Source organism: Heptranchias perlo, chromosome 18 (assembly GCF_035084215.1).
Source record: "Heptranchias perlo isolate sHepPer1 chromosome 18, sHepPer1.hap1, whole genome shotgun sequence".
In the NCBI taxonomy this organism is placed as follows: Eukaryota; Metazoa; Chordata; class Chondrichthyes; order Hexanchiformes; family Hexanchidae; genus Heptranchias; species Heptranchias perlo.
Genome location: NC_090342.1, coordinates 41,411,086 through 41,950,493, shown reverse-complemented (window position 1 = coordinate 41,950,493; position 539,408 = coordinate 41,411,086). Strand labels below are relative to the sequence as shown.

The window sequence follows — 539,408 nt, the reverse complement described above, 5'->3', positions numbered from 1 at the left end:
AACATTTTGATTTGAACACTTGGTTTTGGTTTCTTTGGGTTTTAGTTCTTAAGCACACCCCCCCCCCCACTTATAAAAGGGGGGCCTAATTTGGAAAATAAAGAAAAAAAAATAATGAGCACCTGGGTAAGAGGCATAAGATATTAAAGGGGGGCCTAAAAAAAAACCTTTTGATTATCTTTTCCGTGCCTTCTCGTGGATATTCACCTGTTGCCTTAAAAAAAAGAAAAAAAAGGCATAAGATATTAATTGTATCCATGTGATTTATATCAATTAGTGTTAATTATATTCAGATGGTGAGGATCAGTTGGGAACTCCCTTGTGTCCATTTATGAGAGCTGATCCAGGGTGGGGTGTTGGTGTAATGTAGAGCTCTGTGAATGAAGGCTTGGAAGCAAATGAAGACTAGACTCTAGTATTCTATTCTATTCTTCACCATCAAGATATCCAGTTTATGATATGGTAGCAGAGACTGGTTACCTAAAAGTGGAGGTTGGAAACTATGATTTTTTTTTTGTGGACTTAAAACAAAACTTGAAAGTGTAGTGGCCATTGTGGAAAATGGCAGAAAGCAAGTTTAAATCATTGAGGTACGATTTCCCTCCGATGTTTTCAGAGTGTAGGGATAAAATTTGGATTAAGGGATATAAAGGGGTGGGCCCAAATTCATCGGTATAAAATGGCCTGAAAGGTACCATTCAGTCTTGTTAGGCTGGAAACAAAACACAAAGCACCATGGGATACTTGACTATGTTAACCCTTTTCAAACTAACATAGATAGGCTTAGGTGACCAAGGACATTCCAAGCTTACTTAAGGAATGTTTGGAAGGGGTCTGTTCCAGAGAAGAGTACAAAGGTGTATTGATGAAACATCTGCTGATGATATGGGAAAGGAGTCAGTTTGGCTGCATAATTCAATAAAGCTTTGTAGTCCAGCAGGCCATCTTCCTACTGAAGATACCTCCCTACAGTGATAACAAGGGTAAGAGACAGCTCAAGAATGCGAAGTTCGAGTGACTCCTCTGCAGCCTATAAGTTTCTCTCAGGGTACTTGAGTTCAAAGGGCAGGCCTAGTAGCTGATTGATTAACCCTATAAACCAATGATGTATCAATATTACCATGTATACACCCCCATTAGTAATTAGTGGGTGTTGTCTAATAAACTATATAATCTAAGTTGTATTGCTACTTTTCTTTTGAGAACGAGGTCTCCAGCTGGGGTGGCTGAGATTGTTCTCCCGTGTGCACTCGTAATAAACTATTGATCTGGGTAACACCTGAGTCTGTTAGTTCTGTTTTACCTTCCAGATTTTCCTCGCTTACAAGAGTTTGAACCGTGGGACCAGTGGAAGAATAAGGTTGATATGTGGACACTGGTCACTACTTTGTCAAAGAGAAAACAAGACATGGCCTTGGTGTTGTCACTTCCTGAATGAAGTAAAATCAGAAGTAAGGTATTTTCTGAGATGGATGCAGATCTTTTGGATAATGATGATGGTTTTATCTTTCTACTAGAATTTCTGGATCAAATCTACAAGAAAGGTGACCTGTAAGTGCCTATGAGCCTAGTCAGCATTTGATAGATTTTGGAAAACGGACGGACATTCAATGGAAGAGTATATCATGGACTTTAACAAATTGTACAAAAAGTTGACAAAGTTCCAATCGGGAATCCCTGGATCGGTACCAGCGTTTAAATCACTAGATTGTGCTAAGTCTCATGTGGAGCGGCAACTGGTCCTAACTGGTGTCCAATTCTCAGAAAAGGGGACTCTGTTGGACCAAATATCTGCTGCCTTAAAGTTCTTGGGGAAACTATCATTCCCTTCAACCTTCATGAAACAAATGGGGTCTTCTGCTGTGACACAAAGAATGGAGGATTTGATGGTTACCAGGTTTTGAAATGTTCTAGATACTAAATGCAGGTGCCAGTCCAGGTTTCAATTTTCAAGAGACCAGATGTAGGTGTTGATATGACAGAAGGATAAGACAGCCAGGTTGGTGATGAAAGCAGGTACAGCAAATCCAGTTATATCAACAGATGACAAAATTGGGACAGTAATAACGGGCAAATGAATTCCAGGAATGCCCAAGGAAAAATCAGTAAATCCTTTAGATGTGACTGTAAGATCATTTTGAGGCGAATTGCCCAGAGTGAAGGTGCAGGGTCTTTGAAGTGACACATGAAGAAAATAATTCTGAGGATGAAGATAAAGATTAATATGAACAGATTATACTGGTTACAAGGAGTTTTACTCCTGTGATGGATGTATTAGTCGTGGATTCCTTTAATTGTGCAATGTTAGCGCATGTACTTCAACTGTATGCGGGGTAGATTGGTTAAAATGTTACCTTGATGCACTAAGTAGTGAGGATCGACGCAAGGTTAAGGAATATAAAAGTTCTACATGTTTTAGGTTTGGAGATAACAACACCTTGAGGTCACTCGAGAGTGGTAATTCCATGTAAGATAGCTGGAGTAAGCCATTTTATAAATACGGATGCAGTCTCTAGTGAGATACCGATGCTTTGGGTAAACCTTCCATGAAAAAGGCAAAAATGAAACTTGTTGTGGAACACGATGAGGCAATCATTTTTGGAAATTGGTTGATTTGCAGTTTACCCAGTCAGGGCATTATTGTATCCCCTTAATAAAACCTGATGTCTAACACACTGATAAGAAACAAGTATTAATGGCATCAGATGATAAGGATGAGAGAAAAAAAACATTGTCTTAAAGTTACATAGACAACTTGCCCACCCTACTTGTCAACGTTTAAAGATCTTGCTAAAAGATGCAGGTGCAGTTGATGAAGAATATATGAGGCTCGTAGAAGAGATTAGTGAGAACTGTGAAATCTATAAGAAGCATAGACTGACACCCACGTGTCCAGTTTTGTGTTCAATTAGCACATGACTTTAATAAGGTAGTTGCCATGAATCTAAAGGTATGGGACAAAGACAGAAATGTTTTTATCTTACATTTTATTGATCTGACTGAGATTTAGTATTTCTACACTAATATATAGTAAGGAAAAGAAGGTTATTTTAGATAAAATTATGGAAAAATGGTTAGGGACTGGACTTGGGACACCAGCAAAGTTTTTGACCAATAATGGAGGTGAATTCACTAATGTGGAGTTCAGAGATATGTGTGAGAATATGAATATAATTGTCATGCATACAGCAGCTGAGTCCTTTTAGCAGTGGTCTTTGTGAAAGGAATCATGCTGTGATTGATAGCATGGTGCATAAAATTTTGGATGATCTAACAGAGTGTAAATTGTCAACTGCCCTAGAATGAGCAGTTCAAGCAAAGAATTCTCTTCAGATGGTTGGAGGATATAGTCCAACTAGGCTATGGGCACAATCCCAAATTTCCTTCTGTTCTTTGTGGTAATCATCCTGCTCTAGAAGGTACTACAATTAGTGCCATTTTTTTCTGAGCATTTAAATGCAATGCATGCAGGGAGATAGGCTTTTATCAAGGCTGAGGTATTAGAGAAAATTCGTAGAGCACTGAGGCATCATATTAGACCATCTGAGACAGAGTTCAATTCAGGAGATTTGGTATACTATAAAAGAGAGGGTCATAGGGAATGGAAAGGCTGTGGTAAGGTAATAGGTCATGATGGTAAGACAGTAATTGTCCAACATGGTAATCAAACTGTTAAGGTTCATTCCTCATGATTAATTGGAATTAATTATAAAATCTCTGACTCTGAGCAGTTGATAGAAGTAAACAAGGCCCCTTGTGCCTCAGATGTTCATGATTCTTTTGATGAGGTTCCTGAGGTACAGACTGAAGTAGATCAAGGGCTGCACAATCGTAATGTCAGTGATCAAGAAGCACATGACAGAACAATTGCCTGAAGTGGGTACACGGGTGACATATGTTCCAGAGTGATGACTAATGAATGGAGGGATGTGACAATTTTGGGATGAGCAGGCAAACCTACTGTAAGTTTAAATTTTGGTTGAATGTTCAGGATGATGGCCATGAAACAAAGTCCATGGAATGGCAGAATGGGGTAAAAGAGTGGCGAGTACAAAAGCGGAGTACAAGTAGTGATAGGGAGTCCGGAAGTGAATCTCGCGTCACAAAACGATTGCAAACTAGAGATGAAAGAGGGAGATCTCAATAGTAGTCCCTACAGACATAGAAGTGAAAGTAGACGACGTAGCTTCACTAGGTCAGACAGCAAAACAAAGAACACAAAACAGTCACGTAACAGAACTAGAAGCAGAAGTCCTCATGATTGTGAAGTTTTGGTAGCTACCAATAAACTTGAGGATAATTGAGTAAGAGAGGCAAAACAAAGGGCGTTAGATAATTGGAAAGAATTTGGAGTTTATTCTGAAGTAACAGATAAGGGTCAACCAGCTTTGTCGCAGAGATGGGTTTGTACTGAAAAAGTCCTTGCAGATGGGACTTAAAAAGGCTTATAAGCAAGGTTAGCACCTAGGGGTTTTGAAGAGAAACTGGGTGATATAGATGTTCGAGTGGTTTTCTCCACTGCTGGAAAGGTAATCTTAAAAATCTTTTTGCAACATATTCATGAGACTATTACTCCCATCCTGCTGAATTGTACTAAATCATCGCAGAAAGGTGATCTTATATCTAAAGAAGAGACAGCAATTACAAAGCTTGATTGGCCAGTTGAATTGGTTGTGCACTCGGACTAAACCAGATGCTAGTTTTGATGTGTTGGAGTTAAATACCCCATAGTAGAGAATGTTTCAAGGGCAAATAACTGAGCGGGAGGCAAAGTCATGGAGCAGAGGAGTGAGCGTGATGTGCGGTGAGAAATTTAAAGAGCCCCAGTCTCTGGGTATGCTGCACATATGTTGACAACACCCAGCTCCACCTCTCCACCAACTCCCTTTGACCCATTCACTGCTTCTGTGTTATCAGACTACTTTTTTGACATGAAGTCCTAGCTGAGCTGCAATTTCTGACTGTTAAACATCAGGAAGGCCAAAGCTATCATCTTTGGGCCCCCGCCACAATCTCTGTACCCTCGCCACAGATTCCATCCCATTAAGAAATATGCTGCAAGCTTTGTCAAATCTTTATGTACACAAGAGGTTCCTTCGTTTCAAGATAAGAGTTAATATGATTTCTGCTGATGTGATATAGGGTGGTGACAAATAAAACTGTTATCGGCCTACTCAGCCATAATCTCGTTATAGGTCAGATAAGCCTGATTACACAATAGAAACACCATATATGGTCTGTCAACAAACCATATCAATAAGCTGAATAAGACTATTTAGTCAGCATCATGGGAAAACAGACAATCAGCGCTGCCCCAGCTGAGGTGTGAGTATGCGATACTTGCAAAGGACCACACCTTCATCACTTTCCCTGTGGAAAGGAGGCATCAGCTGGACAGGATGCAGAATTTTCACTGGGTAGTAGGCTTTCCTGGAGTGCAGGGTGTGGCAGATGGCACCCTGCGGGTATCAAGGTTCCTCATATCAACCCTATGGCCCACATGAAAAGAAAGGGTGTGGCCTCAATTAATGTTCCCATGATATCTAGCCACAGAAATATACTTATGCATGTCAATGGCCATTATTCGGGAATTGGGAAGCAGTCATGCTAACATCAATAACTGACAGTGCACAGTTACTGTACTTTTGGAAGGAGCAGAAACACTGGAGGGAGGAGTGGCGCTTAGGAGACCAAGGCTGCTGACCCCACTGAGAAACTTCCTAATAACAGAAGGCGGCCTTGGGCTGGAAGCCTCAGCACCTGTTTTCTGTTTCACATCTGCCACCTCCACTGCAAGAGTACCATCCAGCTTTGGCATAAGGAAAGCAAATGTGTAGGGGGTGGTGGTGTGTGTCAGCTTCACCTCTGACTACTGAGCGGTCCGAATCGCTCCCACTCCCTGGGTTCTAGACCTTGGAATTATTTGGGGGTTGTGACAAAGTGCAGCAGACAACTGGTTTTGGTGCAAGAAACTTTGACCTTTGTTCAAGAGAGAAAATACAACACAACAATCTTAACACTCTAATAAAATGGGGAACACTTCAGTACACGCGATGGAAATTACAGTAGAAGAATACCTCACCCCTCCTAATCCCACTTCACTAGCTAGGTTGGACTCTAAAGGGCCAGAGATAATGCTCACCAAACGAATCCTTGACAATAATTCACCCAGAGGTAAGTCCGAAATAGATTGTAGAGTGGAAACTTTGCGGATCTTCGGGTTTCTCCCGAGTTGGTTTTCTTTGGTCGCGATGGCTCAATATTACCCGGTTGGTTGGTGGTAATATTCGGTTGGTTGTTTCGTAAGGCCCTTGTTGCCGCGAGGTGTCTGATGGTCACTCGGGCTGTTGCTCTGGTTTCTTCTTGTGTGTCGGCCTGCTTCTAGAGCTGCTGACCTTCCCTGTCGAACTGCCTTCCCCTCGCCTTGTTTGCTGGAAACTGCCCTTCTTTCCAGACAAAGGCAGAACCAAGACAAGCAGCCCACCAGAGCTAGTCCGTGGAGGTTCAGGGCAGTCCAGCACGCTAACTTTCTTCATGCGTACCAATGCTTGGGCATGCAATGATCCTATGAATCAGAAGATCAGGAACAACTCCTCCTACCTGATTATTGCAACGCCAGGCTTGCACTGACTGCAGGCTGACACCCAATTACATCTCCAGAAGTAGTCCCAGGAAAACCCGGGGTAGTGTATAGGGGGTGGAGACCTGACATAACAGGTTTCCACCCTATTTTCCTCTTCCCTGTGTCTCGGGAACACTGATTTCCCCAGATGAAGGGAAGAGGAAAATCTCCCCTCAGGTATTTTCAATTATGACAGAGTGGATCACAAAGTTAACAACTATTGGTCTTTAATTTGGGGAAACCAAGTGCAGCTACAAGGTCTGAGATGTCACAATTCCTACACCTGGTCACAGTGAATGTGAAGCAGACAATAGGGTTCTGGGGCATGGGGTTTTCCTTTACTTTAGTGCAGAGGTTCCAAGGTGGTGGGGGCAACGAGGTTATCGGGGACAAAAGCAGGACAGGCTGGGATCATGTGGCTTGTTTTCATTGTCTATCTATTAAATCGCATTTACCACAAAGCCTGCCGGAATCAAATGAAGGAGTGAACTGGTGTGATATTGTCATATTGACCCAAAGTGGGAGCATCAGAGATTTAACATGTATGTTTCTTGACTCTGATGCTTGTAGGTCTAGGAGCTGATTGCAGTGCCAAGGCAAGATCTTAATAGTAAAACATTCGATCCTTAATGGATCGCTAACAGTGAGCTGGAAAGTTAGCATGTCTCAAAGCATATCTAGTGCAGCAATTCCAATCTATAGTCTCAAGTAAAGGTGCATTATTTATTTTCTCTGTAGTGTACAAGTTAAAAAACCCAATGCTCACAGAGCTTATAGTTGTTTTTCTCAGCTGTATAGAACTTCATTAATATTTCTAATCTAAAAGCTGTTCACATTTGTTTGCCCTTCAAAAGTTTTAGTATTGAAAGAAAGACTTGCATTTATATAGCATCTTTCACATTCTCAGGATGTCCCAAAGCACTTTACAACCAATGAAGTACTTTTGCAATGAAGTCACTGTTGTAATGTAGGAAATGCGGCAGCCAATTTGTGCACAGCAAGGTCCCGCAAACAGCAATGTGATAATGACCAGATAATCTGTTTTAGCGATGTTGGTGGAGGGATAAATATTGGCCAGGACACGGGGGAGAACTCCCCTGCTCTCCTTCGAAATAGTGCCATGGGATCTTTTACGTCCATGTGAGAGGGCAGATGTGGCCTTGGTTTAACGTCTCATCCAAAAGACGGCACCTCTAACAGTGCAACATTCCCTCAGCACTGCACTGAAGAGCCAGCCTAGATGTTGTGCTCGTCTCTGGAGTGGAAATTGAACCCACAGGTTTCTGACTCAGAGGCGAGAGTGCTACCACTAATCCAAAGCTGACATCCTAAATGTGATAAGTGTGACATGATAAGTGATAGAATTACTCCTAGACACTAGTAATTGCTGATAGCCTAATTTTAATTAAATGAAACTGTCAAGTACTGCACATCTACGGAAAGGAACAGTGGTTTGAAATAATATTTGAATTTGTTATTTACGACGTCAAGTTCAAAATTGCTGTAATATCAGATCTATAATCTAACTGTAGAACTCAGGCTGACAAGATTCCACTGAATGAATAGGATGCTTCATGCCATTAAGCTTTTGGGCTGTTTCATGCCATTTTGCTGTTTTTGTGAAGGAGAATTAACAGATGTTCGTGCTGGGTTAATAAATGCCAGATGCTTTGCACTCCTCAGGGTCAACATGGCCAAATGAGAGAATGTCAGAATGTAAGCCTTAAAAATATCAAAAGTCACCATGTACCGTCTTAATGTGTACTTTTAAATAGCCCATCTCTTGAGCAATTGTCTGGTTGTGCAGTCTGATAGCGAGTGTCTTTGCATCTCTTGATCCTTATAGTATAGAAAGAGGATGTGGTTTTGGAGGCTACGGCAAGCTTGCTAACAAATGGGAAATTGCTCATTATATTTGAGATAAAAGTTAAAAGGGGTCAATGACTAAATCGTTTCATGTCCACTATCGTGCAAGGACAGTTGCTAGATTCTTGTAAACAAGTCACCTATATAAGATGTACATCGCCACCAGTTTGTTAGAACAGACAAGAGACAACGGCACAGAGAAGACCATATCACTCTTCCCAGATTGGTAACTAGAAACTTTTTTTCTTTTGTTTGACTTTTTAACTTTTTGTTTGTACTTTGTAGTGCTGCTCTTTGTTTTAGTATTAATAAAAATCATTAAAGACATAATGTGGAGATACCGGTGATGGACTGGGGTGGACAAATGTAAGGAGTCTTACAACACCAGGTTATAGTCCAACAGCTTTATTTGAAATCACAAGCTTTTGGAGGCTTCCTCCTTCGTCAGGTGAGTGTAGGATTCCATAAAGGTACAGCATATATAGTCAGAGAACAATGCCTGATGATTACAGATAATCTTTCCAACTGCCCGTTATCAAAGTAATCAAAGGAGTTGAATGGTGTTCAGACAGAGAAACATTACATACAAGACTACTGAATACACAAACGGTCAGAACACAAAGACAGAGAGAGAGAGAGAGACACACCCGAAAGGCAGAAAAAGAGAGCAATTGTTGCGCTGTGTCCGTTCATCTGTTGTCGCAGTGTCTGCATGGTCTCACCGAGACAGGAGGGTTCCCTCCCAGTCGGGGAACACTTCAGCAGTCAAGGACATTCAGCCTCCGATCTTCGGGTAAGCGTTCTCCAAGGCGGCCTTCGAGACACACGACAACGCAAAATCGTCAAGCAGAAATTGATAGCCAAGTTCCGCACCCATGAGGACGGCCTCAACCGGGATCTTGGGTTCATGTCACGCTACACGTAACCCCACCAGTGAAAAAAAGTTATCTGTTTTTAATACAACTGGTCATTCTCTCTTTCTCTGCCTTTCGGGTGTGTGTCTCTCTCTCTCTCTCTGTCTTTGTGTTCTGACCGTTTGTGTATTCAGTAGTCTTGTATGTAATGTTTCTCTGTCTGAACACCATTCAACTCCTTTGATTGCTTTGATAACGGGCAGTTGGAAAGATTATCTGTAATCATCAGGCATTGTTCTCTGACTATATATGCTGTACCTTTATGGAATCCTACACTCACCTGACGAAGGAGGAAGCCTCCGAAAGCTTGTGATTTCAAATAAAGCTGTTGGACTATAACCTGGTGTTGTAAGACTCCTTACATTAAAGACATAGGAACAAGAGTAGGCCATTCAAGCCTGTTCCACCATTCAATTAGATCATGGCTGACCTGTATCTTAACTCCATTTACCTGCCTTTGTTCCATATCCCTTAATACCTTTACCTAACAAAAATCTATCCATCTCAGTTTTGATATTTACAATTGACCTAGCCTCAGTGGCTTTATGGGGGAAGGGAGTTCCAGGTTTCCACTAAGTTTTGTGTGAAGAAGTGCTTTCTGACATCACCCCTGAACGGCCTAACTCTAATTTTAAGGTTATGCCCCTTGTTCTGGACTCCCCCACCAGAGAAAAAAATAGTTTCTCTGTCTACCCTATCAAATCCTTAAATCATTTTAAACACCTGAATTAGATCATCCCTTAATCTTCTTCTATACTCAAGGGAATACAAGCCTAGTCTATGCAACCCTTTCCCTGGCTGGTGAACCGCAGTCTTGTCCGCCAGAGATAGTGGTCAGTAGGGAGGTATTTGAGATGGAGGTTCTCCGGTCCTGACCGTATCTGTCATGACACTAACCAGACCTTTATACAACTGTAGCATAAATTGTATATTTATTACTCTGAGTTTGATTATCTGAGGTCTAGAGCCTTCAGACTCCCAGAGTTAGTAGATGGAACTTTGTATTTCATGTATTCCCGGTAGCAGTTCGGCGATGAAGGGTAATCTCCCAATAAGCACTATTCTGGGAATAGGGAAATTATTATGTCGTTCATCTGCAGCGAGAGAGACTGGCGTTTCATTCTGTTTTGATTTATGCTGCAGCCTGCTCGCATGTTATCGGAAGGTGAAGCAGAGATCAGATTACACTGCAAGATACTCGTTATTTCTTTATTCCTGTAAGTTTGAGCCTTAGCCACGACTGTTGATTAAAACAATGAGCTCTAAACTGCAAAAGAAGTTTGGAATTTTAACTATTTTGTGATTTTTAAATTTATTTTTATTTAAAGAAAGCAAAAAATATTAAAGATTGAGGCCAATTAACTTTTTCTACCTTAAGTGTGCTCTACATGCCAACGGTGTCCTGAAAGAAGGGCGTAGTTGTATACATTCAGGGAACCTATATTTATGGAAGGGTTTCTTACACTGTCAAACCATTGATTTGCTCTGAAAGTAATTAACAACTCTTTCAAATATATTTTGTTTGTGTGCTTTGGTCAAAAAGGTTTCAAATCTTTAGATTATTACATTTGTGATCTTTAAGCTTGATATGTTTTCACATTTTATTGATTTTGATACAAACTTTACCATGAAAACATTTTGGTAAAGGCATGCTTATTTGGAAAAGTAAACACAACAAGGAAAACCTAGTACTATTTGCATGCTTTAAGTAGGAATTGTTTTCTGTGGGGGTTAATCTGGAATTTGAATCCTCTTATGCTTGCCTACATTATTACTTGGCAGTAGCCTGTCATAAACTATGACAGGATACAGATCAGCCACGATCTAATTGAATGGCAGAACAGGCTTAAGGGGCTGAATGGCCTACTACTGTTCCTATGTTCCTAGGCTACTGCCAAGCAAGCACCTTTGAGTAGCGTAGGAGTGGTACAGTGCTATTTATGCTGCTTTCTATTTTAAGAAAAATCTTGTTAGCCAAGAAAATAAAATCCTCTTGTTCTATGTAAAGATATTGTTTCTTAGAAAGAGGGGGACATGCATGGGGCGTGAATCGTCAAAGTGGGGCTCAGCAAAAAGAGTTTGGGAATCTCTACTGTACTATAACTGCATCTGGTATGGAGTCACCAATATGTGAAGGTCAGAACTACTCCTATTTGGGGCTTCCGGCATGGATTCCTGGTCATCTGCACGGAGTAGCCATCAGTCAGAGCTTGGTGGGAGGAGGCCTCTATTGCTCAGGGTGATGCCACGTGTCCAACTCAGCTAACACCCTCACAGAGTTGAAGAAGTAGCAAGTAGCAGATAGAAGCAGCTAGGTAGAGCTGAATTGCTGGAAGTAGTTGCAAACTAATGTCATGTCCCAGAGAAAGAGGAGAAATGCCACAGGCATATCCCAAGGCCTCCATTGTAGAACAGAGACTCTTCTCACTGAGGCTGCAGTTAGAAGAAGCATAATAGGTAGGAGACAACACACACTGTCACCAAGAGCAAGCTCTGGGGAAGCAAATACTAATTACACATACACACAATAGTAGTTGATAAATAAACTGATTCCTCCTTATTTGCAATGTGGTGTTAAGATTTATTTCCATATTAATATAGCAGGTGTAGTGTTAGGTATGTATGGCAGAAGAGCAGAACATGCTGCTCATGGGACAACTATATGGTGAAGATGGCCATTAGACTATTAGGCAGGGGCACATTTGCAGAATTATGTTAAAAAATCAATGACATAGCAATCTCCTTGGCGAAATCATTTCCTCCTTCTTCTCTTCTGCTAAGGTTTCCACCTGTCATTCCTCATCAGCTTACTGCACAGTACACCCTCCTTACTGGATAGCAAAATTGTGCAATACATCCGAGATGCAATCACATCTATTATTATTCCCCTGCATGAACTCCTTTTCCTCCTCCAAATCCGGCACAGGTATTGGAATGTCCAAAAGAATTCCCGTGCTTAGCACTCTGGTTCCTGCTAATGATGCAGCTGCTACAAGAACTGCTATGGAAAAAGGTTTGTATTAAAGGAGCTTGAAAATGTAAAAGTACAGATGCGAGTATTAGCAGCAAGTTATGGAACAAATATAACGGTGATGTGAAAAGCCCCCCTCCCTCCCAAAAAAAGACAAAGTTGAAGCACTGTCCTAAACTGTCAATCACCGGCTTAAGAATTCACTTTCTCTAGGCCAGAGCAGCAAACCCTAGCAGCGCCTATTGTAAAGAGACAAATGAAACTGAAAGAGTAATGAGGCGAGAAATATCATTGATTCCCGTGTGGGTCTTAGCATTAATTAGAGTGCTGTAATGAGGCTCTCGCACAGTGCGAGGTCTCGAAACTGCAACTAAATCTGAATATCAAGGAAATCAACACGCTGTGTATCAGGCACCAGGGACTAGTCTCGCGAATCATGAAGGTGCATTTTTAAAATACAACGCTACAGTCTGTTAGCACCCGATCGCAGAATTGGGCTGTTGTTTGTATCAGATAAGGAAACCAGAGTTATTAATGGTTGAGGATTAGAAAGCTATTTTACAATCTTCTGTATCAGACGTTCATCCCCTAACGTTTGCATTTTATCTGTTAGGGTTTGTGCTGAATTTCCTCATGCAATTTGCAGTTGAAGATTTTATCAGTAGAGACACAGCCGTGTTTGAGTTTCTAGTTGTACTAACAGGCTTCCTTCCGCTTGGTTTACTTTTCAGCACTGAATTTCCTAATAAGCCATTGGTGACCCGGACACATTTTCGGTAATGTATTTTGTGGAGCAAGAATCATTGGAGGTGGTGGGGTGGGGAGGGGAGGGGAGTGGAATACAATCAACACAGATGCAGTGTCGTAGAAATTACAGCACAGAAGGAGGACATTCAACTCATCGTACCTGTGCTGGTACTAGCTCTTCAAATGAAGTCCTTTCCCTACATCCTTTTGGATTCTCCCTTATCAAATAACGATCCATTTCCATTTTTAATTAATTCTAATCTATGCCATCATGGCCTTCAGAACCAGGGAGTTACTTCAGGAACCACAACAGCTAGAATCCTTGCGGTGCTGAATTAGCATTGCCATGGCTAGGGTGTATAGTATTCAGCATTAGTGAATTCCTTCCGTGCTGTACTTCCTGATGTGCTGTGCAGTAACAGGGAAGAGCTCTCAGCTTCAAATGGGCCTTTTTTCAGAACCCCACTCCAGACTGAGTTAGTTGTGCTAAGACAGCACTCAACACAAATTGGCCACACAACCTCTGCCCTCTGACCCCCTATGAGAAGGAAACGATGGATTCCTGGGGAGGTGGGCAACAGAAGCAGCTGGAGACAGGGAAGCTGGAAGGTAGATGCCAATTACAGATTTGTCAAGATATTTAGCTTCTCTTCCTTCTCATCCTATTGTATTCCACATTATAGGGGCGCTTTTAACCCTGCCCGGGCGAGTGGGTGGTTAAAGTCGGCCGAGTGATTTACCTGCCGTTATTCACTCAGAGGGTAGTAGGTCTGTGGAATTTGCTGCCCCAGGAAGCTGTGGAAGCTACATCATTAAATAAATTTAAAACAGAAATAGACAGTTTCCTAGAAGTAAAGGGAATTAGGGGTTACGGGGAACGGGCAGGAAATTGGACATGAATTTAGATTTGAGGTTAGGATCAGATCAGCCATGATCTTATTGAATGGCGGAGCAGGCTCGAGGGGCCGATTGGCCTACTCCTACTCCTATTTCTTATGTTCTTATCCCACACTGATCCCGTGTTCTTCAATTTCAACCTGCTCTTTTGAGTAGGTGGGAAGGAAACCTGCCTGAAACTAGTGGGATCCTCCTTTAAATATGCAGATCAGGGTCCGATGACTTCATCAGCCCCAACTGCAATTTTAACTGTGCCAGGATTCTGCTCCACGACACTGCCTGAAATTGGGCGTGATTGTGCCTCACCCGCCCCACGACTGTCATTTCCCTCCCCCACCTCCACTGGGACTGCTGCTGGTTGCTCCTTCCCTGCCCACTGCATGCAAGTTGCAGTTGAGGGTGGAGCTCAGGCCCCCGGTAAAAATCCTACTCACTTCTCAGTGTTGCCGCCACTTCCTGGTGCTGCCATGGGGATGGTTGCAGTAGGCCCTGGGAAGCAGGGGTGATGGTCCTGAAGTGCCCTAATGGAGAGAGAAGGCCTTGTAGTGGCCTCCTCATCCTCTAATCTGGCTGCCAATAACGTAAGCTTCATTCTCTGGGGTGACTTACAAGGCTGCAGCTCTTGCCATCTTCAGAGTTCTTCTGCCCCTTTTAAGTTCATTCCCACCTCTTCGGGTGGTACTGTACCGCTGCCATTTCCCTCAGGGACAAAGATTCATGGACCTCTTGGTACCAGGAACCTTACTGTAAACTCGCAATGCATACTCGATGTCCCCCCAACCCAGCGAAATAGGTCAGGGCAAACGGAAGTCCCGCCTGACTGGAACTGCGCCCCAAAGAGGATAATCCCAGCCTAGATGTCGCAACACAACTTTTCATATCAATGCACATTCTACACACTCAGCTTTCTAATTCACTCATTAATTACAGTGAATCCTTTTAGTGACAACGTTCAACAAAGCCTGAACCACAGGGAGTTACTTTACCACATTCAGCATGAATATTTCAGCACTGGAATTCCTAAATACATTTTATATTAGTAGGGTGAAGATTTGTTTCAGCGAGTGTTCCAACATAACCTACAACAACAATACATTTTTTCAGCACTTAATTTCCTATTATTTTAAAGTGAATTATTTTGGCACTGAACTTTCCCAATAGACTTCATAGCACCAAATTCCTTGTTGGACAAGTTGTCAAATAAAATTTCCTATTGGAATCCATATTGCGTTGAATTTCCAGACAGAATTTATTCTTCTTTGCAGTAAATTTCCTAATGGAATTTATAACACCAGAAATTCTTTTTGCCTGGCTTGAGTTTCACACCGTACGAACATACAAAATTGACAGGCAGGAAAAGACCAGCTGGTCCATCAAGCCTGCCCCACACTCATGTATCTGCAGCATCATGGCTAGACACCTCCTACTTCACTTGTAAGCTCCAGGGAGAGGCAAAAACAGGAAAAAAAGCCAGGGCTAATAAGGGAACAAATACTCTGGAAAATTCCTCTTTGGCCCCTTCAGGTGCTCAAAACCAATCCAGGAGATCACATGGACCAAGTGTTATCTATAAAGACACTTACCTTCTACATGATGCGATCTCTGCCCAGTCAAGAACCAGTCCAGCTTCCTCCTGAAGACATAGAGAGTCATCACACCACACCAGCTGGCAATATATTCCAGAGGCTCACTGCTCTCTGGGTAAAGAAGAACTGCCGAACATCCAGTCCATTCCTACTCTTTCATACTTTAAACCCATGTCTCCTACTCCTCCCCAATCTGTTAAACTGGAATAATCTATCAGTACGCATGCTATTCAGCCCTTTAATTATTTTATAGACCTCTATCAGGTCGTCTCTAAGTCTACACTGCTGTAAAGTAAATAGACCAAGGTCCTTAAGCCTATCTGAGCAGGTGAGGTTCATTAAGTCAGGAACCATTCTCAAACAGCCAAAATAATTGTCACATTGAATTTAAGGCACCAGGGATCACTGGAACATTAAATCTTATGAATGTTTTTATTGGCATGGGACCTGCCAGCACAGGGATACCAATATAGCTGCCAACATTAGGGATTAACTCAACACTATTTCCTGATTCATTTTGGAGCATCAAGGGATGGATAATAGACAAACTTATTAATATGTTTGGTAGTATCGGGATAATTCAGCAATGTGTTTACTGATGCACTGTAAAGTATCAAGAACTATTTTACAAATCAATGCTCCTACAGCATTAAAGAAAGCTCTCCATGCTCTGAACTGTACAGTTTTAAAAGAACCCAGTTCAATCCCTTGTCTGGGTTGAGTTAGCCAATCTTAGCTGGATGCCAATGAGAGATGCTACAATTAGCATCAACTTCTCTAGGATGGGGAGGAGGAAACAGGTCAGGGTTCTTATCCCTGATCACTATCCTGGATGAAGATGTTGAATCATGTTGAACTATGATGGACCCCATGGTTTAACAGGACACTATTATTAATTGTCCTGGCTCACATGTGACAAACAGTTATTTAAGTCAGTTACTGGAGAGCCCACAGGAACATAGCCCACAGTGAACCATCTCCTTCAGAAAAGGTGCAATAAAGAGAACAGAATTAGAGGGAAACTTTATGAAAATTTTACAATTTCAAATTTATTGCAGACCAGTGGGTCTAGCAGTGTAAATCTTGACTCTCATTTAGGAAGGCCCAAGGTTGAATCCCATTCTCAACACTCATTCAAAGTTGTTTATCTTCACTCAGTTATAGTGGGTTCTAGCTCCACTGTGGACTTGAGCACATAATCTATGCTGACACTGCAATGCAGTATTAAAGGAGTGTAAATGTCTCCTAACGGTCATTAATTTCTTTGGTTTCTCTCATTATTCCTCCTATTATCTAATGCTAATATCACTTCTGACATTTAACCATCTCCTGTTTTCCATTTAAGCACTTTCTAGGTCATTTGATTGTTTTGTGTGTGTGCACTTGTGCTTTCCCTCACCCTTCCCTTTGTTCTGTTCCTTTTTAAATGCTATTCAGATATATTTTCTTCCAGTTCTGATGAAGGGTCTACACCTGAAATGTTAACGTAAAATGTTTCACAGATGTTGCCTGACCTGTTCAGTGTTTTCAACGTTTTCTGCTCCGGTAACAAGTACAGGACCTTGCATTTATATAGCACCTTTAACGTAGAAAAAAGTCCCAAGTCATAAAAAGTGGACACTCATCCACAGAAGGAGATACTAGAAGAAATGACCAAAAGTTTGGTCATAGATGTGGGTTTTAAGAAGGATCTTAAAGGAAGAGAGGGATGTGCAGAGATGGAGGGGTTTAGGGAGAGAATTTCAGAGTATGGGATGTAGGCATGCCATCAGTGGTAGAGCGAGGTGGGGGTAGGGGGCACACAAGAGGCCAGAGTCAGAGGAACTGAGAGTTTGGGGGGTGGTGGGGTTGTAACGCTGGAGGAGGTTACAGAGAGAGGGAAGCCATGGAGGGATTTAAACAAGAGGATGAGAATTTTAAATTTGAGGCGTTGGGGACGGACGGCCAATGTAAGTAATTGAGGACAAGGACGATGGGCAAGTGGGACTTGTAGGATTATCATTTTAATCCAAGATTTTATTCGCCAGAGGAAAACCCCAGTTTTGGGAAAATGGCTGCAAAAAGGACCCTGTTTAAAACAAAGCTCCCAGACAAGCTTTTGAACTAAAACCCACCACATCCAACAGAGACAGTGCCGTACATCATCACCGGCTCCAAGCTGGCTAAGGAGACAATGAACTCCCCCAATTGATATAATTAAGTCAATCGGTCGGGACAACAGAACCCATCTGAAAACAGTTCACACCTCATATAGTCAACAGTTCCCATTGTCCTCCAATACCAGCTAGATAAGAGGCGGGAATATAATACACATTCAAACAAAGCTTTCTCTCCAGGGACCAATCGTAGCATTTTGCACAGTCTGACGAGATTATCCAGAAAAAACAGTATAACTGTTGCAGCCTCAGGAAGGAGGGGGTCGAACAGTAGAGGGTCAAACAGGAAGAAATCGAACAAAGGAGGAGGTTGGCAAGGAAGGTCTGGAGAGAGATGCAGTGGTATCTGTCCAGGTTCGTCCCGAGCAGTTCCGTAACACAGGACTCTGTGCTCTACGGGCTGTTCCCGGGGACGCACACCGAGACAGATATCAACTGCTGCTGGAAGACCATCAACTCGGTGAAAGACGCCCTTTGGTCTGCCCGAAACCTGCTGGTCTTCCAGTGCACGGAGCTGTCCTCGACCGAGTGTTGCAGACTGGCACATTCCAAGGTCCAGGACTACGTGCTCAGGGACGCACTGAAGCTAGGTGCGGCCGCCGCAAAGGCTCTGTGGGGAAAGGCAACCATTTAGAGCCTTCCCGCCATTGTATACCGAGGGGCTGCAATCAGGGAAACCCCCCCCTCCCCCGGGCAGAATGTAAAATTCAAATTGATGTAATGTACCTGTAATGAATCTGTAATGTACCTGTAATGAATCTGTAATCAATAATCTGTATTGAGTATAATGCAATGAGACACCCCAGAGTGTCATGAACTGTAATTATGTACAATGTGTTCATTGAACTATACTTTATGTAACCTGCAAATTGTATAATCTGTATTGTATACCTTTGGAATGTGATATGACAACTGTATTGTATGTTTTGCTACAAATTTTATGAATAAAGTATATTTTATGAAAAAAAACAAAGAGACACCAGCTACACAGCTCTACAACATCGGAAGAGCAGAGCAGGCCGCTCTTTATACAACCAGGACCGAAAGAAGTCGCATGCCCCAAGGAACGGGTACGGCCCCAAGGACTTCGATCGTAGAAGACACGGCCCGGCAGTCAAAGTCAGCAGGGTGAGCATTTCAACCGCAGCCTACAGAATACTCAACTCACAGCCATGTGGAGAGTTACCTCTGCATGTCCCAACCAAACCTTAGCAGTGTGGTGTTGGGAGTTAACAGCCGTGCGTAAGGGAACACGGAGGGACTTAGTTTAAGAAGTCCAAGGGGAAGTAATCTATTTGTTCGTGGTCATATAGGAACGTTAGCATCGGTTTTGCCATATTGAGATTTGCTGTACATAATAAACATACTTTTACTATTCAAAATCTGAAACCTGTGTCGAATGCATTATTCATCATCCTTCAGTGTGATTCCTAAGGGTAAGCCCAGACCTTCGACCATAAATAAGTGAGTTCAGTTGTGACCAGCAAGGCTGAACGACCCTCACACGATCGGAAACACCCTACAGACTTGAAGAATCACCTCTTGGGCAAGCTACTAGAGGGTGACCAGGACCTACGGTACTGCACCCAGGGGTGGACAGGCTCCCCGAAAATGTGCGGGATTCTTCTGGATTCTCATGGGAAAAGGGGGTGCTATACAGCCCTATGGAACAATTCACTCCCGATTTCCCATATGGTCATACCATCCCTGAATGTATCCCAGGAGGGGGAAAGAAAATTGAGGAAAAGATCAGTCAAAATAAAGATCAAAAGGAGATGTACAGTGATTACAAAAGAAATTACAAAGTGAATCAGATTGTTGGAAAGTCAGAGCATTAAAGAAACACAGAAATATCTTGACAGGCAGAACAGAATCAAGGAATTCTTATGAAAATTGCATAGGACAATACGTATCAGGTGCTGTACTTCTGTTATCAACCAAAGCCCCTTGACCAAAAAATAATGAAGTACATCATCAGCTAAGAGCTATTTATCAGCCTCTTCCCTGACTAGGAACAGAGAAATTGAACATTCAGCACCAATCTGTGTGTCGGACAAGGAATTAATTCACCAAATGCTCAAAGCACAGGGAATATCACTTCATCTGGCAAAATTCTCTGTTTGTGCCTTTCATGTAAACTTGGCTTGAGACACGACTTCTGCCTCAACCTTGCTAGCACTGTATTCTTTCTCATACTGAATTCTCTCTGAAGATTCACATTATAATTTAAAGCCCTTCAGGCATTTTGCAACAGTTGAGCCCTTACTGTGAAATGGCAGCCAATGAAACATTCATCAGGGATGGTGATAAACACGTTCCTAGCACTCCTGTCCAATCGCTGTTGAGTTCATCCAATCACACTGCAATCCCAATTTTCCCACGGGTGTGTTGCAGCATCTGGGGCCAAAACACTCTGGCACAGCCACTCTGAGGCAAGGGGTGGCCTGGCATTCTTTACTACCTGAAACAAAAACAGAAAATCCTGGAAACACTCAGCACCACATATAGGTAAGAAAGGTGGAAAATTACATGGAATTTTACGATGTGGAGATGCCGGTGATGGACTGGGGTTGACAATTGTAAACAATTTTACAAAGTTATAGTCCAGCAATTTTATTTTAAAATAAAATTGCTGGACTATAACTTGGTGTTGTAAAATTGTTTACAATGGAATTTTACAGCACAGAAACAGGCCATTCGGCCCAACAGGTCTATGGTGGTGTTTATGCTCCACGCAAGCCTCCTCCCACCTTACTTCATTCCACCCTATCAACATATATTTCTTAGTGACTATCTTATATTTATAATTTGAAGCACAATTAATGAAATTCTTTAGATCAGGGCGAGGGCAAGAAGTAGCCCTGACACAGTCATCCATGTAATGGAAAAGGAACTCAGGGGGGGGACCTGAGTAGCACTGAAACAAAGAGTATTCAACATATCCTAAGAAAGACAGGCATAGCTAGGACCTATGTGGGTTCCCATAGTGACACCTTAAATCTGGAGGAAATGAATGGAGTTAAAGGAAAAGTTGTTCAAAGTGAGAACACAGGCACAGGTACGACGGGCCAAAAGGCCTCCTTCTGTGCTGGAGACTTCATGATTTTAAGTTCAGCCAGGCAGAGCACAGTGATGCTGGATGGTGAATGGTTACGCTGTTCTTCAAGGAAGAAGCACATGGCCTGTAGAGCATCTTCTCTCCTTTCTGAAAGTATTGATTCCTGCTGGAGTACTGTTCCACCAGTGGCAGTGGTACAGGAGTACGGTTCCACCTGTGGCAGTGGTACGGGAGTACAGTTCCACCAGTGGCAGTGGTACAGGAGTACAGTTCCACCAGTGGCAGTGGTACAGGAGTACAGTTCCACCAGTGGCAGTGGTACAGGAGTACAGTTCCACCAGTGACAGTGGTACGGGAGTACAGTTCCACCAGTGGCAGTGGTACAGGAGTACAGTTCCACCAGTGACAGTGGTACAGGAGTACAGTTCCACCAGTGGCAGTGGTACAGGAGTACAGTTCCACCAGTGACAGTGGTACGGGAGTACAGTTCCACCAGTGACAGTGGTACGGGAGTACTGTTCCACCAGTGACAGTGGTACGGGAGTACTGTTCCACCAGTGGCAGTGGTACAGGAGTACAGTTCCACCAGTGACAGTGGTACGGGAGTACAGTTCCACCAGTGACAGTGGTACGGGAGTACTGTTCCACCAGTGGCAGTGGTACGGGAGTACAGTTCCACCAGTGGCAGTGGTACGGGAGTACAGTTCCACCAGTGGCAGTGGTACGGGAGTACAGTTCCACCAGTGACAGTGGTACGGGAGTACTGTTCCACCAGTGACAGTGGTACGGGAGTACTGTTCCACCAGTGGCAGTGGTACGGGAGTACAGTTCCACCAGTGACAGTGGTACGGGAGTACTGTTCCACCAGTGACAGTGGTACGGGAGTACTGTTCCACCAGTGGCAGTGGTACGGGAGTACAGTTCCACCAGTGGCAGTGGTACGGGAGTACAGTTCCACCAGTGGCAGTGGTACGGGAGTACAGTTCCACCAGTGGCAGTGGTACGGGAGTACAGTTCCACCAATGGCAGTGGTACAGGAGTACAGTTCCACCAGTGGCAGTGGTACGGGAGTACTGTTCCACCAGTGGCAGTGGTACGGGAGTACAGTTCCACCAGTGGCAGTGGTACGGGAGTACAGTTCCACCAGTGACAGTAGTACGGGAGTACAGTTCCACCAGTGGCAGTGGTACGGGAGTACAGTTCCACCAGTGGCAGTGGTACGGGAGTACTGTTCCACCAGTGGCAGTGGTACAGGAGTAGGGTTCCACCTGTGGCAGTGGTACAGGAGTAGGGTTCCACCTGTGGCAGTGGTACAGGAGTAGGGTTCCACCTGTGGCAGTGGTACGGGAGTACAGTTCCACCAGTGGCAGTGGTACGGGAGTACAGTTCCACCAGTGGCAGTGGTACGGGAGTACAGTTCCACCAGTGGCAGTGGTACGGGAGTACGGTTCCACCTGTGGCAGTGGTACGGGAGTAGGGTTCCACCTGTGGCAGTGGTACGGGAGTACGGTTCCACCAGTGGCAGTGGTACGGGAGTACAGTTCCACCAGTGGCAGTGGTACATGAGTACAGTTCCACCAGTGGCAGTGGTACGGGAGTACGGTTCCACCAGTGGCAGTGGTACGGGAGTACGGTTCCACCAGTGGCAGTGGTACGGGAGTACGGTTCCACCAGTGGCAGTGGTACGGGAGTACGGTTCCACCTGTGACAGTGGTACGGGAGTACGGTTCCACCAGTGGCAGTGGTACGGGAGTACTGTTCCACCAGTGACAGTGGTACGGGAGTACAGTTCCACCAGTGGCAGTGGTACGGGAGTACTGTTCCACCAGTGGCAGTGGTACGGGAGTACTGTTCCACCAGTGGCAGTGGTACGGGAGTACGGTTCCACCAGTGACAGTGGTACGGGAGTACAGTTCCACCAGTGACAGTGGTACGGGAGTACGGTTCCACCAGTGGCAGTGGTACGGGAGTACAGTTCCACCAGTGACAGTGGTACGGGAGTACGGTTCCACCTGTGACAGTGGTACAGGAGTACAGTTCCACCAGTGGCAGTGGTACGGGAGTACAGTTCCAGTGCCCACTCTTTACATTTGAACCTAAGCAATTAAGACCCAACATTGCTCGTCTGTTCTGGTGGCTCTCTCGTGTAACTGGCAGAATGACTGCAAAATCCAGCAAGACCCAGAGACACAGGAGGTTCCAGTGAGCACATTTGGGGCTGGAGCCTCTACCCACCCCGAACAAGGCTGCGGTTATGAAGGGGGTAGGGCCGAGTGTGGGGACATTTTTAAAGCAGTCATGATGCAGAGGACTGCTGGGGCCATTATTCAATGCTTTCTGAGACCAGGCAGGGGTGGGGGGTTGGAAATCTAATAACCATGTATCATTGGGCTAGCCAGCTTCTACCTGTGTTTCTAGGGGGGAGAGGGGAATCTAATAACCACACCCCCAGTCCAGCCAGCTTCCAACTGTATTTCTAGGGGGACAGGGGAATCTAATAACCACACCCCCAGTCTAGCCAGCTTCCTTCTGGGTTTCTGAGGTTTTCTGCAGTGAACACCACAGATGCACCACTACATCATTGAAGTCTCCTTCCCCTGATCTCACGTGCTTCAGCGGGGCCAGTGGGCATGATCACAGAATAAATGTTGGGTTTCAGCCCCTCCCCACCCCGTGGATTTCCAGGGCCTTAGTGTTAGCAGACTATTCAACTCTGGAGGGCATCATAGCCAAGCCAGATCCTGCCCTCACCTGAACTTCACAAATGTTCACTTTTCAACATGACTTGCTGGATTGCAATCAGGGAGGGAATCCTGGATTATTTACCCCTCCCTAGCCCAGGGGTGCTGAGGCTAATTGTAGCATCCTTTCCACTCCCCGGCTGCGATAAGCTAACAGCACGGACAGAGAATCAAACCCGAAGGGCTAAGTTACACACTTGCTTTGCCAACTAAGCCATTAGGGGAGTTGCTAATGTTGAGTTTTTAAACACATTTCTGTGCTTTTGAAGGTGAAGAATGTCACTTCTGCGGAATGTAATGTTTCACACTTTTTGGCCCAGGTCAGGGCCAGTATGGTGTGGGTTAGATGCAGTGTAAAGTTCTCTCTACTTTGTCCTTAAAACGTACCTCAACTCTAAACTCAAAACAGCACCCCTATAATATGAAACCATTTATAAAATTTCTTCTCTCCATTGCTCCCATCTGCTCCTTAAGGTGGTGAGTTCTGTTAGGGTTTGGCTCCATAGGCACCGGCAGCTCCGCACTGCTTTATTATGAAACTATTCTCCAGATGAAAACCTGGATATTGAGAGTGTTAACTGTTAATTGTATCCATATGATTTATAGCAATTAGTGTTTATTGTATTCAGGTAGTGCGTATCAATTGGGGCCTCTCTTGTATCCATTTATATGAGATCTTATCTAGGGGGTGCACTGTGGGTAATATGGAGCTCTGTGAATAAAGGCTTGGAAGCAACTGAAGACCAGGTTCTAGTATTCTATTCTTCACCATCAGGCCATCCAGTTTATTACATTAACTTCAACATTGGGAGTCTTAAGATTCTAGACTTCAGATAATCAAGCTCGCAGTAATACGTGACTTTTATTAACAGCACTAAAACAAAGAGTAGCACTACCAAATACAAAGTTAAACAAATAGTTAAAAAGTCAAGCAAAAAAAAAGATTCTAGTTACCACTCTAGGAACAGTGATATGGTCTTCACTGTGCAGTTGTCTCTCGTCTGTTCTAACAAACTGGTGTCAACGTATATCTTATATAGGTGACATGTTTACAAGAATCTAGCAACTGTCCTTGCACGGTAGTGGACATGGAACGATTTAGGTATTGACCCCTTTTAACTTTTATCTCAAATATGACGACCAATTTCCCCTTTGTTAGCAAGCATACAGAGGCCTCCATAACCATATCCTCTTTTCTATACGATAAGGATCAAGAGGTGCGAAGACATTTGCTATCAGACTGCACAACCAGATATTTGTTCAAGAGATGGGCTATTTAGAAGTATATATTGAGACAGTACATGGTGACTTCTGATATTTTTAAGGCTTGCATTCTGACATTCTCTCATTTGGCCATGTTGACCCTGAGGAGTGCTGACCATTCGGCATTTATTAACCCAGCACGAACATCTGTTAATTCTCCTTCACAAAAAAATCAAAATAGCATGAAACATCCCAAAAGTACAGTGACATGGTGCACGTATTCATTCAGCACTGAAGTTCCTCAAGGATCTATCCTTGGGTCCCTTCTCTTCCCCATTTACATACAACCCCTTGGTAACTTTATCCACAGGCACAGGATCAGCTTTCTCCTGTGCATTGATGACATCCAGCTGTATCTCTTTCGCTTGCCTTCATTCTGTCAGACTGCTTGTCCGACGTCCCATCTTGTATGAGTCAGAAATTGCTCCAGCTAAACATTGGGAATACCAAAGCCATCGTCTTTGGACCCCACCACAAACTCTGTTCCCTGGGCACTGATTCAGCTTGAATCAGACTATTTGCATCCCTGGTGCCCTGTTCAATCCTCTGCTGAGCTTTAGACATCATGGGCCTGAAAATCCTTGGGCAGTTCTAGCAGTTAGACTGGGATTGCACCCACTGCTGCCCTCCAACACTGACTGTTGTCGAGTATGTAGCGTCAGTGGGAGAGCATCTCATTTGCATGGGGCTAGCCAAGGAGGCTTTTTTTTTAAATGACCTCATCAACAGTTCTGATGAAGAGTCTACACCTGAAACACTAATTTGTCTGTTCTCTCCACAGATTCAGCATTTCCTGTTTTTATTTCAGATTTCCAACATCTGCAGCATTTGCTTTTTGTTTATATTCTGCATACCAGGGATATACTTTTGAAGCTGGGGGCCAGATCCACATGACACCATCATTGAGTTCAGTCCCCTCCCCACTAATCTAAAAATCCAAGCTCCCCCCCACTAAAAATCTATGTTCACCATAAAACACAAACAATCAAATTCCCCGTCCCACAAGGACTGAAGCACAGCCCTGCCTTGCCCAGCCGAGCCCAGGCTGCTCTCCTGTTCCCAAGATGTCCACCAGTGGGTTTGAGCTTTTTTTAAACTTCCTGAATCCAAAAGCTGCTTCCCGATTGGTTCAAAAATGCAGCTTCTTCATTGCTGCTTCTAAATGGAACGTGCGGGACGCAGACTTTTCTAATCCTTTAGCCCACAAAAGTTTGAACCACTCAGCCATGCCGTCCTTGTGTAGAATTTCCCAATGTCAATACTAAGCATGCAAAGGAAACAAGGCAACCATGGGCTGGGTCCAAAGAGCTTGTTGCCCGATTGAGCCTGCAGACTGCCTGTTCTACACAGGTGCCGTATTCTACAGAGTATTCGATTAATCGGTTTACTTTGTATATGCAGAACACCACTGGGAATTTATTAGCTGTTTTCTATCTATCAATTTATGTATCTGCACTGAAGTCAATTGAATTTTGTTTTCCACAAAATAAAACTTCAAAATGCAACAGTGGGTGCAATCTCAGTCTAACTGCCAGAACTGCCCGAGCATTTTTCTTGGTCTGAATCCAATTTGGACCAAGGTAAATAGAAGTGAATCTGAATCCTGTGATTCATAGGAAGGGAGCGAAATGATTACGAAATAATGTCCCCAGCAGGTGGGTGACTGACAGTATGTAATGAAGCATGTGCTTCACAGCACGGTGATGATGTTAGTCCTGGAAATGACTCCTCTGTTGCTAGCACTGGAGCTGGCAGTCAGCCTGCTGTTTGGAACTTCAAACAGTGGGATGACATGAAGCAGCGGTATCTCAAGCTGGCCAGAAAGCTTGGTGAGTGTAGATCACATAACACCTCAACACGTGAGATTCTCAGTAATGCATAACTTTGTTTTGCTGAATTAACTTCAGTGGAATGTACACAATCTGTTCAAGGTTTGCATGGAAGATCGAGGGCAGATTTTCTTGTTCCTGTACCCAACGGGCATGATGGCTTGAATGGGTGCATCAAATAGAGGAAAATTCGGTGAGGAGAATTGCATGCCCATAACGGAATTCCTCACCCACCCCCCCACTCTTTCCACTATTTTCCATTCATTTAAATTCAGGAAGTTGGGAGCAGTCAGAGGAAGTGGCAGCAACTACATGGATGGTCTTAATTTTAGACAGAAAGAAATATCCATGACTTCCTTGCTATATAAATGCAAGTTGTTGTTGTTGTTTCTTGCTTACTGCCGAGTCAGAAAGTGGTGGGTTTAAATCCCTCTCCAGGGATTTGACCACATATTGTAGAGTGGCATTACAATGCAGTACCAAGGGAGTGCTGCATTGTCAGAGATGCTATTTTTCAGCTTAGGCGTTAAACTAAGGCCCCACCTGCCTATTCAGGTGGGCGTAAAAGATACCATTGCACTATTTCGAAGAAAAGCAGGAGAGTTCTGCTGGTGTCTTAGCCAATATTTATCCCTCAGCCAGCACCATTAATAACAGATTAACTGGGCATTTACCTCATTGTAGGATTTTGCTGGGTGCAAATTGGCTGGCTTATTGTTTGTTTACAAAACAATAGTGACTACAATTCAAAAATAGCTGTGAAGCTCTTTGGAATGTCTTAAGGACATGACAAGCACTTTATAAATGCAAGTTCTTTTCTTTCTCTGTAGAGTTCCAGGTTGCACAAGGCACATATTGTCTGAGAATTAGCTACGTGATGATCTGCTTTGGCAAAATTTATGTTTTAGGGGCAGGGGTGAGGATCCTCCTTTGTGTTTGAAAGGAAATCAGGGTCAGTGACTTTTATGAGGATAATAAAATTCCCTGAAAGAAAGCTTTTGTCTCAAAGTAATAGCAGTTATACCAGAAATTGCAAGAAGCAAGCGTTCTTTGCAATGCTTCAGAGTTGATTTCAAGTGGAAATTGCATTTCCTTTCTGCTTCTCAAATAAGACCCCTTAAAAACTGGAATGTCTCAGACTGGCACCTATTTATTTTGAACCCCAAAAGATTTCCAAATTCCTCAGTTTGGAATTTAACAGTCTAATTCATATTCCAAAGAGATGCTACATTCCTATCCTAATTATGCTGAACTTCGGCTCATCCAAAACTCTGCCGCCCGTATCCTAACTCGCACCAAGTCCCATTCACCCATCACCCCTGTGTGTGCTGACCTACATTGGCTCCCGGTCCGGCAACACCTCACATTTAAAATTCTCAACAGTAGCTTTGAAAGGAAAAGGGGTGCCAATTGAGTAAAGGGAGCCATTAACACTGCAGCATTGGGACCGGAAGGGGTAGTTGAGTGGTCAGAAATAGACTGGAGAGAGGATCAAGTGGGAGGCCTCATGGAAGAGCGGTGAGAAAATTCAGAGTGATGGGGATCAGACATAGGGTGAGTGGGGAAATGGGGAACTGGGAGGAGGTTGGGACCAGGAGAGGAGGGGGGTAATGGCAAAGACAGCTGCATGGATGGTTTCAAACTTACAGACTTTAGCATAGACCCTGTTGCCAGCAGGGATAACATGACCATATAATAGATGTATGTATCTTAAATTTTGTACTGCTATGGATTATTCAAGACTATTGTTTTGATAATCACCTTCATATAACCTCTCATGTGACTTTCAGAAATTAACCTCAGTGTCTGATGTATGTATAATATTAACCTAATGTCTATGCTCATGTCTGTTACAATTATATAGAAAGAGGATGTGTTATTGTAGAAAGTTAACATTTGGAATATAAATGCAAGATTACTGAATGCTTGAACCAGTATAACTTTTTAATCTTCTTAGCTTGAGTAGACATGATATTATTGTTAAACCACAATGTTTACAAAGGTGTAGCAAAGGAGACTGACACTGTATGTCCAATGGAGGAGTGATCTTGGGACCTAGACAGAACACACAGATGTCTTTGTGGTTAAACAATTGTTTAAAAAAAATGTAGCAATAAAAGTCATCTAAAGTCTTAGGAACAAAGAGAAGTTGTGGTTAGAGCAAATGTGGAACTGCTACAATAGTGATGGGTATAAAAGGTAATATTGATTAAAAAAAACTTGGATTCCACCTAGGTAACAGGAGCTCTTCACTGAAACCGACTCATTTCCCATTGGATTCATTCCAAAGTGCAAGACTCACCAGCACTTCTTTCCCCCTTCCCAATTTATGTTCAAAACTCCTTAACTGCATTCCTGAGATTATGGTTGTTCAACAGGCAGAGGTGCTAGATCTGTTTCAAGGTAGAGTTTGACTGAAAATTGCATTGTTATTGTAGCCATCATTATCTAGGGCATGACTGAGAATTACAGCATCAAAATTAGCCAGGTTCAACAATAAGACCAGTACAACCACAAAATGTCCAATAACAAAGTACTTCAACCAACACATGACAAAGGGGTTCAAACACCCTGACCTCCCTGTCAAGATTTAACTCAAAACTCTAAGGAATGCAATTAAGAACAAGTAGGCAGTCATCCTAACCAACTCACAGCTGGATTTGCGACTAATGATGGTAATTGAATAAACTAAATTGATATAATCTTTCAAAGTAAATCCACTTCAATGGCACAATGAAAACAAAAAAAAAGTTTTCAGATTATACTCACGTTTTCAGGTGAGCATTCTTCTGTTGTTGAAGGATGCTTTAAATTGTCATATTATTCTTGTCTGGAAACATAATTTTGTCAGGATTTTCTTCACTTTCTCTTACTGCTCCTCCCCTTAAGGAGGACATGACATCATGGCACATGTCTCAAAGGGTGACAGTGGTCATCCAGTACTTCGTTCAAGAGGCCATTCCTCATATTTGAATTTAGGAAAGTGAATGTAAGCAAGCTATTCAACTGTGGGGACTATCACAGTTGAGCCCAGTCCTTCTTTCACCTGACAGCCACATGTGAGCACTTCCAACAGAGTCACTGCATTAAGAGTGGGGTATTTCCTCTCCCTAACCCTAACTCAGCAGTAGTGGGACCTTTATGGTTTGTATGGCTCAGCCTTTGAGTTAAAGTTTAGTCTTGCAATTATCCTTTCAGATACTGCCACCATAAACTAACTTGAATCTTCATCAGCTGTAGCAGAATTTATTATAAATTGAGAATAGGCTGTTTTCCATTTTTTCTTCTCTGATTCTGACCTGATTCCTTTATTGACTGGGGGAGTTGTTCATCTATTTATTGATAGCTTTTCTCTTCGAAGAAGCTTGTGATTGATTTTAATAGCTTAAAGATGCAAATTCTCTGTGTGTTGTGTCCATTTTGAGGTGCTATGATCGGTGCTTCTCTAAGAACATAAGAAATAGGATCAGGAGTTGGCCATCCGACCCCTCGAGCCTGCTCCGCTATTCAACAAGATCATGGCTGATCTTCTACCTCAACGCCATTTTCCTGCACCATCCCCATATCCCTTGATGCCTTTAATATCTAGAAATCTATCGATCTCTGTTTTGAATGTACTCAATGACTGAGCCTCCACAGCCCTCTGAGGTAGAGAATTCCAAAGATTCACCAACCTCTGAGTGAAGAAATTTCTCCTCATCTCAGTCCTAAATGGCCTACTCCTTAGTCTGAGACTGTGACCCCTGGTTCTAGACTCCCCAGCCAGGGGAAACATCCTCCTTATCTCTACCCTGTAAGAATCTTGTATGTTTCAATGAGATCACCTCTCATTCTTCTAAACTCTAGAGAATACAGGCCTAGTCTACTCAATCTCTCCTCATATGACAATCCTGCCATCCCAGGAATCAGTCTGGTGAACCTTCATTGCACTCCCTCTATGGCAAGTATACCCTTTCTTAGGTAAGGAGACCAAAATTGTACACAATACTCCGGGAGCGGTCTCACCAAGGCCCTATAGAATTGAGTACTCCTGTACTCAAATCCTCTTGTCATAAAGGCTGACATACCATTTTCCTCTCTAATTGCTTGTTGCACCTGCATGTTAGCTTTCAGTGACTCATGTACAAGGACACCCAGGTCCCTTTGAAAATCAACATTTCCCAATCTACCACCATTTAAAAAATACTCTGCATTTCTGTTTTTCCTACCAAAGTGGATAACTTCACATTTTTCCACATTATATTCCATCTGCCATGTTCTTGCCCATTCACTTAGCCTGTCCAGATCCCTTGAAGCCTCTTTGTATCCTCACAACTCACATTCCCACCTAGTTTTGTGTCATCAGCAAACTTGGAAATAATACATTTGGTCCCCTCATCCAAATCATTGATATAGATTGTGAATAGCTGGGGCCCAAGCACCGATCCCTGCAGTACCCCACTAGTCACAGGCTGCCAACCTAAAAAAGACCTGTTTATTCCTACTCTCTGTTTTTTGTCTGTTAACCAATTCTCAATCCATGCCAGTATATCACCCCCAATTCCACGTGCTCTAACTTTGTTCACCAACGTCCTGTGTGGGACCTTATCAAAAGCCTTCTGAAAATCCCAATACCACATCCACTGGTTCCCCCATATCTATTCTACTAGTTACATCCTCAAAGAACTGCACAGTCACAATGGGCTTGTCATAAACTTAAAGTTTTTTTTTGTCCATATGTTAACGTTGTTCAGTTAGTAGCACTCGTGCCTCAGTTAGACAGTTGTGGGTTCAAACACCACTCATGGGCTTCAGCACATAATGCAGGTTGTGCTCATATGTGGCACTGTGGAACTGCTGTGGATGAACTGATAAATAGAGGCCCCGTCATCGTGGCTGTTATTCAAAGAGCTGGGAGTTTTCCCAGTATCCTGGCCAAGATTCCTTCCTCAACTATAAACAGATTAACTGATCATTCATTTTATTGCCATTTGTGGGATCTTGCTGTGTGCAAAATGATTGCTCATTTTACCTTCACTGCACAGTCCCAATTACACATCATTGTATGTGATGTGCTTTGGGAAGTTTTTGATATGGTGCTACATAAATTTATTTTTGTTAATTTTTGGTAATTCTTCAAATTTTCTCAACACATGAACACACTGTAAATGCCTTACTGAAGTATAGCTCAACCAGAAATGGTACCCCTCAGGTACCTCTCAAGCTATAGCCAAACCTGGCAATATTATTGGTTAAGAGTAACAATCAATTATTTGGGCTTGTATAACTTGTGAGATTTGCACTGTATTATTTTTGAAAAGTCAAAGCTTAATCCAGAAAAGTGCTTTTTAGGTTTTTAATTACAGCAGTGGTCACAGTGCGAACCTACTGTCTATATCAAGTGACCATTATTCATGTGTGAGGTTTGACAGTAGGTTTCAACAGGCTTTCTGCCCAGCCTAATCCTTTCCTTATCTGGTGTCCTTGCACGTCAGGAGTAGGAACTGGAGATGAATTTCCCATATTTAACTCAAGGATGCCATAGTTTTTGTAGCGCCTCTATTAAGCGCCTGGCTGAGATAAGGTGACTAACAGACTGGGAGTGGAATTTGGTCTGTATGCTTCAGGGCCACTTTATTTTTAAGAATCTATTTGTTGCTTCAAGTTTAATTTTGTTTCATGTTTCTGTTGTGTCTGGGGGTCTTTATGTTTTTATGAATCGTTGTGTTATGCTAACTGAAATTAAGTTTATATGAGAAAAGGTCATATTCCTATGCCAAGTTAAATGTATGTGTCTGCAAAAGGAGGATCTGGGTTGAGATTGTAACAAGGACATTGCTGACAAAAGATAAAATGTTCAAAATTCTGAAATGTGGACTGAATTCCTGCTTATATTTTTTTTTATTCGTTCATGGGATGTGGGCGTCGCTGGTGAGGCCGACATTTATTGCCCTTCGCTAATTGCCCTTGAGAAGGTGGTGGTGAGCCGCCTTCTTGAACCACTGCAGTCCGTGTGGTGAAGGTTCTCCCACAGTGAGGAAGGGAGGGAGTTCCAGGATTTTGACCCAGCGACGATGAAGGAACGGCGATATATTTCCAAGTCGGGATGGTGTGTCTTGGAGGGGAACGTGCAGGTGGGGTTGTTCCCATGTGCCTGCTGCTCTTGTCCTTCTAGGTGGTAGAGGTCGCGGGTTTGGGAGGTGCTGTCGAAGAAGCCTTGGTGAGTTGCTGCAGTGTATCCTGTGGATGGTACACACTGCAGCCACTGTGCGCCGGTGGTGAAGGGAGTGAATGTTTAGGGTGGTGGATGGGGTGCCAATCAAGCGGGCTGCTTTGTCCTGGTTGGTGTCGAGCTTCTTGAGTGTTTTTGGAGCTGCACTCATCCAGGCAAGTGGAGAGTATTCCATCACACTCCTGACTTGTGCCTTGTAGATGGTGGAAAGGCTTTGGGGAAGTCAGGAGGTGAGTCACTCGCCGCAGAATATCCAGCCTTTGACCTGCTCTTGTAGCCACAGTATTTATATGGCTGGGCCAGTTAAGTTTCTGGTTAATGGTGACCCCCAGGATGTTGGTGGTGGGGGATTCGGGGATGGTAATGCCGTTGAATGTCAAGGGGAGATGGTTAGACTCTCTCTTGTTGGAGATGGTCATTGCCTGGCACTTGTCTGGCGCAAATGTTACTTGCCACTTATCAGCCCAAGCCTGCTGCATGCGGGCTCGGACTGCTTCATTATTTGAGGGGTTGTGAATGGAACTGAACACTGTGCAATCATCAGCGAACATCCCCATTTCTGACCTTATGATGGAGGGAAGGTCATTGATGAAGCAGCTGAAGATGGTTGGGCCTAGGACACTGCCCTGAGGAACTCCTGCAGCAATGTCCTGGGGCTCAGATGATTGGCCTCCAACAACCACTACCATCTTCCTTTGTGCTAGGTATGACTCCAGCCACTGGAGAGTTTTCCCCCTGATTCCCATTGACTTCAGTTTTACTAGGGCTCCTTGGTGCCACACTCGGTCAAATGTTGCCTTGATGTCAAGGGCAGTCATTCTCACCTCTGGAATTCAGTTCTTTTGTCCATGTTTGGACCAAGGCTGTAATGAGGTCTGGAGCCGAATGGTCCTGGTGGAACCCAAACTGAGCATCGGTGAGCATGTTATTGGTGAGTAAGTGCCGCTTGATAGCACTGTCGACGACACCTTCCATCACTTTGTTGATGATTGAGAGTAGGCTGATGGGGTGGTAATTGGCCAGATTGGATTTGTCCTGCTTTTTGTGGACAGGACATACCTGGGCAATTTTCCACATTGTTGGGTAGATGCCAGTGTTGTAGCTGTACTGGAACAGCTTGGCTAGAGGCACAGCTATTTCTGGACCACAAGTCTTCAGCACTACAGCCAGGATGTTGTCGGGGCCCATAGCCTTTGCTGTATCCAGTGCACTCAGCCGTTTCTTGATATCACGTGGAATGAATCGAATTGGCTGAAGACTGGCTTCTGTGATAGTGGGGATATCAGGAGGAGGCCAAGATGGATCATCCACTCGGCACTTCTGGCTGAAGATGGTTGCAAATGCTTCAGCCTTGTCTTTTGCACTCACGTGCTGGACTCCGCCTTCTTTGTGGATGGGGATGTTTGCAGAGCCTCCTCCTCCCGTTAGTTGTTTCATTGTCCACCACCATTCACGACTGGATTTGGTAGGACTGCAGAGCTTTGATCTGATCCGTTGGTTGTGGAATCACTTAGCTCTGTCTATAGCATGTTGCTTCCGCTGTTTAGCATGCATGTAGTCCTGAGTTGTAGCTTCAACAGGTTGGCACCTCATTTTTAGGTACGCCTGATGCTGCTCCTTGCAAGCTCTTCTACACTCCTCATTGAACCAGGGTTGATCCCCTGGCTTGATGGTAATGGTAGAGTGAGGAATATGCCAAGCCATGAGGTTACAGATTGTGCTGGAATACAATTCTGCTGCTGCTGATGGCCCACAGCACCTGATGGATGCCCAGTTTGAGCTGCTAGTTCTGTTCTGAATCTATCCCAGTTAGCACGGTGGTCGTGCCACACAACAGGTTGGATGGTATCCTCAGTACGAAGACGGGACTTCGTCTCCACGAGGACTGTGAGGTGGTCACTCCTACCAATACTGTCACGGACAGATGCATTTGCGACAGGTAGATTGGTGAGGATGAGGTTAAGTAAGTTTTTCCCTCCTGTTGGTCCGCTCACCACCTGCCGCAGACCCAGTGTGGCAGCTATGTCCTTCAGGATTCGGCCAGCTCAGTCAGTAGTGGTGCTACCGAGCCACTCTTGGTGATGGACATTGAAGTCCCCCACCCAGAGTACATTCTGTGCCCTTGCTACGCTCAGTGCTTCTTCCAAGTGGATTTGAAGATGTGTATATGGCATGTGTGCATAAGGTTGTGCTGATATGGCAAATTTCTGAAGAATAAGGAAGGAGGCCAAAGATATGTTAAGAAGGTTATAGGCAGATGAACATCTGTACTCACAGTATGCAATTAACTCTTGCAAACAATAGACTGCTAACAAGCAAAGGGAGCTTGAAGATGGTTGAAAACAAGATAAGGAAGAATAACAGACCCTAGATGCCTGACATTACGGTCCAGGTATGATAAATAAGCCAGTGGAACTGGTCTTAAACAAGTGGATTACAAATGTCTGGAGAAAACAGTGTAATCAGACTAGAGAAGACAGCAGCATGCCTGAAGATGATTGCCTCCAGAACAACAACACCTGGTCCTTATGGATATAAGTATATGCGACCATGAGTCTGTTATATAATGTAAGTGAATGCAGGTGAGGTTAGCCAGCAACTAATCATGTAATTGAATAATTGTTGAAGATTAATCAAACTCATTGACTACCTCTGTTATTGGGTTCAAACTAATCGGAAATCAGATATTCACCGGTTTGGCACCTCTCAATTGAATAGCTGGGCTACATCGGGTGTCTTGTGGATCGGATATCATTTGAAAAAATAAATTACCTTTGGTTCATTGGGTACTTGTGTACAGCCAGCATGGGCTCCCTTTACAGCAAAGGCATTATTATTTATTTCACAACACCTGGCATCCCGGATGGCACCCATAACAAGGAGTCACTACAGAACATAATAATATAAAGGAACCAGGTATTTAAGGACTTAAAATTAGTGGAAGTTCAAGAGAACCTCACCAAGGTAAAAGGTGGCTTTGTTACAACATCTATGCAGCATAGTAGTTTTTTGATCTGGTATCACTGCAGAGGGGAATCAATGGTTTTGCAGAACTGTGGAAGGTGAACTTGACATTTGGCACAACAGGGGAAGGGATGTGAGGTTTGGCTTCCTGGTGATTTCCTGGCATCGCTGATCATTAAGGGGAGGGGCAGGACATGGGCCTGAGCAGTGGGTGCAGGAATCCCATGTATGAATGCAATGATGTGTGACTTTCTTTTGAGTGGTCCCTGGACATGTATCTTTCTGTCACACACATACAGCTATAAGAAAATGTAAACATTCTAAGTACTATCAACAAAACAGAAATGATAAATATAACTTTCAAAATTCAACTCAATTGTTTTAAAAAAAGAACTCAAATTAAGATGAGGAAAGGTATACTGTCTCTCTGTTACATTGGCAGTTAACGTTCTAATCATGTGATAATTAGGTGGTTTACTTCAAAATTCAAATAGTTTGATTTTTTTTAAAAAATGAACTCAAATTAAGATAAGGGAGGGAGGGAGTGGGGGCGGCGGCGAGGTTGCTGGTGCAGCAGCAGCCCAGGTCATGCTGTATCTTCACATTTTATATTCAAAGTGTTAATTTTCTACCATGACATGTTATTTCACAATTTAGTTACAGCAACATCTACACAAAATAAGCATCAAATTTCAACAAGTAGTATTAAATATACAACAGGATAGAACTGGGCGAAACCAGCACCATGTACCCTCCACCCCTTTCAGCTGCAGTCCCAGCTGAAGAGGAGCCTAAATGTTAGTTTTTATTTATTTTTGTGGGCCAGAAGGAGCAGGAGTATTCCTCCACATGCTGATCATGTGTGAGGCAATGTCTTGATCTTACAAGAAAAGACAATGGAATTGGGAAGTAACATACGGATGTACAAAGGGGCCTCCTGAATAAGCAAAAGACTGTGCTAAAATTACCAAAAAATTCTCAGTTTAATATGCTTCTTGAAATTTATAGAATACAAAATTTTTTGATGAGGTAACAGAGTTGATGTGGTGTATATGGACTTTCAAAAGGCATTTGATAAAGTGCCACACGGTAGGCTTATCATCAAGATTGCAGCCCATGGAATAAAGGGGGCAGTAGCAACATGGATACAGAATTGGCTAAGGGACAGGAAACAAAGAGTAGTGGTGAATGGTTGTTTTTCAGACTGGAGAGAGATGTACAGTGGTGTTCCCCAGGGGTCGGTGCTGGGACCACTCCTTTTCTTGATATATATTAATGACTTGGACTTGGGTGTACAGGCATTAAGATGTAAAAGAAATCAGTAATTTAATAGTTATTGTGAATGTAACTTTTTGAATTTTATGTTGTTTAGCACTTATTTTGGATATTAGATATTTCAGTTACTGAGACAGTGGTGTGGAAAAATTCAGAAATATTTTTTGAGATGGGGGATTCAGTACCACCTAGTGGCCAGAGCTTGTAATTACAGAACAACAGGAACCAGTTTGCATAGGGCTTTCCATTATAAATGTGGACATAGGAATTTATAATGGAAAAAGTTGACAAAACGTGCAAGAACAGGAAGCACATTTTTTATAGGAAGGGCATGCAGACACAACATGATTAATGGGATACTAGTTCATCTCCCATGGCATTGAATACAAGAAGTCAAGACCAAGTGTAGTTCAAGGTCCACTCCAGTGATATGAGTACCTAATCTAGGTTGAAACATCAATACAGTACTGAGGGAGTGGTGCACCATCAAAGGTGTTGTCTTTCAGATGAGACATTAAACCAACATTATCTCCACCTGAGTCTGCCTACTCAGGTGGATATAAAAGATCCCACAGCACTTCGATGACCAGCATCAGTGTTCAACATTTATCCGTCATTCAATATCACTAAAACACTTTATCTGGTCATTTATATTTTAGGGAGCTTGACCGCCATGTTTGCCTACATTACAACAGCCACTACGCTTCAAACATACTTAATTGGTTTGAAGCTTTTGAGACGTTCTGAGATGAAAGATATTTTTCACGTGAGATAGGATTAGGGGGAGAGAATAATTAGGCCAGGACACACAATCTAAGTTTTCTAATAAAATATAGAGAGAGCACTTGTAGAACTGTATCCTGGGATGAGTCACCTCTTTCAGGAAAGTAGGGGAGGAGCAAAAAAATATTGTTTTTTGGGTTTCACCCACGATTCTCCAGCAAGTTCCCCTGTTCTTGCTGAATTATCAGAGTGGTGGTTAAATGATGCTTCAGGGCTTCTTCATGGGGAGGGGGAATTAGAGAGTAATGAACTTCAGCTGCTCTTGAGTACTTCTTAAAGGTTGATGAGAATTGTTGACCCACTTTCACAGCCAGGACATAATTCACACCATGGGTAGTCGGGGGATGGGAGGAAAGAAGAGTGAGTGTGAGTGAGGATTATAAGGATCATGAAAAATTAACACAGAAAAGATTTTGCTGAGGAAACTTTCCAACTGATAAACGCAGCTATTTTGTAATTTCTTTTGGACCATATATGGCAAAAGTTGATTTCTTTTATATTCTGAACTCCAGTAATTAATCTAATTAAGGAAGCCTATCCATACATCTTGGCCCCTTGGTGATAAATTTAGACTTATTCGTCAAATCTTTTATCTCCACATCGGCCAGGTATTAGTCGAGTCTGTTGACCTAGCTGGAGGTCACAAAGTTCACATTCTTACCACAGCCAATTAGCCTCAATCAGAGCAGTTGTATTCACTTCCAGAGGCTGGGGTAGCACTTTGAAGCTGGCCAGTCTGAATATTTATTCTTTGTAAGTTTGGGGACTTACTTTCTTGTTTTATCTCCCAGCATTACTTCACCTCTCACAGCTCTGCACAAATCTGGTATCTTCTCTATATTCACTGCTGATTTATTTTCTAGCTCTGCCCCAAACTATGTTTTTCTTGCAGCTATGCTCTTCCTATTCTGCTGCCCATCTGCTGTATTTCAGTTCCTCTCATTAGTGCTGTCTCCACTGTATTTCAACTCCACAATGCCACTCTGCTTCTTCCAATTCTTCCCATTCTATCTTACCTCCATGATTCTCTGCTGGCTCAGCTCAAATTTTTCAATCTCTCTCCAACTTCACCCACACTCTGGTTTACCCTCTCATCCTGGCATGTAGTCTCATATCCACAGCCTGCTGTCTCATGAACAATGCAATTCCATTGTAAAACTCCCTTTCTGACCAGTTCTCTTCTATTGCTGTAGCTAAAACGATTTAAATAGGGATTAAAAGGGTAGTTTTTCTGTTAGCTGAGGAACAGCCTGTCCTAAAAACTTAATTAAAACATCAAGTTACCTCCTAAAGAATCCTCTCCTTTAATAGATGCTATGTGCAGCCACCTGACATACCTAACATTTTGAAAGGTGGTCGACAGGTTATTTTCCTCAATTTACAATTGTGGTACTGTAGCAGAAACTGAGATTAGCAATTCTTTGAGTTCCAATGCTGCCTGCTGTAAGAACCCCACCACAGACCCTTGTTTTGGACATCTGAGCAAGTTTGCACCACTATACTATAAAAGCTTCAAACAAAAGTACAAACATTTTTCTAAAAAAATTTAAATTATTTTCCAATGCGGTAACCGCATTGCAATTCAACACCACATTTGCTTTGACAATTATGGCATTATACCTTCCTCTGTGCAAGAGCATAGTATGGTTTCTAGCAAGAACTTTACCATGGCAACAAGATCTCTTTGCAGATTCCATCCAATACCAGTCAGTGCAGTGAAGCATGACTTGCCATCTAAACCTTTTTGAGAGTTCATACACGATTAAAGAAAGGATTTGGTTTCCAATCCATGGTTGAAGAACTTGCAGAGTCACATTCCAAGTTCTCTCACATACAGAAGAATGGCCATTTAGACAAGATACCGGAGGGCAGTAGGCACCCATTGTACTCCAGTGTGAGTCTGCTTCAGAAGAGGAGAAAATTGAGTTGGCAAATAAAACTTGTTACACACAGTTGTTTAAAAGAGGGCTTCGTGGTATATTTGGTGTTTTTTTTACATTTACATTTTCAAATTGTTTTCATATTTAAAAATTGTGTTCATGATAGTGGCCCATTAGCATGATTCCACTGTATAATGCTTGGGTTCTTGAGCATCACAAGTTGATTATTCCCTTATGTAGCAAACTTATTAGGCTCATTGATACACTATAGCAGCAAGAAAAAGGGGCTAAATCATAGAGTTGATGACTCCTCACTGCCCCCACAATAATAACTTCAAACTCATGAGCTTTGCAGGAGAAGTTGCTCTAATCTTTTCTTATAATACCTAAAAATACTTGCATTTTATGTTCAATCACTTATCACTATTAAAGCAGTTATACAGTATTTGTGTAAATCCATGTTAAGAGTGGAAATCACAATCAGTCAATTCCTCTTAAATAATCTGTTCAACACTAATGTATGATTCACTAGTTGAGGATCCAAGAGACAATATCTACTATTTCATGTTGCACAATTTTTAATGTTTTCTCAAATATTTATTTTTCTGAGGTTATTTGTTTGTAAACTCACTTCAGATTGAATAATACAGAATGTAGAATGTGACAATGTGCACTTCAACCTGCAACATTAATATTTATTAATAAGCTCTTACTGCTTCTTTAACAATTTTTGGGAGATGTGAAACGATACACAATTTTGGAAATGTTGTTTCCATTTCAATTATACTCAGAGGTAAAACAATTCCAGGTGCTCATCAAAGTGAGAGATGTTCATGCCGAGAAATGGAACACTTTGCAACTTCAGGCAGCTTCAAACATTTCCGGGTCCAATACAGCAGATGCAGAGTAAAGTTCCCTCTACTCTCTTTGCCTCAGTCACATCCTCAGAAGAGCTGTGGTGCTGATAATACAGCCCAGGTTGTGTTTGCAGCCCACCTTCTCCTCATCTGTGTTTCTTAGCAGATCCACTGTTCCCTGCATCTCTGGGCCCCAATACACAGCCCAGCACTCCAGGGTGTTGGCAGAGCCAGAATTCAAGGGAGGGAATGCTTTTAAAATAGAAAAAATATATAAATGTTTCAGAAATTAACTAGATGGATTTTGTTTGTGGTAGGTGGCTCTCAAGCAAGTTACCACTCAGGATTATAACCCTTAATAAACTGTTAGTGAGCACTCCTGCCCTATTCCATCAGGGCGATATTTTTCCCATTTCCAACACCAGTCATCCTATGAAGAAATAATACAGCTCATAAAAGTGAGATTGCTAATTTAATGTCAATTAATGCCAAATTACTTGTGTGCTGTGGGCCCAGGGCCATCAAGGGCTCTTTTCACATAGGTCCTTTAAGTTAATAGAGTGAATCCCCATGAGTAGAGGTTGGATTTGAACCCAGGTCCCCAGAGGTGAAAGGATAGTGTGCAAATACACTGCACTACTCCATTCCCAATACATTATTCCTCAGAAGGAACACATTCACGAGAACAATTGACCCCCTCTCCCCATGTCTTATGGTTTTCGTACTTGGCCTGTGGTGGCTCAGCTCCAGTTTTGGGCCACTTTTGCACTGCTTCTCATGTTGGTCCTGAAACATGACATTTTTTTGAGTGGTTCTGTATCCAGAATCCTGCTGCTCATCACATTCAGTGGATCAGTGGGATGTGCTGACACAAGGCCGACTGAAAGTAGGTCATGTTTCAGCACCCTGCTTCATAAAGGAAACAAAGAGGTCGACCTCAATTGAAAAACCAGCCACTGCAGGGCAAGTTCTTTAAAAAAAAAGCATACAAACTCTTACTTTCAAGAATACCCAGAAATAAAGCCGTGGAAGGGTCTTAAAATGCAGAATTTCTTTAAGAGCATACAGATCTACGGGAAATTCATGTTTGAATTCATTCAACTCTTGCCAACTGATTAACTATTTGCACGCCACCTGGAAGATTTGCAACAGTTTTTGCAAACAATCCATAAATTACAGACAAGGTTCCTTGATATTAGCTCAAGCGAGTGACAGGACGACCAATCACCTCATCCAGGGCAAGTACACTGAAAATGTCGTTAAAGAAGCTGGGGTGATACTTGCAGGCTCTGGCACAGTCGGGGCTAAAATTCACCTCCAAAATTTGAGGCTGCATGATCTGTTTTCCTGGAAAACAAATATCAATAAAGTATTTTAAGTGTTTGCGCAGAGATTCAAGTACAACTTGAAATTTGACCCTTTAATGAGGGGATAATATTCTTTTCAAATTCTAGCAGCATATAAGAAATGTATTCATTAATTTCTCCCAATTTATTGCCTCCCCCCTTCCCAAAAATGCTTACATACTGCGGCACGGTCTCTGATACCTTGTCCAAGTAGCCGTTCTTCAGGTATGAACCTGTTCAGTTCTACTGCTGGCAGTGGTGTGAGTGGGCAGTTCAGAGTTATGGGGCTTGCCCTGATCACAAAAAGCCTTGAAGTCATTGGAACTATTTGCTCCAGGTCTCCATCATAATCTTACAATCCTGAAGCAGCTCAAGGGGGAATTAATGGGATGAATTGGGCGCACATTTTCAAAACTACTTGGGATAAAGCAGGGTTACACTAAGGACACAAGGTATTCCCCAGACTGTCCTTCCCTCTCTCAGAATCGTTGGAACACGGTCTTCGGTCTAATTTCCATTTCCAACCTTGTGCTCCCCTCTTTCCCTGCTTCTCTTCCGTGTTATCTCTGTCAAACAACTTGCATTTATAAAGCAATTTTTGGACACTTAAGGAAAATTGTTGGACACTAAAGGAATCAAGGGATAAGGGGATAAGGCGGGAAAGTGGAGTTGAGGTGGAAGATTAGCCATGATCTTATTGAATGGCGGAGCAGGCTCGAGGGGCCGTATGGCCTACACCTGCTCCTATTTTTAATGTTCTTACGTTCTCCCGTAGAATGTCTTGGAATGCTTTACAAAGGAAGTGGAGAATGTAAAAGTAGAATCATAAATGTTACAGCATGGAAACAGGGTATTTGGCCCATCAAGTCTGCACCAGTTATTTTCCCCACTGTCCTGTTTGCTTCCCAAACCCTATCTAACTTTTTCAAGTGATTATCTACGTTTCTTTTTATTACAAGAATTAATGAATTCTCCTACAACAATGGCTGTGGCAGAGCAGTCCACATTCTAATTGTCCTGTGTGCAGAATTTTATTCTAACTGCCCCTTAATTCTTTTTTTATTATTCGTTCATGGGATGTGGGCGTCGCTGGCAAGGCCGGCATTTATTGCCCATTCCTAATTGCCCTCGAGAAGGTGGTAGTGAGCCGCCTTCTTGAACCGCTGCATTCCGTGTGGTGAAGGTTCTCCCACAGTGCTGTTAGGAAGGGAGTTCCAGGATTTTGACCCAGTGACGATGAAGGAACGGCGATATATTTCCAAGTCGGGACGGTGTGAGACTTGGAGGGGAACGTGCAGGTGGTGTTGTTCCCATGTGGCTGCTGCCCTTGTTCTACTAGGTGGTAGAGGTCATGGGTTTGGGAGGTGCTGTCGAAGAAGTCTTGGCGAATTGCTGCAGTGCATCCTGTGGATGGTACACACTGCAGCCACACTGTGCCGGTGGTGAAGGGAGTGAATGTTTAGGGTGGTGGATGGGGTGCCAATCAAGCGGGCTGCTTTGTCCTGGATGGTGTCGAGCTTCTTGAGTGTTGTTGGAGCTGCACTCATCCAGGCAAGTGGAGAGTACTCCATCACACTTCTGACTTGTGCCTTGTAGATGGTGGAAAGGCTTTGGGGAAGTCAGGAGGTGAGTCACTCGCCGCAGAATACCCAGCCTCTGACCTGCTCTTGTAGCCACAGTATTTATATGGCTGGGCAAGTTAAGTTTCTGGTCAATGGTGACCCCCAGGATGTTGATGGTGGGGGATTCTGCAATGGTAATGCTGTTGAATGTCAAGGGGAGGTGGTTAGACTCTCTCTTGTTGGTGATGGTCATTGAATGGCACTTGTCTGGCGCGAATGTTACTTGCCACTTATTAGCCCAAGCCTGGATGTTGTCCAGGTCTTGCTGCATGCAGGCTCGGACTGCTCCATTATTTGAGGGGTTGTGAATGGAACTGAACACTGTGCAATCATCAGCGAACATTCCCATTTCTGACCTTATGATGGAGGGAAGGTCATTGATGAAACAGCTGAAGATGGTTGGGCCTAGGACACTGCCCTGAGGAACTCCTGCAGCAATGTCATGGGGCTGAGATGATTGGCCTCCAACAACCACTACCATCTTCCTTTGTGCTAGGTATGACTCCAGCCACTGGAGATTTTTCCCCCTAATTCCCATTGACTTCAATTTTACTGGGGCTCCTTGGTGCAACACTCGGTCAAATGCTGCCTTGATGTCAAGGGCAGTCACTCTCACCTCACCTCTGGAATTCAGCTCTTTTGTCCATGTTTGGACCAAGGCTGTAATGAGGTCTGGAGCCGAGTGGTCCTGCCGGAACCCAAACTGAGCATCGGTGAGCAGGTTATTGGTGAGTAAGTGCCGCTTGATAGCACTGTCAACGACACCTTCCATCACTTTGCTGATGATTGAGAGTAGGCTGATGGGGCGGTAATTGGCCGGATTGGATTTGTCCTGCTTTTTGTGGATAGGACATACCTGGGTAATTTTCCACATTGTCGGGTAGATGCCAGTGTTGTAGCTACATTTGTGTCCCTTTGTTACCAGCTTGCTGAACAGTGGAAACAACCTCACTATTTCCTTTACCATGACACTCCGTAATGATAACCACCGATAATCTTTAAGACCTCCATCAGGTCAGCCCTCAAAATTCTCTACTCCACTGAGAAAGCCCCAACCCTCAAACCTGAAGCCTCTCTACATAGTAATATCTCATCTTTATAACATTTTGAAAGACATTAATGAATAAGTTGTGATTTTACTACAATCTGGCACCTTATGTGGCGATTTTTTTCTGCTCAAATTAAACCTATCTTTACTAAATTCAATTTCACAAACTGCCACGGTGAGGTTTGAACTTTCAACCTCTAGTTGTTGGTCCAGCACTGTCATCACCAGACTATCATACCTGATGTACTGGGCAGAGGTGTCAGCCTTGGCTCATTGGTGGCCCCACTCCAGAGACTTAAGTGTCAGCCTAGATTATGTGTTCAAGTGTAGTACTAAGGGAGTCCTGCACTGTATATAACCTATATGTGACCTCTTAAATATCAGCCGTGGCTCAGTGGTAGCACTCTCGCCTCAATCTGAAGGTTCTGGGGTCAAGCTCCATTCCAGGGTCTTGAGCACATAATCTAAGCTGACACCAGTGCAATACTGAGGGAGTGGTGCACTTTCAGAGGTGCCGTCTTTTGGATGAGATATTAAACCGAGGCCCCATATGCCCTCTCAGGTGGACTTAAAAAATCCCATGACACTATTCGAAGAAAAGCCGGGGAATTCTCCCAGTTTCCTGGCCAATATTTATCCCTCATCCAATATAATTAAAAAACAGATTATGTGGTAATGTATCTCATTGCTGTTTGTGGGACCTTCAAAAGTACTTAATTGGCTGTAAAGCACTTTGGGATGTCCTGAGGTTGTGAAAGGTGCTGTATAAATTTAAGTCCTTTCCTTTTATCTGGAAGACTGGAACCAAATTGGTAAAACTTGAGCCATGCAAGTCCACAATACTCCAGGGCATTGCTGATGATTGACTAACCAACCCAGCTCATTAATGAGATCTGGGATTCTTTCCACTCAGCTCCAGGCAACCCTGTAAGTCGGTGCTCTAACAGGTAGAGTGGGCTTGGCTGGACAAGCAGTGCGAAGCTAACCAGTGTTCTATGCTGGGAGACTGCAATGTTTCAGCTGGTTAAACTGCAGCAGTACTCTTATGCACACTTGGGGGTTCCTAAGCTTTGCCTCTTGCCAAACTGCATCGAATCTTTGTGTTTGGTTAAGTAGGCCGTGTTTCAACAGGCAAAAAGTGTGTATTTCATTTGGGGAAAGAGAAACTTTAGTTGTGTGGATTTCTCAGTAACTTGGTCTGGAAGACAACCATAGGAGCAAAAAACATTTGTCTGCATCTTGGTTTTGCTGTTGACTTGATGGCAGTGATGAGTCCTGTACTAATTACAAAAATCCAAGAAAAAAACCCACTTACCGTCACTGTTTATATCCCATTTCAACATGAGGTCAATAGCATATATTGCTCGGGATGACGGATAATTGCAGATACCAAAGGGGGCAGGTTTAGCAGTAGCTACTTGAAACAGTTCAACAAATGATTTATGTATTTCTTCCTGTAACCAAAATGACAATGTTACAAATTGTGCAAAAAAAAACTGTGAAGGAAGTAACTAATCTTTAGTTAACAATAGCAATAAGCATCTTTTGGAACACAGTGGATCTCCCATGATGTTGCTCATATTAGGTGTCAGCCATGGCTTAGTGGTAACACTCTCGCCTCTAAGTCAGAAGATTGTGGGTTCAAGTCCCACTTCAGAGACTTGAGCACAAAATCTAGATTAACACTCCAGTGCAGTACTGAGGGAGTACTGCAAATTGGCTGCTGTATTTCCTACATTACAACAGTGACTACACTTCAAAAGTACTTCATTGGCTGTAAAGCGCTTTGGGAAGTCTTGAGATCACATAAGGTGCTATATAAAGGCAAATCTTTCTTTCTTTCTACATTACTTGCTGTAACAAAGTTCTTCAAATAGGCACATTCTGAGGTCGATTAAAATGCTATTGAGGCTTGTCTGTAGATAGGCAGCTGCAGGGAAATCTGCAGCCCCTCCCTTTTGGAAAAGGAACCAAGGTCAAGACCATATTTCTATTTTTTAATTACTCTTTGAAAGATTGTTCAGTTGTGATTTGTTGTTTATATGATATTGAGTCAATCGGTTGCAAGTGTAGCACAGACTTATGCACTAGACACATGACCTCTCCCACGGCATTGCTCATGTTAAGTTGGATGGTATGCCACCAAAGTACAAATTAATCTATGAAAGGGAGGCTGTGTCCCTTCAAAGCCACATAAACTAACTATTGTTAAGTAAACACAGGGTGGAATTAATTAAAATTTATTGCTCTTTGGTGAGAGAAGTTTGCCGAATGGCGGCTTCATGCCATCTAGATTTTCCAATTGCTGTTATTTTGAAATTAGTGGTAACCCAGGATGAGATATCCACTTTTCTTTTAAAAGTACAAAGATTGTAAGTTCAGTCAGAGGTGACAGACAATCTAACACCATTTTTTTTTAAAGATGGTTCCTGGGCTGGCAGCTCCTTACTGAGTTCCTTTGCTCTGCAACTCTATCCTTGGGCATCCTTTGCCCTTTCTCCCCCAATCTCCTCTTCCACTGTTTAAGTTCCCGTCTCTAATAATGGGTCCATTTTAGCCCAAGCTCAAGCTTGAAATTTAGAGTTACTTTTACCGAGCCTACTCCCATCCCCCCAATCCTGCTTGTTCTTTGTTTCACTGAGCCTTTTCAATGTCTGGAACTCTGATCAAATTTGGCCTCCCAACTCCTGGACTTCTCTGACATCTGCCATCTGACATTTATGGTGGACAACTGGTTTAGCCATTCATTGCCAAATCTGGCTGGACCACATAAAGTGCTATCAGGTCCTCCTTTGCCAAAACTGCTCACTACTCCAGTATCATTCTGGAATGCAAAGAAAACCCCCACCTTCTCCTCTTCACTACCAACTGTCTTCTTAAACCCCTCTACCCTGCCTCCTTTAATTAAGTGAGTGGGCAAAACTGTGGCAGATGAAGTTCAATGTGGGAAAGTACGAGGTCATCCACTTTGGACCTGAGAAAGATAGATCAGAGTACCTTATAAATGGCGAGAAGCTAGAAACCGTGGATGAGCAGAGAGACTTAGGGATCCAAAGTTAGTGGACAGGTACAAAAAAATAATTAAAAAGGCTAATGGAATGTTGGTATTTATCTCCAGGGGGCTGGGATACAAAGGAGTCGAAGTTATGTTACAGCTGTACAGAGCTCTGGTTAGACCCCATCTGGAGTACTGCATTCAGTTCTGGGCACCGCACCCCAGGAATTGGCCTTGGAGGGGGTGCAGCGCAGATTCACCAAAATGTTACCGGGGCGAAAAGGGTTAAATTATGTGGACAGGTTGCGTACACTAGGCTTGTAATCCCTTGAACATAGAAGATTAAGGGGTGATCTAATTGGGGTGTTTAAGATGATTAAAGGATTTGATAGGGTAGAGAGAAACTATTTCCTCGGTGGGAGAGTCCAGAACAAGGGGGCATAACCTTAAAATTAAAGCTAGGCCGTTCAGGGGTGATGTCAGAAGGCACTTCTTCATACAATGGGTAGTGGAAATCTAGAACTCTTTCCCCCACAAAGTTGGTGAGTCACTTGAAAACTGAGACTGACACATTTTTGTTAGGCAAGGGTATTAAGGGTTACGGAACCAAGGCAGGTAGATGGAGTTAAGATACAGATCAGCCATGATTTAAATGAATGGTGGAACATGCTTGAGGGGCTGAATGGCCTACTCCTGCTCCTATCTTCCCTTCACCCTCAACCCAAACAAGTCCAAGAAGCTCATCGACTTCTTTGTCACAAAGATTGAGACCATCCATTCAGCTGCCTCTGCTGAATGGTGAGAAATAAGAACTATGGGGGAACAAGGGCATTTGGATGTCCATGTACATAATTCACTAAAAGCTAGTGCACAGGGTTAAAAGTAATTACAGAGCCTAATGGAATGTTGGCCTTTATCTCAAGGGAGCTGGAATAAAAAGGGAGTAAGTTATGTTTCAGTTGTTCAGAATCGTGGTCAGATCCCACCTGGAGTACTGTGGTCAGTTCCGGGCACCGCAATTCAGGAAGGATATATTGGCCTTGAAGAGGGTACAGCGAAGATTCACCAGAATGATACCAGGGCTCAAAGGGTTAAATTACGAAGACAGGTTGCATAAATTTGGCTTGATCCCTTGCGTTTAGATGGTTGAGGGGTAATCTGGTCAAGGGGTTTAAAATGACAAAAGGATTCAATAGGGTAGATACAGAGAACCTATTTCCTCTGGTGGGGGAATCCAGAACAAGGGGGCACAATCTTAAAATTAGAGCTAGGCCATTCAGGAAGCACTTCTTCACACAAAGGGTAGTGGAAATCTGAACTCCCTCACCTCCCAAAATGCTGTAGATGTTGAGTCAATTTAAATTTTTAAGACTGAGATTGATAGATTTTTGATAGGTAAGGTCATCAATGGTTATGGTTCAATGGTGGGTAAATGGAGTTGAGGTATAGATCAGCTATGATCTGATCGAATGGTGCAATAGGCCCAAGGGGCTGAATGGCCCACTCCTGTTCCTCTGTTCCTTGTGCTCATGGAATTGTACCCCAGCAAGGTGCTAATGCTTTCAGAAGAGAAAGGGAGACATTTGGAGAGAAAAAAAGAAATTTGAAAATCAAAAGATCCTTATGTTGTTTGACAAAAATGTTGGGGCGGCAGGTGAAGAATAATCAAAAATAAACGAAACAATTTGCATTAATATAGCGCCTTTAACGTAGAAAAACATCCCACTGCACTTCACAGAAATATACTGACAAAAAATAAAGACTGAACCAAAGAAGGAGATATTAGAAGGGGTGACTAAAAGCTTCATCAAAATGGTGTGTTCTAAGGAGGGTCTTAAAGGAGGAGAGGGAAGCGGAGAGGTTTAGGAAAGGAATTCCAGATCTTAGGGCTTGGATGCCTGAAGGCACAGTTGCCAACGGTGGGGTGAATTTTCAGGATACACAAAAGGTCAGAGTTGTAGGAATGGAGTTCTCGGGTGGTAGTAGACTGGAAAAGGTTAGAGATAGGGAGGGTAAGGTCTTGAAGGGATTTGAATGAGAATAAGAATTTTAAATTTGAGGCGCTAGGGAACCAGGAGTCAATGTAAGTGGTGAGAACAGGGATGATGGGTGAGCGTGAAACAGTGCTTCCTGATTTCACTCGTGAATGGTGCAGGAAAGGATACAAATTTTGGTTGAGTTGATGTTCATGGAGGGTGGAGGATGATAGGCCAGCCAGGAGAGCATTGGAAGAGTCAAGTTTGGAGGCGACAAAGGCATAGATGAAACAAAGAACACAAAAAAGCACAAGATGGTTACACTGAAAAAAAACTATTAGCAAAAAAAAGGAAGAAATAGGGAAATTATACAAATAATTTTTCTCATCTACTTGGTGGTAAAGCTTCCTAATTTAGGTAAGTAATCTAATCCATTCCTTAAGTGACAGAACTACAACAAAAGCCCAATGAACACATTTTTAAAACATGTCACCGTAATAAGACTCACAAAAGGTGCAATCACTGGAACCCACCTCTGTACTCTTCCAAGGATACTTGGGGTATTGCTTCTCAAACATTGGAATGAATTCATTGTAATGGACCTATGAATAATTAACAATTCAGTAATTAAAACTAGTATGTCATAGCCAGTGTGTTAATACAACAAAGGGAAAATACAGCATAACATTGATGCTGTGGAGAAAAAAAAACACTTTTACTGGAATAAGAAATTCACTGCATTGGGTTACTGCAATCCCATCAATTTAACACAGATCAAATTCTTTGGCACAAAACACTAGGATAATCCTTAATCTGTTTCATGTATTTTCACTCTCTGACTATGTCATTGGGCTCAGGGTTCTGTAGTCAACACTAGTGAACACATTAATTTTAATAACTAATGATAACAATGTTGTTCTTTCCAATGCTCTCTTCCAATGTAAAAATGTAATGGTAATACTCAACACCAAGGTACTGTTTTGACCAAATCTGCAATTATTTTTACAACAGAATCCCAGTGCTGACAGACCACTGGATTTGATCTGATTTAAACATTCAAAATGTACAAGTACCAGGAAGCTAACCAGCTATTTAATCAACTCAGTATGTAGTTTACATTCCTTGATCCAGCAATGCTGGATTTCTTCATCTCCCCCCTACTCCCCCATCTCTTATGTCTAAAAGGCACCTAACCGTTTACAGTCCGCTCGAATTTACCCGGAGAGATGCATGGATGAATTCCAGGATTGTAATTTGAATAAATTGGTCAAACATGGTCTGTGTGTCTTGATAGAAACACTCCCTGCTGAACAGGATCTTATTACAAAGAATGTCTCAATTGGAATTGTGGGTAAAGACACCATTTACGACGACGACAATGATGTTGCATCATTCGTGCAAGGTTTAGGAGACAGACCTCAGAGAAAGATAGCACCATCTGATGACGCAGCTTCATGTGAAAAACCAGAAGAACCAATGGAGCACTAACTGTTGACCGACCATTTTGTGTTTGTAACTACATTTGCAGCACAGCAAAGGCAGGGCATTTGAGACAGCTTATAATTTAGTAAAATGGGGATAAACAATACTGTCATTGGTTATCTTCTATAAAGATTTTGTTACCATTAAACTCTTCATGTATTACCAAAACCCCCCCTCCCAAAAAAAACACATGCTTCTCCACATAAAGGATCATAGCCACCCTTTTAATGCTAGAAATCTGAAACAAAAGCAAAAAATGCTGGGACAATAGGTAAGTCAGCCTCTGCGGAGAGAAGAGACAAGTTAATGTTTCAGGTATGGACCCATCATCAGAACTGAAAAATAGGAGGTGAACAGGTGTATTAATAGAGTCAGAAAAACGAGAGAGAGAAAGTATACATATACAAAGAACAAACACAGAGAGGAATAGTGGAATGATGAAATGTCAGTTAAACAATGGACAAAATATTAAGATACTAAGGAGACAAAGGGTGTGTAAATAGCCAAGGAAGTGGGAGGCCTGGGGAAATGCGACAAAGTGGAAGAAATGGAAAACCTGGGGATATGGTGTGGAATTAAAACAGGTTTGAAAACGAGGATACAGCCAAAGTTTGAGGTTATTGAAGTCAGTGTTCAATCCAGAGGTTTTTGCAGGGTGTGTAGGAGAAAGATGAAATATTGTTCTTGAAGCTTGTGTCGAGCTTCGTTGGAACAGTGCACAAGGCCGATGACAGAAAGGTCAGAGTGGGAAATGAAAGGCCAGTTAAATACGCGAGCCATAGATCGCTCGGGATCAAATTGATGGACAGAGCAGAGGCTTTTGGCAAAGCAGTCACCTAACCAATGCTTGGATTCCCATATGTTGAGGAGATCATACTACGAGCAGCCAATATAGAATACTAGATTAGAGGAGGTACACGTAAGTTGCTACCTCACATGGAAGGAGTCTGTGTGACCCTGAACAAGGGTGTGGGAGGTGGTGAATGGGCAGGCATTGCATATCTTGCATTTGCACTGGAAGGGCAGCTGGCAGTAGGGGTGGTGGAAAATTGAACTGGAGTGTTGAGAAAGCAACGGTCCCTCCTGAAAGCAGAGAGGGGAGGAGAGGAAATGTGTTTGATGTTGGTATCATGTACATGGCAGAAATGGCGGTAGATGATTTGGCAAAAGCGGAGGCTGGTACGGTGGAAGGTGAGAACCAGAGGGATTCTGTCATGGTTGTGAGAGGAGATGGAGCGGATCAGGCCAGAAGCACAAGAGATGGGACAGACCTGATCAAGAGTCCTCTTGACCAGTGCAGAGGGTAATCCTCAACTGATACGAAAAAAAGGAGAGCATTTCAGGAGCTCTGGTGCAGAAGGTAGAGTATCCAGAGCAGATTTGAGAGAGATGAAGAAACTCAGAAAACGGAGTCTTCACAGGTCACAGGGAGGGAAGAAGCGCACTCCAGGTAGTTGTGGGAGTCAGTGGGCTGGCAGTAGAAGTCATTGGAAAGCCGACTGCATGAGACAGACGGAAAGGGAAGATTCGAAGATGGACATATAAAAGGTGAGGGATGGGTGGGAATTGGAAGCATAGTTAATTCTCAGGATCAGAGTAAAAGCAAGCAGCACCACAATTATCAATGTAACAAAAAAAATGGTCTGAGAGGGTGCCTGAATTGGACTAGAACAAGACTGTTTGACAAACCCTACAAAAAGCAGGTATAGCTGGGTCCTGATAGAAACATCTTTAATCTTTTTTTATTCATTCTTGGGATGTAGGCGTCGCTGGCAAGGTCAGCATTTATTACCCATCCCTAATTGCCCTTGAGAAGGTGGTGGTGAGCCACCTTCTTGAAACATTGCAGTCCGTGTGGTGACGGTTCTCCCACAGTGCTGTTAGGAAGGGAGTTCCAGGATTTTGACCCTGCGACGATGAAGCAACGGCGATATATTTCCAAGTCGGGATGGTGTGTGACTTGGAGGGAAACGTGCAGGTGGTGTTGTTCCCATGTGCCTGCTGCCCTTGTCCTACTAGGTGGTAGAGGTTGCAGGTTTGGGAGGTGCTGTTGAAGAAGCCTTGGCGAGTTGCTGCAGTGCATCCTGTGGATGGTACACACTGCAGCCACTGTGCGCCGGTGGCGAAGGAAGTGAATGTTTAAGGTGGTGGATGGGGTGCCAATCAAGTGGGCTGCTTTGTCCTGGATGGTGTCGAGCTTCATCCAGGCAAGTGGAGAGTATTCCATCACACTCCTGACTTGTGCCTTGTAGATGGTGGGAAGGCTTTGGGGAGTCAGGAGGTGAGTCACTCGCTGCAGAATTCCCAGCCTCTGACCTGCTCTTGTAGCCACAGTATTTATATGGCTGGTCCAGTTAAGTTTCTGGTCAATGGTGACCCCCAGGATGTTGATGGTGGGGGATTCGGCGATGGTAAAGCCGTTGAATGTCAAGGGGAGGTAGTTGGACTCTCTCTTGTTGGAGATGGTCATTGCCTGGCACTTGTCTGGCGTGAATGTTACTTGCCACTTATGAGCCCAAGCCTGGATGTTGTCCAGGTCTTGATGCATGTGAGCATGGACTGCTTCGTTATCTGAGGGGTTGCGAATGCAACTGAACACTGTGCAATCATCAGCGAACATCCCCATTTCTGACCTTATGATGGAGGGAAGGATCATTGATGAAGCAGCTGAAGATGATCGGGCCTAGGATACTGCCCTGAGGAACTCCTGCAGCAATATCCTGGAGCTGAGATGATTGGCCTCCAACAACTACTACTACCATCTTCCTTTGTGCTAGGTATGACTCCAGCCCACTGGAAAGTTTTCCCCCTGATTCCCACTGACTTCAATTTAATAGGGCTCCTTGGTGCCACACTCGGTCAAATGCTGCCTTGATGTCAAGGACAGTCACTCTCACCTCACCTCTGGAATTCAGCTCTTTTGTCCATGTTTGGACCAAGACTGTAATGAGGTCTGGAGCCGAGTGGTCCTGGCGGAACCCAAACTGAGCATCGGTGAGCAGGTTATTGGTGAGTAAGTGCCGCTTGATAGCACTGTTGACGACACCTTCCATCACTCTGCTGATGATTGAGAGTAGACTGATGGGGCGGTAATTGGCCGGATTGGATTTGTCCTGCTTTTTGTGGACAGGGCATACCTGGGCAATTTTCCACATTGTCGGGTAGATGCCAGTGATGTAGCTGTACTGCAACGGTTTGGCTAGAGGCGCGGCTAGTTCTGGAGCACAAGACTTCAGCACGACAGCCGGGATGTTGTCGGGGCCCATAGCCTTTGCTGTATCCAGTGCACTCAGCCGTTTCTTGATATCACGTGGAGTGAATCGAATTGGCTGGAGACAGGCTTCTGTGATGGTGGGGATATCGGGAGGAGGCAGAGATGGATCATCCACTCGGCACTTCTGGCTGAAGATGGTTGTGGGATTGCTTAGCTCTGTCTATAGCATGTTGCTTCCGCTGTTTAGCATGCATGTAGTCCTGAGTTGCAGCTTCACCAGGTTGGCACCTCATTTTTAGGTACGCCTGGTGCTGCTCCTGGCATGCTTTTCTACACTCCTCATTGAACCAGGGTTGATCCCCTGGCTTGTTGGTAATGGTAGAGTGAGGAATATGCCGGGCCATGAGGTTACAGATTGTGCTGGAATACAATTCTGCTGCTGCTGATGGCCCACAGCACCTCATGGATGCCCAATTTTGAGCTGCTAGATCTGTTTTGAATCTATTCCATTTAGCACGGTGATAGTGCCACACAACACGTTGGATGGTGTCCTCAGTGCGAAGACGGGACTTCATCTCCACGAGGACTGTGCGGTGGTCACTCCTACCAATACTGTCATGGACAGATGCATTTGCGACAGGTAGATTGGTGAGGACGAGGTCAAGTAGGCTTTTCCCTCGTGTTTGTTCGCTCACCACCTGCCGCAGGCCCAGTCTGGCAGCTATGTCCTTCAGGACTCGGCCAGCTCGGTCAGTAGTGGTGCTACCGAGCCACTCTTGGTGATGGACATTGAAGTCCCCCACCCAGAGTACATTCTGTGCCCTTGCTACCCTCAGTGCTTCCTCTAAGTGGTGCTCAACATGGAGGAGGACTGATTAATCAGCTGAGGGAGGACGGTAGGTGGTAATCAGCAGGAAGTTTCCTTGCCCGTGTTTGACCTGATGCCATGAGATGTCATGGGGTCCAGAGTCAATGTTGAGGACTCCCGGGGCCACTCCCTCCTGACTGTATATCACTGTACCGCCACCTCTGGTCGGTCTGTCCTGCCGGTGGGACAGGACATAGCCAGGGATGGTGATGGAAGAGTCTGGGACATTGGCTGAAAGGTATGATTCTGTGAGTATGGCTATGTCAGGCTGCTGCTTGACTAGTCTGTGGGACAGCTCTCCCAATTTTGGCACATGTCCCCAGATGTTAGCGAGGAGGACTTTGCAGGGTCGACTGGGCTTGGTTTGCCTTGGTCTGGAGGAAGTGGATGGAGTTCAAGGAAAAGTTCAGCCAGATGGAAGGTGGTGGTGTTGGCGGGGGGTTTCTGATTGAGCCACTGTTTAAGGAAGTGGAGGGCACACAGGTGTAGGAAAAATGCCCTGTAAGTCGTCATAAGGGTGCCTTCAAGATTCGTAGGGGGAATATCCTGTAAGCTCCCTAATTGTATCAAAATGGAGTTTTAGCTTGAAAGCTGCCCACTCAATATGGAGTTCAGCTGTTGAACTGAATGCTGGGAAGTGGCCAGAAAGCAAGGTTCTCAGCTAGTTAAACCACAGGCTTTTAAGCTAATTAAGCTGTAAAGCTTCTAAATTAATTATACCATGAAGGCTTGCGTACAAACACAGCTTTCCTTACTGAGGTTGTAAAGCCATTTCGAAGACCTGTAGTGAGTCGCAAACATGTCACATCCCCTCATAATTCTGCGAGGCACTTTGATGGATCGGCAAGGTAGCTCGTAAAATGGAGACCCACAGTCTGGTGTGCTTGGGACACTCAGGTAACTAACTCAGAAATATTCCAGGACCTTCCATGCTTATTAGAAGTGATTCACAGAAGAGAGACCACAATCCTACTGATGCATGTGTCACTCAGATTAGGCCGGCTTTCTTTGTCTCTGTTAGTAGTGGTCAGTAGTAGCAGTGCCTCTTGGTAGTCAGTGGTAGTGGGGTGAGACAAGGATGCATACTATGTCGCCTGATTTGTTTAATCTACTACTGGAAACAGTAATGAATCTTGCACTAAAAGATATGTTGAAGGAGCCTCCTTATGTGGTAAGATTTTAAATAATCTTAGGTTTGCTGACGACATTGACCTTATAGCAACACCCAAAACAGATTTGCAGAGACTGACTGATGAGGTGTATGTGGAGAGCAGAAAATTTGGATTACACATTAACATAAAGAAGACAAAGGTCATGTCATTTGGGAAGCATCCAACGAAGAGGAGGTCAGAGAAAATTGGTGAGACAGGGAAAAAATACAAATAAAACATAAAAAACCACTAAATCAAGACTAGTATATATAATCAAAATCAAAAAGACCTTTTCTGACCTGCTTAAGTCGGGTTTCATCAGCATAGTTCATTACTGTAAAGTGCCTCTGATAGTCATCAAAATGATCCAAGGAGAAAGGCCTGGAAAATTAACAAAAGATTGTCCCACGCAAATAAATGGACCTCTTACTGTTTTGCTGCGTGGCATGTACGTGAATGAAGTGTCAAACTATTTTAGTAGGTCCCAAGGTGCATGCTGAACTGCAATGCATTTTGATGGCCACTTCAAAATGAACTATCCCAGTATGTTTACATCCTAAAATTTAATTCAATAATTAAACATTGAAGCATCTCTAATCTAAAGTGACATTTACTTCCTGTAACACTTTTTGTCACACCTGTCTGCCATACTTAAACTTATCTACGTGTTATTCCTACCACCTAATGATCCTCACCAGATCTGTTTCCAAGGTATCTGGCACTTTCTTCATAATACTCCTATCTCAGGCCTATTAAAATTGGCTCCGTTATCTCATGGCTCCCCGCTGCCTCTTCTACTATCCCGTGTCACTTTTTGCCCCCTTCACTTTGGCACAGTTGGTAGCATTCTTGCTTCTGAGTGAAAGATTATGGGTTCATACTCCCCTACGGACATGATCACATAATCTAGGCTGGTACTTAAGTGCCGTATTGTTGGAGTGCTGCATTTAAGATAAGACAATCAGATACCATCTTCTCCTCAGTGGATATAAAAGATCCCATTGCAGTGATCGAAAATGAACAAGGAGTAGTAACCAACATTCTTCCACGGATCAACACCACAAGAAACAGTTTAACTGGTCATTCATTTGCTGTTTGTAGGACCTTGCTGCATACAAATTAGCTGTCTCTTTTGCCCAAACAGGTCATACTGACACTCTGCCCCTCAAACAACTCCTGGATTCACTCCCTCTCAACAACACTCTGAACCTGGACATTGACTCGTTGACGCTCCAAGCTGACTCTACCGTGCTACAAGTCAACTTCATGCCACCACGGGTCTTCAGACCTTCTCTTCTGACTCCTTCCGTTCCTGTCACCCAGTCATGCCACCTGTCAACTCACCCCTCGGATACTTCCCCTAATCCCCACCCCAAACCATTACTACCTTCCTACTCTCCTGCTGTTGTCACCTCCCAAATCTGTGCCCATCTTTCCTGTAATTCCATATTTGAACCTCCCCAATCAGGTTTTCGCTTCTGCCACAGCAATGAAATGGCTGCAATCAAAGTTACAAATGACATCCTCTGTGATTGTCACCATGGTACATTATCCCTCACCGTCCTTCTCAACCTCCCTTGAAGCTTTTGACAGTCGAACACCACCCTTCTCCAATGTCTCTTCTCTGTTGTACAGCTCAGTGGGATTGCCCTCGCTTGGTTCCACTCTTACCTATCCAAATCATAACCAGAACATTTCCAGGAATGGCTTTTCATCCCACCCGTACTGTTACCTCTGGATTCCCGCAAGGATCTATCCTTCATCTCCTCCTATTCCCCATCTTTATGCTGTTCTTGGTGACAACAACTACAGAGGTTGGGGCAGCTTCCACATGTATGTTGACGACACTCATTTCTACCTCTCCACCACGTCTCTCGACCCTCTGTGCTTTCAGAGTGCTTGTCCGACATCCAGCCTTGCAGGGATCACAATTTCCGCCAGTTAAACATCAGGAAGGCCGATGCCATTGTCTTTGCTCCCACCATAAACTCCATACTCTTGCCATCCTCCAACTCAGCTACGGTCTCAGGTTGAACAAGATTGTAACTTCCACCCCCATAACATCACCTGCCTACATGCCACCTCTGCCTGTTTGTTGCTAAAACTCTCGTCCACGATTTTGTCACCTCCATACTTAACCATTCCAATGCTCTTCTGGCTGGCCTACCACCCTACATGCTCAGTAAACTTCAGTTCATCACAAATTCACTGCCCATATCCTATCCCGCACTAAGTCCCATTCACCAATCACCTCTGTCCCTGCTGACCTACACTGGCTCCAGAGTCACCCAATGCCTCCAATTTAAAATTCTCATCCTCGGGTTTAAAATCGCTTCATGGCCTTGCCCCTCCCTATCTCTGTAACCTCCTCCAGCCCTACAATATATCCAGAACTCTCCGTTCCTTCAATTCTGGCCTCTAGTGCATCCCGCCTCCCTTCATCCCGTCACTGGTGGCCATGCTTTCTGCCGTCGCAGCCCCATACTCTGGAATTATCTCCCTAAACCCTCCGCCTCTTCTTGAAGACCCTCCCACCCCTTTGACAAAGTTTTCCGTCACCCCTCCTAATATCCTCTCCTTTGACTAGGCGCCCATTGTTGTCTGATTATGCCTCAGTGACGCTTCTTGGGCTGTTTTTCTACATTAAAAGGCACCACACAAGTGCAAGTTGTTGTTTTGTTGAATTTTTCCCAACCACCTCCCTCATTGTTCTTGTTGCTCCCATTGCCATCAGAGCTGCTCTCTCCCACCACCATTAGCCTCCCCTACCCGCCCTCCAGTCTTCCCTGTTGAGACGTGGATGAGGGAAAGAGAAACAGTGTGAAGACTGATAGGGTTGAATAGCCACCCAATTGAAGGGAAGCAAGACAGATGATCGATACTGATATAAATCATAGGGAGTTCCTTGGAACAAACAAGTCGAAACACGTCAATTGACTTTCTATAAAAAGAGTATAAAGAGTTTGACCAGCTCTGTCTTATCAAACAAAGCAAACAAAGATAATCTCGTTGACAGTTGAATTACTTTGGGCACCTTTGACCTTGTTACTTGATAAACAACCAACAAAGACAGTCAGTCTAGGGAAAGATTAATCAAGTACAGGGATGTCACACTTCATTCTAAACAAAGACACAGTAATCTGCACATGATCAAGTTTGGTGGGAGGAATAGCACACATAATTTAAGTAAGCAAAGACACAGCAATCTTTGTAAGGAAACGGCCATTTCAAAGCCAGTTGTTTTTGAATAGTGTTTGAGTGGCAAACAGACGCTCAGTCTGTGCGTGTTAAATATATCGGTGGGCGTGTCCAAAGTATGAGGAGAAGTAGCATAAAAAGACCATGCTTTTTGCTGTTAGTTGGGGTACAATATTGAAGGAGATGTCTCTACTGTAACAGAGACAGACTGGAATTAGAGAACGCATATCTAGGTTTGATTGTACTGTTTATTTAAACTGCTCTCCAAGCTGAACTTAATAAAGGATAGACTTTCTTTTAATTGAAAGAAGACTACTGTATTCTGTTTACTACACGTATTCTTTAACACTCCCGTCAGCAGAAAGAAAAAGAGCAAGGGAAAAATCTCTCATCTCCTTTCTCTCATCTTATTCACTCTCTGTCCTCTTTTTTTCTGCTTCCCTCTTTTCTTTTTCGGGTAGAAGGTGGTGCTTCTCTCCGAGAAGCAGAAGAGGGGAGACAGACAAAGAGAGAAGCAGCAACATGAAGATGACAGAGACATGTAAGACTGGGAACACATGCTCCAGTTTCCAATGAGCAACACCACAAGAAATCTATTTTTATATAAACGTTTTATTTATGTTCACACTTCCTGTCCACCACACACAGTCTTACGCAAATTCCTGTGTCATACTTGGAAAAAAGGATAAAGACAGTAATTTGGATGTACAAATTCTCTGGCAACACAAAATACCACAGCCAGAAAGTCTGCAGCCTCTTAAATGACTTTTATATGAACTCAACGAATGTTTCCTTAACAATTAGAATTTGTAGCCTTAATGCAATACACACCGATGCTTTAACATCAGAATAATACACTGTATTTTATATACTATTGTGTTACTTATAAAACCATAGATTTTCTGACTTATTGCAAGCAACACCTTATAAAAATAATACGTGTAGCAGACAATATCTGCCCATCACACTTCAAGTATCACACTCAACTTTATGTCATGCTTCAAACAAAAGTGTAAAGGGACTCGCCAGTTATACAAAATACCAGAGCCAGGGTATGGGAGATCTCTTCATTGACATCTGTATGAACCCACCCAGTGTTCAAATTACAGCAGCAGAATTGACCTCTCTACGAACCTTATGTTTACTTAGCAGCAATGAGACTTTGTAGCCTTAACAGAGCACACCCCACACCTCACATGGCATAATACTCCTAAAGTCAAAAGAAGGGCAAGTGGTAGAACAAAACCAAGGTGGCTAATTAACCAAGGTGGCTAATTGGTCATGTGCAAGGACTAATCAGACTTGAGCAGAAATATTTGTACAGATGAAAAGAAAACAACTCTCAGGAGAATCGGGATAGGTAAAGGCAACAAAAGCTGCTATCAGACTAACCAAGGTGCTTCATAGGAGGTTTTGCGTTTTATAAAATCAGAAATTAGGACTAGAAAATTTCACTTGCAAATGAGTAGGGGCAGGTTACTATTCAGTTTTGTCAAACTGAATAAAGTAACTCTCTAAAGTACATTTCTGTCCCACTTGTCCATGCTTTGGTACTAGATGTTGTCCTTGTCCTTTTCCTTCCCCACATGTTCCTGCCAATTTACTCTCCCCTCCCCTTGAAGCTGTTGATTACTTGTTGGGGTATGATTTTATGGATACACACACACACACACACAATGTACATATACACACGCCACACACACGTACCTGCACATGCACACATACACACACGCACACATACATACACACACGTACGCACACATATACACATACATACACACACGTACGCACACATATACACATACATACACACACGTATGCACACGTATACATACGCACGCGCACGCATACATACGCACGCGCACGCATACATACGCACGCGCACGCATACATACGCGCACACAAACACGTATACGCGCGCACATGTACAGAGGTACACATGCATACACACGTACGCATACGCATACATATACGTACACATAGACATACATACACATACATAGACATACATACACGTACACAGACATACATACACAGACATACATACACGTACACAGACATACATACACGTACACACAGACATACATACACACGTATGCACATGTACACGTATAAATATACATACACATACACACGCACAGAGGTGCACACACATACTCGCGCGCACACATACACGTGCGCGCACATATACACACATACATACGCACACACGCGCACACACACAGGTACACGTACATACATTCACGCAGGCACACGTACATACATACAGGTACACGTGCATACACATATGCATACGCATACATGTACACATATACATACACGTAAACTTATACACACGCACACAGAGGTGCGCACACACATATACTCGCGCGTATATATACACACACACACATATATAATGATAAAACATATAAAAAAGATATCTCTCTCTCCTCTCTTTTCTCTCTCTCGAGTCCACTCCTATTAACCAAAACAATGAATGTTGTCAGATTACTCAAATGCTGGCGTGACAGTTGAGCCCGATTGCATCCTCACTTATCATCCACAAGTACACAATGGACAGTAATCGGGAAGAGGAACTCTGGTGGATTTCTCCTCCATAATTCAGGAGTGCCAAAGCCAATTGTAGCTGCCCCTAGCTGAGATCAGCTATTGAGACCAAACCTGCCCCAGTCTGTAAAGTTAGCACAGAAGCAAGCTATGATAACCACTTCCAGGCACAGCAACTACAGGAGACATGGCTTCCAGGCCACTTCCCATTGTTTTGCTACATGTGGGTGATTACGACTGGAATATTACTGAAAAACTACACAATTTACTAACATATTGATGTACACACACCATTACCCACTCAAGTAAGAATATCGCAAACATACAATTTAATTAAAAAATTAATAATTAGTGGATACTTTTTTTTCTTCATTGCTTCCTCAAACTGATAGAAAATATTTTGTCAGTAATAACGTTGAAAGACTAGTTAAAACAGAAAGGAAATTAATTGGGAAACCCATCTGATTATCATGTAACTTTTTTTTTTAAAAAGAGCACATTTGTGACAAAAAAAATAATTGAAATAAATTAGTTTTCATGGGCTTCACTAAACTTGAATTAGTTGCATCAATTAAAAAATTTCCAAACATCCAAAAAGTAAATTCATCACTTCATACCTGTTGGAAAAGCGGAGCCAGAACACATTGTATGCATATAGCTGTAATGGTTGGACTGAACGAAGTAGGACAATGTATCGAATGTCAAATTTAACCAATCCTTCTATATCTTCTCTATCAAACAGCACCGGGTTCTCAATGTACTTGCACACTACCTGCAGGCAGAACAATGAACAATGTATCATTGGTGTTAAACTGCCAAAGCATTACATTTTCCCTCAATTTTTCTTCCTCTCATCAATGGCTGGCTCGTGCTGAGGCACGATTCCACGTGCATTCCAGTACCTCACCCTAATGGCCACTTAGCACGTGTGAACCCAGTGAGTGCTGATTAGTGACCTAAAAACATAAATTGCTGGAAACACTCAGCAGGTCAGGCAGCATCTGTGGAGAGAGAAAAAGAGTTAACGTTTTGGGTCGATGACCTTTCATCAGAACTGGAAGAAGTTAGAGATTTAACAATTTGTAAGTACAGAGTCAGGGAAAGCTGGTGGGGGGGGGGGGGTGGTGGTGGGGAGACAAAAGGGAAGATCTGTGATGGGGTGGAGGGCAGGAATGGTTAAATGACAAAAGGGATGATGGTGCAAAACAAAATGGGGGTGGTAATGAGAGAATTAAGAAACAAAAAATGGGTCCAGAGGTGTAAATTGCAACAGCAGAACCATTACCAGCACCTACTGACTGAGAAAACTGGAGTTCTGATGAAAAGTCACCGACCTGAAAAGTTAACTTTCTCTCTCCACATATGCTACCTGACTTGCTGAGTGTTCCCAGCGTTTCCTGGTTTTCTTTCAGATTTCTAGTATCCACAGTATTTTGCTTTTGTTTTACTGATTGGTGACCTGACTGACAACAGTGGAGGACATCACCAGCTGTCCTCACAAATGTACTTTCCAGGATGAGTCACTGGTTAGTGATTCATAGCAAGAAACAGGGTGACTTTTCCCTTCCCTAGCCCAAGCAACAATGAGGCCAACTGGAACACCCCTATCACTGCCCCAGCTGAAATAAGCACAAACCACAAAAAACAAATCGGGGACATTCTTGGTCACCCCATTGGCCATTGACGCATCTGGGGAGTTCTATGTTAAGCAAATAAATTCATAATCCCACATTTTAGCAGGAGAACCTTGACTCACCTTTGGCGAACTCTCTCTTTGACGAATGATGTAGTTGAGGTCTTTAGTAACGTGTGTGTCTAGACCTCGAGCCAGGTTCCAGGGCTTGCAGATCCAGTGATTATCCTCTCCCCTGAGAAACAGGATGAAGTAAATGAATAAACATAAAGATTTACTTTTACACAGTACAGTGATCAGTTTTATGAGCAAATGCGGCAGCCATTTCACATACAAGATCCCACAAACTGCAATGAGATGAATGAATAGATTTTGGTGGTGTTGATTGAGAGAAAAATGTTTTCCACGACAGTGCACCACAGACAACAGATAATACCTTGTCTCAAAAACTTCATTCATGCTCTCAGCTAAACAGCAGTTCCCATAAAATAGCCCAAATCCCTTAAGAAGTAAAAGCTGCATCTTTATTCTTGGGTGTGAGTGGGTTAGCATAGCCAGAATTTAAAAGTCAAGAGATTATTTGCCTTTCATTTAGTGGCTTAATGAGAGTGGCCAGCTTCCATTCTGATGCCAGCTATTTTTCTTTAAAGCTAAAAGCCAAATACAGAAATGTTCTTGCTTGTCAAAAACATCAGCACATGACTGTACTGTGCATCACATTTTAGTGTGGAAGCCATGCTCGTCTTTTTTCAGGCAATGGTACATTCTGCTTCAGTTTCAAATTTGAAGTCTAGCACAAATTAGTCACGTTTTCTGGAGGAAGGATTTTTTCCAAAAAAACCTTGGTGTTCACTTAACAGTAGGAAGTCCCATTGGAAGCCAAACATGGCAAACATGCTCTTGTCAACATTGAGCCAATCAATGACAGTGCCATTTTTAACAATTATTTCTCCAATTTTTTCCCCTCATCTCCCAAAAGCAGTACACTTCTACAGGCAAGTGATTATTTTACATATATCAACTTAGAACAGTGAGTGTCAGCAGGCTATTAGTGGGTGGCAGGGAAAATCACAACTGAGCTCGATCTGGTCTCCATGGCCTTGCCCCTCCCTATCTCTGTAACCTTCCCCAGCCCTACGACCCTCCAAGATCTCTGCGTTCCTCCAATTCTGGCCTCTTGCGCATTCCCGATTTTAATCACTCCACCATTGGTGGCCATACCTTCAGCTGCCTAGGCCCTAAGCACTGGAATTCCCCTCCTAAATCTCTCCGCCTCTCTACCTCTCTCTCCTCCTTTAAGACGCTCCTTAAAACCTAACTCTGTGACCAACCCGTCCCAATATCTCCTTATGTGGCTCGGTGTCAATTTGTGTTTGATAACGTTCCTGTGAACCCCCTTCGACATTTTACTATGTTAAAGGTGCTGTATAAATGCAACTTGTTGTTAACCAGTTGTCCACACATGCACACTTTCCAGCACGAGTCACAGTACTGTGAACAGGAGCAGGTGCTCTTGTTATTTATTTCTCTTGTCTAGCCCAGGGCACTGAGGCCAACTGTCATTCAAATACCAAGATCAATTATTCCAGCATAGATCAGGGATAAAACTGGGTCTTTATTGCTAGTTCCATACTGCACATTGCAAACCCTAATGGAATAGGCAGCCAACGGTTATTCATAGGATATATGAAGATCCGTATTGGCTCTCCCAATGCTATATGGACAAATGCACTCTGAAGCATTAGGTCATGCACAAAAGGTGGTCCCAGATTCAATTTGCAGCTTACTTTGAGTTAATTGAACTCAATTTAGCTAGCAGTAGGACTTGCAACAATTGGCTGCAGTGGTCTCGGGTTAGGAAGGGGAAAATGGGCTCGGACTCCCAATGATGTTTGCTATTTAGTGAATCCCGTTGGACACGTGCAGTGTGACAAATATGAAAATTTCTGTATTTTGCCTGTTTTAAAAAATATGTAACTAGGGTCAAAATGGAAGACGTCCACCTTCACCAAGTCACAAAATAAATGGCAGACAGCATCTTTGGGAAAACTGATAACAGAGTGACGACAGGGTCAGACTTGGTTGTGATGCTCTGTCACCTCTAGGATTGAAAACAGAGACTGTGGGGTGAACACAGTCAGTCAGTCATAACTGACCAACTGGAAATTAGTAGCCCCCTAAAACAGAACCACATTACAAGATTAATAGCAATTTATTTTTTTAAAATTACAATTTGGACTGATTTCAAGAAGGAATCTAATTTATAGCTCAGATAACAGCTATAAACTGTGAGTCATCCATATCCTTGGCTTACAATACAACCTTGCCATCACTGCTGAAAATTCAATAAAACAAAATGATGTGCATTGCCTACCTGTCTTTACGTTGTTGATAACAGCTAACAAACTGAGGTAGCTCTGTGCGAAGGTTATAGGTAAGGGGCAGCCATTTTGGGCCATCTGCTCCTCCAGCTCGCCTTGCCACGGCAGCTAAGCAATCCTTCACCGTCACCAGGTTCTCGCAAGGAAATTGATTAACCATGACGTGAGGCCTCTGCTCACTCAGAGTCCTACAAATGTTTAACACAAATGTACAAAAAAAAAGGTAAAAGGCGAGTTCTCAAACAAGCAACAAGTCTCCTGCTGATTCCTGGGATGGCAGGACTGACTATGAGGATAGATTGAGTCAACTAGGCCTATATTCATTAGAGTTTAGAAGAATGAGAGGTGATCTCATCAAAACATATAAAATTCTAACAGGACTAGACAGACTAGATGCAGCGAGGATGTTCCCAATGGCTGGGGAGTCCAGAACCAGGGGTCACAGTCTCAGTTTACGGGGTATGCCATTTAGAACCAAGGTGAGGAGAAATTTCTTAACTCAGAGGGTGGTGAACCTGTGGAATTCTCCACCACAGAAGGCTGTGGAGGCCAAGTCATTAGATGTATTCAAGACGGAGATAGATATATTTCTTAATGCTAAAGGGATCAAGGCATATGGGGAAAAAACTGGAACAGGGTAGTGAGTTAGACGATCAGCCATGATCATTTTGAAAGGTGGAGCAGGCCTGAAGGGCCGAATGGCCTACTCTTGCTCCTATTTTCTATGTTTCTTTGTTTCTACTTCATATATAAGTTCCACTTCTATGGTTGGTGTCAGAGCACGGACAACCTTCAGTCAGCAAAAGTCATGCGGTCACTGAAGCAAAAACAAAAGTTTGCAAGTTTTAAAAAAATCTTCAGTTGCCAAACAATTGGGGGCCACATTGATCTTTCTCATTTACGATAAATTGCTATTACAAGGTTTGCGTCATACATTTATGTGCACTACATATATTTATCCCCCACCTCTTATAGCACCTCCTCAACTTTACTCATTGACTCCATTGCTGGCGAACAGTTCAACTGGTAACGGTTGCCTTCTGGTTCCTCACCCAAGTGACTCACTGAGAGCCAGGCTATGTGACATCTGCTAGTAACATTTATTTAGGCAGCTGCAGTGAGTGAGTGAAACCCTAATTATTGGCTGTTCGGTGGAAAAACCCAGAATCATGTGAAACAATAAAAAAAACATTTTAATACATAATATAAATCATGTCCATATTATAAACCATTTTATCAGGGTAGCCCAGACTACTCTATCCTGTCAGCTGAAGAGTGGAGTACTGTAACACAGCAGCAATGGGGGTCCTTTTAAAAATAAACTGGGGCGCGGGGGGGGCGGGCGGGCGCAGGAGGAGGAGCAGGGGCAGCATCCTTCTCTTATATCCTCTTTAGCGGTGAATACCCTTGTCAGTACACGTGCTGTCAATTGGCATTATCACAGCAGTACTCAATCGAGAGGAAAGGAAATAATTTGAGGCCAGAATTTCTGGTACCGTACAAACATCAAGATTTACAACGCTACATCAATCTGCTAACAACTTGTATGACAATGATTTATTGTTCAAGAACATGGGTGAATTTTTTCTCTCTGATGAATATAATCATTTTAAGTGTTGGGCCAGCATGAACAGTTTCTATCATGCCTAGTCTACATCTGCAGCTATAGCCATTACAGTACCTATAATTTGGCCACAATTAATTTTTTTTTACAGCATGCATTCTCCACAATCTGCTTAAGTGGGTTGGCACATGGCAAGGTTCCTGCAAAGTGAGAGGGGGAGGGGGGAGAAAGAGAGTGAGAGAGAAAAAAAAACACACAAAGGACAGCCTCCACTTTTAAGAAAGTTCCCAGTTCCTAATAGCCTTTCTCTGGTACCAGAGTTGCACATGGTATTCATGTCAACAGCACGAGTTCCTACCTGAAACGCAATGTGAATGGAATAGCATGCTACAGGACATACAATTATTCTTTCAGCATGGTATGATACACAGATTACGTAGGTTTTTTTTAAAAATCGTTCATGGGATGTGGGCGTCGATGGCGAGGCCAGCATTTATTGCCCATCCCTAATTGCCCTTGAGAAGGTGGTGATGAGCCGCTTTCTTGAACCGCTGCAGTCCGTGTGGTGAAGGTTCTCCCACAGTGCAGTTAGGAAGGGAGTTCCAGGATTTTGACCCTGCGATGATGAAGGAACGGCGATATATTTCCAAGTCGGGATGGTATGTGACTTGGAGGGGAACGTGCAGGTGGTGTTGTTGCCATGTGCCTGCTGTCCTTGTCCTTCTAGGATGGTAGAGGTCGCGGGTTTGGGAGGTGCTGTTGAAGAAGCCTTGGCGAGTTGCTGCAGTGCATCCTGTGGATGGTACACACTGCAGCCAATGTGCGTCGGTGGTGAAGGGAGTGAACGTTTAGGGTGGTGGATGGGGTGCCAATCAAGCGGGCTGCTTTGTCCTGGATGGTGTCAAGCTTCTTGAGTGTTGTTGGAGCTGCACTCACCCAGGCAAGTGGAGAGTATTCCATCACACTCCTGACTTGTGCCTTGTAGATGGTGGAAAGGCTTTGGGGAGTCAGGAGGTGAGTCATTTGCCACAGAATACCCAGCCTCTGGCCTGCTCTTGTAGCCACAGTATTTATATGGCTGGTCCAGTTAAGTTTCTGGTCAACGTTAACCCCCCCAGGATGTTGATGGTGGGGGATTCGGTGATGGTAATGCCGTTGAATGTCAAGGGGAGGTGGTTAGACTCTCTCAAAACATTCTTCTGTCCACTTCAAAAGACGGAAAACACCATACTGTCAACATATTGGGTTCAGGTAATACATTCAAACTTATTGACAAACACGTTATTTACACTGAAGCAGACAGCAACAAACTTGCAATGCAATACTTGACTTGCAGCACATACTATTTAAACAATAAAGTCTGATTTTTTTTTGAAGAAGTCCACTCCAACAGCTTTTGAATGGAGTTTCTATTGAAAAATTACGGGGACAGTTGATATCATAGAGCCTCTTTTGCTGCCTCTACCTAAAAACAGCTAGTTAAAACAGAGAACTGGAAATGCAGGGAAAACCCTTACCGTATACAATTCTTCTAGCCAAAGGATATGTGTGTGTGATAACCAGATGGTCTTGTGGCTATGGTTGGGTCAATGTTAAGTCACAAATGTTGTAAACAAGCTTGGGTATAGGTACAGTATATCTGTTGTCTGCCAGAACAGACTCAAGAAGATAACATGCTGAAGCCACTGTACTTCAGTTCTCCAGACTGAGGTACTTGCACGTTTTCTGTATTTTGCTATGCAGTTAGTAAAGTCTTAAAAGAATGTTTGTTGTTGTGAGCTTGATTATCTGGTGTCCGAAACCGTTAGTCAACTATAATTATAGTCAATAAAGTCTTCAAAATGTCCAGCAGCCACTTCACACTCAGCAAGAATTTTCTGAGAGTTTCACTGACCCAACCCAAAATTGGTTAATGCTTCCTGAAAAATGCAGGCCTCCATCACTGTAGGCCAACCATCATCTAGGAAATACGGCATGACATGCAAAAGAAGGTCCAGTAATATGCCCTGCACCACGTACCAACCAAAGGCCAACTCAGCAATGGCGTCCTCAGTCCTTCAGAGGGTCAGTAAGGTATCTGTACAGGATGCTGATCCAGTGCAACCAGACAGACTTCCATGCACAGATAACTTGTCACCAGGTTTACTGGGCATGGTTCTCCGATTAACAAGCTCAGCGTTCATTGGGCACCGAATTCTGCTGCTCAAAGCCCTCACTTAGTTTACTTCAAAACGACAACAGCCAGCTATCAATATACTAGACTCAGGAGCTTGATGCATTATGCTAATGTCTACCTCCATACTCTAACATGGTTATGATGGTCAGGATACCCCATAGAACTCAAATAGCAACCTTCTCTTTCATAGTAACGGGCTGATAATTCAGCAGTTAAGCAGAGCAGCTGTTGGGAAAACTAGCCTTTAGGGAGGGTGTCTTCCCAGTCTACAAATCACAAGAGGGGCACGGCCAACACTCTTTTCGCAGCATTAAGCAGAGCTCAAAGCAACCATACAGCTCAGGGAGCCTCCCGCCCCCAGCAAAGCCTGGGAACAGAGGACAACCTTTGCTAACCCCCACCATCAATAAATTACATTTATAAAGCACCTTTAACATAGAAAAAATTTCACAGAGGTGTAAAGAAAGAATGGATGTCGAGTCAAAGAAAGGAATATTAGTGGATGATCCATTCAGAAATGATCACGATATCCTGAGGATTTGGATTTTAGCCAGAGATAAACCTCCATGTCACAGGGCAATTGCCAACTTGTCCTTATCTGTTCCAGTACCGGGGAGGGATCAGACAGCTTAGAAACTTGATGACTTGTATTTAATTTGGATGCACAAATTTCTCTCTACATTTCCATTTCCTCTGATCCATAGGGGCCTTGAAAAGATCTGACATAAGGGGCGAAGGTGATTCTGTGACCCTTTATTAATCTCATATCATGATTCTCAGACCTGCTGGCATTGAATACTATCTCAATTATCAGGCTAAATATCCACCCTGAACCAACCACATGCTAGCTGACAGTGTCACTGTTAGATGGATAGTTCCTAGAACAGGGCATCTTGAAAACCATCAACATATAGAGCCTTAAATCTATGTCTGGGCAATGATATTCTTCTTGTAATGTGGACCTTCCTCCTCCCTCGTTCTCCTAAGGATTGCCTTTGATTCTGCATTATTGTAGATCATCAGTCAACCTTTTGCTGAACCCAAGCTCATTATAGGTGCATGTGACAGCAATATCAGCCTTCTGTTTGCCTACATAACAACAGTGATGATGTCAAAAAAGCAATCAAATTGATGTGGAAGTACTTCCAGATGCCCTGAGGACTTAAGGCACTGCATAAATGCAAGTTCTTTCTTTCCTCTTTTCATGACCAAATTTCTTGTGTGAAGTACAACCAAACTACGACAGCTAATCCCAAATTGAGACAAATTTCATTCTATCCAGGCTCATGTCTTCCCATTCCGAACCCTTGGACTTGTGCGCTTGCTACAACTGTACAAAGCTTTGGTGAGACCTCACCTGGAGTACTGTGTACAGTTTTGGTCTCCTTATCTAAAGAAGGATATATTTTCATTAGAGGCAGTGCAACGAAAGTTCACTAGATTAATTCCTGGGATAAGAGGGTTGTCCTTGAAGGAGAGATTGGGTAGAATAGGCCTATACTCTCTGGAGTTTAGAAGAATGAGGGGTGATCTCATTGAAACATATAAGATTCTGAGGGAGCTTGATAGGATAGATGCGGAGAGGTTGTTTCCCTTGGCTGGAGAGTCTAGAGCCAGGGGGCATTGTCGCAGGATAAGGAGTCGGCCATTTAAGACTGAGAGGAGGAGGAAGAATTTCTTCACACAGAGGGTTATGAATCTTTGGAAATCTCTACCTCAGAGTGCTGTGGATGCTGAGTCGTTGAATATGTTCAAGGCTGAGATAGATTGATTTTTGGACTCTAGGAGAATCAAGGGATATGGGGATCGGGCAGGAAAGTGGAGTTGAGGTCGAAGATCAGCCATGATCTTATTGAATGGTGGAGGAGGCTCGAGGGGCCATATGGCCTACTCCTGCTCCTATTTCTTATGTTCTTATGTTCTTTTTGGTTTTGGCTAAAAAAGGCAAGCGAGATTCAGGCTTTGGTGACAAATCAACCCTATTTCATCTGACTTCCAGATTGTGTGATCCTAAAGATTCATTTAAAATTCTTACCAAAAGGTAATATTACCATTTTATTTAAGTTAGGAAACAGTGATCACAATTTTTAACTCCCCCCTCCCCACAATTGAGTGTGAAAAGTGCACACCACAGATGCTCATTGAACCTTAATAGGCTACGTGGATAGGATTATGTCTCTCCGAAAGTTGAACCAGTTTGTTGGGTCTCCTCGCCTCCGGATTTTGGTAAGCCAGGAGCCAGAATGCACCTTATCTGCTGATTAGTCAGGTGTTATCCCTTATTCTTACCACCTTTAAAGATAAAGATTCACTTGGGATTGTTCTTGGGCTCACCCAAACAAGTCTATATTAATGCCATTTATCATATGGGAACTTTGAGCAATTTGCTTAACTTTACCAAATACTACGATTTAGAACTTGCCAAGGTTGCTAGTGTTCAAGGTAGGAATGGTTTCCTGCCTGCAAGAACCTCCCTCTTCCTAGTGCAACACTATTTTGACAATCTTCAGCAGTATGTGGAGCATGCATACTGAAGAAGGAAAGAGAGATTACCTACCTCCAGTAGAATCTTCATTTTTCTTCAGAGGGAGCATACTTCACACCACGCTCCTTCCCAACCTTTCCTTGCATTGCCTTTTATCTTTCTTATCTGGTAAATAACAAACTGAAGGCGGAGGGAGGGAGGAAGAGAAGAGCTTACGTTTTACAGAATGAGACAGCAAGAAGCGGTCATCCAGTAACTCCTCTGATGTCACAGTGCCATGACATCACAAAATCTCTTAAAGAGGTGGTGGTCTTAATTCCCCAACCCCCTCTCAGGATCATGACATGATATGAGGTCACTCCAGCAGTGTGTGGAGGAATGCTCCCTTCCAGGAAAGATGAAGACTCTTATCAGAGGTAGGTAACCTCTTTTGCCTCTCTCTGTGAAAGGTCACAAAAGAGTAGATGGTGTGAAAGAAGACTTTTATCCCATCATCTGGGCTGGATTCAAACCTTGGGTCAAGGGTTGGCATGACAGGTATGAGACAATCCACTGCACCGCCCAGTCTTCTTTGTCAGTCCATTCTGCAGAAAGCTGAACTGGTTACAACATGCATTTTTATGCAATTAAAGCCAAATTTTTATGACGTTAATGTCCCCTGGAGAATGAATTGAACATTCTCCTCCCCGCGAATGAGACCCTGACCTGTAGTCTTTGAGATGATGGTACAAGTAAAGAATATCTGCCTCCTTTTCATCTTCTACGAACACAAAGCGCGGGGAGTTCAGGTTCTCCAACACTTGCTTATTATCTGTATATACCCTGAACAAAAAGAGTGGAAAAGATGTTAAAACACAAGAACCAAATGGTTCAGAACCACTGAATCAGAACCATTTTTGACTGAAACAATATGATAATCTTAACGGTTTCCATGCTTATACATGAGAGGGCCATTAAATTTAAAATTAAAATAAAAATAAAAAGACATACAGGGCTATGTTACATCAGTGTCCTAAATACACCTAGTCAACATCTGGCCTGGTTTATTATCTGTAACCCATCAATCCCACAACCCCATCTTTCAAGTTCTAATTACTGGATAAAAATTAAGGAAATGTAACTATCCCTTTCATACACTCTTATTTCCATGTACATAGCACCTTACTCAAGCCATCTCTTAAAATGAATTAATTTATCTAGACAACTTGAACAAGGTATCAACCTTTCATGTGTAGTACAAGGTTAGAAAAGAACTGGGATACTTGCCTTTATTAGCCGAGGCATAGAATATAAGAGCAAGGAGGTTATGATGGAGCTGTATAAAACACTGGTTAGGCCACAGCTGGAGTACTGTGTGCAGTTCTGGTCGCCACACTACAGGAAGGATGTGATCGCTTTGGAGAGGATGCAGAGGAGATTCACCAGGATGTTACCAGGGCTGGAGCGCTTCAGCTATGAAGAGAGACTGGGAAGATTGGGTTTGTTTTCCTTGGAGCAGAGGAGGCTGAGGGGGGACATGATTGAGGTGTACAAAATTATGAGGGGCACAGATAGGATGGATACTAAGGAGCTTTTTCCCTTCGTTGAGGGTTCTATAACAAGGGGACATAGATTCAAGGTAAAAGGCGGGAGGTTTAGAGGGGATTTGAGAAAGAACTTTTTCACCCAGCGGGTGGTTGGAGTCTGGAACTCACTGTCTGAAAGGGTTGTGGAGGCAGGAACCCTCACAACATTCAAGAAGCATTTGGATGAGCACTTGAAATGCCATAGCATACAAGGCTACGGACCAAATGCTGGAATATGGGATTAGAGTAGACAGGGCTGATGGCCGGCGTGGACACGATGGGCCGAAGGGCCTCTATCCGTGCTGTATAACTCTATGACTCTATAACTTTATGGTGTCAGTACAACCATCAGGACCCCATTATATGTATTTACTAAAATAGTAATTATAACTGAGCCATACACATCACTTTAACACTACTGATTTTTGTGTAGAATCATAGAATCATAGAAGTTTACAACATGGAAACAGGCCCTTCGGCCCAACATGTCCATGTCGCCCAGTTTATACCACTAAGCTAGTCCCAGTTGCCTGCACTTGGCCCATATCCCTCTATACCCATCTTACCCATGTAACTGTCCAAATGCTTTTTAAAAGACAAAATTGTACCCGCCTCTACTACTGCCTCTGGCAGCTCGTTCCAGACACTCACCACCCTTTGAGTGAAAAAATTGCCCCTCTGGACCCTTTTGTATCTCTCCCCTCTCACCTTAAATCTATGCCCCCTCGTTATAGACTCCCCTACCTTTGGGAAAAGATTTTGACTATCTACCTTATCTATGCCCCTCATTATTTTATAGACTTCTATAAGATCACCCCTCAACCTCCTACTCTCCAGGGAAAAAAGTCTCAGTCTATCCAACCTCTCCCTATAAGTCAAACCATCAAGTCCCGGTAGCATCCTAGTAAATCTTTTCTGCATTCTTTCAAGTTTAATAATATCCTTTCTATAATATGGTGACCAGAACTGTACACAGTATTCCAAGTGTGGCCTTACTAATGTCTTGTACAACTTCAACAAGACATCCCAACTCCTGTATTCAATGTTCTGACCAATGAAACCAAGCATGCCGAATGCCTTCTTCACCACCCTATCCACCTGTGACTCCACTTTCAAGGAGCTATGAACCTGTACTCCTAGATCTCTTTGTTCTATAACTCTCCCCAACGCCCTACCATTAACGGAGTAGGTCCTGGCCCGATTCGATCTACCAAAATGCATCACCTCACATTTATCTAAATTAAACTCCATCTGCCATTCATCGGCCCACTGGCCCAATTTATCAAGATCCCGTTGCAATCCTAGATAACCTTCTTCACTGTCCACAATGCCGCCAATCTTGGTGTCATCTGCAAACTTACTAACCATGCCTCCTAAATGCTCATCCAAATCATTAATATAAATAACAAATAACAGCGGACCCAGCACCGATCCCTGAGGCACACCGCTGGTCACAGGCCTCCAGTTTGAAAAACAACCCTCTACAACCACCCTCTGTCTTCTGCCGTCAATCCAATTTTGTATCCAATTGGCTACCTCACCTTGGATCCCGTGAGATCTAACCTTATGTAACAACCTACCATGTGGTATCTTGTCAAAGGCTTTGCTAAAGTCCATGTAGACCACGTCTACTGCACAGCCCTCATCTATCTTCTTGGTTACCCCTTCAAAAAACTCAATCAAATGTGTGAGACATGATTTTCCTCTCACAAAATCATGCTGACTGTTCCTAATTAGTCCCTGCCTTTCCAAATGCCCGTAGATCCTGTCTCAGAATACCCTCTAACAACTTACCCACTACAGATGTCAGGCTCACCGGTCTGTAGTTCCCAGGCTTTTCCCTGCCACCCTTCTTAAACAAAGGCACAACATTTGCTACCCTCCAATCTTCAGGCACCTCACCTGTAGCTGTAGTGAGTATTGATGACAGCTTAGAGCAGTGGTTTTCTGTGAGGGAGACTCCCTGCAAATATTGACAGGCTCACACATTATCCTAACTTCTGAAAGACGGTGTCAGTTACCCAAAAGGAAAACAATGGTGTTTTCGGGAAAAGTGACTTAAAAGTGGTCTAAACATTGGCCTCCCAAACTGGAATTCTGGGAAACCCAAATGGTTGTTACAATTGTGAGAAAGTTCAGACAAGAGATAAACAAAAAAGCTCTTGGAACTGGCAGCTGTTTCCAATTAATGGCTGGAGCTAAGTGAACACAAGATTGTCAAGGACATTGAATGAATGGGCTGTATTATCTGAAGAGATAAATACTTGAGAGTTTTCCAAGGGAGGCTCTTTTTAGCTAGTACTACTGTTATAATGATACAAGACTATCTCAGTAAGTTCTTAAAAGTCTGCCTGTACCTATCGAACTGCACCCACTATCACCACCTTCGGAAGACAGGAGAAAATAGAAATGCAAAAAATGTTTATACATACTTGAAAATTTTATCTTTCCGATAAACTGGTGGTTCAATTGGAATTGGGAAAACTTCTTTATTTTCAGCTAAAATAGCCTGAAATTAAGAAATTGCATCATGCTAACATTTATAAACAATAAACAAGATGTGTTCTCACACCAAACACCACTGACAGTACATTTAAAGTACAATAAAAATAACCAACTTCTACACCTCATTTTGCACTTCAGCAGGTCTAGGTTAACTCTACAGTAGTTGGTTAGAATTTGCAGGTCAGGATTGGGCTTGACTGCGATTAAATAGCCTTCAAATATCATTGTTGAGGCTCACACATTGGCCAGCTGGACAAGCCACGAGAGGGAAACCAGCACCTGCCCAACCATACCCCAGCAAGGAGATAGCACCTTCGGGAGAGGAGGGAAGAAAACAGGCAGAGAACATTTTAAAAAAGATTTCCACATCATTTAATAACTCCACTGCAGTTTACTAATAGCTAAAGTGCACAAATAAGCTTGGAGAAGGTAATATGTAAAACATCAAAAGGTATTGCCACAAATATGCTGTACTCAGTTTGGCAAAGCACAAAATGCTAAAAAGTATCTTTTCCCCATTTATTGGCTGACCAAACAAACACACCAGTCTATGTCCTTACCTTGTAATAGTCTTCTGGAGGTTCACTGATGCTTGAGTTGACCTCCCTCAGATCAGATGGCTCCCAAGGCAACAGCCTGCATTTTCTGATCAGAGGACTTTGCTCACTGTATGCATGATCCCATGTTACCTCTTCTGCATGGAATGTTCAAAGAATATGTTTCAAAAGTGGTACAACTTGAGACACATACAACCCATTACACTTTACAACTTATTTTAAACATGTTTTTCAAACATTTATTTAAAAACACTTGTTGTAACTGAATGTTAACGCAGCCTGCAACAAAAAGGTGCAGAACCCTCGTTCTGTACATCACCTCGTGGTGATAATAATTAAAATAACATCTACAACACTATTCAATGTATCCCATAGTTTAACCAGCAGAAATTAACAGGCTAGAACATGGCATAAGGTAGTCAACCAACCAGTCTTGCATATGTTGATCAGAATATCTTTGTTCTGAAGCTGTATTACACAGAGTTAGAAATGCATAAAATTGTGCAGGAACTTAAACGGTACATGGATGGTTTTTACCTGATTAAAAGCAACATAAGCAGACCCTGTGAGCAAATGTGGCATACCACGGAGTCATACATACCAGGAAGGTCCTAGGTTCAATTCCTGGGAACTGCTTAGTTAGCTCATCTCTGCTGGGGAGTTAGCCGGCATACTAAAATTGATCTCATGATATCCGATGGAAAGCCTATCTACATGGATGTCAGACGAGGACAGGATCAAGCTTGGATGTGATGTCTCCACATCACATTTCAATAGCTTGCTGACAATCATTGTCCAGGCTCACATATGAAATATGGCTTCTTACGGAAGATACTGGAGGGCTGCTGGTGTACTAAGTAAGAGTCACTGCCATCAGGAGGTGATGGAAAAGAAAAAACAGAAGATAAAACAAAATCTATAGATTTACAGACCAAATGGTTTGAAAAACTATCCCGGAAAGCCTCCTGGGGCAATATTCTGGGCAACAAATTTCTTCAGGTTGAGCAGGATACATACACAGTTTTATTACTTGTACAATACCCCACAACATCTGAATCCAAGCATCCCACAAATGCTGAGGCACTACTTGTCGTGGGACTGGGATGCACCCTCTGGCTGGAGAAGTGACATCAACCTCCGTATGACTGGGCTCTGTTACAGGCTTGACCTCTCATTATGCCCTGTATCACGTTTTCCCTCCAAATTTTTAACCTTCTTCTGAAGGTGTTCTCTCATACCAGAGTGCGATTGCATGTTGGCCAATAAACTTCCTTACTTCAACTTAGACAGCAAGTGTTAGCAAATTGACACCATGGGGGTACGATAGCCAAGCCTGATCCTCTCTTTATCTGAGATCCACATATTCACTTTCCAACAGAAGTTAGATGATCACAAGTTGATTACAGATGAGGAAGACCATTCATCCATCCAGAAAGATCTTAAAGTTGCTCCCCTCTGTAGCATCAAATTGTTTAAGTAATTCCCGGGTTTTCGACTCAACTACTCTTTCTGGAATTCTAATCTACATGTTGAGTACTCTATGTGAAGAATTTCCTAATACCAGTCCTGAAGTTGCCTACTAGTTTGAACCTGTGTCCCCTTATTTTACTCGTAGTTTAATTTAAAGTTACATTCCGGGTTTACTTTTCCCAATCACTTAACAATCTTACATACCTCTTAAGATCACCTCTTAAACCCTTTGTTTGAAGGCTGAAAAGTCTAATTTTTTCCCATCTTTCCCCATAACCCTGAGACTAGGAGGCTAGCCTTGTGGTTCTTCTCTGCCCTACCCCCAGCATTTGAATACTTCCCTAATTTCATGGTGAGCAAAACTGGATGCAGTATTCAAGGTGTGGTCTGACTGAAGCACCATAAAGTTTGATCTTAGCACCTCCGGCTGGTAGCCTACTGTTTTGGCTATGTGGTTAAACATTGCAATCCTTTTGTTGCTTGCTACTCTGCACTGGTTGGTTAGGAGTAGCGTCAAGTTGACCCCCAAATCTCTTTCAGCTTAATTCTTCGTTATTTTATCATTCTTGGAGTGCACAGATCACTTACTTTTTTCCTTCCTATGTTCAGCACTTTTACACTTGTGTCCATGAATATCATCTGCCGTTGTTCTGCCCACGTTTTATATTTTGTCCAACTCATTCTGTAATTTGAATTGCCTCTTCCACTACCCCTCCGAGTTTGGTATCATCTGCAAATCTGCCCGCTATGCATTGAGTTTCTGAATCCAGGTCACTGATGTAAATTACAAATGCTCGTGGTTCCAACACTGAGTTCCGAGGCATTCCACTTAGTACTCCTCCAACAGCCAACTTAACTCCTCTAACAAATACTCATCATTTCTGTTTATAAACTGGATGGCCAGGTGGTGAAGGATAGAATACTAGAGCCTGGTCTTCAGTTGCTTCCAAGCCTTTATTCACAGAGCTCACCATCACACATCCCGCCCCCCAGATAAGCTCCCTCCTATAAATGGATAGGAGAGTCCCCCATTGATACCCACCACCTGAATACAATTAACACTAATATAATTCACATAGATTCAATTAACAATTTCCTCCCCTTAGGCTAATTGCTTATCCATTCAAAAGATTTACATTGAATCCCCACAGCTTTGAATTTAACTAATACCATTTTATTAGGAACTTTATCAAAAGCTTTTTGGTAGTCAAGGTACAGCATGTCATAGGGCTTTCTACAGTCCACTTGCTCATAGGCAGGATCTTCCCCCTTCTAAATCTCATGTTGATTACCGTTTACCAAATTATTATTATGCAGATAATCTTCAAGTTTACTCCTGATAATTGATTCCGTTATTTTACATGGGTCCTGCCTGTGTATGTGTTGTTACCCTTTTTGAATGTGGGCACATTAGCCTGTTTCCAATCTACTGGTATCTCCCAAGTGTCCACTGATTCCCTCATAACGATAGTCAGTGCCTCACAAACCTCCCCCTCGTCTCTGAACACACAGGTTCAATCCATCCCTCTAAATTGTTTTGATCCTTTTTAGCCTTTCTAGGACTTCCATCTCATTTATGTTTAAATCATTGATTTTACCTGGGATACCTTTGTATGGGAAGAGTATGTTGCTCACATCTTCCCTCATGCCAGCCACTTGTTTAGAACCTCCTTTCCCAAACATCGGAAGTATACCAGAGAGCAGTATTTTACATCCCATAGCTTTCAGTTTTGAGCTAATCATCATACATGTGGCTTTTAAGACCCCTATGTTATTTCTCCGTTATTTACCCCTTTGTGGACTACTACCACTGGATCTCTAACTGTGCCCTTCAGTAACCATTCTAACCTTTCCTCAATATGTGCTGCTCTCACTCCAGGTAGACAGCTCCCAATCCTGCAGGTATTGTCCTTACAATACATGTTATCCCTTCCTGAGCAAACAACTACAGTCTCTCTATGATGTACAAATTGTGACTTTGTCCAGGCTGTTCTCTATTTTCTAACTGCCTTTTCTTCTGGAACCTCGTCTCCTTCTGCAATGTTGGACAGTGCCTGTTCACTAGTACATCCTTTTGGGTAGTGTCATAGCATTTCTTGCTTCTTTTATCAACCTTCATCCATCCAGTATCTTTAATTTCTTTGGATTCCTTCAACATTTGTCCCTCTGTTGTTGCAACCTCATTCTTGAAGGGACTGGTCTCCAACTGCAATCTTTGAAGCTTTACTCTGGAGGTCTGTTGCTAGCGGGACCATATCACTGACCCACGAGGACTCACTTACTGAATCTAATACTGTCCTCAAAAAAATCCCATCAACCTGTATGCCCTTGATCGTTCCTTTACCTTGCTCTACAGGCCATAACTTTTATTTTAGGCTTACTGGTTAACATACAGTTTTGCTTCTCTTCACCCATCTATTAAACCTGGCAGAACATCCCACAGAAAACACAATTCATGGTCTCCACCTTAATTACATTTCTCTCAGCTGTTTCTCTTTCTCATTGTATTTCTCCCTTTGCCCCCCCTTCAGTTTTACTTTTTTATCCTGGGCGTTCCCTTTCGATTTTATTTTTTCTGGTGCCCCATTTTAATTTTTATATCCTCAGGTGTTTTTTTTTTACTTCATTGGATAGTGATCAGATGTGGAAACGTGGCTGATTTTCACCTCCCCTGCTCCCTAGCTCAACAACAGCAATTTGCATTTATAAAGCACCTTTAACATAGGAAAATGACCCTTGGTACTTCACAACAGTGTAATCAGACAAAAATGAATGCCAAACCAAAGAAGAACGTAATTGGAAGGGTGACTAAAAGCTTAGTCAAAAGGGTGGGTTTTAAGGAGGGTTATAAGGAGGGAGAGGGAAGTGGAGAGACAAAGAGATTTAGGAAGAGAACTCCAGAGTGTAGGGCCTTTATGGCTGAAGGCATGGTTGCCAATGGTGTGGGAGATGCAAAAGAGGCCAGAGACCAGAGGAGGAGGAACAGAGAGTTTTTAGAGGGTTACAGATCTGGTAGAACCTACAGTGATAGGGAGGGGTAAGACATGAAGGGATTTAAACTCGACGATAAGAATTTTAAATTGGAGATATTGGGAGTCTGGGAACTAATATAGGCCTGTAGAGGTTTGGATGAGCTGATATTTACGGAGGGTGGAGGATAAGAGGCTAGTCAGGAAAGCACGGTCATAGTCGAGTCTTGAGGCGTCAAAGGCTTGGATGAGGCAGGTCGGAGGTGGATAGGTTACGGACGTGGAAGTAGGCGGTCTTTGCAATGGAGAGGATATGGAGTCGGAAGCTCAGCTTGGGGTCAAACAAGACAACAAGATTGCAAAGAGTGTGGTTCAATCTAAGACAGTGGCTGGGGAGGGGGATGGAATTGGTGGCATGGGTACAGTGTTTGTGGCAGGGGCTAAAGACAATAGCTTTAGTCCGGAGGAAATTGCAGCTCATCCAGAACTGGATGTAGGACAAGCAGGGTAACAACACAGAGGCAGGGGAGGGGTTGAGAGAGGTGGCGGAGAGGTAGAGTCGGACGTCATCAGCTTATATGTGGAACACGGACCCCATGTTTTCAGATGATGTCACCAAGGGGCAGGATGAAGATGAGGAAGAGGAGGAAGCCCAAGGATATATCCTTAGGAATGAGGGCCATTGAGGTCAATTGTACATTCTGTACTGCTACCCCAGTTGAAATCAGCTATCTCAGCATTGACTGAGGATTGAACATGGCACCTTCCAGTCCATATACCTCAGTTACACTCTACCTTTGCCAACAGTGGCATTTGGAGAGTTAATGCTTGTTGATGAATCGAAAGCAAGACCAGAAGATATGGAAAAGTCCTCTAAGCTGTGCACATCCACCTCACGATGTTTCCGGGAGTTGTAGTTTTATGTTCCTAAATCCTTCCTCTAACCTGGCTTTCTCTCCTTTTAGCTTCTCTCCTAATAAATTCTAGAGTCAGAGAGACACAATTAAAACCCTCACACACCATGACCCAAATTTCTCTTCTAGTTAGGGAAGGAGGAAGACCTAGATTCTGTCACTGAGGCGCACACGTACCAAAGGAGATGCAGATATAGTGATGATGTTCTCCAACCTCACAAGGGCCAATCCAGAAATCGGACTATTCGAGGTGCAAGTGGGGCAACAAAAATTGTAGAAAGAAACGAAAGCGTAGAGATAGAAACAGAATCCGAGCAAGCCCGCTGTGACCACCAAAACGATGATGCATAACGAGTAACATTTTCAAAAGAATTGGTATCAATCTATACATGAAGAATTACAACTTATCTGTTCCCTGGTGACAATAATAGTATGTGGGAGTTTTATTAAGTTAATGTAATCCTCGATCTGCAACAAAGTGCCTAACGCCACCACGATGAGCAGCAAGACAGGTTAAAATAAATTTCAGGAACGACCATCAGTCTGGCCACTTACCACCATGTTCAAGATCTTTCAGTGGCCACAGCAAAGTGAAGGCAACCTGTCCCGGCACGTGAAAGAATGGAGCAGTTCGAAAAGTTGGTTCATCTGAATGCTGGATTTGAGATCCAAACTCATCCATAATATACCAAATTGGCACTTGTTCTTCAGCAGACTGTAGACGAAAGTATAGAGACAAAAAGAACAATGAGCTCACATGTAAGCGCTCCAACTTGTACACAAACCTGAAAAATACTGATTCCCCGCTTTCTCTGCTCTGAAAGTGGTAAAGCAACCTGTAACACTGTTAAAATCTTAAAGGCCTTACTCTCGGACCGTCAGCATGATAAAATGATGCATGACAGTTCTCCCTTCACCAAAGAAACAGCCGTTTTAACCTAACAGCAGAGAACTTCCCTTTTAGAGTCAAAAGCTCCAAAGCTGAATTGTTATAGCTTTATGCCAAACTAGATTTCTGATGTCTCCAGTTATGCAGGATACAATGTTACAATGTTGCTGTATTAGCTTCTAGCATCATAATTCCTCAGGGAGCCTTGCAAAAGCAAAGCTCGCTCCATTGTTAAAGAACGAGTTCTACAGGAATTCAATTAACTACACAGCTTCTGTGGCAGACTTGTCTTTAGAAAAAAAACCAGGATATGCTATCTCTTTGCACCCCGATTGCATCTCGTGAATCTTTCTTACCCCCTGGGAGAGCTGGTAAGTGTGGCTGAACGTCCACATCGCTGCCATCACATCGTCAATGACATCATCGTCCGGAACCTCTCCGTGGAATTCCACCCCAGTAAGATTGGCCATCCGGTGGAGCAATCCAGGGACTTCCCATAACTGCTGACGAGCTTGATCCACTCGGTATGTCCAGGCATGATCAATTAAGAAAATACTGTAACACAGGAAATTATTGAAAGTCCCGCAGTTGAGAAAGCGTTACTGTAAAACAGCAAAATACACAACACCCTTCTAAACCAATTTTACACCGTGTGCAAAAAAAATGCAGTGGACTAAAAATGTAGGTTATAAACCACATGCTTGGATCTACAATGGGGCAACGAAAGAAATTCACCTGTTAAGATCATGTCCTATGATACATGCTTAATCCATCCATCAGGTTCATTCTGAAAGTTAGGATTGCATTAATCTCCCTGCTGTATCTCACCATTTACAACAAAATAAGAAATATACCCATTTAATTCTTTAATGCTTCAACCAAGTCCACAATCATTGTACTAGGCGAACATCTATTGCGTAACTGAATAGCTTGAACTGCAAAGCAGTTACTCTTTCAAATGATTTTTGCCTATCACTGAGATAACAACAACTGGCATTTATATAGTGCCTTTAATGTAGAAAAACAATCCAGGATGTTTCACTGAGATGCAACGAAAACATGTGGGGCCAAAGAAGGAAAGATTAAGAGGGTGAGGTGGTGGGTTTAAAAAGAGGAATGGGAGGAAGAGGCAGATGCTTTTAGGCAGGGAATTTCAGAGGAAACCCTGGGATTGTTCAAGGGGGATTCAAACCTGGGACAGCGGCAGAAGAGAAGGAAGGCTAAGGAGTAGTGATGGGTCAGTGGGAGCAAAGTATATGAAAGAGGTGAGATGAAAAGTGGCATGGCCGAGCGAGGAGAAGGGAAGGAGAGAGAATTGGAAGGCTCGAGGGGGACCTAAAATTGAAAAGGGAGATAGAAACAGTAGGCTCAGGTCCAGAGAAGCAGCCAAAGTGCGCACACGAATGGACACAAAGGGAACTCTGGCTTGTATAGCCATAGCAGAGATGAGGCAAGGCATGTAATGCTCATAGAGGACAGGGAGAAGGTAATATGAAGCAATCCAAAGTAAAAGTCTGAGGACCAGGAGGGTCTTTGTGGGATGAAGTCGACTTGTAGCTAGCTTGGAGCAGCCACCAACTAATGTTCAAGTTTAGAGTTAGAAGTGGAGAGAGGGTGGATTCAGGAGCAAACTGAGTCATTGATGGAGGTTATCCAGCAGATTCAAAAGCTGGGGGAGCAGAGAGTTGACCAGGGCCAGTGGAAGCTGATCCCAGGGACCAGCAAAGGTGCACAGTGGCCTCAGTGTGTACTAGTGGATCCAGTGGACCAGTAGAGGATCAAGGAGCAGTGGGAGTGAAGCCCAGAGACTGTGAAGATCGGGGAGCCAGGAGAGGGTGAAGCCAAGGGATCAGTGCAGATGAGGTACAGCTGAAAGGCTACACGCAGCAAACAAAATCAGTATAGAACCATAGAAATTTACGGCACAGCAGGAGGCCATTTTGAGGATCTGTTCTAACCCAGTCCATTAAAGGGATGGAATGAAATTAACCGAAAGCAAAATAAAAGTGCAGTAAAACCTCCACTTTTATATCGATGCAAATCAGTTTTGGGTCCATATCAACACAGACATGGGGTACACTCAGAAGATCATTGAATGCACTAAAGCCCTAAGGTGTAAGATGTCCTTCCAGGAGCCCATCCAATATCCATTTGTGTTGGTAATAAATGCAGTATAAATCCAGCTTAAAAAGTTCCCTTTTCAGAAAAGTACTTTGCACATGAAGCAACTCATCCGTGATACATTTCATGGTTTACCTTTTATTTACATATTCTAGAACGTCGCATTTATAGCAGCAAGAAACGCAGGTGTTTCCTTTCTTTGCAATGTTTAGTGTGAAAAAAGTGAACTAACCCAAGTTCTCATGTACAGCACTTTTCTATCAGACAGTTCCTTACCTATTAGGGTCTGCATTCTGAAGACCTTCTTCTTTGGTGACAATGACTTTGTAAACAGGTGGTGTTCCAGGGTTAAGCATCATCTTTTTCTCTGCAGCATCTTCATCAACCTCATCATCTTCCTCTTCCACTTGCATGATCCCAAACACCTCACCCGCATCGTACACCTGAAGACAACATGTATAACATTAACTTAGAAAATAGCAAAATTGGTAAAATAAAAGGAAGTGGTGTAAAACTTCAAGGAAATAAGCTTTCATATTTCTGAGAAAATTCACTGGCAGATGGCTTTTATTTTCCACTTTCGTTACCCTTCAATCAACATCACTAAAACAGAATATCTGGTCATTATTTCATTGATGTGTGTGGGACCTTGCTGTGCGCAAAACAGCTGCTGCAACAGTGACTACACTTCAAAAGTACTTCGTTGGCTGTAAAGCACTTTAGAACGTCCTGAGGTCGTGAAAGACGCTATATAAATGCAAGTCCTTTCCTTCCTTCACTAACTCAGTTTAATGAACAGATCCAGTCACTGGTTGCCATGGCTTGTTTGGATTTTCATAACTGGTACGCGGATTCAAAGTTAATTGGCTGCTCTACATTTAACCGAACAAATCATAGAGTGCAGTTATTCAAAATTTGCTTGGTTCCTCCCCTCAGGCTGATAATTCAAAAACCAGTTGGGCAACACATGCATCAAAGTAGTTTTAAACTCCTTATTGTGATTGGATTTAAAGGGACAGCCATCAAGCCAAACCTAGGCAAACAAAAATACTGCATTTTTGTCCCAGCATAGAAGTTAAAACACAGAAACAGGCCATTCGTCCCAACCAGTCCATGTCGGTGTTTACCCTCCACCCAAGCAAATAGTTCTAATCACATTTACCTACCCTGTTCCCATATCCCTTGAACCTCTTTTTTTCCTTCACCTATCCAATCTAATCTTGAATGTTGACAGTTTCTGCCTCAACCACTACCCCAGGAAGTGAATTCCACAGCCTCACAATTCTCTGTGTAAAGACATTTCCCCTGCCCTCTGTTCTAAATCGCTTAAATTTAATCTTATTTCTATGACCCCTCAACCACTGGAAACAGTCTGCTTCTATGTACCTTCTCCCATCCTTTCATAATTTTAAACACTTCTATCATATCGCCCATAATCTGTGTTCTAACCAAAAAAGATCGATTTCTAAAAATTCATTCTTGAGATGTGTGCATTGCTGGCATGGTCAGCATTTATTGCCCATCCCCAGTTGCCTTCAAGATTGATACAACTGAGTTGCTTGGTAGACCGTTTCAAAAGGCAGTTAATAGTTCAACCATGTTGGTGTAGGATTGGAGATACATATAGGCCAGACCAGGTAAGGATGGCAGGTTTCCTAAAGGACATTCGTGAACCAGATGGGCTTTTACAGCAATCCAACAGCTTCATGGTCACTTTTACTGGTAACAGTTTTTCTTTTCAAACCAGTTTGATAGAATCCCTAAAGCAGATCTGTAAATTGCTATATGACTATATACTTTGATATTTTCATGCCAACAAACCTTCATCTAGTGTCCTGAAATTAAACCATCTATTCTGCATTACCCATGTACAAATATATTCACATTACCAAGAGGTAGGGGTATACCGTGCACAGGAACACTGACTTATCACAACATGAAGTGGAAGAATGTAGCTTCAAATCCTACACTACAATCAGATCCCAATTTGGGCGACACTAAGCAAGGCATCAATAGGTGGAAGCCAAGGTCTCACCTTGTGTGTGGGGTGTAAAGGGCAAAATTAAAATTAGATGATGGCATTATCAATTGGTTGCTACTGTATGCCTCCCAGCAGCTGGCAAGAGATCTGGAAGGCGGCCACCACACTGCCTTCTCAGGAGAGGAATCTCAAATTACAATAATAAAACTGAGTCAAACAAATCTAAAAGTTCTAAAATATAAACTCCAACTCCGCACTATCATCCAAAATAGATAGCAAATCCATGCGGCATTTTTGATTAAAGTGAGCTGCTGACTATCAGGCCTATCAAATGTCTTATAATTTAGACACTCATACGTGTAAAATACCCACTTAAACAATACGCTGGAGGGTGAATACTGTCTGTGGAACTGAACCCCAACCATCATCTCTTCCATGAGGGGTAAGGCAAGGGGGGCAAAAAAATCAGAGGGGAAAAAAATTCTCTGATGGCACATTCAAATTAGGCAGGCTCCAGGATTTCAGGTCTACCTACGGAACCCCAATTAATCGGCTGAACACAATGTGAAGAAAAGCCCTTATGATGTGTGCCCCATTGCTTCCCACATGGAGCATTCAGATATCCTAATGTAGGGTTAATTTGGCCGAACAAAACACAACTCCCTGCCCTGTTAACGTCTGAAACACGTACAAGAAATGATTGCCTGTGGAGATAGAACACAGGTACACACGAATGAAAGCAAACATCCCTCCCTCAACCAACACCAAGAACAGAATATGTGGCATTCATTTGCTGTTTGTGGGACCTTGCTATGAGCAAAGTGGCTACTGGCATAACAGCACTTCAAATGTAATCCATTGATTGTAATTAATTCACTGGCTGTAAAGCACTTTTGGATGTGCTAAGGACACTATATAAATACAATTGCTTTCCCTGTGCTTGTGTTAGGAAAATTCTGGAGCAGTACAATTGCAATATCCACAGTAATATGAAATCAATTTCTATGGAAAACCACTTCCCCACCCTCAAAATATAAATGAGATTACTACTGCGACAAAAGCTGTAACTGGTACTGCAGACCACTTCGAAAAACAGTAATGCCATACAGTACTAAAGCAGCATAAAGCCACATAGCAGCACATCTATAAAAGACCCATCAGGAACTCGAACTGGTTGCTATGTCACTGCTTCATCACAAGACATATACAACTGAGGAAAACCATTCAGCCCACCATAGCTTATCCTTGTAGAAAAACCCTAGTCTCCTCCCACCACAGCATCCAGCTGTTTCATACATTATTTCAGTTTTTATCTGCACTAGTCTACCTGGAAACCCATTTCATACATTGAAAATATTTGTTCACACAGATTGACATTCATATAGTGCTTTTCGTGTAATAAACATTTCAAGGTGTTTCACAGAGGAAACAGACAGGCAGTAATAGAAAAGTTATGAGGTAGCCATAGTTGAAAAAATAGATTTTGAACAGACTTTTAAAAGGCAGGGAGAGAAGTTGGCTGGAATCAGAAAATCAAAGAATAATGGCTGGAATGTAGGATTGGAGGCTGCATAGGTTGGATGGATAAGGCTATGCAGGAAATATAAATCAGGGAAGGATTTTGAATTCTATGCGCCAGGAACAGGAAATCAGTGGAGGTCAGCAAGGACAGGGATGAAGGGCAAGCAGGAGTTAGTGGGATCAGGATGTGGGCAGTGGAGTTTTAGATGAATGAAAGTTTGTGTAGGGTGATGTTTGACGAGCCAAGTCTGGAAGTAACAAAATGGCAGAAGTGGGTGATGTTGCAGAGGTGGGAAGTAAGCAGTCCTAAACTTGCATTTCAATAGTTGGAACCTGTGCCTCCTTGTCAGTCAATTTATTTTGAAGTAGCATTCTGGATTTACCTTTCCGTGCGATTGACTATTAAGATACCTCCATAAGGTCACTTTCTGGCTCAGAGGTAAGTGTGCCACTTCTGGGTCAAGTGTCAGCTCTCACCTGAATCCAAAGTTTGTGGGTTCAATCCTCACTCCAGGACTTGAGCAATCTATGCTGACACTTGCATGCAACACTCAGAAGTGCCATCTTTCGGATGAGGCGTTAAACCTAAGTTCTATCTGTCTGTTCAGGTGGACGTCAATGAGGGAGTTCTCCCCGTGTCCTGGCCATCATTTATCCCTCCACCACAACAGATTAATGGTCTTTTATTTCATTGCGCAAATTGCCTGGCACATTTACCTACCAAACAAGTAACTGTACTTCAAAAGGTAATTAATTGCCAGTGAAGCACTTTGGGACATCCTGAGGATGTAAAAGGTGCTGTATATAAATGCTAGTTCATTCCTTCAGTCACCTCCTTTCAAGGCTGATAACCCACCATCACCAAAACCTAATTTCTTCTAAGATTCCAGGCCATTTCTGTAAAAGGACATCAACCTCGCACTAAATCTCTTACTATAGTAGTCTTTTTCACAAGAAAACAATGCGCCTTTAATCTAGTTGTAGCATGAGCTGAGATACAAATGTAACTGGACTTAAAACAAATGCTGCGTATCCTGATCCATGCATAAAACCTCTTGGAAAACTAATCAAACATTTAACAATTCAATGAATGAAAAAAAAAGCAGAGATTCCTGCTGAGCAGCTTTTAATATTTTCTATAGTGCACCGGAAGAGTTTGCAACAGATCCCAACTAACAAATCTGCTGCTGTTGCTACTAAGTAATAAACGGCCACAACCTCGTGTGCGAGCTTATGGTGCAAACTCTTCCAGTAAAGCGGCGGCACTCCCGAGGTTTTCAGCGCCATGCTGTGAATGTCTGTAAAAAGCTGGAAATCCGTCTCCTTGCCCACACTTGACTCCATCTTCTCTCCGCACGTGAACCAGAATCCGACCCCGAGCCTGCACCGCATTCTGGGTGCAACGCCGCTTAAAGGAAACGTTCAGGCGCCGCCTGCAGGAATCAAATATATCTCACCCGACAAAAATATTTTTTTGTCTTCATCCAAACCAATTTCTACATCATTTCTCCACTGCAAATCCCAATGGAAATAATTTTGCTTGGTAATTTAAAAAGACATAAAATAAAATAATCTAATGAGCCTGTAAACTACAATGAGTCTCACTTTCTTTAACCAAACCTATCTCTTCATCCAAGAGTGAGGCAGGGTCACTGTCAGCCTTCCTACTATTCCATACCTTCACTGTGGAGATGCTGGACTGGGGTGCACAAATGTAAGGAATCTTACAACACCAGGTTATAGTCCAACAGTTTTATTTGAAAATCACAAGCTTCGTCAGGCGAAGGAGAAAGCCTCCGAAAGCTTGTGATTTTCAAATAAAACTGTTGGACTATAACCTGGTGTTGTAAGATTCCTTCCATATCTTCAGCATTGATCTTCTGCAAAAAGCAACAGTACAATTCTTTCAGAGATGCCCAGAACAGACATGGAGGTCTTCCCTTATGATATCACCCTACCCTACCCCTCTCAATGTCTCTTTTATTTTGATGTTCCTTCCGAGAGACAGGCCACAGCCAGTAGGGGAGGGAAATGGGCCAATGGGCTAACTAATGGGAAATTGTGATGGATACCTCTAACTGTGGTGGTATGGCTTCACACAGCTCTAGAGGGGATCTTCATGGTATTGATTAGAAGATACAATGGCCAACTGCCCTATTTGTTGATCCTTATTGGTACTGGGAATCATGTGGATCAGAAAAAACATGAGAGTGTGGACAGATCCTACATTGCCAAAAGAACCAAGGGTTAGATGAAGAGAATTTTTTTAAGCAGCGAATTGTTATGATCTGGAATGCACTACCTGAAAGAGTGATGGAAGCAGATTCAATAGTAACTTTCAAAAAGGAATTGGATATATACTTGAAAAGGAAAAATGTGAAGGGCTATGGGGAAAGAGCAGGGGAGTGGGACTAATTGGATAGCTTTCAAAGAGCCGGCACAGGCACGATGGGCCAAAAGGTCTTCTCTGGTGTATGGTTCTATGATTCTATGATACATGTGATGCCATGTGATCGATATGTATCCTTAGACTTAAACGCACCTCTGACATACTACACGATAAAGACGGCCGTCCAGTTTCAGATCAGTAGTATTATGCCCAGTGCCAAGAACCTCATACTTTGATGTTTCAAATAGTGCTACAAAACTAATATTTACAATTTGTGTAGATCCACACTCTGCTGTCAATGGGATTCCGATTCAAGATATCTAAGTTCAAACACAGCACTGACAAAAGCAATGAGTATCAGAATTTCCATCCCATTTCTTCATTGCAAGGTAATTAAAGGGCTGGAGTTTGAAAGTTTCTTTATTATATAAAAACATAGAAAATAGTAGCAAGAGTAGGCCCTTCGTGCCTGCTCCCCCATTCAAAATGATCGTGGCTGATTGTCTAACTCACTACCCTGTTCCTGCTTTTTCCACATATCCCTTGATTCCTTTAGCATTAAGAAATATATCTATCTCCTTCTTGAATACATCTAATGACTTGGCCTCCACTGCCTTCTGTGGTAGAGAATTCCACAGGTTCACCACCCTCTGAATGAAGAAATTTCTCCTCATCTCGGTTCTAAATGGCATACCCCGTATCCTGAGACTGTGACCCCTGGATCTGGACTCCCCAGCCATCGGGAACATCCTCCCTGCATCTAGTCTGTCTATTCCTGTTAGAATTTTATATGTTTTGATGAGATCACCTCTCATTCTTCTAAATTCTAGTGAATATAGGCCTAGTTGACCCAATCTCTCCTCATACGTCAGTCCTGCCATCCCAGGAATCAGTCTGGTAAACCTTTGTTGCACTCCCTCCATGGCAAGGACATCCTTCCTCAGATAAGGAGACCAAAACTGCACACAATACTCCAGATGTGGTCTCACCAAGGCCCTGTATAACTGCAGTAAGACATCCCTGCTCTTGTACTCAAATCCTCTTGCAACGAAGGCCAACATACCATTCGCCTTCCTAACTGCTTGCTGCACCTGAATGTTCGCTTTCAGTGAATGGTGTACAAGGACACCCAGGTCTCATTGCACCTCCCCGTTTCCCAATCTATCATCATTCAGATAATAATCTGCCTTTCTGTTTTTACAACCAAAGTGGATAACCTCACATTTATCCACGTTATACTGCATCTCCCATGTTCTTGCTCACTCACCCAACTTGTCCAAATCACATTGGAGCCTCTTTGCAGCCTCCTCACAGCTCACATTCCACCCCAGCTTTGTGTCGTCTGCAAACTTGGAAATGTTACATTTAGTTCCCTCGTCCAAATCATTGATATATATTGTTAATAGTTGGGGCCCAAGCACTGATCCCTGCGGTACCCCACTGGTCACTGCCTGCACCCGGAAAAAGGCCCGTTTATTCCTACTCTCTGTTTCCTGTCTGTCAACCAATTCTCAATCCATGCCAGTATATTCCCCCCAATCCCATGTGCTTTAATTTTGCACACTAACCTCTTGTGTGGGACCTTATCAAAAGCCTTCTGAAAATCCAAATACACCACATCCACTGGTTCTCCCCTATCTATTCTACTAGTTACATCCTCAAAAAACTCCAGTAGATTTGTTAAAGCATGATTTCCCTTTCATAAACCCATGCTGACTTTGTCCAATCTCGTTAATGCCCTCCAAGTGTTCTGTTATCACATCTTTTATAATAGACTCTAGCATTTTCCCCACCACTGATGTTAGGCTAACTGGTCTGTAATTCCCTGTTTTTTCTCTCCCTCCTTTTTTAAATAGTGGGGTTACATTTGCCACCCTCCAATCTGTAGGAACTGTTCCACAATCTGTAGAATTTTGGAAGATGGTCACCAATGCATCCATTATTTCCAGGGCCACTTCCTTTAGTACTCTGGGATGTAGATTATCAGGCCCTGGGAATTTGTCAGCCTTTAGCCCCATTAATTTCCCTAGCACTACTTTTTTTAACTAATACTGATTTCCTTCAGTTCCTCCATCTCACTAGACCCTTGGTTCCTTAACATTTCTGGCAGGTTATTTGTGTCCTCCTTTGTGAAGACAGAACCAAAGTATGTGTTTAATTGTTCTGCCATTTCTTTGTTCCCCATTATCATTTCCCCCATTTCTGACTGTAAGGGACCTACATTTGTCTTCACTAATCTTTTTCTCTTGACATATTTATAGAAGCTTTTACAGTCAGTTTTTATGTTCCCTGCTAGTTTACTCTCATACTCTATTTTCCCCCTCTTAATCAATCTCTTTGTCCTCCTTTGCTGAATTCTGAACTGCTCCCAATCCTCAGGCTTGCAGCTTTTTCTGGCAATTTTATATGCCTTCTCTTTGGATCTAATACTATCCCTAATTTCTTTTGTAAGCCACGGTTGAGCCACCTTTCCTGTTTTATATTTGGACCAGACAGGAATGAATAATTGTTGAAATTCCTGCACACGTTCTTTAAATATTAGCCATTGCCTATCCACCGTCATCCCCTTTAGTAAAGTTCCCCAATCTATCATAGCCAACTCACACCTCATACTTTTGTATTTCCTTTATTTAGATTCAGGACCCTAATTTTGGATTCAACTACTTTACTCTCCAACTTAATGAGGAATTCTATCATGTTATGGTCGCTCTTCCCTAAGGGACCACGCACAACAAGATTGTTAATTAATCCTTTCTCATTGCACAATACCCAGTCTAGGACCGCCTGTTCTCTAGTTGGTTCCTCAACGTATTGGTCTGGAAAACCATCACGTACACACTCCAGGAATTCCTCCCCCACAGTATTATTGCTAATTTGGTTTGACCAATCTATACGTATATTAAAGTCACCCATGATTATAGTTGTACCCTTCTTGCAGGCGTCTCTAATTACCTGATTAATGCCCTCCCCTACATCTCCACTACTGTTTGGGGACCTATAGACAACCCCCACCAACGTTTTCTGCCTCTTGATGTTTCTTAGCTCCAAACATACAGATTCCACATCGTGATTTTCCGAGCCATTATCCTTCCTCACTATTGCATTGATTTCCTCCTTTACCTTTTTGCTTGTTCTTCCTAAATATTGAATACCCCTGGATGTTCAGTTCCCATCTTTGTTCACCCTGCAGCCATGTCTCCTTAATCGCAACTATATCATAACCGTTACTGTCTATCTGCGCTGTTAATTCATCTACCTTATTGCGAATGCTCCGCGCATTTGGACACAATGCCTTTAGACTTGTCTTTTTAAGATTGCTAGTCATCTTAGTTTTATTTTGCACTATGGCCCTATTTGTTTTTCGCCCTCGTTTTCTCTGCCTTCCACTATTGCTTCTTCCCTTTCTGTCTTTTGTTTCTATCCTTGTTTCCCCCTCCTCTGTCTCCCTGCTCAGGTTCCCATCCCCCTGCCATTCTAGTTTAAACCTTCCCCAACAGCACTAGCAAACACCACCGTGAGGACATTGGTCCCGGTCCTGCTCGGGTGTAACCCATCTCGCTTGTACAGGTCCCACCTTTCCCAGAACCGGTCCCAATGTCCCAGGAATCTATATCCCTCCCTCATACACCATCCCTGCAGCCACGCATTCATCTGGTCTATTCTCCTGTTCCTATGCTCACTAGCACGTGGCACTGGTAGTAATCCTGAGATCACTACCTTTGAGGTCCTGCTTTTTAGTTTATCTCTTAACTCCTTAAATTCACCTTGCAGGACCTCATCCCTTTTTTTTACCGATGTCGTTGGTACCGATATGGACCACGACTACTGGCTGTTCACCCTCCCCCTCCAGAATGCCCTGCAGCCGCTTACAATCCACTGAGCTGTCTCATCGCTCCCGGCTTCCTTCTTGGTCCCTCTCACTGCAGCTTCTGCTGTAGGATGGTCTGAGCCAGCCTGCCGACTTCTGCACCGCTCTGTCCAGGTCCTCCCTCTGCCGAACAGGCAGCTGATTCACTATCACCCATTTTGCACTATCGCACAAAGCCAAAACCTACCCCCCAATGTCTCTTTTATATTGATGTTCGTTCCGAGAGACAGGCCACAACCAGTAGAGGAGGGAAATGGAATGTTGCACTTTAAAGAATCAGTTACAAATAGCAGGTGTTGTGGTCCACTTATGGTGATTTGCTAATAATTCAAAAGCCCTAAAGAATCCATCTGCATCATTCTCATTTAATATTTAGTATCAGATTGGATTTAGCAAAAAGATTCCCTTATCGAGCTTGCTGTTGATATGCCTTTCTTCCAGAGGTTCAAGAATACGTAAATGCTGCCTTTCCTTTTTCACTGCCTCGAACTTGTGTTGTTGATGTTTCTCCTGCCTTGTGTTTTGCATTGATATTTCTTCTGCTTTTTGAGCTTGCACCTTTCCTTCTCTTCCTGCAGTTTCAGCACTTCTAGCTGATATACATGTTCCTTTTCCTTTGCAGCCAATTGGACTAGCTCTCAGTCAACTGCTTTCTGAGCTCTCGTAGGTATTTTTAAACACTGATGTTTGCTACTGCTCAATTATGTTAAATTTTAAGCATTTGAGTAGTCTGATGGTCTGTAGGTGATATTCTAAACGCACCTTTTGCTGCATACACTGTTACCTCTTGCACCCATTAAAGTTCATAACAGTGCGCTCCGCCAATTCTGGCCTCTTGCCCCTCCCCAATTTCCTTCGCTCCACCATTGCAGCATTGTCTCTGTTCCTGTACTGATGTGTATCAGTCAGACTGGACCATTTCTTTAGTTGAATCTCAGTTTAATCCTGAAACAAATAATACAATACACCATAGAGAAATTGATTTATTTTTGTCACCCAGTGATTCCATGGGAGGGAAGATTTCCACTGTTCACTCTTCGTAGTAAAATTATAAATACATTCTTTATAAATGTGATTATGATTTTAGCTACAAATAGTGCTTTTCTGATGTGTTGTGCCAGAGTAAAGATACCTTGATTTTGCACCTGACCACTGCTTTACCTGATCCAGAAATAGTTGATAATGAAAATAATTGTGGAAAAGGTACTAGAGCCAGGGTAAAGATGCAATGTAGATTCACTAGGGTGATGCCAGGAATGAGAGGATGCAGTTATGGTGAGACTTGAAAAACCAGGTCTGCCCATCTCATCCTAAAAATTAATGTACATGCTACTAAAAATCTCGCTAAGGGCACACACCTCCTGTCCACAAATCTTAGTTCCTGTTGTCCTGGTTTTTGGCAGTTTTTATCTGTCAACATTTACCATTGTAAATTGATATGTCAACATATCCTATTCCATTTTGCTACTTCAACTGTCACCGTGTAGTTGCAGACTCTAGCCACTAGGCGGCTCTGTGGAATGGGTTTTTGAAGTCTCTTTCCAAACTCCGTCACCAACTTGTACATATATTAAAAAAAATTATATTCTCAACTGACTTTGAGCAGTACCAGGAGCAATTTTGATAATGATATATTAAAATTCCTCCACATACCATGTACTTCCTCTACCTGCCACTTATTGTAATACTTTACCCATCACAATTTGTTCATAACACCCCTATTATTATTTAACAACATATTCTCTGCCTCACCATGAGCAGCGCCATGGGAAATCCGCTAGTGTACACCTTGAATCTAATGTATGTAAACATGTTGTAACCAAAGAATCATTGCAATATATTAAAAAAATGTAATCTTTCAGTTTGTACTTTTCTGTTTCATATTTTATTTCTTATCATACAAAGTACCTTGACATAAATGGACATCGAGCCAAACAAGGAGACATTAGGACAGGTGACTAAAAACTTGGTCAAAGAGGTAGGTTTTAAGGAGCGTCCTAAAGGAAGAGAGAGAGGTGGACAGGCAGAGACCTTTAGGGAGGGAATTCCAGAGCTTGGGGCCTAGATGGCTAAATGCACAGCCACCAATGGTGAAGGAAGTGGGGGATGGACATGAGGCCAGAATTGGAGGAACACAGATTTCTCGGAGGTTTGTAGGGCTGTAGGAAGTTACAGAGATGGGGAGGGATGAGGCTCTGGAGGGATTTGTACTCAAGGATGAGAATTTTAAAATCTACGCATTGGTGGACCAAGGAGCCAGTGTAGGTCAGCGAGCACAGGGGTGATGGGTGAATGGGACTTGGTGCAAGTTAGAATACAGGCAGCAGAGTTTTGGATGAGCTGAAGTTTATGGAGGGTGGAAGATGGGGCGACCAGCCAGAAGAGCATTGGAATCGTCGAGTCTAGAGGTGACAAAAGCATGGACGAGGGTTTCCGCAGCAGTGAAGCTGAGGAAGGGGTGCAGATGGGTGATATTACGTAGATGGAAGTAGGCGATCTTGGTGGTGGAGAGGATATGGGGTCAGAAGCTCAGTTCAGGGTCAAATAGGATGCTGAAGTTGCAAGAAGTCTGGTTCAGCCTCAGACAGTGGCCAGGAAGGGGTATGGAGTTGGTGGCTAAGGAATGGAGTTTGTGGCGGGGAGCGAAGACAACGGCTTTGGTCTTCCCAATACTTATTTGGATATAATTTCGGCTCATCCAGGACTGAATGTCAGACAAGCAGAGTGACAACACAGAGGCAGTGGAGGGGACGAGAGAGGTGGTGGTGAGGTAGAGTCGGGTGTCATCAGCGTACATGTGGAACCTGATATTGTGTTTTTGGATGATGTCGCCGAGGGGCAGCATGTAGATGAGAAATAGGAAGGGGCCAAGGATGGATCCTTGGGGGACTCCAGAGGTAATGGTGCAGGAACGGGAAGAGAAGGCAATGCAGGAGATTCTTTGTCTACGATAGATAAGAATGGAACCAGGTGAGGGCAATTCCACTTGGCTGCCCAATGGAAAAGAGGCATTGGAGTGCAATGGTATGGTCAACCATGTCAAAGGCTGCAGACAGGTTGAGAAGGATGAGGAGCAGGGAGCTAGGTAATTGAAGCAGGACAGAGCAGAGAGTAGAACGTAAGCTGGTGTAGTACGATTGAAGAAGATGATGTAATAAACATGTACATGTTTACGTTTTGAAACTAATGCCTATCCTGTGTCATTTAGTATCTTCTATTTTCTCATTGAGTTTACACCATGGACACAAAAATTCATGGGAGGAGACACTTCCTGAGATGCACCCCCTAGGACCTCCACCAATGGCCTTGCCAAAGCTTTTGAGGTTGAAGGGGAAGAGATCCCTTGTTTTACGTGGCAATGGCAATGGGCCTGCATCACTCGCAATACATCCTGGATGCTTGCGATGTTAGAGGGAGTGGAATGTCCAGTGCGAGTAGCTAGTTACGGTGGGGGAGCAGGTGGTGCCGGGTCCGTCCCAGAAAGAAGTTATAGATGCCCCTGTGGTTCCCTTTGTAAGGAGGGCCAGTTTAAAGTGTTTTAAAAAAAGGAATGGTCCCATTTTTTCGGGAGTCTGGGCCGTGATCCCGGTCTGGACCCCCAGGTGAGCCCCTATGCCTGGTCTCACCAAGAATACCTCTGAAGGCATAACTCCGCTGACGCTACGATGGGTCCCTTTCAGGAATGGGGACGCAGGAACTCGCAAAGCAGGGAGTCTGCATTATCTTATTTCAATTACCTCGTTTGAGGCAGGCAGAGGTTTTGCCCACAGTAGGGAACCCCAAAGTTAGGTTGGGACCCAGCGTATCTGGGCACCAGCTTAATTTATAGCCCGTCTGGTGAACTCCCACTGAAGTTAAAGCAGGAGGACATTGCAAGGGCCACGGACTTTTGTGGCCCACGTGACTTGGAGGCAAGGAAGAGAGCAAGCAACAATACTGAAGATCTATGGGTTGGGAGCTGGTTTTACAGGTCCACATAGGGTTGCCAACCCTCCAGGATTGTCCTGGAGTCTCCAAATATTAAAGATTTATCTCCAGGGCACTGCTGCAAGCAACCCAGGAGAAAAATCAACTGGCAATTAAAAAAATTGTTTCTTTTTTCATTTTCTTTGAAAGCTCTTGTTTATTAGTTATAAAAATATTGGAGATGGGAAAAAAGGAAATTTGACTGGGCAGGACAGTTGGAGGTGGGAGGTCATATGATGAAACCTCCAGCAATACATCCAACCAGAGCTGGCAACCCTAGGTCCACACTGTAATAGATTCATCGCAAGTTCCCATACAAGGAAAGTAAGTGCTGTACTACCCACTTTCTGTCACCGGAGGGAGCTGTAGTTAGGCTTTTGATCAGAACCTTCACTATGTTAGAATTTACTATTTGCTTTATTATTGTGAGCTGTCTCCAAATTGTGGATGTGCAGTCCAACACTTGTTTCTGTTCGCATTCTGCTGCACTTTCTTTTGGAGATAGGTTTCTTGAAATTTTAATGATCTAGCCTGCACAGGCACAATGGGCCGAATGGCCTCCTTCTGTGCTGTATCATTCTATTATTCTATCTCCCATGGCATTGCTCACAGTAAATCAACGGATAGCAGCATTATAACTCAGAATAGGTTGAATTCTCCAGTAGTTACGCGTTAGCAGCAGAGCGGGAATTGCACGTGAATCTGCCACTAACCTGGGGTTAATATACTGTTAAGGTGTGGTACAGGTTTCCCAATGGGGATTCCCATCTTTATGATATACATGTTGGAAGTTCTCCTGGCCATTGGATCATTCCAAGGGGCAACAGATGATTTCTGCTAGATCTGTCAATTTGCTGTTCATTCTTGCGTAAGTCATTAATTAATGCCATGTTTGGCAGGGCAGCCTAGTTCATTGTATTTGATGCAGGGGCAACACAATTGAGTGAGTTAGCCATTATTTTTTATCGGATTGCAGGGTGGAGAGATTAGAGAAGCTGGGATTGTTCTCCTTCGAGCAGAGAAGGTTAAGGGGAGTTTAATAGAGGTGTTCAAAATTATGAGGGGTTTTGATAGAGTAGATAGGGAGAAACTGTTTCCACTAGCAGGAGGGTTGGAAAACCAGAGGACACAGATTTAAGATAATTGGCAAAAATCCAGGGGGAAATTAGGAGAATTTTTTTTAAGTAGCGTGTTATTATGATCTGGAATGCACTGTCTGAAAGGGTGGTGGAAGCAGATTCAATAGTAACTTTCAAAAGGGAATTGGAGATACAAAAACAAAAATTTGCAGAGCTATGGGGAAAGAGCGGGAGATTGGGACTAATTGGATAGCTCTTTCAAAGAGCCGGTACAGGCACGATGGACCGAATGGCCTCCTTCTGTGCTGTAAGATTCTATGATTCTATCTCTAATGGCTTCAAAACAACTGCCAACTAGCAGGAAGTAAATTCGAGATATAGAGACATCTGGAAAATCTAATGGATTTCAGAAATAAAGGTGAGCACCATTGAGCAGACAACTAGCAATGAAATTAACCAATCTTACCCAAATGCTTTTTGGGAACAATGTGCTGATGTGGACAAGAAATAGAAAATGTGTGTTTCTGCTGCCAGGGTTCAGATATCTGTGCTACATTCACTTGAACATTTAAAAAAAAATCATTCAGAAAAAGTTATTTTATGAAGTCACTGTATACATTTGTTAGAGTTTACAGGAGACTACATAGTCGCATTGGAGTTGTAAGTATGGTTGTGCAAACTCTTAAAGGAGCTGTGTTGTAGGGAACCTTAGGCTTGCAATCCAGACACTCCAAAAATAAACAAACCACTATCATGGTGTAGACTGCAAATCTACCAGGATTATTTCCCGTTTATAACACCTTTGAATAATTCAAATCGTCATTTGAAACTGTAAAAACTCTTCCCAAAAATAATCATCCCTTTACCATTCCAAATATGATGAGTCGGCTCCTTTAAAAAACACATTGGCTATTATATTCGAATGGTTTGAGGTCAGATTGCAAGTGTCTACACTCTCTAGAACACAAAGTGAAATATCCCAGGCTCATTTAATTGCTATCATATTCCCAGGCACGCTCCTTCCCTAGAAACGTATTGGGGCAGAAAAAAAAACATCTTTAGTTTTCTGTTTCCAAAATCTGTTTTTCAATGACAAAGTGAGCTGGAACTATGTGTATAAGTAGAGCAGAGACAGAGTCAGACCCTTACAGATGTTCTAGGTGACAGGAGATCGTGGACCCTCATTGCTGAATGTAAATTTGATAGGAGATGACTGTGGTTACATTGCATTCACTGTGGTAGTGGAAACCAAAGCAAGCTCTTGTGATGTTGAAGACCCTACTGCTAGGACACAATCATTGGCTTTGGACATCAGTACCTGCTTTAGAACAATGCAAACCGGCACCATACTTATTTGCACTTGGGGGGAAAGGGCTTCATGCTTCAATGCTTCTGTCAAGATGCTACTTAATTTTTTACATTTAATATTAATTAATGTTTGCTAATATATAAACTTTTAAATGAAAAGCTGGCAGTACAGTCTTTAAAAAAACTCATTTAATGAATGTACTGCCTGATTTGCCAGCAGTTACAGTTACAAGGTGTGAAGCCCAGGAGATTAGATTACCTCTCAACATGACTTCACTCCTCAGTCATTCTGCAGTTTACTTGTTAATGTGACACAACAAACATATCATTTCACTGCAGTATAACTGCCTTGCAATACTGTAAAGTGATGGTTACCATCGAATGGCCAGTCAAATAATTCCAATAACAAGTGACACCTATATTTTCCTCCGGAGGCTGACTTTGAAATGGGTGATACTATATGAATATAGAAATGTGCTGTTATTTGTTCTAGTTGATATTCATTTGTCATAGATCTCTTTAGATTCCCACTTAATCCAATGACAGAAACACAGCTTCCTTCATTTGTGATCATTCACACAATACCTGCAATGTGGTATTCATGGTTTTTGTCTGTAATTTTTCTGTCACTTCTCCTGTGTGGTATCAAATCCATAATCCTTTAAACAATTTAAAAGATATATATTTATACATGGAGCTTCAGAACCAACACTCCTGTTCAATTAGATTGAGGCTTTAATCCTTAAAAGACATTTAAAAACAAACCATTCGATGCACATCACCCATATTGATTGAGCTACAATGGATGCCAGATGAACAAAAAGGGCTTGCATTATCTGAAATTCCTTTGAAGGTGCGCAGTACTTTCTTAGGAATAGAATGTGCACTGATCGTTACTTGGGTCTGAGCTGGAACTTGCCAGACATATGTCTGGTCACCTTGACTACAGTTTATGCAACAGATGTGCAAATAAGGTGAAATATTTATCAAGCAACGGGTCAGGCACATATTCGCTTAATAAAATAGAAAGCATATTAGTGCTGTCAAAGATTGTTTTTCAAATAGTGTCCAGTGCATTTCTGTGCTTTGGCTCACTGGGTTATGCGTCTCACCAGGAACCACCAGAACTTTTTGCTATGATGCGTCGGCGCCACGTGACAAGGCATACAACTGCAAAATATGCTTGAGATTCTAACTTCAATTACATCTTAGATATGATGACATGGAACATGATCCCATCGCACACATTTAAAACATTAAATTTCAATGGTCAATTTACTCAAAAATGGCAACTAATAACTAGTCCTCGACATGTATCATTTGTCACTAACATGTTGGATAGGGGAGATGCAGTTGATATAATACACTAGGATTATCAGAATCTTTTGACATCAGCAATTAATGCCTAAGGTAAGGAGTCATAAATAAGAGATAAAGTGTGCTGCTAGATAGATAACGGCATTAAAAACAGGAAGCACAGATTAATGATATGTAGGAACTTTTCAGGCTGGAAAAAAGGTTACAAGTGGATAGTCCAGGGTTGACTTTAGGTTCCTTGTACTTTTAATATATTGTTCTTAATTAATAAATAATATGGGCAAGGGTATAATAACAAAAATCTCTAAATTTGCAGATGAAAGCAACATAAGAAGTAGAGCAAATGACTGGAACCAGATTCAAAAGGATTTAGAAAGTTTAGGTAACTGGTCCAATAGCTAAAAGGAGCAGGTCAATATCAATATGGATCAATTAGTATGGGTGGAAGGGAGCAAAAGAAGGAGTATGTGTTAAACGGAACAGTGGTATAGCATGCTGAGCAGGTAAAAGATCCAGCGATTATAATGGATAAATCTATGAATCCATCAGTAGGAACATAGGAACAAGGGTAGGCCATTCAGCCCCTCGAGCCTGTTCCGCCATTCATGGCAGATCTGTACCTCAACTCAATTTACCTGCTTTAGCTCCCTATCCTTACCATACCTAAAAAAATAAGTACAGTGCTTAGCTACATTTGATAAAACAAACTGGGTTGCAAGAGTAGAGGGCTAGAGGTTATATTGTTTCTGTACAAAGCATTGGTCTGACTGTATCTGGAGTATCTAATGTGGGCTTCATCACCCAATAATAGGAAGTCCATTCAAGAGAACCATATAATTGGATTGAAGAGCCAATTAGATGCAGTTCCAGATATCGAACAAACTGAGGGATATGGTAGGAAGGCAGGTAAGTGGGGCTGACCTCTGAAAAAGAGAGAGGCTTTCAATGGGCCTAATGACCTTTTCCTGATGTCAGAAATTCTTATGTTCTAATGCTAGAGGACATGATATCACAAATCATGATGAAGAAGTAGCCACGAGTAAAAAATGGTAAATTTTTTTAGGAAAGCATCAATGGGCAATTTGTCTGTTTTTAGCGCTGCTCTACTCAAAAATAGGAGTTAAAATCGCCAGTGTAAAGTTAAAAAAATAGGCCAACTTAACTTAATATGGTCATGTTAGAGGCCGTTAAGGAGGAACTAATACAGCATTCTGCAGCTAAGGAGGCAAATAAAAAGATGTGTATTTAACTTGAAGTCAGATCTGGAATTATTGAGAAGAACAAAGGTAATGAATTGTGAGTAGTAGGAATGCAGGTCAGTGCTACAGGAGTCTCCTACCAAGAGCATGGGTTTAGTGAGCATTACCAGGTATATTATAGTGGTGGAAGTGGAGTGTGACATCTGAAAACACAAAGCATGATACATATGAGTCATATCACATACCACCATGGTAGTACCCCAGGCAAAAGTTATACTGCAATACCGTCAGACCCCTAGGCATAATAAATGAGCATTTCCTAAGAAGGCCCAAGCATATCAGATGTGCACTTGCTGCATGAAAACATGCATGAGCAGTCAACCATCCACAGTCCAGTACCAATAGTAAGATATGCTCTGATAAATGTTTAGATAAATGTGAGGTGATGCATTTTGGGAGATCGAATCGGGCCAGGACCTACTCCGTTAATGGTAGGGCGTTGGGGAGAGTTATAGAACAAAGAGATCTAGGAGTACAGGTTCATAGCTCCTTGAAAGTGGAGTCACAGGTGGATAGGGTGGTGAAGAAGGCATTCAGCTTGCTTGGTTTCATTGGTCAGAACATTGAATACAGGAGTTGGGATGTCTTGTTGAAGTTGTACAAGACATTAGTTAGGCCACACTTGGAATACTGTGTACAGTTCTGGTCACCCTATTATAGAAAGGATATTATTAAACTAGAAAGAGTGCAGAAAAGATTTACTAGGATGCTGCCGGGACTTGATGGTTTGACTTATAGGGAGAGGTTAGATAGACTGGGACTTTTTTCCCTGGAGAGTAGGAGGTTGAGGGGTGATCTTATAGAAGTCTATAAAATAATGAGGGGCATAGATAAGGTAGATAGTCAAAATCTTTTCCCAAAGGTAAGGGAGTCTATAATGAGGGGACATAGATTTAAGGTGAGAGGGGAGAGATACAAAAGGGTCCAGAGGGGCAATTTTTTCACTCAAAGGGTGGTGAGTGTCTGGAATGAGCTGCCAGAGGCAGTAGTAGAGGCGGGTACAATTTTGTCTTTTAAAAAGCATTTGGACAGTTACATGGGTAAGATGGGTATAGAGGGATATGGGCCAAGTGCAGGCAATTGGGACTAGCTTAGTGGTATAAACTGGGCGACATGGACATGTTGGGCCGAAGGGCCTGTTTCCATGTTGTAAACTTCTATGACTTCTATGTCACAGTGTCCTCAACTTTAAGACTCCCATAGGAGACATCCCAGGAGTCATTTGCTATACTGTGTACTGCTCTAGTAAAGAAGTGACTGAAGCCCTGGAACATCATACAGCCCACTACAAACACCTTAGCAGGAACCAGCAGTTGCTGCAAATTCAGCAACAGTGTTTCCAAATTCAGGCAATCATCAACCATATACAGCCATTCAGGCATCTACCAGCAACCCTAGGGCATACCTAAATAGGAAGGGCTATCATTCTATCAATATGCAAATAGTGTGTAACTATTGGAAGAAAAAAATGCAATGTTCTCAGGGCTATACATGATACTTTTATTTTGAGGGAAAGAGAAGGAAGGTTGGATGACTGGCCTCTCAGACATATTGGATACATGATGCAAACTTGGCTGATGACATCTCTGTGAAACTCAAAACTACCCTAGCTACCCTAGTAAGGAACAGCTATAACCACATTGGCAAACTAGGGCCCTCAATGAGCAGACATACAAGGTGCTAAAGTAACAAGTACTGCACTGGAGTGTCAGCCTAGATTTTGTGCTCAGGTCTCTGGATGGGACTTGAACCCACATCCTTCTGACTCAGAGTGCCAACTGGCTATACCTTTGCTACTCCACTAATGGAGGGCACTTCTTCACACTGACCTTTGTGAGCATAGAACTGTGGACCTGTGTGAGATTTCAGAATCCCTCCATTATGATTGTCTGTAACTATTTTCCTCGTGAGTTAAAGTTGGCCATGATTACATCTTCACACCAGGAGCCGAAAGATTTATAAGTGATATAGGCTACGGTTTATGTAAGGTCTCAACTGCTGATGTCACTGGTATTGCCAAGTGATCTCCTCCTGCTTTATTTCCCTGCATGGACCATCTCCTCCTCTAACAGTCAACTTCTCCTTGCCCCTTGCTCCATCTCCTTCACTCTCAGTGGCTACTTGTTCAGCAACTGCACTCCTACCCCTTGGAATTCTTCACCCAGTTCACTCCATCTTGCCAACCCTCCCCACTTCCTTTTCAAAACCATCAACTCATCTTTGATCAGGCCTTCAGTTTCCCATCTTAGCATCGCCATTGCCCATGCTCAGGGTCCACTGTATCCCTTTCCTCTTTATTGTAAAGTAGCCTGAATCATCTGCATATGAGGAGTGCTATATAAATATAAGTTGTTGCTCCATTGATCAATTAATGCGCTTTTCAATACTCATACGGTGTTGATAAGCACAGTATTGCTAAAGAGGCCTTTTTGTAGCTGCCCTTGAGACATTTTTGCCAAAAACTGTGGACTCCACAGTTGGATTTTTGTACTTTTAGAAAATTTATAGGGGCTGAATGGCTCATTAGCCACTTCAAACGCATAAAAAGATTATTATTGCGGGTGACTTGTAATTATTGATACTTTTGGTATGGCTAACAATCCCAGTGGGCACTTACGAATGTCGCTTGCTCCATTATTTCAATAAAATGGTCAAAAAATATTCTTCTCTCCAATTTTCTTCGTTTAGAGGAATTCGGCCCTTAGGTGACTTTATTTTTAAAGATTTATTTTTAAAGAACCGTAACATCGGTGACTGCTGTAGCGGAGACCCATTCGGGAATCGCCTGATTTGAAAATTGTTTTCAAAAAATAAAATGACACTTTCTCTTGATAAGAAAAAGGTGCAAAAGGGAAAACATATATTTTAAAGTTTTCTTTTTTACAATTGGACGGAGACTGGAGTAACCCTGGTTTCACTTTTGAATCATGAGAATGGCTATTTTCCTGTTTAAAAGCTTAAAGAGCTATTAAGATGGACAAATCGCTAGTTAAACAGCTGGAAATGTAAATAGCAATTTAAACAGTTCGTTGCTCCTCATTCAAAACGCGGATTGCACTGATCTACTTCGGGGGGGGAAACCTTCTGCCTTGTTTTATTATACTGTCATTGGTAAGAGGATTGTATAGGGCCTTTCCTAACACGGTGGGACTGATGAATGGAGCCTGATGTGTCCTGAGCCCTCCTGCGGCCTTCCATTTAGTAAATCCACACTTTTTTTTCAAAGTGAGCAGACGTTTCTGTGATTTTCACGCCTTTCTCCCCTGGAGAACTCTTCAATCGCGCCATTCTTCCTTTGTGCTGAGGTAATGAAGTGCTCTGAAAGCGCCGATCTCGATGGGATCCATTAGAGTCGTGATACCCGGGCCTGATACGAAGCTTTTATTCAATACAGATGTATTTATATATGTGGGTAGATAGATGGACTATAACAACAATTTAGGAAGACACTGAGGATATTGTGCATAATATAACGTGAAATATATTCCATGGCGAAAGGGAATATGAAAGAAACACAATATACTGTCATTACAAACATATATTTTAAGTATGACGCTATAACGGAATGCCATGTAGAGGTCTGAATAATTAATTCAAATGAAAATTGTATAAGATCTGGTTTCTTCAAAAGTTGCACATTGCATTATACTGCGATTCAAACCAACCTCTGCTGCAATCACCTAAATGTGACATTTATCCATATCCTTTAACAAGATTTATTCTCCTTTTATTATTTTAGCAGAATGGCTACTGATAACGTTTGTTGCCTCCGTCAGACGTGGAGAATAAAATCGCTATTTATTGATTTTTGTAAAAAGATACCGTTGTGACTTCCCGGCTCTATAAGCCAGCTGCTGAATCGAGGAATTAACAATGAGAAAAGTGCACTTTAAGACGACAATGTGTCCACGGGAGCATCTGTTCGTCTTACAAAATTATGATGGTTTCATTGTGATAAGATTCTATCACTTTGAATGGTAGAATTCCAGCAGCAGATTAAAACATCTCTTTCTCTCCTCCCCCCGTACCGTTGAATGTTTTTTGAAAACGTCTCTGTATTTCGCGAAGCTTTGATCGATCGTGCATGCAATTTTTTTTGTGCTTGTCCCACCTGTAACCCAATTGAACCCTCCCTTGGTCATCGGCAGGAGGCGCACGGCTTTAACAGTTGCAAGAGATAGAGCCAGGTCCCAGCGTGGGAAAAGCAATGTTGGTAATGATTCATTCATTCAGCTCGCATTATTCACTCGGTTTACACACATTCTGTTCGTATTATGTACACGTCGGGCAATTAAAATTAATACGTTATTATTACTTTTACGCCCGTTGCTATGTAGTGTTTCGATTCTCGTAGTGTGGTTTAATAAAGTATATTGAGGAATGAAGCTTTTCAAAGACTTTAGGACCAAATAAAATTATGTACAGATAAATTACATTATTCAAAAAGCGCGAAGGTTCAACCCTATAAGAGACTAAATTTGCTTAAATATAGAATGTTATTTCTCTTCATTGATACAATTCACAAGATGACAAAGTAAAACTTAGAAATGTCCCTTTTTAACATAACTTTAATGAAAGCATAAGTATGTGTGCAAAGGGAGAGCAAATTAAGTCTGATTGAATGGTGAAAGGTATTGCGGAAGCAAAGGATGTTTTGTGTATATGGATGCAATTATAGCACCAGAAGTTTTTTCTCCAATGCTTGACACGCTCCGAGGGAAACCTGCAAGACTTGTTAAAATAAACTGAAGCGGCGGCTCGCTCTGATCTCTGCAAGGGCTTGAACTGAAACAAATGTCCTGATGCAATTTTCAATTTTAGCAAAATAAACATACTACAGTTCCACCTGCATGTGGAAACTGCCTCAGTTAAATGGATAATGACTCTTTAATTACAAAGAATAGGACAATATTTACATTTGCGATTTTACTTTCCAATGAACTCGTTAATTGGCCAGGAGAACAATTGCATTCAGCATGAGATGAACAGGAACACGGTCAACTACTTTTTAAAAAAAAGTAGGCACAGAGCTCCCTTTCATACCAAGAACATTAGTATAAACTTGTATCGTCAGTAATTTGTCATGAAAAAAAGCACACGGCTGCAAGTAGATTTTTTTGTTATTTTCATTTAGTAATTAAATGTCTTCATTATTTCAGACAGTTACACCATTTGCCTTTGACATGGTGGACCACACCATCTTCCTACAATGCCTCTACTCTATTGTCCCGTTCAGTGGGTCTGATCTAGCTTGGTTGCACTGTTACCTATCCAACAGTAGTCAGAGCAACTGGAGCACTGGCTTCTCTTCTCTACCCCCACCACACCAAGGATCTATTCTTGCTCCCTTCCTCTTCCCCATTTACACGCTGCCCCAGGGTGACATCATCCAAAGACATTGGGGTCACTTCCACTTGTCCATCTCTACACTTGTGTTGTCAGACTGCTTTGCTCAACATTCAATTTTGGATAAGTTGCGATTCCCTCCAGTTAACCATTGGGTAGACCAAAACCAGCACCTGTGGCCCCCGACACAAACTCCATACCCTCGCCACTGATTCCATGCCCTTTCTGGCCACCATCTCAGGTTGAACCAGATTTTTCTCAACCTCCGTATGCTATTCAATCCCAAATTGAGTTTCTAATCCCATAATCTCTCCATCACAAAGACCACCTACTTCCACCTCCATTAACATTGCCTGCCTCAGCCCATCTGCTGCTGAAACTCTCAGCTATGCCTTCGTCACCTCCAGACGAAACAATTCCAATACTCTTCTGGCTGGCCTCCCATCTTTCACACTGTAAACGTCAGCTCATCCCAAACTCTTCTGCCTGTATTCTATCCTGCATCAAATACTGCTTATATCACTCCCGTCTTTGCTGGCTTCTGGTTCCCCAAAGCATCCAAGTTAAAATTCTCGTGTTTGCTTGAAGGCCTGGCCTCTCCCTTTCTCCTCCTTCAGTCCTATAACCCCAACGCCCCAGAACTCTCCGTTGGGACTCTGGCCTCTTGTGCATCCCTTCACCCCACTATTGGCCACAGCCACCTAGGCCAAACGTTCTGGAATTCCCTCTCCACCTTCTTCTCCTTTAAGACCCTTCTTAAAATCCACCTCTTTGGACAAGCTTTTGGTCACCCCATCTAACATCTCCTTTGGCTTGGCCAGCATTTTTTGACTGACTAGCCTCTGAAGCACTTCGGGACAATTGTCTCCGTTAGAAGACCCTATATAAATGCAAACTGTTTATTAGATACAGGTAGTCTAAAAAGCCTCCGATCTAAATAGTTTTCCAATTCACCTCTTTACTAACATTTGAGGTAAAGTGCCGGTAACATAAAATGGAACAGAAATCAGCAACCTTCACTACTTGAGATAAACGGGACCTTAACAAAACGAACATGATCTCCCTTTGGAAAATTAATGGGCCTCACAACAACGGGGCAATTTTTTTGTTTTGTTTCTAACGAAATCGTAAAAATTGCTCAATACCATCCAGATTTGAGATGAAGTTTGAATTTGGGAAAATTGGTAAATCTTGTAAATTTCCAAAGGATTATTCTAGTTATTGGTACAAGATCTGTTTAGTTAACGAATTCAGAAAGCACAGTGAACTTATCAGATTGTGTTCACAAGGTAACATCCAAATGTTAGTGACGCGAAACTAATCAATGGTTAATTATGTCCACGTAGTGCACACATAATTAATGACTAACTCTTTGCCAAGAACATTGATCTAATTATTACCTCGGGGAAAATAAGTAGCTTTCATCTCCTTCCTGATTTTCTAATATCTCCCTTCCCCCCGCGGCAAAAAGGAACTCAAGGCGGAAAATAAATCAGTAACTTTGATAATACGTTTGCATCTCTTGCCATTATTGATCTACTCTCATTGACGCAAAATATTGGATACTTAACTCTAAACCATCAGTGAAACTCCTATCATTGAATTAGTAACTAACGTGGCATTGTACAAGATCGACAATAGCACAGCTTACCCCGTCCATCCAAAAAGATTAAATGCATCTACGTAACTACTTATGTGAATATAAAAACTATATTATTATATTTGTTCTAAGTTAAACCAAATCCCTTTGTTCTGACCTCTGGGGTAAAATCACACGACTTCCCCTTTGGTTGTCAAGGAGATAGGAGCTGGACACTGACGCTTGTCGACTCGAATTGGCTCAGCTCTGAAATTCCTCAACAACGGATTGTAAAATCCCAGCAGTCGCCAAGATAACGGGGAGGAGATCCTACGCAAATGAGCCTTCGTCGTTAAAACAGTGGGCAAGGGAACAAGCCGGCTTTTAGAAGCATTAAGAAATTGCACCGGTGCAAAGAAAAAGACATGCACAGAGGTAGTGGCAAGTTATAATATCCCACTACTCTGCGGGATAAGCAGACAAGCTCCCTCTAGTTCTGCTCTCAGTGATGAGAATGGAGCTAAACTCACCATTCATAACAGAACTCGCGCCTTTGCAAGTGTGCTGCAGCTGCTAATCAAGCCTCCTCTTCCGATACCCCTCCTCCTCCTCCCCGCGATCTCAGCCAGCCCTATAGAGACAAAGCTCGTGCTTTTGCAGATGAGTTCCCATTGCAACCGAACCTTTACCTCCCGGGCACGCGCAGGCCGCGGGGGAAAGGAGATAGAGCTCGCGCCAGCTGTCATCAATGAGCGGCCCGGACCTTGCGCGTGTCTGTGTGTGGGGTACCGTTCTATTATCGAACGTTGTCCCGGCACTGACGCTTTTGTCGGTGCCCTCGCGCCTTAGTTTCCGAGCAGCTCTCGTCCCGCGCGCCCTCTCCTCACCATTGAGAAACAGGAGCTCGCTCTCCCCGCGCGTGACGACTTCTCCTTCTCTACCACACCCCCCCCCCCCCGCGCGCGCGCCGCCCAGTGCCAGGAGCGCTCGCGTTCAATTACCAGCGCCGTCATTGGACGGGCGGCGGTGCGGGCGCGTACTCGCCGGCGCGGGTGCCGGGGCGGCGGGAACGTCCAGCTCGCGCGTGCCCGCGCCGGTGCCCTGACGTTCTCGCATGAAAATGAGGCTGTCAGCTCGTCAATTTCTCAGTCCAAACGCGTCTTATCAAAGAAACACCAAGGATCGAATCATATCATTATGGGGACTGTTTGTTTTTCATGGCACTTTTGTTTGTTTTTCGTCCTGTTAAATACTTGTCGGTCCTTGGGAACTAGTGGGCTTGTAGGTAAGAGTTCCGAAATTTGAACCTTCTTACTGTAATTTTTTTTTTTGCAAATTGTAAAAGGGGGAATTTCATCCTGTTTTTAGTGAGGAGGGCGAGTGAGTACTTGTCAGTTGTTAGAAATTAGGGAAATATGAAGTTGTTGCCAACGAATCCAGGTTTGGAATCTTTCTTTATATCGTGGGCTTTTAGTGGACTTTTACTAGTCTTCAGTTGCGCCTAATCAACATGTTCAAATCTGCACCTAACCCTTTTTGCAAGAAAATATTTTTAACTTTCAGAAGTCATTAACACCAGCAGCGCATTACTTTATTGCTAGTCAAGGAGCAAAATACAGTACCTGGGGTGAAACGGAACAAAGGAGTGAGCATTTTCTTTCAGTTCTTTTAATTGTGACTGTTTTGCATTTTAATGGTAATCTGGGACTGCTTTCAAGTTTTTAAACAGTTTCAACGTCATTGATATTAGTAAAACAGATTTTTTGTAAACTAATTCAGCATCTTTGGAGACCAACTATCTAGAGATTTATTAAAGTTTGTAAGAGCTTTGAGCATTGTGTTTAACTTTTGCGCATTATCGTCATTCTGAAAACTCGGACAGAAGGGTTGGCTGCATTTTTTTAATGCTTTTCCTAGAATATTGTAAACAATTTTACAACACCAAGTTATAGTCCAGCAATTTTATTTTAAATTCACATCATTTCCTAGAATATGACAGACACGAATGAAGTATAGCAGAATTATTTATTCTTTGCAAATAAGTTCTGTCGTATTATACTCCTGAGATCTGCCATCTGTGTTCGGCCATGAATATATATTTTAACCTTGCGAAAAGTTGCCTTAGTTAATCTGGGCACCGAGTTCTAGCGCATTCTGCGTGTTGTACCAGGGCAAACATTCACTGAAGAGAAAGGGAAGACTTCTTACTTAACACACCAAGGAGTGACCCCCTCAAGCCCTGATGAAAAGCCCCCTTTGGGCTCATTTGCAGTTTAATTCTGAGGGCGGGCGGCGGTGCCAAGGAACCCAGCTGTCAAGTCCGGAGAAACCATATGAGAGAGGCACTTGATAATGAGTCAAAATATGACCAGGCACTTTTTCTTTTCTGCTTGACTGCTTACATCTCCCGCTGGAGCGCACTCTCGGATTGTAGAGTTCATTTCGCTGAAACCACGTTTAGACTTGACTAAGCCGGCGAATTCAATTGATTTATTTTTAAGAAAGCGGTTGCTTCCGTAAGGGAGAGGGGGAGTTGAATAATTGTCTCTGAATAAATGAGGTCGTACTCGTTCAAGACTCGCGTAACGTTTTAACGCTCATTAAGCTGCCATTATTGTCATGTAATGGACCATTGCAGTCTATTAAATCCCATATCAATGAACCCTTCAGACAGATGGAGGATATCTTATCTTAACACATGCATTACAACGGAATATTGAGACGCAATGATAAACACGGCGGCACCTAAAAGGAGGTAGTTTATTGGTACACTGTCTGTGTTGTCTGCCCCTTTTTTCTCGTATTTACTCTTAGTGGACTGATTCACCGATGAACTAACGACAATGGCAGTCCCAGACGCAGATGGATCATTATGCCATGAATAAATCGATTACTAGTCAAATCCCAGCAAATGCAGCCGCCTTATTGACAGCAATCTATCAATCAATAGCCCTGGGCACCTGAAGGCTGAGGCTATAATGATGTGACAGAGCTCCGTAGACTGATCATTCAAATCAGATTATAAGATCTCTACACCTTATATATTTTTAAACAAAAACAGCTTTCAAAACAAGAGTCGACCATTTTCAATTGAAATGCTTACAAAGTTAGTTTCAATACACGCTTTATTTTGACTGTAAAATCGGATGTAACACAAAAATATCAAGATCGCCTTGTAGATAGCACTTTACATCCAAGTCAAAATGACTAGCGCGGATTTTCTTTTTATATGCTTATAGAAAGAAACTTTTGTCGTCTCTCTCTCTCGAGATATGTATATATATATATAAAAAAAACACAATTATTGGAGTGGAATACATAATCGTTGTTTATAACCACACACATCAAATTATAGCTTTATATTTGACAGTAACGATTGCTGTTGCAAAAAAAATCTTAAAATTGTGTGGGAATACTAAAATAATTGCCGTAACAGTTAAAAGGGAGTTCATAACGCGGAGTTGATCGAACTTAATGTGTTTTGAGCCCGTACATGAATTATGATCAATATTATTATACAATTCGTGGGGATTTGGGTTCATTTACCAGTGAGAGATAAAGCAAAAGCTGTCCTTTACAATTATAAGACGGATTTAAACAATAATCATTATTTAACGCAACATTGCCTCTTAATTACCCTGTCTTCCTTATAAAGTTCAAGGTGTAATACATTTAAATAGACTTGGCCACTGAAGAAGCTAGTTTCGTAGAAACACGAATTTTCTCCGATTTTTAAAAATATATATATAAAGCCCCCAGGGAGCTTTCATACTGGAAGGAGATGTGTATATTTGCTGTGTAGTTCGGCATTTTTTGTTGTGGCCCCTTCAGTGTTTGGCCTCCAGCAACCATAGAATAACAGCGCACTGTCACACTGATCACTCACAAGCTGCACATTTGTTCCGCCCATTCGTTTGTAATATTGGCCCTATGGGAATACCACTCGACCAGAAACGGGGAAATAACACTCCGCGGCGCTTTTACGAAAATAAGCTGCTTTTTTCCCCCAATTTTTGACTGAACTTGTGCAATCCAGAACATATCATAGTTTGTACACACGACTGTTATTAGTAATAGTTCAAGGACGAGCCCCTGTATTTGGGAATCCAATGGCTAAATAAAAATCGTTGATATATGGATAACCTTCCTTGTCAGTTATTTTAGTTGTATTTATGTAGCTTTTTTGTCTTAAACTCTTAAATGTTTCAGTAGCATTTACTGAAGTGTAGGGCAGTTTACACATTGTTATTTTTTTGATCTGCAGGGGCACTCGTGCCTGATAGTTACTGATCCGTATTGCCCCAGTTTTATTAAAATAAACACATGCTGTATTATTGACTGCAAGCTTAGTTCTGTATGGATTTTTATGCCAATCTCTACCTAATTATATACACGTGTATTGAATCCAATTATTGTTGATTCATAATGTGATGCCAACAAGTGACGAAGCTATGGTAAACCACTGTATAAATTTAAAAATCTATATTAATACGTATGAGTCAGAACGGGGTTGTGTTTATTTTTTTAAAAAGATATTTGGTTGAGGTTCTAATTTATGTAATAGGAATATATTAAACAGCCAAAAGCTGGGCTCTTTTGTAAGCATTAAAGTTCTGTTTTAAAAAAAAATGCTTTTAAATGTTTCAGATGTTGGATAGCGGTAGTCAGTCAGTTTCTGCATTCAATTGAAATTAATTAAGTCACCAAGTAATAGTGTAAGCACCCAAATGTCACTATCTGAACCGTGCAGGATGCTTGCACTTTTTCCAGGATTCAAATTACTTTTGGAGTGCTGTAGAAAGATAGATGTAAAGTCAGTAACGCAGAGGAACAATTTGTGCCCTTTACTTAGGAACCAAGATCGACGGCTTTCTTTTTGTCCCATCATTTTTTCCCCTCTCGTATCATGTACGTGGAAAATGTAACATGTTCTCTTAATGAATTTTGCTCTTGTCACGTTTCTGTATTGCTTAGTGGAATTTTGACGCTGTATGTTTCGTATCTGGTTCTAGATGTAGACGAGTGTGCCGTAGGGACAGACGACTGTCACATCGATGCAATCTGTCAAAATACGCCTAAATCCTACAAATGCATCTGCAAACCTGGTTATAAAGGAGACGGAAAACAATGTGAAGGTAAGCTGGAGACTGGCATCTGCTGGTTTAGGTAATTGCCTTCCCCTCCTGAACGTTTTTCTATTCCGATTATACAAGTGAATCCTCCTAACCCTCGAGGTGATAGGGAATGAACTATTTTATTTCACTGAGAATAGTGCGAATCTCGCGCTCTCTCCCATATGTTCAAAAGTTACTTCTGTCCAACGATTTTGATACTGTAACTAAAGTATGGACTTGTAAAATATATTTTACAGCCTCTTCCTTAATGCACAAAAAGTATAGGTTTTTGTGTCGACTGCATCTTTTCAGAATCTGTCACAAAATAAAAAATACTGTTTTGGAGTTCTCAAAAACAAGCCTCCCCCCCGCCCCCCAATGCAGAATTCTTGATCATAGTTAGGCTATTTGGGGAAGATACAGAGGAAATGAGATATGTACCTGGTGGGGGCAGGAGAATGAATATTTGTGGATCTCAACTCATGACGTTCTTGGAAGCCTTCCTGGTCTGAGGGAGGCATTGGCAAAGGTCAGGAAATAGGTTACCCATCTCCAGTCTCAATTGGGAAATGGCATCAGGAGACCTCAAAATTGCAAAATAACTTCTTTTTCTAACCTGATTTTCCTTAAACGTTAAAATGTGTCTACAAATTGGATTTAAAATCCAATTTTCTCTTTATATACACATGCAAATATATTTCTGGAACTTTTTGTTCTGTCTGCAGCTCCTCATAAATTATCAGAAGAACATTTCAGAGTGTTTTACAAGAGGCTGAAAAGGATGCTGAATTGCAGAACTGAAAGAAATGCCAACAAGATATGTTTTTAAAGAGTATTTTGAAGGAAGAAAGAAGTAGCAAGGCTAAAGCCAAATGATTTTGGGAGAGTTCTGAAGAGCAGGAGGATAGTGGTGTAAAGATGGTGGAGTGAGGGACCTTTAGCAATGCTATAAACTGCAAATCCCTCCCCAATGATTGGTGCACAGATTTCTTTTTGTACAGTTGTGCTTCTTCTCTGTAGGTGAATTTCCTTACTCACAATTTTTCTTTTCCAGTTTGATTGCTCTTTCTTCTTGTTTATAGAAGTAAAAAAAAGATGTTTTTTACATTTCTGCACCCTTGCCGATGGGTCTAGCTAAGAATGGAACCAAGCAAGGGAAGTCCACCCAACTGGACAGCAGAGGAGAGGCGTTTGGGGATGATGATGCGATCGACCATGTTAAAAGCTGAAGAGGAGTCATAATGTACCATGGTCACAGAGGATGTCATTTGTCACTTTGGTTAGGGCAGTGGCAGGGGCGGAAACCTAATTAGAGAGACTGAAAAGGGGAGTTGTGGGAAAGATGGGCACAAATTTGGGAGGCGACTACATGTTCAAGGACTTTGGAGAAGAAAGGGAGGTTGGAGATGGGCTGGTAGTTTGCAAAGACAGAGGTCGAGGGTTTTGTTTTTATGGCTGATGCTAGCAGTTTTGTAAAGGAGGGGGACAGTACCTGAGGAGATGGAGCATAATCTTGATGATCTGGCTTTTTCCAAGGGAGGAGTGGGGGATTTACAAGCAGCTAACCAAACAACTAATGATCCTTCCTGGTTTCAGGAGAAGGGGCAGCATTTCCCTTCAGGGCTTTATTTTTACATAAACCAACTTCTTGAAAATAATGAAGGGGTTTGATAGGATTGATGTAGAGAAGATTTTTCCACTTGTAGGGGTATCCAAAACTAGGGGCCATAATTGTAAGTTAGTCACTAATAAATCCAAGAAAGAAGTCAGGAGAAACTTCTTTACTCAGAGAATGGTGAGAATGTGGAATTCACTACCACATGGAGTGGTTGAGATGAATAGCATAGATATTTTTAAGGGGTACTAGATAAGTACATGAGGGAGAAAGGAATAGAAGGATATGTTGATCGGGTTAGATGAAGTAGGGTGGAAGGAGGCTCGTGTGGAGCATAAACACTGGCATAGATCAGTTGGCCGAAAGGATTGCCTCTGTGTTATAAAATTCTATGTAAGAAAATCTGGCGATCTTATGCTATCAACTTGAAGCATCCTGAGATTTGATAGCTATCAGTGCTTACAATATCGATACCCGGTGTAAAACAACATTATTCTTAACTTTTTTTTTTGATTTCTGGCACAAAGGCTAGACCAAACTGACTTGTCTCATGAGGAAGAGCACAACCATTACCACTGGTAGTCTGAGCCTTTGATGGGCAAGTAAAGCTTTCAAAATTGTGTAGCCTGTTAGGTCAATTGTAAAAACGAAGAAGGCATGCATTATTGTTATTGGAGAAGTACAACACATCACAGACAGATCTTGATTTGACTATTTCAACAACTGGAAGCCATAATCTTTCATTGAATGTTATGGTTGCTGATCTTAGTGTGTTTATTTGTAGAAGAGTGGGAAGTGCACAAGGAGGTGTCAGGTCCTTGACAGTCTGGAAAAAAAATGTTATCTGCAACTTTCAGTATTTGTCATTCCTCCAGGTCTTTGTTGAGCTCTTGACAAAGTGGTTCTCCTATTAATGCTTTGTATTAAACAGATTAACAATCCATTCCTCTTTCTATGCAATCTATTTTTCAGGGTGCTCCATTGCTTCAAATATCTCGAGGCTTTATAAACCATTGGCACTGCCTACATGTTAGCAGAAAATACTCAACTACATTGATTCTCAGTTTTTCAAACAAAGATAGTTACGTTTGCATTTCTCTCTTCATACTGTTTGATTTTCAGACATTATTTCAACCCGTTGCACTGGATTCCAGCCAAAAAAGTTGCCAGGCATATTTAAGTGATGTGTTGATGTTGTGCACTCCATTGCCTGTCAGTACTGCCTCATTATTGTTGGATATAAATCATGCCCATATAAAATGGGTGCCCAGCATTGCTGGGGGCTGGTGAAAGATGGAAGTAGGTTTAAAGGACCCAAGAAACTTATGAAAGGAACCATAAAGAAACTGATATGGGGGATGTTGTCTTTACTATCACATCTGCCCATTGAATGAAGTGTCCTTTGTATACCTTGTCTCATCTACAGACACTTCTCTGTGCACATCACTTTACATGGCTCCTGTTTATGTCAACTCATCAACACCACATCCAAACCTTACCAAAAACAACATCTGCATGCACATCAATGTTAGTTGAACCATAATTTTAATCAAAACCCTTAGTATGTGTGCCGAGTGGCTTTTTCCTTTGGGCTTCCTGTTGGTGCAAGTGTGTGATGTGTGACTTCTTAAGCCTAGACTTGTGTCTTTCCTAGATGCTACCTGAGTGGTAAGAATCTGTGAGGTAGCTGGCCGCTGATTCTCATAGGAGCCTCTTGGGTCTGAGGTAGTCCTCATTTCATGGCAGCTAAGTCTTGAGATGAGCACACTGAAGGCTGCTTCTCTTGTGTTGCTGCAAGGGCAGGCTGGTCCTGTCTCCTTTCTGCTACATGTGCTGGCATTTGAGGGTGGAAGGCCACATACATGCTGCTATCCTGAGACAGCAGCATCACGTGAATGTATTCCTGCCATGCAACTAGTACTGGGCGGGCTTTGGCTCTGCATGGAAACTGGTATCTCTAGGTCTGCTTTCCCACCAATTAGATCAGTCAAGCACTGAAAGAAGGTTGTCTGTAAACAGTCACCAAGGTTGTTGCAGCTATTTTGATGTGACCCTCTCCACTCTGGTGCCAAGGCTATTATGGCAGCAGTCTGAGCATCCATTGCAGAAACTAACATTGTCCTTCGAGCATCCTCTGCTGATCATTGTGGAGCTACCACATGTTCCAGGGTGGACTGCAGTGCTGCAAAGCTATCCAATATGAGGCTGCAGGTGTGGGTTGTTGACTCGCATGCAGCTGGAGACTGTCCTGAACGTATGTTTGATGCTCTGTAAGCATCTTTCTTTTAAAAGCAGGACCTGTGTGATTTGGTTCCCTAGCTTGTTCAGCCGAGGCTAATTCCCCTGACCCTCTGATCAGCAATGCTGCCTTCTTCATCTTTCACCCCCAGCTTCTCCTGCTCTGTTTGTCACCTTATGCATTCTAGTCTTGCTCATTCCCTAATGCTGTTTGGGTTGATGACGATGGGCTATTGCTGGACAGGGAGAGTGTGAGTGAATGCACATCCAATGCAATTCTGGCAGGGCTGCAAGTAGAGGTGGCTGTTTCTCTATTGTCCTTCTCTGTTTCTTTCATGTTCTGTCACATCTAGAGGAGGAGGAGGAGGAGGAGGCGAAGAAGAGGGATTAGAACAGATTGCTGAGGAGCAGAGTTCACATGTAACTTTCAATAGGAGTGACATGAGGATTTGATCATCTTTGTTTATATCTGGTCAAATAGCATGAGAAGAAAATAACTAACTTGCAACTATATAGTGCCTTTGATGACCTCAGGACGTCCCAAAGTGCTTCAGTCACTGAAGTACTTTTGAATTGTAGTCACTATTGTAATGTGGGCAACGCGACAGCCAATTTGTACACTGCAAGGTCCCATAAACAACAATGAGATAAGTGACTAGATAATCTGCGTTAGTGGTGTTGGTTGAGGGATAAAAGTTGGCCAGGACATGATTGGATATGTTGGCCCTAAAATTATGTGGGCAGCATTCCTGACAGTTACACCAGGATTGAAGCTGGCAATGGCCTCCGGCACTTACTCCCTCTGATTTTGCAGTGTCAATGTGATATTTAATTTACATGGGACCAGTGGGTACCCATGCCACCATTGGTGCATCTCTGCTTGGACAGTACTGCTGGAAACTTCAGTGCCAGGTCTCCATGGGGGAGGGGAGCCCATCCCACCCCCACCCCATCCCACCCCCACCCCATACAGATCCTCCCCATTGCTCCTGCGCAAGGGGGACGATAGAAAAATTCCTTGTCTTTCTTCAGTGGTTCAGGCCATTTTTCTGACCTAGAGGCCGGTATGCTTCATCTCACTGGACATTCCAGCCTCCAGGCTTCTCACTGAGGAGGTTGAGGAAACTCTTAGCCTGGGAGTTCCTGGCCCTGCTGCCCCTAGCTCCACTCCCTTATCACTGGCCTTGTAAGGGACAAGCCGAAGTTTCCTGCAAAACTTACAGCGGGGCTGCATAAAAAAGGCACACAATTTCAACCTAGTTAAGCAGCAGGTCTACAAATACCCCATGATCACTTTTAATTTAACCCTTCGCCATTTTGACATTCATGGAGTGTGCATATGAACTGTTCTTTATCCCTATATGGAATACTACCATTGTTCAACTCACTCATGTATTTTATCAAACTCATTTTGTAGCTCCCTGGCTGCATCTTCAGATTAAGCTCCCCTCCCCGCAAAACAGTTTGGTATTGTCTTTGAACCTGGTCAGTTTGTATTACGGTTCTAGATCTGAGGTATTAATAAAAATTTGAAACAGGGGTCTGTTCCTGGACAAATGCCCCAGATTTTGAATGTTAATATCAGCTCTGACAACAATTGCTGTACTTGATTAGATCATTAAGGGACTTTGAGAATGATTTTTGCTTTCTTGGGCTTTCTTTAGAACATAAGCTAGTTCTACCTGCCTGGGATTTTGATAAACCAATCTATCATCTTTCAACATATCCTGTTCATAAGTTCTTGTCATTGAAAATCTATCAGAAACTTTACTAACCTTCAGATTTTCATCCTTGACTTCTGTTATGTACAAAAAGGATTATTTTGTGTTATGAATACAGTCTTAAAATTCTGCTTTAATTGGTTGTCATATTTTCCACTTTTATAGCAACACTGATGAATCATGAATTATGGGATAGTTATTTCAGAATTGTGGTTGAAGTTTATCTTTTTTGTTTTCTAATATTAAATGGGCACTGCACTCCCCAGGTCAAATGGTTCTAATACTAATTTTAAGTGATGTGCAATTTACAATAGGGGATAGTTCTGTATTGGTTTTATCTCACAATTAAATTAGTATGAACAGGACCAATAGGCTTAACAACTATAAGTTTTCAAATAACTGCTTTGGCATGGCATCCTAAACTTACTATATGTAAGTATTTGATATGTACAGGGCATAGCTACTAAATACAGTAGTTAAATTTATAGGCACGAACAGGATAAGAACTGGATAAAACTGGAATCGTACTAAAATTTAGGGCTGCTGCAGTGATTTCTGACGTGCATCAAAAGGAGCAATGCAACTCGGGAATCAGGTCCCTGATCTGATTTTCAAGAATTCTCAATGCAGGAGGTGTGAGCACCTCTAACATGCAGTCTCTTGGGCTCTGAACAGAGTATAGCATTCCTTTGCAGTGTGAAGTCACATTTTAAAAGTACCTAGTTGACCCAGTAGGTAGCATTACAAATTCGCCTTCAGGGGCAGAGTTCTAAGCATGTGATTGTAGTCGAGCTGCATAGGCTATGTTGGAGCTCTGATATGCATTGTGTAATTCATAGCAATGTTAGCTAAAATTATTGTATGTACATTGCAGGAATGTGGAATAAACAAGCTGGGAGATGCACAAATGGCTTGGTTAATTGGATTGCATAGAGGCTGGAGTGAACACTTGCTCTTAAATTAAGAGGTAGAAATAAAGCAGTGGCAGCAATTTAGAAGTGGTTTCTGAAATAATTGCAAACACCAAAATATATATCTCTGATTTGTCCAGAGGAAGTGGCAACACATGTATGTGTTTTTTTAAAGGGCACTAGCCTACAAATTACAGTGTGAATGCTTAACGCATTTGTATCAAATTCCTTTCTCTACAAGTTTAGTAGAGCATTCACTTGTTTATTTAAAATGGGTTAATGCATCCATTAAAATAGCAGAGAGAAAAATTTAACACAAGTGAATTTAAAATAGTCAAGCATTCATATAACATTGCACACAATTTCCAGGCTACTGCTTGTAGGAGAAAGCATTAGGAAAATATTTTTATTGTGTTTGCCAAATGTGATGTGATAATGCAAACTGCATTGATATGCACCATTACAAAGCAAAAACACTTATCATTGCAACAAAATAAATCCTAGCGCTATTTCACAGTTCTTCACAACTAAGACACTTAGGAGGTGAAATTATTTATTTCTGTTAGTTTTTTTCGTGGAACAATCGGCATGAGTACAAGTCAATATAAAGGCTAGAGGGCTGCAGAGGGAGCTTTACTCTGTCACAAAGGTATTTCTGATTTTGTACTCGAGCTGACTTTTTCACAAACATTAGCAACAGGAAGAATTGCACCTGTTTCCGAATTTCCTGAATCGCACTTCTGCGGAAATTCCATTGAAATTTCCACCGTTTTTTGTGCCAATCTTGTCGATGGGAACTTAAGCCGAAATTTCCTGTGGAGTTCATTAGCCTATGCTGGAATGTAAAAATCCGGTGTAAAATAAATGCCAAATGCAATCCCACCATTGGGGGTAATAGCGAGTAGGCTGCTGTCTTTTGCTATGGTGTCTCACTTTCACAGCCTCCTGCCACTGTTGCTCCTTTTCAGAACAGGGGTGCACCCGTTGGACGCTGCTTAGTCCTCCTGAACATGTGGGTCCGAAAAATTTAATGTGCACTGAGACTGACATCCCTTTACACAAATGTAGTGGTGGTGTCAGTAAGAAAAATTCATAAACAAAATGCAAAGAGACTTGCTATCAAAGTCCAGTAATCTATTACACCAATATCCAGTGACCTAAGATCTATGGTGGTGCTTGTGCCAGGTGTAGTATTTGATATGATCTGCTGTAAAGGGGATCACAAATTGGGTGCCACTAGGTCCTAGCACCTCATCTTAGGAAAATTCCATAAGGAAGGAAAAGGAGGATGTGTTACAATGGTTTCCAGGAGGGAGTCCTTTTTACAGAGGAAAGATGCCTATATAGTGTGCCATAATTTTGTTGTGCGCAGTATGCCTTTATTTTACTGAGTAAAAGCAACAACAAGACTAAAAAAAGGAAACTTTCTGTGTGTTGGCATTTTGCCTCCAAATTCTTCTCCCGTACTCCTTCCACAGACTTTAGCCCAAAAATACTTCTTGCGTTTTCCTCAAAAATGTGACCGCTACTTGAGGTTCACAGGTCCATCTCTGATACGATTGCACTTGCGATAGTTATGAGTAGCTTTCTCCTGAAAACATAGACACTAGAAAATCTAGAGAGGCACCAGGGTAAGCATCCTACATTTCTCTTTGTGTGAGTCCATTACAATGAAGCACATATATAGTTTCTGTTGACAATGTTTGCTCTGAGCATGTTATGCATCACAGTGCAAGCTCTTTGTGTGGTCCACAAAAAATGTGCTCAATAGTTTTTTCTGCAGGAGAAGTGATAGAGGAAGGGTTCTCTCCATACTTTGCAAGCTAGCTCCCTGAGATAGCTTCAGCTCACTATTTTGCATGATAGCCCCCAATGCTAATAACGTGTCCAAAGATGGGTAAACTTACCTCTGCGCTGTTTCTGATATCTGAAGACTTCTTTTTTTGTTTGCTCCCAGGTCTCTACGACCTGGAAGATTGCTTTTCACTATACAACCTCAATTCAGGCATCTTGCAATAATGCTGCAAAGGGAGTCATCCTCCCTTGCTCCACCTCGTGCACCAGCACCCCTCCTAGGCCTTGTCATTGAATGGGGAGTTTGCACATCTCTTCCTGCAGCAATTTCTATGTAATAAATCTTGCACGATAACCTTCCTTTCCAGCACACAACCTTCTGCTGAACAAAAGATCTCCATCATTTTAAGAGCAGGCAGGAACTCTTTAAGAGCCACTGCCTCACTGGACTCCTTACTCCTCAGCCAACAGCCCTGTGGCCCAGGCTTCCTGTGCCCATATTCCATGTGCAGAGAGTCTATTGAAGTTTAGAGGAGCAGCTAGCCTGACAAAGTTTGATAAATTCAGCCTTCCCCACTATCAGCACAGGCTCATCAATGGTGTAGCCCTTATTTTGCTGCCATTGTGAATTCAGTGGTATAGTGAATCAAAAACATAAATAGCACTTGCTCAGATTTGAGTCAGTCATTTACTTATCAGACTTTCATCTGAAGTCAATTTTACTTAATGGGCAAGCCTAATAATAACATTAAAATTGAGTTCCTGCCCAACAGTAATTGTTCATATCATTTTGAAGTATATTGTGAATAGTATAGATACTGTTGTACTAATTATATTCTGTAGCTTGTAGATTTTCCAGTTGAAGTTTGGAATTTTAGAATTTGGTTCTGCACACCAACATTTTATTCTGATTTTTTTTAAGTTGTGCTCTTCAGGGGACTAACTTTTTTAGCATTGAATTCTTTTTCAAGCCTTAAAAATTGGGGTCTTCTCAATGGCAAGTAATGCATTTTTGAGAGACTGATATTTTTTTTAAAAAAAACCTCCCTCAATCTCATTAAAAACCACACTTAGGGAAAAATAGTCAGTTTAAAGCTTGTTTATCTAACTTGGCTGAAGTTCATTCATTGTTTTTCACCTGTTGTTTAAAAAATGTTCTTAAAGGTCAATGCTAAAATTGTTTTCTGCTGGTGAGGGAGTCTAGGACAAGGGGACATAAAATCAGAGTCAGGTCATTCAGGAGAGAAGTTAGGAAACACTTCTTCACTGAGTGGTAATTTTAAATCTGAGATTGATAGATTTTTGCTAGTCAAAGGTATTAAGGGACATGGAGCCAAGGCGGGTGGATGGAGTTAGGATACAGATCATCCATGATCTCTTTGAATGGCGGAACAGGTTCGAGGGGCTGAATGGTCTACTATTGTTCCTATATTCCTATCTGTACCAGCATTGTATTCAATGGCAATGGCCTGTACCAGCATTCACAATACATTGTTTTTTTGTGAGTAAATAACAATTTGCAGGATAGTTCCCCATTAGTTCCAAAGCTGGATTAGTCCCACATTTTAGTAAACAAGCCACAGCTCTTGAATCAAGAATCATGGAATCATACAACACAGAAAGTGGCCATTCGGCCCATCATGTCTGTGTCAGCTCTTTGAAAGAGCTATCCAATTAGTCCCATTCCTCTGCTGTTTCCCCATAGCCCTGCAATTTTTTCCCTCTTCAAGGAAATACTTAAAGATTTGAATCAGTTATTTACTAATCAGACTTTGATCTGAAGTCAATTTTACTGAATGGACAAGCCAAAATACAGCTTCAAAATTGAATTACTGATCAATATTAATGATTAGTATTTTAAGGTGGAATTACAGAAAGAGGTCAATATGATGTCGCCCATATTTCTTTTATTGGCAGTGATCTTTGAGTACCTTTGAAGAAACTTATAAGCAGCCTCCTCGTTACGATGTTAGAGCTTTGAATTCCTAACTTGGCATCTAGTCTTGATTCACTTTCATGTGGGAGTTAACCCATGAGTGATAGCTTTACCAGTTTTAGTTGGTTAGTCTGGCGAGAGAGTTAACTGCCTGCAGAGGTTTTTTGCACTGCTCCAAGATGCTTCTTGATCAGCTGAAGCGCATTGATGGTTCCTGTGGCAATAGATATGAAATGGTGTGCCCTCACCCCTCCAACTAAAGAGGATTTTTTGGATTTCATGTGATGACATGGAGAGGGGAGACGAAGGGAAGAAGGAAGAGATTTTCCTGTAAATAAATGCAAGTTATTAAGTTACACAGAATAACAGTTGTTTGAGAGCTTGTTACAAGGTTTTATTTTGTTGATTTGGTTGCAGAATGTTGCTGTTTCAGTTTTACTGCTGAAGTTCATATGTTACTGCTGTTGATTTTTTTATGAACCATCCCTGCTGTTTTTGCTGCGATTTGCTTTATTGCTTTGCATCATGGACAGCAAATGATGATTACAAGACTGATGGATATTAATAATGCATCTGAAAGGAAGAAGGACTTTTACTGAAAAATGTAAAACAATTTTTAGGAATTTATTACCTTATTAATTCTCTGTTGCATATAATAAATACATTTCATAACCAATTTATTTTTTCCCTCCACATTTAAAATGTATTTTCTGCTCCTTCGTCTGTGCTGTGCACAGTTCTTTGGGTGAAAAGGTGGGCAGTTCTCTACCAATGCAGTTCTTCAGCCCTCTGGTGCACACACACAAGACCCTAGATGCCATCGAAGCCCAAGTTGCAGGTACCCCCTTCCTCTCACTTATAATAAGTCTTTGACAGAAACAAAAGAAACATTGAAAGTAGGGTTTAAAAATTAGTCAGACAAATATATTAACAGATTCAAACTACCAATCTTTTATTGTCTCCCTTGCAGTGCATTCCTTTCCAGAATGTACCCCCATGCTTCTTTTTATTAGCACTCTTCTGGCATGCATTACCAGCTGTATATTTTATTGTTGGACATCACTGAAGACATTTATCTGGCTGAAGAATAGAATTTTGCCAGGTTGGATTAATGCTTTATCAGTGCATGTGAATATTCCAATACTCGTCTCTTGTGATGTGCAAGATCTGATAATTCCCTTGTCATTGTGTTCTATCTTATGATTGGGGATTTGCTCTCCAGGATACCTCAGGAATGCATAAGTATACCATGGTCTGAATCCTCAACTATTCTGTGTATGCAACAGGTACAATTTTTAAAAATGTGTGTTTTACTTGGAATCTAACTAGTTTTTAAATTAAGGCTATACAGTTTCTAAAAATCCCCCCCCCCTATTTTTGTAAAAAAAAATAACCTGTATAGCCATAATCATTTTAATTTGGATTACATTTTAAATAAATGTATTTATCAAATGTATTTTTTTTTAAATTAAAAAAAAAATTCTGCAATGGATGATATATAATTAAAACGTGGGCAGCCTGTATATGGAATTCAGATTCTACTGCAGAACTCAACAATAAGGGAACCCCTTTTGATACTACAGCTCTTGCTTCCAAGTTGCAAAACTCGTGTCGAGACAACAATGATCTGACCTGAGCTCCACTTCCCACTACACTCTAAACATGCAACTTTGAATTTTTTTTAATATAAAAAACAATATGTTGTTGATGTGCATAATGCCATGTTATCATGTGCTAATGAGAAGTGTGTGGAGAGGTGAGATTTTGTAACAGTGAGTACAAAACAATATGTGGGCCTATGATAATGTAGGTCTACAAATCTGCTGTTGGTCATCAGCAATCTGAACTACAAAAGCATCAGATTTAACAGCACCTTTTTAAGGGAATATTGGGACACAGAGCAACAGAGCCTGGAAACATCATGAAAGTTAGTTGTACATAGCAAGGAAGACTGTGGAACATGTAATACTCTGACCGACAGGGGATTCAGATTGAGGCTGTTGATGTAGCTATGGACTTGTTTACTTTTTAAAATGAAGGTATATGTTGTTTGCACCCCTCTAGAGATAACTTTCATTAGAGTTGCTGTTATCCACCCTGAACCCGGTTGGTTTCTTGTCTTGTTGGCACAGAGGCAAATATGATGCTCACCATGATATTGTCAGCAGACTGAAAATGTAGCAATTGTAATGCTAATTGACTGAGAAATAATTACAATTAATAAATGCTAAAAAGTACAACCAAATATCCAGTTAGCTTAAGAAATTAGAGGGGAATGTCAGGCTGGGAGCTAATTAACATTTATTTTTACTTTCCTTTAGATTATTTGTGGTTGATTAATTGTATGTTTTAATGTAAATTCAGCTGCAAAAATACTTGTAGAACACTTATCAGACCTTTTTATTTATTATTTTGTGAAACAACGCCAAAGCTGAAATATTTCCATGCTTTCTTGGCTATGTTTAGCTTTTGACAACATACAGGGTTTTTTTATGTTGCAGACTGATTTGAAGCCTTGAGGCTTGTGAAAGTAATCACAGGATGACTTGTCCTTCGATTTTTCCATCACTCCCACAGGGAAAGCATTGAACATCTGCTTTGCCAGGAAACGTAGCCAGGACCAGAAACCCACCTTGCTGGGAATTGTGGTGCAGACTTGTTTTCTACCACCCTGTGCCAGCTGCTGGGTTTTAAAGTCCAGCCAATGGAGAAACATAGGAACAGGATTAGGCCATTTGGCTCATTGAGCTTGCTCCACCATATATTAGCCACGACAGCTCGGTTGCTCCTCCTTTCTGCATACTCCTTAACACCCCTATTTCTGATGTAAGTATATATGTCCCTTTTTAAAAACTTCAACTGATTCTACATCAATAGACATGTAGGGAAGTGCATTACATATTTGTGCAGCCCTTTTTAAGAATTTTCGTCTGGATTCACTCTTAACCGGCTTAGTTTGAATTTTACAATTACGTACTTTTGTTCCTTAATTATGCTGTCAATTCCCTTAATTATTTTAATCTCTTCAATCAGATTACCCCTTAACTGCTTTTATCTCTAGTCAATATAACCCAACTTTGCCCCATTTCTCATTCTAATAAATCCCAGGTGAGTTGTCACTGGACTTTCTCCAAGGCAAGTACATACTTTCCATCTTTCCAAAACTGAGCATAATATTCTAAATGAGGTCTGACAAGCAGTAGTACTTCCTCGCTTTTACATTCTATATCTTTTGTGATGAAAATAAGCATCAATTACCCTTTTTAGTTGCTTTTTCACCTGTGGGCTAGTTTTTAAAGACTTTTAATGTATCCAGACTTCCAAATCCCTTGGATCTTCAACCCCACCCAATGTTTTGCATTTAGATTGCATTCCCATTTGCCATTGTGGACTACCTTGCCCACTTGCATAATCTATCTTTTGGCTTTTGCCATTTTCTTCTTCACAGCTCAGTATATATCCTCACTTAAAATCATCTGCAAACGTGATGTGCTACTCTCTGTTCTCAATTTGAAATCCTCCTCCTCCTGCTCAGCATTTCTCCCAGTCCCTCACCACCTCTCGCTGTTGTGAACACCACTGCACACTGCAGGCAGGAATTCCTGATTTTGCAAGAAATCCTGCCCACAGTGTTCACACTCTTGCATTGTGAGTGGTGCTGATAACTATGCTGAGGAGGGAGAAGCTCGGGAGCAGCACTGCATTTGGTGCTTCAAACATGCTGACTGTTCACATGAAATGCATAAGGTTGGTATGTACGCTATCCGTTCACTACTCGTGTCTATAAAGAGTACTGACTTCTCCCTTGTTGGCTTTAAAACATGCTGCTTATGAAATGATCTTGAATGTGTTGTTTGTTTGACTGATTTCTCCCTCTCCGTTCCCCCTCTTATTGTCCTTTAAGTACCACTGGTTGGGCCGCTCAGCGCCTGCTACAAACTGGGCGCAGCATGCGCAGCTCATGCTCCACCCGTTTGTACCTAAATTTTGTGATTGGAATTCTGCAACTGTCATAGGACCCCAATTTGCATATTTAAGCAGCTTTACACCTGCATCAAGTGGGTGAACTGCTCGTCCGCTAATAGGCCTGCCAGCAAATTGCATCAGGTGGGCCTTGGGCGTTAATGGGGTTGCCGAGGTGTTTTCCCCCCCCAGTTTTCAACTGCCGGCCACCTGTTTTTCAGGAGAGTAACAGGTGGCCAGCAGTTTAAAAATTGCCCCCAATATTTCTTTAACAAGGAAAGCTGTACATAATTTACATTGAAAGTTTATTTTACCCTCTTAATCACCAGGAGGTTTGCTGCTATGTTATGAGAAGGAATGCAACGTTTTCATTCTATTTATTAACAAGTGAAAGTGTCTTCAGATGACCATAGGTTTAATGCTTCAGATTTCTGGCATTGTTCTGTTTTGGGCTGCTAAAATTTGTCTTTGTTTGGAAATAAATAAAACCTTTATGAATACAGCTACAAAGTTGCTTTGTGATTTAAATTTTGAATAGTTTACTTTTAAAGGCACACTTCATAATTGATAGGAAGTGTTAATTAAAAGATAAGAAAGCTTCTTTTGAGAGGGCACACTAAATAATGCACAAGATTGGTGTAATGGGTAAAGAAGTTGTTGCATATGAAACTCTGTGCTTCTAAGATGCATTTTGTCATCCAGCACTTTTTACACAAGACAATGGCACTTGCACCCTATTTATATTACAGTGCTGCCTTGCAAAGTGACTTTGTTCTTTTTCTCAAGAGGTAAAGCGCAGGCAGCAGTTAAGGAAAATACCTCTTGCTGGTTGGGTTTGTCATTTTGTCCTTGCTATGGGCAGGTTGAGCATCTTTTGAGCAACCTTTTAGCAACTGTGCACATACATAGCTGTTCAGATGTTGTTGTTACTCTCTAGTTCATATATTTTGGTACTGGACTAGCAACCTGGAGATTGTGAATTCAAATCTCAATGTGGCAAGTTGTGAAATTGAATTCAATAAATCTGACTGTATGTGGGTTGAGTACCAGGAAAAAATGACCATGAAAGTTGCCAGATTGTCAGAAAACCAAACTGGTTCACTCATGTTCTTCAGGGAAGGAAACCTGCCTCTCTTACTTGGTCTGACTTGACTCCAGTCCCATACTATTTGGTTGACACCACATACCCTCAAGGCAACTAGAGATGGGCAATAAATGCTGCCTTGCTAGCATTCCAAGAACAAATTTTTAAAAATGCAGAACAAAAATACTTCCATTGCAATGTGAATAGGGCATTAAATAGAATAATGTTTTTCTGGGAGTGTACATAACAGAATAATGAATGGCTGGGAATGAAGACATTTAATTGAGAGGTTAACTGATGTCATTAACTGTGGAAAGAGTTTATTATTGTCCTCTAACCCCAAAGATTATATTGTTGTCTTGTAGTCATTTTGCTCCTTCTAATATTTTTACACCGAAGTTTGACCTGCTTTGCCATATGCTGCTAAATGTCGAGTGAATGTGCTACATGATTGGATTTTTTTTAGTAGGATGTTCTGGTTTACAGCTTTTAATCAATAACTATAAATCCATTCTCTGTTAATGTTACTGAATCAAGAGTTGGCCAAAACACTTTCATAAACCCAGAAATTATTGTCGGCGATATTAGCGGGTGAATACTTAACACGCTTTTATAGCATTCTTTGCTATTTTAGCAGAGAAGTTAATCCATTTAAAATAAATGGGTTAAGATCTCTGTTAAAATAGCAGTCAGATCAATGTCATACAAACTCATTGAGCATTTATCAGCTAATATTGGCAACAGTAATTTCTAGGCTCTAATCAGTAGAATTGAGATGATTAATCAGTCATTGATGCAAGACGTACAGGCTAGTGAGATTCTCGACTAAAGAGTGTTAAAGGACCTAAACAGGGCAGCTTGTGACTTGATGTTCTAGACACCCAAGTCCAATGCCACATATTAGACTTACTCAATACCAAGTGCTTAATCCAGGCTCTTCTTTGAGGAGGTTTGACAGATGGGCATGCAATCATGAGGCTGATTTCTCCTCCAGGATACTTCAGCCTGGTGTAGACTGGAACCTTCCTCTCTGCAGCTAATGCTGTGCACGTCCACCTCACTGCCTGGTATTGGATCTCACAAAAAGACCCCTCAAATGCTAGGATTGACTTGGGTTCAATAGCCTAATGCATTCCATATTCTAGTAACTTTTCATATCAACCCCTTTCTAATGCTTTTAGCATTAATCCTCAATTTAGCCTCCCTTCTTACCTATTCAGTGACCAGTGGAAATAATCTTTCACTATTTACTCTCTTAATCCCTTTTAAAACTTTGAATCCTTGTATTAGATCTGCCCATAAGCTCCGCTGCTGTAGTGAATACCATTGTAGTTTTTCAAGTACCGCATCGTATATCCTCTCATCCTAGTATTCTCTATAGATCTATGTTGCACCGTTTCTATGGCTCCAATATCCTTTCTACAATAGGGTATTCAAAGCTGCACACATGACTCTAACTGTGGTTTAACTAATGTCTTGTACAGATTAAATATCACCTCCTTGCTTTTATACTCAATGCCCCTATGTGTATAAAGCCCACAATCCCATTTTTCCCTTATGACTTTTTTCACCTGCAATCCTGTTTATAAAGATCTGTGTATCAGTACCTCCAGACCCCTTTCTTTCTCCACCCCATTCTTTTTAATTCTCTGTTCTTTACAAACCTTCTGCCTGTTCAGGTGGATTTTTTTTTTAAATCGCATGTCATTATTGAAGAGTAGAGGACTTTCCCCTGTGTCCTGGTCAACATCTTCCTTCGACCAACACCATCAAACCAGATTAAATAACTAGTCATTTATCTCATTTGGCGTTATGAGCTGGGAACAGGCCAGAGAGTGGGGTTGAGACGAGGCTGAAGAGCAGTGCCTGATGCTGAAAAACAAGGCGACCAGGGTAAGAGCAACGAGGTGCCAGAGACAGTGGCTTTCAAGCAGACCGCGAGGAGGAATGGAGATGATCAGGGAGTAGCATGGAGAACCTGGGGGGAAAAGGAAAGAGAGTGAGAGAGAGAGATTGGAGAAGCAATCTTTGGGTCACGAGGAGAAGGGGATGGGGAAGAAGGGAAAGTAAACTTATTTTCAAGTCTGCAGGGGGAAACAAAGCTCTTCCATCTATAGGTTGAAGCAAAACAAAAATTGGCTTCAGAAGTAGAGTCTCAGTCGCAACTTGAAGCATGGTAAGGCTCTACAGTGCCATCAAATATTATTACAGGCAACCCTTAACACTTTTAACTAAAATTCCCATAGAAATCTTTATATAGTAAGTTTACATTGTAAATGTTGACTTAACATAGTTAATAAAGAATCACACAGGAAGTAAGTATTTGCAAGTAGTAAGTGTATGTCCTGTGCAAGACTTCTAATATGTTTTGTGTGCATTTCCTGTGTCAACTTTTCCAGTTATAAATTCCTGTGTCATTTATAATGGAAACTCCCTCTGCAGTGCTGAAGAAATGCTGCACTGTCGGAGATGCCGTCTTTCAGATGAGACCTTAAACCAAGGCCCCGTCTGCCCCCTCAGGTGGATGTAAAAGATTCCATGGCACTATTTTGAAGAAGAGCAAGGGAGTTCTCCCCCAATGTCCTGGCCAACATTTATCCCTCAACCAACACCAAAATGGATTATCTGATCATTTATCTCTTGCTGTTTATGGGAACTTGCTGTGCGCAAATTGGCTGCCACGTTTCCTACATTACAACAGTCACTACTTTTCATTTACTGACTGTAAAGCATTTTGGGACATCACATCCCCAGTGAAAGAATTTGGAATTAAATTTCCAAGGTTTCTGCCCAGAGACAGTGCAACAAGTGTTTTTTTGATTGACTCCTAGAAAATAAATAAATTGAGTTTCCTTTACCAAATGCAGCTGCATAAATAAATCTCTATGAGCAATCATGGTTTTCAAACTCTCAATAGAGACAAAATGAAATGCAGATGCTATAATCATCCGTTTCTCTTTCTTCCTGTCTGTTGGTTGATTTCATATGTCTGTTGTTTCTTATCTGCCTCTTCAGTATAATGGTTTGTGTCCCCGCCTGTCACGTGGGAGACTGGGGTTCAAACCGCCGAAAGGGGTGTCAAAATTGTGATGCTTTTATTGTGTCAGTCTTGGCTCAGTGGTAGCACACTCATCTCTGAGTCAGAAGGCTGTGGGTTCAAGTCCCACTCCAGAGACTTGAGCACATAATCTAAACTGAAACTTCAGTGCAGTACTGAGGAAATTCTGCACTGAGAGGTGCTGTCTTTCAGATGAGATGTTAAATTGAGGCCCTGTTTGCCTTTTCAGGTTGATGTAAAAGATCCCATGACACTATTCAAAGAAGAACAGGAGAGTTCTCCTGGTGTTCTGGCCAACATTCATCCTTCAACCAACACCACAAAAACAGATTAACTGGTCATTTAACTCACTGCTGAGAGGAACATTGCTGTGCACAAATTAGCTGCCAATTTAACTATATTACAACTTTGACTACACTTTGGACAACCTGAGGTCATGAAAGGCAATGTATAAATGCAAGTTTTTCTTTCTTTCTTTCTTTCTTTCCTCCTTCCCTTCTTTCATTCTTTTGTTTATGTTTTTCTTGTTTTTGATTCATGCGTTGCCAGCTAATCCGTTGTATTTTTCTGTTTTACTTTAAGCCAATCAATAAGCCAGAGCATGATTTCAGAGTGTGGCAGACAGAAAATATGTGAAGATGTAAGGGCTGAAATTCTGTAGCCTTTCCAGTGTCCCCTCACCATAAGTCTGGTGGAAGGGTCCGATTTAGGTTGAGACCTGGATACGCCTTCGCCATCAGTTTCCTGGGGATGTAGTTTGGGGTCTCTTCCTGCCCAAAACAAGGTTGCTCATGTCAGTGAATATGGCTGGGGGAGAGGATCCCAAGCCAGAAGTTTCCTTGTCCCTGGACTGTAAATATGTGGGACCTACCTAGAGGTCTAGGCCTGTGTCATGTCCTAGACTCTCAAACTTTAACAAAAGGTAAGTATTTTCCAGACCCCTTATAAAGGACATGATCCCTCCCTCCACCCCCACAAAGATGTGCCCCTAGTGGTGAAGTTACCTGCTGGTGATATATTTAGGAGGGAACCTGCTTTTGTCCCTGCACACTATGATGGGGTCAGCACCGAAGTTTCCTGGTGGATGCATCTTAGGACTTAACGAAGCCTCCACGGATTTTTGCGGCCGTACTATTTTTACTAATATAACAATAGATATAGATGCCACTGGCCTTTACAGCTTTCTACCCTCACCCATACCAAATATAACATAGGAAGGACATATTTGGGGTGGGTAGAGGTGGAAATTGTGGCAGAAAATGATGCTGGCGAACCACCTTTCTTCTGTCCTTTGAAATTTATAAGCCATTTATCCAACATTGCTAATGGTATCTGAGACTGCCAAGTAGTTGAAGGCCAAGGTTTCCCCACTGCAACTGATGGGGAAACTGGCATATTGAGGACAAAAAAAGCTGGAAAATGTTTTGGGCTGTCTTTTGAGACTTTTCTTCGTGCCAGCATACTAACATTGTGGCCGGCCCCAAGTCTAATTTCCTGAGGCTGACCCTCATCCATACTTTTGTTACTTCCAGACTCGACTATTCCAATGCTCTCCTGGCTGGCCTCCCATTTCCACCCTCCGTAAACGTCAGCTCATCCAAAGCTCTGCTTCCCGGATCTTGACGCACACCAACTCCCGTTCGCCCATCACCCCTGTGCTCGCTGACCTACACTGGCTCCCGGTGCAGCAACATAAATTTAAAATTCTCATCCTTGTGTTCAGATACCTCCATGGTCTCACCCCTCCCTATCTCTATAACCTCCTCCAGCCCTACAACTCATTCGAGATCTCTGAACTCCTCCAATTCTGGCCTCTTGTGCTTCTCCAATTTCCTTCGCCCCTCTGTTGGCGGCTGCACCTTCAGCTGTCTAGGTCCTAAGCTCTGTAATTCCCATCCTAAACCTCTCCACCTCTCTACGTCTCCTCTGGTAAGATGCTCCTTAAAACCTACCTCTTGGGCCAAGCTTTTGGTTACTTGTCCTAATATCTCCTTATTTGGCTTGGTGTCAAATTTTGTCTGATTACGCTCCTATTAAGCACCTTGGGACGTTTTACTACGTTAAAAGCACTATATAAGTGCAAGTTGTTGTGTTTGATACCCTAGTTTGTCAATGCTGGTTAACACGCCTGCCCACTTTATGAAAATTAATTGATCCTGGGAATACAGATAGGGTCAGGAGTCCATGGGACCAGTGGATGGAAATCCCACCTTGCTATGGGTATGACTGCTCTGCAGGCCTCGAGAAAATTCAGGGCCTATGTAATTAATGTACATGTTATGAATCATTCATTTACATACTTACTGTTATGTGGGGGTTATGCAGAGATTGGTAGAGGCTGAGAGAATTTAGGTGACTTATGACCTACAGAAGAACACCATGATGTGAAGATACTACAGCGTTCGACATCTTTTCTCCTACACCAGTCAACTGAAAAATAAGAAAAATAAGACTGGAAATGACAGTTGGCAGACAAACTCATAATATATTCACGATATTATCTATTATTTGAATGAAGGGCTTAACGTGTTTAAAATAATTAGATTAACACTGCCATAAAAAATATTGGACAGTGGAGTTCCATACAAATCTATTAAGTAGTCATTTGCTAATATTGCTGACAATAATTTCAATGCTATAGATTACATAGGACAAGTTTAACCAAATCATGTGATTTTTAAAAAATAATTTAATTTTCAGACTTCTATATTTCAGCTTTTGTTTTAAAACTGGTGATACTTTTTGCTAATTTTTTTAATGATTAACTCTGCAACAGTTTTTTTTTCATATAATTGTGGTAAGTGTTTTTGTGAATCTGTTCTGAACTTTCACCTCTTCCCCATTCTTACTTTTCATAGCCGTGTGCTTGCTCGAGTTGTTTGCTATAGGTTGTTTGTACTCTTGAATTGGAAACCCAGCTTCATTGGAGCTATCAAATACCTTCACTATGGTGCCTGTCTCCATCACCATCAGCTACCTTTTTGTGTGTGATGCCTTCCAGAGTGTCCTGTGCCGTGCTGAAGTATGTCTTGCTAACTGTCTTTCAGACATTGATGAATGTGATAATGACTACAATGGTGGCTGCGTTCATGAGTGTATCAACATTCCAGGCAACTACAGATGTACTTGTTATGATGGCTTTATGTTGGCGCATGACGGCCATAATTGCCTGGGTAAGTGACGTCACTTCCTAAAAGCAATAATCATTTTTAATTTTTCTGTTATTTCTGTTCAGTGTTTGTTTCCCAAGGTGAAAATAGAATGCAATTTTAATTTTGATTACCATTCTTCAATGTAGCAAATAATCTGAACAAGTCAAATGTTTGCAACATGAAGACTTGTAATAAATATGATCTTGCACCAGTAATTAATTGTGTCTCTCCACTGTACTTTCACAAGTGTGAAGAACCTTAATTTATATTGACTGTTATTGCAAATAAGGTAACCAGAATTCACACACTCCCCATTCCAGTGTGATATTCTGTTTTATAGACTGCCTATTGTTGGGTTGTGGCTTAAAATGCACCCTGAATACTACATTTAATGTGAAGAATAGGTGATATTTAATATATAGGATAAATCACTGATTCTAAGCTCCCAGCAGGGAATCGCATTTGAAGGGAGCACAGGTTGGAGAATCAGCACTAAAATGTCGTAGCCTTATCTCTGACCCATACACCCTTTGAGTGCGACTTACTGCTGGGGCTACAGGATGGTATAAGGAAATGCAGATATGAAGAGAGATTTGAAAAATTGGGGTTTGTTTTGTTGGAACAGAGGAGATTAAGGGGTGATGTGACCGAGATGTTTAAAATGATGATGGGATGAGACAGTACGTAGAAGCAGATTCCAGTAATTTCTGTGGGGGTTTTCCCAATCTTGTACCGAAACTTTGGTAGATGTTAGGAAACCCTAGAGAAATGGCAGTTTACTCTGTGTCACTGGGGTTTCCTCCGATCTTCCGCTGAAGTTACAGTGAGAGATCAGAAGAAGCCCTGCAGAATTTACTGGCAAAACTGTTTCCAGTGAGAGGACAGAGATATAAGATTAAATGCAAGAGATTTATGACAGAGAGCAGGAGAGACTGTTTTATACGGAGGTTTGTGACACTGTGGAATGCATTATCAGAGTTAGTGATTGAAGCAGAGACCAAGTCAACATTTAAGAATGGGTTAAATAAGTGGCTGAAAGAAACAAGAATAAAGGGATATGGGAACAATGCGGGCACATGGGATTAGAACTATTGCTCATGTGGAGGATAAACACCAACACAAGCTGGTTGGGCTGAAAGGTCTATTTCTGTATTATAATTTCTATGTAATTCTGAAGTGTCAAATTAGATGATGAAAAAAGGAATCGCTGGATGAGAAAAGACCAAGGTCCATCTAGTTCGCCTTCTACCATCCTGGTAGTCACATGATACAACGATAATGGAGTTGTTAACTAATAGCAATCAATCTCTATGAATTAGTCTACATCAGACCCAGAAATGACATGAGGAAAACCAAGTGGTGGAGAGTTTTGGGAATCATAGGCCCAAAGTCACCTTTTTCCTTCCAAGCATGCTACACTTGCCACATGTCAGGTCTCAAATTACTCATATACTGTATCCCAAAATGTTATTTGTTGTTGTACTTGGGTCCTGGAGTGGGGCTTGAACTCCCAAACTTCTAACTCAGAAACATGATTGGTAACACCAAGTCAAGCTGCTACTCACAATTACCTCACTTGCACTTTTCCCCTCCCACCTCTAGCGTGCGCCCTACACACAAAGTTGGCATCTGGAGCTATATATAATTGTGATAATGAGCTGATCTCAGAAAATTGCAAATAGCACACTTCTATTAATTTTAATGCAAAACCTACTTCTAGCCAGGCGGGAAAGTCTAGATTTAAACATAGGTGTGGCACCAACTGAAATAGGCCACATATCACCAGGTGCTTAGTTTTCCTTAGAGATTAAGGGCATCATTGATTATTGAGCAGAACAGCCTTACCAGCATGAGCGAGGTGGTATTGTTTATAGTGCCTCACTTGTGCTGGTAATCTTAATGTATTGAGGGTATTAAAGTATCTCATTGTAACCAGAGCAGCCAAATCAGATTTCTTAGTATTTTAGTCAAACCACACATTTTGCATCAAAGTAAAGCAATTTCAGTTCTGGATCGACATAATATGATGTAGTTTGGGAATGAAGTACTGGGGCCAAATTCTGGCAAATTGTGTGAGACAACCTAAAGAGGTAACCTCACAAAGCTTTTGGTCTTGCATCAGTTGCAGCATAACTGCAACCAATGTTACATGAACTTCAAAAAGTTCCAAAATGTTTCATTGGAACTTTTAAAATGCAATTTTTAATCTTTCTAATGGCCTTTGGCTTTTTGCTAGCAGTAAAAAAAATTTAACTGGCATTTGGACATTGGTGAGTGAAGCACTGCACATGCGTAAGTGTACATTTACCGAGAGCTCTGATTAGGCAGCAATGTGGAAGTGGCATTATAATTCAGTCCTGCCAGCAGTATGTTGGTTTAAGTAAGTGCAATTCTTAAACATTCAGGATAACAGTGGCATAAATTCAATGGTATAAAAATGGGCATTAGTGAGTAAGATTAGACTAAAGAAAGAGAGATTTTTCCATTACATTTTTACTTCTAAATGATGTTCCATTAGGCCCATTCACTGATCCTGCACTTCCAGCATGGAGCTATGCTCAAAAGGAACACATAGAGCTACCGTACAGTAATGCTGATTCTCTGAGTCAGGCTTCCTTTGCATGTACCTGTCGCTGGGAGCACAGGATCAGTGAATTTACTTTATTGTGTTTGTAAATTCAACTTGCTGTTAATGACTGTTGGCTCCAATCATTTCTATGGACTTATCAGAAACTCTTCAAAGGTTGTTAATCTGAAATGTATTGTCTTTTCTCCCTCTGAACTACCCACAACTATAACAATGCTGGATGAGAACTAGGTAGAAGACCAATGTGGCCAAACTTAATCTGGCAGTGACACAAATGTGGGTACTACTTTATATATTGGAAAATACTACTGTGGAATCTGATTTAGGATTAGCTATTGTTTACTTTGTTTTCCATAGGTGTTTTGAGGTCAGATTTGTACTATGACAACTGATTGAAGCTGGCCAGAATCCTTCCACTTGTGATTTGTTAAAATTGACCTTTTTAAATAAGTACTTTTTACGTATTTAAGAATTTGTGCCTAATAGATGTTTTAACACCAGCATATTTGCCTATCAGTGTTCTCCCTTTTTCTGCTCCCCTTCTCCTGAAGATGCTGAATCATTTGGGGACGGTGCCAGAAGCTCTCCAGTACCTTACCCAAGTGGTCATTCCAGAGTTTCTTGTCCCCATGCAACATCGATGCAGACACACTTTTTGTCCGCTTCTTAACCTAGGACATCAAGGTAATTTCTAATTAGCTTAACTCTGCACAGACCAGAGGCAGAGTATGGGGTTTTTTTGGATCTGTGTGGCTTAGTATCTTAAGGATGGGCAATAAATGTCGACCTTGCCAGTGACATCTACATCCGATGAATGAATAATTTAAAAAAGGCAATACATTTACCAAGTGAGTCATTGGGAGAGCTATATTACAACTATAAGTAATTAGAAGTCTTGCATCTTGCGTGCATCCATTACATCATACTTTTGAAAGGCATCTCATATGAAAGTTTCACACTTCAGACCACACTTTGGTACCATAGTTCAGGAAGTCACACTTCAGGATGTCCCACATCAAAGTATCGCACCTCTTAGGGCAAAAGTTTGTGATTGACTGAAATGAGGACTTGTCTGTTAAGTCAGCTGTCAAGTATCCTATTGATTGAATGTCAATTAACCAAAAACAGTATGATTCAGTCTGTAAGTACCAATGAAGAATGCGTAAGCAGCAGAAAATTGGGCAATCAATTTGTTCAATTTTCTTTTTAAGATTAACAATCCTGAACTGACAAGTAGCATGTAGTAATGAATTAAAATGTTAAATAGATTTATGAAGTTAGTTTGAACCACCATCTTAAATTTTTCACCTAATTGAAAATTTACTGATAAAAGTAATAAATATAACATAAATCTATATTTAAAAAAAAAGTTAAACAATTCAGAATAAAGAGCTTATTTATACTCATGGGTGAAATATGCAGTCCAAAGTGCTGTAGCCTGTGATGAGTGCAGGGAAATGCAAGGCTCATTAAGCCACATTCATTATATAAATTAGGTTGAAAATGTACAATTATTGAAGCACCTGATGCAACATCCTGTACTGCACCTCCAAAGGCTAATCTCTCCAAAAATGTTAGTGCTTTAAGGATGGCCAGCAGCCCTTCACTAGCCTCTGGTAACCAATGTACATTCAGGCCCCCAACTACCGTGGAACACTCAGTACATTATGTGCTCAGCACCACAAAAATATTCAAGTGAGCTAACCTCGCATTAGTCAATTCAGTTGGTTGCAGACACAGCTGGTGCTGGGATTCTATTATTGGGCCTGTGGTATTAACTGTATATTCTTAGAATATGTTTATTTCAAAAAAGCCTACTCGGGGGGTGGGGTGGGGGGTGTGGAGAAACAAATGGGGAAGGGCTCAGGTGGGAGTGACATTGTGCAGTTGGGAACAGCTCTGACTGATTGATTGAATTGGGCAAGCCAGATTCTGAAAACCTTGGGTAAGGGCGGCTGGATACATACCTGGATGGGACATAGGTCTCCCACTTGCCCACTCGCCTGTTCACCCAACCTAAATGTTTCTTAGCCCACCTATTTGGCTACCCATTCAGCCTGAGTGGTTCCCACCTTTCCTGCTTGCTTGTCTGTCTACCTGCCCTGTGTGTTTATTGGCTTGCCTATTTGACTGCCTGCTGACTTGCCTAAATGGCAGTCTAGCCCAAATGCTTCTTGGCCCATTTGCTCTGAATGCCCCCTAGCCCCCTAGTGCTTCTCACTCTGCCTGTTCCCCAACCTGCCCCAAGTTCTTCCCAGCCTACCAACCTGTCGGTTGCCTATTCGTCCCATTACTGCTTGCTCACTGCCTTTAGCTGCTTAGTGGCTTGCCTTTTGGCCCTAAGTGTCTCCCGGCCCCTCTTGCTTGCCTGCCCACCCACGTGCTTACTGGCCCACCTACTTATGTGCCGATTTACTCTAATTGCCAGCCTTCACTGCTTCCCTGCCTATCTGTTTGCTCACCCACCCAGTGCTTCTTGCCCACAAAGGCATGAAAGAGGAAAGCATAAGGTAGTGAGAGATGGAGGAGAACACCAAAAGACAGAAAGAGTTAAAGCAAGGCTGTGAAGAGGGTGAAAAATGAATAAAAAAGAGGGGAGCAAAAAAAAGTGAGAATTGAAGGACGAAGGCAACAGAACATGAAAAGTGAAGCAGGAGAGTGGGGAACGAAAAGTGAAGGAATAGTAAAACAGAAGCAATGTAAGAGAAAGAGAGGTGGCATAGAGAAGAAAGAGACTGAAATGGAGGATGAGGAGGGACAGAAGTAGAGATGAATAGAAGTGGAGGAGAGAAAGAAATAAAGGCGGTGAGAGAGAGCAGAATTGAAAGAAGAGGAAAGAGAAACAATTGGAGTAGATAGAGAGAGAATTATCAATATTTACCAGGATCCGTACAGGGATAAAAAGACTGAGAATTTTTTGTGACTTGGTTTGATGTCTATTGAATTTTAGTTTTTGGTGATATTTGTTATCAATGATGGACATGTCACTTGAGTGAGTAGCACGTAAAAGCGAATTTAGAAATATAAAAGCAAAGGCCTTGTGATCAGAGAGGGCAGAAAGGAGTACTTTAACCACGGGGGTGGGGCAGGCCAAGAATCTGGGATAGAACCCGGTTATGCTGGGATTCCACCCTATTTATATTGCCCTAATTAAATTCCAATGGGGTAAGGGCCTGTGTCTCCATGTCAAGGAGGCATGTCTGGAGGAGTTCTTGGGAGTTCTGCCCATTAAGCCTCCGGTAGGCCTTAGTAGAACTCTCACCATCTCAGAGCCAGCATGAGTCCTTTTGAGGCCATTAGAAAGGCCCCGAACCTTCACTAAAGGGAATCGATTACCTTTTGTCTGCAAAGACAATTTTTTTAAAGTTGTGTTTGGCTTAGAAGGGCCTCGTGGCACTTCTGGCAGAGTAGCTGTGGGCCACTCTACCTGCGAAGGGCGTATTTGGGTGGGTACTGCTGAAGTGCCTTTACAGGTGTGATGTGCCTGCCTTGAGCTGCAAATTGCCTTTGTCCTAACCCTGCAATTTGAGATGGGATCAACGACTTTCCGGTTTGAACAGCCAAGGGTTCTGCCCTTCTGCACTTGCGCAAGTGAAGTGGGCCCCGGGAACTTTAGGGTCAAAATAGTTTGCTTCAGAGCTTGAAGCCTACTCCTCGCAGCTCCCAAGAGATATGGTGGCATATTTTAATCCTGCATAGAGGCATAGGCAGTAAATTTAAAATTGTACACACTTCTTCCAAATGTTACCCCTTCCTTGCACGTACCGCTTCCGCTAGGAAGTTTTGAACTTTTACATCAAAAATTATACAACCTGGTTAATTTTAAACACCTTTTAAATTCACACTTGCTGGTTCTTTCATCCAAAACATTGTAGGAAAATTAAATACCATTTGGCTTTATCTATATTCAATAGACCAACCAGACCATTATTTCTTTAAAAGCTACCTCAACAGTCAATCCCCCTCCTTCACAGAAGCATTCCTCTTCATGCTTACAAAGACACTCTCCCTCTCGCCTACTTCCTCACTTTCACAGAGGCAACCTCTCTTTCCACACTGATGGATGTGTTAACGCAGCATTTCTCAAACTATTTTGGCTCCCACCCCACAGTAGTGAAGGCGAGCACTCTCGCTCCCCCCATAAATGTAAACATTAGATATTTGTTGATAACTTACAAAACATAAAACAAAGTTCATTAAATCACAAGAATAAGAATAAAACATACTGTTTTCCTAATGGTACTGGCTCCGACCCTTTAGGTCTTTACTATAAAGCAGCGTTTTCCAAACTGTGTGTGGGAGGCACTCTGCCTTCCACACACACAACCCATTGGTCATTTGCCGGAGCGACGTCATTGCCATTTCGTGGGACTTCCCCAGTCACGTGAGTGGATTATCGCAATCTAAGGCAATGTCCCAAACCACTACACATGTAGGGAGCACGGCAAAAATGTTCACTTTGGGACACACCTCAACATTGTTTTTTCTGAAAATATTTTATTTTTCTGACCTCTTTGCGCCCAGCTTTGAAACCTTTCGGGGCATACCCCACAGTTTGGAAAACGCTGTGTTAATGCATCCATGTGAAATTCTTCTGTCTGCTGTTTTGACAAAATCATTGTCCATTTCTTTTAAATAGATTAATGGCTTTATTGAAATAGCAGATGTAGAATTTTATGCATTTGCTACTAAGTGTCTGCCTTGGTTATGTGGTAGCACTCTTGCCTCCAAGTTGGTTCAATCCCCACTCCAGAGATTTGAGCACATTATCTAGGCTGATACATTGGTACCGAACTGAGGGAGTGCTGCACTCTTGGAGGTGCTGCTTTTTGGGTGAAATGTTAAACCAAGGCCCTTTCTGCCCTTAGGTGGAAGTAAAAGATCCCATGCCACTATTTGAAGAAGAGTAGGGGAGTTTCCCAGTGTCCTAGCCAATATTTATCACTCAACCAACACCACTAAAAAACAGATTATCTGGTCATTTATCTCATTACTGTTTGAGGGACTTTGCTGTGTGCAAATTGGCTGAGGATGACACCTGGAGGCTGAGAGATGCAGTTCTCTAATCTAGTACCCTTGGTCTTTATGGCAGCTGTGAGCATCCAGGACAGAAGCACATACTGCTCTCTGGCCACCTACCTTGGGACTGCAAAATGGCCTGGAGCTCCCACATTATGTAAGGTAGACTGTAATGCTGCAAAACTATCCACCAAGGTGCCAGAAATGTGGGTATGGAGCCCTTTGATTGACCCGCCATCTACTGCAGAGTGTTGGACACCATCCCTCGTGACTGTATGTAGGTTTTCTGCTCTGCAAACATCTCTTAAAAGCAGGACCTGTGACCTCTGGATCCTGAGGCTTTTCAGTCATGGGACAACATCCTCTAGCCAGCAAAGCTTTCCTCCTTCTGTTCTACTACCATTCCTCCAGCCCACTCGAGCTCTTTGCATCGTGCTTTGCACTTACTTCCGGTTCACTCTAAGCTGGATATCTGAGTTGATGCTGGGCAGGGAGACAGTGATTAATGACTTGTGCAGTAAAGTGATGGCCAGGCCAGAAGCAGAGGGGCCTGATTCTTCATCCTTCTCTTGGTCTAGCACATTCAAAGGAGGAAGAAGAAACGTTAGAATAGATTGCTGAGGAGCAGAGTTCATGTTTTTTTTAAGTTGGAATGACCTAAGGATTTCATGATCTAATTTGTTGATTGCTCATGTAGAGTATAATTGGATGACAAAAAAAAGGAGCAGAATTTATGATGAATCTTCAGCTGACACCTGGCCTTCAACTTCTCCATCTCTCATCCCTTCAGTTTACTGCCTTTCCATGACCTCCAAAGCTGCTTCCTCATATGGGGTGTGAGGGTGCAGGTTGGGGGTCTACTACCTGTTGCCAATCTCGCTCTTTAATGGTGGTCTTCTTTAAAAGGAATGCAAAACGTGAGAATGACCTCTGGTTGCCATGAGATACAGTTAAAGCCAAGTGTCAGCATGCAGGCCATAATTGGGGGATGATGGGTGTATGAAGCAAGCAACTACATATCTTGTGTGAGTTTTAGGGTAAATGCATGCAAGGCTGTGAAGGAACACTTCCAGATGAAGACAGGGGTGTAAGGGTCCCTAAGCGACTTCATGGGCATTGATGATGAGCTCTTGAAGTACTTCAGCAAAGCTAGAGGGAGAAGGTTAAAAGTGGCTGATGTGCTTCGTACATTGCATTTTTGGAAGGCGTGGCTGACTTCTCTTACCTCAATGGACCCGTACGGGCTTCCTGGACGTCCTTACGATTCTGATGTAAGGACGTCGTCTTTTTTTGCCGGTTTCCCACCCGACAGGCTGGCCTGTGACAGGCTGGCTCTCAGTCGGACGGGAAAAGAGGAAGGAAGAGGACGTGAACAGGTAAGTGTTAGATTGGGGGGGTTCGGTCTGTCAGTCGTCGGAGATCGTAGCGAGGGGGGGAGAGGATCAGAGATCGTGGAGGGCGCTGCAGGTAGGCTTGTTGGGCCTGGGGAAGAACTCCTGCTCCTCCGGGCTCACAAGCTGTGCTATAAAGGCACTTACCTGCAGTTTTGGGCCTTCTCGCCTCCTCTGATGTGGCGTGAAGTAGAAGGCCTGGGAATCCTGGCCCCCAGGGGCTAAAATCAAAGAAGCTTCGAAAATGGAGGCCCGCAGCCTCCTTAAAAGCTTTTTATGCCCGATCTGCCTCCTGAGAGCAGGTTGGTTGCTCCCCCACCCTGTGAAAACTAGAAATGGGTGAGTTGGAGGCGGGTTTTAGATTTTTGCAATGGTTACTGCTCCCCCCCGCCCACCCCCCCCCACAATCCTCACTGTTTTTCCAGGCTAAAATCACGCTCATGGAATTATCACTCACTTCCCTGCCCACCTCTTTCCACTGGTTGATTTCTTTGGAGGCTTTGCCACTCTGTCTCAAACTGGGCTTTTCCCCTCCGCCTCGCATGATCCAGCAGCTGGCTCCAAGAACCTGGGGAGAGGAGGGGAGAGGTCTGTGTACTTAAAGACATTTTCCTGCCCCAAGACTTTAGTCTCTGTTTTCAATGTGGAGGCCATCATAGTCGAGCCTGATCTTGTCCACACATATTTCTAGCAGGAGTTGCTGGATAGCAATTAGAATCAGGAACCAGGAACTGCAGCTGATTGTCCACTTCCTAACCCAGAGACATAATTGTAACATCTGTACTGCTGTTCAGACTGAGATCAGTTAACTCAGAACAGATTGTTGAACCTGGGACCTTTCTGGTCTGCACGCCTCAGTTACTCACTGACTATCACTGACGTCAGGACTTTCTGCTCAGCAGTTTTAATCAATTCTTTTCTCTTAATAAAAGTGTAATTAACTTCACGACAGCATCATCACTTGATGTTGCTATGTTTACAAATATGGCAAATAATCTTAGGAAGATTTCCTTCCTCAATAACCCAACCCCATGAAAGGAAATGGATTTTGTGTGAGGGCTAAAGTCTGTCAGTTATTGAAATACTGCTTAAGTAGATCATGAGAAAATGACACTCGAATTTCAGCTTGTAACTATCTTGGCTCCCCTCAGGCCCAAATTACCTATGTCATGCCATTCTAATGTTTTATCTCATTTTTAAATTGTTTTTAGTAACACACAGGTAAATTTGGCATTCCCATAAACTCAGCTTAGATGGAGCATGGGTTAGGACTAAAACACAGTGGTGCCTGTTCTCCAATCCATGCTCTCTGGGAGCACAGGTTTAGTGAATGTACCCAATGGTGACTTTTGCACTAACTGATGTCAAGTCTGTTACCCCTGGGAAATAGAACAAAGTCCCCTTGCAGGCACCCAAACCTGGAAATTCTGTGGGTGTTCTCTGGCAGGAACTTGGCAGAACCCCCGGAGTAATGGCATAAATGCCTTTTATGCCACTTGTCTAGGGTTTCTACCAATGTTCCACTGAAGTGTTGTTTAAAGTTCCCAAATCAGGTATAGCGTATACCAGATGCAGCATAAAGCACCTACAGAATCTGTCCTAACAGTGTGTCTCATCTGCAACATCAGGAGAGGGTACGGTAGCATAGTGGTTATGTTACTGGACTAGTAATCCAGAGGCCTGGACGAAAATCCAGAGTCATGAGTTTAAATTCAATTAATTAAATAAAAAAAATCTGGAATTAAAATACTAGTATCAGTAATGATGGCCATGAAACTACCGGATTGTCGTAAAAACCCATCTGGTTCACTAATGTCCTTCAGGGAAGGAAACCTGCCGTCCTTACCCGGTCTGGCCCATATGTGACTCCAGACCCACAGCAATGTGGTTGAATCTTAATTGTCCTCTGAAATGGCCTAGTAAGCCACTCAGTTGTAAAATATTGCTACGAAAAGTCACAATAAGAATAAAACCGGACGGACCACCCGGCATCGGACCACTAGGCACCGGACACGACAACGGCAAAACACCAAGCCCAGTCGACCCTTCAAGGTCCTCCTTACTAACATCTGGGGACTTGTGCCAAAATTGGGAGATCTGTCCCACAGACGAGTCAAGCAACAGCCTGACATAGCCATACTCACAGAATCATACCTTTCAGCCAACGTCCCAGACTCTTCCATCACCATCCCTGGGTATGTCCTGTCCCACCGGCAGGACAGACCCACCAGAGGTGGCGGTACAGTGATATACAGTTAGGAGGGAGTGGCCCTGGGAGTCCTCAACATTGACTCTGGACCCCATGAAATCTCATGGCATCAGGTCAAACATGGGCAAGGAAACCTCCTGCTGATTACCACCTACCGTCCTCCCTCAGCTGATGAATCAGTCCTCCTCCATGTTGAGCACCACTTGGAGGAAGCACTGAGGGTAGCAAGGGCACAAAATGTACTCTGGGTGGGGGACTTCAATGTCCATCACCAAGAGTGGCTCGGCAGCACCACTACTGACCGAGCTGGCCGAGTCCTGAAGGACATAGCTGCTAGACTGGGCCTGCGGCAGGTGGTGAGCGAACCAACACGAGGAAAAAACTTACTTGACCTCGTCCTCACCAATCTACCTGTCGCAAATGCATCTGTCCATGACAGTATTGGTAGGAGTGACCACCGCACAGTCCTCGTGGAGATGAAGTCCCGTCTTCGCACTGAGGACACCATCCAACGTGTTGTGTGGCACTACCACCATGCTAAATGGGATAGATTCAGAACAGATCTAGCAGCTCAAAACTGGGCATCCATGAGGCGCTGTGGGCCAGCAGCAGCAGAATTGTATTCCAGCACAATCTGTAACCTCATGGCCCGGCATATTCCTCACTCTACCATTACCAACAAGCCAGGGGATCAACCCTGGTTCAATGAGGAGTGTAGAAAAGCATGCCAGGAGCAGCACCAGGCGTACCTAAAAATGAGGTGCCAACCTGGTGAAGCTACAACTCAGGACTACATGCATGCTAAACAGCGGAAGCAACATGCTATAGACAGAGCTAAGCGATTCCACAACCAACGGATCAGATCAAAGCTCTGCAGTCCTGCCACATCCAGTCGAGAATGGTGGTGGACAATTAAACAACTAACGGGAGGAGGAGGCTCTGCAAACATCCCCATCCTCAATGATGGCGGAGTCCAGCACGTGAGTGCAAAAGACAAGGCTGAAGCGTTTGCAACCATCTTCAGCCAGAAGTGCCGAGTGGATGATCCACCTCGGCCTCCTCCCGATATCCCCACCATCACGGAAGCCAGTCTTCGGCCAATTCGATTCACTCCCCGTGATATCAAGAAATGGCTGAGTGCACTGGATACAGCAAAGGCTATGGGCCCCGACAACATCCCAGCTGTAGTGCTGAAAACTTGTGCTCCAGAACCAGCTGCGCCTCTAGCCAAGCTGTTCCAGTACAGCTACAATACTGGCATCTACCCGACAATGTGGAAAATTGCCCAGGTATGTCCTGTCCACAAAAAGCAGGACAAATCCAATCCGGCCTATTACCGCCCCATCAGTCTACTCTCAATCATCAGCAAAGTGATGGAAGGTGTCGTCGACAGTGCTATCAAGCGGCACTTACTCACCAATAACCTGCTCACCGATGCTCAATTTGGCTTCCGCCAGGACCACTCGGCTCCAGACCTCGTTACAGCCTTGGTCCAAACATGGACAAAAGAGCTGAATTCCAGAGGTGAGGTGAGAGTGACTGCCCTTGACATCAAGGCAGCATTTGACCGAGTGTGGCACCAAGGAGCCCTAGTAAAATTGAAGTCAATGTGAATCAGGGGAAAAACTCTCCAGTGGCTGGAGTCATACCGAGCACAAAGGAAGATGGTAGTGGTTGTTGGAGGCCAATCATCTCAGCCCCAGGACATTGCTGCAGGAGTTCCTCAGGGCAGTGTCCTAGGCCCAACCATCTTCAGCTGCTTCATCAATGACCTTCCCTCCATCATAAGGTCAGAAATGGGGATGTTCGCTGATGACTGCACAGTGTTCAGTTCCATTCGCAACCCCTCAAATAATGAAGCAGTCCGAGCCCGCATGCAGCAAGACCTGGACAACATCCAGGCTTGGGCTCACAAGTGGCAAGTAACATTCGCGCCAGATAAGTGCCAGGCAATGACCATCTCCAACAAGAGGGAGTCTAACCACCTCCCCCTGACATTCAACGGCATTACCATCGCCGAATCCCCCACCATCAACATCCTGGGGGTCACCATTGACCAGAAACTTAACTGGACCAGCCATATAAATACTGTGGCTACTAGAGCAGGTCAGAGGCTGGGTATTCTGCGGCGAGTGACTCACCTCCTGACTCCCCAAAGCCTTTCCACCATCTACAAGGCACACGTCAGGAGTGTGATGGAATACTCTCCACTTGCCTGGATGAGTGCAGCTCCAACAGCACTCAAGAAGCTCGACACCATCCAAGATAAAGCAGCCCGCTTGATTGGCACCCCATGCACCACCCTAAACATTCACTCCCTTCACCACCGGCGCACCGTGGCTGCAGTGTGCGCTATCCACAGGATGCACTGCAGCAACTCGCCAAGGCTTCTTCGACAGCACCTCACAAACCCGCGACCTCTACCACCTAGAAGGACAAGAGCAGCAGGCACATGGGAACAACACCACCTGCACATTCCCCTCCAAGTCACACACCATACCGACTTGGAAATATATCGCCGTTCCTTCATTGTCGCTGGGTCAAAATCCTGGAACTCCCTTCCTAACAGCACTGTGGGAGAACCGTCACCACACGGACTGCAGCGGTTCAAGAAGGCGGCTCACCACCACCTTCTCAAGGGCAATTAGGGATGGGCAATAAATGCTGGCCTCGCCAGCGACGCCCACATCCCGTGAACGAATAAAAAAAAGAGAGCAGGTCTATTTTCTACATTTGTGGTATCTGAGTGAGAATGCTAATTTGTGTCAAATTGAAAAACAGTTTGTTATTGACCCATGTCCACGGGGGACTGGGTTGAATTTGTGCAAACTCATTTCAAGTTGGACCCTTATAGTCTATGCTATCTGGGCTGGAACCAAGGCCTCGGAGGTGAAAGGGCTACATATAACCCACCGCCCCATGCAGTCCCCCGTGTTTAATGTGAACTGTCTGTAGGAAATGCATGATAAACAGCTAAAGGATTCTACTTATTTACCCCCATGACTCGGCTGCCCTGACATGTTACTAGCATTGCAATCACAAGTAAATTGTATCCAATGGCTCCTCACCACACATTCTGCTGATAAACACATAATATAAGAATTACATTGATGAAATTTACATGAAAACTTTGATTTTAAATGGGAATTAAATTGATGGGATTACGAATGGGCTCTCGTGACATTACTGTTTGCTGCTACGTGCTCTAGACTTGCATGTCAGGAGCTGGTGGGTTCAGCACTCCACCAAACCCAACACAAAAGCAGCTTGAAATAATATTTTTGATCAAGATCATGATATTTACAGTCCCAAAGAACAATATTAGTTGTGACTTTCCTCTTCCCCCTTTCGTGCTAGGTTTATGTGCAAGAGCAAATTGAACATTTAGATGGAGATCTCCCATGAAAGCAGAGTGGCAGGACTTGAAGTTGTTCTTGTTGATTCTACTGGTAGCAATTAGATGAAGCCAATGTTTGTAATTCTCAAAGTTTTTGAAAAGGTGTCAGAGTAAGATACTTTCAAGCAGTTTGAAGGAAAGGAGGAGAAGGGGACAATAGAGAAGTACTTTTCATTGTCAAATACATGGCATTTTAACGTGTCCCACAATGTTTGTTTTAAACACAATCCTACCTATTTGAAGTGTAATTCTGTAAGGGCCCCTATATAGGGCTCAGCTGGTTGATATTTGGCAGTGCTTTGCTAATACCAGGCAGTGGAATCCTATGGACCATGTTTCTCCAGAATCATAGAATCTTGCAGCACAGAAGAAGGCCATTTGGCCCATCATGCCTGTGCAGGCTCTTTGAAAGAGCTATTCAGTTAGTCACACTCCCCTACTCTTTACCCGTAGTCCTGCAAATTTTTCTTTTTCAAGCATATATCCAATTCCTTTTTCAAAGTTATTATTGAATCTGCTTCCACCACCCTTTCAGGCAGTACATTCCAGATCATAACAACTCGCTGCATTAAAAAAATGTCTCCACCTTGGTTCTTTTTGCCAATTATCTTAAATCTGTGTTCACTGATTACTGACCCTCCTGCCAGTGGAAACAGTTTCTCCTTATTTACTCTATCAAAACCCCTCATAATTTTGAACACCTCTGTTAAATCTCCCCTTAATCTCCTCTGCTCTAAGAAGAACAATCCCAGCTTCTCCAGTCTCTCCACATAACTGAAGTATCTCATCCCTGGTATCATTCTGGTAAATATTCTTTGCACCCTCTCCAAGGCCTTGACATCCTTCCTGAAGTGTTGTGCCCAGAAGTGGACACAATACTCTAGCTGAAGCCTAACCATTGATTTATAAAGGTTTAGCATAACTTCCTTGCTTTTGTACTCTATGACTCTATTCATAAAGCCAAGGACCCTATGTGTTAATTGACTCTGAATAAACTGTCAGAGTTTCTTGGGTTGCCTCCATTTGCCAGTGTCTGCTGACCAGAATGAGTGCTCGATTTAAACTTCCTGCTCTACCTGGCCCCTGCTGTGAGACCACCTCAGAATCTCATCTGCGCAATGATATGCATGTGTAAATGTGATTAGATGGCTTCCTCACTGGTTCTTAATGAAATGGCACTCAGTGTTTTATATAAATTTTTCAAATCTTCTGGGGAAGATATACTGCAGAGATTGCTGATGTTGGATATGTATGTACCTCCTCCCTGATTCAACATTTTAAATATTTTCTCTCACTCTCTTCAGCATATTTTGCATCAATCTCTGCTGCGTAACCTGCTCTTAATACATTTTGCACTGCTTAGTGTCTTCAATACAATTTACACAATCAATCTCTGCAGTTTATCTTCCCCAGAAGATTTGAAAAACTTGTATAGCACTCGGTGCCACTTCTGTGTTTGGAGGCCTTTGGGCTGTGAGAAATACACAAGCAGTTTGGCCAGTTCACTTGTTTATACTGCCTGTCTACGTCTCTGCGGCAAGAAGCAACTCTGCTTATAACTGTCTTAAAAATTCAAAGCATAAGCTTGAAATGCTCCTCTTATGGATTTAGAAGACATAGTTTTAAGTACTCTGGATAAGAACTTGTGGCGAGAGTGCGGCATGAGGCCCAGGCCATTTTACCTTTTGGGCCTTATTACCATTTTGGAGTTTGGAATCCTGCCTGAACTGGCGGGAATCTCTACCTGACCAGCGGGCAGCAGGATTCCAGCGGCAGGAGGTTGCCATCGGGGACCCAAGGTAACAGTCCCTGACATAACATAGGTGATTGGGGAGTGGTCCAGAGGGGAATACGGTCAGGGAAGGCCCAAGTTTTCTGAGGGGGGCCAATAGGAGCACTCATGCTCCTCTTGGCTCACAAGAAAACCTTAAAATAATTAAAAATTCAAATTTACCTGGGCCTCTTCTGGTTTCCCTGACGTGCACGCACCTAAGAAAAAAATCATGTTGGGGTCCGAATTATGTCATTGGACCCTGAGTTTTAAATATTAATGAGGCTTCCCGCCTGCCTACGGTGGATAGCCCCAATGCTGCCAAAAGCCTGGCAGTTAAAATAGCGGCAGGAGCGAGGAACACCCAACTGCCATTTTAACCACCTGCCCATCTGGTTCCCGCCAGGCAGGCAGAGTTGAAATCAGCCCTTATGAAATGCAAAATTCTTTGTTATCTTGGTCTCAGATATCAATTTAAAACATCAGAAAGAGTTAAGTACTGTTTTGCTATTTAATCTGTGTGAGAGCACTGGAATCAGTACTGCGATAAATATTTATCAAGGCACCAGACGAATCCATAACCATAACTCCTTGTCAAGAAACTGCCTGTGGTTTACCACCCAGCCTAAGCCTGGTTGAATGATGCCTAGATCTAGCTTGCCAAATAGTCTTGTATCAGCCTGTCGGACTGTATTTTCATTTACTCTACCAACCTTCAATTAGGATACGTAAAAGTTGCTGAGTGACTCAACCCTTTATTGTCAAATCATCAAAGAAGCTGTCAATCCATAAGTCACTCACAAATTGTTTAACAACGTAAGAATCATAATTAGCAGCACTTAAACTTAAACACTGAGTATGTAAATAATTAGTTGGTAGGATTAACGAATGAAATAAATAGCAGGTTATAAAACATTGAGTTGTATCACAGCACTTCAGTATTAACTGGTTTGCTGATTAACAATTTACAGTTGAGATCAGTGTCTGAGATTCATTTAGGCTTAGACTCATTTGATAGCTGACAAGTTAACAGCATTAGACAGCCAGTGTATTGGATAGATTAGAGTCTATGTACTTGTAGTTAGCAATCTTTCCACAACTTATACAACCTCACCCTTAGGAGCTGCATGGTTGAACTGTGTTGTTCTTCATAACATTTATTGAAGTTTGTGGGTAGAAAATGTTTTCTTTACCCTTTTTGCTAAATATTTTCCCTCACCTGTTGAGTATAGAACGAAAAAGCTTGCATTTCTATAGCGCCTTTTGTGACCTCAGGATGTCCCAAAACACTTCACAAAGAATGAAATACGTTTGAAGTGTAGTCAGTGTTGTAATGTAGGGAAACGCAGCAGCTAATTTGCTCGCAGCAAGCTCCCACGTACAGCCATGAGATAAATGATTAGATAATTTGAGTTTAACCAGGAGAATTTGCCTGTTCCTCTTCTTGGGATCTCCTACATCCACCTGAGTGGGCAGATAGGGCCATAGTTTAACGTCTCATCTGAAAGATGGCACCTCCAACAGTGCAGCACTCCTTCAGTATTGCACTCAAGTGTCGGCCTACTCATGTCTCTGTGGAGTGGGGTTTGAATCCACAACCTTCTGACTTGGTGGAGATTGTGCTGATACTGAGCTAAGGGTGACACTGGTAATGGTGGACACTGATGAAAGGTTGACTGCTGGGTCAAATTACACAACTTGTGATCATGAAGTGTCATACCACATGATTTGAAGTGTGTTTCTAGAAATAATTTTTTTTTCATGAAATGACCTGGAGAAAGACTCCCATTTAAAGAGCACAAGAACCATTTAATTCACTTGTACATTTCTGACTGATGCCCCATTTACCCTACTCATGTTAGACACAATTCATAAGAATCCAGAAATTCCTGTTAGCCTGGCTTTGTCCATTATTTTAGCAGAGGCTTTATCCCATTTAATGCTTGTGTTAAAATAGCAGACCGAGAATGTCATGTGAATGCGTTAAGCATTTGTTCACTAATGCTACCAAAAGTAATTTCTATGCTCAGATGTTCAAAAGTCGATCCCTTGCAAAAGCAGCATCAAAATACTAAATACAGATGTTTCATTGATTATAACACTATTATACAAGTAAGATTACGTACCTAAACTCCAATAAGTGCATTTTTAAAACTGATGTTTACACATGCTAAAATTATTTTTTAATCAACAATTTTTTTTGAAGTGTCCACTGGGTTGAAATTCCTGTCTTGACTAATTTTCATAATCTTGACTAAGCAAGAAATGCAGACATCAGTAAAAATAATAAATTATTGAATCTGTTCTTTCTCAAGGTATCATTAAGTAAGCAGTTTGGGAACAGCAGTCTAGCAGGGACTGGACGTCACTTTTTAGTCATTTACCTTTTTCCTAGAGTTAGCAAAGACAGGAATTTTGACCTTTAAATTTCCAGATTTACTGCACACTTGATTCTCCATAGATTAGCTGAAAGGTATAATATCCTTGAGAGAAACAAGGTCGTTATCATCAATTTGTTATCGTTACTATAGGTATTTGCGATTGTATCAACGGAAAATTTCAGATTTAAATTTCCCCCACTTCCTTTATTTGTACTATGCTTCAACACATTTCAACTTGTCCTTTGCCACAATTGCACCTCAAATTATAAAGTTCCATAAAACAATACTTGGATATGTATAAGGACAGATTCAATTCCGGCCAATTACCGCCAGCCAGTTTACTCTCAATCATCAGCAAAGTGATGGAAGGTGTCGTCGACAGTGCTATCAAGCGGCACTTACTCACCAATAACCTGCTTACCGATGCTCAGTTTGGGTTCCGCCAGGACCATTCGGCTCCAGACCTCATTACAGCCTTGGTCCAAACATAGACAAAAAAGCTGAATTCCAGAGGTGAGGTGAGAGCGACTGCCCTTGACATCAAGGCAGCATTTGACCGAGTGTGGCACCAAGGAGCCCAAGTAAAATTGAAGTCAATGTGAATCAGGGGGAAAGCTCTGCAGTGGCCGGAGTCATAACTAGCACAAAGGAAGATGGTAGTGGTTGTTGGTGGACCAATCATCTCAGCCCCAGGGCATTGCTGCAGGAGTTCCTCAGGGCATTGTCCTAGGCCCAACCATCTTCAGCTGCTTCATCAATGACCTTCCCTCCATCATAAGGTCAAAAATGGGGATGTTCGCTGACGATTGTAGTGTTCGGTTCCATTCGCAACCCCTCAAATAATGAAGCAGTCCGAGCCCATATTCAGCAAGACCTGGACAACATCCAGGTTTGGCCTCATAAGTGGCAAGTAACATTCACGCCAGACAAGTGCCAGGCAATGACCATCTCCCCTTGACATTCAACGGCATTACCATCGCCGAATCCCCCACCATCAACATCCTGGGGGTCACCATTGACCAGAAACTTAACTGGCCCAGCCACATAAATACTGTGGCTATAAGAGCAGGTCAGAGGCTGGGTATTCTGCCGCGAGTGACTCACCTCCTGACTCCCCAAAGCCTTTCCACCATCTACAAGGCACAAGTCAGGAGTGTGATGGAATACTCTCCACTTGCTTGGATGAGTGCAGCTCCAACAACACTCAAGAAGCTCGACACCATCCAGGACAAAGCAGCCCGCTTGATTGGCACCCCATCCACCACCCTAAACATTCACTCCCTTCACCACCGGTGCACAGTGGCTGCAGTGTGTACGATCCACAGGATGCACTGCAGCAACTCGCCAAGGCTTCTTCGACAGCACCTCCCAAACCCGCGACCTCTACCACCTAGAAGGACAAGAGCAGCAGGTACATGGGAACAACACCACCTGCACGTTTGCCTCCAAGTCACGCACCATCCCGAGTTGGAAATATATCGCCGTTCCTTCGTCGTCGCCGGGTCAAAATCCTGGAACTCCTTTCCTAACAGCACTGTGGGAGAACCTTCCCCACACGGACTGCAGCGGTTCAAGAAGGCGGCTCACCACCACCTTCTCAAGGGCAATTAGGGATGGGCAATAAATGCTGGCCTCGTCAGCGACGCCCACATCCCATGAACAAATAAAAAAAAATTCAGCAATCTTGTGCACCCAAGGATGTTGAAGAACTTTTCTTCAACTTCCTTGGGTAAAGTCAGGTTCCCAAATAATTGGCTACCTTACCTTTCACCTGCCTTGTCTGCTGCAGAGTAAACATCTCCAAGGGGTTCTGTGGTTTTACTAGCCGTCATTTTGGTGGATCAGCCTAAAGGTTTCTGTCCATCCGAAACCTGACTCTGAGGAGGTTTTCTTTCATTTAGCATTGGGTAATCGAGTTGTACCTTGTTGATTGTGACCCCACACTGATGAATGAAATTGCGACCAAGCAGAAAAGGTGCTGAGAAATTCTCAATTTAAAGAACATATAAAATAAGAGGCTTGGACCATACGGCCCCTCCAACCTGCTCCGCCATTTAATAAGTTCATGGCTGATCATCTACCTCAACTCCACTTTCCCACTCTCCCCATATCCCTTCATTCCCTTAGTGTCCAAAAATCTATCAATCTCAGTCTTGAATATACTCAACGACTGAGCATCCACAGCCCTATGGGGTAGAGAATTCCAAAGATTCACAACCCTCTGAATGAAGAAATTTTTCCTCATCTTAGTCCTGAATGGCTGACCCCTTATCCTGAGATTATGATCTCTTGTTCTAGACTCTCCAGCCAGGGGAAACAGCCTCTCAGCATCTACCATGTCAAGCCTTCTAAGAATTTTATACGTTTCAATGAGATCACCTCTCATTCTTTTAAACTCCAGAGAATATAGGCCCATTCTACTTAATCTCTTCTCATAGGACAACCCTCTCATTCCAGAAATCAATTTAGTGAACCTTCGTTGCACCCCCTCTAAGGCAAGTATATCCTTCCTCCGGTCAGGAGACCAAAACTGCACACAGTACTCCAGGTGTGGTCTCACCAAAGCCCTATATAATTGCAGAAAGACTTCCTTACTGTAATAATCCAACCCCCTTGCAATAAAGGCCAACATACCATTTGCTTTCCTAATTGCTTACTGAACCTGCATGTTAACTTTCTGTGATTCGTGTACAAGGTCATCCAAATCCCTCTGAATACCAACATTTACTAGTCTCTAAAAAAATTTTTTTAAATTCTGCTTTTCTATTCTTCCTACCAAAGTGGATAATTTCACATATCCCCACATAATACTCCATCTGCCACCTACTTGCCCACTCACTTAACCTGTCTATATTTCTTTGCAGCCTCTTTGTGTCCTCCTCACAGCTTATTTTCCCACCTAGCTTTGTATTGTTAGCAAACTTGGATACATTACACTAGGTCCCCTCATCTAAGTCATTAATATAGATTGTAAATAGCTGAGGCCCAAGCACTGATCCTTGCGGCACCCCACTAGTTACAACCTGCCAACTCGAAAATGACCCGTTTATTCCTACTGTTTTCTCTCCGTTAACCAATCCTCAATCCATGCTAATATATTACCCCCAATCCCATGAGTCCTAATCTTGTGTAACAACCTCATGTGTGACACTTTATCGAATGCCTTTTGAAAATCCAAACATACTACATCTGCTGGTTTCCCCCTAATCTACCCTGCTAGTTACACCCTCAAAAAAAACTCTTATGGATTTGTCAAACACGAACATCTCTGACGAGTTCTGCTTTATCACAGAGTGTGGCATGTGCATCTGGCAAGGTTGTAAATTGCCCGTATTAACGTGGATGGGTGTGAACTCCTGTTTGTTTTATCATCTTTTTACTTTGCCAATAGCCTATTCAAATCGGGGGGAGGGACATGTATTGCAAGATTTGCATTGTATGGCCTCCCCCAGCTGTTGCACCTTGGGTCACCACAAGCTTGTTTTTGCCTGACTTGCAAAATTGGGGCATAATTCTCTGTTTTATAAAGGAAAGATCCACGTACTTGACAAGAGTTTGTTCTTTATCTAAATGGGGAGAAAACAAATCTGATTCCCATATTAAATCTGCAAAACCCACTCTGAAAGATTTACCGCTTCAAACAAGCAGAACTAAATCTAAGAAAGCAGCCTTTATGTAAAAAAAAATCTCCACTACTAAATCGTCAATTTTGATAAGACGACAATATTATTCCCACTTCTTTGTGACTGAAGAGGTCACTTGGTCAGACCCAAATTGCCAGTAAAAATTTGTTGGGCTCTCTCTATCTCTCCACCAACTAAAGGAACTTTTGTTTGTGTGCCAGTTATGAAGACCCATGTAAGCTTTGGGAAACAGCTTCTGGATAAAGCTCCAAACACGACTCTGAATATAAAACAGAGAACAGAGTGTGTTTAGTAATAACCGGTCATAATGATACAAATTAGCAATTGCAACAGCATTTCACCTTTTGCCTTCTCTCTCTCTCCTTCTCTTCCTCTACAAAAGCTTTTGGGTTTGCTTTATATACCTAACTTCCCCCTCTCCTTCCCCAGAAGAAGGGAGAGGCACAGCTCTAACCTTCCCACAGCCCAATGCCCCAATTGCACAGTGATTTTATTTACCTTGGTGAATTTTTGAGTTGATAAAATGGAGGGATAAGTATTCTAGAAAGAAAAAGAAATTCAGTCTTGCATTTATATAGCGCCTTTCACGACCTCAGGACATCCCAAAGTGCTTCACAGCCAATTATGTACTTTTGGAATGTAGCCACTGTTGTAATGTAACGTTCCCATGGTGTCATCTTTAAGCACTCTCAGATCAGATAATATTGGGACACAGTCACCTGCTCTGTCTACTGTGTCCCAACATTAGAAACAGATTCCATGCTCCACCAGTGTGACACACCAATCTTCTTTACTGTCTGAGTGAGGTTGCTGATTTAGTGATGCCATATGCAGAATGGAAACCAGCCAGGGATCATTGAAACTCGTTTTTTGTAGGATCCTAGTAGACAGAGTTAGCGAGTGTACTAACTCGCTAGAATACCCAGTTCTCACTAGGGCCACCGTTGTTAAGTATCCGTGCATGCTGCATTGACTACTGTACTTGGAATTTTTTTGGGTCAATCTAGATTTGTCATAATTGTAATCAAAGTCACTGGAATATGCAGACATTGATTATTTTAAACTATTTTACATCTGCTGGAGCCTCCTTTTTGTAGTACTGAATATCAGAAAAAAAGAAAATGAGCTACTATCTCTTGGAATTTTTTTAAAGTTATTTTATGAAGCATTATAGGATTTTTGTTTGATTGTTGTACATGTTCATAAGAACATAAGAATTAGGAGCAGGAGTAGGCCATACGGCCCCTCGAGCCTGGTCCACCATTCAATAAGATCACGGCTGATCTTCAACTTCACTTTCTTGCCCGATCCCCATATCCCTTGATTCCCCTAGAGTCCAAAAATCTATCTATCTTATAAATAAATTCATCAATCTCACACTCCGATCAGGGAGCTGCTCTTGAAGGGAGTGTGGGTCATTAAATGGTGCTACAGTGTTATAGCCCTATGCTTTTTGCAGCTACTCCTCCCCATTGGGAGTGCGCAACTGGTGAATTTACTGTATAGTTTCTTAATAATTCAATCCTCTAGAATGGAAAGCTGGTTACTATTGCAGCATAAAGTAAACCACAAATAGGCCTGCTAAAAACTCTACATCTATGAAACCTGATGAAATAATTACTTACAGATTTTGAAGGTGGAAAACTCATTTTATTAACAAAAAAACCCAAAATCAACAGTTTTAGATTTGTACAGTAGGCTTATTCCTTTAAAGGCGAATATGTAAGTGGCTTGTGATTGTCCCTCACAATGTTAACTGCAAGTTCTGCAGTCAGAGGGCATAGTAGAGCAAGTGATTTTTTTCTGTCTTGCTACAAGGGTGTAGGAAGTCATTGCATTAACTTCCAGATGCTTAATGTCAACAAATTGCAACACTAATTGGTTTAAGGTTGCATTGTCAATGGCTTGATTAAAGAAGGTTATTGTACAGTCTTGTTTCTTTTGATTTTAACATTTATTTTCCTTTTGCTGGAGACAGCTGCATACATTATGTTGATAATTTTAAAGACCTTTGATGAAAGTTTTGAACATTCACACGGTTTATTTTCTTTGTATTATTCATTTTGTTGCATATTTTGAGTAGCAGGGATTTCCCTGCCTGGTGAGAGCACTTAACTTGTGTTTATAACAAATAACATTTTGAACTTGTAAATTTTTAAAAAATCCTTTTTCTTTTTGGGTTCCAAATATGTTGTCAGTGAAGGATTTGAGCTGCAGAGACTGCTCAGAACTTTTAGCTGGCAGACTATTGTTCCTTTTTCAAGTATTATTGATAGATCCTGCCTCGTGCTAGTTGCTACTGTCTTTGTTTGCTACACCAGTGAGAGGATATAGATGTATTTATTTTTTCTGGAGGTTGTTCTGGTCAATTGCTATGCATAATGTTCAAAGAAAAGAGACTGGGGGAAAAGTTTCCTTTTGAATCCAGCAATCTTTGTTTTTTAGTATGGGTTAATCTGAGCCAAGTTTCCCAGGGCCTTTGACTTTAGCATACGGATGGGTGGTAGGGGGTTGAAAGAAAGCTGCATAAAAACTGAATGTCCCAACACCAGGACAGCAAAGTAGTTAAGCTGCATTCTAGTGTGAATACATTTAACAGAGCAACTTAGTTTTCTGAACAGATAGTATTCAGTGATACTTCTAATTTTATTTTCAAATTCTTTGTTTATTTTTTTCATTTAGAAGCCTGCTTGACCACAGAGACTTGAGAATATGGATTTAGGATTTTCTCTCATGTTGCTAGAACTTGTGTATTACACAAAATCACTACTAAATCCAATATGGAATTCAGGAGAAATTTCTTTACCCAGAGAGTGGTTAGAATGTGGAACTCGCTACCCCAGTCAAGAGTAGTTGAGGTGAATAGCATAGCTGCATTTATTGGGAAGCTGGCTAAACACCTGAGGGAGAAAGGAATAGAACGTTATGCTGATTAGGTTTAGATGAAGATGGGTGGGAGGAGGCCCGTGTGGAGCATAAACACCGGCATGATCTGTTTCGGTGCTGTACATTCTGTGTAATACTATGTGATGCTGACGAGTAATGTTATTTGATTTCGTTGTATCCAATTCTGTTTTAGGTCTGAATTTGAATGGACATTTCATTTTTAGAAAAATACTCCTACTGAACGTGAAATAATGTAGTTGTCTCGGTGCTCAGCTGGTCAAGCTGATTAGTTGAGTCATACAGACCAGGAAGGTTCGACCCTTGTTCTCTGTTGAGTTGGCAGATCTCCGTCACGGTAGCAGTAGATGCACTGCAAAGTAGCATCCGCATGCCTGGAGATAGAAGAAAATCACCCAAGGTTCCTGTTCTCAATTGCTATCTAGAGACCACTGCTGAAGGAATGGATGACGGGTGAGGAAGCTTGTTGGCACTCAATGTCAAGGCTCACACATGAATAATGGCCACTTGGGCATGGTATTGGAGAGCAACTAGCACAGATGGAACCGCACTACAACAAGGAGTCAATAGGATAGATTTTAATCATTAGCAACTGGGAGTAAAGTATCACCAGATGAAAATTGGACAGGGAGGATCACACGCTAGTAATGGAGCCCACATATTCTGCTTTCATTAATTTGAATGGAAGGAAAATTGTGCAGGCTCCATTACTGGGTGTGGACTCCTCGCCCAATTTTCCTTTCGGCACTTCGACCAGGTGATATTTTATGCCCAAGTGCCAAAGACAAAAATCTATCTCAAAGCTTTCAGCAGAGGATGGGAGGGGAAAAAGTTGCCAAGGAAAAAAAATGAGGATAATGGTGTTGTGGTACTGTTACTGGACCAGTAAACCACAGACCTGAACTAATAATCCAGAGAATGTGAGTTCAGATCCCACCATGGCAATTTGAGAATTGAATTCATTTAAAAAAAAAATCTGGAAATAAATGCTGGTTTCTGTAAAAGTGATCTTAAAGCTGTTGGATTGTTGTACAGACCAAATTGGTTCACTAATGTTCTTGAGGGAAGGAAACCTGCCGGCTTTACCCGGTCTGACTTATATGTCGCTTCAGTCACACACCAACGTAGCCACTGAACTGCCCTAGCAAGCCACTAAGTTGCATCAGAGCAACTAAGGATGGGCAATAAATGCCGGCCTTGCCAGCAACGCCCACGCCCTGAGCATGAAGAAAAATAGTTTTCGTATGTTACTGAAGTTTGCAGGAGCCAGATCCTTTATTGATTCACTCAAAAAAAAAAAGCTCCAAAAATACATATTCCTTTTGAATAAGAAATGTAAATTTCTTTCAAAAATTAACCATTTTTCACAAGGTTTATTAAAAAGATGTCTTAATGATTTTTTTTATTGTTGAAGGCTCATGGGGGTAGAAATTCACCTGGGTCCTGTTTTTGACTTTGGAGTCGGGGGAGCACATACATTTTTAATCTTGCCTTTAGTTGGCCTCTACTTAGGCCTCAGCAGCCACTTAAGAATCCTGAATGGAGCAAGCCCAACGCGATCATATTTCTCTGAGGGGACCTAAAGCAGGTGTTAGGCCCCTCATTTACATATTTAAGGGATCTAATGCCTATTTTAGCCGAATGCCAGGGATGCCTGAAAAATGGCCCGACCCAATTTCAGGTCAGACAGTTTGCAGGCATCCTTGGGACGCAAGACGATGGTCCCTGAAATTGGGCTTCGTTGTGTACAGATTCAACGAGGTCCAATTATTACCGCATATTGTCAAAGCTGCAATCCTGTATTACTGATACTGGGAGGATGATATTGTTATTTCTCTTTTATTTTGCACATATGAATTGTGATTGAAGTGAAAGGAAAAATGGAGACAAATAAATAGATGATTAAATGAGCAATGAGGTAAGTAAAAGAACCACTTTACTGCTGATCCCTAGTGTTAGAAGTTTGAGTTACGAGGAAAGAGTGGAGAAGCTTGGGCATTTCAGCCTGGATAGGAGGTTTCAGAGAGGCGATCTTAGAGTCAGATAAAATTGTTAAAGGAACGGGAAAGCTAAATCCAGAATATTGCTTTAAATCCAATTGTGAGAGCAAAATGAGGGTCAAACTAATAAAAGGCAAACTTAGAACTGATATCAGAAAATTCTTCTTCACACGTAGTGATCAACACACAGAATGGATTTCCACATAAAATAGTTGAGGTGAAAATCCCAGATTCATTTAAGAAGCAATTGGATGCTACAGTGGCGATGCCTATGGATGGATAAATCAAGATGGGCTGAATGGCCTTTGTCATCAGTAATTATCTTGTGGTTTTTGTTCTGATATTAAGTAACTTTTGAAAAATACAAACTAGTCAATCTGTTTCAATCTTAAACCCATTTTATCCTATCAGTGTATTATATCATAGGGAAAAGAGCTGACCTTCTTTACATACTGTTCTCTGACTCAGAGCTGAAGTCGATGGGGTGAGATTTTCTGATTTTGTGCACCCGTGGAACATGCTTGGACTTCTCACCGCTGCAAGAATGTGTCCTGGCCCTGAATGGCTTTCTGATCTCATTGCATTCTTGAGGCAGGCCCCTGGTGTCTGTTTTTTCTTCCGGGGGGTGGGGGTCAAACGGAGACTTGCTGCAATGTAGCTTGGACAGTGGAAATGTGTTGGTTTTAAAAAGAAATATATAAAAATTGTATAAATAAAAAGGGGCCTATGCTTTCAATTTCTCGAGTGTTCCTTGCGTCTTGGCGCAAATGATGGAAAGCATGTTGGACAACATATATTCGTCATTTGCATAGTATTACAATATTCCAATCCATATATGGGCGGATGTGTTTTGCATCCCTGTCACTTCTGGCGTGAAATGTCGGAAGTGAAGGACAAGTGGGGAGCTGGCTGAGTCGTTATACTGATGAGGTTTATGCACCTGTGTACTTAAGTTTCACTGGGGTCCGAGCGGAAAATCCAGGACACTGAGCCATGCAGACCAGAGCAAACTCCCAGGTTCCGTCCTTGATCTCACCGAGTGTAGTAGTAGCCGTGCTACAATTGACCCCTAAATCAGAAAATGGCGAAAGAGAGGGCATTTTCCAGACTTACCAATACCGGTATCCCTAACTAGAGTGATACGAGGCTAACTTTATTATGGAAGGGCTCAACCCCAAAAACTTGAATTATTGATTTTAGTTGCTCATGATATTATTCATCAATAATAGACATATTGTTTGAGCAAGCTGTAAGCAAAGGCAGGTGTAAAAATTTAAACATGTAGGTGCCAAAATTCCAATTGGCCCGCTCCACTAGCTCAAGTGAGGAGGAGAGGGCCTCATGGCTGCCCAATTTTATGGCCATCGACCCTGTCCCAAATGCCAAGGATGGAGTCATTTGCATGGTTGTGGTAGGCTGCCTGCGCCTGTCAGGGTGCCTGGCTCTGTTGTAAGGTGAAGTGGTCCAAAGCAGCTCTGCCAGAGGTTCCCCAAGGCCCTTCCTGGGATCCCGTCAAGGATTGGTTACCTTTGTTGGTGAACCGTCTGGGACCTTCCCACAGCCCTTGAAGATACTCATACTAACTTTTAGCTAGCAAGAATTCATTGTGACACTATAAGCGTTTACAGGGCAGAGTTCCCAGGGTAATCCAGGAACTCCCCCCTCATCAGAATTTAGAATGGGACTTGGAACAGAGTGAAACTCCGTCAGAACTATGCTGTATCTCTTGGATTGCTTTTAGCCCCATGCCCTCAGTGTTTCCAGCCCCCATCTGTCTCCTCAGCTGTCATCAAATTTCCCCCCCCCCCCCCACTGTTCACTGTATCCAGTCAGTGCTTCCTTTCTTCATCTCTTCCCCGAGTGTTCTGAGCTTCTCTCTTAGTTCTCCCACATCACAGTAAGAGATCACATGATATAGAAGGTAAGTGAATTAACAGTTAAGGTGCACATGATCCATGTGATCTCCTGGACTGGTTTTGATCGATGGAGGTGTCGGAGAGAAATTTAAGTTTCTTTTCCCCTTATAGGCCCTGGGATTTTTTTCTGTTTTTTTTGCCTCTTCTGGGAGCGGTAAGGAAGTGTCTAGTCATGATGCTCCAGGCATGAATGTGGTGCAGGATTGATGGACCAGCTGGTCTTTTCCTGCCTGTCATTTTTGTATGTTCCATCTCTGGGACACCTACTGCCAGTACTTCCACACCCAGGCCCCCTTACTCCTCCCATACCCTAACCACCTATTGGTCTCTGGTCTCATGTCCTAGCCCCCTTCAGTGCTCCATATGCCCACCCATTCATGGCTCCCAACTACCTACAGATCCCAGCCTTTCCTTGGATCTTCTAGATCCTTAGCCTCCTGACTCCTCCCAGGCTCTCGAGTCCCTTTTGAATGTTGCTAACCCAGCAAAGAAGAAAGAAAGAGAACTTGCATTTATATAGTGCCTTTCACAACCTCAGGATGTCCCAAAGTGCTTTACAGCCAATGAATACTTTTGAAGTGTAGTCACTGTTGTGGTGTAGGAAACGTAGCAGCCAGTTCGCGGACAGCATGGTCACACGAAAAGCAATGAGATAATGACCAGATAATCTATTTTACGTGATGTGTTGAGAGATAAATATTGGCCAGGACACCGGGGATAATTCCCCTGCTCTTATTTGAAATAGTGCCATGATATCTTTTACGTCTACCTGAGAGCGTAGATGGGGCCTCGGATTAACGTCTCATCCAAAAGACGGCATCTCCAACAGTGCAATACTCCCTCATTACTGCACTGAAGTGTCAGCCTAGATTATGTGCTGAAGTCCCAGGAGTGGGACATGAACCCACAACCTTCTGACTCTGAAGCGAGAGTGCTACCACTCAGCCAAGGATAACATCAAGTACTCCAAGCATCAGTTCCCTCCCCTTCACTCTGAATCCTCCAAGGTATCACAGCCCACCACATGAATACTCCCATGTCACGCCACCCATGAGTGCTGCTAGAGTCCAGCCATCCCCCAAGTCTTCCCAGGCCCCTGACTGCAACACACCAGACTCTAGCATTTCCATCCACCATGATTATTTCTGGGTCCATCCCTCCCCCAATCTCTGAGACTACAGCCCTCTCCCTCATTCCAACCCCAAGCCTGTACTACTTGTCACTTCTGATTGTCCTTCAGCCACCACCCCGCCCACCCCCCCCCCCGACTTCAGCCCCATCTTCTTTTACGGCCACCCATATTGAAGCACGATCCCGAAAACCAATGGGCCTTCTGAAATAATCTTGTTGCAAGTCAGGAGAGAGTACAGCAGGAGACCTGCGAATTCGGCTAGAACCTGGATACACCAGGTATTGGCCTCTGCTGCTAATGTTCACAGGGCTTTGTTTGGAGCTGAACCTCTATCTACCCTAAACCATAGCACCCTTTCAGAAGTCATGTGATGTTGGAGGGGACTCCAAGGCTGGCAGTTTACTTGGCTCTAGTCTGTGATCCACTGGGGAGCCGGCACGCTGGGTGTAAAGAGACATACTGGTCACCTGGGTGATGGATATGGGTTCCACCTGGGGCTCCAGCCCTGCGTCTTGGCCTGGACCTCTGAAGAACACAGCCAGTATAAGGGAAGAAGCAGCCCCCTTTACAAGTTCCACTGTGAGAATTAGATCATGGCTGATTTATATCTCAACTCCATTTACCTGCCTTTGTTCCATGTCCCTTGATACCCTCACCTAACAAATTTATCTATCTCAGTAAATGAGGGAACTTCCTTGGGTCAGCAGTGGAGGTTCCCGCTAGCCGATCCAGCACATGCTGGGATTTAAAGGCTGTTGATTCGCGGGTTCCACCTTTTGGACAGTGTCATTTGCAAACCAATATATGTTGCAACCTGCCTATGGGTGTGCCACCCATGGAGTCCAAGCAGAAGGTTTACCCTATTGTGATTTAGGTCATGAAATAGTATATCCTTCAACTTGCCACGACCGACACCGTGCAATTGCTGCTGATCCTTTAAGAAAGTAATATAGTCTTTCTACGATGAGATAGTAGCTTGCTGCATTGATGCTCACACCTCTGTCATATAGACAATGTGTGATTAATACTGGGTTCAAGCTCCAACCGGAATAATCTTGGTGTCATGACATGCACACATGATTAGGGAGTAGTTGAGGCAAATAGCATAGATGCATTTAAGGGGAAGCTAGATAAGCACATGAAGGAGAAAGGAATAGAAGGATATGCTGATAGGGTTAGCTGAAGTAGGGAGGGAGGAGGCTTGTGTGGAGCATAAATGCAGGCATAGACCAGTTGGGCCGAATGGCCTGTTTCTGGGCTGTAGATTCTATGTAAGACACGAGTCCTTCCAGTATGACACTTCATAGAACTCTTTAGTATCTATCAATGGCTAATTTTTTCCTTTAAAAGCTGGACAGTTTATTTATATTTCAACTGTAAATCCATTAAGACATAGACTCACTAAGCTGATTATGTGCTTGTAGTAAAAACAGAAACTGGTGGAAATGCACAGCAGATTGGTCAGCGTTTGAAAGAGAAACATAGATGTGTCCGTTCATCAGTGGGCTCCTCCAATGGCTCAACTCACTTAGCCAGTGAGTAGCAGAGCAATACAGACCAGGAAGGTTTCAGCTTTGATACTTGGCCTGCGCTGAGTTAGCTGATCTCAGCTGGGATAGTGGTAAGGAACTGTAAGTGGGCTCCGTGCGCCTTGGTTAGAGGGGCAAAAATTGTCCCAGGTTCCTGAACCTGATCATTGCCATCAACTCATCCTGGAAATGTGGATATGTGGACTTTGGGGAGCACAACGTTAAATTCAGCAGTCATCCTGTGGGTGAATAGCCTGCTGCCATTCACAGCCAATGGTCATGCATGAATAATGGCGATTTAGGCAGGGCCGCTGGTACCCTTGTAAATGTATCCAGTAAGGTGTTAACACCCTCTAAAGATAAGTGGATGGAAGGGGAGAGAAAAGTACACTTTTTCAGATGATATATATGGAAATTAGGATTAGGATTAAAGTAATTAGGATTACTTCATTGAGCTTGAAATGACATCAGAGATGCTACATGGCACTGCATCTCAAAGTATAGAATTACAAAAATTCAGCTCCATGCAGGTGGAGAGAGGCTGGCTGGTGTAATGGCACTTCTATGCAAAGCATGGTGATAGTGACAGCTAATTGGTGTACTAGTGTTGGTAATCTATTTATATTAGTCACGCAAATTAAACTGAGGTGATTTTTTTTTAACCACTGTAAAAATAGTTATTCTGACTTTCTGTTTTACATTTTCTTGCTGCGGATCACTTGGATTCAGTCTCAACATTATAAACACTATAAGCTCAGTGAAGGATCCACTTGCTATCTTTTTTAAAATAAAACAATGGATTTAGAATAGTGGTTACATATTATATTGCGGTGACCAGTAACTAATTGGAATTAGCTGTGTTTTGGAGAACATATATAAGCAGTAGGTCACATTCAGTGAATAGAAAATTCAGTGCATTAGAATATACTGTACTGGCCTATTCCTCCAACACATTTTGGGAGCTGATAGCAGCATTGGCATAAGCCTGGCAGCAGCTGAAGGCTTTAATGCTCTCCAGATGGGTGGGGTGCTCAGATCAGGTTCAAACAACTGAGCATTGTCCACATAAAAACATAACGTGAAAAGGGCATTGAGCTCGTCCAGTGCACTCCATCATATTGCTCCTGTTTCAGGGCACCATCTGGTCATTTTCCATTTTTTTTCTACCCAAACCTCTTCTGAATTAATAATTGATCCAAATCTTTTTTGCATGCTTTATTAGTTAAATTACAGTCTTATAACTTATTCCCAGATATCTATTATTGTATGTGCAATAGATTGAGATTTATATAACTAAATAGAAGTACAGTTAGCAATTAATGTGTCTAAATACATTGTTACAGTATTTAGAGATATCACTAAGTAATGCGTGTTTTATTTCAAAAAGGCAATGCAATGAAGAGGTCCTGAGTGAATAACATTTAGAATTTTGTTCAAGTTTTTTTTTGTGGGGTGGGGGTGACTACCAGAAAGCTTAGCTTGGAGTGGTAGGTCTATCCAGTGACTTTAGAATTAATTTCCAGTTATCAATTAATTGAAGCTTAAGATTATGATTGTCATTTGTCAACCATAAGGAAGTGTACATGTGTTTGGAAACTTTGATCTCCAAAAGGCAGAGTTTTTTTGTTGGTTTTGTTTAATTACTTGACATAAAGGCTGAGGGTAAACCTTCGACCAGTACATTAGATTTAGGTAACTGATCTCATAATGACTATTTTTAAGAAATTCTACACATGCTGGGACATCACTGCACAAGTGCTGGGCACCCTCTGATAAATTGCTGAAGGGCTAATTCTTCAAATATCAATCTGGACAGTGATTGTCAGCAAGCTATTCAGCTGTAGGGGCCATCACACTGAGCCCAATCCTGCCCCTGTCAAATGCACACATCCAGCCGAGGGCTACTGGCTAGTGATCCGAAGCGGGAACAATAGCTGGTTTATTATTCCCTCCCTAGCTTGGCGATGCTGAGGCCACTACCTCACTTTTCCAGCTAAGAGCAGCAAATCCAACACAGGTCTGGGATCTTGTTGGTCTACATTAGTAGCAGTCAGACAGGATATTTGCACACTGAGCAAAGATCACAGCACCTTTTTTTAAAAACAATCTTAAGCTGTACATGTAGGTTTATGGAATGAATTCAATCCTTACCTTGCTGATTTAATAGGACCTTCAGTTTAACATGGTCAACTACTACTCTAGCCCTTAGTTTAATAAAAAGGGCTCCCTCCTCAAAGTACCTACCTCTGATTCCTCTTGCACTACCGCCCATCTCCAACTCTATTTCAGGGGTCCTGGGCTTTATAACTAGAGACATAGAGTACAAAAGCAAGGAAGTTATGTTGAACCTTTACAAAACAATGGTTTGGCCACAGCTGGAGTATTGTGTCCACTTTCGGAAGGATGTGAAGACCTAGGAGAGGTTGCAGATAAGATTTACTAGAATGGTTCTAGGGATGAGGGACTTCAGTTAATTGGATAGACTGGAGAAGCTGGGGTTGCTCGCTTTAGAGCAAAGAAGGTTAAGAGGAGATTTGATAGAAGTGTTCAAAAACATGAAGGGTTTAGATAAAGTAAATAAAGAGAAACTGTTCCCATTGGTGGAAGAGTCAAGAGCCAAAGGACACAGATTTAAGGTGATTGGCAAAATAACCAAAGGTGACATGAGGAAAAGCTTTTTTACGCAGCGAGTAGTTATGATCTGGAATGCACTGCCTGAAAGGGTAGTGGAATCAGATTCAATTGTGGCTTTCAAAAAGGAATTGGATACATACGCGAAGGGAAAAAAATTTGCATGGCCACGGGGAAAGAGTGGAGGAATGGGACTATCTGGATTGCTCTTACAAAGAGCCGGCACGGGCTCGATGGGCTGAATGGCTGCCTTCTGTGCTTTAACCGTTCTATGATTCTATAAAACCTCTCAAGTTCTTGAACATGTTATCACCTCCCAAATCTGTGCCCATCTTTTCCACAACTCCATGTTTGAATCCCTCCAATCAAGTTTCTGCCCCTTCCACGGTACTAAAATAGCACTTATCAAAGTCACAAATGACATCACGTGACTGTGACAGTGGTAAACTATCCCTCCTCATTCTTTTTGACCTGCCTGCAGCATTTGACACGGTTAACCACACCATCCTCCTCCATCATCCAACTGGGTGAGACTGCACTCTCCTGGTTCCATTCTTATCTATCCAGTCGTAGCCAGAGAATCACCTGCAATGGTTTCTCTTCCCGCTCCCTCAAAGTTACCTCTGGAGTCCCCCAAGGATCTATCCTTGGCGCCCCCCCCGTTTCTCGTCTACATGCTGCCCCTCGGCGACATCATCCAAAAACACGTCAGATTCCACATGTATGCTGACAACACCCAGTGCTACCTCACCACCATCTCCCTCGACTCTATCACTGTCTCTGATTTGTCACACCGCTTGTTCGACATCCAGTACTGGATGAAAAAAAATTTCCTCCAACTAAATAGTGGAAAGACCGAAGCCATTGTTTTCATTCCCCACCACAGACAACGTTCCCTAGCCACTGACACCATCCCTCTCCCTGGCCACTGTCTGAGGCTGAACCAGACTGTTCGCAACCTCGGGGTCCTGTTTGACCCTGAGATGAGCTTCCGACCACATATCCGCTCCGCCTACTTCCACCTCTGTAACATCGCCCGTCTCTGCCCCTGACTCAGCTCAGGTGCTCATCCATGCCTTTGTTACCTCTAGACTTGACTATTCCAATGCTCTCCTGGCTGGCCTCCCATCTTCCACTCCCCATAAACTTGAGCTCATCCAAAACTCTGCTGCCCATATCCTAACTTGTACCAAGTCCCGTGTTCACCCATCACCCCTGTGCTCGCTGACCTACATTGGCTCCCAGTCTGGGAATGCCTTGATTTTTAAAATTCTCATCCTTGTTTTCAAATCCCTCAATGGCCTCACCCCTCCCTATCTCCTGCAACCTGCTCCAGCCCTACAACCCTCAGATCTCTGCGCTCCTCCAATTCTTGCCTCTTGCGCATCCCCAATTTTAATTGCTTCACCATTGGTGGGCGTGCCTTCAGCTGCCTAGGCCCTAAGCTCTGGAATTCCCTCCCTAAACCCCTCCACCTTTCTAACTCTCTGCTCCTTTAAGATGCTCCTTAAAACACACCTCTTTGACCAAGCTTTTGGTCACTTGTCCCAATACCTCCTCCTGTGGCTTGGCATCAAGTTTTGTTTGAAAATCGCTCCTGTGAAGTGCCTTGACGTTTTACTACTTGGAAGGCACTGTATAAATGCAAGTTGTTGTTGTTGCGGTTGAACAGATACATAGGTCTTGTAAATATAGCTTTAATGACATGAAAACTACAAGGTTGTTATTTACAGTGATGGTGCTTCTATATAGTTAATTAACGGTATAACACAAAGGTGTTTGCAGTCCCAAATTTCTGGATCACTTTACTAACTTGTGGTTGTAGACCCCTTTAAGAGGGAATGGATAAAATAATCATCTGCCAGCATATGTGTGTGTGTGCGCGCCAACCCTCCAAGAACTCTGCGTTCCTTCAATTCTGGCCTCGTGTGCATCCCCGATTTTCTTCGCCTCTCCATTGGCAGCCGTGTCTTCAGCTGTCTAGGTCCTAAGCTCTGGAATTCCCTCCCTAAATCTCTCAACCTCTCTGTCCTCCTTTTAAGATGCTCCTTAAAAGCTATGTCTTTGACCAAGCTTTTGGTCACCTGACAGATTTTCTCTGATAATGTTGCTGTGAAACGCCTAGGAAAATGCAAGTTGTTGTATGCACCAACATTCACTGTTGCCTTAAAAATCAGTTTAAAACAAAATTAAAAAAAAACTCCACATATGAATTAAAACAGGATATGCTTTTTTTTCAATCATAAATTCAGGGCTGTAATCTAATTCAAGGGATCAGATGACATCATAAACAGTGAGACTAAACTTGGGTGTTTTATAACAGCCACCTGAACCCTGGAAGCATGAGGAATCCACTTTTTTCCATTTCACATCTGCAATAACCAGATTTTATTATATACTTTGGTTTGTTTTATTACATTGAATACATTATTTCCAGGCTGGTATAATTATCACCCAATTCTATCCAGCTGGTTATAGTTTGCTTTCCGATTACACAGGATATCGTCTTTTAGTTAACCACAAGTCCATTCAGTATAACTAATAGATGCTGAAACTAAGTTATAAGATAATTCAGTCAGATCGCAATGATATAAACTACAAAAAGAATACTTTTTATTAAGATGAACACGTGATAGTTTGTTACATTTTTTAAGAATTTTTTTTTCAAAATTTACTGTAAACTGTTTTAATCTCAAGATCCATCAGATATTTAACAGATTTAGGGAAAATATATTCTTTTTCAGATGAACAGTTTATAATTAGAGGCAAGCATCATAAGTAGCAGGGGAGGTGGGTAAATGGAGGGAGAGAGCATCCCTTCCTCCCACTGACCCACTAATACTTCTCTTAAAATCCAATAACATGATTGTCATATAAAAAATGAACAAAACTTATAATATTGGGCACCAAAATATTGGGCACAAAATTGATAGTTGAACATGTGTGTAATTGCTGGATAATACGAGGTATAATTTTGGTCCTTTTTGCAAAAAGTCTGAACAGGGTGACTGAAGTCAGTAAGCTCGACTATGGATTAAAACTCTACAGCATTTGAAAGGTAGAAGAAAGGACTGCTTGCAAGGTTGAGTGCAGGTCAGATATGCTCAATAATCCCTTTCAGTTCAAGTATTTTCTTGCCATTAAAAGGGAACCTGTCTGGTGAATGAACTAGAGGGGTTATAAACTCTAGCGCCAATGGAAAATAAAAGCCAAAGTAGTTCACAGCTTCCCTTTTCTGTTAGTGCAATTTAACCCCTTTGCTTCAGGCTCCTCAATCAAATGCAGTGTTGGTCATGCATACAAGGCTCTAAAGTACTCACCTGCAGCAAAGGGGTTAAAGCCCCAGTCTCGTCAGGAATTTCTTACTTGCAAGTAAGAAATTCCTGATGGCCAACATCAGGCATGTAACATCCTGACTACTTTAAAGCTTTTTCATGCATTTTAAAAATGCATGGAGTTCCCTGGACTGAAGTTGCTGACATCAATGTTTTATTTAAAAAAACATTGGACTTGAGATTTGTCTGCCATCATTCTATAGGTGAAATTCCCTCAGTCAATAATTTGACTGAAAAAGTCAGTGTGAGTATAAAAGGATTATCCTGTTCTGTATCCCCTCTGAGTTTTCATTAAAATTATTGACAGAAAGAATTTCACTGTTACTAAATGGGCTACTCTGTCAGCCGCCAAGATCTTTGATCTCTAATGTTTGTCAACAGGAATTTCTTATTTGCAAGTGAGGAATTCCTGATGATACTGGGCCTTTTAACAGATTTCCCTTATGTGAAGCCTCTGCAAACATGTAAAACCATTTCCATTTATTTTTCATGTGAATAATTACAAAGATTGGAGCAATAATTAAAACCTGCTTTTATGTTTAGGATTAAGTGACAATGGTTTCATTTTTATTTTTTCCCATGTGATGTGCTGCTTCTGTTGGAAGTTACTTTTGGCCTCAGCTATGTCTTTTGAGTGGGGTAGGAATGATAGGAGAGGCTATAGGCAGTCTAGACTCCTCGCAGACTTTGAAGAGGGTGCAGACATTACGCACACAGTCAATTAGCAATTTACAAAGTTAATCCTTTGTACAAACTTAAGATTTCAGTAGGTCACTGTGTGATCATTAAAAGCATTATCTGATGACCATAAAGAATGAAAACCATGATGAAAGTGAACAGAGGAAAGTCCAGTTTTAGTTTTGTGTCTTACTGCTATGTTTACAAACTGTTCCCCTTTAAAATAAATATCACACATAATTATTTAGATGTTTCAATTATTCCACTGGTGCAATGTTTCACCATTAGGCAATAATGTGCATATTTTTGAATTTTGTCATGATGATTTTGTTTTAGAACAGCATTAAAGCAATGACTGGCCTGGTGAAAAATAATCAATGTATGCACGTTTTTACATTCATTATTATTCCTAATAGGCCCTGTTAATGAAAAAATGTATACTTATTGATTTTTCTTTGGACCCTGTCTACTTGCTGTTATAAATAGATGGCACCTTTGAATCTGAACTGACCATTATTGTCATTTAGCACTGGTCAGGATGATTAAATTGAAGTACGTGCATGACTTAATCATTTCAATTTAATTCTTTCAGTGTGTAAACCAAACCTTTTTGGGCCAATTTTTGGAATATGTTTGTGCTTATCAAGGTGGTCCCCAGCCCCACCTACTGTCAAATTCCTCTCCCTCTGTCTTCCTAGATTTTTCTCTGTTGGATTGGCTCCCTCTGGGTCCTTTGCCTTGCCCACCTGAGTGCAATGGTTGTACTCCATAAGTAATATAACAGTCTTATTCCCCTCCGAGGACACTTTTCCCAGCTGCCACGCTCTTCTGGGTCTAATCTCTCAACCTTCCCTTCCATCCCATGATCTGCTTGCACCATTACCAACCCCTCCGTGAATCTCCCTTTATCCCTCAACTCAGTCAGTAAACCTGCAGCCACTTTTGCACTCAGCACTGCCCTGCAAAATGCTTGTAGTGATAGCATGGCACTCTTCTTGAGATCCCACATTGGTCTATTCCCCCTATTCCTTCAGCTCCTTCTCCATTTTTGAACATCCCAATCTCTGCTACTCCTCTCATCTCTCCTTTTTAAGATTTTGCTCATATACTTTCTTCCCCCCCCCGCTTCCCCCACAGGTCTCAAGGCACCTTCCTTATTGAAATTGCCTCTCTTCTCTCCAATCTCTACTTCTGAACTGAATGATTCCTCATCTTCAGTGACTTCAATCTCCATATGAACACAGCCTCTGTCACCTCTACCAAATGCCTTGCCTTGTACGCCTCCCTCAACCTAACCCTTCCCATTGACTCCCCATTTGCACACAGCCACCTCATTGATTTTGTGATCACATGTAGCCGTCATACCTCCAGTCTCTATTGAGCTCTTTCTGACCACTTCATCATCTCCTATTTTCAGCACACTCATTTATTCCCTTAATATCCTCCAGTTCCAGCTCCTGACCATGTAACTCATCTCCTCAGTCCCATTATTGTCAACATCAACAATCTGCCTCTACTGTACGGCATTGCCCATACTTCCTTCAAGACTCTCGTTACCATCTCCCTCCTCATGAAACCCACATTCAACCCATTCACTCTCCAATTGCCACCCTATTCCTAACTGCCCTTTGTTCCAAAGCCCAAGAATGAGTCATTGCTTTAAAATTATGCTTCCACTTCTCCCGCCACTTCTTCTTTGAGACCCTCTAATCTGGCTTCTGACCTGCCCACAGCACTGACACCGCACTAGTAAAAATCACAAATAAAACCCTTTATGACATTGTTCACGGAACTCTGTCTCATACTGCTCAACCCCTCTGCCATCTCCAGCATTGTTGACCATTCCATCCATCTCCAATATCTCTGCTCTGCAGACCATTTCCATGACACTTCTGTGAGAAGCCCAACAAGAGAAGAATCACTGTTGGATCTAGTAATGGGAAATGAACCAGAACAGATAAGGGAAGTAAGCGTAGGGGAACATCTAGGCAATAGCGATCATAACATAATAAGGTTTAAAATAATGATTGAGAAAGACATAAGACAAAGACCAAAGATTGAAAATAGATTGGGGGGAGAAACACTAATTTTGAATGGATGAGAATAGAACTGGGGCAGGTAAACTGGAAAAAAATTTTGGCAGACAAAGAGATAGAAAAGCAATGGGAAATATTTAAAACAATGATCAATAGAGTTCAGGAGAAATATATTCTTCTAAAAAAACAAGTACAAACTAGCCAATAATGAAACACCATGGATGAATAAAGAGAGAAGGGTAAAGTTGAAACTAAAGAAAAAGGCATACTCTAAATAAATAGTAAAGGAGAGGATGGCAAAAGCAAATACAAAGAGGCTAGGAAAGAAGTCAAAAAAACAATTAGGAAAGCAGAGAGGAACGATGAGATTAAATTGTCAAGGAATATAAAAATAAATAGTAAAGTATTTTACAGACACATAAATAACAAAAGAAAAATCAGAATAGCGATAGGGCCACTAAGGGATGAATAAGATAAACTCACAGGCATGACAGCAAAATGGCAGAAATATTGAATAGCTACTTTGCTTCCATATTTACCAGGCAAGACAGTTGAAGAAGAGATCATAAAAGATATAAAAACATTTAAGATAGAAAGGGGGGAGATAATTGATAAAACTAATCAAATTGAGGGAGGATAAGACCCCTGGTCTGGATGGATTGCATCTGTGAATATTAAAAGAAGTTAGGGAGGAGATAGCAGAAGCACTATTACATATAGCTAAAAATTCATCAGCAAAGGGAATAGTGCCAGAGGACTGGCACAGCTAATGTTATTCCTGTATTTAAAAAAGGAGATAGAACAAGTCCAGAGAACTATAGACCAGTTAGCTTAACGGTGATGGAGGGAAAGATAATGGAATCTTTACTGAAAGATGTAAGAGAAAGACTTCTAGAGAACAAAAATATAAAAAAAAATTCAGCACGGATTTCAGAGGGGAGTGCTTGACCAACCTTATTGAATTCTTTCAAGAAGTAATAGAAAGAGTAGACAAGGGTAATATAGTAGATGTAATATATTTGGATTTTCAAAAGGCCTTCGATAAGGTACCGCATTGTAGACTCATGACTAAGGTCAGAGCATGTGGAGTCAGGGACAGGTAGCAGAATGGATAGTAAGTTGGCTACATAACAGAAAACAGAGAGTAGGGTTAAGGGTAGCTATTCAGACTGGAAAAAGGTAGGAAGTGATGTTCCACAGACATCTGTGCTGAGACCACTGTTGTTCACAATTTACATTAACTTTGGATTCGGGAATCGGAAGTACAATTTCAAAATTTGTGCATGACACCAAACTGGGGGGTGCAGTTAATACAAAGGAAGATTGCATCAAAATACAAGAGGACATTAATAAACTTGCACAATTGGGGTGTAATTGGCAAATGAATTTCAGTATAGATAAGTGTGAGGTGGTCCATTTTGGTAGGAAGAATAAGGAGGCTACATACTGCTTGGATAATGGTCTAAATGGGATAGAGGAGCAAAGGGATCTAGGGGTACAGATTCACAATCACTGAAAGTAGCAACACACATTATAAAGCCATAAAAAAAGGCAAATCAAGCACTAGGGTTCATATCTAGAGGGATAGAATTGAAAAGCAAAGACGTTATGTTAAACTTGTATAGAACTTTGGTTAGACCACACTTGGAGTATGGTTGAAAGGATATAGAGGCATTGGAGAGGGTGCAAAAAAGATTCACCAGGATGATAACAAAACTGAAAGGATATCCTTATCAGGAAAGGCTGAACAGGCTGGGGCTCTTTTCTCTAGAAAAGAGAAGACCGAGGGGTGACCTGATAGAGGTCTTTAAGATAATGATAGGGTTCGATAGGGTAGACTTAGAGAAAATGTTTCCACTTATGGGGGATTCCAAAACTAGAGGTCATCAATATAAAATAGTCACTAATTAATCCAATAGGAAATTCAGGAGAAACTTCTCTACCTGAAGAGTGGTAAGAATGTGTAACATGTAACAAAGAATAGTTGAGACCAATAGCAAAGATGCGTTTAAGGGGAAGCTAGATAAGCACATGAATGAGAAATGAAAACAAGGGTATCCTGATAGGTTTAGATGAAGTAGGGAGGGAGGAGGCTCGCATGGAGCATAAATGCTGGCATAGACCAGTTGGGTTGAATGACCTGTTTCGGGAAAATGGTTTCAATTTGCACAAATATGCTGATGATCGCAAGATCTACTACTCAGTCTCCTTCCATCTCCCAGCATTAACATCCCTCACCTTTTTGAGCATGAAACAACTCGCTAAGACAGCTAGTGTAGTTCACTGGAATAGTAATAGGTACTCTCCGAGTTTGGGGTTAAGGCATATTGTTAGAGTGGAAGGAACACCTGGCCATACTATACCTGATAGGATGTGACATCGAGTGCCAAAGTGAAAAAATAAGTGCAGTTCGCCAGCATTGATATTGCTTCCCTTTACCACATTTTTTTAACTTAAGAAAAATAAAACCCGAAATTCCTGGTCGTGGGAGTTGCGGAGGCAGTGCAGTTGGAGCAGTCAGACCCAGTTCCGCCTGTCCCTTTTTTTAATGCAGCCAGAATTTGCTGGAAGTGGGGGCAGATGCTTTTTATTTCCGCCCCCTCCCCCTCCCCTCCCCAACACACCTTTTGTCACTAGAAAAGGCAGGGCAGGTAGGATGACATCATCCATGAAATTCCACCAGTTGTGCCTCCAGTATCTCCAATGCCTGCATCTGCATGACATACTTAGTAGAAGCCCATAAAAGCATCAAGTGGTAGCTTCCTAACAACAATTGATTGCAGAGCCATTCATTGATAGCTGTTGAGAAAGCAGCAACTTTGAATTTCTAATTAAAAAACATTTTTGAAGTTTCTTCAGCCTAAAGGGGTGGCCCTGAAATGGAGTGAAACTGTGAAACTCCCAGCCCTGACACTGGGATTTGGGACAGGGTTGTGGGCGCAGCAGACTTGAGCCCAAAAAGCACAAATTGCAATTCTGGCGATTTTTGGAGTTGGGTCCAGCTGTACTCACTTTGCACAGAAGAGCTAACCTCACTGAAAATGGTGAGGATAGCACCTCTTCTAGGTTCATCTAGGGTCACAACATCTGGAAAATGGGTGCTGGGTGCTAAGCTGCTAGTGTGATTGGCTATGGGACAGGATTTGGATAGCATAGATGCATTTAAGGAGAGGGTGAACAAACACATGAGGGAGAAAGGAATAGAAGGTTATGCTGATGAGGTTAGATGAAGAGGGGTGAGAGGAGGCTCATGTGGAGCATTACCACTGACATAGGCCAGATGGGCCAAATGGCCTACTTCTGTGCTGTACATTCCATGTAGTTCTATGTAGGATTTCTTCTGAAGCTGTAGTTCCCCATCCTTAAATGGGAATGTTTGATTCTTTATGCTGTTCCTTTTTTTCTGGAGACAAGGCACAGTATGGGGAGAACTGCCCTTTTCAGGAAGATGTATTGGTGGTACACTTGCAGGAAGAGTGGTAGAGGCAGATGGCCACCCTGCAATGAAAATGGAAGTAAGAGCTGCCTGGATGGAGGTAGGAGAGAGATTGAATGAAATATTCCAGGTCCCATGCGAAGGACAAAAAAAAATAATGGAATTGGGTGTAGTGACAATCTAAGTGTAACTTTGCATAATTTATTAATGTAACATGGTACACATGGCATATATCAAAATTGCGAACTTCACTCGCTGGGACGTATCAGACAAACTTTCCTACTTTCTACGCAATTGCTGAAAAGCTATAGGGCACAATTTTTAGAGGGCATACAAGTAGCTTCCATTGGGTTCATAATTCTCGAAGGGTATGTCTGAACCAGCAGAACTTACATGTTTGCTGCATTAGATCACACTAACCCAAGAAGGTATATGCACTGCTGCCAGGAGTGTCTGCTTGTGGGCTCTGCCAATTTCTTTTAGCAGAAGGTTGTTCACAACCACCGGTAGGGGACCTGCTAATTTGAAGGACCTGTCCAGTTTTGAGGAGATGGCCGTTGGCATTTTTGGCCTGGACTCATGGAAGAAATAGAGGGAAAGTTCGGTGGTGTATTGCCACTATCCAGCAAGTGCCTCCTTTTAATTGTCTCATTGTTACCCTTACGCTATTTCTTAGTAACACAGCGACAAAAGTTGCACAACAGTAGCAATATATTGATACTCTGTTACAAGGCATTCTGCCCTGAAATCATCTTACTTCTCGTCTTTGATAGGTTCTTCTCAAAATGAGGTAGGATTACCTGGGACCACAGCAGTTCACAGCAGGTCACATCACATGTTCTGTCTGGTGGAAGCACCAGCACAGATCCAAGCTCCACAGAGGGAGCAAATGGAATGGGCAGCTGTATGAACAAGGGGTTGGCACCCTAGGGACCTGCCTTCAGAAGTGTTTTAAACAATGATCAAAGATGCTAGCACCTTTTGGAGCCTGAAAGGGTTGTCAGAGAAATGCAGCGTTGCACAATCAACCTCTGCAGCAATGCATGTAGGATTTCCACAACTACAGCAAATCATGGAATGAATGGCAACTTCGCAGTCATCTGCAGAGGACCTCCCGAGAAAAGAGTGACAAAGCTCAGCCATAGTTCTTTTCACAATTACTGTGATTGTGGCAATTGAAGCCTTGGGGTTGAACTTACAGCAATCTGTTGCAGCCAGATTTGACAGTTCAGGCATTGGCTCAAGAGAACCATGATGGGCTGATATACACAACAGTCTGCACTAATGCAGAATCCTGATCATCTGCAAGGATACCCAACACGGCAGGAGAAGGAAGCAGCCTCCTCTCGGGGTGACCACACATCCATCCAAACCAACCAGTCTCCTCAAAGCATTGAAGAAGTGCTAATTTGTGGGCAGATGCTGGCACCTGCTGCCTTCTCGACATGGCCTCGGCTCAAGACCCTGCACCCATGCACCCAGAGTTGCTGGGTCAGATACCACCTGCACATTCATTGAATGGAAGCCTTTCCTATTTATGTTGGCAATGGGTTGATGTGAGGAGCTGTGGCACCCATTTGAATTGTATGCCCACTATGCTCTATATTCTTGGGAACCCAGACACCTGGTAACATTTCTGTGCTCTGTCCAGCTGCTGTTTGCTTTTCACAGGGAAAGTAATGAAGATTTAGCCACTTGCAAGTGTTGCACCTGTCACTTGCTTGATATATCTATGGACTTAATTTTCACAGATTTCTCCTGGAGTATCTCAGAAGAATACATTGGTATAAAAGATTAATGCTGTGGCAACTTTCATAACTCCTGGAATAGTCATCCCTGTTCTAGAAGTTGTCTGCAATTCAGCCCGGAGCAGGTGGCACAGCTTAGTTACAACCTCTCTCATCAAGTGCAGAGGCAAAGAGAGATCTCCAATGTTGACATGTGTTTGAGTTTGCAAATGCAGCTGCTGGGGTAATGATGGTTAGAGACATAATGCCAGACACTGCACCTGTATTTGTTGTCTCTTTCATAAGATTGCCTTCCTCATCTAAATCATAGACCATAAAGGAACTCCCAAAGGAGGCCCATCCTCAGCACTTTATTTGCTGCAAGTTCCTTTTGTAAAACTGTAGCAAACAATAATACTGTTGGAAAGTTTGGCAAAGAAACAATTAAAATATGCAACGAAATGTGTGTACATTCATTGCAAAAGTTTGGTATCAACTTTGCAAACTAATAGCTAGCTTTAAGAATCCAACTTCAGTAGGCTAGCCCAGTGGGTTAGTAGTTTGCCCAGTATATATGGGTGAGGTGAGTGCCAGGGGCACAGCTTGCCAGAATAATGTGAAATTTGGACATTACAATGAGGCTGCCGCTGGCCTCCAGTGAGGCTCCATGTCACCAGTGGAGCCTTGCAATTTCAGGGCTAACATTTTTTTTAAAGGTGGTTTATTTGTATATTTTATTAATTTGCTTAACATGCACCAGATGATTTTCTTCACTCCTCACGCTAGAGACTTTTAGAAGGCATACATTGTCATGAGTATTTTTTGATCGAAAGAAGAAATTCCTGTTGACAGCTGAACTAATATATGATCGTTCCTTGTTGATATTGGAGCATATTTAGTAATAGTGAAGAAGCTGACAAATATACAACATCAATTCCACTACAATTTTACAATAAACATAATTTTGAATCCTTTCAACAGTAGGCTTTACACAACAAAATATTTATATATGACAAACCACTGTTGTTCCAAATGATGTAAAATTATGGTGGAGTTGACACTGTACATCTCTCATCTGTTACTGTGCTAAACATGCTGCCATATTAACAGCAAGCAGCCAGCACACAACAGTGTTTGCCTCTTGTCTAGTTTCTTAGTTGGAAGTAAGAAAATGGGTGTCCCAGGGGTTTTAACATCTAACAGAATGCAATTCTTTTGCTTCGGTTGTATCGAGAATGACATCCTGGAAGTCTCCAAGCTCACCTTGTCTATACTCCTTGGTCCCCTTCTCACTCAACTGATTACCCAACTCCTCTTCCTGCCCCTCATGCCAGCTGATATTGTCAATAGTTCCTTCTCCTCAGGCACTGCACCCCTCCTCAAACAAAACATCCGTAACCCTTCCAAACTTTCAAATTACTGCCCCATCCCTAACCTCCCTTTCCTTTCTTAAGGTCTTTGTAGGTGTTGTCACCTCCTAGCTCCAGCACTGTCTCCCATTACTCCCTGTTCAAATATTTCCGGTCTGGCTTCTGACCACCTCAAAACACCAATACAGCCCTGGCCAAAGTCACAAATGATATCCTCTGTGACTGTGATCATGGTGCATTATCCTTCGTTGTTCTACTCAAACTTTCTGCAGCATTCAACACTTGACCATGCCATCCTCTACCAATGCCTCTCCTCCATTGCTCAGCTTTGTAGACTAACTTTGCGTGGTTCCATTGCTACCTATTGGAACATAGCCAGTGCATCTCCAGTGATTACATCTCTTCCTTCCCCTGCACTGTAACCTCTGGAGTCACCATAAGATCTATTTTTGGCCTTTTCCTCTTCCTGTCTACATGCTACCCTTCGATGATGACTGATACCCAGATCTACCTCACCACCACCTCCTTTGGCCATCTCCCTTAACTGCCTCTGTGCTGTCCAACTGTTTGACTAATATCCAGTCTTGGATGAACAAAAAGTTCCTCAGCTCATTGGAAAGACCAAAGCCATTGACTTTATCCTCTGCCATAAACTCCACTCCCTTGCCATTGATTCCATCCCCCTCCTTGACCACTGTCTAGACCTCAACCAGATGGATTGCAGCCTTGGTTCCTGTTCAACCCTGAGCTCAGTTTTAGATCCATTATCCTTCCATTACAAAGACTGCTTACTTTCACCTCTACCCCTATCACAGCCTCTTGACTGCTTAAACCCTTAAACATACATTTATCATCTCCCGACTCAACTATTCCAATATTCTCCTTGCTGGCATCCTTTCCTCCACTCCATAAACTCTAACTTGTCTTGTCCCATGCTAAACCTTGTTCGTCTGTCACCCCTGTCCTTGCTGGCTCTCCATCTCCCAATTCACTAAATTTAAAAACTTTGTCCTTATCTTCAAATCCCACCATGGTCTTGCCCAACCGTTCTCTAAAACTTCCATAGCCCTATATTTTCCCCCAAATACTCCACTTGTCTAACATTGATGTTTGTGAACTCTCTTCTTTTCCCCAGTTATCCTACTATCTGGAATTCCTTCTCTAATTCTCTCTCCTCCTTTTAAATAGCTCCTCAAAATCCATCTCTTCGACCAAGCTTTTGGTCACCCCCCCACCCCCCCCCAACCTTTCCTCACCTTACATGTTTTCCTTATACCTATCTATGGAGTGCTTTGGGACATTCATTATTATAGGTTCTATAGAAATGCACATTGTTGTCATTATTCTTGTCGTAGTACTGGGGGACTGAGCTGGGGAAGTGAAAGTACCTTATTGGACTCCAGTACCTTTGGCAACATCTCATCAGTGATTTCTTTAGGAACCCTTCAGAAACCAAGCCTTGCTAAATCTGGAGTTAACTAATTGAAATTACTATGTTGTATGCTACAAATTAAAGTTAGGCTTAAAAGAGCAACATGAACAATGTTTATTTTATTGAAAGTGTTCTTTCCTAGCACAGTTCTCGATCTAGCTGCCAGAAGATGCAGTCATCCCCGCAACAAACATGGTGGACCTGTAGTGTGTTTCAGGGAAATTACCTGAGCATTGTTTGTACTTTTGCCATAGTAACTAAATGCTCATTCAGTCTTGAAGCTTATGAGATAACATGCAAGAATGAACAAGACTAGCAAATAGTATCGACTGAACTATGTTGAGGGCTGATTCAGTAATGATTACTGGGTTTATTTCACGAGTGTAAAGGCCTACAATTCAAGTAAGTCACATTTCATTCTCTGAAACTATGTTGGTTTATATGGTAGAGAAAAATCATGTGGATAAATGTAAATAATGCATATTGAAACAAGAAAAACGGGTATCCTATTTTAAGCACTTTTTTTTGCTTTTCCTATTTTCAGCAGACTTCTTCAAATTAACAAATAAAGGAAAGGGATTTAACATGATTATTTACCATTCATTGCAAATTTCTATTTAATGTGAAACTGCTATCAACAAGGCCATTGCAGCTCTAGGATACATTTTTAGGTCACTTGAGTCTATGTTGAAGTAAATTATTTAAACTTGTACAGATTACTGGCCAGTTCAAATTTGGAATCTTGCGTGCAGTTTCAGGCACGATGGCATCAAAAGAACATTAATGCACACAAAAAGGTCCAAAAGAAGGGTGGCAAGCATGATGCCAGGACTTAAGGCTCCAAGTTACGAAAAGTGGCTTAGAGCCAGAGTTATTTTTCTGAGCAAAGGGATGAGCTATGGGCCTGTGTTTTTTTTTACAATGCTGAGAAGCATTGATACTAAGTATGTTATCTAACTTGGACTCTGAGCAGAGAATTAAAAAACACAATTAAAAAATGAACAGGCCTTAAATAAGACTAGACAGTGCTATAATGTTTCTCCCGAAGGGTTGCAGACATATAGAAGAGACTCGCAGGAAAAGCAATTATAGCTGTGCTGATTAACACTGAGACGAGCAGTATAATTATCTGGTTAGGAATGGGATTGAAGGTTATAGGGATAAGTATAGACGGAGATGATCAAACACTTCATGCAGCACAACAATCCTTGAGCTCCTGGCAACAAGGAAATTACATCTGTGGAAAGCAGCCAGTTAGGGTTGAATAATGGAGATTTGGGAATGAATATGTATCCTGGAGTTTTGCTTCATTACCTGAGAGATCAGGGAGTATTTATGGAGAAGTTTTCCTCAGAAAATTAAATATGTTTGGTAGAGTTCATGATAAGGTGGATCGTACACAATCTGTGGGGGAAGCAAGCTTGATGAGCCAAATAACCATTTATTGTTCTGTTATTTTTTGTGTTTTTTAAAGTGAGAGAGGCAGAATGCACATGGGAGACCATCTCCATTAGATACAAAACCCTACTAAATGTAGAGCTGGCTTGTTTTCATTGCCGAATGCCCAAGAATGTCCGAGGACAGATAATGTGACTGTGTGGCAAACACTATGTATGGCACTCTGCTTTCTCCCTACATCCTAACACCTGGTGCTTATTTTATTCACCTTAGAAACATGAAAGAGTGCATGAACCCTGTTAGGACTTTTATGTTTGCGAGGCAGCAATCTTGTTATCTGTTTTTGGAAAATTGGAGTTCCATAGTACTGTGAGGGAAGTGATAACATGCACAAAAGAGTATTGTACGTCTTTATGGCCTCACTCATGAGAGGAATGGATAATGTATACAAGTAGGTTATTTAATTTGGGCTGAGAGTGGAGAAGGAATGTATAAACTTAACAAACCTTAAACAAAATTTGAGATTTTAAGGAAGTTCCCCTATCCCCCCGCCCCCCACCAAGTGTCTATGTAAGGTGGACTCTCAGCAAAAGCAGCTGTGAACATATGAAAACCAGGAACAGGAAGCTGTTCCATCCCAGAACATTGCAACTTACACAAAGCATCAACCCCCTTCCTCTGCAGTCATGCAACCTCCTGAGAGGTAAAAATCCAATTAGTGATGCATTGATTCACATTATTTTAAATAAACCAACTGTATGAATATATTTGGCGGTAGAGGGTAGACAATTGCAATGCGCACATTAAATAGGTTGGATCGAGTATATAACAAGAGCAGAGAAAACATAGCTTGGAAGGAATAGGCTTACTTGCCTGTTCTAATTCCATGCTTTTTTATGTTCTTATTACTGCAGCTTTAACATGGGGGTAAAATTCAACTTTTGCAGGGGGCGCAAAACAGATGATAATGGATAGGCCGCCCATTATACACCCCACCTAATCTTCCTTTCCCTTGACCTTGATCCGCTACCAACCATTCTGCGCTATTGTCGATGTTGAATTTTACCATCATGACCTTTGTGAAGATTGATATTTCAGTTTGTATCCCAAAACTGCTTACTCTTTTGTCAAACTGATTTTGTCTTTGTTCAAATTCCCAGATGTTAATGAATGTGATGACAATAATGGCGGCTGTCAGCAAATCTGTGTTAATACCATGGGGAGCTATGAATGTCAATGTAAAGAGGGATTCTTTCTGAGTGATAATCAGCATACCTGCATCCATCGCTCGAATGGTGAGTCTGAATCTGCTACAATAGGGGTTTGCTACATCCTGGCGAGGGAGGGGGGAATGAGAAACAAAACACACTCTTGAGATCATTGACTTGTATTTAAAATTTTGACAAATTGCATATGCTGTATCTTACATTAGATATCTATGTTTATGTGTACTGTGAGCAGAATCTGGGCTTCGTTAGAAAATTACATTGTGTTGCTGAATAAGAAGTGTATGTATGTTTTATTTGTTTTTTTAAGAATATTTATCCAGGTGCCTACTTTGGATTTCTATCTTGTTTTACAAGGTGCAAATGCAACTAACATAATTTACAACATTTGATATGTTCCTAAATGCAAATATATGAATTGCAATGCTCAATGGGAGTTAAAAAAAAGCTTAGAAACTGTGATGTGAATATTAGCGTATGAATTCCTTTGTCTGTTGTATGAACTGTTTACTTAAATATTCGCACAGTGTAATTTCAAGGCCTATAGGTTCAGATGGTTTTAGTTGCTGTGATAATAGTTCCAGATGTTTAGCTTGAATAGTACTGTTTGATTTTCTTTTTAAAAATGTGAATGGTGGAACACTATAGATTAACACACTGGCAAAATGGAGAATATTTTCCTACATTTTTGTTGATCTGACTGATGTGCATAGCTCTTCTGCAGCTGGAGCTAGCTTTCATAAGAATAAGTCTTAGAAACGTTTTTTGAGTTTGCAGGGGCTCAAAACTGACAATTGTCTGCTTGGCTAAGACCAATAAACTTAACAACAAAGCAGTAACTATGGGTACCTTTCCAATATGATGCACCAATGAATTTGTTCTGAAGAGATGTGTTCTCCCTCCACTTTGCTTATTTATGCAGAAAACTACTTGTACAAGCTTTTCTTTTTTAAAACACTTGTTTCCAACAGACACCTGTGTGTGAAAGGTAAGTGAATTTTCAGTTTTTGTGTGTGTGCATACATGTGTTTCTTTAACTGCGAATGGTTTTATTTAAATTAAATAGCAGTGTTGTTGTTTAGTGGTCCTGCAGGCTTAACTTTTAGATCCTCTTTGTTAACCATATCTATGTTTTGATTTGTTCCTTGAAATGATCGATATGGACAGGCGAGATTGCCTCAACTTGTTTGCAATGCCCCTTTCAGCATAACATATTTAAAAGTTCTCTTTTTGCCATAAGGGCCAATTACTTCTGACAAACAATTGGACATGGTGAAGATTGGTGTTGCTGTGCAAAAGCAAATGGAAGACTTTGTAGGGTGTGTGAAAAATAGCTTAAGACTCCATAAAACAATGGGAAAACATTTTATAATTTATAAATTTTGTGTGTGTGTGTGTGTGTGTGTGTGTGTGAGACACACACACACACACACACACACACACACACACTACAAAGTTGTACAATACCATCTCCTCCGTTCTCCCAATGTCAGTAAATTAGATTTTGACATTGTGCAGATATGTATCCATTGCAAGCTGCGACATAATGAGTAAGTGAAATATTTTCTATGGCAGTATATTTTTTAACGCTTGATTTCAAAGGTGTCAGAAACCTAGTTTTTAACAATAATTTATTTGCAGGGTGTTTTGGCAGAGTCCGCAGAGAAAAATAGCTTCCAAATGAATGTTATAAATTACTCACAAACTACTGCGGTTTGCCGAGTAAGGGACCTTGAAAAAGCACTGGCCTTCTAAAGCCTGCTTTCCTCATCAAGCCCAACCTATGAGATGGTCAATAAAATGCTGTTAGTTTTACCTGAATATATGCCATTCACAGTTTTAAAGCACTGTGCAGTTATTCTGTATATGACATTTCAGCTTCTGTTTAAAAAGAAATTACAATACTGTGAAATTTGTAGAATAAAAGTCTGGGTATAAAGGAGGAAGTCTCCACGCTGGGAGTGAAGCCTCACAAAATTATCCCGGTAATTACATGACACTAAAATTTGCCATTTGAATCATCTGTAAGGCAAGTGCAAATCAAATTAAGCCTCATATTGTAGAGCCTTTTCCCTCATCCCCCCCTTTGATATTTTTTCTTGCTCCCGTTTTTGCTTTCATCATACAACACACAGTTCCCTTGTTGAGACGTTAACAACTTTTCCCAGATTTCTGCCAATGCGGCTATGTAATTGGGCCACTAACAAATGTGTAATAATAGCCCCTTTGTAACTTGGCACTGGATTTACTTACTTTCTCTCCCCTCCACCCTACAGGGACCGCGTTTCATTTCTCTTTGATGATGCCTAGGGGCTCAGCTGAGACTGGAAACTCCCTGTGAAGGGAATGAAGGGTACAAGCTTGTGCCCTATATATTGCTGTATCCCTGGGCCAGCTTAGGATAGATGTTTCAATACATTTTATGTGCAATTTGGGAACCAATGGTATTTATTATATCCACTTACATTAGAAGGCTTGAGTTGGCTTAATTTCAAGGAAGGGATTTGACTCTGCAGATTATCTTTGACTTGGTAGAGGTGACATAATATTCAGGCTATGTTACAAAATACTCATGCCCAAAAATGTGTATTTTTTTGGGGTGCGGAAAGAAGGTGGGAGCAGTTTATATATTTTTTTTAAAAAGTAATCTTTGCAGGGTATCCTTAATCATGGTGCATTCATATCATATGTGGAGCATTACTGATGTATTTAAATATCACCTTGATAAGATTTGGGGGTAGAGTTTCTGCTTTGGGCGCTATCGGGAAATTGCACCCAAAATGCGCTTGAAATGGCACTGGTTAGGTTACAGTTCAAGTTTCTGATAAAATTAATTTGCATAATCACAAACGTAAAATCTTCCATGAACCTGCGCAATCGGGCAGCGTAATAGAACGTAATAGTTTCTTTATCGTTCCATTTAAAAAGTATTCCTTGATGTATTTAAGGGTGTTAACCTGGTGCAGTTTTATCAATACTGCTGAAAATGGGTTTATCAACAAAAAGACCCATTTTTAATAAGAGCGTCCAGTTCTCCACTTGTGAGTAACCCGATTTCAAATCACTGAAAATGACTTTTAAAAAAACTATACTGAACCATTTAAAACATAGATGTTTAATTGATGTACACTTGTCAGTTTCTTAGTAAATTAAATTTTTTGATATGAAAATATTTTAACAACGTGCCTACTAGTGCTGTGAGCCTAAGAAAATGAGCGCAATTTGACGAGCTTTCCTGAACCAGTGCAATCGGTGGAATTTCGCAATGTCGACCTGGGGGCATGGCCAGTTTTGTGGGTGGGGCCTGATCCGGGCAAATTGAACCTTGAACCAGCGTAAAAGATTGAGGAAAACAGGAACGTCAGTGGTTTTGGGCGTAACTCACTTGCATTTGAAATTCCCTGATCTTTTGTGGTGGTTCGACTGATTCTGTCCGGATTGCGCTGATATTACTGGCATAGACGAGCAGAAACTCTACCCTTTGCATTTTATTTTCATCTGCTTTGATAAAGAAAGGAACTGGACTTTCCACATTTACCAACAGAAAGAAAACTGCAATTTTAATACTTTCACTAAGAAAAATAAACGTGCTCTTATCCACAATGTACAAAGTTCTTTACTAGGCATCCATTGCAAACTTTGAGGGACTATGGTTCATGTTTTGATTGCTGTGCAGACATCATGGGCTCGATTTTGCCAGGCCTGCGGGTTTCCGGCGGGTTGGGTTTCGGGAGCGTGGTCAACACGCTCGGCGAAATGAGTGGGTTGCCCGCGCGATCGTAGCAGGCAACCCACTAATAGGCATCAATTACCTGCTCCTCCGGGGTCCGCGGCGCTGGCCTGCGCGTCGGGCGGGCTGCGCATGCGCAGTACGATCTGTCAGCTGGAGGCTCTCTAGTTAAAGGGGCAGTCCTCCACTGACAGATGCTGCAACCAAAGGAACAAATTGCAGCATGGAGCAGCCCAGGGGGAAGGCTGCTCCCAGTTTAATGATGCCTCACCCCAGGTATCATCAGATGGGGTGAGGAGGGGGGGGAGGACACAGATCTTCCCCCCGGCGGGCGGGAGGAAGCGGCCTGCCTCTGCCACCAAGAAGGCCTGGCTCGAGGTGGCAGAGGGGGTCACCTGCGCCACCAACATATCGCCCACCTGCATACAGTGCAGGAGGCGCTGCAATGACCGCAGTAGGTCAGCCACAGTGAGAACACGAAGTCTTTCCCCTACACTCCGTCTGCCACAACACTGCCCCCACCCCACATCTCCTTCGGCACCGCCAACACTACTGTGTCACATCACCCTTCATACCCACTCAAACCCCATCCTCATCTTACCTCCACCTACTCACCTCGCCAGTACTCATCCTGCCACTAACACGCGACCCACTCCTCATACAATCTCATTGCTCCATCCCATACTCACCCTCTCGTGCATCTCCCTCACGGCCAGCCTCACTCAACCTGCCACCACCTGTGCTGCAGCCACAGGGCATGCATCACATATGTGCGGCAGGCAGCGTAAGGCAAACGTGTCGTGAGCATGAAGGGGGTGCACAAGGGTGTCTGAGGGTTTGTCATGGGTGTTACCTCTATTGAATTTCAGAGCAACAAACAGCACACATTATATTGACACCACCACTGCCATGTCTCCGTGAATCCTGTCCGTTGTGTCCAATAATGCCCGCTCCTGGGTATCACTATGAGGACCCACCACTGATGCCACCCATCGTGTTACTGTAGAGTAGGTGCAGGTGTATTTGCAGGGCTCTTCCGCGCCGACGACTGAGAGACATCGGCGGTGTAGCCGGCTGCACCCTGGAAGGATGCGGAGGAGAAGTTGTGGAGGGCAGTGGTGACTTTGACAGCGACAGGTAAGCAGTTGGTGCTGGGGCCAGCCAGGAGCAGCTCGGCATGAAAGAGCCTGCAGATCTCCACGACTACATGTCGAGCGAATCTGCGCCTCCCTGTGCACTGCTGCTCGGAGAGGTCCGGGGAGCTGCGCCTCGGTCTGTGGACCCTGTGGCGAGGGTAGTGCCCTCTGCGATGCGTCTCTCTCTGCGGTAGCCCTACCTCCTGCTGTGCAGGTGGGCGTGCAACAACACCGTGTTGGGGGGCTCCACGTCTCTGCGGCGGACGGCGTGGACTGTGAGGCTGCTGGGGCTGGTCATGCTGTTCGTCCTCCGAGGGTGTCCACGCACCACCCATCTGGCAGGTGTTGGTCTGAGGGGTTGTACAGGGTAGGTGGGTGGTTCCTCGGACTGGGGCTGCGGTTTCGTGTCGGTCTGTCCTCTGGCTTGGTGGGGGGTGTTGGGGTCAGGGGTTGCCCTATGTGACGCGGTGGCCTCCTGCGTGGGTGAGGGCTCTCCCCCGTGGAGTGCACCTTGGCACCTGCCACAGGCTGCTGGCTGCAACACGCCTGGTTGGAGAGAGACTGTTTCCCCCAGTGTGTGAAACTCACTGCCTTGAACCTAAAATCCCACACTTCCTCTTTTGACAGCTGCTTCAGCTCATTAACTGACCTCAACAAGCAAGGTAAGTACTCTCAAGTGGAACCCCGCTGGCTTTAATTGCCTGCGGGATTCCCACCAGCGGGGCTTGCGCACGCAGCCCCGCACGTCAGCGCGGTACCCGGAAGTGGCCGGGATTTTGTCGCGATCTGGTCACGTGACCGGATATCGGGATTTTCGGGGCCCCCCCGCTGGAAACCCGCCGGAAACCCGACGCGAAAATCGAGCCCCATTAGTTCTTCTGCACTATGGCTGCCAACTTCTTAGGTTGCTTTACTGCCAGTTCTTTTTGTAAACTGACAAACCAATTTCTTAAAATTCAAAACAAAAATTACCTGCAGCAGATAAATTATGCTAGAATTACTGAATAACAGAGCCAATACAAACATATTGAAAAATCTAGTCTCCGTGATGTGAACATGTTAAGTGATTGTACAATAATACTGCACAACACAATTTCCAATCTTCTGAAAGCGAAATTCCTGGATGTATGTAGTTTTACATGATTTGAAATAAAATTAATGGTCTAGAAAATTTACTGACTATTCGCGTTTTGCCTACATTACATGGAATTACACAGAATGTACAGCACAAAAACAGGCCATTCGGCCCAACTGGTCCATATCGGTGTTTATGCTTCACATTAGCTTCCTCCCTTCTCTTTTCATTTAACCTTATCCAGCATTATATAAGTTGGGTAAGTCTGTATTAAGTGGATATCAATAGTGTAATGTGGAACATCTCAACTTTACCATAAATATTACTTCATTATTGTGGTTGTTTATTCTGTGCTTTATCTAGTTGGACAAGACTCCTAGTAAAAAGAAAAAAAAGAATGTGGGATGTTATTTTAATCCGTGCTTAGTTTTGGGAAGAGTTCCTAGATAAAAATGCAGACCTTGGTATCTGATATTGTAAGCCAAATCATTTTGGTATGTGAAGGAAATTAATTTATCATCTGGCTAAACCTATTCTATCTCTCATGTTTACAATTTTCAGAACTTCTAAGTCTTAGCTTTACTTGATTTTATGAATGATATTTCAAGCAGGAGCTGCACACAACAAACTTGTAAACGTAATGCCAAACCTACTTTTACTGCAATTGGCAATTATAGCTATTATGATCATGAAACATGGGGGAGCTCTGGGAATACAGGAGCAATGTGATATTTTTCAGGGATATGTACAAGACTACAGTTTATAAACACCAAGGGCTAGACTTCCCTCAGTGGTGGATATACCACTGAAATAGCACAAAAAAGGCACTTCTCACTGCCGTGTAACTTTGCTGAGAACAAGCCCAGTGTACCTTCATAACATATTAATGGCGGATTCCTGGTACTATTAGCAGCCTCTATATGCAGTCTGCTTTGGGAGCAGGAAAAATCAGTGCAGTTGAAAAGCAGGCATTTTGTGTCAGTAACATTGTGGCTCCTTGCATTGTCTGAAGCTGGTGTTTCTTTAGGGCACTGGGCCCATAGATATAAAGACTCTTCAGTTGAGATGTTACCGTCTGTAAATCAGCAAAGGAGGACCTACGTGGGACATAATCCAGGATAGTTAAAGGTTTGGCAATGAATGCGAACTCCAGCAATCCCTGCATGGCTACTCAATGTCAAAAGAAGTTAACTGACCTTTCCAGGTAATGGGCCAGTCATACCTTGCAAAAATGCACTGCAATAAGTATGTTCCCCAGTTGTAGCCACTTTGTCCTCACTGTGTTGAAAACCATCTGCAACTTACCAGCTACATGCAAGAGGCACCACAATAACCTTCTGACCCCTTCCTTCTCCTGCACATGTTCCTTTACTCACAGATGAACACTCAGGAAAGCAGTAGAAGACTTTCATGATTGTCAGCACCTCTTCTCATCCCCATTAAGAAATGCTTTCTGAAATATAGGTTGCATTCTATGTGATGGTACACTTGCTGACATGTACCACTTTCTTCTTAAAAGGAGAATGGCCCACAGTCAAGACAAGTTGATAGCACTTCAATCCCCCAAACTTCCTGCAAATCATTTGCCAGACACCTCAGAACCCCCTTCCACTGTAGAAGAGGCTAAGATTGAAGACACACAATAGACAATAAGAGAAGGCATGGTGGACTTAAATAATAGAAAGTTTGTATGATTTGAAAGATGTTTTGATATGAGCAGACTGATTTGGGGCAAGTTGGGGAAATGCTTGCATGACATAGTGCTTTGGTAGCTGTGCAGAGCTGTCCACAAGCTACTGAATTGAGATTGTAGCCAAAGGGGGACACTGATGGCAGGACGTTATTTGCCAATGGACTCTGATCTTCCTTATGAGATGTGCTTGCAGCTGGAACAACTCAAGTTACTGCTTTATAAGGGAGGAGCAGTTTTCTGAAGCTTTGCCATGGAGTCATGGTGAAATAGCCCCGCAGACCAGGAGGCGAGGGTACCATAGTATAGGGACCAGACCTCGCCTATGGTGCCTGTTCAGCCTGGCATCTCTGCAGTGATCATCCAGATCCTCCTGATAGCAGAGGAATAGGGGGAGGCCCTATTGGATTCCAAAGCCTAGTTCACAAAGTTAAACTTAAAATGTTTTAAATAAAAGCACTTAATTAGTTAAACTTAAATTTTAGAAACTTCAAAAAATAACGAGACTTTTTTTTAAAAAGAATTGCTCAAAAACTTAAATTTTTTTTAAAGAGAGATCTGAATGTTAGTATTTTTGAACATTTAATTGCAGGCTTTTCTGGTCCCTTGTTGCCTTTCACTCTGGAGCACTTCTGCCCCTGCCACAAGAAGGCCCCAGTGCTTGGTTCGAAGAGGCATTGGTCACTGTTGGCAGGGGAAGACGGAAATGAGGCCTGCAGCAAACTCTGCCTACCTGTTGACATTTGCATGTGGCAGGGCAAGCTGCAGAATAGTATCTGTTTGTGTTTTAAAAAAAAAATCAGGGGTGTTTGAACACCTTGAACATGCATCCCTCCCACCCACGCCACAGTGGCTCCATTCTGCTAGTGATGATCCTCAGTCTTCATCCCGTTGATACCAATCTGCCAACCAGTGGAAACAATCTTTCACAATAACCCCTTCAAAATTTTTCATAATTTTGAAAACCTCTATTAAATTCACTGAAACCATTTCCTGCTGAGATCAAATGTTGTGTCTGCTATATATGAAGGTGTAAACCACTTTTATTACTTAAAGCCAAAGTATGCAAGAGGCTCCATTTCACAAGCTGGTTCATCTGGCTCTAATATACATCTCCTACTACTTCTGCTCCACGAATATTGTGACTTAAATTTAACTTAATACTAGCATTTTAATATAAATCGAACCAAGATCTTTCCATGGTGAAATCAAAATCCAGAAAAGTGACAGATGCCTTATCAAATGCCTCTGAAAATCTTTATATACAACATCAATTGTATTCCCTTCATCTATACAGTTCATAATTTCCTCAAAAATTCAGTTAAATTATTCAAACATGACCCATCTTTTACAGATCCATGCTGACTCTGATTAGCGCATGGCTCACTAAGTATTCTCTAATTTCATGCTGTATTATGGATTACAGAAGGGTAATATTTCAACAATGTTTCAAAGGGGTAGCCTTGCTTCCTAAGAACACATATCAGGAATTTTGGCATGCACAGTGTAATATTTTCCAAGCAATTATTTTAAATAGTTGGAAAATTATGGCATTTTGAATATGCACTCTTGGCAAGATTCTCTACCAAGAGCATAAAGTCAGAAAATTACTGCTTAGAAATATACCCACAACTGAGGTACAACTAACTGTCCTATAATTTGCTGGCTTATCCCTTTGTTCGCTCTATGAAAACTCTCTCTAGCTTTAGAAACCTCTATTAAATCTCCTTTTAGCCTTCTCTGCTCCAGTGGAAATAGTCCTAATTTCTCAAATCTCCTCATGACTATAGTTTCCCATCCCTGGCATCTTCCTGGTGAATCTACACTGTACACTCGAGACTTTCATGTCCTTTCTATAATGGGGTGCCCAAAACTGTACACAGTGCACTGTGGCCTAACCAATGTTTTGTATAAATTCATCATTATTTCTTTACTCTTGCACTCTATGCCCCTATTTATAAATCCAAAATTCTATTGGCTTTTTTTATGACTTTATTTAATTTGTGTTTTCAGAGAATTATGTGTTTGAACACCTATATACACACAAGTCTTTCTTGCCCATCACCCCTGTCGTCATTGATTTACTTTAGGTCCCAGTCCCCCAGTGTCTCAAATTTAAAATTCTCATCCTTGTCAATAAAACCCTACATGGCATTGCCCGTCCCTATCTCTGTAACCTCCCCCAGCCTTACAAACACCCAAAAATCTCTGTTCCTCTAACTCTGGCCTCACGTGCAGCTCCCACTCCCTTTACTCCACCATTGGTATCTGTACCTTCAGCCGTGTAGGCCCCAGGCTTTGGAATTCCCTCGCGGAACCTCCCTGCCTCCTTCTTTAAGACCCTCCTTAAAATCCACCTCTTTGACCAAGCTTTTGGTCAACTTTCCGAATATCTTTTTCTTTAGCTCAGCATTTTATTTTTCCTTACGTCTCTGTGAAGTGCTTTGGGACATTTAGGATGTTATATAAGTGCTGTTGATGATTATGAAGAACAAGTAGGAAGGATTATGGATACAGTCTTGGGTCCTGAATACAGGCTTAAGTCAGGGAAGGAACAGAGCACAATATAGGTTCCGCCTTGGGGTAAGTTGGAGATGGAGATGGTGATGGAGCAAGAAGTGCTGGAAGAGAGTGGTAAAAAGTGCAGGGTGGGAGTGTGACAGAGGTGGTGAGTGAGGGTCACTGGAAAGGAGCAAGCCATAAGTGCCCTCCGGAACCATAAACCAGGTGTTGCTATTTCTTGGAGCATGATTGTAGTGCCACTTCGTGTCCCTTGAGGTGGAAACTGAGTTGGCATACTGCCTCAGCCTTTGGCGGTGTAGACCAAAAGCAGTATACCAAAAGGCGGTGTAGACCAAAAGCCTCCAAAAGCTTGTGATTTTCAAATAAAACAGTTGGACTATAACCTGGTGTTGTAAGATTCCTTACAAAAGCAGCATAGAAAGCCATGAGAACCGACTGGCAGCCCTGGGTTGACATTGCCCCCTGAAGTCTCTGTGAAGTTTCCAAGGTCAGTTGGTAGAGGGCTAATGGAGTCATGTCTATTTTAATCTCATTTGACAGATTGCCAAGAAGTATTTCATTTTTCAGAGGACAGGAAAGAAGCACATTATTTTGAGCATGTGCAGAATCTCCATCTGTGCTTTTGGTTATTGTAATCTGTTACTAGGAGGAAGAGTCCTGAGTATGTGCAGTTTATAGATTTTTATCTGAGCCATTTAATGTGGCCTCCAAACATAAGAAAAAAGAAAGTAGGAGCAGGATTAGGCCATACGGCCCCTTGAGTCTGCTCTGCTATTTAACATCATGGCTGATCTTCGACCTCAACTCCACTTTCCCGCCCGATCCCCATATCCCTTGATTCCCCAGGGTTCAAAAAAAATCTATCAGTGTCAGTCATGATCTAATTAAACAGCAGAACAAGCTCGAGGTGCTGAACAGACTATTCCCGTTCCTAAGCAGCAAAAAAAAAGCAGCAAATACGAAGAACCAACTAATGAAGAGGCACACTAACTTGAGGAATAAGCTGGTCGGGTCGAGATGGTAAAGTATGGGAGGGGGGGCGGGTGGAGGTTGTACCCGCAGCCTAGGATATCGAGAGGCCTGGTGGGGTATGTTGTGTTTGTGGAAGAGGGGGGTGAAAGCTGTTCAAGCCAGGCTTTTAAAAAATTTGTTCATGAGATGTGGGCGTCGCTGGGAAGGCCAGCATTTATTGCCCATCCCTAATTGCCCTTACTGGTAATTGTGTGACCTTTTCTTGAATTTATTTTGTTTTTATCTTTTGGCATATATACCAAGGTTAGTAAGAAAGCAAGATAGCCACTGAAAGCATCTAGGGGGCAAAAAATGTTTTGAGTAATTTCAGTGATTCATTTTGTGCCAGTGTGCTTCTTCATTAGTTGGTTCTTTGTGTTTGCTGCTTAATTTTTTTGCTGCTTAGGAACAGGAATAGTTTATTCAGCACCTCGAGCCTGCTCTGCCGTTCAATTAGATCATGACTGATCTGTACCTCCATTCCATTTACCTGCTTTTAATCCATATACTTTGATACCTTTACCTAATAAAAATCTGTTGATCTCAGTCTTGAAACTTTCATTAGACTCAGCGTCCAGATCTTGGTAGTTGTTCATTGGTCGTTTTGCACTATTATTTGTGCAGTCATATTGCAGGCAATCATTATTATTCAATTATAATCCCCATCACTTATAACGGCCGCGTTGGCGTTAACGCAATTTGCCCACTCTAGGTGGTGGATGGTAAAACAAGTAGCAGGACGGCAGGAGGCAACCGTGCGACTTCGTGGGACTGTAGCACTGGCCTTTTGTCTAACCGAATGGGAGAGCACCGAAGTGGCACAGCGAGAAAGGAAAGCGAGTGAAGAAGAAAAACAAACTCTCAAGCAGCTGCTGGAAGATGAGAAATGGATCAGGGATGAAAACCTGCAGTATTGAAGCAGGTGAATCTGTTAAAAGAAGAATTTCATGAAAGTATGCCTAAATAGTCAACGTTATAGGTGGCGTCTTTGTAATTAACTCCTATGGTAATAGCAAATGGTTAGTGCTATTTCCCCAATATAGGCAGCTGCTCATGATGAGTGTGGATGGTATATGTGGTGGAGACTGTTACATTGATTTGTTTATTTTAACCAATCCAGGATTTTTGGGCCATGTGACACTTTGAGGTGTGATGAACACTTTTCAAGTGTAATGCAATGTGACACTAAGTGTGATGAATACTTTTCAAGTGTCGACACGGTTATCACCCTTTGTGGTGCAATGGACATTTTTCAAGTGTAATGCAGTGTGACAGAATGTAATGGTCGCATGCCAAATACAAGACTCTGAATTATATAGATAGATTGTATTGGGCAGTCAAGTGGCACGTTATTTTGGTCCTCCAAAACATTATGCCTCAGAGTGGTAGAATGCAAGTTCATAACTGAAATCTCTCATGCCAAGTTTACAGTCATACCCATGTCATCAGAAATTGTTACTAGGACAGATGTTCGGTATTTCACAACCGAAAGCGAAGGAAAATTGGTGGACATTGTCTCATGCCCTTTCTAGTGTCTGACGTTCATGAGTGGCAGTGGCCAATGCCTAGGGACTGGAAAGAGAGGTGCACTAACTGCCCCCTTGCTGCAAGAGTGAGGATCTCTTATTATGTACAAACAAACCAGCTTCATTTATATTACTGATTCCCATTCCCAACACTTACAAATGAAAGCCAATTTGAACTGGTGTTAGTGTTCCAGTTGAAAATTTTGCTGAAGTGAGGTTTTTGTTTTTTCTGACCAAGGAGATATTTAACTTACAAGAAGTTTGGACCTTGCCATCTGAAGCTTGGTCACACCCTCAAAAAAAAGATTCAATGAGTTTAAGCTTTCAACCTAATAGTACATTTCTTGTGCTCACTCCCATTGGTGTACCTAGCATAGTTCATTCTATTACTGCACCATTGTAGAAATGTTGTTCTTTAACTTTCAGGGGCTATTTCCATGTTACCGTGCTCCCAACAGGGAGCCACGCTCACGGAGCACAGACCGAAGATAGGGCTACAATATTCAACCAATGCATCCTACGAGCATTGCTGTCTGCTGGGAGCATGGGATTGTGGAATTAACCCCTTTATACTTCAACATTTGCATTTTGCAATTTTCAGGGATAATTTTGTGAGGCTCTAGTGAAGACACAACTTCCCTCATGCTGAATATGGGTTGGAGAATTGGGTTTATAATGTTCTAATTCTATCTAATACTTCATGTCTTGCAAGGCTCCACCCCAGCAGCGGAGCCTCATACAATTACCCCTGTAGTTACTGTGTCTGAGAATTTACTTTTTGCTTCTGAGAAAGAGTTGTTATCAGGTCACTCTTAATCATCTCCCAGTGCTGATTTTGAATGGCTTTGGCAAAAGCCTGAGAGTAAGTGATCCATTGTCCCTCTTGATCACTGTCAGTACATTGTGCAGGATGAATGGGAGAAAACAAAATTTTATATATTCAGAAAAATCTGTAGTGCACAGTTGCATTCAGGAAATCAAAGTGAAACTGTTCCTCCTCCTTGTATATTTACAACACATGCAGACAGGTAAACAGGTTTATTTAATCTGGAGAAAGCATGTAATAGTACAGTACTTCAGAGAGATAATCGCATTTTAGTTAACACAAACACTTGTCAACTAGTTCATTTAATTTAGAGTAGATGTGTAATACAATGGCTTGATAGTTCAGTGAATCCAAATCAAACTCTTCCATCTCTTAACTACACACATGTAAATGCATTCATCCAATTCAGAGTGTGTAATACAAGGTTTGAACTGCTTGTTAAGGAGTGATATGAACTGCTTGTTAAAGAGTTTGTTTTGAAATTTCTAGCATTTTAATAGCTAATTACTTTACGTACTAACATTTAAATCTGCAAAATGTCAAAGAAGCCATTTATGCTGCAAAGTCCAATTTTATTTTGTTTGTACTGCCAAATTGCATTCCATTGAAATGAACAGAATATTTATGATTAAGACAAAAAATAAGTATTTATCTGGGTCCCCACCACCAAACCGTTGATTCAGTAATGCTATTCTTTGGAATACTGAGGACTTTTTTCAACAAAAAATTGTGGGGGTGCAAATTACTTTTGTGCCCTTTTTAACACAAAGAATGTAACCACCATGAGTGGTATTTTGAAAATTTTTTGTTGTGAATCTGGAAAGCTCTTATGCTAACTCAATGTAGAGTAGGCAGACTGGCGTGAAACCAACTCTTCAGCCTATTTTCAGAAGCGTAACAAACTCACAGCATTCTTCTTTGCACGCTATTCACTGTGCTCTTTTCTAAAATGACTGCTAAATGTCACAAGATGGATTTTATTGTTTAACTTTTAAAAAATTAAAAGACCAAGGCCAACCCTTCCCTCCCAAATTAAAGTCTTCGTTTTCCTTTACTTTAACAAAACACTTTTTGCCCAAAGAGTTGTTATATTAATGGGGTGGATTTTCCATCGGCTGCATTCCAGTGGCAGGAACAGTGCATCGAGAACTTTGCACCTGCTCGCTCACCTACTGTTTCCAACCTTATTCATTCATTCAAAGTTAGCCAAGAACAGGAAATGCATCCAATAATGCGTCCGCTGATTCGGGGGTGGGGGTGGTGGTGGTGGTGGTGGTGGTGTGGATTTGACACCGCATTAACTATGTTGCAGTAGTTAAAGAGAAGGTCGTTCTCTGCAGGCACATGTTGTGGAGAAGTTGTTGTACCTTGTCTACAGTCTATAGTTAGAACTGAATGCAATTAAATACTTAAATTTATGGATGCAGTGGTCAACATCTCCTTCTATAAGTGGGAACAAGGAGGGTTGCTGTATATGGTACTCTATCATGCCCTCCCCACGAGAGAGGTGGTACAACCCATCAATTTAGTCTGCATCATACGAACATGACCCTCCATCATAAGGTCAGAAATGGGAATGTTCGCTGATGATTGCACAGTGTTCAGTTCCATTCGCAACCCCTCAGATAATGAAGCAGTCCGTGCCCGCATGCAGCAAGACTTGGACAACATCCAGGCTTGGGCTGATAAGTGGCAAGTAACATTCGCGCCAGACAAGTGCCAGGCAATGACCATCTCCAACAAGAGAGAGTCTAACCACCTCCCCTTGACATTCAAAGGCATTACCATCGTCAAATCCCCCACCATCAACATCCTGGGGGTCACCATTGACCAGAAACTTAACTGGACCAGCCATATAAATACTGTGGCTACTAGAGCAGGTCAGAGGCTGGGTATTCTGCAGCGAGTGACTCACCTCCTGACTCCCCAAAGCCTTTCCACCATCTACAAGGCACAAGTCAGGAGTGTGATGGAATACGCTGCACTTGTCTGGATGAGTGCAGCTCCAACAACACTCAAGAAGCTCCACACCATCCAGGACAAAGCAGCCCGCTTGATTGGCACCCCATCCACCACCCTAAACATTCACTCCCTTCACCACCGGCGCAGTGTGGCTGCAGTGTGTACCATCCACAGGATGCACTGCAGCAACTCGCCAAGGCTTCTTCGACAGCACCTCCCAAACCCGCGACCTCTATCACCTAGAAGGACAAGGGCAGCAGGCATATGGGAACACCACCACCTGCATGTTCCCCTCCAAGTCACACACCATCCTGACATGGAAGGTGGCTCACCACCACCTTCTCGAGGGCAATTAGGGATGGGCAATAAATGCTGGCCTTGCCAGCGACGCCCACATCCCATGAAAGAATTTTAAAAAAAAATCCACAAAGCAATTCTCAGAGTTGAAGGAAATAGCCAAGGCCACTCACCAGTAGTTTGTCCCAAATTAGGTTTTTAAAAAAAATTGTTCTTGAGACATTGTTGATGCTGGCAAGGCTGTGCTCTTGGCCATCCCTAGTTGCCCTGAGAAGGTATTGGTGGGACTTCTCCTTGAACCACTGCAATCCTTGTGGAGCTGGTACTCCCACAATGGTGTTAGGTAGGGAATTCTAGGATATTGACCCAACAACCATGAAGAAATTCCAAGTCAGATGGTCTGTGACTTTGTAGGGTAATTTGAAGATAATGGTGTTCCCACCACATTGCTGCTCTTGTCCTTCCCTGTGGAAGAGATGGCAGTGGAGGAAGGTGGGCAAAGTACGTATGGTACAAGGTGTTTCCTTGCATCCTGTTACACATTTTTTTGCTGTCCCATGCAAAGCACTCAGACTGCCCTACAGCCGTTTGAATGCTTCTTGCAACAGGGCACAAATTCCGGCTGCAACTTACTGCTGAAATTGTTGGCGTACTGACATCTTAAAAGGACTGTATTCAAAAAAAATCCTTCTGACTAAACCCAGCTGCCTCATGCATATTCACGAACTTAAGCACACAATATACTGCAGCCTGGCCACTTGGACATCATTGTATCTGCTCTTGATACAGTCTCCACTACTTAAAACGTCAATTTCAAAGTTGCCAGTTATTCTATCTTTAGTGCTCCATTTATTTTGGGCAGAAACAGTTGGAGGGCCAGTGTTTTATTGGAAAGTAAGCCATTGATTGGTGTCAGAACTGCAGATTATGGACGCTCCACACCACCTGTGACAGTGGTTTTCTGGTCACCCTAATGAAGCTATACCTGTCCGAGCTGGTTGGCTCATGGCGAGCACCAGCATGGATTGGGTGCTGGGCCACTGTCAGCGTGCTGCCCATGTTGGGTTACCCTGTTCACAAGTTTTATTAATGCTGTCTCTGGCTAAGTGCAGCTGATGTAATTTCAAGCATGGGGATTATGTTTTAGAACATGGTGTTTTAGGGAAAATGACTACAGTACACTGCACTGAACTTTAACTTTTGATGATTAACACCGCTGATATGAATACTCAGCACATACATGTACGCAATGGCCATCATACTGGACATCACATATAGCGGGTATATCACGTTTGCAAGAATGTGCCCGCTATAAGCAGTGGGTACTGTACTTCCAACATGTCAACAGTAACTCTCTCCTTGCAGAACAAAGCATCATAAAACAGAAAGGAGCAGACCAGAATTGGAGGAGGGCCCGGCAAGTCTTTGAGTGCCTTTGATTTGACCATGTTGGAAATCTTTGGGACTAAGAATGTAGAGCGAGTAAGCAAGATGAAGCCAGAAGCATCTTCCAAACTAAGGACTAGTACCATCCTTCTCGTGTTCATTATTTTCCACTGACGCACTCTCTCACACAAACATACACTCTAGCACAAAAAGATACACAGTATATTGCATGTAATTCATTCCCAACTAGCACCGAAATATAAGCTAATGTTCTGGCCACGCATGGATCAAACAGATGATTGATGCAACAGTTAGCATAGTCAGCTTTGACCTGTGAAGCACATGGAAGATATGAGTGTAACAAAGCTTTCAATTGTCCATCTTAACTGTGTGTCCTGCTGAGATATAGGTATGCATGATATATTTAATAACTGTAATGTTGTAGGAAGGCCTGGCATGAGTGAAATAGGTTGACAGGCAACACTTTGTGGCACGACACCATCTATGTGGCTATCTACCAGCTACGTAGTAGCATTCGATAGTCTTATCTTACCAGATTCGTTAAAGTGTGTTGTCTTCTCTTGCAGTTTTTTCCCGTGCCCTGTGGGTACTGTAGATAGCACTGAGCCTGGCCAGCTCCTCCTGCTAGGCATGCTGCATTGTCATTCTCAGTGGAGAGTGTCCTGCAGTTCTAAATGGAGAAAGCGTTCTTGCACTGCACAATATGGCACGTCACAAACCATCAAATGGGAGTTGCGGGGGGCAGCACCACTCTGATACTTGCCCAGAGATTCCACTTTGTGGGTTTTCTGTCCTTTCATCCTTCCCTGTAAAGCCTTAATCTCGATGTGGAGATGCCGGTGATGGACTGGAGTGGACAAATGTAAGGAGTCGCACAACACCAGGTTATAGTCCAACAGCTTTATTTGAAATCACAAGCTTTTGGAGCTTTGCTCCTTCGTCAGGTGAAGTCAGTATCACCTAACGAAGGAGCAAAGCTCCGAAAGCTTGTGATTTCAAATAAAGCTGTTGGACTATAACCTGGTGTTGTGCGACTCCTTACATTTAGCCTTAATCTCAGCCTAGGAGGTATGAAGTGGTATTGAAGCAGTAAAACTGGAGAGTAAATCAATGTGTGGTAATTTCGTTGAACTCTTAGCCCCACTCAAGAGCAACATTAGTCGAAGCCTGGGAATAAGTTGACTGGCTTTTTAAAAAATATTATTTTTTCCACAGTCTCAGTCAGAGAATGGTGCTTGACATGAGGGAATCTAATAAGGGAGAACGAGACCAAGTAACTTTGGGGGTGAGGGGAAGCAAGTATATGGTTACATGTTTATTTTCTGCAGTTCATGATAACCATAGCTGTAAGATAGTTGCACAGAATCATAAAAGAAGATCAATGGAAAAGTTTCAAGAGCACTGCATCAGGTTTTCCAGTTGTAAAGATAACATACTCAAAATGACAAAATGAATAATGTTAGCAGTGATTAAATGGTGCAAGACCCTCTCCATGACCCACAAATGAGTTAATACTGTATCTTGGCTTTACAAGGGCCTGGAAAAACAAGCTATGTAATTTATAGTCCAATTTTACAGTTCTATATTGTTCAATGTTTCTTTCCCCAACTTCAGTTATTATAAAATTACTTGTTATATGTAGCTATTATGTTCAAAACTTGCAAGAAAAATATTCACACATCATGTGAGTATTATTAAAAAAAAGTCAGTGGAATATCCCATTAATCTACTTTGCATCTGTCTTAGCTACACTTTGGCTGAGACTTTATTTTACCTAGATTTACAACAACTTGTTTTATGACCTTTCAGATTCAAAAAATTGTAACCAGCACAGTGTTAAGCTTTAATTAACTACATGCCAATGAAGCAAGCTTTTCATTGTACTGGTAGTGTAGCGATAAATGAATCATTGGCTAGTTGCTCTTTCCCTCGGGGAAGGTGATGTGCCTCATTTTATTGAAAAGTCTTGCCATTTACTTTCACTCTCAAAAATAATCTTGTATCAAAACAGTATTATTTCTAAGACAACTAATCATTACAATTTTGGATACTGTAAATGTCAGAACAGTCCTATTATGGAATAGCACTCTGAAACCATAATATGATAGGGAGGGCAAGTTCCTTATCTCAACAATAGGATGATCTGGGGGGATGCTGATTAGAGTTGAGGCACATTCCCTTCCCCAAGGGAAAGAGAAATTGGTGAATGAGTTATCATATCAACACACACCAGTCTTGCACTGTACTTTATAGAGGCTATTTATAGAATGGTACTGGCAGAAGTCTGTGAACACGTGTTTGTGTTCTCAATCAGGGAATGGATTGGGCTAATGTGGCGAAAAGTAGAACGAAAAAATAATAATATTTGAGAACTTTCCTGTTGTAACAGAAGAAAGGGTTTACTTTACTCTTGTAAACAATTTTACAACACCAAGTTATAGTCCAGCAATTTTATTTTAAATTCACAAGCTTTCGGAGATTTTCTCCTTCCTCAGGCAAATGTTTTTTCAAACATGTTTGATGGAGGAGGCTCTGTAAACATCCCCATCCTCAATGATGGCGGAGTCCAGCACGTGAGTGCAAAAGACAAGGCTGAAGCGTTTGCAACCATCTTCAGCCAGAAGTGCCGAGTGGATGATCCATTTCGGCCTCCTCCCGCTATCTCCACCATCACAGAAGCTAGTTTTCAGCCAATTCGATTCACTCCACATGATATCAAGAAACAGCTGAGTGCACTGGATAGAGCAAAGGCTATGGGCCCTGACAACATCCCGGCTGTAGTGCTGAAGACTTGTGTTCCAGAACTAGCTGCACCTCTAGCCAAGCTGTTCCAGTACAGCTACAACACTGGCATCTACCCAACAATGTGGAAAATTGCCCAGTTATGTCCCATCCACAAAAAGCAGGACAAATCCAATCCGGCCAATTGCCGCCCCATCAGTCTACTCTCAATCATCAGCAAAGTGATGGAAGGTGTCGTCGACAGTGCTATCAAGCGGCACTTACTCACCAATAACCTGCTCACCGATGCTCAGTTTGGCTTCCGCCAGGACCACTCGGCTCCAGACCTCATAACAGCCTTGGTCCAAACATGGATAAAAGAGCTGAATTCCAGAGGTGAGGTGAGAGTGACTGCCCTTGACATCAAGGCAGCATTTGACCGAGTGTGGCACCAAGGAGCCCTAGTAAAATTGAAGTCAATGGGAATCAGGGGGAAAACTCTCTAGTGGCTGGAGTCATACCTAGCACAAAGGAAGATGGTAGTGGTTGTTGGAGGCCAATCATCTGAGCCCCAGGACATTGCTGCAGGAGTTTCTCAGGGCAGTGTCCTAGGCCCAACCATTTTCAGCTGCTTCATCAATGACCTTCCCTCCATCATAAGGTTAGAAATGGGGATGTTCGCTGATGATTGCACAGTGTTCAGTTCCATTCGCAACTCCTCAAATAATGAAACAGTCCGAGCCCGCATGCAGCAAGACCTAGATCAGGCTTGGGCTGATAAGTGGCAAGTAACATTCGCGCCAGTCAAGTGCCAGGCAATGACCATCTCCAACAAGAGAGAGTCTAACCACCTCCCCATGACATTCAACGGCATTACCATCGCCGAATCCCCCACCATCAACATCCTGGGGGTCACCATTGACCAGAAACTTAACTGGACCAGCCATACAAATACTGTGGCTGCAAGAGCAGGTCAGAGGCTGGATACTCTGCAGCGAGTGACTCACCTCCTGACTCCGCATAGCCTTTCCACCATCTACAAGGCACAAGTCAGGAGTGTGATGGAATACTCTCCACTTGCCTGGATGAGTGCAGCTCCAAAAACACTCAAGAAGCTCGACACCATCCAGGAAAAAGCAGCCCACTTGATTGGCACCCCATCCACCACCCTAAACATTCACTCCCTTCACCACCGGCGCACAGTGGCTGCAGTATGTACCATCCACAGGATGCACTGCAGCAACTCGCCAAGGCTTCTTCGACAGCACCTCCCAAACCGGTGACCTCTACCACCTAGAAGGACAAGAGCAGCAGGCACATGGGAACAACATCTGCACGTTCCCCTCCAAGTCACATACCATCCCGACTTGGAAATATATCGCCGTTCCTTCATCGTCGCTGGGTCAAAATCCTGGAACTCCCTTCCTAACAGCACTGTGGGAGAACCTTCACCACACGGACTGCAGCGGTTCAAGAAGGTGGCTCACCACTATCTTCTCAAGGGCAATTAGGGATGGAGAATAAATGCTGGCCTCGCCAGCGACGCCCACATCCCATGAATGAATTTTAAAAAATTTATAGAACTGAAAACTTTATTTGGAAAGAACACTACTTGGTGGAATTACTGAGCTTTTAAGGTACTTCACAATGATAATATGCAATTGATGGCATGGGCAGACAGTGTACCCGGTACAAATTACCTTCCTTGGAATTTTTTATCAAATTTCTTGAATAAATCTTTTCTAGAAATTGCTGTCATTATATTCATCTGTTCAAGTGGAAGAAGTACCAAAGATAAGTTACAATGTGAAACTCCATGCCCATGCACACAATGGGCAGGTGACTTTGCACCTAATTTAAATATTTTTGTGGCATGCCTGGCGATTAGTGCTTGATGCACTTGGAGTGCCAGCAGGGCCAGGGGCTGGATTATTGGGTGCCTGTAGCTATTGAAGGGCTTCTGGCTGCCCTTTAAAGCTGGAGGACAATGATGGGTTTGGGACAGGGTGGAGTGGCCTTTGGGTTTGCCGAGCACATCATCGGCGGTATATGTGTGGCCTTGAACCTTTTTGGATCCTGCTACCCAACAGAGTGAAATACTGTGTATAAAAAGAAAACAAACCTACACATACTGACCTAGGCTTTGCCTGATGCATCTGCTTCAGGCCATGAGGTCCTTGAAATACAGGAGGTGTGGTCCCCAGCCTCCACTGGGCAGTCCTGCCAAAATGAGGGCAGAATTTAGCTGCGGCTACATTTTTCTTTAATAAAAATGCGGACCTCTCCGTCAGCCAGTGCAAGGCCATGCTGTCTTGAGTGCTTGCACAGGCTCAGGTGCCAAAATATAATATTGGGGTTCTCACTGCTGTGAGGAGAATGCTGGATGCCTGGGCCTAACGGGGAGCCCCTGCATCCAGCATTCCAAGAATGCAAATCACGGGGAATGCATATTGGAGGACTTATTTCCCCCATTTGCATATTATTGGTATATGCCCACTGAGCTGACGTAGCCTCTATTGCCAGGCCCGGTACTGGGAAATGGGGGATAAGGCACAAAGAGGCAGGCACATGGCAGACTGCATCCCTGGGCACCTTTTTATGCCCTCACCTGCCTCAGATCCACCGAAACATCAGCGGAAGGGAGCAGGCAGAATGCACAAGTTGCTATATCTATGAATTTAGATTGTTGTGATTTCACTGCAGGTACACCTACCCTGCTAAGTTTGCAGTGCAGTGAATCCAAAAAGGGACTAAACTCTGAGGATGAACTTGGCAGCGTTAACAGTCCAGTTATGGGTTTCAAGGTGGTCTAGCACCAGCACCAGCACCACCACCACCAACAACAACAACAACTTGCATTTATATAGCGCCTTTAACGAAGTAAAACATCCCAAGGCGCTTCACAGAAGCGTTATCAAACAAAACTTGACACCGAGCCACAGGAGGCGGTATTGGGACAGGTAACCAAAAGCTTGGTCAAAGAGATATGTTTTAAGGAGCATCTTAAAGGAGGAGAGGTAGAGGCACGGAGAGGTTTAGGGAGGGAATTCCAGAATTTAAGGCCTCGGCAGCTGAAGGCACGGCCACCAATGGAGGAGCGATTAAAATCAAGGATGCGCAAGAGGCAAGAATTGGAGGAGCGCAGAGATCTCACAGGGTTGTAGGGCTGGAGGAGACTACGGAGAAGGGGAGGGGCACAGCCATGGAGGGATTTGAAAATAAGGATGAGAATTTTAAAATCGAGGCATCCCTGGACCAGGAACGCTGGGTCAAAATCCTGGAACTCCCTTCCTAACAGCACTGTGGGAGAACCGTCACCACACGGACTGCAGCGGTTCAAGAAGGCGGCTCACCACCACCTTCTCGAGGGCAATTAGGGATGGGCAATAAATGCCGGCCTCGCCAGCGACGCCCACATCCCGTGAACAAATTTTTAAAAAAGGAGCCAATGTAGGTCAGCGAGCACAGGGGCGATGGGAGAATGGGACTTGGTGCGTGTTAGGATACGGGCAGCATAGATTTGGATGAGCTCAAGTGTATGGAGGGTGGAAGATGGGAGGCCGGCCAGGAGAACATTAGACTATTCAAGTCTAGAGGTAACAAAGGCATGAATGAGGGTTTCAGCAGCAGATGAGCTGAGGCGGGGCAGAGATGGGCGATATTACGGAGGTGGATGTAGATAGTCTTGGTGATGGAGCGGATATGTGGTCGGAAGCTCATCTCAAGGTCAGATAGGACGCCAAGGTTGCGAACAGTCTGGTTCAGCTTCACAGTGGCCAGGGAGAGGGATGGAGTCGGTGGCTAGGGAATGGAGTTTGCGACAGGGACCAAAGACAATAGCTTCCATCTTCCCAATATTTAGTTGGAGGAAATGTTTGCTCATCCAGTGCTAGATGTCGGACAAGCAGTGTGACAAATGACAGACAGTGGAGGGGTTGAGCGAGGTGGTGGTGGTGGTGGTGGTGAGCTAGAGCTGGGTGTCGTCAACATACATGTGGAATCTGACGTGTTTTCGAATAATGTCGTAGAGGGGCAGTATGTACATGAGAAATAGGAGGGGGCCAAGGATAGATCTTTAGGGGTCTCCAGAGTTAATGGTGCAGAAGCGGGAAGAGAAGCCATTGTAGGTGATTCTCTGGCTACAACTGGATAAATAAGAATGGAACCAGGCGAGTGCAATCCCACCCAGCTGGAGGATGGAGAAGAAGTGTTGGAGGATGATGATATGGTCAACCGTATCAAAGGCTGCAGACAGGTCGAGAAGGATGAGGATGGATAGTTTACCATGGTCACAGTCATGTACGATGTAATTTGTGACTTTGATAAGGGCCGTTTCAGTACTATGGCAGGGGCAGAAACCTGCTTGGAGGGATTCAAATGATGGGCATGGATATGGGAGGTGATAACGCGTTCAAGGTCTTTGGAGAGGAAAGGGAGGTTGGAGATGGGGCGGTAGTTTGCAAGGACAGAGGGGTCAAGGTTAGGTTTTTTTGAGGAGGGGTGTGATGGTAGCAAATTTTAAGGGAAGGGAGACAGTACCTGAGGTGAGGGAACTGTTAACAATATCAGTTAACATGGCGGCCAGGAAGTGAAGTTGGGTGTTCAGCAGTTTGGTGGGAATAGGCTCGAGGGAGCAGGCAGTGGGTTTCATGTTCAAGATGAGCTCAGAGAGGGCATGAGGGGAGATAGGAGAGAAACTAGAGAAAGATGCGTTCAGGGCTAGGGCAGAGGGGAATCATAGGGGAAGTTTGGGTTGGTGAGGGGAAGTGGGGAAGTTGCAGAGGTAGCTGAACGGATGGTCTCAATCTTAATAACAAAGAAGTCCATGAGCTCCTCGCACTTTTCGTTGGAGGTGAGGGTGGAGGCAGCAGGGGAGAAGGGTTTAAGAAGACGGTTTGTATTGGCGAAGCGAAGCCAGGAGTTATTTTAGCATTCCAGGATGATCCTGGAATAGTGAGCAGTTTTGGCAGAGGCGAGCAGGACTCGATAGTGCTCTATGTGGTCCAGCTAGATCTGGCGATGAATGGCTAAACCAGTCGTCCGCCATAAACATTCAAGTCTGCGTCCCTTGGATTTAAGGGAGCGGAAATGAGGGCCATACCAGGGGGAATGACCTGGGTGAGAGAGAGTAATGATTTTAATGGGGACAAGGGCATCAAAGGTAGAGGTGAGGGTGTGATTGAGCAGATCGGTAGCTGCAGAAATGTCATGGTGAATGGAGGGCCAAAGGCTAGACAATTGTGAATTTGAAAGTGCAATTGTATGTGACTTTGGGGAGAGTTTTTTCCAGGGGCAGACACAGAAGAAAGTGGGATTGATTCCTTTATTTCTGCTCCTCTTCAGGCAATAGATGGCATCAATTCGATGACCACTCGCTGCGTTAAAAAAAATGTTTCCTCATGTCGCCTCTGGTTCTTTTGCCGATCACCTTAAATCTTTGTCCTCTGGTTACTGACCCTTCTGCTGCTGGAAACGGTTTCTCCTTATTTACTATCTCAAAACCGTTCATGATTTTGACACATCTATCAAATCTCCTCTTAACCTTCTCTGCGCTAAAGAGAGCAACCCCAGCTTCTCCCATCTCTCCACGTAACTGAAGTCCCTCATCCTTGGTACCATTCTAGTAAATCTCTTCTGCAACTTCTCTAAGGCCTTGCCATCCTTCCTAAAGTGTGGTGCCCAGAATTGAACACAATACTTCAGCTGAGGCCTAACCAATGTTTTATAATGGTTTAGCATAATTTCCTTGCTTTTGTACCCTATACTTCTATTAATAAAGTCAATGATCCCAAATGCTTTTTTAACAGCCTTCTCAACTTGTCCTGTCACCTTCAAAGATTTGAGTACATACACCCCCCAGGTCTCTCTGTTCCTGCACTCCCTTTAAAATTGTTCCATTTAGTTTATATTGCTTCTCCTCATTCTTCCTACCAGAATGTGTCACTTCACACTTCTCTGTGTTAAATTTCATCTGTCATGTGTCTGCCTATTTCACCAGTTTGTCTATGTCTTCCTGAAGTCTGTTACTATCCTCCACATTGTTTACTACATTTCCGAGTTTCATGTCATCTGAAAATTTTGAAATTCTACCCTGTATCAAGTCATTAATACATATCAAAAAGAATAGTGGTATTAATACCGAGCCCTGGGGAACACCACTGTACACTCCCCTCCAGTCTGAAAAACAAGTGTTTTCACCACTACATTCTGCTTTCTGTCCCCTAGCCAATTTTGTATCCATGCTGCCACTGTTCCTTCAATTTTGCTAACAAGTCTATTATGTGGTACTTTATCAATTGCCTTTTGAAAGTCCATATACACAACATCAACCGTACTACCCTCCGCACTACCCTCATCGATTCTCTCCGTTACTTCATCAAAGAACTCATTCAAGTTAGTCAAACACAATTTTCCTTTAACAAGTCCGTGCTGACTTTCATTTGTTAGCCCATACTTTTCCAAGTGCCAATTAATTTTATCCCGGATTATTGTCTCTAAAAGTTTCCCCACGCCGATGTTAAGCTCCCTTTTTTTGATCGGGGTGTAACATTTGCAATCCTCCAGTCCTCTGGCACCACTCTCATAAGGAGGATTGGAAGATTGTGGCCAGAGCCTCTGCAATTTCCATCCTCAATAACGTGGGATGCATCCCATCTGGATCGAGTGACTTTTCTACTTTGAGTACTGCCAACCTTTTAAGTACTTCCTTTCTATCCTTTTTTATCGTATCCAATATCGCTACTACCTTCTCCTTTACTGCTACATTGGCAGCATCCTCTTCTCTAGTGCAGACCAATGCAAAGTGTTCATTTAGTACCTCAGCCATACCCTCTGCCTCCACAAGAATATCTTTTTTGTCCCTAATCAGCCCCACCCTTCCTTTGATTACTTTTTTACTGTTTATATGTTTATAAAAGACTTTTGGATTCCCTTTTATGTTGGCCTCTAAACTATTCTCACACTCTCTCTTTTCCCCTCTTATTTCCTTTTTTAGATCCCCTCTGTACTTTTTGTATTCAGTTTGGTTCTCTATTGTATTATGAATCTTACATTTGTCATAAGCCTCCTTTTTTCTATTTCATTTTAATCTCTTTATCTTTAGTCATCCAGGGAGCACTAGCTTTGGATATCTGTCCTTTCACCCTTGTGGGAATGTGTCTACTCTGTACCCAAATCTTCATCTCCTTGAAGGCCTCCCATTGCCCAATTACTGTTTCGTCTACCGATTTTTGATTCCAATCCATCTGGGCAAGATCCCTTTTTAATTCGCTGAAATCAGTCCTCCTCCAGTTAAGTATTTTTATGCTTGATTGTTCCAAGAGATTTCACAAGTCTTCAGTAGTGTAAACATAGGAGACCTCAGGCTGGTATCTAGAGGCTCCTTACTGGAAGCATACCAACTACTGGTACAACCATATTAAACAGAGATGACGTGGCTTTGCTCATGCTAACAGAACTTTTGACAATACATATTGGTAGCGGAAAGAGGTTTAGTAGATTTTCATGGGTTCTTCAGGGACCCTTCATAACTATTATCTTTTTTCACAAGACATAAAAAAATTCCTTTCTTTAAAATCCACTTACCAAAAATACCATGAAAAAATAAAGATTAATGTAGATAATTTTCTGTTTCGAAAGTACATGGAATGTTTAACCTTTTCCCCCCCACCCAGATAATGTGCTGTATTTGAGTGTTGTCATCACTATGGAGGAGTCCTTACTCCACATTTCATGCTTTTGTGACCAGTACCACAGTCTCTATCCCTCTGTGATCCTTTAAACATTGACATTTTTCTCATTATTTTTATCAAGTACTCTTGTTTTCCTTCACTGAAATTTCTGGCCTAGGCAAAGCATTCCACCGAGTCTAATTTGCGACCTTTTGCTCTGGCTGGGAGGAAGGGCATGTTTGTTTTCTTTATACATATGCTTTCCTTCTTTTTCCCTGTAAATATTCCATACTCTTTCTCCTTTCCTTCCGTTAACCTTTTTATTTACATTATGGGTTGTTCTGTTTTTTTTTATTTTTTCCTTTTTCAATCTTTTCCACTTTTAATTTTTCTTTCCCATTTTAGTTTTTTATTTGATTGTAAGAAAAATAATGTAAACATTTCTTCTTCCGTACAGAATTAAAAAGACAAATGAAGGGATAGCAGGACAAAGGAATAGCAGGGAGGATAGTGATCAATCAATTAAATCAAAAATAGGATTGCAAAAGCATGCACTATTCTATATCCTCGCTCTTGATAAACATTTGCTTTAAGGTAGAAATGAATAGGAATGATATTTGTAAAGATTAAATATATAATTAATAACAGTATATAAATGAAACCTTCTATGTTCACCAGCTCTTGGCAAGTGAAAGAATGCTTGAAGTAGTTCAGGTATATCTTTGATAAACTTAAGTTTGATAATGGTGACTATTTTTAGTTACGTACTATAGAATATTTGTTATTTTCAAAATCTTTTGATAAAATTCTGCTTTTTGAACTTTTTGTTGAGTTTTATAATTTACAGTAGCGCACACAGGGAAGATCACAGGCTTACATTAAGCTATGTGGTATTATTTTCAGTTTGCCCCCCCTATTTTTTTTTCCCTGCACTGATTTAGTTTGCAGTATAGTTCTACCTTTTTAGATCTCCAAAACCCTACCCAAGTGTTGGTTCTTCATGTGAGAGACTAAACAGTCAATATTAGTGTAATATTGCACTGTGGAGGGTAGCACAGCTAAGTCTGATCTTACTTACATATCATATCCCCACTCTGCTATTGCAGGTCACTAAATAGTGATCAGGAACAGGAAGTCTGGCTGATTTTTTTTTCCCCCCTTCTCAGTCCAAAGATACTGCGATCAATTGTAGCATCCCTACCACTCACTATCGTGATTAATGAAGGATTGATCCTTAGATCTTACAGGCCTATAAAGCTCAGTGCTACACCAGTTAATGCCTTTATCCACCGACCTGTCGGGTACTTTGTGGTGTACTTCCAGAAAAAAGATACAACAGAGGGCAAAAAGCTTTTCCAGACAAGTAAATTTAATACCAATTGAGATGATGAAATATTAGTTGATTTATGAAAACAATTTAAGTGAAATTGTATGAGTTACTGTGATCACTGTGGAGAATCATTAGCAGAAGAAAACAAAATGCAGTCTCGACCAACTTGACCAATCAATAGCTTGAAGGAGTGTTTTTCACTGTCTAAACATAAGGCTACAATATCAGTGCTTTCTTCTGAACCTTGTGGATAATTATGCACTAACCTAAGATCAGGCTCAAACGGTCTTTTTCAGGCAAATGACAGCTTTGCTGACTTGATTAAGGCTTTTTATCTACCAGGTGTCAGCATATCTGGATGAATAGATTGATAACCTTCTAAAATCCTGCCACCCCTTCATGCACTGCAAAAGCTACTGCTTTGATAAGCGGCAAACAATGTTTTTGGACAGGACAGCAAGGATGGTACAGTTAATATATGTGTGCTCAATGTGACCTCCTGGACTGGTTTTGATCACCTGAGAGGGTCGGAGAGGAATTTTCCAGATTTTTTTTTCTTTTATTGGCCCCGATTTTTTTCTGTTTTTTTGCCTCTCCCAGGAGATTATATGACTGCGGGTGTTGGGCTGGGGTGGGGGATGGTGGGGGGGTGGGGGATGGTGGGGGGGTGGGGGCCTCTTTGGCTCTGAGCACCCTAAAATTTAGGTAATTCATGAAAATGTAGTCCAATCCTATTAACAGAGGCAGATACATGAGCTTCCTAGGCTACTGCAGACACAAATGCACCCTCTTCACTAGGAACAAACAAGCGTGAATTGCATGTATACTATCCTTGCCTGGATACGAGAATTTATGAATATATTCTGCTTTATTAGACCACCACACAGGGAATATAAGATATCCCATCATATCATAAGTCGGACACCCTCAGTTGAAATACCAGGACCAGGACTGAAAGTGTTTTAAAAGTTAAAATAAATTAATTCCCTACAGGGAAATTTGCAGCCTCCTGGACGTCCCCCTTCCCTCCTGTGAGACCTTCCTGAAACCCCTTCCCCACTACTTACCTGTAAGCCGGTGGGGCTATGAAGGGCTGTCTAATCTTTCCCTGTCGGCAGCCGCTCTACGCAAAGTGGATTGGCAGCATTTAAATGATGCCTGGGAATTAAAATCTCCTGGGCCTGAAACTTAGGCCAGTGAGTGCATTTCGCACTTCTCGCCCCCGCCTGGCCGAAACCCGCTCGAGGTTAAAATCAACCCCCAAATTTCTCCACTCTTCCCTCGTAACTCAGTCCTCTGCCACTAACCAGAACACTAAACAACTTGAGTATGACTTCTTCTGGCTTCTTCTTCAGCTAACAGTAGCTGCAGTATAAATGCATAAAATATATTCACTTTGTTCTGCTGAAGGTTCTCTAATTGTTTTGCACCCACTTTTGCTGATAATTGCCAACAGTACAGCTGAATTCCTGCTTTCACAATTTATTGTTTCAGTTCTCTGGTATTTAGTGGCTGGCACACACAGCTGGTTGTCCATTGGCAGAGTACACTGATATCATGGGTCTATGGGATGGACCTGATAGGATGTTCCTGGGTCTGCTAATTTTCGTCATGATTTCGTCATGCGCTGGGATTGTGCAGGGCACAGGGGCGGGATATCAGGCACACTAGCTGATTTGAAGAGTTCTAGTTGTGCCTTAAGGGGGCAAGCACATGTATAGTCTTATAGACGTGAGTGGGGCTGTATTTTATCTTTGTTGTCTGCCTTCTCCTTCAAATAACTCAGACACAAAGGATTGCCTTAAGTTTACGGTGTCATGACTGTTCTAGGAAGAGGGCATTGACCTACATGATCCTACTGATCACTAATCTCCTGAACGTTGAGTGGGAATCCTTGTGATTTATAAAGGCCATGCAATTGATTGCGTCGGCCTGGATGCCCATTTGGGTGACGTCACTAACATCCTGGAGTTTGGGGAATCATGCAATGTGGAAGAAATTGTGGGGCCCTGTCGTTCTGATGCACTGTTATCAAGGGGAATGTTTTTGCCATGGTGAACAACAATCAGCGACTTGCTTGATTCATCTGTGCTCTATTGATTGACTTATGTTTCTGATGTCCTTTGTGGTAGCTTGGAATCGGCTAAGATATAACATTTCAGACTGTGGTGACCTTGACTGCCATTGGTAGTGGTGTCCCTCTGATGGAGGTTTTCTGTATGTCAGCTTTCAGCAAATGACACAGCTCTATCTTAGCCTCTTAGTGCAGCATGAAAAGGCAGATTGCCTTGGACATTCCCTGGCATGTGCGCCTGGGTCTGTAGACATAAGTAAGTGTAGTGTGGTGTAGTGGAATCTGCCTCTTATCCCTCCTTTCACAACTTCTTTCTTCTGCCAATAACACAAAAAGAGAGGAATCATGATTGGAATTCTCAGCTCTAGATTGGATTGTAATAATGGTTAATCTTGCTGGCAAAACCTGAGGGCAAAAGCTTCTTTTTAAAAAAAAAACAAAATGCCAAAAAAAATCAAACAATTCACCTGTCATCAACTCAGAGTTAAAGGCTACTTTCATATGTGGTTCAAATATGTGTCCCTTTTAAACAGAGACTTTCCCATGCCAGAACATGCCTGCCCCTAATTATTGTTTTCTATGGACAATCTGAGCACATAGTATAATCTCAAAGAACATTAGGACCAAGATAATTTCCAGTGGTTTTCATATTGATATGAGACTTTTGCCCATCTTGGTTAGTAGTATTGTAGACCACCCCACAAGAAGGTGTGTAATAAACAATGGGCGAAGATCTGGCAAAGGCGATCTCTGCCTGATTTCCTGCATCTTTTGTGCTGGTGCCATGCCATTTGCCACTAATCACGTGGAATGGAAAATCTAACCTGTGATCTGTTTACATTGTTAGAGAGACTCTAGCTGTCCCTGCATTGTCCTAATTCTCCCTGTTTGAAGCTAAAAGAATAGAAAATGCTTCACATGCACACAAACATACCATCAATAAGTACTTTTGAGGGCTGTTTTAGAGAGAGGCAATTGATTGAATCTCCTCTTTGGCAATGAGTTCCTGAAGTGGGTTTAAAAATGGAGGTGTCTGCATTTGAGTTGGGAAGTCCAATTCAGTTCATCACTGGGGTTTTTAAGTAAAGGTTGTTTGTTGCTATGTTCAATAAAAATGTCATCTTTGTTGTTCCCAATTGTTGAAAAATCTATGACCAATAAGCTTTAAAGGACTTTAATGTCTGATTTTATGAGTACAAAAAGTTTTAAAATAGTTATATTATGAAATGGAAAAATAGACCATTTAAAAAAAAATGGTTAGTGTTGCTAAATGTGAAGTTGCCTATTAAACAAAAGTAAAATTTGTTTTCTTTGGTAAGTCTCTGCTGAGATGAAGTTTTATGGAAAAAGCAAGTAAATATATCAATTCTACAAAGGGTATTCAGCAGGCAAAGACCTAACGATTACTTTCAAATAAGTCATGAATAGATGTAAATTGTTGACCTTATGAAGCAGCCTCAATCCCTCAGGCTCTTCCTTCCTTCATCTGTTTCAGCTCCTCCCATCAGCCCAGTTTAACACTCAATGATTATAAAATTGCACTCAGCAGTGCATTGTGAAAGTAAACTTATCTCTTACAAATAAATTGAATTTCACAGACTATAATGAAATTCATGGCTTAGTACCAGTGCAATGAAGATGGTTGGGGGCAGGGGGAGCGAGGTGCTGGGTGGGTGAGAGGAAAATAGAGAACAGTAGAGATTCCAATTAAAATGGCATTTGGATGTCTGTGTGCAAAGCCTGCCACAGCATGTTGAACAAATTTGAGGATTAAGTTCACAGGCCAGCATTTTGTATCTATTGTATTTGAACTGGTCCTTGTTTGGGATGGTATTACTTTATTTTAAATCAGGTTTGTCAGATCCCTCTGAATCAGTTCAACAATTTAAAATGAAAGTTATGTCAGAAAACTCAACGAAGCAAAAGAACTTTGAAGATGAGAGTTTCTTCATTTAAAGCCTCCCTTCACTTTTTGTATTCAGCATATACCGACTCAGTAAGATTGCTGTGTGCAGTTCAGTGGAGGATGTTACAACTATGGTTCATTCAGTGTTTCATCAACAGCCAAAATGTTTGATAGCGTGAGTGCAGGTGGATAAAGCATTGAGAAGGCCAATAGGATTTGGGGTTTTATAAATATGGGCATTGAGTACAAGAGTAAAGAAGTAGTGATGAAATTTAGTAGAGGTTTTTAAAGTTATGAAGAGTTTTGATAGAGTAGATAGGGAAAGACTATTTCCTCTAGTTGGCGAATGAGTGACATGGGGTCATCAATTTAAAATGGTCACGAAGAGAGTGAGAGGAGATGTTAGGAGAAATTTCTTTACTCAGCGGGTCATTGGAGCATCGAATGCTTTGCCACAGGGAGTGGTTGTAGCAAAGACCATTGCATCTTTTACTGGAGAGAACAGGGCATTGGATTAATTTTGAATTGCTATAGCAAAGAGCCAGTGCAGACTCGTAGGCTGAATGGCCTCCTTCTGTGCTGTAAATATCTGTAGTTCCAAGTTCTATAAACATCCCAATATTCCTTTCCCCACCCCCCCCCCACCCCCAGTCCCCCTTTGCCTGGGCACATTTTAATGTTGTGGACCAATGCCCATCAGGTACAATGTCAAGTTTCTTGGTAAAGTTGCTTTAAGAATGCTCTTGGATTATTACATCCTTTAAGTGTTACAAAAGTAATCTATACACATTGATTAAATAAACGATCAGAGAGAACAGGGTCAAGCCAGTTGTGAATGCAAAAATACAGAGTAAAAGGCCCAGTATCCAGGACTTGCAGCTTCTTTATAGTTTATTTTAATATTTCTTTACTTAAGACACATTACACGGGGAGCCACATTCAGACTGGCCAAGATCAATTCACTTAAAAACCGAAGAGCTGGAAAACAGTCACTTTCGTTCCATCACTCTTGGCTGGATTCAAATCCAGCCCTAGATTTAAAAGAGCAAAATATTAACCCATGCACCAAAAAAATCCTTCAATTTCTTTCTTTTTATTACATTGCTACATTTCGCACCTAAAATATTTTTCTCATGTTCTCTCTTGTGCTTGAATTCAAGATTTATAACTTAATTCTGTGAAGTTAAATCCCAAGAGAGAAAGGAGTTTTCAACGACCAATTCTAGGGACATTTGGGGGGGGAATTTTAACCCCCAAAAACAGGTGAGTTGGCGGTGGGTGGGTGGTTAAAATATTTGATTTTTGAAGCGCGACCGCAAGCCGGCTCCAAAGCGCCCACTTCCGGGTTTAACAGAGGCGCGTTTGGATGCGTGCGAATAATCCACTCGCTGGAGTCAGAACCTTAATTACTTCAGGTGGACGGGTTTTTATAGCATCACTTAACGTCCTTGTGAAACGTGAAGTAGGTCTCTTTAATTTGAAATTGACTTAACTTTAAATTTAACGCCTCCAGCGTTGATTTCCCAGACCTCGTGCATCTTGCCAGCGAAAAGGTGAGAAGGGCCAGATAGTGCCTTTGCTGCACTGCTTGAGGAGCAGGAGGAGCAGGAGTGTTTCCTCCAGGCTCAACAAGCTTACTTGTAGCGATCGGCTGGCCGATTTTTTTTCTTTTTCCCCCCACCCCATGACCGGGACCCCCCCATCCCTCCTGGATGTCCAGGACCCTCCCCCCCCCCCCCCCCCCACCGATGGCCGACTTCTCACCTCCTTCCTCCCCCCCACCCCCATCCAACCCTCAAAGATCGCAATATCTCCCCGACCTCCCCCATACAAAACCCAAGGACTGATCTCTCCCTGGCTGCTTTCCCACCTGACAGGCAGCCAGCCTATCAGTCTGGCTGGCTGCCAGGTGCAAAACTCAGAAGTAAAATTTTTATCCTTCAATTAAGTTGCAATCAGAGATTCCAACCTGCCAACTTTACTTCCAGGTTTTGTGTCCGATAAGCTTCCCCCTGTTCCATGTTAAAATCCAGGCCTTGGTTTCTGGCTCCCTCCAGAGCACACTGTTCCGCAATAATGGTTACTATGGAAGGCAGACGAGTTTGACAATATTTTACATGAAACAATACCATGAATAACTTCAATAGTGGGAATACTCAGATTTCTTAAACAGTACTGTGCCCTTACCTATTTTTAAATTGATTAGAAATTTACTCTTTAAAATGTGATTTGTATGGAATTTATTCTGGATCCAGTTATCAGAAGAAACAATACAAATTGTAATATGCAACTCCTGAAAAAACTTGCAGATCAAGTCCAAATCATTAACCTAAGCTAGGTTTTCCTTAGAAACCTATGTTCTCAAGCACCTGATTCAACAACAACAACAATTTGCATTTATATCGCACCTTTAATGTAGTAAAATGTCCAAAGGTGCTTCACAGGAGAGTAATCAGACAAAAACTGACACTGAGCCAAAGGAGGAGATATTAGGGCAGGTCAAAGCAGTAGGTTTTAAAGAGTGTCTTAAAGGATATATAATGTGTACATACATAAAGGATTGTATTTAAACTAGCTAGAACAGCATTAGCCTTGGTTTGCCAACAATTCACTGAAGAAATATGAAAAAACTTTTTTCCCATTTTTGAAGATTTATTTTATAAATTTAAAAAACTCAACTGTGATTCTTCTCTATACAGTTGTACAAAACAAATAGATGCCCTGTATTCTTGTTATGCTGTTGTTTCACATGCCAATTATTGAGTGTGTTTGAAAACAATATTGGTTTGTCAGTAAAAATAGGCCCATCTGCCAAGAAAGCAGCCTGAGAATTGATGGGAACCACTCAAACTTATGTCTATTTTAAGTGCAACATGACTTCCCCTGTCCTTTCTCCCTTACAGCTTTCTCCAAAGTACTGTTCACTATTTTTGACCAATTTATCTCGATGTAAGGAATGCTGCACGAGTATTTTCTGCAAGGAAAGAGATCAGCGTTTGTGGAATGAGCACATGGGATGAAAAGTAAATATTGAAAACACATTCCAGGCAATAACCTCGAGATTCTTGGCTGTAAATTATTACCATTAAGAATATAAAACTACATGAACAAAAAAACATTTCTGAAAAGAGAAAAATATTATCTAATAAGCAGGAGACACAAAATCAATGAGCAGAATACTTCGAAAATAAAAACAGGATTTCTGTCTCGAATTTCCACATCCACAGCAGTTTGCTGTCTCGCCAACTCATTTTCACTTTTATGTCTCTGGTTGGCAATTCTATTGGAACTTTGTGAGATATTTTAAGCAGACAAATTTCTTGTCCCAAGTTGTAGCACTTAGTTGAAACCTGAGCCGAAGTTTACAGATATATTATTGTAAACTGTATGTTCTGTTGGCTGCCAGAATGAAAATCTGAAAATACAGTTTCAGAGAGTGACTATGTATAGTCTATAATTAAACAAATAAAGAACCCATGGGTTCTAGAGTAGAGTGTTGCTTCAGTTGTGCCTCTTGGCAGCATGACCATGGACAATATTATCCTCCTCTGAGAAATGAAACTAACTGTAAGCAAGTGCATTAGTTTTGTATCTAATATGGAGCAGAAAAAACATTAACCCATGTTTCGTAGTGTTGCTCTGAATCATAAATGTAATCTGTTGAATTTAACTGATTTATTGTATCCTGTTGCAATTATGAATTTTCTTTATATATATATATAAAAAATTGATTCTGCCAGAAAGTTCTTTGATTGCGTCATCTTTAACTCAGTGCTGAATATATTGTTTTTTTATATACCTTCATGGGATGTGGGCGTCGCTGGCAAGGCAAACATTTATTGCCCATCCCTAATTGCCCTTGAGAAGGTGGTGGTGAGCCGCCTTCTTGAACCGCTGCAGTCCGTGTGGTGAAGGTTCTCCCACAGTGCTGTTAGGAAGGGAGTTCCAGGATTTTGACCCAGCGACGATGAAGGAACGGCGATATATTTCCAAGTCGGGATGATGTGTGACTTGGAGGGGAACGTGCAGGGTGTTGTTCCCATGTGCCTGCTGCTCTTGTCTTTCTAGGTGGTAGAGGTCGCAGGTTTGGGAGGTGCTGTCGATGAAGCCTTGGTGAGTTGCTGCAGTGCATCCTGTGGATGGTACGCACTGCGGCAACTGTGCACCGGTGGTGAAGGGAGTGAATGTTTCGGGTGGTGGATGGGGTACCAATCAAGCGGGCTGCTTTATCCTGGATGGTGCTGAGCTTCTTGAGTGTTGTTGGAGCTGCACTCATCCAGGCAAGAGGAGAGTATTCTCTCACACTCCTAACTTGTGCCTTGTAGACTGTGGAAAGGCTTTGGGGAGTCAGGAGGTGAGTCACTCGCCGCAGAATACCCAGCCTCTGACCTGCTCTTGTAGCCACAGTATTTATATGGCTGGTCCAGTTAAGTTTTTGGTGAGTGGTGACCCCCAGGATGTTGATGGTGGGATGTTCGGCGATGGTAATGCCGTTGAATGTCAAGGGGAGGAGGTTTGACTGTCTCTTGTTGGAGATGGTCATTGCCTGGCACTTGTCTGGTGCAAATGTTACTTGCCACTTATCAGCCCAAGCCTGGATATTGTCCAGGTCTTGCTGCATGTGGGCTCAGACTGCTTCCTTATCTGTGGATTCAGTTGGACTATATAACTCCCATCTTTGTTTGCTTATTTTTATTCTGGTGTCCGTTCATTAAAGGTACCAGAAGTCATAACTTTTTGTCACTCATTTTATTATCGATGTTTTTTGTGCAGTGTATAAAAGTGCTGAGTAATTTACATTGGCATTCGGGTACCATAATGCAATGAAGCAGATATCCTATTGGATGGATGTTTGATTTTGTGTGTGAATGAGAGAGAATGTGAGTGATCTAGAGGTAAGTTGTGGGTGATGGTACTGTTGGCATGCACTTTTTGTACATCGCCAAATGGTTCTGTTATTGCTTACAAATGAATAAGCTTTGAAGTGGCACAATGTTTTTAAAAGAAAAGATCAACAATAGCAGCTTAAAGTGTTAGTAACATCAGACAACATTAGAAAATGACTTGTAAGAAAAGTCAAAAGCCAGCCTGGCAATGGCTCAGCAGGCCAAAGCAATAACTGAACTGTACAGACCATGTTTGATCCCCAGTTTGTGCTGAGATAGCTGGGGCTGAATTTTCCTCTGAATTACTGCCCATTTCTGGTAATTTTGGGGGTAGTAAAATGAGGCAGTAATGCCTATCACCTCCAAACTGCCAATCCGATATGCATTGGATTCTCCTCCCCATAAGGAAATACTAGTCCCCTTTAAGGCCTGGTGGGAGTCTGTCACTACTAAATTGGATCAAGGGGGTGTACCGAGCTTGTCTGACACATTTTCCCCAACTTCCATTCCAAATTATTGCTGCCACAGAATAAGTGGCATTGAGGAGGCCATTTTGTTTGAAGTTTGATGTTGCTTTCCAGCATATCGGTCTGCGTAGTGCTTCAGTGCTTCTGTCAGAACATTTGCTGCTATTTTTAGTCAACTCTGCAAACAGTTTTATGAAGAGGAAATGCTTTCATTTGATTGATGTGATGTCAATTACTTTATCCTGCACGTGAATGTATGCTATGCAGGAAGCTATCTTGACGCTTTCATCATGCAACAATCTACCATATGTTATTCTGAGTCATGAGGGCGAGTATCAGGATGTCGATTAGCGATCAGGGCTATTCCCTGCATTCATAACTTATGACGCCAGTAAAACTTCTGCAGACAGTGGGGGACAACAGATATAAAGAGGCCTGTGCCAGTACAAGAAATACCGTAGGGTAGCCGATAGACATTCTCAAGTCTCCTTTTAGGAGCCTGGATAAATCTGGTAGAACCCTGTAATACAGCCCAGTGAGAGTCTTCAGAATCACTGTAGCTTGCTGCATGCTACATCGTGTAATAATGCTACATAAGATCACAATGAAGATAGGCATGCTGCTTCTGGATGTTGGGGGGAGGGAAACGCCTTTGTTCCCACAACATGAGGACAGTACACAGGAAGGGAAGGACATGGAACAGGACAGCCAGCATCCAGAGAAAAGAGGACAATTTATAGCCCAGTGCTTTCAACAAATCAAAATTTACATCCCAAATAAAGCCATTTAATACTTGCTTGTTCTCCCCACACCCTCAGAGTCCTTCACTGTCACAGACTTCTGCCTATTTCCTTCATAATACAGAAGTTGATATTTCCCCTGCCATCATCCAACACCCAGCAGTTTGCAAGTATGTACAAAAATTTACATGGAGTTTATAACACAAACAGGCGAATTGGCCCAACTGGTCTGTTCCCGTGTTTATGCTCCGCATAAGCCTCCCCTCACCCTACTTCATCTCACCCTATCAGCATAATCAATTCTGTACTTGAAAAGATTGAAGAAGCACCTGTATGAAATACACACATACCCAGTTTAGATCACAAGAGGATACTACTGTTACGCTGTGGGTTACACTATCATACAAGTAGACATAGGGCAGTGTGAGTAAACCCCCATCAAAGTAGGATGCTAAGACCATTCTGGGAGCATTTGACGCCACTGAACTATCCATGGCAGACCCAGATTTGTAATGGATATATAGAAAGTACAGACTATTAATTATAGATTTTACAGAATAATGAACAGTCATAGAACTCCATTCCCAAAACAAAATATGTTTACTTTACAAAACATTCACTAAAAGGTGCCTGATAATACATTCACACTATCTATAACTACTTTTTAACACTGTGTGCATCCTTTAGTGCCACCTACTTATAGGTGGCAATAAAGTAGTAAGTGCCACCTACTTTACTTGTTTGAGTTCCTAGTCTGCTACTTCTACAAGGTGCCCCTGAGTGAGATGAGGTTGAGCAGTGCGTGGTTTGGAAGATTCCTCTGGAGCCTTAGAGACCTGATGTGACTTACATCTTCAGGAAGCAACTATCCCATATGAACCAGCTTCTAGCGGCCTTTCTCTTGCAGTATCAAGGGGTACTGGGCCCATATCTTAAGCTCCCTTGTGCATGGATTGGAGGAGGTCTTCAGGATGCAGGCTGATTGCCACTCTCTGGAGAGATAGTGGCATCTGTTCCCAATTCTTAAGCCCACTGGTGCGGAACTCAGAGGTGCTACTGGTTAGTGTCATCACAGATCGAATTGTCCCAATTAGGTCTTGGAGGCCCCCCAGAAATGTTCTGTTCAAAGCATCTACAGAAGCAGTGGTAGCTGCCGTGCCAGAAACCACCACTGTCCTTAGTACCTTGTTGCTGCAGAAATCTCCTCGACAGTCACCCTCTCCAGAGTGTTCTACTTGTAGGAAATTCCCTGCAATGTGTAGTGGACTCATCCCATTTCTCCATTATCTCAGCTGTATGCATGGAAACAATCTCCACTGCCACCACATGAGATCAATGTTCCCTAATCAAAGGTCTTTTGGAGACTCAACCCCTGAGATTTGGGTCCTTAGGCTGCGCAGCTGAGGGTGGTCGTTTCTCCATCCTCCCTAGAGGAATGGCATCTCCCTCTGTTCTGCTCCCAGGTCCTGATTCTTACTGGAGCTTAGGATTTTCCCCAGGTGAAGCACTTTTGACTCACTAACTATGTCCATCTGAGTGGGTGTCTCTGTGTTGGTGCTTGCACAGGTCAAATGCTAAGTCGGAGTTGCTGATGATGTGATGGGAATTACAGATGTGGTAGTGGCAGCAGCTGTATCTCTCAAAGGTTTTTGATAGTCATTGTGGAGTGGCTGGCCTCTTCCTCCACAACACATCCTCTGATGTGAAACGCTGAAGAGCTGTTTTCGCTGTGCACAGAGTGACATTTACCTTGTGAACAAATAGCGGTTCAGTGTAAGGGCATTGCAATACTTTGAGAAAGCACATAAAAATGACAGTACTTATGAGGAACTTTGCCCTGCCTTTACTAACCTCCTTCTGCTACCTTGCCATTTTCCACAGCCTCTCCAGTTTGTTAGCCTGATATTTTCAGATCTTCCTGGATGCAGGGTTTTCAGTCTTGGTGTTCCTTTCCCAGGTGCTCAGCCTGAAAAGTGACCTGTGGCTTGAGGAAGACTCCAGGCCAATACATTTGCTTCATTAAAGTGCTGGTGTGAATACTAAATGATGAGCTGTAGAAAGGAGTAAAGAGTACAACTTTGTCCTTTTTAGTAAGGCCAGAAAATGACAAAGCTACCCTTTTTATGTCTCATCCGTGTCTGCAAAATGGATTTGAGTGCCTTGGGTAGTCAGTACAGAATAGGTGTAAAAGCTTACCAAATTATGGGTAATCTAAAATTTTATTTCCATAATGGTTTTTTTTGATGGTTTAAGTTTTTCTTAAACATTTAAGAATGTAGTTTGGAAGGAAAAATCCAGGCAATGTGGTCAATTGGTGAGCCTCCTGAATTTCTCTCTAGATAATATTATCACTCATGTTGCCATCAGTCAAAGTGTCGGCCACTCACTGCATTCCCAGTGAATTACACAGAGGGAGTTCAGTAAATAAAGGTCAGTATCGCAGCAGTCAAATGCTTACCTTGCATTCTTCTGCGTTTTAATGAGGCGTTAATCTGTTTAAAATGAGTTAATGCCTCCATTAAAATAGGAGACCGAGGAATTTCATACAACTGAAGTAAGTGTTTTGTCTGCTTTTTTCTATTCTCAAGTAGCTTGACTAGTCTGCATGTGAAAATTTTATTTGTGTGTGTTTATACAATCTGCTTAAAACTCTATGCTGAAATTAATTGCAAACATATAGAGGAAAAACTGAAAAAAAAAATCCAGTTTTTAAAAAGCACTTATTTCCAAATGATCTCTGCTACCAAGCATCTTCCTCTCAAGTTTGACGATCTTCTAATCATTCTTCTTTACATTAGGACAGCTCTACTCATGCACCTATGTAGCTAATAATTCTATATTTTGTCTCCTTTACAGGAGGACCATTCAGTATCTATATTTATTGGGACTAGGTGGTGCAGTGGCTTGAACATTAATTTTTTGCCTGAGATTTAGGTTTGAATCGAGCTAAGACTGATGGGATGAAAGTCTCCAATGTCTGTTAGCTGTAGGGGTCTTACTTGAAATTGAGTTTTGGCAGCCTGAAGACAGTGGTCATGGAGACAGCTGTTGCAGCACAGACTGATAATTGGACTCGGGGGGCCGCAGATTGTCTGATATATGAAATGGAATTATCACATTGATGCAGTAGAAAAAGGTACACTTCTGAGGTCAGGGCTAAGGCACATTGTTGGGACAGAGTATTACATTTTACTCTGCATCTGCTTGTGTCATGCCTGACGTTTGAGCACTTGATGCTCACACTGGTTAGTTTAAACTGAAAATGGTTCCATTGCCAGAACTAACATCCCTTACATTGATGAGTTCATAAATGTAACAAAAATAAAAAATATATATATTTAATAGCTTTATTGTACTAATGGGAGAAACAGCATGAGCTGCAGTTGTCAGCAGTGGGAGCAATGTGTATATGTATGTATTGTATTGTATGTTGACCAGATAGTGGCAGAGGACACAGCCAGGAAAACTGAAGGTGATGAAGAAGGACAGTCCTGGTGACCATAGGAACAGTTTTTTAAAAAAAAACAGAAGTTCAAAAAATATGCAAAGTTTAACAAATACTCAGAAGAAATTGAGGGAGAATCAAGAATCAAGTAAATAAACAACAACAAAACTAAAAAATAGAAGAGTTGAAAAAAGCTGCAGCGATCACACACACTATAAACTGGTGGTAGTCCAGCCAGTTTGTTTTTAGTGAGGTTGTTCAGATGAATTCTAGCACTTTATTGTTATTTTAACCCCTTTAGTCAAGCTCTGCACCCTGTTCAAACAGCATGAATTGAAAACAGTAGCTGCCATCTTAGCAGCTGATAACTATTAAGAGTTGCCATTATTCTCTTTTGCTCAAACTGTTACGAGTTAGGAACATAGGAACAGGAGTAGGCCATTCAGCCCCTCGTGCCTGCTCCACCATTTGATAAGATCATGACTGATCTGTGATCTAACTCCATATACCTGCCTTTGGCCCATATCCCTTAATACCTTTGATTGCCAAAAAGCTATCTATCTCAGATTTAAATTTAGCAATTGAGCTAGTATCAATTGCCGTTTGCGGAAGAGAGTTCCAAACTTCTACCACCCTTTGTGTGTAGAAATGTTTTCTAATCTCGCTCCTGAAAGGTCTGGCTCTAATTTTTAGACTGTGCCCCCTACTCCTAAAATCCCCAACCAGCGGAAATAGTTTCTCTCTATCCACCCTATCTGTTCCCCTTAATATCTTATAAACTTCGATCAGATCACCCCTTAACCTTCTAGTACCTATATGATTGTCGGCTTGAGCCTCAGATGAAGGCTCATGAGATCCATGAAGAAGTTGTACTTGGCATGAAATTAGAAAAGAAAATGTAACCATCAGCTACTGGTGCTGGATGGTAGCTATTAGTCGTTGGCTACTGATTATGGTTCGTTGGCTCCTAATGGCTGGCTGATGTTTACTGGCCAGGTTTTGGTTGCTGGTGGTTGGTGGGCTGACAGGTCGGCTAGCCTTCCTGGACTGTACATCTTAGATAAAATTACTGATTCATTGGGGAGCATGTTTTATGTGTTTTAAGTATGCAGTGGAATTTTATGCAAAATAATATATTATGCACGTCAGAAAATATTTATATTTCTATAAGAAAAAGTGTAACCTAATATACTGGAAAATGTACTAAATAAAATGTCAAAAGCTAAATTTTCTGTGGGGCATGCCCTTCGACTGTGTCTAGAAAGAAATTCTTGGCCATGATGTACAATATATTCATTTCTAAAATTGCAACTACATAACTGTCTCTAAGTTGGCCCCTTCTTTACCCATCCATACCACCAGCACAAGAGGAGGGAAGAACAGTGCAGTCTTTAGACAACTCCATGGACAATATCATTGTTGCTGTTTAATTAACTTGTCAGAATGCAACAAACTGTTCCTCTTCCCCCTACTAATTTTCCCCTTTCAACTACAGATGGTTCAGTTGAGAAACAGAAAGAATGTTAATGTGATTTGTCACTTTTTTAACTACTGCTATGAAAATTACAGGCAGATTTTCAAATTTATAATCTCGCTGGTATTTAATCAGGTGATAGCGTTTGATAAACATTTAAAACTTGAAACTAATAAGAATTGTCTCTTTTGACACCCTATTGAAATGATTCTGATACAAAGCTAAAGCAGGGTGTTATGTAAACATTGTGTGAGAACGATCCTTTTCTTTCCAACACTTTGTTATATTGGAAGTGTTTGCTGGGTGTTTTGCCTGCTTGATTTAAACTTAAATAAATTCTTTTCAAAGGTCATTTGCTGAGGACAAGATTAGAGATGCTTGGCGTTCAGCCTGTTTGGTCTTGTTGTCTTTACAAGACTCATTACGACTCATCTCTTCCTCCATCTGGAAAAAGCCCTCAAGGAGCTAGAAGCATGAAAGATTTCAGTTTAAAAAGATGTGACAGGTATCAAAATATATTAAAACTCAAACACTTTAAAAAAAAATACAGAAGTTGGATTTAAATGACATGACTCTTCATTTATTTATCCAAATGAATGAGCACAAACATAACCCTTTTTAAAAAAGATGCTTTGACTTCCTGGAGGATGGGTAAGTGTACGATTCTGTTACAATCTTAAAACTGCCGCAGGTAACTTTCATGGACAAGGGTCTACCACAATTTGTTCAATAATACTGCTTTTCGGGAAATTGATTTGTCCCAATGCTGTGTTTCCCCAATGACCCAGAGTGCTGCTGAGTCACACAGAGTAGGAATGTTCCATATTTAGGCCCTAGACTGTACAACCTTGACTGCAGCAGGGAAAAAAATCAGCCAGCATTCCTGCTCCTGATCCATGCCCAGCGGGGGAAACATGCACACTTCTTTAGTTTTCAAGTGAGAACAGAAACAAGTTTGGCTTTGATTTCTTCCATGATAAAATAGCTTGATGATACGTCGTAATTAACTATTTCTGAATGTTTTGTAAGGAAATCATGGCTTATTGTCCTGAGGTTTTGACAAAATGGAAAAAAATTGAAATTATGAATTATCTTTACTAAAATTCAAGACTTGGATGAAACCTATATTATAGTACAACTAACAATTGACTGTAATAATTTTGAAGCACGCGCTTGAATTGTATCTCACCGACATAGGATTATTAACGTTTATAACTGTAGAACCATAGATCCGTAGAAGTTTAGAGCACAGAAGGCGACTATTCGGCCCATTGGGTCTGTGCCGGCTCTTTGCCAGAGCAATCCAAAACTAATTCCACTGTCCTGTGCTATCCCAATAGACTTATATCCTTCTCTGCTTCAAATATTTATGTAATTTTCCTTCAAAAGAAGCAATAGTCTCTGCCTTAACTACTCCCTGTGGCAAATCATTCCATTCTCTAACAACCTTCTGCGTAAATAAATTTCTTCTAACATCTCTCCTCACTCTGATAATTAACAATTGATGACTCCTCATCACTGACTCCCAACCAGAGGAAATAATCCTTCCCTATTCACTTCATTATAATGCTTCATAATTTAAAAAAACTTCTATTAAAACTCCACTTAGACTCCTCTGCTCCAATGAAAATAGGCCGAGTATCACAAGTCTCTTATAACTGTAGCTTCCCATCCCTGGCATCATCCTGGGGGTTCTACACTGTATGCATTCTGTGGCTTTAATGTCCTTCTGCAATATTACACACTAAACTGCATATAAAACGCTAACCATGGCCTAACCAATGTTTTGTATAAATTCATCATTTTCTTTACTCTTGTACTCTATGCCTCTATTTATAAATCCCGAAATTCTATTGGAGTTTTTATTGCTTGATTTATCTGCATTTGTACTTCTAGTGAATTATGTATTTGAATCCCTAGGTGTCTCTGTTCATCCATACTCTTCAGTGTCTTCACATTAAGTGTATATTCCCATTCTTTGTTTTTTTTTCTTTCAAAATGTCATGCTTATTCACATTAAGTCACATGTGCTACCTATTTGCCTATTCTGCTAACCTGCCCATATTTTCCTGAAGTCTTTTACCACCTTTATTGTTTGCCAACCCCATACTTTTGTGTCCTCAGCAAATTTTGAAATTGTGTTCCCTTTACCCAAGTGCAAATCATCTTTTTTATGTATGTATGTGTATGTATGTATATGTGTATGTGTATATGTGTATGTGTATATGTGTATGTGTATGTGTGTATATATATATGTGTGTATATGTGTATACTTGGAACTAAAGTGGACCCAGCACTGACCCCTGGGGTACACCATTTCCAACCTTTCGTTATCAGCTTTGGCTCATTGGTAGCACTTTCACCTCTGAGCCAAAAGGTCATGGGTTCAAGCATATATTATAGGCTGACACTTCAGTGCAGTACTGAGGGAGTGCTGCACCGTCAGAGGTTCCATCCTATGGATAAGATGTTAAACCAAGGCCCCGTCAACCCTTCCAGGGGGATGTAAAGGATCGTATGGCACTATTCAAAGAAGGACAGGAGAGTTCTGCTGTCCTGGCCCATATTTATCCCTCAACCAGCTTCACCAAACACACATGATCTGGTCATTTACCTCATTGCTACTGCTTTTCCCTACATTGCAACAGTGACAACAATTCAAAAGTACTTCATTGGCTGTAAAGCGCTTTGAAACATACTGAGGTTATGAAAGGAACAACATCTATTTACTCTGTTTCATGTCCATCAACCACCTTTCTATCCATGCTGCTACATTTCTTCTTACACCATACGTCTGAATTTTTCTAACGAGCCTCTTGTGAGACACCTTATCGAATGCCTTCTGAAAATCCATATATACGCTATCTACTGCATTGCCTTTATCTATCCAATTGGCCACTTCTTCAAAATATTCTTAAATTTGTCGAATACAACTTGGCTGTAACAAATATGTGATGGCTATCCTTGTTTAACCTATGCATGTTTTAATGCTCACTATTTTTATGTGAGGATGTAACTATCTGCCTTTCAACAAAGGCACCTAAAAATAGTCAAAATAACATATTAGGCAGGTTTAAAAAAAGAGGAACACAGGCAGAAATAGAATACAGTACAAATAATAGAGGCAAAGCAATAAAGCCGTGGAAGTTCTGTCCAATTTTAAAACACAAAATGAAGCCTTTCAACCACTTTCATGCCCTAGAAGTGCCCCAGTTGATTAGTGCACACAATTTCAGGTGAATGGGAAAAGGGCCAGGAATTTATATAGTTTAACAGCAGAGAGATCCTGTGACAAAAACATTCCGACCACCTGAAACTAGCTTAGACCACACTAGAACGGCTGGGTCTGAAATGACTGCTAACTGGTGATTATGTTTGTCTTTGTTAATCTGTGGCTAACTTTAAGGTGCTGCACAAAACTGTGACAATTATTTCAGCACTAATAACCACTGACATTCAAGCTATGCAAAGGAACAGTTGGTAAATGATTGCAGGGCTAGAAACGGACTCCATCAAATATGGCGCTGCGCACATACCACGCCTCTGTACCAGTAAGTTGCTTTTGAAAAACTTCACATACTTGTTCTCATACACTGGCAGTTCCTCCTGAGGTACATTTCCTTCCCTTATGTGCCTTGTCTTCCATCAGTTCGCATCACGGGGTTATGATATAGGAATATATTTCCCCGTCTCATCTGTAATATTGTGAACTGCCATGAAGCATTGGAATCCTGCAATCTCTCTCTCCTCAGAGCTATGGAGGCACACATACAAAGGACATTTCTCCCATATTGCCAGCAGCAGCAACCAGGAGATCAAGTGTCGATTCCAGGAGACTCCCAAACAATCTGGTAGGGATGGCAACCCTATAGCCAACATGGATTTCAGAAAGAAAGATTGTACTTGAGATACCTGGTTGAGATCTTTCAACAGGTGACAGATATAGTGGATGGGGGAGATGCATTGGATGCAGTGTATATGGACTTTCAATAAGTCCTCAATGAGGTACCTCACAGGAGACTACTGGAGAAGCAAATCGGATAAAACTGGTTAGAAAGGAACAAACAGAGACTAAGAGATAAGGGTAGTTTCTCAGAGTTGTTGGAAGTGTGTAACAGTGTTCCAAAGAGTTCTGTTCTGTGTTTGCTTCTGTTCACTGTGTACATAAGAATATAAGAAATAGGAGCAGGAGTAGGTCATACGGCCCCTCGAGCCTGCTCTGCCATTCCATACCTTAACTCCACTTCCCTGTCCTATCACCATATCCCTTGATTTCCTTGGTGTCCAAAAATCTATCTATCTCAGTCTTGAATATACTCAACAACTGAGCATTCACAGCCCCCTGGGGTAAAGAATTCCAAATGTTCACAACCCTCCGAGTGAAGAAATTTTTCCTCATCTTGGCCCTAAATGGCCAACCTCTTATCTTGAGACTATGACCCCTAGTTCTACACTCTCCAGCCAGGGGAAACAGCCTTTCAGCATCTACCCTGTCAAGTCCACTAAGAATTTTATAAGTTTCAATGAGATCACCTCTCATTCTTCTAAACTCCAGAGAATATAAACCCATTCTACTCAGTCTCTCCTCATATATCAATGATTTGGATATAGGGCTGGAGGGAGTGGTGTCCAAGTTTGCAAACAATACTAAAATAGGAGACACAGTGAATAATTCTGAGGACCAAAGGAAGCTGCAAGAGAATAATGAAGGTGGAGTGGACAAAAAAGTAATAGATGGAATGTCAGGAAGTGTGAGGTGGTAAGTGTTTTACACAGAGGCTTGCTTTTTAAAAAAATATTTGTTCATGGGATGTGGGCATCGCTGGCAAGGCCAGCATTTATTGCCCATCCCGAATTGCCCTTGAGAAGGTGGTGGTGAGCTGCCTTCTTGAACCGCTGCAGTCCGTGTGGTGAAGGTTCTCCCACAGTGCTGTTAGGTAGGGTGTTCCAGGATTTTGACCCAGCGACGATGAAGGAACAGCGATATATTTCCAAGTCGGGATGGTGGCTTGGAGGGGAACGTGCAGGTGGTGTTGTTCCCATGTTCCTGCTGCCCTTGTCCTTCTAGGTGGTAGAGGTCGCGGGTTTGGGAGGTGCTGTCGAAGAAGCCTTGGCGAATTGCTGCAGTGCATCCTGTGGATGGTACAGACTGCAGACACAGTGCGCTGGTGGTGAAGGGAGTGAATGTTTAGGGAGGTGGATGGGGTTCCAATCAAGCGGGCTGCTTTGTCCTGGATGGTGTTGAGCTTCTTGAGTGTTGTTGGAGCTGCACTCATCCAGGCAAGTGGAGAGTATTCCATCACACTCCTGACTTGTGCCTTGTAGATGGTGGAAAGGCATTGAGGAGTCAGGAGGTGAGTCACTTGTAGCCACAGTATTTATATGGCTGGTCCAGTTAAGTTTCTGGTCAATGGTGTTCCCCAGGATGTTGATGGTGGGGAATTCGGCAATGGTAATGCCGTTGAATGTCAAGGGGAGGTTGTTAGACACTCTCTTGTTGGAGATTGTCATTGCCTGGCACTTGTCTGGCACGAATGTTACTTGCCACTTATCAGCCCAGGTCTTGCTGCATGCGGGCACAGACTGCTTCATTATTTGAGGGGTTGCGAATGGAACTGAACACTGTGCAATCATCAGCGAACATTCCCATTTCTGACCTTATGATGAAGGGAAGGTCATTGATGAAGCAGCTGAAGATAGTTGGGCCCAGGAAACTGCCCTGAGGAACTCCTGCAGCAATGTCCTGGGGCTGAGATGATTGGCCTCCAACAACCACTACCATCTTCCTTTGTGCTAGGTATGACTCCAGCCACTGGAGAGTTTTCCCCCTGATTCCCATTGACTTCAATTTTACTAGGGCTCCTTGGTGCCACACTCGGTCAAATGCTGCCTTGATGTCAAGGGCAGTCACTCTCACCTCACCTCTGGAATTCAGCTCTTTTGTCCATGTTTGGACCAACGCTGTAACGAGGTCTGGAGCCGAGTGGTCCTGGCGGAACCCAAACTGAGCATCGGTGAGCAGGTTATTGGTGAGTACTGTCGACGACACCTTCCATCACTTTGCTGATGATTGAGAATAGACTGATGGGGCAGTAATTGGCTGGATTGGATTTGTCCTGCTTTTTGTGGACAGGATATATCTGGGCAATTTTTCACATCGTCGGGTAAATGCCAGTGTTGTAGCTATACTGGAACAGCTTGGCTAGAGGCGCAGCTAGTTCTGGAGCGCAAGTCTTAAGCACCACAGACAGGATGTTGTTGGGGCCCATAGCCTTTGCTGTATCCAGTGCACTCAGCCGTTTCTTGGTATCATGTGAAGTGAATCGAATTGGCTGAAGACTGGCTTCTCTGATGGTGGGGATATCGGCAGGTGGCCGAGTTGGATCATCCACTGGGCACTTCTGGCTGAAGATGGTTGCAAACGCTTCAGCCTTGTCTTTTGCACTCACGTGCTGGACTCCATCATCATTGAGGATGGGGATGTGTACAGAGCCTCCTCCTCCTGTTAGTTGTTTAATTGTCCACCACCATTCATGACTGGATGTGGCAGGACTGCAGAGCTTTGATCTGATCCGTTGGTTGTGGAATCGCTTAGCTCTGTCCACAGCATGTTGCTTCCGCTGTTTAGCATGCATGCAGCCCTGAGTTGTAGCTTCATCAGGTTGGCACCTCATTTTTAGGTACGCCTGGTGCTGCTCCTGGCATGCTCTTCTACACTCCTCATTGAACCAGGGTTGATCCCCTGCCATGTTGGTAATGGTAGATTGAGAAATATGCCAGGCCATGAGGTTACAGATTGTGCTGGAATACAATTCTGCTGCTGCTGATGGCCCACAGCATCTCATTGTTGCCCAGTTTTGAGCTGCTAGATCTGTTCTGAATCTATCCCATTTAGCACGGCGATAGTGCCACACAACACATTGGATGGTGTCCTCAGTGCGAAGACAAGACTTCGTCTCCACGAGGACTGTGCGTTGGTCACTCCTACCAATACTGTCATGGACAGATGCATTTGCGACAGGTAGATTAGTGAGGACGAGGTCAAGTAAGTTTTTCCCTCGTGTTGGTTCGCTCACCACCTACCGCAGGCCCAGTCTAGCAGCTATGTCCTTCAGGACTCGGCCAGCTCGGTCAGTAGTGGTGCTACCGAGCCACCCTTGGTGATGGATATTGAAGTCCCCCACCCAGAGTACATTCTGTGCCCTTGCTAACCTCAGTGCTTCCTCCAAGTGGTGCTCAACATGGAGGAGGACTGATTCATCAGCTGAGGGAGGGCGGTAGGTGGTAATCAGCAGGAGGTTTCCTTGCCCATGTTTGACCTGATGCCATGAGATTTCATGGGGTCCAGAGTCAATGTTGAGGACTCCCAGGGCCACTCCCTCCTGACTGTATATCACTCTACCACCACTTCTGGTGGGTCTGTCCTGCCGGTGGGACAGGACATACCCGGGGATGGTGATGGAAGAGTCTGGGACGTTGGCTGAAAGGTATGGTTCTGTGAGTATGGCCATGTCAGGCTGTTGCTTGACTCGTCCGTGGGACAGCTCTCCCAATTTTGGCACAAGTCCCCAGATTTTAGTGAGGAGGACTTTGCAGGGTCGACTGGGCTTGGTTTGCCTTTGTCGTGTCCGATGCCGGGTGGTCTGTCCGGTTTTATTCTTATTATGACTTTTTTCTAGCAAGATTGTACAACTGAGTGGCTTGCTGGGCCATTCCAGAGGGCGATTAAGAATCAACCACATTACTTGTAAGGCTGTGAATACAGTACCAGAGTTGGTGATTGAAACAGAGACTATGGGTTCGATTTTCCCGGGGAATTGCAGGTGCGTTGGTTGGGGGGCTCCGTAAATCGGGGAAATCCCGTTCGAGTTCCCCACGGACGCACCTGTGTGAATGCGGGCATCCCGAATCCGGAAGTCCCGCCGGCAATTAAAGCCGGAGGGTTGATCGTTAAAGAATCAAATGTACCTCATGAGGTACTTAAGGTACTTGTGACAATATAGGTAGTTAGAACGATTTTTAACTTACCTGCGCAGCTTGTCCACCGCTTCTGATTCACACCTTCGTCCTCCCGATCTTCCCCTCCTCATCCCTCCCCCTCCGATCTTCCCCTCCTCATCCCCTCCCCCTCCGATCTTCCCCTCCTCATCCCCTCCCCCCCCCCCCGATCTTCCATTCCAGCACCCGTCAATCAGCCCGGCTGCCGGACCTGAAACCCGGAGGGCACGTTAATTATCAATCACGATGCGATCGCGTCGGAAACGGTAAGTTTTGTTTATGCGGGTTTGCCACGCGCACTTTCACCCCCCGCTGCCAACCCGCCACCATTTCAAAATTGAGCCCTATGTCAATATTTAAGAATAGGCCTCTCCACCTATCTATCCTTTAAGACTCTCCTTAAAACCTAACTCTTTGTCGAAGCATTTAGTAACCCGTCAGAATATCTCCCCCTTCAGCTCAGTGTCAATTTTTATCCTATTACTCGCCTGTGAAACGCCATGGGATGTTTTCCTATGTTAAAGATGCTATATAAATGCAAGTTGTTGTTAGATAGGTGGTTGAAGGGAAGGGAGATGAAGTGATATGTGAACAGTTCAGGTATGGAAGTGTGGTGGTTATGTTACTGGATTAGTAGTCCAGAGGTCTGTATTAATCCAGAGAAATAAAAATCTGGAAATTAAAAACCTGCTGGATTGTCATAAAAACCCAACTGGTTCACTGTGTCTCCAGTCCCAAACCAACATGGTTGACTCTTAACTGCCCTCTGCAGTGGCAATTGGACATGAATTTAGATATGAGGTTAGGATCAGATCAGCCATGATCTTATTGAATGGCGGCGCAGGCTCGAGGGGCCGATTGGCCTACTCATGCTCCTATTTCTTATGTTCTTATGTTCTTATAGGAGTGTTGCTCGTGGACTGGTTGAGCCAAATAGCCTGTTTCTGTATTGTAATGTTATGTAAGTCTACGAGATGGTCCTCTGCCTCTGCTGGGTCCCTGAAACTGGTGCTACAGCTGGGGTCTTTGGTCCTGCCTGTTTTCTGTCACATTTTCTGTCTTTATGTCAGCCATAACTCAGCGCTGGCCCTCTGGCCTCTTAAGTCAGAAGCTCATGGGTTCAAACCCCATTCCAGAGACTTGAACGCATAATCGATCACTGACACTTAAGTGCAGCACTGAGGGAGTGCTGTACTGTCGGAGGTACCGTCATTCAGTTGAGATGTTAAATTGAGGCCCTGTCTGCCTCTCAGGTGGACTTAAAAATATTTCCCTGCCATAGGATCTTTTAGGAAATCCTTTTGTCTGCCATCTTGAAAATGTCTAAACCTGATTATACAGTCACATTTTCTGTGTTTAATATGTGATGCAGAACCTTTTCCATCAGAGGTCTAGGTCTCCATGAGAAACCTAAGGTTTGAGTTCTTCATATTTTTCAAACTAGCTTTCTGTTAGCTGAGAAAAAAACTGCAACTCCCAATACCCCCAATCCGCACCTGCACCTACAATTCCCAGCATGCCACAGTTCAAATGGAAACACTGAGAAAACTCCTCGCTTCCATTTGAATCATTCTCTGCAGATAAACTGCAGTGTAAATTGAAGCCTGAGGAAATATAGGCGATACCAATAATTGAGTTTGTTTTTCCTAAACACAAGGTAAAGCATGATCTTTAGAACTTTGTTGAGGGATGTTTTGACAGGCGAACTATCTTCAAGGAGGTGATTTTACAGAGAGGGAGAAAGTGATAGACTGGCTGAGACTGATAGAGAGATTCAGCCAGACAGACAGAGTTGAGTGCTGGTAGCTCACTGACCTAATTTAAATGAGGCCCGACCATGTGCCATCGGGCGAGCGGTGCAATCTCTCTGCCCACTTCCTGCCCGATGTGCACTATAATTCAAATTTGCCGTCATCACACCTTTCATCAAAAAAAACACCTTTGACCCCTCTGTCCTTGCAAACTAACGTCCCATCTCCAAACTCCTTTTCCTCTCTAGTCCTTGAATGTGTTGTCGCCTCCCAAATCCATGCCATCTTTCCTGCAACTTCATGTTTTAATCCCTCTAATCAGGTTTCTGCCCCCGCCACAGTACTGAAACGGCCTTCATCAAAGTCACAAGTGACATCCTATGTGACTGTGACCATGGTAAACTATCCCTCCTCATCCTTCTCGACTTGTATGCAGCCTTTGACAAGGTTGACCACACCATCCTCCTCCAACGACTCTCCTCCGTCGTCCAGCTGGGTGGGACTGCGCTCACCTGGTTCCATTCTTATCTATCCAGTCGTAGCCAGAGAATCACCTGCAATGGCTTCTCTTCCCGCTCCCACAACGTTACTTCTGGAGTCCCCCAAGGATCTAACCTTGCCCCCTCCTATTTATCATGTACATGCTGCCCCTCAGCGACATCATCCGAAAACGTGATGTCAGGTTCCACGTGTATACTGACGACACCCAGCTGCACCTCACCACCACCTCTCTCAACCCCTCCAATATCTGTCATTTGTCGCACTGCTTGTCTGACATCCAGTATTGGATGAGCAAAAATTTCCTCCAACTAAATATTGGGAAGACGGAAACCATTGTCTTTGGTCCCTGTCGCAAACTCCGTTCGCTAGCCACTGACTCCATCCCTCTCCCTGGCCACTGTCTGAGGCTAAACCAGACCGTTCACAACCTTGGCGTCCTATTTGACCTGGAGATGAGATTCCAACCACATATCTGCTCCATCTCCAAGACAGCCTACATCCACCTCCGTAACCGTCTCCGCCCCGCCTCAGCTCATCTGCTGCTGAAACCCTCATCCATGTCTTTGTTACCTCCAGACTCGACTATTCCAATGCTTTCCTGGCCGGCCTCCCATCTTTCACCCTCTATAAACTTGAGCTCGTCCAAATCTCTGCTGCCCGTATCCTAACTTGCACCAGGTCCTATTCACCCATCACCCCTGTGCTCGCTGACCTACATTGGCTCCCGATGCATGACACCTCAATTTTAAAAATTCTCATCCTTATTTTCAAATCCCTCCATGGCCTCGCCCCTCCCTACCTCTGTAACCTCCTCCAACCCTACAACCCTCCAAGATCTCTGTGCTCCTCCAATTCTGGCCTCTTGCGCATCCCCGATTTTAATCGCTCCACCATTGGCGGCCGTGCCTTCAGCTGCCTAGGCCCTAAGCTCTGGAATTCCCTCCCTCAACCTCTCTGCCTCTCTACCTCTCTCTTCTCCTTTAAGACGTTCCTTAAACCCCACCTCTTTGACCAAGCTTTTGGTCACCCATCCTAATATCTCCTTATGTGGCTCGGTGTCAAATTTTGTTAATGCTTCCGTGTAGCGTCTTTGAGACGTTTTACATCATTAAAGGCGCTATATAAATGCAAGTTGTTTGTTTGTTTGTTTATAATTGAAAAGAGTTCCCGACATGTGAGTGAGGGAGAGAGAAAGACATAGGAGCCCAGATTTTCCAATTAGGTTCGCCTGATTTACAGGTGTGTAAATTGGGTTAAGTAGACTGGAAAAGTGTCTCTGCCCACTTTGTACATCGTGCTCATTTCTGAGGGTGGGGAAAACGGAGGCAGGAAGTACTCACTTGAAAAAGGCAAGAGTGTCATTAAAATATTTAAATAAGGCACTGAAGACTCTGCACATTCTTTGCTGATGTTCATGCATGCAGGACACTCAATGATGTTTCCACCTATGGATAATGGGCACCCAGGGTTGCTAGGGAATTGCTGTAAGTGTTCATTTATAGGGCACAGTAAGTAAATTGATTTGCAGTTTTAACACCATTTCTTGACCAATTTTCTCTTGTGCATTTTTGCTTTTGGCACTTAGGTTTTCATTAGTCTTTGTGTTAATTGTTCCATTTCTTTTGCCCTCAGAAGCGTTACTGGCTGCAATGGGTTTCCCAATAGGCTGTTGTTTGGAAGAATTAGTCCTGTACAGGCTCTTCCCAAACAAAGCTGGGATAGTAAACCTGGTGGCACTACTAAGCTATGTGAATGCCTGACTCCTCAGAAGCACCCAAACACAATATGTCATGCTTTCAGTGGCACTCAAGAAATAAGTCATGCCTAGGTGATTAACAGCTAGCCTATCTTGTTTGGCCACACTCATTAAGATGCCACAACCATTTGCACAGGTCATGGTACACATACCTGGCAACAACTGTAGGCAACTGTCTTCACAGGTCTGGAGTCATCAGAGAGCCAGATGCAGAGCACTGCCATCTGCTGCAAGGACACCTCCAGCTACCTTGAAGCACAAGGCTGGCACATACAGTGACAATAATGGTCAACTCCAGCCCAAAACTTGGTGCAGCACCAACTTCACTTCAGAAGCCATCAAACAGGGGCACAAGTGCCAGGCTGCTCTGCCAGGCAGATTTACTAGAATGATCCCTGGACTCCAAGGATTAAATTACGAGGAGAGATTACACAAATTAGGGTTGTATTCCTTGTAATTTAGAAGATTAAGGGATGATTTGATTGAAGTTTTCAAGATATTAAAGGGAACTGATAGGGTAGATAGAGAGAAACTATTTCTGCTGGTTGCAGACACTAGGACTAGGACTAGGACATAGCCTAAAAATTAGAGCTCAGGACTTTCAGGAGTGAAGTTAGGAAACACTTCTACGTGCAAAGGGTGGTAGAAGTTTGGAACTCTCTTCTGCAAACGGCAGTTGATGCTAGCTCAATTGTTGATTTTAAATCTGAGATTGATAGATTTTTGTTAGCCCCATATCCCTTAATACCTATGGTTAAGGCGGGTATATGGAGTTAGGTCACAGATTAGCCATGATTTCATTGAATGGCGGAACAGGCTTGAGGGGCTAAATCGCCTACTCCTGTTCCTATCTTCCTATGTTCCTAAGAATGTGGAATGCACTACCACAAGGAGTAGTTGAGGCAAATAGCATAGATGCATTTAAGGGGAAGCTAGATAAACACTTGAGGGAGAAAAGAATAGAGGGGTATGCTAATAGGGTTAGATGAAGTGGGGTGAGGGGAGGCTCGTGTGGAGCATAAACGCCGGCATGGACCATTTGGGCCGAATAGCCTGTTTCTGAGCTGTAGAATTGATATATACCTCTCAGCGCATTTAACATTGAAATAGGTTTCCATCTGGTTATTATAACAATTGGCCACGTAATCAACAAGAGCCCAGCGCACTGGCCCTCTTTAAGATTGGAGTTTGGATTACATTTAAGCCAACTGTAAAAGCAATTGCAACAGTGACCAGGTGGAAACTTCCTTCATTCTTTGGTTGAGACCAACAGAAACATCAATACACCGAAACATACCGCTGATTAAAATTAAAGGTTTGTGATATAACGCTTCTGTCATCATAAAACACCTCTGGCTTTCTGTGAGCACTGCCACAGGAGATCTAGCTTATATATATGAATATGTACAGGCTTTTTTTGGCTGCTGTCAGTTCTGCTCTAATTGATGTGTGACGTGTAAGTGTGATTTTTGAATAGTGAGTCAGCCTGTGTTAGTTCTCTCTTCCCCTTTAGATAGATTAAGTTAAGATCAGTTGGTGTTCACTTCAGCAAAGATCTGACTGAACACACAGAACCTAGGTAGGTGAGGTGAAGCTAATGGGAGTCCAATTTTACTTCTTGTGGCTCTGAACAATCTGAAGCAACTTCCTCCTGTTACTGAAACTAGCCCGTTTAGTTTCCGAGAGGTTTTATCAACAAGAGGAAAAACATCAGCTCATCTGCCTGGCATCTTCTCATTTGTGTTAGCCACTCTTCGAGTGAATTAAGCAAGACTGAGCTTATGTTGGTGCCTCTTCATGTGGTTCTAGAAAGAAGATGCAAAAGTGGAGTGGGAAAGGATTTTTTAAAAAACCTTGCACGTACAGTCATTTCTTTTGGCTCTTGTTAGAATCATAATTTTTGAATTGGAATTACGTACTAGAATGGTTCTATTTAATCTGCTTGAAAGGGAGTTGGGACCGATGGTATGTAGGCTGGCATCAACCATGTTAATATGCTGCAAGCAATTCAGCTGTGGATCATTCCAGTATAGGAGCTGATGGGAGCTCTGCATTTAGAGAATTCTAAATGAGGTACATTTCCACAATGTATACGGTGGCAGACAAATCACTCAGACACTCAATGGTACACTTCCACTGTACTGCCTCAATTCCTATGCTGTGTTGCTGCCATCTACTGTTAACCAATCTGGTCTCAGGAGACTATTTTTCCGTTTTGTTTGTTAAACTGCTGTTGCTATTAATTTGTTAGTAATTTCTCTGCTGATGAAGAGAATTGTGGAAGCTGTTCTCAGCCACCATTGCAGTACAACTCGGGGTGTATCAGACGCTTTTAAAATAAATTAAATTTGCAGTATCTTGGACATTACTTTCACTGCATCAATAAAAATTAAACTAAATATTAAAAAGAAGTTCAATTGTTATTAGAATTTAAAATAAACTCTAATTTTTGTTTACTTTGTTGCAAAGCTTAATGTTTATTTGGAGTTGTGGAAGCAATGTCAAGGATCTTGCAGTTGGACATTTTTCACAGTCTGATACATTCTAAGTGCTTTGGCCCCAAATATTACTTGTCTCGACAGTGAGCCACATATGAAATTAATTTCTCCAGCTCTCTGTCTCAAATGTAAACACAAGAGAAAATTGTGTGCTTGAACATTTGTCTTACCATTCAGTGGTACCAGATCTTCCACATTTTACATTCTGCCACACTTGTAACAACTTTGGCAACTCCGGTAAGTCAGTCTACACAGAAATATATTCTTTGCTCAAGAATTATTCATGTCCTGCTTTTAAAAAAAAGTATTTTAATCTTAAAGGAGCGTCTTCTCCATGAAATTATGTTGAGTAAACTTTTGTTTGCAATTACAGGACATAATGACATACATTTCATTAAAGAGTGTGATGGTACATTGGTGCAGAGAATTAGAGTACCTACAGTTAGTGCCAGGGAATGAAACGTGCATGAAAATTTTCAGCTGAACAGAGAGATCCAGCATGGATTTGTAAAGGGTAGGTCAGGCCTGATGAACCTGATTGAATTATTTGAAGAAGAGGCTAAAGTAATGGACAGGAGAAAGTCTATGGATGTAATTTATATAGAAATCTAGAAGGCATTCGATAAAGTCCCTCATAAGGGACTGTTAGCTCAAGTTGAAGCTCGTGGAATTGAGGGCAAATTATTGACCTGGTTAGGAAATTGGCTGAGCGGCAGGAGACAGAGAATGGGAAAATGGGCAGGTACTCAAATAGGCAGGTACTCAAATAGGCAGAATGTGACTTGCGGTCTTCTGCAGGAATCTGTGTTGGGGCCTCAACTATTCACTGTATTTATTAACGACTTAGATGATGGGATAGAGAGCCACATATCCAAGGTTGCCAATTACAGAAAGATAGGCAGCATTGTAAGCAGTGTAGATGAAAGCATTAAATTACAGAGATATTAATAGATTGTGAATGGGTAAAACTGTGGCAAATGGATTTCAATGTAGGCAGGTGTGAGGTCATCCACTTTGGACGTAAAAAGGATATATCAGAGTACTTTCTAAATGGTGAAAAGCTCGAAACAGTGGAGGTCCAAATAGACTGAGGGGTCCATGTACATAGATCATTAAAATGTCATGGACAGGTACAGAAAATAATCAAAAAGACTAATGGAATGCTGGCCTTTATATCTAGAGGACTAGAATACAAGGGGGTAGAAGTTACAACATCGACAATATCCCGGCTATAGTGCTGAAGACTTGTGCTCCAGAACCAGCCGCACCTCTAGCCAAACTGTTCCAGTACAGCTACAACACTGGCATCTACCCGACAATGTGGAAAATTGCCCAGGTATGTCCTGTCCACAAAAAGCTGGACAGATCCAATCTGGCCAATTACCGCCCCATCAGTCTACTCTCAATCACCAGCAAAGTGATGGAAGGTGTCATCAACAGTGCTATCAAGTGGCACTTACTCACCAATAACCTGCTCACCGATGCTCAGTTTGGATTCCGCCAGGACCACTCGGCTCCAGAGCTCATTACAGCCTTGGTCCAAACATGGACAAAAGTGCTGAATTCCAGAGGTGAGGTGAGAGTGACTGCCCTTGACATCAAGGCAGCATTTGACCGAGTGTGGCACCATGGAGCCCTTGTAAAATTGAAGTCAATGGGAATCGGGGAAAACTCTCCAGTGGCTGGAGGCCTACCTAGCACAAAGGAAGATGGTAGTGGTTGTTGGAGGCCAATCATCTGAGCCCCAGGACATTGCTGCAGGAGTTCCTCAGGACAGTGTCCTAGGCCCAACCATTTTCAGCTGCTTCATCAATGGCCTTCCCTCCATCATAAGGTCAGAAATGGGGATGTCCGCTGATGATTGTACAGTGTTCATTTCCATTCGCAATCCCTCAGATAATGAAGCAGTCCGTGCCCGCATGCAGCAAGACCTGGACAACATCCAGGTTTGGGTTGATAAGTGGCAAGTAATATTTGCGCCAGACAAGTGCCAGGCAATGACCATCTCCAACAAGAGAGAGTCTAACCACCTCCCCTTGACATTCAATGGCATTACCATCGCCGAATCTCCCACTATCAACATCCTGGGGGTCACCATTGACCAGAAACTTAACTGGACCAGCCACATAAATACTGTGGCTACAAGAGCGGGTCAGAGGCTGGGTATTCTGCAGCAAGTGACTCACCTCCTGACTCCCCAAAGCCTTTCCACCATCTACAAGGCACAAGTCAGGAGTGTGATGGAATACTCTCCACTTGCCTGGATGAGTGCAGCTCCAACAATACTCAAGAAGCTCAACACCATCCAGGACAAAGCAGCCCGCTTGATTGGCACCTCATCCACCACCCTAAACATTCACTCCCTTCACCACCGATGCACCGTGGCTGCAGTGTGTACCATCCACAGGATGCACTGCAGCAACTCGCCAAGGCTTCTTCGACATCACCTCTCAAACCTGCGACCTCTACCATCTAGAAGGACAAGGGTAGCAGGCACATGGGAACACCACCATCTGCACGTTCCCCTCCAAGTCACACACCATCCCGACTTGGAAATATATTGCCGTTCCTTCATCGTCGCTGGGTCAAACTCCTGGAACTCCCTTCCTAACAGCACTGTGGGAGAACCGTCACCACACGGACAGCGGCGGTTCAAGAAAGTGGCTCATCACCACCTTCTCAAGGGCAATTAGGGATGGGCAATAAATGCTGGCCTTGCCAGCGACGCCCACATCCCATGAACAAATAAAAAAAAAATGCTACAGCTATACAAAGCCCTGGTTAGACCACACCTGGAGTACTGTGTTCAGGTCTGGGCACCACACCTTAGGAAGGATATTTTGGCCTTGGAGTGAATGCAGCGTAGATTTACTAGAATAATCCCTGGACTCCAAGGCTTAAATTACGAGGAGAGATTACACAAACTAGGGTTGTATTCCTTGTAATTTAGAAGATTAAAGGGCAATTTGATCTAAATTTTCAAGATACTAAGGGGAACTGATAGGGTAGATAGAGAGAAACTATTTCTGCTGGGTTGGGGAGTCTAGGACTAGGGGACATTGCCTAAAAATTAGAGCCAGGAGTTTCAGGAGTGACGTTAGGAAATATTTCTACATGCAAAGGTTGGTAGAAGTTTGGAACTCTCTTCTGCAAATGGCAGTTGATGCCAGCTCAGTTGTTAATTTTAAATCTGAGATTGATAGATTTTTGTTAGCCCCATATACTTTAATACCTTTAGTTAAGGCGGGTATATGGGGTTAGGTCACAGATCAGCCATGATCTCAATGAATGGCAGAACACGCTCGAGGGGCTAAGTGGCCTACTCCTGTTCCTATGAAACAAACGTGAAGCTTTTAGTCGGGTCCATGCATTTAACACTGTGAGTGAAAGAACACTTGCAGAGGCATGCTGGGGGATGTAAAATGCCCTGTGGTACCTCCTGGATTTTAATGGTGAACCATTGAAGCCCTTCAACAGTGAGGGGATGTGGTTGTACATGGTAAATGTGTACAGTTCAGTGCATTCTGGGGTGGTGTGCCTGACTCCTTTTACCTTGCCTGACCTAGTAAGATTATTAAATTTATGACACTGAGTTACCGTTTATAGAGTCTGCGCTGCCCACCTCCTTCACCTGTGCCGTGTCACTGTCTTTTGACGGTGTTCTCCTCTCTTCCCCAAACAGGGCCTCTTTCCTCGGTAGCACCTCAGAAAACTTGAAGGCTCTGATGCCCTGCAGCAGACCTCAGAGACATTCTCCAAAGATATTCACCCCTGTTTGCCAGAAAACATTGATTGCCGATGTCTGGCCTTTATCTGCTGCACACGTTTAATCCCTGCCACAATACACCATTTCCTGCTCCAAACTGATGATCTCCCACTCACAGGCACTAATAATGTCGGGAGCATACCCGAGAATATTCTATGTTGGATGACCCTGCAAAATTCAGCATGGTCAGTGCTGGGTTATTTGGGCAGGTAAAAATGCCATCCCATCACACCAAACAGGAACCTTGAGATGGATGTGTCCTGTGTCAGTAATATAAGTGAAAAACAAGGCTCAACATCTTTTTCTTTTGGCTTGTCCAGGTACACTTTTTAAAGAAAGAAAAAATCTGAATGAAGCTTCTCAAAATCTTTGTCCTATGTGGCCTGGTTCAGCCGAGCTGGTGAAGTTATAATGCGTTAAATTATTTTTCTAACAGCCAAATCCCAGAACAATGGGGGTAAATTTCAACCCCCAAGAACGGGTGGGTTGGGGGCGGGTGGGAGGTTACAGTAACAGCTTTTTGGAGCGGGACCTCATCCTGGCTCCAACTCACCCACTTCTGGGTTTAACCCAGGCAGGTTTGTGTGCGTGTGGACAACAGACACCAGGAATTCCCGCCCCCACTTAAAGCCGGCGGGCCGATACTTAAAGGGGCAATGTACCTCATTGCAATACTTGAGATACTTAATATTTTGTGTATTGGAACGTTAAAATGAATTTAACCTTACCCGTTTGGGTTTCCCATCATTTCCGAATCACGTCAGGTGAAGGTAGGCGGGAAGGTCCGGATCCATGAGGCGAGTGTCTTTATTGCACTGCTTGTGGGCCCAGAGGAGCAGGAGTGCTTCATCCAGGCCCAACAAGCTCACCTGGCCGACAGGAAACCCGCACAACCTCCCCCCCGCCCCCCCCCCCAGCCATGGTGGACCCCTACCTAACTCTGAGTCTTCACCTCTAACGACCTCCGACCTTCTTCCTGGTCCTCCCCCCCACGAACTCTTACATGGCCCATGATCCCTCCCTCCCTCCCTCCCTCCGATCCTCAGCTGCGGTCTCCTACTGCAGGCCTTCCTGTCCAACAGCAAGCCTGTCGATCAGGCCGGCTGCTGGGCGTGAAACCCGGAAGTAAAATTTATTGGTCTTATTAAGGTTGCAACCCGCCCACTTACCTTCCAGGCTTCGCACCCGAAAATTTCCCTCCCCACCCCCCCCCACCCCCCCCCACCCCCCCCCCCCCCACCCAACCTCCCTTCCAGGCTAGGAGTGAAAATTCTGCCTCATATGTTTTCAATGGACTTGTAAATAAAGAGATTTTTGCAGAGGTATAGGCTGTCCTTAACCCCATTACATAGATAGAAAATTACTTTAATTGCAAATTTGATGCAGGCCAACAAAAAGAGTTCTTTGATGTGATAAATTTATTTTCCCAGCTTCAATACAAATCCTACTAAACAGAATATAACTTCCTCAGCCTGTTGATTAGGCTATGCAACATATGCTTCTTTGAGTCCAATATGCTCACAGTGGAGTTTTGGACGTCCTTCCCAGTGGCTATGAAAGAGGAACACTTGTATAGTCAAATGTTTATTTAACCATTAAAAGCTTGAGATGAGTTCTTATCCTTGTCTAGTTTCTTCTTTAACAGTTGTAATGATTCATGGCAAGAAAAAAGGCTCTTTGGTGAATGGACCTCTCACTGCTGCTTGTCACAGGCTTTTAGTATTTCTGGTTACACAATTTTCTATCCAGAAGGTCACAAAAGGCATCTACTGTTGCAGTTGAGGAGATGATTGTTCACAGTTTTCTTCACACATTCACTAACACTCTTCATTTGTTTAAAGAACAAAGATGCAGAAAATGATGTTATTGATGTGGTTGTCCTAGCAACAAATCTAAGAATGCTGTACTTGGCCATTGCTGCTATAGACAAAAATAGCAGGATTTTTCTCCTGTTCCTTCCAACATTACCATAGATTGTGTCCCTTTTAGCTAGCCCCATTAAGGATTTACAATGCATATGAATTTTGATCTGGCTAACAGAATACCTTTGCAAGAGATTTTCCCGTCACTTCCCTTTTCCTCCAAATGCAGAAACAACAAAGAATTGGAAGTAGAATAATATCAGTTCACAGAGACACTGCACAACCATTTCCACTGCAAATGAAACTAAAAATAACATTATACTCCTGTTATTGTATCATTATCTTAGATAATTGTTAAAACATAGTTTATTGTATCATTACAAAAAGTGAGTGTCAGGACCACTCTGGAAGAAGCAAGTGCCTTATTATAGCCTACTGTTCTTGCAACTTTTAGAGGGCTCATTAGCTATGGCAGCAAGAGACACACCTCATCACCCACAAGCCACCCATTCACTTGACTATCTTTAGTGAAGAGATCAGGGAGGGTAGAATTCCTGAGGAAGCATATATCAGCACTGGTGCGACGTGGTGCTAAGTGAGGTGTCTGGGGACTGATCCTGTGAGGGACCCGCTAGTTCTTCATGGACCATATCTGTAAATACATAGAGACAACATTTTGGAGAGAGAACTCTGTTGGACTTTAAACACAGCTGTGTAGGTACTGTCTGTCTTATACAAACCCTAAGCAGGGACATGTCCTTCAATGTCACCATCTCTGGTTTCCAGAAGGATATCCTGCCCTTGAATCTCCAGGGCCCTCTCTTCGAATAAGGTGAGATCACATAATGCCTCTGGGCTAACTCCAGTTGCATTTCTTGCCATTAGTTTGACTTGTTTCTGCACCCTTCAGCTCGAAAAATTTTTGAGTCATAACTTGCTGGAAGTGCGAGCTGATAACGACGCAGCGAGGGTAAGTGTGCATCTGGGACCTCAGTGAATGGCAGGTCCAACAGTGTATCTCCTTTAACCAATGTGATTTAAGAATTGAGAAAAAAAAGAGACAGATAAGGAGGGTGAATTAGAGTCAAATCAGGTAAAGAAAAAGAAATAAAGAGAAGGAAAGAAAAAAAGAGACAAAAGAAAAGTAAGAAAAATATTTTTTTTAAATGTGACATTTCTACGAACAATTGACTATATGTAGAAATGAGATTCAACAGTTAAAATTGTTTCTTTTCTGGGCCAGGGAGGTTGATTGGCAGTCATTAATAATTATCACATTGTTAAAAGGGCACTTGTGCTCCTAATTACCAGACTTAACTTTCTGTGGTGAGTTTAATGGGCAATTAATGTGCAAATCCAGCAAGTTCCTAAAAAAAATAACGGGGGTTAAGGGTAGATGCCATTTGTGCGAAGCAAACAGCGGGGCAGGGTAAGCCAACCAGCAGATTCTGGAGATTCGCAACTCATGCGTATCTCTTAATCCCCTAAACTTGCTGACCGATTTGTGCATTAATAACGCTGTGCATTGTTAACACACCATTATTTTTCCAGCAAAATCTGGCCCATTATCTTGTGGGCAAACAATGCTGCCATCCAATGTGTGAGGGTGAATGTTGGGAAGATTGTGAGGTCAGCCATTTGGAGTATGCAGGGGTTCTGACAGGAAGGATGTGAACAGAATATCATTTCCCTGCATGTGATGAAAGAAGAGATGTGTGCCAATATCAAAAATAGGCAACTTTCTACACACTAATCGCCAGGTGAACGATAGCACATTGACGTGACAGTAATGAATGTGAGCCAGAATCAGGCTGTGAAGTCAACACTGTCCCTTTAAAATGAAACAGGCCTTTAAGGCTAACATTACAACTGCCATATTTTGCAGTTCCTGAACATATCCCCAATGGTTGCGCAGCATGCGCATATGGAGCAAACCCAGTTCATGCACATCGAGGGGAGGGGGGCGGAGGGCGCGCGGGGTGGTTTGCTCTTTTAGTTCACTTCCAGTACATAATGATGTTGTTGCACTGAGGTGTGCCTTGCCCAGCAAAATCAGCCCTTCTGTCTCAATTACAGTCTGCTGCTGACCTTTTGGGGGTGGGGGTGGTCGGAGGGGCGGGGCGGGGAGGTTGACATTCCTGTGGAATACAAAGCATCTCCAAAAATGTTTAAATCGTATTAAAAAGATACATTTGGCAACATAAACGTTCAAAATGTTTTCTTTTAAGTATTGAAACATTTCTGCTGAAGATAGAAGTTACTTTGTGATGTAATGCAGAAGCTTCTCTGGCGCTACAGTAGTTATTATGCAACATGGAAAATTAAGATGTAAATTGTCAAAACCATTGGACGCATGCCCAGGCACCCCAGGAAATGGCAGTTGTGGAGCAGGCCTTGAAGGCCTGTGTCAACATAAAGGGGCAGTGTTGACTGAGTGGGAGAAGGTGGGAGCTGTATTTGCATATCCTCACATGGTGAATTCCTGAAATCAGTCGAACCGTCAGACAGAGAACTGATTGGACAAGTTGAGCTATCCCACTCCAACATCCAAACAGTGAAGGAAAAAATTAGCCCAGGGCACTCATGTAGTTCCTAGGGGCCAACTGAGAATGACATGAAAATTGGCCCAGAAACAGATTAGCTGCATACATCCTCAGCTGTGGGATCTTTATATGGGTACGCATATTATAGTGCTGTAGGAACAACAAATGAATGAAAAAATTACCTCTCAAAAAAAATTAGGAATGGATCAGATATGGAATTCTTCAGGAACCATAGATTGAATAGGAAGGTAGGTAGTTATTTTTAAGGGAAATTTGTTTTCAGGATTTATTTTGCGGCACTATGTTGTAAATTTTGTTGAAAGAGACTATCAATTCTGCAGCGCAGCTAGATGCAGAGCAAACGTACCAGCAGTAAAACAGTCCTAGCATCATGTGAATTAAAGCAACATTAAACAAACCATGCAGAGACTTAAGATACTGGGACTATTTCCACTGGTGCAGAGGTGATGAAGTAGGTACCCTGAGATATAAATCAGGGTCATTGTTACCCCTGGACTAGTTTTGATCGCCTAAGTGGGTCGGAGAGGAATTTTCCAGGTTTGGTTTCCCCTAATTGGCCCTGGTTTCTCCTCTCCAGGAGATCACCTAGCTCCAGGTGGGTAAGGTGTGTCTGTTAAGGCATCACAATTATATGGGACAGACTAAATGGACCAGTTGGTCTTTTCCTGTCCATTTTTGTATCTTTGTATGAGATTTAATAGATTTTTAAAAAATTGTTTAAAAGTTTCGTTTGGTTGTAGAGTTTGTAATCGGGGTCATCAATTTAAAATTATGATTGAACTTTGGAGAGAGGTTAGGAGAAATGTTCTTTTGCCAAGTTAGAACATAGAATGCTTTGCCACATGTAGTGATTGAGGCAGAGACCACTGTATCTTTTAAGGGAAACATGGTAAACATTAAAAGTAGAAGGTGGTACAGGACCATGGGCAGGACAGTGAGTTTAGTTTTGAATTGCTGTAGCAAACATTCAGCAAAGACACAATGGGCCGAATAGCCGCCTATGGTTGCATGTGATGTAATCAGAAGAAATTGTTTTCTTTAAACAGCAAAATAAAAGGCCAGATAATGTTTGGAGATTGAGATATGAGTCTCTTTAAATGATCTACAAATTTATTATGTTAAGTGAATAAATAAAGCAGTTCTGTCAAGCTTGATATCAAAGTTTGTTTTCTCCATTGAATTTTTTAAGATGCATCTGTCTCAGGTGATGTCTTCAGAAACTGCCTGGTTAATTAGCTGACCTAATCAGAACAGCAATGGAATCTTTGAAGTGGAAGACACCCCTCACGCAAATTCTGAGCAGTCTTTTGATGCAGCTTTAACCACTAGCAGTAGAGAAACAGGTTTAAAACTGAAATGTAGAACAAAATACATTCAAAACTTCCTTTAAAAAGCTTCAGGTTTTTGTTCAGGCTGAAGCAGTTGTGTAAGGTTTGCTGAAAAGATTTGAATCCTACTAATCTTGAACTATAGCCTCAGTAGGCCAAGGGTTGGGGGGAGGGGAAGAGCAGGGGGACTACTCTCTTCAAACAGTGAACTGAGTGTCTCCTGCAGAGTTTTGCATGTTTTCTAATCTTTGCCCCCAATGCTGACAGAATGAAGTTGTACTTTTTGACACTCATCTATTTTATGTCCTACAGACAAAACCCCTCTTCAGGACTGGATGACAGATGCAGTCTCGCTGGCTGTCATTCATACCAGCAGTGCCCTGTCAAATGTTATACCAGAATCCTGTCTGTCTGCGTATGTGTTAGCTAAACACCATTAAGTTAAGAATTTATTGAACCTTCAAACACTCTGTTAAAGTAATATTTCACACTCCAGAACATTTTGAATTGAGTTCTTGTAAAGATTGTACTTCACAAATATAAAAGATCAGCTTTTGTTGTGGAAAACACTACATACCCGTAGTAATAAAACGGTGTTACTGCATGTCCAAGATATGCCAGTTTTGTCTTCAATCAGTGCATTAATGGACAGGGCAACTTCAAACTATCAGATTATTGAATGGGCAAAATACTAACATGCCATTAATCTAATTTTAACACCGAGGAGCTAGCTCTCACAAAAGGGAGAAAGCTGCAGAAAATGTTAATCAGGTTACAAAGTATTATGAAGCAACGATAAAGAGCTCCAGGCACTTTTCTGGACATTGCTCCTTCTTTTCATTTTTTTTAACACTTTGGTTTTAGTTTATTCTTTTATGCCCATAAATACCAGTGAGCATGGTACGTGAGCTGAATTCTGGGGTCAATCACACATTAAGCTGATTTGGCAGATTTACTTTCTGCCTGTCACACATAATGCTGTCTGTTCTGCTCTGTTAGACGCTATTTGCTTGCAGTTTCAAATTGCTTTGATGGGGAAATATCTGTCTTCAGAAACTGATGAATGGATAACAGGCTCTTAGCTTTTCATTCCAGGCTACTTAACCAGTTAAATTGAATCAAATGCAAAAGTTAAATGGTATTGGGGTGGGGGGAGGTGCAGAAAGGGAAGGGCAAGTGGGTGTGGAGATAATAAGTATATAAATGTAGATGTGTGTGAGAGAATGAGACGGAGAGGATGAGTGAAGGAGTGATAGGTGACCCAGACACCAAGAAAGAGGGCAAGGATTAGACAATAGAGAAAGTAAACACAAAATATTGATGGATAGTAGAGAAAAGAAAGTGAAGTGTCTTTGTGTGAGTGTGGGAGAGATAAAAATAGAGGGAAAACAAACCAAAGAAAAAATAGAGTTGAAAGTTAAAGCAAAGAAAATACAATTCCAGGGATAAAAGCAAGAGGTACATTAAACTTTGCACTAACTTCTTGAATTGTCGGTTTTGTCGCTGTGAAGCATGTGCAAATTGTCACTTCAGATTTGTCACCTATGAATAATTAGTGTGACAAAGGGAAATAATGACGATAGCTGGACAACTGATGGCTGAGTGGAAATTCTCAAAATAACTTAGCCTCACTTATCACATTCAGGAAGTTCAATGTTATACAAAGCTTTTATCTTCCCAGTGATCGAACTGTTACAAATCAGGTTTTTTTTACGCATGCTGACACAAAAGTCAGTGTCCATAGACAAGCTCATGCTTTCTATGAACCAAAGCTTGATCCTTTGTGCAAAATATCTGGGACCAACAATGAACCCTTCTACCACTGGAGTATGCACTGGGAATAATAAGCTTAACCCCTATGTGCTCCAGATCCCATTGAACCAATGGAAAACACCACACCAGCAGACTGTATAGCTCAGGCTCAAAATTATGAATTACATTTATTAAGAGATTATACAGAAGCACGAATCACCACATTTTTAAAATTAGTAATGCTGTACTTAATTCTCAATGTTACTTTAAAATTGTTTTTCTCAAATTAAGATAACAATATCTTGAGATGCTTTTTATGTAGGTACAAATCGATGCATGTCAGTCATCTTGCCTCACTGCAACAACTTGTACTTGAGATTAAACTTTTTAACGGTTCTCAGGTTGTGGGCAAGGCTGCATTTATTGCTCATCACTAATTGCCCTGACAAGGTGACGATGGGCCTTCTTCCTGAACCAACATTTTTACGACTGAGTGGCTTGCTTAGGCCATTTCAGAGTGAATCATGAAATGCGGGATAGCAGTCCCATAAAGGCCAGACCTAGGCTCCCTTACCCAAAGGACATTAGGCACCAGTTGGGTTTTTTCTTGGTGCTATCCCACAAATTACCAAATTTATTGAAATACAACTTGTCATGGTGGGATTCTGAACACTCAACTTCTAGGTCACTAGTTCAGTACCATAACCAATGTACTACCATACTGCATGGTTGTATTCAAGAACCAAGGAAAGCTACAGAATTGCTGATCAAGAATCAGAATAAAGTTCTGCTAATTCTGACACTTAAGCAGAAATTTGCCAAAAGCCTGTTGCAAGTCAAGGTACATTACATCATAAGGTTTAGCACAGTTCACTTGGATTGTCACTTCCTCAAAGAAGTTGAAGAAATTGGGCAGTCATAACCTCCCCTTCTGAACCCATGCTGTTTATTGGGTTATTATTGTACAGACGTTCTTCAAGTTTATTCCTGATCGATTCCATTATTTTACGTGGAATGGAAGTAGGGAATGGGGCTGTAGTTGCGTGTGTCTGCGATTTTTGAATATGGGTACCGAATTAGCTGGTTTCTTATCCATTGCTACCTGCCCAGTGGTTCAGTATCTACTTCACAAAGGTTATTGTTGCATCACAAATCTCCTAATCTCTTTCAGCATGCTGGAATAAATATCAACTTTCCCTGGTGATTCTTTTGTTTTGAGCCCTTTATCATCTGTCTAGGACTTCCATCTCATTGATTTTACTTCAGTTATTTATGTTTGGGGAGAGAGTATTGTTTGTATCTTCCCTTGTGAATACTTGGAGGAAGTAATCATTCAGAAAATTTACTAATTTGTGCTCATTCTCAATTTCAAGCCTATTTGTACCTTTTATGGCTTTCATCTTTTCTCTGACCGACCTCTTCCTGTTGCAGCACTGAGAGAATTCTTTTACTGTTCTGTTTAGCCTTCCCAGGTCTCTCATTACCCTCTGATCACCCTTTTAATGGCCCTGAATTTCACAGATGTTGTTCCAACCTCCTGCCTTACCTTTAGTGCAGAAATGGCACAAATAGCTAAAAATGGCCATTGATGCCATTTTTCCAGGGGTTCCATCAATCTCCTGACAAAAGTTACTGCAGCGTTTTGGCAGAACCCTCACGGATATTAGGGGCTAATATGTTTCTGCATTTTCTTATGTTCATCCCAGTGAGTCCTTTCTCCTTTCTCCCTGAAGGATTTGTAGAGATTTCAATTTCAACTTGTTTGTTGGTCCACTATGGATCATATTTGTACATTCTGATTTTATTGATTTCCATTATGAATTTATCCTGCATGATCAGCATTACACCATTAAAGGGGTTCACTTCTTCTGTATGGAAATATTTTTGAATACATCCCCCATTCCACTTGTTTTAGTTCCTTCATTTCATTGAATTTTGGCCATTAAAAGTTGCTTCTAGTCTTAGATATTTCTGACTCTCAGATCATGTTAACATTGATCATTCTGTGGTTGCTGTCACCCATAGGTGTTATGACTTTAATTTCCTGTACATTTTCTGGACCATTAACGAATACCAGGTCAAGATAAGCACTGCCTCTCGTAGCTTCCCTGGCACACTGGCTCGTGAAGCAGTCATGCATTACATTTATCAACTTTGATTCAAAACCACTTGGGTTTTCCCAGTTTATATTTGGTTGATTGAGTTCGCTCATTAAAATTACTTTCCTGTTCTTAGATACCTTTTCTATCTTTTCACAGAACAAATTATCCTTCTCCTCAAGCTGACCTGATGGACTATAGTATATCTCTTGTCTTGGCTTGGATTTTTTCTCAGTGGAGACATCTTAGCAGAGTCATTCATTTTCTAGCTTCCCTCTTCCACAGGATCAAGTTATTTTACCTCCCAGGTCCCCTGACATTTGGTCTACACCAGCTCCTTTTCTGTCCTCATTATCTTTTCTGAATACTATGCCCGAGATTTAGCCGTGTTTCTGATATTCCCACTATATTGTAGTTCCTTATGGCCAAATCAGCCAGCAGTTTGGCATCTTCTTTCTACTGCTTCTAGCATTCATATCTTATGGTAGATTTGTAACTGTTCATATCCCCCACTTTCTGACTATTGCTCATTGATTGACATATGCCTGTCTGGGTATTTCTGATTATACTTATCTGTTGACTACTTTTTCCTTTATGATCTGTCCCATCTGGTATCTGGTTTTGCTCCCTGCCTTCCTCCCCACACCTATCTAGTTTAAATGATTTTCGATTGCTACCTCAATGTTCCTTGCAATTCTCTTTGTTCTTACTTGCTTTAAAAGTAGTCCATTTTACCTGTACCAGTCCTTTTTATTCTGCAAGTGCTTCTAGTTATTTAAGAATGCAGCATTGGCAACATGGTGTGAGAACAACAATCAGTCATTTATATCCTCAGTTTTCTTGGTGAACTATCTTCCTTTCCCAAACATCGGGAGTATACCGGAGAACATTAGTTAGCATCCCATGTCTTTGAGTTTTGAGGCAATCCTCATAAATGAGACTTTTAAGGCCCCTATATTAAATCTCCCATGTTGTTTACCTCTATTAAGTATCGCGTTTCAGTCTTTTCCTGTCCCCTTCAGTATCCCTTCTAACCTTTCCTCAATATGTACTGCTCTAGCCCTAGGTAGACAACTTGCCATTTTGTAGGTATTGTCTACAACATACATGGCTTTCCATTTTCCTGAACAAAGAATCTCTCACATTTACAATCCCTCTGTGACTTACAAACTGCATCGTAATCCATGCTGTCTCTTCTGAGACCTTGTTTCTTTCTGAATTTTGGTATATATTACCACAAGCAATTTTTAAAGCTAAATCAATTATGACATTTAGTAGAGAGTTCGATAAACACTTAAAAAAGGAAAAGGTTAAAGGATATGGAGAAATAGCAATGAAATAGATTTACAGTAGTTAGCTCTCAAGTTGAGCTTGCACTGAGCAGACATGATGGGCTTGAATGGTCTCCTTCTTTACTGAAATTTCTATGATTTTATGATTAAATAGCCTGTGAACTGACTGGGCTAATGCAGGAAATAATTGCATGGGCAAGGAATTTATACTTATATTTTTATATAAAAATAGGGGTTTCCTGGGCCATTTTGTGAGCGGTTTCCAGCGGTCCACCCATTTTGTACCTGAAGATTGCAATCGGGGTCCCAAAACCGGCATAGGACCTCTATTTGCATATTTAAGCATTCTTCCACCTGTTTCAGATGTTGAGCTGCTTGCCCGTTTACAGGCCTGTCTGAAAATTGCATCAGGTTGGCCTTGGGTGTCAATGAGGTGGCTGAGATGCCACCACCAACCCCCCCACCCCCACTCCCCCAATTTTCAATTGGCGGCTGCCCGTTTTTCAGGTGAGAAACTGGCAACAGGCAGTTGAAAATTGCCCCCACCGTCTTTTGGATGATATGTTAAACTGAGGTTGCATCTATTTGTTCCCATGGTTCAGGTGGGTATCTCCAAGCTGAAGCCTCTGAACCGTAGCTAATCTTGTAATGCCTCAACCACTTATGTACTGGTACTTGTTGTTCAAAAGTTATGATATGGGAATGGGGTTACAATGACAGTAACTCAATGATGTGCGACTGTGGTGATAAGCTGCAAACGATGGACCGTCTGCCCCACTGCAAACTCCTGTCTGAATCGTGTAAAGCCACTGACCTTGCCATATCCAATGATAATGCCATGGCATGTGTCGTATTGTGGCAGGGAAGACTGTGAGCATTAAATGTTCCATTGCACTGTTTGAACAAGTTCAGAGAGTATCACAGTATCTTGGCCAACATTTCTCTATCAATTAATACAACTAGTCAAACAAATTAACTGGTCATTCATTTAATTGCTGTTTGCAAAATGTTGCTGTGTTTCTGTACATATCAGCAGTCACTGCACTTCAAATTAATTTGTTGCATGAAACAACTTTGAGACATTTCTGAAAGATGTGATACGGCACTCTATAAATATAAGTGAGTTTGTTTTTGTTTAGACGATACCAGGAGGAACGAAAGGTTAGTTCTGATTGAGACAGTCTTTTGTAATATTGTATGACTTTCGCTTTAAATAATTTTCCAAATTTTTAATGGCACACCAACAGCACATTATAGCTTTGCACCTAAACTGTAGAAATTGTTAATGTCCTTTAGCATTATAATTGAGGGAACTCAGCATAAACATCAACACATATTTTAAAAATCACATGAAATACTTTTATTGGTCCACTCTGAGGCATGTGAACCAGGTTGCAGGCTGACTCCTGGCTCAATGAATGGTGATGAGCAAGTTAGCAGCAGCCTCTCTTTCTCGCTTTCTCTCTCTTCACTTTCTGTCACACACGCACGCACACACCTTCATACATGAGAGTTGGGGAAAGAATCATTATATTCCACCTTGATTCATGTTTCTGTTAAACATCCTCTCCCTTTTTTTCATCAGACGCTGAGAAAGCAATTCATTGGTGACATCTAATCAGGTTTTTGAGTTTTCACTGCAGCATTTATAGCCATGGTCTTCTTTCATGAAAAATTAGCCTTTGACTGCTCTTCCTGATTCTGATGTAGGTTCAGATTACTGAAGTTGAAGCATATGTTTACAAAATTTGATGCTATGGCGATTGAACATCACTGAAGAACAAGTGAAATACACTATTTTGTGCAGCATGATTCAAGATATCACTCTCCCAAGGACATATTAATTATCTAAATATTTTAGATCACATTGGTCTAGAACAACAAATGCAGCAAACCTTTGGGCATTCCTCCCAATGCTGATCAGTTACTCAATCTTTAGTGAGGCTTAGCAACATTGTTTAGAAAGATTTGAGCCATCATTATGCACAGATAGCCTTTAGAATTCAGAAAATTATCTCTCAACTGGGCAGGTTGTTATGGGTTTTGTGAGTATCAAACAAACCCGTTTCACTGGTTCAGGAAGCAACTTTTACACATTGGTATCTGTTCTGAGTTGTTCAACAGGCTTATTAATGCACTTGAGTTTCTTGTCCCTTTTAAGCACAAATAATGCCAAGCCTTTCCAGCTGACGTCAGATTTTTCATTGCATTTATAGTGCTTGGTAATGACATGTGCAATGCCCGTGTGGAGTCAAACCCACCAGAGAAACCAGAGGCAAACTAGATGGACTGTGGTATTTTTTTGTCTAGCAATTTCTATGTTCCCAGTTACGGACTTCGGCTATTGCTGATGCTGTGGAATGAGTTTCTGAAGCCTGTCTTCCAACTCTGTCATGTTCTTGAATATTAAAAAAAATACTTGTATTCATCAGCTGATCATGGGCAATGGCATAGGTAATTTACAAATATAGGTATAAATATGTTTCATTTGCAACGATGAATAATGTAGTAATAAAGTTAGATACATGTAATGAAGTTTTGTTTAATTCATCTTGCAGGGGCAGTAAGAAACTTTGCTGAACACTTCTTCAGGTGATTAATAGATTTGGGTAGTCCATGAAACAGCAGATTGAACATGTTCTCTGGAAAGAAAAGGATTGATGGGCCAAATGTTTTTGTTCTTGTTCTGTGTTTTCTTAAATTGTCATGTTCCCGTTACAATTTGAGTTTTCTCCAAACATTGTTAACTCTTTTCCACAGCAAATGGGCAGCTTCCATAAAGGGATTTGGATCACCTTTGAACTGATACTTTCAGCTTTACACACGAACTGAATGGGATGAAATGACGCAGAGTTAGCAATGATCCTTTTATCATGGTACCTTGCACTGGAGATGAGGTGGCGGTCACCACTTGCTCCTGTGCACTTTGAAAGGAGTGCTGCTCAGGCTGAAAGGGCTAGTCGAGTTTACTTATTACGAAGATAATTGCACAGAAGTAGAAATTACGAGTACGATACATCATTTATTTAAGCACAAATTACTCCAAAACAATAAAACGTTCTGCATCTTCAGTACTCCATTTCAATAACTTTTGAATCAAGAATCTATCCTTGGCTATCTCTTATTTCTCATCTGAAAAAGGAGCAGGAGTAGGCCATACAGCTCCTCGAATCTGCTCCGCCAGTCAATAAGATCATGGCTGATCTTCAACCTCGACTCCACTTTCCTGCCTGATCCACATATCCCTTGATTCCCTTAGAGTCCAAAAATCTATCGCTCTCAACCTTGAATATACTCAACGACTGAGCATCCACAGCCCTCTGGGGTACAGAATTCCAAAGATTCACAACCCTCTGAGTGAAGAAATTCCTCCTCATCTCAGTTGTAAATGGCCGACCCCTTATCCTGAGACTATGCTCCTATATCTGGACTCTCCAGCCAAGGGAAACAGACTCTCAGCATCTACCCTGTCAAGCCCTCTTACAATCTTATGTTTCAATGAGATCACCTCTCATTCTTCTAAACTCCAGAGACTATAGGCCCATTCTGCTCAATCTCTCCTCATTGGACAACCCTCTCATTCCAGGAATGAATCTAGTGAACCATTGTTGCATCGCCTCTAAGGCAAGTATATCCTTCCTTAGGTGAGGAGACCAAAACTGTACACGGTATTCCAGGTGTGGTCTCACCAAAGCCCTGTACAATTGCAGCAAGCAGCCCCCTTGCAATAAAGGCCAACATATCATTTGCCTTCCTAATTGTTTGGTGTACCTGCATGTTAACTTTCTGTGTTTCGTGCACAAGGACACCCAAATCTCTCTGAACACCAACATTTAATATTTTCTCACCATTTAAACAATATTCTGTTTTTCTAGCCTTCCTACCAAAGTGAATAGCTTCACATTTCCCCACATTATACTCCACCTGCCACCTTTTTGCCCACTCACTTAACCTGTCTATATTCCTTTGCAGACTCTTTGTGTCCTCTTCACAGCTCACTTTCCCACCCAGCTTTGTATCATCAGCAAACTTGGATACATTACACTCAGTCCCTTCATCTAAGTCATTAATATAGATTGTAAATAGATTAGGCCTAAGCACCGATCCTTACAGCACCCCACCAGTTACAGCCTGTCAACCTGAAAATGACCCATTTATTCTTACACTCTGTTTTCTGTCCATTAACCAATCCTCTATCCATGCTAATATATTACCCCCAACCCCATGAACCCTAATCTTGTGTAACAACCTATTGAATGCCTTTTGAAAATCTAAATATACTACATCCATTGGTTCCCCTTTATCTACCCTGCTAGTTACATCCTCAAAAAAAACTCCAATAGATTTCCCTTTTATAAAACCATGTTGACTCTGCCTAATCATATTATGATTTTTTAAGTGCCCTGTTACGATATCCTTAATAATTGATTCCAGCATTTTCCCAACTACTGATGTCAGGCTAACTGGCCTGTAGTTCCCTGTTTTCTCTCTCCCTCCTTTCTTGAGTAGTGGTGTTTTTTGCTACCTTCCAATCTGCTGGGACTGTTCTAGAATCTAGGGAATTTTGGAAGATCACAATCAATGCAGCCACCTCTTTTAGAACCCTAGGATGTAGGCCAAAAGATCCAGAGGATTTGTTGGCTTTTAGTCCCATTAATTTCTCCAGTACTTTTTCTTTACTAATATTAATTTCTTTAAGTTCCTCACTCTACTATTATAATTCCCCATTATAATTCCTCCTGTCTCTAAGGACCCTACGTTTACTTTTGCTACTCTCTTCCTTTTTACATACTTGAAGCTCTTACAATCTGTTTTTATATTTCTTGCTAATTTACTCGCATATTCAATTTTCTTCATCTATAAATTTTTGATCATCCTTTGCAGGTTTCTAAATCTCTCCCAGTCCTCAGGCTTACTACTCTTCTTGGCAGCATCATAAACCTCTTATTTTAATCTAATACTATCCTTAACTTCTTTAGTTAGCCACGGATAGATCACTTATCCCGTGGAGTTTTTATTCCTCAATTCCTTGCCCCTCGGCGACATCAACCAAAGACATGATGTCAGGTTCCACATGTATGCTGATGATGCCCAGCCCTACCTCTTCACCACCTCTCTCAACCCTTCCACTGCTTCTCCATTATCAGCGTGCTGGTCTGACATCCAGTCCTGAATGTGCTGCAATTTCCTCCAATTGAACATTGGGAAGACCAAAGCCATTGCCTTTGGCCCCCACCACAAACTCTGTTCAGTCGCCACCGATTCCATCCCTCTCTCCGACCACTATCTCAGGCTGAACCAGACTGTTCACAACCTCAGCACCCTGTTTGACCCTGACCTGAGCTTCCGACCTTATATCCTCTCCACCACAAAGACCGCCTACTTCCACCTCCGCAACATCGCCCACATCTGCCTCAGCTCATCTACTGCTGAAACCCTCATCCTTGCTTTCTTTTACCTCTGCACTTGACTATTCCAATGTTTTCCTAGGGGGCCTCCCATCTTCCACTCTCCATGAACTTGAGCTCACCCAAAACTCTGCTGCCCGTATCCTAACCTACACCAAGTTTCGCTCGCCTGTCACCCCTGTGCTCAGTGACCTATATTTCATCCCAGTCCAATGCCTCAAATTTAAAATTCTCATCCTCATATTCAAATCCCTCCATGGCCTCACCCCTCCCTATCTTTGTAACCTCCTCCAGTCCTACAATCCTCCGAGAACTCTGCATTCCTCCAACTCTTGCATCTTGCGCATTCCTCACTCATCCCCCTCCCTAAATCTGTCTGCCTCTCCACCTCCCTCTCCTCCTTTAAGACCCTCCTTAAAACCTACCTCTTTCACCGAGCTTTGAGTCGCATCTCCTAATGTCTCCTTCTTTAGCTCGGTGTCGATTTTTGTCCGATTTATGTTCCTGTGAAGTACCTTGCAGCGCTTTCCTATGTTAAAGATGCCATATTAATGCAAGTTGTTGTTGAGTCTCTGATGAATCATTACATGACAAACAACTTCATGGAATCCCCCTTGGCCATTTCTGCAAGAATAAGCAGTGCAAAGTAAAGTTCTAGGAAATCTTACATCTTGTGAAATTTCCTGGGTTTCGAATGACAGCTTTCCTTTGAAGATCATATGGATTCCCCACAATAGTCAGGCAAATAAGATATTAACTATTGTACCGTTCAAGTACATAAGGTAGTAATCCCACCTCAAGGGTTTAGGTGATACTGTGTATTGTTACAGCAAAACCAGATTGTGAATTTTTAAAAAAACATTTTCCTATTGTTTCTTGACAGAGGTTTTTAGATCTTGTTTTGAAAGTGAAAGTAGTACTGTGTTACATAATAAGAAAGATATGACTGATTTTATGATGTAAGCATGAAGAGATATTGGTTTGTGTAACTAAACATGTACTTTTTTCATGGCAACAGAGCTCCATACGTTCTACAAGATACTATATATTCTACAGAAAGCAAAGTGATTACAATGTTTTAAAATCACCAAGATTTCAACTGATGCTATAAACTGCAAGAACAAAGCTTCAGAATTTTAAAACAATTGTTTCAGTCTTCAGTTGAAGTTAACTGGAAACCACTCCATGTATCTATTATTCTCCTCTTATTGCAGGCTCATTCTAGAGAACAAAGAGAGCTCCACACTCCACTTCTCCACCACTACCAACCATCTCAGACCTCCTTTCTCCGCTCCTTCCTTATTCACCTTTCATACTAGACCTGAGGAACTCATGGACTTCTTATTCAAGATTGGGGCCATCTGCTCAGTCACCATCTCATCTCTTGGTTGTCCCAATTTTCCTTTTCTTTTGGTTAATGGACTAATTAATGCCTTCGTGAAAATAGTGCACACAGGAATTTGACAAGAATGAATTAACCAGCTCGTAAAAAAATTATGTGCATGGGACTATCAATGCAGAGATGCATTATAAAGAAATATACATGGTGTTGCCCCTTGAGCATTGGGCCAATCATATATGAGGTGGAAAGGTTGTACATTCAAACATTTACTACATTCAGCTTTGATCTGAGCTTCTGCGGATAGGGAGGTGCAGGTTGAATCTGTGGGGTCTTTCTGTAGGGAGCAGTGAAGAATCAAACAAGGATATCCTGCCTGGCTTGCACCTTATGTCACCAAGTAAGCACTGAAGGGAGCATTAGCAAGTGTCTGGGAGCAAAATACAAGCCTGCCTGCCTTGGCATAAGAGATGTGAGTTCAGCCAGACCCAAAGATATGAGGATTAATTATAAAAGAAAAGGAAATGTATGATTAACTGATATTTTACGAGTGACCATCGTTCTATCCAATATCTATTTTACTGTAAAGTACGTTTGGAAGAGTTGTATTGTAATCCAAATTGTATATTTGGTAGCAGGTGAAGGCTGGGCTTTAGCCAAAAAATAGCAATAACAGTTACAGAATGCTGAGGTCTTTGCATATGTTGAATTTATAATCTAATTGTTTTTCTTCTCTTCCTATACTGTGCTTTCTTTACAGAGGGCATGAACTGTATGAACAAAGATCATGGATGTGCACATATCTGCCGAGAGACACCGAAGGGTGGGGTGGCCTGTGAGTGCAGGCCTGGCTTTGAGCTCGCCAAAAACCAGAGGGACTGCACATGTAGGTAGCTGCAGATGCTGAGGAATACCTTACATTTTCTCTGGAGACGCACATCTGTCTCTGGGTTTCCCCGACTTCCCCTTTCAAAATGCAGTAAATCCTGTTTTGTGCTCCAACTTTTCCAGTCTCACGTGCATTATAGTTCCCTTCATGTCCCAAAAGCAATGAATCTTGCCGGGATTTGGTTCCGGAGGAACCAGCTGCTCTCCAGAATCGCACCCAAGTGCCCATTCTTCACCTGAGGGCCCTATTGGGACTTTTTAAAATCCCCGATCAAAAGATAAACATCTAAAGCAGCCTTTTTACTCAGCAAGTGGAAATTTAATGTTAGCCAGACCATACTATCTATTCACGTCTCTAGCTATGCTTGTGGCACAAACAACTGGGTGAGATTTGGCAAATACTAAATGTCAAACATTTTGTTTACAGTCTTTATATGAATGGGTTTGATTTCACGTAAAAAAAAACAAAATTGCACAAAACTTTCAATGCATTCCTATAGATTTTACAACTTACCTTTTTAGAAAGGTAGGCCAGAAAATCCACAGGGGGCATGATTTGACAGTTGGGCCGAGATCACACTTGCTTCTGACCTCTGCTGCTGACCCCGCCAAATTTCATGGGGTCAGGATCAGGGGCCTCCATGAGCAAGTCTTTGATAATTTGGGGACGCATTTGTGACACTACCTCACTAAGGACCCCAGAAAGGCCACCATCAGCTGGATGATTGGAGGGTGCTGAGTTTCCCTGCCACCTGAAAAGAAATCCAGCTGCCTTTCTGGCCCTTTGTCAGGGTCTCACTTGAAAATGTGAAAGAATCCCACACCAAACTTCAGGAGTCCAGAATCCCCAGACCAGCTCCACTTCTGTCATTATCGGACAGGTATGTCTGGTGAGACCATGTATACCTGCACTGATGGTACGCCAGGCCCTAACTGACAGCGTAGGAGTGGGAACTCCCAACTTAGGGAGTCTCTGTCCCTAAGTCAGGAGTTTCTGGTAAAAACAGCAAAACAGGCATCCAGGGCCGGCACCTGAAGCAGGCGTTAGGTCCCCTGTTTGCCTATGTAAAGGGACTAACACCTGTGTGAGGCCTCTTTCATAAAATAGGGCTTCCCTAAACGCAGCCGGTGCCGGGCCCGTGCCCTCCGCTCTCCCGAGCGCCGCACCAGCCCTCTCTCAGGACCTACCTAAGGGCCATTGCTGGCAACGCAGTGGCCTGAAATTGAAATCCTCTTCGCCGGCGAGCTGCCTGGGGGATGCCAGGAGGTGTCTACAGCTCAATATTGGGTGAGCCCTGGGTCTATCCATTCCAATGGAGGGATTGTTAAGAGAAATTAAGCATTAATGGCCATTTATGCCATTTTTTCCAGGAGAACTCCTCTAGAAATACTACCTGAGTATTTCTAATCTTTTTATTTAACCAAGAAACTCATAAAAAAGGAAGTCCAAATGTTTGACGAACCCAACATTTTGGAAGCTATTTTGATTGCAAACAGAAAGTAATTTTACGTGTAAGCCTTGTTCAATTGGGCAAACTGGAGTCCACTTATTACTCACGTTTTTTGTTACGTTACCGAAAATGCTTAGGGTTTCTTCCTAAAGTATGATGCACTTTCTCTGGTCAAGAACTCATAAATGGGCTTTTGCCCTTCTCTCTCCTCCACCCAAAAGCAGTCGGGAAAGATTCCCGGTTATTTTCCTTTTTTTGCCAATTGTCATCCTTTCTCCTCTCCTGCAGAAATGCCCGGAATTTCCTCAGAGGCGCTCCCGCTTCACTGCCGTAACCATGTTTACACTCATGTCACACTTCCGGTGATGTCACGGTGGATTGGGAGCAGCTGCAAGGAAATTGTAGGCCAATGACTTCTGCTGAGTTACAGTTCCAAGGGAACAGTCGCTCTTTGGTACTCATCATACACCATAGGTGAACACCAGCTTCTACCCGCCAGCAGCTGAGAATTTTTTGATTTAAACATATCAAATTTGTAGCAAATGCAATTATCGGTATGCTGCCAGATGCAATGATGCCATGGAATCTAGAAAATTAGGCTGCCAAATGCCTATGGCCTCCATTGCCAAGCCCAGCATCTTTACTCCTTAAGCAGTGAATGCTGGCAAATTATTTAATCATAGGAGCATTATAGCTCAGCCCATTCTAGCATTCATTCAATCTTCAAGAATGCGTAATGGGTACTGGATAGCAATCAGGAACCAGAACACTGACTGATTTTCCTCTTTCTAGCCTAAGACATTAAGGCCAATTGTAGTGTCCCTACTGTCACCTTGGCTGAATTCATCTAACTCAGCACCAGTTTAGAAATTGAAACTGGGACCTTCTGGTCTGCAAGGCTTAATTATGCGTTTCCTTTACCAACGGTGCTCTTGCGGAACCATTTATTTTTCTTTCAAAAATTATAGTCATCAATAATCCATGGGTATTATGGATTAGCTCATTTCTAGTTTGTAAAATGGGCCTGTGATTGAAGGCTTGATATAAAAAGCTATAATGTACAGAACTTGTGATAATCCACTGCATTGTACAGTAAAATAAATCTCATCAGCCACAGCAACCCTAACGATAAAAAGTAATAAAATGGAAAAAAGTAAGAAATTACAGAATTTCTGCATATTATGAAGAATAGCACATTCTACAAGGAGTTACACATCCCTTGATAGAAACGATGGGCAGGATTTTCCACTGGATTACGCCAACTCTCTGGCATAACTCCAGTGAATGTGGAAATTTTCAGCAGCTGTTCTGCTGGCTCCATACTCATCTCTGTCTCTTCCAGGATTTTCCAGCAGAAGTGATGGGGAGAGGGGGATGTACAACCCATCTGCCCTAAGATGGGTGGCGTGTTCTAATGACATGCAAATAACGGGAATAGATCATCCAACATATTTCCCATTACTTGCACCCGAGCAATGCAGGGCATTAGGAGTACCCGTTCTTTCTGTGCATCTAGGACTGCTATGGTGCCAGGTCAGGGGGCTATTGAAAATGAAAGGGCCATCTTAGCCTATGCAATCAATCATATGGCAGGTTCCCACTGACAATACTTCAATTAACCTGACCACAGAATGTTAGCCCTCCTGAAATTGCAAAGGAAAATTCCAGCCAATGTCTTAAATCACTCAAGACTTTTGCTTGTGATCTATGACCCAATTGGGATCTATCATCCCAATTCCTTGCCATGTTACAGTCTTCTAACACACTGTACAGTGCTCCTGACCTGTATTTAACTACATTATTTTTGGTTACAATTTATTGTTTCTAATTGATCCTTTTAAGGGCTCCAGTAGAATCTCTGAGCTATAAACAGGAATAAAAGAAATCAGCTTGACTCTGGTAGCAGTCTCTCCTCTAAGCCAGAAGATTGTGGCTTCAAGCCTCATTCCAGCATTTGAATACGTAATCTAGGCAGTAACACCACCACTGGTGGACATGTGTAATTACAGTGTGACAAGTTTACATAGGCTGTTTCTATTCTAATTTTGGACATTAGAATTCACAATGCAAATATATAATAAGGACAGCATGTATGACTTTAAAATGGAAACTGCACTACGTCTGTGTGTCCTGGTCCAAATATCCCCTGCCCTCTAACCGTCCTTCGCAGAAGACCACACTTGGCCTTGACTTCCTGTGTGCAATGCCATGGGTGATATGTATATGTATATGTATGCATGTACATATATATATGTGTGTGCGATGGCAAAATATTCACATTTCTTAGAAACTATGTTATTCAGTCATCTGAGGGTTAATTTATTTTTTATTTCTCTGTTTCTGAATGAAATGTAACCTATTAAGACTTGTTCTAACCACAGTTTACCAACCATTTAGGAAGTGTTAATGAAATGATCTAGGATATATTCTACAAACAGTATGTCATGGAGCGGTAGGATATTATTCTCCATATGATCAATTTTGTTCTGAGACCTGCTCTCAAGATGCCACTGAGTGGAGATCAGAAGTTCAGTTTTATGTATGCATTCTCCTGCACGGAGTGTCACCTGACGGGTATTGCTCAGGACAACAGGTGCCTCCATGACTTTCTGTCCATTCATTTTCGTTTTAATTGATGGAAAATTGTGGGAGGCATCTGCACGATTTCCCGAGATGCGTTCCCAGCAAGTGAAGCTCCATATAAGGAGTGTACATTTGTAAAATTTCCCCACAGGTGATTTCCTGGAGGGAAGGGAAAGTCAAAAGCAAAGTCTTTCTGAGCCATATTTTGTGCAACTTCTATTGGCTGCTTGCAGATCAGCATTGTCACGAGCCTGGGAGTAGGTTGTTAGGTGGCTCACACAGTTTGGAGATAACAAACAACACAAGGATATATCTGAAGGAGTGGAAGGCAGAAAATCTAAAGTTACAGAGAAACACCAGCAATGTTTACTTCTCCAGAACATCAAACCGGCATTTACTGGCAGCCAAAACATGATGCCTACATCACATGATTTCATTACATAGTGATATCATTCAAGATGGAGCATTACAATACTTCGCTTTGCAGGATGCTCCTCCTCTCCAGGAATGCTGATCTTGCTACTTTGGACTGGAGGCTTGAAATGTTTCTAATAAGTGGGCAAATCTAGCCAATGTTCCATACACAGTCTTGCCAAGTTGTCATCAGGAGTTTGCATCACATGATGTGCAGCAGATTGCCATCTGTCCAGTTTTCTGTTTGTGTAGGCAGTCCACAAGTTGTACACCAAAAGGCAGGTTTTAAAAGCAGAATTTTCTCCCCTTACCTCTATGTCTTGTTATGTGGGAACATTAATCATTGAGGTCTGCAATGAACTTGCAACATCAGCAAAGCAAATATCAGAACTTAGGCCATGATTCCATCCTTGCTCTGCCACTATTCTGCTCCAGTTTTTGACTTGGCAAAAGGTGGCAGCCCTAGATGTTCTAGGAAATATTAGGCACTCTTCATACTGCACATGACGACCCCCCCTCCTCAAATTGAGAAAGGAATCCAAAATAATAAATAGTCTTGAGTATAAATGCAATGTACAGTTCCTAACAGTCACATAGCCAAGTTTCTTCCACTCACAAGTAAGGATATTTATTCATCACTCACAAGTCAAATTAACATCAGCACTCGAAGAATGAACCATGTATTCCATCATGTCTCTTTCGATGGTTGTACAATATAACTTTAAAGAGATATGGAGCTGTGAAATTAGCTATATAATATAGAGTTCTGTGTTTACATTTGTGCCTTCCTACACTTTCTGCATAACAGTAACCTGTAACTATGGAAATGGGGGCTGTCAGCATACCTGTGATGACACGGACAATGGACCAGTGTGTGGCTGTCACCAGAAATACGCTCTGCATTCAGATGGGAAAACATGCATTGGTAAGTGAAGACCTACTGCATGTGTTAAAGATCTGACTGATAGACAACTTGCTACAGTATGTGAACTGAGCAACAGCCTGGCTTGCTGATTAAATGCTGTAGAAGCGCAGTCTCTTGTAGTTTGTGTTGCCATCTGCATGAACAAATGTAACGGCTAATGTCATTTTGCTGCTATGTTTCATGGGAGTCTGAGTATCGACCTCTTTTTCTATAGTTGCAAATGGGTGCCCATTAGTCCTCATACTCATTAACAGAAAACTAGCTCTAATGTTGGAACTGTTTCATGTTGGCAATTGAAACAAGTAGAAGTCTTCTAGGATCATCTCCCATGTTACCTCACTTCTTTTGAAAAATTCTCATTCATGTGATGTTAATGTATGAAGTCTAAGTTTAAAAGAAACTCAATTTAAGGCACACTGGAGTTTTTGTAAACAGAGGTTTATAGTAATCCTGTAACATGGATTCCTTGCAAGCCGACTGGTATGTTTGTATCTGACAATTCTTCATTTTTCTCACTGGATTTAACTTTAACTCATTTGAACTGGAGGGTTCCACATCAAATATAGGTTAACATTTTGTTTCATATCTCTATATTTTGAGTCCTTTTACAGTACTACTTTTAGGGTACTTGAAGGTACTACTCCAACCTACATAGTGGTACATGACCTGTGGGGGTGGGGGGGACAAGAGGCCAGTGTACCAGTATATTTATTACTGGAGGGTCTCACCTGAAATTTTAACCTGTCGTTTAGCTTTGGTGTAACACTCTTGCCTCTGAGTCAGAAGGTTGTGGGTTCAAGACCCACTCCAGAAAATTGAGCCATAATCTAGGCTGGAATTTCAGTGCAGTCCTGAAGGAGGTGCTACACTGTTGGAGGTGCTGAGGCCCCATCTGCCCCCTCAGGTGGACGTTAAAGATCCCACTGCACTATTTGAAAAAGAGCAGGGGAGTCCTCCCAATGTCCTGGCCAATATTTATCCCTCAAGCAACAATTAAAACAGATGATCTCCTCATTTATTTCATTGCTGTTTGTGAGACCTTGCTGTGCAGGTATTGGCTGCCTCATTTCCTACATTACAACAGAGACTTCATTGGTTGTAAAGTACTTTGGGATGTCCTGAGTTTGTGAAAGGCCCTCTATAAATGCACCTTTTCTTTTCTATCTAATCTATCTTATCTCTCTATCTCTCTCCTGTGCATTGCCAACATTTACAGTTTTCATTATCAAATATTTTATTTTTGGAAGGTGAATGGGCAAGAGCTTGTAGTATATTTGCCCTTGTGCCTGGTGTGATACGATTAGGTTGCCTCTGGGTACAGACCTAATGTGCAGCACTTCCCCTGGTACCTTGATTGAATCTGTTATGCTCTCTCCAGGTACTCTTACGCTTGAAGTGAATCTAGCAGGATCACTGTGGGTACAAGTCCAATCTCGGCTGTACTTGTATTGATATTCAGTGACTTGCAATCACTTGCTCCAAGTCTATAATCCATTAGATCTATAATCCATTAGATCTATACGCTAACTGTGAAGGCATAACACACAGGATGGCAGTGTGATAATACCGTTGGCATTTCTTGGCGATGAAAGGCTCACCGTGTTGTCCTACTAAGTGCCCATTTCATGCAGCACTCATGTTGAAAGCCATACCTGGCTGATTTATCACAGTACCAATAGTTTAATAACCATGCTCACTCTGGAGTAAGGCCAATAGGGAATTCACTCTTACAAATTTTGCATTGTAAACGGAAACTTCATTGATCTCCGCAGACTCAGTTAGAAGCTCTAAAAGACTGAGAAAAATAACTGTAAAACTGGATAAACAAAGGAGGACTTGAGTTGGATAAGAAATATTTGATTAAAAGTGCACTTTGTTTGAGAGACTTGTAGATAGGATATCTTCTTGGAACAGACTTGCAAAAAACTTCACTAAGATGAGTACGCTCTGCACCACCACCAGCACTTACAATATTTTTGTTATTTATAATCTGATGGGTGATATTTCACTTGTGCAAATGCTGGGTGCTGACATTATGACATCATGAATGACCACTTTTCCTATTTGCAATGTCACTGGAATGGAAATTTGTGGTGGTTACAGAAGAGAGAGTTCTCTACAAAATCTTCGCTCTTAATCTGCTTGTAACCAACTGTTCTAAAGTGTAATTTATGAAGAATAGTAGTAAGTGACAACTGTGACATGCCAGTTCAACTAGCCCCTTTATAAGATTTAGCATTTCGGAACAGTCCAATATAACATGTTTCCTCTTGGGGGGGTTGGGGGTGGGGCGGGGGGACTAAAAGCTAGAAATTACTGTTGGCAATACTGTATTAGCAGATGAATGCTTAACACATTTGTATGACAGTCCTCTCTCTGCATTTTAAATGAGGCATTAACCTATTTAAAATAGCAAAGGAATGTCATGTAGACACATTTATTGCCAACAGTAATTTCAAATCTTAAGTGTGTAGAAAATGCAATCAATGAATCAATCAGTAAATTTAGCATTACTAGTTACATTATTGCACACACCTCTGTTTACAAACCTACCAAACTGCCTTGCAAGGTAATTTACGTGGAAACCATGGTACTTTTAATGTAAGTTTCTGATTTACAAACATGCCAACTCATTTTTAAATTTTCAACTGGAGCATTCGTGAATGATAATTTAAAAACCAGCAAAACAGGCTTACAACTCAAAGAACTCTGGGACATTTACAAGAACTGCGATCACTGAAAAGTAATGTGATGTGTGACATTTTTAATTCACAACAGGATAGTTCTATGACATGACTTACTTTCAAATCAACTGAACATCAAAGTAATTGTTTTAAAGGTATTGTTTAAAATAACTAATTGCAGTTTTTTACTCAAGTATAATGTAACACAAGAAGTAGAATGACACCATATTTAAGAAACATATTGACTATAGTAACAAAAACAAATGTTCCATTACAGATGTGGTTTGATTTGGAAACCTTTGAAACTAATCACAGATTAAAGCATAAAGTATTAATTCTTCTCTTCTAAAACTCTTCTAAAACTTCTCAATTACATTCACATCTCAGCACTTAATAGATGTTCTGCCTATTATTGTTACCATTAATAACTGATGTTCTGTGGTGAGAATATTCAAATAGTTCACAAAGTTAAATGCTGATTAGGGAAGCCAATCTGTCCATCTAGCTTAATCTTCTGTAGAAACCTACTGTCCCCCATCACAGCATCTAACGACCTCTTGAATGATTCCAGAGTTCTTGCCTCCACTATTCTACCTGAAAGATCATTCCAGGTATTAATCATGCTGTGTGAAGAATTTACTTTGAAGTTACCTGTTCCTGAGTTTTCTACAGGCACCAGAGCATCACATGCTCCCAATTCCTCCCAGAAGCAGTTGGTAATATTTCCTGTTATTCATGATTATTTGGTCATGAAAACTGCAAGCTACAAAAATGAAACTGTGGTACTTGGACCCAAAAGTTCACACAACATTTTTCACTAGAAAGTCACAGTTAAACTGAATTTTCTTAATTGCTGGACTAAACTTGGCCACAGGGGGGTGTTGCGACAGGGGGAAATATTAATGAAAAAGGATTGGGGATACGTATCTACAATCCTTTTCTCAAGGTAAGATCATTTTCTGCTTCATATTAAACTCTATTAACATCATTTTATGTGCCATATTATGTCTAACATGTTAACAATATGCTACCAATGCAAAGAATGCTTTGGTTTGTGCCCTGAGAATGTTAAGGCTCTGACTTAAAGGTATGCTCAAATTTAACCAGTTTTTGCTATTATACCCCATGCTCCTTATAAAACTCTTAGTTATGCTGCTATCCTGGATTGTAAAGTTTTTAATATTACATCTTTTGATATGCTTTTGCATGCATGTCATAACAAGCAACATGCTCAATTCCTAAGGACCATGTTTCAGTAACAGTGAAGTGTATCACCTACATGATTATTGCTCAAAGTCAAGACTGCTTGCCACGCAATGTGTTTACCTTCACTTAGAACATGCCTTAGTTTGTTCTTTTAAGGGAAATCCTATGGGCATCAAACTAAATAGAGTACATTGAAATTCAGCAAAGGTAAGTTTTATTTGATTGTGTATATTTTATAGAAGATATGTGTCATCTGTTTCTAAATAGCCTAAGGATACCATTTGGAGCTTTGCTGTGCATCATAATGGGAGTATACTAGCCATGTCATTTATTAGGAGCATTTTACCTTTTCTAATGACTTTGTGTCTGCTTGCAATATCTTCATGTTCAGGATGTAACTTTTTTTTAAATAATTGTTGTTTCATGGAGAAAAAAGAATGTTGTATTTTAACGAGATATTGGTAAAATACACATATTCTGTGTGTTGCTCTGTCTTGGTCCTTTTTTGTTCCTCACAAAAGCTTGAAACTTCCTATGTATGTTCTAAGATAACACATAAAGTCATCTAATGCTAGCCTTGGAGGTTACTGTTTCTTGGTCATATGATCCATGTTACTTTAACTGCCTGTATTTAGTTCCTCCTTTAGGAAAACTTTTATTTCCTCTGCTTTCTGGTGATGGTTCCTGATTGCCTGTCTTGTCTGAGCATTGTTGATTTTGATATATAAGTGACTCTTCTAAACAAAAAAATCTCTACTTTAAATAAAAAAAATACACAAAATAAAGCCTCTATTGCAGCCTGATCCCACGGAGAAACTGGTTTCCATATATATTAAACAAAAAACCTCAATCTTGTTAAACCATACAGTGGTGCCACTGAAACACTTTTCCGAATTCACCCAACTCATTATTGTTTGCTATCTGAAGTGATGTGGAATTGTGACATCACTGAAAGAATGCAAATGCTCTGCAATGTCACCTTAAAACTGCAGCCTTCCATTTTTTGAAATAAAATCTAGCCTATTTATTATTTGCCTTTCTTCTGTTCTTATTGCATTTGCTGCATGTGTAAGTACTAGAGCTTTACTATCTTGTTACAATTTCTTATGACTCTGTTTTTATTTATTGCATCATCATTCATACAACCTTACTGAAGCTGTCTGTCCCTCCACTGGGAGGGAACCTGTTTTAACTTCTTCATCCCTTTGTTTTGTTCCTTTGAATTATTCTATTTCATTTTTCCTAATGTAATTAGTCAGTCTAATCCCGTTTTAATTTCTATTCTAATGTTGTGTGTCAATTTCTCTCTCCATATCCCTTGCGCTCTCTCTCTCTTTAAGACCCTTGCACGTGAACAAGAGACTAACATTAATGGCTGTGTTGCTAACATTTTCATGTACTGACTCCTACTGACTGCACGTCAATTCTTGCCGAGGCCGATCCTTGGAACATTGTTTCTAGTCCTGACTGTTTAGCCAGTTGTGATGTGTTCCATAGACAAGCAGGCAACCAGCACTGCCCCTGATTGATGTTTTCCTGTTTGCATGCAGTCTGGTTCCCCCCCTTTTTTCCACTTTGCGTTTACTGTGGAAGATTATTGTCTTCCCATATCCATCCATCACCGAGTCCTTAAGTTCTGTGTCTCTCCCTGCAAGACTCTCTTGATGACCAATATTAGTCTTCAAAAATCATGAACTCTTATCTCTTCATTTTCTCATGATATTCTTGCATTGGAATTGCTCATTTTACTTTTCTACAATCTTTCCATTCATTTTCCTATTTTCTATGTCACCATTACAAATCTTGTTATAATGCTTAGTTTCTGTATAATTTTCTAATAAAGAATCTTTTAGTTTTCTTTTGCAGTAGTTTTAAGAATCTATCTTTTCCCCCTTTTTTATTTTAGATTTCCTTCAGACACCAAACAGGATTAACACCCTAACAAGGATTTAGTGCTTCATGGCTTACTTCTTGATTTCTTTTTTTTTGGTTAGTCAATGCCAAGCAGCTGTCGTAGGCAGCAGAAAGATTGGGCTCCTGGTTAATCGACTGCTCCATGTTTGTCCCCTTACTTGTGTTTTAGAGAAGGATGAGGCTGCAATTGAGAGCTCTGAGTACAATGCCACGTCAGTAGCTGATGTGGACAAGCGGGTGAAACGGCGGCTGCACATGGGTAAACCTTTTCTTCCACTTCCTTTGTTGTGCTAACGCTTGTGTCTGTTGTTTTTTTTAATATATCATCTTTGTGGTAAGGTCACAAATTAAAAGGTTTCTCATCTCCACCCTACTTAATGAATGTGACTTGCTTAATTATTTTCCTGTTTCCTGTTATGCCCCCCCTACCCCACCACCACCACCACCAAAACCAAAAAAAATGCTAATTACTGGGCTTTTAAGCAATTCCATCTATAATTGTTACTTCCCCTCAAATCCTCCCAAACATAAAACAGAAAGTTATATCAAAGAGGAGTGGGTAGTTGGAAAGTTCTAAACACACACAATCTGTACTTTGGATGCAGATAAAACAATAGTCATAAATTTTATTTCCAGTTTTTTTTAAAAAGGGATGAAAAATTAGTATAATTTGTGGCCTCCTTTTCTAAAATCACAATTTCACATATCTGTTGTATTTGAAACATTCAGTTGTATTGAATTGAGCCTCAAGGCTTATGGATACATCTGCTTGACTGACAGAAGGACACAGCCAGTAAGAGTCCAAGTAGATGCCTACAGCAGTATTATCATTGGTGTGATTTTACAAATGAAGTTTGCCCAAAATTCATAAAATATAACTGAGGTTTATTATGATCATGCCAATACTCGAGTGATGAGTCAGCAGCTGGTCAGCCAAAAGGGTCTGACCTTTTCCATTGCAAATTTTATTACGTCCTTCACCTGTCAATCAAGTAGTTATTTTTCTTTTTACATCTGCACTTTGTGCTTTCCAGAATTACCAATAGCCATAACCTAAGTTTTGATATTTGGATTTTTTTTGTGATCAAATATTCACAAGCCACAACAAATAAAGTCTTTGCATGAAACTATATTCTTCCTAGGCTCCTCTGCTAGCATGGATGCATTGTCATGATCACAGTGTGAAATTCAAAGAAGTAACAACAAATTAACTTGCGGCGTTCTCAATTAATACTCTAAATTAAAAGCAATTGTGGTATCACTCTCGAGTATTTGTTTTATACTTTGGTACTTATGTTGTTTATTTGAAGAACAGTAGATTTGAATACTTGGGATGCATTTGTTTCAGCTACGGAGCTACTCTGGTAGCTCGTGGTCATTTTAAAATCCATAGTATTGTCAGGAGGTGATACTCCTGTGGACAGTGCTGAAGGTAATGTCCTTGCTCTGTAGCATGCTTTGGAATATATTAATTGGGCTGACAGCAAGCAAAACGTATCTATTATATTTTTACAATAATCAACGTTTTGATTTTTCTCTGACCCCCTGATTTTGGTACCATTGAGTTACATTGAGTCTACAGCACAGAAAGAGGTCATTCAGCCCAACTGGTCTATGTCAGCGTTTATGCTTCACACGAGCCACCTCCCTTCCTACTTCATTTACCCCTATCTGCATTCCCGTCTATTCCTTTCTCCTTCGTGTGCTTATGTAGCTCCCCTTAAATGCATCTATGCTATTTGTCTCAACTACTCCTTGTGGTAGGGCGTTCCACATTCTTACCACTCTTTGGGTAAAGAAGTTTCTCCTGAATTCCCTATTGGATTTATTAGTGATTATCTTATATTGATGACCTGTAGTTTTGGACTCCCCCACGAGTGGAGACATTTTCTTTATGTCTGCCCTATCAAACCCTTTCATTATCTTAAAGACCGCTATCAGATCACCTCTCAGCCTTCACTTTTCTAGAGAAAAGAGCCCCAGCCTGTTTAGTCTTACCAGAACTGAGAGGATGTACTGATCAGGAATCAACCTTATGAATTTTTTAGAACCTTCATCAATGCCTGTATATCCTTTTTATAATATGGAGACTAGAATTGTTCACAGCACTCCCAAGTGTGGTCTCACCAAGGTTCTGTACAAATTTAACATAACTTCTCTGCTTTTCAATTCTATCCCTCCAGATATGAACCCTAGTGCTTGATTTGCCTTTTTTATGGCCTTATTAACCTGCGTCACTACTTTTAGTGATTTGTGTATCTGTACCCCGATTTTCCTTCGCCCCTCTACCCTATTTAGACACTTATCCAAGAATATGTGGCCTCCTTATTCTTCCTACTAAAATGCACCACCTCGCACTTATCTATATTGAAATTCATTTGCCAATTATACACCCATTCTGCAGGTTTATTAATGTCTTCTTGCATTTTACCACATTCTTCCTTTTTTATTAATGAGACCCCCCCAATTTGGTGTCGTCTGCAAATTTTGAAATTGTACTTCCAATTCCCGAGCCCAAATCATATAAATTGTGAACAACAGTAGTTCCAGCACTGATCCCTGTGGAACACCACTTCCCACCTTTTGCCAGTCTGAGTAGCTACCCTTAACCCCTACTCTGTTTTCTGTTTTGTAGCCAGCTTGCTATCCATTCTGCTACCTGTCCCCTGACTCCACATACTCTGACCTTAGGCATGAGTCCACTGTGCGGTACCTTATCGAAGGCCTTTTGAAAATCCAAAAATATTACAACTACTGCACTACTCTTGTCTACTCTTTCTGTTACTTCTTCAAAGAATTCAATAAGGTTGGTCAAGCATGACCTTCCCTTGTGAAATCCGTGCTGACTACTCTCTTGTTATATTTTCATTTTCTAGATGTTTTTCTATTACATCTTTGAGTAAAGATTCCATTATCTTTCTGACCACTGATGTTAAGCTAACTGGTCTATAGTTTCCTAGACTTGTTGTATCTCCCTTTTTAAATATAGGAATAAAATTAGCTGTCCACTGGTCCTCTGGCACTATTCTAGTGAATGTTTATGTGTATGTAATAGTGCCTCTGTTATCTCTTCCCTAACTACTTTTAATATGCGTGGATGCAATCCATCCAGACATGGGGCTTTATCCTCTCTAAGATTAATTAGTTTATCAATTATATCTCCCTTTTCTATCTGAACATAAGAACATAAGAAATAGGAGCAGGAGTAGGCCAATGGGCCCCTCGAGCCTGCTCCGCCATTCAATAAGATCATGGCTGATCTGATCCTAACCTCAAATCTAAATTCATGTCCAATTTCCTGCCCGCTCCCCGTAACCCCTAATTCCCTTTACTTCTAGGAAACTGTCTATTTCTGTTTTAAATTTATTCAATGTTGTAGCTTCCACAGCTTCCTGGGGCAGCAAATTCCACAGACCTACTACCCTCTGAGTGAAGAAGTTTCTCCTCATCTCAGTTTTAAAAGAGCAGCCCCTTATTCTAAGATTATGCCCCCTAGTTCTAGTTTCACCCATCCTTGGGAACATCCTTACCGCATCCACCCGATCAAGCCCCTTCACAATCTTATATGTTTCAATAAGATCGCCTCTCATTCTTCTGAACTCCAATGAGTAGAGTTCCAATCTACTCAACCTCTCCTCATATGTCCGCCCCCTCATCCCCGGGATTAACCGAGTGAACCTTCTTTGTACTGCCTCGAGAGCAAGTATGTCTTTTCTTAAGTATGGAGACCAAAACTGTATGCAGTATTCCAGGTGCGGTCTCACCAATACCTTATATAACGACAGCAATACCTCCCTGTTTTTATATTCTATCCCCCTAGCAATAAACACCAACATTCCATTGGCCTTCTTGATCACCTGCTGCACCTGCATACTAACTTTTTGATTTTCTTGCACTAGGACCCCCAGATCCCTTTGTACTGCAGTACTTTCCAGTTTCTTGCCATTAAGATAATAACTTGCTCTCTGATTTTTCCTGCCAAAGTGCATAACCTCACATTTTCCAATATTGTATTGCATCTGCCAAATCTCCGCCCACTCAACCAGCCTGTCTATATCCCCTTGTAGGTTTTTTATGTCCTCCTCACTCTCTACTTTCCCTCCCATCTTTGTATCGTCTGCAAACTTTGATGTGTTACACTCGGTCCCCTCCTCCAAATCATTAATATAGATTGTAAAGAGTTGGGGACCCAGCACCGACCCCTGCGGAACACCACTGGCTATTGGTTGCCAGTCCGAGAATGAACCATTTATCCCAACTCTCTGCTTCCTGTTAGATAACCAATCCTCCACCCATGCCAGAATATTACCCCCAATCCAGTGATTCTTTATCTTGAGCAATAATCTTTTATGTGGCACCTTGTCGAATGCCTTCTGGAAGTCTAAATACACTACGTCCACTGGTTCCCCTTTATCCACCCTGTACGTTATGTCCTCAAAGAACTCAAGCAAATTTGTCAGACATGACTTCCCCTTCATAAAGCCATGCTGACTTTGTCCTATTAAATTATGTTTATCCAAATGTTCTGCTACTGTCTCCTTAATAATAGACTCCAAAATTTTACCCACCAAAGATGTTAGTCTAACTGGTCTATAATTTCCAGCCTTCTGCCTACTACCTTTTTTAAATAAGGGTGTTACATTAGCAGTTTTCCAATCTGCCGGGACCTTTGCCGAGTCCAGAGAATTTTGGAAAATTATTACCAAAGCATCCACAATCCCTACTGCCGCTTCCCTCAAGACCCTAGGATGTAAGCCATCAGTTCCAGGGGATTTATCCGCCTTGAGTCCCATTAATTGAAATGTCATCATACCTTCTGTTGATCTCGTTTTCTAATGTTTGTACCCATCTTGTAAGTCTCTCTGGTAAATACTGAGGCAAAGTAATTATTCAGTATTTCGCTGTCATTACCTGCGAGTTTATCTTGCACATCCCTTAGTGGCCCTATCAACTATCCTGATTTTTCTTTTGTTATTTATGTGTCTGTAGAATACTTTGCTATTTCTTTTTATATTCCTTGATAATTTAATTTCTTAGTTCCTCTTTGCTTTCCTAATTTTTTTTGACACCCTTCCTAACCTCTTCGTACACCTTTTTGTCATCCTCTCCTTTATTGCCTATGTACTTAGCGTACGCCTTTTTTAAGTTTCAATTTTGCCCTTATCTCTTTATTCATCCGTGGTGTTTCAATATTGACTCATCTGTTCTTGTTTCTCAGAGGAATATATTTCTCCTGAACTCTCTTGATCACCATTTTAAATATTTCCCACTGCTGTTCTATCTCTTTGTCTGTCAAAATTTTTTCCTCGTTTACCTTCCCTAGTTCCATTCTCAGCCCCTCAAAATTAAGTTTTTTCCAATCTATTACTTTGGTCTTTGTCTTACTTATGTCTTTCTCAATCATTATTTTAAACCTTATTATGTTATGATCGCTATTGCCTAGATGTTCCCCTATGCTTACTTCTTTTATATGCTCCAGTTCATTTCCATTGCTATTTCCAGCAGTGATTCCTCTCTTAGGCTTTTCACATACTGGGTAAGAAAGGAGGTGACTAAAGTAGTGGACAGGGGTATGTCTATGGATGTTGTTTATATGGACTTCCAGAAGGCATTCGATAAAGTCCCTCATAAAGAGACTGTTAGCTAAAGTTGAAGCTCATGTAATTGGAAGGCAAATTATTGACCTGGTTAAGAAATTAGCTGAGTGGCATGAGACAGAGAGTAGGGATAATGGTAAGGTACTCAAATTGGCAGGATGTGACTGATGGTGTCCCATAGGGATCTGTGCTGGGGCCTCAACTATTCATTGTATTTATTAATGACTTAGATGATGGGATAGAGAACCACATATCCAAATTTGCTGATGACACAAAGATAGGCAGCATTATAAGCAGTGTAGATGAAAGCATAAAATTACAGAGAATTGTTAATAGTTTAAGTGAATGGGCTAAATTGTGGCAAATGGATTTCAATGTAGGCAAGTGTGAGGTCATCCACTTTGGACCTAAACAGGATAGATCAGAGTACTTTCTAAATGGTGAAAAGCTCGAAACAGTGGAGGTCCAAAGAGACTATGGGGTCCATGTGCATAGATTGTTAAAATGTCATTGTCAGGTACATAAAATATTCAAAAAGGCTAATGGAATGCTGGCCTTTATATCTAAAGGACTAGAATACAAGGGGATAGGAGTTATGCTACAGCTATACAAAGCCCTGGTTAGACCACACCTGGAGTACTGTGCTCAGTTCTGGGCGCCGCACCTTAGGAAGGATATATTGACCTTGGAGGGAGTGCAGCATAGATTTACTAGAATGATACCTGGACTCCAAGGGTTAAATTACGAGGAAAGATTACACAAACTAGGGCTGTATTCCCTGTAATTTAGAAGATTAAGGGGTGATTTCATTGAAGTTTTCAAGATATTAAAGGGAACTGATAGCGTGGATAGAGAGAAACTATTTCCGTTGGTTGGGAAGTCTAAGACTAGGGGACATAGCCTAAAAATTAGTGCCAGGTCTTTCAGGAGTGAAGTTAGAAAACACTTCTACAGGCAAAGGGTGGTAGAAGTTTGGAACTCTCTTCTGCAAACGGCAGTTGATGCTAGGTCAATTGTTAATTTTAAATCTGAAATTGATAATATCTTTGGTTAACAAAAAACTAAGGGATATGGGGCTAAAGCGGGTATATGGAGTTAGGTCACAGATCAGCCATGATCTCATTGAATGGCAGAGCATGCTCGAGGGGCCAAATGGCCTACTCCTGCTCCTATCTCTTATGTTCTAACAGGCTTGAGGGGCTAAATAGCCTACACTTCCTATGTTCCCATGATTCATGTACGCACTGTAAAGAGTCCATTCCCCTTTCCCCTCTCCCTACCTCTTGCCAGTTTATTTGGGGGTAATTGAAATCTCCCATGATTATTATTCAATGTTTTTTACTCATTTCATAGATTTGCCTACATATTTCATCCTCCACTTCCCTTCCACTATTAGGCAGTCTGTAAAATATGCCTATTAATGTGATCGATCCCTTGTGATCTTCTGTCTCAATCCATATGGTTCTGTTTCTATCTTAATATTACTTATGTCCCTGTTTTCAATTGCCATTATGTTGTCTCTAATTAGTACAGCTATTCCACCTCCTTCACCTTCCTTATCTATCCTTTCTAAATACATTATATCCTGCAATATTTAACTGCCAGTCCTGTTTATTTTGTCGCCATGTTTCAGTTATCCCTCGTACATCTAGCTCCTGGCTACAAATTGTTGCCTCCAGTTCCCCCGTTTTGTTTTAAATGCTGTGCATATTGCTGTACAGGCAATTTATTTTGTTTTTAATAATTGTTCCCCTCACTTTATTTTTAACGGTCATTTTGTTCTTGTGTTCTATGACTGTATTTGTTCCCTGACCGTTTGTTACCTTTGTTCCAAACCTTGGTCTGACCTTCACTCTCCCCTCCTATTTCTTTTACCTTCAGACTTACGTTATTTTCACCAGATCCCCCCCCCCCCCACCCCGTCTTACTAGTTTAAAGTCCTATCGACAGCCCTATTTATCCTTTCCGCTAGGACACTGGTCCCATTCCGGTTCAGGTGGAGCCTGTCCCAGCGGTACAGCTCTTTTCTATCCCAGTACTGGTACCAGTGTCCCATGAAATGGATCCCCTCCTTCCCACATTAGTCTTTCAGCCACCAGATTTAATTAAACTTTCCACTATTTCAAAATCCTGGTAATTGTGAAATCTCTCTGCTCTGCATGAGTTCTGATGAAACTAAATGTCAGCAGTAAGGATGTGACCTCAGCATTTCCTTGTGATCATGATTTTTCTTGTTTCCCAAACAAAAATTAAGCAACTTACAACCTGAAAAATTAATCTGTTGAATTGCTTCCAGATTTCAGACATTATCTTTCAAAATGTTTCTTTGTGTTTTTCCCTCCAGTTCAAGAGACTGTACCCTATGACTTGTCTCGTGAACTGCCTTCCTAATCTCAATAGTACTGTACTGTGGAGCAGCACGGTGTTAAGTTTAGCATATAACTTTTACTGTTCTCTGTGGAATTGAAATAACACGGTTTTTTGTTATCCAGAAAGTGGTGAAAACAAAGAGCAGATGAATAGTAAGCAACAACAGTCATTCTTTCCCAAATGATGTGATTTCTACTTTGTGCCTTCCTTGAGAGTACCCCTCGCTTTCAGATAGCTTATACTTGTGAAACTAGGCATGTCTATGTGCAGTGAGGAAAAAAGTATTATTAGGTCTTTTTTTTTAAACTGGCCCAATTCCAAAAAGTACCAATATTAACTCTTGGGAAGATCTCCACTGTCAGTCTTCAAAGGTAGTTAATGGTATTTTCACCAAAAGACAATTATTTATTTAGCGTGTGCAGACTCGGCATATAATTTCAGCTAAAAAAGGATGAGGGCATGTGGTTCGAGACCTGTACTTACTGCAGTAGTTTTCATTTTTTTTGTTTGGGGGACCCTTACAAATATTGAGAAACTCCTAGGGATCTCCCCTCCCTGTAAAACCTGGCCTATTTTCATTCCATTGATTTCAGCTATCCAAAATACAACAGTGTTAGCATTGCAGAAAATATTTTTTTCTATTTATAGAAAAGAAACAATGTGCTAATAAATCAATAAATACGGAAAAAATGTAGTGTAGGGAATTCTCAAAACACTGTGCTCATAGAGTCCTCTATGCCCAGATCCAGACGGATGGAACTGATGACCTCAGACTCCTTGGGATCCCCTTGTGGACCCCGGCTTGAAATCCTTTGGCTTAGAAAGATGCAGAACCCACAGTTTCATGTTGCTGTCCAGCCAGGGAAAGTAGAGTTCTCTGCACACATACACAAAAGCCTATGTCTTTATACCCTTACATCTAGATGCTGGTTGACTACCAATCATAAAGAATCAATCATAAAGAACAATAATTTTCATTCTTAAAGAACAAGAAGTTCGCTCTTACCCATAAAAGATAAAAATTTAAGTTAAAGAAGTTTCCAGAACCCTTGACACGGTTGCACGTGATTTGCCTGAAGTCAATTTGGGTGACTTTGGACCAGATTTATGTTGCAAAACTGAAACCACTTTGCAACAATGCAAAACGGGTAGCAGAGCAGGCCAATTCTTCAAACATATGAACATAGACACAGCTTTTATTTCTCACTGAAGGTTCCCTCATTTATCCCAGTAGATCCAGTATCAATTATCAATGGCAATGTGCTCAGGAGTGCATAATATTGCACTTTGCCACTTTATAACTTAAAATCCAATAGTTTTATTGATATGATTGTTAATGTATAATTAACACACATACATACATACACACACGTGTGAATATATATATAGCTACAATATTTGAAAGATGATCTTTTATTGCTTCTCACTATTCTCAAATAATGACTATGGAAACCTTACAAATTAACCTCAACTAACTACTAAGTTTAGCAGAGTATATATAAGTATAATATATCTGTAAACCTAGTTTCAAAATGGTGAAAATACATCTGTAAGTTTCATCAGACTCTTAAAACGCTGAAAAAAATGCCCAAACAGCAGCAACCAGGCTATTTCACACACGAATCTAAAAGTTTTTCAATTTAGCTTAAAATCTAAAATATTTTTTTTTGTTTAAGCTAAGATGCTATCGTAAAATCATTGCAACTCTGACCAAATTAGGTTCCCAGAGCTGCAACAGCCATGTTTTCTATTGTGAGCCCATGAATAGGGCATCAGGCTCACTTTCTCTCACTGTATGGTGAGTCACTTTTTAAAAAAAACTGGAATGTTCTGTTAGTACTGGGAAATTTCAATGACACAGCTTGTAGTGAATTCAGTGACCTTAATTGTGCCCTCCCACTCATTTTAAACTCTTTTTAGTTGAAGAAAGTTTGAAGTGGACAAAACCCAGATGCCTCTTGCTTGTAATTCAGCAAGAGCAGACTGTACAGTCTTGTCAAATTGATGTATGTACTTTAGTCTCTATTAAACAAATTAGTTTAGCGGTATTAACTATCTCTGAAAGTAAAATTTTGACACTCAGTTTTTCTCGGTTTTCATTTTTCTACAGTATTGAAACAAAGAGCTTTCGCTAGTTAATTAACCTAAATTTAAGGTTAATTTGTATGGTTTCCATCGTCATTATTTGAGAATGGTGTGAAATGATCAAAGATCATCTTTCAAATATTGTGTAGCCCTCTTAAGAATCACCATTTTAATTTCAAAATGCTGACAATAGGAATGAAAATGATTAGACCCCTATTTTATGGTGCAGCAATCACTGCTCCTTTGTTAAGTGCGTGACATCATCGAGATGGCTGAAGTATGAATGGAAGAAGATAAAACTCATCTTTTATCATTTTGAAATTTGTGCTGTGACAGATATTTTAAAAAAGGAAATCGAGTGGCACAGTGCATTCGAGCGCTTTTCTTTCACCTCTAGAACCAAGGCTCGAATTGAGCCCTGCCGAAGGGATAAAGGCTTTCTGTTAGCCTTCACGGGTCAGACAAGAAATGAGTTATGTCCTGAATTCAGCACTAATTGGTAATAATACTTCAGTCTCGTACTGAGCGAGGTTCCAAGCATGAAGAGAATAGAGGTTCCATGTTGATTTGATAACAGACACTTCTGAATCCACACAATCAGTGTTAGCACACATTGTAGCGAAACACAGCACTGAATCTGACTCAAGCCACCATTTGTTCCAAGAAGGCTCGAAATTGTTAATGGGTGCAACATGATAAAGAATATTAAAAAGCTCCTGCACTTACATCCCTTAACTTGATGAAAACACATGTGTATGTGTGTGTGTAAAGAATTGGAGGAGAAAAGTTTGTCAAACAGTGTTCTCAGTAAAACTGAAAAGAAAACACTCATTTTACAATATCTCAGTCGCTGCATTTATTCACTGATGCTCGAGAGTCTGCTCTCTCGCAGATCAGTGGGTTTGCTGAGCTGGGGCAGCCCAATAGCAGGGGCAGCCATGCAGTGGGAATGGAATATGATGCCATCTCTTATGATGGCAACGCTTCTGTTAACTTGTCACCCATCTCTCCACCCCTCAATCGAATGCTTGCCCTGGTGCTAGAAAGCAAACTGGGTCAGACTGCCCCAGCAGGTGACGAGTTGTCCCAGTCTGCAGATGGGTCCATTCACCCACAAGCTTCTAGGGCTCACTGACCATCAGCATCTCTCTTGTGAACCCTTGAATAAGCCACAGCAATCTTCCTCCTCCCATGTTGCAGCCACTAGGTGGAGGGGGGGCACCTCGTTGAAGGACTAAAGTAGATTGAAGAGCATTACTGGCATTAGGGGCTCACACCAGCATGAGAAATGTTTAGTAAGCCTTTTGTTTGAAATCTTTGTGTGCAGAGAGTGTTCCTGTATTAATTAGTGTTCTTGCAATGTTAGATGACATGACTATTGGGATGTATGTTGGACGGGACTGCTGATGTAGCATGGTGCTGATTTTTCTTCTGATGGCTTGGGGTGGGCACCACTGATTTCCACCCCCCACCCCCCACCACCCCTCCACTTCCAGACATGGCCTTTGCACTCGGAGTTATGCAGTTGACTCCATCCCCACCAGGGTCTTCCTGCAACATCGGACTTATGGCTTGCTTGGCCACATTTCTGGTGGAGCCAACCAGTCAGAATCTCAGCTCCATAGAATTTAAAGCATAGAAGGTGTACATTCAGCTCATCATGCCAGTGCTGCTGTTGGCTCTTCAATTAAAACTTAGATAAACTAAGTTCCCTGTCCTTTCTCCATATCTTTTTATATTCTTGGAAAAACCCTTATCCAAAATTCCTTTTCAGTGATGTTACAGTTTCTGCCTCAGTAGCTACTTATGGTAAAGCATTTCAGGTTTTAATAATCCCCTTTGTGGAAAAAAAAACACTTCCTCCTTCATTTTTCTAGTGGTAATCCTGAGTTAATGTCCCTTGTTGTTGACTTGTCAACCAGTGAATTTTTTCACTGTTTACCCTCTCCATACTTTTAAACCTTTATTGGACCCTCCCTCTCCCTCCCCTTAACCTCCTCTGTTCTGTGGGAGTTAACAAATCACCAGCATAACTGTTGGTTCTTCTATTCCCAGTCTTATCAAACTAAGTTAGTGATGCTACAAAACCAACAGGATTTGCATCCACCCATAGTTTGGATATTGTAACGCGGTTCGGGTTAAATCCCTAGTAGGCTTCTTACCTCAGCAATGCTTTATGCTGGAGGTGCCTTCTTGATAGGCTCTTTGGGTCTGTTGGTACACCATCTTCTCCAAATACCAAATCAAAAAGTTGAAGTTCTCCTAACTCAGTTCACATTTTGGATGAGTGGGCATCAGACCTTTTCCTTTTCATCAAGGTCCTTAATTGAGCTTGGTGTTCCACTTGACACTAAAGCGTTACCTGACACACACCAGTCTCTTGTAATGCCTTCCGTTGCATGTTTGATAACTTTTTGGAATGTATTGGCTGCAGATAAGACCCCAAATTTCAGTCTTTTATGCACTGTTTGAGAACAATTTGAGTGGAGACTGTAATGATATAACAGCTCTTTGACCTGAATTCAATCTGGTAAAGAGAGAGAGAGAGAATCGGTGTCAGTCGTGGCTCAATAGTAACACTCTGATCTCTGAATCAGAAAGTTATGGGTTCAAGTCCCACTGCAGAGACTTGAGCACGTAATCCAAGCTGACACTTTAGTGTAGTACTGAGTGAGTGCTGCACTGTCGGAGATGCAGTCTTTCAGATGAGATGAGATCCTGCCTTATCTTCTCAGGTGGGTGTAAAAGATCCCATGGCACTAGTTCAAGAAGAGCAGGAAAGTTTTCCCAGTGGCCTGGCCAATATTTTTCCTCTACCCCACTCTATCACTTACGATTAGCAACTGTAATTCTTGTGCTAGCTATAGGCTAAGAAGAAATCCAGCATTACCCTTCATGAAATATGTTGCTGCCTTTATCGTTCTTGTGAACTTATTGAGCTCTAACAGAGATGCGTCAGAATCATCGTCACTGAAATTTTCTGTAGTCTCGGCCTTGATCCAGCATTTGGCTTAATTTACATGAAGTTGCACACGTCAGTAAGGTTTCTTGAGCACTCAGAAACAACCACTACTTCTATGGCTCACCTCAAATCTATCACAGAAGTTGTATCTTTACTTGGCATGAAGTTGACTTTTTGGTCTAATTTTTTTTATTAACAGAAGCAGATATTTCCCCTCTTATGAATTGCTATTAGCTTTGTCCTGTGAGATATTTACAATTTCGCAACATTTGCCCTTTTGTTTACTGCCCTGTTTCTATGGTTGTATCCTGGCTCTCTGCTTCTTGAACCATAAATTTTCACTCATTGTTGACATGATTTTTATTTTCTGGGCACTTGTGGCTATTCCCCACCACAGAATCATAGAATAGTTACAGCACAGAAGGAGGCCATTCGGCCTGTCGAGGCCATGCTGGCTCTCTGCAAGAGCAATCCAGTTAGACCCACTCCCCCGCCCTTTCCCTGTAGCCCTGCAATTTTTTTTTCCCTTCAAGTACTTATCCAATTCCCTTTTGAAAGCCACGATTGAATCTGCTTCCTCCACCTCCTCAGGCAGTGCATTCCAGATCTTATCCACTCGTGTTTAATAAAAAGTTTTCCCTCGTGTCGCCTTTTGGTTCTTTTGCCAATCACCTTAAGTCTATGTCCTCTGGCTCTTGACCCTTCCGCCTATGGGAACAGTTTCTCTCTATCTACTCTGTTAGACCCATCATGATTTTGAATACCTCTATCAAATCTCCTCTCCACCTTCTCTGCTCTAAGGAGAACAACCCCAACTTCTCCAGTCTATCCACGTAACTGAAGTCCTTCATCCCTGGAGCCATTCTAGTAAATCTCATCTGCACCATCTCTAAGGCCTTCACATCCTTCTGAAAGTGCGGTGCTCAGAACTGGACACAATACTCCAGTTGTGGCTGAACCAGTGTTTTATAAAGGTTAATCATAACTTCCTTGCTTTTGTTCTCTCTTCCTTTATTTATAAAGCCCAGGATCCCGTATGCTTTTTTAACTGCTTTCTCAACCTGCCCTGCCACCTTCAAAGATTTGTGCACATATACCCCCAGATCTCTCTGTTTGCACTTTTCTGCATTAAATTTCATCTGCCACGTGTCTGCCCATTCCACCAGCCTGTCTATATCCTCTTGAAGTCTATTACTATCCGCCTCACTGTTCACTACACTTCCAAGTTTTGTGTCATCTGCAAATTTTGAAATTGTGCCCTGTACACCCAAGTCCAAGTCATTACAATATATCAAAAAAGAGCAGTGGTCCTAGTACCGACCCCTGGGGAACATCACTGTATACCTCCCTCCAGTCCAAAAAACAACCATCCACCACTACTCTGTTTCCTGCCCCTTTTATTCCATGGGCTTCAACTTTGATGACAAGCCTAATCTAATATGTGACACTTTATCAAACGCCTTTTGGAAGTCCAAATACACCACATCAACTGCATTGCCCTCATCGACCCTCTCTGTTATCTCATCAAAAAACTCAATCAAGTTAGTTAAACACGATTTGCCTTTAACAAATCCGTGCTGACTTTCCTTAATTTATCTACACTCGTCCAAGTGACTATTAACTTTGTCCCGGATTATCGTTTCTAAAAGTTTCCCCGCCACCGAGTTTAAACTGACTGGCCTGTAGTTGCTGGGTTTATCCTTACACCCTTTTTTGAACAAGGGTATAACGTTTCCAATTCTCCAGTCCTCTGGCACCACCCCTGTATCTAAGGATGATTGGAAGATTATGGCCTGTACCTCCACAATTTGCACCCTTACTTCCCTCAGCAACCTAGGATGCATCCCATCTGGATCGGCTGACTTATCTACTTTAAGTACAGCTAGCCTTTCTAATACCTCCTCTTTATCAATTTTTTGCTCATCCAGTAACTCAACTGCCTCTTTTACTGTGACTTTGGCAGCATCTTCTTCCTTGGGAAAGACAGATGCAAAGTACTCATTTAGTACCTCAGCCATGCCCTCTGCCTCCATGCATAGATCTCCTTTTTGGTTCCTAATCGGCCCCACCCCTCCTCTTACTACCCGTTTACTATTTATATGTCTATAGAAGACTTTTGGATTCCCTGTTATGTTAGCCGCCAGCCTATTCTCATACTCTCTCTTTGCCCCTCTTATTTCCTTTTTCACTTCCCCTCTGAACTTTTTATATTCAGGCCAGTTCTCATTTGTATTATCAATCTGACATCTGTCATACCACCCTTTTTTCTGCTTCAACTTACTATCTATCTCTTTCGTCATCCATGGAGCTCTGGCTTTTGTTGCCCTACCTGTCCCCCTCATGGGAATGTATCTAGACTGTACTCGAACCATCTCCTCTTTAAAGGCCGCCAATCGTTCAATTACAGCTTTGCCTATCAATCTTTGATTCCAATTTACAGGGCCAGATCCGTTCTCATCCCATTGAAATTGGCCCTCCTCCAATTGAATATTTTTACTCTAGATTGCTCCTTGTCCTTTTCCATAACTAATCTAAACCTTATGATACTATGATCACTGTTCCCTAAATGTTCCCCCACTGACACTTGCTCCACTTGGCCCACCTCATTCCCCAGAACCAGATCCAGCAATGCCTCCTTCCTCGTTGGACCGGAAACATACTGGTCAAGAAAGCTCTCCTGAACACACTTCAAAAATTCCTCCCCCTTTTTGCCCTTTACACTATTACTATCCCAGTCTATATTAGGATAGCTGAAGCCCCCACTATCACTACGCTATGGCTCTTGCACCTCTCTGTAATTTCCCTACAAATTTGCTTCCACTATTTGGCGGCCTATAGAATATACGCAGTAGCGTAATGGCACCTCTTTTGTTTCTTAACCCTAACCAAATAGATTCAGTCCTTGACCCCTCCAGGACATCCTCCCTCGCCAGCACTACAATATTCTCCTTAATCAATACTGCCACCTCCCCCCACCCTTTCTTTCCTTCCCTATCTTTCCTCAACACCTTGTTTCCAACAATATTTAGTACCCAAACCTGCCCTTTTTTGAACCAGGTCTCCCTTATTAGACACTGAGTTAGACTTTTATGCCCCTTTATTTTGTTTTTTGTTGCTTAATATTTAACTTGTCAACAATAACCTTTGTCTCATTTTCCACACCTTCTGCCCATTTAACCACAGTAGTTCCAATAAGTTCAGATCACAGATTTTCTCAAGTTAATTGATAGAACTTCTTGGAAACCCAACCTTAGATAATTTATGTTTGGAGGTTACAATTTGCACTCTGGTTTTAACATTTCGCTGCGATAACTGCCTTAGTTATATAAAACACACTATTTCACATTCTGTTGAACAGGTGAAAATGGATTGCTTTGTAGTGTTTCTCCTGGACATTAAATACTTGGTTAGTCCTATTTTGGCACTATCATAAGCATCACTCTCCCTCGTAGTAGTCAGAGTATGAATAATTTCTTCTACGTTTTCCCCACTGTGATGTCAGAGTAGAGCACTTTTCTGCTCGGGTGCATTAATATATCTAATCAGTGATGCTTTAAACGTCCTTAGCCACTTCGATCAATGAATTTAAACTGGCAACATGGCAGAATGTGCATCATTGAGACTATATTGAAATTTGAAATTGTGTATCAAAACATTCTTTTCTCCTCTCACCTTTTTGGTTAGTCTGGTATCTAATATGCATAGGAAGCCATCACCATTTTTACACAGTTTGCAAAATACACTGCTGAGATATCTACACTAGTAGAATTTCTGTCTGCCCGATACAAAGTGCACCCTTTCTCCCCATAGGGACGCACTCCAAATAGGCAGCAATTAGCTTTGTGACCTCTAAATGTGTGCAGGACTACTGTTGGAATTTAACCAGCTAAAACCACACAGCTTCCCAGTAGAGAGCATTGGTAAGCTTTCCGCTGTTCATCCAGCTAACCATTGGACATAGGTTTCCAGGATTATCTGCAGTCAAGTGAAAAGAATCCCAGCACTTAGTGACAGGAACTCCTTCAGGTTCTGTTATTGGGAGATTGACTAGTTAATCATTGATAATGTCTTAGGTTGCTACAGACCTGCCTGGTTCAGGTATCAGATTACTGACTCTGCCACAGAAGGTTAACTTGGCTGCAAATTTCTGTCACCAATCATGTCATCTTGAAGTCACTTTGACCCCGAATAGACCCTGCTTAACCACCGCCCCCCCCCCCCCCACTTCCAGGGAAGACAGTAACTAGTTGGTTGTTAGACAATTTGGAAGCATGGGTTCGAGCCCTCATTGAGTCAACAACAGGTACCAGGAGTTTCTCACGAGCAGCATTGTGAGCAACAAACTCACCATAAAATGTCTAAGTGCATTGCCACCATCCTATTGGCCACAGTGAGGATACACAATATACTCTATGGGATGGTAGTTCCACCAGTTGGAAGTGCAGAACTTCAGCAGCTGCTGCTTGTCTCTCTGAAACTCATTTATAGTAAGCCTTGCAAAATAAGTATATGTCCTCGTGCCTGGCTGCCATTCAGTGCCTTCCAGCAGTATCAGAATGTTTTCATCTGGTATACAATGGACATCTGCCTTCTGGAAGGTCCTACAGAGGGCAGTTTGCATCATGTCAGCTACCTTGATGTTTTAGATATCCAAGGCTAGTATTGTGTACCAGGCTTACTCATTATCAAATGCTTAATCAAGTCCTGATGTCTATGCACTGTGAGGCTGACCTTGACTCCACAATACTTGGTGACAAATTGGTATAGGTTGAAGTTCTCCCTCCCTGCAGCCACTTCTCCTTTTTGCCCATGATAATGCTTTTAACATTCCTCATTGCCATATTGTGTAGCACTGTTATGAATAAAATTGAAGAAGAATCTTTTTACAGGATGACAGCCTTTCTGTATTTATTCCTGTTTCAACGACACACGTTCTAATTTGCTGACAACTTGCATATCAGCCAGGAATATACCTAACAAGTGACAGCATTACCTCCATGATTAGCTCTCTTTGCTCAATACATGTGCAATGAAATAATATAGGCCCAGAAATTGCTTAAAAACAAACAGTGAGCTCAACAGCACTCACCGTTGTTAGTGGCGAAATCGAGGAGCAAGTTCCGGCGTTCGCACATACACAGTAAAACGCCGAAATCTGGAACTTGCTCCATCTGGTTTGCCGGCGATGTGACAGCTTCAAATTAAAGATATATCGCTGGCTGCAATCAATGGACCAGCGCCAACTTGCTCTTCTGCCCAGCTGGAAAGTAACTAATAGCGCCACAAAACAGGTACGCTTAAAAATACCAGGTTTAGACTAAGTTTTAACAGTATGGTAAGTCTTAATGACTGCCAAACAACTAAAAATTAACTTTTATAAATGTGGAGTCTCATTACTCCTTATTTTAATAGTTTTTGGTCTTAAAAAAAAGTTTTGAAATTTTTTAAAAATGATTTTTTTTTTACTTTTTCCTTCTGTCTCTTATTTAATTCTATTATTTCTTATCCCCTCTTTTTCGCTGTCTATAACTGTTTTTATAAATGATTTTAGTGTTGTACCTTTCACTTGCTGGATTTTATGTTCCAGCCTGCAGAAAATGTTCGCAGCTTGTCCAAAATGCTGCAGTCTGATTGGTTATGGGGAGAGAGTGATCCTCTCACTTCTCCCATGGGTCCTAGCTAAAGCTGGAGCTAACGCTGGGCTCTTCTCAGCTTCCTATTAGAGGAATTGCACCCAGTAGAGACCGCGGAAAGTTAGAGGGTTAGTATAAATCTATGGAGCGGCGAGCACTGTTGCTCTGTTGCTCCGAGCAATTTCTGGGCCATTGTCTAAATACCATGGTGGCAGGGGGGTGGAGAGAAGCAATTCTGCTTAAACTTACTAAAAAAAAAGGATGTAATCTCTCTTAGTGATATATTTCAGATAAAAGACATTTCCAGCTGGAATATTGCATCAACTCAACTTCTTAGAATGTTCTTTAATGGTTGACCATCATTAGTTAGTTCATTTGATACTAAGGGGCCTATTTTATAAGGACTAATAGCACAGGCGATAGTTTGGATCTGTAAGAGCTTCTTTCAAACAGAGCATTTTTTTTACATTATTCAACTTTAAATATTTAAATTATGATACAATGAAGCACCTTAGCACCAAGGTCGTCATTTTTCACACCAATGGTAGGGAGCAATGGCTTTCCACACCACTGCTAAACTTGAGGGCATGCCACCCTCACACCGACACTTAATTTTAAATCAGGCTTCTATGTATTTAATGTTAAAGAAAATGCACTGAATAGTTTTAAGAAACCCCTATTTAAAAACCAATATGAGAATTTGATAGTGTTCCACTAGAGATTTTGCCATTGTCATAGAATATACATTGCATTGCTTTAACCAATATCAAATAGGAAAGGTATTAGCTGGACCCCATCCTTCCCATACACATGAGTACAAATTGCTTACACTGCCACTGAAAACATTAATTCAATTCCAAAATTGCATTTGTGCCATTTAATGGCACTGAATCTGTGTTTATATCAGCAAGATTCCACCCAAAAGATCAGGTCCTGAATTTCCTTTTAATGTATACCATGTGTTATAACATCTATCGAGAATAAATTTCAATAGTTTTGTTGCTTAAGAAAAAAAGTAAAGCTGTATTGGTGGATCATTTCACAAATGCACTGCCTAATGCAGAACCAGGCTACACAAACAAAGAAAAAGAAGGTCCCCAGTTTGATTCCAGTATGGCTGGAAGGCAGTAGTGCACTACAATTGGCATCAGTTCTCCTGGGCTATGAAGGAAAAGATTAGCTGGAGTCCTGCTCTAGTCTTTATCCCATGGTCCCTGCTGGAAATTACTTGTGTGTGGACTTTGGGTGGTGATGGGATGGGATTGGTCCTACATTCAAGGGTCATAGGTGAACAAGATCCTCTTGAGTGAAGTACCTGAGAGCTGCCAGCACCTGTGGAACTGTACTCCAGTATGAGGCAGCATTTTCAAGAAAAGAGGGAAAAATAGAATTTTTTTTACATCTTAAAAGAAATAAAACTGCAGTGCACAATGTTGTACACCACACAAAACATTTTCCTTCTAATTTATTTTTTAAACGAAAATCACTTTTGTTCTTGTCATGTTGATACGAGACTTCCAAGGATTAAAAGGTAATGGAATTTATTGTCCTGTGTGTTCTGAAGTACAAGACAGTCTGATATTTCTGAAGCTCAAAGACGCATTCCATGTTGAATTTATTCCTGACAGAAACATGTGCTGTGAATAATGGAGGCTGCGATCGTACATGCAAAGACACCGCTACAGGAGTCCGGTGTAGTTGTCCTGTTGGATTCACACTGCAGCCTGATGGGAAAACATGCAAAGGTCAGTTCCTGTTTGCTTTGTAATGCATCATCAGTCTTCAATGGTTTTTCAGCACTCAAAAAATGTAAATATTCAGACACGTAAACTGTGCGCAATACAGCTGTAGTTGACATGGCAACAGCATTTGAATGTTCCTTCAGAAGATTAAAGATCTGTTAACTACCTGAAATAGTTCACACAAAATCGTAAAGGCAACATTTATGTAACTTTACCAATTGTTGTAAATGTAACTAGAGAAACTTTTTTGTTGTTGAAATTATAACCCTTACTGTTCCTTTTGATCTTGGTAATTCAAGAGTTCATGGTGAGAAAGGGGCTCTTTAGCAGCATGCTATTTTCAAGGCAAAAGCCTGGATTTTCTGTTTTTGGTGCAGCTTATGCAAGAATGGCTGTTGGTGAGTTTTAGACAGACTGAAATGGATATGTATCCTGGCACCCAGCTTTCCAAGGCCAGCATATCAGCATAGCTTCAGGTGCAGATTTGGACAGGTTAGGGAGCACACTAGTGGTGGAACTGCAAGATTGCATGTAAGTGAAATTTAAAGCAATGGGAACAATTGAAGGGTTTCACAATAGGGTGGCAACATTCAGAAAGTTTTTGGAGACCATCAAAGGCATCATTAGATGCCTTTCCCGTGGCTGAAGAGGCAGTGAACCAAGAAGAGACGGGCAAAAATAAAGGGAAGGGTGACCCGAGGTGCAGGCATGAGTCTGAAGGCAAGTGACAGAACAGCCCAGCACCCAGTGCCCTGCTTAATGGCTGCTGAACTGGAATTGGTGCTTGCTGCATGAGGTGGTTGTGAGGATGGTGCCTGCAAAGAGGTGGCACCAAGTTTCAGATAACAGCTGGATGTGCCAGCTCTATGCTGCATGATTGCTGCAGGTGTCCCTGCAACAGATGGCACAACTTTAGATTTGCCTCTCTGCTGGCTTAGACCCTGAAAAGGCAGCTTCCACGATCGTTTCCAGAAAGTTGTGCCAGATCATGGCGGCATCTTGGCAGGTGCAACAAATCACCCCAAAAACAAACAACCTTTTGGTGAGACCTTCTAATTGAGCAGTGTTGATTAAATTACAGATCAAATTCACATTATAAAATCAGTACTCTCATCATGAAATAAATTTCCTTTGATCTCCAATGGTAATACAGCAAACATTCTGCATCAATGTTTCATTACATACCCGTGGGTAGACTAGAAAATGAGGATGGGTGTGCAGTGCCAGAGTTAAAATACATCACCACCCCACCCTTGATTGGTGTACATAGAGGGGAAGGGAAAAGGGAAACCCGAATCCATTTTATTCTCCCCTTCCTTCTTCATTGATATGTTAAGACTTATTAACACTCTTCTATCCTCTATTCTGACATATGGCTCAAATGAAAACCAAGTACCTCTTTTGATTAGAATGATAAGTGTAACAGCTGTTTGAAGTGCAGGAAAATATATTTTATCTTTTAAAAACAAGTTCTGGATATGGACTGTTACATATTGGACTCTGAAACTGAGAGTCAATTCAAATCAGGTACTGGACTTAAAGGGCCCTCCTTCCCTAAAAGTGTTGGGCTACAGTTCTGTAATTCCTGGCAGTTCTCCAGTACCTCACTGAAATAATTACTCTTCATATGTGAGTCTAGACAGTGAGTGTTGTCAGGGTATTTGTACCATGGAGGGCATCAGCCTAACTCTGTCCTGAAATGATATGTATACTTAGACCTTTAGTAGGGTCATTGGCTAGTGATGGAGAGCAGGAACCCTGGATGATTTTGTTTTCCTCCCTATCCCAGGGCACTGAGGCTAGTTGTCATGCCCAACTACTGCCACAGCTGAGATTGGCTCACTCAGCACACGCCTGGCATTGAAACTGTCCTCTTTAGATTTGGATGGGTTAATATCATGGCATGTTATTAAGCCATACAGAGAACTGAGCCAAAGCCAAATTCTATTTGATATTCTGTTTCTTCTGGCATTAACAGCTCATTTATACAGCAAGGAGAGTAAGGGTTTTGCTGTTCGTGAGACCACTTTACAAATTTATGCAATGACGGGTGTACATTCAATCACCAGTCAGTTCAGTTTCCACTTTAAGTTGCCTTGAATGGGGAGGTTGTGAATGGAGATTCACATCTCCCTGCAGATTGAAAAGTCAAAACTGGTGGACCCTAGAGCGTCCTGTCTGCTGGCTACAAGAAACAATGGCGCAAATTGGGAATAGATCACCCCGCACCTTCCATGGTTAGACTGAAAATGAAGAATAATTAACAAAAGGAACAAACTTTATTAAAGGCAAAATATGTTTTTTAAAAGAATATGTGCTACCTATTTCAGTTGTACTTTGGGTGCTGTGCACAGTGGTGAGTTGAGATATATTCTCACCCTTGTATGACATACAAAATAATCCATGGTTGGGGGTGTAATGAGAGGGTAACACAGTTTAAGAGTATGGATTATATCTTATGAGTTCCAATGACTGTGCAATCTCAGAAACCCCAACCCAAAGTCTTGCTATGACAAAGTTAATGCTGTTTTGATTGTAGGTTCTCAGTGTTACTTTCACTAATGTTTACATACTGTGACCTTATGTCTCTACATCTTTACAGTGTGAATATTCATGGTGGGAACAGTTGCTGGGATAGGCATATTCACATGCAGTCCTGTGTCAGTAAACTGTTCTTTCTCCATGTTGGACTTGACAAACTTCTCATTCACAGTGACAATATTATTTTCTTGTGGGACTAATTTGGAACACACAAATCCCAGTCGTCAATGCTAGGTTTGTTTTAATCTTTTCCAACTTTTTGTCTTCCTCTCCTAAAGAAGCAAATGCCTTTTTCAAGTAACTTATTCTCATGTGAGAGCTTGGACAGTGAATGTCAATGGACTATGAAATTGGGGGACACATCAGACGCAGATAGTATTGACTCTCTGAAATGCAAATTCAATAGGTTTATTTTAGAAAATAATATTTTGGGATACAGTACATGAGTAATTTGAGACATGACATATAGTAAGTGCAGCATGCTTGGGAGGAACAGATGACTTTGGACCCATGGTTCCCAAAACTCTCCACCACTAGGGGTTTCTTCGCTTAATGTCTGGGTCTGTTGTAGACTAACTGATAGGGATTGATTGTCATGATTAGTCAACAACTCCAGTATCATTGTATCATCAAACTACCAGGATGGTAAAAGGTGAACTAGATGCACCTTGGTCTTTTTTTCGTCCAGTACTTCCAATGTTCCCAAGTTCCTCTCCTCACTAATGTCCGTCCATGCGCACTTTCCTGCAGGGGTCACTAAATAGAGATCTGAGACAAAACTTCTGTTCTGTGGAAACAAATCCACCATTGTGAAGTAAGCAACAGGGTCCAGAATTTGGAATAGTAATGAAGTTGCCAGATCCCCGCTCAAGTAGCATACTATCGGAAACTGCTGACCTAGTCGTCCACCAGTGATCCTTGCTCTCACACGGAATGTATCTTTGTTTATATATATCTTTTAAAATTTATGCCAATGAAGGCCAAGTTGGCTAACATGCAAAATTCCAGAGCTTGGCATGTGCACTAACTATGCACTCAGCATCCCAATTGAGACTAGACATTAAAGGCCAGTTATATTCTGACCTGGATGCAATGGTTTTCTTAAAGCTGGACAGTTCCAAACTGTTAAATTGCGATTGATTTCAAAGTTCTGGAGATTGAATTCAGTACTCTCTCTCACTAAATTTGATAGAAGGCGAACTAGATGGACCTTGGTCTTTTATTTGTCCAGCAATTCCAATGTTCCGAAGTTCCTCTCCTCACTAATGTCCATACATTCCAGGTTGTATTCCCTGGAATTTAGAAGATTAAGGGGTGATTTGATCGAAGTTTTCAAGATATTAAGGGGAACCAATAGGGTAGATAGAGAGAAACTATTTCTGCTGGTTGGGGCGTCTAGGACTAGGGGACATAGCCTAAAAATTAGAGCCATGACTTGTAGGAGTGAAGTTAGGAAACACTTCTACACGCAAAGGGTGGTAGAAGTTTGGAACTCTCTTCCACAAACGGCAGTTGATGCTAGCTCAATTGTTAATTTTAAATCTGAAATTGATAGATTTTTGTTAATCAAAGGTATTAAGGGATATGGGGCTAAGGTGTGTACATGGAGTTGGGTCACAGATCAGCCATGATCTCATTGAATGGCTGAACAGGCTCAAGGGGCTAAATGGCCTACTCCTGTTCCTATGTTCCTATGATTTAAAAAAAAGAGAATGAAGAAGACCAATGAAGGGTTGCTAGAGAGATAAGATTGTACCAGAGGCACACTGCCTTTACCTGTCATTACCCAAGTACCCATCCTTTCAGGCCCAGGCAGAGCTACAGGCCAATGTTGGAGGAGAACTACCTTCATAGGACCAGGTTCAGCAAGGAGACAGTTACAGAGTTGTACTGTCTGTTGCAAACAGACCTGAACAGGGGCAACATTGCCAGTTGCAGTAAAGGTCACCACCGCATTCAACGTTTATGCCTTTGGCCTCTTTTTTCACTCACATCCTTACATGTCTATACTACACAGATAGCCTTGCATGGAATGTAATCAAACCCACTATGGGCTGCATTCTGGGTAAACAGATATCATTCTCACTTTTGCATTCTTTTTCAAGGACAGAGCAGCTGATAACACAAGAGAAAAAGTTGCATCAGATGGTGGCTCTCAAAATCTTTGACCTCTTCCTCATGAGGAAGAAGCACATCAGATCTTGGGGAGGGAGGCCATAAAGAGCATCAGTGATGAGAAGTGAAAGGGCAGGTGCTGGGTACAGATTCATGATGAAATTCTGCTTTTCTCTCTTTTCATCCTATTGTACCGACATTAGCTGTAAGCAATTCTCATGTCACTCCTACTGTAAATTACTTGCAAACTTTGTTCATCAGCAAACCATTAAAATCTGCTTCCTCTGTAGATGTACCTGAGGAAGAACCTACAGTCCATATTATATCTGGCACTGTCACAAAATCTTACCACACCTCATACACTGGGTTCGCACAGAGCTCGAGTTAGCAGGAGCTGCTTGTGGCCCATGAGGAGGAAAATATTCTGGCCAAAGGGTTAGGTTGTATACCCCCTCTGTTGAAGAGCCTGTGGATCTAGATCTCAAGTCCTGCTTTTAAAAGAATGCAGAGCATCAAATGTTAATGCAAGCCATGGGGCCATGCCAGTCAGTGTGCTGCAGTTGTGGAGGAGTCCACTAGCAGCATGTCCAGGGCATTGAATGGTGGATTCCCTCAATTCTGCATAGAGTGAGTGGCAGCTTGCAGATATATCTGCAGTGAAAGCCCTCGTGACAAATCCCCTGAGGACAGTCTGTGCTACTTCCATCGATGCTCAGACTACTGCCATAGCAACCTGTGGTTCCAGCGGAGAGGGCTGTTTTTTCCTCTGGTCTCCAAAGCCATAGGGGATGGGTTGCACATGGGCAATAATGGGACGCCCAGAAAAGTGGGCAGAAATCTGAAAGAACCTAATACCACTCAATTTTCTGATAAAGTCCTCCTTATTTATGCTCTTACATAAAATGGGTCCAATTGGAAAATCCAGGCTAATGCCTTAGCCTACATGAACCAAAAGGGATATCACTACATCAGTGTGCAGTTAATCAGTAATGGTTAGCACCAAGCCTTACTGGTCAGTGCTCAATTTCTAGGAAGTAGCCATGATGCTTTCATTCTAAGATGGTCATCTGTGCCAATCTTATTTGAAGGCAAAGGCAGACAGGAAGGACCAAGGCTATCCTCTCCAGACATTGCTAATGACCTTATTGCACCAGCTATGCACGCAGGTTGAGTACAGATACAACAAGGCCTATGATCATCATAAAGCATCCTGAAGCAACATTTCAGATGCTTGACGAGAAGTCAAACTACCAATGCAACTAGATACTTTATATAAGGTATTGGTGAGACCGCACCTGGAATACTGCATACAGTTTTGGTCTCCATACTTAAGAAAAGACATACTTGCTCTCGAGGCAGTACAAAGAAGGTTCACTCGGTTAATCCCGGGGATAAGGGGGCGGACAGATGAGGAGAGGTTGAGTAGATTGGAACTCTACTCATTGGAGTTCAGAAGAATGAGAGGCGATCTTATTGAAACATATAAGATTGTGAAGGGGCTTGATCGGGTGGATGTGGTAAGGATGTTCCCAAGGATGGGTGAAACTAGAACTAGGGGGCATAATCTTAGAATAAGGGGCTGCTCTTTCAAAACTGAGATGAGGAGAAACTTCTTCACTCAGAGGGTGGTGGGTCTGTGGAATTTGCTGCCCCAGGAAGCTGTGGAAGCTACATCATTAAATAAATTTAAAACAGAAATAGACAGTTTCCTAGAAGTAAAGGGAATTAGGGGTTCCGGGGAGCGGGCAGGAAATTGGACATGAATTTAGATTTGAGGTTAGGATCAGATCAGCCATGATCTTATTGAATGGCGGAGCAGGCTCGAGGGGCCCATTGGCCTACTCCTGCTCCTATTTCTTATGTTCTTATACTTAAACTTGACACATTCAGCTAGGTGCTTGATCTGGGCTCTCTTTAATAAACCTTCCTGTCTATATATATATATATATATATATATATATATATATATATAAATATAAAATCATTGATCTCGCTAATACAATAACACCAACTGATGTCCATCTTTTGTTGAACTGTAATTGCGTTCTGCATCATCCAATGGAAATTCTCTGAACAAAAATTAAATCAAATAATATCAAATTATTAGCCTTTTTAGTGCTACGTGTGCCAAGTTAGTGCTTTTTGCCCCAGTGCTTCCTCTTTGTGCTGGTATACTATGTGCACCTTTTAATTCCTAATCTGTTATTTGTTCTAAGTGACTCTCCATTGGAAGGAATTAGTCTCAAGCTGGCTGTTGGGCATCAGTGGGAGCCAGCTGGGATTCCGGTGGCCCCATATCTCATTCTGCTGGTTCATGAGATGGTCCAAAATTATCATTCTTCAAGATCCCTACGGTGTGCTTTATAATGATCCTAGTGCAGTTGCTTCTGCCATGTCTGCAGCTGTAGCCTCTTTTTGGCACATCTGCTTTGTTGCAAGCATGCTTGTTATGAGAGACCTTTGATCAGCCATGATCTTATTGAATGGCAGAACAGGCTCGAGGGGCTGAATGGCCTACTCCTGTTCCTACGTTCCTATCTTTTAAGAAATGTGTGTGACAACAGTGAGAGTAGTAAGTAACAGCTTAAAGGATATTTCTGAATTTAGTCCACTGATTCTACTAGTTAAAGACTGAGAATTATCCTCCTTGGAGTGGAGTTCCGGTGGGGCATGTCTTCCGGCCACCCTTCCAACTCCACCCCAACCCTGACCCATTTCTTTGGGTCGGGCTTATCGAATATGCACAGCAGGCTCCCAGTGGGAGTCAAGATGGAGCCCACCATGGGCCCTGAGGAAAATGCCGGTGGCACTGCCGTGGTAGTTCTGCTGAAGATACAGGAATAGAGTTAAGGGGCAGTAGCACCCCAAAAATGGCAGAAACCGCAGCCTTTAAGACCTTGGCAGAGATCAAGGCTTACTTGCACAGGTAAGTCTTTGAGGGCCAGATTGGAGGGAGAGAGGTTTGCTACAAGGCCTTCTCCCTCTAATAGGGAAGCCAGTGCCTACTGTAACCTTCCAATTCATGACCCCATGAAGCAACGGTATGTGAGGTAGGCAACAGAGAAGTCCTACAGAGACGTGGGCCCTAACCCCTGCCGCTATTTGCATGCAGTGGGCTGGGAGGAGTGGCCAGCAGCAGCAGTCCCAGCAGGGGCTGGGGTAGGGGAATCCTGAGCAGGGCAATGAGGTGGCAGTGGGCCTCAATGCATATATTTTCCGTCATTCTTTTCCGTGATCCCACTTGATTTCAGCAGGATCATGGAAGCAAATCCTGACCACATTGAGTGCAGCCCCATCTGAAGTCAATCTCAGTTAGTAATTTATTCACAAAGTGCTTTCTGCACATTAGGTAGTCCCATTCCCTTTGTTCATTCTTCAGCCAGTCCTGGTCCTTGATTCTCCTCCCAAGTGAGCACAATTACTTGATTTGTGTTAACCACCTGCCTCACCCAACCCATTCATTCTCTGATTCTCTTCCTGTTTACCAAAAATGCCATCACCTGCTTACTCACTGCAGTATTCTTCTGACTTTTGTGGAATTGTAGTGAGAAGATTGAAATCTTAATCAAATATTACCATCAAATATCTAAATGGCAAAATGTTGTAAGAATTTCACTTAGACTGAGCCTTCTGTGACAAAAGTTCAATCCAGACCCAGTTACTCCAAACAGACCTTGTTCAGTCAGTTTGGATTACTGCTGCATTCAGCCTACTTCTATTGATCAGTTTAAGCAAAAATGTCTGAATAGATTTGTCCAGAGGGAAGCTGTTTACATTTAAATGCATATGTGACACATACCATCAAAATTTCAAAGCATGTTGCTTCAGGAAATTGAAGATGTAACAAAGAAAACATGAAAGTGATACAATGGAAATTTCTGTTACTGATATGTACAGACCTGTCCGAGGCTTTTCTGTGATCATATACCAATTCCTTTTGTACGCAGGCTAGACCTTTTGTAGGCACCTGTTTCTGGCAGAGATTAGACTGTGTTTAACATTGCATTCAGTCAACACTTGGCTGAGTGCTTTTCTCTTTTCATAGCATTAAGAGCAGAAATTGCAGGGCTAAATGTGCCACCACCCCACCTGAAACCCAAAGCTGCTGACAAATTACATCAGCTAACGTTCTGCAGTAGTACAGGATAAATCTTCCCAGCGCTTGTCTTGGATAATCTCTTTAGGAAAGGCAAGCAGAGCGTAAATTTTTCAAGCTGGCTTTGTGTCTGTAAAGGTCTATTCAGGGAGATTTAGGTGAGGTTTAGTGCAAGAAAGACAAGATTAACATCAAGTGTTCAGAATTGTATCAAACAGAGACCACGCGCCTATTTCTAACAGCTGAAGAAAAAAGGCAGTTTAGGCCTTTTATTAGAACATTACATTTTTTTAAAAAACGACAACTTAAAATATTACAAGGAAGTACAAATGACAAAATCACAGGAGTAATTTACAAGTTGGCCGCCTGGCAGTAACCTGGTGGAGGGGCTCAGCTGCCCATTGTAGAACCCACCCGATTTTCATCCCATTGATTACAATGGCCAGGCGATTCACTCCATCAGGTTACTGCCCAGATGGTGAAGTTGAAAATTATCCGCCATGTGTTTCTACTAGTTCATTAGTAGGTCGTAAATTATGAAGAGAAAGGGAATTTCACCTTTTTTGTGAACAGAAGATAATATAGCCCAAGATGTTTTTGTTTTATTTTAAATGCTATGTAGCCTTTTGATAAAATTTCTTTTATAACTGGAATTCAACTCCTATCTCTTAATCAAAATGATTCACTCATTTCATGAGCATCTTGTGGATGTATCGACTTTATTTTACCGATTTCAAAGAAATTTATGCATGTTGTTGACTCATGTTATTTACCAGTGATGTATAGCAGACTGGGAGGTTCCATTTGAACCACTGCATACAACAAGTGCTCCTTTGCGCACATGGGCTGTTTTTCATCCCTGTTTTTGTATGAGAATGGGGTGGTAGCAGGTCAGAAATCATGGCGTAGCACTTACCGCCTGATTCTAGTCTGCCGTGATTTTGGAGTGGCTGGGAAACAGGTGAGCAGTGCTCCCACCCGAAACATGGTATAGAAAGGTTCATTGGCATGAGTGCTTCATACTGTAGCAACCATCCCTTCTATTGGAAGAGTCATCCCTGTTCCAGATGTTGTGTGTAGGTTGTCCTGCAGTCTGTGGCAACTACTCTTGTGAAGCAGAGGCAGCAATCAGGTCTCCTCTGACATATCCAAGTAAGTGTATAAGTTCTATAAACACGGATCCTAGAGTAGTGATAGACTAAATGCCTCAGATTTTAATGTACCTATGGTTGTTAGTCCTTCATTAGCTTGTCTTCCTTATCAGAATTATGCAGTGTTATGAAACTCTCAAAATAATTTCTACACACATCACTTTGTATGGTGCTGTTTAAATGACAGCAGCAACCAAGAATTATGAAGAAAATTATTCACAGGGGATAAAAAAGCAAAACTGGTGGAGTACCCAACAAAACCAACTAATGAGGCAAAATATACAGCAAATTTACCAGAAAATGCAAAAACAATTCTTCACAACTTTTGTGTGACAAAATGAAGCATTTTTATCTAAGATTTAGTATGATATTGGCTTGCTTAATTCTGCCACAGTACATAAGGGGTTAAAAAAAGTGTCACTCACAGAAGAGTGTTCCTGCTCCTTTTGTTAGATTTTGTTGCAAAAATTAGTGTGACAGAAAACAAGTCCAAGGGAGGAGCCGAACCACTTGACATCCTATGTGATTTATGCAAATACCTGTTTGATGTCAGCCTGTCTTTTTCAAATCAGAGAATCTGTCTAAAACTTCCAAAGAGAGATTTAGTTAAATCAGATAATTTCCATCATTGGTGAGAAAAAGAAAAAAAACACTATTTAAGAAAATCAATTACAGTATAGTTTAACAAGTTTCAAATTATTTATTTTCTATTACAAAGGGGAGCTAACTAAGCATAACTACTGTAAAAATGTTGTTACTGATATTATTTGTTTGTTTTTTTATTGTTTAATAAATTTGTTTGGCCGTTAAAGCCTAAAACGAGGTCTAGTGTAGTATTATTCTGCCATCTTCCAAAGATGAGAATCTCACAAAGGCATGGGATAGAATCAGTAATTGAGATAATCTGGAAAAAGCTTCTCTGTTCATTATCCTGGAAATGTTAATTTTACCTAGATATCAGAGCCAGTGAAAGCACTCTGGAGGATGTAGTCTGAAACATGGAACCAAAAAAAATATATAGAGAGTAATAAGGATAAAGGAAACCCAAAAATGTGACATGACCCAACATTAATCTACCTTTCAGAAATCTACATAATCAGACCAGGCCCCAGGATTTCCAATTTTATATTGGTAAGGTGTGCACCGTGGTGGAGCCTCGCATGAAGTTAGGAAATTCAGCTAATTTGAATGAAAGTCAGTCTTTAATGAGACTCTCACTTGTCAGTGATGCAGCCTCACTTCCTCCCCTCAAATCTTACCATGGAAAATCAGGTGTGCTGGCCTTATCTCACCAAATATATCATATTCCTCATAATGAGAGTGAGGAACTTAAAGTAATTAATATCCATGGAGAAAAAGTACATGAGAAACTAATGGGACTAAAAGCCAATAAATCCCCAGGATCTGATGGCCTACATCCCAGAGTTCTAAAAGAGGTGGCTGCAGAGATAGTGGATGTGTTGGTTACGATCTTCCAAAATTCCCTAGATTCCAGAACAGTCCCAGTGGATTGGAAGGTAGTAAACATAACCCCGCTATTCAAGAAAGGAGGCAGAGAGAAAACAGGGAACTACAGGCCAATTAGCCTGACATCAATCGTCAGGAAAATGCTGGAATCTATTATTAAGGAAGTGGTAACAGGGCACTTAGAACATAATAATATGATTAGACAGAGCCAACATGGTTTTATGAAAGGGAAATCATGTTTGACAAATCTACTGGAGTTTTTTGAGGATGTAACTAGTAGGGTAGATAAAGGGAAAAAAGTGGATGTAGTATATTTGGATTTTCAAAAGGCATTCGAGAACATGCCACATAAAAGGTTGTTATGCAAGATAAGAGCTCATGGGGTTGGGGGTAATATATTAGCACGGATAGAGGATTGGTTAACGGACAGAAAACAGAGAGTAGGGATAAACGGGTCATTTTCAGGTTTGCAGGCTGTAACTAGTGGGGTACCACAAAGATCGGTGCTTGGGCCTCAGCTATTTACAATCTATATTGATGACTTAGATGAAGGGACTGAGTGCAATATATCCAAATTTGCTGCTGATACAAAGCTAGGTGGGAAAGTAAGCTGTGAGGAGGACACACAGAGTCTGCAAAGGGACGTAGACAGGTTAAGTGAATGGGCAAGAAGGTGGCAGATGGAGTATAATCTGGGGAAATGTGAGGTTATTCACTTTGATAGGAAGAATAGAAAAACAGAATATTTTTTAAATGGTGATGAACTATTAAATATTGGTGTTCAGAGAGACTTGGGTGTCCTTGTACAAGAAACACAAAAAGTTCATGCAGGTACAGCAAGCAATTAGGAAAGCAAATGGCATGTTGGCCTTTATTGCAAAGGGATTGGAGTACAACAGTAAGGAAGTCTTACTATAATTGTACAGGGCTTTGGTGAGAACTCTCCTGGAGTACTGCGTGCAGTTTTGGTCTCCTTATCTAAGGAAGGATATACTTGCCTTAGAGGTGATGCAACAAAGGTTCACTAGATTAATTGCTGGGATGAGAGGGTTGACCTATGAGGAGAGGTTGAGTGGAATGGGCCTATACTCTCTGGAATTTAGAAGAATGTGAGGTGACCTCATTGCAACATATAAGACTCTGAGGGGGCTTGACAGGGTAGATGCTGAGAGGTTGTTTCCCCTGGCTGGAGAGTCTAGAACTAGAGGGCATAGTCGCAGGATATGGGGTCAGCCATTTAAGACTGAGATGAGGATGAATTTCTTCACTCAGAGGGTTGTGAATCTTTGGAATTCTCTACCCTAGAGGGCTGTGGATGCTGAGTCGTTGAGTATATTCAAGGCTGAGATAGATAGATTTTTGGACTCTAGGGGAACCAAGGGATATGGGGATCGGGCGGGAAAGTGGAGTTGAAGCTGAAGATCGGCCATGATCTGATTGAATGGCGGAGCAGGCTCAAGGGTCCATTTGGCCTACTCCTGCTCCTATTTCTTATGTTCTTCTGCAGTCTTTTCAAAAGTGAACATAAGTGCATGTGAGAGCATGTGCAAAAGACACAATATCCAGTTCAGATCACCCTTGGGTTAAATAATTCCACCTCTGGATTATGCTATGTTACACCCCTGGGTTACCCTATTATGCTATTAGATATCACAGTTAGGACATATCCCTGAACATAAGACACTTGGGCCATTTATGGGAGTGAATAGCCAACAGAATATCTAAGGCAGGCCCAAAACTTGTAACACAGCCACTTCAAACACATGAAATGGTACCGCATAGATAAATGTAATTATTTTGTTGTAAATTTTGTGGCTTTATTATATTGCAAAACTTATTTTCAGTAGTAAGTACTTAGCTTAGTGGAGAACCCAACATAGTAGCTGAAAAGATTTTTTTAAAAGTTATTTGAGGTAATTTGATTAGCTTGCCATCTCCCTCCTTTATTGGCAGCTGCTGCCTACTATTCTCCTTTTTAATCATAAGGGTAGATTTCCTGGTCCACAGGATCAGTCCCATCAGCTTGGAATGTATAAGAACCGGGGAAATCTTTTTTTTCCCCTGGATTCCTGCTCTCCTGCGAAATGTGAAAAAGCTCAATTTAATATAAACGTGGATGTCAATGGCCTCAGCATGATTTCCTGTCCACTTAGGATGGAATCGCACCATGTGCTCTGCTTGCCCATTTGAAGCAACTGAAAAGGGAAGCGCCATACATAAAGCTCTTAATCAGGCAGAGGCGTTTAATGTTTTTTTTATTAGTACTGTTTCTTATTTTAGATTTTTTTTCTTTGTCAGCATATGTAGGAAATATTTATGTAAAAATCATTTGAAAGTGATTGCAATTGAAACATTTACAACAGAACAAGGAGAGTGTAAAAGAAAATGTGAAAAAGTGCTCTTCCAGTTCAAATTTTCACTGCCACTCGGGAGAAACAGAACCTCTAACTGCAAGCAACAATTCAAATATTCTAATTAATTACAGCAGTGTTAGTTATAGAATGTACAGTCAGCAGCTACAGTATTGAAGTGCATTAGTGAGAAAGAAAACTAGAGTTTGTGACCTTAAACCTCAAGAGCAATCAAACTCTGACCTCACTCAATGTTTACTTAACAGCTATTAGACTTTGTGACCTGAAGGAATTCATCCCCGTTAGGCTGGCATTCTGTCTTCTCTCGGGCATTATCACACATGGTTAATTTGTTCACAACTTAGTGGCTGAAATTCCTGTCTAATTTTAGCAAAAAAGATGTGATTAAAAATTGATATTTGATCCTAGGAGGCTGCTGACCTTAAACAGATTATTTAGCAGTGATAATTAGACAACATTTTTGTTTAAATTATTTGAGATTATTACCTTTTTAGCCACTTCTTGCAAAGTCAGGAATTTCAGCTCCTAATGTCGCTATTAGGTGGAACATCAACTAAGATTCTTTTTCTGGCAATACCTGCATTCATAGATGTATGCTTGCTGTACAAGTGCTAATCCTTGCCTAGCTCCTTAGACATTTAACATTAAGATTTTGTGCTGTGTGTGGGGTAGGGAATTAATATTTTGTTCAACTTTTAAATGTGTGAAGTTCCCCTCTTGCGCCCACCCCCTATTTACACGTAGCTGTATGACTAGCCTTTTGGTGTTACTTCTGCTGTCTGTCTCCCTCAACAAGAGGGGAAAAAAATCATTTGCCATTTAAACCATGGACCCTATGATGGTGATTGCTGGTTACCACCATAGTACTATTCAAAGAAGAGCAAGGAAGCTCTGTGTCTTGGCCAACATTTTTGTCTCAGCCAACACTACCAAAAATAGATCAACCAGTCATTCATCTCTTTGCAGTTTGTGGGATCTTACCTTGCACCAAAATGTCTCACATTTATGCAGTAGTAACTGTATAATGCAATTCATTCTCAGTAAAGTACTTTGAGATGTTTCTGAGAGACGTAGGTAAGATGCTATATAATCACAAGTTCTTTCTTTGCCACCACCATGATAGTGCTACCAACACACATTTTTTGTACTATTTTGTCTTTGTACCATGGCACTGGGGTGGGGAGGAATTCAGGCCATGGTTTCTTGTAAGACTTTTTCTATTTTCTTGTTTTATTGATATGGTGGTTTTGATATGTAGTAAATGTAAAACAATCTAATATCTTAATGTTCTGAGTTATTGTCCATATGGTAAATAATTGAATTAAAGAGATTTTCATGAAGTTATGCTCCAATTCATTTTCTCCTTTCGTAAAAATAGTTGGTTTCAGTTCGGCAGCTTACAAATGTAATCTACCTGTTACTACACGATTAAAAACATTCTGCTCAAATGTTCATTACTGATGAGTTCACTGTTAAATACATCGCTGACTGTAAATCATCCGGGCAGCTCCTCTGACCCATTCCTTTAACGATTTTGCCCTTGACTGGTTTGTGCCTGAAAGGTGTTGATACTGATCTAAAGTGGAATCTCTTGTGCAGACTTCATCATTGAGAACACAGGATGCCAATCAAGTAAGGATTACCACCATAATCTGTGAGGCGAGTCTATAACCCCAATGACTTCTAAATTAAACACGGGAACAAATTGTTTCTCCATGCATGCCTAACAAAGTCAGCAAACAAGTCATTTTTGAAAATTGTACAGCATGTGTGCCCTGAGCTGGGAGAACTAAGGTTCAAATATCCTTCTGGTATGCCTGAAAGTCAGTGCTGTAAAGTAAAGGCGTTGGCCTCTTGGCCTGCTAGGGTCAAATGTCTGTGTTTTGGAACCCGAGATATATTTTTTTCAAAGGCTTTTATGATGCTACATTAAGGCTCTCTTTATGCTACACTTCTCAATGTAAATAACCTTGTACCAAAGCAATCAGAGTCACAAATCTTTCCCTGCAAAAGGTTTTGTAGGTGCCTCTGACGTGGCTTTTGGTGTCAGGTCCACCATCTTTGATCAGGTCACCTGTGGTCAGAGCTGTCAGCCTGCCCATACAGGTTATCAATGCATTTGTGCGCATACACAAGGAGTTGCTCCAGGGTTTCTGCTGCTCCTTCGCTGAAGTTATGGTGGAAGATTGGGAGAACCCTGTAGGAATTCTCCCCTATAGAATTTTGCAGCTCAGAGGGAGGCCATTTTAGCCCATTGCACCTGTGTTCGCCCCCTGAAAGATCTATCCACTTAGCCCAACTCCCCTGCCCTTTCCCTATACCCTTTTAAATCTTTCTTTTTAAAAACTCTTATGCATTCTAGTTCCACGACCGTTTCAGGTAGAACATTCCTAAACCCTCAGCATAAAATAAATTCTCCCAACATCTCCCTTTTGTTCTTTTGGTGCTGATTTTAAATTTATGCTCTCTAGTTAGCGATTTACCAAACGATGCAAATAGTTTTTCCTTATTAACCTTATCCAATCTCCTCTTAACCGTCTTTGTTCTCATGAAAAGAGTCCCAGTATCATCTTAGTGAAACACATCTGCACCCTCTTCTTGGCCTTGACAAGGTACCCAAAACTGGATTAGTATTGTAAGAAATAATTTGTAACGGTTTAACATCACCTCTATTTATAAAACCTAGTGCCTCTGTCACCACCTGCCGAAAGCCCAGACTGGCTGTTATGTCTTTCAGGACTTGGCCAGCTCAGTCAGAGGTGGTACTACCAAGTCAGTCTTGTTGATGGACACTGAAGTCTCCCATCCAGAGTTTATTTTGTGCCCTTGCTACTCTCAGTGCTTCCTCCAAGTGTTATTCAAGATGAAGGAGTACTGATTCAGTAGCTGAGGGAGGGTCGTAGATGTTAATTAGCAAGAGGTTTTCTTGTCCATATTTGACCTGAAGCCATGAGACTTCATGGGGTCTGTGGTCAATGTTGAGGACTCATAGGGCCACTCCCACCTGACTGTGTACCACTTTGCCCCCATCTCTGGTGGTCATCCTGCCTGTGAGACAGTACATACCCAGGATGGTAATGGAAGATTCTGGGGGCATTGGCTGATATGTATGACTCTGTGAGTATAACTATGTCAGGCTGTTGCTTGATTAGTCTGTGCAACAGCTCTCCCAATCTTAGCACCAGTCCCCAGATGTTTGTGTGGAGGAGTTTTCAGGGTCCATTGGGCTGGGTATGCTTATGTTGTGTCCTAATTCGATGCCTAGGTCGCAGCTGAGTGGTCCATCCAGTTTTATTCTTATTCTTCGTAGTGGTTTGATATAAATGGCTTGCTAGGCTACTTCAGAGAGCAGTTAAGAGACAGCCATGTTAGTGTGGGGCTGGTCACATATAGGCCAGACTGGCTAAGGGTGGCAGGTTTCCTTCCCTAAAGGGCATTACATTCCTGTTCCTCGGGTAGTGTCCCTCTTGCTTTCAAAACCGCCGTCAACACCCCCTTGCAAACTACTGCTCATCTCCAACCTCCCTTTCCTCTCCAAAGTTCTAGAACTTGTCACCTTTACTTTACCAAACCAAATCAGGGGAGCATTGATATCACTTTAAAGAACTGTGGAAAAAAAACAGGTCATTAGATTGCTCTCTGGCCCTGTGCACTTGACATAAACCAAGCTGCAATATAGTAGCTATTCAATTTTAAATGGCCTTTTACATGCATTCCATTAAATTCGCCAATGAGATCAAAATCTTCTACTGCTATAAGATTAACTGAAGGGGAAGCAATCAGTAAATTTCTTTGATCATTTACTTAAGTTGCTATATTTTAAAGGTCGTGATAATGAAAATTAACTCTAATGCCAGTTTTTTTTGTAGTACACAATGTAATTTTGTCTATCTAAATGGACAACAGGTGGTGTGAAGTTATATTATTTTCTATGTATGTTAGCTTCATTGTTCTTTTGGGGAGAAAAGATTGACAAATCCCAATCTATGGAGCCTGTTCGCCCAATTGAAAGCACTCCCAATACCACATTGGTCAGGTCTGAGCTAAGCTAATATAGTTTCAGTGAGCAGCATGTTTGTTGTGCTTTCACACAACAATAACCAAAAAGACCCTTCTCCATCATGTATACAGATAAGATCAAAGAAAATTGCTGCAGCAATTGACATTCCTCACTTGAATCAAACCACATTAGGCAAAATTCCCACAGTTCTATCAATTGCTTGGCTTATTGGTCACATAGTTAATATATCCTGCATAGTTTGATTCAACAAAATTTTATTGAAAATCATTGGCATTGACTCAATTTTCCACAGACCAAAAAATACACTTTTCCGGTTTAGCTCAGTGCAGGGATAAAGTAATACACATTTCTAATTTTAATGTAGATTTGGTAGTTTACGTTCATTTGAAAAGTTCTCAACCCTCAATTTTCTTCTCTTTTGTTCCCATCTCTTCTGAAACCAGTGCTGATGGAGTGTCCCATGTGCACTGTCTGCCATATGATACCTAGATTAAATAGCCATTCTTCATTGACAAGACTTGGGGGCTGCATGTGATGCTAGGGGTGGGGGTTGGACACCCCTGACATAGGTCAGTTGTAGTGCACATTGCTGTCTCAGCTGAGATCAGCAAATTCAGCACAGACCAAAGTTCAATCCTGTACCCGTCTATACCGTACCATGTATGTGGTTTAGTACTAAACTGTTTGGTACATTTGCCAACTGAGCTATTGAAGGAGCTAAAAGATGTGTTTTAACGGGCTTGTTGTGAATATGTAGAGTGGCTATGTGGAGTACTTTTTGTTAAAGAATTGCCAATAGATTGCATTTATGTTTGAAACAATCGCTTAAAAATGATTTTGAAATGCTACAGTTTATTATTCCTCAAATACTGCAGCCACAAATGGGATTCTAGCTTTTTACTGGACAAGTTTTTTTTAATTCATCCTTGAGATGTGGGCATCGCTGACAAGTCTGGTATTTATTACCCATCCCTAGTTGCCCTGAGAAGGTCTGGTGGGCCTTCTTGAACCGCTGCTATCTGTGTGGTGAAGGTTCTCCCACAGTGCTGTTAAGTAGGGAGTTCCAGGACTTTGACCTAGCGATGATGAAGGAACAGCGATATATGTCCAAATCAGGATGATGTGTGACTTGGAGGGGAACTTGGAGGTGATGGTGTTCCCATGCAACTGTTGCCCTTGTCCTTCTAGGTATTCTTTTCCACTAGCAAGAGAGGAGTGAGAAGTCAGATAGTGAATTACTTAGATTGCTGTCTTGGCCTACTGTTGACCAGGATGCTCTTCTTGGATCCTCCTTGTTAATGCACTGGAAAGAGGAAGAGAATTGCAAGGTTGCCATGAACACTTATTTTTGAAAAGGCTGATGTTAGATGAAAACCTCCGTTATATTAGTGCTGCACATATCTGTGCATTAGGGGAAACTGGACCCCACATCCATGCTCACACATAAAGAATGGCTATTTGGACAAGTTAACTGATGGTTACCAGAACCAGCACAAGACAACCCCTCTCAGGAGAGAAATGGAGAAAAGTGGGAAAAATTGAAAAGAAACACCTTCAGGAAAGGAGGGGAGAAAACTGGAAAAAAACAAGCAGCATCTTTTAAAGGCATGTGCGTACTAGCCGAAGTCTGTGACCTTGGTGTTCAATCAGTCTGGGAGCCATATATTGCCTCATACATACTGGGTAGACTGAAATTGTCACTTAATTATACATGTTAAAAGTCAGACTTCCAAATATCTATGTGAACAAGCTGTGATTGGCATTGCTTTTTTTTTACATCAGTAAACCAAGTCTGATTTGTAGACCATATATGACACAAAAGTATGTAATGATATAGTTTTCTTTCTGATCAGTTGACACAGGCAGCAGTTTCTAACTCCCCATCAAAATACCACGAGCCACAGACTTTTTGGGTGCCTGAAGCCAGATCTATCTCAGTAATGCTGCTAAAGCTCTTTTAGGAGTAGGGTGGGGGGAGGAAGAAATTGGTGCTTTCAAAGCACAGGAAGCAATCCAAACATCTTATTGTTAGTGACCTATTAACACAATCACAAAGGAAAGGTCTGCCAATATTATAGTAGTGGAGCAAAAACGTCAGATTGTTTTTTATGCTTTGTTGTATTCTCTACAAGATATTTTTCAGATCTGATGATTCATGCTTTAATAACATGCCATGACATTCCAGTAGTCACTGTACAGCTGGAACATGAACTCCATTTTAAACACTAACTACAGTGTTACCTTCAGTCAGAAAGCAGAAGACCCCTCCCATTTTAAAAAAAAATGCTCTCTTTTAATATTTAGCGGTTTGCCTTGGAATTAGAAGTGAACTGCTTGATTATCTTTAGCCCAGATAAATGCACTCATCTAAATTGATAAAAGAAAGAATTTTCAATGTGCCCGATGTCTTCCCCTTTCAACCATTAAATGGAATTGGGATAAATAGTTGTGACATAATGAAATGCCTGTATGTAGCAAATCAGGGAGTGAAGGAATATTATTCATCCTTACCATAAGAATCTAGAGTTAATTCAAGTCTAGGTGCACAGCAGCTCATTGTATCCCGTATAGCACTTAACCATGTATTTTTTAATTCATTCTCAGGATGTGGGCGTTGCTGGCAAGACCGGCATTTATTGCCCATCCCTAGTTGCCCAATAGCCATTTGATATAACTGAGTGGCTTGCTAGGCCACTTCATACGGCAGTTAAGAGTCAATCACGTTGGTGTGGGACTGGAATCACATATAGCTTAGAGTGGGTAAGGACTGCGGGTTTCCTTCCCTAAAGGACATTAGATTCCCTCTCCTCAGGTAGTGCCTCTCTTTCAAAACCTCCATCTTTAACCCCTCCTCAGAAAATACCTTGCCATTTATTGCAGCAGATTTAGCTGCATTTATATTGGTGTTACCAGCAGAGACAGCTCTAATTCAGCTGTGTTTGTGCCTCTCGCGTCATGGGAAATCCACCAACATACTGCCAACGTTTTGTTTTGACCAAAGGTGTACTTGAATATTTTCTGCCTGCCTGTACAGATGAGAAGTCTGAATTTTGCTTTGTTGGCTTGGTATCGATCTTCCTCAGACAACGGGAAAGGTCTACAGCTAGAAACTTCAAATTGTGATCGTGACTTCTGAATAATAGTCCATAAGACCATAAGAGATAGGAGCAGGAGTAGGCCATTCGGCCCCTCGAGCCTGCTCAGCCATTCAATGAGATCATGGCTGATCTGATTTTTACCTCAACTCTACTTTCCTGCCTTTTCCCCATATCCTTTGACTCCCACTGACTTATTCAGTGTTGGTGCTCTGAAATCTGCACAGCAGTGTAAATTAGCAGCCTCCCTCATATATTGTAGGACCCTCAATATAAATGTGTAAATAATGGGTGGGGAAGAAACTTCGTAAAAAGAAAAAATATTTGTTCAACATAATGTATATTGGAGGATAGTATAGTCAGAATATCTCCACTGGTTCAAATTTCATCCATGCACCTGTATCAGAATATGATATTAATAACTTCTAAAATGAGCTTTTCTTTCCTCACAGATATTGATGAATGTTTAATAAATAATGGCGGATGTGACCATTTCTGTAGGAATACGGTTGGCAGCTTTGAATGCAGCTGCCGAAAAGGCTACAAGCTGTTGACGGATGAGCGATCCTGCCAAGGTAAATCTCCATCCACTTTATGTCTGGCCTGTCTTGTCTTGTTTGCTCACTGCTGTCAAAAATGAGATGACTTAACAAACATCTATGGTGGTGATTCTACCCCTGGAAACCAATGTTCAAAGTCCAGAGACAAATGATGCTTGTTTCCTTTCACTGAAGGCTTCTAAAGAACTTAACAGTTCATCTTCATCATATGTGAGCAGCAGTGCCAGGTGCATACTACAATGAGATTTCTAACACCTGTGTTAATTGTGATGTATACAGAGTGAGAGTATAAACCGATGGCTTATTTTAGCTTGGAACTGAAAGAAAATGTTGGTATTTTGCAAAAAAGGGGCTAGATTTTAACTTTCATGGCTGGGCAGAAAGCTGATGGTATACACCCTGCCTGATTTCCCTTTCCATTGACTGATCCTGATTTACATATTAAAAGGGCCTACTGTCTGAAACTGACAGAGGCTCCAGCCACCCAGTGACAAGTCCTCTTTCAGCATAGTGCCAGCCAGATTGGGAGCGGGAACAGGACAGTAAGTTTTTTTTCCCCCGTGAATTTTAGGGTGCTTTCACCCTGATTTTGCCCGGCAGAGCCAGTGACAATCTCCCCTCGGGGTCTTCCCGACATCAGACTCTGGGTGTAATGCAAAGTAGCATCTTTTAAAAAAGAATGAGTTAATCTAATATTTGTCCAGAATTTGCCATCAAAATAATGGTGAGGCTAATGGCATTCATTGTTTTTTATGCGCAAATCGCACAGCAACTTCAGGCGAGGGGCAGATGCACGGTTAAATGCGGAAATCCAAAAGCTGCTGTCCGAGATGTGCTATTCCGCTGTTAGCTTCGTGAAAACGGCATCTCTCTGTCTGCCTCACCATTGAAATGTATTGAATGGCATGAAGTTGCTGTATTTGCTCAGTAGGTACGAACTAAACTCACCACAGAAAGTTATTTCAAGCCTAAGTACCCTTTTAAAGATGTGACAAGTGTTAATTACTGCCAGTCAACCTCTCTGGCACTGAAAATTAACTATTACAAGTGTGGAATCACATTCCTTCAGGTTTCAATTGTTGTTGGAGATTTATTTTTAAATTTAAAAATTTAATTTTACTTTTTCTTTGACTCCTTTTTTCTCTTGCTCTTAATTCAATCTTTCTTTCCCTCCTCTTTATTTCTCTTTCTATACCTGATTTGACATTGAATTCATCATTCTAACTTACACTTCCTTCTCAGTCTTTGTGCTGTTAATTTCACAATCCTTCAATCTGGTCAAGGAGATACACAGTTGCTTGTCCTGTTCACTCAGATCCCAGATGCCCTGTAGCGGGCTCCGCGCTGTTTCCATCTCCCACTTCCAGCAACTTGCGTTGCAAAATATCATGGAGATTAAACGGGCAAGGGTAAGTCTAACTAACGGCGGGAGCCGTTCGTTGACCGGTTACAGCAAATTCTGGGCCAATATGCGAGTAAAGTTCTGTTATTCAAATCTGTTCTGCAAGTTAATGGATCATATAAGCAATAATGTCATTAGACTAGAAATGTCTTTGAAGATAAGTATGTGAAGGATTTTTCTTGTGACTGTCTACATTTTTCTTACTGCATATGATTTTGGAAACCATACAATTGATTTGTGTTTACTTTGAGACCATATTAGAGAGAGAAAAGTATCTTTGTAATTCACTCTGTTAGCCAAAGTAGGAGACAACAGTCATGGGGCCAATTTTGGCTCCAGCTGAAACTTTTATTGGCTCTAGAAATCAAACCAAGGATTGACCCCATCAGTAAAATGCAATCCCTGTTCTGGGTCAAAACCACTTGGTAGGTTTATGCTGACCTTTCCCCTGCTCCTTACTTAGGAGTTAAACAAGTTGACAGAATTCATATGTTGTGCCAACACATCAATTAAACTCTTAGCACCAAATCTTTGCAATGAAATAACAAGTCATACTTTGGAGCCAAATAGCAAATATGAATGGCTCCAAACCAACGCCTTAATATTTGCTTGGCTCCAGCTTCGGTTCTGTTTACTGCTCACAACTGTTAGCCAAGTGTTGCATTTCAAAGATAAAATATTAATGTTGCAAATGCTAAGCATGTCATAAATATATATAAATGGACCTCTTGTATCAATTCAGCGTTAGCCTTGGCTCATTGGTAGCACTCTTGCCTCTGAATCAGAAGGTTTGGGTTCCAACCGTACTCTAGACCTTGAACACTTAATGTAGGCTGGCGTTTCAGTGCAAGACTGAGAGAGTGCTGCATTATTGGAGGTACCATCTTTTGGATCAGAGGCCCAGTCTGCCAACTCGAGTGCATGTAAAACACCAATAGTAATATTTGAAGAAAAGGGGCATTTTCCCAGCGTCCTGGCAAACATTTTTCCCATGCCTGCACCAGCAAAAAAAAATTAACTGGTCATTTATATCATTGCTGTTTGTGGGACTATGCTGAGTACAATTTGGCTATTGCTTTTGCCACATAACAGCGACTGCACTTCAAAAAGTAATTCATTGGCTGTAATGCATTTGTTTAAGAGACTCTTTTTAAATAGACTTTGTTTGCTGTAAAATAGACTATTTGCTGTAAGTCTCGCTATAAGTCCCGCCCCACCTCCAACTCATTGGCTGATACAGTGGTGTCAACAGTCGGTGTGTCCTGAGGGAGTGAAAGGTTCTATGTAAATGCAAATTCTTTCTTCTTGTTGAACCAAATATCTTGAGTGCCATTTAAAAATACTGCAGTCTAACTCTGGTGCTGTATTTTTGGAAACTATGTTGCATTGAAATCAAACAAACCATAAAATGGAACCTTTTAAGAACCTTTGCAAAATCTGAATTGCTGCCTAAAGGTTTGTTACTTGTTTACAATTACTTTGTTTACAATATATAAACTGTTGGATTTTTCATTCAATTTATTTTAAAATTTACTATTCTAGAACTAATACACTGAGTAAAGTAGGGATGGTGTCATATATGTGAAAGGGTAATAAAGATGATTGATTGTGAGATTAGAGCTGCAGTATGTTGCTCCATGTGACTGTTACTATAATAATACAAGAGTTTGATCTCCAGTGGAATACAGCAATGTGCTATATGCACATTATGCATTACTGTATATGTTTCTCATTGATTACCATAGCAACCATACTTTTTATTATGTGATTACATTTTTTCAAAGTTAAGAGTTATTGTGAAACATTAACCACACAGATATTTCCCTTTATACCTCTGGTCAAAACAAACTCTTCTCATTTACTTAGGACACTGGGTTGTCATGATTTCCTCTTGTTGCTGAGGAATATTTATTGCAAGACAGACAAGCTGCCTTGTAATATTAAAGAGGGAAGAAAATTAAAAGTGCTAATTTTCTTTCCAGCATTTGTTCATCTACCTTGCCTTTCTCCTTAATGCTTTTGCCTTTTAAATCTTTTTCTTTTTCATTGTATTTACTTTCCTTGTTTCTTGGCATTGATATAGCCTTGGGCGCTAAATTGGGCCGTGTAGCGCCGGTTGTTTTGGCGCTACAGGGCCTCTCCAACATCCAAGATGGCATCTTGGCTGCGCACGTACATTTCCAGCGTGACATGCGCGATGCCTTCTTGATAGAGGAGTTAGCGCATGCGCAAATACTGAACGCCAGAAGTATGTAAAGTAAGGAAAAAATGGATACAATCAATGTGCAACGCTGATTTAAAGTGATGGACACCATTTTGGGACTTAATGCTCAACTCAACGCACAGTCTTAACCCCGACCATCTGAACATGTCTTAGAGTGCCTGGAGGACCAGCGCTATTTAAAGGGACAATGCAGGATTTGCAGGTTAGTGGCTGGATTATTGCTTCTGGCTGCCGAGACGTTTGTAACTGTTTTTGGAGGTCTGCAAAACTTGAGTACCAGGACTAGGGGACATTACTGGCCTAACATTTAGAGCCAGGATGTGCAGGAGTGAAGTTAAGAAATGCTTCTACACGCAAAGGGCGGGAGAAGTTTGGAACGCTCTTCTGCAAATGGCAGTTGATGCTAGCTCAATTGTGAATTCTAAACCTGAGATTGGTAGATTTCTGTGAACCAAGGGTATTAAGGGATATGGGACTAAGGCAGGGATATGGGACTAAGGCGGGTATATGGAGTTGCATCACAGGTCCACCATGATCTCATTGAATGGCTCAAGGGGCTAAATGCCACTGCCACTTGCTGCCTCCTGACATGCGCCATCTTCTGCAAGAAAGTGGGACATGTGTCTGGGTGATGTGCCTGTCATGGTTGAATAGCTGCCAGTGTGTGTGGCCTGTGAGTTGTGGGTGGACGGCTTGCAACGGTGGTAATGTGTAAGGGTCAGAGGAAGCATCTGATTGGAAGAGGTGAGTACTGATTGAAAGAGTTTGTTGGTATGTGGGTGATGGGGGTGTAGTGTGTGGAGCAATGGATGCGGCTAGTAGTGTAGTTGGTAGGAGACGCCACTTGACAGTTGACCTCACTCACCTTGACCACTCATGTCAAAGCATTGAACTTCTTCCTGCACTGCATCCATGTTCATGATGCTGTGCGCCTGGCATTGACTTCGTCACCCGCTGCCTTCCACTGCCTTTTGGGTATATGTCTGGAGGGCCACTTGCACCCCCCCGCCCCCCCTGCGGATATAGGATGTCCCTCCTTCTGTCCACCTATTGCACCAAGACCTCTAGTGCATCAGCAGAGAACCTTGGTGCATGCACTCTTGCAGACCTGGTACAAACTCAGACTGGCAGATTGGTGAGGTCTGGTATGCAGTTTGGAGGATGTGGGATTTAGTACTGCGCAATCTTTATTCAATGTTTTAACATAACTCATCAGTTTGTAAATGTAGAGATGGGAGCTGCATCTATGTTTTGCATGTGTGATGTCTGATTTTCGTTCAGACTCTGCAGACAGCAGACTGTTATTTTCAGCAAATAACAGGTACCAGCTACCTTTAAGAGATTTTTAAGAGACAGCCTGCCTTTAAGAGATTATGTCTCCCTCTGCTAGTGGAAAGTGCAAATTACATTGAATCCTTGTGCCAATGCTGATTGGGAAGGCTGCTTGAATGTAAGTCCTCAGGCCTCACAAAAGTCTTGTCCTGCCTGCACAGGGGCCACTGGGCGCAGGGTAGTAGTGGATTGCGTTACCCCCACCCAGTAATAAGCCCTATCCAATTTTTTTCCCCCCTTGGTGTCAACCGTGGCTCAGTGGTAGCACACTTGCCTTTTGAGTCAGATGGTTGTGGGTTCAAGTCCCACTCCAGGGACTTGAGCATAAAATCTAGGCTGACACACCAATGCATTACTGAGGGAGTCTGCACTGTCGGAAGTGCCGTCTTTCAGATAGACGTTAAACCGAGGCCCCCTCTGCCCTTTCAGGTGGAAGAAGAGCAGGGGAATTCTCCCTGGTGTTCTGGCCAATTTTTATCCATCAACCAACAACACTAAAACAAATTATCTGGTCATTGCTGTTTGTGGGACCTTGCTTTGCTCTAATTGGCTGCCACATTTCCTGCATTACAACAGTGACTACACTTCAAAAGTACTTCATTGGCTGTAAAGCACTTTGGGACATCCTGAGGTCATGAAATGTGAAATATAAATGCAAGTTCTTTCTTGTTTAAAACCTGATCTTCTGTAAATTGGTTTACAATTTTGTTGCATATAATGTGCAAAGAAAAGCATTGCCCCATAAACCCTCCCAACTTAGTAAAATTGTTCTTCTTTAAGCTATTCTCACAAAGCATGATATACCCAAGGTGTGATGTATAACCACCAATAACTCTTTTCCTTTAAAAAAAAGACAAAGAAGCAAGAGTTCTTCAATTTATCAGGATTCTTTTCAACCACCCCATGCCACCCCCAAAAAAAAATTCCACCTGAGCAGCCATAGCAGGATGCATCTTGCGTCTGTGATGAAATTGCGCTAGCATTGCACAAGGTATGAAAACTGGATTGCAGTACTGGATTATGTGTAATAAGTATGAGCAACAACCTTCATTAGGAAAGAAAAGAGGAAAATAAATACCTTTTGAGGAGCAGCCCATTGCCCAATGAACAACATTGATAGAACAGTAGGAAGGAAAGGGAAGTTTTTTTTGCAGTTCTGGTACAAGTTAAATTAATTGCTTATTCAAATCCAGTTTGTTGGTCAGTGGTCTGGAAAATCCCAACAATAAGCAGACTATGCTCTGTCACAAGCTTCAGTTAGCAGCTAGAAAGGTGCAAAAACCTATCAACTCCTATTCAAAGTAAACTGACCGAAGGATATTCTGCTTGATCAGGAAACATACCAGTCACAGCTAAAGTGAACTTTCTGATAATGGTAATTAACATTACTGATAAATGTCCCATTTGCATCATTTTCATTAATAAATTTCAGTTTCTGCGCACTGTTATCCCAGTAACATTATGGTCTATAAGAAAAGAAACAAAATTCTCTGGAAGGAATATGAACTATATATTGCTCCCTTAGGTACAATAATGTACTAAATGCTTTTAGCTCACAGCCCCAGATGTGGCCAAGATCCAGTACTTCGGGAATATGGCATTTATCACCTTTGAAATTAAACAAGTGCTTTGATGCACGCTGCTATAGATATTTAGCAAAGCTGCTGTAACATTGAGGCCCCACAGAGTACATGATGAGTTGTTTAGAGCAGACTGTGGTGAAAAGATGTTACAATTGTCTTTTTAGAGGTGTTTTATCATTAGGCAAGGGTCATGTCATGGAGAGTCAGGTCTGCTTCTGCTGACCACAGGATGATTTTTTTAAAACACTAAATTAAGCCAACTCCTCTAGACATTGTAAATAGTTATGCTCCCAAAACATTTCTTCATACCTAAACATTAAGATCTACTCCTAAGAAAATCTTCTCAAATTTGCAGAGCATAGCTGTACGTTCAGAAACAAATGATACTTTACATAATCTTTTGACGCCAAGTTTCAAATTTATTTTTGCATATATATTTGCACAAACTCAGACTGCTGTGAAAATCTGAGCTTAATTGTTATGATGATGCTCCTTTTCCTTTTCGGTGAGACACATGGCAATCGTTAAGCCTGGTCCAAAGTTGCTGGGGCTAAAATTGATCTTGGGTGGGGGCGCAAGAAGGGCGAGAGCAAATCGGCTACCCGATTTACTCCCCTCCCGATTTACTCCCCACCCGATTTACTCCCCACCCGATTTACTCCCCACCCGATGGAATTCAATGGAAAAGAAAACCAAGCAGGGTGTAAAGATAGAGCAGGAGGTAAGAGAGGAGGAGGAGTTGCGTTCTTGATTAGGGAGAACATCACGGCAGTAGTGAGAGGGGATATATCCGAGGGTTCACCCACTGAGTCTATATGGGTAGAACTGAAAAATAAGAAGGGAGAGATCACTTTGATAGGATTGTACTACAGACCCCCAAATAGTCAACGGGAAATTGAGGAGCAAATATGTAAGGAGATTACAGACAGCTGCAAGAAAAATAAGGTGGTAATAGTAGGGGACTCTAACTTTCCCAACATTGACTGGGACAGCCATAGCATTAGGGGCTTGGATGGAGAGAAATTTGTTGAGTGTATTCAGGAGGAATTTCTCATTCAGTATGTGGATGGCCCGACTAGAGAGAGGGCAAAACTTGACCTCCTCTTGGGAAATAAGGAAGGGCAGGTGACAGAAGTGTTAGTGAGGGATCACTTTGGGACCAGTGATCATAATTCCATTAGTTTTGAGATAGCTATGGAGAATGATAGGTCTGGCCCAAAAGTTAAAATTCTAAATTGGGGAAAGGCCAATTGTGATGGTATTAGACAGGAACTTTCAGAAGTTGATTGGGAGAGTCTGTTGGCAGGCAAAGGGACGTCTGGTAAGTGGGAGGCTTTCAAAAGTGTGTTAACCAGGGTTCAGGGTAAGCACATTCCTTATAAAGTGAAGGGCAAGGCTGGTAGAAGTAGGGAACCTTGGATGACTCGGGAGATTGAGGCCCTAGTCAAAAAGAAGAAGGAGGCATATGACATGCATAGACAGCTGGGTTCAAGTGGATCCCTTGAAGAGTATAGAGATTGCCGGAGTAGAGTTAAGAGAGAAATCAGGAGGGCAAAAAGGGGACATGAGATTGCTTTGGCAGATAAGGCAAAGGAGAATCCAAAGAGCGTCTACAAATACATAAAGGGCAAAAGAGTAACTAGGGAGAGAGTAGGGCCTCTTAAGGATCAACAAGGTCATCTATGTGCGGAACCACAAGAGATGGGTGAGATCCTAAATGAATATTTCACATCGGTATTTACGGCTGAGAAAGGCATGAATGTTAGGGAACTTGGGGAAATAAATAGTGATGTCTTGAGGAGTGTACAGAGAGGGAGGTGCTGGAAGTCTTAACGCGCATCAAGGTAGATAAATCTCTGGGACCTGATGAAATGTATCCCAGGACGTTATGGGAGGTTAGGAAGGAAATTGCGGGTCCCCTAGCAGAGATATTTGAATCATCCACCGCTACAGGTGAGGTGCCTGAAGATTGGAGGGTAGCAAATGTTGTGCCTTTGTTTAAGAAGGGCGGCAGGGAAAAGCCTGGGAACTACAGACCGGTGAGCCTGACATCTGTAGTGGGTAAGTTGTTAGAGGGTATTCTGAGAGACAGGATCTACAGGCATTTGGAGAGGCAGGGACTGATTAGGAACAGTCAGCATGGTTTTGTGAGAGGAAAATCATGGGCTTGATTTTAGGGTCGGGTTACCTGCGGGTTTCCAGCGGGGGGGCCCCGAAAATCCCGATCTCCGATCACGTGACCGGATTCGGACGAAATCCCGGCCACTTCCGGGTACCGCGCTGACGTGCGGGGCTGCGCGCGCAAGCCCCGCTGGTGGGAATCCCGCAGGCAATTAAAGCCAGCGGGGTTCCACTTGAGAGTACTTACCTTGCTCGTTGTGGTCAGTTAATGAGCTGAAGCAGCTGTCAAAAGAGGAAGTGTGGGATTTTACGTTCAAAGCAGTCAGTTTCCCACACTGGGGGAAACAGGACCCTTCAAACCAGGCGTGTTGCAGCCAGCAGCCTGTGGCAGGTGCCAAGGTGCGCTCCACGGGGGAGCGCCCTCACCCACGCAGGAGGCCACCGCGTCACATAGGGCAACCCCTGCCCTCCACCAACCCCCGCCAAGCCAGAGGACAGACCGACACGAAACCGCAGCCCCAGTCCGAGGACCCACCCACCTACCCTGCACAACCCCTCACACCAACACCTGCCAGATGGGTGGTGCGTTGACATCGTCGGAGGACGAACAGGATGACCAGCCTCGCAGTCCACGCCGTCCGCCTCGGAGAGGTGGGGCCCCCCAACACGGTGCTGCGGCACACCCACCTGCACAGCAGGAGGGAGGGCAACCGCAGAGATAGATGCGTCGCAGGAGGCACTACCCTCCGCACAGGGTGTACAGAGCGAGGCTCAGCTTCATGGACCTCTCCGAGGAGCAGTGCATACGGAGGCTCAGAGTCAATCGCCAGGTAGTCGCCGACATCTGCAGCCTCCTTAACGACGAGCTGCTCCCTGATGGACCAAGCAGCATCTTCTTACCTGTCGCCGTCAAAGTCACCACTGCCCTCAACTTCTTCGCATCCGGTTCCTTCCAGGGTGCCACCGGGGACATCACCGGGGTCTGTCAGTCCTCTGCACACAAGTGCATAAGGCAGGTCACCGATGGGTTGTTCCGCAGGGCCTCCCACTACATCAACTTCGCCATGGACGAGCGCAGCCAGATGGAGAGGGCGGTTGGATTCCATGCCATGGCCGGCTTCCCACGGGTGCAGGGTGTAATCGACTGCACCCACATCGCGATACGGGCACCTCCGCATGAGCCAGGGCTGTTCATCAACAGGAAGGGGTATCACTCCATGAACGCCCAGCTCATCTGTGACCACCGCCAGAGATTCCTACACGTGTGCGCCAGATACCCCGGCAGCTGCCACGATGCCTTCGTCCTCAGGGAGTCCGCCGTCCCGCCCATCCTGCAGGCACCCAACGCCGGCAACGGCTGGCTCCTCGGCGACAAGGGGTATCCCCTCCACACGTGGCTCATGACACCTCTGAGGAACCCCATCACCGAGCCGGAGCGTCGGTACAATGACAGCCACACTGCTACCAGGTCTACAATTGAGCAGACCATAGGGCTTCTCAAGATGCGCTTCAGGTGCCTTGATCGTTCTGGGGGAGCGCTCCAATACACACCATTCAGAGTGGGACGAATCATAGTTGTCTGCTGTGCCCTGCACAACATGGCCCAACAGAGAGGGGTGCCGCTGGAGGAGGCCCCATCCACACCCGCCACCCACATTGAGGAAGGCGAGGGCGAGGAGGAGGAGGAGGAGGAGGAGGAGGCGGAGGAGGAGGAGGAGGAGGAGGAGGAGGAGGAGGACGCGCCCGAGGATGTTGGACGACCCATGCGCCGAGCCGCGACTCACCGGGATGGTCGCCGGGCCAGGGACGCACTCATACGTCAACGGTTCTCCTAGAGTCAGACACTGCGAGGCGCTCGCATCTCCTCACCTGCACATGCGAGCGGCCATACCAGCCCCCTCCACTGAAGAGTGCTGCCAGTAATCCTGCACCCACAGCAGTGTGCCCAATGGGTGGCAGCAGGTGTTCGCCGTCATGATGGCCTCCACGGAACGCAACTACTGCACAAGCCGCGGAGGAATGGACGAGAGGTGGCAGGAGTGGTGAGAATAGACTATTTAATATCTGGAATGTGACATCATTTAAGAAACAAAGTACAAAATAATAAACACCCTGGTGTATTCCCTTTGTGATTATAAGGCCTTTGGAATTCTTCTCCGGGAACCCCTACGTGGTGCTACCCCTGTGGCTCCAGCAGAGGTAGTGGCAGGTTGCTCGTCTTCTTGCCTTGACCGGGTAGATGCTTTTGGCGGACGGCCCCTGGGTTTCGGTGCCCGTGAGGGCACCTCCACAGACTGCTCCTCCTGCACCGGGGCAGGGGCAGACTCGGCCACCTGGAGAGGAGGCACCATTGCGGGTGCTGGTTGAGAGGTGGGCGACGGGTGGGACGTGGGGACGCCTTGAGAGGCGTCCCCGCTTCCATGTCCCCGGTCACCATCATCCCTCTCTTGGCCTCGGCCCACATCACCCCTTCCACCCTACTGGACGGCAGTTTGGATGGCATGTGTGAGGCCTTGCAAGGCCACCCCTAGTGTATCCCTCAGCCTGTTGGTGGCGTCGGAATGTTGCTCACCCTGAATCCGTACAGACGTTGTCAGGGCCTGCAAGGACTCGAAGTGGAGCTGTGCGTGACGCTCGAGGGAGGCCAGCCTGTCCTCCACCGCAGACAGTCCCGCACCTACCCGCGACACTGTGTCGCCGGTACCCTCCTGTGCCTGCGCCACCAATGCCCACATGCAGGAGGTGGACTCCTCCATCGCCTGCGCTATTGTGGACAATGCGCGCGGCACCTCTGCCAGCACCTCAGCAATTAGCTGGTGGCCCTCGACGACTCTCCTTTTCTCTGGTGGCCCCCTGGGTTCAGCATCTGGGTCCGGCTGAGCAGAGCCTGGAGATGAGTGCTCCCTCCGTCGTGGACCCTCCGCGGCTGCCCCTGCCACCAGGGTCTGCTCATGCTCACTCGTGCGCAGTGACTCACCAAGTGCTACCCCAACTAGTTGGCGAGGGGGACCCACCGAGGTGCGTGTCTCTGCGCTGGTGGATGGTTGGCTCTGATGTGACGATGCACCCTCAGAGACCGCCATGTCCTCTGAGGAATCGCCCTCCACGCTCGCTTGATCCAAAGACGGACCTGCAAGAGAACAGAGGGCACTTTGAGGCATGTGGACCAACTTGACAGTGCGCCTGATGGCAGGTGATGATACGGTCACTCGCGATCATGGGTGTTGAGTGTCAGCTTTCCCTTACCGGCCGTTTCGGCAGCGACACACTCGCCATCGGCCACCGACAGGCAATGTCGCGTGCGGGCGAGGTCGAGCGCCTCCACCTCTGCGTCGGTGAGCTCCACCACTTGCGGCGGCCCACCTCCGGTGCGTGCCCTTTCGCGGTTGTTCTTGCTCCTCTTCTCCTGTGAAGGCAAAACACAGATGTGTGAGTGGGTGCGTCTTGCATCGTGAGACGCATCGAGCATCGGTGTGGTTGGGTTGAGCGTGGCGCGGAACGGATGGGAGGAAGTGTGGGCCACGTGCCCATCCCATTGCATGGGGATTGGGGTGTGTGGTAGTGTTCGGGTGGGGTCAGGGACGGTGGGTACTTGCGTGCACGGCGAGGATGGTGAATGAGTGGCTGTGAGGATTGCTGATGGAGCGCAGTGGTGGCTGTGCAGGAGGGGGTTGTGATCTGCTTGGCGTGATGGTGGGGACGGGATGTGGGAGGGTGCGTTGGTGTACTCACCTTGCCAGACCTAGTCAGGTCATTGAAGCGCTTGCGGCACTGCTCCCAAGTCCTTGGGGTGTTGCCCCTGCTGCTCACCTCCGCCGCCACCTCTGCCCATGCCTTCCTGGTTGCGGCGGCAGGGAACTTGCGCCCATCCTCAGGGAAGAGTGTTTCCCTCCTCCTCCTCACGCCCTCCAGCATCAGCTGCAGTGCCAGATCTGAAAAACGGGGCGCAGCCTTTCCCCTTTGTTGAGCCATTCTCCCAGACCTCTTGCTTGCAGCAGGAGGGGCTTTGGGAGACTGCCCCTTTAACTGGAGCTCCTACATCGCGTCGACGGTACTGCGCATGCGCAGCCGGCCGGCACGCAGCTGGGGAGCGCAGAACCCGGAAGCAGGGCTTAATCGGTCCAATTATCCCGCGATCGCGTGGGGGACGCACACAATTACCCGTCCGCGTTTTCCACGCTCCCGGAGGACCACCCGCTGGGAACCCGCAGGCCTGCTAAATTCGAGCCCCATGTCTCACGAATTTGATTGAGTTTTTTGAAGGGGTAACCAAGAAGATAGATGAGGGCTGTGCAGTAGACGTGGTCTACATGGACTTTAGCAAAGCCTTTGACAAGGTACCGCATGGTAGGTTGTTACATAAGGTTAAATCTCACGGGATCCAAGGTGAGGTAGCCAATTGGATACAAAATTGGATTGGTGACAGAAGACAGAGGGTGGTTGTAGAGGGTTGTTTTTCAAACTGGAGGCCTGTGACCAGCGGTGTGCCTCAGGGATCGGTGCTGGGACCGCTGTTATTTGTTATTTATATTAATGATTTGGATGAGAATTTAGGAGGCATGGTTAGTAAGTTTGCAGATGACACCAAGATTGGTGGCATTGTGGACAGTGAAGAAGGTTATCTAGGATTGCAACGGGATCTTGATAAATTGGGCCAGTGGGCCGATGAATGGCAGATGGAGTTTAATTTAGATAAATGTGAGGTGATGCATTTTGGTAGATCGAATCGGGCCAGGACCTACTCCGTTAATGGTAGGGCGTTGGGGAGAGTTATAGAACAAAGAGATCTAGGAGTACAGGTTCATAGCTCCTTGAAAGTGGAGTCACAGGTGGATAGGGTGGTGAAGAAGGCATTCAGCATGCTTGGTTTCATTGGTCAGAACATTGAATACAGGAGTTGGGATGTCTTGTTGAAGTTGTACAAGACATTAGTAAGGCCACACTTGGAATACTGTGTACAGTTCTGGTCACCCTATTATAGAAAGGATATTATTAAACTAGAAAGAGTGCAGAAAAGATTTACTAGGATGCTACCGGGACTTGATGGTTTGACTTATAGGGAGAGGTTGGATAGACTGAGACTTTTTTCCCTGGAGAGTAGGAGGTTGAGGGGTGATCTTATAGAAGTCTATAAAATAATGAGGGGCATAGATAAGGTAGATAGTCAAAATCTTTTCCCAAAGGTAGGGGAGTCTATAACGAGGGGGCATAGATTTAAGGTGAGAGGGGAGAGATACAAAAGGGTCCAGAGGGGCAATTTTTTCACTCAAAGGGTGGTGAGTGTCTGGAACGAGCTGCCAGAGGCAGTAGTAGAGGCGGGTACAATTTTGTCTTTTAAAAAGCATTTGGACAGTTACATGGGTAAGATGGGTATAGAGGGCTATGGGCCAAGTGCAGGCAATTGGGACTAGCTTAGTGGTATAAACTGGGCGACATGGACATGTTGGGCCGAAGGGCCTGTTTCCATGTTGTAAACTTCTATGATTCTATGATTCTATGATTCTATGATTCACTCGCTCCCATTTTGCACCCCCACCCAAGACCAATTTCACCCCCGTTGTTTTTAAAGCAATACTGGACTTGCAATGATTACGGAGAGTTATGGTTACTGGAAGTGTAGAGCTCTAATTTTTTTTAATAAAAGGATTGCCTGGTCAGAATACTTAAGTGTAATCTGCCCTGGCCCTGCGAATGTGAGGCAATAAATGGATTTCTGCACTCGTTATTGTAATTTGTATTTTTTATACTATGTGCGACACACAACATGTTCTGTTCTTTGTCTTTGAAAACTTTCACATTTGTGCCCAAATACACCTCTAATCTGGGAGCAAACCAATTACATGGCCAAAAAGATTGCAGAATTTTGGGTGTAAGCGAGTTACATGCACAACTACAATCCGTCCGTGTCACCTTGACCTTTTATGTCCGTCCATCAAACCCTCAGTCTGACCGAATCTCCACCCACAAAAACTGGCCATGCCCCCAACTCTCAAATGTGAGTGTCCTCCAATTGCACTTGTTCAGGGGTCTTTCAACATTGTGTGCAGATTTTCAGGCACTGCTCGGAACAATCATTTTTCTGGTCTTTTAATTGCAATTTTTTGAAAGTTTAAAAAAAAAAATTATCCTCACTGAGACCTGCTCTGTATTATCTGTTTCTTTTAATGAATTTTTATGGCATAAGTCACATCAAAAATTGAAAAGGTTCCCCAATTGCAAGTTCTTTTACATGCTGTGCTTGGTGTGCATGAATGATGGTTAAATAAGTTGAAACTTAAAGTTTAAGACTCAAAAGAAGAAATATACTGGTGTGGTTTCCATGGGCCCCGATTGTTTACGCTGATTTATGCCCATTTACACCCATTTTAAGTTTGGGCAAACTCTAATGAGATTGGGAGGATACTAGGTGTAACTTGACATCGGCAAAATTATTTGCTGCATTGAGCGTATTTTCGAGTCTAACTTCTGGATTGCACCCAAAGAGGAGACTCCAGGTCATGGTGTTCGATAAACTGTTAAAGTAAGGGTTGTGAGAGATGTGCTCAGAGACAGTGAAGTAAGGGTGAAAGTGTTTTTTTGATTTGACTGACATAAATTTCCAATGAACCAATCAGACCAGAACACTGTACAGTGTGAACACAAATCCTTCTTGCTTGTATTCTACTGTTTTGGCTATGTAGTTCATCATGCTATTGGCTTTGTTGATTGCTGCTCTGCATTGGTTGGGTAATTGAGCATTGATTCTATTAAAACTCTGAGGTCTCTTTCAATCTCACCCGCAGCTATTTCAACACCCGTTAATGGAGTGCGTATTTTCCATTTTCCCTTGATGTGCAATACTTTACACTTGTCTGCATTAAATTTCATCTGCCATTGTTCGGCCCACTCCCACATTTTGTTTAGCTCGTTCTGCAATTTCTAGCCTGCCTCCTCTGATTCCACTACTGCTCCGAGTTTGATATCATCTGCAAATTTAACCAATTATACATTGAGTGTCTGAATCAGTGGGTATGGTGGAAATATTAAATGAGTACTTTGCATCGGTCTTGAAAATGATGCTTGACTAATAATGAAACTAGTACATAAGAAATAGGAGCTGGAGTAGGCCATATGGCCCCTCGAGCCTGCTCCGCCATTCATTAAATCTTAGCTGATCTTCTACCTCAACCCCACTTTCCCACCCGATCCCCGTATCCCTTGATTCCCTTAGTGTCCAACAATCTATCGATCTCAGTCTTGAATATACCCAATGACTGAGCATTCACGGCCCTCTGGGGTAGAGAATTCCAAAGATTCACAACCCTCTGAGTGAAGACATGTTTCCTCATCTCGGTCCTAAATGGCCGACCCCTTATCTTAAGTCTATGATCTCTAGTTCTAGACACTCCAGCCAAGGGTAACAGCCTCTCAGCATCTACTCTGTCAAGCCCTCTGACAATTGTATACATTTCAATGAGATCACCTTTCATTCTTCTAAACTCCAGAGAATATAAGACCATTCTACTCAATCTCGCCTCATACACAACCCTCCCATCCCAGGAATCAATCTAGTGAACCATCATTGTACCCCCTCTAAGGCAAGTGTATCCTTCTTCAAGTAAGGAGACCAAAACTGTACACAGTACTCCAGGTGTGGTCTCACCAGAGCCCTATATAATTTCAGCAAGACCTCCTTACTCTTATACTCCAACCCCCTTGCAATAAAGGCTAACATACCATTTGCCTTCCTAATTGCTTGATGTACCTGCATGTTAACTTTCTGTGATTCATGTACAAGAACACCCAAATCCCTCTGAATACCAACATTTCTTAGTCTCTCACCATTTTAAAAAAATTCTGCTTTTCTATTCTTCCGACCAAAGTGGATAATTTCACATTTCCCCACATTATATTCCATCTGATGCTTTCTTGCCCACTCACTTAACCTGTCTATATTCCTTTGCAGCCTCTTTACATTCTCCTTACAGCCTACATTCCCACCTATCTTTGTATCGTCAGCAAACTTGGATACATTACACTCGGTCCCCTCATCTAAGTCATTGATATAAATTGTAAACAGCTGAGGACTAAGCACTGATCCTTGCAGCACCCCACTAGTTGCAACCTGCCAACCCGAAGATGGTCCATTTATCCCTACTCTGTTTTCTGTCCGTTAACCAATCCTCAATCCATGCTAATATATTACCCCCCCATCCCATGAGCCCTAATCTTGTATAACAACCTCTTGTGTGCCAACTTATCGAATGCCTTTTGAGAATCCAAATATACTACATCCGCTGGTTCCCCCTTATCTACCCTGCTAGTTACACCCTCTAATAGATTTGGCAAACACAATTTCCCTTTCATAAAACCGTGTTGACTCTGCCTAATCATATTATGATTTTCTAAGTGCCCTGTTACTACGTCCTTAATAATAGATTCTAGCATTTTCCCTCCTACTGATATCAGGCTAACTGGCCTAATAGTTCCCTGTTTTCTCTCTTCCTCCTTTCTTGAATAGCAGGGTTACATTTGCTACCTTCCAATCCACAGGGACCATTCTAGAATTTCGGGAATTCTGGAAGATCAAAACCAATGCATCTACTATCTTTGCAGCCACCTCTTTTAAAACCCTAGGATGTAGGCCATCGGGTCCAGGGGATTTGCCGGCTTTTAGTCCCATTAATTTCTCCAGTACGTTTTCCTTACCAATAATAATTACTTTAAGTTCCTTACTCTCATTAGACCCTTGGTTCCCCACTGTTTCCGGTATGTTTTTTGTATCTTCTACTGTGAAGACAGATACAAAATATTTGTTTAACGTCTCTGCCATTTCCTTATTCTCCATTATAATTTCTCCTGTCTCTGCCTCTAAGGGACCCATGTTTATTTTCACTAATCTCTTCCTTTTTAAATACTTGTAGAAGCTCTTACAATCTGTTTTATATTTCTTGCTAGTTTACTCTCATTCAATTTTCTCCCTTTATCAATTTCTTGATCATCCTTTGCTGATTTCCATAACCCTCTCAATCCTCAGGCTCGCTACTCTTTTTGGCAAAATTTAATATCCTTAAATTCTCTAGTTAGCCACGGTTGGATCACTTTTCCCGTGGAGTTTTTATTCTTCAAGGGAATGTATATTCATTGAGAATTATGAATTTGCCATTGCTTATCTATAGTCATATCTTTTAATCTAATTTCCCAATCTACCTTAGGCAACTCCCCCCTTATACCTACGTAATTGGCTTTGTTTAAATTTAAGACCCTAGTTTTCAGACTTAACTACATCACACTCAAACTCCAAATGAAATTCTATCATATTATGATCACTCTGCCCCAGAAGATCCTTAACTATAGTAATATTAACATAGATGAACATATTGCTTTAGATAGAATTAAGAACCTGAAAATAGAGCAGCCGGGCCGGATGCTGTGCAAGCCCCTTGCTCGTATTTTTAATAGCTCACAGCACTCTGGGACAGTTCCCGTAGACTGGAAGGAGGCTAATGTAGTCCCCATCTTTAAAAAAGGAGACAAAATGGAGCGGGGAAACTATAGGCCCATTAATTTGACATTAGTAAAAGGAAAGATGCTTGAGGTTGTCATTAGGGATGTAATATATGATTACTTGGATAGAGAGGGACATATTTGGGGCACCCAATGTGTCTTAACAAATTTGATATTTTTTGAAGAAGTCACTAAGATGGTGGATGAGGGAACCTCAGTAGACATTGTCTATTTAGACTTCCAAAAATCCTTCAACAAGGTACCGCACAAGAGGCTTCTCCACAAGATGGAAGCCTCTGGTGTAAGTGGTAATATATTGAGCTAGGTTGAGAACTGGCTGGAAGGCCGTAGACAGAAAGTAGTTATAAATGGATTTGGATCTGTTTGGAGATGGGTCACCAGTGCTGTCCCGCAGGGATTAGTGTTGGGACCATTGCTCTTTACGGTTTTTATTCTCGGTGTAGGTGTTGGGGGCACGATCTGCAAATTTGCAAATGATACCAAGATCTGTGCGAGTGTCAGGACTGTAGATGATGCTCGTCTGTTTCAGGTGGATCTTGATGTGTTGGGGGTCTGGGCTTGTGACTGGCAAATGATGTTTAATTTGGAGAAGTGCATGTGGACAAATGATCAGCATACATATACACTTCAGGGAAAAGCATTAAAGCAGGTGGAGAAAGAAAGAGATCTCGGAGTTCTGGTGCATAGATCTCTAAGGGTTCATGAGCAATGCCGTGAAATGATAGCTAGACCGAATAGGGTATTGGGGTGCATTTATAGGTACATTTATGAGACAATGCATACTATTTTGTCCTTGTTCCGGCCTCATTTGGAAAACAGTGTCCAGTTATGGTCATCTCACGTGTGATATTGAGGCTCTGGAATGGGTTCAGAGGAGGGCTATTAGACTAATTCCCAGCTTAAAGCAGCTGAGTTATCAAGATAGGCTAAAAGAGCTAGGACTCCACACTTTAGAGAAGTGTAGAATTATGGGTGATCTGATCGAGGTTTATAAGATGATGAAGGGAATAGATTGTTTTCAAGTTGGCAATTTGTTCCAATTAATAGGTTAGGGAGGACCTGGGGTCACAATTTTAAGTTGTATAAGATCAGATCTAGGTTAGATGTCAGGAAGTGGTTCTTTCCCCCAGAGAATAGTGGAGCTCCAGCTTGTGTGGTGGATGCCGATTCGCTGAATTCCCTTAAACGAGAGTTGGACCTGTTTCTGGCTGGAGTGGAGATCACCTCTTACAAAAGGTAGGTAATGTAATGCTTAGAATTATCAGAGTCAGACTGACCTCCTGGACTAGTTTCGATAGCCTAAATGAATTTCCCAGATTTTCTTGCCCAAATTGGCCTGGATTTTTATCTGGATTTTTGCCTCTCCCAGGAGATCACATGGTTTGGGGTGGGGAATGTATATATTTGTGGTCGACAAGGTATCACAATTGTGTGGAATAGGCTAGATAGACCAGAGAGTATTTTCCTGTCCATCATTGTTCGTATATCCAACTCATTAATGTAAATTAGAAACAGCAGTGGCCCCAGGACTGAGTACAGGGGCGACCTTATGATTGACATGAATAGTAGCCAATCAGGAGGAACCAAGGTATTTACAGAAAAAATAGTCAAACCAATAATGCAAGCTCTAAGTACTTCAAATTCAGCCAAAAGTAGAAAATGCTGGAAATATATAGCAGGTTAGTCTGCATCTATAAAGAGAAAAGACAGTTTAACAGTTTGGATATACTAGAAACACTAACATCTTTTCTCTGTACAAATGATGTCTGACCTGTGCATTTTCAATGTTTTCCATTTTTGTTTCAGATTTCCACTATTTGCAGTTCCTCTTTTTATTTGCTCTCTAAATTTATCTTGACACAGTAGTAAGCTTCTCTGAGAAATTGTTTTCCAGGAACTAACAACACTGTACAAGCAACCCTATGAATGAAAATAAGCATGTAGCACCTCCACCGGTGGCAGGGTATAATTACAACATGGCCAATTTATAGAGGCAGGACCATCACTGTCAAACCTGATATTGGACCCAATGTCCATTAACATACACTTTACAGCACATTAAGAATGGGAATCCAAGCTGACTACTCTTCTGCTTGAGGCCAGTTATAATGCCCACACCATTGATTGAGACTGGCTAACGTAGCACAAAATAAGGATCAAACCTGGTACTTTCCTGACCTTGATACCGCATTTAGTAAATTTTTAGTCATTTAAACTATTCAGTTGCCCAATCATAATTATTAACAGTTTGATATGCTTGAAAACAAGTAATGATGATTGTTAAGAAAACTGTATCAGTTAAGTTTTATAAGTTATATAATTTTAGTTAATACATTTCAGACTTGACTGAATGTATATTTCTTTTAAGATTTATTAGTTTCTGTTAAAACAGGCATCAAGAAACTGAACTTTACAAGATTAAAGTAACACAAGAAAATGTCCAATGTAGTTATATTAAACAGATGTCAAGGGATCTGGCAGGCAGTGGTATAGAAATAGTGTTGCCTATGCCAACCGTCAGTTCATTTACTGACACTCGAGCAAAACTAAATTTAATAAAAAGTTCATATTTATAACTGTCAGAAAAATAAATCATACATCATTGAAATTCACTTTTGCAATTGCATACAGCAAAATAGTTGCAAATAATTTATTTGAAACTGCTAAACACTGTGCTATTGATTTTACAATCCTTCCTGCATCGTTTATATAGTGACAGTTGAAAAAAATGAATTTGTCTGATCATAAATTGATCCTGTCTGACATCCTGTTAAGCCTTTGTGAAGATACTATCCTAATCAATTTATAAGACAACTCCCACTCCTCCCATAAGTAATACTTTTAACTATAATCTGCTGATTTATTTTTTGCTTTTTGAAGTTTATTGACTGAGTTACTGTGATAGCAAATGTTTCTTGAAACTAAAAGCTCAGGAGTATGTTTGTTTGAAACCATCTGATTTAAAAAAAATCTTAGGTATGTTGTCAAATAAAATTATCGAGACTGCATGAATGCTGGCAAACATTTATTTATTTGTTTTCCCCTATTTTGTGGACGGAATCCATCACATTGCAGGAAATGTGAGTCCAGCCTCACAAACAAGTTAACATTCACAATGGCCAAAACTAATATTAAAGTCGGAAATTCTGAGTTTGATCTTAAACCTCTTGGTACAGTACATTGATTTTTCTCATAACATCCTCAGAAAAAAAACTTGATGACTAAAATGTAAACACACGGTTGTCACTATATAAGAATGCTATACTTACAAAGATTTCTTTTGACAAACTTTGTAAAATTTCATATGTAGAGCTAAAAACAAATTCTTTCACCAAAGTCGATATAATAACATGGAGTAAAGCTCAGTGAATCAGGTGGAGGATGTTTGAAATGAGCTGAGTGTATCATTGGATTTGAACCCCTAACCAAACTGCTAAAATTGATTCGTTGTAGCTAATAGGCAAAAGTGAGATAAAAGCTCAGCTTTGGGATTTTTCCATCCATTTATTCCATAAAGAATCAAAAAAGCCAACTGTCATATAAAATAAAACTTGAACATCAACCAAACTGAACCGTGTAAAATTTTGTTGGCATAGTCAAATTTATGGTGTAGACGGAAGATTTTGAAGAGCGTGGAATATTTTCCTCTCTCCATTAGTGTTAGCAAATAAGTTGCCTTGAGCTGAAAGTGCATTTGTGCTTTATATTCATGCTGACTTTTTTGATAACATTAGCAAATGAAGAAAAATATACCCTTTATTGTTTAGAGATCCATTAGCTGTCGGAGTTTTAACCAGGTGACATTATGGGCTGTGCTTTACTTTTATTGTGTAGGCTGGGACATCCTTTCTCTTGGTATAGTTTATAATGAAAATCTCAAGAGTGTTGTGGAGGTGTCACAGTTTTTAGATTTTTAGTCTAGATATTCTGTTGTGAACAGCATAACAGGTCACTCCCAAAAGCACACCGCACATGTCCTACCATCCAGAGAGCACCTTTTCTGTCCTAAACAAATGATAGCATGACAGGGATCGCAACAGAGAACCCTTACTTTGTACACTGGAATATATCACCTGCCATCAACATGAATTCTCCTCTCTTTACACATGATAGAAAGGATAAACATTTTTACCAAACTGACATGCAGGCTTCAAACCAATAGATGGTTTTACTCGCATAGGGTCGATGAATGAACTGTGTACACTTTCACACAGTGAGCTATATTTTTCCCTACTTTCCTTGATAGTGAGTTGCATATTCATTGTTTTATCTTTGTTTTCTGGAAATGGGCCCTAAAACTGAAGACCACTTACTAGCTTGCCGATTCCTGGCTAAGCTGGTTCAGGCTTTTGGATGCTGGCTGCAAAATTCATACACTCTGACTGCCTCGCCCTCTGACTGAGAACTGCCTCTAAATGTCTGTGAGCTGAAGGGGGGAGATTTTCAACTGCTGGCTGTCCGTTTCTCACCTGGAAAATGGACATTCAGCAGTGGAAGATCTGCATTAAATTTTCAGGCAGTTTTTAAATAGGTGCTCAACACCACCCTCCAAAACAAGCAGGAGACTGCTTAAATATGCAAATCACGGTCCTACGCCTCTTCAGGCTTGATTTCTCTAGTACCCTTTGGGTTGGCCTCAAAACTCCACAAGGTTGAACTCATGTAAAATCCTGCAGCCTGCATCCTTACCTTACTTGTAATAAATCCCACACTCCTGTCACCCTTGTCCTCTACCGGCTTTATTATCACCCTATGCCCCAGCACGGGATTTCAAAATTTTTGTCTTTTATTTTCAAATCACTCCATGGTCCCATCCCACCCAACCTGTGTCCTTCCTTACATGTGCGCATGCACCCTCCACTGCTCTAACATGAGACTTCTTCCTGCCCCACACTCTCTCTCTGGTCACTCGTTCAGTCACTACACTTCTATACTTCGGATTTCCCTAACCAGTTCCCTCGACCCTGCCATCTTCCACCCTGCTTTCAATGACATCCTCTTCAAACGTGCCTTTATTTCCCTATCCTAGCTGCTAACCTGCATCCCTTTTTCTCGTGCGCAGAGTACACCGTACACTTTTCCTCATTATAAAGCACCCTAAAGTAAGACTTGCATCTATATAGCGCCTTTCACGACCTCCAGATGTCCCAAAGTGCTTTACAGCCAACAAAGTACTTTTGAAGTGTAGTCACTGTTGTAATGTAGGAAATGCAGCATCCAGATAATCTGTTTTTGATGGTGTTGGTTAAGGGATAAATTTTAGCCGGGACACCAGGGAGAACTCCACTGCTCTTCTTCAAAATAGTGCTATGGGATCTTTTATATCCACCTGAGAGGGCAGACGGGGCCTCGGTTTAACTTCTCACCTGAAAGACACCCTGAAACATTGCTTGCACGTGTGGAGCACTATATTAATGCAAGTTGTTGAAGAGCCCCAGTTTATCTGGTCATTTCTGTAATTTTGGGGATTGATCACTTTGAGGGCCTGGAGGGCCTCCTTATGTCACAGCGACCAGAACTGCACACACTACTCCAGGTGTGGCCTGACCAGAGTACTGTATAGCTTCAGCTCAACCTCTGCGGATTTAAACTCAAACATATAGTTAATTGAAGGCTTCTTTCATTTGACTCAGCCCCAAGTCATTTCAGTGGTTTCAAGAACTTCCTCATTTGTCAAATAATGCACCCTCACATCATTGACAAGTAATAATTTTATTGTAGCTAGGATTGATTGGAGGATGTTGGGAATGAATACAACTTCATTGTCTTAGGGATGTCCTTAGAACCACAGTCTTTTAAAGTGACAAACATCGCTTTGTTAGGTCAGAAGACCCATTACAGCTTAGCATGCAACCCAGATTTTAATTTTTAACTTTTTAAAACAAAAAATAAACATTTTTCAATATGCTGCTGATAATTCAGTCTGAAGGAAAGGTGGAAATCACATGTTAGCACCAGGCAGTGGAATAAGATATTGCCACATATCACACACAGTTGCAAAAATTCTATCACATACACACTCAGCAATCTTTGGTCTCATCTTCAGTTTTATTAAAAATGGTGCCAGAACTGAACATTAAGCAGCATAGATACATTTGTTAGTTTAAAATATTAGGAGTTAACTATTTTGATGTTTCTGTTAAGGGCAGGTCAGCAAGTTTCATCAAATTGGAATTTCGCTCAGCAAATTCAGACCAAGTGGAAAATTGAACTAACATTTTGTTTGTGCTGAGAACCATGTCATAATCTGAGTTTAGTAATCAAATAAACAAGGGAGGATTAGTGTGGTTGTACCATTCATCTGTTTGTTTTATTCCTTCTAAATTTAATTTGTGCATATGCAACACCTTTATGTGAAATCCCACTGGCGAGCCAAACCGGAGAAGTGGGGAAAGAGGTTGATGGTAGGGAAGCAGTGAGCTGGAAGAAAGGGGAGAAATGCCAGTGCCTGGGAGGGGTGGGGAGAATTCAGGTCATGAGGTTTGGTGGCTGTTTATGCTGGCATACATCGAAATGGGCACCAGCCTGAGATGGGTCTAGTTTACACTGGCACCAACTTGGAACTTATAGATCTGGCAGGCCTCTGGCAAACAAAGGGCTGAGTTTTGGAACAGATCTGATCTCAGTTTACCACTGTAAATGGGTATAAAATATTTGACCTACAAAGCTACTCCAGTAACTACACTAGATCATAATCTACTTGTAGATACTGGTATTTGACAGTCATAATATCACGAAGGTAAGGGAATAAAATGGAAAAAGAAATCAATATCATGCGTCCTGGTTTTCACAGTGGATTAGCAGTATCCAATTCCTCTTTCCCCATCCCAGAAAAAAAATTGCACTTTAAAAGTAAAAGTGTTAAAATAATAAAACTGAAGTTCTTCACATCCCCCATTTTACACAATTGGTCAATTCAAGTTACCTTGTCAGTTTCTGCAGTACAATGAGATGCTGTTTACGAGTCTTTACTTAAAAAAAACAAATTGCAAGGTTACTTTTGAAAGAGTTACTTTCTGTTCAAAGTATTTTTGCAATATCTGCAAAGTGGAATATAATCCTGTAGAAGCATGACCTGCAGGGAAGGAAATCCTACATGCTGAGGCTCCCATGGGGCATATAATTCAATTTTTTTAAAATCAAAATTAATAAAGAATATTTTATTGTACCTATATTTTACTTGGTCATTGGGGAATAATTTAAACACAAAGTCACTTCAGGTGGCTGATGGGAAGAGGGCGCTTCTGTCCTCGAGCAGATCCATTCATTTGAGTAATGTTCATTTGGTACATGTAGAATTTAATGGTGATAATTCTACTAACCACCAAAGGAACAACCTCTTTAAATGGCATCAGTGTTTTTGCATCATGTTGCACAGTATGAATCAGGTACAAAATACTTAGGAACCGCTGCTGGAAGGAAGGGAGGGTTACTTTTGAAGTGTAGTCACTGTTGTAATGTAGGAAACTTGGCAGCCAATTTGTGCACAGCAAGCTCCCACAAACAGTAATGAAATAAATGACCAGATAATCTGTTTTAGGTGTTGATTGAGAGATAACTATTGGTCAGGACACCAGGAGAACTCCCCAGCTCTTCGAATAGTGCGGTGGGATCTTTTACGTCCACCTGAGAGGGCAATGGTTTACATGTGACAATTCCTTGATTTGCGATGTATTACAATTTACTCATAGCATCCATAACAGACTCTGCTCTTGGAATGAAAGAGCAGCTTGGGACCAACAGTGAGAAGATCACCAAGGAAGGAAAAAGTGACTTTGTGAACTGAGGGTAATTTGGAGATGAAAAGAGTGACTCTGTGAAGTAGAGGAGGTGAAGCAGTATGAATGGGAGGAATTTTAATCCCCAAGAATGGGTGGATTGGGGACCCATGATCTCCGTCTCCCTCCTGCCTCCCCCCTCTGATTCGCAGCTCCTTTCCCTTCCGAGGGGCAGCTAGTCTGTCAATCTGGCTGTCTGGCTCGTAGGAAACCTGGAAGTACAAATGCTCACCTTCAGTTGAGTTGCAATCGCAGATTGCGACGCACTCATTTGGCTTACAGGTTCCCCACACAAATATTTAGGGATGGGGTAGATTCCTGGCCCCAAGTTAAAATCATGCCCAATGTCTCTGAAAACTGGGGGAGAGGGAGTGGCTATATGAACTGGGGAAGGTTTAGAGGGGAAGAGAACCTCTAAGAACAGGACAGTATTAGGGGGAAGAGTAAAAGAAAGAAAGAAGTTGCATTTATATAGCACCTTTCATGACCTCAGGATGTCCCAAAGTGCTTTACAACCATCGAAGTCATTTTGAAGTGTAGTGACTGTTGTAATGTAGGAAACCTGGCAGCTAATTTGCATACAACAAGGTCCCACAAAAAACAATGAAATAAATGACCAGTTCAGTAAAAATATAAATTGATCTGTACCTCTTAATTATGTTATTTTATTTTAATGTTTTCACCTCCTAACACTTAGGTTTTACATTTGTTTCTGATTCTGTGCAGCATCATGCATTATTTGAGATTTAATGGTATCAAGGAATGAGTGCCAAGATGGAACATTGAATAAACACAGTTTTAAAAGAAACTAACAATTGTTAACAAATTTTATAAATTTTCAATAGTGAGGAAAAGGATTTAAAAATCTCTGCACTGTTTTCTGGTAAATATGAATACTTTTAATAGGTGGCAGTGTTATAGCACATGGGGCCTTACTGGGAGAAGGAGGGTTAGTTTGCCCATACAGCTTCCCTCAAATTGATCATGGTTGTGCTCTCATGGGATGCAATCAAGTAGGAGGAACATGTTTTCTCAGAGAAATTGGAAAAACCTAAAAAAATTACCACTGTTCATACAGATCTTAACATGCTCAATATAATGATTACCCCTGTTTATTACAGTTCCTGCAATGTAGCAAGATTGTCTACCACTGATTAATGATGTACTTAACCATTATTAGAACATAGAGCAATAATAAAATACACTCTGATAGGATAGTGAGCGCTTGTAAAACTATATTAGCATTCCTAAAACCTGACCTTAATCAGATCTCTGTCCCCAACTCTAACATATAACATGCTGGATCACCCACTTTAATCTCATTCTCAGCTGTTACTCAGTACTTTAATGAGCTCTATACCCTATTCCAGTGTTGAACCTGCTGGATCATTAATTCGAGCCCATAATAATACTGTTGCCTCCAGATCTCCTACTTTTTCTCCTTTAAGTTCTTCCCTCACCACTTCCCTCCACACCCTCCCCCACCACCCCCCCCAAAAAAAATGCTGGGTGTAATGTATCAATTTCTGATTGAGAGACCATATTCCACCCAGCTGTCTATTTCCAAGCATCTGACAAGGCTGCTTTGATCTGGCACTTAGCACTGCATGAGGGCATGTTTATTTAATCTTTAATTTTCTCTTTCTCTTCTTCATTCAGAAGCAGCTAACATCTGCACTGTGTTTTCCTCAATCCATCCAGCTGAAATCAGGCACTCACTGGGGTTGCAGTGGGACTTTAGGCACTGGAAGCAGTATCATTTACTGCAATGAAATAAGACAGAAACCGAGATGCGTCCCATTCTCTTATATTAAACCAAGCTCTAACACAATGACTGCATGCAGTCTAGATGTTGTAATTGTATTCCTGAGGATAGGCATGCCTCGGAAGAGGCATGGTGGTTATTCAAGTAGATTTTGGGAAAATGACGATTTAGTTGGATAAACCTCAATGTCATTTATTTTTCCTATGTTTTATATTAAAAATCTATGAAATATGCAGTAGAAAAGTGTTAAAAAGATAATGAGAATACATCGCTTATAAAGTAAAAATTCAGTTTATTTTTAGAGGAGCATACCCCTGACCAATCTAGGAAAGCATACGTCAGGGCCTGCTGGAAGAGTGGGGGCAGCATTTAGAAAGAGTGTGTACAAGTCCAAATTTTTGGCCTGTGGCCCTGTTTATACTCAGGCATGAACGCAAAACACAACAGCATCAACAGTGAACTTACAAGACAGAAACCATTCACAGAAACGTACAATTTTTCTGAAGAACCCAGCAGAACTGCGAATAGGGAGCTGCCTCAGCAGGGCTGTCCTGCAAAATAGTCTTGTACCCATTGAGTACTCTTTCCTATACCACTGGTTTATAGTATTTGGCTACACAGAGCAGTGGTGCTTTGCTTTGATTGTGGGGATATTTGAACACAGTGACAAAAGTGAAAGAAGAGCAGCATCTCCTAGCACTGAGATCCTTCATCTTGAGAAGAAAAAAAAACAATACACTTCAAGAAAAACCTTGACACAAACCAGAGATGTTGTGAAACTGAAAATATTGATTTTACACTATATTAAATGTTTGTTGATATGAATTTACACAGCAGCAAGTTGTAATCCAGTGATATTTTGAACTTTCTTCAAGCAACATAGTGCTGTGCATTTAAAAAAAATCTGGTTTCAATTTGAATTTAATGATAGGACAAACAGGCCTCAGGAGAACACTGTAAACCAACACTCACTTTTTTGTGTGTGGTGAGAGTGTGCATACTCAATGTGGAGCTCTTCAGATGTGGTTTCTGTTTCTTGCAGTTGTGTGGTGGAAATAAGAGGCAACACACCATATTTTCCAAAACATATTTGGATAACTCTACAGACATATTGAAAACTCATTACAAGGCAAGGCAAATTACAAGATATTTTTATTGTGAATGTTTTTGATACGGCTATCACATTTTCTTTTTTTAATTCTTCAATTTCTCCTTTTAGCCTCCCAACTCTCAAAATGGTGATTCAGATTGGATTATATTTTATTTTTTGGATGAGATATTAAACGGCGTTTCCATCTGCATGCTCAGGTGGATGGAAATGGCACTGTCCAAAGAACATGGAAGTTCTCCCAGTCTCCTGGCCAGCATTTATCCCTCAACCAACGCCACATTATCTGGTCATTATCTCTTTGCTGATTGTGTGACTTTGTTGTGTGCAGATTGACTGCTGCTTTTGCCTATGCAACAAAGTGACTACACTTCAAAAGTAATTCATTTAGCTGTAAAGTGCCTTAAGATGTCCTGAAGACATCAAAGACTCTAAGCTTGATTTTACAATGGCGGCGGATTGGCAGCGGGGGGAGGGGGGGGGTCGGGGGGTGAAGGTGCGCGTGGCAAACCTGCATGAACAAAACTTACCATTTCCGACGCAATCGCACGTTGATTGATGGTGATTAACGTCCTCTCCGGGTTTCATGCCCAGCAGCCAGCCTGGTTGACAGGCTGGCTGTTGTCAGGAGCTGCAACACGAGGGTGGGGGTGGTGGGAGGGGGGGCGAGTGAGAAAGAGCGAGCGAGAAATCATCCGGCGCTGGAACGGAAGACCGGGGGCGGGGTGGGTGGCGAAGAATGGAAGATCCGGCGCTGGACTGGAAGACCCGGGGTGGGGGGTGGGGGGGGGTTAGAGGGGAAGATCGGGAGGACACCGGGGCAAGGTTGGGGTGGGGGGGAAGGGAGAGAGGGGAAAATCGGGGGGGGGGTGAGGGAGGTCAAAGAGGGGGAGATCGGAGCGGGAGACATCGGACATTGGAGCAGGTTTCAAAGGTAGGTTTATTTAGTGTTTTCACTTCCTTCCATGGTTATTTAATTTATTTTGTTTCTTTTTGCCTGATTTGGCCCTTCACTCCTGGTTTCACGGTGAGCAAGCCGCCCAGGTAAGTTTAAAAAATCTTTCTAAGTATTTACTCTGTCACAGATAAAGTGCCTTAAGTACCTCAATGAGGTACATTTGGCTCTTTAACTGTCATCCCACCGGTTTTAACTGCCGGTGGGACTTCCGTTTTCGGGTCGCCCGCGCACACGCAGGTGGGTCCATGGGAAACTCAGAAGTCGGCGGGTTGGAGCCAGCTTCCGAACCCTAATGGGATTTCTGCGATTTTCAGAGTCCCAACGCATCTGCAATTGCCTCCTAAAATCACCCTCTATATAAGTGTTTTTCCCAACCCATCTCCTTTCTTGGGGTCTCTCCCATGCCAAGCACCATCCTTAGCTGAGAAGGTTGTGGGGGGTGGGTGGGAATGACCTACTTCTAGGGCTCTACCACTGGCATTCATAATCCAGCCACTTGAGAGGTGTGTGTGATCAGCCCAGGTGGCTTTCCATGCCCCGTGGCCACCATTTGTCACCTCCACAGAACAGCATGGCTGAGAGGAAACTCGGTGCATTGGTTAAGGGCAAGGAAGATTGTGATTATGCCTTGTAGGGGATAACATCACAGTCAGCAATTTCTAGTGTCTGAATAAATCAAATTCCATTTTTATCAAATGATATTGTATTTTTAATGATGCTTTGAGGATCAAGATAATACAGCACTACCTAGTGGAGTGACAGGTAATGGTTATAGGTAATGGTCAGTGTTGTCATGTAATATTGGAATTCCCATTAGAGCACCATCTAGTAATATAAAAATAATGGTTACAGTTCAGTTTTGTCACTTAACTTTGGGAATCCTAGTGCTACATAGTGGTGTGACAGGTCATAGTTACAGGCAAGTGTGACATTTTAGCATTGCAATTCCCATAGGAAATATTTACATTGTAGTTTTCAATGAAGTATGAATTCTGTGCAAGATTTTTAATAAAATAGGGGGACGTGGCAAAGGAGTGGTTGGGCAAGCATGCCAGTGGAGCACAGAATGGGTTTGGTGAGGAGAAATGTGGGACCTGATCCCCAAATTGAGGGAGCATTTTTAGCAGAAGCATGATATTTGTAGGCGTGCAGTAATTTGAAATTTCCAATGATTTGAAAGTTTCTTGGGGAATGAGAACATCACAGGGACTCAAGACCAAATGTGAGTGGCATTTTCAGAGGAAGCAAGGCCTTAGTCAGGCTGCAGTTCTTTTAAATTGTGAGGATATTCATAAATTTTAGGGGAGGGGGACACTGGGGCCTGAGCAGGACTCCACAGTTATGGGGATTTTTTGTCAGCAATGGGGCAAGGAGAATACCAGACATTGAGAGAGGCCGCATTCATAGGCCAGTAGAGCATGAGGGCAAACAAGCAGAGACCAAGTGGGAAGCGCCAACCAAGAGCAGGGAATGGGCAAAAGGAGCTCAGTCAGAGACTGCACTCAGCAGGCAGACAAGAAGAGCTGAATGCTCATAGCAGCAGATTGAAGAGCAGCAAATAGAGTCTGAGCAAGCCTGGGTGGGAGGTCACAGTTATGATAGCTGGGCAGGGAGCAGGCTTGAGCAGGAGGCAACACTCAGTGGGCAGACAAGGAGAGGCCCACACTAATGAGAACAGAGTAGAGGACATCAAGGAGAAACTTGAGCAGGAGGCTGGACTGATGGTACCAGAGCCAGGAAATGGGAGTGGGCAAGCAGGTGAGGAAAGCCCGTGTAGGAGGGTATGCTCATGGGGAGTTTTTTTGCCAGGGTTAAGCAAGCAGGTGGTAACTGTCAGGGTAGTAAAAAAAAAATAGTTTGCATCTTAAGTTTCAGTGAAGTGATGTGGAGTCACAATTTCTCTGTTGAATAGAGATTAGAGCAGATTTTTAGCTTGGTTGGAGGAGTAAAGATGAGCAAAAAAAGCGCCACCTAGTGACCACAGGTATGGAGTTATACCATGACAGCAAGTGAGGTTTTTCATTATAAAGGTTTATATAGTAACTTTACATTATAAATGTTGACATAAAAGCATTATCAAAAAATTATGACAACAAATAAGGTTTGTGAATAAGAAGGGCATTTGTAATAGGGAAAGATTATTGCAGTGCTTTTGTTTAGGTTTTTTTTTGCCTTTGGCATATATAATAGACATCAGTCAGTACACCTCTTGCCCTTGGTAGCCATAACACTGAATTGTAAACACTGAAAACTTATTGGGCACTGTCGTACTGTCTATTACTAACCATTGTGCAAATGTAACCTTCCTTTCAGTTGTAGATTTTTTCATATTTTGCAATTAAGTGGATAGCATGTAACTAATTCAAAAAAAACAATTGCTACCTCTGAACGATTAATGATGCTCATCCAATATCTGGCTGTTATTTTTTTTGCCATAATGTTTAATCCCATGATGTGCGTTTCTATAATTAATGTAATTGGTTTAGATAGGGCAAAGAAAATCCACAGGAACTAGGAGCGGGGTTTTGGACTTAATATTGGCTTCTTCCCCCTTGGGCAACTTTATTGGGAGCAGCTGCTGCCAGACAAAGCAGTGCAGTATCAGCAGTCTGTTTCTCATGGGCATTAACACCCACACCACTCACTGAGGGAGTTTGCTCTGTAATTAACTCCAGACACCGTTTGTCATTAATAATATTATTCTGTTCTGCTAGCTTTGTAAATTGATGGATATTTTGAGCAAAGCAGCACGGAGTTGATTTATTGGTTGCTGCAGGGGGATTTGACCAGAAAGTGCTAAGTAGCTGGTTTTATTGACTGAAGTGCCTTAAAGAGTAAGTTACTAGTCATTGAGATTTTGAATCAGTATGAATGTGCTCTTTATATTGCTCTGGATTACATGAAAAATAACTTTAGAATGCTGTAATTTCTCTTAAATGCCATTGGTAGCAGCATCTAAGCATTTCCTTTGCTTACGTCCAGTATAATTTATTTTGTGATAGTTAAGCTGAGGCACAGCAGTGCTGGGAAATAGAAAACTTTTTGATGTTTGAGAACAGTGTGGCCAAAGAACTCCCAGATCATCTATAAAACAGCCAGATGCAAAGTAAAGCTCCTAATCTGCCTCCACCAATGTGCTTCAACTCAATCATTCTGTACCAGTGTGATTTTTGTTTCCATTTATATACCAAATATACCAATTCAGTGTCAACTTATGCCAAAATCTGGAGACTTTTATGCTAAAGAACACAAACTACAAAGAAGCCCAGCCCATGCAAACTAATTTGACTTACAATCTGCAAGTGAGGAGGGTGGATTTTAACTTTTGGGCAGGAAGCCAAGGGGGAGCCGGCAGCCTTTCCAACCGGGAGTCTCTGCAGGAGCCCTCAGCCGATTTTAAGAGCCGGGCGTCGTGTACATCTTGCCGGCCAGTTACCCACCTGAAATGGGAGGAGGCAACTGGCCAGCTTCAGGGAGGACAAAATCACGGGGCCCAGAAGCGACCTGCTGGTACCTAGGTAAGTCATTGTTGGGGGGGGGTCATTAGCAGGTGGAAAGGGAGGATCCTCAGACAGGAGAGGGTCCAACTTTCCTTGTGGAGCCCAGAAGAGCACTCCTGATCCCGCTAAGGAAAGTTTTAGTCTTAGAGGACCTTGTTGCCTTCCCCGCCAAGTTTTGCTGAGCAGGGCGCCCCTCCATGGTGACCCCCCTCGCTCTGTAGGCCATTAAACTGTCACCAGGGCCCGATGAGCAACATAGGACCCCTATTAACCTATATTACTAAGGCTCTGCCTGAGTCAGGCAGACGGCTCAGCCGCATAAAAAAAGGGTTAGATGGCAGCAGATGGGAATCGACTGAGAATGGGGCAGGAAGTCTTTGCACACCCGCCCTGTTCCCGCCAGGCAGGGTTAGTTAAAATTCCCCGAAGACATCTTCATCCCATTAGTCTGATCTGGATTCAAATCCACAACCAAGGCGTGAAAAAGCAATATGCTTACCCACGGCATATCTCCCAGTCACTGCATACCCATTGTTGAAAGCTTGAATTTTAACAAAAGTTGACCAGTTGCTATAAACACAGCATTGGCTGGGAATTTTATCGCAGCTGTTTCTGCTCCGTCACCGTAACTTTGCAGGAAATGCGACGGAAACCCCAAATCCAAAACCTTCCTGGTTTGCATGACTTAATAACATTTCAGGTGGTAAATCTACCTCCTAGGTTATCAGTGGACAGGGGAGAGCCGTACCTATTTCAGGGGAAAATCACGGGTTTATAGGCATCTTAAATGTAGCAGAGAAAATCTACTACATCGCATCAGTTCCAGGATGTAATGAGAAACCTCCCCAACAGAAGCCTTTCATTCAGAGAAACACCAGTCCCAGAATATTGAGAACAAAACAATGAGCTAAGAAACCCACTTGTGTTCTCCATGATCTGTTTTGTTTTGTGCACAAGCTTTATATACATAGAAATGCTTTGCCCAATGTCTACGTAGACATTTATTGTTCTAGTTAAGACAGAAACTGTCACACCTCTCTAGTTTCAGCTGGGAGACAACTATAGCCACATCTATGCTGTCATTTAGCAGATGATTAAAAGCAAAAAATCCCTGTATGCTATAATTCTGAAATGAAAAGTGGTTAAGTCAGCACCTGAAGGAGAAAGGTTAATGCTTTCTGTGGGGCCTTTCGTGAGAATGCAGGTTCACAACGAAAACATCAACATTCCTTTCAGGTGTTGATCGACCTACAGTACATTTCCACCATTTTCTATTTTTATCAGTAAGAATGTGATTTGGCAATTGCAAAGTATTATAAGGTTCACAGGAAGGAATCACATCCAATTGGAACCAATTAGAATAGTGCCCTCAGTTACCAGCTGTGGATATGATTTTGGCCCGCTGTCTTATCTTGGACTTTCAATGAACTGCAGCAAAGCTCCAATTACTAGGTTATTTCCATATGTTGTGGTAACTTGCTTGCTAATTTCGGCATCAAGAGCAGCTGAAGATACTGATCCTGTTAAATGTAAAACCAGTAAGATTACACAAGGCTTTTCTCAATCGGTCTTGAACATTTTGTATGCGTAGGGTTCAAAAAAAACTAAGTTTAATAATACCCCTTAGTGGATGCCAGAGAAATGACAATACCAGTGTGACATTTCTTATTATAATGTCCAGTGCATTTCAGTCTCACTGTCCTCACTGAAGTTCTGCTCATTCTGTTTAGAAAATTGAAATTGCTGCGGTGAGTATTCCAAATATCAGTAATTTCCTCCAGTTCATTGTACTTTACTTGGAAATTGAGCAGGTATTAGTCCTATGGTATCTTTATTAGTTGCATCAAGGAATTGCTAAAAGGAATTTTTTTAAATCTGTATGTTCAGTTGATATTTCCTTGCAAGGTTACATTTTTTTTCTCCTCCAATTTTAGATATTGATGAGTGTTCCTTTGAAAGGACTTGTGACCACATATGCATCAATTACCCAGGAAGCTTCGAATGCTTGTGTCATAAAGGCTATACTTTATATGGATTGACACATTGTGGAGGTTTGTTCAATGCAATGGGTGGCATTATAATTCACATGGACTGAAACTGCAATGATTAGTATAAGGCATCATCCAAATGTTTGTTGATACTGAAGTAAAGATTGAAGTATTGTGGTGAATGGAGGACCAAAGGCTAGCCAGTACAGAGTTTGAGAGCGCAGTTATAAGCAACTTGCAAGCGAGTTTTCTCCAATGTGAATAGAGAAGGGAGTGGGGTTGGAAGGGGGTAGAGGGATGGGGTGGTGAGGGATACAAGGAAGTTGCTGAAGATGGCCTTATCTGTGATCATGGGAGTGGAGAGATCATGGGAAATAGTGAGGTCAAAGGGGCGACCATGAATATGGGTGGAGAGGGAGAGGCTTAGAGAGTACAGGAAGGCTATTAATTCAGAGGAGAGGGAGCCAGAGGAGCTGAAATAGAGATTGAAATGAGGATTTGCTCAGTGTAGAGGCTGAGGGCAGAAAGAAGTGTGGATATCTATGGGAGAAACTCAAGGTAGGGCTTGGGGACAGGGCAGTAGACAACAAGAAGTTTAAAGGAGAGGGGAGAGATGCGAAACACAGTGAGGTGCTCAAAAGAAATGGTGCCAGAGGAGTAGGGGGAGAGCAAGGTGTGATTAAGGGCCACACTTTCACCTTGGGTGGGGAAGCTTCAATGTCAGGTAAGGTGTCACCACCTGTGGGCCAGGTTTTGGTCAAATCAGGGATGTGAATACGTTCACAGCAATTAGGTTTTGGATGCCATGGGACAAGAGTGAACAGACATTCTGAAGGGAAATGTGGAGAAGGAGGTGACTGTTCATCCACCAGAAAACTCCAAGGAAGCAGTAGTGGTTAGGGTGAGTTGGACAGGGAGGCCCGTTGGGTGGGAACATCAGTGAGAGAGCAGGATGGAGAAGTTTGGGTTAGTGCTCTTAAGAAGGCAGCAACAGATGCCATGCTGGGCCCAGCAGAGACTACAGAGAGAGGCGAAAAGGGGATTCAAACCTGGATCGGTGGCAGTTAAGAAAGAAGGCAGAGGAGTAGGGATTGAGGGGGGGGGGGGTTCGGGGGTCGGGGGGGGTCAGGGGGAGGGTCAAATACTTAACAGGGGAGAGATGAATGGGAAATGGCCAGATGAGGGGAAGGAGAGGATAGAGGACAGAAAGGCCCAAGCGGAACTTAATATGGAACGTGATATGGGCAGCTACATTTTGGACACGTTGGAGTTTGAGGAAGACGTGTTGAGGGTTTTTTGTTTTTCTTTTCAAGTCTGGTATTTCAAGGTCCCACACTAAAATTATCTTGTGCTGGTCCAGTTGCCGCTAAATGTACAATGGTGTGCGGCTTGTTACTTGGTATTGCTGAATCATCAAGTAAATAATTCATTTAATTCTCCGACCCAGTTGTTCATTTGCTATAATAGTATTTGACCATAACCTGAATTGTGTATAAGGAATAAATATTTTTTTCATAGAGTAATAAATCAAGCACTGAACATATCTGTAATAAAATCTGACTGCTTCTCTCTCACCCCAGAAGTTAATTCCAGTCACTAAAATGAAATTTTCTTATCTTCTCAGATATCGATGAATGCAGTATTAACAATGGGAGCTGTGACTATAGTTGTATAAATACGATGGGAAGTTATGAGTGTGTATGCCCACCTGGGAAGAAATTGCATTGGAACAAGAAGGATTGTGCTGGTAAATAGGATTTTAGAAATGAACAAGATGAGGTGGGGGTCTGTTACAGTTAATTTGATCAGAGTCTGCATTAAAAAGAAGCGGTGTGCCATATTAATGTCTTAACTAAGACCTTTTTAGTTAAAGGTATCACTGGAATATTTGTTTGTCAAATTTTGTAGCAGCAGGACACATTTCCTAAATCAAATTCATCAGTTTAGTTTAAAATTTCCACAAGCATCATACCAAAGGAATGCTGGACAGCTCCATTAGTCTCAGAGTTCAAAAATAGTGGCCATGACATTTTTATGCAGAAATTGTTCAAGTAGAATGTAAATACAAAACCAGTGAATCGTTAGTGATTTCTGTTCATACATAAGGTACGCTCCAGTGGAGCAGGTAAAATGTGTTCTCAGATACTTGTCTAAGATCAAATTTCATATACTTATGACCTTTTCTTTTTGCTTGTACAGTGTCACTGGGAAGCATATTTTCTGTGTGCCATATCTAGGTTTTCATATTGTTCTCTAAGACTGAAGCTGTTGATTTCTCCAGATTAACCATTTGCAATTCTAAACTGGGATTCTGATTTCCAGAAACTGAGTCTAGAATCTAAATCTGCCATTCAAACTCTCAGTAGGCAGCTTTCACCGGTTATTGGTTGGGCTATTAGATGGATCATGAGGAAGAAAAACTGTTAGGCGTGATGAAACGTCACATTAAGTACATCTCCTGTTAGCCAGTTATGGAGCGACAGAGTTGATGGCCAAACATCCTTAACCCAGAGTGTCCCATCCCAGTAGGAGTCGTAGCAACAAGAGATACCGCTGGGGGACTTAAACAAAGCAAAGAAAATGCAAGTATGGAGTTGGAGGGAGAGGGGGTTGGAGGGGGGGTGTGTGTGGTGAAGAGGAGAGTAGAACTGGATATAAATAAAATGCTAATTATTGGAACCATTTTGAAAATAGAAAAAAATATATTTTTTTCAAAAAAGTTCCATTAATTTCACTTTTTAAGCTTTACAGTGCTCCATATTGTTGCTCATCGTTTGAAAAGGAATTTTCAGCTGTCAAACTTACTTAATTTTTTATTCCTGTACAAATTTTTTAACTAACTGTGGAGCCCCTAGACTTTTGTGAGGTGCATTAAAGCTGTCTTCAGCTACCAAATCTCTAAAGTTATTTTCCCGTTGAGGAATGCCTGACCTATGCCCAGTACTTCCCCTTAATGGAACAAACAAGATCAGGAAATGGTGTGCAGGAACCTGCATCCTACATCTGTGGTGTGCAAAATTCCAACCTGCCACTCATAGCAGACTAACATTTTTCCCTCCATTCCCCATTTTCCAATCTTACCCCTCTCTTCCTACAGACATTGATTCATGCAGGGGTGCAACTCCATTAGCTCTTCAGTACATCAGCCTGAAGTAGGTGTTCTTAATGCCTGAGTCTAAACAGTGAGAGCTGACAGATTATTTGTTTATGGGGATCATCATTGACGAGCCTGATCCAATCCTCAGCTGATGTCCGCATGTGTACGCATAGCATTGCTTATTGGATAGTGGTTATTAGTGGGAACTCTAGCAGATTTTTTTCCCCTCCCTGGCTGGAGGTAGAGACCAATTTTAATGTTCTTATCACTGCCCTGCCTAATTCAGCATCGATCAGATTGAGGGAGCAGTTTATAAATTTGGAAACTGCTGGGGTCCTGAATTATTTACCTCCCTTGAGAGGATTATTCTGGAACAACAATTTCTGGTAGAACGGACTGTAACTCGTTGCTTGAGAGTGCTGGCTGATGGCAATGGTCAGCTGTTTTATAATGTCATCTCGCAAAGCTTTAAAAGAAAGAGGAAAAAAGAAAATTGTGTCACGCTTGATGGCCCAATTCCTAAACACAAAGCATGTTGTGAAAGTTCACAAACTTCAGTGGTATGTTCAGTTTCAAAAGTTGTAGTGGACTTCATCTCTGGGACCTGGGTTCAAATCAAGCTCAGAGTATTTTGAAAGTCTAAGATATCTTGTTTCTGGGTATTCTTCAGCCCTCTGGTTCTGAATAATGGTTATTTAATTGATAGTCTGTCCATGGCGGTGGCAACACTGAACTCTTGCCACCGAGAGCATACAAAAATAAATGAAGTGAACGCCACATCTCCGACAGCACCTGTGACCTGACTTTTCAGCCATCTTGAGAACTAAGGTCGAAGGCATGGAGAACAAGCTCCTCTTCCATTTGGACCACCTACATGGATGGCCGGTGCATTGCTACAGTTGAAAAATAAAAAGGGAGTGAAAAGCTTGGAGGTTGTGGTCATCCACTTCAGTGTCGCTCTCCCACAGCTCAACTGAAGTGCAAACGTGCCAAAAAAAGCTCACACCGGAGTTCCCCTCTGTACTGTCTTTTCTGCTAGATTCTCTATTTGAATTCCACCTCTTTCCCTTCCACCTTTGGTCTTTCCAATGCCTTTTAATATGCCTTCACATCTCTTTCCTGCATTTCAAAATCCATTTGCAGGCTATTAAGCCCATTACCTCACACTTTCTGAAATAATTATCATATATGCGCTCTTGATCTGCATTGTTTTTTTCCTTCCCTCCTTGCCCTTGTCTCTCCTATAAAGGTACCATATCACTGGAATGGTTGACCTCTCTTTTTATTTTTCTGATACTGATCAACTTTCTACATATTTCCAACGCTTTCTGTTTTTAATTTAATGACAGTCTCCTCTATCATACTGTGAAATGAGTTAGGGCAATTCCAACCCAGCACAATTGTGCTTCTAATCTAGCACTAATTGGCAGATGGCCAGTTGGGAAATGGAAGCTGTCACATTAGCATAGTGAGTTCTGCCAATGCTGGGGCTGAGACACATTGGACAGAGTAGAGAGAATTTTACTAGGCATTTCACCATGCTATACATGAAATGCTTGACACCGATACTGCTCGAAATAAGAAGTGTTACATTTCCCTGAACCCATATCCCTCACCTTGAGCAGCACAAATATGTCCTGTGTTTTAACAAAAAAGGCAGTGAAGTGAAATAGACCTATGAAATACCAAGACCAGCATTAACCAGGAATTTAGAACTTGGTATTGTATATGCACGACCTCACTACACATATTAAAGTATTTATAATCCAAGTCATTGGCTTTATAGGGGGGAAATGGATCAACAAACTTATCAAATTGATTGGATTATGTAATTTTCCTCTTATTTCAACAAGGAAAGGTTCGTACTCCTCCCTTTAATTGTTCTGGTTTAGTTTTTTTTGCTCATCTTTCATGAGCACCATATGTTTTGTATGGGAAGTCTTGTTGCCTAATTAATCTCACTGTTATTTTTTCATTGTTTGTCAGGCACCTTTGCTGACTTGCTTGCCAAATGTCAGGTCTCTTATTTTCCTGGAACTGCGTGATAGGTCATTGGCATCACAGCATGTTGCCAACATTCTAAGATCACTTGCAATATGTGGCTTTTAAACAAATATGCGTTGTGGAGAAATTGAAGGCGTAGGATGAAAAACAGGAAGAGGGGTGCATAAAAGGTGTCCCTCTGCACTTTTAAATAGCTTGCATCAGTCTTCACAGTTTTCAAATTTCCTGCTACATTAGCACATCAGCCAGCACTTTGTAAAATTATTGTATCACACCCTATAAAGCAGAATTCAATTGGCTTAGTTACATTCGCTCAACTACCATGGTTGGATTGTTGAATCCCAAAAATATGGAACCGGATCGAATCCATTGTTATTTTGCAAAAGTTTGTTCCTTCAATTGGATAATTTCACTTGCAAAGACACTATCTGCATTATGAAACATTTTCTCCATTTAGAACCAATAGAATTGTTACAAATTCAGGTCTGTTGTGGATACTTCTTGGGTTTGCTGGCATCAGTTGCTCCCTTAAGCAGTCTGAACAACTTACTTTTATGGGAGTTTACTCATTTTGCCCTAAAATCTACTTGTACTGCAATGGCTCCTCTTTCTGCTCCTGCACCATTACCTCTGGAGTATCCTGGATCTATCCTTGGCCTATCCTATTTCTTATCTACATGCTGCTCCTCGGCAACATCATCTGAAAACATAATGTCAGATTCCACATGTACGCTGACGACACCCAGCTCTACCTCACCACCACCTCTCTCGACCCCTCTACTGCATCTGATTTGTCACACTGCTTGCCCGATATTAGATAAGCAGAAATTTCCACCAATTAAACATTGGAAAGACTGAAGCCATTGTCTTCGGTCTCCACCACAAACTCCGTTCCCTCGCCACCAATCCCATACACCTCCTTGGCCACTGTCTGAGGCTGAACCAGACTGTTCGCAACCATGGCGTCCTATTTGAGCTTCTGACCCCATAATCCTCTCGATCACCAAGACCGCCTAGTTACACCTCCATAATATCCCCCATCCCTGCCCCTTCCTTAGCCAATCTACTGCAGAAACTCTCATCCATGCTTTTGTTACCTCCAGACTCGACTATTCCAATGCTCTCCTGGCTGGCCTCCCATCTTCCACCCTCCCTAAACTTCAGCTCATACGAAACTCTGCTGCCCGTATCCTAACTCGCACCAAGTCCCATTGACCCATCACCCCTGTGTTCGCTGATGTACATTGGCTCCCAATCCAGCAATACCTCGAATTTAAAATTCTCATCCTTGCGTTCAAATCCCTCTATGGCCTCGCCCCATCCTATCTGTAACCTCCTGCAGCCCCACAACTCTGTGTTCCTCCAATTCGGGCTTCTTATACATCTACGATTTCCTTCACCCCACCATTGGCAGCCATGTCTTCAGCTGTGTAGGCCCTAAGCTCTGGAATTCTCTCCCTAATCCTCTTCACCTCCCTATCCTCCTTCAAGATGCTCCTTAAAACTTACCTCTTTGACCAAGCTTTTATAGTCACCTGTCCTAATATTTTCTTCTGTGGCTCGGTGTCAAATTTTGACTGAATACACTTGCATGAAGCGCCTTGGGATGTTTTACTACGTCAAAGGTGCTATAATAAATGCAAGTTGTTGTACGATAGTGTAACCCAGGGATGTAACAATTGCATTCTCTTTTGAGTTGGATTGGATACTTGTATCTTTTGCACGTATATTTCTTCACTTCCCTCCAGTGGCAGACCTAGTTACCACGAGGTATGGGGACACATATTGTTTCTGAATCTTTCTAACTGCAATAAAAGTCATGATCTGCTGTGGTAACTGACATGACTACTGTTTAATTCTTTGCATTTAATCAATGACTCACTCTCCCTCAGAGGCGGTGAAATGTCTCCGAAATGCAAAGTTTGCACCCAAAGTCCAGCTGATCTGCAGTAAGAGTGGAGGAGTAGAGAGCTGCTCTCTGTCCTGTCCATCAAAGGCACTCTTTGTGGCAGGTCAGTATTCTGTTTTTAAGGGTTGTGCAAACACTATAGTGGGAAAGATATGTATGATAAAGAATGTTCTTTTGGTGGGGTGGGGGGGAAATACGGGAAATCTGTTGACACAAAAGGCAAGTTTTCAAGTTTATTTAATATGTAAAGGTAAAATCTAAATGGGGAGATGGGAAATATTTAAGATGATATTTGATGATTGGAGGCTTTTCTAGGAGTTTTAAAGGATTGAAAAATTTATAATTAGGATGTATCTGACTAAATAACGTACAAATGATGAATGCGTATGTGTTAGAATATCCACTCCACCAGTTTTATAAATACAATGCATTCAATAGAAACTGTACCAGGTTGACATTATATCATTGTTCTGCACATTATCATCTATTCATTTTTAAAAATAGTGAGTGGTCTCAACATTCAAATGGTATTGCACCTTTGGTTGGTGCTGAAAGCAGAATGCTATGTGACGAATTGACCATAATGTGGTTGGGAAAAACATGACCGCCCCAAACAAGCAAATTGGAATCACAGCTGAGCAAGATTTCAGCTCCCCACCCCCCACCATTGAAAAAAGATTTTGGCCCTCAGAGCCTCCCCACTGACCAAGATTATTATCTCACACCTCCATGGAGCAAGTTTTTTTTTTAGCTCTCAGCAATCGCTCCACTGGCTGTCAACCACCGCCGCCCCCCCACCCCCCAACCTCCCACTCGAAGAAACTATTTGACTCGCAATCCCCTCCTCTCATTGAACTATTCTTCTGTCCTCATCCTAACCCTCGGAAGACATTTCAGCCCCCAACCCATCCAAACAATGTTTTGGCCCTCAGCCCTCCCCCAGTTAGCAAAATTTTTACCACCCCTCCTGTTCCATTGATAAACAAGATTTCAACCCTTTTCCTCCTCCTCACTAGATGCATTTCTTATTCCAATCTATCCGCTGCCTGTTAATCACTTCCCTTTCAACCCCCATTGGCTGTATTTCTCCTCCATCGATGGCTGGCTCTTCCATGCCTTAATTCCATTACCCTGGAAGATCGGAATTCCCCATCCTCAGCACTTCCTTCGTACTGTGGCACCTGTGCTGGATACCAACAAGAGCATCTAGTGGGATTTAATAGCACTTATGCTATAAACAAATGCAGCCTCACTATAGTGGAGTATTATAGCAACTCTTTGACAAGTGTACAGCTCCAAATTCACAAATGTGAGTTGTAATTTCCTTCCACACACCATTTTTTTTAAAAAAAGGACTCCTGCACTTGCTGGCATAGTCAAGGTTTTTGATTTTATTGAATGTCCCAGCATCTCTGGGTAGAATTTAAGAAAAGTTTCAAAAATGTATTGTGAAGCAAAGCACTACTACTGATCAAGTGATATTGCACATAAATGAAATAACATTTATTATTATGAATCCACATTCACACGGACAGAGAAATTGATATTTGCTTAGGGAATAAGCAGATAACATACCATGCGTACGCAGCAGTGCTCTACGTAAACATTGATTTGAGCCAGCCATATATTCACGTGTCGAGTAACAGCCCCACTGATAGTCATATGCCATAAGCTCTGCTCTAGTACCTTATTTACATTACCAGTCGAACCAGCTATATAACTAGAAGCAACACGAGTACAATGGAATGTTAGCACTTATCACTGTATAAATATACTTTATAAAAATCTATAATGCTTGTTGACTTGCTGCACTTGAGAAGAGTTTTAAATGGGATTCAAGTGCTGCCAAACCTAGTTATTACAAGTTAGTGGGGATTAGCAAGGTAATTAATGAGGCTCAAGATCTCTACTGGCTATAATAAAGATTCTACCAAGAGCAAAATAAGGTTCTAATTAGGTTCTGCAATATATTTAGATTTCTTTCAAGTAGGTGACATTCTCCAATTTGGATTGAAGCACAGTTTTAGTATCATAGAAAGGCTACAGCATGGAAGAAGGCCATTTGGCCCATCGAGTCCGCGCCGGCTCTATGCAAGAGCAATCCAATTAGTTCTGCTCTCCCACCCTTTCCCCGTAGCCCTGCAAATTTTTTCCTTTCAAGTACTTATCCAGTTCCCTTTTGAAGGCCAGGATTGAATCCTCCACCACTCCCTCGGGCAGTGCATTCCAGATCCTAACCACTTGCTGTGTAAAAAAGCTTTTCCTCATGTCACCTTCGGTTCTTTTGCCGATCACCTTAAATCTATGTCCTCTGGTTCTTGACCCTTCTGGCAATGGGAACAGTTTCTCTCTCTCTATTCTGTCTAGAACCTTCATGATTTTGAATATCTCTATCAAATCTCTTCGCAACCATCTCTGTTCCAAGGAGAACAACCCCAGCTTCTCCATTCTATCCACTTAACTAAAGTCCCTCATCCCTGGAATCATTCTAGTAAATCTCTTCTGCATGTCTCTAAGGCCTTCACATCTTTCCTAAAAGTGCGGTGCCCAGAACTGGACACAATACTCCAGTTGTGGCCGAACCAGTGTTTTATAAAGGTTCATCATGACTTCCATACTTTTGTACTCTATGTCTCTATTTATAAAGCCCAGGATCCTGTATGCTTTTTTAGCTGCTTTCTCAACCTGCCCTGCCACCTTCAACGATTTGTGCACATATACCCCCAGATCTCTCTCTTCCTGTACCTTTTTTGGATTGTGCCCCCTAGTTTATATTGCCTCTCCTCGTTCTTCCTACCGAAATGTATCACCGCATTTTTCTGCGTTAAATTTCATCTGCCACATGTCCGCCCATGCCACCAGCCTGTCTATATCCTCTTGAAGTCTATCACTATCCTCCTCACTGATAACTACCCTTCCAAGTTTTGTGTCATCTGCAAATTTGGAAATTATGACCTGTACACCCAAGTCCAAGTCATTAATAAATCAAGAAAAGGAGTGGTCCCAGCACCAACCCCTGGGGAACACCACTGTACACCTCCCTCCAGTCCAAAAAACAACCGTTCACCACTACTCTTTGTTTCCTGTCCCTTAGCCAACTCTGTATCCATGTTGCTACTGCCCCCTTTATTCCATGGGCCGCTATCTTGATGGTAAGCCTACCATGCGGCACTTCATCAAACGCCTTTTGAAAGTCCATATACATCACATCAGCTGCATTTCCCTCATCTACCCTCTCTGTTACCTCATCAAAAAACTCTATCAGGTTAGTTAAACACGATTTGCCTTTAACAAATCCGTGCTGGCTTTCCCTAATCAATCCACACTTGTCCAAGTGACTGTTAATTCTGTCCCGGATTATTGTTTCTAAACTGTTTCCCACCACTGAGGTAAAACTGACTGGCCTATAGTTGCTGGGTTTATTCTGACAACCTTTTTTGAACAAGGGTATAACGTTTGCAATTCTCCAGTCCTCTGGCACCACCTCCTTATCTACCGATGTTTGGAAGATTATGGCCAGTACGGCTGCAATTTCCAGCCTTACTTTCCTCAGCAACCAAGGATGCATCCCATCCAGACCGGGTAACTTATCTACTTTAAGTACAGCTAGCCTTTCACATATCTCTTCTCCCTCAATTTTTAGCCCATCCAGTATCTCAACTATATCTTCCTTTACTGAGACTCTGGCAGCATCTTCTTCCTTGGTAAAGACAGATGCAAAGTACTCACTTAGTACCTCGGCCAACCCCTCTGCCTCCATGAGTAGATCTCCTTTATGGTCCCGAATCGGCCCCACCCCTCCTCTTACTACCCGTTTACTGTTTACATGCCTATAGAAGACTTTTGGATTCCCTTTTATGTTTGCCACCAGTCTATTCTCATACTCTCTCTTTGCCCCTCTTATTTCCTTTTTCACTTCCTCCTCTGAACTTTGTATATTCGGCCTGGTTCTCACTTGTGTTATCAACCTGATATCTGTCATCCACCCCTTTTTTCCCATTTCATCTTACTCACTATATCTTTTGTCATCCATGGAGCTCTGGCTTTAGTTGCCCTAACTTTCTCCCTCGTGGGAATGTTCCTAGACTGAAGCCGAACCATCTCCTCTTTAAAAGCTGCTCACTGTTCAGTTACAGTTTTGCCTGCCAGTCTTTGATTCCAATTTACCCAAGCCAGATCTGTTCTCATCACATTGAAATTGGCCCTCCTCCAATCGAGTATTTTTAGTTTTCACCACAGCTTCTGAATAAAAACACAGAAATATTATATAGTGTTTTCCTCAGTCCTATGTTTAGAATCATACAGCACAAAAGGAGGCCATTCAGCCCATCATGCCTATCCCAGCTCTTTGTAAGAGCTATCCAATTTGTCCCTCTCCCCTGCTTTTTTCCTATAGCGCTGCAAATGTTTCCTTTTCAAGTATATATCCAATTCCCTTTTGAAAGTTATCATTGAATCTACTTCCACCACCCTTTCAGGCAGTGCATTCCAGATCATCACAAGTTGAATTAAAAATCTGAATGACTTGGTTGAGGTGACCGTGCAGCACGTTTATTTACCATTGAGTGTGGTGAGAGGATATTGACACCACCACTCAGGACACAGAATGAAAATGAGGTGGTGCTTGTTCAGTAAAAACACATCGTGTTCACACAGCTGTTTCTGTTAAGTGATTTGCGGCCAGAGCACACACCCACATTGCTGTGGGGACTTGGAAACAGGATTTGTAATTAGAATTCCCAATGACTCATCAGCTGCACTGTTGTAGATCTATAGAGAAGGAAAAGGTGCATTGAGCAGCCCACAGTAAAAGTTTCTGTCAGCTTTTAAAAGTAGTTTTAATTTGTTTCTTATAAAATAAACTCATTAAAATCTTACATTCTTTCATCTGTGTTGTCATGAATGAGTCAGGCTTTTTAAGCCAGCATGTTTCTTCTGCAGTGCTAATTCGTCCCCTCCTCTTCCCACCTCCAACACAACAATTCAGTTTGCTGTATTTTTCAAGCTGACCTTCTCTATTCTACACCACGGTGATTCCAGACTGCAGCAGGTTTCCAGAAAACGAGCTCCAATAGAAACAAACAACATCTTCAAAACATTGGCTAGATTAAACCCAGGGACTGTCATCCAAATGCTTTGAAATCATACATTTATTGAATTGATGATCCATCCATCCACTCAGTCTTTCATATTGTAGCGTTACATTGCCAACAAAATTAGATGGAAGGATAGATTGAGCTGACTTTGCACATGTTCAAATTATTTTAAAATATAAGTACCAGTCAAATCCTTAATATGACCAACTCAGCTACATTGAGAAACCCTTGTCTTAAATAGAAAGGTAATATTATGCAGATTGGGTTATATTAAGTATTCACTATACATGGAAATAGGCTGATGTTAAGCTTGTGGTCATTACTTTAATAGGTTCAAAAGAGTTTTCATGTTACACTAAGTGTAAAATAAGTGCACACTGCCTTTCCTTTTTAGAACCCCAGCAAAACCATATTGAAACTATTGGTGGGAAGTCATCACCAGTGGTTGTGCTGATGATGGGAAGTCAGTTCTCCTTGCAGTTTCCCATACAGTGAGTTCCCAATCTCATGGAGACCATCTGGAAAGGCAAGGAGTGGTTGAGAGGTGCTTTTCTGCAGCAGAGGACATGGGAAAGGGAAAGAAAATCAATAAGTGGTGTGTTGCTCTTGTGCATCTTCTAGTGACCAGCCTGACAGCAACATTGGCATGGGGCTGGGGCCAGGTTACCTAGGATCCCTATTTTGTTTGGAGGGCAACATTGTATGTGGATGAGAGGGCGCAGCAGTAGCGGGGCAAGTAACAATTAGACTTAATAAATTGGAAAGGTAAATAAAGTTCAAGTCTTTCTTATGTATCTACTTGAATGAAGGGGCTTTCACTCCCACTATCCGTCTTGCTCTAATATACAATCTTTGTCTTCATTTAGATTCTGAAAACAGTTATACTTTTAGCTGTGGCGTTCCAATACAGTCAACAAAATCTTCACAGAAGCGAAATGCTACTCTACCCAGCTGTGCAGGTAAACATCTCAAACAGGGTCAGTCTGAAATAAAATATGTGGTGCACCATTGTGAAGTTAATGTTTCACTCCTCAGTGTTGATTAACCTCATTGTTCATCTGACTGAGTTGGAATGACATTTTTGTTTTTCAATATCAGTCTCTCAATGCTTAAGATTAAGAAAATCTTAATGTTCAGTTTCAAGAGACTGAAGTGGAAACTTTTTTGTACTTTTATTGCTTTACTTAATAAATATGAGCCAGTCAAATTTTTGGACTGGAAAATAAATACTACAGAACCATAGTGGTCTCAAAACTCTCCATAAAACCCCAGCCTTTTTAATCGAAGTAAAAATGCACTTCTCTCAATACTCTAAACAAAAGATTACAAGCTCACAATATTGGCTCCAATTCTTCAACATTAAATTTTCCCAAACCTTTGGAATATGGTGTTATCTGAACTAATGATTTTTTTCCACCTCTTTCCCCGCACCCCCCACCCGTTCCCCTTCTCAATCCACATGCCTGTCCTGAAATGTGCATTTGAGTGGTTGAATGTTCGTTCATGCCAGTGGAGTAAATTAATCTGATTAATGCTGTGTTTACATGGTGCATGGATTGGCTCCATCCTTTGACAACTGCCAGGAACGTGATGATGTGTAGAGTTTACACTTGACTTGGTGTGATTCTGTACTCTTACTCCAGGTAGCAGGCAGAAGAGATCTGTCCTATTGACATTTCTGAAGACCTTTAGAATCCAGAAGCATGGGTGAAAAGTGAGATTGCTTCTGCTCACATGATGCACTTTGTGGCCCCAGGCACACTGAGGACATTAAAGTTCATTCTAATGAGACAGCAGATCCACAACTACATGATCCAAGTATCAGTATCCTACCAGTGTGAAAAACATGCTGAAGGGGTTTGGATTGGAATCTGCAGGATTTTCTTGGTTATGAATGTGCAAATTTATAATGATCTGAACTAAGTATCAGGACATGTTACACACAAACTCAACAGAAGCCCAAACATTTAGGCAAATCAAATGTCAATTTTGCACAATGACATACAGACACAATGAATGTGATGGTAGTGGATTTAATTGCATTTGGAAGGACACAATATGATGTGCGTTGTTCAAAGTTTGACAAAGTGAAGAACGATGGATAGCTCAGAATGATTGCAACGTACTAACCTAATTTTCCAGGTTGGCATATTTGTTGAAACAGTCAGAAAAGTCTGCACCATGAAGGTTGCTGGGAAACGAGACCCAATGCGTGCCACTGTCCAAACTTTCCCTCTCCTTCCCCAAACTATCCTTTTGGTGGTTTTGATTTTAATACACAAAGATATACAATGACATGATCACCACAAGGATGCTGATAGGTTTTGCAAGATGGCTCAGTGAAAGGATTTCCTTTTAAAGGCCCTTCTGGGATGAGAGAGTTATCCTTTGAGCAGAGATTGAGTTGAATGGGCCTATACTGTCTGGAGTTTAGAAGAATGAGAGGTGATCTTATTGATACATATAAGACTTTGAGGGGGCTTGTCAGGATAGAGGCTGAGAGGTTGTTTCCCCTGGTTGGCGAGACTCGAACTAAGGGGCATAGTCTCAGGATAAGGGTCAGCCATTTAAGACTGAGATGAGGAAGAATTTCTTCACTCAGAGGGTTGTGAATCTTTAGAATTCTCTACCCCCAGAGGACTGTGGATGCTGTGTCATTGAGTATATTCAAGGCTGAGATAGATTTTTGGACTCTAGAGGAATCAAGGGATAGGGGGATCGGGTGGGAAAGTGGAGTTGAGGCCAAAGATCAGCCATGATCTTATTGAATGGTGGAGCTGGCTTGAGCAGCCGTATGGCCTACTCCTGCTCCTATTTCTTATGTTTAGATTATTCCAAGTGCAATGCTGTGCAGTGTCTGCTGGCAAGTTTTGAGGATGTGCATTAAGAAACATACACATTCAAGGAGAAAGACCACCACACAGTCCAACCACCCAACCCTTCCCACAGATCATATACTATCTACCTTATTGTGGGATTTATCTTGCCTATTTAATCTGCTGAGGGAATGTTCTGCATAAATACTCCCTGACCCCAAAAGTAATCGAGGAATATTTAATAGGGAGTTGGACAAACACTTGAAGAAAAAATATTAAAGGGTATGGGGAAAGTGCAGGAAAATAGGGCTACTTTAGATAGCTCCAGTGTGGAGCTTGCAATGGCACAGGCACAATGAGCCCTAATGGCCTCTCTCTCTGTTTAAATTTCCATGATTCTATTCAGCCCTGGCTTACTGTTTTCCACAAGTATTCTTAGCCCAATGGTCTCAGCAGCCATGAAGTACTTGATCATCCAAGACTCTACTTATCCCTACTATACCCTCCAATCCCATTCGCAACCATATTATTTATCCAATTTCTGTGTGCAGGAGTTAAGCAACAAATCAACTGCTATTGCTGGGAGTCTGTCCACATATTTGCAGTGCTATGGGACAACAAAAGTTTCTCTTAATCTCTAGGTTCAATTGAGATGTGTTAATTTAAACCCATGCCCCCTGATCCTGAAGACACCCATTGTTTGTTTCAGATCCGTTAGCACCTCCAATAAAACAAAAAGCCAGGTTCAAGATCAAGGATGCCAAATGCCATCTTCGACCACGTAATAAGGAAAAGATTAAGGATGGTCTGAAACAAACTATATCAGGTATGTTATAGTCTTATATCAATAGGAATAGTGACTGAGTCATACTTGCACTGATAAGTATAACCATGTATAGGGATAAACCAGGATCAAAATCCAACACCTTTGTCATTGAGAACCCACCAGTTTAGTACAAAGGTTGAACTTATCATTCTCTGTCAGCAGCAGAGTGTCCCAATATTGTCTGAGTTTTTTGAAATCAAAAGTATCATAAAATGAAGTAGCAGCTCAAACATCAGTAAATATCGAATGAATAAAAATAATGGAGTCCATCTGTATTCCGGCTAATCCTAATTCCCCGATACAGTATCGTCCATTACTACTGATTTGCAACATTTCAAATAAAAGTTACTTATTTCCCTTCAATGCCGAAGGCATTAATTTCAGAACCTTGGGTACTTGATACATATTAATATTTTTTTTTACAAAGATCAAAAGACGCTTAAGATCATGTGATTTTCCTCTGCAAAATCGGAATCTTAATGGACCCAACTTCATGAAAAAGAGTTTGACAAGTCAGTTTTAATTTGTCTGTACACCATAAATTCATGATCAAATCTTATGCATGACATTATTGTAAAGAAAATGATGCACATTCTTCTGATTTTACCCAAAACGAGAAAAAGGTAAGTCAAACACTTTTTCACAAGGACAATGTCGACTTACTAAGGTTCCATTATATGCAGATCAGAAAATATGATAAATCTTTCCCTTTCAATAAATTTGAATCATTAACATGAAGAGAACAGTTCTGATTTTTGAATTGTAGAGTGCACTCTGTACAATACACTGTGATATCCATATTCAGAGTCTAATTGCATCAGACACAATCAATTAAATAAATGCTTCTGCTAATAGAATACCACTATACTATAACTTATAAAAGCCACTGACAGTCTGAAGTTAGATTCAAATTGTACATTCCAAATAGTTTTTGTTCATTGGTCTAGCAATTTAAAATGTACTTTTATAAGTTTATTCAAACTTCAAGTGCCTGTTTCTCTGCAATTTAGTTGTCAAGCTATTGCTTTCTGACTCATTTTCCTACTTACAGTAATGCAAATGATGTCTGGCAGTGAGTTACAAGGCAGTAATTCAGTCAGGCAAGTGTGGTAACTGTTTCTAAACATCTGCAAAACCCTGAGATTGAGTTACTGCCTTATTGTGTAATTATTGGTTTCTACCTGTTATTTTCCTGTATCCTGTGTGACTACAAAACAAAATCCTCCCCCTCCGCTGGTATTAGTGTAACGCCAAACACACATATGTCTTCAGGTACAATGTTAGCTTTATCTGTATTATCCTACCACCTAGGTTATTCAAGAACTTCACTGTCAGCTGAAGAACAATATTGACCGCTCTTCAAAAAAAAAAGTGAAATAAGCTTTATTAACAAACACTACTCACTCTATACTATAAAAGAACAAAATTATTTGTCATCAGAATCATTCAACTCAATTACTGACATGCACCTGACTGCCAGCCAGCTATTAACCTATAAAAATATGTTGTTCATAATGCTATTCTCCTATAACATCAAAACTTTAATTTGAGTTCTCTTGGTGCCCCACTGCATAAGAACAGTGCGAGATAGTTCAGGATAGTACTGATGTGAGACCGGAAAATATAAGGCATCCGCTGACCGGGATTGCAGTACCATTAGTTTTATTTCAGCAGCAGATTCCTGTTTATTTAAATGGTGTGTCATTCATTGTCTACTTATCAATTGGAAATCATTCTATTTCTTCATAATTACCCCCATTGCTGCACTTACTGTCCAAAATTGATAAGCGACATATCAGATTGCGCATGCCAAGCTGTTTACATTGTGTCGGCAGCACATTGACATTGAAAGGATGATGAACTGAGCAACATATAAAAACATATAAGTTGCAGTTCACGATGAGGCAGCAACACATCCAGAAATGTTAACATGCACCTAGAGTGAAGGTGAGCTGTTCTTAAAACCCATCTGAACCCTGAGAAATTGCAGCCTTGAAACATACTCCAGACCATGTCATTCGTCAATAATTTCTTGGTTTTAAATAAAATTGAGAGCAGTGTTGGTAGTTCCATGATTGACCCAGGCAATTCATACTAATGCGCTATGTATTTTACAGCAAGTTGTAAAAGAATACCATGCACTGTATATTTTGAATATCATACATGAATATATAGCCAGTAAGGCTGACCAGATAGCTGACAAGTGATGAAGTTATTCATGAGCGACCCATTTTGTCCTGTATGTGCTGTTGCTTTTTCTATGCTACCTCTTCTCTTTTTCACTTCAATTCCCTTTACACAAAGGAGGTCACTTCCCTTGCACTGACAACTGCCAAGTGACCTTTGTGAACCTGAAGTGCGATTCTTCCAAAAAGAGGAGGCGTGGACGCAAGTCGCCATCTAAAGAGGTGTCGCACATTACAGCAGAGTTTGAGGTCGAAATGAAGTCTGAGGAGGTGACAGGTCAGTAGCTGCTTAAACTGGAAACCAATGGATTGCACTACCTGGCTCCTTTTTGCTCCTCTTGCAGAGATCATTACATTTCAAGGGGAAGGCAAGTTCAGGGAAATAGATTTTATTCAAAGTACTTCCCTTTTAATACAAGAAAATTATAAACTGAAGTCTGGAAGTTTTTTTTGAAAACCTCAATTCCATCACTGCCAAGGAGACCCTCAAATAGGGTTTCTTTCCCTGAGCCCTTGCATGGGACCGCCCCATGTGACCCAGAGTGCTGCATCTTGCAGTGGGGAGGGGGCAACTGTTCTTGCAATCCCAGCCTGTAGTGTCATTTCCTCGGTCAGATGGCTCCAGTGCAGCCTTCAGGCCAGTTTGAAGTTTTACACTCTGCTATTCGCAGTGGAACTCCTTTGAGATGCATGAGAAGTTCTTCATCACTGGAGTGGCTTAGCAGAGAGAGATCCATCTGAAGAAAGTGACAATGTTTCCATTTTCAAATACAAATGTGAAATAATTTTAAAAAGGCAAAAACTATCCTAGGCTTTCCTTCCCCTTTAAGAAAGAGTAGCTTCAAGATGTAAATTGCTTTTTAAAAAAACAGTAGGCAGTTTATTACATTTTTGCACACATCATTGTCCACATAAAAAGACCAAAAGCACAGGGCAAAAGATACAAATTTGTTATTCTAGTTGCAGCACATAAGCCAGTAGAATGTTATTTTTAAGGATCATATGTGGACATGGATGCAGTAGGAAAAAATTAATTGCAATATTTCAAAACTAATTTTCCTTATGTACTGCCAAAGCCTTTGAAATCAACACATATCGAGTTTGGTCTCAATCCAGTTCCAAATAGGCATGGGATCACAGTACAAAACTGCACCAACTGGGCACTAATTGGCAATCTCACTCAGAGTCCATAGGATATCTGTGTGGGAAATGGAAAATGCTGCTGTAGTGCAGTAAAGGTGCTCTACTGGTTGAGGCACATTTTTGGAGCAGAGTTTTATCTTTATCTAATCATGATATATGTTTAACCAGGGAGGGCTTGGATGCTGACATTGCATGGCCATAAATTATTAGCACTAATGTCCCTCATCTTAAATATAACATTCACAATAATGTTTTTAAAACATAGCACACTCCTACAATAAAATTATAGAAGTTAAAATGTAGTTCCTAGAAAATCCACAGGGGCACAATCTCAGCAGTTACACAGTGATCACACCCACTGTGGTTCTCTGCCACTGTCCCCCACCAAAGGTCACAGAGTGAGGGGGTGTGGCCTCCAGGAGCCGGCCTTCAACACTTCATCTGCAGTGTTCCTCCCCCCAGCCGAACACACCGATCGAAATGTTGATGGAAGCTGGCTCCTTTGGGGTGGGGGAAAGGAGTCCTCTCTCCCAGAAAGGTGATATGATTGGTCCAATAACCCCTGTGTCAGGGAGCCACTTAAAAGATTCCCTCCCCCCACCCCCTGCTGCTCTGTAGGAGTGTAGGATCCAACTCCAGCCTGGATGTCCAGATACTGGACCCACACTGGAAAGTGCAAGTATGTGAACATTGGACAAAGACGGAATTAGGCTTGGCTGTGACACTCCCACAAGTGAATAGCCTGTGACTCGCTGTCTAGGCTCACAAATAAATGGCCACTTAGGTGAGGTACCAGAGGGCTGTCAGCCTCATTGGAGAACTGTGTGCCAATAAGAGTCAGCACCTTCTCAGAAGGAGGGGAGACAGATGTAGTTGGACGAGGGTGAAAGGATGATAATTTTATATCCAGTTCTCTCCCCATGCTGCCTTTTCTCAAGCCGTGGATGCTACACTCCTCCCTAAATGAATTACTTTCCAAAGCTTTGCCCTTATACAAACATTATCAGTATTACCGATCTTCAAAAACATTTCAGATTTTTCATTTACTTTTACTGCTTTCTTGTCCACATATAATTGAAATAATGAAGACAAAAAGAAGTAAATCTCATACAACTTGGCTTTCAACTATCACACGACACACAATTTAATATCTTATCCAATATGCATATCAACATAAAATATCAATATCAGAATAACTGGCTGGGGCATGAAGAAGTGAGATTGATGCAATCAATGGTGAATATGGATAGAAAAAGAAAACCAGGAGGGCAAAAAAGGATTTGTGAAGTGCCTGTACACCCAAAAACTAATTTGTGGGTTCCTTCTTAACTTTCTGAAACTTAAAAATCCATCACAAAGATTGCACTAGTGTAATCACCAGATGGTTCACTGTACACCAGAAAACAATAATTCACAAGCTTTTCAATAAGCTACTTTAAAACAATCTGCAGGGGATTTTTTTTTTTAAGAACAGTCTTTTCAAATGTCAAAATCTTGAGATGTCGAGATAGAGCTCCCAAGATTTCAGCCTGGAGCGGGCACCATAATGATACCCTTCTCCACTGAAAGGCCAAGTCTTGAGGAGCAAGTTCAGCACGAGCAATTTTGCTCATTGCATGGGCTTTTCTCCCCATTCATTTCTGTCACACTAAATCGTTGATCAAACTTTTTTTTTTTGCTGATGAGGAAGATTTTTTTTCTGCTTCCAGCTGCTGTGCCCTCCATTGTTGGCAGGTGACCTTGTCCTCTTTGTCCTCGAGTTCCTACCTAGAACTTGCATTTTTACATTTTTCTTTTTGCATAGGTGTGCGAGGGGGCAGCAGAGAGAAGAGAACTGTCATGTTTCTCCTCCCTAAATAAAATTTAAACACAAAGGGGAATATTTTTTTTTAAAGTCTGACCAAGTTCTAGGGCTTTTTGCTTGGACCCATTCCAATGAATTACTGCATGAAGTTCTGTCTACCACAGATATAGTTACTTGACCTGTTTCAGTTGTAAAAAAGAGAGTTTGAAGAGCTCCACGACATGGGTGAGATTAATTTGCCACTTTTTCCAATCTATTTTTAAAGCAAAAGTCTGAATTTTCATGTGGCATTCACTGCGATTTTATAGGTTAAAAAAATATCTAAACATGCAAAAATTAAATAGATGCTACATCACTCATAACAGCCTGAACCCTCTCAGGACATAAGACACCTTAATGACCTACAGAATGAAACTGAATTTTACTACAATTGCCCATATCTACATGGCTGCAGTTAAATGAATTTTATATTACTGCACAATTAGCTACCCATTAAAGTTTGCTCTTACTGTGTACTATTAATATTCTAACACATTATAATATGTATTTGGGTTAAATGTATTTCAGGGGTTCAGAAGACATAAACTGCAAGAGCAAAGTTTGAGCTGATTGGAAGGGAATAATCACAATGCTATCAATGTTAAATAACTGATGAGCTTCAAGGGGGAACCAGCCTGGGTCATGTCACCACAGTGTGTCCCATTCACAAGTTTACTGAAAGAAATGAAAGACCCTACAAGATTGGACACTTTGGACCTTAACCCCTCAGGACTGGTTCTTATCTCCCCCTAATGTTGACTGATCCAGAACCGTATGTTATTTATTTGCACCTTTTCTGTCCGCTCACTTACTACACAAACAGAACATGTAATGGACACACATGTAATACCTATTCATATTTCACTAGTCAATCACTTACCCACTAACATTGGACACATTGCTGTTGGTACATTGAGATTACCTTCACATAGTGAAATATAAGTGGGCATCTCAAGCTTGCCCTTTACCTGTCCATCTCCTTGATATATTTGAGAGCCAAGTTGCTTCTTTGCTTTAACTGTAGAAAAGTTTGCCATTTTGCGTGTTTTAGTTCAATTAGCAAAGAGTGGGAAGGTGAATTCTTGACCAGAGCAAAGTTCTTTTCTTTTTGCTGGCTATATCAGTTTGTTCTTAATAATGATGAGCTGTAAACTTGATCCAGGCTGGTTACTTCATGTTGAAACTTGTATGTGTTAACAGATCGATTTTCCGTCATTTAAAGTCAGTGTCCACCATTATCAACACATTAGAATCACAGGTTACAGCTGAAGCCTATTACTGAGAAATGTGAATGGTGACCTGCTAAGTGGTTATTCCCTGAGATTCACTTTATTGCAGTCTAAGCTCTCCCCCTTCTCCACTGTGATGAAAATAGAGCTAATGGGCCAGATTTGGTATGATAAAATTCAGTTAAATTTAGTTTTTTTTAAAATATAAAGAAATGGTGAGAAAGAAGGAAAATCAGAAAAATTGTACTTTTAAAAAAAAAGTTTTGAATTTGCATGGGAAGAAAGGTGTTCTGGAAACACACCTGTCTGTCCATTGAGTCACCTAACTGATTGTGAAACGGCTTCCAATTGTATAGACTCTGCATTTTTGTTTGGCAGGATAATGGTTTGGCATGTGGTAATTAGAGTCCCAGGCAGGGGTGTCCAAATGAGCTTAAACTGATAACTGTGATCTGTGTTCCAGCCAAAGGATTGGAAGTTCTCACAAATGTTCACTAAGCAGGTCTTCAGCTCCCCCTGCTGACAGGGCTGGCATTTGCATAAATATAAAAATAAAAATTGCTAATATTTAAAATCTGGAGTAAAAACTAAAAATGCTGAAAGAGAAAGACAGGTGTTCTAATGAAGGGCACAAGCCTGAGATGTCATAATCTGTCTTTTCTCTTTACAAGTGCCAGCGAACTTGCTCAGCGTAGTCTCGAAAACAGCAATGAGATAATGACCAGATAATTTTTTTATTCCAACTATTCTATAATATCAAATGCATTTCCCAGGCTCATCCATGTCAGAAATGTGTTTAAAAACTAACAGCTTAGTTAAACTGGATTCACCTGTTATGTATTTGAAAAAGCTTTTGTTATTTCAGATGTTCTCTGCACTCTTAAATTTAATGTAAAAGGCTAATGGGATTCATCACAAGAGAATACAAAAGCTAAAATGTGTAACTGCACTGGTCCAGGGCAGTCACCAGTACAGAGCATGGGAGAGAGGTCATTTGGAGTATTAGGGCAAAGCTTCCGCTGTGCTCGTGCGGAGCCTCACCTACCAGAAAAAGGAAAATGGCAAGGGTGCAGCCCTTGTTTTTTTATCCATTAATTTTAATGGACAGAAATCATGGGCAGCTTCTGGGCATTTCCCATGATGCACTTTGGCAGGTGAGACTTCCATGTTGGGAGTAAAGAAATAAAAAAAACTTTTGCCCCATTGTGATCAGCTTTAGACACCCACCTTAGGAATGAATACTGGTCTTGGAGAAAGTCTAGCGACAATTCACTAGAATGATACTTAGGACGAGGGAATTGAATTATTATGAGAAACTGGAGATGACAAAGTTAAGGATTTATCTGATTATGTCGTTTAAAATAATGAAGGGATTTGATGGGATACATAGGGAATGACTGTTCACTCCAGTAGGAGAATCCAGAACAAGATAATATAATGTTAAAATTCAAGCTAAACTAGTTAAAAGTAAATCTAGGAAAAACTTCTTCACACGAAGGATTGAGAGAATATGGAATGCCTTGCTCAATAGGGCAGAGTCAACTGAGGAGTTAAAAAGGGAGATGGCTAATTACTTGGGAAGTAAGAGTATTAAAGGATATGGGAAAAAAGGCAGGGAATTGGGATTAAAAAGTTAGAGCTGTCATCGCTAACAAAAAAATGGCAGAGCAGGCTTGATGGGTCAAATGAGTTATTTCTGTTCCTATGTGCTAGATTTTCTGACCATTGACTATGAATGTTTGGAAAATTTGGCCCTAATCAATTTGTTCATTAACTGCAGCAGGTACTGATTTCAGCTTTTGTACCTAACAGCCCAAATACCAAAGGATAGTGAAAATAAGACTTATGGGATACGATTTTCAGATGCCTTTTGCTGGAAAACAGGGTGGTAAGCAAACAAAAATTTGAAAAAAAAAGTCCCACCCACTGGCTGCCTGAAGCCTGCTCGGCTCGATTTTCAAGCGGGCCTCAAAATGGGTGGCCAGCACTCGTGCTCAGAACCGACAGGAGACTTATTTAAGTATCTACATTGGGATCCTACACCTGTTGTACGACCCCCACATGATTTATTTACCGATGGGCAGGATTTGCAGGTCATCACAGACATCCCGCCTGTTGGTCCCTGGCGAGGCGTGACGAAGCCTGACCAGCAGTCCTTAAAGAGACTGCTGCAGGCCTCTCCAAAACATGGTTGAAATTTCTTTTCTTTCATTCTTTGGTCAAACTTTCTGAATTGGTATATCGATGGATGGAAAAATAAATAAATCCAACCATTAATGAAGGATTCTACAATGTTTTCCTCCTTAGACTCTTGTAACATGGAATGCGTGCGCAAGAGGATGGAACAGAAGCTGCAGACAGCAATCAAAACATTAAGGAAGTCAATTAATAAACAGCAGTTCTATATTCAGTTCTCTGGGACAGAATATGAAGTTGCCCAGAAACCAGCAAAAGTGCATGAAAACCAGGAGTCGTGCAGCACAGGTCAGGTGCTCCAGGATGGGAAGTGCAGTAAGTATTATTCCAAGATTGTGCAGACCATTTTGGAAAGATCCCAATGAAACTAAGATACATTGTGAAAATCTACTATTTAAAATGGTTCACACAAACAAATGAGTTTATGGTAGTGGTCTACGTTTGAATTTTTTTTGGTAATGGTTGAATTATTTTATTTGGGTTGTTTTTGTTCAGTAACTTCAAGACAGCAGATATGAATTAAGGCTATCGCCTGGAATTTCTGTGTAGTTCTCTGGATCTACTGCCGCAACTCCAGCGGAAGATCAGCAGAATCCCCTTTTAATGCCACATCTCTGGAGATTCCATCGATCTTCCGCCAAAGTTACGGCAGTGGACCAGGAGAACCCTGTGGAATTTCAAGGCATACGACTTTTGGTCAATTCAATGTAATAGGAGGCTTTACAACTGCTTTGAAAATTTCAAAATGAGGACTCTAATTAGTTAATGAAAAAGGCATTTTATTCATTCATCATTTTAAACTTTTCTTAGTACTTTAGATGTTAATTTCCCCTACTGTCAAAACTGCCTTTAGTCAGATTAGAGTGATAACTGATGAAAGCTGCAATCCTCCATATCCTGGTATGAACAATTATTATTTCAAGATTAAAAAAAGATTTATTTTTGAAATTCTGCTAATTCTCTGGAATATCATGTTTGTGAAAGGTACATCATTGGACAGTCACTGACATAAAAGAAAAATGGTACTAACTTTTTTCACGAACTGTGTGAAATCAATGCAAATTTTAGAGCATTATTCCTCTGAAACATAGAATAAAATAAATCTAGTTGTTAGATAGGTTGGAGTGTCTATCGAGTTACTGATGCACTGAGGAATTGAGATAATGTCAAACCCACTAGCCCAAAGCTAGAGCTGTTTCTCTGAGCCGTCTGAAACCCCAAATTCATTACAAAAAAAATTCTAACCTATTTTATCCTTCATTTTTTTTTTAAATGAGCAATGAGTCTCATGCCAAATACAGTCAGACATCAGTTCCCAAAACCAAATCATGTGATTTATTCAGCAGTGACGAATTTATTGTGTCTCACAGTATGAAGTTATCCTGTGAATATTACCAGATGAATCAATCATGAAACAACACAAGATAGAATACGCAGGCTTGCCACTCACTCAAGTCCATCTTATTCTTCCAGTCAGCTGTGAAACAGGCCGCTACTATAGCGGCGAGCACAACCAGTGTCTCCTGTGTCCTCCAGGAACCTACCAAGATACAAAAGGGCAACTGTCCTGTGAACCGTGTCCAAGCAACGACGGGCAAGGGATAGCTGGGGCTCGGAACGTGTCTGAATGCGGAGGTGAGTTCCTGCCTTCTGCTTAAAATTATGCTTGCTACACCATCATTACAAGTCAAGAACCTATATGCAATTTTTGGTAGAATTTGTCATTATATTTTCTTCAAAGATGACTTTATAATCACTTTTTATGTCATTAACAAACACACTATTGTAGGAGAGACCCATTTCCCCACCTTCCTCTGTCTTTACATTATATAGCATTATTTATTTTTATATATATTTTCATATATTTGTAAATGCAGAGGTAGGGGAGTCTATAACGAGGGGGCATAGATTTAAGGTGAGAGGGGAGAGATACAAAAGGGTCCAGAGGGGCAATTTTTTCACTCAAAGGGTGGTGAGTGCCTGGAACGAGCTGCCAGAGGCAGTAGTAGAGGCGGGTACAATTTTGTCTTTTAAAAAGCATTTGGACAGTTACATGGGTAAAATGGGTATAGAGGGATATGGGCCAAGTGCAGGAAATTGGGACTAGCTTAGTGGTATAAACTGGGCGACATGGACATGTTGGGCCGAAGGGCCTGTTTCCATGTTGTAACTTCTATGATTCTATGAAGGCGGGGGAATGGGTCTCTACTACAACAGTATGTTTGATAATTAAATAAAATATAACATAATATAAATGCTAAATTGAAACATTTCTGAGAAATGATCATTGAAACAATATCCCAGTATCCATTGGGGAAAAAGGGTGGTGAGAGGAAATACATTGAATCTTAAAGACTGTACTCCCTCAGACTGGGGAAAGTGAAGAACAGATTGCTAAGTGTCCCCTCTCCAAGAGGAGGTGTAGGGGTAAGATTTATTTTATGCAATTTATGTAACAACAGGCTAAACCAGTTTGTTTTAAATAGAGAAGGTGTCTTCCCCCATTGTTAGTTTTAATGAGGAAATGCTGTATCTTGTAGGTGATAGCCTTGATTCATATCTCATAATTTTTCATTGGCTGGCAACCAGTAAGCTGTGTGAGATCAGAGCAGTCCCTGTCGAGGATGTATTAAAACCTAAATCAAAATTTTAAGTACCAGACAGAATTCAAATCACTTAAGGTGCCAAATCTTTGCCCAGTGCATCTAAGCACACGGTCCTACAGATAGCATTTTGAGACCTGCAGCTGATGAGAGGACCAGCAGACTCAGATTATAGTCTGCACCATTCTCTAGCCAGGAAAAAAATAAGAATTGTGTGCGCTTGTGCCTGAAAAGCTCCATAGAGCTCCACTCAGCAGTAGCTGAATCCTGGTTAAGTTTTAATCTTAGCGAGAGTCAGCTACCTCACCAGCTCTTTGATACCATTAAAAGGATTGAAAATTAAGTTTAAAATGTTCTCGGGTAGTTTAGTGGAGCAGCTCCTTAACGTTGCTTCATTTTAGCTGCATTTCTGTTGAGCATGTTCAGACAACTTTTTTTTTCTAAGTTAGTTGTGGGCAATTTCAGTCCTAAATTACATTGCACAGTTTTGTCAGTATACGTCTGGCATAATAGCAAGCCTGTGGCTAGTAAAGTAAGCAGGATGTAGTTGCTTACCTATTAATTCTTAAAATTCTTGCTCATCAAGGTGATGACCATCCCCGGAACAGGAAATTGTTCCTCTTTGGACCCAGCAAGTGCGCAACTCTTCTTACACCAATCACTTAAATTTCTGATTTTAAATTGCAAGCAGTCTCTTCTGGTATGAGGAGCGTTAAAGCCAGGTATAGAAAGAATTGGGTACAGTATAGGGCTTTTCTTTACAGCCTCACTCACTGAGAGGGACTACATGTGAAGTTAAAGGCAATTTTATGTGGTGGATTCTTAGTTGTTGTTCCATCCAAACTCATTTTAATTATGATCCTTAACTAACATTCAAGAGCGGAGACTTGCACAGTCCTTCTTTGTAGACTGGATTTGAACCCAAATCCCAAGAGGAAGGAAAGGTTTTAACCTATTGCATAGTTCCATTGCAAAATTGTAATTTTTCACATGACATCATTGCCCATTTAGTCGTTTTTTTTTTACTTTGCTACTACAAAAAACGTTTTGTATTTTTCTGTAACTTGTTTCAGGCCAGTGCCCTCCAGGACATTTCTCCTCTGATGGATTCATGCCCTGTAGATCATGTCCATTTGGTACATTTCAATCTGAGCCAGGTCGCACACAGTGCTTTTACTGTGGGGGTGGATTGATGACAAAATATGAAGCAGCAGTCTCGTTTCAAGATTGTGAAACAAAAGGTAAATTCAGCTATTATTATCCATAATATACAAACAGTACTATTGTGCACACTTCTGTTGTGTGACCATCACACTTCAGGTATCTTGCTTTGGTGATCAGGTGAAAGTAAAATTGCAGCAAATAGGTCTGAGGAGGTAGGGAATATACAAATCAGAAAAATGGCTGGAAAGTGACTACAAAACTTCCAATGAAAAACTACTAACGCCTCATGTAAACAACCAATCTTGAATGACTGGTCAGAAGAATCTACAAATTAAAGAAGGTAAACCACTCAAAACACATAACGAAAATGTTTTCATCTGCATTTTTTTTGTCAGCCTGATGAATATGGATTAAAAAACCCCACTAAAAACAAAGAAATTAAACACTTCAGAATAATATCATTAAATTTCGACCCAAAGCTATCGGTTGACTTCAAATAGATGGTGTATTCTGTGCATGGGCAGAATTTACCATCATGCATCAGCATGAATCTATCAGTGCAAGTGACGAGCTGGTGGACAAGTGGAGGGGTATATCTCTTCATGGAGCAAAAGGATTTTTGAATTTCTTTGACTTTTTCAACATTCTTTGTAACCAAGCTGCAGAAAGAAATGATCAGGTTAAGTTTCACATATTAGCAACTTTTCAATTTTCAGGTGAAAGACAGCATAAGTCAGAGAGATACACATGAGACAATTAGAGACAGAATGTCTTTCTCATCCTAATTTCAGTAGTTTTTCTTTGCTCCAAGTGAAAAAAATGAATAAAATTTTGAAAGCTTCTCAGATAATCAAATGTAAACAATTTTACAACACCAAGTTATAGTCCAACGATTTTATTTTTAATCCCACAAGCTTTCGGGGGCTTTCCCCTTCCTCAGGCGGTGTGGAAATGACAATTTCGAATCCTTCGCATTTTAAGATCACATAACAATGCCTGGTGATTACTGCCCGTTGCCAAGGCAATCACAGTGAGCAGACAGAAAGGTGTCATCTAAAAGGCCACTGAATATACAACACCCCAAAAAAAAGAGAGAGACAGAACGAAGACAGTCAATGACCCATTATATTAAAAACAGATAACATTTGTTCGCTGGTGGGGTTACGTGTAGTGTGACATGAACCCAAGATCCCGGTTGAGGCCGTCCTCATGGGTGCGGAACTTGGCTATTAATTTCTGCTCGACGATTTTGCGTTGTCGTGTGTCTCGAAGGCCGCCTTGGAGTATGTTTACCCGAAGGTCGGTGGCTGAATGTCCATGACTGCTGAAGTGTTCCCCGACAGGGAGAGAACCCTCCTGTTTGGCGATTGTTGCGCGGTGTCCGTTCATCCGTTGTCGCAGCGTCTGCATGGTCTCGCCAATGTACCATGCTCTGGGGCATCCTTTCCTGCAACGTATGAGGTAGACAACGTTGGCCGAGTCACAGGAGTATGAACCGTGCACCTGGTGGGTGGTGTCCTCTCGTGTGATGGTGGTATCTGTGTCGATGATCTGGCATGTCTTGCAGAGGTTACCGTGGCAGGGTTGTGTGGTGTCATGGACGCTGTTCTCCTGAAGGCTGGGTAATTTGCTGCGAACGATGGTTTGTTTGAGGTTGGGTGGCTGTTTAAAGGCGAGTAGTGGAGGTGTGGGGATTGCCATAGCGAGGTGTTCGTCATCATTGATGACATGTTGAAGGCTGCGGAGAACATGGCGTAGTTTCTCCGCTCCGGGGAAGTACTGGACGACGAAGGGTACTCTGTTGGTTGCGTCCCGTGTTAGTCTTTTGAGGAGGTCTACGCGATTTTTCGCTGTGGCCCGTCGGAACTGTCGATCGATGAGTCGAGCATCATATCCCGTTCTTACTAGGGCATCTTTCAGCGTCTGTAGGTGTCCATCGCGTTCCTCCTCGTCTGAGCAGACCCTGTGTATTCGCAGGGCCTGTCCATAGGGGATGGCCTCTTTGACGTGGTTAGGGTGGAAGCTGGAAAAGTGGAGCATTGTAAGGTTGTCCGCGGGCTTGCGGTAGAGTGAGGTGCTGAGGTGCCCGTCTTTGATGGAGATTCGTGTGTCCAAGAAAGAAACTGATTCTGAGGAGTAGTCCATGGTGAGCTTGATGGTGGGATGGAACTTGTTGATGTTATCGTGTAGTCTCTTTAGTGATTCCTCACCGTGGGTCCATAGAAAGAAAATGTCGTCGATGTATCTGGTATATAGTGTTGGTTGAAGGTCCTGTGCAGTGAAGAAGTCCTGCTCGAACTTGTGCATGAAAATGTTGGCGTATTGGGGTGCGAATTTGGTCCCCATGGCTGTTCCGTGTGTTTGGGTAAAGAACTGGTTATTGAAGGTGAAGACATTGTGATCCAGGATGAAGCGGATGAGTTGTAGGATGGCGTCTGGAGATTGGCTGTTGTTGGTGTTGAGTATTGATGCTGTCGCAGCGATGCCGTCATCGTGGGGGATACTGGTGTATAGTGCCGAGACGTCCATCGTGGTGAGAAGTGTTCCTGGTTCAACAGGTCCGTGGGTACTGAGTTTTGTAGAAAGTCTGTAGTGTCGCGACAGAAGCTGGGGGTTCCCTGCACGATGGGTTTCAGGATGCCCTCGATGTATCCAGAGAGGTTCTCACACAGGGTCCATCTTGTTCGCCTTCTACCATCCTGGTAGTGATAATGAAGTTGTTGACTAATCACAGCAATCAATCTCTATCAATTAGCCTACAACAGACCCAGAAATGACATGGGGAAAACCCCAATGATGGAGAGTTTTGGGAATCATAGGTCCAAATTCACCCTTTTCCTTCCAAGCATATTACACTTACCACACGTCATGTCTCAAATTACGCATATACTGTATCCCAAATGTTATTAACTGAAAGAAATCTATCTAATTTGCATTTGAATGAATCAATACTAACTGATTTCATTGTCTCCCTCAGGAGTTTATTCCATAGATAGTTACCTATGTTTGACCCACTCCCACCATCACGAGAGCCAGTGGCTTTTCCCTACTTTTGGCCAACTGCCCTATTGGTGAATTTTTGTCTGTGATCCAGGACAGGCTTTAAGTTATTCCTGGAATTTACTACAATAGTAAATCAGTAACTATGACAATATATTGTACATTACAGAGCATGAAATAATACATCCTCTGACTCACCATGAGCAACACCATGATGGATGCACATGATATATTTATATTCCTTTCTCTCTATCTCTGTGGTACCATCTTTTGGACGAGACATTAAACCTCAGGCGGACGTAAAAGATTCCATGGCACTATGCGAAGAAGAACAGGGGAGTTCTCCCCAGTGTCCTGGCCAATATTTATCTATCAACATCACTAAAACAAATTATCTGGTCATTACGTCATTGCTGTTCGTGGGAGCTTGCTGTGCACAAATTGGCTGCCATGTTTCCTACTTTACAACAGTGACTGCACTTCAAAAGTACTTCATTGTAAAGTGCTTTGGGATGTCCTGAGGTCATGAAAGACACTGTAAAAATGCAAGTCTTTTATTCTTCTCTCTTACATTTCAATGTACAATTTAATATATTTCACATTTATTTAACTCCTTTATTCCTATACCTCCATACTTTATACAAAAACTTGACTATTTAATCAAATTTTTCAATTCACTTAATTTTAATTTCTATTTTCCTGTTCGTTTACTCCAGAGCTTCCAAGGATCTATTCTTGGCTCCCTCCTCTTCCTCATCTACTTGCTACCCCTTGGTGACATCATCCACACACATAGCGGGTGATTTTAAACCCCAAGAACGGGTGGGTTGGGGGGGGGGGTGCGCGGGTGCGGGTGCGAGTTGAAAATAGTTGGTTTTTTGGGTCGCAACCGCAAAATTTTTGGACTTTGCATTCCCAGTGGGAAGCCTGTACTTTTACAGGCCAACGTTAAACCAGGAAATGAAGCTGGGTTGCGGTCACGACCCAAAAAACAACTATTTTCAACTCCCACCCACCCCCAACCACCCGTTCTCGGGGTTTAAAATCACCCCGTAGGGTCAACTTCCACATGTATGCTGACAACACTGAGCCCTACCTGTCCACCACCTCGCTCGACCCCTCCCCTGCCTCTGTGTTGTCTGACTGCTTGTCTGACATCCAGTCTTGGATGAGATGTAATTTTCTCCAACTAAACATTGGTAAACATAAGCTATGGTCTTCGGGACCCGCCACAATCTCTGTACCCTTGCCTTCCCCAGCCACAGTTTCAGGCCGAAGCAGACAATCTAGGCATTCTATGCGACCATGAGCTGAGCTTCTGACCCCATATTCTCTCCATCACAAGAACCATCTACTTCCACCTTCATAACATCCCGCCTCCGCCCCTGCCTCAACTCGTCTGCTACTGATACCCTCATAGAATGATACAAGAAGAAGGAAGCCACTCAGCCCATCGTAACTGTACCTTTGTAAACTTCAGACTCAACTATTCCAATACTCTGCTGGCTGGCCTGCCACCTTCTACCCTCCACCATCCATAATCCGGCTCATCCAATACTCTGCTGCCCTCATCCTATCTCGCATCAAGTCTCGCTCACCCATCACACCAGTCCTCACTGACTACATTGGCTCCCAGTCTTCCAGCTGCTCAAATTTAAAATTTGCATCCTGGTGTATAAATCCCTTCATGGTCTCATCCTGCCCTATTTCCAAAACCTACTCCAGCCCTACAACCCCCACCCACTGTTCCTCTGACTCTGGCCTCTTGAGCATCCCTTCACCCCATCATTGGTGGCCATGCCGCCAGCTGCTTAGGCCCTGAGGAATTCCCTCCCTAAACCTGTCAGCTTCGCCAACTCCCTCTCCTTTAAGACTCTTCTTAAAACCCTTCCTAATGTCCACTACTTTGGTTTGGCATTCAGTTTTCCTTGCATCTCTGTGAAGCATTCTCCACATTAAAGGTGCTACATAAATGTGATTTGTTGTTGTATACAATTGCTTGATCCCTTCATCGAGGATACTATCTGATAATTGCACTCGGGCATCAATTATTCTCCATTCTTTTCTGAGTTATACAAATCTTAGTATTGTTCATATACATTAGAAAACATCACAACAAGGGACCTTTAATGCCAACCTGACTATTTCCTGGTTCAATTGTTGAGATTTTTGTTTTGTTTTTAAATAAAATGTTATGTTGTTATGTATAAAAGTTCTGTGACTTTAGCAGACATATATAATTCATCGTGCTGTGAAAATGTTCTTACCATTCATAAACCTTTCCACAGTTCATTGTTCTCCTGGTCACTATTACAACTCCACCACACACAGATGCATTAGATGCTCAGTTGCAACTTACCAGCCAGAGTTTGGCCAGAACTACTGCATTACCTGTCCTGGAAACACAACGACGGATTTTGATGGTTCCACAAATGTCACTCAATGTAAAAGTAAGTAATTGCCAATTCCTGTAGTCTTATGTAAAACATTGGTTCACTGCATTAAAAAAAATCATGCATTAGACCAAAACAGAAGACTCAAAGAAAGGTGCATTCTGAAAATTCTCAAAAGAAGAGAAATAATGTTTTTAGGATGTAAAATAGTGTTCATTTGAGGACTTTCTTTTATAGAAAAAAAGACTTAAATAGTTTTGTGTGTAACTTACAGTCATGATAACACTGTAGCACATTCTTTTTAATGGAAAAGAGAATCAGGCAGGGTGTAAAACAGGCTGCTGATTTTCTTTTACTGTTTTGCGCCACCACTGAAAACCAATTTCACCCCTGGGTTTCTCGACAGCATATGTTCCACAGTCCTGTCTTTATAAGTTATTGAAATATATTACCTTTTAAACAGGGTTGAGTTGTCCTATAAATCTACATTTACATGGTTCCCAGTTGGCTCAGTGAGTAAGTGTTTTACTTAGCCCTTCAGGCAAGGGAGATCTCAAGTTCAGTACCAACTCAACTCTGAGTCAGCTGAGTAGCAGGCTGCTGAAATTGGCATTCCAACTTATGGATTGGGGAACAAGGGTGGTTTTAAAAAACACATGATGCCTCCTCCTAAACATTAACTAGTGATCCCTGTTGGAAGGTGCATATTTGGATATCAGGTTACTCCAGTTAGGATCATCTGGAATACTTTATATATTCAAATAGCCCACTGACATTTACAAAGCATCTTATCACACCTCTGAGAAAAGTCTCAAAACACTTCATCAGTTACTTTTTTGAAATGCAATCACTGTCGTTCTGTAAGCAAATGTGGAACCCAATATGCACACATCAAGGCCCCATAAATAGCAATGATATCAATGACTAATGACTAAGTAATCTGTTTTTGGTGGTGGTGATGATTGAGTGAGGAATTTCCTGCTCTTCAACAATCACCATGGGATCTTTAATATCCACTTGAGTAGAATGGTACCAGGGAAGGAGGGGTTTCATTTGCCTGGAGATACTAGAGTTATCTGGGCAGAAACTTTGATTTAATGCCACCCGGGAAAGACCACACCTTCAATGTCAGTTCAGATTATTAGCTCAAAGTCCTGGAGTGAAACCTGAAACCACAATCTTTTGACTCTGAAGGGACAGTGCTACCAACTGAGGCAATCACGTGTTCTAGACTCACATGTGACGAATGGTCACTTGTGTGAGGTGCTGACATACTGCAAAGTTATCAGCTTAGCAGTAAGCTGCACTATGCAGACTAACACCAGAGCAGTTAGTTGACTTTTAACCGCTTTCAAAAGGTGACCAAAGTTTTATGCAAATGTTTGCTGCTCAGGATTTTTCACTAAGCTGATTTATTTTGTGCATGTATGAACAATAAATAATTCATCCTATTGTCTTCTAACTTCTACATAAAGACCAGCAGTGTGGAGGCGATCTTGGAGACTATACAGGCTACATTGAGTCTCCCAACTATCCTGGAGACTATCCTTCCAATGTGGAGTGTATTTGGAATATTAATCCACCGCCAAAGAGAAGAATCCTCATTGTAGTGCCAGAGATATTCTTACCAATGGAAGATGAGTGTGGTGATGTTCTAGTGATGAGAAAGAGTTGTGAGTAACCACATACTCAATTCATTCTTTTTGTATTTACATCTATATTACCCATTTTTAAACAATGATGTTATTTACATAAATTAGCCAATACCAATAATTGTGTTACCTCCTCCCTTCACATCCTGTCTTTGTTCTGTTGGCATTGTGTTGCTTCTTTACGTTCCCTGCTTTTTGCATCTGTTCATGCCTTTGTATTCTTCATTCTCTTTGTGCCCATTCTCCTTTCTTTCATTTAAAAAGTCACACACCAAAGAAGAAAGGAGAAGCAGCACATCTATCTAAATATCGATAAAGGAAAGGAACTGTGGAAGGAAATAACTTCAATTCAGAGTTCTTCCTTCTCCAAATCTTTTACATACATTATCATACAGGGAGGAATAAAACACCTGTGAAGAACTCATGGTGTACACTCTCCCATCATATGAAGAGCCAGCGTTTCGGGTGGGTAGAGGCCTTGCAATACATTTAACTGATGTCTGCCATTGACTTGTCAGCGAGCACCTATACTCTGGAATAGAAGTCAATATTCTTTTCATTGCTTTACTCTGATCTGCAGCAGCCATTCTTTCCTTAATTCAGTATCATGACTGCCATGCTGAGTACTGTGTAAAAAATTAGGTCCTCCAAAGTTTGAATTTTAAAACACAAATTAAAATGGCAGTAGATTCTAACCATGCTCAACATAAATAAAACTAGACTATAATTTGAATCAGAGATCTTCTGGACCATACACTACTTAACTTATGTGACTCATTGGTTGGCAAGGCTCAGGTGTATGCATCACCATCATGATCATCCTGCACCTCCACTCAACGGGAATCATAGAAAGGCTACAGCAGGGAAAGAGGCAATTTGGCCCATCAAGTCCGGGCTGGCTCTATGGAGCAGCAATCCAGCTAGTCCCACACCCCCACCCTATCCCTGTAGCCCTACAATTTTTTTCCGTTAAAGTACTTATCCAGTTCCCTTTTGAAGGCCATGATTGAATCTGCCTCCACCAACCCCTCGGGCAGTACATTCCAGATCCTAACCACTTGCTGTGTAAAAAGGCTTTTCCTCATATCACCTTTGCCAGTCACCTTAAATTTATGCTCTCTGGTCTTGACCCTTTCTCCAATGGGAACAGTTTCTCTCTATCTACTCTGTCTAGACCCTTCTTGATTTTGAGTGCCTCTATCAAGTCTCCTCTCAACCGTCTCTGTTCCAAGGAGAACAACCACAGTTTCTCCAGTCTATCCACGTAACTAAAGTCCCTCATCCCTGGAATCATTCTAGTAAATCTCTTCTGCATCCTCTCTAAGGCCTTCACATCTTTCCTAAAGTGTGGTGCCCAGAACTGGACACAATGCTCCAGATATGGCCGAACCAGTGTTTCATAAAAGTTCATTATGACTTCCATACTTTTGTACTCTATGCCTCTATTTATAAAGCCCTGGATCCCGTATGCTTTTTTAACTACTTTCTCAACCTGCCCTGCCACTTTCAATGATTTGTGCACATATACCCCATGATCTCTCCTTTAGAGTTGTACCCTCTAGTTTATATTGCCTCTCCTCGTTCTTCCTACCGAAATGTATCACTTTGCATTTTTCTGCATTAAATTTCATCTGCCATATGTCCGCCCATGCCACCAGCCTGTCTATATCCTCACTGTTTACTACCCTTCCAAGTTTTGTGTCATCTGCAAATTTGGAAATTATGCCCTGTACACCCAAGTCCAAGTCATTAATAAATCAAGAAAAGCAGTGGTCCCAACACCGACCCCTGGGGAACACCACTGTACACCTCCCTCCAATCTGAAAAACAACCGTTCACCACTACTCTCCGTTTCCTGTCACTTAGCCAATTCTGTATCCATGTTGCTACTGCCCCCTTTATTCCATGGGCCGCAATCTTGATAAGCCTACCGTGCGGCACTTTATCAAAAACCTTTTGAAAGTCCATATTCACCACATCAACTGCATTGCCTTAATCTACCCTGTCTGTTACCTCATCAAAAAACTCCATCAGGTTAGTTAAACTTGATTTGCCTTTAACAAATCCGTGCTGGCTTTCCTTAATCAATCCACACTCATCCAAGTGACTGTTAATTCTGTCCTGGATTATCGTTTCTAAAAATTTCCCCACCACTGAGTTTAAACTGACTGGCCAATGGTTGCTGGGTTTATCCTTACGCCCTTTTTACCAAGTTAAAAGGTTTGAAAAAAAGTTTAAAGTTCCATCTGTGTTTCCAAACACACATGGCAATATCACGGATATTGACAATTTACAACAAGATAGCAAAATCTGGTTTAATGTGAAGATTGATTTTTTTTTTCCCCAAAAAAAGTTATGATCCAAACTAGTAAAATATAAATGAGAAAGTCTCTTTTCAACTTAAAAAAAAGGCACTTTTCCATATCCCAAACATGCATTCATTGCTCTTACAGTAGGAATTCTGGTCAGTAAAGTTCACCTTTGAATGCTCATTGCACCTATACTACATTCCCGTGTGTGCTACTTTATTTTAAATGGGTTAATGTCTGTGTAAAAACAGTGCACACAAGAATGAAGACAAGTGAGTTAAGCATTCGTACATGAACTTCACTGATCAGAATTTCTACCCTTTGATTTCCAATCACTAATGAACAACATTGGCAGCTTCTTCAGAGATTGCTATGGTCCAAACCACGCTAGCTCACAGAGACCAATCTGGGTATGGGATAACTCTAATAGATGGAAAAGCAAAGACGGAGTGCACAATTTAGTGATATGTGCCCCTGGTGCATGACAAGGAGCAGCTTAGTGGAATTCTGACCCTCAAAGTGATAACGTGCTTAAAACTGAAATCAATTAAGACTTTGGAACGTTCACAATTTGTATTGTATTATTCACCATTTCATTTGCAGCTTCACCAACATCTATCACAACCTACGAAACGTGCCAGACTTATGAGCGACCAATAGCATTTACCTCAAGATCCCGGAAACTATGGATTCAATTCAAAGCTAATGAGGGGAACAGTGCCAAAGGATTTCAAGTTCCATATGTTACATATGATGGTAAGGAAACATGGATCTAATATTTAAAGATGTCCTGCCTTTCTAGTCTTGTGGTTAGCACAAATTTATCTTCCACTTTGACCAGATCAATTCTCTTTTTAAACCATTTGTTTTAAATGCATCTCCCAAACTATGCACCATTCTTCAAACTGTGAGAGAAACCAGTCAATCTGATGCAAAGCCACTGTAGTGGCTACTGGGGGGTGTACCAGAATGACTTCCTGGAGTAACTATTTGTCTTTCTCTTCATGGAAGAGCAGTACACTATACCACCACATTGCTGTAAATACTGCTACATAATTGTCACAGTCAGTAGAAGAATAAATATATAGTTCATTAAAATGATGGGAATCAAGATAGTGCTGTGCAGCACATCGCATCGCAGACAGGAGAACTGCAGGTTTAGTCTCCCTACTCCACTTATTGCTGCTCTCTGTGTATTCCTCCCATTAGTCCTTCATCTCAACCACTGCCTCTACCCAGATTGATGTTCCCTAATCATAGCGCTTTTCAACACTGGGCCTCTGAGATCTAGGTCCCTCGGCTCTTCAGCTGAGGGCAGTCATGTCTCCACCCTCAACAGAGGAACACTACTCTTCCCCCTCTTCCACTCTCACTAGTGCTCTGTGCTTCACCTGGTGAAAACCCTTCCAACTCTAACTGCTTCTAACTGAGTGAGTGTCTCTGGGCTGGTCCTGGAGTAGGTGAGATGCAATGACTGTTAGTGAGGATTGGGCAGCAGTTGTGGTTCTCGATGTGCCAGCAGATTCAGATCTGGAAGTATCTGGATGGTAGTCTGAGTGACCAGTCTCTTGTGCAAGGCAAAAAACAAAAGAACTAGTTTAAGCTGCGCACACAGTGACTGTTCCCCTTAAAGAAATAGGGCCAAGTGCAAGAACATTACAATTCTTTGAGAAAGCACGTAAAGCTGATGGTACCAGTTGATAAGCATGTCCCAGCCTTTTCTGATCTTCTGTTGCCATCTTGCCATTTACTACAAACTTTCCTGTCCTTCTGCCTATGATATCTAATAGCTCCTCTTCATGCAGACTCAATCAAGGCTTTTAGTGCTGGTGCTTCTTTTTCTGTTTGCATTTCTTTGACAATGGTTATGGGTGAGTTTTTCCTTTTTGAAGGAGAGAACACAGTGGTGGTAGAGGTTGCACTGACTGCCTTTGTCACCTCCCTTCATACTGCATGAACCATCCTCTTATGGAGCTTCCTGCCCTCAGTTCCCAACAGTCTTACCTTTCTGGCCCTCATTTCTGTCAAAAGAACCTCCACAGATGCATCTAAAAATGTGGGGTTACCTTCTAGCAGCTGAAACCCTGAGGCTGCTGCTCTCTTTGTCCAAAAATATGTGTCCCTTTAAATGGCTGCAGCATTTTAAGTGAAAAATGAAAAGGACCAAAAAACATCTGGCACTTTTAACACAAAATGAAATGCAAACATTTTTTGAGTATATACTCTTGAAGGAATTAGAGGGAGAGACACCTTCATATGTTCTAACAGTCATCAGCATTGGTGGAGGCATGGGAGCAGATCAGTTAGTGTGTGTTCAGGGAGAAAAAGGAGAGACACTTAGTGCTTCAGAATCCCCAAGATTTGTTCCTGCCTTCAGCATTATCATGTTGGAAAACAATCAGGAGCCTCCCAGGACTGAATTGCATCCTTTTGAACTGGCTTGACATCAGGTTCTAAATAGTCATCAAAATTCTAGAGGGCTTGAGGGATGCTGAGAACAGAAAGCATCTGATAAATTGCCCAGTTGTAGCAGCAGTGTTAGATACAGAAAAAGGACATAGTCTTACAGGACAATATTTCAACTGAAGGTAACTATGATCACATGACCAGTGCCTACTCTGATTATTTTTACCATCAACAGATAAGTGGTTTATATCTCCTATGGTATATATGACAGTTATTACTTAACTTGTGGGAAAAGAGAACCAAAGGTGCTCCCACTGGAGTTTATCCAGTGATTTGCTAAGCCATACACACCAAGAAGATGCTTTGTTTAATCGCTGTCTGTGATGAATTAGCTGATGTTAGCCAGCTAATTGACTAACAGCTAACCTTCCCCCCCCCCCCCACCAAAAAATAGTGGGTGCAATATTATGATTTTTTAAAAACCATTAGAACAGTTAATTTCTTAAAAATCATTTTTACTTGCAAATAATAACTATTCAAATAGCATTTATCCAAATTGAAGTAGGATGTTGCTACTTAATTGTCTTTTTTTTCTTGATCAGAGGACTACCAGCAGTTAATAGAAGATATTGTCAGAGATGGGCGTTTGTATGCTTCAGAGAATCACCAAGAAATTCTTAAAGTAAGCTTGTCATTAAGAAGAAAAGTTGACATTTGTTCTTAAATTTCTACAGCACAAACATAAGTTATAAATTCTAATGTGAACATTTTTCTTAATTGTGTTTTTTAAATATAGGACAAGAAATTGATCAAAGCACTCTTTGATGTATTGGCACATCCTCAAAATTACTTCAAGTACACAGCACAAGAGTCAAAAGAAATGTTTCCCAGATCGTTTATAAAGTTGCTGCGGTCCAAAGTGTCCAGATTCTTAAGGCCATACAAGTAATTTTGCTGCTGGGTGTTTAACATGTTCTATTGCATTCTGATTAAAGAGGCATCCCTTCCTTCAACATTTTCTCCTTAAAATTCAAGGTTCTGTTTAATAGTCTTCAGTTTTTATTTTAAACATTCTTCCTTAGTGAAGAACTTATACTAAAATGTGCTATAATGTTGTACAAGCAGACATCCTGCTTTGAGTTGATAATATTCCTTCGAAAGCAGAAAGAATTTAGGAAGCCTTGCGTGCATTCAACTTTGGCTGTAAATTTGTGCACTACAGGTTGCTTTCTGCCTTTGTTATATGTTCAAAGAACAGTTGATTCTAATAGACAATGGAGACAGTGGCCTCTATTATAAACATTTCATTTTTGGTCTCTTCTACAGGAAAAAAAAATTGATCCAGTAGAACAAAAATATTCTTTCAGCATGTTGGAAAATAGCAGAAATTGGCAACTATGTGCAAAAGTATCAAAATGATGCAATAGAAATAAAGAAAAAAGATGTAACTAATATTTGGAATTTTAATTGCACTTGAATTTTGTATTTGAAACAATTTAGAAAAAAATCTAAATTGTATTCTCCTTAGGTTTATGTCTTGCCTAAAAGTACTATTTGAATTGTACAGACTCGTAACTGTCCTTCAGAGATGAATCAGAATTGGAACAGCTATTCTAATCTCCCATACTGAATGATCAGTAAAGAGAATATAATCTTACTTACCTCTGGTGCAGGCGCACAAACTTTATTCTTTTTAAAATAAAGTTTTTTTAAAAAAAAACATTTTGCAAAATTGATACAGAATTTTAAAGTTTACTTTTATCATTTCATGGGGGGTGGGTGGAAGAGAAAAATTGATTCCCCATATATTTTCTGATAACATCATAGTTTGCTTAATGCAGAATGTTGTGCTTGAATGATTGATAATCCTTCCCTTTATAAAAAGAAAATCAGTGTAGGCAGTCTCAGCTCTTTTTGGTACAGCCATATTGGTTGTTTTTAGCTGAATAGATGGAGGTGAGGTTAATTGGATATACCCTGTTTTTTTAAAAAAGCAATGCATTCTCTTGTGTATTTATGCTACTGATTTAGTTGCTGTAATGGTAGCAAAGCTACTGGCTGATTTACTAACTGGAATAGGCAGGTCTTCCTGTTGGTCTGAAGTTTCATTATCTGTACAGAACTGGAAGTGTTTTACAGATTCTTGTGTTGTTTTTCTCCCATTCTTAGGTTACTGGGTCTGATCGATGCTTTACCTAAGCTAAAAAAAAAAACCTGTAGATGCTGCTTTATAAGCTTTATTACCAATATGTAAATTATGTACAAATGTTGGCAATTTTTTCCATAAGAAATTAAGTTAATATTTACCATGATAGATAGAAAAAAAGTTAAAATACAAACTGTATAAACTGCAATAAAATTTTGTTACTTTATATAAATGGCAATGGTCATAGACTTACAGTAAGAGATCCACACAGTTGTGTTAATACTGCCAGTTTTATCATTGTAAACCGTTGTAAATGTAACCTATAGCTCTGCCCATTTTACTTTGACTACCTTGGCTTTTCTCTGTATTTAGTTTTATTTTCCATGTTAGACCTCTAAAAGGATTTTGTCTGTTAATCATTTTCATAATAAACTACAAAGATTACTTTAAAAAAAAGTATAAGTAGTTGAGCGATGTTATTAGAGCTCAGAAGACCAATGGACAGTATGTAAACCCAATGTGTATTATATATGCATCTATACGGCCTCCCATTTTATAATTGTTATTCAGCAGAACACAGAGTCTAGCACAGAAACAGGCCATTCGGCCCAACTTGTCCATGCTGGCATTTATGCTCCACACAAGCCTCTTCCCACCCCTCTTCATCTAACTCTATCAGCATACCCTTCTATTCCATTCTCCCTCCTGTGCTTATCTAGCTTCCCCTTAAATGTATCAATGCTATTTGCCTCAACTACTCCTTGTGGTAGTGCGTTCCACATTCTTACCACTCTTTGGGTAAAGTAGTTTATCCTGAATTCCCTTTTGGATTTATTAGTGACTATTTTATATTTATGACCTCTAGTTTTGGACTCTCCCCACAAGTGGAAACATTTTCTCAACATCTACCTTATCAAACCCTTCCATTATCTTAAAGACCACTGTCAGGTCACCCCTCAGCCTTCTCTTTTCTAGAGAAAAGTGCCCTAGCCTGTTCAGCCTTTCCTGACAAGTAGATCCTTTTAGTTCTGGTATCATCCGTGTGAATTTTTTTTTGCACCTTCACCTCTATATCCTTTTTGTAATATGGAGGCCACAGTACTCCAAGTGTGATCTAACCAAGGTTCTATACAAGTTTATCATAACTTCTCTGCTTTTCAATTGTATCTCTCTAGAAATGAACTTCAGTGCTAGGTTTGTAGAACTGTATCCTAGCTTAATTGCATGTTCTAATGCTGCTTTTATGGGCCCGATTTTACAGTAATTCATTGTAGACTTTTATAATTAAAATGTAAAAGTTAAAGTATGCACACTCAAAGTCATCGTTTAAGCGTCCCATTTAAAATGGAAACTGCTACCATTCATACTAATGGTTACTTGTATCAATACCACAGGAAGTCAGAATGCCCTCTCTGAGCTGTGTAAATAAAGCACTATACTTTGTTCAGCATGCTAAGCCTTATATTTTCCCTAAAACTTTTGTTCTTTCTTACCTCCCGGTTTCTCATCCTCTATCCTCTATCCTCTATCCCCTATCCCCCCATCCCCCCCCCCCCCCACCCCGTGCACCATTACCTGGCTGTGATGGGCAGAGAGCCGACCAGTTCCACACTCTTAACATTGCTCTGACACTGAATTAGATTGATACTTTACCTAAGCCCACGATAAACAATCCAGGTTAACATGTCCTTTAGTTGTTCCTCTTCTCTCCTCTTCCCCTCTGCTCAGCCCTTCCTTGACAGTCTGGTTGAAATGAAACTCAATGTGTGAGGAAATCAAATCACAACTACAGTCCTGCTCTCTTTGCCACCCCGAAGATGTTACCACTTTTATTCTGTGCATTCCACACAAAAACTTCAAAATCATGAACACTCATCAAAAATGAACTCTAAGAATTATGTCTGGAAAAACTAAAACACCTCTGTGATTTCAGCCTTGATTCCATCAACCTACCTAGCTGCTACCTGACACCAAGTCTAGAGATAGGCATACTGCTTGATCCTGAAACTCAGCTTCTTTCATCACATCTGATCCAAAATCAAGAGCACCTACTTCCACCCCCACTGCTGCCAAAACCCTAATTAACACCTATTTTACCTTGAGGCACTTTGTTGTGGAGGCTAGGAGAATCACAACTACAGCTCATTCGACATGATGCAGCCTACATCCTCACCCCCACAAAGTCCTGCATTATGCCCTCTGACCTTGCCAATCTCCACTGGCTTACTTTACCCCAGTAAATTAATTTCAAGATTCTCATCCTTGCCTTCAGATTCCTCCATGGCTTTGTCCTACCATACCTTGGATGACCTCCTCCAGCCATATGTGCATCTGCACACTACTGCTTCTCAGACACTAATTTACATCTATTATTAGCAGTTGTTCTTTCAGTCACTATACCCCTGTTCTCTGGAACTGCCTCTCTAAATATATCTGCCTCATCATCTCTTCCTCCTATTTTCAAAAGTCTCCTGAAAATACTTCTGTTAGATCATTCTGTCTGTTTCCCTGCTGTTGCTCTGTGTCCATTTTAGACTTCTGTAAACTGCCCAAAATGTACAAGGATACAAGGATGCAATAGAAATGCAAGCCATTGTTGTAGTAATTAAGAGAAGGGACACTTGACAATTATTCCTCTCCCTTGCCCAGAAACAGAGGCCACTTGTAGCATCTTGGCTGCCACTGTGCAAAAATCAGCTAGGATATAATAGAAGGTGACTATAGGGGATAAAATTTCATACAATACAAGACATCAACTGACAAAATATGTTGTACTGCTTATAAATTTTGGATAACAAATTATCGTACTCCAATATTTGGTTGAAATGTGGGAGAGAAAGGGTCCAGATCCATGGTAAAGTCATGGGATTTTTGTACAGGTGCAGAAGCGGGGTTGGGGGGGGAGGAGGGAGGACAAGTGAGGGGGTTCGACGGCAGAGGAGAAGGGTGGCACATGAAAGAGAGGGACTAACTTCTGTAAAGAGCAATGCTATACCTTTTTAAAGTAAAAGCTGGAGTTTACTGAGTATGCGCTCTAAAGATAAAACTACAGTATTTTCCTAGTACATTTTTACTTTCTCGTGAGCAATTGAACAAGAGACTTTTGTACAGACATTGGCACAATGTGACAGGGTCCTTGGACATTAAAATAACCACAAATTCTGTCATTGATGAAAAACAAGTCAGAGTAGCAGAGTACCACAGGCAAGGCCATTTGTTTTTACCTAAATGAAAGAGGAGGCTCATCACAAATTAATAGGTTGTTGATTACGACAATGTAACTGTAGGGACATGCTGTAATATTAGGGGCTATAAATATAAGATATGGGGCCATAAACATAAGATAGTTATTAAGAAATCCAATAGGGAATTCAGGTTTAATGTATGTCATCCAGTAGTTTGGTACAGTAAAAAAGTGAGATGTGAATGAACTTATTTTAAGGAGAAACTTCTTTAGAGAGTGATTAGAATGTGGACCTCACTACCACAAGGAATGGTTGAGGCGAATAGCATAGATGCATTTAAGGGGTAGCTAGATAAACACATGAGAAAGGAACAGAAGGATATGTTGATAGGGTTTGATGAAGAAGGGTGGGAGGAGGCTTGTGTGGAGCATAAACATCAGCATGGACCTATTGGGCAGAATGGCCTGTTTCTGTGCTGTACATTCTATATAATGATTATATACTGAGGGGGGATAATGAAAGGGAGGTATGGGCCAGAAAGTTAGGGTAATTGCTGGCCTATACGCTCTGTTTTTCATCTTGCAAGTCCCTATTTCACACCATCATGGTGGCTCCTTTTTCTCCCTCTTTCTGTGGCGAAATCAAACCTCTGCTTGGTGCCTGCCTACATAACACATCCAAGATTGAAAGCATTGAACCTCTCCTTCTCGTCACTGTACACCAGTGTTCCAGAGGAAGGAAACATCTTTCCATTAAAATAAGTTCATTCACATCTCACTTTTTTTTTTACTGTACCAAACTACTGGATGACATACATTAAACCTGATAAAGTAATCCAATTAATCATTAGAAACAGATAGACCATGTAGTGTGTGTGGAAACTTGGTATTAGAAAGATCTTGCAAAAATTCCTTTCTCTAATGTCCCACACAGCCACACATGAAACTAAGATAAACACATTCTCCTGAATGACATATATAGAATTTACAGCACAGAAACAGGCCATTCGGCCCAACTGGTCTATGTCTGTGTTTATGCTCCACACAAGCCTCCTCCCACTCTATTTCATCTAACCCTATCAGCGTACCCTTCTATTCCTTTCCACCTCATGTATCTAGATTCTGCTTAAATGCAAAGATTAATGGTACAAAATTTCCATTAGCATTGGCAGAAATACAAGCAGGTTTTTCTTGTTTAACAAAACAAACTTTTATGAAGTGTTGCTGCATGTTCAAATAAATTGCAGTTTAAAGCCAAGGAAAAGGCCATACAACCCATCAAACCCACTCTTTCCACAGATTTTGCCGCTCTACCATGGACTTCACACTACATATTTAACATCCTGAAAAAAGTTCTACAGAAATATTCCATGAACTCCAAAAGTTAGCAAGCAAAACTCCAGAGTTTTCATGCATTCTCCCACCTCCACAATTCAAATCTGACCCGATACTCTCCATGTGCAGGATTCTTCACCCATCCCAACCCCTTCCCCCATCCAAACAAACAACAGAGAACCACATTCAGCAGACTAAGTAATCACCTCAGTCTATACTTGAACTCTGTAACTTCCAATTCTGGCCCCAAATATTTATTCAGCACTTTATGAAGGAATTCACTCTCAATTTTAATTGCTTTTGCTTGGAGTCTGTTCCACATATCCAATATGGAACCTTTTCTAATCTCTTTTTTCCCTTTTTTTGGCTCCAAAGTCAACCAAGGATATCAATTATTTTGATTTGTCTTTCCTGACCAACACACAGAGATAGCTCTGTGAATACACACTGTCCCTGTTCTGGATGGCAGGACAGTCTAGCCTGTAGACCTGGCAGTGCCATGGATAGGTCAGGACACAAATAGATGTAGTTCACTAGCCATTTAAATACTGCACGCCAACTATTCCAGTTGGTTTTAGTACACCTGATTGAGAGTGAAAGAGGATTTATGTTCCACGTGTGCAAGTCAAGTAAACACTTAATTTGCAGATATCGTACGCTCATCAAGGAGCATATATGTTTTGCAGACTTTGTAAAAGCTTTGTTCAGTTGGACGTCTTTATGGTGACAAACTAGATATATGTAAGCACGTCGCTTTGAAGCCATTAACATATTCATTAGTTTCTCCCTCCAGAGATGCCCTGTCATACAAAATACATAATAGAAAATATTTAACACTGCAGAATAAATTCAGGAAGGAGGCAAAAAACCACACTTGCACTGCTGAGTACAGTATATATAAACTCAGTGCGAGACCTCATTATATTATGGCAAATTCAGTTTACTGTGATTGGATACACGCACAATGCTTTGCTCCCTAGTGGCACCATCTGCTTCTTACCAACATTTATAACTTAGTCTCCAATGTTTTTAAGTCCCCAGAAGATCCAGTGGACCCAATGCAAAATTACCTTCTGGAGGTAGTCTCCTATCTCTTGCTTCAGTGCACTACAGATTCAGATCCCCAACCTGACCGACAAGGCTACTTTTGAATCAATGCACACCCAAAATCATTTTCACTTTAACACAAAAGCGGTGTGTGTATTGCTACACCCAAGGACAACCATTGCTAACATGCAGTCGGCATGTCCAAACATTTTGTTTTCAGGAGTATCATGGTGCCTTAGGACTACATATAAAATTTAAATCCATGCTCCTTTTAATTTGCATATATCTTAAATTGCTGATGGTGACAGAATTGCTGATGGTGTTCTGATCATTTCCGAACCTCGAGGCTCACAAAATCAAACAGGACAAACCAGTACAAATAAAACTGGACTTCATTGGCCAGACTGCCAGGGCTCAGCCCATAGGATGCGACAATTGCATTTACATCGTACCTTTAAGGTAGATAAACATCCTATGGTGCTTCCTAAGAGGCATAATCACTAAAAATGGGCATTGAAGCAAAGGTGATATTAGAATGTTTGATCAAAAACTTGGTCAAAGAGGTGGATGTTAAGGAGGGTCTTAAAGGATGAGAGGGAGGTGGAGAGGCAGAGGGGCTTAGGCCGGGGCAGGGGCGGGCACACAAAAGACAGCAGAATTCTTGGGGTATTGTAGAGCTGGAGGAGGTGATAGAGATAAGTAGGGGATTTAAACACAAGATGAGGGGATTTAAACACAAGGATGATAATTTTAAATTGGAGGCATTGGGGGACTGGGAGGTCAACAAGGACAGAGGTGATAGATGAGCAGGACTTGGTGCAGGATAGAACATAGGCAACTGAATGGATGGTTTCAATCTTAGTGTCAACAAAGCCCATCAGTTCCTCGTGATTGTTGTCGGAGGTGAGGGTAGAGTGGCAGGGAAGGAGGGTTTGAAGAAGAAAGCGACAATCGGTAGTGCAGAAAAGAAGCTGGTTATCTTTGCTCACCAGGATGATCCTGGAGTGGTGAGTTATTTTGGCAGAAGAGAGTGAGGCCTGATACCGCTTGACATGGTCCAGCCAGGTCTGGTGATGGACGGCTAAACCAGTTCTACACAAGATATAAAGGCAATGAATTCAGAGGAGAGAAGTTTAGATAGGGAATGAAATCACAGAGGATGAGTCGTCGATCGGTTTGAAGATTGAGGAAAGAAAGAAGAGAGAAATCTTAGGGTGAAGCTTGTGGGGATGGGAGACAACAAGGATTGTAAAGGAGATGTGAATGAGGTCAAACAAAGTGAGGTGCTCAAAGGAAGAGAAGGTACAACAGGAGTAGGGGGGAAAAGACCAAGTTGTGACTTGGTGATAAGGACCACACCTCCACTGTGGTGGTTTGGGCAGGGAAGATGGTGGAAAGTATAACCAGGCAGGGAGGCTTTGATAAGGTGAAAGGTGTTGCCACTCATGAGCTAAGTTTAAGTCAAAGCCAGGATGTCAGTGCAGTCATCCACAATAAGGTTGTGGCCGGCAAGGTACTTGTTCATGAGTGAACAGACGTTCTGGAGGGAAATGCAGAAAGGGGTGGTCATTGTTGATTCGCTGGCAGAGTCTAAGGGAACAGTGGTTAGTGGATTGAGCAGGACAGGAAGGTGCTTCACGAGATTCACCCCCAATAGGTGCACTGGGCAGGAAGGTCGACTGGACAGGAGGTTGGGAGAGTGGGGTGGCTACTCGTAAGGAGGCAGCAACGGGTGCTTTGAGAGTAGCTGTTGGATTATTCAAGGGGTGGGGGTTCTGAGATGGTGGCAGGGGTTCTGGGATGGTGGCAGGGGAGAAAGAAGGCAGTGGTATAATGATGAGTTGTGGTAGGGATTGGGGGTAAAGTACCTGAGAGAGGAGAGTTGAAAGATGGTGTGACTGAGTGACAGGATGGTAGTTTTGACACTTCAGTGTAAAGCACTATATACCTTTTTCCAGCATTTTAAAACCTGTTGGCTCTTTTTGTGAAAGTAGGTTTGAACTCTTGACCATGATCTATTTTCTCCTGCGTTCTTAGTTTTCGAAGGCATGTCCTGGTCAGTCCAGAAAGCTGTTTCTCCAGACTAGTTTCTGATGAAAGGTTACACTTAAAACTAGTTGGCCTGTCTTTCCCTTTGAGATGCTGACTGACATTATCTCAACATTTATTTCTCAATCACACCCTATTCAGTTTAATTCTGGGATCTATATCACCAGATCCAGAGCCCCATAACTTTCTTCACATTTTTAATAAAATTGAATTTTAACTGTAGAATACAGTTAACTATTTAAGAAAAATGCTTTTAAAAAAGAGAACAGATTTCATTTTAACAATTGGAAAATACTTTGCAGTGGTTTAGAAATTACAGTTCACTAGCCCCAGCTGTTTTAAAGGGAGATTCTTTTAAACTAGGGTCACCCAATTATTTTACAAGGCTTTATACACAGAAGTGGGCAAAATGACATCTCAATCACATCTGCTGATTCTGTTTTTAAAAGTAAATTGGATGTAATGCACATGCATAATAGCAACAGATATTGCAATGGACACTTCAGAGATGCCTTTCCGAAAAAAAAACACACACCAATATGGCAACCATATCATTTTAAATTCGAACAAATCAGACACTTCTATCACATCCAGTCCAGTTCACTTTTTTAAAGAATATACCAAACCCCAAAATGCACTGTTTAAAACTCTGACCAGCAGACCCAACAGCATTCACAACCCACTCAGTAACCACAAACTGTTATTACACAAATTGGGATTGTATTCTCTAGAGTTTAGAAGGTTAAGGGGTGATCTGATCGAAGTTTATAAGATATTAAGGGGAACAGATAGGGTGGATAGAGAGAAACTATTTCTGCTGGTTGGGGATTCTAGGAGTGGTGGGCACAGTCTAAAAAAATAGAGCCAGACCTTTAGGAGTGAGATTAGAAAACATTTCTACACACAAAGGGTGGTAGAAGTTTGGAACACTCTTCCGCAAACGGCAATTGATACTAGCTCAATTGCTAAATTTAAATCTGAGATAGATAGCTTTTTGGCAACCAAAGGTATTAAGGGATATGGGCCAAAGGCAGGTATATGGAGTTAGATCACAGATCAGCCATGATCTTATCAAATGGCGGAGCAGGCACGAGGGGCTGAATGGCCTACTCCTGTTCCTATGTTCCTATACACACAGTTTAGGTTCTCATCTTCTGCCAGAGTTTGCACTGTAGACCACTGTCAAATGAAAACATCATCATGGAGGACTAGTTATTTTCAGTTTTAAGTTATCCACTCAGTAACAATTGAGGGAAAGTAACTGTATTACACCTAGACAAACTTTGCTTAGCTTAAATTCAATTGCATTGTTGTCAGATTCCCAACCCAGGCAATCCAATCATGACTCGTTTGGTTAAAACAGGTTTCAGCTGCTGTCAAACAGGCATCGCATAAAGTTGTAGAATGGGTTTTCATTCTTTTACTTTTAATAATATATTTCTGGGAAAAAAGAGGCAGAAATAGAAGTTATTTCCACTAATATTAAATACAAACCTGAACACAATGAATTTTGCATAGATTTGCACTGTTTAAAGGGATGCTTTGTAGCATATCAACAACTCCCCACCCCCTCCACTCTTAAAAGCATTAACTATTTCAGTGGGGTACAGTGCCTCAGGCAGCAGTCACTGTCCAGTACCTCACCCAGGACTAGACAGTAATTGTTCACTGACAGTCAGACTGGAGAAAGTCTCAGCTGAGCCTGATTGCCCTCAACCATCGTCCACATGCACACTTTACAGCAGGTGTTGCTGTAGAGCAATCAGGAATGAGAATCTTTGCCAAATTGCCCTTCTCTAATTGTAGCACCAGTACTCAATGCAGACTAGTCACTTAACATTGGGCTTCCTGCTGTGTATGCTCAGAAACCGGGGTGGGGGGACATTTAAAACGAGGGCAGTGACTTACTCCCCTCTGATCCCACTGCCTTCCCGCTGTTAACCTCCTCTTTTGAGCAGGTGAGCAGGACACCTGTTTAAATATGCAGAATTGGACCCGATGACATCATCCGTTTTAATTGGAGGCCTGAGTGGGGGAGCAGCGACGGCTTCCCTGTTAGGCCAAACCTATCGGGAGGGAATCGTGGGCCAGAAGAAGGCAGGGCAGGTAAGATTTTTATTTTATTTTTGTGGACCAGGAGGAACAGGATTGCTCTGGGCTCCCCCAACCCCATCACTTACCTGACTGTCAGGAATCGATCTTGATGGTCCCTGGCTGTGGCTTCCTGCCGCCCAGATTCCTGCTCCCATCTGCCGGCCAGGTAATGGACCTGGCCAAGTTAGGCTAGGACTCGGAGAAAATTTATGGAAATGAGGCCCAGCTGTTAAGATCAACCGGACCTCCATGTCCCCAGATTGCCCAATTCCGATGCCCACTTCAAGGCTCGCGAGCATCATACCCACCCTCCCTTAAAAATCGGGGCCAGAGACTTTGGCCTGGAAATTCTTGGGCTTGGCGGCAGTTTTTGTGCCCGCTTTCGTGCTGATGTCAGAAGAGGGGTCTGAACTGGCGGAAATCCCACCAGTTCAATCCCAAAGCAAAGTATATGCTAACATTAATTATGCACTGCCAGAATATCATTCTGGTGGAAATGAAACTCTCAATGCCCTTGGGAAAAAAGCTATCATGAAATGAATTAATTTTTCCAAAAAAAATCTTCAATTTTCAGCCAAAAACCCTGCCCCATCCTCAACAGAATGGCAGCTTTGCTCTGAGATTTCTGGCCCCCACAGGGCAGATACCCAAGGGGTCATGTTAATGATATGGGTGCCCTTTGTGCAAAAAGTTTTGCTTCCATGACTAGGAACGGGGTCAGTCTGGCAGTTGATAGTCCCAACCTGCTGTGCTACCAGTGATGGAGCAGTGCTCAAAGAATTTCAGACCCTTTGGGCTCGATTTTAGCGTCGGGTTTCCTGCGGGTTTCCGGCGGGGGGGCCCCGAAAATTCCGATATCCAGTCACGTGACCGGATCGCGCCGAGATCCCGGCCACTTCCGGGTGCTGCGCTGACGTGCGGGGCTGCGTGCGCAGGCCCCACTGGTGGGAATCCCGCAGGCAATTAAAGCCAGCGGGGTTCCACTTGAGTGTACTTACCTTGCTTGTTGAGGTCATAAATGAGCTGAAGCAGCTGTCAAAACAGGAAGTGTGGGATTTTAGGTTCAAGGCAGTGGGCTCGATTTTACCAGGCCTGCGGGTTTCCAGCGGGTTGGGTTTCGGGAGCGTGGTCAACACGCTCGGTGAAATTAGTGGGTTGCCCGCGCGATCGTAGCAGGCAACACACTAATAGGAATCAATTACCTGCTCCTCCGGGGTCCACGCTGCTGGTCTGCGCGTCGGGCGGGCTGCGCATGCGCAGTACGATCTGTCAGCTTGAGGCTCTCCAGTTAAAAGGGCAGTCCTCCACTGACAGATGCTGCAACCAATGGAACAAATTTCAGCATGGAGCAGCCCAGGGGGAAGGCTGCTCCCAGTTTAATGATGCCTCACCCCAGGTATCATCAGATGTGGTGAGGAGGAGGGTGAAGACAGAGATCTTCCACCCGGCGGGCGGGAGGAAGCGGCCAGCCTCTGCCACCAAGAAGGCCTGGCTCGAGGTGGCAGAGGGGGTCACCTGCGCAACCAACATATTGCCCACCTGCATACAGTGCAGGAGGCGCTGCAATGACCTCAGTAGGTCAGCCACAGTGAGAACACGAAGTCTATCCCCTACACTCCATCTGCCACAACACTGCCCCAACTCCACATCTCCTTCGGCACCGCCAACACTACTCTATCACATCACCCCTCATACCCACTCAAACCCCATCCTCATCTTACCTCCACCTACTCACCTCGCCAGTACTCATCCTGCCACTAACACGCGACCCAATCCTCATACAATCTCATGGCTCTATCCCATACTCACCCTCTCGTGCATCTCCCTCATGGCCAGCCTCACTCAACCTGCCACCACCTGTGCTGCAGCCACAGGGCATGCATCACATATGTGCAGTAGGCAGCGTAAGGCAAATGTTTCGTGAGCATGAAGGGGGTGCACAAGGGTGTCGGAGGGTTTGCCATGGGTGTTACCTATATTGAATTTCAGAGCAACAAACAGCACACATTATATTGGCACCACCACTGCCATGTCTCCGCGAATCCTGTCTGTTGTGTCCAATAATGCCCGCTCCTGGGTATCACTATGAGGACCCACCACTGATGCCACCCATCGTGTTACTGCAGAGTAGGTGCAGGTGTATTTGCAGGGCTCTTCCGCGCAGACGACTGAGAGACATCCGAGGTGTAGCCGGCTGCACCCTGGAAGGATGCGGAGGAGAAGTTGTGGAGGGCAGTGGTGACTTTGGCAGCGACATTGTTGTGCTCATGGTGAATCATAGATTCTGCTGTTGTAAGGAAGTGCTCAGGGGTGGGGAGGGATACACGTCATCACTGAAGAACTTGGAAAGATATTTGTAAGAGATCTCAGATAGTTAAGTGTTATTTGATTTGGAATAAGATTAAGTTTGCCAAAATTATTTTGGAAGAGTTATAAAGCAGTCGGATTCTGCTAGGAATAGAAGCAAAATAGAGACAGCAATTATGCATAACTGAGGAAGCAGAGGAATGGAAAACTGTGAATTAGAACATCCTCTGAATTTCTTTGCATGTGGAAGCGACAGAGTAGCAGATAACAAAGCAGCAACCAGACTCACCACTGATCTGGACAACTTGCTGCATGCGAGCATAAACTGCTTGATTATCTGAGGAATCACAAATGGGGCTGAACACTGAACAATCATCAGCAAACAGCCCCATTTCTGACCTTGCGATGGAGGGAAGGTCACTGATAAGCAACTGAAGATAGTTGGGCCTACAACGCTGCCCTGAGGAACACCTGCAGCAAGGTCCTGGGGCTGAGATGATTGGCTCAATGATTAGTAAAACTTCAGTTTTACTTCCAATATTGCTCATGTGTTACAGGATAGCTGGGTGGAGCTAGGGTGACTCCAAGGTTCCATTGGGGTGGGGTGGGGGGGGGGGGGGGAAGAGGAGTGCTACCCTCTGTCATTATCCAAAATTACCACCATCCATTTGTTTTGATTTTCTTTACTCTCAGTTTCATCATGGAAGCAGACATCTATGAGGAAGCAGAAGAAAAGGGGTTTGCTCCTCAAATTCACTTTTTCTCAGCATAACCATTTCAGTGGTTTACAAACAAGCTGATAAAATTGGGAGGAGTAGGAAGAATGCCAACATGTTGCTGTTGTCAAGGATAAGATTAAAAAGCATATGTATATTTTATCTATTTTAGTATTCACAGTTTTAACCAATTCTTAGAGGGGAAAAAAATTTGGGCTTGTTTTCAAATGAGAACACCATCACATATAACACTGGTGGAATATATAGAAGACATATTTTGGTTAAAGTTTGTAGTTTTATTGATAATGTCACATGTAAAAATGCCACTCTCTGGAACCTATTTGTTTTAATGTATATACATCTCAGTATCTTTTTCACAGTCCCCCTTAGCAATATTTCACAAGAGTGACAATAGGTGTATTCGATGCACAAGTTAAGTAATCAAAAGACCCCAGGCTGCACTGAATTCTCCATATGCTACACATCTCACAAAGCAGTCCTTGCATGGAAAAGTTAATAGAATAAAGTATGTCAGTGGCAGAACTAACGTATCATTCTCACAGGAACCATCAAATTATTACTGTTGTTCCATCAATGCAAAAAATAGGTGTCACAATTTTTTTTTAAAGTATTTTTATTGAATTCCTTCCCACATTTAACGAGTAATGGATAATAGGTTTCTGCACTGTTAGTGGCATATTGCTTCAATTATTTCATTTGTGGTAAAGCCAGTGGAATTTACTTACACCTGTGCCGCTAATAAACTCCCGCAAGAAATAACCTCAGCAATGCATCGCTGACAGTGTGATTTTTTTTGTTTTAAATAAATACATACCCACTTACATGACTGGTTAAATCAGTGCAGTCTTAGTAATATTCCTTAGATTTTTGATTATTTCTTGGTCAATAGCACAGGGTCCAATAAAAAAAAATGGAAGTTTCTAAAACATAGTTGCCAAAACTTTGAAAAGTAAAAAAAGTAGTGTAAACTGTGTGGTGCTGGATGGACAAAATCAGCTCTAGTGTTGACTAGGAAATGGCTTTATCATCAGAAAGCTGTTACCATATCACTGCAAATGCAACTCTTTTTAAAACATAGAGGAACCTAGAAGCAAACAGCTATCAGAGGAATACGTGCAGAAATTCATTGTAAGAAATCATTCCTTGCAGATCCTTGTCATAATAGGAAGACAGGTAGTAAAATTCCTCCTCAGATATGTTGATACCATACTGCCGCAGGACCTACACAATGCAAAGACAATACAATTAAGAGCTCCAACTGCATATCTGTGGAAACTACATCATGCGATATTAATGACAGACACCTTAACATACATTAAATTGCTTTGTCTGCTATTTAAGGTGTTAAAAACTTCAAAGGGGGGAGGTGCCATGAAGTAGGTTACCAGTGTTTGTATTTTCCTCACCAGCACCATTATGGCCACTGAGTCTTACTTTGCGGCTCCAGGTCATGCGACAAGATGGGATAATTTGCCATATTGTAATTACCTAGAATGGGATACACTGACAGGCAGAGTGTTTTACTGAGAACTATTATTTTCCCATTTACAGAGTTCCATACTCTACAAAGGTAAAACATTGCTGTACCTTATATAATACTACACTCTTTCTTGTGTATGACATATAACAATAAACTGGTTTTACAGAAGTCTAACACTTCTGTTTTCGTTGTACACTTGGGGCGTTTTACCTTTCTACACCAAGTATATCAGTAGTCTACATTCGGGAAAGTCAAACAGTGGCCATAAAATCAAAGCAAAACAGCAGAGTGTTCTGTTGAAAAAATTTCCATCATCACCTTTCTTAGCAGACTATTTTAAAAGCATCAGAATACAAACCTGTCTAAATTGAAAAAGTGAGATGTACCCACTCCCAGTATCATCATAGGCTTTGAAAGTGCGACGCATCAGCTTCCAACATTTTGTTATGCATGGCTGGATCCGCATCATTAAGTGAGTAAATATCTCATGTTCCTTTCCAGGACTCATCTGTAAGCGAGAAATGTACCATAAACAAGTTCAAATGAGACTGTATGATTGGGTCCAACAGGAAAGAAAAAAGATTAGAAAAGGCTGACACAGGGAGGGAGGAGCAACAAAGTAGCCTAGTACTTCTGAGAAAATATGTAAAGTTCCACAGCTGTGGCAACCCTCCCCTCGCCTCACAAGTTGCTAATGTGATCAACTCTATTCTGCCAGGACCACTCGGCTCCAGACCTCATTACTGCCTTGGCCCAAACATGGACAAAAGAGCTGAATTCCAGAGGTGAGGCGAGAGTGACTGCCCTTGACATCAAGGCAGCATTTGACCGAGTGTGGCACCAAGGAGCCCTAGTAAAATTGAAGTCAATGGGAATCAGGGGGAAAACTCTCCAGTGGCTGAAGTCATACCTAGCACAAAGGAAGATGGTAGTGGTTGTTAAAGGCCAATCATCTCAGCCCCAGGGCATTGCTGCAGGAGTTCCTCAGGGTAGTGTCGTCGGCCTAACCATCTTCAGCTGCTTCATCAATGACCTTCCCTCTATCATAAGGTCAGAAATGGGGATGTTCGCTGATGATTGCACAGTGTTCAGTTCCATTCGCAACCCCTCAGATAATGAAGCAGTCCGTGCCAGCATGCAAGACCTGGACAACATCCAGGCTTGGGCTGATAAGTGGCAAGTAACATTTGCCCCAGACAAGTGCCAGGCAATGTCCATCTCCAATAAAAGAGAGTGTCTAACCACCTCCCCTTAACATTCAACGGCATTACCATCGCCGAATCCCCCACCATCAACATCCTGGGGGTCACCATTGACCAGAAACTTAACTGGACCAGCCATAAAAATACTGTGGCTACAAGAGCAGGTCAGAGGCTGGGTATTCTGTAGCGAGTGACTCACCTCCTGACTCCCCAGAGCCTTTCCACCGTCTACAAGGCACAAGTCAGGAGTTGATGGAATACTCTCCACTTGCCTGGATGAGTGCAGCTCCAACAACACTCAAGAAGCTCGACACCATCCAGGACTAAGCAGCCCGCTTGATTGGCACCCCATCCACCACCATAAACATTCACTCCCTTCACCACCGGCGCACAGTGGCTGCAGTGTGTACCATCCGCAGGATCACTGCAGCAACTCGCCAAGACTTCTTCGACAGCACCTCCCAAACCCGCGACCTCTACCACCTAGAAGGACAAGAGCAGCAGATACATGGGAACAACACCACCTGCACATTCCCCTCCAAATCACACACCATCCCGACTTGGAAATATATCGCTGTTCCTTCATCGTCGCTGGGTCAAAATCCTGGAACTCCCTTCCTAACAGCACCATAGGAGAACCTTCACCGCACGGACTGCAGCGGTTCAAGAAGGCGGCTCACCACCACCTTCTCAAGGGCAATTAGGGATGGGCAATAAGTGCCGGCCTCGCCAGCGATGCCCACATCCCATGAATGAATAAAAAAAAATAGGTTTCAACAAAACTGACGGGAAAGGCAGGGAACCTGGCAGCTGATCACTCGTCCACTCAACTTCAGCAGGTGTATGTCCAAAGTAGAAAATGGAGGAAAAGAAGAAATGCAATGGGTAGAGTTATGACAGAGGATTAAGGGTTTTGAGAGAGGGGCAGAAAGTAATTGTTTCACGGTCAAGTAGCCATATGGGACGAGTTTACTTCATTTTTCTGCTAAAATCTGAGCTAAGCTGTACTTGTAATGCAAAAGGTGGACGATAAGATACTACTCAGCACAATACAACCAAAGAGTTAAAAATGGTACTGTGTCACTGTGCTATCGCATCAGTACACATTTTTGCTCATTGTATCAAGAGTTTTATTGCACATTGCAATCAATAATTTATAACACCTTGGTCATTGTATCAAAATTATGTCATAGCCTCATTTTGCCTGCTTCATTCTTTGGCTTCATAAGGTGCCGTTTTGTCAGCTGTAGATGTGGTATAAAAACTTTCTCTGGTTACAGCTAGCACTAAGGGAAGGGGCAGGCCAATTCACAAACGGTCACAACTAGTGAAGAGAAGGCCAGATAGAAACTGTGGAAGCAGTACGCCATTTTTAATTGCAGGCCGCAGAGTCTGGGATCCATCAGTGACGGAAATATCATACGTCAGTTTAATGTCACATTGTAGGACACTATTTCCAACAATGCAGCACTGCATTGCATGGTGATCTCAAACTCCTAGTATGGGAAACAAACTCTCAACCTTTTGACTCAGAGGTGAGAGAGCTATCAACTAAGTCAAGACAACATGAAAGACTTGGTCAGGCTTCCATGGGTTAGAAGAGGGTTTTAAAAAAAATTTCAAAAACACCATTCCTTTACATTTTTCTTCAAATCAAAAAAAATCCTTATTTTCTCACTGTTGTCCTCTGCTACAGGTATAAGTATCTATACAAAACAAACTCTGGTTTGCATGGGTAATCCTCACTTTAGGTAGGTATGATCTGTCTACAGCTATTTTCTTAAAATTTTGGGTAGGAAACATTGACACTGCCATCTGCTCCTACAGTCTCTTTTATCAATTTATCTCTACTTATGAGCCAGTCAGAAGTTTCCAGCATATGTTTGGGTGGGTGCAGGGGAGGAAGAGAATGTCAGCCATAGGATAAATTAACTTTTACATTTACAGGGAGAAAACCGAGACCCCAAAATTTTGGCAATCACTAACACTGGGCTTATGGAAATGTAGCACATTCAAAAAGCTAGCCAGCCTTTATAGCAGAATTAATTAAAACAATCAGATACATGTGAGACTTTCTTTAGAATGGCACTAAAGCAGGTGATTATTTACTGTTTGAAACCTTTGTTTTATTGCTCATTGTACGCACTGGGATCTTTGGATGTGGGATCTTCATTCTCTGCAGTGGGTTCATCACTAGTGGACCCAGTGACAGGACAAGACGCTGAAGAAATTCGTTGTATGAAAAACGCCCAGTGTTCTTAATATCATACTTTTTTGCCAGCTGCTGGAACTCTTCTGGTTTAATCTTCATGCAATATTTCTCTATTATATCTGGAAGTTAGAATTTTGAGGAGAAACATCCAAGAGTTTATATATCTCACAAACATACACACTAAGTGCAAACATACTTTTCTGTCAGGCTAACTTCCTGAGTTGATAACTTTTATATTAATTCTGTTCAAGTTATGTGGATGTAGTGCTGGCTATGTTAAAGAATATATAGTATTGCTTAGGAGTAAAGTACATTCAAAAATGTTTATTTGAACCTAACCTCAAGAAACCAGCCCTGAAAAGCAATCAAATAAATATTTTGATATAGACCAGGAAATATGTCAATCTGGAAAACTTACAAAAGTTGAACGGTAGCTTCAAAAAAGCTGACACACCCCAGAAAATTTGACAACTCAAAAGCAGTCCCAAAGACAAGCCTATGGTATGTGGTTATACTTAAAATGCAGAAGGGCAGGATCTTGTCATACTGTAAACTGCAGACGTTGTGGATATATGCTCATACTCTGTTACTAAATGTGATTGTCACAGTGACAGGAGTTGCTCTACCCCTCCCCCTATACCCTAATTCACGGAGGCAATCTTCTCCCTCTTCTTCCCTAATGTTCACCCTGGCCCTCTTCTTCCACCCTCCCCCAGTTCATGTAGGCATTCTTTTTCCTCTGCCCAGTTCATGCTTGGGCTCTTCTTCCCCTTCCCCAGTTCATTCAGGCATTCTTCTTCCACTTCCCCTTGTTTATGCTAGCACTCTTTTCCCTCCCCACCCCCCAAATTTCAAGCTGGTACTCTTCTGCCCCCCCCCCCCGCCCCCACCTCCCTCCTGAGTTTATGCTGGCACTTTTCTTACCTCTCTGCCCAGTTCTGTCACCTAATCAGCATCACTCCCGGCTTTTCCTCCTGCTGCTACTCTGGGGATTGAATGCCAATCTCTTGGAGCAGCAAGAGGAGGTAAAAACAGAGAGCATCACTGAGGGAAACAGCTGGGGACAGTGTTTGTTTTTGCCCACAAATGTGGACATGCAGACACTGCCCCCAAAATGCTGACCGTCTGTTGTCATATATGGGCACGTGTGAAAAAGGTAATAGCTCCAATCTTGTCTAACCTCTGGCCAATGAAAGATGTGCAGGTTGATCAAGTTTTAAAAATAGTTTCCTGTGAAGCTGAGTTATATTGCAGACAAAATAGATACGAATATGCTTCCGCTTTACTGGGGAGTACAACAATGCAATGTACTTTTATCCACAGAAAAAAAACAGATTCTTAAAAAAAAACTTTACAGTATCTATAGCTTAGAGAGAATCTAGCTATGAACAAATGCAATGATTTTGCCCAATCCTATCAGGTGTTAATTCTCTCTGACTGTTGAGTCCATCACTAAGGTATCATATATTACTGCCGTTGATTACTTCAATACCAGCACCACAATGGTCAGAACACAGCATTGGGCTAGTGGGGAGAGGATGAGAGTCAGAGCTACTAATTATGGAGGTGAATTTCTCTGTGATTCTCCTGATTGTCAGGTGTAACTTTGATGATAGAGCCGTGGAAATCCCATTGCTCAACCCTTTTATCTTTTTTCTTCTAGTGCAGAGCCACCTGATCATACAGCCAGCCATGGATGCGCAGAAGAACTTTAAAAAGGTGCATTTTGGGGGGGACCACATGGCAGCATGGGAAGTTTAAACATCATGCTGATAGAAGCACCACTACCCAGAAAATGCTTTGTGTTAGTGTGAAATGTTGATGGTGTACATGTCTGTGAAGAACTGTTTGCAGAAACTGGGAACAGACCACTAAAGACCAGAAAGAAAATGTCTTATACTTCAATCAACTCTCTGCCCCTGTTCTTTTCAGAAAATAAACTGGAAGATTAGCAGATACTATAGATAGTGACCCAATGATTGAAATTGTGTCAAATAGGCCTTTTCCAAGAATTTGAGTTTTTCCCCATACATTAAACCTCAGTCACTAGAAGCTTCAAAATTTCATAATCTATCAAGTGTAAAATTATTAAAACAGTTTTCAGAATTAAAGAAATGTTATTCATTACTTTTCAAATTGCAAAGTCTCTACTCCATAATTTCTACAGTAACCCCCTTCGTTCGAACTATTTGGTTCCTTGACCCTACCATTTCAGTCAATAACATAAATGTTTACGATAGGGTTTATGATCAATCTGGTCTGTTCTTAACTCTTACAACTGAGTACTCGATTCATGTCTGCCTGTGTTTGTAATGTAAATGGGTAAAGTCTGGTTTCACCAAACTAATGCCCACACTGGAGAAAACCATCTCATTTCAGGTGGGTAGTGTGAGTGGGGTTTTATTATTATTAATAATAGGCTATTAAAAAAAATAAACAGGATGACAAACCCCGAAAATCTGTGGCATCAATTTCACCCTGTCTCTCACAGTCATTCTCTTTGCATTCCTTCTCTATCTGCTTCCAGAATTTGCAAACATCTTTCTTCAGCTTTTGCTCAATCGCCTCACAGTTCATTGATGGTGTCACAGAGGCAAGTCGTTGTGGCAACTCCACTTGCTGCAAAACACAAAAAAAGCGTAGCAATGAGATGAAAGGAGAGACCGTTATTGCATAATGACATTTTTCTTTTTTAAAAACATATCAGTCACTTGGAAAATAAAAGTTATGCCATAAGATTTTAGGCCACAACACAGTCGGTAAACACATCTTACATGAAAAATGGGTCGCAAGCTTGTTCAAATTATTGTAAAAATGTAAGGAATCTTACAACACCAGGTTATAGTCCAACAAATTTATTTTAAAATCACAAGCTTTCGGAGATTATCTCCTTCGTCAGATGAATTATTGTAGTAATAGATAATTAAAAAGTCACACAATCAGGTATGTAAGAAGAAGCTAAATAAATGAAAATAAGTGGCAGACATTAAAAACGGAGGACTGTGTATTGATTTATAATGTCTGTGCCTTTCAGTTTTGTTCACAGTTATGCAGTGGTCAAAATGCATCATATAATGGTGGGTTCCACAGGTGTGCTGATAGAGGTGACCACCCGTTCCAGGTTGGAAAAGATGGACTCCAAGCCCTGTGCCAAGTTGGAGCTAATCTCCTTTGCTCATCAAGGTGGGCGATCTTCGGGCTAGGGAATTGCTCATCACAGCTTTCATCACCCAGTGACAGTATCAAGCATCAGGTGCTGATGCTGGAGAGTGCCCTCTGTGGTACTGCAAAAACGTATCGTGATCCCAACCACAGAAACTCAGCAATAAAAACAGAAAATGCTCAGCGTGTCAAACTGCGTCTGTTGAAAGAGGATGGGAGGGTTAACGTTTCAGGCCTCAGCCTCAAACTCAGCCCCTACTTCTGAAGCGAGGCTGCCAATTTAGTGAAAATAAATGCCTCAGTGGATTCACATTCATTTGGAACTGGATTTGCATAGCAAGTTCATCACTTGTAGGTGATTTCCATCATTATTTTCCTAGTTGGTCGTCATTCATTTCCAGTCCAATGGCTGATATGCAAAAATTTCAGCACAAAGTTCCTGGAAATCAGTTTTCCAGCTTCTGTCAAATGTTTCTGTACTGCAAACCACAATTTGTAAAAAATCTAGCAAATTGCGGCGAAAAATCAATGAGATGTGCATGATGAGATAAAAAGACCAATTAACGTCGTTCGTCGTGAGATGCGCCACTGGACTAATTTCTTGCCCAATGCTTTTGATGGTACCTTTCCATTACTGTGGATGGAAGGTGCTGTTTTGGTACGCCTAGCGTCAGAAGGAGGCCTACTCACAGATCCCGCTGTTGATGGTTTTGCTGGCGTTGTTGCTCGACTACTCTTTGATTGCCTATCAGGTGACTGCTGTCCAGTGAACTGCTTCAAAAATTCGTGGTAGTCCAGATTCCCAAAATCATTGACTGGCAAATGGTTCCACAGGTTTTCAAACTGAAAAAAAGTGGCAATTGAAATAAAACACTAAAATTGCATAAAACTTTGTTTTTCAGTTTAATGCAATATATCTGGCAATTTGCAAGTGTGAAATCAAAGGAAATTCCAAACTAGTCAAAATTCAACCCAAAACTACACCAGAAGTTTACTTGATGTCCCATATTCGGATATGTGAATTGTACAAAAATATTGTATTCCTACAGGTTAGTATTTTATCATTACAAATAGAACGAAAGAAACAAACTCTCAGACTTCAGATTACATCTATTCTACTGACTTGCACCCTTCTGCAAAAATAAATCATCTTCACACCATAAATGCTACACATTTTTCCCTCCTCCCCTGAATGTGATGACTGATACTGGGATATACTTCATCAGATGATAGTTGCCTGTTGATACTATACTTAGTGAAGAATGGACGCTAAAGTGAGTGTTGGTAGGCCTTTAAACTAAGGAAGGCATCAGATACTGTCCTCACTCAATATTCAGCAGGTGCACTTTCCATCAGGGATCACTGCATAGTTGATTTTTTTTTCATTAACTAGCACAGGGACTTTGATTGTAGTTGTAGTGACCATGCCATTGCCACAGCAGAGGTCAGCTAGCTCAGACTGGGGCATTAAACCTGTTTAGCACCAAACTTCATGGCACATTTATCCACTGAACCATCAAGGGAGCCTGTATGATCATTTCTATGGGGCAAGACTGGTCCTCCCAATGGTTTGCCACCTTAGTGCTCACTCATTCAAGGCAGGCACTTGAAACTGCAGTTGTCAGATATATTTGAATTTATTACTCTTTGCCTGGGAACAAATGATCCACTGCTGGAACTATAGGGCTACCTCATATTCTGTTTATTAAACACTCATACAGAAATCAAAAGAAAAAAAAGAAAATCATATGGAATAATCATCTTCATTCGATGTTGCTTAATTAAATTATGTTAATTAAAAATGTTAATTTGAATTGAAATCATACAAGAAAAGCCTCCTTCGCTGTTTTATTAAAATTGCTCAATTTGTACTACTGGATAATTCATTTTTTTCCCAGCAAAAAATGGCTTCAAAGTAAAAGTAGTAGATTGTACTGCATTCATATATAATTCCTGTTTCTAAACAGCGCACCTGCTCATCTGTGAGGCTCATGAAATGCTTGAAAAATATGTCCTTAAAGTCTTTCTTGGAAATAACTTTTATATTTGCATAATCAATGTCTTCAAACTCTTGAGTAATGGTGTAGAGGCATGTATTGACCGCCTCCCGGATACGGGACATAATGTCATTCATTGTCAACGGCTGAGACGATTTAGGTCTGGTGGTTTGATTTTGTCCTTCTGGCCAATCCTGTGCAGCCTGAAATGCAAAATCACTTTTAGTCAATAACTATAGACTACCGACAGCACAAATAAATTAAATATATATATTTTCACGCGCACAGAGTTCTATATGTGCTAGCTTGGTTCAATTGGTGGCACTTTTACATCTGAGGCACCTCACAGCTTATTCAGAGAATTATGCTGCTCCCTTCTGATTGTCTCCCATAGTGGGTCAGCCAATGTCCACAGACTGAAAACTGCAAAATTGTGTGTAAATCAGCAAGAATAAATTCTTCCAGAAATTCAGTAATCCAGTTAACTGCCAAATGGCACACCAGCAGCAATATCTAAATTTGATAGTAGCTGGTAGCACCTATTCTATTGAAAATCTGCATAATTAAACATGCCTGTTCAGTTGTATACTTGTCCCCAATATCTAATCTTAAAGGAGCAATATGATTTTTTTTTCTGTGAATATAAAAAGGATTCATTTAGTGACAATGTAGTTGTCAATATCAGTGTCAATAGAAGTTTTCTGCAGGCAATGCGGAGATAACAGCACAGGTGTCAGCTTAGATCTTGCACAATGCCCAGTGCTAACAATCCCTAACCCTAACACCCTAACTCTAAGCCTCTCTACCACCCTCCCCCAAACACTAACCCTCTAACCCAAGACGGGTGCATGATACAGGACAGCTGCATGTCAATACCGCAATGCAGGATGGCTGTGATGTCAATAGTCATAAGGAATCTTACAACACCAGGTTATAGTCCAACAATTTTATTTTAAAATCACAAGCTGTCGGAGATTATCTCCTTCGTCAGGTGAGTAATCTCCGAAAGCTTGTGATTTTAAAATAAAATTGTTGGACTATAACCTGGTGTTGTAAGATTCCTTACATTTGTCCACCCCAGTCCATCACCGGCATCTCCACATCATGGTCAATAGTCGTGACATCGTCGTAAATGTAACAATACTGTGGTGTCAATAGTCACTCTGATATAAAAACTGTACTTACCATTATTTTATCTTGGGGAGAAGGAAAAAACCTTTCTTACTTTTCTTTTGTTTAATATTATCTCTCTATATATATATATCTTTAAAAACCAATGTTTTTAATAAATACCATACTCCATTAAACCAAACAGAAACGTATAGTAAGTCATGCAGTTATTTTTGTCACACATGTCATGAGGACTGCCAGACAACAATCAAAATGGCTGAATAAAGAAATCAGTTAGAAAATTATTTTAGAAAAATACAAAACATGATGCATTTTGGAATGTGATGTGCTGGAATCTGGTCAGGATTTAAAACATTCTAAGATTGTTTATCTGAAATATGCATTGTACTGCAGAATGTACTAAATCAGTCAATCGCAATTCAGCAATAGGATCAAATGATCACCATAAAATTAGGCAATGTAGAAGTGGATAACGTAGGGATTTATATATTTTTTTGGTGGGAGGGTATAGGAGAAAAACCGAGTCAGCAGAGATAAAAAGGAAAAATTATGAATACCAGAAATCTGAAATATAACAGAAAATGCTGTTAATACACAGCAGGGCTCTTCAGCATCTGAAAAGAGAAAAGACAGATTAATTTCTAGTTTGAGACCCTTAGAATAAAAGATAAAGGAGCGAGGAAAACCTATTTATAGAATTAACCAAAACAATGAGGGAAGGTGGAAAAAAATAGGTTAAGGACAAAAATAAAGAAATGCTAACTACTATTGCAAAGAGGGAGCTAATGGGTTCAATATCAAACCCACTGTTGCAGTTTGCTCCCATTCCACTGAACACATGTCCTGCTATTAAGCTCCATTCTCTCTTCCCTTGTCTAGTCTCTAGAAAGAAAAAAAAGGCTTGCATTTATATAGTGCCTTTCATTACCTCAGGACGTACAAGCGTCCCAACATCCTAAAACGCTTTACAGCCAATGAGGTACTTTTGAAGTTTAGTCACTTTTGTAATGTAGGAAATGCGGCAGCCAATTTGCACACAGCAAGGTCCCACAGGCAGCAATGAAATAAATGAACGGATCATCTGTGTTTTTTTTTTAAGGTGTTGATTGAGGGATAAATGTTGGTCAGGACACTGGGGGAACTCCCCTGCCTCTTCTTTGAATATTGCCATGGGATCTTTTTATATTTGTTTGAGAGGGAACCTTGGTTTAACATCTCATCTGAAAGTCTGCATCTCCAACTGTGCAGCACTCCCTCAGTACTGCACTGAAGTATCAGCCTAGATTATGTGCTCCAGTCTCTGGAGTGAAACTTGAACCTACAACCTTCATAGGATCATAGAAAGTTACAGAACAGAAGGAGGCCATTCAGCCCATTGTGTCTGTGCCAGCCCAAAAAGAGCTATCCAGCTTAATCCCACTTTCCAGCACTTGGTCCATAGCAGTTGGTTACGGCACTTCAAGTGCACATCCAAGTAATTTTTAAATGAGTTGAGGGTTTCTGCCTCTACCACCCTTTCAGGCAGTGAGTTCTAGACCCCCACCACCCTCTGGGTGAAAAAAAATCTTCTCAGCTCCTGTCTAATCCTTCTACCAATTAAATCTTTAAATCTATGACCCCTGGTCACTGACCCCTCTGCCAAGGGAAATAGGTCCCCTATCCACTCTATCTAGGCTCCTCATAATTTTATACACCTCAATTAAATCTCCCCTCAGCCTCCTTTGTTCCAAAGAAAACAACCCCAGCCTATCCAATCTTTCCTCATAGCTAAAATTCTCCAGCCCTTCTCTAGTGCAATCAAATCTTTCCTGTAATGTGGTGACCAGAACAGTATGCAGTACTCAAGCTGTGGCCTAAGTAGTGTTTTATACAGTTCTAGCATTACTTCCCTGCTCTTATGTTCTATGCCTCGGCTAATAAAGGACTAAGTTAACCTTCTGACTCAGGAGGCGAGGGTGCTACCACTGAGCCACTGCTGACACTAAAGCTACATAAAAGAACTCCTCTGATGTATTCTGCCACTTTGACTTCAGGCTTTCCAGCCTCAATCATCTCCTCTTCACCACAGATGTCCAGTCCTTCAATACCTCCATCCTTTACCAAAATGGATGCTGAGCACTCATATTCTTTCTTGAACAGCATCCCAATCAGTCACAATTCACCATCAACCTTCTTGAAACAACTTTGCTGGTGCCCAAGCCAAATCTTTATATTTATCCCAGAACTTCACCTTATATTTTTTTGTCAATCACTAAAGTCTATACGAAATATCAGTAACAAAACTTTATACACCACTTCTGCCTGTGGAATTTCTCCCATATGGTGCTATCATCTGGAACTCTCTTCCATGTATGCCAAAATTCAACCACAGAATTGTATCCCATTTATGTTAAGTGGTTCTGTAATATAACCCAATTCTTCCCTAGCTGCCAAATATGGGAATTGAATTCAGCAGCAAAGAAACAACTGTATGCATGTATAATCTTGTACATGCAAAGTTAGTTTGTGACTTTGACAATCTGGTTGGAACCTTCTCCAATATTCATACATGCCAGCAACGTGGAAATGGTACATGTGAGCTGAGAGGTCAGACCTGCGATAGGGTACCTGACCTAAACACCCTCAGAGGCAGCTGTTTACCTTTGACACCACTGACAACCAACAACTGGAGGCCCCCCAGGGAAACTCTCCCGAGCAGCCAGAATGTAACGGTGTAAATTAAATGGTGTATTAATCATCACTTGTTAAACCAGTGTTGTTGAACTATGATTTTAACCTGGGCCTGCTGGTTCATACCCTAGTATGAATCCCATAGATTTTCCCATGTTCTCAGAAACCAAAGTTCATTGCATAAGAAATCTGTCATTGTTACAGGGTCAGACAGAGGAAACAGTTATAATAGCAATGCACAATAAAAGCATAGATGCACTTGAGGTTTATTTCATGTTGCAAATCTGTTTCCAAAACCCGTGAATAACTGAGTTAACATTTCAGTACTAAAACAGAAGATAAATTACAGGATTGCAATTATGAAATGTTCTAAGTTCTGTATATTTTTCCAGAGCTTTATAATGTTGATCATTAAATATTTCCCAAAAATGATTGGTGTGGATGCTACATGAAGGAAATTATATATGCATGTTGAAAAAAGATCTTCAAAGAGGTACAGGACTGAACAGCTGAGGAATAAACATTAGAATGTGAACTATGCTGACCTTGTAATTGTAAATGTTGCAGCTCTGTAGGAAGTCGAGCCAGTCTACCATGTAGTCTGAGTCTAATTTCAATTTGCTGAGGAGGTAATTGAACTGTCTGTCTGTCAGTCTGAAGCATAAATTATTAAGCACCTGGTGGAATGCTAATGAATTGATCTTTCCAGTTCCATATTTATCAAATGATTTGAAGGCCTGAGGAAACAAAATGACAAAAGATCAAGGAACAATGTTTCATATCCATACTCACTACAACTTAAACATCTTCCAAGTCCCCGTGAGAAAAAGCAAAATACTGCAGATACTGGAAACCTGAACTAAAAACAGAAAATGCTGGAAATACTCAACAAGTCAAGCAGCATTTGTAGCATAATTTCTCCACAGATGCTGCCTGACTTGCTAAGTGTTTCAAGCATTTCCTGTTTTTATTCCAAGTCCCCTTGATGGCTCAAACAGACCAGTAACGTTTCAGATTTGATCCATTATCTGCACTGAGTTAGCTGATATGTTAGGATAACCCCAGTGCCCTTGACTAGGGAAGAAAAACCAGGAAGGGCTCTTATTCCCAATTGCTATCAAGGGCTCCTGGTGCAAGTGCACGTGTGGACCTTGGGCAAGGTCAATATTGTTTTAGGCTATGAACCATGCCCACCTCCCCGATTAAATATTTGTTAGAACTTATGCATAAAGAATTGTCACTGGCACAAGGTTTGAGAGGCCTGTAAAACCATACCCCAAGTCAACAAATCTCAATAGTAGGGGGGTAAAATATGAATGGACAACAAAAATGTCTTCCATATTCTTAGCAGCATGCCTGGTTCTATTTTGAAGCAGACTAATATACAGGTATGGGGAGAGAGCAGGGCAGTGGGATTAGTTTTTATCTTCTTTAGCAAAGAGCAGGCACAGGCATGATGGCAGAATGGCCTGCTTCTATAGTTCTATTGTTCAAGCTGTAGAGAATTGTGGGTTCTTAAGGCAACACAAAGGTACATTAGTGTGTGAACATTCTGCACAAAGACTGGAAAGGACTGGTATGGGTGCATGCCTATAATTCCCCACACATCCAAGTTTCCAACAGTCTGGGCATGTGGGGAAGTGGTGGGTGAGAAGTTAGTTGCTTCCCACAAAGGAGGAAGAAAAGGGAGAAAATAATCGAGAAATAACAATGCAAAAGACCCATGGCTCATCTAATGTACCTCATGTAGCTGCTGGTTATGAAGCAGAACTGTTTTGAGTGCTAGTAAGAGGTCGTACAATGGTGGTTGGTGTTGAGGTGGGAGGAGGTTGAATGGTTACAGGATACTAGAGATTTTTAAAAATAGCTGTTGGAGAATCTGCTTTATTTAGATGATTCACTACATTTTCAACGGTATTCTTATAACAACGTAGACTCCACTTGCCTCCTTGTTAAGTTCTTTTATATGGCAGAGTGCCCTGATAAGAGTAGATGGTTGTCCTATGGATTATAGTTTGTGGAAGCTCAAAAAATAATGATTTATAACTTTGGGGTGTATTTATCACATTCATTTATCTCAAACTTAAATTTGGGCTTCAGGATTAATCTTTTTGGAAACAACAATCAAGGCCATCCATTTATTAGATAGTGGATTTCCTGTGGGCTGTGTGAGTTCTCTGATGATCTGATGTTTGTATTGTTGTGAGCTCTGCCTCTCTGTTTCTTATCTGATAAATCTTTATTTTCTAATGTGTGAACATCCCCTGATCCTTGTGTCTTTGCCTCCGTTGTCTCTCCTTTTGTGTTTCTGCTTGTGGCCTAATTTTGTCTGAGTGTCATAGATTACTGTAACCTTGTGCCGGACATGTGTCTATCCATATTTTCTGGATGTTTATGTGTTCCCAAATTTTTCTGTCGATGTCTCTTGATTGTGGTGCCTTGTGGTGTTTTTGTGTGTGTCCCCTGAAGCCTTTCAGTCTGTCCTTCTCTATCCTAAATACTCTCTTTCTATCCCCAATCTCTCTCTCTTTTACTGGCCAAAATCTCTGTTTCTTTGTTCCCCCAATCTCTCTACAGACCCAATACGTTTGTCTCTCTTTATGTCACCATTGGGTAAGTTGATCCTAACTGTAGATACAAGTAATAAACAGGCCCTAGATCATCATTGACTCATACACTGGTGGGCTTTAAAAGGTTCTTGGGAGGGCAAGGGCACTTTTAAAAAAAAAATTCTTTATGGGACATGGGTGACACTGGCAAGGCAGTATGTATTGCCCACTGCTAGTGGCCCTGAGGGCATTGAGTCAACCAGGTAATGTGGAACTGAAGTCACATGTCGGCCAGTCCAGATCAGTGCGGCAGGTTCTTTTCGCTGAAGGACATTAGTGAATTAGTTGGGTGTTTACGATAACCAAGGAGGTCCTTCTTTAAATATGCAGATTGAGGTCCAATGATATCATGCGCCCCAACTGCTATTGTAACTGCGACCTGAGTGGGGACGCCACTGTGGCTTTCCCACTAGGTAAACTCTAGTTGGAAGAGAATCAGAAGCAGGAGGCCTTTAAAGGCAAGTTATTTTACTCTCCTTTGTGGGGCCAGGAGTAGCAGGAGTACTCCTCTGGACCCCATAAGGATAGTTTAGGCCTCCCCTGTTCTGAACTTCCCTCCCTTCCCTACAGCGAGACCCCCCCCCCCCCCCCCCATAACCACAGCCAAAGGCCACCCGAATCTCGAAAGGCCAACAGCCACTTCCTGCCTGTTGCAGGTGAGAAGTCAGCCAGCGGAAAATTAATGGCCTTATCTTGCCGTGCGCAAGCAGGAAATTAATGAAACCAGTGAATTCCTGCTTCCAGTTAAAATCCGGCCCACTGTTTTTAATATATAATAGATGTAGCTAGTAACCCCAAGACAGTGGACCAATTTCCCTCAAGGTGTGATGGTGGGGTCTTGGATGTCCATGATAGAATAATCATATATAGATTCCTGTTTTGAAAATCAGGGTGTGTATCTTCTTCATTCCAGCTCCATCTTGTCTAAAAACTGTGCACTGCACAGCTGGATTGGCCCACTATTTATACCACTAAGGTGCCTTATGATTGACCACTCAATATGTGTTGCTTTTAGTGAATCCCCACACAACCCAGCTTCCACAAAGCACACAGTAAAGTTTTGCATTCCTGTGAATTATATAAAAGAGGGGATTAGAGAAAATTAACTCCTATTTAATGCACTGTCTGTACAATTAAAAAGAATTTTATCCCTCAGAGGACATAAGGATGGCTTGTGAGGAAATAGCATTTTGGTTTAGCAATCATTTTTGTTTGGAGATTCATGTTGATGTACAATGTTGGGGCAATCTGAGCTGCACCTTATTTACGTTACACCTACTCTGATGCTGACACAAAATGATGAGCACAAAAGTTCTCCATTCAAAATTCAAAAAAGACTCACCTTATACAATGCACCAGAAGATTTGAGGACAACTCCCTTTAGTTTGGTGATCACTTTCTCTGGAGATAGCATTTGAATGTTTTCAGGTGGAACAAATGCAAGTTTTGGGCCATATTTCAATGTTTTGCCCTCAATGCCCTCAATGGCTCTCAGGAAATCAGAATAAGAAAATTTACAATTGTGCATTGGGATTTCCAACCTGGGGTGGGGAGGGAGAAACACAAGCAAATACAAAAAGAAGTCAATGCCACTTCAGCACAACAGGGCTTGAGAAATACAGGTTAGAAAAATTGCTTCTGTCTTTTGGTAAGTAAAGTGGCCAAAACCTTGGATTGCACTTTATGGATCGACATGTGCATTTAAACTGCCTATTTGCCTTGGCAACTGCTCCCAGACAACGTAACAATCCAGATGATGAGGAAAAAGACAATGAAATCTTACAGCCTGAGTGAAGGCCAGTAAATCTGGTCACTCAGCCACTATTTCACCACGCTCCCGTACAAGCAGTGGCACAACGGTACTAAGGCATTCCACTCCTCAGGTGGATAGTTAACAGTACAAACTGAAAGACATTTAATGCACGCTTCAATATCCCTGAAATCAGCAGAGCTTTTAAAACGGTAAGTAGAGAGGATTAAGTAATTAAGATAATCACATTTTAACAAACTGTACCTGAATATCACTGAATAGTATCAATCTCCTTGAAGCCTCCTGCTTTCCAACATAACTTTGTGCCATTTGCCAGCTTATACATGCTGGGGCCGATTTTCCTGCCAGGCAGAATGGTGACACAGCTTTGGCAGGGCAGGGTTTCTGCTACCCCATGCCTGTGCCTTGACCCTAACTGATTTCCCAGGGTCAAGTTCATTAAAATAATTTGGCAAACTCTTGGCTGGATTCCCACCCTGTACTGGGGAGCCTGCATCAGGGGAGGGAGCAAAACCATTGTGGTATGTCTTGGGCACCTGCTGCAGAGCCAGCACTGTAATTGATTCAATTTCCTTCCTGCTGTGTCACAAGTAACAGGAAATACCTCATCTGACATATTCCCATCATTCGCATACATCATTACAATACACCCACCCACTACACAATGAAATTCATTCAGAATCTTAGCAACTTTCATATACTTGAACATGTAGCAGTGCAAGAACATGAATACATCTCACATATACATCAGATTTTGTATGGTTCATTCATTTAAGTAATTATTCAGCGCTCCCAACACAAATTGGGCCATGCACAGAGGTGATATATCTGGTGCAGCAATAGATTTTAAGAGTTGCCTCACAGATTTTGGCAACTGGAACTTGGCTGCAGAAGTTCCATTCACTGGATTGCAAGAGATAACTGAGGGCAGTGCTAAAGCGCAGAAAAGAGGGAGGACAGCCTCCTTTAGAGAGAGAGTCCTGCAGGTGATGCTGAAGAAGGTGCAGCAAAGGAGAATTGCCATCTTTGGGTTGCAAGGGCTTCCTCCTCATAGGTTTGCTGTCCGTGCTGCCTGGGAACAGGTTGCACAGATGAAGAAAAAGTTTAACACGTTGAGGATGTTTAACAAGGTAAATGTACGTTGATTGTTCTTAATTCAAGTGCAATAGTATGCCACAGCTACAAAGCACACTATCACCTGAATCAGCTATATCTCGGTTTTAAACACACACAATCATCTGGCAACACATTAATCTTTCTCACACAATCACAAGGCAGCCCACATTAATGCATGGTACACCATCCAGCTTCCAAGGAAATCCTCCATTGACATGGATCACTTATCAGAAAACTTGGGCCTAATAATTTTTCCAATGGCCTAATTGCATGCTCATTGACTCAATAATAAAGTCAATAGCCTTAGCAAACAAGGTACGTAATGTACATAAGTCAGTTTGAAAGAAGTCAGTTGCATAGAAGTTCATGGCAGTCATGACTTTCGCTGTCACAGGCAAAGCCATTCCAGTCCTGGATAAACTTTGGTCAGACTGCTGGAGACAGAAAAGTTCTGAGACTGCCTGGTGAAGAGCAAGTGGCAAAGACAGATTTCCTCAGATATGCTCAAGTAACTCTAGTGGTGTCTGTATAGCTGCCTCCTTGGATAAGATTAGGTCAGGTCAAACCACCTCAGATGCAGGTGTATCTGCTTCTGCATATTCCTGTGGAATTCCTCCTGGTTCTCTAGCTCCCTGTGAGAAAGAGGAATGCCCATCCTGCCAGCGTACAGTGCTTAAAGTGACAGTAAAACTCACTTGAATTGTAGACAATCAGTAAGAAAGTGAGAAAAAAATAAAATGCAAAATTTAAGATCTAAATGGGAAAAAAATAACAATCTACCAATCTAAATACAATAAAAGCAACCCCAAACGTCAAAAATAGTCACTCAAAAGCCAGGTAAACAAATCATTATGAAATTTACTCTCAAATGCCAAGAATTGAGTTTGAAAATGTGCACGTTTTATACATTGCACGTTTGGGGCAAAGCACGTAAATTTCACAGGCAGGAAGCCTTCCTCATTTACATGATTTCTAAACACTTAATGAAACTAATAAACACCAACGCGAGTCTTCTGCGAGTCAATACTGCCCACGAAGAAAAAAACTGGCTTGCGATCCTAATCCAAAGTAAGCAGAAAGCATCTGTCTGTAATTTTCTGACCCCCATCTCTAACCACTGCGCTGGGCACGCACATGAGTGACTGACATATACTAGAGGAAAATTTAGCCTTAATACACATGAATATCACAGAACAACAGGAAACAGATTAGTTTGCTGTCCATACGACATTGCATTAATGTGCCCAAATACGCGGAGACAGTACTGTCACTCATTACTGTATCAAGTAGAAGATTAATGCACCATCTGGTTAAGGTCCTTCCATTCTAGTAGAATTCCGTCAGCTAGCAATAAAACCATCTACAGGAAACTGGTTTCAACTTCATTCTAAGTGCCCCCAAAAAAAAACATTTGTGCAATACCGGCTTTCCAAATAAGTTCAGTACATTCACGAATAGATACTTGCTCAGAAGACTGCCTTGTGGAAAATGTGCATTGCATTTTTATTGGGTGCCTGATATTCAACTATAATGTCTGTTCATACCTGACCAAGAGCTGTTTGAGCTGTTCTTCACCCAGGTGGTAGCTATGGTCCTTCAGCACTCTCTGGAAATCATTTACCGTCACACAGCCATCTTTATTTTTATCTAGTTTAGCAAAGGCCTCGTTAAAGCCTTCGTGGTGATCCCTGAATTTAGCTCTTTTGGGTCAAACAGAAAACAACACAGGTTGATGCATAACAATCAAGTTCCATACTACTGCCTTGTTTGTTCAGTAGTAACACAAGTGCACTTAATAATTTGGGTTACTTTCATCAGTAATAATTCCTGACAGTAATAATTCAGAAAGTTTTCTCTTACTGGATGACGGAGAATTGTTTTCATTCATCTCCTGTGTCATGGGGCAGTTTAATTTGAAAAAGGACAATTGCTCTTTTTTTTAAAACCATTTAGGAATTAATTATTTTATTTTTAAAAAATTGTTCTCCTATGAGCAACAGATAATCCATTACAAGAAAAAGTTGTTTTAATTAATTTTCTTTTTTAGAAAAATATGCAATAGCAAATAAGCAATTTGAACTCTTGTCTTATTGATCATGGAATCATTCCAGTGAGGATTGTAGCAGCAAATTTCAAATTGTGCACACACATTTCAAATGCTACCCCCAACAGATGATGCATTTCTAAAGGGATTTGGGACATGCTTTCTTGGAAAACTTTGAATTTTTACATTAAAAATGAGGCATTCTAATTAGTTTCGAATATTTTTCATTGGTATTTAATTGGAAAAAAAAAGAAAAAGTAAACTCAATTGTTACTTTTCAACTGACTAAACAGGAAATTACAACAACTTGCATTTATATAGTGCCTCTAATGTAGTAAAATGTCCTAAGGCGTTTCACAGGAGCGATTTTCAAACAAAATTTGACACGAGCCACACAAGGAGCTAGCTATTAAGACAGATGACCAAAAACTTGGTCAAAGAGGTAGGTTTTAAGGAGTGTCTTAAAGGAGGAGAGAGGTAGAGAGGTGGAGAGATTTAGGGAGGGAATTCCAGAGCTTAGGGCCTAGGCAGCTGAATTACTTCCCCAAAAGCCACCTCAACAATCACTCTTCCCCCTTCAACTGCACCCCAGTTCACAGACACTCAACTCCATCTGGCTCCAGGTTGCAAAGACAGTGTATTCCCTTCAACCCTACCCCTACCAAGTTCACAAAGACACTCTCTCCACCCTAACCCTCAAAGTTCATGCTGGCACTCTGCTCCTTCTCCCCCTCAATTCAAACTGGTACTCTTCTTGCAAATCTCAGTACAAGCTGGTGCTCCTCTCCCTGTCCAATCATCCTCTTAGGCTTCTCTTCTCAGGATTCAACCTGGCACCACTTCTCCCCCAGCTCAAGCTTCCACTCTTCTTCCATCCCTCCCAGTTCATGCTGACACTCTCCTTCCCTCCTCAGTTAATGCTGACTCTCTTTCTTCTTCACTCAACACTCCCCCCCCACTTCCCCTTTAGTACTGCTAGATGTCTCCTTCCTTGCATCTCCTTTCAGACACTGCCGCCACACTCTACATTCCCCAAAGCACCACTCCCGGTTTATCCTCTTTTTCTCCTTCGAAGTGCTTCCCCTGCCCCCTAAAGTATAGCTCCACAGCTCCTATAGGTGGTCCTGCAACTTCACACTTTAAGTGGGAATTTGTGACTTTTGAAAAAATTCCCACTCACAATGTGCAAGGTTGGGAATTGCATAGCAGCAACAGGAAATAGGAACCGGCAGCGAAGCTTTGGGGAAAGGATGGGGGAGGGAGCCGGGTCTGTGCTGATTTTACCCACCAGACATGATCTTACAGCTAAAAACAGAAAATGCAGGAAGCACTGTCGAAAAGTCGACAGTGAAACATTAACTCTATCTCCCTCTCTCCACAGATGCTGCCTGACCGGCTGAATGTTTTCAGCATTTTCTGTTTTTATTTTAGATTTCCAGCATCTACAGTATTTTGCTTTTTGTTTTAGTGCCTTCAAAGTGCTGATTGTTCATATCAAACATGGATAATTGGCATTTATGCGGTCTTCACTGCAATTCTGATGCTTGAAAATAATTTTTTCTCTGATCAATTTTGATCCTTCTCCTTATTCCTACTCTGCCAGAAACCATTACCTTTCACAATGGCGAGGCAGAGAACCTCCTCCTGGGCCATTATTACTGCCACTCATGAGTTAGCCCTAGGTGAATCCCCACATCTACACCTATGCCCATGTGTCTCCCACCCCCCATTGATTTTTCATTCCCTCCAAAACACAGCAAGTGGCTACCTCTGGGTGTCACGCCCAAATAGGAAGACAGAAATTAGGAGCACACTATGTGGGGAATCACAGGAGTACCACTCTATAGTGCAGTTCCATGCATGTTAACGTTTGGGATGATTTTGAGTTCTCTGAGCGCGGATCACACAATGAAGATAGGGCTGCAACACTGTAGCCCCAATTCTCTGCCCATGCTCCCCTGTCAAGTGCAGAATTACCTCAATTCTTTCACTTGGAGTTTGGAGTTTTCACAGTAGCAATGATAGGCATCATACAACTAAATGCATTGACACAAAATGGTGCCAAGCTCAACAATTCTAAATTGCCTTAGCAGTCCATTGGCTGTTTCAATAGGAAAAGGAATTTAAAAAGTGCAGTATTCTACTTACTTGAGCTGTTTTTCTAACTCAGCGATGTCAAATTTGCTTGTCTGTAGTTTCTGTTGTTGGGTGATATCTGTGTGGAACTGCTGTTGCTTGTCGGAATGATCCACTAAGCTGGTTTGGCTTTCTTGAACAATTTGTTTGCTGTCTGTCTGGATTTGTGATGCAAACCTACTCCTAAGCTTCTGCAGGAACTCTAGATGAGTCAAATAACCTCTCTTATCTGAATCATACCTGTAGGACAACAAAATGCACGTAAAGGGAAATTATAAGTATGTCCTACAGGGGTAGAGGAAGTCCTATTGTTCCTCCAGACTGATGTGTTTTGTAATTCAGTAAGGATAGGCATCTAAATGGTGCTGTGGAACAGAGAAAAGACACTGACGAGTTGATCTGAAGAATGAAATTCGGAGTGAAATTTCCACAGGGGTTCTCCCTATCGCCCTCCACAACATCAGTGGAAGATTCATGGAAACCCTAGAGAAATAGCAGTAACAGTGTTTATGCTATTTTTCCGGGGTTTTTATGGATCTTCTGCTGAAGTTACATCGCATGATCAGGAGAACCCCCCACCCCAGCCCACCCCTGGAAATTCACTCCCTCAGTGTTGAATTGGCTTATTATCCTTTATACCTTGTTATGATACAAGTCATCATCCACTGTTATTTGATCCAGCACGTGAGTGCAAAAGACAAGGCTGAAGCGTTTGCAAAAATCTTCAGCCAGAAGTGCCGAGTGGATGATCCATCTCGGCCTCCTCCCGATATCCCCACCATCACGGAAGCCAGCCTTTGGCCAATTCGATTCACTCCACGTGATATCAAGAAACGGCTGAGTGCACTGGATACAGCAAAGGCTATGAGCCCCGACAACATCCCAGCTCTAGTGTTGAAGACTTGTGCTCCAGAACTAGCTGTGCCTCTAGCCAAGCTGTTCCAGTACAGCTACAACACTGGCATCGACCCGACAATGTGGAAAATTGCCCAGGTATGTCCTGTCCACAAAAAGCAGGACAAATCCAATCCGGCCAATTCCCGCCCCATCAGTCTACTCTCAATCATCGGCAAAGTGATGGAAGGTGTCGTCGACAGTGCTATCAAGTGGCACTTACTCACCAATAACCTGCTCACCGATGCTCAGTTTGGGTTCCGCCAGGACCACTCGGCTCCAGACCTCATTACAGCCCTGGTCTAAACATGGACAAAAGAGCTGAATTCCAGAGGTGAGGTGAGAGTGACTGCCCTTGACATCAGGGCAGCATTTGACCGAGTGTGGCACCAAGGAGCCCTAGTAAAATTGAAATCAATGGGAATCAGGGGGAAAACTCTCCAGTGGCTGGAGTCATACCTAACACAAAGGAAGATGGTAGTGGTTGTTGGAGGCCAATGATCTCAGCCCCAGGACATTGTTGCAGGAGTTCCTCAGGGCAGTGTCCTAGGCCCAACCATCTTCAGCTGCTTCATCAATGACCTTCCCTCCATCATAAAGTCAGAAATGGGGATGTTCGCTGATGACTGCACAGTGTTCAGTTCCATTCGCAACCCCTCAAATAATGAAGCAGTCCGAGCCCGCATGCAGCAAGACCTGGACAACATCCAGGCTTGGGCTCATAAGTGGCAAGTAACATTCGCGCCAGATAAGTGCCACGCAATGACCATCTCCAACAAGAGAGAGTCTAACCACCTCCCCTTGACATTCAACGGCATTACCATCGCCGAATCCCCCACCATCAACATCCTGGGGGTCACCATTGACCAGAAACTTAAGCCAGCCATATAAATATTGTGGCTACGAGAGCAGGTCAGAGGCTAGGTATTCTGCGGCGAGTGACTCACCTCCTGACTCCCCAGAGCCTTTCCACCATCTACAAGGCACAAGTCAGGAGTGTGATGGAATACTCTCCACTTGCTTGGATGAGTGCAGCTCCAACAACACTCAAGAAGCTCGACACCATCCAAGATAAAGCAGCCCGCTTGATTGGCACCCCATTCACCACCCTAAACATTCACTCCCTTCACCACCGGCGCACTGTGGCTGCAGTGTGTACCATCCACAGGATGCACTGCAGCAACTCGCCAAGGCTTCTTCGACAGTACCTCCCAAACCCGCGACCTCTACCACCTAGAAGGACAAGAGCAGCAGGCACATGGGAACAACACCACCTGCATGTTCCCCTCCAAGTCACACACCATCCCGACTTGGAAATATATTGCCGTTCCTTCATTGTCGCTGGGTCAAAATCCTGGAACTCCCTTCCTAACAGCACTGTGGGAGAACAGTCACCACATGGACTGCAGCGGTTCAAGAAGGCGGCTCACCACCACCTTCTCGAGGGCAATTAGGGATGGGCAATAAATGCTGGCCTCGCCAGCGACGCCCACATCCCATGAACGAATAAAAAAAAAAGATTGCCTTTTCATCTATCGATTTATACTGCAGTCCAGCAACCCATTCAACATGGAAAATGGATGTTGGAATTCTTATGCCAATTCTGTCAAACTTCACAACTCCACAAGTTGGCCCAAACCCAGATGTAGTTTTGAGACATGGATAAACTGGGAATCCCAATCACTAAACGAGCCCATCAGTCCCGCGCATTTAGAAAAATGGCCTCCAATCTACATAAATAGTTTTATTTTCAAAACTCTGGAATTCTTCAACTAGCCCACGCACATCAGCCAAGGTAGGTAGTGGAAAACATTACACAATGTGGAGCTGAAATTTGACAAGGGCCCTCCAATCTTCTGCCAGAGTTACAGCACGAGACTAGTAAAACATCTGCAAAATTTCAGCCCCTGTGCAATGTAGCTATGGGAGAACGCACTCTCCTTAACTGCTAGCTACCAAAAAAAGAAACACTCCTACAATAAATTAGGTGGTTTTTAAGCTAATTGTAACAGAGATGTTAGATTCACATTTCAACTGTACTGAATTGAACTTTTGTTTACATGTTAAATGGCAGATTGAAGAAGTGACTGACTGCATTTTAAGATATATAAACTTAATAAAAATAATCTCAATTCAAATAAATAAAAGGATTTGTTGTAGAGTCATCAATAATTATATATATTTGTAATGTTTTAGTTGATAGTTGCATACGATTTTGTTAGATGCTCATATTAAATAGAGATAAGGGGGACTGGGTAGTGTAGTGGATTAGGCACTGGCCTCTCACCCAAGCAGTAGCTTGTCCCCAAGGCACAGAACTGCCTCTAATTAGACCTCTTTGTGTGAGAAATTTTTGAGGTAAAGCTGTTTTTTTGAAATTGGAGCTGAAGCATATTGTGGGAGCAGAATAGAGAGAGCTTTACTCTGCCTCTAGTCATGCTACACCTGATCTGGGAATGCTTAATACTGACACTAGGGGCTCAACTTTTAAAGTAAAAAATGGGTGGGTTGGGGGCAGGGGGGCATTGAAAATTGCCACCATTTCAGACCTGCCCCCAACCCATCTCCAACTCATCCATTTCCGGTTTTCACCGGGGCAGGAAGAGAGTCGGGCGACCAGCCTGCTCCCAGCAGGCGGGTTGGGCCTTAAAGCCTGTCAAGGAGGCTTCGGGCCTCCATTGTTCTTGAATCCCCGATTTCAACCCCGGGCGGCCAGAATTCGCAGGCCTTCTGTTTTCCACATTGTGAAAGAGGCGAGAGGGCCTGAGACTAGCAGGTAGGTGACTACAAAGGCACACAGCTTGTGGGCCTGGAGGAGCAGGAGCGCTTCCCCAGGCCCAACAAGCCTACCTGCACTGACACCCCAACAATCGTGGACACCCAACCCCTGATCGCGGACACCCCTCCCCCTCCCCCGATCTTTCCCACCCGACCTCCGATCCTCCCACCCCCGACCCTCCCACCCCGACCCCTGAACCTCCCCCTCAACAATCGCGGGCCCTCGATCCCGAACACCCCCCGATCCCATCTCACATAACTCATGATACCCTTGTTAACCTATGCCCACCCATGCCCCCCCATGCAAACAAACAAAGACTTACCTGAACACGTCCTCTCCCTGGTAGGTCTCCCGTCCGACTAAATCCAGCCCGTCAATCAGGCCAGTCAGTCGGACGGGAAACCGACAAAAAAAAATAAAAGACGTCCTTACGATTTTGACATAAGGACGTCCGGGAAACCCGTACTAATGGATTTCCTAACCTCAATTTGACTCCCCCGCCCGGTTTTAATATTGAGCCCTAGGTATCCGAAATGAAAATGTTCCATTCCCAACGATAATTTTTTTTTAGAAAATGGTAAAATAATGGATATCCAGTTTAATTTATTTGATGTCTTCATCTGAATTCAAATTTTTAAAAAGCATTACTAGTTTAATAATAAAATGAAAAATTTGGCTTCTGTCCACTAGTCACATTAAGTTTTAAAAAGGAATTTTCCAACTTGTAGCTATATAACACCTTTGATGTAGAAAAACATTCCAAGGATCTTCACAGGGTGTAATCAGATAAAAATGGATACCGAGCCAAAGGAAATATTAGGAGGGTGAGGTGAGTTTTAAGGAGAGTCTTCAAGGATGAGAGAGGGGTGGAGGAGAGGGGTGGAGGAGAGGAGAAGGAGGTTAAGAAGAGGAGAGGTTTAAAAAGGGAATTCCAGAGCATGGGGCCTCGACAGCTCACAAACACCATTGGTGAGGTAAAACTAACTCCCATGTTTCAAAATATAGTTTGCTTATGATAAGTAAAAGGCTCCTCTGATGATTCAGTTGGCCAATGCACTGCCAAATGTGGAACGGAGCCACCAAAACTATAAGGTTTCGTGGTCTGTGCTGATTGAGCTGATCTTAGATAGGCCAGCAGTTGGGGTGCTACAATTGGTGTCATGGCCCTTGAGCTAGGGAGTGGGGGAAGAAAATAATCAAACAAAGTTCCTGCGTCTGATCACTATCTGGTAGCTTATGCTGGGAAGTGTGTGTACATGGATGTCAAATGAGGGAAAGGTTGGGTGAAGATAGAATTCGGTTAGGTTGTAATGTCCCCCATTGTTGAATAACCTGTCAACATTCACTGTCTAGGCTCAGACACAATGAATGACCATTTCAGGTGATTGTTGGCACCAGTGCAACTGTACAGCAGCAACAGGAAGCACCTTCTGGAGAGAAGGGGAAAAAACGGAAAAGAGGAAGAATTAAAAGTTCTTACCAAGACCAAAGCTTTTCAAATTGTTCAGGTGAAATTGGAAGGCAGAACCGGTATAAAAGATCCCTTATATCCTTCTTTTGCACAATGAGGTTACCATCAGAGTCAAACTCTTTAAAAGTCTAAAAAAAACAAATAGAATTCTACATCATTTCATAATTGACATACGTTTGTACATTTATTCCTGATTATAAGGGGCAGATAGTATTACAATATTTAAAACCAACACAATTTATCATTAAGACATTTTCAAATTGGAAGAAGACTATTACTTAGTAACACAGATCTTAGAGAGTGGAAGGATTAAAAAAAAGTGTTGTGTGACTAAGCAATACAAATCTCTCAGCCAATTACAGTAGAAAAAAATGAGCCAAAGGATGTTATTATATCATCATTTTACACTTGCATTTCCATCTCACCTTGGTCAGCTCATGCCATCTTGTTTTGGCTTTATTAGCTAGGTAGTCATGGGCCTGCTCACAGGCCAGGCAAGTACTGTCTTCATCAAGTCTTGGGCTGCAAATAAATGAAAGTCATTCCAGTAAAGACAAGCTTGTATGTTTTCTAAGTCACATCCAGTAGGTTGCAGAACTCCCCCAATACCTCATGGGTGAAACTCACTCCTAATATACAGCTCCTCAGTAAGGTACATATAGGACCCATGTTGCCCGTATATTCTTTGGGGAAGGGGTAATATATGATGGGGTGCACCCTCCTTAAATGCTGCATCAATTTTCTTTTCTCCATCCTCTGCTGTTACTCCTCCATTATAATGGCATAGAATAGCAAGCCCATAGGAAATGCCACATCTGATCCTGAGATGCCCTCACTGTAGTCTCAGATTCCCAGAAACAGTGAGAAGCAAGTTTAAGGTTGTGTAAGTAGAATGGAGAAGAAAAAACATTGCTCCTAAAAGTCATTCCTAGCTGCAGTAATTGCTCCAAACTCCTCAGGCTCAAAAACTGCTTACTTCAGTCTCTCTCTCAATCCTGGCAACAGCTGCACCATATGATTTTCATCGTAAGCGCACTGCGAGCATTAAAACGGGAACTTCGGGACTCAGCACTACTTGTCCTCATTTTAATATATTGTAATGAACTCACTCAGGACTCCACGGGCAGAGAACAGGAAGGGCCAAAAAATGTAAGGAAATTTGGGGGCGGGGAAAAAACAATTATGCGGCAGAACACCAGTGGAAACAGCTTTCGTCCCATTTTGCTGGCAATTAAGAGGCCCAGATTCTATGCTGAAAGTACACAAAAAAATTTGGGAACAAAAGGACAGAGGAGTTATGAGTCGCTTGCATCATAATGACATCAAATAACAAAGTGCTTTCAAATGTCTCATATCGCATGTGTTTGCAGCAAATAGAAAGAAGGGTTTACCGCACTCTAATGAAATTAAAGAAACAAAGAATGCGCAAGTATCTAAGGCAGTGAGACGCCCACCTAAGGAAAGAGACATGAAAATAGGGGAAATTGAAAAAAGACACAGAAGACGTACATTGCACATTTTCCTGCTCTTCCTGTGTGAGTCTCGTACGGTCTTAGCTATTATCTTTAATTTGTTTAATGCCTTGCTTGACTGAGGTGATGTTTTCGATCTTCTAACAATCTGCTTTTCTTTTAAGCAGGTTTGCAGGTCATTCAACTATTAACTTTATCTCCATGCTTGGCATTTCCCCATCCTCTTCCCTGCTTTCCTAATTTAATTAACTCGCTTCCCTACATCCAGTCCATATTTCTATAAAAAGGGCCCTGCCCGAAACATCAACCGGTCTTTTATTTCTACAGACTGCTGCAATTATGCATTTCCAGCTTTTTTGTTTTTTGTCTCACATTTGTAACATCTGCAGTTTTTTGCTTTTTATTTGTACTCAATGAAGACAGTTCCCTTTCAAGACAAGTACAGTATGATAAACTGATGCAAACTGAAAAATAAGGTGGTTAAAAAAGCAGCCATGCACTGACTTGTAAACAGATTTATTCCAGCGGCGACCCTGCTTGGACTCAATTATCTTAAGTATCTTAAGGAAATCCAAGTAGGTTAGTTTTGATTCAGGTACAAGTCCCAACATCCCTAAAAAGCGTCGATACTCCGCGGTTGTGACCGTAAGCAGGAAGCTGTCCAGCAGAGTACGAAAGTCGTGCATCGTAATTATTCCATCATGGTTACGGTCTAATAGATCAAATGCAGAACGCAGATCCTTGTAAAAAATAAGATTTCAATATGTCATTAATAATGTCACCCAGTATTAGCAACGTGATTACAAAATACTCTCCAACAAAAAAATCAAATGAAAAACTGCAATATTCACAGAAAATATAGATATATACAGTAATATAAAATGCAACATTGCTTCAGGATTAGCTAAATGGCCTTACCGAATATGAATTTTTCAGCTTATCCATGATGTGATTAAAACAATCATCAGCATTCATGCGTCTCATATTGCAATCACCTACATCACTGGAACACTGCTTTAGTGCAGCCACTGGATTCACCGTTCTGTAATCTGCAGATCACATGAATAAATATTTAAAATTCAATTTAATAATTTACTTAAATTGATACCCACAACAGTTTTTAATGCCTTTTCCTCCCTTCTTTTAGTTCCAGGTTTTTCCTTTCCTCCTGCCCTGGCCCACACCTGGTTGGGTCCCACTGAAAACTAAACAGGCAACTTGTTCTTAGGCCTATGCCAATGCCAGTTTTGGCCAGCTACCAAGAAATGAATGGGACAGGTCTCTCTTTGAGTGCCTCATCCTCTGCTCTGGTTTTCGCTATTTTCCTGTGGGGAACTGCTTGGCCTGTAATATAAATAAAAAGTAGGCTCCCCATTTTCAATTGGTGCCATGGATTTGAGTGTGAAGAGTCTGCCTGCAAGGCAACTGGACTTTTAATATTGAGTGACAAATTCTTGCATGTGCTATAATTACACACATCACTATTGGTGTGTTTCTGAAAGAACAAATCTCCTGGCCTGGATAGCTCACCTGCTAACATTTACAAGAACATAACCACCCATTCCCAATTGGCTCCTCCCATTCTTGAAAGAATTTCATGAAATTACTAGTACTGTGTTTGCCCCCAAATTTGGGAGAAACGCTTTGATCTCTCTTAAATTTTCCCCAATATACTCCCTCCTTTCCTTCTTCAGCTTCTGAGTGACTGTGACCCCTCATTCTGAATTATTTCAATCTCAATCTCTGAATTCACCACTCTCCTACCCTGCCAAAACTTCTCCCTTTATATACAATACCCAGCCTCTGACCTGCTACAAGAGCAGGTCAGAGGCTGGGTATTCTGCGCCGAATGACTCACCTCCTGACTCCCCAAAGCCTTTCCACCATCTACAAGGCACAAGTCAGGAGTGTGATGGAATACTCTCCACTTGCTTGGATGAGTGCAGCTCCAACAACACTCAAGAAGCTCGACACCATCCTGGACAAAGCAGCCCGCTTGATTGGCACCCCATCCACCACTCTAAACATTCACTCTCTTCACCACTGGCACACAGTGGCTGCAGTGTGTACCATCCACAGGATGCACTGCAGTAACTTGCCAAGGCTTCTTCGGCAGCACCTCCCAAACCCACGACTTCTACCACCTAGAAGGACAAGAGCAGCAGGGTCATGGGAACACCACCACCTGCACGTTCCCCTCCAAGTCACACACCATTCCGACTTGGAAATATATCACCGTTCCTTCATCGTCGCTGGGTCAAAATCCTGGAACTCCCTTCCTAACAGCACTGTGGGAGAACCTTCACCACACGGACTGCAGCGGTTCAAGAAGGTGGCTCACCACCAACTTCTCAAGGGCAATTAGGGATGGGCAATAAATGCTGGCCTTGCCAGCGACGCCCACATCCCATGAACAAATAAAAAAAAATATAAACCCTCCTATCCATATTCACAGCCACCCACTTTTTATCATTTCCCATCGTCTCTCTACTCTGTAGTTTTGATCACTGATGAGGCCATCTCTGACCACTATCTTATATCCCTCACCACTTCTAGAAAAAAAACTCTTCCCCAAGTAGAACTTTCAAACTCCCAACTGCCTAACCTTTGGCCCTACATTCACCATGGAGGTGTCAATTTGTACAACCACTCCTTCACTTCCACCCTGTTCCTAGCAAAATCACAGTCTGCCATCTCAGTTGTTCTTCCTGGTACGGTCCCCATCTTCATGCCATCAAGCCCAAGGGATGCAGATTTGAGTGCATCACTAGATCTGCTGGACCACATCAACTCTACTTGATCTCACTCTCCTTTGCCAAAACCATACTATGCCAGGATTATCCTGGAGAGAAAAGATAATTACTGGCTTCTTTTCTACAATACCAACCATCTGCTAAACCATCTCCCCTCACCTCTAATAACAAGTATGAGGAGTCACGGACTTTTTTGTCACCAAGATTTAGCTGCCATCCACTTAGCTACCTCTGCTGCTGCTTCTTATTTACCCACCAAACCAACTAGCCAAGTTGAATTTTTTGAGGCAGTTACAAACGTGGTAGATAAGGGAGTGTCTATGGATGTTATTTATATTGACTTCCAGAAGGCATTCGATAAGGTTCCACCCAAGAGACTGTTAGCAAAAATGAAAGTGCATGAAATTGAAGGCAACCTATTGACATGGGTAGGGATTTGGTTTGGAGGTAGGAGGCAGAGAGTAGGGATAATGGGTATGTACTCCAATTGGCAGGATGTGATGAATGGTGTCCCTCAGGGATCTGTATGGGGCCTCAGCTTTTCACTATATTTACCAATGACTTAGATGAAGGAATAGAGAGTCATATATCCAATTTGCTGTCGACACAACGTTAAGTAAGTAGCATGGTAAGTAGTGCAGATGGAAGCAGAAAGTTGCAAACGGACAATGATATATTAAGTGAGGAGGCAAACCTGTAGCAGGTGGAATTCAATATGGGGAAGTGTGAAGTCATCCACTTTGGACTTAAGAAAGATAGATCAGAGTATTTTCTGAATTATTGCAAGGGGAATGGAATATAAAAGTAGAGATGTTTTGCTACAGTTGTACAGGGCATTGGCATCTAGAATACCGTGTGAGGTTTTGGTCGCCTTATGTAAGAAAGGACATAATTGCTTTGGAGGCGGTTCAGAGAAGGTTCCCTCGACTGATTTCTAGGATGAGGGGGTTATCTTATGAGGAAAGGTTGGGCAAGTTGGGCCTGTATACACCAGAGTTTAGAAGAATGAGAGGTGATCTTATTGAAACATATAAGATCTTGAGGGGACTTGAAGAGGTAGATGCTGAGGGGATGTTTCCCCTTATGGGAGAGACTAGAACTAGGGGCCACAGTTTAAAAATAAGGGGTCTCCCATTTAAGACAGAGATGAGGAGAAATTTTTTCTCCTGGAGGGTTGTGGGTCTGTGGAACTCCCTTCCCCAGAGAGCAGTGGAAGCAGGGTCATTGAATATTTTTAAGGCTGAGTTAGATAGATTTGTGATTAACAAGGGAGTCAAAGGTTATGGTAGGTAGACGGGAAAGTAGAATTGAGGTCACAATCAGATCATCCATGATCTTATCAAATGGCAGAACAGGCTCAAGGGGTCGAATGGCCTACTCCTGCTCTTAATTCGTATGTTCGTACGTTCGAATGTTGAGAAGCTAGGAACTGTGGAGGTGCAGAGAGATTTATGAGTCCATGTATAGAAATCACTAAAAGCTAGTGGACAGGTACAAAAAAGAATTTAAAAGGCTACTGGAATGTTAGCCTTTATCTCAAGGGGGCTGAAATACAAAGGGGTGGAAGTTATGCTACAGTTGTATAAAGCTTTGGTTTGACTGCGGTGCTCAGAGTACTGCGTTCTGAGCACCGCACCTCAGGTAGGATACATTGGCCTTGGAGGGGATACAGCATGGATTCACCAGAATGATACTGGGGCTAAAAGGGTTAAATTATGAGGACAGGTTGCTTAGGCTAGACTTGTAGTCCCTTGAGTATAGAAGATTAAGGGGATACCTTATGGAAGTGTTTAAGATGATTAAAGGATTTGATAGGGTAGATAGAGATAAACTATTTCCTTTGGTGAGGAAGTCCAGAACAAGGAGGCACAACCTTAAAAATAGAGCTAGGCCGTTCAAGGGTGATGTTGAAAGCATTTCTTCAACAAAGGATAGTAGAAATTTAGAAACATCCCCCAAAAAGCTGTTGAGGCTAGGTCAATTGAAAATTTCAAAACAGAGATTGATAGATTTTTGTATGGTAAGGGTATTAAGGAATATGGAACCAAGGCAGGTAAATGGTGCTGAGGTACAGATCAGCCATGATCTAATTGAATGGCAAAACAGGCTCGAGGAGCTGAAAAGTCTACTCCTGTTCCTTTGTTCTAAGCCAAATCTCCTCTCAGGCCATCCACGCCCTAGCCCTGAACCCCTCTCTCCGATCTCCTCCATGCCTTCCCTGATGCCATATTGTCCCTGACCCACCTCCTGATCCCTTGACCCCATCCCGCTAAACAGGTGACCATCCAACTTGCCTTCCTGGCCTACATGCTAGCTGACATTGTAAATGGTTACTTCTCCTCAGGCACTGTCCCTTTAAAAACTGCATTCTTCACCAACCTCCTCAAAAAGCTAACCCTCAACTCCTCTGCCCTTGCAGAGGAGCCTCATCTCCTGTTCTTCTCCAAAGTCTTCACTGTCATTTTCTAAATCCATGCCTATCACTCCCAAAACTACTGTTTGAATCTCTCCAATCAAGTTTCAGCCCCAACCACAGCATCAAAATGGCAGTATCCCAAGGTCACAAACAACATTCTCTGTGACTGTGATATGATGCATTACTGCTCTCATCCTCTTGGCACCCTTTAACATGGTCAACCACGCCATCCTCCTCAAACATCACTCCTCCATTATCCAGCTCGGTGGCACTGCCCTCTCTTGGTTCCACTCTTACCTAACCAATCATAGTCAGAGGATCTCCAGCAATAGCTTCCCTTCCTGCCCCCAACACTGTTACCTCGAGTCCTCAAGCATCTATCCTTGGTCCACGCCTTTCCACATCTACATACTGATTCCTGGCGACATCATTCACAGACATGGGGTCAGGTTCCACATGTACGCTGAAGACATCCAGCTCCACCTCTCCACTGCTTCAGTGTTGTCAGACTACTTGACTAACATCCAGTCTTAGATGATCTGCAATTTCCTCCAGTTAAACATTGGAAAGACTAAAACCATTGTATTTGTCCCCTGCTACAAACTCCATACCCTTGACATAACTCCATCTTCCTTCCTGGCCATTGTCTCAGGCTGAGCCAGAATGTTTGCAACCTTGGTTTCTATTCAACCCTAAACTGAGCTTCGAACCCCATATCCTCTCCATCACAAAGCCGGCCTATTCCCCCTGCATAATATTGCCCATCTCCACCCCTACCTCGGCCCATTTGCTGCTGAAACTCTCATTGATGCCTTTGACACCTCCAAAGTCAACAATTGCATTGCTCTTCTGGCTGGCCTCCCCTCCTCTACCCTCCATAAACTTCATCTCATCCAAAACTCTGGTGCCTGTACCCTATCCTGCACCAAGTCCTGCTCGCCCATCATCACTGCACTCACTGACCTATATTGGCTCCTGGTCTCCCAATGCCTCAAGTTAAAATTCTCATCCTCGTGTTTAAATCCCTTTATGGCCTCACCTCTTCCCATCATTGTAACTTCAGCCCTACAACCCTTTGAGAACTCTGCATTCCTCCAACTCTGGCCTCTTGTGCATTCCCCACTCCCTTCACCCCACCATTGGCAGCCATGCCATCCGCCGGCTAGGCCCTACTCTCTGGAATTCCCTTCCTAAGCCTCTCCCCCTTTCCAACTCCCTCTGCTCCTTTAAGACCGTCCTTAAAATCCACCTCTTTGACCAGGCTTTTAGCCACCCCTCTTAATATCTGCTTCTTTGGCTCAACGTCCATTTTTGTTTGATTATGCTTCTGTAAAGTGCCTTGGGACATTTTTCTACGTTAAAGTCATGATAAATATAACATAAATTTATTGTTGTATTAATAACAACTTAGCTTCATTATCCTTCACACCAAGATGACACAGCCCCTTTAGGAGGACTCTATCTACTTCAGTTGTAATCAAGTTGTCGTACTTTCTTTTAATTAGCTAAAGGGCCAAGTAGCTCAGGACACCATCAAGGTTGAAAGGACACGGTAAATCAAAACATAATGGTTAGGCAATGTCAAACTTGAGTTTAAAAGACTTAGTAGTAGGAAGAGAAGACTGGGTAGGGTAATGAATTTCACAGTTTTAATGTCCTGGAAGAGGAATAACTCAGGAAGAGGCAATGTGATGAATATTGATTTTGGTAAAGTGGGGATGCAAGGAGGAGCATGGTCTGCATATTTGGAGACGAGGAAGAACAGGGAATGTTCTGAGGAGCAATGACCATATTATTATCAAAACTGGGATTCCAATATTGCAACGGCATCTACAGTATCAAACGTTGTATAGAAGTGACTGAACAAGTTAAAAGCCTTTCTCCATATTATTATCAATAATATGGAGAATGCTGTTGCAATATTGGAATCCCAGTTTTGATTACGATACATAGCGATCTCCATGTGAATGAACTCTTAATATTTTGGTTACCTTTAAACCGTTCAGAAAAGTCACGGAAATTCATGTCTTGATTATTGAACCCCAATATATTAGCCAGAATGTTAAACTGATGCTCATCCATGATTATGTCACAATCTTGCAGCACCTAAAGACCAAGGGATTCAACATCAAGTTATGAAACAGATTTTAAAAAGACATTATCTGCAGATTTCTGCCAGCTACAATAACATATACTATTGCTTCAGAGATGGTTATCCTCCAAATACTAACATTCACTAAGAAGATTACTTGACAATCAAATCCATCAAACAATAAGGATATTTATAGCAATCCATTTGTTCTCTACTGCTGCCTGCTACCACCATGCTTTCTCTCCATTAGTAATGGGTAAAGGACAGTCTGGGCTATGGATTCCTTCTTAGTCATTCCATAATTGGCTGATAGAATGTGGAGGATTTTTTGTGGATGGAGGGAAACAAACTGGTTTAGTCATGGCACATTTTTGTCCTTCTGGAAGGGAATGCTTGATTAATCCACATAGCTGGTTCTCTAGCAGCTGGCCAAGAAATGCCAAGGCGACAAGTAAGCTTCAATATCCATTGCAAATGGGATTCATACTCATTCCCTTTTGGACTTGGACATTTCACTCCGATAGGACTGCCCAATACAAGCCACTGTCTAGTTCTCAGTAGGGTTGGGAGATGGGAGAGCAAAATCGACTACAAAATAGTAGTTCTAGCTGTCATTATCCAACCTCTTCCTAACTTTAATTGTTAACTGTGACATTTTTAAAATTCTAAATGAATAAATTTATTAAGGAAAAATTGGGCTACATTTTCTTCCAATTGACTATAAATGGGTGAAAAGTCTAGCCCTAACTAACTTATAAATAGGAAACAAAATTAAAAATTGTGTGCATTCCTACACAGCCTGCATCTTGACAATCAATATTTGTGGTGGAGGGTACCAAAACCTTCAGTAAGCAGAACAAACTTTTATTCTTCTGGAAAATCTATCAATCTATCAATTTAAAATAATTTTTATACATGGTGAGAAGTGTTGCTAAAGCTGTGTTTTTTTAAAAAAGGGATTTATTATTTTCTCCCCTTTCTCTGTTGCTTACTCATAGCAACTAGCATCTCTGACAGATAGGCTAGCCTGACAACCAGCTTTTCGGCCTCTGCCATTAGCACTCTATCAACAACCAGAGGGATATCCCCATTTCCCCCTCATTCAACACTTCTACAACACAACATGGCTGAGGTGGGAAACTGTGCGAGGAGTCAGTAGGACCTACTCACATTCTACTACTTAATGGCACAGCATATTGTAGCTTCAGTGCTCTGTATTACTATGCCAGTGCATATTTTGATAAAGTACTACACTCTTTGTATTGTTTGTACCACCATAAGGTTTCATTATGTTACAAAATTATATTCACAATGGAGGGGTACAAAGTTTGCTTCAGTGGACAAACTGATTTATTAAATAACGCAAAAACCTTCATTACTTAAGTGAAGCTTTCAGTTCCACTGCTAAATATATGTTTAAAAGAAAGTAGATATAATGAAGGATGATACCTATAAAGATGAGGATAATGGATGGATCAGGGCCATTGTTTTTAAGATCACACAATTTATGGGTGATTTAATTCAGGAATGGATTAAGAAGAACTTCCTCAGGAGCTAGATAAAAAGGGCATTCATAATTGTCTGGAGAGTATTCCATTTGTACCACAGGTACAAAGTAGATATCACCATGGTTACATTACGGCTAGCCACATGATTTAAAACATTCTTAAAGAAGATTTATTCCATGGTGTTAACATGAGTGGTATAAATATTTTAAACACATTAAAACAGAATTGTTACCACATATCCCATTTACACAACCATTAATATGGTCTTTAACAATGATCTTGCAATCATTGTGCATACAGAAGCTAGAAAGAAGAGGGTATAAACAGATAGGTATGATATGATTACTTACATTAATATTAATAATTTGTCTGATAAAAATATGAGCTCCCCTGACCATTCAGTTCAACTAGTAAGTAGATGAGCCATACAGCCTAGAAGGGTCCCATGTTTGATCTCCAGGCTGTGCCAAGTTAGTTGATATTCACAGGGCCAGTGGCAAGAGCACTGTAACTGGCACTGAGTTAGGGAGGGGAAATCAGCCAGGGTCTCTGCTCCGCTTCATTATCTAGCGACCATTGCTGGATGTGCACATCGGGACACTAAATGGAGAGAGGATCAGGCTTAGCTGTGATATCCCCTAGGGTTGATTTCCCCATCAACATTCACTTCCTAGGCTCATATATGAATAATGACCACTTGGCCAATGTACTGTATAGTAGCTGATGCCCCTGGAACTGTGCCCAGCAAGGATTCATTGCCTTCAGGATTGTAAAGAATCTTACAACACTAGGTTGTGGTCCAACAATTTTATTTGAAAATCACAAGCTTTCGGAGATTATCTCCTTCGTCAGGTGAGGGTGGGACTCCTTGAACGTTTCGCATTTATAGTCAGAGAACAATACCTGGTGATTACAGATAATCTTTCCAACTGCCCGTTGTCAAGGCAATCAAAGTGTTCAGACAGAAAGATGTTACCTACAGGACCACTGAATATACAAATGGCCAGAACACAAGACAGAGAGAGAGAGGGAGAAACATCCGAAAGGAAGAGGAAGACAGAGAATGACCCGTTGTATTAAAAACAGATAACCTTTATTCGCTGGTGGGGTTACGTGTAGCATGACATGAACCCAAGATCCCGGTTGAGGCCGTCCTCATGGGTGCGGAACTTGGCTATCAATTTGTGCTCAACGATTTTGCGTTGTCGTGTGTCTCGAAGGCCGCCTTGGAGAACGCTTACCCGAAGATCGGTGGCAGAATGCCCTTGACTGCTGAAGTGTTCCCTGACTGGGAGGGAACCCTCCTGTCTGGCGATTGTTGCGCGGTGTCCGTTCATCCGTTGTCGCAGTGTCTGCATGGTCTCGCCAATGTACCATGCTCCGGGGCATCCTTTCCTGCAACATGGTACATTGGCGAGACCATGCAGACACTGCGACAACGGATGAACGGACACCGCACAACAATCGCCAGACAGGAGGGTTCCCTCCCAGTCGGGGAACACTTCAGCAGTCAAGGACATTCAGCCACCGATCTTCGGGTAAGCGTTCTCCAAGGCGGCCTTCGAGACACACGACAACGCAAAATCGTCAAGCAGAAATTGATAGCCAAGTTCCGCACCCATGAGGACGGCCTCAACCGGGATCTTGGGTTCATGTCACGCTACACGTAACCACACCAGCGAATAAAGTTTATCTGTTTTTAATACAACGGGTCATTCTCTATCTTTCTCTTCCTTTCGGATGTTTCTCCCTCTCTCTCTCTGTCTTGTGTTCTGGCCGTTTGTATATTCGGTGGTCCTGTAGGTAACACCTCTCTGTCTGAATACTTTGATTGCCTTGACAACGGGCAGTTGGAAAGATTATCTGTAATCACCAGGTATTGTTCTCTGACTATAAATGCGAAACGTTCAAGGAGTCCCACGCTCACCTGACGAAGGAGATAATCTCTAAAAGCTTGTGATTTTCAAATAAAATTGTTGGACTATAACCTGGTGTTGTAAGATTCTTTACAATTGTCAACCCCAGTCCATCACCGGCATCTCCACATCCTTGCCTTCAGGAGAGGAGGGATGGAGGGATATTGGCTCAGAAAAGGGATGGAAAAAGATAATATGCTGTGACAAAGATTACTTATCTCTAACGTGTGATACATTTCTTACTTCTCTAATGTGTGCGTGTGGGCAAGTGAAAGAGACAGAAACAGAGAAAAATAGAACTGATGTAAAGGTTAGAGGCCAAGAAGGAAAATACTGCAGTCTAAATCAATTAAGATAAGTATTTCTTTACTGGTATAAACAATAAATGAAGTTTCTCACCTTCTTGAATCCTTCCTTGTTGATTTTAGCATTGGATTGCTTCTTGTGGGTAAGGAAACTTTTCCTAATGTTACTGTCACAGTATATAATACGTTGCCACAGCTCTGATTTCACCTCATTCACAGTCATCATCTTGCCGAATATGAGATCCTCATTTTCTTTTTGCGGCCTGATATGTAAACATCAGTTGCCATATTTACTTGTGGAAACAACTCAGTAACAGACCTACATCAGAATATAGAGTAATGGAGGTTGGCACCACAGTCCATTGATGCTCTACTGAGTGTGGAAATGAAGGCTGCTACCAACTATTCCCCATATGATGGGATCCCAATCTCTGCTATGCCAATGTGGGTAGTGCCAAGCTATGACCACACACTTCCCCACAAAAAGGGAGCGGAAAGTAACATTTCAAAATAAAAAATTAAGGGGGAATAGAGTGGTACATTGTGTTAATATTCTGTTCTTTCAGCTCTGACACATGGGTTTGAATCCAGCCCAAACTTAATGGGTGGAAGTTTTCTTTTTTGTCTGCTGGCTGCAGCACTGTCAAATGAAATGAGTTTAGACTCTCTTAATCCAGTACTAAGAAAGAAAAGACTTCAAACCTGAGGTTCCTAAAGCTGGTGTAAGAAAAGCTTTATACAAGCTTTCTATAATATTGCTAACCTAGCTCGGGAAAAGTATTATGTTAGCTTTCCCTGTGAACAAAGGCTATGTGTTCATCCCCAAAGCAAGCTTTTGGGTTACTTTGTGAAGAGAGGGTCTTTTTGAGTAATGAGTATCTCGTGTCATTCTCATCTCCTGTTCATAAGATGGGAAAGGGGAGTTATCTCTGGTTTGGGTAAAGATAAGAGTTCTTGATAACTCGGAGGCAACTAACCATAAGGGAGGTTAATGATGTCAGGTATTATGTTATCAGAGATATCCGAGGAATCGCTGTACGCACAGACCCTGAACAGCTTTGATAAGGGAGGTTTGAGTAATGTGAATAACACATGTTTAAAGACTGAGTCATAGCTTAGAGACAGAGAAAGCTATTGATGTTTGCACACGGCCCATACAGAGCTAATGGGCTCAATTTTCAAATGAAAGTCTGGGTGCATTGGGGGTGGGGGGGCAGCGAAAATTGGTAAAATTTCAAGCAGGTAAGGAACCCAGCTCCAACCTGCTGACTTCTGCGTCTCACACAGACGCATCTATGTGTTTGTGTGGTTCTGGAATCAAAAGTCCCGCCGGCAATTAAAGCCGGTGGGATGATATTTAAAGAAGCACATGCACCTCATTGAGGTACTTAAGGTACTTTATTTGTTACATAGTTGGTAGTTACAATGATTTTCAACTTACCTGGGCAGCTTTCCCACGGCTTCCGATTCACACCTGGTGAAACCAGGCATGAAGGGCTGGATCAGGCAAAAATAAACTAAATAAATTAAATAAAATAACATTTCACAAAGTTAAAAAAAATAAACCTACCTTTCAAACGATGTCACCTGCACCCTCCTGCTCCGATGTCCGACGTCTCACCCCTCCGACGATATCCGATGTCCCCCCACCTTTGATCGCCCACCCCCCACCGCTCTCTGTTTCAGCGTCCGATGAGGTCTCTCTCTTTCTCCCCCTCCACCACCCTCGGCGTTGCCGCTTCTGTCGGCGGCCAGCCTATAAATCAGGCTGGCTGCCGGGCGTAAAACCCGGAAACAAGATTAATGAGCGATCGCGTGGGAAAAGGCAAGTTTTTTTAAAATTCGGATTTGCTACGCGCCCATTGACCGCCCCCCCCCCAACCCCCGCCGCTGCCATTCCTCTATCCTTTTAAAATTGAGCCCAATGTGTCTAAAAACATATATAAGATGGGTACACCTTTGTATTGATTAGAACATTCTCAGAGCAAGGCTGGGCAGCTTAACTGATACCAAAGATCTTCAAAAGTGCACTTCGAGGCCTTATACAGTAATAAACTTTGTCAGGTTGTATTCATCTGATCAGTATGTTCAATTGTACTCTTGTATTTTAACAGCTTTGTTACTTATTAGAAACAAAGAAAATAGAAGCAGGAGTAACCCATTCGGCCCTTCAAGCCTGCTCCGCCATTCAACATGATCATGGCTGATCCTCTATCTCAATACCATATTCCCGCTCTCTCCCCATATCCGTTGATGCCTTTTGTGTCTAGAAATCTATCTAGCTCCTTCTTAAATATATTCAGTGACTTGGCCTCCACAGACTTCTGTGGTAGAAAATTCCACAGGTTCACCACCATCTGAGTGAAGAAATTTCTCCTCATCTCAGTCCTAAATTTCCTACCCCGAATCCTGAGATTCCCCAGCCAGGGGAAACATCCTCCCTGCATCCAGTCTAGCCCTGTCAGAATTTTATATGTTTCAATGAGATTCCTTCTCATTCTTCTATACTCGAGTGAATACAGGCTGAGTCGACCCAATCTCTCCTCATACGACAGTCCTGCCATCCCAGGAATCAGTCTGGTGAACCTTCGCTGCACTCCATCTATGGCAAGTATATCCTTTCTTAGGTAAGGAGACCAAAACTGCACACAATACTCCAGGTGTGGTCTCACCAACGCCCTGTATAACTGCAGTGAGACATCCTTGCTCTTGTACTCAAATCCTCTTGCCATGAAGGCCAACATACCATTTGCCTTCCTAACTGCCTGCTGGACCTGCATGTTTGCTTTCAGTGATTGTGTACAAGGACACCCAGGTCCCTTTGTACATCAACATTACCCAATCTATCACTATTTAAGTAATACTCTGCCTTTCTGTTTTTCCTTCTGAAGTGGATAACTTCACATTTATCCACATTGTACTGCATCTGCCATGTATTTGCCCACTCACTCAACTTGTCTAAATCGCCTTGAAGCCTCTTTGCATCCTCCTCACAACTCACAATCCCACCTAGTTTTGTGTCATCAGCAAACTTGGAAATATTACATTTGGTTCCCTCATCCATATCATTGATATATATTGTGAATAGCTGGGGACCAAGCACTGATCCCTATGGTACCCCACTAGTCACTGCCTGCCATCCCGAAAAAGACTAATTTATTCCTGTTCTCTGTTTCCTGTCTATTACCCAATTTTCAATCCATGCCAGTATATTACCACCAATCCCATGCGCTTTAATTTTGCAAACTAAACTCTTATGTGGGACTTTATCAAAGGCCTTCTGAAAATCCAAATAAACCACATACACTGGTTCTCCCTTATTTATTCTACCAGTTACATCCTCAAAAAACTCCAGTAGGTTTGTCAAACAAGATTTCCCTTTCATAAATCCATGTTGACTTTGTCCAATCCTGTTGATATTTTCTAAAGTGTCCTGTTATCACATCCTTTATAATAGACTCTAGCATTTTCCCTACTACTGATGTTAGGCTAACTTCCCCACAAAAAGGGAGCGGAAAGTAACATTTCAAAATAAAAAATTAAGGGGGAATAGAGTGGTACATTGTGTTAATATTCTGTTCTTTCAGCTCTGACACATGGGTTTGAATCCAGCCCAAACTTAATGGGTGGAAGTTTTCTTTTTTGTCTGCTGGCTGCAGCACTGTCAAATGAAATGAGTTTAGACTCTCTTAATCCAGTACTAAGAAAGAAAAGACTTCAAACCTGAGGTTCCTAAAGCTGGTGTAAGAAAAGCTTTATACAAGCTTTCTATAATATTGCTAACCTAGCTCGGGAAAAGTATTATGTTAGCTTTCCCTGTGAACAAAGGCTATGTGTTCATCCCCAAAGCAAGCTTTTGGGTTACTTTGTGAAGAGAGGGTCTTTTTGTAGTTCCCTGTTTTCTCGCTCCCTCCTTCTTAATAAAGCTATTATACCTGTTTTCCCTCTCCCTCCTTCTTAATAAAGCTATTATACTTAGGAACGAAACACCTTGCGGCCTTTTTGATTAAAGACTAAATCTGTAAAATAGATAACTCACAGTTGGTAAAGGACACGGGTTCACAGAATAAAACTGGCCATCTTAGGCAGGCTGCTGGTACAAGGAAGGAAAATGTCACATAGTTGCAGTGGGATCATTTTGTGAGGTTGGTTTAGAGCAGGAAGAAGCTTTTCCCTGTATCATAATATCGTATGATATGGCACAGGAGGAGGCCATTTGGCCCATCGTGCCTGTGCTGGCTCTTTGGTAGAGCTATCCAATTAATCCCATTCCACTGCTCTTTCCCCATTGTCCTCTAAATCTTTTCCCCTTCAAGTATTTATCCAATTCCCTTTTGAAAGTTATTATTGAATCTGCTTTCACCACCCTTTCAGGCAGTGCATTCCAGATCATAATAAAAGTATGTTTCCTCATGTTGCCTCGGTTCTTTTGCCAAACGCCTTAAATCTGTGTCCTCTGGTTACTGACCCTTCTACCACTGGAAACAGTTTCTCCTTATTTACTCTATCAAAACCATTCACAATTTTGAACACCTCTATCAAATCTTCACTTAACCTTCTCTGCCCTAAGGAGAAAAACCCCAGCTTCTCCTGTCTCTCCGCGTAACTGAAGTCCGTCATCACTGGTACCATTCTTGTAAATCTCTTCTGCACCCTTTGTAAGGCCTTGACATCCTTCCTAAAGTGTGGTGCCCAGAATTGAACACAATACTCCAGCTGAGTCCTAAACAGTGTTTTATAAAGGTTTAGTGTAACCTCCTTGCTTTTTTACTATTATGTCTCTATTAATAAAGCCCAGGATTTCAGAACAGCCTTCTCAACTTGTCTTGCCACCTTCAAAGATTTGTGTACATACATTCCCAGGTCTCTCCATTCCTGTACCCCCCTTAAAATCATACCATTTAGTTTATATTGCCTCTCTTCATTCTTCCTACCAAAAGTTATCACTTCACACTTCTCCGCATTAAATTTAATCTGCCACGTGTCTGTCCATTTCACCAGTCTATCTATGTCCTCCCGAAGTCTGTTACTATCCTCCACATTGTTTACTTCATTTCCCTATCTCTCACCTGGGAGAACATTTGATGCTGACACTGGGTGCCTGAAATAGGAAAATCTATCTTTCCCAGTGCCGACATCTCATACCCTGATGAGCATAACAGAAAAAAAAATTAGAAAATAAAAAGTTAAATCACAGTGTCATCGCATTCTGTATGCTGTCACACACCTTGTAACTGGGTCAGACAGTAACATTGGCAGAGGCTTGCGAAAAAGTCACCTACCTGACCTCAGCTAGAAGTGGTGCTTGCCTCAAGAGATAACAAAAGTACCATTAAACAGTAAAGAGAGGGGGAAGGGGGTGGGAACAAAGAAAATTGGAGGAGAAAAATTGGTGAGGGGAAAAAATAAAATCAGTGAATCAATAAGTTACCCAAGAGTGACAGAGTGTCAGTAATTGAAAGGAATTTAGATAATTTATATATAGAATAATGGATACAAGGGTCTGAGTTACAGTCTGGGATCTAACTGAGGAGTTCAGATGGTTTATATGTAGAATAACTGATACCTGAGAGAGTGTTACAAGCTGGAATCTAATAAAGGGATTACCTGAACACCTGGATGTGACATGGACCATGTCTCGGACCATCCTAGTTACCAAATCTACACAGTTAGGTGGCAAACATCAAGTGTGGAGTCTCTTGTGCTCACAGCTTTGAAATCATTCCTTGGAAACTGTTACTGATTAAAATAAGTACATTTTTGATTTTATGCAGGTCTACTCTGATTTTGTTGATTGTGTGCCATTATGATCCTTCAGTGGAGATATCAACTCAGAGCTCGGTGTCTCATGTGCCAAAATATTAACACAAAAAGATAATGAAGTAATAATCTGCAGTTAATTACCAAGAAATAACATTTCTTGTACCATTGGTCTTTCCTATCACGTAATCCAATATAACAAGTCTTTCACCATAAAAACCATTGCATTGTTTCATACTGTCAAGAGGGCATTTTCAGAAGATAATCGAGGCAGTCAATGTGAGCATTTAACCATCAGAATCATTCATAAGCAGACTCCATGAAAATTCACAGATGCGGAATTTATACGGGTTCCTCAGAATTCCCTGAATTTGCCACACAGATTCCATTGAAATCTAGGAGTTAAAGTTTCAAATAGATTTTTAAAAACCTGTGTGGTTTTGGAGATACATTCGACTACATTGATTAGTTTCCTTGTTTGACCCCCCACTTTGGCCAAAAGGTCATTGACCACGTGGGTCATCTCTTTTTTTTAAAATCCTCTTAAAATTGCCATTTCAGTTAGGATCACTTATATAATAGCTACTTTTACTGTGATCAGTCTGTAACACCCACATTTAAAGTGAAAGTTTATTCTACTGAATTTTTCTAAAATTGTAAATCATGTTTATATTTAGTGGGGTCTCTTAGTCATTCCTCAATACCATGTTTTGTATTATAGAGCTGCTGGCTTGAGCAGTCTGGGAGCAGACATTTTGTGCAACACTCCTCCAGGTATATCATAAAGCTTAGGTCCAATGACGTGTTAAATGGGGAGAGTTACCACAATCCACTGTCCCCATTCAAGCTGTCCCTGGAGCAGGTCAAGATGTCGCAGCACAGGAGGTCCACACAAAATATCTCTGAGAAGCTGCCTCAATCAAGCAGTTCTGCAGTATAAAATGGGATAATTAGGGATGACTGAAACTTTTCTGTAACTATAAGCAGAGAACTTTTTCTCTTTGTAATGTGAGAGAATATGGGATATTGGGGGTTTTACTCTTCCTTTAATAGCTGACTGCAATATTTATTTTAATACTTCCACATGCTTATTATTGACAAGATGTGGAGAAAATACATTTAGTCCTTTGGAGTTTATGAAATATAAGGTCAGCTTTCATAGAATCTCTGAATTTACTAAAATTCTCTACATATTTCCACTCGCTTAATACTGGGTTTCAGTTGGTCATCACCCTCTGGGTGAAAAAATTTTTCCTCAGTTCCCCTCTAATCCTTCTACCAATTACTTTAAAATCTATGCCTCCTGGTCACTGACCCCTCTGCTAAGGGAAATAGGTCCTCCCGATCCACTCTATCTAGTCCCATCATAATTTGATACACTTCAATTAAATCTCCCCTCAGCCTCCTTTGTTCCAAAGAAAACAATCCCAGCCTATCCAATCTTTTCTTACAGCTAAAATTCTCCAACCCTGGCAACATCCTCGTAAATCTACTCTGTACCCTCTCTAGTGCAATCACATCTTTCCTGTAATGTGGTAACCAGAACTGTATGCAATACTCAAGCTGTGGCCCAACCAATGTTTTATACAGTTCTAGCATAACCTCCCTGCTCTTATATTCTATGCCTCGGCTAATAAAGGAAAGTATCCAGTATGCCTTTTTAACCACCTTATCTACCTGTCCTGCTACCTTCAGGGATCTGTGGCCATGCACTCTAAGGTCCCTTTGTTCCTCTATACCTCTCAGTATCCTCCCATTTATTGTGTACTCCCTTGCCTTGTTTGCCCTCCCCAAATGAATTACCTCACACTTCTCTGGATTGAATTACATTTGCCACTTTCCTGCTCACCTGACCAGTCCATTGATATCTTCCTGCAGTCGACAGCTTTCTCCCGCACTATCAACCACATGGCCAATTTTTGTATCATCTGCAAGCTTCTTGATCAAGCCCCCCACATTATTAAAATTGTTACTATACACCACAAAAAGCAAAGGACCTAATACTGAGCCTTGCAGGACCCCATTGGAAACAGCCTTCCAGTCGCAAAAACACCCATTACCCTTTGCTTCTTGCCACTATGCCAATTTTGGATCCATCTAGTCACTTTCCCCTGGATCCTATGGGATTTTACTTTTTTGACCAGTCTGCCATGGGGGACCTTGTCAAAAGCCTTGCTAAAATCCATGTACATTACATCAAACTCGTTACCCTCATCGACCCTCCTTGTTACCTCCTCAAAAAATTAAATCAAGTTAGTCAGACACGACCTTCCCTTCACAAATCCATGCTGACTGTCCTCGATTAACCTGTGCCTTTCTAAATGACGATTTATACTGTCCCTCAGAATGTATTCCAATAATTTGCCCACCACCGAGGTTAGACTGACTGGCCTATAATTACTCGGTCTATCTCTTTCTCCCTTTTTAAACAACGGTATGTTAGCATCCTCTAATCCTCCGGCACCATGCCTGTAGCCAGGGAGGATTGGAAAATGATGGTCAGAGCTTCCGCTATTTCCTCCCTTGCTTCTCTTAACAGCCTGGGATACATTTTATCCGGGCCTGGCAAATTATCTACTTTCAAAGATGTTAAACCCCTTAATACTTCCTCTCTCACTATGTTTATCCCATCCAATATTTCACACGCCTCATCCTTAACTACGATCTCTGCATCGTCCCTCTCTTTTGTGAAGACAGATGCAAAGTATTCATTAAGAACCATTCCCACATCATCTGCCTCCATACATACGTTACCTTTTTGGTCTCTAATAAGCCCTACTCTTTCCTTAGTTATCCTCTTGCTCTTTGTGTATTTATAAAACATTTTTGGGTTTTGCTTAATTTTACTAGCCAGTATTTTTTTATGCCCTCTCTTTGCTTTCCTAATTTCTTTTTTTAATTTCACCCCTGCACTTTCTATACTCCTCTAGGCTTTCTGCAGTATTGAGCTCTTGGTGTCTGATATAAGCTGCCCTTTTTTACGTTATATTACCCTGTATGCTCGTGGTCATCCAGGGGGTTCTAGATTTGGCAGTCCCACCCTTTTCGGTGTGGGAACATGTTTACTCTGAACCCCTTGAATCTTGCCCTTGAATGCCTCCCACTGCTCTGACACTGATTTACCTTCAAGTATCTGTTTCCAGTCCATTTTTGCTAAATCACTTCTCGGTTTAGTAAAATTGGCCCTTCCCCAATTGAGAACTTTTACTCCTGTTCTATCTCTGTCCTTGCTATCTCTATGCTAAATCTAACTGAATTATGATCACTGCCACCAAAATGTTCTCCCACTGATACTCCTTCCACCTGCCCAGCTTCATTCCCTAAAACTAAATCCAGAACTGCCCCCACTCTTTTTGGCTTGCTACTTACTGGCTAAAAATGTTTTCCTCAATGCAATTTAAGAATTCTGCACCCTTTATACCTTTTGCACTGATTGTATCCCAGTTAATATTTGGCTAGTTGAAATCCCCTATTACTGCCCTATTGTGTTTGCACTTCTCAGAAATTTGCCTACATATTTGCTCTTCTATCTCCCTCTGACTGTTTGGGGGTCTATAGTACGCTCCCAGCAGTGTGACTGCCCCTTTTTTGTTCTTTAACTAAACCCATATGGCCTCATTTGATGATCCTTCTAACATATCATCCCTCCTCACAGGCGTAATTGTTTCTTTAACCAATATTGCCACCCCACCTCCTTTTTTATCCCCCTCTCTATCTCGCTTATGTTACTTTTAGATTTACCACTGACTTACTAAACTTGGTACTTAAAAAGCTTAAACTGGTTACCAAAAAAAGGACATTGGCACAAGGACACAAACACAATTTTGGGGTTCAAATGATGTTTACAATCGTTTACAATAAATCACTACTTTCTAATCATTTTCAGTATCATTTTACAGAGTGAATACCATAATTTTATTACTGTGATAGCAGATATCAGGTTTGATCCCCACGTAGTAACAACAGACAAATCTCAGCAGATTTTCATCATGCTAAGAATGCTGTGTATAGTTTCAGTCAGGATCTCTTTAACCAGGTAGCCAACTAGGATTTTATTTTCTGGAATTTAGCAGCCAAAATAATATTGCTAAAGGCCTAGAATTACAGTTCTAGGGACTTCTTTCCTGCCCTAATATTTATTTTGAATATTTTGAAGATTTGGCAATATTTTATGTAATAAAGGATTGTTAGGAGATAAACCTAGAACTGGTGGAGAAGTGAACTTGCCTCTTTTTCTCTTGCTGTTGAGTGAGTGCAGGTACTTCAGTACCAATTATTTTAGGGATGCCAGTCACCCCCAGACTTTCCAGAAACTGTTGGTATGAAACTTGGATGCTGCTGTCCTGTCGCTGCTGGCACAATCTGAAAGATTTAAAGACTGATATTAAGATATTATATGTTAAAAAGTGTGTGGTCACAATATTCTAATGACATTGCAACCATAGTTGACACTCTGAGCCTAACATTACATAACACTCTTAAGTACAGTGAAGCTCGACCAACATTATATGACAGCCCCATTGTACTAACCAAAAAAGAATGTTGCGATCACAGTGATTTCCTACCTAACTGTCACTGTGCAGTCCTCCCCTTTCTTTTGTGCCGTGGCTGAGAGTAATTTCTGGAAAACATTCATTCTCACAGTGTATTGGTTTTCTCAATGATCCTTGCACTGGAAATGCAAATACAAAGCCTGTATTCTGTTGTTTTTTGGAAGGGGAAGGTGGTCTGTGCAGACTTCTGCCCTGACCAAAACAGAGTTCCAGCAGTCTGCAGCCAGGCCCTCAACAGCCAGAGCTCCTCGAGGTCACCCACCACGAGCACCTCAAGCGCCTTTAGTGGAGGTTCAGCAGTCTTGCACCTCTAAAGCTGTAGCCACTAAGCAATCACCTTGTAAGAGCATTTCAATAGGTGTAACGAGCGCACAAGACAAGTACAAAGGTTTGCACAAGGGTGATTTTTAGTCTTTTATGCTCAATAAAAGCATTTGTCAAATGAAGAGTGCTGAAATGTGGTGGAGTAGTTGGTCTAAGAACTACATCTATGAAGTTGTACCAATCAAGGGCATTCAGTTGGTTGGTGTAAAGAAAGGGTGAGATGGAATCAGGGTCTGTTGGTGCATTGGGAAGGGATTCTCCAAGAGAACATCTCTTCTTTTTAAGTTGATGCCAAGAGCTCTGGCAGTTGACAGCACTGCTAGGCCTTCCTCATCTGGAGCCTATGCCTTTTCGTCCCCTACTTGTAATTCCTGCTCTAGATCTTCTTCTCCAAGGCTTCCCCCATTTTTAAGAGTAAAGTTGTGCAGCATGCAGCAAACAACTTTGAATCATGACACAGACTCTGGCCTGTATTGCAAGACCCTTCCAGAGCTGTCAAGGCAGTGGAACCTTTGTTTTAAGAACCCTATATTCTGCTTTACAAGGACCCTTGTTCTGGATTGCTCTCATAGCGATGCTCGGCGTCTGCTTGAGTTCCTGACAGGAGTCATGAGCCAGATATTGATGGGACACCCCTTGTCCCCAAGCAGCCAGCCTCTGACCTGATAGTTTGGATGCAACAGAGGAAGTAATGAAGACTGACGCAGTATGAAAGCATCATGACTACTGCCAGTATACTGGGCACAGACCTGCATTATTCTGTCTGTGGTCACAGATGAGTTGGACATTCAATGAATGGAACCCCTTCCTGTTGTAGAAAAATCCTTGTTCATGACAGGGAGCATGCAGGGCTACATGGGTGCAGAATATTACTCCTTGCACTTGTGGAAAGTGTAGCTATTCTGGAAAATCCCAAAGTTCTTTCTTGTTGCTTGACAGCCTCCATAGAGGAGGTGATGAATTGTTGGTGTCTCGCAAATAGTGCATCTGTCATCTACTTTATAGAGGTGTGCCCTCAAACTGACTAATTTTGCTGATGTCCCCTGATGGAGTCTGGAATGATCCAGGTGCATAAAAGTTCAGAGCCACAGTTACCTTCACCACCACCACAGTTACCTTCACTGCCACAGTTTGTGTGCTTGGTACTGGGTTCCAATGCCTGCTGCAACATTGCAGAGCTCAGTAACTGCCTCCCTGCTGAAATGGAGCCGCCTTATACACATCAACTTATCGAGGTTATGATACGAGAGTCTGTTTCTGAAGACCTGAATACTTTAAAGACTCTTGAGCACTGCCCTCCTTTGCCCTCTTCACCCCTGTAATGCTTTACTTTCTGCTGCTGCTATCCCTCCTCATCTGGCAGCCTCAAAGGTAACCAAGCAGCATACCCATGTTGCAGAACAGTGCTGAAACCAATGGTGGAAAAAACTGCAGTACCTCACAGAATCAGTCTCTAAAACTATCACACGAGCATGAAACAGCCAAGAAACCCAAACAAACTGGCCCTAAACACCTCAGCAGCCTATAAAACCTAACCAGAGACGTATATTAGTTGAGCTGATGGTCTCTTTAAATATCGCTGTCGAAGTCTCCTTCCTGGCTCTGAGTACCATGTTTTGTTGGAACTGAAAAATCTGGCACTCCCAGATATCAATTTCCCAAAAGGGTCCTGATTCAAGTGCAGGACCCTTAACATAGTTTATTGAATCCAGTGTTTATTTGTGGTGGCCATTAGGTGTGCCTAACGAGCATTGAAATGGCTTTAATTAAAGTCACAATTGATGGTCATCTTTGACTGTGGTGTACTATCCCTCCTCTTCCTTCTCAACCTCTCTGCAGCCTTTGACACGGTCGACTGCACCGTCCTCCTCCAATAACTCTCCTTTGTTCTCCAGCTTAGTGGGACTACTGTCGCTTGGTTCCACTTTTACTTATCCAATCATAGCCAGAGCATCTCCAGCAATGGCTTTTCTTCCCATTGCTGCACAGATACCTTTGGCATCTCCCAGACATCTTTGCCCCCTCCTCGTCCATATTTACACGCTACCCCTTGGCAACATCTTCCAAAGATATGGAGCATGATTTTAGCATGGAGGCGGGAAGTCAGTGGGTGGGTAAATAGTCGTGTGGGAAACCCAGAAGTAATTTGAGCACATCGGATTGTGCAATCGCAACTCAATTGAAGGCACTTAATTTTACTTCCGGGTTTCATGTCCCCAAGCTGTGCAGCGGGCGTACTGCGCACCCGCATGATGCGATTTAAAGCCCACTATTTAAAGGACCAGTGCAAAAATGGATTTTGAAGGAGAAAGGAGGTAAAAGAGAAAGCAAAGGACATAGAGGTAAGGCAGCATCCAGGTTCTCGGGCGCATCCCTTGAGATACTACTGGCTGCTGTGAGAAGCAGAAGGGAGGTGTTATACCCAGGTGATAGGAGGAAGAAACCTGCTTCTGCCACCAAGAAGGCGTGGCTGGAGGTGGCAGAACAGGTCAGCAGCAGAAGCACAGTGCCCAAGTCTTGGCTGCAGTGCAGGAAGCGTTTTAATGACCTAACCAGGTCAGGAAAAATGAGTACAGTTGCTGATTTACCCACATCCTGTGTTGTTCAACAACATCCCCCCCACGTCACTCTGTGTTGGCACGCCTATCACATAACTTTTCACACCTACTTAAGTTTCAGCATCAACCATCCTTCATTTTCTATGTACTTCCTGAACTCTCAATTTATGCACCCACTACTGCCACTCACCCCATTCCCAAGGCAATGTGATGTATCTAGCTGATAGTCATCCTCTGATGCATCCATTTCATTGTCAGCCTCACCCAAAGCAATGCATTCATAGGGTGAAAACGTCACCTTCAGTCACTTACAGGTCTGTTCTTTCTCCCCTTGTAGGAAAAGAGAGCCCAAAGGGTTTAAGTCTGTAGTGGGAGTTGTGTACCCCCTGGTAGCAGCTGTGAAGTGACAGAATGTATAAATGCAGAGACTAGACAAGCATGTAGCAAAGGCAGAGTGATTTTAATGGGGGATCTTAACTTTCATATTGATTGGGATAAGCAGACGAGCTCATGTCAGAAAGGTAGTGAATTTCTTGTGTGTGTTCAGGACAGCTTTCTACAACAATATGTCCTAGAACCAACAAGGGGGCAGGCCTTATTAGATTTAATAATGAGTAATGAGCCAGATATAGTTAACAGCCTAACGGTGCGTGAACATTTATTTAATAGCGATCAACATTGTGTTTGAAAGGGAGAGACCCGTAAATTTAGATAAGGCCAACTTCAACGGGATGAGACAGAGACTGTCCACAGTAAACTGGGCAAATCTATTAATGGGTAAAACGACACAAGATCAATGGGAGGTGTTCAAAAAAGAATTTAATGTGATACAGAACCGGTTTATACCCATCAGGAGCAAGAGCTCCACTTGCCAAAAAAAAACAGCCATGGATGCCAAAAGAGGTAAGGGACAACATAAAACTAAAAGAAAAAGCATACAAAAATGCAAAAAATAGTACAGATCCTGGCGACTGGGAGAGATACAAAGAATGGCAAAGGGTAACGAAACAGACAGCAAGAGCTACAAAAAGGGAGTATGAAAAGAAACTTGCAAGGGATATCAAAATCAACACAAAAATGTTTTACAATTATATTAGGAAAAAGAGGGTAGTCAATAGCAATGTGGGCCCCTTAAAACTGATAATGGTGATACTGTAAATGAAAAGAAGGAAATGGCAGACATGTTAAATAATTACTTTGCATCAGTATTTACAGTCGAGGAAGAGAATAACATGCCGGACATCCCAAGGAAACTAATTTTGAATCAGGGATGGGGACTCACCATAATTAATGTAAGCACATTAACAGTAATGAAGAAAATAATGGCACTAAAGAGTGACAAATCCCCAGGACCAGATGGTTTCCATCCCAGGATTTTAAAGGAAGTACGTGAGAACATTGCAGAAACCCTAACTATAACCTTTCAAAGTTTTCTCGTTTCAGGAACCCTTCCTTTAGATTGGAAAATTGCACATGTCACTCTGCTATTTAAGAAAGGTGAGAGGGGGAAACCAGGGAATTATAGACCAGTTAGCCTAACAGCTGTTGTTGGGAAATTACTGGAGTCTATAATTAAGTCTATAATATAACTGAACACCTTGAAAATTCTCAGCGAGCCAGCATGGATTTGTAAAGGGTAGATCATGCCTGATGAACCCAATTGAATTTTTTGAAGAGGTGACTAAAGGAATGGACAGGGGAATGTCTATGGATGTTGTTTATATGGACTTCCAGAAGGCATTCGATAAAGTCCCTCATAAAGAGACTGTTAGCTAAAGTTGAAGCTCATGGAATTGAGGGCAAATTATTGAACTGGTTAGGAAATTGGCTGGTCGGCAGGAGACAGAGAGTAGGGATAATGGGCAGGTACTCAAATTGGCAGGATGTAACTACTGGTGTCCCACAGGGATCTGTGTTGGGGCCTCAACTATTCCCTGTGCTTATTAACGACTTAGATGATGGGATAGAGAGCCATATATCCAAGTTTGCTGATGATTCAAACATAGGCAGCATTGTAAGCGGTGTAGATGGAAGCATAACATTACAGAGAGATATTAATAGATTAAGTGAATGGGCAAAACTGTGGCAAATGGATTTCAATGTAGGCAAGTGTGAGGTCAACCATTTTGGATCTAAAAAGGATAGACCAGAGTACTTCCTAAATGGTGAAAAGCTTGAAACAGTGGAGGTCCAAAGAGACTTAGGGGTCCATGTACATAGATCATTAAAACGTCATGGACAGGTACAGAAAATAATAGAATCATAGAATCATAGAAGTTTACAACATGGAAACAGGCCCTTCGGCCCAACATGTCCATGTCGCCCAGTTTATACCACTAAGCTAGTCCCAATTGCCTGCACTTGGCCCATAGCCCTCTATACCCATCTTACCCATGTAACTGTCCAAATGCTTTTTAAAAGACAAAATTGTACCCACCTCTACTACTGCCTCTGGCAGCTCGTTCCAGACACTCACCACCCTTTGAGTGAAAAAAGTGCCCCTCTGGACCCTTTTGTATCTCTCCCCTCTCACCTTAAATCTATGCCCCCTCGTTATAGACTCCCCTACCTTTGGGAAAAGATTTTGACTATCTACCTTATCTATGCCCCTCATTATTTTATAGACTTCTATAAGATCACCCCTAAACCTCCTACTCTCCAGGGAAAAAAGTCTCAGTCCATCCAACCTCTCCCTATAAGTCAAACCATCAAGTCCTGGTAGCATCCTAGTAAATCTTTTCTGCATTCTTTCAAGTTTAATAATATCCTTTCTATAATAGGGTGACCAGAACTGTACACAGTATTCCAAGTGTGGCCTTACTAATGTCTTGTACAACTTCAACAAGACATCCCAACTCCTGTTGTCAATGTTCTGACCAATGAAACCAAGCATGCTGAATGCCTTCTTCACCACCCTATCCACCTGTGACTCCACTTTCAAGGAGCTATGAACCTGTACTCCTAGATCTCTTTGTTCTATAACTCTCCCCAACGCCCTACCATTAACGGAGTAGGTCCTGGCCCGATTCGATCTACCAAAATGCATCACCTCACATTTATCTAAATTAAACTCCATCTGCCATTCATCGGCCCACTGGCCCAATTTATCAAGATACCGTTGCAATCCTAGATAACCTTCTTCACTGTCCACAATGCCACCAATCTTGGTGTCATCTGCAAACTTACTAACCATGCCTCCTAAATTCTCATCCAAATCATTAATATAAATAACAAATAACAGCGGACCCAGCACCGATCCCTGAGGCACACCGCTGGTCACAGGCCTCCAGTCCAAAAAACAACCCTCCACAACCACCCTCTGTCTTCTGTTGTCAAGCCAATTTTGTATCCAATTGGCTACCTCACCTTGGATCCCGTGAGATTCAACCTTATGTAACAACCTGCCATGCGGTACCTTGTCAAAGGCTTTGCTGAAGTCCATGTAGACCACGTCGACTGCACAGCCCTCATCTATCTTCTTGGTTACCCCTTCAAAAAACTCAATCAAATTCGTGAGACATGATTTTCCACTCACAAAACCATGCTGACTGTTCCTAATCAGTCCCTGCCTCTCCAAATGCCTGTAGATCCTGTCTCTCAGAATACCCTCTAACAACTTACCCACTACAGATGTCAGGCTCACCGGCCTGTAGTTCCCAGGCTTTTCCCTGCCGCCCTTCTTAAACAAAGGCACAACATTTGCTACCTTCCAATCTTCAGGCACCTCACCTGTAGCTGTCGATGATTCAAATATCTCTGCTAGGGGACCCGCAATTTCCTTCCTAACCTCCCATAACGTCCTGGCATACATTTCATCAGGTCCCGGAGATTTATCTACCTTGATGCGCGTTAAGACTTCCAGCACCTCCCTCTCTGTAATATGTACACTCCTCAAGACATCACTATTTATTTCCCCAAGTTCCCTAACATCCATGCCTTTCTCAACCATAAATACCGATGTGAAATATTCATTTAGGATCTCACCCATCTCTAATCAAAAAGGCTAATGGAACGCTGGCCTTTATATCTCGAGGACTAGATTACAAAAGGGGTATAAATTATGCTACAGTTATACAAAGCCCTAGTTAAACCACACCTGGGGTATTGTGTTCAGTTCTGGGCACCACAACTTAGGAAAGATATAATGGCCTTGGAGGGAGTGCAGCATAGGTTTACCAGAATGATACCTGGACTCCAAGGGTTAAATTACAAGGAGAGATTACAGAAACTAGGGTTGCATTCCCTGGAATTTAGAAGATTAAAGGGTGATTTGATCGAAGTTTTCAAGATATTAAGGGGAACTGATGGGGTAGATTGAGAGAAACTACTTCCGCTGGTTGGGGAGTCTTGGACTGGGGACATAGCCTAAAAATTAGAGCCAGGACATTTAGGAGTGAAGTTAGGAAACACTTCTACCTGCAAAGCGTGGTAGAAGTTTGGAACTCTCTTCTGCAAACGGCAGTTGATGCTAGCTCAATTGTTAACCAATCAATCTCAGATTTAAAATTAACAAAAATCAAAGGTATTAAGGTGTATGGTGCTAAGGCAGGTATATGGAGTTAGGTCACAGATCAGCCATGATCTCATTGAATGGCGGAACAGGCTCGAAGGGCTTAATTGTCCATTCCTGTTCCTATGTTTTTATGAATGAATGAACTGTGCCAGACCTCAGTATTGTCACTGGAAAGATTGTCACTTTTCCGATGAATAATTCATATCGCTTTTTGTTGTCTTCCAGGGCCTTCACGACTTCAAGAACAATCAGGTGAAATGGAAGACATCGATTCCTCAGAAGAACTCATTCCTTCTGAGGATGCACCATCACAGAACATAGAGCTATAAACCAATGCAGATACTCGCACTTCGGTGGGTCCTGTTGAACAGATAGTTGGGTTGCCACCTGGTGATTCACCACTCGTGTGTACGAGCAGACACTGGTGGAAAGGGCAGCTATGGAGAGTCTGCATTGGGGGACGCACTCCTCTCCAAGCTCTGCTCAGCTGGACACAGATGCTGAACCCCAGGGGCCATCGTTGAGGAGAATGATAGGAGGTACAGCTGCACCTTTGCGAGGTACTAGAAAATGTGCCATGCACTCTCCACAATAGCGGAGAGGATGGAGTATGGAGTAGAAGCAGTAGAAAGAGAAAGGCTAATCAATTGTAGTCCACAAGGGCGTTTGACGAAATGTCATGGTGTTCATTTACGCCGCATTAAATGTAATCATTATTATCACCACCATCACCATGTCTTGGCCATAACTGAGTCACATCTGTGAAGTCGCCCTTTCATTTGCTTCATCATGATTGCCAAGACATGACGACACACATTCGGCGGGTGTGCAATGGGTGTGTGTGTGGTTGAAGGTCTGTTTTATGCAAAGGGGGGGGTGCTGGTGGTGCTGCTGGTGGTTGTTCCAGGTGGCCTGAGTATGTCAAATTCTTCACATTGCACATCTCATTATGAGAACCTGTTAGATACGAGGGCATCTCTGGCTTCACGGACAGCAATTTGTGCGACTGCTCTGGCGATGGATTCCCCAACATCATTTTCCTCCTCATCCTCTTCGTCCTTGTCCTCCTCAATGTTGGCATCAGCAGAGGATGCTTGATGAGCGCATTTGACCTTCTCCACCTGTAACCTTCTCCTTTGTGCTATGTTGTGCAGGATGCAGCACACAACAGTTATTCTGGACACCCTCGCTGGCGAGTACTGAAAGGCTCCCCCAGATCTATCCAGGCACCTGTAGCACACCTTCAGCATGCCTATGGCTTGCTCAATAACACACCTGATGGTGATGTGGCTCTGGTTGTACTGCTGCTGTGCCTCATTGGGTTTTTCCACAGGTGGCATGAGCCACGTCTGCAGGGGGTATTCCTTGACTCCAAGGAGCCAGCCCCTAAATCTGTCGCCTGTCTAAAAAGAGGTCCAGAATGTTGGACTCGTGCAAAATGATAGAATTATGACAGCTGCCAGGGGATCTGGTGCACACCTACAGAAATCTCTTTCAGTGGTCGCACTCCAGCTGTGCATTGATGGAGTGATAGCCCTTTCGGTTTATGAACATTCCTGGCTCATGTGGAGGTCTACGGATTGCTATGTGTATGCAATCGATTGCACCCTGCACCCATGGGAAGCCATCCGGAGAGTTGAAACTCACTGCCCTCTCATTCTGGCTGATATCATCGCGAAGGAAGATCACGTAGTCGGATGCCCTGGCAAACAAGCCATCCCTCACCTGTCTTATACACTTATGTGCAGACAACTTACACACCCTGGAGATGTCACCGGTGGTGCCTGGAAGATTCAGAGGCCAAGAAATTGACTGCAACGGCAGTGCGTGGCCACCAGGTCCAGCTGGGAGCAGTTCCTCCTGAAGGAGGCTGCAGATGTCTGTGATCACCTGCCTGCGTAGGCACTGCTCCTCAGAGTTCCAGGAAGCTCAGCCTCTGCCTGCATACCCTCTCACATGGGTAGTACCTCCTGTGACATTGGTCCCCTCTCTGCTCTTCTCCAAGTTCTTGTTGCGCACCTCTGCCTTGTGCACCTGCAGATACCAGAACTGCACAATTATCATCACGGATGGTGATGTTCCTCCTCCTCCTCAGATGTACCGTGGAATAGATCCATTGCGTCCCCCCCCACCCCCGCATCTGATCTAGTCAGTTTGAGGGGCTCCAAAATGTTGGTAAATTTGTGTGAACACAAGAATTCTCAGTCTCAACAAAGAAAACTCAGTCTAAACACAATGAACTCCCAACCAAATGTTTGCCTAAGAGAACTGAGTGCCCAGCTGCAATACCCCACCTTTTATTTAGATATGTCAATCACTGGTTTAAAGGCCAAATGAGCTTCGGCTGCAACTCACCTCCGTTTCAATGTCATGTTTCAGAAGCCATGGGAGACGCGTTCAAGAGAAGTTAAATATCAGTTTCCGTTGCGGATTCCATAACAAGTTAAGCACCTCAAGTGTTTTAAATTACCTATATTGTCCCTTTAACTATCGGCCCGCAAGCTTTAAGTGAGGACAAGATTTCCGGGTTTCTGTTGCGTGCATGCATTTTAACGCACCTGAATTAAACCTGGAAGTGAACGCTTTGGAGCCGGGATCTACTCCCCGGTCCCGCTGAAGAAATCAACTATTTTCACTACCAACCCATCCCCAGCCCACCCGTTCATGGGAGTTAAAATTACCCCCCCTGGAGTCAGTTTCCACATGTATGCTGACAACACTAAGCTCTTTCTCACCACAACCTCTCTCAACCCCTCCACTGCCTCCATCTTGTGGACCTTGGCTGATATGAGCTAACTCAGCATACAATATGGATTGATCCTAGGAGTTTTCTGATTTACACAGGTCATTGCCACAGCTCAGGATAGATTTAGCCTGTAAGCCACTGTGGAGCTGCTGAAAGCACATCTCAAAATTTTACTGGTTACAAAAATCAGTAATACAATTGCCAAAAAGGCCTGTCCATGTTAATCACACTTACTTCTCAAAGTGCTGATCAGAAATGGGGAGACAGTATGTTTCTAGGATCTTTCGTAATTCAGCAAGGCAAATTGTGCCAGTTCTCTCAGGATCACTCTTCATAAGAGCCTTTTGCATTTCTTTCCAATTGTGTTTAATTTTGTCACGTAGAATATTCTCCACCTGGTTAGAAAGTTGAGCAGGAAAAATCATTGTAAATGTAGGGAGACAGTGGTTGGGTAGTGTTTTTAGACAGAAAGTAAACCATCATGTGAATGACCCCTGAACTCCATATGTGCAATGTTAAACATGTGCACAAATAGATTATTTTATTTAAGTGTTCATTGCTCAGCTGCACACAACATATATCCTTCTGTCTTTTAAAAAAAAATTGGTAACTTTGAGACAATAAAGATTGCTGTGAGTAAACCAGGTTTTGCAGAAACTGGAAGTCAGTGGTTTAATTCTGCTGGTAGAAAAAACTGCAGCACCTCACAGAATCACTCTCCAAAACTATTATACAGCCATCACTGCACAGTCCAGTGCATTTATTTTTGTTTACTAGTTATGTGATAGTACAGATGCTTTTTACACCACAGCATAAGCCTGTTAAACACTTTCATGGTCATGTGCTGCTTCTATTTATAGATCAAACATTTGGATAATGTGTACTGCCTTGCAACACATGTCCTCTCTTCTCCATCCAAGTATTTGTTTATATAATATATAAAATTCAGCATTTCCATTATAGAGATTCTAAATGTGAAAATTTGAAGTCTCACTCAGAGTCCATTTGGTATTGGGAATTTTTTATTTAATCATGCTAATGCAACAGGAGTGTTCTTCTGACATTAGGGTTGGGACACATTGTTGGAGCAGAGTAGATCATCAGAGTAGATATTCCCCAGCAATGACATCCCCATTTTCTTAAGCACAAAAACACAACTTTATAAGGAACACTGATGGTGAGGCATATATCTTGTGCAAACAAACAAGTGTAGAATGTTTTACAGAAATAAGCAGATAGAATTAACTTACAGTCTTCCACACTGCTGCCACAGAAGTATTCTTTTTGACAGTTTTAGTTCCATTCAAACACTTTTGGCTCTTCTATTCAGGAAAATAGAAAAAAATTAGCTGTATCAAACTGTGCACTATAGATTTTAAGTAATATTTACAGCAGTACCAGCATTTTGCAGCATGTTATGAATGATAGAAAGTTAGAAAGAAAGAAAAGAGGAAAAGAAAAGAGAAGAAAAGAACTTGTACTTAACTTGTGCCTTTCACAATCTCAGTCTGTCCCATGGTGACTCAAAGCCAATGAAGCATATATAGTGACTCATGCTATGCTGAAATAGATTGTATGATAGAAAGGTTCTACAAGAATCTGAATGACAAGCCAGCAAAGGACATTTTACAACACAATTGAAGTGAGGAACAGACCTTTGCTGGGTGGAATTGGCCTACAGCTTCCATATACTTCACTTCTTCTTAGTGACTTCCTTATCAGACTTAGATTTAAATTATTTGCAACTGAGAATTGTTGGCCAAGCACCAAGCCTCAAGAGTCACTTGCATCCATGATCAACCCTGACACTACACTTGTAACTATGCTTTGTAACAAGAAACCCTTCATAAGAAAATTTTGAATGGAATATTAGAGGCTCTGTAGATTAGATGATCAAAGTTCTGGTTTCTGGAATGGTAAATTCAGTCAGTTTTGAGAAGAGGCTAGTCTCTATCCAACCAGTGATTCCCATGGCTATTTCCATATGTTGTTGCCCTTCTGTGGATTAATTCTCAAGGATCTGTAACAGCACTATTCACTTCATTACCAGCTGTGGTAAAGTTTGATGAATTTAAAGAACAGACTGTGTATTTTGATCAAATTAGTAGGATTTTATCTTTAATGTGAAAGAAAAGTATTCTTCTACTGTATTGTGTGATTGAACCAGACAGGCAAAATGGTCACATCTGCCCCAATGTGCACCAATGTTCCATACCACCTGTTTTTCTTTTGTGAATTGAGTATATGTATAATGTATAAAGTATTATTATGTTTTGTCAGAGATTCATAAGTGTTGGATTTGACACCCAGGGGTTAAAAACAGGAGGTGGAAACAGGACACAAGTTCTTCTGAAATCTGATGCTTGATCAGACAAAAAGGGGGAAAAAAATAGGATAGGGCCTATTATTGGGTGGGGGTAGCATGATCCACTATTACCCCGCACCCAATGGCTCCTGCACAGGCAGGACGAGACTTTCGTCAGGCCTGGGGACTTACCTGCAAGCAGGGTTCCGAATCAGCATTGAACGAGGATTCAATGCAATTTGCACTTTCCACCAGCAGGGTCAGTTCCAATCTCTTAAAGGCAGGCTGTCTCTTAAAAATAGCTGGTACCTGTTATTTGCTGAAAATAACAATCTGCTGTCTGCACGGAGTCTGATCAGAGATCAGACATCACACACGTACACCCCCGGATGCAGCTCCTGTACACCCCCGGATGCAGCTCCCATCCCTTGTTTACGAACTGATGAGTTATGTTAAAACATTGAATAAAGGTTGCACACTACTAAATCTCACATCCACCAATCTGCATGCCAGCCCTCACCAATCTGAGTTTGTACCAGGCCTGCGAGAGTGTGTGCACCAAGATTCTCTGCTGATGCAATAAAGGTCTTGGTGCAAAAGCTGGACAGAAGGAGGGACATCCTATATCCACAGGGTGGTGGGGGGAGGGGGCAAGAAGCCCTCCAGACATATACCCAAAAGTCAGTGGGAGGCAGCAGGGGACAAAGTCAATGCCAGGCACACAGCATCATGAACATGGATGCAGTGCAAGAAGAAGTTCAATGCTTTGACATGAGTGGTCAAGGTGAGTGAGGTCAACTGTCAAGTGGCATCTCCTACAAAATGCACCACTGCTCCATGTACTACACCCCCCATCACCCACATACCAACAAACTCTTTCAATCAGTACTCAACTCTTCCAATCAGATGCTTCCTCTCACCCTTACACATTACCACTGTTGCAAGCCACCCACCCACAACTCACAGGCCACACACACTGGCAGCTATTCAACCATGACAGGCACATCACCCAGACATGCGTCCCACTTTCTTGCATGAGAAGGTGGCACATATCAGGAGGCAGCATTTAGCCTCGAGCCTGTTCCGCTATTCAATGAAATCATGGTGGACCTGTGACCTAACTCCATATACCCGCCTTAGCCCCATATCCCTTAATACCCTTGGTTCACAGAAATCTATCAATCTCATATTTAGAATTAATAATTGAATTAGCATCAACTGCCTTTTGTAGAAGAGTGTTCCAAACTTCTCCCACCCTTTGCGTGTAGAAGCATTTCCTAACTTCGCTCCTGCACATCCTGGCTCTAAATATTAGGCTATGTCCCCTAGTCCTAGTACTCAAGTATAGGAGACATCGAAAAACAGTTACAAATGGCTCGGCAGCCAGAAGCTATAATCCAGCAACTAACCTTATATGGTCCCTTTAAATAGCACTGGTGGAGGTTCTCCAGGCACTCTAAGACAGGTTCAGATGGTCGGGGTTAAGACTGTGCGTGAGTTGAGCGTTAAGTGCCAAAATGGTGTCCATCACTTTAAATCAGCATTGCACACTAATTGTATCCATTTTCTCCTCACTTTACATGCTTCCAGCGTTCGTTATCTGCGCCTGCGCTAACTCCTATACCAAGATGGCATCTGGCGCACGTCACGCTGGAAACATGCGTGCGCAGCCAAGGCGCCATCTTGGCACTTCGGGAGGCCGTGTAGCGCCGAAACAACGAGCGCTACACAGCCCAATTTAGCACCCACAGTTTGTTTCATATTCTGCTTGAGGGATCTGATGTTTGATAGAATTTTATGAGAAGACGAAATTGACTGAATTTACCATACCAGAACTTTGATTATCTAATCTACAGAGACTCTAATATTCTATTCCAAAAGTTCTTATGAAGGGAAATTGACCCATTGCAGACTTTCTCACTGTATGTTTGCATATTGAACTTATACTATTTGCCAATTTTTGTGATTCATTTTGGTAATTGATATCTTGGGGTCTGTATAGTAATATCTGCCATTTCAAGTTTGGTAGAACAGTGCAGGACTACATTAAATTCTAGCAGCAGATTACTGCAAGCTAGCTAATTCTAAATCCCTTGGGTATGCACCTCTGGGAAGACAGAATATATAAAATCTAAAGTAGATGAATTATAGGGACAAGATCATTGAGAGGAAAACCCAAAGTTGTAATGCCAGCTTGCTCCATACAGCTTGGCCATGATATGAGGTAATGCACATTTTCTTCTTTTAAATTATGACACCTATGTAAAGTATCGAAGCCCACAGTGCAGGATCCTACCAAGATTGAAAAGTGGAATAGAAGATGAGGTACATTGGAAACGATGATTACTTGTCACCAAGTTTGGATTTTAAAATCATGTAGATTCTAGGAGGAAGGGAAGACAGAAACGTAAACAGTTACACAGTTTTGAAGTTTTGGAAGAAATGAGTTAGAGTAAAGAAGGAGGAATAGTATGTAGGATGGCATTTTGGTGTTTAAGAGGAATATAAGAATAAGAGAAATAAAGGAAATAAACTCTGAAGAGAATTCACATAGAAATTACAACGTGGTAACAGGCCCAACCAGTCCACGTTGGCATTTATCTTCTACACAAAATGACCGTAGTACTATCAATAAAACAAAAACTAGAAAGGGTGCAACAGAGGGAGAGAGGAAGGTTGAAAGCTATGAGTGAAAGAAGGATAATCTATCAGGCAAAATGCTTTTTCTTGGATCTTTCAAGCCTCTAGAAAATCAATAGATGGAGTTCATGAAAAAGATCCAATGCAAACCAGAGAAAATGGGAGTTTTGGCACTAATCCCAATTGGACAGAATGTTGTAAGGTTATCACTTTCTTAATTCAAGGGCCACAAAAAAGCAGATTCAGCTGCCCTTTAACTTCAACCCAAGGTTCTTTATCAGAACTGCATGAAGGTCTTCTACAGATTATAGCCATAGGGTATGGAGTTGGACTCAGATGCAATGGAACCAGACCCATCAATAGCAGTCACCTACCAATATTCTATATTTGGCCAAAATCCAACAATAGAAACCTGCAAGTTAGGAACAGATAACCAACTTCGATCATCTGATAAGAGGAAGTTTTTCACTAAATCCACATGGGGTTACTTGGTGAGTATGTCTATTACAAAGAACTTGCATTTATAAAGCACCTTTCATGATCTCAGGATAGCCCAAAACACTTCACAGCCAATGAAGTACTTTTGAAGCAGCCAATTTGTGTACAGCGAGGTCCCATAAGTGCAATGAGTTAAATGACAAGATAATCTGTTTTTGGTTGTGTTAATTAAAGGATAAGTGTTGGCCAGGACACCAGGAGAACTTCTCTGCTCTTCTTCAAATAGTGCCATGGGATCTTTTACATCCACCAGAGGGGGCAGATGGAGCCCCAGTACTGCACTGAAGTGTCAGCCTGGATTATTGCTCAAGTCCTGGAGAAGGGCTTGAGCCCACGATCTTCTGACTCAGAGATGAGAGTGCTATTGTGTGCTTAAATAAAATGTCTTCGACTGGGCTATCAAGCTTTGGATGATGCTCTGAACTACTCAAGGTTGGATCTCTGTTTAGGAGATTACCCCAAAGCCCTCAAATTTAGTACAGTCTTATAACACACTCCCAATCATTGCTTGTCCTCTGTGTTTGACTTTGGAGTGAGTTAGAATTTTAATATTCCAAAGCTTGTGGTGTAGTGTACCCTGTAGTATTCTTGATCTGGGACAGGGATGAAGAATATTTCTGCAAAGGAGAAATGAAAAAAAGAGAAATATTTGAGACTTTTTCACAAATTATTTTCTATTGTAATCCTCCACTGACACTAGTGTATCTATTAATAAACTTCATACAGCTCCACAGCATCTTTCCACAAGTCACAGTGATAACCCTAAATTTATTCACCAGCAACTACTGCCTCTTCCCTGTACCCCATACACATACATATTATCCTCTATTTGGTTCAAGATAAAAGAATGATATGTTTAACATACTGTTTCTTCATCAGTTTCAATCAAATCCAGGATCTGGTTATAGTGGACAACACCTCTGTGCTCCGGATCCAGCAACAACATAAGCTCCTTAATCTGTTCATCAGTTATTCGTAAATAGGGAATGTGCAGAATTCGACACAATTCTTGTCTAGTGATTATGCCTTTGTGATTCTGTAAGGATAAACATAAATTTTCTTTACTGCAAATACATTCAACAATAAACAATGATTTCAGATAAGCAACAATGCTAGTCACCTAAACCCAAATTTCTTATATATTACACACTAATGTACACCCCTAAAAAAAATTTCAGCATTTCTGTTACAGGGTATGATTGTAATTCTGAAAAGCTGAAATACGTTCTAGTTCCAGATAGCAATGGTCATTAAGTGCAAGTAAACATCAATAACTTACATTATCAAATATTAAGAATACCTCCTTCAGTGCAGGGTATCTCTCCTGGAAATATTTATGCAGCTTCTGGAGAATGTCTCCACACTTCCTGTTCTCATTTAGACCTCCAACAGAATCCACACTGTGACAGGATAAATGTCAAAGTTTGAATAGATATAAAATGATGGTGAAGATTGGAGAGGGTATTAAAGCCTGGAATTTACTTGAAGGATTCAAACAGCATTATAAACTGCAAAATCAGCACCAAAGCAATAAGAAGGACCAAGTTTAAAAACACAGACTTTCAGGCCACTATGACTTTAAATCAACAGAAAATAATCTTTTAGGTATATACATAGTAATAAAACAATTAACAATTTTAACTTCTTAATCTCGTGCTGTAAACTTGACTCAGTTAATGAGTCAGCAGGTTGTGGGCTCAAACCCTACTCCAGGACCAGAGGATATAATCCAGGCTGACACGCATGCAGTATGGAAGAGTGCTGCATTGTTGAAGGTGCTGCCCTTCAGATGAGACATTTAACCCATCTGGTATAAAAACAGATAATGCAGCAGGTCAGGCAGCATCTGCAGAGAGTGTTAAAATTTCAGGTCGATGACCTTTCCAGCATTTCCTGTTTTTATATCAGATTTATTTTAGTGTTCTGGTAGTTCACCTGAACATTAAAGTAGCAATGGCAGTATTTGAAGAACAGAGTTATCGTGGGATCCTGGCTAATATTCTTCACAAAACCAACATCAGAAAAATCTGAGTCACTTGGTCATTCGTTGGAACGTAGGAACAGGAGTAGGCCATTCAGTCCTTCGAGCCTGCCCCACCATTCAATTAGATCATGGCCAATCTATACCTCAACTCCATTTACCCGCCATAGCTCCATATACCCTAATTCCCTTACTCAACAAAAATCTAGCGATCTCAGTCTCAAAAGCTCCTCCAACTGTCCCAGCATCCAAGCCTTTTGGTGGGGGGGGGGGGGGGGGGAAGAGGGAAAGAGGAGAATTCCAGAGTGCTTCTTGATTTCTCTCCTAAATGGTCCAGCTCACATTTTAAGTTTATGTCCCCTTGTTCTTGATTCCCCCAAAGGAAATAGTTTCTCTGTATCTAACCTATAGAATCTTTTTTAACATTTTAAACACCTCGATCAGATCACCCCTCTATCTTCTATACTACAAGCCAAGTTTATGCAACCTGTCCTCATAATTTAACCCTCTAAGCCCCAGTATCATTTTGGTGAATCTGCACTGCATCCCCTCCAAGGCCAGTATATCCTTCCTGAGGTGCAGTGCCCAAAACTAAACGCAGTACTCTAGATGGGGTCCGAGGAAGGTTCCTATACAAATGAAGCATAGTTTCCATTCCTTTGCAATCCAACCCCCTGGAGATAAAGACCAACATTCCATTAGCCTTTTTGATTGTTTTTTGTACCTGTCTACTAATTTTAAAGGTTTTGTATACTTGGACTCCCAAATCTCTTTGCTCCTCTGCAATTCCTAGTTTCTCACCATTTAGAAAATACTCCTATTTATCTTTCTTAGTTCCAAAGTGGATGACCTCACACTTGCCCACATTGAACTCCATCTGCCATAGTTTTGTACACTTAATCTGTCTGGGTCCTTTTGCAAATTCCTGCTCCCATCTGCACTACTTACTGTCTCTCCTAATTTAGTGTCATCTACAAACTTGGACATATAACTCTATTCCTTCATCCAAGTCATTAATAAATATGGTGAAAAGTTGAGGCCCCAGAACAGATCCCTGGGGAACATCACTTGTCACATCCTGCATATCTGAGTACATTTAACACCATTTTCTGACTTCTACTTCCCAACCAATTTCCAGCCCAAGTCAAAAGGCTACCTCCATTTCCTTACGCTCTCATTTTTGCCAATAATCTTTTGTGCAGAACCTTATTGAATGTCTTCCGGAAGTCCATAGAGACAACATCCATAGATTCTCCTTTGTCTTCATTTCATTGCTGTTCATAGAAACTTGCTGGGCACAAAATGGTTGCCATGTTTGTCTACATAACAGTCACTGCATTTCAAAGTAATTCATTGCATGTGAAGTGCTTTGAGACATATTTCAGAGGTGTAATAAGGTGCTATAGTCTTTTCTTCTTTATCTTATGGAAGCACCATAGATCACAGAATTTGTAAAGAAGTCACATATCTAGATACCTACTAACATTTTTGATAAATGCAAACCAAAGATGAGCTGTGAGTCATGCTGAAATATTGATTTTCAAATACAATCAGTATCTAGCAAAGCCAGAGCCTTGTGATGCATTTTAATTAAATCAGTGCAACAATTTTCAGCCCACGTATATTGCAAACTCACTAAATGTGAAATTTAAAATGAGTTGGGACGCAAATAACATTGTTGAACAATGCTGGTTAAGTTGGGAGAATTGGGGCTGGATGTCCTTCTTTATGGTGCAGTGGGACTTCTGCCCACCCCTGCAACCCCAAGCCATTTTCCTGGGTCAAGGTTACATATGCATGCAGAATGAGCTCCCAACATCCCCATCATTGCAAGCCAGGAAGATTGGGTGATGCTGCCGCATCACCAGGAGATCTTCGCCCCTTCATTTCAGGGGGCACAAAAGCCCTGAAGACAAAAACGGCTGCAGATTTTCTAGGCCTTGGACAAAATTGAGGCCTAGAAGGGCCTACAATGGCACCCATTTGGAGAGAGATGAAGCCTCCAACTAGGTCCTCTAGGAGACTTTCGAGCATCTTTCACCAGGTAGTCCCAGGAAGCGGCAGACAGGAGGAAATTCCACCAGGAACATGGGCCCTGCCTCCCCTTGCATGTGGTGGTGGGGAAGGCACCACTACTGGTGATTATGGTGAAAGGAAACCCACATTGGGGCAGGGAGGTGGCAGTAGGCATCAGCGGCGCATTTTTCTGCCATTTCCACTGCTATCCTATGTGGCACCTCATTCAATCGGTGTTTTTTCTTCTCTTTCACTGGTTAGATCACTTCCTCCTTTTCTAACTAGTTATTTCCGATTTTCACAACTTTTTTTTACCATATAGCAATCATATTGCCCAAAAGCTTTATCCCCATTTTCAATTTTCTTCCCAATCACCAATAAAATCTTAGATTAATCACATTCTAGCAAAACGTATTCTCCGAAATAGAGCTACCATGGTTTACTAAATCTCTAAAATTAAAATTCATCAAATAAACAAACATTAAGAAAAGTGGCAATAAAAAAAAACTTACTCAAGCTTTACTCCATAATTCCCTGCTTTACAAGCAGTAGACCTGCGAGTATCCTGGGTACCAGGCACACCCTCACCCTGCAAAGAACTAGACAAAATGTGTGTTAAGTTTATCCAATGTCCCAGGACTACAGTTCCCAGAAGTCACTGCAACTTTCTTTATCCGAGAAGCTTGCCAGACCTGCCCCCAGCACGCACTGGACTCTGCCTGCTGATGTTTATTTGTCCTCCTCCTGATCCTAGCGCCACAATTACCTGGAGCACCCCCAACAAAACGACCATGATCTGGCACCTCTCAATCGTTGCTTTTTGTGACATGTTCCCCCTCCCACAGTTTCCCCACACAGCGGTGTGAATGCTGCAAGAAATGGTGGGGAAAATTTGCAGAAACAAATAAGAAAAAGCATTTAAAAAACAGTAAGAAAGGGGAGAAAAGGGAAATGGAAAAGAAACATAAAGGAGCAGAAAGGGGGAAAGATAGGGTGAAGAAAAGCAATATGCAAATGTGCAGGAATCTGTCTCTGATGAACAAACTCCCAACATCATTTATTTCAGCAGCACCATGGCCCAGGAAATGAGTAGGAAAGAAAGAGAAAAAAAAGAGAATGATGTCCTTGTTGGGGGTGGGGGTTTGTGGAAGAAGAGAGATTCTCTAGAAGGGGTCGCAAGGGAGAAGGAAACAAATCACAAAAAATCTACTAGTATATATACATTTTAGTCCAGGGGCAAAATGGACTAAATGTCAAAAGCAACAATAAAGTTGAAAGTATTAGCTGTTGGGTTGCACCATATGAAACATTGTTGCTACAACCTGTCCTATCCCCCCAAATGCCACTTTAACTGGAAGCTGAAATCCTGCTCATTAAGAGAAAAGGAGTACAACTATGTTCAAAAGCATAAGGAACCTTCAAAAGAAAATTAATACAGAGGAGTCAAGTATGGCTTGTTAAAGGTGTAAAATTGTAAGAAAAGCCAGTAGCTATGCTGACCCACTTCCTACCATCTTGAGGAGCAAGGAAATTGTTTTAACTGGCAATATCTATTGCAGCGAAATCTATAACCATAACAAAAACAGCATACTACCAGAAACAGTCAATAATCTTACCATCCAGAAAGGTAAACCTACTTGTGGTTTGGCTGCTTTGGTAAGATCCATCTATTCTCCATAGCTGCTGACTCTGGAAAGTTGAGTAAAAATGGTTTCCATGCTATTTTGCCAGCAGTTTTAATACTGAACCTGAACCAGAAGACAAAACACATAATGATATAAGGAAGTGTGTAATAAAAGGAAATTTGGCTTAGTAAATCTGTTGGTTCTATAGACTATGTAAATTAGGCCCCTGAAGGATTTTATCTCACCTATGTGATTCTCTGAAGGAAACAACCAACCACAGATAAAACATCTAAGATGTTAAAGCTCTGTGAGGTATTTCCCTCTGAAGGTAATCCAGCAAAACTTTGGGATATTAATCTAACCATACAACCCGTATTATTCATTATTATTCTTCTCTGGGATTTCTTCATAAATTTGTTTGATTGACAGCCTTTTTTTGAATTTAATTACTCAAGCCAGATCGCTTCTGTGGTTGGTAAGAAAAAGAGAAATAACCGCTATGAAAAAATTAGAAATAAAAACAGAAAATGCTGGAGAAGCTCAGCAAGTCAGGCAGCATCTGTGGAGAAAGAAACAGAATTAACGCTTCAGGTCAAAGACCTTTCATCAGAACTGGAAGATGTTAAGAGAGTTAAAGTTTTTGAGCAAGTACAGAGCCAGGGAAGAGGGTGGGGAGGGGGGGGAAGGAAGGGGGGGTGGAGGAAAGAACAAAAGGGAAGGTCTGTGATAGGGTAGAGAGCAAGAGAGATTAAATGACAAAAGGGATGATGGTGCAAGGCAAGGAAGCTGGTAATGGGACAGGTTAAGAAACAAAAGATTGGTCAGGAGTAGCTGTACATGGCAACAGCAGAACCATTACCAGCACTTGCTGTCCAAAAAAATGGGAGCAGTGGTTATGATCTGAAGATACTGAAATCAATGTTGAGTCCAGAAGGTTGTAAAGTATCTAAACGAAAGATGAGGTGCTGTTCCTCGAGCTTACGTTGAGCTTCATTAGAACAGTGTAAGAGGCCGAGGACAGAGGTCAGAGTGGGAGTGGGACGGAGAATTAAAATGGCAAGCAACTGGCAGGTCAGGGTCACGCTTGTGGACAGAGGGGAGGTGTTCAGGAAAGCGATCAACCAATCTGCGTTTGATCTCCTCGATGTAGAGGAAACCGCATTGTGAGCAGCGTATACAGTATACTAAATTGAAAGAAGTACAAGTAAACCACTGTTTCACCTGGAAGGAGTGTTTGGGGCCCTGGACAGTGGGAAGGGAGGAGGGGAAGGAGCAGGAGTTGCATCTCCTGCACTTGCACGGGAAGGTGCCGTGGGGAGAAGAGCAGGTGTTGGGGGTGATGGAAGATTGGACTAGGATGTCACGGAGGGAGCGGTCCCTTCGGAATGCTGAATGGGGAGGGGACGAAGTATTTGGTGGTGGGATCGCGCTGGAGGTGGCAGAAATGGCAGAGGATAATACGTTGAATGTGGAGGCTGGTGGGGTGGAAGGTGAGGACAAGGGGGCCCCTATCATGGTTCTGGAACGGAAGGGAAGGGATGAGGACAGATGTGAGGGAAATAGGATGGACACGGTCAAGGGCCCTGTCAACTACAGTGGAGGGGAATCCTCGGTTGAGGAAAAAGGAAGACACATTGGGAGCACTGATGTGGAAGGTGGCATTGTCAGAACAGATGCGACAGAGATGGAGAAACTGGGAGAAGGAAATAGAGTCCGTACAGGAAGCGTGGTAGGAGGAAGTGTATTCAGGGTAACCACCCCACTTCCAAACTCAACATTAATTTCAATAACTTCAGATCATAACCACTGCTCCCATTTTTTCAGATAGCAAGAGCAAGTAATGGTTCTGCTGTTGCCATTTACAGCTCTGACTTGCTGAATTTCTCCAGCATTTTCCATTTTTATTTCAGACTTCCAGCATCTGCAGTATTTTGCTTTTGATGAAAAAATTAGAACCAGCAGTGGAAATAATCTGAAAAGGGTTCTGTTTATTACTTGGACATGCTGCAAATATTGCCTTGATATCTGGGCAAGTGAATACACTCTCTGGAGCATAGTAACCAGGGCTCACCTACGACAGCTCTCAAACACAGAAACCAAAAATATCTGAGTAAAAAGGATAAAAGAAATCCCAAAGCATAACCTACCCACAGAATAAAACTGGCAATTTGTTGTGGGAAATGGAAAAATGTCATTGGTGCAGTAATGCTCTTCAGAGGTTGGAATTGAAGTGCATTGCTAGATTCAAGGAGCTTTACTTTGCACCATGCTGACCTGGAAGTAGTTGATGTGGACACTGGGGTTTTCCAAAAGCACTAACATGTAAAAGTTTTTTAAAAACTAAGATGAGTTAATCAAATTCCTTTTTGAAAGTCTATTTCACATAGGAATTCAAATGTTATGTGTTTTCTCTTCCATTTTCCACCAATTATTCTCCTCTTCTGAAGGCACTGACTTCTTGATGGGACATAGCTCCAAGGATGTTATTACTGTCCGATATCTTACCCAAAGGCCACTTTTCATTTGTAAACCTAAATAGGGAGTAAATCCTCACCTGACATCCATACACAATACTTTCAGTAGATATGGTGGGATATTACTCAGGAGTGGAAACCTTTTCCATTTGAAGGGACCCAAGATCAATTGTACTATCTATACTGCTACCTTGGCTAAGATCAGCTAACCAAACGCAGACCAAGGATTGAATCTGGGACCTTCCTAGTCTGTATAACTCAATTATCCACTACCTTAGCCATCTAATCCATCAGAGGAATGATCCACAGCCTGTTGCAGCTATTCTCAGTCCACTGACTAGCACTATGTCCATATCAAAAAGTGCATTTATTATTTTATGATTAATTTATATTGACTACAGCTCAGGTGATTGGTTTGAAGAAACAAATGTTAGTTGGCTAAGGGTTGTTGATGATGGGCCTTTTTTTTGTTAAAAAAAATTTGGTGGGTGCAACGGTTTAATTTACAGCAATATGCAAACTAAAATGTACACAATTAATGGAATATTAGGTCATAGTAGGATCAAAACCAATGTTGTGAATGGCTATTGTGAAGGTGTAACTATCCCCGCCCAGTGTAGTCATGAAAGATATTACATTTGTACTGATTCTGCCTTCTATGTTTCCATATTTTAAGTCAACCTCTGGTTTGAATTTATAGATGTTATCATTGCTCCTCAATGTTTAATAGTAATATTATTGCAAATACACAAAATACATAAATAAAATGAGCAGAAAAGCAGTTTTGGAATGCTCAGACAACATATCTGACGTTAATCAAAACAGTATTTACAACACATTTCCTATTCTCTCACCTATCCATCAGGCCATCAAAGATTTCATTGCTCATGGGAAATACAAAATTGTTGAAAACTGATTTGAGGTCTTCCACTGAGATTAAACCATTTTTGGTCATGTCAAAAGCCAAGAATGCTTGCACCAAACTGTGATAGTTAGCTCGCACCTGGGAATAAAAGAGAAGCATGCCGTTAACTCTTTTTATTTTTCCTTTTTCAAATAACGTCGCCGTGATATGAAAAATTCCATCCAAAATTAGACTGGGAGACCAGTGAGCAGGGAGTTTGCTGGACTTGCACAACTTTAAAAAACATTTGTTTTCACTGTATTTGAATGTGTATCTGTAACTCTATATGGTAATTGGGCATGCAGTCACTGATAACACCACTTTTATTTAATTACTTAAAGCATCCAAGTAATTTGCTTTTATGTGAATCACCTTAGTAGCAGATCAAGTAGCAAAAACTCAGCAGTGATTTGGGGCTAAAGGAGAAGGCCGATAACTCGCAAAGTTGATCAGAAAACAAACAACTCACAGTGATACGAATACTAGGAAGCAGATCAAATGGAGGATCCTTGTAATTGGGATTGTTTAGAAAATTATCTGGGGAAAGCAATTACCCTTTATAGTCAGTACTTATCTTTCAAGTTTGCTTATCCTTTAATTAAATTTTTACACAACACAGCTATTAAATTTTACATGGTATTTCTGCATCTGCCCCGTGCAGAAGAACAACAAAGAATCACTAGCACATCAAACAGTCTGATTTTTTTTTAAACCCCTTCCCTCCTTCCAATTTTGTCCAATGTCTCCTGAAGGCACTGACTTTTACTGGGATACTGTTTTTACTGGTGCCATTAGCCCTCCGGTATCTTGCCCAACTGGCTATCAACAATGGGGCATTACACCCAAGCCTGACCCTATCCTCACAAAAGATCCACAACCGTATACCGCATTTGAGTAATCACAGATTACTTCTCAATAAACCTGTGGTATTGATGCCATAATTATTAACTGTGAATGTTTCACAGGTCAAGCACCACATGCATACTGACATACTATAGACACTAGAACAGGAAAACCAGAATGAAATTTCCCTCGCTTGAAGGACACAGGCAGTCTTATCAAATTATTCAGATAGTTTTTGCTTCTGTTTATAAACACACAATGAGATGATATGATTTGTGTTGCGAATTATAATTTTCTTTGGCTTGTGCACAATCTCATCATGACTCATACTCTTCCTGGCACTTGATTCCAGAGCAGTATCATTCTCCCTTGTAAACTGAAACAGTATATGTTATAAACATAACAAACATCAATGACAGAGTTCAAGGCTGCAATCTAACCTCAGGGATTAAGAAGTGAATAAATTAACAAGAAGTGTTAAGATAATGGAAAACAATCCAACACAAAACAACAAAACAAAATATGATACACAAACCAGAAAGCCAAGCAAGTTATCTTTTCCTGCCAATATTGTGTGCTGGATTGTTTCCTGTATTCCATCCCCAAAAAGGTAATTATATTTGTAATTTTCACTTACCAACATCAATGAAGAAAATACTAACTTAAGTCATATCACAGCATCAGCACTGCACCTGGGTTAAAAATAACCGATTGCCTCTATAACAGTCATACATCACCACACTCCACTGAACTATTATTAGATTACTGCCTCATTCATTCTCATGTAAGGAATTTTACAACACCAGGTTATAGTCCAACAGTTTTATTTGAAAATCACAAGCTTTCGGAGCTTACCTCCTTCGTCAGGTGAGGTAAGCTTTGAAAGCTTGTGATTTTCAAATAAAACTGTTGGACTATAACCTGGTGTTGTAAGATTCCTTACATTTGTCCACCCCAGTCCATCACCGGCATCTCCACATCATTCATTCTCAGGTGTCTGACATTATCTACATTGGCATAATGTTTGAATTAAACACGCAAGCGCAGCCACTTGTCAAGTGCATTAAAATAAAACAGAATAGAACCACAAATGTACCTTTTTTCGAAAAGCCATTTCAATTTCATCCATGGATAACCTTTCTAAGTTTATGGTGGACTCCTCAGTCACTGGTCGATGGGCTTTTAGCTGGTTCTCTTGCTCTTGAGAACAATCTTCCCAGTTCATTGCTTCATTAAACCACAATTAAACAAATATGTACATTTTCAAAAGCATTACTTCTTTAATCATTTTTTTCAGCATCAAAAATGGGGGGAATTTTGTGTTCTTCAAGTGAAGGATGGCCACCCTGAAGAGTGGGACATATTCTTCCGCAATTTTGTCATACAGTGTCAGCATTAAGCATCCCAGTTTCCAATTCTCCCATCAGCCACACTTATGAGACTCAACTATTCCAATGCACTCCTGGCTAGCCTCCCATCTTCCACCCTCCATAAACTTCAGGTCATCCAAAACTCTGCTGTCCATATCCAAACCCACACTGAATCCCATTCACCCATCAGCCCTTGCTCTCTGACTTATACTGGCTTCCGGTCCACCAACGCCCCAATTTTAAAATTCTCATCCTGGTGTTCAAATCCCTTCATGGTCTCGCCCCAGCCTACACTGTTACCTCCTCCAGCCCTACAACCCTCTGAGAACTCTGCGTTCCTCCAACTTTGGCCTCTTGTACATCCCCTACTTCTTTGCCCCGCCATTGGCGGCTGTGCCTACAGCCATCTAGGCCCTAAGCTCTGGAATTCCCATCCAAACCGCTCCATCTTTCTCTCCTCTTAAGATGCTTCTTAAAACCTACCTCTTTAGTCACCCATTCTAATATTTTCTTCTGTGTCAATTTTTGCCTGATTACACTCCTGTGAAGAGCCTTGGGATCTTTTACTACTTGAAAAGTGCTATATAAATGCACGTTGTTGTTATAAACTGAGTGAGATTTTTCCCTGTAGTTTTTTCCCTTAACTGTCTCCTCCTAGAGGTGGCAGCTCACACTGGGTTATGACTCTAGGGACAGCAGTTCCACCAGTTTCTTGCCAAGAACCATCCAGCACAAAATAAAAGCGAAGGGTCAGCATCTTCATGAAAAAGTGTTGGCAAACCCTTTTTTCAAACAAACATAAAAATTGATCATGTTGAAAGGCAGTCACATCACTTATATGTGCCATCCTTCTATTGAAAAGAACACAGGTCTCCAGGGTCTTCTCCCTTTCCAAACAACAAAATCTCTGTCAAACGCTTAATATTGTGCTTCTTTAACTGAATTCCCAGTGAAATAAAATTCCAAAGGTCCTCAATAACGAACAGGTTTTGTGTGAAATCCAAAACTGGATCAGACAAGAGTAAATTATTCCTGGGCTATAGGGGACAAACAAAAATCAGCCAGGGTTCCCACTTCTGATCACTATCTAATGCCCTGTTGGAAAGTATGTGGATGGAGCGAGTTTGGCTGTGATGTTGAATAGCTTGTAAACATTTGCTGTCTAGACTTATATATAAAGGATGACCATTGTTGTGAATGGAGAACAGTGATGGAGCCATAACCCTGCAGAAGAAATTTGAAGTGGGAAAAAAAAAACTTACATATGCACATATATTTTGCCCTTCACCTCCCCCAACCTATAATCTAAAAGGCTCCCTAGCCTACACACCATTCCTAGGAAGCCTCTGCCAATGGTGCTCTTTGGCTGGCAGCTGGATATACAAATGTGACCCAAGCCACTAGGCTTCAATTATCTCTCCTGGCAATTAAGTATCTGGCCTCCGTTGATTGCTTTCTCTTCAATGGAAGAGCAGAGATCAGAAACTCCCCTTGTAGGGAGACTGTAGGTGCAAAACTACTTCCCATTTATAGTTCCATATAATCTGGAAACTACAGGTGAGTTATACATCACTGTTGGAAATATTATTGATAAAGCTCACAGTGAAATGTAGCTTATAATAGTTCTGGAAACCTTGATTTCCACAAGTTATTCATGACAAGAGTTAGCCTCATTAGAAATTTACATGGCTACTGACTTAAATGAACAACATCATTAGCTTGAGACTATACCTTGTGCCACACCTTCTGAAACACGTTTGTTGCAGGGTTCACAATGGATGCCCAGCTGTTCTAGAAATTGCTTGTAATTCACTGTCCCAGTTCTAGAAAGGTGGTATCGAGAACAAAGCCTGATGGAAATATATAGCTAGGTCAGTGAAAATAACCAAAAATAATTGAGTATCAGCCACGGCTCAGTGGTAGAACTCTCGCTTCAGAGTTAGAACGTTGTAGGTTAGAGTTCCAGAGACTTGAGCATGTAATCAAGGTTGGCACTTCAATGCACTACTGAGGAGTGCCGCACTGTCTGAGGTGCCATCTTTCGGTAAACTGAGGCGCCCTCTTAAGTGGACGTTAAAAATCCCAGGGCACCATTCGAAGAGCAGGGCTGTTCTCCCGTTGTCCTTGCAAATATTTATCCCTCAACCAACACCTGAAACATATTTTCTGGTAATTATCTTGTTGCCGTTTGTGGGACCTTTCTGTGCGCAAATTGGCTGCCGTGTTTCCTACATTACAACAGGGACTACGTTTTAAAGCACTTTGGGATGTCCTGAGGTCATGAAAGGCACTATATAAATGCAAGTCTTTCTCTTTTAAAAAAAAGCAGTCAACAAAATAGTGACTTATATAATCCAGGCTGCATTCTAGTTACAACTGGTTGGTTCTCAACAACAGCGGTCAAGCGAACAATAAATTTTCACACAAAGCAGAATATAACATGCCAATTGGTCAATTTGGCCCATGAACAGAGGCCAGGTTATTCTTTTCTTAGTTCCCCAATCTTCTCCCTTTCCTGCCCACTTTTCCTAAAGGCATTGATTTGTGCGGAGGTATGTTTAATAGGTACAAGCAGCCCTCAGGAACCTCACCCAAACGGTCTTTCTGTATGTGCAAGCCTCGACATTGAGTATCAGCAAGCTATTCAATTATAATGGCTATCGTAGCCAAGCCAGATTCTGTCCTCACCCAATGTGCAAGCACACCCACTTTTAAGTAGGTGTCACTGATCAGTAGTGGGACCCCTGGCTGATTTTTCCCTCCCTAGCCCAGGGGCACTGAGGCCAATCATACAATTGCCACAACAGTCCTGGCTGAAAAAAGTTAGCTTAGTACAGATCAGGGATCAAACCTGGGATCTTCCCAGTTTGTGTGACTCAGTTCCACACTGGACAGTGCATTTTCCCACTGAACCATTAAGGGTTGGGTTTGTTATCATTTTGGACATGAAATAGGTCTTTTGCTTTCACATCCATGGCCAAAGTTAAAACTCTGTGGACAAACTTTATAGCAAAAGAGACAACTCTGCTGTTTTTTTTAAAGTTACCACCAGAATTGAGTTTCTGTCACCACAGTAAGTGATGGCAATGAAATGATGGTGCACATCTTTCATCGTTTTTACAGTGCAGGTTCTAAAGTACCCTCTTACGCCTCCGCCTTCCCCAAAACAACAATAACGATTTCAGCACATCCAGTCTAGCTCCAACCACAAATCAGGGCACTTCCATAAATTCCAGAAGGACACAGTGTAGCTCCCAAATGCCAAGAATCACAAGCATTTGAGGAATACAGTAGCATTTCTGCAGCACATCTCTAAATGTAACTGGTGGAAAATTCTTACTTCCGATACTGGAAAATAATAGATTTTATGGTTCCAGTTCAGTGCAGTTAAGATGCTGCTTTATAATATCCATTATGTTATAGAACTTTCAGAGAATAGTTTTTGCCAAGGTTGTAATGGGACCATAATTTCATTCTTTAAAAGTGTGCTAGGTACCCAAGCATTTTTTAAAATGTAGTTATCTTTTGTTTTCCATGGGCAAGTGAGTAACTACACAGTGTAGTTACATCAAAACTACAGCACAGTAATAGACCATTCGGCCCAACTGGTCTATGCCAGTGTTTTTGCTCCACACGAGCCTCCTCCCTCCCTCCCTACTTCATCTAACCCTATCAGCAAGCCTTTCTATTCCTTTCTCCTTCATGTGCTTATTTAGCTTCCCCTTAAATGCATCTATGCTATTTTTCTCAACTACTCCTGTGATAGACAGTTCCACAATCTTACCAATCTTTGGGTAAAGAAGTTTCAGGTAAAGAATTGTATATATTGGCAACTATTTTATATTTATGACCTCTAGTTTTGGACTCCCTCACAAGTAGAAATATTTTTTCTACATCTACCCTATCAAACCCTTTCATTATCTTAAATGACCTCTCAGGTCACCACTCAGCCTTCTCTTTTCTACAGAAAAGAGCCTCAGCCTGTTCAGCCTTTCCTGATAAGTATATCCTCTCAGTTCTGGTATCATCCTTGTGAATCTTTTTTGCACGCTCTCCAATGCCTCTATATCCTGACTCCAGGGTGGTATGTTGCCTCCCTGGTGCTAGGGTCAAGGATGTCACGGAGCGGCTGCAGGGCATTCTGGAGGGGGAGGGTGAACAGCCAGTAGTCGTGGTCCATATTGGTACCAACGACATAGGTAAAAAAAGGGATGAGGTCCTGCAAGGTGAATTTAAGAAGTTAGGAGATAAATTAAAAAGCAGGACTTCAAAGGTAGTGATCTCAGGATTACTACCAGTGCCACGTGCTAGTGAGTATAGGAACAGGAGAATAGACAGGATGAATGCGTGGCTGCAGAGATGGTGTAGGAGGGAGGGATTTAGATTCCTGGGACATTGGGACCAGTTCTGGGGAAGGTGGGACCTGTACAAGCGGGACGGGTTACACCCGAGCAGGACCAGGACCAATGTCCTCGCGGGGGTGTTTGCTAGTGCTGTTGGGGAAGGTTTAAACCAGAGTGGCTGGGGGATAGGAACCTGAGCGGGGAGTCAGAAGGGAATAAAGTTGAGAGCAGCAAGAGAGGGGAAGACTCAGGGGAAATCTACAATACAAATAGTACAAACAGTTGTTCAAGAACAAGTGAAAGAGAAAAGCGTACAGCAGCGGAAAGAAAGTGTACTTTAGGCACGACAGATAAAATAAAAACTAGAAGGCGTAAGGCAATTAATCCAGCATCAAAGCTGAAGGTCAGGCTAGGGTGTGTGGCCCAACTTCTGTATACAAATGCACGGAGTATAAGGAATAAATTAAATGAACTACAGGTTCAAATTCAAATTGGAGGGTATGACATGATAGATATTACTGAGACTTGGTTGCAGGATGGTCAGGATTGGGAATTAATTATACCGGGTTATAAGGTCTACAGGAGAGATAGGGAAAATGGAAGAGGGGGAGGAGTAGCCTTAATGATTAGAGATGAAATCACTTAAATGATGAAGGGGGATATAACGAGAGGTGAGCAGCCAACAGAGACCTTATGGGTTGAATTGAGAAATAGGAAAGGATCTAAGACTATAGTGGGAGTTGTATATAGGAGCCCTGGCAGCAGCTCTGAAGTGCTAGATTGTATAAATGCAGAGATTAGACAAGCGTGTAAGAAAGGCATAGTGGTCTTAATGGGGGACTTTAACCTTCACAAAGATTGGGAAAAGCAGACTAGCAACTGTCAGAAAGGTAGTGAATTTCTTGAGTGTGTCCGGGATAGTTTCCTGCAGCAGTATGTCCTAGAGGCAACAAGGGGGCAAGCCATACTAGATTCAGTAATGAGTAATGAACCAGATTTAGTTAACAGCTTAACTGTGCGTGAACATCTATCCAATAGTGATCATAACACGATCGAGTTCAATGTAGTGTTTGAAAGGGAAAAAAGTGAATCAGCTGCTAAGATTCTAGACTTGGGCAAGGCCGACTTCAATGGGATGAGACAGAGACTGTCCACAGCAAACTGGGCAAATCTGTTAATGGGTAAAACGACTGATGATCAGTGGGAAATGTTTAAAGAAACATTTAACGTGATACAGAATTGGTTTATACCCCTGAGGGGCAAGAACTCTACTTGCCAAAAAAAGCAGCCATGGACAACTAAAGAGGTAAGGGACAGTATAAGACATAAGGAAAGGGCATACAAAAAGGCAAAAAATGGCACAGATCCTGGCGAATGGGAAAGATACAAAGATCAACAAAGGGTCACAAAACAGATAGTAAGGGCTACAAAAAGAGAGTATGAAAAGAAACTCGCAAGGGATATCAAAACCAATACGAAGAACTTTTATAGTTATATTAGGAAAAAGAGGGTGGTCAAGAGCAGTGTTGGCCCCTTAAAACTGAAAGTGGGGATATTGTCATTGACAATGGGGAAATGGCGGACATGTTGAACAATTACTTTGCGTCAGTATTTACAGTCGAAAAAGAGGATAACATGCCGGAAATCCCAAGAAAACTTATATTGAATCGGGGACAGGGACTCGATAAAATTAACATAAGTAAAGCAACAGTAATGAAGAAAATAATAGCACCAAAGAGTGACAAATCCCCAGGACCTGATTTCCAACCCAGGGTTTTAAAGGAAGTTGGTGAGCACATTGCGGATGCCCTAACTATAATCTTTCAAAGTTCTCTAGATTCAGGAACTGTCCCTCTAGATTGGAAAATTGCACATGTCACTCCGCTTTTTAAGAAAGGAGAGAGAGGGAAACTGGGGAATTATACACCAGTTAGCCGAACATCTGTTGTGGGGAAAATGCTTGAGTCTATAATTAAGGATAGGGGGACTGAACACCGAGAATTTTCAGTTAATCAGAGAGAGCCAGCATGGATTTGTGAAAGGTAGGTCGTGCCTGACAAACCTGATTGAATTTTTTGAAAGGTGACTAAAGTAGTGGACAGGGGAATGTCAATGGATGTTATTTATATGGACTTCCAGACGGCATTTGATAAGGTCCCACTTAAGAGACTGTTAGCTAAGATAGAAGCCCATGGAATCGAGGGAAAAGTACGGACTTGGTTAGGAAGTTGGCTGAGCGAAAGGCGACAGAGAGTAGGGATAATGGGAAGGTACTCACATTGGCAGGATGTGACTAGTAGAGTCCCGCAGGGATCTGTCTTGGGGCCTCAATTATTCACAATATTTATTAACGACTTAGATGGAGGCATAGAAAGTCTCATATCTAAGTTTGCCGATGACACAAAGATTGGTGGCATTGTAAGCAGTGTAGATGAAAACATAAAATTACAAAGCGATATTGATAGATTAGGTGAATGGGCAAAATTGTGGCAAATGGAATTCAATGTAGACAAATGTGAGATCATCCACTTTGGATCAAAAAAGGATAGAACAGGGTACTTTCTAAATGGTAAAAGGTTATAAACAGTGGATGTCCAAAGGGACTTAGGGGTTCAGGTGCATAAATCATTGAAGTGTCATGAACAGGTGCAGAAAATAATCAAGAAGGCAAATGGAATGCTGGCCTTTATATCTAGAGGACTAGAGTACAAGAGGGCAGAAGTTATGCTGCAGCTATACAAAACCCTGGTTAGACCGCACCTGGAGTACTGTGAGCAGTTCTGGGCACCGCACCTTCGGAAGGACATATTGGCCTTGGAGGGAGTGCAGCGTAGGTTTACTAGAATGATAACCGGACTTCAAGGGTTAAGTTACGAGGAGAGATTACACAAATTGCGGTTGTATTCTCTAGAGTTTCGAAGGTTAAGGGGTGATCTGATCGAAGTTTATCAGATATTCAGGGGAACAGATAGGGTGGATAGAGAGAAACTATTTCCGCTGGTTGGGGATTTTAGGAGTAGGCGGCACAGTCTAAAAATTAGAGCCAGACCTTTCAGGAGCGAGATTAGAAAACATTTCTACACACAAAGGGTTGTAGAAGTTTGGAACTCTCTTCCACAAACGGCAATTGATACTAGCTCAATTGCTAAATTTAAATGTGAGATACCAAATGCTTTTTGGTAACCAAAGGTATTAAGGGATATGGGCCAAAGGCAGGTATATGGAGTTAGATCACAGATCAGCCACGATCTTATCAAATGGCGGAGCAGGCACGAAGGGCTGAATGGCCTACTCCTGTTCCTATATTCCTATCCTTTCTATAATATGGGAGGCCAGAACTGTGCACAGTACTCCAAGTATGGTCTAACCAAGGTACTATACAAGCTTAACATAACTTCTCTGCTTTTTAATTCTATCCCTCTAGAAATGAACCCCGGTGCTTGATTAGCCTTTTTTTAAATCACCTTATTAACCAGCGTCGCTACTTTTAGTGATTTGAGTATCTGTACCCCTAGATCCCTTTGCTCCACTATCCCATTTAGACTCTTATTATCCAAGTAGTGTGTGGCCTCCTTATTCTTCCTACCAAAATGCACCACCTCAAACTTATTAACTGTATTCAGAGGTTGTTGGGAAATATTAGTCAACCTATGTAACAGGTCGTCATTTGTACATTAAAAACTCTTTGACCAGAAATACTATCGTAAAATGAAAAAAATCTGCAAAATCTCCCGACTAAATAGCACATCTCCCCTGTCAAGAGTTTTAGATTTTCAGGCTCTTCAGCTGCCAGCAGCAAGCAGTGACATCATCTGGTGGGCGGGTCCTGCTGATTGCTCCAAAGTAGCTCATGATGGCCACAACAGTAAGTGGAACATTTATTTTTAAACTGTGCAGAAAAAAAATAAAAACAACAAATAATCACTGCCAGGAACTAGGTAATGTCCTGTCTGTTAAATAGAGGTTGTTTGAAGGTTGTAGTGTTGTCACACATTCCAGGAAGGCCCCAGGTTTGATCTTTGGTCTATGTTGAATTTGCTTATCTTAGGTAAGAGGGTAGTAGGGTGCTACTGAGCTGTAGTGTGGTGCAGAGGGGAAAATCAGCTAGTATTCCTCTTCCCAATTACTGACTATTATTGAAAGCATGTACGTGTAGATGCCAGTTAAAGGGAGGACCTGAGCTTGGCTGTGATGTTCCCAACATTGAATAACCTCTGAATACTCACTGGGCTCCCACAAGAAGACCGGACATTTGGGTGAAAGATACCAGTGCACAACTCTACAAGTTTAGAACAGGAGGAGATGGGATGAAAATCAGGGGGAAAATTAGAGAAGAAAAAAATGCGTTGTTTTCTTTTTTAAAGAACAGTAGAGATTACCTAGAAGACAAGAGGCATTGCTTGCTAGTATGACAACAAATATGATGCAGAGGTTTTGGATATGGTTTTATCTCCACGTCAACAAATGGTGAGGTTGGGACATCACTATGTGCGTCAGGGGGTTAAGATAAGTGGAAAACAGGCACTTGCCTACAATTGGCTTCACGTAGGCGCCCAGTGAATACTGGCAGGCTATTCAATGGTGGGGCTGGGGCTGCTCTCAACACTCCTAAGCTCGAGAGTAGCACTGAAGGAGGCTAACCCTCCCAACTAGGGAACAGTTCTTGGGATAGAAACCCAATCATTGGGACATGATTTTTTTTTCCAACGGATTAAGTAAAAAAGTAAATATCAGTTACATAACATAAAGCACAAATGCATTAACAGAACTCTCAGGAAAGTGTGGCATTTATAACAGGCAAGAGTGATCATTTGCAAACCAATTTAAACACATGTTGATCTTTATTTTTAATGTTCTACCCTTTGCTTGGCACTGATTCATGCTGGGGGCGGTTTTGGTACCTCACCCAATGAGAGTGAGGTACATTCTGTTTCAAGTCTTCTATTTGCCAAAGGCATTCTGTGTCAAAGATAAAAGTTGAAGGACTAATAATTGTTATTCACTAAATCAATAGGGAACTGGCACAATCAACTGCTGATTAACATAAATAATACAGTCCATATATATTAATGTAAAGTTATTATAGGACCATTCTAAGCAGTGATTCAGTCTCAAATTTCATAATCATTTACAGGAACCCGTTACTCTTCTGTTGTAAAAATAAAACTTGTAGTCACTACTAACTATATATTCTCCCATTCACAACATGCCATGGTGTATTTTGTTACTGTAGTCAACATAAGCATGTGATATTTTAGAATGAGGTTTATAGCTAATGCAGTGATTTAACACTGTAGTACACTGGATTGATAATACAGCATTAATAGATCAAAGAACAGCCAAAGAGCATCCTGAAAAACACCAAAGGTGTGTGAGTGCTATACTGACCTTTCAAATTGAGAATCTGTCATTCTGAAACAGTAGCTCTCGAGCACTCTTCGAACTTCATGGCACTGAATGTGTTCATCCTTGTTATAATCAAACAACTTAAAGGCTCTGATGAGGTTTTTTAAATTATTTGAAATCTAAGTTAGAGAAATAATAATATTAGTTATAGATTTTTACAAAGTTATTACAAAAATTAGAGACTAGGTGGTGCAAATGGGTCAGCTCCCTTCACCTCTGGGGCCTGACTTCTAATCCAGTCTAAATTAATGTGGCCAGCAGTAAGGATCCTACACTAAATCAATTTGGACTGGTCAACTCTGGTATCTCTGAACGAGACAGCAAATTATGGTGAATTTATGAATATAGCCACTTGGATAAGTTCACAACTAAGCCACAGCCATGCTCTGTGCCTCTCTCAGCATTCTCCAAAGGGCCCATCAAGGCACTAGTGATGTATCCTTACAAGCAGAAACCCCAACAGGCTCGAGGGGCTGAATGGTCTACTCCTGTTCCTATGTTCTACGTTCCAAATACCTATCATTCTCACTCACTGACCTTGCCGCCCAGCATCTCCACTGGGAACTAATCGTGTCAATTTCCTCACCGCACTCACCACTGCCTCCTCAAACTCTGCCAGTGAATCAAAAAATCACTGTCCCTTTCTGCAATTCCCTCCAAAATATCTGTTCACTTACAAATGAGGTCCTTGACATTAATGACCTTTTGAATGAACAACTACATTGACATTGTAGGAACAGTGCCTCATAAAATTGCCTATGGGTTGCCTTCAAGATTCATAGGGGAAAACCCTGTAAACTGTCAATGCAACTGCCCATACAATATGGAGTTCAACTGTTGAACTGAGTGGTGGGAAGCAAATAGTTAATAAAAACTTTTAAGAAATTATGTTGTGAAGTCATTACCACTGCCCAGATCCAGGGAAGAAGCACTTAGTGAGTCATAAACAGTTCATGACCCCTCACTTTTGTATGGGTCCCAACCCCTTACATTAAAAGTGAAGGGGGTTGTAAAAATGAAGCTGACCATGCTTCAGTACTGACTTATTGGGGATGATTTACATAAAAGGGGGCAAGCCCTTCTGGCACATAAGCCACTCAGAAGCAGTTTTTCTTTGTCTTTGGTAGAAGTAGCAGTTTTTCTTCGTTTCTGTGTTAATCAGAAGACGACTTTTATTTCCTCTATTCTTCTTCCATAAGAACTTTTTCCCATCAGGTATAAGAGGTACCCTTACCAGTACAAGGTACCTTTAAGGACAGAGTGTAAGAGGTAGAAGTTATGCTACAGCTATACAAAGCCCTGGTTAGACCACACCTGGAGTACTGTATTCAATTCTGGGCACCGCACCTTAGGAAGGATATATTGGCCTTGGAAGGAGTGCAGCAAAGATTTACTAGAATGATACTTGGACTCCAAGGGTTAAATTATGAGGTGAGATTACACAAACTAGGGTTGTTTTCCCTGAAATTTAGATGATTATGAGGTGATTTGATTGAACTTTTCAAGATATTAAGGGGAGCTAATAGGTTAGATAGAGAGAAATTATTTCCACTGGTTGGGGCATCTAGGACTAAGGGACATAACCTAAATATTAGAGTCAGGACTTTCAGGCAAGAAGTTAGGAAACACTTCTACACGCAAAGGGTGGTAGAAGTTTGGAACTCTCTTCAGCAAATGGCAGTTGATGCTAATTCAATTGTTAATTTTAAATCTGAAATTTTGTTAACCAAAGGTATTAAGGGATATGGGACTAAGGCCCATGGAGTTAGGTCACAGATCAGCCATGATCTCATTGAATGGTGGATCAGGCTCGAGGGGATAAATGGCCTACTCCTGTTCCTATGATAGAAGCTAAATTGCAGCTACATCAGCTCGTTATAGGCAGAGCTAAGAATGTCACTTAATTGCGAGTTGTCTGAGTCCGAGAATAGTGAGAGGAATGCTAGATCAGATATTATCACTTGTTTGTAGGGTGGGTTCAGTCGGAACCGAAGATCCAATAATAACCCTGCTGCGAAGAGGTTCATCGACTCACACTGCAGAAGCTAATGCCCGTATCCCAAGGAAGGAAGGAGATTGACCCAACCATGCCGCTCGCAAGGATGAGGTTGTGTAAGCTCTGAACTTTGTTAATCATACACATAGGCCTGGGCTATTTAAAAGACAGGCTATTCAAAGCTGTAACCATCTACGGCATTACTCTTAAAGTAATCTTACCAATTTATAACCTCAGACTCTGGTTGTTGCTATAATTAATGTTCAGCATCTGTTAGTGCTGATTTAAAATGATAGACTGAGTTGCCTATGTAATCTTTGCTATTTGTTTTACTCAGTAACTCTGTCCATTAATGATTTTCTACTCAATTGCTAGGTAACTCTGAATACATACATGCATATCTGTTAAGCGTTCCTGTACCCAACTTTAACTTTACCTCACCTTATTCCACCCCTCTCGTCTTTCCTTTAAAATCATCATTCTCTATCGACCCCCTCCCCAGCCCCATCCTAAGTTTCTTGCTGAGATATCCTTTCTCTTTTCTTCCCTCAGTCTCAGTACTAATATATTGGAACATTATGATTAGTTTTGCATTTGAGGTTTTCATTTTGATTTTTTAAAACTTGCTTGATTCACAGCAAGCCTACCCTTGCCATTGTGTACATTTTACCTTTCACTGCCTGAGAGCTACTGGCACTGTTTGAAGTTTGGCATGACTCCTAATTGCTGTGGATTGCCTTCTCCCTGCTCAGCTAATAGTAAGAATTGACTATTGTAAATAAAACATATTTTGATGTACTTTCAAAGGTCTTGTGGTAGAAGCATCAACTTTCACGTCCCTTTCCCCCACTCTAAGTTGCAATGGCAGTGAAAGCAAAGTTAGAAGTGATTAACGGTAATGTGCATTCAGAAAAATTTGCTCTTAAATTTCCTCTCATAAGTAAGGCTGAAACTTTTGAATGCCCAAAAGATGCTTACACATGGTTTCCAATTGCTGTGTAGGCCATTTCCTACACCAAAGCTGACAACTCAGGCAGATAACTGGGTGTTCTACCCCAAGATTGGTCACCTGACTCAATATGGTTACAATGCCCTTGTCTGACACATCTACGTGGATAATAAACTCTTGCATGTAATCTGACCTGGTTAGGACTTCACTAGCATAGAAGGCATCTTTCAGTTTTATAAATGTGTTCTCCAAATCAAAGACCAGACCACCTAGTTCAGCTTCACCTTTTGGCTCAAATTCATTGCGGACATGGATCTGTCACTATAGTTCTGGATGAAGCTTAAGTAATTGCCAGCCAACCTGAAGAATGTCCATACCCATTTGTCATGGGACAATACTGGACCTTCACTTGGTCAGATCATTGTTTCCCCTCATCCACATGGCGATTTAAGTGCAATAGATGCATGATCTATCATTTCCATCTGTCATCTGTAGGGCCTATGTATATCTAAGCTCACCTACTAAAAAGGTTTGATTGTGATGGTTAGGGCCTGCAATGTTGCTTTGATGTAATACCCTGTTTACACATATGCTCACACTGGTCACATGCCCTACAAAATTCAGCTGAGCCTTTAGGGATTATGGACTTCACATTCAGGGGGCGTTTCTTACAGGTGCTCATAATTTTCCATCCACTGCTGTATGCAACAACCTGCCGGTTTCTCTGAAAATTTTGTCCATTGAGCCAATTAGAAACAATCTGCCCTTTGTGCATTATACTTCCTGATATCCTGCAAGTGGAACGTCATAGGCTACTTTTCATAAATTTTGGCAGTACACCCAAGATACCACAATTCGTAATATGGATTAAAGGTGGGTAAATGGAGTTGAGGTACAGATCTGCCATGATCTAACTGAATGGTGGAACAGGCTCGAGGGACTGAATGGCCTATTCCTATTCAGTGGAATAATTCCAGTTCATGTCCATCAATGGGCTTTGATCTCTACTGTCAAATCAATAGCCCTTCCTGATAACAGTTTTAAATAACTGTTAGCTAACATAGCAGGACAGCTGGGGCACATCCTATGCCATATGGGAACTCCAGAACACTTCATGTGTGTGGAAAAGTATATGTGCAGGAAGTGCCATGGAGTTGTTATAGGGGATTCGACAGTCAGGGGGATAGACAGGCATTTCTGCAATCGCTGACGTGAGTCCCAAATGGTGTGTTGCCTCTCTGGTGCCAGGGTGAAGGATATCACTGAGAGGGTGCAGAACATTTTGAGGGGGAAGGGGAACAGCCAGAAGCCGTAGTCCATGGGGGAACCAATGACATAGGAAGGAAAAGGGTTGAGGTCCCACAGTCAGAGTTTCAGGAGCTAGGAAGGAAATTAAAAAGCAGGATCTCAAAAGGTAGTAATCTTTGGACTATTTCCACTGCCACACACTAGTGAGTATAGGAATAGTAGGACAAGACAGGTTAATGTGTGGCTGGAGAAATGGTGCAGGAGGGAGTGATTCAGATTCCTGGGGCATTGGGACCAGTTCTGGGGTAGGAGGGAACTGTACAAGCCTGAAGGGTTGCACCTCAACAGAGCTGGGACCAATGTCCTCGTAGAGAGCTGTGGGGGTGGGGTGGGGGGGGAAGGTTTAAACTAATTTGGCACGGGGATTAGAAAGGAGAAACAACGTGCACAGAGGACTGGGAGAGATAAATAGCACTAGAATAAAGAAAAGTTCAGAAATAGGAGGGATCACAGGGGGCAAATGTGAGGCAGTCTAAGATGAGTTTGGAGTGCATGTACGTAAATGCCTGTAGCATGGTAAGTAAAGTTGGTGAGCTGCAGGCTCTAGTCGCCACATGCGACTATGATATAATGGCAGTAACAGAGACCTGGCTCAAAGAAGGGGAAGACTGGGTACTTAATATTCCTGGCTACAAGGTATTCAGAAAAGATAGGGAAGGAAAGTAAGGAGGGGGTTGGCAGTATTGATCAAAGACACTATTATATTACTGGAAAGGGATGATCAAATTGAGGGGTCAAAGACAGAATCTATTTGGTTAGAATTAAGGAACAATAGAGGAGCTATTACAATACTGGATGTATACTATAGGCCACCAAATATTGGGAAGGAGGTAGAGGAGCAAATTTGCAGGCAAATTACAGAAAGATGCAAGAACTATAAAGTAGTAATAATGGGGAACTTCAATTATCCCGGCTGTAGTACTGAAGACTTGTGCTAGAACTAGCTTCACGTCTAGCCAAGTTGTTCTAGCACAGCCACAACACTGGCATCTACCCGATAAAGTGGAAAATTGCCCAGGGGTGTCCTGTCCACAAAAAGCAGGACAAATCTAATCCGGTCAATTACCGCCCCATTGGTCTACTCTCAATCATCAGCAAAGTGATGGAAGGTGTCGTCGACAGTGCTATCAAGATGCACTTACTCACTAATAACCTGCTCTCTGATGCTCAGTTCGGGTTCCACCAGGACTACTTGGCTCCAGACCTCATTACAGCCTTGGTCCAAACATGGACAAAAGAGCTGAATTCCAGAGGTGAGGTGAGAGTGACTGCATTGACATCAAGGCAGCATTTGACCGAGTGTGGCACCAAGGAGCCCTAATAAAATTGAAGTCAGTGGGAATCAGGGCGAAAACTCTCCAGTGGCTGGAGTCATCCCTAGCACAAAGGAAGATGGTAGTGGTTGATGGAGGCCAATCATCTCAGCCCCAGGACATCGCTGCAGGAGCTCCTCGGAGCAGTGTCCTAGGCCCATCCATCTTCAGCTGCTTCATCAATGACCTTCCCTTCATCATAAGGTCAGAAGTAGGGATGTTCGCTGATGATTGCACAGTGTTCAGTTCCATTCACAACCCCCCAGATAGATAATGAAGGAGTCTATGCCCGCATGCAGCAAGACCTGGGCAACATCCACACCAGACATATGCCAGGCAACGACCATCTCCAACAAGAGAGAGTCTAACCACCTCCCCTTGACATTCAATGGCATTGCCATCACCGAATCCCCCACCATCAACATCCTGGGGGTCACCATTAACCAGAAACTTAACTGGACCAGCCACATAAATACTGTGGCTACAAGAGCAGGTCAGAGGATGGGTATTCTGCGGTGAGTAACTCACCTTCTGACTCCTCAAAACCTTTCCACAATCTACAAGGCACAAGTCAGGAGTGTGATGGAATACTCTCTACTTGCCTGGAGAGTGCAGCTCCAACAACACTCAAGAAGCTCGACACCATCCAGGACAAAGCAAACCACTTGATTGGCACCCCATCCACTACCCTAAATATTCACTCCCTTCTCCACCGGTGCAAGATGGTACCACTGCAGCAATTAGTCAAGGCTTCTTCGACAGCACCTCCCAAACCCACGACCTCTACCACCTAGAAGGACAAGGGCAGCAGGCGCACGGGAACACCACCACCTGCACGTTCCCCTCCAAGTCACACACCATCCTGACTTGGATATAGATCGCCGTTCCTTCATCGTCACTGGGTCAGAATCGTGGAATTCCCTTCCTAACAGCACTGTGGGAGTACCTTCACCACATGGACTGCAGCGGTTCAAGATTGCGGCTCACCACCACCACCTTCTCAAGGGCAATTAGGGATGGGCAATAAATACTGGCCTTGCCAGTGATGCCCACATCCCATGAATGATTTTTTTAAAAATCCCAATATAGACTGGGATAGTAACAGTGTAAAGGGCAAAAAGGGGGAGGAATTCCTGAAATGTATACAAGAGAACTTTCTTGACCAGTGTGTTTCCATCCCAATGAGGAAGGAAGCTGTCCTGGATCTAGTTCTGGGGAATGAAATGGGGCAAGTGGAGCATGTTTCAGTGGGGGAGCATTTGGGGAACAGTGATCATAATATCATTAGGTTTAGAATAGTTATGGAAAAAGACCAGGAACAATCAAGCGTAAAAATACTTAACTAGAGGACAGCTAATTTCAGTGAGTTAAAAAGGGATCTTGCCTGGTGGATTGGAAACAAAAATTGGTAGGCAAAACAGTAACTGAACAATGGGAGGCCTTCAAGGGGGAAGACGGTTCGGGTACAGAGTAGACACATTCCTACGAGAGGGAAAGGGAGGACATCCAAAGCTAGAGCTCCCTGGATGATTAAAGATATTGAGGTTAAAATGAAACAGAAAAAGGAGGCTTATGACAAATGTAAGGCTTATAATCCTGTAGAGAACCAGGCTAAATACAGAAAGCACAGAGATGATCTAAAAAAGAGAATAAGAGGGGCAAAGAGAGAGTATGAGAATAGATTAGCAGCTAAAATGGAAACCAAAAGTCTTTTATAAACATATAAATAGTAAAAGGATAGTCAAAGGAAGGGTGGTGCTAATTAGGGACAAAAAAGGAGATATTCTTGTGGAGGCAGAGGGTATGGCTGAGGTACTAAATGAATACTTTGCATCGGTCTTCACTAGAGAAGAGGATGCTGTCAATGTAGCAGTAAAGGAGAAGGTAGTCGTGATATTGGATAGGATAAAAATAGATAAAGGAGGTACTTAAAAGGTTGGCAGTACTCAAACTAGAAAAGTCACCCAGTTCAGATGGGATGCATCCTAGGTTACTGAGGGAAGTAAGGGTAGAAATTGCAGAGGCTCTGGCCACAATCTTCAATCCTCCTTAGATATGGGGGCAGTGCTAGAGGATTGCAAATGTTACACACCTGTTCAAAAAAGGGGAGAGGGATAAATCCAGCAATTACAGGCCAGTCAGCCCAACATTGGTGATGGGGAAACTTTTACAGACAACAATCCAGGACAAAATTAACTGGCACATGGAAAAGTATGGGCTAATAATTGAAAGTCAGTTAAAGGAAAATCGTATTTGATTAACTTGATTGAATTCTTTGATGAAGTAACGGAGAGGGTTAATGAGGGTAGTGCGGTTGATGTTGTGTATATGGACTTTCAAACGGCATTTGACAAAGTACCACATAATAGACTTGTTAGCAAAATTAAAGCCCATAGGATTAAAGGGTCAGTGGCAGCATGGATACAAAATTGGCTAAGGGACCGAAAGCGGAGAGTAGTGGTGAACGGTTGTTTTTCAGATTGGAGGGAAGTGTAAAGTGGTGTTTCCCAGGGGTTGGTATTAAGACCATTGCTCTTTTTGATATATATTAATGACCTGGACTTGGGTATACAGGGTATAATTTCAAAGTTTGCAGATGAAATTAAACTTGGAAATGTAGTAAACAGTGTGGAGGATAGAAACAGACTTCAGGAGGACATAGACATGGCAAATTAAGTTTAACACAAAGAAGTGTGAAATGGTACATTTTGGTAAGAAGAATAAGAGGCAATATAAATTAAATGTTACAATTTTAAAGGGCGACAGGAATAGAAAGACTCAAAGGTGTATGTACACAAATCTTTGAAGGTGGCAGGATAAGTTGAGAAGGCAGTTAAAAAAGCGTATGGGATCCTGGGCTTTATTAATAGAACTTGATGTGGAGATGCCGGTGATGGACTGGGGTTGACAATTGTAAACAATTTTACAACACCAAGTTATAGTCCAGCAATTTTATTTTAAATTCACAGTTGAAAAAACTGTCTGTAATCACCAAGCATTGTTCTGTGATTTATAAATGCGATTTCATTTCGAGGATTTCATTTCCAACAAACGTTCACCTGAGGAAGGAGGAAGCCTCCGAAAGCTTGTGAATTTAAAATAAAATTGCTGGACTATAACTTGGTGTTGTAAAATTGTTTACAATTGTCAACAATAGAGGCAGAGTACAAAAGCAAGGAAGTTATACTAAACCTTTATAAATTACTGGTTAGGTCTCAGTTAGAGTATTGTGTCCAATTCTGCACACCACACTTTAGGAAGGATGTCAAAGCTTTAAAGAGGGTGCAGAAGAGATTTACCAGAATGGTACCAGGGATGAGGGACTTCAGTTATGTGGAGAGACTGGAGAAGCTGGGGTTGTTCTCCTTAGAGCAAGGAAGATTAAGAGGAGATTTGATGGAGGTGTTCAAAATCATGAACCGTTTTGATGGAGTAAATAAGGAGAAACTGTTTCACAGAAAGGTCGGTAACCAGAGGACACAGATTTAAAGTGATTGGTATAAGAACCAGAGACGACATGAGGAAACATATTTTTTACACAGAGTTATTATGATCTGGAATGCACTGCCTGAAAGGGTGGTGGAAGCAGATTCAATAATAACTTTCAAAAAACTGAATAAATACTTGGAGGGAAAAAATTTATATGGCTATGGGGAAAGAGCAGGGAAGTGGGATTAATTGGATAGCGCTTTCAAAGAACTGGCACAGGCATGATAGGCTGAATGGCCTCGTTCTGTGCTGTAACATACTATAACTATAGCACTATGGCTCAGAATGCGAGACACTGATGCCACACGTGAGCTGAGTTGACATTCCCTCCCGCGTGAGGTCAGTTAGCTCAGTTAGCTCAGTGTAATTCAATTTACACAGGCTCCTCAGTTAATTATATGCTGAGGGATATCAGGAGGACAAACCTTGCCCCTTTGCGTGTTACCATAACATCCTGTGCCACCACTGCAGCAGGGATCTACACCCCATGTGGTTTTTTTGCTTCCTTTGGTTTGGATTGCTAAATCTTCGGCACATTGTAGACAGTATCAGCCACTGCTACCACCACATAAGTCCGGCTTTGCTTTTCTGTCTTCATCTGGCTCTGGAAAACTACCCAAGCTGTCTCTCCCTCACATTTTAATTCATTGTGGTTTAGTCCCTTCATGGCTCCTGTCACACAGTCACCTCTCCAGAATGGACAATCTAGTATCACTTTCGGTAAGAAAGCTATAATTTTCCTTATGAAACCATAGATGAGAACCTTTCTCCTCTTCAGGGATTGATCCACCTTATTCTGGGGTATATCTCCTAGCTTCCAATGCTCTGGCCAACTGTTGAGGATGGTCTGCCATCCCACTCGTTCACTGGTTCCCTGAAGCTCATGAAACAGCATAATGATGAGCATTCTCAGCTATCTCACTTAGAGTTTTATATTTGTGGTCTAGCATCATTACACGGAAATCATCTGGTACAATCTCTAGAAACTAGCCTTTCATCATTAATTCACTTGTCCCCTAATTTGATTCTGTATCTCCTTCTAATTAGACTCTGAGCATTCTACATTTCCAGACCAAATTCTTTGTACACATAATCAGCTGCTTTCCATAACATTCTAAAATTACACCAATATGTGATAATCCAGTAAGGTTGTTCCATTGAGTGATGGTACTATTCTTTAGGCCCATGTTCCTCTTTCCCATTTGAGCTGTACTGCCAACAACTCAAACACCCTTAAAAATCCATCTATTTTGTAATAAGATTGGATTTAAGAACATAAGAACAGAAGAAATTGGAGCAGGAGTAGGCCAATCGGCCCCTCGAGCCTGCTCCGCCATTCAATAAGATCATGGCTGATCTGATCCCAACCACAAATCTAAAGAACACAAGAAGTCGGAGCAGGACCCGGCCACATAGCCCCTGGGCCCTCTCCGCCACCCACAGGGCATTGACCGATCCGAACTCAGCTTCATGTCCAATTTCCTGCCCGCTCCCCATAACCCCTAATTCCCTTTACTTCTAGGAAACTGTCTATTTCTGTTTTAAATTTATCTAATGATGTAGCTTCCACAGCTTCCTGGGGCAGCAAATTCCACAGACCGACCACCCTCTGAGTGAAGAAGTTTCTCCTCATCTCAGTTTTGAAAGAGCAGCCCCTTATTCTAAGATTATGCCCCCTAGTTCTAGTTTCACCCATCTTTGGGAACATCCTTACTGCATCCACCCGATCAAGACCCTTCACAATCTTATATGTTTCAATAAGATCGCCTCTCATTCTTCTGAACTCCAATGAGTAGAGTCCCAATCTACTCAACCTCTCCTCATATGTCCGCCCCCTCATCCCCGGGATTAACCGAGTGAACCTTCTTTGTACTGCCTCGAGAGCAAGTATGTCTTTTCTTAAGTATGGAGACCAAAACTGTATGCAGTATTCCAGGTGCGGTCTCACCAATACCTTATATAACTGCAGCAATACCTCCTTGTTTTTATATTCTATCCCCCTAGCAATAAAAGCCAACATTCCGTTGGCTTTCTTGATCACCTGCTGCACCTGCATACCAACTTTTTGATTTTCTTGCACGAGGACCCCCAGATCCCTTTGTACTGCAGTACTTTCCAGTCTCTCGCCATTAAGAAAATAACTTGCTCTCTGATTTTTCCTGCCAAAGTGCATAACCTCACATTTTCCAATATTATATTGCATCTGCCAAATCTCCGCCCACTCACCCAGCCTGTCTATATCCCCTTGCAGGTTTTTTATGTCCTCCTCACTCTCTACTTTCCCTCCCATCTTTGTATCATCTGCAAATTTTGATATGTTGCACTCGGTCTTTTTAGATCTTTTTTGTACCAGATCACAGGCTTGACTTCCAATACCTTTCTTTACCTGCACTCTATTTGAAAGAATGAATGAAAGAACTTGCAATTGTATAGCGCCTTTCACATCCTCAGGATGTCCCAAAGTGTTTCACAGCCAATGAGGTACTTTTGAAGTGTAGTCTCTGTTATAATGCAGGGAAACCTGGGAGACAATTTTGCGTACTGCAAGGTGTTGGTTGAGGGATTAATGTTGACCAGGACACCAACTGCAGATTGCTGCAGATCATTCTGCTATTACCATTTCATGTTGTCACTGGTTCCCTTTCTCATCTGCCTTGCGGTTTCTCGGAGCTTCCTTGTGATTGCTGCTCCTTTGCAAGCTCCAGTTTAAGTAATGTTAATTAGTATCCACATTCTTTATCTTTTTCTTCTGTCGTTACTATGAGCTCATTCAAGCTCTCAATTGCTGTTCTCTGGCACTGGTACTCTCATTTTTAAAACTTCCTACAGTCAAGACATTTTGAAGTCTTGAGCACAGCTTCCATTTAAAAACTGAGTTGCTATTGCTTTTAAAACCCTGTAAGTAACAACAGCAACAACTTGCATTTGTATAGTACCTTTAATGTATAAAAACTTCCCAGGCGCTTAAACAGAATAGGATCTCCTTACTCCTGTGTAGGGAGTATGGACATGGACAGGGACAGGCAAATCCCTCACTGATCCCTTCAAGTACCAACAAAAGAGTATGTAACATTTTAGGTGCTCTAACCTGAAATTTGATAATATCACCTCGGTGGTAGTGTAGTGACCACTTTAAAAAATTATGAAGTATGCCCTATTTGCTAGTAATGATTTAACAATTTATAAAAATAAGTTACAATCTGGAGAGGGCAAGGAAAAAGGACACCACAATCTTTGCAGCCATTTCTCACCTGCACGCAACAAGTTTTCTGTAGTTCTACTGAATATATTTCCAGTTAACATTGCTAAATAAAATCTTAAACCTACACAACATTTAAGCTGAAGTTACTCAATAAATTCAGTATCCAACACCTAAACAGTAGGTATCCGCTCTGCTGTAAAGTTATGTGTGGTTGTCTCTGCATCTACATTGAATTAATAAAGCAGCAATTCTCCAGATCCCACCCATTAATAGGTAGGGGGTTGAATTTTGTTTTTTGCCACGTACCAGGGGATTTCTCACCTTTTCTCTGAGATGATTCTCAATTTGCCTTAATGTCATATCACAATTGGATATAATTGAACTGCTCCTGGAGAAAGAGAGAGAATAGACAAACTGTTGCTATTTTGAAATTAACTCAGTACAAACATTATTTAAAGATACATTGCACTGCTTCTAGCAACTATTGCTATAAACAACGGTTGCACTATTTACAGGGCACGACAGTGGGTCAGCCATCTCTAGGTAAAATCTGTTTGGTTGCACAGAACAGGTATGGACTGTACTGTGTGGCAGGGTCTAAGAAATAATCAGGACTGTTACAAAAAGTCCCACACTAACATTTACAACAGGAAATAAGAGAAGGAAAGAAAAATGCAAGTTAATTGTGAAACCTAACTTCAAAACATTTTAGCATCAAGTAAATATATTTAAGTAAATTCCAATAAACCTAGTGTGCAGGTTATACCTTCATATGTTTTTTAATGACCTGCAAACCTGGTAAGAGTGACTCAAGTACTAGTTTGATTAGGATTTTACTAGCTGATGAAAAGATAGGGGGAGAAAAATTGGAGTAGCGCCGGTATTTGGGTGTGAAATAGACGACCTGATCACACCATGTGCCCGAAGTCGTCAACCTGAGTCCCAATCAAAATTGGGCTTCTGGTCTCATCCATATGAAACCAGCAAACTGTAGACGCCGATTGGGCAGGAATGCAGGTAGGTAGGTCCTATGGGGAGTGGTGGGTTGGGGGGCTAAGCCCGGGCATGCAGCAGCTTGCAGTATTTTTGTAGAGCCAGGAGGAGCACTTTACCTAGGCAACAATATACCTTTAAAAACTTTATTAATAGTGTGCATTGGGATTTTTAAAAGAAATCCACTGTTGTTTTACTTGCAAAAATGTTATTGATCTTAATCAGTAACTCAGCCACTGTATTTCTCACTTAGAATCAAACGATATTATGATAGCTAGATTTCTTGATTGTATTAGTTGTGGATTCTCTCTTCCATTAACCTTAGGTCTCCCCTAGGTGAGTTTTGTATGCATGATTTCATCCTGTGAGTGTGCAACTTTGACTGCTGAATGTGGAACAGATTCATAGAAAGCAGGAAGATCCCAAGTTCAATATCGGGTCTATGCTGAACTAGTTGATCTCATCTGGCCAGGAAAGGAAAGAAACAATTAGGGCTATCATACCCAAATTGCTATCCAGGGACTCCAGCTAGAAAATGTTCTTATGTAGATATCAGGTGAGTACAAGTTTTTGCTTGACTGTGATGTACCCAGTGGTCAAACAACCTGCCTACAGTCACCATCTAGACTCACAAAAGAATTGCCACTGGGTGAGGTATCAGAGGGCACTCACTGCCCAGGGCACTATCCCTACCATGCGTTAAGTGCCTTCAGGAGTGGAAGGGAGAAAATTTGTTGAAGAACTTTTTTCGAAAAGTTAGATGAGCCTAGCTATTTCATTACCATCACATGTACAATACATGAGCAATTACCTGGAGGTCCTTACTCCAGATAACATAAAGGTTAATACATTCAGCCTAGGATATGTCCCAAGTGACAGTCTCCAAACTGAAAGTTACTAATTTTTTTTAAAACCCTGCAGTGTCAACCACTTCCTTTCTCTTCAGACCTCCTTCATCAAATGCCCAGTCAAAACACTATTAACTTGACTCTCATGAATTTCAGTTACTTAACTGCAAAAAATATACTTTTATTTCCCTGCCCTAGGTATCACCAGATACTGACCTAAAACAGAAAATGCTGGAAATAGCATCAGCAGCTGTAAAGAGAAAAGACAAGTTATGACGTTTTGGATGTGTGCCCTTCATCAGAGTGGTCCCGATGAAGGGTATACATCCAAAATGTCATAATCCATCTTTTTTCTCTTTACAAGTGTTGACAAATCTGCTGGGTTTTTTCCAGCATTTTCTGTTTTTTTTTCAGATTTCCAGCATTTGCAGTTTTTCCTTTTTACTCTAGGAACTGACCTGCTGTTTGCACTTCTTACTCGGGATCCATCAGATGTGCAGAACTGTTCCAGAAATGCCACATAAGGAACTGTTTCATCACTGTTGATGGGAAGCTTAAAAAGGCAAGGAATATATTTTATAATATATAAAGAACACAAGATTTCTTGCCACTGCAGTTGTTGCTGGCACTGGAATAAATACAGACCTAAAAGGAATAAAACACCCATGAAAAAATACCAGCTACCAGAGAATGATTTCAAAAGGATGATCTGATATTGGGGATCAGAAGCAGATTCTAAAATGTTTGACTTTGTAATCATTTCAGGAATTCTTTATTCTACATTTTAATGCAGCCAAGTAATGGGTCAGAATCATCTCTATTTCTATTACTTTCTTATCCTGGAAACAATTTATGTATATTCAGAACTTTACAATAATAGATAAACTCCCATGCTAACAAATTCCCTCAAATCAGCAGATAGTGAAATCCATTACTGTAGAATATTACATTTGCCATGTACTGTACATCGAATCTGCCATCTACACTGTGACAGTTGTATCTGTCTGTTCATTTCCTTCTTTCCAATTGGCTAAGTAACTATGTTTTCCTCTAACTGGTTATTTTCTAATTTTGCTATTCATACAATCAAGTCACACCAAACTTCTCTTCCCAGTTTCAATTTAATGATCAATCAAATTATAACCGATATATTCTCCAAGGTACAGCCCCCATGACATTTCCTGCCCCACCCCACTGTAGAAACAGCACAATGCATCCCACAGAGCCTCTAAACATCCTGGACTATGGGTACATCCTCCCCCATACTACACAATTCCCACTTGACGACTCATGTTTAGAAACCCTATGTAATTGCCCAAATGTAAACAAACAAAATGTGCATGAATATGAATTTATCAATGACACAAAAAAACTACATTTCCATCATCTCTGATGAGAAACACTACAATTCTCAAGAACCACCCTGTGACCAGTGCTTTAATGGATCCAGAAATGAATATGTTACTTTCTAGATATAACGAACAATAGCCCCAATGTGCCCATGCATAGGCATCTGTCTCCAATGAATGAAGACTGACTTAATCATTCATTTCAATAGCACCTGGGGAATGAGATGCAAAGAGAAGAGAAAAAGAGTGTATATGGGTGAAGTGAAGGTGGAAAGGAGGAAGGGGACAAGGGGAGGAAGAGAAATCCTTTTGGGAACCCAGTCGAAGGGTGGATAGGAAGAAAACAATGTTGTGAGGGGGCATCTCTAGCTAAAAAAGAATATGTCAGAGAAATTGGAGACTAGAAGTGACAGAAAGATTATCTATCAAACCACTAGCATTTTCTTGTATCCTATCCAGGTGCGTAAGACAGGTATTACATAAGCCTCCCAAAATATGGGCGCTGTCTTTAATTCTTGGACAGACTTGGGCTTTTCAGACAATTAAGGGTTAGGCATGAAAGAGGAAACCAAGCTTTCTGGAGGCAATTTTACATATCAGGTGGTTTCAAAGCAATGTATGTATTTGAAAATAGTTTTAAAGCGAAACAATTATCTGGAAGAGAATTTCATTGCACTTAAATGTTGCTAACCAGGTTCATAGCTGTAGCATTTTTGTCATCGCAACAGAGTTGCACATAGTCACTAACCATTGGAACAATTTCCCTTGGAAACAAAAGTTCTCAATGAACTTGAAATTGTTAAACTGAAATCTAGGTTGTATGCAATACAAATCATGCAAAAAGATGGTGATCCTTCCTTTGGCAGGAAAAGTATGCCCATAAGAAGATTTTTTTTAAATGTTGAGCACTGAATTCAATACTCAAATTTGAGAGTTTCCATGGAAACAGGATGCATTCTAAATGTGTAAATTCTAGACGTCTCACCCCATATGGAGCATATTTGACATCATGGAATGGAACTTCAGTTGCTCAGGAGTGACAAACAACAATAATGATAATAATGATAATAATAATAAATAATGATAATAAAATTCATGGGCTGCTTTAAATACAAACATCAGACATTTTTCTCAATTACCCTTGCAAGTAGATCCTGAAATTGTTTTGGGTTAAGAGGCAGCAGAAACTTTTCAATCACTCTGCGGAATTCGCCTTTGGTGACCGTAAGGTTTCGATCTACGTCATAAGCATCGAAAGCTCTCCTCAAGTCATTTTGCTTTTCCTTGGCTCTCTGAGCAAGAATGTGTTTAATTTTTGTAATAGAACAACTTGGATCTGAGTCACAGTACAATGAACCTAAGAAATAAATTTTAAATCAAATTTAAATAACTGGAATGCAATACAAAAGGACAATGGCTTAATTTTTAATCTGCATTGAACAAGACAACATACTCACAAACATATGCATATGCTGACAAAGAGCAATACGTACTTTATAAAGTGTCATTATGAATACACCTATTAAGGGGAAACTGTAATCAAAAGCCTGGCATTTTTTTTTGTTTACAAAGTCAATCTAATTACATAAAACAAACTAAAAAGCATGATGACCTCATTTGCAGGTAACATCACTGACAAAAATGATCTGTTACTTTTCTGTCTCTTTTCCCTCCTCACACAAAAAAGGGAAGTGAAGTGGTGAGCCACCAGTAGAAAGCACAAACAGGGGGAACTGGGTGGTGCAGTGGGTTAGGCAATAGCCTCTCATCTCAAATCCAGCCCAGAATAACAAGATCAATGTCTCCTTTGTCTGTTGGCTTTAAGGGTCCTATGTGAAATAAGTCTCAATCCAGTTCCTAATGGGCCTAGAGCACAAGACTGTCTGTAATTCAACTCTAATTAATAATCTCACTCACTCACATAGGCCACAGGATGGCTGGTGTAGGAAATGGAAAAAAATGTAGATGGTACACTTCTGAAGTTGGGATACAATAAGGTGATTAAATCTATATCTGACTGTGTTATATGAGACCTGGGAGTGCACGATGGACACTATGTGCCTTCTGCAGCTCCAGGCGCAACACCCTCACCTTGATGAGCAAAAAAATTAAGGGGAGAGAAAAAATACAGAAAACAGAAAGGGTGAAAAATCCATTTACAGTGCTACAGTGATTGCTTTATAAAAGGATGTTGGAAAGAAATTCAGCAGAATTGTGCCTTATATTCCTATAAAGCAAAAACGTGGTAGATTTCTGTGACTAAACAGAGAGATCAAAATTTAACTCAATTTAAAAGGGAAGCATATACTAAAGAAAATCATATGCAATCTAGACAGTGTAGTGAGGAGGTGTAAAGAGAGATTTAAAGTGAATATGAAAAATGCTAGCAGATAATAGAAAAGGAAATATTAAAGGCTTCAGTGAGCATACAAAAAGTAAAATAATAATTAGAAAGGGTAGGACCACTCACAGATGAAAGGTGAAATCTAGTTGTGGAAGATGAAGGTATGACTGAGATATTAAATGAATATTTTTTTTGTCAGTTTCTACAAATAATGGGGGAAATGAGAATTCAGATGTAATGGAGGAGGATATTGAACAATTGTTAGAAATAACTGTAGAAAAGGAACTGGTTCTGAAAATATTAGCAGAGTGGATAAATCATTGGCAAGCAGCCTTGGCCATTGAAGGAAGTCAGGAAGGCAGAGGCACTGACCATAATTTTTCAAACCTTCTTAAATCTACAAATTGTGCAAGGGGACTGCAGGGTAGCCAATATAACACCTCTGACCTCTACTAAAGAAGGGAGAGAAGGAGAAGCTAAGTAACAATGGACCAGTTAGACTAATGTCAGTTATGGGCAATCTCTCAAAGTCCAAAATTAAAGAACAAATTAGAGAGCAGTTAGGGACAACCTGTATGAGTTTGTTAAAGGCAAGTAATATTTGACAAATTTAATAGAGCTTTTAGAAGTGGCTGATTGGATAGATAAAGGGAACCCAGTAGATGTGGTGCACATAGATTTTCAGAGTATCTGATAGAAGCTTTGTTACAATAATTCAGTCATATAGTATGACGAAATATAGCAGCATAGATGAAAAGTTGGTTGATGGACAGGAAACAAAGCTTTTGGGTAAACTTGGTGTTGCTCGGATTGAAGAACGATTGGAAATGGTGTACCCCAGGAGCCAGTGCTGGGTCCACCCTTGTCCTTGATATGTATCAACGATCTGGATGAGGGATAGGAAGCATATCAAAATTTGATGATGACACAATAGTAGGGGTTTGGCAAACAATTAGGAGGACTGTAAAAGACTTGAGAAAGATGTAGACAAGTTGGCAGAATGGGATGACAGTTGGCTGATGCAATTTAATATAAAAAATGAGGTAATGCATTTTGGGAGGTAATAACCAGGAATGGGAGTATACATTCACTGGAAAGATATTGAAGGGTGTACAGAGACACAGAGACCTAGGGGTGCAAAAACATTAACCCTTGAGACAAAGCCACAAAAGAATCCAAAATACATTTTAGATTTTATAAATAAAGAATAAGGGAAGACTATTTTCTCTGGTTGGGGAGTCAGTCACAAGTGGTTATTAATTTAGAATTGTCACTAAGAGAATGAGAAGAAAAGTTAGAAGAAATTTCATTATATAGAGTTGGTAGAGTATGGAATGCTTTGCCTCAGAGAGTAGTTGAAGCAGAGACCATTGCATCTTAAGGAAAGAATAGATAAATATTTTATGATAATGAGGACATGGGGCTATATGCAGAGAGCAAGGCAGTGGGATTAGTTTTGAATTGCTCCACCAAACAGCCAGGAGAGACACAAATGGCTGCCCTCTGTGCTGTACACTTCTATCATTCTATGGCATCTATATGGAAAGTGAGCCCTGAATTCCCACTCAGACCTACTGTTAGTTGTAGAAACAGACAAGATGTTGAAGTTTCAGCACGTCACTGGCACATTCAGAAGTGGGCGGGGGCGGGGGCGGGGGGGGGGGGGGCGGTGGCGGGAGAAACACAAATGAGGCCAATGCCAGGCCTAGTCTGAACCTCGTTGCCAAACCTGGACCCGACTCCCTTTGACAGACTCAAGTCTTCCTAATTCATCTCAACTCTCAATTATTCTAAAATGCATCAGCTATAATATGTAACAATTGTTCCAGTCCAAATGTACACCCACAGCATAGGAAAGTTTATAATTTGAGCAATGACAATAAAATATTTTCATTGAGTGAAGAAGTATTTTACTCATTCTTGAAAAAGACTGACACTTATCAGACACACTTAATTTGGAGAGGCTGGACATATATGGCAGATGATACAAGGTCAATTATTTCAAATTAGGAATGAAATACTATCTTACTCGAAATGATAAGCTTCCCTATGATAACAGTAGATTTTTGGGCTGAAGTGATAATTACATATAGTACCTGATGCCCTTCAGATTCAGCAAAATTCCGGTTGAGTCAGGTCACCTGTGCTAAATGGCATCAAGTTAGTTCAGATCATGTCTTATTCCCCCAAAAGCAGCTCAGCTATATTTTAACAGTGACAAATATCAGAGCAGAAGATAGCAGCAGATTACCATATTCCTTCCAGTAAGGCAGTAAGCTATTACTGCCCAGTGTGGATAGCAACTGTAGTTTTTTTTAATGTGATCTTTGTCAGTAAACCTATTGCAAAATATGGCAATATTGCTGGTTACTGGAAAATTCAGTCCACATGTTTATATTTGACAATAAAAATGTTAAGAAAAAGCAAGTTTGCGCCTTGAGACGTTTCACTACATTAAAAGCGCTATATAAATGCAAGTTGTCGTTGTTAGTGTGTGAAAGTTTACACGATTTTTTTCATGTAATTTTACCTGAAGCTGATTGCAGTGAAGCTCGACTGTTGCAGTTCCGTGATGAGATCTTCCCCTGAGTTGACTGGGGTCTTGGAGCCAGTGGCATTCCATGAGACTCGAGGCACAGAGCTGCCAGGTCAGGGGGAGAGCCAACCATCCTCTCAAGGCACCTGTACCCACAATCAGAAAATACAGTATTAAAGATTCAGTTTGGTAAAATAGCGGCATACAAATGCAAATCGTCCATTTTTTTTTACAGAAGAGCATGACCGGGCTCCGTGATAGCTGATATTTACCTGACCCAGTTGTGTGTTCAATGCTGGTTACCTGCCTTCATGCTGGGTTCCTTCACTCCTCGCCGACAGCCCATTACCTGTCTCCATTGGTGTCCGGCGGCCGGTTACCTGTCTCCGGTCTCCTACCGGGGGCCGGGGGCCGGTTACCTGTCTCCTCCCGGGGGTCCGGGGGCCGGTTACCTGTCTCCTCCCGGGGGTCCGGGGCCGGTCTCCTGTCTCCTCCCGGGGGTCCGGGGCCGGTCTCCTGTCTCCTGTCTCCTCCCGGGGGTCCGGGGGCCGGTTACCTGTCTCCTGTCTCCTCCCGGGGGTCCGGGGCCGGTCTCCTGTCTCCTGTCTCCGATCGGGCCCGAGTCTCAGCCTCTCCTGCTGCACCGACGCGGTCCGGTTACTAAGCAACACCGTTGCTAGTTGGAATAGTGAACACTGTCCTCATAGGACTAAACTACAGTGACCCCGAAACAAGAATGTCTCCGATTGGTCTCCGTCTTCAGCTGGGACGATGTCAATGCCGATCCGTGTTCAAACGCAAACCGCGAGAAATTTGCTGGCAGGAGTGGTCCCAAAACTCGGCTTCTGGGGGAGGGAATTAGATCCGATCAATGGAACCTCGAGATCTGATCAGTGAAACCTCGGGATCGGATCAATGAAACCTTGGGATCTATTAAGTGAAACCTTGGGATCTGATCAATGAAACCTTGGGATCTGATCAATGAAACCTTGGGATCTGATCGATGAAATCTCGGGATCTGATCAGTGAAATCTCAGGATCTGATCAGTGAAACCTTGGGATCTGATCAATGAAACCTTGGGATCTATTAAGTGAAACCTTGGGATCTGATCAATGAAACCTCGGGATCTGATCAGTGAAACCTCGGGATCTGATCAGTGGAACCTTGGGATCTGATTCAAATCAGTCATGCCCGGTCTGTCTTTTCTTTAATGTCTCAAGAAGAGATGAGTTTGGGCTAGTTTTGAACCAATCCTTGTAGATTGAGTCCCCAGCATCACTTGTGTTGTGAGCTCTGATTGTACCAAAGTGGCATGAGATGTCCATTCTCGAGGACACCTGGGGCTGGCGTAGGAAGTGGGACTGTGGGAGTGCAGTTACTCTGAATGTAACAGCTCTCGCACAGGTACAAAAAGTTTTTTTTTTAAAAAGGCTAGTGGGATGTTTGCCTTGATCTCAAGGGAATTGAAATTGAAAAAGTGAGGAAGTTATACTTCAGTTGTATAGAGCTTTGATCAGACCTCAGTTTTCGGCACCAAACCTCAGGAAATATATATTGGCCTTGGAAGGGATACAGTGCAGATTCACCAGAATGACACCAGGATTTAAAGGATTAAATTATGAGGACAGGTTGCATAAACTTGGCTTGTATTCCCTTGACCTTAGAAGGTTGAGGGATGATTTAATCGAGGTATTTAAAATGATTAAGGGATTCAATAGGGTAGATACAGGTGGGAGAATCCAGAACAAAAGGGCCTAATCTTAAAATTAGAGCTAGGCCTTTTAGGAGTGAAATCAGAAAGCAGTTTTTCACACACAGGGTAGTGGAAATCTGGAACTCGCTCACCTAAAAGGCTGTGGATGCTGGGTCAATTGAAACTTTCAAGACTGAGATTAATAGATTTTTGTTAGGTAATGGAATCAAATGGATATGGAACAAAGGCAGGTAAGTGGAGTTAAGGTACAGATCAGCCATGATCTAATTGAATGACAGAACAGGCTCGAGGGGCTGAATGATCTACTCCTGGTCCTATGTTTCTAGATAACAAAAAGACGAAGTTCAGACCCAGGAATTTTGTTATGACATGCAATATTAGTTTGTTTGAAAAACTGATTCTCTCTGGCATCACTTCAGTATAGGCAGAGCTCTGAATTATGGGACTCAAACTGCTGTACTATCATTAGAGGGCTGCTGCAAGCATAGGAGCAGCTGATAGCAGAGTCCAGATGAAGGCGTTTTCAGATTAACACAAATTCAGTTACATTAGAAACTTAATTGCATTGAAATTAGAAGCAACACAAATTCAGTGCAAATCTGAGTAATTATGTAAATGTAGTTGAAGTAAATACAGATGAGGGAATTCATTTGACACATCTGGCTTATCCTTCCATTCTGTTTGAATCTCTTTGTATTAGTTTCTGCCTCCTTTTTACTTGGTATCTATCTCTGTCCCAGTGTCCTGCAGCTATATTGTAACTTAATAGTACTCAGGATTAAGCCTTCATATTCCCCTTTCTATTTTATATTCAACGTCACTAAAACAGATCATCTGGTCATTATCAGATTGCTGTTTGTGCAACCTTGCTCTGTGCTAATTGGCTGCCGTGTTTCCTACAGTACAACAGTGATTACACTTCAAAAGTACTTCATTGGCAGTAAAGCGCATTGGGACGTCCTGAGGTCGTAAAAGGGGCTATATAAATGCAAGTGTTTCTTTCTTTGTATTTATGCTTAGGCTGCATTGACAGGTAAATGTAGAGTGGTTTGGTGTCACTAACTGATTGCAGAGGTAGGCTCCTTATGGGGTACAGTCCAGCTGTAAATTCCTTTGTTGTTGGTTCTAAAGTGAAATTTCCCCATGGAGTTACAGGCTGTATACACTGGTCTGTTAATTGTTCTACATTACAAGAGTGACTTACAGTAATTACTGTAATTGATTCTTTAACCAATAATGCCACCCCTCTTCCTTTTTTGAAAAAAAATCACCCACTCTATCCTGCCTAAAAACTCTATATCCAGGGATATTGAGCTGCCAATTATCCCCCTCTTTAAGCCAGGTTTCCGTCATAGCAATGATATCATGCTGTCATGTGTCGATCTGTGCTCTTAGCTCATCTGCTTTGTTTGTAATACTCCTTGCATTGAAGTATATACCCTTTAACCCCATCATATTCCTGTGCTGAACACTATTTAACCTTTGCTTCTTTTGCCTTTCTGAGTCGCTAACTACATCACTAACTGCTTTTCTATTTCCCATTTCCTGGTCTGAATTTGTCCTATCTGTACTTGCCCTTTGGTTCTTTGGAGGTGCCGTCTTTCGGAAGAGATGTTAAACCGAGGCTGTGTACTCCTCATGGTGAAGAATCTCGCTGATTTGTCATGGATGCATGAGTGCCAGCAGGTGTACACTGTATGTGTGTGTGCATATTTTATGTGAGCAATAGCGTTCTAATACCAAATGTGTGTTTTCAAAATGACAACATCAAAAAGATGAAAGAACAGAACACATCTCTTTAATAAAGAGTAAGCCAGCAAAGCAAATTGTTAGTGTAGTGCTTATGATTTCATACAGTAATAATACAAAATTAGAAAATAAATTTAAACATATGCAACATCTGTCTCTGCCCAGTTGAAAACATTGAATCAACACAATAGACCATATTGAATTTATTTGTCAGGTCACATACTGTGATGTAGCGCAGGCATTGGTTTTCTTTGTTACAATATTGCCTTTTTCGTGAGTATATCAGTTTCACAATTTTAAGCTGAAATTGTAAATGTACACAGATTGTTTATTTTCTTGTATGAACAATTGGCTAATAATTTAAAATCGATAGGATCAAACACTACTGCACTGGAGGAAGCCCAATCAATCATTAAAATTAAAAGCAATAAATGAACATTAAAAACTAACTCTACCTTAAAATGGAGCATTTAAATGATCTACAAGGACACACGTATTGTGTTGCGTAAGAATCCAGTTTGTGGGATTGCAGTTGATCACCAGCAGTGGGATGAGTTTGCTTCCACTTACTGCAAAATGATGTAGGAAAGATGATCTACGTATGCCTGCTTGTACTACATACCTACCAATAGAATTATTGTTCTTAATGGGGTAACACCACCAGTTGACAGTACTGTAGATAAATCTCCGGGACCTGATGAAATGTATCCCAGGACATTATGGGAGGTTAGGGAGGAAATTGCGGGTCCCCTAGCAGAGATATTTGAATCATCCACCGCTACAGGTGAGGTGCCTGAAGATTGGAGGGTAGCAAATGTTGTGCCTTTGTTTAAGAAGGGCGGCAGGGAAAAGCCTGGGAACTACAGACCGGTGAGCCTGACATCTGTAGTGGGTAAGTTGTTAGAAGGTATCCTGAGGGACAGGATCTACAGGCATTTGGAGAGGCAGGGACTAATTAGGAACAGTCAGCATGGTTTTGTGAGAGGAAAATCATGTCTCACGAATTTGATTGAGTTTTTTGAAGGGGTAACCAAGAAGATAGATGAGGGCTGTGCAGTAGACGTGGTCTACATGGACTTTAGCAAAGCCTTTGACAAGGTACCGCATGGTAGGTTGTTACATAAGGTTAAATCTCATGGGATCCAAGGTGAGGTAGCCAATTGGATACAAAATTGGCTTGACAACAGAAGACAGCGGGTGGTTGTAGAGGATTGTTTTTCAAACTGGATGCCTGTGTCCAGCGGTGTGCCTCAAGGATCGGTGCTGGGTCCGCTGTTATTTGTTACTTATATTAATGATTTGGATGAGAATTTAGGAGGCATGGTTAGTAAGTTTGCAGATGACACCAAGATTGGTGGCATTGTGGACAGTGAAGAAGGTTATCTAGGATTGCAACGGGATCTTGATAAATTGGGCCAGTGGGCCGATGAATGGCAGATGGAGTTTAATTTAGATAAATGTGAGGTGATGCATTTTGGTAGATCGAATCGGGCCAGGACCTACTCCGTTAATGGTAGGGCGTTGGGGAGAGTTATAGAACAAAGAGATCTAGGAGTACAGGTTCATAGCTCCTTGAAAGTGGAGTCACAGGTGGATAGGGTGGTGAAGAAGGCATTCAGCATGCTTGGTTTCATTGGTCAGAACACTGAATGCAGGAGTTGGGATGTCTTGTTGAAGTTGTACAGGACATTAGTAAGGCCACACTTGGAGTACTGTGTACAGTTCTGGTCACCCTATTATAGAAAGGATATTATTAAACTAGAAAGAGTGCAGAAAAGATTTACTAGGATGCTACCGGGACTTGATGGTTTGACTTATAGGGAGAGGTTAGACAGACTGGGACTTTTTTCCCTGGAGAGTAGGAGGTTTAGGGGTGATCTTATAGAAGTCTATAAAATAATGAGGGGCATAGATAAGGTAGATAGTCAAAATCTTTTCCCAAAGGTAGGGGAGTCTATAACGGGGGGGCATAGATTTAAGGTGAGAGGGGAGAGATACAAAAGGGTCCAGGGGGGCAATTTTTTCACTCAAAGGGTGGTGAGTGTCTGGAACGAGCTGCCAGAGGCAGTAGTAGAGGCAGGTACAATTTTGTCTTTTAAAAAGCATTTGGACAGTTACATGGGTAAGATGGGTATAGAGGGATATGGGCCAAGTGCAGGCAATTGGGACTAGCTTAGTGGTATAAACTGGGCGACATGGACATGTTGGGCCGAAGGGCCTGTTTCCATGTTGTAACTTCTATGATTCTATGATTCTATGTATGAAAAGCTTCTCAGTGTTGTTTTCACACAGACATTGCAATTATTCACATTATGAATTACGACCCACAATTATTTACATTTAAAATAGCCCCACATAAAAAATACATTGCAAAAGTTACTGAAAAGATAAATATTGCATCCAGTGCAGTGTGAATTTCCCTTCCTTCCAGCTGTGCAAACTGAATTTTTAGAATAGTCTATCCCAGGAACTGAACCTTTTAAAAAAAAACTCCACAAATGGACAATGTTTCTTTATAATGCAATGTTGCAAACTGATTTATTTGCAATCTAGTAAAGTGAAGGTATGTAAATCATAATTTTAGACAACCTGTGAAGTGGATGGGAAGGGATTGGTGGAGTGAGAGGAGTGGAGCAATTCCTGTTTTTATTGATTTTAGCCAAAAAAAAAGTAATTATGAATATAGTGTTCCTCTTAAAACACTTGCTGACATCTTCACTAAAATTATGAATTGAAGTAACTGCCCTTTATATTGACTTTCAAGAGCATAAGCAGTGCTACACATGTTATGTAAATATGTACACTTTTAATTCATTTGTGATGACAAGTAAACTATTGCAGTCTGAGCTCACATTGTAACAAGCAATTTGCTGCCTCATCTGGCCAGGAGATTGTTGCTGCTTCTTGTGGCTCAGGCCTCACATAGAAGTACATAGAAGTTACAACATGCAAACATACAACATTCGGCCCAACCAATCCACGTCGGCATTTACCCTCCCCAAAAGCAAATAGGTCAAATCACATTTACCCACCCAGTTCCCATGTCCCTTGACCCCCTTTTCCAGTGGCAGCTGGTGACCTTTTTGACAGGTGAGGCACAGCTATACATGCCTAACCAAGCCAACGTGTTACCATGGCAATGGGGCCTTTGTGCATGTGCAATGAGTTTAATTTTCTTGTCCCCAGCTATTTTTTTTATATAAGAAAACAAGAGGGGAAACAGTAAACAGACAGGAGGAGAGGAAGCCAATAATCACCTTATCAAAGCCAGCTCCTTTTCTTGAACTCATTCTTCCTGTTATGCATACCATAAACGTCCATCTCTCCCTCTAATCTTAACTAGGCCTCTCCCTTTCACCCCTCCGGGTCCGAGCCGGCCCGTTGCTCACCTGGCAGCCCTTTTTGTGGAATCCCACCGGCACAATGTGGAGCATGGCCCCACCCCAAGGCTCCATCCTGCTCACCCGGGCGCTTGAGCTGCTGCCTGTTGCAACACCAACCAGCTCGCATGAACTCTCAAAATTCTAGGTGAGGCAGTGCCTCATTTGCCTCACTTGACCTTTTCCCTTTTCCTTCATTCACCAATCCAATCTAATCTTGAATGTTGACATAGTGGTTGAGGCAGAAACTAACTCGAGAAGTGAATTTCACAGCCTCTCAACTGTCTGTGTGAAGACATTACTTCTGCCTTCTGTTCCAAATCTCTTACATTTAATCTTGTATTTATGGCCACTCATTGTTGACCCTTCAACTACTGGAAACAGAACTGAACCCTGTGGGACACCACTACCCACTTCCAACCACTCTGAAAAACTGCCCTTAACTCCGACTGTTTTCTCCTTTCTAATCAATTTTTAAATCCAGTTTGCTGTCCTCCCCTTAATCTTCTCTTGTAATCTCCCATGTGGTACCTTGTCAAAGGCTTTCTTAAAGTCCATGTACAATACATCCACTGCATTTTCCCCGTCTACCATGTCTGTTACCTCCTCAAAGAATTCTATGAGGTTTGTCGAGCACAATTGTCCCTTTTAAAATCCGTGCTGGCTACTTCTATTTTTTCTTTATCTAGATTTATAGTAATTGCACCCTTAATTGAAGACTAACAATTTCCCTACCACTGATGTTAAACTAACTGACCTCTAATTACCTGAATTAGCTGTCTCCTTTTTAAAAAATGGGTATTGTATTGGCCACTCTCCAGTCTTCTGGCATACAACCACAACCACACTCAATAGAGCCCTGAAATATAATTTCTAGGACTCTGCAATTTCCTCCCAAACTCCTTCAGGATTAAAAATGTATCCCAACAGGCCCTGTACTTTGTCTTTCCTTAACTAATGTAAAACTTTCCTTTAATCCATCACATTATCGCTCCTTTCGCTTTCAACTACTTCAGGATTCACCTCCCCTCTGATATCCTTCTCTGCAGTAAAAAACATGCAACGTACTTATTAAGTACCTCTGCCATTTTTTGATCATCATTTACAAATTGATAATCCTTTCCTCTCGCTTTTAACAATTCTCTTTTTACTGATATATTTGTAAAATACCTTACTGTTTCTTTTGTTGAAATTGTTTCCTCATACTCCTTTAGCTTTCCTTATCCCACTCCACCTCTTCTCTCATATTGTCATTATTATTATAGTCTTCATAGGGCCCCTTCTTCAATTTTAATTGGTTTCTAACCTCTTTATTTATCCATATAATCCTAAAACTACTAGTAAAGGGGAAGGGAAAATCAGATGGGAATTCTCCAACGCCCTGCCCTTGCATGTTCCCTGATGAGTAGTAGCAGTCCAAGGACATGGAAGGGGGGGGGGGGGGGGGAGAGAGGGGGCGGCGGGGCTGAGGCTGTGTGCTCTCCTCATGCATCCTGATAAAAATATAATTAAGTAGCAATGCAAACTGTGATTTTTTTCCCCCCCATTTATGTAGAAACTATGCGCTGTTATAGCTTATTGTGGAATATTAAATGGAGCAGTTAACTATTAAATCTAAATAGAAAGTTGAGGAAGAGTCAAGGCAATGAGTTAAAACTAGGGAATATACTCACTTATCATTTTTGGAGACTAAAGTATAAATGATGATTGTATATAATGTGTGGTTCTAATCCTCATCAACATATTTTTCCTATACATATGCACAATGTAATATTTAATCTCCATTCATGCCCTATCCCCTTTATCATTATATATAATCCATATTCACAAACATTCCCCATGACATCTTATGTTTAATCCTCATTCATACAAATTCGATATTTTCATGATACAAAATTTTCCATCATAAATATTATTATTAATGCAGGTTGATAAGACACCGCCAGCTTGCTAGTAAATGGATAAAGATGAATATTTTGTGGTTCATAAATTGATCACATTTAAAAATTGATGAACTGGTTTATCCCAATCTATTGCTCAAACCTGGCTTGTGATTAATGATATGGGTACATCTTGTCCTTCAATATATTCGTCCTCTTTGGATGTAAAGTCTATCATTTAGATCTTTTCAGATGAAGCTATGTAACACTGCTTAGTGAGCTCATTGGTCTATTTTTCATAGGAACATAGAAACAGGAGTAGGCCATTCAGCCCCTCGAGCCTGTTCCGCCATTCAATTAGATCATGGCAGATTCATTTACCCACCTTGGTTCCATATCTCTTAATACCCTTGCCTAATCATTTTTTTAAATTTTGATCAAATCTCAATTTTACATATTAATAAAGGGGCAGAATAACTATGATGAGGGATAAAGAGAAATGACAATAGAACATTACCACTCATCTTAAAGATGGCAAGTATCAAATTGTGAGCCCGAATAAATCATTCCTCATCTGTGGGATCCGAAGAAGTAAATAAGATTCTGGTTCTTAAAGCACAAGATGCCAAATGACACAAGGGTCAAGGCAATGCAGCCATCTTGTGATGATGTTTGTTAGGGTCTGTGGCAATTACTGTAACAAAGAGCTTTTTCTATCCTATACAATTACATTATCAGTGATTTGTTTTGGGAGCAAAGCCTAGAAATTGCTGCTAAAGATATTAGCGGGCAGACACTTTGTTCTCTATTTTGACAGAGATGTTGTTGACCTATTTAAAATAAATGGATTCATGCCTGTGTAAAAATAGTGGACCAAAGAAGATCATAAATAATTAAGCTAACGCCCCAACAGTAATTTCTAAGTTCAAAATTAAACAATTTGAAACAAGAGTTAAGAAACAAGAATATTATTTTGCTAATAATTGATCACCACAATGTACATGATTCACCAATATAGTAGTTTGTTGTCCAGTTACTCATATGTAATAGAATACACACCAGAAAATATTTACATACATATAGGTCTTCAAAATTCTGAAAGATGTACCAAATAGTTTGTCAAAGATCAATATTTTTAGGACACACAACTTCTAACCCCCACTATAAAATAAATCCCACACATGATGTACAGTATACTCACTTCTACAATTGCCACTACATCCATGAATGAAACCCTACAGAAGGATTTCCATATATCTTTGAAGAACGAAAATAGTTGCATACTCAACATACTGGTGTAATTCTCAGTGACCCTGATATTATCTTTCAACACTTATCTGTATAATGTTTGATCAGTTGTTAAGGATAAGGACAGAAGTGAATCATCATGATTTAGAGAGTACACTTATACACCTTTCTTGAATTTTTAAGTACATTGTTTAAATACCTTGCACATTGGATTTACAGTTTCCTCACTCTCCTTCACATGGCCAGTGCTTGTGGTATCACTTTGTTGAATTAGGAAATGCTGAAAAACCCATACCAAGCCTCTAAACACACAGCACAAGACTTCTAAAATATCACAGCTTTTAGCTTTAAGGATGTGGTGATGAAATTACATTATTAGTGGAATATTTCCAGCATTCGTTCAGTGGTAAGCTGGTAACTGAACCAAAGGGTCAAAACGAAAACTGCTCACTGTATTTTGAAAAAGAATACTTTTATTTGTTCAATTTGCTTTTCTCCATTTATCACCTGCTTTGGTGTAGTCTTGTCCCTGCAGCATGGACCTTTATAGCCACAATTTTTATAATGTCATTTCCTAACATGTAGTGGGCCACAAGTGGAAACAAACAGTGTTTATGAAGATGTAGAAATGTAATTTTCTAGGACAGATTTTGGATCAAACACAAAAATGAGAGTAATTGGACAAAGCTTTTGATAAATAACCACTGATGATGCATTTTCAGATGATCATTGGCAATTATTTTGGATATACAGAGATTAGTAGCCATCAGAGGCTGACGTTGTGCAGATGTAACAGCATCCAAGGCTCATTTGGGCAATGAGCACAATGGTCCTTTTCAGGTGAGATTCTGGACATCAGAAAATGCACTGGGAAAATACTACAGAATTACCGGCATTGGTTTAGATTGGTTGGGTTTCTTCTGATCATTCTCTAATTTCAGTTAAATGATTAAAGCAGTGAGGAACAAGCCAAAAACAGGATAATGTGTAACTATCTCCAATATGTTGGTTTGTTGGGGGGGGGGGGGGGGGGGCACAGAGGGGGAAGGAGACACATTTTGGACAGTATCAACATCGTGGTGAACACTGTTCTGGAAAACAATAGGTAATGTGACAAAGCAATATTTTGTTACTGAGATTCATACTAGTTCTGGCTGTAATATTGTGACAATGTTCATGCAATATAAATATATTAATTTTTTTTATGTTATTCAGCGTTAGTTTAGTAATTGACTCCCCATCTTATTTAATTCATTTCCCAGAAGATAAAATTTCTCAAGCCAAACTGTTCCAGTACAGCTACAATACTGGCATCTACCCAACAATGTGGAAAATTGCCCAGGTATGTCCTGTACACAAAAAACAGGACAAATCCAATCTGGTCAATTACCGCCCCATCAGTCTACTCTCAATCATCAGCAAGGTGATGGAAGGTGTTGTCGACAGTGCTATCAAGCGGCACTTACCAATAATCTGCTCACCGATGCTCAGCCAGGACCACTCGGCTCCAGACCTCATTACAGCCTTGGTCTAAACATGGATAAAAGAGCTGAATTCCAGAGGTGAGGCGAGAGTGACTGCCCTTGACATCAAGGCAGCATTTGACCGAGTGTGGCACCAAGGAGCCCTAGTAAAATTGAAGTCAATGGGAATCAGGGGAAAACTCTCCAGTGGCTGGAGTCATACCGAGCACAAAGGAAGATGGTAGTGGTTGTTGGAGGCCAATCATCTCAGCCCCAGAACATTGCTGCAGGAGTTCCTCAGGGCAGTGTCATCGGCCCAACCATCTTCAGCTGCTTCATCAATGAATTTCCCTCCATCATAAGGTCATGGGGATGTTCGCTGATGATTGCACAGTGTTCCGTTCCATTCGCAACCCCTCAGATAATGAAGCAGTCCGTGCCCGCATGCAGCATAACCTGGACAACATCCAGGCTTGGGCTCATAAGTGGCAAGTAAAATTCATGCCAGGCAATGACCATTTCCAACAAGAGAGTCTAACCACCTCCCCATGACATTCAACGGCATTACGATTGCCGAATCCCCCACCATCAACATCCTGGGGGTCACCATTGACCAGAAACTTAACTGGACCAGCCATATAAATACTGTGGCTACAAGAGCAGGTCAGAGGCTGCGTATTCAGTGGCGAGTGACTCGCCTCCTGACTCCCCAAAGCCTTTCCACCATCTACAAGGCACAAGTCAGGAGCGTGATGGAATACTCTCCACTTGCCTGGATGAGTGCAGCTCCAAAAACACTCAAGAAGCTCAACACCATCCAGGACAAAGCAGCCCGCTTGATTGGTACCCCATCCACCACCGGTGCACTGTGGCTGCAGCGTGTACCATCTACAGGATGCACTGCAGCAACTCGCCAAGGTTTCTTCGACAGCACCTCCCAAACCCGCGACCTCTACCACCTAGAAGGACAAGGGCAGCAGGCACATAGGAACAACACCGCCTGCAAGTTCCCCTCCAAGTCACACACCATCCCAACTTGGAAATATATCGCCGTTCCTTCATCATCGCTGGGTCAAAATCCTGGAACTCCCTTCCTAACAGCACTGTGGGAGAACCTTCACCACACGGACTGCAGCAGTTCAAGGCGGCGGCTCACCACCACCTTCTCAAGGGCAATTAGGGATGGGCAATAAATGCTGGCCTTGCCAGCGATGCCCACATCCCATGAACAAATAAAATGCTCTGATTCTCACATTGCACAAAGCATTAACAGAACAAAATAGAATATGATTAGACTATCGTTCAAGACCACAGATAAATCTTGATTCTCTCAGTTTTTATTAGACAACAAAACACTTTGGATAAGTGGGCGTGCAAATAGTCAGGAATCAGCAAGGAAATGGCTAGGTCACAAAAATTGTTTAAAACAATGAGATTCAGATACAGGAGATTGAGTAACCAAAAATCCACTGGCAGCCTATGGTAACTAATAAACACCAGGAAATTCAGTAACATATTGGGGTAGAAATTGCTCCGAGCAGTGAACCAACACTGCTCGCCGCTCCATAGATTTATATTAAACCACTAATTTACCGCGATCTTTCCTTTGGGCACTTCCTTGAATAGGAAGCGGAGAAGAGCCCAGCGGACATTCAGGCGAAGCTAGGACCCATGGAAGAGAGGGGAATCACACTCTCCCCTTGACCAATCAGATTGCAGCATTTTTGACAAGCTGGAAACTCTCTGCAGGCTTGGTACATTAAACCATTGTAAACAATTTTACAACACCAAGTTATAGTCCAGCAATTTTATTTTAAATTCACAAGCTTTCGGAGATTTTCTCCTTCCTCAGGCAAATGTTTTTGCCTGAGGAAGGAGAAAATCTCCGAAAGCTTGTGAATTTAAAATAAAATTGCTGGACTATAACTTGGTGTTGTAAAATTGTTTACAATTGTCAACCCCAGTCCATCACCGGCATCTCCACATCATGACTACATTAAACCAGGAAGTGAAAGGTACAACATTAAAATAGATGTAAAAACAGTTATAGACAATGAAAAAAAGAGGGTAAGAACTAACTGAATTAAAGAGACAGAAAGGAAAAGTAAAAGAAAAATAATTTTTTAATTTAAAAAAGCATTTTTAATGACCAAACACTATTAAAATAAGGAGTAATGAGACTCCACGAGTTAATTTTTAGTTGTTTGGCAGTCACCGAGACTTACCGCACTGTTAAAACTTAGTTTAGACCTGGTATTTTTAAGCGTACCTGTTTTGTGGCATATTAGTTACTTTCCAGCTAGGCAGATAAGCAAGTTGACACTTTTTCAATGATTTCTGATTGCAGCGTGCAATATCCCTTTAATTCGAAGCTGTCATATCGCCGGCAAACCAACAGGAGCAAATTCTGAATTTCCACGGTTCACTGCGCATGTGTGAATGCCGGAACTCGGTCCTCCATTTCACCACTAACAATGGTGAGCGCTGTGGAGCTCATCGTTATTTCGCGAGCGATTTCTGTCCCAATGAGCTCTTAACTGCCTACCAGAAGGTAATTCGTTTTCAGTCCTGATCATTCTGATCTGCTTACCTTGGTTGAGTGAGCCTCTCTACTGGGCAACTAAAACACCACATGAAAACAAGGCACAGGATGGGGTTAAAAGAGGAAATTATATCACTAGGTCTGCCTACTGGAATCCTGTGTCTTTCTGACCAGCATATGGGTAGTGAAGAAACAGTGTGCCAACCAAAATGTCCCACCTTCTCAGCTGAAGGAGGGACATACCACCAAGTAGTCTGCAAAACGAAGAGAATTTTGGAGAACATAAACTAAACAAGGACATATAATTATCAATTACTAGTCTGGATTACAATATCTCTATTTTTCTCAGTGCCCTGCAGATGTGCACTATGTATTGAATGTTCCTCAGTGAGGAAAGTTATTTCTGGGACAACTAAATGGTTGCCTGGACAACTATGTTTTTTGGTCTTGATTATCCAAGGAAAAGTTAATTACACTATTCAAAAGAAACAAAAGCAAATAACGTTTGAAGGTAGATTAACAAGGAGTAGCACCTACCATCTCAAGCATACATACAGAATTAAAAGTTGAGCCAATGTGTTCTGTGCTCTACTCTCGCAAAACAGGATCCATAAAAAATAATGACTGAAGCCTTAATGTACATGACAAAAACAACTTCCTATTCAATACTATATTGACCAATCTTTCATTATCACAAAACACAACGAAATGAAGGCACATTGATGACGGGGCCAATGGGGAGGCTAGCGAGCGTACGACTATGCAGAAAACAGGTAGGCCCCAGGCCACATGGATGGAACTCCTGATCGGCGAGTTTACAGGGATGTACAGTGGAGACTATCTGCATGTTGTGAGTGAGAATTTAATGAAGTTCTGTGGGACGTGTTTGTAAAACTGTATGTGAACAAAGAAGATAGTGAATTTGGTATTAAAAAAATGAGAGGAATGATAAGCCAAGTAAGGGAACATCTATGGTCTAATGAAAATGCTACCTTCAGGTTAGAGATGATGGTGGAACATAAAAGGAAGTTTATTGAGCCAAATTTCAGATGGGCTCAGTGATATGGGGGAAATGTACAAAAACATCAAACAGAAGGATATATTTAAAGGAAAGGATGTGGAAGAAAAATGGGAAAGTTTGAAGGGGTATTTTTTTTAAAAATGTGAATGCAGTTCATCCCTGAAATAAGTTGTGGACAAAATACAAGAGTAAAACCAGATTAACTGTTCATTTATCTCATTTGCTGTTTGTGGGATCCCGGCTTGCATAAATTGGCCACCACGCTTGCCTACATAACAACAGTGAATACACTTCAAAAGTAATTTATTGGCTGTGAATAACTTTGAGATGTTCAGAGGATGAGCAAGGTGCCTCATAAATGTAATCTCTTTCTTTCAGTGTGAGTAAACAAATTCCTCGTTCTCCCTGATGCCTTCCATAAGTGCATAAAGTTTTGAATTGGCCAGAAAAGGAACAGAATAATGAGATTTGTAAAGACAGGCTGAGAAATGGGAAGAAATTGAGATGCTAAAAAAGTACATGAGCAATATTATTTGCAAACAAAAAACAGAACAGCAAAGCTTTATTCTGATATGTCAGAAGTAAGCAAAGGACATTGGTGTTGAGGCACTAAGAAATGACAGAGGATAACATTTTAGAAAAATAGATTTACACTTGTTGTGTTATCGAACACACATGCTGGGGAATCAACCTGAGCCCCTCTTTCTGGTGTTTTCTTTCATCACGCATGGCATCAGAACATCACATTGACAATGTTGACAGTGACTCGGATTCAAATCATTCCCCAAAGCAGCAGAAAATCAATGAGAAGTATGCAGTTCCTTTCAAGTAGAACACCAAGTTTAATAAAGAATGGACTATGATATGGACATTCATCTCTGCTATGCCTGGAAACCCACACAATGTTTGTGTGAAAACAGTAAATATTGCCCATCATGGGGCTGCTGATATGCGGATTCATATTCATGTCCAGTCATAGGCATACATGAAGTTGGCTTAAAAAGCTGCACCCCAATCAAAATTGATGTTCCCCTCATCGAACCCCCTTGCTAACAAAATCTGTGAGATATCTTCCATCCTCTCGAGCTATCTGAAATAGTTACAATAATAATTTTGTTGCATCCTTTTTGAACCCGAGTGGCATAAACCCAACTAGTAAATTCTCTATTTAAAGATTACTGAAAGTAGCTGCAGTACTGCTCGATGCCAATGCTCCTTTCGCCCTGGCTGACCAACGGAGCCCACTCTTCAAATAAATATTTCAAATAACAGCAGAATATACATCAGAGAACTAAAACAACATGCATTGTTAACTGGGCACTGAGAAACCATCTCCGATCAAAATTAGTTGAGAAAATGAAAGTCAAACCCTGTGCACTTCCAATTGATAGGTCCAATGATACAGGACTACTGAAGGTGAACCTAATAACTGTATGATTTTTCACTTCTGTGGAGTCTCAACTCAGTTTTTGGATATTTGCATGACTAGAGGATCAACAACTGATGCCATATTCAGGACAATGGATAAGACCCTGCACCAGAACAGCATTTGCTGGAATAACTGTGTCAGTGTTGGAGTGGACAATAACTCAGTAAACCTTGGCAAGAGGAACAAAATCATGACAAGAGTAACAGAAAAAAAAACCCAGCAGTGTTCTTCATTGGTTGTGCATGTCATAGCAAAGCTGACGACGCATATGCTAGGACAACAGGCTTTGACGTTTAAGATTTTTGTGTTGACATTGTTTAACAAGTCAACAAAGAGGAAGGAGGGTTTTGAGGAATTTTGTGCCTTTAGTGACACAAAATATGCTCCAGCATGTGTCCACTCAGATTATGCAGTAACCAGAATATTGCAGAAATATGATAGCCTTAGAAGCTACTTCCTCAGTGACAATGACAGCAATGCAGGATTCAAATGCCTTGCCCAACTGTTCAAGAATCCCATGACTGAAGTGCATCTCATGTTCTATCAGGCAGCATTACAACAGTTTGCCAATGTGAACAAGTTCATGCAGCTGGAGAACCCTGTTGATCTCAGTTATGCATTATATGCTGCGTGATATCCTAGGTGTTAAGACAGTTCCTTGCTGCCTGTTCCTAGTTGTTAAGACAGCGAAAGATGTAGGAGCAGAGCTGTTTGACCACAAGAATGACAAGAAACCTGATGAACAATTGGTTATTGGCTTCATTATCAAAAGTGTCTTCAGGAAACCAGTTGATGAGTGATATAACATGAACAAAGTCAAGAAGTTCTATAAAAATGTCAGATCTTTCTATGTGGAAGCACTCAACTATGCTAGAAGTCATCTGCCTCCAACTGACCCAGTCCTCAAGAATGCCAGGTTTCTAAACTTTGCACAGAGCTGAGCTGTCTCAAGTGGAGTAGATCATTGGAAGGTATTCCTCTCTACTACCTTTCAGCACTGATTCATCTAAAATGGAAAAGCTGAAGGATGAGTTTATCTCCTACCAGTTGCTGGAAGAGTGTGATCTAGCCACTGATGTATGGGAAGAGGCTGCAGTAATCCTTGATGATTCTTTCAAATCAGGAAAAGCAAACTTCTAGTCAATGGACGTTGTATGGGCATACCTTGGTACCAGGAGTAATGCAGATTGCAGCCCCCCGTTTTCCCTGCTTAGTCAGATTTATAACTGGTTTTAACTATGACGCAAGCCAATGGTGCTGAGGAGTGGCTCTTCTCCTTCATTAGGAATAACAAAACCCACTTCTGGCCTAACCTGGACCATGAAGAAACACTGGGCAGTACAGTTACTGCAAAAATGGCCCTACACATAGATATCCCTGCATTTAAGTTTAAACCTTCATGTGACCACCTTCTAGCAGCAAAAAAAGCAACAAAGAGAATAAAGTCAAGCTCACAAGAGTGACAGCAAGTGAAAATGTAATGATGGAAGCAGGTAAAAAGTAGCATCATAATTTCTATGCAGAGTTATAGCCAGTATTGTTCTTTAAAAAAAACAGGGAAGCATGTCCAAATAAACAGCATTATCTTGCAAGGAAAGCAATTTTATTGCCTCCAAAAGTATTTGATCTAAGAGCGTCTGGGGGCTTTGTCCCCAGAGTCCCACCCGGGCTCTGCCCCAAGACACCAATTGGGGCCAACAGACAGGGCCCAAGCCCTGGCAAGTTTTGGAGGGTCTACCTCACTGATTTCAATACTTGCAGGTTGACATCTCTGCAACAGCATGCTAAAAACTAATAAAGACTGCATAATTTCTAGAATAATTTTTTTTCAGGGCACCACTGAGAAGCTTTCGCAATATTTTACACAATGGTTAATCATTTTATTTAAATAAACACTGACCCTCCGGATATCATAATCAAGATCTCTCATTTCCCTCAAGCTGCTCAACTGGGCCACCAATGTCATATTTCATCCTGTGATGCGCTTTTAACATTGGAGCTGAAAAAGTACATCACAGGAAATTAACCTGTTAGTATTTATTTTCGCCATCAAGTCAAAGACTAGTAAAGTCACTGTTCACTGGCTGAAAAGAAACACACCAGAGTCAGCATTTCAGCCAATGAACATGTTCATGCCCTTGCTCTTGAAAACTGAACTAACTGTTCAGTGGATTTGAAGAGGTAGAGAATTAGCTTGGGTGGAAAATCAGTAAGAACTGCAGTTATACTACATAAGTTAGGAGAGAAGACAGAACACAACTTTAAGGAATTGCTTTGTTTTGCCTGGGAGGCT

The 539,408-nt window shown here is 42.0% G+C and overlaps 3 protein-coding genes across 9 annotated transcripts; 1 reads left to right on the top strand and 2 right to left on the bottom strand.

Annotated features, from left to right (window-relative positions):
• Positions 1 to 40,437: 40,437 nt before the first annotated feature.
• Positions 40,438 to 90,173, bottom strand: ttll12 (tubulin tyrosine ligase-like family, member 12). Of its 2 annotated transcripts, XM_067999795.1 has the most exons (14): positions 90,020 to 90,173; positions 85,576 to 85,742; positions 83,535 to 83,733; positions 82,845 to 83,004; positions 76,940 to 77,073; positions 76,307 to 76,383; positions 73,015 to 73,131; positions 66,078 to 66,272; positions 63,827 to 63,938; positions 62,688 to 62,842; positions 56,622 to 56,703; positions 50,141 to 50,209; positions 45,952 to 46,090; positions 40,438 to 41,967 (listed from the first exon to the last, which is right to left on the bottom strand). In XM_067999795.1, exons 1-14 carry the CDS (start codon positions 90,143 to 90,145, stop codon positions 41,816 to 41,818), a joined length of 1,884 nt encoding a protein of 627 aa, XP_067855896.1. In that variant the 5' UTR covers positions 90,146 to 90,173; the 3' UTR covers positions 40,438 to 41,815. The 2 variants fall into 2 exon arrangements, with proteins under 2 accessions (XP_067855896.1, XP_067855897.1); XM_067999796.1 differs by lacking the exons at positions 40,438 to 41,967; positions 56,622 to 56,703 and having other exon boundaries at positions 45,958 to 46,090.
• Positions 90,174 to 112,019: 21,846 nt separating this feature from the next.
• On the top strand, positions 112,020 to 400,069 carry scube1 (signal peptide, CUB domain, EGF-like 1). Of its 4 annotated transcripts, XM_067999790.1 has the most exons (23): positions 112,020 to 112,197; positions 115,925 to 116,047; positions 137,394 to 137,519; positions 188,582 to 188,716; positions 269,218 to 269,343; positions 274,602 to 274,718; positions 280,692 to 280,781; positions 300,798 to 300,914; positions 322,222 to 322,344; positions 357,542 to 357,658; positions 359,220 to 359,342; positions 364,589 to 364,708; positions 370,568 to 370,660; positions 373,227 to 373,343; positions 375,648 to 375,806; positions 382,052 to 382,255; positions 383,414 to 383,575; positions 385,617 to 385,784; positions 390,996 to 391,157; positions 392,576 to 392,773; positions 395,665 to 395,817; positions 398,070 to 398,149; positions 398,264 to 400,069. In XM_067999790.1, exons 1-23 carry the CDS (start codon positions 112,110 to 112,112, stop codon positions 398,414 to 398,416), a joined length of 3,054 nt encoding a protein of 1,017 aa, XP_067855891.1. In that variant the 5' UTR covers positions 112,020 to 112,109; the 3' UTR covers positions 398,417 to 400,069. The 4 variants fall into 4 exon arrangements, with proteins under 4 accessions (XP_067855891.1, XP_067855892.1, XP_067855894.1 ...); XM_067999791.1 differs by lacking the exon at positions 280,692 to 280,781 and having other exon boundaries at positions 112,021 to 112,197; XM_067999793.1 differs by lacking the exons at positions 357,542 to 357,658; positions 359,220 to 359,342 and having other exon boundaries at positions 112,021 to 112,197.
• A 12,551-nt stretch (positions 400,070 to 412,620) lies between these two features.
• On the bottom strand, positions 412,621 to 521,014 carry efcab6 (EF-hand calcium binding domain 6). 3 transcript variants are annotated; one of them, XM_067999787.1, is made up of 32 exons: positions 520,961 to 521,014; positions 520,683 to 520,834; positions 516,948 to 517,165; positions 514,918 to 515,012; positions 512,940 to 513,006; positions 500,344 to 500,480; positions 492,344 to 492,462; positions 490,339 to 490,469; positions 488,350 to 488,498; positions 485,034 to 485,144; positions 483,909 to 483,995; positions 480,700 to 480,799; positions 480,265 to 480,435; positions 475,207 to 475,278; positions 474,191 to 474,351; positions 463,490 to 463,624; positions 453,597 to 453,765; positions 449,673 to 449,787; positions 443,431 to 443,561; positions 443,017 to 443,252; positions 441,466 to 441,562; positions 441,050 to 441,168; positions 435,909 to 436,136; positions 433,261 to 433,416; positions 430,172 to 430,370; positions 426,766 to 426,957; positions 422,395 to 422,622; positions 421,113 to 421,265; positions 419,711 to 419,879; positions 417,168 to 417,379; positions 414,205 to 414,354; positions 412,621 to 413,587 (listed from the first exon to the last, which is right to left on the bottom strand). In XM_067999787.1, exons 2-32 carry the CDS (start codon positions 520,819 to 520,821, stop codon positions 413,468 to 413,470), a joined length of 4,566 nt encoding a protein of 1,521 aa, XP_067855888.1. In that variant the 5' UTR covers positions 520,822 to 520,834; positions 520,961 to 521,014; the 3' UTR covers positions 412,621 to 413,467. The 3 variants fall into 3 exon arrangements, with proteins under 3 accessions (XP_067855888.1, XP_067855889.1, XP_067855890.1); XM_067999788.1 differs by having other exon boundaries at positions 417,195 to 417,379; XM_067999789.1 differs by lacking the exon at positions 412,621 to 413,587 and adding an exon at positions 415,248 to 415,531 and having other exon boundaries at positions 414,282 to 414,354; positions 417,195 to 417,379.
• Positions 521,015 to 539,408: the final 18,394 nt, after the last annotated feature.

What these genes read in the sequence shown, in the direction of transcription:
- efcab6 (XM_067999787.1), bottom strand. Translation starts at nt 520,821, where the DNA reads ATGGTTGGCTCTCCCCCTGACCTGGCAGCTCTGTGCCTCGAGTCTCAT. An exon ending in GATGGCATGAGCTGACCAAG is followed by an intron (nt 441,169 to 441,465) that starts GTGAGATGGAAA and finishes TGTTTTTTTTAG; the next exon opens with ACTTTTAAAGAGTTTGACTC. An exon ending in TGATGCCACAGATTTTCGGG is followed by an intron (nt 417,380 to 419,710) that starts GTTTGTCATCCT and finishes TCTAACTTCCAG; the next exon opens with ATATAATAGAGAAATATTGC.
- scube1 (XM_067999790.1), top strand. Translation starts at nt 112,110, where the DNA reads ATGGGGACTGTTTGTTTTTCATGGCACTTTTGTTTGTTTTTCGTCCTG. An exon ending in AGATGGGAAAACATGCATTG is followed by an intron (nt 274,719 to 280,691) that starts GTAAGTGAAGAC and finishes CTTGTGTTTTAG; the next exon opens with AGAAGGATGAGGCTGCAATT. An exon ending in ATCACCAAGAAATTCTTAAA is followed by an intron (nt 398,150 to 398,263) that starts GTAAGCTTGTCA and finishes TTTTAAATATAG; the next exon opens with GACAAGAAATTGATCAAAGC.
- ttll12 (XM_067999795.1), bottom strand. Translation starts at nt 90,145, where the DNA reads ATGGAGTCAAGTGTGGGCAAGGAGACGGATTTCCAGCTTTTTACAGAC. An exon ending in ACCATAAGCTCGCACACGAG is followed by an intron (nt 85,743 to 90,019) that starts GTTGTGGCCGTT and finishes TGTTGTCTTCAG; the next exon opens with GTGTACGATGCGGGTGAGGT. An exon ending in CAGAATGCAGACCCTAATAG is followed by an intron (nt 83,734 to 85,575) that starts GTAAGGAACTGT and finishes CCTGTGTTACAG; the next exon opens with TATTTTCTTAATTGATCATG.